Source organism: Streptopelia decaocto, assembly GCF_964273445.1.
Source record: "Streptopelia decaocto genome assembly, chromosome: 1".
Lineage (NCBI taxonomy): Eukaryota > Metazoa > Chordata > Aves > Columbiformes > Columbidae > Streptopelia > Streptopelia decaocto.
The window spans coordinates 132420256-132996971 of record NC_138663.1 but is presented as its reverse complement, the minus strand read 5'-3'; the positions used below and the strand labels follow the sequence as shown (position 1 = coordinate 132996971).

Here is a 576716-nt window from a genome sequence, read left to right as displayed (position 1 = left end):
CCTCTGAAATTCTGATGTACGGAAGTTTGATTAGAAGATACAGCCATTGTTATTCCTGTTTTAGTTTCCTTTCTTATTACTTTCCAAACTTTTTTCACAAAGCATATTTATGGTCACACACGTTGCCACTGGGTTTGTGCCCATCAAAATAAAATGATGGCTGTTGTGTTGCATGTGTAACGCAGTTCAAGGAAAATCAAAATCGTAATTGAATACCGAGAATTTGGACCCTCAGAACAACATCGTCACAGAATTCTGAGAAAAGACCTCTATGTAGTCTGCATATATTCTGCTGTTTGTGTAGAATTAACATTTAGTTACAGAAAATAGATCAGTTTAACTACTTGTTAGTTATAGGGGAAGATACATTTCACCATGGTTAAAGCTATATTTGACATAAATTTTCTTTTGAGAAACACTACAGTAAGTGGATCAGATTACAAACTGCTCTCCAAGGTGACAATGCTTTACCCCAGTAATCTATTTCTGCACATCCATGGGCACAACCTACTTTTAAAAATTCATATAAGTGGTCTACCATAGGTCTTTGATAGACCATACCATAGACCAAGCTGCATCTTTCATTTTTCCGTTTTCTTTCAGGCTGTTTGCTTATCTAAGTGGATTTATGCACCTGATTTCTCCCATTTCCCTGTCTAGCATTTCTTAAATGGCAGTTTTAATATAGGCTTAATACTTGGGGGGCTTCCTAAAAATCTAATGATTTACAGCTTCCTATAGACTCAACTTTGGGAACCTTTATTTCAAACGACAAGTGTGGTGTAATTATTACATAGGTAAATACAAATAGTTAGTAGAAATCAATAGGCTGAACACTGTTTTCTCATGTAAGTTTGCCATTTCAGAGTACAACATTTGCAATCAATATATTTATTTTGGATTTACTGCCTTTTCCATGGCTAGCCTGATGCAAAGTTCTAGGCTTGAGATTTCTTGGAGTTTATGTGTTGCATCATTTGCCATACAATGAAAAAATCAGAACAGGTAAATCAGCCCTCTAAATATTTAAAAAGAAAGCTATTAGTAAGTACTCTATCTGAACAGACTGAGTAACAATGGGATAACTGCAGAATGAATGGAATCTGCAAGTAACTCTTTAATACTCATTTGTAATACAGATTTTGTTTATAGCTAGGACAATTTAAAGAGGAAAATGAAAAGTTATCTATTAAACAAAAGAAATATCAGACTTGATATCTCACCTTTTCACAATACATAACAGATTGCATATGTCAATGTTTTCATACAGTACTATCAGAAACCAAATTAGGAAAAAATAAGTTCTAGGTCTATATAGCTTTTGTTTGCAGATGATATGATTTAATGGATTAGAAATGCTGTTAAAACAGTTACAGAACAACGATATACTCAATAGAAGACAAATCAGCCTCCTTTAAATGGGGAAGTGCTACGTTATATAGATAAAAAGTAAAAATAATGTATAATCAAAAACTAAAAAGGCCTTGTAGTTGTCAACGTTTGAGTAGAAGAGCTTTAAGAAAAGCCTATTTGCTGCAGGAAGTTTTTTGAATCAGTGACCCTCTGGGTTAGTACTGAGCAATATTGCACCAGTGGGTTAGAGAGGATGCCATGGAGCTGTGATTTGTCAGCATTCGGAAACTTAATTGAAAATACCATTGATTTCTGTGTTCTGTTTTTGTTGTGTTGCTCTTGTTGTGGTGGCTTGTTTGGATTTTTTTCCCTCAGCTGCCAAATGTGTTAATTCTGGTTCCCTGGATAATTTCAAATAGCTAGCTATATTGAAGGTTATATAGAGTACATGATATGACTCATTTTATCTTGAAACCATAGCTTTTTTCTGCCTTGTTTTCAAAATTGTTATTGAGAAGTTAGATCAAGTCAGACAAACTGATTTTCTTGTTCTGTTAAGAAACTTTTTCTTACCATAAAGTAAATCAATTATTTTCTAAAGCTATATTCTTTGTTTAATAAACATATGATTTGGAAAACCCTAGCATTTTCATAACTTTGAACTGGAATTTGAAATTATATCTATAGGGTGACGTTTGTCAGAGATCTGCCTTTTATCTTCCCTGCAAAAATCTACTCAAACTTGTTACACCTTTGGGAAATCACTGTTTGCACATGCTCAGTAGTGATGTGCTCAATTTATTAACAGTTATATATTCCCAAAGGAATATATATATCTGCACTGGCAATGCTCCAGCCAGGGCTGAGAATGGTTTTCGCTGCAGTTGTCTTCTAAGATGCTTAAGGCCGTGCCTGATCCCACAGCTGCAGTGAAAACTGAGAGTGTGTCGCTCTAGTGCTCTCAGTGACATTCTACAAAGGACTCAAGGGGGATGTAGTAAGAAATACAGGGGAGATAAAGTCCAACAGTTGTATGAGAGGAAGAATCTCAAGGTAAAGCATGGAGAGACAGAGACTGGAAGGACAGCCTTCAGTGGAAAGCACTGGGCTTCTTAGGGTGCCATGGGAGAAAAGCACGGGCCTGTAAGTAGTGGTGGTAGGACAAGAAGTCTGAGTGATGATGACAGTGATAAAGGTCTTGAAGTAAAAGTCTAGGACTGGAGGCTACAAAGTGTGTAGGGAAAGGGAGAGCAAGAGAGAAGCTGAATGAGGAAGCAGAGATGAAAACTGCATATGACTTATGAAACAAGCTTATTGTCTGACCTCAAGGTCACACACTGAATCAGTTCCTGCAGTTTTAATGAAGTCTAGACTGGAGGGGGAAGCCATAAACACCAACTCTAATGTTAGCCTCTTTGTTTCTGAGCCTGGCACTCTAATCCCATTGGGATATCTGCCCCATCACTTAGGCAGTTCTGCCTTTCTTCCTCCTGGACTTCCCCTCAGAGGTTAACCTTCCTCTTTCCTGGCCTTCAATGATTCATCCTCCCCAGGAATTTTTCTCCTTTGTGTCCATAAATGTCCCAGCGGACCTGGCTCCAAGACAGATGTTTATTTCTTGTCACAACCTTTACACTCATTCTCTTTATCTGTGAAGACACTGCAAACACTTGCACAGGTAACTCTTGAACATCCACCCACCTCTTGACAGCCTTATATTCAAAGCTATCTACTTTGCTGTTGACCATAGCACTCAAGTACACAAAAAACTCGACAACTATTAGAAAGGGACCACTAATAAATGCACCCAAATTCTTCTTAAAGACAACAATAAAAAAATGTTAAAGTCAGATAGAGCCACTATAGTTGCTTAGTTAGACAGTCTACTTAAAGCAGCTTCCGGAACCACAGCATGCAACTGATTCCTGCTGACCATAAATTCTGATTCAGTTAGCATATCCCCTTTAGAAAGACAGCCAGATGAACAAGCCAATGGCTGTTTGTTGTTTTTTTTTTTCTCTTGTTTCTTTTCTCTCTCTGTTTTTTGTGTGTTTGTTTTTGGGTTCTGTTGTCATTGTGTTTGTTTAATTTATTTATTTTTGTTTGACTGAGGGAAAATACATGGAGAAAAAGACAAAAATTCTAGACAGGCTATGGCTGGTTAGGCAAATAATAAGATATAGCAATGGGAATCCCATTACTCCCTTTTAAGCATGACTGTGAGCAAGCTCACTGATTTCCCTATGTCTGCTTTCCTCCAGCAGTTTTGTTCTGTCCTTCTTCATTTAGCTTCTGTCCTTCTTCATTTAGAGTGTGTGTTTGGAGACATTTGTAAGAAGATACCTTGCATATGACTGAAACAAAGCCCACTCCCAGCCCGTGGTGCCAACCTCTCCCTGCTTGTATTGCCTGGGATCTGAGAAAGCTTTTAGCATCAAACTTTGAAAACATTTCCACCAACTACATGGAAGTGAATACAAAATCACTTCTGATAAGCTTGCAGAAGAGATGGGGAGTGACAGCATGGGAAGGGGAAAAAAAAAAAAAAAAAGATGATTGCGGGAGCTGCTCTTCTTGGCAAATGGGTACCCTTCAATCACAACGCGGTTCATTCTCTCTCACCAAATGCCAGATAAGAGATTGAGAAATAAGCTATACAAGTTAAGCCTAGAGGATGTAATAGTTTGTTTTGGAAAGTAGTGACTCTGAAAGGAATTTAAGGGTCACAGTAGATATATGACTCCAAAAGACTTCATGTGGTGCTGTGGGAAAAGGGTTAATGCCATCCATGGGTACATAAACACAGGAGTAGAGGGAGGTGAGCTTACCTCTGTGTGATTGTTATTGCAATACTCTGTGCTGTTCTGGTCTCCATATTTTTAAAGGATCTTGGTAAGAGTGCTAAAAAGAGTCATAAAAATGATTTAATGGCTGGAGACATAACGACTTAGAGTGAGAAATTTAAAGCATTCATTTTGTTAAGCTTATAAAAAGGAAGATTGAAAGGTGATTTGTTAATGGTTTATAACCGCATGCATAGGGGAAAAAGCAAGCAACAAACAAACAAAACACCAAGGAACAAAGGATTCTTTCATCTACTGGAGCAAAAAAGAAGTATAGAAAGAATTTACGACTAAAAGCTGAAACAGAAAATTAAGAACATGGTACATATTTTTAGTTGGAAAGGTAAAAATCAATTAAAATTCACAGGGAAAAAGGTGGACTCTCTATGTCTTGCTGCCTTTGGATTAAGACAGGAGCCCCCTTCAGAAGTTGGCTGTAACTGAATAAAATACTTTTATGTTAATGCAAGGGGAAAATGAGAAAAAAAATATACATGGTCCCCATCAACTTCTGATATTAATTTATTTTTTTTAAATCAGCCTGACATGGGCAACAGACTGCCATATTGTAATATTTGGTAGCTTGCTTGAGCTTCAGGATTATAGGTCTCCAGCGAGTGAGACAATGCAGAGTGTGTAGAGTTGACATCCAAATCAACTGGCTAGAGATGTGCACTTAGCTCTGCAGGAAAAAGTGGATAAGGCAATGATTTGTACAGATAGGCTGAGAACTACTAGGCAAAGATAATGGACATGGACTAGATATTAGGAAAAGTTTGCCATCACATTTGATGGACTTGACAGAAGACATAGAGCAAACATCATCTCCTGTCCCAGCCTTTATTTTGAAGGAATTTGAACACAACTGTCTAAAAGGTAAAGAGCCTTTTTTGGTATTTAGACCATATTCAGGCTGAGCAGTCCCTTCTGGAATTCAAGAAATGAAAGAACACTAAACTAAAATGTCAGGGAAAAAAATCTCAATAGAAAACTCCTTAATCTTTTAAAATAATTCCAGGGTTTATAGTCAGAGTGTGAGTTTTATTTGTTTGTTTGTTTATTTTCACCTTCCCTTTCTTGCTTCCTTTCTCCCCTACTTTTCTGGGTGTTTCTGTATGTCCCACACAAGGAAGCCAAGCTGGAATAGCTCTCTGACAGGGGTGTGCTCTTATTACGGCTCCTCTCCCTCAAGCTGCTTGCACTGATTGATTACACCTTACTGTTGAGACAGGAGAAGATGCTGGTCCTTGTTATTCTCCTTTAAGAGTGAGCAAATAATTAATAATGAATTGTTGATTTGGTTAATTTCACTCCCTCCTCCCTGTTTGTGAGTTATTTATGATTCTCATAAATACACTTGCGGAATAATTCCTATTAACAGTTCTGGTCTGCATCTCATTTCAGAGCACTTCACTGCAAGTCTTCAATGTGTGACATCTGAGCTGTGTTATCTAGTTTAAAGTAAGAATTTCTGGTATCCTCTTCCATCAGATGCCTGAATTCCTGGGATTCACTTTTCTTAACAGCTAAGGATAGTCTATCAAAGAAAAGCAAGACTCCTTCTAGTGTCACATACACTGTGTGATCTCTGACAACTATCATCACCTTTCCTCGCCCTAGGTGTAAATTGGAGATAACACTTTCCTACTCACCTTTCACACATGTATTTCTGTAATAAAGGAATGTCCTGTTTATAAGCAGTATAGTAAATGGAGCTTTTCCCTGTCTGGAAAATGATACCAGCTCTCTCTCGTCTTTTTTTTTTTTTTTTTTTTTTTTTCTCTTCTCCTGACTTTCTCTATTTTCCTGACGTTTCTTTGCTTGTTCAGGTCCTTTCTTATCTGGCATTAGCGGAGATGCTGCCTCCTTGCCCATTCCTTCACTGGAGCCGTGCTTGCAGGTATACTACTTCAGTAACAAGTAGGGACAGAGTCTAAACAAATGACAGGAAATCTTGTCTGTAACATATTCCTTCAACAACAACAAAAAAATGGCTCAGTGGTTTCTGAATTGGGGCCAGATTCTACTATGTGAGGGGCTCTCTGTAGTGCCCTTGTAGTGGCCACAGTGGCACTAATTATGTAGCACTGATACTTAGGGCAACTGTGCGCCTAAGGAACTTGAGTTGTAATAGCTCCTCTGATTAACCTGGTAAATAGAAAAATATCATATTTCTTTGCTGTTCTTCAGCCTTTTGGCCTAGAAAAAAAGCACAGTAAAATAATTTATTCTCATAGATTTGTCCTTCATATTCATCACTAATCATATGGTCCATTCTTGCCATAATTTATTCTTTGTAAGTACAAGTTGTACTTGATGGTTTCCTTCTTACAGTTCTTTTTTTTCTTCTTAAACATCACCTGCTAACAATGCCACTGGGAGGGAAGACAAATGTGTCAGACTCAAGGTGATACATATGACGGAGATGGAAAAGAACAAAAAAAATTTATTGCTTATTCATTGGTGCTAAACATCCAGGTAATAAGCACAAAGAACTGGAAATTCTCCTCATAGAGAGGTAATCTGGTCTAATTTGCTACGCTGAAAGCCAGTGAGAAGGGCTGTAAGGTCAGAATGTGAAAGAAAAAAATATCACTGGCCACAAGTTTTTTAGGAAGGGCAAGGCAGAGAGAATGGTATTTGCTAATAAGCACTGTTATCTCTCATTCAGAACTGGAGAGTCATGAACATATGTAAATCAGGCACGGTCTAGCAAGGTGAGGTGTGGCTGTTTGTTACAGATCCAAACTAAACTAGCAAAGAGGATGAGATATACATACAGCAGATGTCTGAACAGAAGTAAATGATCTTAGAAATGAAACTGTAGTGAGGTGAGCATGAATAGCTACTTCAGCTATAAACATTTAAGATAATTTCCTTACATAAATCTACTGCATTAAGATTAACTAGCTTCCTGGTCATTGTGACAATAGACAAAGGTGAATTGATCCTTAAACTGGAGTTAGGGTAGTTGCCTAAACCCTGACCAGTCATAGCCTGGTAATATTCAATAAGCATGAACAGAGGTTTATTTTTAGACTTTCATACTTAAATTTGACAACTGAGTTGTCCAAGTCTTAAGAACTTTATATGTAAGGACTGGAAGGAAAAAGGAAAAGAAGAAAACCTCAACAATTGAAAGCAGGGAATACATTTAAGATATTTGCCAGTAGTTAGCCAGCTGTAGCTCAAAGCACATTGTAGTTAAATGAAATGCCTTGGAAACTCACAGCAGTTAAATCAGGAGATGGGAGAGTAGTACAGCAGCAAACTTGCCATATGATGCAACTGATCACAGTATCACAGTATCACAGTATGTTTGGGATTGGAAGGGACCTCAAAAGATCATCTAGTCCAATCCCCCTGCTGGAGCAGGAACACCTAGGTGAGGTCGCACAGGAACATGTCCAGGCGGGTTTTGAATGCCTCCAGAGAAGGAGACTCCACAGCTTCCCTGGGCAGCCTGTTCCAGTGCTCTGGCACCCTCACTGAGAAGAAGTTTCTTCTCAAATTTAAGTGGAACCTCTTGTGTTCCAGCTTGATCCCATTACCCCTTGTCCTATCATTGTTTGCCACCGAGAAGAGCCTGGCTCCATCCTCATGGCACTCACCCTTTATATATTTATAAACATTAATAAGGTCCCCCCTTAGTCTCCTCTTCTCCAAACTAAAGAGACTCAGCTCCCTCAGCCTTTCTTCATAAGGGAGGTGCTCCACTCCCTTAATCATCTTCGTTGCCCTACGCTGGACCCTCTCCAGCAGTTCCCTGTCCTTCTTGAACTGAGGTGCCCAGAACTGGACACAATATTCCAGATGTGGTCTCACCAGTGCGGAGTAGAGAGGAAAGAGGACCTCTCTCGATCTACTAACCACCCCCCTTCTAATACACCCCAGGATGCCATTGGCCTTCCTGGCCACAAGGGCACAGTGCTGGCTCATGGTCATCCTGTTGTCCACCAGGACCCCCAGGTCCCTTTCCCCTACACTGCTCTCTAATATGTAATCTCCCAACCTATACTGGAACCTGGGGTTAACTGATATACAGTTGCTCAAATTATCGTGTGGTCCCCTTTACAACAGTGACCATTAGAAATATGTGACGGGATATTCACCTTTGAAACTCTCATCCAGATATAGGGGTTCAGGATATACAGCCATTTAATTCAGTTAAATGAACACTCATGTAAAGTCTGTACACCAGGGCTTTAGAAATGGACTTCATAACCATGGTCCTTGTGCTTTTTAATCACTGACACTGCAGACACAGCATTGCAAAGATTTCTCACAAAGCAGATTTTAATTTTAGGAGCTTCTGTGCAAAGATATGGACCTACCCTTAGGGATAGTGGTATTGAAATGACAATTTAACCATTTGTCATTCTTCTTATATTTATTAAGAGCAGTATTTGCAGCAAGAGATAATAGTAAGTAATAAGGACCTTCTTCTTATTAAAGTGATGTAGTTTCCATTGCTTTTTACCAACTTTTAACTTGCTTTCTCATAACACAGATAATAATTTACATATTATTATATTAATACATTATGTGTATTATATTGCTATCCTCTCTGGAGGTTCTGTGTATTAATAAATATTTTTAAACATAGCAGATATCACTGAGCTGTTTCCAGTGAAGAGAAAAGCTACTAAAATGAATAATCCTTCAAAATGTATATTTTGAACAACATCAGTAGAGACACATGAGATTTCAGCTGCTAAAATATCCTAGACCTACTATAAATGCTCTGAATTGTCTTCTGGAGGATTCTCTCGTTTGTTATCTCTATCTCTCTGTGGACTACAAGAGGCAGCCTAGAAAAATTGACCTAAAACTAAATGTCTGAAAGGTGTTTTTGCTAAGTGTGAGTTCTATTTGTCTTAGTGTTCACATAATCAACAAATATTCAAGATCTCTTTTATCATTATTGCCCAATACATATCTCTAGAATTTATTTACTTCACTCTGTTCAATCCTTCTCTGAAATTAGAAATATCAATTGCCTTGTGGATTTCTGATTTGATTGTTACTATAGCATCTGAGTACTTCCTAAACCATACTATAAAACCTCTTTACAGCTGGAAAAAAATCAGCATTCAGAGATTAATATTAAAAATATTCCCTCATTTTAGAATCCCCAAACTATGCTTTATTCTTTGGAGCGTGTTGTATTATCTACAACATCAGTTACACCATGCACAGATATGCCTGAGTCTTCTCACTGCCATCAGTGGTGCTTAAGTACCTCTGCTCTGTCACCTCCCACAATTAATCTCTCCTTGTCAGATTTAGGTCAGTTTAACGCTACTGAGAAATAGTTACACTCTTACACTTCTCAGAAAATGAAATCATATGCAAATGAATGGGAATCAGATTGCAGTGAAACTCTTCAGACAAAATTTATTAGTCTCTGGCACATCAATCAATGGCGGTGCATAAAAGATATGTATCAGACTGATCCTGCATCTTTCATAAAGCATAAAATTTACAGTACCTATAATATCCTTATGCATAAACTTAAATGTGAATTGCCAATGTTTGCAATTATCTAGAAAATGGCTTGCTTTTATAATTATTAAAGCAAATGTATAAATCCTGGATGACAGAAAACACAATTTTACTGCTATTAAGAGACAATTTAATGTATGAAACCACATTAGCATGCTCAAAAGATGGCTTTCAATCATTCACATTAACATTACAAACCTGTTCTACGGAACTTCAAAAAGAAGATAGGTGATTTTTCAGAGATAAACTTTTATGAGTAGATTACTTGCACATTGCAAGTAGAGCAGAACAGTTATATGCTGTCCTGAGAAAACATCAACCATACAAACCTCATTCATATACCAAGGAGTGAAATTACTTACATAAATCTGATACAAAAATTTTGTTTGGGATTAAACCAAAATTCCCGATCTCATTATTTAATATTAATTAAATGTGTCTCTTCCACTTCAGGGGATGGGAAGCAAGGAGGAGAGGGAGGTGAAGGAATTCTGTTCATATACTCTGACAGAATGTGAGAGGAATTAGACCCCCGGCTTTCTCTGCCTGGGCAAGCTCAAAGCAGAGACCAGGCTGGTATCCTAATGTCCAAACCACTGGATACCTGAAGAAGAGAGCACAGACACATTGAGTACAGACCTGTTTGAAAATGTCTGGGTTTATATGCCCAAAGTTTCCTCTGTAGACCTGGTCTTTCTTCTGATGCCTCTCCCACAGCAGCAGATACCTCCCCCAGTTTTTCTCAAGAAGACTTTATCCTCTCTTTGAGAAGTTTAGAAAACTTCCCTGACTTATTGTCTTTTTCCATTTGTTCTCATGCCATATAGCTCCATGACATTCTAGACTGTTCCAGTTGGTATGATAGGCACAATATTTGACACAACTCTAAAGCTGATGTCTGCTCTTTGGAGATGTACTTCCAAGTCCAGAGATTATAGCAGTAGGAAAACTTACTTCCAGTAGCATAGACCTGATCCTGAATTTTGAGGATTACCTGGCTATTGCATATTTGTATGAGAATGTTACTTCTGTAGAAGTGTCACATTTTCTTGGCACAAAATAACATGCATCACAGTCACAGGAAGGCATCCAAAAGGTAAAGGTGGAAAAACAGAGACCTTCTATAATTTAAACATATTTTATAGTGTCTTTTGTGTAAATAGTTTGCCTTTTTCGTTATGGATTATTTAATGTCAGCCAAAAGTTGAGAGCCAGTTGTGCTGTATCTATATTTCTGACTACCTACTAAATCTAAATATGAAATCCAGTTTAATTTATGAGAGGACAGGTAAGTGCAAGACCTTGATATAGAAGAGACATGAATGACCAAGGTCAAAAACCATAATAGACTTCTGTGTTTAGAGCTTAAATAGTAACTCATAATCAGTAGAGGTGGGAGAGAAAATGGAGGTCAAACAGTGGTAGAAAGATTGAAGCAGCAATTGCAGATGTTATTCAAACTGACAAAGTAAATATTATTTCAGTGAATGGTACACTTTTTTTTTTTTTTTTTTTTAGCTCACATTTGTGATATGCAATAAAACATTACTAGCCTGGACTGGAACTGCTTATCTGTTAAGAAAAGTGCTAAGAAAGATGCGCATATGGGACTTATGCATGAACAAACTGGGAGGGAAATCTAATTATTGTAGACAGGCGTTTATGGATATATGGATTGGAAAATAACATCTAAGCTCACTTTTCATTGTTGCATAAACATGGCTGAATTTCAGCTTTCATTTTCTACTTTAATTGTCATCTGTATCTCCACCCATGAAAAAATTTAAATTATTTCCAAATAATTAAAACCAACCTCTGTCTTTCAGTGCTAGAGGCTTCCACAGTTTCATACTCTCTGAGCTTTGATTAATAAGTCTTTAGTTGAAAGAAATTTTTATTAGGAGGGGACTCCAGGGACTATCTTCCTCTGAAATTTTTTAGTGATGTAAGATGGTATAGTTTAGAATTCAATTATGTTATGAAAAAGATGCATTTCTTAGCAAAGAAAAAGGAATTGAGAGTACTTGTTAGAATTCTTCATAATTTGTTTTCTTGAACCATACATTAAATAAAGAGACTTGAATCTGTAGGAAGCCATTCTCAATTTGGAATTAGTGTCCATGTCAAGATAGATGCTTGTGACCCATGGCACAAGGCAAGATCTCAGGAGAAAGACAAAGCCTCAGGGTGAAGTCTAAGTGAAACAGGCGATGAAAAGAGCAAGGTGGAGCAACATAAAGCAAAATCTATCTTCAGTCAGAAAAAAATATAGAAAGAGAATGGATTTCTGAAGTGTTGGTTGACTTGCAGACAGATATACACAAGCATGAATTGGTGCAGGAAAGAAAATAGACACCGAGACATTGTCTCTTGAATGCAGAATTTATTTGTAAACCTATTAACTATTGCTCAAAGCAGGGCAATATGAACAAAATTAACAATGTGAATAAAATGAATAATATGAACAAAACCAGACCTAATACGCACACCTGGCCACATTCCATAGGGACTGACAATATTGGAGGATCAGTTAAAATAATTTAAAAATTACAGCTTAAGTGGAGAGTAGAAAATAAGGTAATAGGGCTCACTAACCATCTGTTTGTCATCCTGCTGTATGGCTGATAATCCCATATAGAATTTACTTAACAAAGAATTTCTAAAGTGAGATTGGTCATTTATGCTTAAATAGTATAAGAGGAAGTTTTACAATTTATATAATGTCAGAAATTACTGCCTTTTATTGGTATATTGTCTTGTACCTTCTGGTTAAGAATCCAGCACAAATATCAACTCCAAATGCATAAATTTTATGTGACAAGTTCCAAGAACATAAAGAAAAGCTGTGTTACCTTATGAATGGCAGCCTAGTCTCATCAAATTCTTGGTCACGTTATGCAGAAAAAAATCCAACACATTACAGACCTGATTATAAAACAAATAATCTCTTTAATGTGCAAGTCCATCTACATGAACCAAAGGATTTCTCAATGAGAGATCAGAATAAGTAAATCAATCAAACAAATATTAAATGAGAAGGATGCGAGTTATTTTGCCTGCCCTTGGTACTTCAAGCAGCAGATGCAAATCATATATGATCATTGTGCAAGACTGATATAAGTGGATTCAGCACCCTTTTTTTTTATCCAACACACTAGGAAGCTAAGACAAAAATCTGCCCAAAATTTATTAAAATTAGTAAAATAATATCCTTCTTTGAGCTTAAAATATGGAGTGCATTATGGACCAGTGTGACTTCTGAGATCACTGTACTGCTGATATTTTTCTAAGTAAGGAACATCAGAGAATACAAAAACTTGGGCAAAAAGGAACCCCCTTTAGACAAACACAAAGAACTATGATCCAACAAGTTATGGCAAGAGAGCTGACATCAAAATGAACTGAAACATGTAGGGATTACTGGATCATCAGCTCTCAAAATTGTCCTAGAGCTTATGAAACGCAGCTTGTATAATCAGTGAATATATGCTGATTAGCAATGGATTCATGTGTACAGAAATGTGCAGGCTACCAATTGTACCAATCAAAAATTAATTGTAAGACATACAGAAGTGTGCAAAATTATTTTAATGATGACTTATATGGAGAAGTGAATTATGATGATGTTTGAAATCCACATGTAGTTTCTTCTGACTGCTCTCCAACTTAACCAAAACATCTCCAGTACATGTGCCAAAAGAAAACTATTGTGTTATTTCTGACTAGCATATTTAAACAATAATTTTGTCTTCTAAAATGCATAAGTACATAAGGCTAAGGTATAATGCAAAAATGTACTTCTTAACAGTTGGGAGAATATCATCAAAAAGGACATCACAATCTGCACTCTCAGTGAACTTAGATCTAAATAGAATAACAGAATCATTCAGGTTATAAGGTTCAGATTGAGAATTCACTGGGTCCTACTCTGCCACTTGAAGCAAGGTCATATTCAACAACTAATTCATTACAGTTTCAGAGACAAGAGCTTCCTAATACAGCTCTGTATTAAATGGCAAGACAGAGTGAAAATGCAAGACAGAGCGGATCCTCATTTGAGTCAAAATAAGGCTTGTTTTTATTTATTCTGACCTGTCCCTGAAAGGTCTTTTGTAAATTAGAGAGTTTAGCCTCTAATGACTAAAACTAATCTTTGTGAATACACCCTCACATTCATAATCTGTCAAGTACTTAAAAAAAAGTTTCAAAAATAACCGTAGTTCTTACCTCTGTACAAAAATGTTTTGCTCTTCCCTTTCTGAAATAAAGTATATGGGGTTTTTTAATAAACATTACTGCCATATGGCTAATTTCACACCCCTAAGCTCCAAATTGGAGAACATTCTAACATTCAAGTAAAAGCAATAAAATGCTGTGGCCTCCTATTTTTTTTTTTTGTAAGACTTGCACCTGGACAGTGGTGTCATGTACTAGGAATGACACCACTAGGTGGGTCAAGTAGGAAGAGCAAACTGTCATGGAAATTATAGGCTAGGATGTTGATAACAGGCACAGTTACAGCACTTCCAGCAGGATTTATGTTAGCTGTAACCCAGAAGCCGTAAAAACTCTTGAGGGATACCATTGGAAATCACACAGCTAGTTCCGTCCAAACAGAGAAACTCAGAAAACAAAACCCTAAGAACAGATCCAATTACTGCTTTTAAATTATCTCTGACTGCCATGCATTTTTTCATATCTCTGGACAACAACATTAATGTTGTTCCTCCTGAGCTACACTTTGTAGTGCACCATTAACCTTACTGTATCCTACAAATTTGATACCTTACTCTCTGGCAGAATGCAGAGCACACACACGTGTACATGTACACAGACACATACACTCTGTTACAAGACGGTTCTTACAATGTTGGCGAAAGCCAAAATTAAGTTTTAGTGTAGGTATGCATTGTACTCAGATGGCCGCAAATAGATCTAAAGCTACCATCAAGTACACAAAGTGCGTTTATAAATCTTCAGTGTTCAAATTAATTTCAGTCTGCACTGCACACTTTTGCATCTACCAGTCTCTTATGTACCCAGGTTTTAATACTTTTTCTCTTTGACTTAATGAATGCCAGAAAGGAACCCTGAAGTACTCATTTTGCATCATAAATCACAGTATATTTTTTAAAAGGAAGGATAATTACAACAAAATAACAGTTCAAAACTCTTTGGAATTTACTTCTTAGCCTTGACAAATAATTGCCTGAAGACAATGTATTACATTGATTTAGATTACTTGTTATGGACACGTAGCGTATCATATGAAAACAACATTCATTCATGAAAATGAAACAAAAAACAACCACCAAATTTGCAAACTCTTCAAGTTCTTGACAAATTTATTTGTTTTGGGCAAAACATTGCACATTTGTAATTTCTTGTTTGTTTCTTAAAGGCCTGTTTGTCACATCTGTTTTGTCCTCTGCATGTATATGTGTGTTGTAGTTTATTTTAAAGTATACTTCATTTCATCAGCCTGCTTTCTTATTGTTCCTCTTATTTTTCATAAGAGTTGTCTTTCCTTGGCTGTTTTTTCCTTTTAGTTTTTGATGGGAATATGATAAGATGCCATGGTTATATGAACCACTATGTTCTGGTACTGTTCTGTTTGTTTACTCTTTCTGGTGTGGAATCTGTCTTTACAGATTCTGCTGCTTTTGCTGAAAGCTGCTTGAGGTCAGTTAAAGTTATACTCAAAGATATGATGATCTCTTATAATTGCTGTCCCAGGCAAATAATTATTATTTGAATCATATAACAGCCATCAAATTGTATTAGACCTCTTATGAAAAAACAAGAAGAGTTGCCTTGTCCTTACTTTAAAGGAATATGAGAGAAATAGAGGCAAAGTCACCACTGTTCAAGCTCACTAGCTTGAAGATAGTTCAGGTATGTCTAGATGAGTTGCTGTTACTTTTGCAATTACTTGTATTGTTATTTTTAAATAGCAATGAAGACATAGCCTGCATGACAGAGGCAAGCTATTTTACCTAAGCTTTACCTGCTGTTCTTCATCTCCAGTCCTTTCTCTCCCCTTTTTAGATCCCGTGTACAATGCCTTAGACCTCTTTCACTAGCCTAGCAGCTCCAGTAAAATCACCAGGGTTTATGTCCTGGGGCAGCCTGGGCAAACACTCTGCTTTGCAGGGGCAGAATTGACAAGGGAAAGCTATTCAGCAGCACATCTGGAGCTAGCAGAATGAGGCTGCAATTTAATCTGAAGGTTTTGAGATACTACTGAAGTAGCAATGACAAGAAGGATGGAAAGGGCATACAAAAAGCAGGCCCACATGCTACTTTCCTAAAGAAGGATATGGTCTGAGGGATCTGAATATAACTTTGTTCTCTTACAAATGTTCTCTTTGCTTTTTTCCCCATTACAAATCTCTCTTTGAGCTCTTTTGTGAATATGATCCTTAGCTGCAACCAGCTCCTTTCATGGTACCCATAGCTTCTTCCTCTTCCACTCTCAGGTACAATGAGGTGCCCCTGGCAAATCTACCATACTCAGGAAACAGTACTCAAACTGTAAAATAAAAAAAACCCATAATACTCTTCAGCATGTTAAAGTTTTACAAAATACTTATCAATAGAGGTTTATTGAATTGTAATGTTTTATTTTTCATAGAGAAAAATTAAAACGGTACATTAAAATATAAAGCTATTATAAGAATTAACTTACCCTTATGACTTACTGACCTAGTAGGTCTACTTCATGCATTTACCATGTGCCTGTATTTTCTCACAAACCATTGAGTAACATGAATTTAATTTTAATCAGCAAAATTATCTCTTACAGTGTGCAAGATTATGCCTTATATACTTTACCTGTGATATTAAAAAGCACTGTACTCTAGAAATTAGTAAAAATCATTTTGAATTTACTCTTCTAATATAAGATCTGTCCAAAGAAAATGCTGATTATCAAAAAGACATCTACTTGGAGCAACAGAAATATCAGTTTCTACATAAAAGTCTAGTGCTTTGAAGAATGGCATCAAACCAGGCTTCTTTTCCTGGACTGAAGATCATAGGGGCAGGACTGTGCTGCCACAGGCATCAGTAGGGGAGGGATTACACTTTTTTCTTCAGGGTACTTGGGACAGAAGAGAAAGAAAGAAAAAAAAAGGGGGTACTCCTGGTCAATTACAGAAAATTGGGTTGTTTGCTACTGGAGATGAGGCTTGGTTTGAAGCCAGGGGTTCACTGGAAGAGAATGTAGAGGGCAGGAAGGACAACTGATTAACCACTGATGGACAGTATTAAACAAAAAATGTAACAAAGAGAATGACTGAAGAATTCATGAAGGGTAGGAGCCCCAAACTTTGAAACCCAACTGGTAAAATTATTTTCCATTACTTTTGAACTTATCCTTTCATAGCAATACTTACAAAACCCTACTGAAGACAACGCACAGAATTGTAGCTTCTGTTATTAAAAAAAACAAAAGCTCATTGTCAGTATGCTCATTAGAAAAGAATGTTACACTTACAAGTTAGCTGATAGTTTTCTTAATGATTTAGCCAGAAGTAAAGCCCATTTTAAAGAATTTTTTTTCTTCAAAACAACAACAATCAAATGGAAGTGACAACAGTCAGAATACTAAATCCACAATGGAAAAGAAAATTTCCTAATAATATATAGATGTTGAAAGCACAATTTATGTCTTTGGACATGTTACTACAAATTCAACATTGCTGAAGTATCATTTTGATGACATTTTGTAGAATAGCTTTTCATTAGCGGGATGTTTTGTTCCCTTTGCTTATTTATTAGTTGTGTGGTTTGGCAGCAACTATTGTAAAATACTTCTGCAGAAGAAAGTATGACATATTTTCTTATTTTTTTATTATTGGAAGAAAATATACATTAAGATCTTTCTCCTTAGCCATACAACTAATCCTCAAAACAATAAATTAACTGATGTATCAGTGGTCCGCCTAGGACTGGGTCCCAGGGAATCCGCCTCTAGCCTTGGCCAGTTCCTGAGGCTAAGAGCTCAGCAACAGAGTAACTTGCCTTAGACAAAGCTTCCTCCAATCTGTGTTCTATGTTTTATGCCTGGATTTTTTCCCCTCATTAAAAAAAAGAAAAAAAAAAAGCAGAGCAAATATACAATGCCATGGGATGCATCTGCGTCCACTCTCAAAAACTCTATGAAATATCTAATCTTGTCTCACAAAGTTCTCTGGCCTTACTGTCACCATGACAGCATATTTCAACAGATACTTTGATGAGTATAAATGTGTCATTCATCTACTAATTTTGTATTTTTGTGGAAACAATTCATCAAAGGCAAGTTAGATTGCAAATGGGAACTGGAAATCGCTGTGTTAAGAAGTGGACAAAAAAAAAGAAAAGGACATTTAAATGAACTGTAGATGGAGTTTAATTTCTTTACTCCAATCCAAACACTAATTTCACTTCTGTAAAGGTCTGAAGATACATTCAGACTGAATATACTCAGACTTTGGAGTTAAAATTTGAAATCTGTGCATAAAGGTTTTAAACTCTGGGTCCTATAAAGTTTAATCAAAATACTTTCAGGAAAGCAGTACATGGTTGAACATGGCTGCAGTGGTTTCGGCACCAGTAACAAAGAAAATACTAATGCATGTCTGAACACATTTTAAGATCTACATGAATGATGTGCAAAATTGACTGAGAAGAGAAACACTAAAACCAAACATATCTAAATCCTGATCTTCTGAGAGCAGCCAGACGCCATTGGATTATGCCTCAATGATACTGGAAGGAATAGAGTGTAGCAGGTCCTCTCATATTGCAGAGTGTCCTTTGGCATTCTAGACATTATAGACATCATTAACCTGCTTTTTAAATGCTTTTAAGGAAATAGATAGGTAGGTAGGTAGGTAGGTAGGTAGGTAGGTAGGTAGGTAGATAGATAGATAGATAGATAGATAGATAGATAGATAGATAGATGCACAGAATTACATAAGTAGCCAAGTGACATACAAAACAGGCCACACCTTGATATAGATTCTGCTAAGCAGTTCTGGCAGGAAATAACACAACAGTGTTGTGGTTTAACCCCAGCAAAAACTAAGCACCACCCAGCCACTTGCACACTGCCCAACGATGAGACAGGGGAGAGAATCAGAAGAGTAAAAGTGAGAAAACTCCTGGGTTGAGATAAACACAATTTTATATGTAAAGCAAAAGCCGTGCACACAAGCAAAGCAAAACAAGGAATTCATTCACTACTTTCCATGAGCAGACAGGTGTTCAGCCATCTCCAGGAGATCAGGGTTCCATCACACATAATAGTTGCTTTGGGAAGACAAAAGCCATCACATCAAAGGTTCCCCCCCTCGCCTTCAGTCTTCTTCCCCCAACCTTATATACTGAACATGACATCACATGGTATGGAATATCCCTTTATTCAGTTGATGTCAGCTGTCCTGGCTGTGTCTGCTTTCAACGTTTTGTGCACCCCCACCCCATTTCCTCGTGGGGTGGTGTGAGGAACTAAAAAGGCTTTGACTCTGTGAGCTCTGCTCAACAGTAACTAAAATAACTCTTTGCTGTCAATACTGTTTCCAGTACAAACCCAAATCTTAGCTGCACACTGGATTCTACAAAGAAAACTAACTCTACTCCAGCAAAAACCAGCACTAGCAGAAAAACCATCAGATGCGGTGAAGTACAGCTTTCCAGAACACACAGTAAAATGAGCTAATCTGCAGTCAGCAAAATAGACACATTTACTTGCCTTATTTAGACTCACCTGAAGACTACTTGAAATACCAGGCTCTCAAATTTATGCTGATTATTTTCAGTTGGTGTACTGTCCCCATGAAAAAACAATCAAACAAAAAAGTCTGTGTAAGTTTATATACCATAGTAAAAAAATTGCTGCTAAGTCAATGTCACTTACTTCCTCCTAATTATGAAATGTTAAATAAAGCTATCAGCGTCCCACATAGAACTTGCACTAGTCCAAACCCTAAATTTACTAACAAAAGGACCTTTAGCAAAACTGTTTCTTCTTTTCTTAATCAGCTGACTTCAAAACAGATTTCTCTATCCCTTTCCAGACAATCCACGCTGACCCCAATTAAAATGTCCAGGTTTGTCCCCTATATTCAGCAGTGCTCAGCCAGTTTAGTCTGTCTGTTCTTCCAGCTCCTCAACCCTCTTTGACACAATTAAATCTACAGAAGCCAGTTCCCAAAGGCATCAGTCTCCAAAATTCTCATCTATGGAAACCTTACATAAGTAGTTCTGTGCAGGATGATAAAACTATGATACCAGATTTCAATAAGTGGAATTGCAACCACTGTTAAACTACATAGAATCTACATAGCATTTAGCTGTTGGAAAGTAAAATGTGGGAAAGCAAGATGTGTGGTTCCAGCCACCTGGATGATAAAGGAGGATCAATACTAACATGACCACCTGGACAGTCAAAGACATAATACTAACATAATAATATATAAAGGGCCTTGGACAGATTATTTTGAAGTATGTTTCTCATAATTGTAAAAAGTTATAGCCCAGACTCGTGAGAATGTTATCTGGGGCTGGATAACCGCCCCCAAATGTTTAGGATGTGTGAATGTCCTTGGGCCTGGTCTGTGAATGAGTGGAAAAACAAATGAGACAAACATCCCATGAGTTTAGTGTGTTTTTAATAACAATCATTGGAAAAACACCTTTTGTAAACATCTTAGTCCAGGCCCGTACCTGTAAATCCTATGAATTGTCAATGGTGAATAAAGAAGGTGGCCTAGGTCAGCTCTCTGCTTGGCCAGGCTCTGTGCCTTTTTTCCAGAACAAGATCTCTGTCTCTGCGTGAATCTCTGTCTGCGTCCTGGTATGCGTCATCCCTAATAGTTGCATTTAGCATCCTGAAAGCATAGCAAAATTATTCAACTGAAGAAACATGTCTCTATTAAAGTACCAGAGAGCATAAAATAAACTTTTCAGATCTACACAGAAATTATAGAAAGGCTGGTATCTTGGAAGAAATAAACCACAGACTTCCTACTGTTTAAGAACAAAGTATGACAAGCGTGAGCAGTGGAGAAAATGTCATTAAAGTTATATGTTGGAAAAGCTCTGAGTGTGCATCAATCGAAATAATATCAGTGGGAAAATGGCTTTAAACCACCAGTGGCTTAAAGAGCTAGGTATACTTAGAAACTTATGCTCACCTTGAAAATTTGCTGCAGAAAGGAAAAGATTTAAGTAATCAGTTTGCATGCTTAGTGATTCCCAGAAATCTTTTTCAGCCCATCCTGTGTGAAAGTGTATGCTGGGGCATAGCTATGGCTCTTGCTGTCAGGGTGCATTCTCATGGAAATTTCTAACTGAATCACTCAATGGGCACATTTACATGGCAAAAAGCTGTAGAAAAATCTCCCAAAGCCAGAGGTAAGTTATACTGCCAAAACTGTTAAGCCCTAAGTGGGTTTCCAAATAAAATTCAGTTGCTCTATTGGGTGCCACTTGAATGAGTCAACAATAAACTAAGGCACTAGTTAAAAAAGGCCTTTTTAATATGGAAAAGTATCTTTCAGTTTTTGAAAGAGCAATCCCCTTGAGAATAAACTGAAAGGTGAGACTTGTGAAAGGCTTTGTCCAGTTTCAGCCCAGTGCCTTTCATATGTTTAGAGATGCATTCTACTGTTGCTGCATATCAAGTTTGCAGCTTTAGTTCGGTTTTCATCAGTTACACAGAGCGAAAGAAATATTTCTTTGGACTTTAGACAGCTTTTTAACATTTTCCGTATTGTGTCTAACCTTCTAACGTACAGACCCATTCAGGAACCACTTTCACTCCCTCTCCTGTTAACCTCATCTCAGGCCTTTTCATTCAGAAGTTCATCTATTTGAGTACATTAAAAGTTCACAGAAGGTAAAACTAAAATGAACTTCCCTCAGTGAAAGGCTGTTGTGGAGGTTTTAATTAATTTCATACAATGAGTCTTTGGAGGCTCGCTGTTATTTCATAATGATCTTCATAGTTTTGATCTGTAGCTTTCTCCAAATATTTTTTCTGCCACTGAGGTAGAGGAGACAAATATCTGAGGTGTATGTTTTACATGTTATTGATATTGGCTTCAGGAAACAAAAAAAAATCTGCAGTAAGACAAAGTTGTTTATGATGAATGCTACAAGACATTTGAGTTGTAAATATCTGTTGGGCTAAATCCTTTCTTCTCTAAAAATAGTAGTAAAACAGTAGATGCAAATCTTGAATCTTAAGCATGTAATATCTTAACAAGAACTACCAGCTGCTAGAATCAAACATGAACAACTCCCTTAGTCTGCTGAGATGCACCCTTAAAGATCACTACCACAGTCTTCCACTGAGTTTTTGCCTATGTTTCTGTGATTCTCTAAATACTGTGATGTTTCATGCACACTGTGATAATATTTCAAATGTTTTAAGCAGGCTGCCTTTTTGTCATGTTTTATCCAGTTAGTAAGGTTGTACTTGGAGGGATGGTTCCCAGAAGGTGTAGAACAGAAGTAGCAGTTGAAGCCTAGTCTGATGTTTGAGAAGGAAGCAATATCTGTGACAAATGACATTTCAAACTCCCACATCCTGAAAAGTGCCAAAACCTCTGAGTTTCTATTAAATTGAAAGGTCCCTATGCAATATCCTCTGCTTTCCTACTTAAAGATACATATTTAAATTCTTATTTACAACCTTTTCCTTCCATATATAAAAGAGTATTTTCCATCACATACCAAAGCATCCTAGCTTAAACTATGCATCACACTGTTCAGGGCTACACATTCTGGTGATGCAGGCTTTCTCTTTTTGGTGAGAGAGCAAAATATCAGTTGCAGTTGTGATGGCCTTAAATTCTGCCTAATATTCCATTTGATTACAACTCACTCCTTTATAATTCCTTATTTTCTGTTTAAATGCTTTGTTGCTATTTAGATTTTCTATTCACAGAACATAAGGTCTGACAAGCAACAGCAAGAATTAACATATACTGAATATATGAAATAAGCCAGATCCATCATCCTTAGGAGCATGAATGAAGTCCACTACTGCCAGATCTTCTCAACATTCATAGCAATATTTGGGAAAAAAAAAATAATAACGCACCCATCTGCCATGGAAGGAATTTCTCATGTTGATCCTTCCCCAGTCATACAGGCTGGGTGGATAACAGCACTGAAAACAGGGAGTGAAAGGAAGCTAAGTTTTAAATAGCATAAATGATAGCAGCATATAGACAAGCTTCCTTTAATCAGTCAGCCAGCATTAGATGATTTCAAAAGTTGGTAGTTAACAGTGGTTTTTTTAGCTTGTGGTATTTGAAGGACACTGATATACATATCAAACAGAATTCAGGGCACACATTGTGGAACTGCCAACTGAAGCTTTATATGTAAGTTAAAGCTGGAATTCAATCCCTTTATCATACACGAGTCATACAGCCTTTCTCCTACAAATTTCCACTCATTTTCAATGAAGAATTAATTTTCTGAGGATTCACAGGTAAATGTGTTCATTAAAATCTAGTTTCTAAAACAAAATTGTCACATACTCTAGACCAAAGATTTAGTGTAGGTCAAATTGCATAGTAAGCTTACAGTATTTGTATTGTATTCATAGCATTTGCCATTAAAAATACAAAATGTTAAATTTCTTAAAGGAATCCTATTAAAAACAAAACAAAACAAAAATTCCTTTTTTCCATGGAGGACACGAAGAAATGTAGATTCCCAAATCTTGACCTTTATTCTCCTGTTATACACCTGCTTTAACCTTCTTGTTGTTTCATCTGTGTTCCACTATGCACAAATATGCATGTATGAGCATACATATGCCTAAATAACAACTTGCCTCTGCTTTCTGTGGCCACATTGCCTCTCTTGAAACTACTTCAGCCCAAATCCTTTCATCTTCCTGAAGTGTGATCATCATTGAAGTAATCATTTTTACCATCATTTTTGACAGCTAGCAGTTCACCAATCAGCAGCAGTGGCTGCATAACCACTTCTCCAGGAGACAATCTCACAGGCTATCTCCAGGTGATCTAAGGAAAATAGCAGAAATGGATGTCCTTCTAAAATAGCCTCCTGAAAGCAAGTTGGTAACTTCAGTTGCATTGTTGACAATGGAAGATGGCAACCGTTCTATGCAACCTGTAAAACAACATTGGTTTCCTGAAGTGAAAACTCCTGGTTAGAGAATAACAGGGAAAGATATAATGTACCTGTTCAGCTGGCTTTGTTGTCCTATTTTCACACACTTATGATGAAATAAAAAATTTCTCCTTGCACAGGATTTGCAGGATATATTTTCCTAAAAATCCAAACAGCAAGGATACATGCTAATAAGAAAAAAAGAGAAGTCCTTGAAAATTAAGTCTCCTTAGCCCAAGCAGCTAATTACCAAATTTGCCAACTGTATTGTTAAATCATCATATGCAATTTTTATAGAAAAGCTGTGATATACCAAAAATGCTAAAGTAAACCCAGATGCTTTACATTTTATATATTTTACATTTGAAATACTAAGAAATATTTTTAATTGTTTTAAATACCATCTGGAAAGAATGAGTAAAAAATGTAATGCAACCCACTTCTAGGAAGAAAAGTAAGAAAGATTTGAAAACAGACTTATAATGAATGCTTTAAAGATGAAAGATAATTACTTCCAGTCATAAAAGGGAACAATAAAACTCTGGCAAATATGTTTGTGAAGATGTGACTGAGTGAAAGGGTTTGCAACTGGAAATAAATCTAGGATGTGGCAGTGCTTTGAAGATAAGAAATCCCAACACAGCTGCAGGTACAGTTGGTCCTGTGTGGGGGACTTCGAGGCCAAGATGTGGAGGGGGAATTATGTCTCTTGCCAAAGTGTGTAGAGAGGGTGGAGTCTGGTCCTGCTGGTACCAGGCTCTGGGGAGGAATTCCCCTTCACAGACACAGGCTGGGGCCCCTACTGCAAGGGCAACTGAGTGCCAACACCAGCTTCTAGGCAAATGCGATACAAAATCCAGCATACTAAGAGTATTTTTTCCAATATATTCAGTGAGTCATTTGTGACTCTTTAAAGCAGCCACAGGATTTCAGTCAAGAATGGAGAGCAATTTTTCTACATCTCCATTCCTTTCCCAAGGATGACAGCTGTTCCCCATCCTAATCAACAAGAGCCACAGGTGCTTAGACAACACATACAAAGCTGTAGTCTTTTGAAAAGGAGGTATAAATATCTGAGTTTATTTCTGTCCTTCACCTTAGGCATCCATTTTTGTAGATGTTTGTACCATCATGCAATATATAACTGGTGAAAAGATGAGGAGTCATTTGGGTGGAAGGCATGATACAATTGTAAGAAATTATTGTCTTTGTTCCCTAAACATAATGTAATCCATGAGAGGAAAAATTGTTTCTGTGAGAAATATTACTGCTTCTAAAAGATTAATGCTGATGAAAGAGAATAGTTAAACATCACCCCACATATTCTAAACATTTTTTTAACTGAGACAATGATTTTTGAACCTACACTATGAATGTATTTGTCTTATGCATTTCAGCTGTACAAACGGGAGGGGAAGGGAGGGGAGGAGGAGAAAGGAGAAAGAAGAAAAGAGAGGGGAGGAGGGAGAGGGAGAGGGGAGAGGCGCAAAGGGAGAGGGGAGAGGAGGGGAGGGGAGGGAGAGGGAGAGGGGAGAGGGAAGAGGGGAAGGGAGGGAAGGGAAGGCGGGGGGGGGGAGGGAGAGGGGATTTATTCTCTGCATCAAAACATAATATTATGCACTGACTTTAGTACTTGGAAAATCAACCACTGTTTAAATTAAAAAAAAAATGAAATTTGCTGAGAAGTGAAATGTTTGTGAAGTTCTGATGTTATGTTTATGATGTTATGATGTTATTGCCTCCTGAGTGGTGCCTAAGTTGTCAGGCTCAGTGTAAAGCTACATATACTAGTTACTGTGCAGTAAGCTAGGCTAGAGATTCATGGTGTGTTAGCTACTCCATTGAAATTTCTCAAGTTTTCAGTTTGCAAATGTTCACCTCAAAGCATGTGTGAGGAGTTAGTTATCTTGCTTATTTACTGTGCGTAGTAACATGCACACAGTTATTTCAAAGTAACTGAATCTGTAACTTGCTTAACCTGTAGTGACTTGTTCCTGTAGCAACACCTTTAACACAGTATATTGTGGAACAGTTCTGCTAATCTGTCTGGTTGAGGTTACTCAGAAAGGTTGACCAAAAGAAATAAAATACATTTATTATGGCTTTGTTAAATCACATTGAACATGAAGTATTCATTTAGGACTTTAAACGTTTATTTAAACTGAGCTTCATTTAGGTTAGTTCACTTCCAAGATAAGACCAGATTTAACACTTGTAAAAAATTGTTTCACTTACTTAAACTGGGAAAAATATCAGATGAATGAGCAATTCTGAGACTAAACATTACAACTATATCACTTTCCATCCAAACTTACTTTTTCATTCTTATTTCATCTCAGAAACCTTTAAGGCTTCTCCTAAAGTAGGTTTAGCTATACTGCACTAGCACATTTATATGATCACTGAATAACTAGAGTCAGCCAATAATGGTGGATAAAAGCTAGCAGGACAACAACCCCTATGCATCTTCTGTCTTTCAAATGAATGACTGTACTCTAGAAGAGTCAAACTTTTATTCATCACTAACACAATCAATATTTGAAAATTTATGTCTTTTATAATATTACATTTGCTTAGGGCAATGCAGAAACATCCAAAGTCTGCAGCAGAAAGGTGTGTAGTGTCCTCTAGCCTTTGGGAATTTTGTTAAGTACCGTAAGTCACCTGGTGACCAATTAGTTGATGATAGAAATGTCTCATGAAAAAATCCTTTTCATGGTACACTTTGAAACTATTTGCTACTGGAACTTTTTTCTGTGCAAAATGTGTCAGTTTAAATCTCACTGAAGCATAGAAAACCTTAAAGAATTACTTTGAAACACAGCTAAATCATATTGTAGAGGGTAGGTAACAAGACACTAGAAGAGATTATCAGTATTTCAATGTAACCTGCTGTTATCCAGCACAAGTAGCTGCAGGGACAGAACCCAGGTTTTAGAAAACACACACATGCGCAGATGCACATAGTCATAAATGTGTGTAGACATGTATGCAGGCACACACACACATGTGCCCACATGTGCACACATGCTCATGACCAAAAATGCACAGAGATTCATGAGCACACATGCACACACACAGATCCAGTCCAGGAAGGCAGACAACTTTCTAGACCTACCTACCACAGAAGAATCCTGAATAACATCCAGTTGGCCTAAAACCTCAGAACAGCAGAAAACTACAGTTCCTTTTTTTCCTAAGAAGTACAAAAACAAAATTACAGATTAAGTGAGACACTTGTTTTTCCCATTTCTATACTGTTTTTAATGGCTGTCTGTGTATGCATCAACCTGCACAGTTCCTTCCTTTAGTATTCTTCCTTTTAGCATCAAAAAAAAACTTTATTTGCTTGGCTTTTGGCTGTGGTTTCTTTCCTCAGTGGAAAACTGATTCTCATGTCAAACCTACTGCCCAACACAGATCAATAAATGTGAAGTGATGCTGCTAGCGACACTGATATGGAGGGACCTGCTGTCCTGCTGGGCAATGAGCCCAAGCCCAGAGGTGCAGCAGAAATGGCAGGAATGGGGAAATGGTGGCAGAAGTGGGAAAATGTGTCAAGACACAGCAGACAACACAGAAGAAGTTTTGGTGCTTGGTCAGATCTCACTGGCCCTTCAATCAGTTCTGATCTTTCCAAGGAAAAAGGTAGAGAGCTACAGGGTTTGGTCCATGGCATCACCTTGACCTAGACTTTTCATATTTTTTAGGGACAGAAGACAAGATTATATACTAGAGAAAATTAATAAAATCTCCAGTTTAATTGGGAGCTACTACTGATGTTAAATAGATCCTCTTAAAGAATAGTGATTTTGTATCACTGAGGTTCAAATATAATTGAAAATGTGCTTATGAGAAACTTTCACAAAGCCTGTGAAACTGTGAGGATTAGGTTGAAGTATCCAACGTGATCAATATCTTGCAATCACATTAAAGCTTCAGGTAACAGGGGCCCTTGTTCCTTCCCATTTTCTGTTTTCTGTTTCTAGGCACCATCATAGGCAATCAGACATGAACAGAAAATGAATTTGCTACAAGCTACTAGAATTGTAAGTGGCTTTGATAAAAGTGGAACAAGGGTCGGTAACTTCTAAGCTCCAGTAGCCTGATAAGAATATTAAGTCTACCATTTATCCCCAATGAGTGCTTGATTAGCCATACAGTGCTCTGCTGACAGAGTTCACTAAAAATACATTATGCTAATAACACTTGAGTGCCAGCAACACTGGGAAAGCCCAAGTCTTAACACAAAGAATGAGTCATTGTGGTATTTACCTGGCAGATACAGTTATAGCTAAAAATATGACTTCCTAGTCCTGTTTGGAAAGATATGTTTAGATACAGAGTTGGTAGCTCAAAGCGTGAAAGGAGTAGAAAAAATTAAAATAAATGCCTCACATCAGCATATTGGCATGTGGGAAGTAAAAAGTTCCTTTTTCACAGTAGGCAGCTGTTAGTAGGAACAACTCACTTATATATATTTATCTTCATCATATAGCTCTTCACTAGTGCCTCTTTCTGCCTGGTTTAACATCAGACATGTTTCCACCTCGCTGCATGCTTGGATCACACGTGGGGACTCCTGCTGCGGACCTACGGCTCCCGCCTGTTCCCCATCGCACTGCCGTTGCCCTGCCACTTGTGCTCCTGCTAACACAGCATTTTGTGTCATCTGAGGGTAGGGTTTATAGGCTGTCTCTCTTTCTTAGCATCAGCTACACGTGCTACATCACCCAGCAACAATCCAAACCATACTACAACATATAGAAGACAATTGTGTGGAGAGATGCATTGCTATTTCAAATTATGTCACTGAATCTTACAGCTCCTTCCAAACACTGAACACCCCAGTCCTCTTCACAGTTCTCCTGCCCTCTACCACTGCTGCCAATGTGCAATTAGCAACCTGCCTAGCCGGCCTTTGGGTTCCACACAGAAGACAGAAGCATTCTGCAGCCAACTGCCTGGCTGCCAGCTATTGCACAGGAGAATTGGTGCACAGTGCTTCAGCATGAACCATAGCAAGGGCAAGCAGTCAGTCCACAGACATACAACTGAGGTTTTCAAAAAGATCAAGCTTGGGTAAAAAGAAGGAAAAAAGGCACAAGTTATCTGGCCATTAGAGCTGGTCAAACTTTTTTTTTTTTCCAAATCTTTTACTAGCCAAAAATTCTTTTTAATCCCAGACAAAATTAGGTCAAATTTGCCTAACAGTTTCAAAGAACAAAGATAACATTTCAAAAGGCAATGGAATGTCTCTTTAATTTTAAAAAGATTTGGATTTTATATATTCTAGAGGTGCCATAAAACTATTTTTTTTCAGAGCAATGATAAAAGCTGAAACCAAAAGATTTGCTTTAGAATGTGTAAACCATTTTGGTGTGCCTGAAACGTATCTTTAGTTTTAGAATTTCATTTGCTCAGAAAATAGAAGAAAAAAAATAACTTGGGACTCTACCAATTTTAAGAAATGTTGACAGTGAGCCAAAACACTCAGCTACAAGCCACTGGACAGTTTAAATGCAAAGGTACAAAAGAGCTAAGTAATCTGATCTATTGTAGCTGCTTGTATGTGAAGAAGTAATGTGAGAAAGGTCCAGGCAATGGAGAAAAGCAAGCACTTCCATGGTACAATTTGTCTCATGCTAATGTAAATGCTTAAAGTAAGTCAGATGAATCATGCCTTATAAATGCCCATTTCTCTTCACTGACCAGAGAAGAAACACAGGCAACTAGTGCTGGTGTAGCAGTCTACCTTATCAATGCCAAAAGTGGGTTGAGATTAATTTCTGCATTTTAATAATTCAAATACAAAAAAGAGGTAAAAGATCCAAACCACATGGCCAGAAACTGGAAGGACTGGCCAACGGAGAGGACATAAATTGTTGTCGGTGACTTTGACATTCAATATTTCACGACCTATCCTTTTTTTTCACCTTTTCTTCCATTTAACACTCTTATATTTTTTTTTTCACCTATCTCCTGTTTTTCTTCTTTTCATCCCACACAACTTGATAGCTGTTGTTCAGAACCTACTGTTGACAGTGTCCACCTGCTTCTGTCATCTGTTTGCTATCTTTCATCACCACTGGAAAATGAAAGAGGACACTTTAAAAACCATGAGCATTTATGCATGGTAGGATATGTGAATTCTCCCAAACTGGCAAACTGTACTGTTGTCAGCAGGAAATGACATTAGATGTGGCTCCAAGTAAAAATTGCTGTTTTTTTAGACTTGAACACTGAAATGCTACCTTCAGTATCTTTATTTCTTAATGTATTTTCTGGAACCAGACCTCCCTTCAAAGTTTTCTTATGAAATAAGGTATTCAAGGAACCCCAACACCAATTTTCTTTGTCTCACCCTTCAAGAGCCTATTGTGAATTCCATATTCAATATTCTAAGTTTTACATTCATCAAGAAAACAAGGTCCTTAGTGGGGCCTTAAAAGATTTTTCAGTTGGTCCAAATCTGGCCAACAGTTTTACATGTTGACTTCCACGCTAACAGGACAGTGAGCAGATTTGAAATATATAACACCTATACCTAAGCAGAAGAGTTGTGTGTGGAGTTATTAACAATACTCCAGTGTGCATTCTTCATTAGATATGTATACATACATATATGTATGTACAAACACTACATCCATCTCTTTAATGCAATTTCATTTTTAGCTAGAGCTTTCTGATTACGCCTACTATACCCTACAAAAATACAGTAAGGATCACAAAAAAAAAAAAAAAAAAAAAAAAAAGGAGGCAATCTGTATTACTCCTAGCTGTAAAAAATCATGTATTTGACTACACCTCTGAGGAAAAAGAGCAATACCTGTATCACCCCACTCCATAAAAGCAGTTTGCAGACACCAGACAAATAAACAGAAGATATAATTCCAAACGAACCAACAATACTCCTGGATGACTGAGCTGAGAATCACTCTGTCTGGGTGTACGGAAACCTAAAGCAAGCTGAAAGTTTTCAATTTACAATGAATAGTGTACTTAAGCAGGAGAAAATTATATATTTACTGTTCCACTCCAGCTATGTATGATATGTGAAGTACAATGAACTCCATTTAAAAATACATGAAATCAGGTGGTAAAGAATCAAACTATACTCTTCATTACCCTTGGTGTTTATTTTACCAGCTTTATTACTATCTATTACTATTCTAGCAGTTTATTACTATCTGCTTTAAACACTCTTTGGTTTATAAATTTATTTATCCAACATTTAAAATGTCTGTGTTAAGTTCTCAAGCTAATCATAAAGAAGTTTATCCTGTTATCACCTTCTCATTCCTGATAAATTCTCAGTTAATTCTAGAAATATAGGGCAGAGCAGAAATTTTTCGCAAGTGCTTATCAACCTGATTTTTCACAATGGAAGGACACACTTGCATACATGCAGACTACATTTGAGGCAGAATAGTTATGATCAAGTAAAATCCTGCCACAGATTTCTAAGAATTTCATCAAGGTAAATGTACAGAGACTTCAGTAGATACTGAATACAAAGCAAATTAAAGACACTTCATAATGAGGTTTTACCAAAAAAAAAAAAAAAAAAAGCACCATTCTACCTTCAGCTAAACATGTAAAATTACTTTTATGGAAACTGGGGACTTTGGCCCTTTTTTTTTGATTATTTAAAATCTATCATCATCTGTCTTTTCTGTAGTCTTGTGCTGTACTCTTGGCAATAATATTGTGCATGTTAGACTCGGAAACAGTAATTGGTATCTGTTCATACAAATGTTCTGGCCTGTTTTTTCTCATTATTCAAACTCCATACACAAGACATGTTTAGAAGCATAAATTGTTTTCCTACTGCGCTTCTAATTAACACTTCCATTAAGACCCAGGCAGAGAAGCATGGAACATACTGAAAGAAACTGCTGTTTACAGAAATGGTGATAAAATGTATACAAATATGTCCTGCAAAATGCAATCAAGCCAGCTTGCATGACATGTGGATGTCTTTCTTCGTGTATGTAGGCACAAACAGATGTGGTACACTCACATGCAAGACTAATTTGTTCATTAACGGTGAAAAAAACTAGATGACTAACAGTCCATTAATTTTTATAATTACTTCTTGCATGCCTGTATCACTGCTCAATTTATTTTTTGAAGGCCTTGGTGGCCTCAGACTGGCTCCTTGGCATGATCATGTTGGATACTTCAGTTACTGTCCACTGGTTTCACATTTACTAGTTTGGATTTACTTGGATTTTGATACTTATATACTTTTTAATGGCTTCCACCCTTCTTAATTTTCTATGTGAAATTTGAATTAGCCTTACATTAAGATAAACATTAACAGTTTGGCACTTTTTTTTCCATCTTGAAGGGCAGAATGAATTTATCAAATGGCTTGCTAAGCATCATAAGTAGTTCTGGATTTCAAGAACAGCTGATTTGTCTTCGAATAAAAATACGCATAATCTCTTCAGTTTTGCATGTATTTTATACAAAACCAAATGAGAAAAACCTCCAAGCAGCTGTAACTGAATTTCACCTCTAGAAATCCCATTGTGAGATGATGTGAGTCAATCCACAAGGAAAGAGATTAAACAAATAGTCTTGTGACCTGAAGTGCAATAAGCTTTGCACTGTGAGAGTAAGTTTGGAAGCCTGACAATTAACTGTAACTCAGAGTTGGTGATAGGGGGATGTTGTTGTCTTTGTTTTTAATTACATTTTATTGAACAACTAAGTGATAAGCATCAGAAGACAAGATTGTCTTGGATCATCAGAGGCAGGGGAGTCTGTTTGTTCTGTGAATTCAGGCAAACTAAAACAGCTTTTCCTGTGTTTACCTGAGTAATTAATGAAAGACCAAATTGCTTTTGAGCCAGCAGGCTGCAGTTAATTGGAGTTACGTGCATTCAGTGAACTTAGTGATTTGGAGTAAAAAGGATTTACAGTGTAGGTGACAACCCTTTTCAGGGAAGTATTGCAGGAAAGACTGAATATTAGAAGACAGCTTCCAGATTATGTAATTTATGTGGAGAGATTTCTCTTTTTGTAAAAGTTTAAAACTGGAAAAAGTTGTAGGTTAACTGAAAAAAATGCTTGGAAAAGTTTTGTTAAATAGAATTTTTAAAAGTAAGATTCAGACATTCAGCCTATTGTTATTATTTATTAACTAAGATCAGTGAATTTAGAGAAGTTTCCTCATGTACCCTAAGGGAAATTATGTTTGCAGGGACAGGCATGTCCTAATTTCTGAAGTTATTACCATGCCTATTTTTCTAATATATCTCACTAAGTACTGGAGACATAGTGTGATGCTCTTGATAGATGTAGTAGCAACTAATAATCTACTGTTATTATCAAATAATAGTTAAGACAATTTACTTTTAAACATACTACTCAAAATGCCAAGAATTATCAGCACTTGTAATCCGGTTGATTATTGATTTTATTTCCCGGACTGGCCTGAATGTGTTCATCAAAGTGTTCTTACAGCTATAGTGGTACTGAAGATCAAAGACTGCCAATGAACAAGTCTGCTGCACTAAAGGACAAGCAGAAATGATGTCTCACTTCTTACTGATGAATGCTCTTGAGTTGGACAGGGTTCCTCTTGCCTCTTCTCTTGCTCTAGTAATCCTGTAATTTTTTTCTCTTCTTTCTCTTAATCAAATAATTTTTCACTTATGGAAGAACAAATTTAAAATAGGGATGAGGAAGTGTTCTTCCCTACTTCCTGAAGAAACAAAGTTTTAGGTACATACACTCTTTTTTAGATCTATTTCTCACCAAGTAACAATGAGCTGATCAGATCTCAAACTCAGTACACCTCTTTAATTTCTTCACTAAATATTCATCTTAGTAGTTTGGAAGAAGTCTCAAATTCAGCTTTTTCTTTGTTATTCCCTTTTTTTCCATTAAGGTTCAAAACAACCTGAGTTCTTTCACTAAATAATTGCGCTACACATTGTCGTAAGACAAATGAATTCTCAGTCACTCCGTCTCCTCTCTGATCTGTGTCCTAAAATCCTTTTTACAGATTTCTTGGAGTTTATCATACTGTTGACTGCTGGACATTTCCACATATTTTTCATAATAAAAAATGCACAAACACAGGCTGGGAATGGATTGGGAGCAGCCCCAAGGAGAAGGGCTTGGGGATGTTCATTGGTGAGAAGCCAAACATGAGGTAGCAGTGTGCGCTTGCAGCCCAGAAAGTCAGCTGTACCCTGGGCTGCATCAAAAGGAACATGGCCAGCAGGACAAGGGAGATGATTCTCATCTTCTACTTCACTTTTGTGAGACCCCACACGGATTACTGCTTCCTGCTCTGGAGCCCCCAACATAAGAAGGACATGGACCTGTTGGAGTGAGTCCAGAGGAGCAAGTCCACAAAGACGATCAGGGGCTGAAGCACCTCTCCTATGAAGACAGACTGAGAGAGTTGGGTTGTTCAGCCTGGAGAAGAGAAGGCTCCAGGGAGACTTTATATCAGCCTTCCAGTACATAAGGGGTACCTACAAGAAAGCTGGAGAGGGACTTTTTACAAGGGCATGTAATGATAGGACAAGGGGTAATGGCTTTAAACTGGAAGAAAGAGGGTAGATTTAGATTAGATACAAGGAAGAAATTCTTCACCATGAGGGTGGTGAGGTGCTGGAATGGGCTGCCCAGAGAAGATGTAGATGCCCTGATCCTGGAAGTGTCCAAGACCATGTTGGGTGGGGCTTTGAGCAATCTGGCAGGGGGGTTGGAACAAGATGACCTTTAGGGCCCCTTCCAACCCAAACAATTCTATGATTCTATGTGAAATGGCACAGCTGGTTCAAATTCGCATTACTTTAAATTGATTTGTTTGCTTTATATTACAGTTTTCTGAAATAAGAGAAGATAGAAGATATTCAGTCATTGTTCTCTGCTTTTAAAAAGCATAATTTTACTCTATCTTCCAATAATGATTTTTATAGACAGTTTCAGAATTCTTTGCTCAAAGTCAATAATCATATTTCTCCCTCCCTATCTCCCTTCCTTGTCTTCCTTGTCCTTTTCCAGTAAAATGCTGATGAGCTGTACTGGTATTTCCACATACCTTCAGGAATAAAGTGTAATCAAAGTAGCATGTAAAATTTCATTGCCATCACTGGGTTAGGAACAAAGCCTGAATGCGTTTATCCTGAACCCTACTACTGAAATGTTTGCAACACCTTGTGGGAGTTAATAAGATATTTCAACAGTTTTATTTTTAGCCTATCTGTGCAGTGCATTAGAAAAATTCTTTCAACCTCAAGTGTTGTGGGTGTTTGCAGAGGCTGCAGTATAATCTGTGTTTAAGTTGTTATGAGCGTGATTCCCAGCGACTTCCTGTCTAATTTGATAAAACTAGAGATCCATTACATTTTAATATACACTTCATGAGTTGATGGAAAAACCTGGATCAAAGTGGTAAGAAGGCACTCATTTCCACACTGGACTTTAATTTACAAAGAACCAGAGCTCTATAGATTGGAAGTTGTATGCAAGAAATCACATAGAGCCACAGGGTGTCATTTTTTTTTTAACAGAGTTCTCAATTGAAATCAATAAGGAACTGTACTGAAAAACTGGACATCTATTTTTGGTTTAACTCATGGCAAATTCTTCCATGCTTGCTCCTATTGAGAATGACCTTATATTGCGAACAATGATAATTAAACCCTGGGATTCCATGAGAAGAAGAGTTTTTCATTCTGCATAATGACAGCAGAACCTGGTCTTCCCCTGCCCTCAACATAGAAATCCTACAGAAATGGAGAATGGTACTGAATTATTTGTTTTCATTGGAGTTGGCTGTTATTTTATATTTAAACTACCTAAATGTTGTACAGACAATGGCCATTTAATGGAGCTTCATGAGTCACACACAAGCTATAAAAATATATGTATTTGTATATGTATCTATAAATATACATACAAATATCCATGTATGTCTGTTCTCACAGTTAGTTATTTGAATTGTCATTTCCATATTTCTTTCTTCCACTTCCAAAACTGTTGAACACAACTATGTGAGGCCAAAAGACTCAAGGCAATGCATTATTAAGTGGAAAGCAAGTACCTAGTGATGACTGACATGAAAAATACTTCAGTAGCAGACATTTTGATAAATACAAATAATGTTATTTTGTTTGTTTATGTAAGAATAACAGCTTTCTTTTAGAGAGATCGGAAATTTTGAAGGAAATTATCGGTTTACTAAATAGTCAATGGCTCTTTCATAGCCTTAGTAACATCTTTTATAAATAGTTTAATTTTCTTTCCTCATTTGATGGCTATTTTCATTACTTATTAGGATAATGCTGTAAAGTTACTGGCTATTTGTTGTTCAGTTCTGTAAATTATATTAAATCACTGAACAAATTGTTAACAAAACAGAAGAAAAGGAAGCACACAGGTTTCTAAGTAAGGTCATGTCTTTCCAATGGAACTGAGAAGACTTAGCTAAAATCAATTAAAAAATCAGGGTAGAGAAAAATAAATACATTCTAAACTGATTTCTTTTGGTTGTACTCACTTGTACTTACTTTATAGGAAGATCTAGTGAACACATTTTCTGGGAATAACATCTTTGGAAACCATGAGCAAGGATACTCATTGAAACGCTTTTCCCATTTCCTAGTTCAGAACAACTACATAGTGTTTTGAGCAATTATACTTCTTGAATTTGGAACCATTTTAGAAACTCAAATGTTCACATCAGAATTCTGGTGGTAAGGTCTTGCTGTACACTTATACCTGGGTTGATAGTCAGTTTTATCAGCAATACTATTCCTCTGAGAAGAAAGGGATTAATGCTGTTAGTATGACACATTGTCATAGGACTATAGCTACATCACTACTTTACCAGTATAATTATGTCAGTTGTAGTGTGTACAATATTATTATTTACAAAGCAGACTTACAAATTGTATTTTTAAATGAAGGTATTCAGAAAAAGTAGTAGATATGTGGTGAATACTGAATATTTAATCAGCCTGAAGAGCCAGACTTACTCTGAGTAGCCAAATGGTTTTTGCAAGTCACAGTGTTCTCACAAGCTACATGCAAAGAAAGGAGATTTAATTGAATAATTAAATATCACACATTTTTTCATATAGAACTAACATTTGGTATTACTAATTATGTGAATACATTATTTCCTGACATAACACTTCTGCAGAATTCATTGAATGTATGTTTCAGAGTCCATGCAAGAAAATATATACAAAGGAATTTTGCACTTTTCGTGATCCATAATTAATATTAAATGCAATGTGTTTGACTCCCAGGCTTCCATGGACAAGAGACTTCAAATATTTCCTCTCCTGAAATAATAATGATCTGTCGAATTAGCTGACAAAGTAAACTGTAATTTATGGAAATACTTCTTTTGTAGTGATTTGTAATCATTATAGTCTTCCCTCTGGTTTTGCATGGAAAGGTACTTCCCATACCACATATTTAATTATCTAGATAGGCTAGGAGGGATAAATTAAAAGAAATGGAAACAGTGCAATTCATACTGTGATCTGTCGGACCAAAAACCCAATTTTGACATCCTAGAACAATAAAACACAGACCTAGCTGACAATTGTGATCACCACTAGCATATTCCAAAAAGGTAAATAAGACTGCTAACATTTAGCTAAAATAGATGCAGAAATTCAATTAAAAACTGAAACCTTCAGTGAATTGCAAGCCCATTCCTTGCCTTCAAAATCAAGGTGTTTTTTTGGAAAAGATATCAGCATAATTCTACTGCATAACACAGGAATTAGGCTCTGGAAAGACAACCTTGTGTTACAAGATTCCTTGGACAGCAGGTAAGGGATGGATAGACTGGAAAATGTCTACAGCCCTATGTGTTTCACCCTCCAGTCAACTACAAACATCTGTAAATACCTGGCTATTTAAACTGGTCTGGCACAGAGCACACAAATTGTGATCCTGTAAGGAGGAGAGAGGATTTAGGAGAGAGAATTTAGGATTGAGGAGACGGAGAGGAGAGGAGAGGAGAGGAGAGGAGAGGAGAGGAGAGGAGAGGAGAGGAGAGGAGAGGAGAGGAGAGGAGAGGAGAGGAGAGGAGAGGAGAGGAGAGGAGAGGAGAGGAGAGGAGAGGAGAGGAGAGGAGAGGAGAGGAGAACATATGGATGATTAATTCCAGGCACAAAATCCAGCTAGCAGGCTCTTTTTCTTACATGGCTTGCATAGACCTGTGTAGATGATTCAGATATCATAATGCCAAGTCACATAATAAATAAAAACTCAATTATACTAATCACCTCGTATTTTGGACAATGCAATGTTTGGCCTCATTCTATCCTGTGGGATCATTTTCATGTAAAACAAGCCAGAAAGTTTAGCAAAGGAGAAAATTTTCCTAGGATAAGAGGTATGCAGAGCCCCAGATATGTGCCAAGCCCAGAGTTCATTTAAAAGCTTCATGATACAAGTTGCTCTTAATATGATTTGGGTTATACTTGTTGCTGCCTGATTTGTAGTGCAGAAAGAAACAAGAGGCACAAGGGGTTTCTCACACACACCTACAGATCTCAGCACATAATATTGCCACATACCTCCATAGCAAGTAAATGATGCTTCTTAATTCATAGCTAGAAAGGAAAAACACATGAAAAAAATACCTTTTCATTGCACCGAACAGTACAGGTGTAAATTATCCTGTGTAATTTCTGTACCTTGGAGAAAAGCACACACACAGACACGCACAAAGGAACAGGAAATACATCTGTTCATTGCATTAACAAGCTGCTGGTAGCATTAGGCTTGATCCACAAGAACTGCATTGCACTGAACAACTTGTAATCATCCTGCTACCTGATGAAAACTGCAGCCACGTATTAGGCATGAAGTGTCCCTCCCCATCATCATGAAGAACCTCACCAAGGACAGAGTGTCCAGAAGTCACCAGGTACCAGGGGCCAACCTAATCCAGTCACCTCAAATATCCTGGAACATCCTTTTGAAGATGTTCCCCTGTCCTCCAAATCATGAAAGATTTGGGGGAAGAATACTGATAGCACTGTTGTCACACTAGCATTCAAGTCTCTGTTCCATCAAAGATAATCAAGTTTTTTTTATAAAATGCACAAACGATGCATTGAGAAAGACTGCAAGAGCCCTGAATCAGAATATGGTGATCAGCAGAGTCCGTTCAGTGTAGAAAATGTGCTCAAGTAACTGCAATATCATTTTGCAGATAAGTTCTGTAATCACTGAATTGCTGGATTAAAAAGGAGAGACCACACTCTCCCCAGCTGTGGTTTCTGAAGATTTGGAATAGTTTTCTATAGGGTAATGCTTTCTGGATCAGCTCCTCAAGTTACCTACACAAATAAATACCAACATTTCCAACTCTTGGAGCTAGAAAGAGACCAATACTGCCCTCTGTTTTCCTTTATATTTGAAAGAGTATGTCACCATAGTCTTTGAATGACAAAAGTTGTTTCTAAATCCTTCATGTTAAGGACTTGCAATTTTTGTTTTTAATTTTTGCCTATATAAAGTTGTTACTTGAAATCATCGCAAAGTGTAAAAGAAGATGTTGTTTCTTCTCAGGAGTAAATTCTCAAATCGTTTTTAATGTGTTATGGTACTTTATACAAAAAGTTGTAACAAACCAAATATTTTAAATCATTACAATTTACCATGTTAATTAAATCAATGCATTTGAGAAAGGCTGTAAGGAGGAGAAAGCAGCCTGAAGCTAGGAATCTACTAATTAAGATATGCAATAAAAATGTTAATCAAGTAAACTTGGGGAGGATGGGGGAAAGCGATTACATAATCCTCTTGGCACCGTATAATGTCTCAGTGCTCTCACACAGGAAAATGATGAGTAGGTAAACAAGTAAGAGAGAAAAAAACCCAGGTCCTTTGATTGTGGGCCAAAGAAGAAACTGTTCCAAATGGCTTCTCTAACCATCATTAACAGTTAAAGTAGAAAACATTGAGATCTAAGACCTCTCTCTAGTGTGCCAGCCTGGGGATAGCTCACAGTAACTAACCAAGCAGCCTGAGAAACTGGAGCATTAAGTACGGTCACAGCAATGCTTTTTTGTTATTCCTTTTCTTTATAACTCCATTCCACCATTGCAAAACTATAAGTGAACCAGAGAGTTGGTTCTGTGTCCTGTATTATAGATGTTTCTCTGCTAACCATCAAGTAGGTACTGCATTCATACTTGCGTGGGTACTTAAAAATGAGGGCTTTGGGATTACGCTTGTTTGTAGCCATGTTGCCCAGCAAGTACAGTGTCATTTGTAACAGGCTTTGTGCTGAGCTAATACTACAGAACTCAAAACCTACTATGCTCTGTCTGGACTTACTTTGGTCTAGCTAGAGTCATATGTAGTCTTGTTTAGCAGTAACAACAGTCATCTAATAATCTGGTGACTAATACCTACTTTGTTTTAGTTTGTGAACAACTGTATAGGGTAATAGCAAGCAGCTATTCAGTGCAGAATGAACTATTCATGACTCCAGAATAAAATGAAGAATAGAGGAGTACCATCGAGGGGTAATAGCAGAGGTGTTGAAACTATGGGCACAGGGTGACACCAGGGGCTCTGGAACTATAAACATGTCACCAATGGTCAGTTAATGGTCATTAAAGGAAAGGAACCATGTGAGAAGGGTAAGGATAGCTTCCAAGATAACAAAGAGAGTAATGAACACGTGTCTAACATGTTAAATGTCCTATACACAGTAATGTGGAAATGTAAACCACTGAAGCAGCAGCAAGGCATAAAGCATATCACAAAATGTATAAAATTACTCCAGGCAGACCCAAAAGTGAGGAGGAAGGAAACTTGTATATCAATGTTCCAGTTCTCCCCAAAAAGGACTATGATGCTGACAACTGGCTGTAATCATTCTCCCTCACCCTGAACCAAAGCCTGAACCCAGAAATACAGTGGAAGCATGACAGTAATGCCAAATGAAAGTGGAAATCTTAGACTGTTTGTGTATACTAATCTTAACTGTATAAAATTTGAACCATAAGTATTAATACAATTGTAAGTAGACTAATCATTCTTTGATCAATCTGTTAAAATTTAGAATAATAATAAAATCCCTATTTGTGTATGATATGTACTTATTTTCCTTGTAACAAGACTTTGAGTGTAGTAAATAGGTGGCAATAAATGCGATGTACTCTATAAGCTGAATGCAACAAACTAGCAACACTTGCAGGATGCAGAGTACCCCAGTGCATTTCTCTGGTGTTTCAACAAGGGAAAAATATACATATCCACCAAGTTGTTGAACTCTTTTAGGAGATAATAATAGCATAAATTCCTTATGTGCAGAGAAAACATCTTCTCAAATTAGTCAAGAATCCCCAAATCTGGAACTAAAGAAAATGAAAATTGAGGATTGTCCCAATTTCATAATCGATGTGAAATTGCTATCATTGGCCTCTGCAGCTCAAAGCATGATGTTCAGAACCGTCTGTCTGTCTGTAGGAATTCATAAACCCAAAACACATCTTGGGATTCACCCTTCTAGGCAATATGCTAGGACTTTGACTTTCTTCAACATGGCTAGGCTCTTTGCTCAGGTACCCAGTACGGCTCTTCTGGGTTTTACTTTGCTTGCAGGAGTTCCTCTTTTAACTTGAAAAAACCTGGTGCTCAATGCCCAAAGTAACAGCAGTAATTTTAGGGTTTTTTTAGTACTATTAAAATTTAAAATGCTTACCAAATAGCATAATCATGCATTTCAAAGCACTTACTACTTTTTAATATAGTTCACTTTTTTATTAGAAAGCAAACAGCTAATCACAGCAATAGGCTGATTTCTGGCAAAAATAAACTTGGTACTAACTTTGATAAAGTTGTCTTGTTACATTACCAACATAATAGCTTTAAATTTCCTGCCTTGATTATTTGGTCATTATATTTATACTCAATTATTTTGTTCAATACCAAGAGTACTATGAATTAGGCTTAAAATTTTTACCAGGTTAAGTGTAAGTCACTCTGTAAAGCTCAGACACTGTATGTATTTATTTATTACCTGGCTAAAGATGCCTGTTATTTTGGGATTCTGTATGTTGATTTGAGAGGCACTGACTTTATGAACTGTGTTAACACATCTCTCAATTTTATTACTTACTTTCTAAAACAGTAATAATGATTTGCAGTGTACAATTTTGATTGCAATGGTAATAGTCCTATAGCTAATAAATATAACTATTAGTACATGACTTCTTTCCTGGAAAACTTCCAACAGTATGTGAAGTTTAACTTCATACAACAAATTGTGTGGGACCTGTATCATTTAATAGGCAAAGATTAATTTTTATATGGAAATATTTATTTTGGTACGGTGTGACAATGTCGTATCAGAATAGTGAAGAAATTATTATATTAATTGAACATGAGTGTGTTATATAACACCTATATGGAGATTACTTCTCATTGCTTTTTTTCAATCAACATATTTTAAAGAAAAATATTTAAAGAGGGAAAAGAAAAAAAATAAATTTTCATATTACATTTATTACGAAAAGCAAGAAAATTATTATTTTTGTATCCAAATCACATAAATATCTCTTCTACTAACATAAAAAGGTTGTCATAAAAGTTATTAAAGTAGGGAAATAAAGTAAGTTATAATAATATTTTGCACATTTTCCCCTAGATATCAAAGTTAGATATCATTACTGATATTTAACTAGAAGGTAGATTTGGAACAGAAGAGTTATCTGAATTATCTGGGTAGACACTGGTTTGGCTATTAATGCCCATTCACCTGAATCAAGCTGGTGCATGAAAGCAGTTCAGAAAGTACATTTGAGCCATTATACAAACTTAGTTCAAATTTTAGTATCTTGGCTTTGTTTTCAATAGCAATATATAAAGTTTTCTGTATACAGGTGGTGTTTTTCATGTAGTATTTGAGCAGACATGTATTTCAGCATGACACAGGTACTTCTAAAGGTGAAATACAACCCCAGTAGCATGCAGGTTGGAAACAAATCACGTATATCAAGCAGAAGTCTGGGGAATTAGGCTATAAATACACAGAAACTATGACAAACCTCTAACCCTTAACTGCGTACCACTGTGGCCCAATACAATAATTTACTATATCAATAAAACTGGATGGGATATGAGCAAAAAAGTCTGTAAAAAGGAAAAAATTCTATTCCCAAGAATATCAGTGACAAAGGAAAGTTTAAAACTGTAATGAACATGCCTTTTTTTCCTTTGCACTCTAGAGTTTTAAGTAAAAAATAAAATTTACTTGATAGTCAGTGATGTATATAATTAAATAGAAAGCTTTTGGATTATGTGATTTTATGGTTACCACAGCAACTAACACCTAGATGGTCCATATTCCTGTGCTCTTCTATCATTAAAAACAAACAAACAAACAAACAAACAAAGTCTATGACCCACTTGAAAACAAATAGGTTTGTACTGCTCAAACTCCTATTGTTCTCCACAGACATCTATTATCACTCAGTATCAGGCCACTAGGGCAATCCTACTCTGGAAATATTCCAGTGGTTTTACCAAACAGCAATATTCATCCTCCATGGCTTGACCTATAGCATAACAATGGAAATCCTGTGCACAGTCAGATACAAATCCATATGGCCATATATGGCTCTAGTTCTATGTATGGGGAGAAGAATGGAAGCTTTTAAATGGCTGTTGCTTTTCATAGCCTAAGCTACTTATATTTAGAACAGTTTTAGATTTTTTTTACCACAATCACTCAATCACCCTCATCTGAGGGAGAAACCTTTGAAACCTTATTTGTAGTAAATACAAGCTGAAAGTTTTTCCCAAAGCTCACCCTACTGTTATTCTAGCATGAACTGAAGATGAACTAAAGCAGAAGTGCTGAATAGCTTATTGCCAGATAGAATTTTCCTGTGTTCATGTTGCTAAGAAAGCTGCTTCACCTGTTTCATGTTGTGCCTGAGAACTTAAGAGGAAGGGACAGCAGAAGTGTGACAAAGGGTACACAGTTACTATCTACTGTAGAAACATATAGTACTTGTGGACACTACTTAAATTATTTGTTTTGAGTTTAGAAGATCTCTAATTGTAAATCTTTCTCATGTGAGTTTTTCAAAGGTTGCAACAATCGAGCATAAGAACAAAATTTCAGCCCAAGTAAGTAAATTACCATTCTATTAAGTTCACCATCTCTTCCCTCAGAGGACTCACAAATGTTGCTCTTAATTCTAAACGTAATCCTTGACTCGCCAGGAGCTTGTTTCTACTTATGCACATATGAAAGGCAGAATTAATATTAACATTCATGTTAAAAAGGATGATGTTCTTTTTTTGTTTTTCTATTAAAAGGTCTGGTTACCATTCCAGGCAAATCTGAGAGCAATTTCTTAAAATCTTTCTCTCTCTCTCTTTTTTTTTTTTCTTTTAATAAACTTCTGTTTCTGTAATATCAGAGGTGGAAAAATAAGACAGATAATATGAACACCCCTTTACCACATATTTGGTTTAGGTCTTCTAATTATTGACTATACAACACATCCAAATGTAATATATTTATTTATTAACTAAATATTTGTTTTTAGAATGACAGCTTCCCTTTTTACATTCACTTACTCTATTCCCTATGGGCCTTCCAACACTTACTTCTAGACATCTTAACTTTAAATCATACTCATTTCCATTCTGTGATCAGAACATAAATAAACTGTACTACCAGACAAGCATAAGATACCACCTTTTCCTCCTCAATTGGTTCATCCTCTTAGAATAACAATCGAAAAAGTCCATTTTAGAAATAAGACTAGGGAGAGGTTTCACACAGGCAGTATGCTGCAAGTTTCTCTGTAAGCCTTCATGTACTTCACGTCTTCACTGTACCTGCCAACCCATATGCAAGAGACAGATGTTCGTCCTTCCACTTTGTTAACTACCTTGTCACAATACATCACCATTTATGTGTTACTTCGTGGAGGTTTGGTTTACACAATTTAGTCTGCATTTCCACCTATGCTTGAGTAGGATCAGAGAAGTACCTGTTAAAGCTACCGGATTACCTTATGTTCAGAGAGTTATTTTTAATTATTAAGTTCAATATTTACATTACATAACAAATATTTTAAGTTTGTTCTGTGCTCACTGCAGGTAACAAGTTTGCAGTTCTAAAACAGAGATAACTTGGCTGCCTGTAAAGGTTGGGCAATGTTTACATTGTATTTTTACTCAAGTAGCCAACCTGAGATGGATTAGATGTGTGACAAGACAACCAAGTAACACGACAGCCTTGTGCATGGACCACTCTGTGGATAAGGAATTGACTGGATGGTCATACTCAAAGAGTTGTGGTCGATGACTCTATGTCCAAGTGCAGACCAGTGACGAGTGGTGTTCCTCAGGAGTTGATATTTGGCCTAATGATGTTTAACATCTTTGTCAGCAACACAGACAGTGTGATCGAGTGCACCCTCAGCAAGTTTGCCAACAATGTCAAGCTCTATGGTGTGGTCAAAACACTGGAGGGAAGGGATGCCATCCAGAGGGCCCTGGACAGGCTTGAGAGCTGAGGCCATGTGAACCCCTTGAAGTTTAACAAGGCCAAATGCAAGGTCCTGCACATAGGCTGGGGCAATCCCAAACACAAATACAGGCTGGAAGGAGGATGGATTGAGAGCAGCCCTGAGGAGAAGGACTTGGGAGTGTTCACTCACCATGAGGGTGGTGAGGTGCTGGAACAGACTGCCCAGAGAAGCTGTGGATGCCTCTTCTCTGGAAGTATCCAAGACCAGATTGGACAGGGCTTTGAGCAGCCTGGTCTGGTGGAAGGTGTCCCAGCCCATGTCAGGGGGCTTGGAACTAGATGGTCTTTAAGGTCTGTTCCAACCCAAACCATTCTAGGATTCTTTTATCTAGCCCAACTATGCAGCTTTTTGATCTCAGTCAAGTGAAGCCAGTGTAAGTTTCAGTGTAAGAAAATACATTAACACTTTCCACTGTGCCAAATAAAAATGCAAAATTAAGAATTCACAAGCTTAATAAACAAAGGTATCTTTTCTGGTATTGCTTGTCTTAGGTAAAGGGCCTCACACATTTGACATATGTCCAACACTATGGAATCATATGAAATATGCTGCTGCCTCCTGATTCACACTACTAGGAGTGAAAGTGGAAGTGGAATTATTTGATGGGAGTCGAAGGTGCTTCACCTTCAGTAAAACATACTCTGCCCTTTATCTTCTCAACACTAACAACTCAACAACTGCAAATCTGAGGCTATTCAGCCTATGGAGTCATAAAACACAGGCATAATTCACAGGCAAATAAAGAAATGACAGAATTTCTGAAGCACATCAACACTCCATAAAATATCCCTACTGTAATCCTGTGCACTGTCAGACTCCAACCAAAATAAGAAAAGGGAAGTTGGGAGGGCTGATGTTCACACACCATCAGTCCAAAGTTATTTAGCACAATTGTTTCTGTAATTGCAGCTCACTGGGAATGTTCAGTGTTCAATGGTCCTCGAAAATCAGACTTCCAATTGGCTGATGATGGGTTTTGTTAGATGCACAAACTGGGCTGGGAAATTCAGCTGCACATGTCAGGACCAGAGAATTCTCAACTCTGGCACAGGTTTTTGGGGTGAAGAGGGTCTTAACAGGATCTAAGCTGGTATTTATATACAAACATACATCTCTCTTGCTGAATTAAGAGCATATATATAAGACTTTAAGTTACTGAAACTGAATAGCTGTTTTTAGCTACAAAGAGTGAAAAATCAGTGACAATGAGGAATGAATTTTCTAATAAAGGTCTTAAGGGACCTAAAATTAACCATTTACATACCACTACCTCTGATGAAATAGTTGTCCAAAGTGTCACAAATGTTACAAAATTCAGATTCTAAAAACAAACAAACAAACAAAAACAACAACAAATAACTTTTCAGGTAAGTTGTGTTGTTTTGATTTGAGGGTGGTTTTGGTTTGGTGGGGGGTGTGTGTTTTTTTTGTTGTTTGATTTTATTAGCAACATATACAAATCATCCATCAAGTCCTAATCAAGATAAAATCAAGCTTTCAGCCTTTCTCAACAAGAGTGGTGACAGCATTGCAGCTGGGGTAGCAGAGATACACTAGGGCATTTTCTCCTATAAGGGACATGAGATGACAAGAGTACACTCCTGCTTTGGGGGTGGAGGGAGACAGGGGGAGGTAGTGACTTCAGACTGTAAAGGTGCAAGAGCACTTACCCCTGCCCAAAACCACAATTTGTCTCTATGTCTGATAAAAGGAGAAATCTCAGCAGGAGGACTGAAAGAAAAAGCAGTGGACTGGTCAGAAGCTCTTCAAAGTTCTTCTGTATCCTATACCCTCTTCTAAATCCACACCTGTATGTACAATAATGACAAAATTGGTTGAAAATTGAAGGCTATTTTACAGAAGCTTCCATTCTGCAGCAACATAAAGTATTGCAGTCAATAACTGCTGCCTTAGGAAATATTGTGTTGGGTAAAATCGTATCCCTCGGGGGAACAGAACTCTGTGTTCAAACACTTGATCTTACTTTATAGATGAGACTGTTCTCTGATGGTGAAGAAAATTACAGTCCATGTGTAGGATCTATATGAAAGAGCATGCTATGAATCTCGGGCTGTGACTGGGGAGCTCTGCTGTTCCTAGCGAGCAGCCTGTTAGAGGTAGCCCAGATCTCTGTGGGTTCACAGCCCAGTCTACAGCTTCAGCCCATTTCACTTGGTGATAACACCCTGGTCTATCATCTCTGCAGGGTGAGGATGGTGATCCATCCTCCTTGTCAGATAGGGCAGCAGCAGCCAAAGAGGGCTAAGCCTCTGATCTGGGAGTGAGAGACCCAGCAGTGCCAGAGCTACGACAAGTAAACACACCCAGGGAGAAAGGCAACTCCAACACATGCAGATGTAAGAAGGCATAGAAACCTGTGAAAAAATGGGTTTGAAATCTCCCCAACAAATGACTTGCAAATAGGCCATGGTAGACAGTTTGTGTGGGTAGTGCTGCAATAGCCATCACCCTTCCCAAAACACATCACACCCATGTTTTACAGAGATGCATCAGAGGAATAGACTGCCAAAAGTGGCCAGGCACTCCCTAAAAAACATCTCCTGTGGCCACCACAGGGGAATTGGCTACTATGGCAGATGCTCACACCAGCCAAGGCATTTTTTTTTTCTTATCCCATCAGTTAAATTCTTGAACAGTAGTACAAAGCCATAGTAGAGACCAGCAAATCAAATCCATTACTGGCTGACACATGAAGTTTAACCAAGACAACTTTGCAAAAAAATAAACCATGCAATCAAAGCTAAATCTTTCACCATCTCCTGCATCACTGCCTAGGTAATCTGCGTATTTAAACAAAGCTTCCTAGTATTCATGTCTGAAAGTGCACACCAAGGGAAACTGAAGCCAGATGGTTAGATGTCAAAGTGACTAAAAAATTGTTTTTAAAAAGATAGGCTTCCAGTAATTAATAGTCTAGATCTTCAGATAATATAAATCATTGAAGTGAATTGTACAGTTCTGATCTACACTACCACATAATCTAGTTGTTTGTGTCCATCCCTTATTCTCAAAAACACTTAGCACAGAATGCCTGGATAACTCATCTTCGAGGTGGGGAAGGGGGAAACCAAACACCCATTTCCTGAAAGTCATTGAGAATATGACACATTCTAAACCACTCTGAAACATAGCTACATGCTAATTAAAACTTCATACTTTTAAATAATAAAGCAGGAAAGGGATATAACTGCAGATGGAATAAGCACCCCAATACTGTGTACAGACAAGGCAAGAGTTTCAAAAGGCATAAATGGCAGATAGGCACCTCCCATCAAGAACGGGTGGTGACAGGTCATGTCAGACAATTCTGCACTCTCAATATCCTAACAGAAACATGTTAGAAGGCTTCTGAAGACCAAATAACTCTCACTATTCTTTGCTGATCAAGGAAAATTTTTCAGTTTAAGTTTCAGTTTCATTCTTAGCACTTGTAGAGTGGTTAAAAGATACTACACCTCTTCCCACACGGTGGACTCTTGTGTTACACCATACATGGCAGTAATGAAGACAAATTAACGCTGATTATTTGCTGACAGTGACAAGTGCAGCCTGTCTTTGTTTCTATATTTTATTATTAAAGTCTTGTTTTTCAGTCTCAAATATCTGCAAAACAATGCATTGTAATAAAGTACCAAAAAAAACCAACAACAAACCAACATTAATAGATTGCATGAAATCAACAAAAGACAACACATTGTAGTCAGTGTTGACAATCCAGCCTTAACACAGCCCTGAGGTAGGAAATAATAGAAAAGGAAGGGTGTGTTTATAAATAAAGGTTTCCCCTCTTTTAATTAGTGTTCAAGGATCCCTGATCATCAAGCACTATAGGTAAAGCACTTAAAAAAAAAAAAAAAAAAAAACGGAAAAAAAAAAAAAAGGCCAAGCAACACAAGCAAAAGCAACAAAAGCAAAGGTGGGCATAGCACTGGAGCACATTTCCCAGAGAGATTTTCGAATCTGCAAATGAGATTTTCACAACCCAGTTAGACCCAGTGAGAGCTGACCTGATCTAACACTGGTAACAGACTTATTTTGAGCTGGGGTTTCATCTAAAAGACCTTCAGTGGTCCCTTCCCACTGACCTGTCAGTGATTTGATGATTCTGTGCAAACAACTGAGAGATGGCGTCCTGATGGCAGGATGTGCTTGGGCACCTTAAAGACGGACAAGAAAAGAAACAATGTCATTGTGCTTCTGTAACTTATGTACAGCCTGAGACTTTCCCTGTCTGACAGTAACGGTATAATTCTTGCTGAAACAAGCAGGGAAAACATCTCCTAATGAAAATAGTTATACTTTTAAGTATGGATTTAATTACAGTGACAAAGACCATTGATTTTCACACATGGAAATAAATTTGCTCTGATGCTTGTAGTTGCAAGACCCAGACCATAAGCATGAAATTCTTGGCTTACTTCTATGTTCTTGAGCTGGCTTCTTTCGTCTGTTTTATTTTTCTTTTATTAAGAATTAATTAAAGAAATCTATCAAGCTCATCTTTCTGACTGAATTCAGCCTTCTTTGCTTGGGTAAGTACAGGAAATTCTTACAGCTGTGAGCAGTGTAAAGTCTATTTTAAAAATGCTTTTTGTTGTAAAGGGTCACTGCCAAGGTGATTAGCACCAAAACCAAATGAGCTTTTAACCTGTCTCCTTTACTTCATTCCTGATTTAGCTAGCAAAATCCTGCCAGCAACACCGGTTTCAAAAACAAGCCTTTGAAGCTATACCACAGCAAAAGGCTTCTTGAAGTCCAAAGAGACTATGTCTACTGTGGTGCTCCTGTCAGTTGTCATTGTCACTTCCTAGTGTTAAGTCTGACCTCTGCTTTAGCTAGCTTGGATGTGTCTAAGGGTGTACCTGTCCAGTGCTCCCCATCAGGGTCCTGCTCACCTCTTCAGCCAGGCTTGGCTCCCTCCCAAACAGGGGTGTCAGGTCATCTCCCCTCCCTGCTCAGCCTCTCATCCGCCTCCTCCATCTGGCAAGGAGTCCAGCCTCCCTGCCATTTGTTCTTCTCTTTCCTCATCTAGCGCTAACTTAGGGGTAATGGGTGTTCTGCTTTCATCTTTCTTCTGTGTGACAGGGTGGGCATGTACATTCTCCCCAAATTCAGTGGTTTCATGATTATCCACGCCCACTGTCTGAAATGGGGCTGCAGGGACGACAGGACTGGGGGTAGACCCTGCCCACAAGGCCCCCTTACCACCAAGCTGTAAAACCTTTTATTTCAAATGTTAATTCACTATGAACTTCATTTTCTTTTCCTCAGATCTAGTTTGTTTATTATATGGAGAGCTGGTCATGACATTTTTAATTAAGATTGTCTAATAATTTCCTTTATAGCTTTCATGTAGTTTATAACTCCATGAACATCAATCATTCTGGGCTAAATTTTGCATGGTTCATTTCTGCCTCAAGTGGAACTGAATATGGGATCATCAGCTATCCTGCTCCTGCTTCCTATTTTTCTTCCCCAAAATATTCTCTTGTTTTAATAAACTGCAGTAGGCTGGAAGTCAGATGATCATAAATTGCACTTTCATTATTTCAACTGCATAATGCTAATAATTCCGTGCAATTGTGTCTGTAATCAAGTAAGGTGTTATGCATAAAAGACAAAACTGTCAGTCCATCATCTTAATCAGTGAAGCAATGGAGGTTTTCAAAGATTGTGCAAGGTCATCAATGCAAACTGGGATTAAAACTTCATGGAAAAAATGTGATGTTGTCCACCCTGCACATTGCTTCTAGACTGCTTGCTTTTGCAAAAATATTAAGCAGAAGAAGCCAAGGCATGAAAAGAACCTTCTGTAGTCATTAGATTTTTACACTCCGATTGTAGAGGATGCCATGCATACCATATAACACATCAGAGACACTCTCAATTGAACTGGGACTACCAGGCTTTTCCAGCACTCATGACAGCTGACTGAAAGCCTAAACGCAAGTTTGCCAGATCAGCATGGGGAGTCACACATCATTTCTAAAGGTTGAAATAAAAAGTTATTGTGATTCTTAAAAAAAATAAATAAAGTTAATTGAGTTTCCATTCCACTGGACATTTCAGTAAAAGATGATGAACTAGAGTCTGGGTATTCTTGATCTTTTCCTTTCCCTTCCCTCTTGTCTTTGTCTCTCCTTCATTCAGGAGGCTGAATTACATAAAGAATGGAAACCTAGGATTTCTGATAAATTCTTGCTCTTTTTTTCTTCTGCACCGTGTTCCCTTTGGGAAGAAGGCTGTCTGCAAAAACTCCCCAGAACTTGTAAGATTAGCTGCAGTTTCAGGTGGACACAAGCAGACACAACCCCCAGGCTGCTAAGCACCAGTAATTCAGGTGTGAGCTCTGGTGACAGCTGTTCAGTTCTCAGTATTCCAAGCAGCAGGACTGTCCTCTTTTCTTCTATTTACCACTAGTGTCTTCAACAAATTGGCAGGCAGGCTTTCTAGCCTGTACTCTTCCAGCATTCAACAGTACAAAGCAAGTATCTTGCATCTTCTTAATGTTTAGGCTGTTCAGAGGTCTAAAGGGGCTCAAGGTGTTCAACAGATGCAAAGCACTTCTTCTGTCCTCCTCAGTACAGCAGTAGAGTATGCATCTGTGGCCCAACCCTATTTGCTTCAGCCATGAGAGTAGTTTCATTGAAGTTACTCTTAAAGCATGCAGGCTTTGCCCTTTGTGAAGAAAGCTGCCTTCACCTTTGGCACTGAATGCAAGATCACTCACTCTTCTGCTTCTACTACAATACTTAGGTCCATTGGGTAAGGAAAACAATCCGACTCTAAAGTTCTCCTATTCTGAAAGGTTAACCTTCACTTTAATCCTTATACTTCTCATTCATTTTTGTGAGTACGATTTCTTGAATATATCAGGTCACAAGCTTCAGTAACAGAAAGAGACGGGGCAAAAACCATTGTTAGACAAGAATGCTAATTCTGAGAGTGAGCATTGAAAGGTTGAGTCAGCCTGTGCCACATTGTGAGAGTTCAGCAATGTTCCATTCATTTGTGTGACAAGCCTCATTATGAGGAAGCTTTTTAAAAGCAATTCATTCTGAGGAAGCTTTGGATACAGTTCCAAAAGCAGAAAATAAAACCTAGTAGAACTGGGGAAAGTAAAAAGAGTAGGCAGCAGAATCGAGCAGGAAGGCATACAAAAACCAGCTCTTTTGCAAGTTCATTTTTTCATTATGTTTGACATTCTTGAAGAGACAGAACTGAGCTGCACACTTGTGGCCTCAGGCAGTGAAGCTGGAAGAAGATATTTCAAGAACTTCAGAACACACACACAGCTGTACAACACAGAAAAGATATAAAAATTGAGTTGACAAGATTGTGATGCTAACTTGGTCCAGAATTACAACAGCCAAGGCAGTCTATTTGGAAGCAGAAAATTTTACATTTCCCAACTATTTCACCACTTATTTGAACCTTTAGGTGGTGAGCAGAGGATGGGACATCTAAAGTTCAACTGAAACATTTAAGTCAAATACATTACAAACATATTAGACAGATTTTCTGAAGAAAATGAGCAATACCTGGAAGTTGTCTGTGATTTTTTGGGAGACAAGAAATATCATCAGTACCAGTTCGAAGCAGACAGCTAGAAAAATATATAGCTTGGTAATGCTCCATGTGTTCTAACAACCTTTGGGATTTGGAATTGTCATTTTTAAGTCAACCACAGTGTCTCTGAGAAATGAAAACAGACAGTGTTTTGTGCTCCCTCTGCTGGTTCTGGAGCAGCAGGTAGCTGAGAAATGTGAGACTTTGAGATCTTCTCTGCTGCTTGACACAATTTGGTGATAATGAAGCAGAAACAACAAGCTTAGGCTTTCAGTGTGGTTTTGTATGTGGCTTGTTTTGCTGTTATTAAACAAGTGAATAAAAAAGGCAAAATGTATTTTAGCTCCCTTTTAGAAGAAAAGTATGTTTCTCTTTCTGAGAATGATAGAAAAGTAATATCTAATGTTTGCTGAACTTCAGGGTACCTTGCAACAACCATGTCCTGGCCAATACCTGGGGCAAGGCTGAGAAACTGAGTGGCTTGTAACAGCACAGATATCAGAAAACTCTCTGCAAATACCTGTTGCTATTAAGATTTTCAGCCTCAGTCTAAACTAATAGTTGATCAGGACTCAGCTATGCTTATTAGCCATGTAGAATTGAGGATTTAGCTCATATGCTCAGATAATGTAAATACAAAAGATTCTTATTAAAAAAAAAAAAAAAAGAGAGATGAGATTTAACAAATAAACTAGTGTGTCCATGAAAGGAAATTTGTACTCACCAGGATTACAAAATACAAATGAGTTTGAGATAGCTTGATATTCTGGCATGCTTTGGTGCAAACAAAGTTTTTTCTTCTTATATAGCATCAGCAGGTGTTACGTAGAGAGATAGTTCCTGTCACCCAGCAATGGTACTTCTGCTGGAAGTTCTTGCAGGAAGAAGGTGAGAATAGTGATGTCAGAGTACGAGGTGACCTCATTAGTCCTGCTAAAGTGTCACATTTACCTTTTTAGTAGAAAAAGGAGAGGAGAAGTCTGATGGGACTGCTGAGATGAGTCAGATTTGACTCATACGGAATGAAGAACCACTTAATCTTCGGAAGAACAGGAGCTGACCTTTTGCACATAAAAATATGTTGGTTAAAGCTGAGTTTTGGTTCCAGCATTAGCACAGGGAAAAGCATGTGTTGCAAATACAGAGTGGAATAAGAAAAGCACATGCACAAACATCAGAGACACATATCAACACCCCAGTTTTCCCACTGGGAACTTGTAGTGCTCTGAAGCACCAAACTCACATGCATGTTAGTGTTCAAATACATTGCTACAGACCTAGAGCTATTCCTTGCCAGCACATGCATAATTCTGCTAATTATGTCTCTTTTTTTTTTTTTTTTTCTACTGTGTTACTACTGCTTTAGAACTGCATTTGTGTAATTCCTTCTACGTGGGTCACAGTTGCAGAGATCAGTTAGAGAGTTTTCATTTGGTGGCATAACTGAACATCAGCCTAGTCCCAAGGCAGATACAAGTTCCCCAAGGATAACAGAATTGCAATAGCAGAGCAGCTGTGTAAACAACTGGAAGACCAGGCCACCTTTTTGGTGCATCCCACACTTTTGACCTTAGCATGTTCTTTGTCATTTATAGAATTGCTCTCAAAAGCAATTTCAGAAGGACACAAAATGCCTTCCTTCAGCAAGGAAACTTGTGTAAGGCACACATGAAAAAGATGTGAGAAAATTCTGCTGGCCATTTTATTAACTCTAAGGAATAGAACTTGCTAACATAATGAAGCATGACACATCATCAGGAGGCTGCATCTATCTGTAGAAGTGTCAAACAGCCCAGTTTTATGGAGCATGAATAGTGTGCATTATAGAAAAATATTTTAATTTTATTTCAACCTCAGCTACCAGCCCACCACCCCTAGGGTAGAGATGCTTCCATATGCAAGATTGCATAGTCTAGAAAGTCACATAATTTATTATGGCGTGAATAACTTTAAAAGCATCAAAATGAGTCTTTGTTGAAATGGTAGGTAAATTCTATCCTTTCTATGTTTTGTTGTTTTTGTTTTTTTTTTTTTTTCCTTAAAGGATATCATCCTATGAAACAATAATTCTTGCTTTAAAATAAAACAGATAAGGAATAACATAAAAATTGAACTACATAAATTATTCATTTGATTCAATTGTATAAGAGAAAGATAGACTCAGGGAATGTTTTGCTTGTGATTCACTAAAAACTGTATTTTTAATGGGATTTGTATGATTAAATTTTCTGGACAGCTCAGAGTGATAATGTACATCTGCATACTATTTCCCTCTGTGAAAATTACAACATCTATGAATGATGTTTATAACATCCCAAAACTGGAGAGAACATTCATATCTGGCAGCTTGAGGGTTTAATTTCAGAATGTACCCTGTTGTCTGATAATCATTTACACCAGACATGCTACTATGCTTTCTTATGAACTGCAGCTTTTGATTGGTAATATATTACAGGAAAGGAAAGAAAAAACAAACAAAGAAACAAACAAACAAACCAAAAACCCCAACAACCTCTCTCATTTGTGTGAAGATTCAAATCAGCTCCTACCTCACATGATACAAGTTGTCTTGCAGGGTCTGGACCGGCTGTGGACCCTCTTTCCCCAAGGGACGGTACATGACAGTCACTGCAACCTTCATGACCTGATTGGGGCCATCTTCCCTTCAGTTGCACTTTCAGTCTGGTTTAAAACCCTGCTCTCAGCTTTTGTGTCTTTCTATGCAATGTCATACATAAAAATCATCTAGTTCCACACTTGATTTTCTCTCTAGTCCCTTTTAAATTATCAAACAGCATTATTTCTGCTGAAAATGTCTTGAATACCTTAGATCTGGCCTTAACACCACCACTAAATGGTGTAATTAACTATTTTAATGAGAAATATTTCTACCAAACAGGCAACTGAGCTGCTAATATCTCATTCTTAGCACTGACACAATATTCATCAGGACCATATAAGGACTGGAAATTAATTATTTCAAAGAGGTGTCTTTTCTGAAATCTTCAAGAGTTCTCATCAAGATTTGAGGAAAATATTCTCAGATCCTTGCCCAAATGTCACCTTCTTAGAAATAAAAGTTGCACAACCAGAATAATGATAACCGAAATTCAAAGAAAAAAGAAAAAACACCACCACCACACACACCACAAGTGCATATGAAGCAGGCATCAAGATTCATTTTCAACTGAAATAATCAGACCAATTTCTTTCCTTTTGTACCTAATTTACAATAACTGGAAATAAAATGTAAACACTATCCTGAAATACTGCAGAAGAATTATGAGGCTAGTGACACCTGATCACTGTGCCCAGTTATTTTCTGTGTACTAATTCCTGCACACCATGGTCCGCTTGAGAGGTGTGAAAGATCAACAGCTGTAAAAACAGAGTAATAGCTACACTGAAGTTTCACACCTGCATCCAGACACTCCTTCATCAACTCCCTGAACTTTGTCCTTTAACTATAAGGTTTCTTAAGTGTCATACTGTTGTTTCCTTAGTAAACAATGAGTGTAATTGAAGTTATTATGTATTCTTTAGGCAAAAGGATACCAGTATTGAGACAGAAAAAATGTGGTTTAGGATTTAAGTGGCTGGATTTGTAATTCTTCTACTGTAGATGATAAAATGTTAGCAAATGAAAAAAGTGGTAGTAAATTTTTGTTATTGTACAGAAAATGGCTGCAACACTTAGCTGTAAATGCAGCACATATGGAAGTGTTATTAGTAAACAGGCTTCTGACAAGAAAAGTTTATTTTAGTATAGCATAATGTCAGCTGCACTGGATTGCATTGCATTTAGTAAACAGAGTTACATACGGATCTGAAAATAACTATAGCTGAAGAAAAATATGAGTGCAGAATCACTTTGAAACTGTGAATTTAAGCCCAGAAGTCAGTGATATAGTAATTACTTGGTGTTCTCAAAGGGGACTAAGAAATTAGCAAAGAGATAAGGTAAAACAAAAGAGGTATAATTCTTCATTCTCTGAGCTTTTCTTTAGTAGAAAACCAGTGCTGAGACTGCTTGAAGAATTTAATTTGTTTTTTTCCCAGACCCATCAGCTATGGAAATGATACAGACCATATTGATAAATAACTAAAATGGAATGGAACAAGCCCCCAAAATAGGAAACTGGCAACAGCTGTCCAAAACAGAATATTTCATTTAAAACCTGCAGCAGGTTGACTGAGTAATTCCATGCCACAGAAAAGCCTTTGGGATGTGCTCCTACTGGCATTCTTGTACCACCTGCTTTGGAAGTACTGTACCATGGGCCTTAGCATTTGCACAGACTTCTGTAAAAGGAAAATGTCAGCTTCCATCTGATGTCTCAGTTTTGTAGTTACAAAAGACCTACATGCATAAGCAGCGGCTAGGCTTATGGAGGCAAGACACACACATGCAGAGAGGGCTCTCTGCCGCATATTTCAGTGAGGCTGAAATCTGCCTCTTGATTTTTCCATCCAATCAAAGTGATTATATGGTGAAAGTACAGTAGATTTCATGCATATGAAATAAAATCTGTTCTACATCAGCTGGTAAATGGGAGCCTAGGAACAGTGATCCCTCAATTTCAGCCTTAAGTCTTTAAAAAGTTCTTATATGAAATATTTTTTCAAGATATATTCAGTTATTGATATGTCTTCCTTTTGAAAATATTTCCCCTGTCATGACTGAAATGATTTATATAATGACAGATCTTATGTTCTCCCCCTGCTGTTATTATAAACAACATTTTTATATCTCAGGGGAAGTTGTCTGAGAAAAGGTTTATGTAGACTGGTTAGACTGGGGAATGACTAGAGCTAAGGTACCTGGAGAATAAAACAAACTGCACCCTACAGGTTATAGCATAACAATAATACTAAAAGTAAGTCTTGAAAATTGGAGAGGCCAACATAAATGAAACTGGAACTTAACACTGTAGGTAGAAAAAACATGTACAATAATCTTGTAGGGAACTATAGTAAACAGTTATTCTGAATACACTTCTTGGAAACAGAAGACTGGTGAATTAAATAGCTTTCCATTTTTGTTTGTAGATTATCTTGGAACACACTTGATGAAAATGCACTCAGTTACCACAGGATATCTTATAATGAAGGCCACCAAAACTGATATATCACTGTTTTATGGACATGGAACTAATTCTTCCACCACAAGACATATTTTACCTGTTTAACAGTAAAATCTGGTCTTTTTAATCTTTGATGCATCTACATAACATCTCATTCAGGACAGCTACTGGTGTGCACCCCATGCTATTGAGTGCTGCAGCCAATTAGATTTCTATCAATAAAGAAAAGCTGATTCCTTCTCAGAGAAGTAGAAAGTAACAACTGGCAGTTTAAGAATCCGTATTTTAACTGAATCAGTATTTCAGATATCTTAAGATGCCCTTTATGACATCTCTTTTTACTAATTAGTCCTGTCAGAAGCTGTACTCCTGCTGGGATACAAAGTTGCACATTCAGGGATGCAAACAGGCAATCCTGTGAAATATTCATGTTTTTTAAGGATGAGCAAATAAAAAAGTAAATAACAAAAATCGGGCTTCTCAATACCTCCAAGACATTTGAAACCAACCCACATTAATTCCTCCAAGGGAGAGATAAGCTGCCACACTAAAAGATAGCTTCTAAGGTTCATGCTTCACTGCAGGAAGAGCATGGGAGCAGATCCATCCTGGTAACTAGCTACTTATTTTTTATGTTTTATTGTTGTTCATTGCAATACATTTACAGCAAGTCATTTAAACTACATTCATTCTGAAAAACTAAGCCCTGGTACTGCATTTCAATCTTAAGAATTTATTCCATTGCCAGATGTTAGAAGGACACAGGAAACAAACACTTGAAAATAGACAGAAGCTGTGTGTGCCTGACTTACTTCACAGCTTTAAGATTTTCTTTTTGTATGTACCATAAACCTCCACATCCCATATTCTGAGATTCCCAGAAATAATTTCCAAGTACCTGGGTATCTTTCTAAGATTCTAGTTACTTTATGCAGCTGGCAGTTCCAGTCTTTTACATTTAAGAAACAAACAGCAGTTTTAAACAACATCATTTTTTAAGACAAATTACCTTTATTTCCAAAATTACTTCCAAAGAAGTAATCTCACTTAGACACAGGAAGATCTACTGTCCTCTCATCCCCAGCCATAACTTCTGTTAAAGCAGGTCAAGGAGGGAATACACTTTCTAGTATTTAGATTTTAAAAATTATCTCAAATCAGACCTGTGAAGAATATTAAGGCCATCTTAATGGACAAGCCATTAAAAAAAAAAAAAAAGATAAAACCACATAGATTTTATTGAGCAGAAACAGCTATGTATTAGACGTTGCTGCACTAGCACAACTCCATTTTATTGACTGTGGTATATTATTCCTTGCCCAACAAGATCAAGGTAAATGGAAAAAAAAAAAAAATAAAAAAATCACAGTGTAAAGACTAGTATCCACTTCAGAAGAATAGCATGTGGATCTCATTGTGGGATCTCTGTGGTTAACTAGAAAAATCATTGAAAACAATAAGAGTTGCAAAGCTGTCATGAACACCATCCTATTGTCCTTGTAGGTCACCTTCATTTAAAGCCCACTAACCTGTTTCTGCCTCAGAATCTATAAAAATGTTAAATTCAGTGACACAGTAAACACGAGCATCATGCTAAGATACAAATTCTTCTTCCATTGCAGAAGCCACAGATGTTACTTCATGTTTCTGTATGCAACAGCTTCACAATCAACTCCGTACAGAAATAATTGGAACAGCTGGGGACTTCAACAACATATGACCACCAATTTGTATCACAGCATCTCAAAATAAGATACTGACTAAACTTAGAAGATGTTCAGTGGAAAATAAGATAATAAAACTTTCTGCTTTTATCTCTTTTTAATGTCCTCCTGAAACAAGCAACAATGTATATACAAATATATAAATATGTCCTATATACCCTATGTAATCTCTCTCCATTATTTATTTTAAGAGGTGAACAAAGACCATTCAGTGCTCTCAGTCTGACAGTTATTCTCAGCACCCTGGAGTAACTGCCCTCCCTGTGTTCCATTTGTTTTGGAGCAAAGCCAGATAAAATACTCAAAACTTAAGCTCTTTTTCCCTGTGCCCTCCCCCCCCCCCCCCCCACTTTAGTATTCTTTTACATCATTTTAAAGGCAAAGACACATTGGGTAGTGTCCTATTAATACTATAGGTTCATTGTTCACAGAGGGACTGGAAAGTGTCTGGGAATAAATAAAAATTAAATAAATAAATAAATTGTAACCAAGTCACGTAAACCTAAACATTTTTTTGTTACAATTTTATACTTTACATACAGAAAATTTATGTTATATACTATCAGTGTTCTAAGACTTTTAGCCCTTCATTCTGTTACAATGTCTGAGAAGCTGTAATAAAGCCCAATGTGTTTTAGCTTTTGACTGGCTTCCTTTGTGTTTATAGTATTCCATGCTGTACCTTTGGGTCTGAATATAGAACCCAGAAGGAAAATGATGTCCCATTCTATGGATACTTCTGTCCTTTGGCTCAGCCAATTAAAGTGTGATCTCCTGTGAGGGAGAACGAGTGGTATTCTGTTATAGGATCCAAAGGCAGTGAAGACCTAAGCTGTAACCAGGCCAAGAACTTCTCTAGTTCCAATCTGTTCTCTGAAAACCCTCAAAGGAGTAGAGTGACACAGTGAGAATCAATGTATGTCAGCTTGCAACAATGATCATGCGATTAACACATGAATAGCGGATGGCTTTTCCAAGATTCATTTATCAAGGAACAAAGAAAGTTGTGTGTACAAGGAGACCCATGCATACCTTTCCCATTACATGTAATTTGACTACAAGCCAACCACTTTATTCCATAAATATGACAGCTTTTGAGCTTCCCCCGCTAAGCAGCCTGGCTGCGTGGCAGTGATCTCACCTGGAGCTGGGACACCTCTCAAGGTTGCTCCTCAAGGCAGAGAGACCTTTCGCCAACTACAGAACTTTGTTAAGGACCAATATCATTCATAACCTTAAAATCATAGAATCATTTCAGTTGGAGGAGACTCTCAGGAGCATCAAGTCCAACCATAACCTAACCTAAATCTAGCACTAAACCACGTCCTTAAGAACCTTGTCTAAATGCCTTTTAAACACCTCCAGGGATGGCGACTCCACTACTTCCCTGGGCAGCCTCTTCCAATGTCTGATAACCCCTTCTGTGAAGAATTTTTTCCTAATATCCAATCTAAACCTTGTATTATAATGCACTAAGATTTTGTCTTGGTAACTTTGAGTCATTGTTGAAATAATTGTGCAGTACAGTAATAGAGTGAACCTTGCCATCAAACTTAGTTAAGTCACACATTTACAACATCATACTTCAATAAAACCACTTTCACCAATACCTTTGACAGTGGTTCTACAAACAACCAAAATTGCCTATTCATGACACTATAGTTTAACTACTGAGAAGAATTACATATAATAACAGTTGGTTATTTCTTAGATGCAATGTCTTTAGTTTAGCTATTTTTTAAAAAAGAAAGTACATGAAGCATTATTTCCCCAGAACCAGAAGGTATGACAGTCAGAAGAAAAACAGTCAGATTCCTTCCTCACCATTTGTAAGCCTGTTTCTAACAGCTTCTGTGCTAGAGAAACAGGTTTCTTTCTACAACAACAACAATCTATATCACAAGAGAATTTTCTCTGTCCCAGGAACATGGCAGATTTACTTCCCCTCATCTGACTCTTTACTTCTAAAGCACCTACCTCCTGTTTGCAGACAGTGCATGGCAAACGTGACCCCTATCCTTCAGCAAAAGGGCAGTACAGTCTTTCAGCACTCCAATTTGGTCTAAATTATGTTGTCTATTGTACCTTTAGCCTTGATGCCACCTTTTGTTATGACCCAAGTTCTTGGACAGAGGTTTTGATGTAGCTATCCAAAAACAGGAACATGTGTTTTTATGCTTATAATAAAGTACAACTTTGCCCTTACTAGAGGATGTTTAGTGTATATGTTTTCCTTCAGGTTTGTCACCAGTGAAAACTACAAGCAGTAAAAAATTATATGGCAAAATATTGCTTATGTTAATCAAAGCCTTTCCCATTTTGCTCCAAATTCAGCATAGCAATGGTTTAGTAGTTGTTCAGTTAGTACTTGCACATGAATATCTGGGATTGTCATGATACCACTCAATAGTAAGTATACTGAAAAAAAATATTTCCAGTTTCTAATACCAATGGTGATTCTTTTTGTCCAGTGTCTCTCACAGTCAACTGTTGGGATGTGCAAGTGTGCGTATTTGCTAGTACACTGTGAAGTGCAAAGGACTTGTGATAACTGCACAGCACCATTGTACAAATCTAGTCTCAGTGGGCTCAATAAAGTTATTTTGAGAAAACTCTCCCCAAGGATATTAAAATAGAAGCAACTGTAGAGTTTGGTACAATTCATTGGATGAATCAGTCTTGTTTGTATACCATAAAATACTCCCCTGCTTTACCAAGTGCTATTGCATGTGCATTATTGATAAGCATTATTTTTGTCATCGTACTGTTCAATAAAAGAGTACCAAATTAGGGGCCTGAGTTTTGTGCAAGGCTTCTTAATGGTAACTTCCATGTTGTTTTTGCTTGCTTTTTATTTTTCTCCTAACACATGCAACATGACAGAAGACACAGAAAACAGATTGAAATGTAGAATGGATTGCAGTAAGTATTCTCCCCACATGTAACGGGAGATCTATTGGCTACCCTACAATACTGGCATCTTTTCAGATAAAAGCAGTAGAGTGAGTTTTTAATACCAAGACATGTAGCTAGAAATATAGCATTTACAGATATGACTAAACAGCTTTCAAACTTTAAAAGGTATACTTTTGCCTCCTAAATTCTTTAAGGATTTTGAAAGACTCTCAAAAGATACTTGACATGAGCATGAATTCTGATTAATTGGAGTCTCCTCATTGTTTGAAGTTAGGTATGATACATATACTAACAAAACATTATGCTGCAGTCACAGCTTCTGTTGACAATAAAGAACTTCTGTTAGTATCACTCAGACGTTTCTCAAAGCGTGCCACAGCAGCTTCAATGGGAAGGTTTTCACTGGTAGCAGAACATTGTAAAGAATCACAGCTGTAACTAGCCAAACTAGGAAAAGTTTCCATCATGGGGTGATCCAGCAGATAACATTTTCATTAGCCTTTGTTACATAGGTAACTACGCAATAAGAATACAAGAAAGCTGGTGACCCGAGACTTGGTGCTATTGCTTAGTGCCTTTGAAACAGTGATTGCTTTGTTAATATGCTAGGATTTCGCCTTCTTGTTCCAGCAGTTGCCTTGAACAGCAAGATTTAATGACCGTCTACAAAGACAAATCATGTGCTAAAGAACTGGTCTTGTTCCCCTTGCCATTCTCTTGGAGCTGAGATGTGAAAGGTCTCATAGCCTCAGAAGTGGCCCCATTGCCAATACAAGGGGGCAGAGCCACTCTGCCTTCGCTGGCAGAAAGAAATTGTGCACCATCTTTCCCAGTAGTGCTATCTAACACAAATACCCAGAAGGTCATTATTAACCATATTAATTTCCTAAGTACCATACCTATTTTCCTCAGCTTTTTTGTGGCAGTGTGCTAAACTGAAGCCATTTCTTTTTATAGTCTGTAGTCCCATTTTCTGACTTATCTGTCAATTTCTTTTCTTTGTTGCAATATGATCCCTCCTGGTAAAGAGAGCTTTAGACTTTTTTTAAAGAGAGTTAAATGGTAGTTGCTTTCATAAATAGAAATACTTCAATTATTCTGTGATACTTTGGCACTTCTGTAACATGCCGGACTTTCATTTAACAGATCATCTCCATATGAAAACATACTGTTTGGCAACCTTGATACAGACTTTTCTTCTGTTTATGTGAAATACATAGCTATTTCACTAAGGTATTTTAACCCAGACTCTGTGTTCTCTACCATCACTCTTTGGTTCGCAAGCTTAAAAAAAAACTCTTCAGATCTATTTCCCTGCTGTCACATTTTCCTTTAGATACATTCTGAAGAAAGCTTTTTCTGCATTGAAAAATGTCATAGCATGCTTTGTACTGTCTAATTTTTCATCTTATTAATACCAATAATATAAAGTATTTGAACACGGCAATATTTTCATAAGATTCATTGGGGGTCTATCTTTTTTCAGCACCGCTCTAATGTTCAGATAATGAAGCGTGGGGGCTGAAATAGATAGCCTGCTGACCACCCGAACCCAGAAAGATTAAAATGTATGATTCAAAGTCATTCAAGGGATATGCTTTCTGGAAGAAAGATTCCTGCAGTGCTCTATCATTAACATCTAGACACTTCATACTGGAAAACTCTGAGGAAAATAGAAATCCAATTGCTTCACATAGCCAAAAATACATGTTTAGACAAAAAGGTAAGTATGGGAATAAGGCTGAGTGAGCTGCACTTGTACTATCAATTAAGCTATTTGAAGAAATTTATTTTTCTTCTGTAAAGACTAAACTCTTTGGTGGCTCAAAAAAGAACAAGTAACTGAAGCGAAATACTTCCTCTGGTATTTCTAGTAAAGGAGGCAGAAAACGGCACCAATACATATCGAACAAAGAGAACAAAAGCAACATGCTGGTAATAAAGCTTCCTATGACATTTTAGCATCCAGAAATTAGATGCCAATGAAACGGTATAATTAGTGCATTGGAATACATGCAGTAGTAAAATCAACTGTAAACTATACACATTATTATCAGAAATTATTTTTTTAACAAACATACCAGTGATGGACAGGGAACTCTAGGGGATTTTCAAGATTTCAGAAATGCAGATTTTATGAGAACTATTAAGTACGGAAAAAACACAAAAGATTCAACAACACTCATTTTCATCAAAATTGTTTTTAATAATGAATGTTGTCAAAAACCTCAAATGCAGAAAATGTTGTTCATGTCTAATTACACTGAAGTAACTGAAGTCAACAATACCTCACCTTTGACTTCTTCTAGACTTCTAGAAGCTAAATACTGTGTCTTGGATCATAGCCTAGGTACTTTCCACAGACTGTCAGAAGAAATCTCCAGTCTGATTTGATGAAAACTCTTGGCTTAATCAAGTGGCTTATGGACATCATTGAGGCTGAAGCTTCACTGGCTTTTCAAAATAAAATTTACAGACAGCAGAACAAGAGCTTAAACTGTACTACTTTAAAGGATATATTTACTATCAAAACTCAATAGAATACATAAACATTATTCTATTCCAAATGTACCTGTTCTTTGTTATATTAAATATGGTTTGTATCTCCTTGCCTTCTCAAATAAAACACACGTTGTGGTTGCAAAGTGCAGTTTTTCTTGCATACTTCATTAATGTTATGTCCAGATGTATTGCACAAACTCCCTGCTGAGGATCATTTATTGCACCTGGAAGCCCTGAGCCTCTGCTTCAGTATGGAATACTGCTGCTAAGTCAGAGTCATCTGCACTTCAGAGGAACATAAAGAGGTAAAAACCAAATTTTGTTTGACATCTTGATCGTGCCTTGAGGCTACAAATCGGATCGTTTTTGATTAGTGAAAAGCATTGTGGTTGTGAGAACAGGTGGAATATGACAATTCAAGATGTTCCTAAAATGTAGTAAGGGATAAATAGACTTCAATGTCTTTGACAGGTGTTTCTAAGAGATAACTATAACTGCTTCAGCCTCAAAGGCTTTTTGGTCATGAATGAAACTTTTGGTAATCCATAGGCATCGTAATGAATTGTTAGCTCTTCTACATTATTTTTAGGGAAGCTGGAGTTTAACCTACCCTCTCTACTCCCCAGGCTACTGGGAGACTTCTTTGGCAGTTGCAAAGTTGGATGAGTTGCTATTTATTTTGCTGTGAAGTGCAGCTTCTCACATAGCAAATCTTCTTACAAGGTGTTAACATCTCCCGTTCCCACTCATCAAAACACTTACCACGAAACAGATGCACCAAAGATCAATCAAGCTTGAACTCATAATTTAGTTACCAGGCTTAACTTTCCAGAGATCATAATAGGCAATTCAAATAAAAAGACAATAAAGGTGAGCTGACCAAGGGACAACAACCTGCTGTCCTACTCTACAGACAGTTTTAGGTGAAGGAATTTGTTTACTTTTCTCTCCTAAGTACTGAAGCTGTATGGTATTTTGCACTAGTTAATCAAAAGGAGAAGATATCAAGATTTACTCCACTCTTACTAGCTGTTCATGGCCCTAGGAGTTATTCCCTCCTACAGCATCACTGCAGAGCTGAAGCGACCTGTCTGTAGGATATTTTCACTGCTTCTGTGTCCTACATCAGAATAGGAACATTCTATCATATGTGGAGCTGCCAAAGGAAGACTGTGCTAAAAGACAGTCTTTCAGCAGAATAGGGAAGAAATGGAAACAGCACAAAAGCACCCAGTTGGATAGGTTTCCTAGGTAAAAAAGGTTATCACAGAATCACAGAATTTTAGGGACTGAAAGGGACGTCAAAAGATCATCTAGTCCAATCCTCCCGCTGGAGCAGGAACACCTAGATGAGGTTACACAGGAATGTGTCCAGGCAGATTTTGAATGTCTCCAGAGAAGGAGACTCCACAATCTCCCTGGGCAGCCTGTTCCAGTGCTCTGTCACCCTCACTGAGAAGAAGTTTCTTCTCATATTTAAGTGGAACCTCCTGTGTTCCAGTTTGTACCCATTGCCCCTTGTCCTATCATTGGTTGTCACGGAGAAGAGCCTGGCTCCATCTTCATGACACTCGCCCTTTACCTATTTATAAACATGAACAAGGTCACCTCTCAGTCTCCTCTTCTCCAAGCTAAAGAGACCCAGCTCCCTCCGCCTTTCCTCATAAGGGAGATGCTACACTCCCTTGATCATCTTTGTGGCTCTGCACTGGACTCTCTCCAGCAGTTCCCTGTCCTTCTTGAACTGAGGGGCCCAGAACTGGACACAATATTCCAGATGTGGTCTCACCAGGGCAGAGTAGAGGGGGGGGAGAATTTCTCTCGACCTACTAACCACCCCCCTTCTATTACACCCCAGGATGCCATTGGCCTGCCTGGCCACAAGGGCACAGTGCTGGCTCATGGTCATCCTGCTGTCCACCAGGACCCTCAGGTCCCTTTCCCCTACACTGCTCTCTAATAGGTCATTCCACAACTTATACTGGAACCTGGGGTTGTTCCTACCCAGATGCAAGACTCTACACTTGCCCTTGTTATATTTCATTAAATTTTTCCCCGCCCAACTCTCCAGCCTGTCCAGGTCTCGCTGGATAGCAGCACAGCCTTCTGGCATGTCAGCCACTCCTCCCAGCCTGGTGTCATCAGCAAACTTGCTGATACTACACTCTAGTCCCTCATCCAAGTCATTGATGAATATATTGAATAATACTGGGCCCAGTACTGACCCTTGAGGCACTCCACTAGATACAGGCCTCCAACTAGACTCTGCCCCATGGACCACGACTCTCTGGCTTCTTTCTTTTCAGCCAGTTCAGAGTCCACCTCGCTACCTGATCGTCCAGACCACACTCCTTCAGTTTAGCTGTGAGGATGCTGCGGGAGACTGTGTCAAATGCCTTATTGAAGTCAAGGTAGACCACATCCACTGCTCTGCCATCATCTATCCACCTCGTTATGTCTTCATAAAAGGCTATGAGGTTGGTCAAGCACGACTTCCCCTTGGTGAAGCCATGTTGACTGCCCTTAATGACCCTCTTATCCTTGACATGCCTTGAGATGGCACCAAGGATAAGTTGTTCCATCACCTTACCGGGGATGGAGGTGAGGCTGACCCGTCTTTAGTTACCCGGGTCCTCCTTCTTGCCCTTTTTAAAGACTGGAGTGACATTTGCTTTCCTCCAGTCCTCAGGCACCTCTCCCATTTCCCAAGACTTGGCAAAGATGATGGAGAATAGTCCAGCAATGATCTCAGCCAGCTCCCTCAGCACCCACTGGTGCATCCCATCTGGACTCATGGATTTATGGATGTCCAGATTGCCTAATTGCTCCCTAATCCAGGCCTCATCAACTAAGGCAGACTCTCCATTGTCCTGATTTCCTCTGAGGCCTCAGTGGTACGGGGCTCCTCAGGACAGCCTCTGGCAGTGTAGACAGAGACAAAGAGGGCATTCAGTAACTCTGCCTTCTCTGTATCTTCTGTCACCAGGGTACCCACCCCATTCATCACTGGGCCTACATTGCCTCTGGTGTTAGTTTTATCTGCCATGTATTTGAAAAAGCTCTTTCTGTTGTCCTTGACCCCTCTCGCCAGGTTTAATTCTAAGGAGGCCTTAGCTTTCCTAGTTGCCTCCCTACATCCTCTGACAACAAAAAACAAACAAGCAAACATCTAACTGTAGCACTCCCATCCAATATTCTCCTCTTATTCATAGTGATTAAACTTAAAAGAGGCAGAGTTTGATTTGCCGTAACTGAACTGTGTTTGTATCTTTTGAAATATTTGTTCCATTAATCCTCATAATCTCTTAGCAATCCAGAACGATCATTATTGCCAGGTACATTAATATGATATTACCAGAATGAATCCTTTCAGTTGTGAGACCTCCAGGAATTTTAGCAAAAAATGTTTGCATAGGAAAGATCGCAAATTAAAGCACCTGGTTTTCACGGATAAATTCACTAGGAATGTCTTTCTTCAAAGCGTAATGAGCAGTCATGAGCTTTTATCATTATGAGAATAAAGAGAACTCATTTGACAGTTCTGCCTTCAGTCTCCTTCACACTTATTTTGTATGAAAATAACTCCTCTCACTTCACTGGGACTGCTTCTGCTTTGTACCAGGTTTTGAAAATAATCACATCCAAATTCTTTTGTTTCAACAATGTCCTCATTTTTCTTAGTTTTTTTTAATTCTGAAGGAACAGTTAATGGGACCACCCCTTGTTTGTATGTGCTCCTTTTAACTGAAAGCTAAGCTATACACTGTGCAAACTGCCTTGATGACTTGACAAGAAGGGGCATAACTTAGGTTTGCTATTTGCAAGATGTCCCACTATCTCATTTAAGCCCCTTTATTACTAAGTAGTCCTTTAATCAGTGCCTTCTGTTCTCCCATAGAAGTCAATATATCCTAAAAAAAAAAAAAAAAAACAGCTCACCTGAGAGGCTGGTTGAGGACAAAGAAGATTAGGTTTTGCCAGCCTCCATAGTTTTATGCCTGTGTAGTTTCACTGCTTGATGCAGTGCACCAACAGAGAAGATACACCTATAGGAGGTACAGTGGTCAATGCTGCATCCAAGAGGTAACCAGAGACTTCACACATAAGCACAGGGACAGAAAATATTTCAGAATACTTTTTTACAGGGCCGTATACAAAATCCTGCTAACTAAAGTCCATGCTTGATTAGTATATAACATATGGTACTATTGATACTACTTAAACTGTAACACAGCTGGATATTAACACTGATGCATTTAATTTTAACATGAAGCAAAAAGGATTATTTGTCAACTTTATATGCAAAAAGCTATAGTGAGGCATAGACCACAGTCTCCATACTTGAGAGAGCATGTGGATGCATCTGTGTCTGTCCGTGATATGGGGGCTCCCAAAGGAGTGTCTCTGTGATGTCCTTGTGCATCCATGCAGGTGCTGCTGCAAATTTGCTCCACTTTAAGAAGACAACATGATTTTTTGCAGGCAAATATTTATTCTGCCTTTTCTGATCAAATTATAGCAAACATCCAGGACAAGCACATAGTATGGATGAAATTAGAAGAAAACCAACAATTTGTCTAGCTTTTGTGGGGGTTGCTTACAATAATCTTAAGTCTAACAGAACTTGAGAACTATTTTCTTTCCATTGCTTTATGATAAAACTCTCAAACAAAGCAGAGCTGATGAAATTTCTTGTCTGCAATCATTTCAGATAAATCAAATAAATTACCTGACCAAAAGGTTACACAAATTATTTTAACATCTGAGTGAAATCTTATGGGACCCATAAGCATTTCTCAATGATGAAACATAACAATAAGAGTTTTCTTTTTGGAGGTTATGCTGAGGTTCTCATGGTTTCTTTATATATAACACCATAAAAAGTGAATTCTGAGATATATATATCAAATGAGGTTCCCTCACCCCTTACTTGTAACTAATATTTCACTAAAATCTAATAGCATTATAGCTATAAACAATACAATATCCTGTATACAGGGATATGTTGAATGCTTACTGAAGCACTAAAAAACTAGTATCTGTTTTTTTTGACACAAAAATAATAATAAAAAAATGGAATATGAAATACATAATATAATTTATTTGAAGCATTACCTGCCTGTTTTTCAGTGTCTGAATATTGTGTAGCACAAAAGGATTCCCAAACACTAAAATACAATGAGAAATTTTTAAATTGTAAATTAAGTTGTTGCAGAAAAGTTCATTCAAATTTTTATTCCTGGTTTATGAAAATACAACTCCTCTGTTCTCAATGCTCTTTCAAAGTTTTCAAGCATGGCACCACTTGCCTTTGTATCTGTAGTTCAAGTATAAGCTAACTTCCATGAACCATGGTATAATGAATAAATAGCTTTACATATCACCTTTCCCCTCCTCCTAGGCTAAGTAATTTTGTGGTTTATGAAAAAAAAATTAGAAAAATAATAAGTTAAAGATATTCTGCAATACCTAAGCACTGCATTTAGACATACAGTATGTGTATGTTGAAATGCCAATGGTATGTTCAAATTACTACCTTACAGAACCTGAGCTTGCATTTCTGATGTAAATAAGAATTATATCACTATCTTTCTTGCAGAAAGTGCTTGTCTTGTAAGCTTTTATGCAGGATTGTTTTCTAGTGTTTGCGTGAGGTGATAATATTTGTAACTACAGCAACTATTAAAATATAGATCCAGGGGTTTTTTTTATTCCAGAGCAGTGACCTGATCACTTACTCAAGAAAACATTATTAGAGATTTCAATATGTAAATGTTACAGTATCAATTATTTATGGCAGGAAAGTATCGGGAATCAACAGCAAAACACAAACAACCACAGAAAGATCTATAGTATCAACAACGCTGCTAGACTTTTTCTTGTTGTCCTGGACATAAACTGCAAATAGAAAATAGTGCTATGCCATTCTGTCACAAAATTATAGATTTAAAACCACTAACAGTCAAGCCCTAGTAAATGAAACTATTTTTTCTTGTCATCCCTGAGGACCACAATGTTATTACATAAAGGAAACAGAGGAATAAGACATATTGTTTCTACAACTAATTCTCAAAAACTATTTATATATTTTATAAAAAGAGGATCACCTAGGGGGTGTTTTTCTCTGGATTGTGTTGTTAAATTTAGTCACCCTAAAAATATGTTTCCAATATTCCTACTTTGAATAGACCTGGAACATCTCAGGGAAAAGAACAAAAAAGTTTGAATGTCAGCTATTTTCTGTCATCATGTTGATATGTTTTGTTACTGTCACTGTTTCACTTGCAAGTACACAAAAAATAAATTATTTCAGTAAAGTAATTCTTTATTTCTTCTTTTTCTAAAGAAAAACCACCACTCAGTAGTGGCTTTTAAAATGAGGTAAGTTAAATAACCTTTTGTGGAGGAAAGACAACTTTTTCAGAAGAGTAAAGCGTAGCAGGAACTACCTTCTCACTTAATAATTTGGAACTATCATGTTAAAACATTCACTGTTACCACATTCCTTTTCAGAATGTTAGACCAGACTTTGACACGATATGTTCATAACCATAATTTGCTGTGTAAATGCAACCATTTAATTTATTTGAAAGAACACTAAATAGAGAAACCATAAAGAAAACACCTAGTATTTCAAATATACAGAGCTTTTTAGTTCAAATCTAGAAATAAAAACCTATTCCTCAACTGTTATTGTCAAGACCTGGCTCAGTAGTGTGAAAGTACCATCATAAAAATACAGGAAAAGAAACAAACTAGCAGGTAGCTCTTACTTTGATGATTATACTCAAGAGGAAAAAAACAAAAAACAAAAACAAAAATCTATCTGTGTGGGTTTTGGTTTTGTTTTTTGTTTGTTTTTCGAGCCTTCATGTTAACCTAGTATTTTACATCAAGACAGGGACATCACATTTGGTTAATAGCAAACACAGCTAGAGAAAATGTAACCAACTTTAATCTAAGCACACCTGTAAATTTCCTTGTTAGTATTACCAGATTTATGTGAAGTGTTTAACTGTAAAACAGATCAGCTGATCACCTGCAACAGAATATTCCTCTAGTCAGTGGAAATGCAAGATTTCAATACAGATTGGTCTGTTTTCTTTGTTTCTTACTTGGGAGGGAGTCACTCAACCTTTGTCCATTCTGTCTTTGGCTTTCCAGCTGTGGTAGTAGTTTCCCTGACACTCCTATTCTTTGGGAACAATGCTGGGATGAACTGCCTCACTCATATTTGATCAATAAACATGCTTTTTACTTTTTTGCTTTTTACTAAGCTGGCTATTTTATAGCAGCTGGTGACAACCTCTGAAAAGCTCCGATCCAGCTGCCAGTCTCACCGGCTATCTTGTCCTTAGGGCTATTCATTAGCTGAAAAGTAGCATGTAAGTGCTGTTGAATTTGTAAAGCTCACATTCCCAAATACAATGAAAAGCAGATGAATTTACAACTTTGTCAAACTTACCCATTTCAATGAGTGGAATATAAATGTTTTACTCAAAAAAAAGAACTGCTGTTTACTGGTTCTGACAACAGAGCTTTGGTGAATTTTGAAAATGTCTACAATAACATGCAAGAATGAGGAAAGAAATCATACAGTGGCATTACTGAGCAGGTATCTTGTGACAGCACAAGAAGCCACCATCAGAGAGACCCTCAGGAGCACACCTTTTATGGACACATGTTCTACAGTGCATGCATAACTTCCAAGAGAAACAAAGTAGCCTGGAAAAATTTATTTGGAGACCACCAGTACAGTCAAAGACATTTTTGAATAATGTTTGCTTCTTAATGTCAAAATGTTTATGATCATGTATCTTGCAAGCTAAAAATATTCCTGTTGCTTGAATAATGCACTTGGGGGAATCGGTAGATGAAAACCAAACATGCAGCTTCTTTTGAGGTATTTGACCCACCAACAGGATTTCCAGCTTCTTAAAAATGATTTTGTCAGTTTGACAAATTTAATGTGGATTCAGCAAGTTGGATCCTAAGTGAAACTGTAGTGGGTCAGTTGCTTGGTATTCAGTAGCTTGGTATACAGCTACATTGGTCTGCCAAATAAGGGAAGATCATAGCTCCACTTCCACAAGATCAATCTGTTCCAGCACATAGTCAAGATGATGACACTGATTTTTCACATGGAATCAAGAACTCTCTTAGAGCAGCATGAAATGCTGCTTTTGTGTTTCAAGACACAAAATCACTTGTGTTTCCCTTGTTTTCCTCATGAAACAGATAGCCCAGTGACACATCGAGGCCTGCCTGGACACATGCTGCAAACCCTTATATTTATTTAGGTATGGCAAACTATTTATCTGTGGGCAAATTTTGAGTAGTTTAAAGGCCAGATCTGGCATCCTTTCATGTGAATAATCAGCACTGAGGCAAATAGCAGTTTTCTGGTAGGACTGAAAGAGCATTACACAAGCTAACCAACATCCCGGGCATCTGAAAGCCTTACCTTTAAAAAGCAGAAATGAATAGTGACAAGCTGTCATAGCTTGAGGAGCACCACAAAGGAAAATGGGAGGTGAATGTCTCCACACATCTCCTGAAGTCAAAAAGAGTTGGTGTCACTGCATATCTGATACTTAAGTTACCTTGGAATCCATCCTGTGCCTAACCCCACACTGCTATCAATAGTAAAAATATTCCAGAGGAGATGGAACAGCAGTTTTGGTATTACTGTCCTGAGACACAGAGCCTTGTGCATAGATGGAGAGAGCATGGCACAAAATCAAAAAATGGCTGAGGCTGAAAGAAGTGTCTTGAGATCACCTAGCCCAAACCCTTGATCAAGCAAGGTCAGCCTGAGATTTTTTTGTTGTTGCTGTTTTTTTGTTTGGCTTTTTGTTTGTTTGGGTTTTTTTGCTTTGTTTGCTTGTTTTGTATGGGTGGAGTTAGGGGTTTAAATGCAGGATACTTTAATGAGAACACAAAATACTTAGATGGAATCTATAAGGGTGGTATTGGAAGACCACAAAGAAAGGAGAGGGCCAAACCTGACATAGTCTCATCCATATTATTTGATAAATAATTACTCACAGGGAATGATTTAATCCACCACCAGAACAACCCGGGATTTTTCCTTAGAGGGAACCTTCACATTTCCTTCAAGTGAAGTCCTGGAGTGAATTTGTATCTGTGGGGCAGAAAATGGGGGCTTCAGAATCCAGCAGTGATGCCAGGAGTTATGTTATTTTACCATGCAGACACATGTAGATGCATGAAGTGCTCCTGCTAATGCACCAGCAGCCATGTCTCTCCGAAAAAAGGTTTTCTCTCAGGCAAACTTAGCTCTGTGTGTGCTTGCTGCTTCCCGAACATTTGTTACCCTCCGTATGAGCTCATGCAAGGTGCCAGGGGCCTCAGTGCCAGAACAAGTATCTTGCTTGCTCTTCTGTCACCACAGCTATGCCTTCACACTCCTGACTGAAATAGCTGTGCTGGCAGAATCCGCGGTAGAACTGTGCTCAGTTTCTGGAAACAAAGGAAAAGCACTTAAGGGAAAAAGAATGTTTGAATAAATCTGTAATAAGCTGAAGATTGAAAGACAGGATGAAATTTAGATCTCTCTTGTTGTTACATGGCTTGACATCCAAACTCTTACTATTCTGTTCAGGTTCAAAATCCCACACCTCCTCATTGTGAACAGTGAGTGCCTCCCAGCAGTAGCCGGGATTTTCAAAGAACTATAAGGGAGGTTAGATTTCAGTGAGTTTTGGGCACCTGATTTTCCCATGATACCTTGATAATCCCAACACACAAAATAAGGTTTTTATTGCCCGAAAATTGTTTAAAAAAAATCCCAAAGAAACAAACAAATAAACAAAAAGACATTAGGTTTCAAACTCCAGTTTGAATCAGTCCATGGCACTGAGAAATTCACTGCATAACGTTAGATTCTTTTTTAAGGTCAATGATTGCAATACCAAAAACAAGCACATACAGGACAAACTGATCTTATGAAAAAGCAGAGACTGTCTGGGGATAAGGGGAGATCATAATAAACAAATAGACATATAAGACCACTCTGAAAAATTTCTCCCTAGACTGAAATACTGGATCATCTTCGAAAAAAAAAAACAATATTGCAGATAGCAAGGATCTGGCTAAGGAAAATCTAGTTACAGCAGTGAAGAAAAGCATATGTTCCAGATACATACTATAAATAGACTAGGTACTCTTATGGGATATATCAGCATACAGAAGAGCAGCAATAGAAAAGGCCAGAACAAATGTGCAGGTTTTCTTTTTCGTTTGTCCTGTCAGTTTCCTGTGTGCATCTAGTGACATTACAGGTTTTTTTACTCATCATATGTTTTAAAATCCAGTGTTTGATTCAAAATAAAGCTAATTTGCATTGGCATAGTGACTTAACTCACTGGTGTATTATTACTGTATAAGCAGGTGTACCAGCAACTGCAAATAAATGCTTGCTGATGGAATCCCAGCAGGGTTTCTGATGAGTTTTCATTTTGTTGAACCTTACTCAGAAAATTATTGTGTAAAAAGCTTTGCTCTTAGTTCTTTGCCTGAAACATTATTTAGCTACACCTGGCCAAATTCATGGCAATTATACTAACTATTCATAGAGGACATACCAAAAATCCCACCAGCCTTTTAAAATAATTGTCTCAAAACCTGCATATTAACAGCGAAAAAATCCCCCTCAGATTAATATGCACAATGAGACTTCTGATCCAAATCCTGTTCGCTGTATAACCTACATAGAGAAAGACACAAAGAAAGCTTTAAGGTGGAATCTGGATGACGCATCACTGGAATATTCCAAGTGAAAGTATTTTACATTAAAACATGTCATTCAAAGCAAAACTATTATTATGATGGCTTTGGCAACATATTTGATTATGTCATTAGAGTTGATTTTCATTTTAGTTATTTGGGCTGAGACCACTTCCAATTATTTTGCTGTTTGGAAGCTTGAATCAATTCAGAATACCCAAGAAATGCTGCAATGGGCACTGCATGTCCCACATTCTGCAGCCTCCTATGAAGGAATTATTTAGGTCAATCTTTCTTACCTACAGTAAAGAGCAGGAAAAGTTTTCAATAAAGGGCTGAAGAATAGCTATTGATGCTTTTATACAGATCCATGAGAGTAACCACCAAAAGCACATACAAAATTCACATCTAATATTATAAAAAGATTTGTGAGTCAGCTTCACATATTACCAGTGTGATTATATGAAAACAACAAAAAATCTTTAAATAAATTCCTACATTAGCAAATGAGCATTTGCCAAAGAATGAGAATAAAAATTAGTTTTCCTGTTGATTTTCATGACTGCTTATGAATTCTTTTAAGTGATAATGATGACAACTGACCTACAATGTAAAAAAGTTGATAAAGTACCTAAAGACCCCTATGAAACGTTCTGTAGAGGAACTGCACCACTGTTTACAAAGCATACTGACCTACTTTTTTTAACCCCACTCAAAAAGCTCTATATTCAAGGCAGTAAGACTATTTTTTTTTTTAACTTACCTTCCTGCTTAGTACCAAAATGACATACTATTGCAAAAACATTACTTACTTGCAAAAGTCACTGGACAGATTTCCTGCAGCACGGGGAAGTGGCCAGTGCAGCCACTGTGCCACCATGGTGTGACACCTGCCAGTAGCTGGAGGAACCAGTGTCTTGATATGATTCATAAGGCCTTGATTTCAGGTTCTGTTCAATTTGGTTCACCATATTACACACACAAAAAAAATAAAACATCTATCCCATGAGAAGTCTCTGCTTCACAGCTTAGCTTTTAGTACTCATAGCTTTCAAGACCATGGAAAGGCTTGTAGACCTGTCTTGCCCTGCTGAGAAACCACAACTCAGAAGGACTCTCTATTCAAGTCAGAGCAGAGAGAGAGAGAGAGAGAGATAGTAACACAGGTGTCAGTAGGCTTCTGAATATTACTTCCAGATGCTTTCCAGCTGTGTAAACATTTATGCGTGGCCAAAGGAAGAGAAGGACAATAGCACAGTCACTTGAATGCCCACATATGGACCTAACTTCTTCAAAAATCTGCTTTGAATTGTTCAAGGTGGTTCCTATATGTATTAAAAAGTCACAATTTACTTTGGAAATGTAAATCTCTCACATCATTTGAATTTGTTGCATAGTTATCATTAACTTACCATGGTTTTTAAGCAAAAAAGCAACATGTGAAGCAGGGTATATAGCACAATGTATGTGTAGGAAGCTATTATATGGGTAGGCTCAATAATGAACAAGAATGTAATACCTTTTCTAGGGTTTTTTTGGCACCACAGTGCCATCACTGATTTGGGGAATACTGGGGTAGTTGCACTCTTATAGGTGCTTTGGAAGGGCCTCCCTAGGAGTCAGCTGTCACCATCCTGCTGCACAGCAGTCTCTCTGTCAAAAGTGGCTGCTTCTGTTTTTCAGCTCCTGCTGAACTCATCACTCAGCTAAATGTGCCGCCTCCTGCAGGGGCAAGGATCCCATTTTCCCTAGAAAAAACGGCTCCTGCTGCCTTCGGGCTGCTGACTTGGCTCTGTGGGTAGTTAGCTCCCAGCTCTGTGATCCCACTTGCCTGCAACAAGAGCAAGGGCAGCTCCCTCTCCTACAAGCATAATTTCCATCTATTTAAAGAGTTGTGATTCACAAATCATGAGAACTCCAAATTTAGCAAAGCAGATTTTAGAAAAGGAGTCCTACCCCTTCTCCCCACTTGCCCTCAGATCTCAGGAGAAACCTGAGCCTGAGCAAAGTCATAAATCCACCAGCTCTCCAGGACCCAGGTGTGGGCTGGGGAAACTTTAGAAGAAAATTTATTTATTTATTTTTTTTTTAAATTCAGTTAGAATCGGAATGAGAAAACAAGCATGCAAGATATACAATTCATTTATGAAGAAATGTGTAAACAGCATTTTTATCAGGTCAACCTGGAGAAGACATGATTGTTACCTTGACAAAAACACTCTCTCTCCCTTACTGAGATCTGCATGATGGGCAGAGCTATTAATTGATTCTTTGTATTTCTGATCTCACTAGGGCCACCAAGCATTCCTAACAGTTTCTAATTCCTCATTATGACATCCATTATGTTCACCTCTGAGATGTCTAAATGTATTCCATGTATATTGGCAATGTTATGTAAAATGCAACATGACAGGAATACTCAGAATTGTTCAAAGCTGCGCTGTGGAAACCAACCTTATTTGTGATAGCCATCCAATATGGGATTTGCATGTGCGGTTTTCTACAGGCATGCTGAGAAACTCAGCTATGTGATGGTTTTGACATTGCAGGTGGGCTAGTGTTATATCCCTTGTGGCTCCATTATGAACAGAAAACAAACAAAAATAATCTATACAGGAAGAGTAGGCATGCTGACAGAGATTGTTTGACATTAGAAAAGCACAGCTACAGCTGCCTACTCTTTGTTAGAGCATCTACAGTAAATCTGGGATAATGCTCACACAAGAAACAAAGAGCTACCACAGAGGACTCTTAAATAGAAGAAATAGATTCTGAAAGTTGTCAATTTAAGTAATTTAACTACAGCAAAGGAAAAATAAAACATTTCTCTAAAATCTAAACCTTTCAATTACAGAAAGCAGCTGTGAGAAAATCTAGCCTTTCTTTGAAGCAGAGAAAAACAGGACAGTTGTATGACACAGGCAAGAAACGATTCATAAAATACAGCATCCTTTCCTTATCTATATTGCACAGTGTCAATAATAAACTTAAATCTACTGGTTTTGTGACTGAATTGTCAAGAGAGTTGTAGAACGGGGCTGGACTAGCTGATCTTTAAACGCTCCTTCCAACCCAAGCCATTCCATGATTCTGTGATTCTTTGACAGGGTCTCCAGCATGGCAAAATTACTTGTGTTCACAGAAACATGCATAGATCATTGGTTCATTGGTGTTATCTTGCTCTAGTGCCACACAATATCTACCTCATGGGTCTCACCCAGCCTGGGAAGGTAAGAGAGCAGCCATTTAACAGAAGAGCAAATTGTACAATCCAGTCAGGCTCTGCAGCTTATGATTAGGTAGGAAAATGGGCAAGACAGTTTTAGGACTTGTAGGATTTCTAACTCAAAAAGATGTTCTAAACTATGCTGAAAATAAACATAGTTTCTTCTGCCAGCTGAGAGGAGGGAATCCAAGTTTCTTTTGGATTTACTCAATGTCTGGGAACAAATGCCCAGTCTGAACACAAAATGAAATATCTGTGAAGCAACTGTTTCCAACATACTTCAGAAAGACCTGCAGCATTGTTAAAACTCCAAATTGATCCCGATATAGATTAACTAGTAGTATTATAGGAACATGCAGAATCACACACATAATCAACATTCCTTTCTGGCTTTGCATTAACGTGTATTATCTCCCAGTTATGTGTAAGCTATATCTTCCTTTTTCGTCAGACAAACAGAAGAGTTATTAAAAGACTCTTTATAATAAAGAATTTAGATAGAGATATTAGACATACACCGCCTTAAAAACACTAGATCATTGGTTCCTCTATTTCATCAAAAAAGCAATAGATCCTTTTCTGAAACATATCAGAGCAAGAAATCTGTGAAGCACATCCAGGGGCCAGCACTAGGAGATTATAAGGTGAGAACAGAAAGAATAATTTTTTTATTTTTTTTTTAAAAAATTTGGCATTTGGATCTCATTCCAGTCTTTCTCAGCAAAGGATCTGAATCAAATCAATGTGCAGATAAAAGATGTTATGGATTGACTAGACTAAAAATGGTATCAGGTTCATATGATATTCATCCAGCAATTTAGCATAATTCATGAAGAAAATACCTTGCTTACTAATTGCGGTGTATAGCTTCTCTACATTCACATGTGATGACTGAGAGGTGGCCAAATATCTAATCAATATTTTAAAGGTTTTGGGGATCTAAAGTCCATGGAACTTCAAATTGCTAAATCTACCAGAAAAATCAGTAGAAACCTTACCAAGGAACTGATGGATTGCTGCACAAACAGGAAAAAAAAAAAAAAAAAATCAACACACCCTTTGAAGTGTAAGTCCAGAATCACAGTCTGTTAGATTTTTTAAAGGAGTCAAAGGTATATGGATAAAAAAGCCATTGTTAGTGTTAATCTCCATGAGTTTCAGTAAGGATCTCTCCATAGGCTCTTAAATAAAATATACAATCATGAAATAAGAGAAAATAAATAATTGGTTAAAATAAATGAAATAAAAGTTACAAGTAAATAGGAAGTTTTCATAGAAAAGACGTGTACAGGGATCTATGCTTTTGCTTTTCATCATATTCGTAAGTGATCTGGAAAAGGGCACGCCAAAATTTGCTGATAATACCAAGTTATTAATGATGGTGGTACAGATTATGGCTGAGTGAACCACTGTCAAAGGACCTATCAGAGGAGATAGTAGCTAATGACGACGGCAGCTGAAATTCAAGATCGGTACATGTAAAGTGTTGCACAAAAATAATCCTAGCCTGATATATGAAATGAACAATTCTAAGATGGCAATTCCTGTTTGGCAATGAGATCTTGGAGGGACAGCAGTTCTAAACTGAATGCTTGGTGACAGATGAAAAGAAAAAAAAAATAGAAAAGAGAACAAAAATGTTACAACCCTGTACAAATCTGTAATATACCCATAACTCAAAATCGTGTACAGGTCTGAGCTTCTGCAACCTGGAAAGAGTAACATGGAAGTGATAAAAGCTCGGGTAGGGACAACAAGGATGTGAAAGGTATGAAATTTTTTGCCTTATAGGGAATTTAATCAACTAAGACTCCAGAGCTTGAAAAAATAAAAATAATCAGAGATGCAATCAAGATCAATAAAATAATGAGTGGCATAAATAGAATGATGAAGGAATCATTATATCTTCCAGTATACGAAATAGGAAATTTAGCAGGTTGTTGTGGTTTAACCCCAGCGACAACTAGGCATGGGATGGGGAAGAGAATCAGAAGGGTAAAAGTGAGAAAACTCCTGGGTTGAGATAAAGGCATTTTAATAGATAAAGCAAAAGCTGTGCTCACAAGCAAAGCAAAACAAGGGATTAATTCACTGCTTCCCATGAGGAGACAGGTGCTCAGCCATCTCCAGGAGATCAGGGCTCCATCATGCATGATGGTGACTTGGGAAGACAAACATCGTAACATTGAACATCACCCCTTCTTTCTTCTTCTCCCAGCTTTATATGTTGAGCATGATGTCATATGTTATGGAATATCCCTGTGATCAGTTGGGGTCAGATGTCCCAGCTGTGTCCCCTCCAAATTTCTTGTGCACCCCCAGCCCACCCACTGCTGGTGTGGGGTGAGGAGCAGAAAAGGCCTTGGCTCTGTGTGAGCACTGCTCAGCAGTAGCTGAAACATCCCTGTGTTATCAATGCTCTTTTCAGCACAAATCCAAAACATAGCCCCATACAAGATACTGTAAGGAAAATTAACTCTGTCCAAGGTAGCAAACAATCAGGAGTTGCAGAGCTCACAGGTAACAAACACTTAAGGTACTTTTAAGTGTAAGAAAACTTTAGTTTACTAGACCTACTTTCCAATTCATTTATATTACACGTTTAATGATATTTATTGAACTTCCTTTCTTAATATTTCTCAGCTCTCTGCAGGAAGAAGTTGGATCTGAAGGTGAAGATTCTAAACAAGATCAGGTAAAGATCAGAAAGAAAAATAGTAAGGAAGTATTTCAGAACAAAGAACAGGTAGCCTATTCTGAGTTTGAAAGACTGCATGAAATGTAAGAAGAGCAGATGAGAAGAATTATACAAAGGCACAGTTGAGATTTATAAACAGAAAGGAGGAAAGAATAGTTTTTTATTTTTCTCTCTTCAGAACTGTGAATTAGACAGCACACTTTCCTTACTTACCTGAGAAAGGACAGACTAAACCTCTTCTTTTTCTTATCCCTGCTCTTAAAAGGCTGAAGCAACCTCTCCCCAGAACCACATCCTTCCAACACTTAAGATGATCCCTAAACCTGTTAAAGGCATTTTGCTAACGAAGTGATTTAGGTAAATTGTTTCAAGAACTTTCAGAGAAACCAGATTTAAAGTTAACTTCAAATTTTAGAGTATCCACACTTTCAACATTTGAGAACAAGAAACAAGTAAATCTGGCTTAACGAAGAGTAAAACCAGGCTTTATTCTTCCTTACAGCCCTTTCTAAAAATAGATTTCTGTTAGGTTCTCTGCATAATCACACCACTGAAACTCCTGATAGCCATCTGTAAAAAATAGCTGCCTGCTTACAGTACCCCACATAGGCATTGTGGGCTCTCTACATGTGATATTTTCTACAGTAAGTTCTTAAAGAAATAATTTTCATAGTAATCAGAAGTTTGATTCTTGACAACAAGAACATTTCATTTCTCTTAAGTGAAAAATTATCACTTCCGTCTTTTGTAAGGACTAAAATCCTGCATATTCATTTGTAAATCTTAAAAGGCAGAAAAAGAACAGACACACTGGAAATCTAAGGCTTTGGCTGTAACATTTTTTCAAAACATAAAACCCTTGAAGTAGAAAAGAAAAAGGAGAAACTTTTTACTTCTTACCTTGGCAAACTCCCTCTATAGAATCAAAAAGAGATAAGCCTACAAGAAAATGGAGGAGGATTGTCATAGCAACCAGCTGAGAACATATTCAACACAGGAAACAATCTGATTAATCTCTTCCTTTTTTAAGAACTACAGAACATACTGCAGCATCCAGTTGAGTAACAGGACATTTTTTAAAAGATAGCAAATTAAATCTCACTTCATTAAAATTTGTAGTTTATTTGCAGAGCTTTTGACTCATTCAATACATACACAGCTTACATAGCCATAAAGGAAAATGAAAATAGCCAGGTCTTCTGTTTGTTTAAATTACCTAATTAAGCCCAAAGATTTCTGGTAGGAGACAAAGAAAAAGTGATACAACTTTTAAAAATTAAGAATAGATACTCTTGCACTGAAGAGTATTAGAAAGTTAAAGTAGTCCAGGGCTAGAGACTAGAGAATGAAATCCCAACTATCCTTCTTTCCCACTTTTTTGCAAGCCGATCTACTATGCTACAGAAATCTCAGTGACTTCTGAGCAATATCTTCAATTTATGAAACGACACTTTCATTTTAATATTGACATTGCCCATTCACTAAGTCTCAATCAGTCTCAGTTTTACCACATGCAGAAATCAAATACTGCTACACTGTTAGGTTTAAGATCAAATATAGACACTTACTTTCCTTTTGGGGACAGTCTTGATATAAGTAACACTTTATGAGATATGTTTCTGAGGGACTTATATTCAGTCATTACATAAGTTCACACTGAAGAATTCCAAGAAAGGCTCATTAGCAGACCTGGATGGAAAATATTGTCGCTTATTAGCAAAACATTATTGCAAACAGAAGTGCAAGAGACAGCAAATTTCCAGTATAATGTTCTACCATTTTTCGAGAAAAGCCAAAGTATTAAATGCAGCCAAAGCCTGCTCTCCTAAGAAAAAGTTTAAAATTCTGAAAAAAGCCAACAGTTTCTTCTGCTAGTAAATAGTTTTCCTGGGATTTCTATTTTTCAGCACAGGAGAATTTACTCCAATAATAGGTTCTTTGCTATTCCTCATGTTTTCAGAACTAAACTGCATTTCCCACAAATCCTTTCCTCTGTCTACCTGTTTATATTTGAAAAGTCAAGAAAAAATACTGCATGAGCTAAATAAAAAAGGTGTTGGTTACATAGTTGAAATCAGCAATTATTTTATAGGAAGTTAAACGCATTGATCTATTTCAGATTCTTTAGGAAAAAGCACTATTATTGCAACCACTAAGCCCTGCATGTTTCTGAAGTCTAAATTTTTACCCTCATGCCTTCTTTCTTCAGATGAAAGAAAACAAAATGCAGAAACTTATTCCAGTAGAAAGGATGCATCACAAATTTGAACTCATGCATTCTTTTGTTTTAAAATGCTTTAACAAATCCTAAACTTTAAGCCTAACTCTCCACTTCAAGCCCAGGGCAAAGACAGTGTTTCCTGAAGCATTAGGTTACACCCACTCATTTTTTGGCAGGCTCCTGGGAAGCACCCTTCAGTTCCTGGGCCAGGCATCACAGGGTAGCCCCCAGCCAGGCAGAGCAGCAGAAGCACTTCTTGTTACCAGACCTGTCCCAAAGACCTGCCCTTTCAAAACTCACACCACCCTTGCACCCCCATCATGGCCAGCCCTCACCACTGCTCTTCCTACAGCAGCCTGGAGCAGCCACTTTTCCCTTCACCACCATCTCTGTACCGCCATATGTCACTCACTATTGCTGTCTCTACCTACTGTTGTCTTCACAGGGGAAAACTGTGCTCTCTGTCTTGACAGCACACCAAGCTGTCCCCGCAGCAACAGCTTCCTCACATCAATGGGTAGATTTGGTGGTGGGAGGCAAGAAGACACTTCAGTTCTCTACAGACCTGCCAAAATCAGCAATGGGTACATTTTTGATTCATGATCCCCCCGCACTTGATAGCTTTGCAAATATCGGGTATTCTGAGGTGGCTTGAATATCATGTAATAAATTAATGATGGTAGCAGCTCAAACATGCTCCTTAAAAATTTCAAAAAGCAGAGCTTTGGCTTCCTGTGTTTCCTGGCATACTCCACCGAGTCTCTCTAGAAATCGACAAGGTGCTGGCCTGAAAGTGGCAGGGCAGATGTGGGAGGCTGCAAAAGTCTGTGGAGGGGTGCATGGATGCATGTGTTGGGGGTGGAATGGCCATTTCAATGGATACTTAAGAAACAGTTGTGAATTTCAACAAAAATCCTAGTAATCTCATTCCTCAAGAACACACACATAACAGGAAGAGGCTACAGTCCTGCAGTTTGATCACCATGTCAAGTGGACACAAAGACTTAAAGATTTTATGGCTCATACTTTAAACTGTCAGATGTCTAAGCCTCCTTTTGTTATTTAATGTTCCTGAGTAGCATAGTTCTTACTTAATGTATTTGGCCTTTCGCCTTAGAACAATTAATTCATTCATAAGTTCAGTGCTCACTTATTGGATTTTAGTTTCATTGTTTGTTGTTTCATGTTTTTTGAGGATTTTGTTAAAACTCTTGATAAAAAGTTCCTGTTATTTTCCTTTTAATATTCAACTGCTTTTAATAAAGTCCTAACAAAGTACATGTTGAAAGAATATATATCTGCAACTATTGTTGCTTTGTGTTGTCCTTACATTTCATGAAAGATAATGTTATTATTTATTTTCTATATAAACACCCTAACTTACAATAGCTTTATGTTGTGATTACAGATAAACAGGATAGTTGAACATATTAGAGAGATTAAGTGTTAAGCACTGAAGAAAAAGTTATTTGTACAAGTGTCAAAATTGCCAAATGCTACTGAAAAGAAAGGTTTAAAAAGACAAAGCAGTAATATTTTTCTGCTTCTTTCCTATCATGGGAACTGTGTATCATACAGGGTGTTTCAAAAAGGTGGACCCAATTTCAAAGCAGTATATTTCATGAATGGGACCTTCTTATTGAAACACCCTGTATATCAATGCAACATACAGAGAAGATGATTCTCCACCCTGGAAACCTATAGGAAATTTAACTTTGTTCCAAAAGCCTCAAAAGTTGGGGTGTTGTCAATTTTGTTATTTTTTTAAACTGTAATATAGTAAATATTTTCCTTTTCTGTATTTAGCCTCAAAATCATTGCATACAAAAGTATCAGCAGAACTCTGTAATCAGTTCTAGAAGAATCCATGTGAATTTATCTCCCAAGTCCCTAAAATTAGGTTAATGAATGAACAGTCCTTGAACTTACATTGTATCTTGAGCACATTTGCAAATGAGGATGATCTACAAATCAGCAGAAGACATTTAAACAACTTCCAAAGGAGCAGATAGAATTCCTTTGCCAGACAAACAAGCATTATAACCAAAAGTCACACAAAGTTCAGCTGGGATGAATGTGGCCACTTTAAAGTGGTCACTACAGACAAGCCACCTTCTACAGACATTTCAGTGACAGCTGTAATGTTTCAGTAATAAATAAATTAGGCACTTGTGCATTATCATGGCAAAGATCATTAGCAGAAAGGCATCAGTGACCCATAACACTATTCACTGGCAAAATATTTTTTAAACAAGGTATGACTAGTGAAATGAGCAGTTGCTTCATAGCTAAGAATGTTGCTTTTATAGCTAAGGACTAACATGTCTGCATATGTCCTTTCCTTCAGTGCAGCTATCTCTATTTGTACTTTACTTTTTGATGTGGATAGCCACTTACTCTTCCAGAACTAATAAAAAGATACAGTAAAGAGAATCAATAAAGTTGTATCATTTATCTCTCTGAGATTTCAATTTATTCCAGTTAGATCTTGCTGAATATTTTTTCACCTATAACATTATATTCCATTCATTTAGCTTTCTGTAGTCATCTTTTTACAAAAAAAAATTTTTTTTTTTTGCACATCTACCTATTAGTCATCAAAACAGTGAATTCACAAGGTTCTAAGACTAAGAGAAATAACATTTGAAACAAAACAGACAATGGAAAACTCTTGCCGCAAGTTTATTGTGTCACCAGCTATACGAGATGGTATGTAAAAAAAAAATTATCATTTCAAATGAGCAGTAAATATATATATATGTGTATATATATATAACTTAAAAGTACATAATTGCTAAGGAACTTGAGTAAATTCTCATAAAATGGTATGTAAACTTTCTGAAAACCAAACCATCAAGACAGTATAGGGAGACAATCAGAGCGTTTGCTTTAAAACCACATTGCTGTTACAACCCAAAAAAGCTAATGGAGACAGAGCTTATTTAGCATGTTGTGGACAGATTCCATACAGAAACACATGTTTTTATGCACATATTTATATGTGAGTATGTATATAATACCAGTGCAGAATAACATATTGGTTTACTTTGAAATAGAAAAAGTGAACTACTGATCAAAAACACAGCAACAAAAGAATTTACAAGCCAATCCATTTTTTTTTTTTTCATCTTATAACCTTGCTCAGAGCAGGGTAAATAACATGGAGGTTGAGAGGGAAAGAAAAATACAGTATATTAGCATGAACAGAGTTACAAGTTATAAAATAGAAGGAATATTTATTTAAAAGCTCAGTAGGAACAAGTGAGAGCATTGCCACAGTGCTCCATGAACTGAATGGGGGGACATCAAATGAACTTAAGAGCTAATAGGTTTAAAACAGTGAAAAGGACGAAGCTGTTCATACAATGTACAGTCAGACGTCAGAGCATCTTGTTCCAATAGGCTGAGTGCTTAAAGTTTAGTTGAATTCAAAGGACAACTGAGTTAATTAATGGAATTTATATCTACTGTGTGTTATTAAATTTATAAAAAAAAAGGTCATGTATTTTGGAAGTCTCAACCACAAACTGGGAAAATACTTTGAGGAAGTATCATTAAGTGAAACTACTGGAGGTTGTCTATGTATAGGTATTACACTAAAGGAAATGCAAACTTATTAAAATGTATTGCTGTTAGCAGGTTTCTGAGTTCTAGTCATTATCCTTCATCACTAAAAAAACTTCCCTGGGCAATGTCACGTGATATTCTTCTGCCTATTGTCCATGGACCAACAGTAACTTTTAAAAGCCAGATAAAGTCTTTGAACTGACAACAGACACATGTGAAAACTACAAACACACCCCTCCATGCCATTGCAAGCAATGGAGTCAATAAATAAGATAGAAATAAAAAGTGTATATAAACATTCAGTATTTAGCCTATTTTTTGAAAGAATGTAAAGAAAACCATTGAAATAGTTCTGTACAGAATGATTCAAGGGTTTGGGAGTGGCATAGCTTTTTTTCTAAAAGGCAAGCTAAGAAGATTCAAAAGCAACATTGGCTGCCCTAACACAACCACAGTTAGACATGTTTTTCTTCTTCTACACATATCCACACCCATCCAGCTAGTTACATTTTAAGAAATGGGGACCAAACCAATCTGTTTCCAGAGGGATGTAGAAGACATAGCTCCACATCTAGTATAACACGACCTAAAATATTAATGTGTTTAGATGCATGCTGTAAGTATATTTTAAAGCTTTAAAACAGAAAGGTGCACTGTCCCTTATTTTATTGCGTTCAGTACAACTGAAAGTCACCTCACATTTTTTTAGTCAAGTCAAAAACAAAAGAACAAAGGCAACTTGTTTTGTTTGGAAGCTTTGGTTGCTTGGAAGCACTGGAGAGCTCACATACTTGAGTAAATCAGACAGCACAATTCATGGTTCATTATGTCTCCTCCATGCTGCTCTGACAGCTCAGTCATACATTTTTAAATCTGCAAACAAGAAAAATAAGTAGTTTTGTGGGTAGTAAAACTTAAAAAACTCAGCTTCTTGTGTCTTTATGTTTTATTTTTGAATTTTCCCAATCTGCCAGCTTTTGCTTTTCAGTGGGGTATTCACACTTCCAGTGTAGATTTTCTGGTGTCTGATAAGGTAGTTGAGTTGGCATAGAGTCTTTATGAGAACATATGGTTCACAAAACTCTTTTGGAAAGATACTCCAGAACTTAAGATGAAGGAAACCAACAGGTTTATGCAGTAACAATTCTGAAAATTAATCTCTAACTATGTGGGTCACTTTTTTCCTTTTCATCCGTGTTAGCAGAGGGAAGATCTTGGGTTTACTTCCCTAGAGTTAGGAGCAGGATATCACTTCTCAAAATGAAAAGCTACGGTAAAGTTGGGCCTGTATCAGTGAACAGTGAAAATCATAGAATAATACAATCTTTTATGCTGGAAAAGAACCTTAAGATCATCGAGTCCAACCATTAACCTAACACTGCCAACTCCATCTCTAAACCATGTCCCTAAGAGCCTCACATATACATCTCTTAAACACTTCCAGGGATGGTGACTCTACCACTTCCCTGGGCAGCCTGTTCCAATGTCTGACAACCCTTTCAGTGAAGAATTTTTTTCCTAATATCCAATCTAAACTTCCCCTGGAGCAACCTGAGGCTGATTCTTGTACTACAATTTGTGTCATGGTTTAACATGAATTAGCAATGATAGCTGCTCACTTGGTCCCCTCCCACCCACCCCCAAGTATGGGAGAGAATCGAAAGGGATTTATCTCATGGATTGAGATAAACACAGTTTAATAAAATAACAAAATAACACTAATATGCTATTAATAAGAATATTTATAAAATGGAAATATAATAAAAAATAACAGATGCAACTCCTCACAAACTCAGTCTGCACCGAGCAGCCAGTACCAAGAAGGAGCACCCTGGTCCTGAACACCTGATCCCAGAGAGAGAAGAGAGAAAAAGGCAGAAAGACCCAGAGGCTCCATGCAAAATGGCAGGATGACAAAAAGCCAAACTAAAGAAACTCACAAACAGAATGCCACCACAATAGAGCAGAACCAGAACAGGTCTCCATCCTACTACAACATAACCAGAAGCTCCTGACTCTCCTTAAATATGAAGCATCATACCAATGGCATGGAATATTTTTATTGACCAGTCTGGGTGTCAGTCAAGCTCTGCGTCATCTATGCCCCCTTTCCCAGCTGCCTTATACCTGTGGGCAGAGTGTTCAGAAAAGTCCTTGGCACCCAGACAATTAAAAACAGTAACTCTGTCCCAGGTTGTTGTCTTCTTGTTCTCAAACTAAATGCAAACAGTGACCATGCTAGCTATTAAAAAGAAAGGTTTCTAACTGCTGAAGAAAATTAACTCACTTTCAGTCAAACCAGCACAACTTATTACTTGGGAGAAGAGACTGACACCCTCCATGCTACAACCTTCTTTCAGGTAGTTGTAGACAGCAATAAGGTCTCCTCTCAGTCTCCTTTTCTCCAGACTAAATAGCCCCAGATCTCTCAGCCACTTCTCTTAAGTCTTGTGCTCCAGACTCTCCACTGCCTTCATTGCCCTCCTCCAAACTCTTTCCAGCACCTCAATATCTTTCTTGTAGTGAGGGGCCCAAACTGAACACAGGATTCAAGGTGGGTTCTCACCAGCACCAACTACAGTGGCTTGATCAACTCTCTAGCCACACTATTCCTGATACAAGCCAGGATGCTGTTGGCCTTTTTGGCCACCTGGGCACACTGCTGGCTCATGTTCAGCCAGCTGACAATCAACATCCCCAGGTCCTTTTCCACCAGGCAGCTTTCCAGCCACTCTTCCTTGAGCCTGTAGCACTGCCTGGGGTTGTTGTGACCCAAACACAGGACCCAACACTTGGCCTTGTTAAAGCTCATGCAATTGCCCTCAGCCCAACAATCCAACTAGTCCAGATCCCTCTGTACGGTTTTCCTACCCTCCAGCAGATCAAAACTCCGACCCAACTTGGTTCTATCTGCAAACTTACTAAGAGTTCACTCAATCCCATCATCCAGATCACTGGTAAAGAGATTAAACAGAACTGACCCCAATACTGAGCCCTGTGGAACACCACTCCTGAACAGCCGCCAACCGGATTTGACTCTGTTCCCCACAAATCTTTGGGCCCAACCCTCTAGCCAGTTTTTTATGCATGGCAGAGTACACCCATCCAGGCCATGAGCTGTCAGCTTCTCCAGGAGAATGCTGTGGGATACGGTGTCAAAGGCTTTACTGAAGTCTAAGTACACAACAAGCACAGCCTTTCCCTTGTCCACTAAGTGGGTCACTTTGTCATAGAAGGAGATCAGAGGATAAAATATTTTACATAGTTAGATTTTTTTATATATATATTTATGTTTATGTTTATGGACATATGAACATTATAGAATGAAGTCACATGAGCTTAGCTTACTACAATAAAAACATGCACATACATAACATTGAATGAGGAGTTCCAAGACAGAAATCTGTTTATGGATCTTATGGATGTTGGTAATTTTTATTAGGTTATATGTCTCATTACTGTTCTATAATTTTCACTTCCCAATTTCTATGGGTTTTGCACAGTAGCACTGTGTTAACAGAGGAGTTCTCAAAATCAACCTTGGTACACTGCGATACTACCTTATGGATTATTAACCATAAAATGAGTATCCCTAGGTTATGGATTCATTTTTGCATGTGTAAGTATTTATAGCAATAACATATGTATTCATTTATATTAATAATCCATAGATACTGTGTGTTTATACAATGGATTTACAGGGCTTCAAATGTGTATATGTGTGCTTGGATGTACAGTTTTTTACATTTAATAGGAAGAGAAAAATTATTTTATGCAGGTATAAAACTCTTTTTTGTTTGAATATTTGGAAACTTCATGCCATGATGCTGGCTTATATCTCTTTTGCATTATCTTCTGCCCCAGATTAATGAGCTAATAAAGAGAAACACAAAAGTAAAGAACAAAATGTGTGTGCTTGAAAATTCTTCTGTATTTAGGCATGTTGGGAATATTGGGCACTGATTTGAGTTCACAACAACACAAGACAAGCTGACAGCAGAGAACTCATTTATCCTTAACACAGAGCACAAAGTAAATATTCAGTCTTGTTGTTTGAATGTTCTGTCTGGACATACTGCTCAGATATTACATCTGACTACATTACTTTGAACAAGTTCAGCTACAACTACCAACAAACCTTTGTGATTTAAATTCCTCAGTCATTTTTCTCTTTATATCTTCCAGATTTTATGATGTCTCATCATAAAATGAACCAACTGCCTTGGGATACTACTGCTCTAACAATGTTCAGTGTAGAAAACTATCTAACCTGTTGGAAAAGGTAAAGATCAGAAAACAGAATCACATGAACTGTTTTCTTAACAACAATAGCTCACGCTCTGCATACTCTCCACAATGTTATGGCTTATTTTTCCTCATACTTCCAACATTATAAATATGTTTATACCTTTGACTACCTCCAAGACTGAAAACATTAAATTTTCGGAAATCATAACTCAGGCAACAATAAGATAAATATCAATAAATATCTTAAATTTACATTCAGATTCTTTAAAAAATGTCTTTGCAGTCCCCACATTGAAACAAAAGAGTCTAGTAGGTAGCAGTCATATAAAGAGAATCCCAAATGCATGGTTTTAAAAAATAATGTGTATTTTAAGGTGCCTTTTTTTTTTGAGTATTTGAGGCCACAGGCAAAATATATCTTTTGCCATGTACTTTTCAACACAGTCTTAAAACTAGGGCATCCATTAGTTCTTTCATAGTTTTACTCATTCATTAAAATAAAAAAAAAAAAATAATAAAAAAAAAAAAAGAAATTCACAGCTAATTTATTTCTGTGTTTTCTGCACAACAGAATATACCAACATGTGCTGAACTAATAGACCTAAGCAACCTCCAGTGTTGCATTTGAGTTTGAGGTTGGTCTTCAGTGTAAATATAAAAAGCAAGAAAAGAGAAAAAGCAAAACAAAAGAAGAAAAGAGAGGAGAGGCAAGGCAAGGATTTTGTGGAGACCTGGTGCATTAAAGCATGACCATTTGAACTTAAAATTATTTTCCTTTGTACTAATTACCTGTCCATTCTTCTCTGAGGTCTTACATTACAGAAAGTGTGTATCACTTAGTTTGCCTCCATGGTGGTCAGGATTGAATATAAAGAAATCTTCATTTAAATCTTCTTAATTCCAAAGACCATTTGTTCAAACACCAAATGGAGCTCTAGCCTTAACAATTTAGGAAGAAAATGCAATAATTTAATAGTAGGTACTCTGAGTGATGGAGTGAGTGTAAAGACAGTCTGACTAGAAAAAAAAAAGGGGGAAGGCTCTTGGAGGAAATAATAATAATAATAAGACTGAGTTTGAAATGCATTCAAGTGATTTATTTTTAGCATGTGCTTACCGTATATTCATACAGGCTGTTCATTAAAAAGCCCATATCCCAAGAGTCCAGGTCTCCATCTGAAATGCCAACAAATGCACCTATGCACGAATGCCAAGTAACAAATCAAAAATAAATTATCCAAATAAATAGCATTTAATGAGGTTTAAATAATAAAAAGAATCCAAGTGGTAGAGGAAGTAGGTAATTAAAAATTTCAGGCAAATCTCCACCTGTCTTTAGTATCCAAAAGAAAAATAACAGGTAAATAAAGATTCAGAAACTAATAAAGGAGCATCAATGAGATGGAACAGAGAAATTGGTATGGACAGTGAGAAACATCTGAACTGTTTGTAAACTAATGGGCAGTGTAAATGAAGCAACAAAATGAAATACTGGTATAAGACAGAAGAACAGGTACTGAAAAAACAGAACTATCATCAAGCTTTATAGGATTTAGTTTTAATTGTTTAAGGGCAGTAAACACTGTTTTTTCCACTGTGCTTGTCTGTTTCTGAGTTTTTAGGATATCTGTTTCATCACTGATAAGCATCAGCAATCAAATCTTGGTTTTAACACATAATTTTCAAGAAAAATGCAAAATTCAATTCTAAAAATCTTAATTATAACATAAATATCAGAGGTTATATGCACTAGAAAATAAAATGTGAAAGTAAAAGAATTAAGACAATTAATATAAACTGAAAAAAATAAATGCTAAATACAACTACGCAGTGTAGCTATCTAAGGATATAATAGTAAACAGATTTATTCACCAAATACCTACTGAGTCAGCAAGTGATGATTTTATGCTATTTTTAGATGAGATTTTGGTAAGCAACAAGGCCAGAAAAGAAGAACTGATTGCAGCAAGTAACATTGAATGGGGTGATCATGACTGAATTCAATTTAAACTATGATTAATAAACTATAGATTTCCATTTTGAAAAGACAGACTTTGAGATAGCAGAGTCATCTGGCCTGCATTGATGAATGAATGTAGAAGAGTTTTGGAATTCCTTTTTGTCAAAACGTGAAAGAAAAGATGTGGAATTCATACCCTAGGGACAGAGCAAAAAGTTGTATCCAGACACAAAGGGCCCATTTGCACTGATTTGAGCAGCTACATCAAATGTCATTCCCCATGAACATCTGAGATGTAACTTATGCACAACCAGAAGGACAACAGTTCTGCGTTTGTAATGTTCTCTATTCGTTTCTGTTCGTTCATCTCAGAATGGCAAGATTTGCTTGCAGAAAGCCTGAGATCTCTGTACTCTATAAACAGACTATTTTCTCTTAATATTAAGAAGTCTGATCTTGGCAGATGTGTTGATGAGGCAGGGTGCCAGCCCTTGAAGAACACTTGATATTTATCATTATCCATATTATTATGTCCTTGAGTACTCAGAAAGTGGTCCATGTCAAAGACATTCTCATGACGGGCCACAAAGAATTATTTTTTCCACTTCAGTATATGAGAAAGAAATGAAATGTCTGGAAATTGTCTTTAGGCTGCACAGACACTTCAGTGTCAAGCTGTTACCATGAGACCTCTGGATTAACTGCCCACATGCCAAAAATTCTCAAAACCCACTAATAGGTTAAAGATTAATGGAAAAACTTGCTGTAAACAAATGCATTATTAGCAGATGGAACATCACAAATCAGTAACATCTAAATAAACACATTTCTATTATATCAGTTTGTCCTGTGCTGATAAGCAAACTGCTATCATGTCACTACCTGCTCCATGAGAACCTAAAAATTTTTAAAATACGATTTGTGCCTACCTTACACAAATGTATACACATACAGAAAGTGGCAGTCTGCAGTAAAGGGCTTCATTACATGTTTTGTGGTTTTTTTTTCTTAAATCAGAGACTATCAAGCAAGAATCCAGGAAGTCCAAATTGCTGGACAAGTAGTAGGCTGAATTAATGCAGAACAGCAATCAGAGGAACATATTTAGCCATTATCAGATAAACAGGAAAAACATAGGTTGGAAAGCAGTCAGAAAATTATGTTATCTTTTTTCCAAAAATTATCATTCATCATTGTTGTTCTGAAACAGATTTAATTTAATTGAGTAATTATTTTTTTCTTTATAAAAGAAAGAGGAAGTGTGTTCACATGGAAGTGTCTAACCTGTGTTGAGAAACTTGTTTTACTTCACATAAAGAGAGAGACATTTCAGCACAATTTTGTTTTTCTCACAAATGGTCAAAATGTTCAATTCCATGCAAAATTACAAAAAAGCATTTCAAAGCTCAGGGCGCCTCATTATCACACAGAATCACCGTCCTCCAGAAAACTCAAAATTTAGACACACATATCTCTGTCATTATATTATACTGATATAACATCAATAGAAGTATCTTAAGGTAAATATATTAATATAGCTGATACGTCTTACTGTTACAATATCAATAAGTACGACTATGTCCCAACTTCAATATATCAGATTGATAAAATATCAGTGAGAAAACTATCACTGTAACTATTCCTACCCATGTAACTGTAAATTTATACCTGAGCTAACATGTTCTCATAACTCATTGACTGCTACCACGATTTAAAAACAGAGATTAAAAGGAAAAGATAACTAAAAATAATCAGAGAAATGCTACAGATTTTAATATCATATATTTAACTCCATACTAGAGCTACATGCCAAGCAGCCTTCATATTTTGACTGTAGATGTACCTACAGGGCTTGTTATAGAGTTTGCTATAATTTTAATCAATAATACTGAAATGACAAGCTATTTGCTTTTCGAAATTGCCAACTTCAATCTTAGCAATAATGGCATGATTCTTACAGATTTAATTGGTGATCCTAACCTCAGTGATCAGTCTTTCATTAACTATGACAAGCAGTGTGTCAGACCCCTGACAATGTAAACTTTGTATATAGCTACATTTCATAAACTACAACCTATAAAAGAAGTAAATAGGATCCTATCTTTTTGACTATCATCTTCCTGATACCAAAAGAAAATTGTTATGTTTCTTTTCCTAATAATGTAAATTAATTTATTGTTTTATGCAATTGAAGCTATGCATCATGTTTTATAGTCCTCTCTAAGAAAAGTGGGAATATTACTTAACTCACAGACCAGGTTTCAGGCCTGGCTTTATAATAATAGCTTTGAGTAGCCTGAATGCACAGTTGCAAGCAAACCATTGTCCTTATTTCATATAAAACTAGGCAACTCTTTTGAGCAGGCACTTTCAAAGGTCTGCATGAGACAGTTTTCATTTATTTTTTTTCAATTTTTCAGCATTTACTATTAAACCTTAGGTTAATAAATTTAAAAAAAAAACAAAAAAAAAACCAAAAAAACAAACTGTGAGAAAGTTGTTGTCCTTAGATTACTAATCCAGTGATATATCTCCAGTGTGAAAAGATCACCCTTGAAAGTACTCCCTGTCTTAATTCTAAATTCATAAAATATAATGTAGTAGCAAATACTCTTCCTCTAAAAAAGCTGTAGCCTATTTTTTACTGCACTATATAGCTGCACATCTGTTTCATTTCAATCACATTTTTCTTAACACTGATAAAATTTGAGTTTGAATCAGCAGTCTTGTAAGTATTTTTCTGCTTTCAAACTAAGGACAAAGTCACTATATGATGGTGTACTCTGGAAACTTTTCGATTATGTGTAGCAAGGCAAAAACACATATCATATACTTTTTTTTTACGAATAAATACGGAACAGTGTTCCAAAACTACGTTAAATTTACCCCTTCTTGATCTCATTGTCTTGCTTGGATCTTAGATTAATGCAGGGATTGGATGTCTATTTTAACATAAATGGTTATTATTGTAGTGTATTTATGGATTCAGAGAGTTGAAAAAAACTGACTGAAGAGAAGCTCTGAGGACATGTGGAAAAGGAGTGAGAGGCTCCTAAAAAGGCCTTAGAAAGAAGTAAACTAGGCTGGGAACTAATAAAGAGATAAGGTGAGTAGTCTCTGTGTGCTGGGGTGATATCTTCTTGCATTTAATGCAAATCCATTGGAAGAGGCTGCAAGGAGGACTTTGTTTTCATTTAGCTGTCAGAAACAGGGACAGGAACTGGTCTGGAAGGTATTCAAGTAGCTGCTCACAGGTAGTAGTCTACAGGTCCCATTAATGAGGGATTATTAGCTCCTGATGCAAAACAGATTTTATCACATCTCAGTGTGATTTTAACCAATCAGAAAAGACCGTAACAGTAACTTCTTCATCAACAATCCTTGACAGGGAAAAGAGGGGCCAGGGAGTCCTCAGTGATACAAAGTGAGGGGTGAAATAAATCATAGAATCATAGAATGATAGAATCATTTTGGTTGGAAGAGACCCTCAAGATCACCAAGTCCAACCTAACACCAACACTAAACCAGGTCCCTAAGTACTTCATCTATGCATCAGATACATGAATGCAGTATTACAGAATCAGCCATAGCTTCTGGGCCCAGTCCCACTGCTACAAGCTCTCCAGCACTCTACTGGAGGGCATGAATTCTGCCTGAGGAAAGCGTAGTGTGCCATGGGGGTGCTGCACAGCGCACCCCTACACTGCTCCTACTGTCCTCGGCCAGTGGGACTCACCCCAGGGAAAAATGTGGAAGCAATTCGATCTCCTTGCTGAGTACAAGGGCTGTAACTGTCCGCAAAAGTGAGGGAACACCTCTTCTGGCACTCTTTACATCCTATTTCTCCTCTGACATCTTGCGCTCATAAAAAGTCTACACAAAATGTGGCTCTAAAAATGAAGCTGAGGATTTAAAATGAAGCAGTTACCAAAGCAGTCACGTTCACGCTGCTTCTGTCCTCACCCAGTAGCAGTTCTTTGGAAAAGAACTTTGTGATACCTTGCTTGTAAACTGTGTGATATAAAATTCTTTGCCGTTGTTTGGCAAAAGAAAATCTAAAAATCACTACTATAAGTACTGCATCCATCTTTTAAAATGTATAGCTTTTAAGACTATATCACACATGGTGAAAACAGATCAAGAAAACAGATTGAGGCTTTTTAAACCATCAGTTTTATCCTGCCAGCTGCACTTATTCCCACTGTCATTTACTATCAACATTTTAGTGTTCCAATAAAAAGTGTAAAGCCTAAAACATATTCTTGAAAAATAGTAGAGGCTGCATGCTAATGAAGCCACTCTTCCTGAGGGTCTGTCTCCTGCTATTTGTCAATAAAGACATTCAAGTTCCTATAGTAAACAATGTCTGCTCCTTAGAACATATTGCAAAGCACCAAGATGAAATAGGAGGATAACAAGTACCAGGCATTGTGACTTTGCTAAGAGAAACACAAGTGATTCCCTGCATCAATCACCACCTTTGCCCACCCCCTCCACTCCCCAGTCTTCTGAAATTAGCATCCCATTAATTAAGGTATCATTCTAAAATTTGGATACCAGAATATGTTAACACAAATATTATAGATCATTTAAAACAGTACAAGTTTTTGTGTACTGTAAATAATGAAAAAGAGAATCGGATTTGTGCCATCATTATCAGCAGCACATACAGTAGTTTTAAGAAGCTAAAGCTGACATCTGACTGACTTCTTAGCAAATATTACCCCTGGCTGCACTGGCAGATTCCACCATAATATCAGAGACAGAAACACTATCTGACTGCTGCCAAGCCAGGACTAAGCCTTGGCTTTTATATTGCCTACTTATTGTGTTTTGTTTCACTTTTGTTTGTTGGTTGGCTGTTTTTCTTAATTTTATTATTAATTTGTGAAAATATCTGCATTTCTGCTTTACATTACCTTAACACACAGTAACAATAAAAAGTTAAAAAATCAAATAAAATTTAAAAAGAAAAAATGTATGAAAATAGTTTCTCCAGTGGCTCTAAAATTTATATACTCTTATCTCTGAGTGGTGTTGTTCTGTGCCATAAAATCCATGGGAAATATGTGAGCATATGAACGAAGGGATAGCCAAGAGGATATACAAGTAATTTAGTTTTTATCCCAAATATAAACAACAACATTGTAGTGTGCATAGATAAGCACTGCTCCAGTTCTATCAGGGGGTTCTGCTGCTATCTATATGGCATGATATTTATCATTCATACAATGACCTTCAACCATTTACTTTGCTACACTACTAAGACCCCTCCATAGAATAAAGGCCAGGTTTTACAGAATTAGAAAATATTAGTCTTTCTATACAGTAGCTTTACGTAGGTCTGCATTTGCCCTCAGGGTAAAGCAGGGCAACACACTTTCTCTCAGGAGCACCTACACAGATCTCCCAGTGACTGAATTATTCATGAATAATCTCAGGAAAAATGCAATCTTTAAAGTATTGATGAGAAATCTGTGTTACTGCTGGGGATGAGGCACATTTCTGATCCAGCATCCCCAGGATGTTTGAGTAATGCAGGACTGGGAGTAGCAAGTATTCGATCCACTGGTTCAAATAAATACATGGATGTTTCCAAATGAGTTTAAACTCTTCCACAGAGGTTTGCTCCTGAACCTTTCCTGAACAACCTCTCCACAGATGGATGAGTTGGCTAGCATGAGCGTCCTACCGCTCCCTGGGTAGCAGTAGGACATTTCTGTAACTTGAGAACATACCCTGGCTGAAGGCAAGCATAGGACTGTATGAGACATTTCTAGCCAAACTACTCATGTTAGCTGCACTGCAATAAGAAGGAAAAAAAATAAAGCCATATTTGCTGGAATTGGAGCACAGATGCAATGTTACCTTCAGAAGACTGAATGAAGGTGTTTTACTCAGATTAAAAGGGGAAAAGAAAAAAAAAAGGCACATCGAACCACTTGAAACATATGAAGTACAGCCTTTGCAGTTATGCTAGGCAGGGTAACAGTTAAAAGGGCTATTAGCCTTCATTTTACAGATCAGCGGAAGAGGTCAGGGACATACTTCAGCAAAGCAGTATATCTCAGCTAGGCAGAAGGAATCATTGTAATCTTCTTTGGGCTATTCACTGGGCTAAATCAGATGATATAAGCAATCATTACGGAGTTTAGGGACCAGGGCTGCACTTAGAGTCCCTGGATTTCTGTGACTGTTGCAAGAAGTTAATCAAAATAAGGGTGCATCCCCAGTGCTGGAGAGAGTTGCCTTGAGAAAGATTTGGAGATCACTGTGGATATTGGATAGGCTAGAAGTCAAGAAAAGGAACCAGTCTGGTTGTGCAGTATTTGAACAGACCTACAGTGGGGCCAAAAAGATAAAAAAGTCTTTTACAAGGTCTCTTGCACACTTTATTTTTAATGGTAGTGGAAAAACACTGAAAGAGCCTGATGTGTTGGGTTTTTTTAATTAAATTTGCATCCAAATGTAAGACTCCAAGAAAAGTTAAGAGGAGATAATGACAATATGTAAAATATTTTATATTCCTCTAGTATTTATTTATTCCTCTAGTTTTTAATAAAAAATTGCAAGGTTGAAGCTAGACTCATTGGATTCAACACATCTTAATTTTCTACAAATTTAGATCAGAGTATGGGTACAAATTCCACTTTTCAGACCTCTGCAGTGAACATGCCCCAAGCTACAGGTAGGGGCGGGTAGGACAGAGAATTTTAACACAATCCAGCTAAATTATCCTATTGATTTGGGGGAAGGGTGGGGATGTCCTCTCTGCAATGTTAAGAAAATGCAGAAATCAAACTTACAATATGAAAAATAAATGTGACATTGTACATATTGAGTGGGATGATTTTGTCCTGCAGAAATGTAATAATGTGAATTCCTGGTTGGTATGGGATATTTATAAGGGTGTCTGTGTTTTTTCTCTTGCTTTATCTATACTCTTTGCTTATTAGGAACATTTATGTGGTTTCACAACAACCACTTCATGCTTCTGTGTCCTACAAGGTCAGCTAAGCTTATGAAAACCAAGCTGCTGTCTGTTTGCCTTACCTCATCACTAAAATTCCCAGACAGAACAGAAACTCTAAAACTCATCAAAACACTATCAGTTATACTGGAGAGAATTAGAGCTGAATACTAATTTCAATACCTCTGTTATGTATGCACAAGATAACTATACTTGAGGTTGAAATAAGCAACATATCTTGAAGGACTCTTGTTTATTCACTCTTCCCCAAAAGAGGGAAAGTCACAATTTCATCTAATGAAGTGAGAAGGTGAAGGTAGTTTTACTTTGTGAGTGAGTTAGTTAATGAGGCAATATCCTCTTGAATCTTTGAGATAAGCTCTAGGTCAAAAGCAGACAAATTAGCATAACATTCATATTAATATATTTCAGAATCAGATACAGAAACAACCTGCACTCTGAAACCTGCCTAATCACAGACAGCTAATTTTCAAAGGAGTTTTGGCACTCATTATTGTGATGGGTGACAGTACTAAAAACATCCACATTTCCTTGAGATCTGCCACGCTTTGTAGGCACTTCTCTTATATATTCCATGAATTGTATTTTAAATTGTTTGTAATTTATTTAGGTACTCAGAGAAGTAAAATGGGGTTCCTTCCTGGAGATATTTTGGTATGCTGCTACAGTGCATTTGTGTACTTGCAACATAGATAAACCAGTACATGGTATATTCTAGGACCAGATAGTTGTAGTTCTGCTATTTTAAAGCTGTTATTGTCACATCATAATGAGAAATACAGAGAGACATTTGTACAAACACACACATAAAATATTATGTACATGAAGTAAGCGTGCTAGTATTTATGGACAACTTCATGCACACATATAGAGACACACACATACAAACACCTCTGCTCTCATAGCCATGTATACAGACTGTAGCCACTGTCAATATGTACCAACCCTTATTGTACTGTGTGCAAATTATCAAATTATCTTATTTTCCTGTAGATGATCTTAAACAGTATTATGTCACAAAATGCTGATAGCCATGGGTTAATATTGCTGGTGTTTTCTCATTAAACAAACAAACAAACAAACAAACCAAAAAACAACCAACCAAACAAACAAACAAAAAAAAACACTGAAGCAGAGGGAAAAAATGTGTGGTGGAAGATGCTATTACAAATAAATAATTAAACCAGAGATTAATTTTAAAGAAAAAGGCATCCACAACTATTTCCTTCAGTTTTAATAGCTTCTGTTGATGAGGCAGGTTTAGGCTGCTTCAAATTCTGTTGAGTTTGAAACAGTTAACATAGTAAGCTTGATTCTAGGACAGAGTGCATTACTTATAGTCTCAAAAGTCACTGTTGCTGGAGAAAATTAATTTTGAAATATAGCATTAATCATCAATAAAAATGAAATCCAGCCTTTTGCCCTGTGAGAACTAGGCTTGGATAAACAGGTACCCAGAGTCTCATCTTAGAAGTGTGTTAAGCATCTTTGGAGATGATGAGCACACTCAGTTTACACCACATACAAGGGAAACTGATGTCTTTTAGCATCTTCTGGGTTCAGGCTCCTTTTGATTGAAGTAAAAAAAGAACACAAAGGGCTTGTGCTTTAGGCAGTGCAGATTAGGCAAAAGCACATATGCCTAAAAATAAGAAATTACTGGAGAGTACAAGGCAATGGTAGGGATGATGGGAAGATTTATCCTGCAAGTTACAGGAACGCAAGCTGGCCATGGGCCTGCTAGCAGCGGAAACTGGAGAGTGAGCCAAAGGAAGGGATCTCGTCTTATCTGACTTGAGAGGGGACAGCATGTTGGCAGCCATGGTCACAGACATGACAGCTGTGAGTCAGGTTACAGCTTTCCCCCACCCACCTCCAGCTCTCATTTGTGATAGGAATAAAATCTGCTGCTCACTGGGTGCCACAGCGATAAATGCTACCATAACATTTGTCACTGTGGTCACTCCCAGCTCACCACTGGAGATGTCTTTATTACCTAAATATTATTTTTGCTCAGTTTTGCAATATTGTTCTTCTTGCACTATCCTAAGACTCCTTTTCCTGCTCACTGTTTTTTGAACAAGTTCTAGTTATAGTCACATCTCTCCCTTCACTCTTTGGGGCTGTGTAATATGCAGCACAAAATACTGCACGAGACAGTCTCTATGATCGTTCCAGCATTGTTACACTGGTGAAACTGTTGTTCTTTCCTAAAGAGCTCCCTATCTGCTGGTACCTTGCTAATCACTCATTGTAAAGATGATACCCTGGGTCTCTTATGGCAGCTTGGCTGGCATAAGTTCGAAGGTAAGCAGGGAAATTTTTGGTGACATCCCAGTGTAAAGGCTTATTGGCATGAGCACTCCTGACAGCACAAAGCAGAAAGGCTTAAACCCACTGTAAATTCACATGTCATCCAAAGGCTTCTCTTATTGAAGCCACTAATATTCCAGGAGGATTTTTCCGTCATCCAGGAACCAGCTGCATGCTTTGTGTCCTGGGCTCAAATCCTCATGCCTGGCCGTATTCCTGCATCATGCACGAAGAAGAAATTAAAGCCATTATGATGAGACCATGAATTAAGGAATTCCTCAATGAAGGAAGCCTGATCTGCTAGATATGTAACTACTGCATAGGTATGAATCTAACACAGTATTTTCATTCAGCTTAAAAAAATAAAAAAATAATAATTAAAAAAAAGATGTTGCAGTCTCTTCACCAAAAGATGTAGTAAGAAGCCTAAAATACAGGCAGGGGTGAAAAAAAGATTACTAAACCAGAAAAACACAATAAATCTCTGATTTCTTCTTCCTGCAAAATTTCTCTGTGCCTGTAGCATAGGAAAATTGTTTTGTGAAAAGCTTTGGTTCTCCTTAAATAGTAAATATTCACCTTCATTATAGGTGAACATCTAACAAGGATTTTCCTATCAGTTATCTAGAAAGCTCATAACTGTTGCTATCCAGTGCATCACTGATTCTCCCATATTGTGCAAAAACCTGAGTTTTTTCAAGTTTGTTCCTACCTTGCCTAGCATTTATTTATTAGTATTGAAAATTTATCTCATTTCTAGACAGATTATGACAGTACCTTTTTTACTTCACTGAACATCTTTATGCTTTTATCTTGTATCTTTAAGCATTACAGATTCACAAGAATTATGCAAAGCATTATGAGGATAATCGGCACAATGGGGGTTCGGTATTTAATGAAAGTAACTCTTGTTTTTAATTATAGCATTAAAGATCATCTTATTGTCAAGTGGAATACAGTCTTGATGTTTTGTCATTTGGCACCCATGTTTGGATTTAGGAAATATCCCACCATCCTCTCCTTTTACCATGAACAACATTTCCCGGATTTTCAGGTAGCTATACGTGTTATATATTTTGTTTTGGAGCTTTACAAAACCAGGACTGAATAGCAAACAAATCAACAACATTGTATGAACATCCTAGTGGAAAATATTTTAACATATTGTAAATGTAGGAGGGCAGAAGTTCAGTTTTAGGTGTCTCATTTCAAGAGGTTTTTAACTTCTCACCTATATGGTTTTCCCCTTTTTGCAGTTATTTCCTCCTAAAAAATAAAGTCCCATAACTAAAACAGCCTCAATGCTAAACTACTTGGAGAAGACACTTTGGCTGCAGGTAATTAGATTTCACATATTTTATAATTTCAATTATTCCTTTTATAGTATAATCAATGCTTTCGCAAGAAACGCTATATTGAACTAGAGATTTCTATCTTGCAAGAGAAACCAGCAAACAAAAGAATAAAAACCATGATTAACAAAACGTTCCAAAACCTGTTTGCATACAGATATGCTCTACACCTCAGGAACAGCATAAAGCAATTGTATTCAGACACATACACATTTCAGGACTGAAAGAATAAAAACCCCACACCATAATTGCTGTGTTTAATGTTTGTATCTTTTGTGTATATTTTAACCATATTTGCAATTTGCAAAGCTATTTGCCTGATGGCATTATTATAAATCTATGAAATCAATCCTTTGAACAGATGGTACTATAAAACACAATTGTATCTGGGAAGAGGTGTTTGAAGACAGTATATGTGTAGGCATACATGTGATGACACCTAGAAGACCACAAAAGCTATGTAAAACAGATAAGCACAGTAACTGGCAGGCCCAGCTTCCCAGGGTAGCTGATGGGTATGTCTTTTTCGCAATATCAAATGTCATCTTTGCAGGGCTTGTAAAATAATACCCACTGGGTATAGGAATAAAGATCTCCGCTGGTACTCTGCAGTATCTTTTTCCTGAAAAGTCTGTATTCCCTGTGGATGATGTTTTTAAGCAAGAAAGAGATAAACAATGTGTCATGTTATTTAGTTTCTCTGCATTTTCAGGTGATTTTTTTTCTAATGGAACAATCAGTTATTAGTATAAGAACCCAACAAAAGTTTAAACATTTATTTTCATTGTAACAGTAGCAGCAGTAATATTTATTTACTAAGTCTCTGAGGCTTTTTTTTCACTAAAATATGCAGAAGAAATAATAAAAAACCAATAGTATATTATTTGGTTAGATGTATATAAAAAGCTGGCTGCAAGTGCTGAAATTCATACAACATGTTGGCATAGCTCAAGGAGAGTAAATTTGCAATGAATTATGATAATTTGCTATGAAAGAAATTAGTGCCTACTTTGATTAGGAATTAGCCTTCTGTTCAAATTTCAGCAGAGTAATGTATTCATTCCTGGTTAGAGCATTATCTGGGTTGAAAGGCTGAGAGAAAAGCTGGTGGACAGAGGGAAAATCAAAACAGGAAAAGACTAAAGAGCTTCTTCTCTAGGTCAGTAATAAGGTAACTTATCCAGTTCAAACAGAAATCACAACCAGTGTGTTACACTGAAATGCACATTTACCATGGTACTCAACCTTTGCTGAGGTAGGAACTGCTATAGTTCAGTTTTTAGGAGTGCATTGTTCACCTTGCACCTAATCACATCCAAATTGCTCAGTTTTGGAGGCAGGGAGAAATTATTATTATTATTATTATTATTATTATTATTATTATTATTATTATTATTATTATTATTATTATTATTATTATTATTATTATTATTATTATTATTATGGGGTTTTTTACTTCCTAAAATGAAAGCAGCACTTGAGCAAATAGTGTATCCTTTGTAGATTTGGCACGGTGGGCAGGCAACGTAAGCTTTCCCTTACTTACATTAATTTCATATTACACAAAGCACTTCATTAATTACTTTAGACCACAGGATAGATGCTTAGCTATACGGAAATTCCCATTGGTCGTTGGATTTCACAGGCTATGACAACATGCAGCAGTTGAGTATGTGGTATGCACTTCATAAGGACATACATACAAGTATTTCACAACTAAGACTTTGTTTCCCTGCCTTTAGCCCTGGCCTAGAAAAACATTTCATCAATTACCTTAGAGTAACTAATGTTAAACCTATGGAAGCAACCTTCAGAGCTATTGAAATTTTCAGCTGCCTCACTACATTTCCTACCAGGGTGCCACATGAGCCAGGGCTACAATTCTTTCCATTTCTAGCCAGGAAAAAACACATTTCCAGAAAGAATTAGCTAGAAATTCTGCTTTATGTATTGGAAAACGTAGCAGAGAACAAATGAATTCTGAGCAACCTCTGCCTGGTGAAAATCAAAGCACTGACTGTGATGAAGTGGAACCTGGAAGGGTCTGCCATTCAAGTGTGCAAGTGCTTTGAGGAGTTAATCTATGAGATAAGCTTAAAAAGTGCCGGCATTTCTGTTATAGTGCCAGCTGTCAGGGCTCTGACAGTTTACCTCGGCACTGAATCTTCAGAACAAAGGAACTAGGTCATGAAACAGAAAATTTAAGCATATTCCCCATGAAACATACCTTAGAAGATGAGCATTCAGGTTACTAAGTCAAGGACTGAGAAGTCAGAAAATGACAAATTTAGGGCTGTATGTTCAACTTTAAGTCTCCCTCTTTGAATATCTGCACTGTTGAACCACTAATTATATGACTGCAAAAATAATTGTATGTAAATACCATACTTCAGCTGATGGCAAAAAGGAGTGCTGTTATTTAATTTTAAATGATTAATCAAAACAGAGGTTTAAAATATCTCGGTGAACACAGTGCCTGTCCATCAGTGGTTTATAGTTATTTATTGTTAAACTCATAATTAAAACTACTCTTTTAAAAACTGAAACTAAACCAGTTAAAAATAAAATTAAAAAAATAATTTTAAAAAAGACAAATATTCTAAAGGAATTAGGCTATTTAAGTGCAAATAAAATCTTCTGCACAATGACAATAGCCCTCTGTTTTTTTTCCCCACTGCAGAAAGGTATCTAAACTCTACTGTAATGGTCAATTTTTTCTTCAATTAATATAATGTAAATTTAGGCTAGTGAATTAATCTGGACTTAGACATGACAAAGGCCTTAACCTACATCCAGTGAAAGCAAATCATGATCATATGTAGAATTAATCTGAGAAGGAAAGGAACATCTCAATACTCAAGCCCATTAAGAAAGAAGCACCTGGAAAGAAGCTTGGTCCTTGTAGAGATGTAGTCTTTTCAGCCAAGCTGTATGTTGCACTACAGCATTCCAGGAAGAGTAATGCATCTGGTATTTCTTGGCCACACTCAGGCCACAGAAGACACTACTATGCCAAACGCCATATGCCTTTTTCATTGCCTAGGATCTCCAAATTCAATAAGCGCTATACCAACCCTCCCATTTCTTTACCGCAGGAGAAAGCAGAAGTCTATAAAGGCTTGTTTAAGAACGAGAAGGATTGGGACTGCATGGGAAAAAGGAGATAGCTGTCTCATTTTTAACTTTAGGAACTGGAAGACATCACCCCTTGTGTATCCTTCCCCACAGCCCCAGTAAACCTCTGAAAGCTCCAAGCTCCTTCCCTTAGCCACCTACCTGTCCTCTTTCTCTGCCCCAGTTTCCCCTCGTGTCCAATCACAGTTCAGCTCTTTGGAACCCAAGATGCTCTAACTCCATTGGTCAGCAGCACTTTTAATTCTCTGCATTGTTTTTATCCAACAGTCCCTCTTGGATAAGACAGGGGAAGATACAGCAGCAGAGGAAGGGGAGTTCTCTCTCTCGGCAGAGCTGAGCTGACAGGTCTCTGCTCCTTTTTTGCTCTTGGACACCAAGAACCAGTTGAGGAAAGTAAAGGCAAGGACTTTAGCCACCAACAGGGAGACAGATCCTGGAGCTGCCTCTTGCCTACCCAGCTACTAACTTTTCAGAAGACAAAATCATCAAATGGTTATAGCAAAAGGCTTTGACAGAGATCTTCTTCGTTCAATGTGAGCCAACTTCAACTTTCTTATGCCAGACACTCTTCAGTGTACAGCTCCCGGTGTAATTAAAGAGCTAATAGCTGAAAGAGTGCAAGTTTTCAAATGCTGATGCCCTCTGGAAGAGCAGCACTGCTCTTAGTTCCTTTCTGTCTTCCTGTTCCAGATGGAAAAGGAAGGCCACAGTCAGTGTCTCCTCTGTATCCAAAAGTTAAGGCAATGCACTTGCCTTGTCCCGCTTTTTATCCAGCCACAAAATGCGTGTGTTGCATAAAACACTCCTAAGTTTTGCCAAGTTATTTATTTCCTGCTATTGGAGAAAATAATACGATGCTACCATAAATCAAACCTCAGTCTTTAATGGAATAAGGAGAGACAAAATCTTTTATGAGGCTGACTAATAAAGCCAGAAAAAAACACCATGGAAGCTTTTAGGAATACATTCTTCAAACTATGATTTCTTCAGGTCATGGATTGATGCGTTAAGTCTATTTAAAAACACCACCAGCAAGTGCATGGTACCATGTACAAGACACAGAGAAATAAGGCAGATTACATCTAATATGTGTTTACACAGCCATCGCTCATAAACTCTTCAGAGAATAAATGTTTCCTAAAGCCATTTTAAGCATACTGAAATATGCTGCCTGACAAATACATCCTTTACAACCCCTTCCAAGTCAGAAATGGTTTTCAATTTAAAACCAGCAGATACTGTTTTCCTAAAGCATCACAGAAGTGGCATATCCTTCTGCATAAAGTGCTTGCTTAGTGAAGATAATTGAGGATGGAAAATACATTATTTTTCTGTTCTATCCACCATGGCAATTAAAAACAACAATTAATTGTGTCAATGTGCAAAATGATGATTTTGATTACACTGCCAGAGTAACGTAAGACGATCGCATGCAGGGACTGCATCCTTGATTGGTCCAGGAGACTACAGAAGAAAATATAGAAATCCTTTCCTAGGTCAACATTCCTCACCTCATTCATGTTGATTTACTTCACAAATAACCTCACTAACTTATTTTATTGACCTCCATGGTAACAGGTTTTTGAAAGTAAAAACAAGATATTTTTCCCTTTTATGAAAGTTTTATTATTTTACTTTATTTTTAAATACTACTGAGAATTATGTGCCATATAGAGCATCATATTTTGCAGTCTGTCTTGTATTTTAAATTGGTCATGAAGGCAACAGAAACAGTTCTAAAGGAATAAAAAAGTTGATTTTCAACAACATTCACAGTATCATTCAGGGCTCATGAAGTCCAGATTTCTCACTACCATTGCTATCACACTGAAGCATGCTCAGAAAGCAGAACACCAAAAAGACCCTCCTTTCTTTAATTATGCCTTTACCTCTACCATCATTGAAACTACATGTCCTAAGGCATTGGGAGAAACAGCAAACGCTTTCCTGAAAAGTTCATAAAGCAAACATGATCCATATATCTAAGTGTCTATTCCCCTTGTACCTTCAGGGAGAAAGGAATGTTATTGAAATGATTAAGTTCATTTTACTGTCTAGTGCCTTTGAATAGTATTGTTAAATTGGAAAAAGAATATCACTGCACTCTTGAAGCCAGGGTCTCTAATCCAGTGCTAGAGGCACATACAACCATATGCATATGGTGCAGGAGATTAATATATTCAGATTCATATTAGACACTTCAAGTTGAAGAGGGCAGTTTCACACTAATGTAATATCCTAGCTTAAATGGCTTCATTAAAGCAAGTTTTCCTGTGGTTTCTGACCTTTTTTTGTTGAACTGTTACAAATACAGAGATTGTCTTAATCCCTCTTGTTTTTATTCAAACACCTGTGCTGGTGCATATTCATAAAGATGTTTCATATACCAGCATGCATCTTCCAGATGGATTTTATTAGAGATCTTTGGGAAGGCTTTCCCTTTACCCCCTTCTTTGCTTCTTCAGAACAGTTAATTAGAATACTTCCACAGAGATGCACAACATGGACCCACTAACTAATGTCAGTCATTGTGCAAAAAATGAGCCAGTGTATTGGGTAACTAGTTATTGCAACCATTTTTTTTTTTGTGCCAGCCTGTGTTCTTATTGAGATTCAGCAGAACTGCTGAGGCATCAATTACTGTGTGGTTTCAAAAAGCTTTTATAATTCGTGTTTAAAATGCCAGCTTCAACCACAAAGCACAGCAGTCCCATAATGTACAAAATAAAATTTGGGGCTCAGTTTCCATTTACCTAAACTTCTTCAATAATAAAAATGTGTCCACTGAAGACATCTGCTACAACTCAGTAACATCTAATTTTAATGGCAAATAATAGAGTTCAGCTCCATAAGATTAGAGGTTACGGGCTAGGCCTTTTGCCTGGCTTGGCATCCCTGTTGAAATTTTCTGCCAGCCAGCTTAATACATGCATTTAAAAAAATCCCAATGACTTGATGATTTCCTCCTCCTTCTAAGCCTCAAAATAAAGCAATTCTGTCATCTCTTAATGCTTTGCTCCATTGCATTGTTGAGCCTATGGCAGTGTCTGTTTGATGGAACTGACAATAATATTATTTCTTTTCACTAAAAATGCAGGCTACATGAGGAGAAATTCAGAGTTAATTATACGGTGGAAACATTCACTCTGCTGGAGAGGAGGTGGAGTTGCAAAAATCACTGTATTTCAGGCCAACCCTGCTTCCTTTACTGAGTTTCAGATATTGGACTTTGTCAACCCAAAGTTTGAGATTCAGATTTCTTCAGATCAAATTCAGTCTTCTAGCACATGTAAATCACAAAATGGTTCACAACTGTTATAGAGGGTGCTTTTGGAAAATAAATATAACCACATTGCCACTCATAACAATCAAACTGTGTGTGATGTTTAACAAAAGCTCTGTATTCCTTTTTAATCCAAAACCCTTTGAGAGATATTTATGATTCTCCCAGGTAATATATGTAGTAGTGAAATAACCAGATTTTAAATGCCTGTGGAAATCATGAGTAGAAAAAGGATATTGTTACTTCTTCTAGCCTCTGACAGAGAACCCGATCCAGCAAATCACTAAGTAGAACTGCTTGCTAGGACATGCATGAATAAAACTTCAGAGAGACTCAGATGCTACTGAATAAGTCTCTGTAAAGCCAGCAGAACCTGAGAAGATTGTGCCATCAAAATCAATCTGCCCCATTTGAATGCTGAGTAGCAAAAATATTTTAAGCTTGGAAAGAGAAATGGTCAGACACCCCACAGACTCACTGTTGATGTTGCAGAGGTCTAAATGGCCTGCTGGACTTTTTGAAAGAGGAAAGCATGGACCACATCATGGTTGGGTTTTACTGCCCCTCTGTGCCCTGCTTTCCCTCATGGCATGTACCCTTACTCTGTCCCCTTTTCCAGGTCAGCAACTTGCACTTTTTCTCCCTCCTTTCTAGGAGGTCTTACTATGGCACTGTTTCTAGAAATTACCCATGTACAGACAGTGTCTAAGGGGTAGAAGAATTATCAAATCTGCCACTTGCATGACTCATATAAAGAGATTGCAATCCAGGAACAGGAGAGTGCCCTGGAATAACATCATTGATCATCTCCCAAGCTATCACCAGGCTTTCCTCAGCTTTCACTTATGAGTAACATTTTAATACACTCTGATCTTGGTTCCTCACTGTATCACCTGTGATACAGTATTTGCAGTTCTATAAATCAAGTAAAAATAAGGTGGTATGTATTTTTATTCAATTTCAATAGATCTTAAAGAAAAAAATATATAATATAAAGTTTGGAAGTGATAAACCAACTTTTGACAAAAAACAAACAAACAAACAAAAAACAACATTTAAAAAGGTCAAAGATTTTGGACTTCAGCCACTTGCACCTTTTGTTCAAACTCAAGTCCATAAAACAATCACACATCTCTCCAGAGCCTTTTGCTCCTTCCTGCATTCCCCTCTGTGTCTGGACAAGAGCTGGATCCGGGCATCCATGTCAGCACGCCAACACAGCTGACAGTGTGACCATAGGCACAAGGAAAGCGAGGGGGATGCAACCAAGGAGCAAAGGATCCACCGTTACAGCATCTTAGAGGCTCTGTGGATGTAGTTTCAGACCTGCAACTGAGCCAAATGAATGCTCACCTCCATGGAAAGGACTCTTACCACCCCACCTCAATCTCCCTTGTCCTGGCTCTGACATTCACCCAGTCGCTGGGTACATGAGTTGTTGCTAACTGAGTGAAAAAAACCCAAACAAATTCACTTGCTCCCCCTGCCCCAAGTGTTTCTCTCCCTTTCTTTTAGGAATAGTTACTGAAATTTCACCTGAGTGCCACACCATGCTAAAGAGAAACAGCAGAAGGGTGAGCCTGACCGGGGAGAGCTGGATGTGAGGGAGGGGGAAACCCCTTTTCACATATGACAAGCAATTACATCTGCTGAAGCCATGTCATGAAAACACAGCTCCAGAGAGTGGGAGATGATCCTGCACATTTAGCTGAACAGCCAGGAGAATAAGGAATACTTACCTGTTATTCATTCTTCCAACTATATGGCTAGGGAGCAGAAGTGGAGAAAAAGACAAGTAGGGGAAGCTCTGGTAATCTCTCTCTCTCTCTCTCTAGTCATTAAGTAGGACAGCTGAAAACAGTATTTACCAAATGGGATAAAGAACCTACTCAGCACCTCAGGCTGGGGAAGGTTAAGAGGATGCTGAAATCACAGCTACAGCTTATCCTCTATGCTGTCCAGGGGTTAACCACCCATCTCTCTCTTACTAAGGATGTGTTGTAAAGAAACAGGCTAGTTCTTTATGACTGGAGGATTATTTTTGTTCCTTGTGGCTTTTTTCAATAAACAAATATTAAGCAATCATATTGTTTTTATCTTCTCTCAGTGCTATGCCCTGTACCACTTTCACTCCATTGTCTTTAATGAAGCTCTCTGTGAGCTGGACACACCTGCAGAGATCCTTAGGAACAGAAGACTGGTTGTCATCAAGCAAATCTTTCTTCACCTCTCACAACTCTATTTATGATATACTGATTAATCAATCATCAGAGAGATTAAAGGTCATCTTTATAAAATAAGTGCCTTTTCACTGTAGCAAATCATGGCTTTGAGATTTATTGGAAAAGGCTATAAATTGTCAGTCATGTTATTACACAAATAAATCAGATAGTAACTGTAAACTGATTAACTGAATCAATTTTTTTTAGGAACAAATTGTTGCTCCATTCTATTTTTCTCTCTTCTTGGACAAAATGATTGCTTTGTAGTCCAAGTGAATGATTGCCTATGTGTCCAAGGCCACAGTTATTCCTTTAAGTTGCGTCACATACATTAACGTTTTTGAGTGTTGTTCACAATTTGCTTTCACACAAGCACTGTTCCTCATTTGAAAAGACTGACTAGTGCAATGGCTGTTTGAGATGTTGAAAATAATATTTCAACAGTACAATCAGCATTATATTTATATCTGGAACAATCCTACAATTAATATAGATAGGATTTTCAAGTTTCATAATTAAAATAGAGGACTAAGGACAATTTTCTACACTAAAAGAGATACAATCAAGACCTTCTCAATATACCTGGCTTGTTGTAAACATTGATATGTTTACAGCATTGTGGGGTGAGGAGGGGAAATGAAATTAATGGAATTAATGGATTGTTTCAATAACAGAAAACAAAGTTGGCTGAAATTCAGGACATTAATTGCTGAGATTACAATGAATTTTCTTGATGAAAATAATTATATAGAGGCACATGAAATTAGAAATTAAGAGCCAACTAGCACATTTAACTTACTCTTATGTTCACTGCATTTGCACCATCTGCATGTCTCAGATAAATTCCCCTGGGTCACAGCTAGTAGACACATTGGTTGAACTTACACTGTCAATTCAGATTACTCTCTGTTTCATTTCAGTGCCTTGTTGCTGTGACCAGCCTCACTGCACTCCTGTGGGATCCCTGCTGGAGAAAAAATAGGTTCCTCTCACCAGCTAAAACCCAGGCATGGTGCCACGGCACTGCTCAGATGGCCAGTATAGACAGGTCTGCGCCGGGGTTTTCTCCTGCTGTAGAGCACTGTCCTATGACACTAACAGGTCTTGCATCCTGGCACATCCTCTTGGCATGCCCCGCCGCAGGCACAGCCTGAAGCATCATGTTATCAGAACACAAATGCAAAAGGTTGTCATCTCTGGCACATTGCAAAGAAGTATCAATTATTAACATACCTCAAAACAGCTAAAATATCTCGGTATCAGAGAATGCTAGGCTGGGCCAGGAGGCTCATGCCTCAAACTACCCCAGAACCACAAGTGTGTAGGGGAAAGGAAGAGTTGTTCATAACTGCAAAAGCCTTCATGGCCACTTACAGGAGGATGCACCAGCTCAGCTTGCTGCCATGAATTTTAAAGCAGTGCCACTCAAAACCGAAAAACTAAAAGCATCCCACTTGAAGGTCCACCATGAAAATTAGTATGGATATGTGAAAAGTATGGAACAGGCAAATTTTATGCATTCAATATATAATGGGCCAGAGGGGGCTATGGGTGAGATAGAGAAAGCCATGTGATAGGTGTGAATTTGGAATCAGTCATTCCATGTGCCATTCTCTGGGACTAGCCAGGTCTCCCTAAAAGAACTTTAAAGAGAAGGACCTAAAAACAAGTTACTTAATGCCCAGTTCAAGTAGTTTGGTGGAATAGGAGCATATTAATAGACTGGTAGGTGATAACAACTTTACATTTGCAGCATATATGTCTTGGGGTGTACTTCAGACCAGATTAGGCTGTTCCAATGGGCCAAAAATCCACACACAGAGGATGCTCACAGTAAAGCAATCCCAAAGTCTTGGTTTTCTTGGATACAGGTCCCTATATAGGCAAGTCTAGGAAACCTTGTGTGATCTTCTTGCTTGTTTCATGCTGAAGACTGAAGCATGTCACTGCTCCTCCTGTTATTGCCTGTAAAGTCTCACATGCAACCATAAGCCTTATTTCTCTTCCTGTCATTTTCTGATGCCTTTTTCCCAGTCTCCTTTCTTACTCTGGGTTCATTTAATGTCCAAACAAAGGCTTTGTAAGGATAGATGAAATCTTGCTTCTGCTACTGTGGGACAATACTGTGAGTGAACAGAGAAGGATCGTCCTGCAAAAGGAGAAAGGAATAAGACATCACAGAATCACACAACCACAAAATGTTAGGAACTGGAAGGGACCTCGAAAGATCATCTAGTCCAATCCCCCTGCCGGAGCAGGAACACCTAGATGAGGTTACACAGGAATGTGTCCAGGCAGGTCTTGAATGCCTCCAGAGTAGGAGACTCTATAACCTCCCCGGGCAGCCTGTTCCAGTGTTCTGTCACCCTTACCAAGAAGAAGTTCCTTCTCAAATTTAAGTGGAACCTCTTGTGTTCCAGTTTGTACCCATTATCCCTTGTCCTGTCACTGGTTGTCACCGAGAAGAGCCTGGCTCCATCCTCGTGACACTCACCCTTTATATATCTGTAAACATTAATGAGGTCACCCTTCAGTCTCCTCTTCTCCAAGCTAAAGACATGTTCAATTACAGCTAACCACAGCAACCACTTTGTCACTAGTTAACCCAAAGCTCCGAGCTGAGTCAATGAGCCAGAGATGTGGGACTGTAATTTTGTCTAGATCTGAGGCAACCATTATAGGTACAGGACTTTCAGCTGTGAAGGGATAGAGCAGAAGCCCTTAGCTGTGATCTGTCATTTCTAATTCTCCTTCACCAGGTAAAATCCTGGAAACTCAAACTTGCATTCAGGACAGTGGCCATGGCTCTCTGAGACCACATCACCCTGGTCTATAACAGACAGCAGCTGAGTAGCATGCAAACAGGTCTTCAAGCAAATAATGACAGCCCTAAGAGTCGGACTGTGAGAGTGACTTGCTGCAGCTCTGTGACCAGCATCTTAACTCCAGCAAAGGCCTTAGGTATTCCTTTTTACCCCATCTACTCTGCCTTACACACCCTCTATAAAATTGAACACAAAATTAGTGCTCTTGCCCTGGATGAAAGAAGAAGAGGGTGTCCTGATGTATGCCATGATGAGGAGTCTCCAGATATGCTTCTGTAGATATCTTCTGTGGGGCTCAGGAGCAGGGATCTGAATCGGCTCCAGAGTGCTGCCTTTCTGAGTGTCCTACACAGTGAGTCCATGACCAACAGTGGGGGTACTCAAAAGACTGATCAGCCCAGATGTGTTTTCTCACCTGACCATCTGTACAAATTATCTGTAGAATGGACACAGTTACATTGCCACTTCCAAAGGGAGACTTTTGTCCCCTGTCTTAAATACAAGGGACTTCACCTTCTTCAATGAAATGTATAACTTTGCTGGCCACTGTGTATGTGATTACAGTCACGGGGTTAGTGGATTGCTTGGATTGCTAACAATGAAACAAGTTATCATGCCATGAAAATAGTTTTGGCCCTTCAGGGCTCAGGCTGATGACATTGTCATAGCAGCACATTTCTGGAACTTCTGTGAGAATAAAGGGAGATCTGTTGCCATTTCCACAACAAGCAGGAAGAAAGGAGCTATAATTCTTCAAAGCAGTGATAGAAGACAAAATGATTCGGCAACTGAAGATAAAGCAGTTAAAGAAGGGAGAGGATCTTGAACAAAGAGAAGGCTGTATGACTGACTGCAGATGTGAAGGAGCATATGTCTTATGGATCTTAACACACCATAAAGGAGTCAATACGAACATTGCAGGAGCTCGCATTAGTTTGTAAATTTTCAAGTGGCATGTGCATGCTTGGCATGCACAGGATGCCCTTGTGCTCTTGTGAACCAGTCATTGTGTTGCACCCCGCTGTCCTCCATGAGTGTTGGAGCACATTTGGCGCATACCAGGAGGAGAACTTCCAGCTGAGCTTCCCTTGAAAGGATTCAAGGTTGCATACACCAGACTAACACTGTGAACCAAATTGATGCCTGGGAAGGTAGGCTGATCTGCAATTCACTCTAAAACAGTTCTAGCCATATTACAAAGAAAATGCAAACACAGTCCCAGCCACTTCTGTTACACACACATAATGGCTGGCAGAACTGTTTATGCTATCATGAAGCAGCAGCTCTGGCAATGTGGACAGCAGACCTGATTAGCAAGTCTGATGCACCCTGTCCCTCATTAGATTCTTACCCCTTTGCATATACAGCAGAACAATAGCTAAAAATATCCACTTTGCCAACATGAATGCAGCTGAAAAGAAGATATTGTTTGGTCTCCTGCATGTTGGAGTTCCTAGTCTCTTGATACTGGAATGGTCCCAGCAGCTATGGGTTGCTGGTCATAAAACAGACAAGCTTGAGGACAAATGTTTTATGGCAAAGACTTAACTGGCACCTGGCAGATCCTGAAAGAAGGAGCAGAAAGATAGATGAAATGTCACATTTTCCCTTCTGAGCCTGCACGAAGCACAGTTCAGGCAAACCAGAGACTCTGGCCCAGACAGCTAAAAGGTCTGGACACCTCCCACCTGAGAGGGGAGGGTACCAGGTGCTCTGTGTCACCAGCTACTCTTTGACTTCAGACACTCATCTTTTTAGGAACTGTTGCTTTTAAGGAGGTACAACAGAGAAGTTGGTACTGTTTTTTCTGTAAACACACTGATCAAGTGCCAATTACCGAGACTTGTAATTCCATTTAGGATTTTTTTTAGGTAATTCATGAGTACTGACTCACATGCATCCTATATGACAGATACTTATCGGTTGCAAATCAGTCATACCACATAAACTCAAAAAATTTTTCATTAGTTAGACCTAGGCTGATGCTTTTGTGATAGACTTCTTCCTGCAGATGCCTGCAACACCAGACGATCAGTGTAAGGTTATTGAATTCAATGGAGCAAGGCTGATTATCACCAGCTGAAAGCCCAGTCCTTGATATAAGCATGACCAGTTATTTTGGGTATTTTTTTAACTATATCCTGAATACCTTGAAAAAGTTCAACAAAAGTTTCATACTTTTTACAATGGACTCTAAAACATTAAAAATCTCTATAAATGTTTTAAAGATTTAACAAAGCCAAATAAAAAATCTCTACAGGTTCATCCATTCCTATTATGAAGTTCCCTGTGGGCATACTGCTTCATAGAAACTCTTTTCCCAGTGTAACAGAATATCCTTTTAATGGCAAAAAGCTGCATTGTTACTCATAACTCTTAGACTAATATTTGCTTTAGTTACATCATAATGAAGCCTTTTCTATAGAAATCAGCTGGGCGAAAAAATATCCCTATGAAACTGTAACAAACACAATATGCCACCTAGCTCACTAATTTTAAAAGACGATGGTTATTTTTTCTGATAAATCTAGTATGGTGCCTGTAATATACTTTCAAGTGGCACCAAGCAGAGCTGTTGAACTTTGCTTCTCAGATATCTTCTTTTCTTTTTCCTGTTTTGCCCTGAGGTCTCTGAACTTTGGAGAGTGTATGAAAGTCCTCAGAATCCCCACTATTTTCTTCCTCTTTCTTCTGTTACTAGCTATCTTCTGGGTTACCATGAAGAAAAGCCCTGCTGTTGTAAGCCATCTGTAGGTGCTCCACTGTCTCTTGGCAGTCAGTGTCCCAGAGAGCCGAGCAAACGTAACTGCTATTGAGATCCCTTTAGGATGTCCAAAAGTCGGAACATGTTTCAAATGACCAGTAGTAAAATGCTGATACTTAAACAGAAACTTCCTTAACCTATTGATCTGAATATTTGAAGTATAACTCATAAGCAAAACCATAACAGACTAGCTTTCTTATATTGCTCAAGACACTCAAAATCTACTATACCTATAAATCCCACTGATAGATCTTCCTGGAAAATCACATATCTGGATGTGTGTATCAGAGTTTAGAAACTGAAATGCCATCTCATACAGTTCTGACACTGTGACTGGTGAGAAATTTACATGTCCTACTGACATACTCCGGTTTGAAAACTGAGAGTACAGAAATAAATCTTGAGGCTATTAAAGTCAATGGACAAATTTTCATTGTTTTCCAAAAGAATAGGATCTGGTACACTGCAAAATCACTGTAGAGAAACACATAATAGAAAAAGTTATAAAGGCTACTCTTAATTTGGCTTCAGACCACTGTATAATGACCCAAAATATTTGTATTCCTTTATCAAGAAAATGTATGTCCTATTACTTTAAAACAATCTCCAGCATATCTTTAACGTATCCCACTACTCCTCTAAATAGTTTGTCAGTTTAAAGAAAAGTATTTTACTTTCTCTTGTATAATGTGTTTCAATAATGTGTTAAGCTGTTAAAAAAGACACTATAACCTTCCCTAGGTTCTCTTCTTGGTGTCATTGCCACCACTGAGTTATTATGTAAATTATTGCAATCTGGTTAGCTCCTTCCGTCTCTTTTCTTAACAAAAAGGGTCTGCAAGTGCTAATCAAAATGTTGCAATTTACATATTAATGAAGTTTTCATAATGGCATTTGCTTCATATGCAACATAAATTGTATGGAGACTTTTCATTTTTCTTTTGAGTAACCACTACATTTTGATTTCCTGAAGCAGTTGAGGTACATTTGAAAACAAACTGTAAGTGCATCACAGTATATCTCTCTCTATATGTATCAATATTTCTATATGTCTTCATCATCAGAGTGATACACTCTAGTGTTTGAAGCTTAAGCACAGCATCACTTGTGCCTGTGGACTGTCATTATTTACTCACATTCCCTTGAACACTTCTGTTGCAATCATTCTATAAAATGCTAAAGGCACATTTTTCTGCTGAGACTGCTGAGTAGAAAGAAGTAGTTAATCATTTTTGTGGTTAAAAAAAAAAAAAAAGAAAAGATAAAGAGTGAGAGGGGGATGGAAAGAAAGGGAGAGAGATAAAGTTTTAAAAATACCACAAACCACTCCTATGAAAAGCTGAAAGGTAAAATATTGACCTACCAGGATAAATCTCATGTTAAAAAAGCTGAACAGGGAAACACATTGTGTTTCAGTTTTCCATCCATTTTCTACTTTGCTTTTGCTTTAAAATACAGCAACCACACAAATTGTGCTCAGTATTAGATGTTCAAAGCTTTCTAATTAAAGATCTGGGATCACATCTATCTGCAAATCAATGCAGTGGACTGTATTGATTTCTACTTTCAGTTGAAGAGACAAATACGAACAAAGTTATGTCCCTTAAATTCCTGTTAGACGTTGTTAGGGAATGCCAAACAATGCATGGTATTCCAAGTGATAAATTGTCATCTATATTCAAATTGAATTTCCACTTGATTTTTTATAGCTTCCAGTCATGAGATCTTGCTCAGGTCTTTTCATTTAGACTGAAGAGTTCTTTACCAAACTTTTGTTCTTTACTAAAAATGGACATGAGGTTAAATGTCTGTTTGCCAAACTCAATAGATCACGTGGAATCTCTTAAACCAATTAGTTTTCTTTAACCATTTTCTTTATTCTTATTTAAACCTTCTCCAGTATTTATCTGTTTTCTTCAGGAGTGGACTCTCAACTTGAGCATTCCAGAAATGTCTATTCTTGGCAATAGAAAATCTATACTCCTCATCAGTTTCCCAGGTTTCACCTCTAGAAAATCCCATTGGTATTTTTTGGCCAGAATTTCTGCTCTAAGCTCATTTGACCACTGTGACTCATCTTCCTGGATCATGAGATTTTTTTAATGATGTTCTTGACACTTCAAGGTAAAATATTCTTTGTCAGGGTGAGATCTAATATTGGATCACTTCCAAGCGGGATGCAAAATATTTTGAGCTTGGAACAATATGTATAGATAGCAATCTTTAAGATATTTGAACCTTATGGCATGAAAATTTAAACACTACTCAGATTTAAGACCCTCATCAGAACACATATTTACCTGTTTTTTAATAAAACAACTTCAATGTAATTGATAAATAGTCATAGTACTGTACTTACTCTGCTTGAGGATGAGTTACTGCTTTATCTGAGAACACCGGCCCAGGAGCTTACAAATTATTTCTCTGCGAAATTTCAGGAACAAAAAATAAGAAATTATATTTCTGTACAGAATTTCACTCCTTCTCTCCACTTACTCAATCCATAGTTTGTCTTTAAGGGTCCAATCCAAAGCCAACAGAAGCAACATTAACCAGGGTCTAATGGAAGATTTTATTTGCATGGAACACATTTTTATTGTTGGAAAAGAGACCTGGTAATGGTTGCATTTGAATCTTCATGACAAATACTTCAAAAGCAGATTGAAGACATGTAGAAGTTATCGAATGATATTAAGAAAAGGATAATTTGCACTGAATTTCAGGAAGACACTTGAGAATAAGATTGATTCAACTACAGAGAATATTCCCAGGGGTTTTGATGGGTGTTTCATTGCTTTGAGTATTTAGAACTAGTGCTAAAGAAGAAATATCTTTTTATTGTAGTTCAAAGCATTTGAAACTGAAGTCTAGTTATTTTCTCATTTTTATACTCCTTTTTTGTTCCTCTTTTTTTGAAACTGACATATTATCAATATTTTTAACTTACTGAAATATTGTTTGAAAAAATATCCATTTCAATAACTGTTGCAATTCATATTTTCACTAAACAGATCCAAATTCAACCAGAAAGGGCACAAAATAGTCAGTCAAAACATAATATTGATAGTTTAATTCTATGTTTTTAATTGTGTATTTTTTCAACCAGAAAATCCAGCCAATATTAAAATGTAGAGCACCTATATTCAGAACAAAGTTAAGCAATGCTTTGGAGATCATGCCTGGTGTTTGCACCTCCTGTGCAAATATGTGCGATACACAATGTATGATATACAATGCCGGCCATCAAGCCAGTGTCTCATAGTGTTGTGCAAGGGAAAGACAGAAAGTTTTTTATGTACCTCTTCTACTTGCCAAGATATTTTATGACCGAACCAGAGACAGACAACCCTTCTTGCCATGAGAATGTCTTACCACAAACATCATATGATTGATGGCCATTTAACACATCCCACATACTTCAGAGACCAAAGAGTTGATAAAATAACCAGTATAATTCAGCAGACATATTGCATGCAATATCTGATAACAGATAAGGAAGCTAACACTGAAAATATCACTTTGAAACTTGCTTTTTCTCCATAAAACTTGTGGGAGACTCATTCTGGTCTTGTATAATATGTATGAGTAATTCTGTCAATATGTTAATCATCCTCATTTTATAGTCAGTTTATTTATCTTTACATTAGATGCAGAAAATTAGTTTTGTCCAAGGCTAAAGGTTTTAGTGAGGAGAATGCTCTCCCCTGTAAAGAGAGAAGTTCTGGTATTTTAGTGGCAGATGAATAAAAGCAGTGGCTTTCTTTGCTATTTGGAACAAGAAGGGACATATGCCTATATTTATAAACGTGTATATATCAAAACAAAGCATTGCTTGGGGACTGGAATATGGTGTTTAATACTGTTATACTGTTAGCAGAGCCAGCTCACCTTTAGCCAATGCTCCCCTTATTGTTTACAAGCAGTTCTTAGGTACAGCCAAGGAACTAGGTCCTTCCAGATCTGATATTGGTAGGCAACTTGCATGTAGCCAGCACGTGAGGGATGAAGCTTTTTATAGGCAAAGACTTGTATCATTCTCTAAAAGTTGGAATCCATGCCCGGGAACCCTCCTGTTCACAGTTAACTCACACAGACATAAGCATACAGTCCTTCCAAGGATGAGAAGGCTGTGGGATACATTGGTTTGTTTTTGTAAAACTTTGCTCTTTTTTTCTAGGATTCACCCACCTTTTGAGCAAATCAGGTGGGTTTTTTTTTCTCTCTGTGATGTACTTTTGAGTCTGCTGTGCTGTTTTGTTTTGTTTTCATTTTTAATGCATATTATGTTTTTTTCAAATACATCCCAACTGGAACAAGGGTTTGCATGAATGCTATGAAACAAAGAATTAACCTTCTAAAATAGATTTCACTCCTGTTCCGTGACAGTGGTGGAAGTATTATTCTCAAAACTGAAAGGCTCAATTTCGAGGCATATCAATAATCTTTTGCTTTCGTTCTTTATTCCAGAAGGCTTAGCACATAGTCCAAATTCTGGAAAACAAATTACAAACTTACCTGCTGTGAGTGACAGGGTAACATCAAACACAACAGTGTATAGGTACCTAGAAAAACAAAACATAAAGAGTGTTTTGTGGAGAAGTCTCTATCAAGCATTCCTAAAGAGAGCAAAGGCCCTGTCTCTGTTACTTCTCATCCCAGATCAAAAGGCCTAACAGAATTCTTTGTAGAGATACTTAAAAAGACAAAATTATTTTGAACCCAGCAAAACTGCCTTGCAGATTTTCTATTTTTGTGCAGATCTGCTCTGCATCCTGCCTCTCAGAAAACTCCAACAGAGTTTCTTCTATAACATCAGCCACCTATCAGATTTGATCTGGTTAGAACAGATTTAGCAACGAAGAGGAAACAGAGGAGAAAAAGGTTTAAAAGCATTCACTGGGAAATGTACTCTATAGTGCATCAGCATGAAATTACAGGGGAGGAAGGAAGGAAATGGGAGAGAAGGGTATTTCTAGGAAGGTGTTCTGTCTGTGACATGCCTGGCTGAGGTATGAGAGGGAACAATGAAGATCCATGCCAGCCAGCTGTTCCCCAGGAGAGGCTCAAATAATTTAAGCACTCCATTTGTATGACTATTGTAAAGATTAAAAGGTGTATGGCAAAAGAGTGGCAGGAGTGGCAGGGAAGAGACAGAATGGTGGGTTATGGTGGGGAACTTGGATCTGCAGTGTTGAGAGGATCCTGGTTGGTAAAAACAAATACCCTTATTAGGAACTAAGAAACGTCTCTGAGCTTTGGAATTACAGAGTATGATGGTATGTGTAATGGGCTCTGTAAAGAGCTGCAAGGGAAGATAACATAAACCTGGATCACCTGTGTTGACAAGTTTCTTTGTCATACAAAATTTATTCCCTACTAAGTGTGAAAATATATCTAATATCAAATCCACCTCTGGAACAGGAATTTAAAAGTTCTCAATAAACACATTGCTTACTTCTATTACCTATCCTTTTTACCTCATAAAGATAAATAAGTGATTTGTAACTAGCTGCCACAGTGTCAGAATGAGTCTTAGGTTCCTCTCTGCTTTTACTTGTAATAAAAGGCAATGCCACACTTCAATGAAATTAAGTTTGGAGTCCAGCCAGAAATGTTTTCTGCACTGTAATTTAATTTCATTTGGGAGCAAGGTGCTTTTAGTTATAGCATTCCAGCTATGGCCAGGAACATGAAGAAGAAACACATTTAAAAACAAGTGACAGATTACGTTGTTCTAGAAATACTAGGATACTGTATAGACTTGGGGTGAAGAACAATGGTAGGCTATTAATATACTTTCCTTGTAAATAATCAGAAGTTCTCATGTTTTCGCATTTTAAAAGATGGCGTATCTAACTTAAGAGTAATGAGAAAATAGGGAAGAAATTGTCAATGGAGAAAATATGTTTGGAATTAGTGGTAAGGATTTGAAAAAGACAGTTTACCTGGAACCCTGAATGCACAGGTTCACTTTAAAGCATTTGTAAATCCCCCAGTTTTAGCTGGGAGATATAGCCCTCTGACTTAGCTCTACATTTCAAATATATGAGCAAGCAGGGACGTGTTTAGTGTCAATATGTCTGGAGACTAGCTACTGTCCAAAACAATCACTTTCTCCAATTTTTCTGACACAAACTTCCCATGTAAAACTCAAAAGCCTATTTCAAGCTACCTCACTCCAGTTTCTAACAGAAATTTCTTGCTTTTCTGTAGTATTTGTTTTGGAAACAATTGCCAAGGTGTACACACTCTTGAATCACAGGGAAGTTGAGATTTAACCTTGGCAGAAGGCCATGTGATTGACATTTCCATTGCCAGAGTTTTTCCAAGTCATTTCAAGAACCAACTAGATTTCATTTTGCCTTATCTGTGTGTTATCATTCTTACAAGAATCATCTCATTCTGACGGGATCTTGATTTAAGGCTTTAAAAGTCAGCTGGGCTCAAACTGATTTTGCAAGGTCACAAACACTGCAGGTTCGCTCCGTAATATGGAATTAGAAGATTGAGTGCCAGTCCTTTCAAGGTCCTAGCAACAGTTAGATGAGCCTCACAGTCTCATGATCAATTAGGGCAATTTTTAAGGCTGTCAGCAGCTCACAATTTTATCTCATGGTCCTCACCTCAATATTTTTTCCAGGTGTACAATCCTGACAAAAATTTGCCTCCCTTCCACTTGCAAGCTACTTCAAGAGCCTTCCTTTGTGTTATATTTAGATAAGTACATATTCTAAATTTTCATACAATGAAGTAAAATTTCCCTTTCCAAAAAATGTCTGCTGCTCTAATTGACTTCTCAGCCATGGGGGCACATAAGATGGAATGCCTGCTTGCACCACACTTGCATATGAAGGATCAACCATGCAAAATTGCTACCATGTTGGATTTAATTGCCAATTGTTTTATTAATTGCCAACAAATAAGTTATTGTCAAATATATTGCTGCTTTTCACACTAAGCTGTTCCCCAGGGAAACAAAATAAGCACTGAACTGTTGGTAATTGCAAGACATAGCTTTAATAGGTTTACTATGAAAACCCTATGAGTTAACTTGTAGATTTTACCATTAAATATACCCTTTTGGCTAGTAATTTTTTAATCAATTTCCTTGAAAGAGGGTAGCTCAGAAAATTCTAGACAAGTAGTCATCATACATGTGTGACTGAACCCTGAGAGGCAGAGGTCCCACTGCAAGTGCAGATCAGAATTGATAGAGATTGCATCCATATGAGCAATAAATGTGATATGGGTTCCTGGAGTGCACTTCTTGTAGGTTAGTCTGTCTAAGTCAGATTAATTGTATGGACCAGGCACCACGCGGCTAATTAGTCCTGGACATGTGAAACACTATGAATATGTCATATGTTACCTGAGCACCTTCTTCTGTATTACAAGTATGAGACAGAAAACAGAGCGCCTTTTACTTTACAGATTTTTTTTTTCATTTTTAATTTTTAGTATCTGATAGTGAATTTTAGCTGGATGTCTCATGCCAACATGAATCTCTGTGTACGTGAGGTATATTATGTGAGGTGATACCATTTACAGGGAGGGAAAACCCAACCCTAACAAACCTTGAATTCTGAGGTAGCAGCTGAGAGTTATTTTTAAATGTCTTAGTTTTTCTTTGCCATTGCTGTTTTCTACTGCTAGATGCCTCCTTCTTTAGTTGTCCCACTAAGTTACTGCTACATAAAAGATGCTCTTTAAGACCAAAAGAAGAAATGCAAGCAAATGTTTTATTAACATTGTGGCAGAACCTTGAAGGAACAGTGCAAAAATTATATAACCAAAATTACCAATAAGATACTCTTGAAACAAAAAAGCCAACAGGCTGCATAAAGTATTATTTGAATAATGACTGTGAAATAGCGCAATAATTACTACTACCTCCTATTTGCATTGCAGTAATATCAACAACAGAAAGTTACAAATCCTTCCCCACAGAGCTATGCTCACAGTGCAGCCATGCACTTAAGTACACATACAAATTCAAGTAAACCTACTGAATTCAAAATGCAACTCATGTGCTTCAAGTTAAACAATGTGTTTAACAACTTTCCTGGGTCAGGAGCTTAAAACTTATGAACCTCTTTTTGGAAAACCAGCTTAGCCATGTTCAGCTATATGAAATGCTTTATCTAATGAAAAACAAGAAAGGAAGTTTCATTAATATTTTTCCTTCATTCATTTCCAGTAAGAGTAATTTCCATTTAGTTAGAAAATTGCTTCCTCCTAAAAAGTGCCCCACAAACATATATGTCAGGGACTTCTGCTGGATCATAAATATGACTATCCACGATATAGCAGCCCAGGGATAGTCCTGATTTTTATTATGTACCATAAAGAACATCTTCTTCGCATCACTTTGAATTATCCTTCACATTGTACCTTCAGCAGGGAAATACTCTTTGTTTGAAAAGGTCACTGAAACCAAATACATTGAACTAGCTGAAGTCTAGCCAGTAGCTTGTGTAGCAAACAATAGCATTTCAATTCCAGTTTCCTTATGGGGATACCTCTATAGCCTGCTTGTCTTTTCCAGTGCCATTACATGCAGTCAGGAATTCAAGGACCATTAAACAATAAAACCTCTAGTCACTTGTGTCTTCAACTTGCTACTGCTGTTGTTATTTGTTTGTCATTCATTTCCTCTTAGACACACAAGCATATACTTTAGCCTGCTTGTGGCACCTTCAGAAACTGAGTGGAAGAGAGGATATCAAGGCCATATTCGTTATAATGGTGTTTTCTGAAGACAAATTGTTGCGAACTTCCTGGGAGCTAATAAAAAATAGTGATTTTGGTGTTCTAAATAAATACGTCAAATGAGATTTTCAGATTTTCATCTGTTTGGACCAGTAATATGGTAGCTTCTGATCCTATTGCAAATCATTCCTTTTTTTTTATTATTATTATCAGATAGGCTATCAGTAGTAAACTGTGCTAGAACAACCAGTATTATGGCTTGTCAGTGTTTATCATCTCATGAAGGAAGAGGTAGTCCATACTAACAAAACCTGAAGATGCTGCTTGGTGGGGCTCAAGGTGAAGACACTACATGGGAATACAACTTATTGAGCATTATAAGCATTTTTTACATCTCTCAGAGATATTCTGTACTGGCTTTTTGATTAGGTTCAAAAGTCCTTTTTGTTCAGTGTGTGTTGGTGAATAATTCATACTCATGACTAAAACACAACTACTTAAGGATTTTAGCGAGAGAATCGACTGACAATAGATGTAATTCGACAGGGTGAGGTGCAGTGTCTAACTGGGTCATGGAGCCTTCATAAGGTAGCTATTTATCACTGTTAAAGGATTTTCATATTCTCAGTGAGCCATATACTATAGAAAGTACAAGTCAATGTGTGCAAACAGCCAGAGAAAGCTCAGGACATAAAATTGCCAAAGCAAGTGGAATGATGATCTCCACAAGTAAGCTACTGCTCAGTGCAGTCCTCAGTAGCAAAGTCACACTCCAACACTAATGAATCACTCTTGCAAGTTGAATCACTGACTTACTCATCATCCTGTATTTCCAGAATTACCTCAGTATTTTGTTGGTGTGTTCCAGAAACACATTGCTTCCTGAGGCACAAACCCTGATGTTGCATGCAAAAGAGCCACCACAATTTAAGAGAAAGGGAACACAGTATCAGGTAGAGTGAACAAAGAGTAAGATATTTATATGAATAAATAACTTGGTAGTAGTCTATAAGTCTGATTTTCCAGACCCTATAGTGAATATTTACAGATTAATTTTTCTTCTAACTGAAACAGTAATCCTGCAGCAGTCACTTAGCTCCAAGGTTGCTATTGCAGGGGTAGCAGTCCTCAGTCAAGAAGACTCTACACCTGCTGAGCAGCTATACGTTCAGTTCTTTACAACCCTGTGAGAGTGCTGGTGAAGGCAAAAGTCTTCTGAAATCTCAGTACCATTCTGCTTGTCAAGGTTTAATGCAAAGCGACAACAAACCGTGGCACTTGCTCTCTGTTAATCCCTCCCAACCCTCTCTGCATAGGAAAAAGGTGATAGAAGGATAAGGAAGATAGTCTTGTAAGTTGGAAAAAAAAAAAAAAAAAAAAAAGTTTTAAAGGCTTTACCAATGCTACTAATAAATAGAGAAAATACAGAAAATATACAAAACCAACCTTGAATATCCCGGGGTAGTGCAGGGTAGGCACCCGGAAGTCTTGGGCGGGACTTCACAGCAAACCAGAGCCAGATTCAGGGGTGCAGGGTCTGGATCTAGGCCTTGGATCACAGGGATGACAGGCAGGGTCCTCTTCAGATGCCGGCCATGGTCAAAGAGAGTGAGACCCTCATGATCTCCCACTTTTATAGGGTGTGTGATGTGGATGGGATGGAATACTCAGTTGGTCAGTTTTAGTCACCTGTTCTGTCTGCCCTTCCTTGCAAATATGTCCCCTTATCAGAATTCTTGGTTGTTATAGCAATAAATCTAAACATGGGGTCTTCTGCATTCCATTGGTCATCTTATCAGTTCTGGAGTGCAGTGTCTCAAAAAACATGTAGCTAAATTCAGAAAAGTGCAATTACTTAGAAGGTACTTAGAAGAACTTAGTTGAAAGGAAAAAATAACTAAAATGGAACTCGTTTTTAATGAAACCGGGACATTGCTGTTTGATGGATAGAGAAATCCCCTACCCAAGTCCAGTGTAAACCATATCATCAGGCTTTTAGGAAATTTACTGAAGAGAATGAAAGAACAGAAAAAGATAAATACAACATAAAGCAGGTTACAAGCAAAACGTGTCTCAAAATCTGAATTATTTTGACATATTTGTTTGTACACTTCCATTTGGTTGGTCTCAGCCCAGAATTGTGCTCCTTCACAAGTAACCTTTTGCCTGATATCTTTTAGAAAATATTTGGGCAACATGAAAACCAGGAAATCATCACACAAAAAAGTAGCACTACCATTGATGAAAAAGAATTGACCTGCAAGCTTCAGTCTTCCTCTCAAAAGTGGTGTGTAATATGTCAAAGCCAGAAGGAATGTGTTTCAGCAGTGTCTGACATGAGGAGACAAGCTGTGGCCATACTAAGCCTCACAGGAGGGGCAGTCTATCTTGCCGCTGCTGCAGTCAGAAGAGAGGAAGGGACAAGCCCAAACCATACATCTAGAAGTATCACTTCATTAAATGGTGGGAACGGTCTCAGTCTTCAGGGGAAAAGGGTAAGAATATCTTTGCCTCCTTCACCAAGATAACTCCTTCATGAAATTGATCACTGTCAAGGGTGAAAATAGTCTACATTAAAAAATAAAATTATGTCAACTGTTTCTATGCTGAATGCAGACAACACGACATGATAAAAAATGGAGGAAAAAAATGAAAATTTGATTAAGCAATACCAGACTCTCATAAATTTGTTACTTATCCCTAAAGAAATTAAGTACCACAGCATGCTCAATCAATGACCCTACACATTTTTGCTAGTATTTTTCCATAATTAATGTTACAGACTTACCTCAGACTAATGACATCATGTTTGCAGGTTTCTAGTGCTCTCATCAAGGAATTTGGAAAGTAATTTCCCAAAGACTTAATCTGTTTCTGACTTCATTTTCTTGAACTCTCATACATATGAATTATTTGCCTTTGAGTTATTTCTCTTTCTTCAAGACACCAGAAATTTTCTTTTATGATCAGGTCTATGTCATGAAGACCATGGCCCTGAATCTTTTAAAAACATGAACTTCTTCTCAACTTCAACCAGAAGAGTGGTCTCTTTGAAACTGGAGAAAACATTGACTGATAATTTTAAGTCATACATGTGTTTTACAAGCTGGGATCCATATTTTTTCTCTTGGACTAGACAAATCTGGCAGCAGTAGAGGCACGGAAGGGAGGGAAGAAGGAAGGTTGGAAGGAAGTTTGGAAGGAAGTTTGGAAGGAAGTTTGGAAGGAAGGAAGTTTGGAAGGAAGGAAGTAAGTTTGGAAGGAAGGAAGGAAGTTTGGAAGGAAGGAAGGAAGTTTGGAAGGAAGTTTGGAAGGAAGGAAGTTTGGAAGGAAGGAAGTTTGGAAGGAAGGAAGTTTGGAAGTTTGGAAGGAAGGAAGTTTGGAAGGAAGGAAGGAAGGAAGGAAGGAAGGAAGGAAGGAAGGAAGGAAGGAAGGAAGGAAGGAAGGAAGGAAGGAAGGAAGGAAGGAAGGAAGGAAGGAAGGAAGGAAGGAAGGAAGGAAGTTTGGAAGGAAGGAAGGAAGTTTGGAAGGAAGGAAGTTTGGAAGGAAGGAAGGAAGTTTGGAAGGAAGGAAGTTTGGAAGGAAGGAAGTTTGGAAGTTTGGAAGGAAGGAAGTTTGGAAGGAAGGAAGTTTGGAAGGAAGTTTGGAAGGAAGGAAGGAAGTTTGGAAGGAAGTTTGGAAGGAAGTTTGGAAGGAAGGAAGTTTGGAAGGAAGGAAGGAAGTTTGGAAGGAAGGAAGTTTGGAAGGAAGGAAGTTTGGAAGGAAGGAAGGAAGTTTGGAAGGAAGGAAGTTTGGAAGGAAGGAAGTTTGGAAGGAAGGAAGTTTGGAAGGAAGGAAGTTTGGAAGGAAGGAAGGAAGGAAGGAAGGAAGGAAGGAAGGAAGGAAGGAAGGAAGGAAGGAAGGAAGGAAGGAAGGAAGGAAGGAAGGAAGGAAGGAAGGAAGGAAGGAAGGAGGGAAGTGGGGGGAGGAAGGGAGGAAGGAAGGCTGCTTGCAGCCTATGCATACAGGTTGGGCTCTTTATGACATGAACACACATATGGTCTCTGACCTGGCAAGTGTGAGCAGCTCCCTGCCTTCTCAGATGTCTCAAACTATTCCACATGTACCCAGGTCCTACAGGAACTCCAGACGTCCTCCTGAACACTGTTCCAGTTGAGTGGAAACCTGCACCATGGCTGGCTTCATTCCAGCTGTGAAAGGTGTCTGCCATGGTGGAAAGGTTTGTAAAACTGGAGAATTAATTTTCTTCCTGTTCTTTTGTTTTGCTGAGTTATTTTGTTAGCACCCCCCACCTATAATCAGATTTGGCAATGCAGTAAGAATGGGACCAGAGAGGCAGGGAACTGCCAAACAAAAAGACTTCTAGTTTCACCAGTGCTACAAGTTTGTTCTGCAGCAGCCTCAGCTCATCTCTGCCTCTGCTTCTCTATCCGTAAAGTGGTGCTGGGATTACTCCCCTGCATCTGTTACCAGGTAGTGCAGAGCTCTGAATGTGTTAAATGCAATGTTAAGTGTTGATAACTGATTTAATTAGGAAACATAACCCTTGCCCCGAGCAGCTTGCCATCTCCAGTCTCTTCTTTAAATCTGTTATTTTATTAGCCTTTTTTTTTGTTCCCCAGTCTCCCTATTAAGTATGCTGCTTTCCCATTTTATTTTTCCTTTATTGAAAACACAGCAGCAGAATCCTTTGCTGGTTGAAATACCCTTTACAATTTGACATTCAGTGCTACTAATAATGTTCTTGACTTGGTTATGCTGCTTTTTAGAGATTTCCCAATCCACTCCTTACTACTTTTTCTATATATTTTTAAAGAAGCCTTCTGTTTATAATTATTTTTACATTGCCACTTAAACAAACTTGCATCTGTTGCCTTTTTTCCCTCTAGACTGAACCAGGATGGATTTTAATTGCTTCACCAACTGTTTCTAAAACACTTCCTAGAGTCTCCACTAGAATTCCTCTGCATAATAAAATCTTGACCAATAAAATACTAACCAAAAGCTGTTAGAGCATTTCATGTTTTCTCAAAGTCAGCTTTCCTGCAGTCCAGAATGTTCATTTTACTTCCACCAGCCCCCAATAATATTTTGAACTAATGATATTGTAATGTCCTGGGTGTTTCTTTGCTTCAGTCCTATTAATCATACTTGGTATAGTTTTTAGGACTTGGTCCAAAATAGCCTCTAACCATCTGAATGCTTCAATAAGCCGTGGAAGAAAGCAATCCTGAAATACCTCTCAAAATGTGTTCCTCCTCTTCATTTTTCTATTGAGTGGCATCCAGATCAACATCTGAGTAATTAAAAATCTGCCAGGATCAAATATCCTGCCTTATTATAGGAATCTCCAATGTATAAAAACATTTGCTGATTCTGTGTTATTTTATTTTAACTACCCTAGAGATGTAAACTCTCTCTGTAGCATCCTAGAATCAACTTACCATTTTATGGCTCTAATTTCTATACAGATTTCTATGTCAGCCATAATATTTCTTTTCACAAATCAACGTTCTGCCTAACCAGTTCCCTTACCTACTGCTTTAATTTACTTAATCATTTGGCAGAGTCTATATTCTTCATATTATAAGATATTACTCTGCAAAATCATTTTAAAATGTATCCTACTTACAGAATTACAAATATATAAAAAGTATTCAAAATATTAAAACATAAGTGCACAGAAAAATATTGGCAAGATGCATACACACAACAGAAAATAATTTGAAAAACTGCTTCAGAATTTAAGTCGATAGCCATGCTAAAGTCTGCCGAACTTCCTTAGTCAAGTTATAGGGTTTATAGTCACAGGCTCATGATTCTCCCTTGCTGTCAGTACAAACGCTGTTGGTAGAAATGGATATCTGTTTACCCTTTCAAGTGGAAAATGGGTCTTGGTAGCTCTGACAGACAGGGAACAGAAACAGTTTGATTAGATTTTTAGATCCCAGAGTTGTTGAAAAATGGGGGTCCAGCTCTCAGGGTAGCAGCAATTCGCTAGTGAGGGAGTTGGGCTATGGAGAAACACCAGTGACAAGGAAAATATCCCAGTCACTGAAGTAAGGCAGTAAGTGAGAGCCATCTCAGGCAGTGGAAGAATGCAAGGAGAGCTGGAATTGCAGGGATGTTACCTGGATTGATAGGATGAAAAGCTGACACAAAATCAAAGTTCTCTGTGCAGGACTGAACACAGAATGAGGCATATATCAGAGGCTGATAAAAATGATTGGAATTATGTACCCTCTGATCCCTGACCATATCCATGATTCTTCCCTACATGAAAGCTTTTTTCCTTTTGTTTTACTTCTCCTACCATCAGCCAAAAAAATAATACTATTTCACACTCCTTTTCATTTTTGCAGATGCAATTCTACACACAAATTTCTAAAATACTTCCAGTTGCATATTTCACATTTCATATTCATTTCAGGAATCACAACAAACTGCAGCAGGTTCATTCTTCTAATTTGTCTCAACTCACTAATCAACCTTCTCATTATCTTCACTAAGATTTGTCCTGTGCTGAATAATCATTTTCGAATTAGCCTTATGCTTCTTACTTAGATAGTTATCCAAATGAAAATCAGTTAGCTCTGTTCTAGCAGAACTTCCATAGTGTCCACCTTGGTTCATAACATAATTCCCTCCTTTTCTTCCTTTGCTGCACGGATCCCCTTCCTCTGAGTTACCTACAAATGGGTACAAAATCTTTAGCCACGTGGACAGTGAAGGTTTTTTTATATCTATCTTTTTTCTAACTAGTACCTTCTTAGAATCCACTGATAGTGATGGATTTGAAATAAAGATTCAGAGGACTTTTGAATTTCAGGGAACTATCAGATCATTCACATTGGGATGCAAATGTTTCAAATTGATGGCACCACCTGAACCTTTAAAGCTTTGGAATTCCCACATGTTCTATGGGAAAAGAACAGCTTAGAAGTACACTTGGGGAATTTCAGCATTGGGAACCCGCTACTTGGGAAATCCCATGCATGGTAAGATGAATATATGTGTTATATTGCATTCCTTTGTAATGGCTTAAATTGGACTATAGAAAACCTTGGTACAGACTTAACGTTGTGGCACTTGAGGACCTAGCTCTTGCCCAAAGCATATTTTCCAGAGCCCAGTGGCCAGCTACACAGGGTGATTCGTAGATTCCCTCAACTATGAGGATGCCAGAGCAACCCTGGTACAAACAAAGCGGACCCAGAAATGTGTCCACTTGCTCCTTTGAAACAAAACATCTTCACAATGACCCAAGAAAACCATTTTGGTGTCTTTACATTGAACTCAGCTCTCCTCTTAAAGGCATGCAGCTGCATGGCAGCACCTGGAGAAGAGCACCAGAGGCTAGCTGTATAGGAAGTGTTTTTTTCCTTTTCCAGACCTTGGTCATCCATGCTCTACCATTGCTTCTTCATTAGTTTTTCACTCTATTTTGGTTCTGCCAACCAGAATGCTGATAGTAGTCTCAAATATACTGACAAAAGACTGACAAATGTCAGTTAGTTTACTTCACTTCCTCTAGGAAAAAAAAAAAAAAAAAAAAAAAAAAAAGGAGAGAGAAAAAAAATTAAAATAAAAAAAATGAGGCAAAAAAATCCCACACCAAACTTTGGCTTTGATCTACCCTAGTTAAATCAAACAAATTTGTCAGGTGCTGAAAAAAATGCTAGGTGGTGAGGGAGAGTCATCAGGACTCCTCCATTTTAACACTGGCCTTCGTTCACATGATGGTCATTGTGTAGGCATATGCATGGAGCTCTCAGTCTGCACATGTCCTGCAAACAGCATTAATTGTCCATATTGTTCGTACACCTGTGCTGGCAAATTTTCCATATCAAGTAGATAAATACTTAAAATACCAAAGTGTTACTGTCCTTGAATCTCTCATTTTCATAGTGATTTTAATTCAGAGTACACTTTGGGGTTGATAATACAAGGAAGGAGGTTTTCCTCTGCTTTTTTACTTATTAAAATAGCAGTGTATTTATTTTGATGTTACTGTTCACTGTTACTTGATATTTTTGAGCGAATATATATTGCTGATTTCAAATACAACATTGTATTCTTAAAAAAAAGTTTATTTCTTGTAATTTTCTGCATGCTTTGCAAACATTATTTTCAACAAACAATATTTTTCCTTTCTTTTTCTCCCATGGATTTTTTTTTTTTTCCCTAATGGAAAAAAGTGAAAAGTGGGGATGAGAAAGAACAGGGAAGAAAAATAAAAGAATAAGGAGAATCACCTCTGATTGAAGATGTGTTTTCTTTTTGTTATCCTAAATAAGTAAGTTGCTTTACACTCCCTGAAATATTTAACACAGATAACAGCTTTTACCTTGATTTTTTATAACCAAATAGGAAAAAAAAAATTCCTCTCTTTAGCCTTTTGACTGGGTCCAGTCTGCAAAATACAGACACTGGAAAAAAATATTTCACACATAATGCCCCCTCTAATTGTTATAGGTGTATTGTAGCAAAGGATGGAAGATGAGTGTCTACCTTTCATGAAAGAAAAGAGTGAAAGAGGAAGAAAGACATCTGGAGTATCTTCACATTATACAGTATTGTTGTTTGAAAGCCTTGTTATTTCAGCAAAGCTTATTTTAGTTAATTCTCAATTTTCCCAGAACAAGACAACACGGTCCAGGGAGGTGGCACAGTTCCAGGAGGTCCTTACTCATTTTCAGCACCCTGAGTGACAAGGTTTAGCAAAAGACTTTTTGAGATGGTTAATGGCAGATTTGACTCTGGGAGGTAATTATAGGTTTTGACAGGAAGTTTGAGACTTTGGGGATGAAAGTGACTGTGAAGGTTTTGCTGAAGAAACCAACCCCTGACAGGCACAACATGCTCATTACAGAAATTCTGTAAAAGCACAGAGATCTATAAAATAAGCTAGATCCAGCAGAACATATTTTTATTAACCCCACTGCTGCTGATGGCAAATTCCTCCTCCTTGTTGTTTGAGCACTAAAGTGATTTGTAACCTCAGTAACTACAGTCTTTTTAAGATGCAGAGCTTCATTTGCTTGTGAACTCCCTCCCATCCTCCTTCCTTCACCCTTTTTCTTTTGAGGGTTAGGTAGGGGGAGTGGAGGAAGGGAATATCAGATAGATAGTGTCATGAAAAATAAATTATGACTTATCAGAAAGTTCTTCCCATAATGGAACTAGTTACATTTGCTGTTATAATTTTTTATTGTTTGGGTTTTAGTGATGCTGTGCATAAAGAAAATATCAAAGTGACATACACACTTCTGAGTCTCAAAATACTTATTTTCAATACTGTGAAATGTAATATCTGAGAATTGGAGCAAAGCCTAATTAAGAGGGCTTCCTCTAAGGAAAAGGTCCTTAAAGGCAGCAAGGCTTCTGGTAGGAGCTCTTAGTGCCAGCAAGTGCTTGAGGTTCTTCAAAGCAGCATCGTTCAGCTGCATCCACCTACTCTTGGGACTGACCATCATTTTACTACAATTAAAAAATGCAGTGACCAGGCTTTTACTGCAGGCTCTCTGACTTCCCAGCTCTTTTGCCAATGGAGGGAAAATAGTCTGCATCACACAGCAGAAAACAGAGCCCTAACATCAATTCAGAACAGAACTTTTCCCCGAATAATATTTTTTTTCTTCCAGAGAATAAGAACATTGAAATAGAATCCAGCCCTAGAAAAAGGCTATGAAAAGACTTATTGTTGAATCTAAATTTATTTACAATTCATACACTCCTTTATACGTCTTGCAACTATCAGGTACAGACCTCATTTCAGCAGTACCTTCTGGCTCCTCTGTGTCTTTTTGTCAACATAAAGCAGCTGTAAACTTGCCTGCTCTGGCCAATTAAGTTGTTTTGTATTTCTGGAGTGGCACAAAGGAAACCGACCCCTCCTTCTCAGCTTGGTTTAATAAAATAGGGATATATGTGGCACACAGGAATCACAACAGTTGGAGTGGAACAAGAGTCACGGGCAAGATTCTTGAGCTGCAATAAAACAGTGTCAATCCAAGGGAGACATGGCAAATTATGCTAGCTGGGAGTCCCTGGGTTTCCACAAAAGCTGTTCTGTCAGAAAATAAAATTACATTATTAGGTCGCCTGTCACCATCATTCCCAAAATTATATGAAATCTTGTGTTGGATTCTGCAAAAAAAAGAGTGTATGCCCAACTTCATTTTTATGAGATCAATTCTATTACTTCATATTAATTGTGAACAAATGCCCCAGTGCAGTATGGGCTTGATAACAAGATAGCCTGGGAAATGTCATGTATCAAGAGGGTACACCCTTGACTAGGTAGTCAACATGGGGCCATTTTACTTCCTTTCAAAGCCTTGACCTGAGGTTTTGAGCAAAAATAAAATCAGAATTTTTTCCTGGAATTCAGATCAGGAATAAGTCTGACCTGCAACATGTAACAAAAACCTTCATAAGCAGAAGTGAGGTGAGCAGCAGAGCTGCTCCCAGCGAGGCAATAAGAATTTTGCTTTTCCAGGCAAAATTGAACCCTTATTATTACCATCCACACTCACGGACTCTGCTGCATTGAAAAAGTCTGTGATGTAGATTAACTCACTGTGTTTAGGCACCTAACATAAGCCAAGATTCATTTACCTAAAATCAGATATCTGCGATGTAAAGATTTCCCCTTGAGCTAGCCACCTTAGCATTGCGCTGCTTTAGGATAAAATTGATCATTGTCTAGAAACGCCTATTTTGTTGGCATCCTCTACATTTTAGTTACATAAAACCTGTATTTGGCCTCCTGATCTCTCACTGTGATAAGCAATGAGAGCAAGCAAGGTGATTCAGAGAACAATCCAGAGCATTTGTTATCCGAATTGTCCTTGTGTGGTTGCTATATCTCTCTCTGATTGAAAAGGGAGCCGAAACTGGTAGCTATCATGAAATACACACCTTGAGAGCGAGGCTCACCTCTTGAGCCTCACATAGGAACTCTCACTCCAATATGTTAATCTAATAGTCAGTCTTTCTAGAAAACACAAGAGTAATACTGTAGCATCTAGTTTGTTTTGTGACTCACCTATAACTTATTTTCACCTTCAGTCCATAGTAAAAGAAGTAGCTACTGGAAAATCATAGTTTCGGGTCTGGGCAGGTGAATGTCAGGAAAAGGCAGATCATGCCACATGGAGTAGAAAAAATTATGTAAAATATGAAGCCTCAATGGTGAACTTAGCTAAAAACCTGCAAAGGAAGAATGTTTGAAATCTTAGAGGAAGTTATTTCATTCATTTCATTCCACAGTTATTCAATACAATCCCTGAAAGCAACTTCTGTGTTATGTGCATGAGAATTGGCAGAAACTTACCTTTACTTCTGTACATAAAATGTTCATGTAATAATCTTTTTTTGTTTTCATGCAGCCAGGGCACAGAGTATCATGGGATTCATGAGGCAAATCACAGCTAATCAAGGGTGAGATAAAAAGCATCCCATGTATTTCAGCAGAATTAGAGTACATAGTTCCATTTTCAAATAATTGCTGTCAAGATATAAAATAAAAACTCAAAAAGACACCTGTCAAATAAAATTTTAATAACATATGAATCAGAATAAGTTGTGGCCTATTGTTTGAATATTCCAATAGCAGAAAAGGAGGTTAAATTCAAATAAATTATTCATTGAGAATAGTTGCTCATCTCCAGTGTCTCTGTATAATTTAAACAAAAACAAAGGTGTGCCACAGAATAAAATGAGATTTTTTAAGTACTTCCTTGAATCTAGATCATGCAATTCCCTATCTCATTCCAAAATAATTATTAAACACACACACAAAAAAAGCATAAGGAATATATTCAATTGGCAGACGACAAATACATTATTTATTGCTTCAAGTTATTGATGAGCTTTCATACCACCTCGTCATTCTCTTTTGCTCTGTTGTTCATGAGCTATAAGATCATCAGTAACTCACAATAAATAATGTATCCATAGCCAGTCCTTTGGGAAGCTACCCTTGTTTGTCTAGATATATGTTATTGCACACATATATGTATTGCACACATTATATATATACACTTTCTCACCAAAAGAAATGGTCAATACATTAAACAATGATGACTGGCAGGGGTTTCAAACTTATAGGCAGAGAACAAAAAAAGGGATTGAGGACTTTACAAATTTTGGGGCTGTGTATATTTTTCATACTAAGAATGCATTGCTAGAATAATAGGCAAATATGTAAAGTTATAATGGATTTGTTCAAACCATACTTACAATAATTCAAAATCATAATGAAAATCTATTTTAACAGATCTAATATAAGCAAAGAGGTCAAAATTAATATAGAGATTTGTGTGACTATTGAGCCAATGAGCTGTACACTTTTAAGTTTATGGAAATAATTTGGTAAATGTTAAAATGGAAAGCAAATTCAAGACGTAAGCTGGTCTTATAGAAATCACAGTTATACACACAATGTGATTGAACAGGTGTTGTTAGTAAGAATAAAAGGATTCCAATATAATAACATCATTTATAATAAGTAAAACTCTAATATCTCTTCACCCTATAACACAAATATTCCTGAACATTTGCATTGGAATTCTGGTGTAGAGTGATCACTGACAAAAATGCCATTTGTTTTGACCTGCATCATTATTTCAAAGTTATAGACAGTGCAGTTATTAACTATTTTTCAGCTAATGAAGTAAGAACTGGGCTGGTTAATGTCAACTATACAATAGTGTTCAAAATGGTTAACCTGATTTACAATTTGCATTTTCAAAAAGCAGTTGGAAGAGACCTTTCCTACACACTTCATCTTTGGAGGAAAAAAAATGGTGGGGCCAGGCACTAGAGCCTCCAATTCTGTATGCTATGATGTACTACATTACGTATTTTTCTATTGTTCTATCCATCTTGTTTTATTATTTACTATGCATGATCAGCAGTTCTAAATGGCTGAGAAGAAAATATGGGTATATTAGCTGCAAAAACTAGATGAATTGATGACAAGTATAAGCAGGATTAACATGAACCATTGGTGCATTTTTTATTTTTAAAAAAGCTAATATGATTGTACAACAATGCAAACCAAATATTTCCACAGGGATATGCAATATTACCTCTATTGTATAAGAAAATCTTGACAACAATTTATGTAGAATATTATAGGGATATTTGTATAGCTCAAATCACATACAGTCAAGGAAGACATCTTCAAATTGGACCAGAAAGAAAGAAGGGTGTCTAGGTTAATATGAGGACTAGAAGAGCTTTGTTTATTTTAGAGAAAAAAAATTACTGTTCTTATAAGTAGATATGCATATTTTGCAAATGCGTGTGTGTGCGTTATGGGAAGAAAAAGTATTTACACTTAAAGAAAGTGCATCCCTTGGCACAAGAACAAAGAGGAAAAAAACATGGTCAGGAATAGGATTGTACAGAAAATGAGAAGATTTTCAGAAGAGTGAAGTTTTTAAGCAAATTTCTAGTAGAAGTAATAGGCAGCACAATGAGCCTAACTGAAAAGGGAATTCGGTAAATCTATGAATGTCATTAGATAACACAAGGAAGGCTGTGGGTGCCCTTGACGACCTCAGGAACCTCTCCTATGCTCTTATAGACTACAATGCGATTTCTCCTGAATAAAGATTAGCACAATGACATACAGAACCACAAGGTCTCAGCTCTCAGTGAGCAGGGAAAAAAAATAAATAAATAAAATAAAATTAAAAAACATGCCTGATAAAGCCAAATCAACCAACCAACACCCCCCGCCCCAAACCTCGCAGTTCTCAGCTGCTTTCTCAGTGCCTAGCACTGGAGCCATATGGCTAGCGCCTTATCTTAGCAAGGCACAAAGAGCTACACTGCCGATTTATTCTTTTTGTGTAGCACCTTCCTCCTCTACTGCGAGGTGAGAAGCTGCTCATCAAGAAGTTACAAATACATATGGCTTTTACATTTGAAGAGAGGTGCTTATGAAACAACAGTGACTCACATCAACTGAAATCAATAGGGACAGTAGCTGAACACACGGAAATAAAGAGCTGGCATGCCAAAAATCCTCAGTGCTTCCCACTGACTTCAAAGATTTGTGTTAGGAGAAGGTCCAAATTAATTTTGTACGTGTTATTAAAGTTTTCCATCATCCAAGCCAGAGATACGCTGAGGCCCTGAGGCTCTACTGCAGAGTGTGTGCACAGCCACTCTGAAGCTGGGGAGAATCCAAGCACCTCCATCCAGATGTACATGATGGAGGCCTCTGCTTGAGTGCCACGTAAGGCTCAGAGGCTGTCATATGTTGAAAATCAGAAACCAAACCCTGCCTTAGCAAAATGTAGCAATGGATTCCCCACATATGGGCTCATTTGACACAGTGTGCACAAAGCAACCAATTACAGCAGCAAGCCAGCAAAGTGTCTGGATTTTTTTTCCTAAGAATAAAATGAACTACTTCAATACCCCACAGAATCTTATCCTTCTCCTTTTTAAATCTGACATCTGCTGTCATATTCCAAATTTTTCACTAGAAAGCAGCAACCTAGAATTTCTCAAATGTGTAAATTTTTCATATTGCACTCAGACTGCAACAGCCTTACCTAACCAACTGGATCTATCTGTCACCTGCCAAGCAGCACTTGCAATTTGTTTACAGTCAACTGCAAGGAGATATATAAACTCCCACAGATGAGGAAGATGTTGAATTTACACAGACAAGTGACAAACGAGCTTGGAATGATAATGCATACAAGAATAGCCTACAGTACGCCATTATATCATGACAAAAATATATAACAACTACTCCAACCAATGCCCAAGGCAAATGTTTCCCTGTGTTATCACCAGTTTCTCTGTGTTGCAGGTTTTTTTCCTTCTTTCCTTTCCCCCCCTGCCCTGTGAATGAGAGATTCATTCTAATGTAATAATGAATAAAAGGCACCTATTAGAATGAGCAAATCATGCTGTATTCAGCAAGTTTCAGGACAACAGTCTGGTTATTGCAGTTAATGCATCTCATATCTTGTGGATGTGTCTGATTATCAGTAGCATGCTCCACCAGAAATATACAGGTATATACACCCTGTGTTAGAACAGAAAACTATAATCTCACTATGTTTATCATTACATCTAGACTCCAATCACGATAAACAGAATAACTTACCACCTGTATCTGTAGAGTAATGCAAAACAAAACTCTCAGTATACATGAAGAGCAGCCTTTCATAAAAGTGGACTCTGTATAAGTGTTACTATTGGATTCAAGTTTCCTTCTCTCAAGCAGCATTTTCAGTTCTTTCAAAGCTTGAAAATCATGTTTCTGTAGAGAAACAAAATAGAAATCCTCCGGGCACAAGTGAAATCCTTCCTAATCTCCCAAAATGAAGCTTACGTTGCAGGAGGTGTTACAGAGCTTGAGCTAATCCTCTGGAAATGAAGGACTACCTTTGAAAAGAAGGAAAAAATGGCATCAATGGTGGCAACTTCCCCAATCTCACAGATTGTTATTGGAGATAAGGCTGATCCTTGTTCCTACCTCTGATACATTTAAGAAGCAGCCTTTCGGTTTTAGAAGGGTAAATTTCTGTAGCCAACAAAATCTTCTATCTAAACACAGCCAGTTTAGGAGTCTCCAAAGTGAGAATCTCACCTTTTCATCTTAAACCTCATCCTTGTCACTGACTATTCATACTTCCGCCTTGTTTGACTGGAAAGATACAATTTAGTTGAAGATGGTTGAAAAACAACCCACCTTTATTCAGAACAAATATATAAACCAAATTTCTTTGTCAGAGACAGCTGAAGCAAGAGTCACTGCCCAAATGCAGGCCAAACAGTGCTGGCTGAAATCTAACCAAAGAGTTATGACTGAATGAGTTTGTTTGCTTCTTCATTTATTTTAGGATGAATCCAAAACATCACATCAGAAAATGGAAAAGCCAGCAAGAAAATACTCTGTTTCTCAAAAGCACAAGTGGTAAAACCTGGAGAAGAAGAACTCTAGATTAGATACTGGTAGGAAATAGTGAACTGTACCAAGCATGATGAATCCTAGATTTGATTCTGTAAGAGATCAGAAGACTTACTTTTTTTTTTTCCCCCTCCTAAATCAAAGGACAAAGCAGCAAAGAATTATCTGATTCCATCAGCTGTTTCTATCTCTAACAAATATAACCCACAGGACACTGATTTCAGCTAATCACTTGGTTAAAAAAAGTTAATGTTTTCTTCTTTGTCAGTAGACATGTAATTGATTTGTGATGTCTCATGCAACTGTTTACTAAAAGCAAAGGAATAAGAGACCTTTAATTGTCCCTGAGTATCAGACAAGACACCTTGTCTATGCCAAACATGTCACCAGCTGCTCTCTGGTCTTTCTGCTTTCATGTTACAGAAACATAATCAGGGAAGGTGGCTGGGAGGGACACAGAGCATTTGGACCAAGTTCTTCTTCCGATTAACAAGAGGACTGGGACTTCATATTAAGCCTTGGTATTTGTTTATTTGCAGTAAAGAGTGCAGTATTTTCAAATCCTGAAACCCTTATGGACTAAACACTCAAAGAATGCACCAGAATCATCACTTCTGCCACAGAAAAACTAGAATATGAACAGAAGTTGCCTGAAGTTAAAAAATAGGAATCACACCAAGGAGAAAGAAACTTCATTATGCCCTTACGCAATCCAGTACATTAAGCAGTTTTCAGCTTCAAGAACAATATAATTTACATTTAGCTTTGCGTAGCTCAGAAGAGCTGTCCCAGTTGCCAGGCAAAACCAGGGTAATTCAGGCAATTAACCACTGTGCTATTTTATTTTAGATACCCTGGAGTATTGCCTCCAGTCTTGCCTCCAGATGCCACAGATCTTCTCCAGTCCTACAGCACATTTGTTGTCCCTGTGAAGGTGTCTCAGGTACCCAAGGGCTTCTATCTAAAATGGTCTACACACTTGTGTCTAGGCAGCTGAATTCCGCCCATTATGTTTTCCCTGGTTTTATGCTGGAGCAGTAAAGAAGATTATAGTCCACGTTTCTCAACAGCCCTGGGATATATTCTATGCACAAAGAATGGCTGCTCCAGCTTGACAACCCCTTTGTGTAAAAAGCAGCATAAAGAGGTCATATCAGAGCTGAAAATTGGGCCAAAGAGAGTATATTTTCCTCTGGATGCACAGTTATAATTGCTATTATGTTTAGGGAATTGGGCTTGATCACTGAATGGAAAACACTTTGCAATTAAGAGGGTTGAAAGCATAACTAGATTTGAATAATTGATGTTAATCTCCATTTGCAGAGAAGAATATCACAATGCTCAATCCAAATGCCGTGCAATCTTCTGGTCCAGTCCCTCATTTCTTGTTGCCATAAACTGCAAGGCAATGCTTACTGGAGGGCCTTGTACAGAATTGCAACACGGATCACATCCCCTTATACATCTGAAATCAGGAAGAATCCATGCTCACATCACTCATGTTCATGAAGCAAGTTCTTTCCTTATTTGGCTATACAATTAACTTGAATGAAACTGAATGTAATGCCTTGAAAACAATACTAAATTAAATGGTAATGCAGTAATCCATCAATTACAACAGGGCAACTAATGGCTTGAAATAGCTTTGTACAAGAGTTTCTAGTTGGATTAATAATATAATTAATGCTATGTACTCACCATTAAAGTAGGAAATAAAATATTGTTTTAGTTAATCTCTATCATTGATGGGGAAGTGCAATGCAACTAAAATGAATATTCATTGTAATGTAGTGCCTAAGTATCTAAGTATGTACCAAAAAAATTCCAAGAGCCAAAATTTGCCAACTATTGAAACATAGTCAGTACTGGGATTGCTGTAAGTATCAGAAAAAGTGAACATATTTTTAATAATCTTATTTATCCTAAATGCAATAATAGTCATGCTAGCTTTGTACAGGTAAAGGAGGATTTGAGGAAGATTTGAGTGACTCTGTGAGCTAGTAGCCTCAGTATTTATGTGGTTCAGTTCTTTCAGAGACAGTATAAGAAAAACAGAGAACAGAAAAAAAAAAAAAATAGATGTAATTTATCTGGCCAGTTGTAGTAAGAAGGAACAGAACAGAATCTATATTTGAAGAAATGAAGGGAAGCTGTCTCTTCTGCTTTCTGATGTTACACATGCAGATGGTCAGTTGCTTCTGATTTTCACACTTCCTGCTGACATCAAACAAAGCTTGAGAGCTGCAGGAACCCGAAGACATGTGCATGTGTTTAGTGTCCCTTCTGTAACATGCGTGCAAAGGGACACAGAGCAGGTATCACCCTTTCTAGTCTCCTCCATTAGACCCTGGCTCTGAATTATGTTAAATGCCCTCCTGGTTTATTTAATTTACAAATGCTGTCTGTTCCATTGATGACAGTCGCAAAACAGCCACCAGGTTCATGTTACAGACCAAAGTACCCATATTTAATTAGCAGATCACAAAGGAGTGGCTTAATGACCGTTGCCATCGGTCAAGGATGAGGTGAGAGCAGGAGGAGGTTCAAGAGAGCAGAGACAGGGTGAGCTTCCTCTCCCACCCAAATCCCACAGCAGGGACATGCCTGAAGGCCTTGAAGGAGAGAAAAGAGGCTTTTACTCCTGTAATCTGTCTCTCTTGCATTTCATCCTGCCATGCAAAGCTGCTGCCTGGTGGGCAAAGCCGAGGGCACAGGCCTGCCCTCCAAGCACTGCCGAGGGAGCACAGCGGTGGGGGTTGAAGCCAGAAGGAAAGCAGCCAATCCCACCTCATGGCCCATGGTTAAAACCATCCTGCTCAAGTGATTTACAGATGGCAGAAGTCCTAATGTTCACAGAGGAAAGCCATGCTAAGGTGTGTGATGTGCACAGGCATGCTGGGACTTCAAAGCTTTGCATCCCACTCCTTTGAATACCTTCAGATCAGACAGCTCTGAGCACAAGGCTGTATTTCAATAGTTGTTTAGCATTGCCTATGGACCTAAAACATAGCAATAAAAGGAATTCAAAGTTCTGATTTTATGTTTTTTATGGAAAATTTACCCCAAGAAACTGGTTAGTATATTATATGAGCTAAGGACTCAAAGATTTAAATGTAGTATCTGTAAACAGAAGTAGGAACAAATATAGACACAGACACATTACAATCCATTGTGGTCTGTTTACAGTGGCCTTTGAAGCAGATATAAAAAAAATCTCCATTGCCATAGGGTTTGCTCAGATGTTCCCCAAGAGAAATTACTTGCTCCTGTATGTCTTTGGACCCATGAACTGGAAAGCAAAGGTAATGGTACTGGCTCCTCCTTCTATCACCTTTCCTTCTCCCAGGTTTTGTCTTGCCTGGGAGCTGAATCAATGCAGTTGTTTCTGACCTGGGGAAAAGCAAGGAAATGGCAGCTCTGCTTTGCTTCTGACTCCAACAGAACACCCTGTGAGCAAGGTATATTCAAATAGACTGTTAGCACAAGCTACAGGAGTCACTTACTGAGTAAAAATCTGTCTTGTATTATTTGCAAGAAGTATTAGATAAGATTTTGGCCAAGAAGACACAAAGATGCATCGTGAGATCATTAAAGCTCTAAAGTGCATGTAAAGCAGAAGGGTGTCTTTTTAAGAGATTATCAAAGGACCCCACACATGTATCAAGTCAACTCCAGTGGAATGAAAAAGAAATATGCATATTAATACTAATGGGAACTGCAGAGTAAGTAGAAAGGCGTTCGATTTGACTGTCCCTGAAAATAGGAAAATGCATGTTTTAGTAATACTGAGATTTTAACTTGTGATTTAAGGGAATCTATGCATTTCAGATAAAAAGTATATCTCACTAAACATCATGCCTAATAATTTGCAAATGTATAACATATCCACACAGGTAGATCTTTTTTGTCATTTGCTATTTAGAGGAGGGAAGAGTGGTAAGGAAAATCAGCTTTTCTTACTGTATTTCTTTTATGCTTGTAATGGAAATGGAAGAAAACAACACACCATAAAACCCACAGACTGAGTTGGGAAAAGGTTAAAATAACCATACGGGACAGAGTCTCCACTGACCTTGTGCATTCCGTCCTTTAAATGTAAACGCTGCCTTTCAAACCAACAGTACTTTGTATTTCATTAGTGCCTGTGGAAGAACAATAAAAATGCAGAAAGTATAAAAATCAGGCTTCTGTGAGATATCCTGAATAAGCTAAAATTAGGAGCATCTTCTATCCAGTTAAGGGTTTCTTTTGTTTTACAGTCATGCCTAAGTATTTTCAAATATTGAAGGAGATGATCATGAATATTTGTGGTTATATTTCTACATCTCCCAAGAAGAGGAAAAACTGCCTGATGAGAAGCTTGAATTTGGGGGGAAGGAGCACAGGAAAGAGAGTGTAATGAAAGCAAAGGTGGGTGGTAAGTGGAGGGGAAAAAAGAGACCAAGATGGAGAGAAGTCATTTGGGCTTGAGGTCGGGCAAGGGAATTGCTTAGGACTTTTTTTAATGTTTGACTGCCTACAAATATCCTGTGTGTCTGGAACAGATTTGAATTATTAAGGCAGTGAATAGCAAAAAAAACCCCACCACATTAAATTATTAATAGATACGTTTTAACACCCCTTTGCAGGAAAACACCAGTTCAAAGAGAAATCTCTTCAAGTGTAGAACAGTGTCCCTCAGAAAACACAGCTCCTCCTCACTGTTAGGGCTCTGTGGATAGTGGCATCAGGGATGTGAAGCCAGGAACAATCCTGTGTGATCACCTTCTCCTATAATTTATTGACTGCTGTCATAGCATGTGGTACTGTGCAAACACTGCCCTAGGGTGTTTATCCTCTAAATCAGACACAGAGAACAGAAGTCAGAAACAAAATACCAGGGGAGAGTCCAAAACAGATGGAGATAATCTATTTTACATTAGATGTGGATGTGACTTTGTCTTGGGCTGATTACTTCTTGTTAGAAGATTACTTTGCTCAAGGATTTAACTGAACAGTGGTCATCAGTCCTACTAAGACAAAGAGCTCTCTTGCAGGAGGTGCAGAGTGAGTGCAATCACTGTAAAAGAGCAGGGAGCACCCTCCAGGGACACCCTGTGACTAAAGGCAGTTCAGCCGAGGTTCTGAGTGCAGCATAGGCATATCACATAGTGTCACCCTTGAGTAATTACTACAGTACAAAGTGGCTGTTCTGCATCTGCAGAACATAGAAATCATACGACGTGGACCTGCTGCCTTGTTTGGAGACTGCTTTTATTTCTGTGCCTGGTCTTACATTGCACAGGCTATATTTTACTCAAGAGGAAAGAAGAAAATTTTGTGATACTAATGCAGTCTTTTGAGTGCTTTAGCTGTTTAGGCTGCAAGCTCTTCATGGATCTGACCATGATTTTGTATAAGAGGAAGATGCCACAATCTGACATGTACTGAAGAATTCTAGACCATAAATTTTGGCAGACTTGCTGACACACCTTTAAAATCATTATCATAAATATCCTCAAAACAGAGTCATCAAGATCCTGAGGTCCCACAGCTGCACTGCCCAATGCACCAAAAGTCTTTACTAAGACAGTAACCCAGAAAAGCGAACTCCTGGGCAATGAAAAAAAAAAAAAAAGCCCACGTGACTTACATGAGAGTATTTCCCACAAAATAGCCCCTCTATCAGTGATCCCTCAACCTTGATCTCAAGAGAAATGTGTAAACCACTTCCAGACACAAGTTTGGGAGCTAATGTTTGTAAATCTACTGAATACTTAAAATTTCATATCCCATGTAGTTGTTAGTTTCATAATTTTCTCAGTTTCATGCTCACCTACACTCCTACTTATCGCTTTAAGTTCTGCAGGTTATGGACTATCATTTTCTTTTCTTTGACTTTATCATCCCATCCCAGCAGTAACATACCCTCTCTTTCCAACAGACCTAATACTTTTTGTCTCATGATCTGAAATTCGGTTGATTAAACTCAGTTTATATTTGAAGCCAGTTATTTCTATTTTGAACCTGAAAGGCGTGCAAAACAGTTTCTCTCCTCTGCTAACTGTACTAGAAGCTTTAGTGAAAGATGTTATCTATCTCTGCCAGTTTTTTTTCCATATATACCTTAACTAAAAGCAAAACAAATGCTATTTCAAATATTTCTACTACATAAATATTTCCATTTACTGAACAGAGATAATATTTTAGGCTGTATTTAGCACATGAAGGAATCTCAACTCCAGTACCATAAAATCTCATCCTCTCCAATCAACTCAGCTTTTTTGCCAAATCACATCTTTTCTGGTATACAGTGGTCAGCCTTATTCAAATGTGTAGTGATCCCCCCCACAGGACTCATATCTGGCAATTATGCACTAAAGGAGAAGTCACCAAAACAAACTGTTCTTATTTACTTCAATAATTACTGCAAACTGGATTCTTTGAATCCTCGTTCACAACTGGTCTATTTTACTCTGCAATTAGTTTCCCTAGGATGAATGGGACCCTTGAAAACTAATGCATGCCTCAGTGAGGGTAAGTATAGTGGAATCAGGCCATAACAATGGATAAAGAAACACATTCTTTTGTTACCATCCATCCTGTTCTTAAAAGCCCTATTTAAAATAGCCATCAAACAAAGAAGATGATGAAGAGACACAAATTGAGGCCATGAATAACAAAATAATTCAGATTAAGAATTCTAACCCAAAATGGCCTTCAGAATTAATAAGCCACTCAAGGAAAAAGAATACCCTCAATAAAACAACTATTTAAATGAAATCCTCCCTTTATACCTTTAATTTAGGCAGAGTTTTTCCTCCTGAGCTGCTATTTTGCATGTATTTATGTGCCTCAGTCCACATGTAGGGGGAAAGAGAAACTATCTGTTGTACATACTGACATATACAGAATGAGTAAGAAATATCAGTGCAGTTACAGGACACCAAAACTCAGCTATTACAACTGCATGATGCAATTTGATTACTTGCATAACCATACCTAGATTATTACAACATTTAGATATTACTGACTGATTTATTTTGGAAGTCACCGATAGCAACAGTGAGTATATCTTGTACATGAAGAAAGCATTCAGGTATCTGTAAACTATAAAATTAAAATCTGTACTTACATATAGAAGTTATTTTAGTGCATTTTTTTTCTTTGTAATACAGAGTAATTATAAAGTTTGTAAAACAATGCCATAAGATTGGGTGATTCATGCTTTGTTGCTCTCTGTGGTGACATTTTCCTGAAAAAATCTCTCACCAGCTCCACTCAACTGTATAGTGATTGGCACTGCCCACTCCAAAGACTCCTGAGCAACTGGCTACAAAAATATATTTTCTAACAATTTGTTATGTTTTATTCCCCTGGTGTCTTATTCTTTATTTTCCTGAACAAGTTTTCAACCCATGAATGTCTATACAGCCTCACTGCTAACACAATTTTGTTCAAGTTGCACTGGTTCTTACCTCAGGTATGAGTGGTGTTTCTGGTAACAGTTATGGCTTTCCCAACATAGTTGAATTTCCATAAAAGCTTTCTAGTTAATGCAGTCAAAAGAGACCAAGTATGAAAATCAATTACAAATAAATGAGACTTTCCTACTATAAAGCAAAGCAAGTTGTCTTTTGTTTTCTTTCCCCAGCATGCTGTGCTCTGTTGAAAAGCCCATGTCTAAATATCACAGAATCACAAAATCACAGAATGTTAGGGATTGGAAGGGACCTCAAAAGATCATCTAGTCCAATCCCCCTGCTGGAGCAGGAACACCCAGATGAGGTTACACAGGAATGTGTCCAGGCAGATTTTGAATGTCTCCAGAGAAGGAGACTCCACAACTCCCCTGGGCAGCCTGTTCCAGTGCTCTGGCACCCTCACTGAGAAGTTTCTTCTCAAATTTAAGTGGAACCTCTTGTGTTCCAGTTTGTACCCATTACCCCTTGTCCTGTCACTGGTTGTCACCGAGAAGAGCCTGGCTCCATCCTCGTGACACTCACCCTTTATATATTTGTAAACATTAGTAAGGTCACCTCTCAGTCTCCTCCAAACTAAAGAGCCCCAGCTCCCTCAGCCTTTCCTTGTAAGGGAGGTGCTACACTCCCTTGGTCATCTTTGTTGCCCTGTGCTGGACTCTCTCCAGCAGTTCCCTGTCCTTCTTGAACTGAGGGGCCCAGAACTGGACACAATATTCCAGATGTGGTCTCACCAGGGCGGAGTAGAGGGGAAAGAGGACCTCTCTTGATCTACTAACCACCCCCCTTCTAATACACCCCAGGATGCCATTGGCCTGCCTGGCCACAAGGGCACAGTGCTGGCTCATGGGCATCCTGCTGTCCACCAGGACCCTCAGGTCCCTTTCCCCTACACTGCTCTCTAATAGGTCATTCCACAACTTATACTGGAACCTGGGGTTGTTCCTACCCAGATGCAAGACTCTACACTTGCCCTTGTTATATTTCATTAAATTTTTCCCCGCCCAACTCTCCAGCCTGTCCAGGTCTCGCTGGATGGCAGCACAGCCTTCTGGCATGTCAGCCACTCTTCCCAGCTTAGTGTCATCAGCAAACTTGCTGAATATTCAACGAATATATTGAATAATGCTGGTCCCAGTACTGACCCTTGAGGCACTCCACTAGATACAGGCCTCCAACTAGACTCCGCCCCATTGACCACGACTCTCTGGCTTCCTTTCTTCAGCCAATTCACAGTCCACCTCACTACCCGATCGTCCAGACCACAGTCCCTCAGTTTAGCTGTGAGGATGCTGTGGGAGACTGTGCCAAATGCTTTACTGAATTCAAGGTAGACCACATCCACTGCTCTGCCATCATCTATCCACCTCGTTATGTCCTCATAAAAGGCTATGAGGTTGGTCAAGTACGACTTCCCCTTGGTGAAGCCATGTTGACTGACCCTAATGACCATCTTATCCTTGATATGCCTTGAGATGGCACCAAGGATAAGTTGTTCCATCACTTTCTCAGGGATGGAGGTGAGGCTGACTGGTCTATAGTTACCTGGGTCCTCCTTCTTGCCCGTTTTGAAGACTGGAGTGACATTTGCTTTCCTCCAGTCCTCAGGCACCTCTCCTGTTTCCCAAGACTTGGCAAAGATGACAGAGACTGGTCCAGCAATGACCTCAGCCAGCTCCCTCAGCACCCACTGGTGCATCCCATTCGGACCCATGGATTTATGGACGTCCAGATTGCCTAATTGCTCCCTAACCCAGTTCTCGTCAACTAAGACATTTTAAAATAGGGGAAAAGTAAAGAGGAACAAGAAACTGAATCCAGAACAAAACTGTGCAAAGGAAATGTCCAACTTGACAAAGAAGGAAGTCATTCTGATTGATTCAATCAGGAACAGTTAACAGAAAGTGCTCAGAGATCAAATGTCATTATACAAAATGTTACAAGGAGAGACATCTGATATTAAAAAAAATCTCAAATCCTGTGCAATGCTGGAGTCTGCAAAAGAATACACATGCTGTTGCAAAAGGAATACGCCAAGGCAACATCCCACCCTTAGAAAGAAGGAGCTGCATGGATCTTTTTCAACAGAGGAAAAATTTCTTAAAGGGCAAAGTTCATGACCATTAAGGCAGAGTATGCATGACATTCCTGTTCAGAAATGAGAAAAGATAAAACTCAGAATAACCTCAAAGGCAAAACCATACTTCTGTGGGTTAACAACATAACAGTCCTTACTCCACCAGAATTTTCAAGGTGCAACAAAATCATTGTAGAAGTCATTGAAAAGGCATAGAAAACATCTCAACGAATTATTAAAGGGATGTGAAGAACTACAAGTGCTAAAGTCAATGGGCAAGTTCTTGTTTCTGAAGCTCCAAGAAACAAAAAGCAAAAACAAGGATAAAGAAAATCTGTACTCTCCATGATCACTAATTTTTTTTTTTTTTTAGTAAAATAATATATATACATATGTATAAAACTTGTTCACTACATACAATGATAAATAACCATGGGCAGATAATTGATACTGATTTTTCTCCTGATACCTCAAGTGTCTGGGACATCCTAGATAGCAGAAAGAATGATACCATGCAGAATGTGATGTGGTCTCCTGAAGAGGGTAAGTCAGACAGTTGTAAGGTATTGGAGGTCTAAAAGTAAATCTGAAGTCTACTAAGGACTGAAACCAAAGAATACGATAAAAAGAAGACTACAGAGTTCTATATTCATCTTAAATATACAAAATATATTTTATAGCAAAAACTGAACCTTGAACCCTGAACTGAACCCCTCTTTTGCTAGAAAAAAAAAAAATCAGGTAGTCATTGACATTTTTATATTGGTTATAAGAAAGCACGTCCTTGTCCTAGAACACTTACACTCACTTCTTTCCAATAGGCTTATTAGATAATACTTCAGTTCAACAGTTATTTTTGATACGTGCTATCCTTGAAACAGTGGGTATGACTATGCAATTTTCAGCAAATTACATGTTTTGACATAATCTGCTGAAAATCTAAATAGGAAACATGGAAAAACACTGTAAAGCCAGACCCTTCTCCTTATTTAGCAGTTCTAGATTACAGTTTGAGACCAATGAAATATAGGTTGCAAGTTGATAACATCTAGTTTGACAGAAATAAGAAAATAAGAACATTTGCACTTATGTGAGAGGCACTAGAGGCTTCCAGATGTACAAGACAAAACTCTCACTGTGAGTTGGAGGTGAGGAAACTTCTGTTAATTCCCAAAAAAGACAGTGAGTAGTCCTAAAGTCACAGACAACAGCATCACCTGGGAATTAGCACCAGAGGCTCACCATTTGCTGTTCCACTCTCAGGCACAGCTGGAAAAAGCAAATATCCCTTTCCACAGCGGCAGATAGTGAAAAAGACCAGAGGCGATGCTCCTGCCATTCTGTCAGACACAACAGACTAACACCGCTTGGCCTTGGGGCTTGGGGAGACCAGAAAAATAGCACTGCTGATGACCATGGAGAAACATGTATGTCTGTGAAGCCACATGTGGCACTTCAGAGGCTACAAGTATGTTACTGTTTTTTTGGAGGGAACACATCTGAGAAATCTCACCATCCTTTGTGTTGTTACTAGTTAATATCACTGTGTTTGGCTGCAGAAGACAGGTATGGTGAGCTGTACCTATAGAAAGTTGTTGCCAGAGCACTGAACCGCTGGAGTTGTGCTCTTTACAGCCCTACGTTACACAGCAGCAATCAGCCAGACTCTGCATAAAGCAAAAAAACATCTGAGCCCTGATGCAGAGGGACTATTGGCCAGGTGTACCATTAGTGAATGGAGGGCAGCTCCAGGGACAGCTTAGCTCAGGGATGTCAAACTCATTCTCACCAGGGGCCACATCAGCTTCACAGTTGCCTTCAAAGGGCCAAATGTAATTTCAGGACTGTAAAAATGTAACTACTCCTGGCTTAGCTCATCAAAAGCTCCCATGAGGGGAAGGTCTTGTCCAGCTCTTGCTCTTCTGCTTCTCCAGAGACCCACACAGGTTTTTCCAGGGTTTGCTCACCATCCCTTAGCCCCTTAAGAAACACATGCAGAAGGTCTGAGGAAACCACGGGGTTAATTCCCCAGTCAAGGTAAGGAGCAGGAGCCAAGGGCCAGGATTACCAGGGGGAATAGGAAAGGTGGGAATGGGACCCCCACCCCTTTTCAGTAGCAATGAGCTATTAATTTGCCTCAGCCATGTCTTGTGGAACAACAGCCTGCAATCAATCTCTGCTCAGCATTAACTGCAGCAGCAGAGCGTTTCTGACAGACTAAATGCACACAATGAATGGCGAGGAGAGACAGCAAGTGGTTTTGCTGTGCCATTCGTGAGCCTTCAAGTTCTGGAAACTGGAAAAACAAAGTGTTACCCTACCCTGCTTTGGAAAAAGACCTCACATTCCTCTTACCAAAGCAAATCTGAACAATACTGGCATTTTTCATGGGAGTAGAAGCAGCAAATACTAATTATCACCCAGTTACTAAGTATGGTTATGGGCTGAATCATATACATACAGCAGAATTGCTGCATCTGTTATGTGGGAGGCAGACATTGTACTTCAACAGGAATGAACCAAGTGCCAAGTAATGCTGTTTTCTTGTCATAGCTTCAGAACAGATGTAATTTTGTCATAGCTGCTGACATAATTTTGAAGATAAGAAGATTTGGAGATCTAGTCCATGATGTTTTAAAGCTAAACACAGACAGGATTAGAGCTTTAAATTTAAACATAAACTATATATGGTCTTACAACAGAGTTATATCAAACATACCCTAAAAAGCATTTAGAAAAAAACACCATGCCATTTTTAATCTATTTTAATTGTGGTACTAATGCAACTTCAATTATTATTTTACCCTCTCATATATTATTAACTGCTATTTTCACAGAATAATGTAGACGGAAAACCTGACTCAAGACTGCTGTTCTGAGAGGAAAAAAAAAAAAAAATAGAGCTAATGAGGCTTGATTTCCTTGGATTAAATTGTATTGACTTTCACGGCTAGGATGATGTAAACTTCAATGCAAGCTTTTCTCTGTGAGTGGGACCGCTTAAATGAACATCTCCTCTGTGGATTCTCTAGTGTCTGGTACTGCATGAGCTCATGCTGTAGTATTTTTTTTAATCAAGGATATTACAGTTTCTCAGTCTTGTATTTTCAAACAGCTCTGCAGTGTTAATAACTTTCAAAATGATGAAACCTGATCAGTTTTGACTGGGTTAGTCCAATGGGTTTGAGTCTGTTTGGTCAGAGAAAAGAGACACTAACCCACATTGAAGCCACAATGATCACTTAACCCTTGTTCCAATAGATGACTTTTAGGGGGTTTATATTTAAAAATATAAATACTACATAACAATTAAAGATGCAGTAGGAATTTCTTCAGCAATCTTCAGGTTAATATGGTGCTAACCAGATTGCGTACTGGTACAGGTAGAGACAAGGTGTGGAGTTAAGTACACAGACCAGGTAAACTAAGGGAAGGGTAGCCCATACTGCCCTCTTGTCTACTCCAGCTAACCTACTGGCACTCAAACTAGTCTAGGTCAGTTTAAAGGCTAAATATGCTTCTATATCCAGGTAAGATTAAGTCACACTGATGACCACACACAGTCTGTATGGCTATATGCCATTGTAGTCACAAGGTCTATCGGTATAAACGTAAGACAATTTCAGTAAAAGAAAATAGTATTCACTTCAGAGAAACTAGTCCAACCCAGACTGAGTAGAATAAAAGAAGGGCTCCTAGTGTTTTTGGCAGAGATTGAGCCAGGTCTTCTGGGACCTTCCAAATCTTTTACTAATACCTACTCAAACCTCTCCTTCTAGACACAGAATCACTACTGAAAAAATTACTGAAATGCTGGATCAGTCTCTATGTCTTTTGATTCCTTTAACAAGACTTTCAAGTGAAGACCTCACGCACAGGTGCTGCCAATGGCCTAAGCTTGTAAAAATAGTTTTATAAAACCTACAGTGAATAGACTGAGCCCTCTGATTGTCCTACTTGTCATTATACATTTTAGTAATTCGTGCATGATCCCTTGACCACGTAGGTGTTCATTGCTCATGATTATTTCTAATGTGAGAGGTTTATTCTTCCTACTGCTTTGTACCTGTGCCTGAAGTTCATTGCTACTGTGGTTCAATTATTTTAGCAATTAATACCCAACTACTGGTCTCATACTCACAAATATAGAATAGGAAGAAATGTCAGACTAACAAAGGCAGGCAAAACTAGAATGGCTGGCATTGTATAAGTAAAATAACTGGCAGAAGGCAAAATATTTTTGCCTTCCTGTAATACTACATCATATACAGTATTTTACTGTTTCTTATGCTAGTAACACACACAAAATAACTTTCTAAAATGCTGTTTGAAATGTAAGCTGAGCAGGAGGAAGTCGAGAAACACAGAAGGCAACTAAGTATCTCATCAAATAGCTCTTCTAGCAAAGAAAGAAATTAAATCTTTTAATGTAGGTATGGTTTTATATTTCAAAACTGAAAACAGTCCAATTTAAGTTAGAATAGGATAAATGGGGCATTCTGTTCAACCTCTACCTTGGTTCTGATCTCATCTTCATTAATCCCTGCAGGTATGTCTGAGTCTCTGTTGAGTTTTTTGCTTAATGTTTAAAATGATCTGCACTGGATTCCTGTACCGTCTGGACTCAGGTAGCACTGAATTTGCTCCATTTGATTGTTTTACCTTGTGACTTCATTTATTTATAGAGATTTAACAACACAACATGTTTTGAGAGATAAAACTTATCTCACTAACTATCAGTGAGATATTAATGTGAAAGAACCTGTCATTTGCTTTCAAAAGAAAAAAGAAGGCTTTATGGTCATATCCATACAGGAAAAGCAGATTTAAGGCCTGATATAAAGTCACCTTCAGTAAATTTTGTTTAACCTAATAGAAAAACCCTAGACAAAGTTAGTCCATCAGAAGACCATATATACCACTTTTGTTTTGAGGCTCATTAAAATTTCCAAGGTGTGGGAATATGGTTTGGTTTTTTGTTGTGGTGTTTTGTTTTATTGTGTTTTTTTTCCATCTACTCTCCTTGAATTTTTTACCTTAAGAACATCTTCGATGTGATCCCATTCCAGAAATTCGCTTTTGACTTTCTCAGGACAAACAAATCTCATTGTAGTTGTCAATGTGTTATATATATTTATTATTATTATTATTTCTACTGAAATATTAAAGGTAAATTTTTTAAAGTCTGAAAGGCATCTCCTTTTGGGTGTCACTAGGGGCTGGGGTGAAGAGGACAACAGACCATTCCTGTGAAGTGCAAGGTGAAAGAAGCAGTTACCGTGTCCTTCACATCCATTAATTCCTACAGGTGACTATCACCCTTCCTGAGTTCAATACACAAGTAAAGGCTTGTGTGCTGAATCTTAATTCATGTACTTGTTTCTCTCTATCAATTTCCTGCTACCGAATTTTCAGAAAAAAACAAATTTGAGAAGTCTGTAGCTGTCATTTTATACTCAGTCAGATAAATGGTTAAAGACCAAACCATGACACAGTGAAATCCTCATAATCTTAAGAAATCATTGTAAACTAGAATGGTTTTGGCCCTCATTTGATTTAAAGGTTTTATTTATCCCACCTTGGTCAAAGAATTTCTTTTCAGGAAAACAGATAAAGGTCTGAAAAACAAGCTCTACAGTCTTGTACTCTGATTAGGATACAAAAAGTGTTTACCAGTATAAAAAGCACAAATCAGTGTCTCCAGACCTAAAATAGATCTAAATGTTTGTACTAGGGTCATCACCCTCCCATCTTAGCTCTAGTGGGATAAGTGCCAGCTTTACTTGCTTTTAGCAGCCCCCTGGGAGGTACCTCACGTTTGGCCAGGAGGCAGGCTGTGGTTTGTGGCTCCTGGATGGCTCCTTACCTGTGTGTGCATGTGGCATCTGTGCAGCTGTGAGGATTCCTGTCTCCTCAGGGTGGGCTGGCAGGGAGGAGAAAGGAGGAACATCACCTGCAAGGACTCCACCAGGGGACAGAGACTGAGAAATGTTCAAGAACAAGCAACAGCAGGTACACATCCAGACATTCAGAAGACAGAAAAGAACCCCCCTCTCCCCAAGGGACCCAGGTGCCAGTGTGGGGAGGTTTTCTGTACTTAAGAGATCTAGAGAACTTTTCTGGATGGAGAGCAAAGACAATTCTCTTTGTAAGAGCACAAAATGGGGGAGATCAGTCTTATCCTGCAGATCCTGTGTAAAATACAAATGTTCTAGGGTGTCCTCCCAAAAAGCTTTGGTTTTGAAGGTCAAAATTTGTACATATTTTTTCTTGAAGAGGTATTAGCAGACCTACTTCGCATTTGCCTTGTACTTGTAGTCCAGCCACAGCAGCAGGGGAGCACTCAGCCCCAAATAACAGGGGTTTTATTTGTGGTGTTTCTTCTTTCTGGTTTGTTGCTCATTCATCTTTTGATGTTTTCCCTTTCATGAAGAAAACAATGTCTTCTTAATATTATTTTATGACCAAACAAGCACCTATTATTTGGAATTATGACTTTGCTCATAGTAACACGTCACACCCATCATCAGGTTCCAGTCCTTTTTGACAGACCAATGGGATGCAAAAACATCTAAAACCACAGGGGAAAAATCCTCTTTGATGGAAACTATCAGAAAAAGCCCCATGCTGCTCTCATGGACCTCTAATAAAGAGCAAACCTGGGTGTGGGTGAGGGAACAGTACCAGTGACAGGACTGATAACAAGCGTAGCACTGTTGTTTCCTAGGCAAGCTGTGGCTACCAAAATAACTTAGCCTGGATACTGGATTCAAACATACTGATGGCTGCAGGCTTCTTTGCATCTCTCTTATCCTGTGAGATACTGAACTCTCCTTTTTTTTTACGACATCTATTAAATAAAGACCCCATCCTCTGACAGCATAGAGAAAGAAGTATTTTTCTCAGAAAATGGCACTGCATTTTTAAAATGAAGCTCTCTTAAAAATGAGTAAATATGATCAAATGTTTATGTAAATTTCAGAATTCAAAATTTTCTGTTGTCCATGGGAAAAAAACCCCACTATTTTCCATATGCCTCTGCACACATCTATGTACACATACGTATTTGCATGTTTCTATGTCCATATGTCTCTGTGCACATACACATAAATTGCATAGATCTGCAACACTCAGCATGACATACTCATATTTCCCATCACTCCCTGTGCCCAAGAGCAAACAATACTGGTGGCCTCATAATAAGAACATAAAAATGACAACCATTTTTTTATTGTAGAATAATCCACACTGTCAGATGTACCACCATCTGTGTTATTCAGTACTACTGCTCACTGCCTGCTGCCACCAGCACTGACCCGTTGTTGGACAAATTGCAGGAGAAGATGATTGGCTTTATGAGAGAGCTTGAAACCAGTCCCAGAGTCAAGTACGACATAAACCCCAAAACTGGACTCACGTGTTTTATTCAAATGATGGCCCCTGCTGTTACACAACCACAGGCATATCTGAAGGGAATGGGCTCCACTATTTCTTTGTCAGAGACCAATGAGTTAAAATAATCAAAGCCAGAAAATGCTTCGTATGGTTGTGAGAGAAGAACTGAAGATCTCAGTGACTCGAGCTTGCTTAAAACATTTGTCACTGCAGCTGTCATCGCTGCAGTACTACCGAAACACTACTAGCACCAAGCCTATGCACAAATCAAATGTCAAACCTGCACCGGACTCCAATTATTATCGGGTGAATCTCACAAGACAAAACTTTCGTCACAATTTGGGGACTATTCTCTTTTCAATTTCTTTTGCTGTGTTGCTTTGAAACCATGCCCTATTGAATGCTGGTCAACATCAGCATTACAATGAACCTGATCTGTGCAGAATAATAACTAAGACAACATTAATACCTTCCATGCTTGTAGTCAGCTCTTTGTTTTCTTCCCTTTTCCTTCACATCCCCAAGTGCTAACAAAGAATGTTTTCTGATATGACAAATGCTGTGGCAGCTTCAGTTCTAGTAGACTGATACCTGTTTTTCCTTTAGCACAGGCAGTTATAGGCTGAGAATGAAAAGCTTATAAAAGCTATTGTAAAATTTAAAAATTTAAAAATTGGGGGATGTTTCCATAATCATAACATTTAAAGTTGTTAAAAGAGAAAAAAAATCTAACCAAATAATTATCTTCAGTAGAAAATATGGTTTAATCAGTCTTTGACCTTTTTCTACACGTGCATTCATAATTCAAACTACCACCTACTGTATAACAAATAAAACCTGCCAGATGGAGTAAAGATTGGAGGTAATAATTACAGATTAAACATGGACTAGGCATGGTCCCAGTTGTCCCATTCTTCCTATAAAGGCCCTGTCAAAATGTAGGAGAGGTTCCTACACAAGTATTGCTCCAAGGGTGTTAAAAAGGTTTTTGACAGCCATAATATTTTGACATGGCTGTATTAGTAAAACCATAGTGAGGAAATGCAAAAATCTTCAGAATGTCTTAGCAGTAAGGCTACCTACTGTGAGTTCTCCATGGGTTTGTATAGTTTTCGCAGAGCTTACAAACACGGCTGTGGTGGCTGTCTTCATCCATTCCCACGTACTCCTTGTCTGTGACAAACCTTATTCTTTTTCTTGTCATCCAGGTCTGAGTCCTTGAACAATCGGAAGTCAATTGATATCTGTTAGTCATCCACAAGCTGTTTCTCTAATATTTTCTGATATCTTGTAATAATACACTAATTTCACATGATAATGCGATTTAATACTTTTTCTTTTTTTCTGAAAGAATCTATGAGTGAAGGCTGAAGTTGGTCTGATTCCAAAGTCACATCTTTCAAAGCTGACTTCTCTCTTCACTGTCTCCGTGCAGATCTGATGTACCTCAACAGAGGAGGGTGGTGTAGCTAAGGAGTCCTCCATGTTATATTCTCTGTTGCAAGATATCACATTATAATCTTACAATCATGACAAATATTTCACTCACCATTTTGCTATTCAGAACAAATGAAGATTTCATTCCTCCAGGCTGCTGTTAATAACTGCTGTATGTCTGCTGGAACCATGATAATATATCAACAGCTCTTAGAATTTGGAAAAAAAGAAAAAAAAAAAAAAAGAAAAAAATCTGAGCATGCAATAAACAGTGTAAAGCATGTCTGAAATGGCAAAAAATAGTTATCATCGAAGTAGAACATAACCCTGGAAGAAGAATGAGTCAAGAAGATAAGTAAGCATAAAAAAACCATTGCAGATCTGAAAATGCTTTCAATAGGTATAAAATTTCTATTATATTACTGAAACATATATTTGATTGCTTTGTCTTTCACTTTCTTACTTCCTTTTAGTGCTATGAATAAGAAAGAAATAGAAAAAAGATTTAAAAAGAGAAATAAAGAAAGCATAAAGCAGAAGATTAAAATCTATATTTTTAGTTCAGCCTTGCACAAAATCCATCAAATTAGAAAAGATTAAAAGCTTTGATAAATTTTATTGAAAAAGAAAAGTTACTTTTTGTTAAAAAAAAAATGTTGACTACCTAAGAATAGTGAATATAAAATCTTGAACCTGGTGTTTCTCACTGAAATATTAAAAGGAAACTGCAGGCATTAGAAACTCCAGAAGATAATTCCTTTAGGTTACGCATTGTTATGCCATTTCCTTCTCTTTGTTTAAAAGATAGTTCTTCATCTGTATACCTATTAGCAGAAAAGCATGTATACAATTGCACTTCCACATTCTTAAAAATAAATGTCTTTATTAGAAACTGAAGTCTTGGTAAGTCTGGAATGTATTTAAAATAAATTTAGCTGTAAGAAAGGAAAACTACCAATACAAACTTCACTAAGCATGAAAATTAACTATGCTATGTTAACTGAAGTTGAATTTCAAACAGAACATGGACTTTTGTAGAGCTTCATTTACAAAAATGGCACATTTAGTTCAGCATAATAGAAGTGTTAGTTCTGCTAAAAACAGAAGGGTGTTTTTGAATTCAAAAGTCAAGAATTGTCAAGAAGGGTGAGCATCACATCGCACACAGTGTCTACTGAGCATGGGTGTTTTCCAAACACTGATAGGAGTAATATATTGTGTCACTAGGAGAGGCTTAGTGAATACCTGGTCACTCAAATTCGTGTATTGCACATTACAAATGTTACCACATTTAGAACAAATTTTTGTCAAGGTTACTTCTACCAGCAGTTGTTTTTCGGAACTGGATTGACAGTTTGACTGAGCCAATAATTTTCACAGTTGGAGTTTCATGATTTGTCATGCAACAGTGGCCAGCTCAGCACAGTGGGAAAGTCTACGATCCTATAAAAGCCCCAAAGGACATACCAGGATTTACCATGCATGTGCTGATCCACTGGGACAGGATCCAATTCACATATCATTCCTCACAGGCACCAGACTATTCCTGACCAACACCAGCACAAGGATACCATTCCAATCTGGAGGCTTACCTTCTTGTCATTGTGCTGCTTTTTTTTCTGTTTCTTTACACTATACATGCATATATATGTACCTGCACGCATAGGTTATTGTGTTGACGATGCAGATAAAGACAAGCAAACCTTTAGCTCTTGAGTGAAAATGCCTCCTTGCAGGCTCTTTGGGCTATAATCTCAGTTATTATTAAATCTGTGAGCTGTTAAGCACCTTCATCTCCACTGAGATAACTAAGAGAAAAGAGTGGTTGGCACATGGCAGGGCTAGGATCTAAATGATTTGTAAAAGCTCAGTATCTGCTTCTCCAATTCAGAACAACTTGTATTGAGTATGATTTTTTGGTGTAAAAAGGATTTAGCAGGCTCATAATAAAGACAAAACAGTGGACTGTAATGAGGATTGGCAAGAAAAGTAAGGAGGAAGAACACAGTATTATGGAAAATAAAACGGAAAAAGTGAAATACATAAAAGAGTGAGGAGAGCAGAGGGAGCAGAATAAAGCTCCCTCCATTTCAAATTCTCTTCTAGCAGGGCGTCTTTATGCCATTTACAATGTACTCATACAGCATCCCAAAAACCTTTCTCTTAGCAACCCCCATTGAAAGTTGTTGTTAGCAACATAGCAATGACTGAAAAATTTAATATTTTCTGGAGAGCAATTAGGTTTCCAGCCTTACAGCTAGTGTTTCATCTTTCATTGATACTCTGCTCAGCTATCTGCGTTTCTTTATTTTTCTTCTGGCAACATAGCTCAACTACTTTAGGTTCTTTTCAGCTCAGGGACCAAGGAATCCTACATCATCATCTTAAGTGAGATTCAGAGTAGTAGCTGAGACTACCAATTTACTCTTTTGACACAGACATTTTCTCTGGCCCAGAAGCCACAGTAGTAAACTGCAGTGCAAAAGGGAAAGAAAGCAGGGGGAGGATGAAAAGTCAGTGAAATATGTAGCTTACAAACAAGTGCAACCCAAAGGTGAAATGAGTCTGTGGGTAGCTATTGCTCGATTAATGGAAGAAATAAAGCTAAAATACTACCACCAAGACAGCTCGCTATCACAATGTCAGAGCTCAGGTAAGCCGTTTTTCCCAGACAGAATGTAAAATAACTTCACCCTTTCATAACGTGGATGTCACTGTAAGCTCCGTGTGAGCAGAGTAGCCCATACAAGGGAGGTCTGTTTCTTTGGGAGACAAACAATATGCTTCTGTGCCCCAAAGACAATACTGGCAGAATGATGCTGGAGCTCTGGAGTAGGTAAAAAGGATGGCAACCTTCAGCACTCCTCATTTTTTATATTCCCGAAACTGCATCTGAGCAGCTATTTAGCATCCTCCTCTGCTTATTAGGGAGTGCTGCATTTTAGACTGAAAACTTACTAAGAGTCCAACTTAAAAGTAGCTACTGAAAACATTATTCTTTCTTTCATCTCTGCATTGCTTATTGAATACTAATGTGGCTCTGACTTTCTTTCACCATCAAAACTGCCTAGCCATATTATGGCCACAAACTTCCGTTTCAGGATTTTTAACATCATTTCTAGTCTGATGGTTTCCTGGTGCCTGTTTATGGAATACCTCGCTTTACCCTTTTTTGTGGGGACAGTTTAAGCACCCTCTTGTTCCATTATACAGCAATAGAGTACTGTTACTCTTCTATAATTAAATATCTGCAAAAGAAGTGGGCAGGCGTGATGATGGATGTGTTGGAGCATGGCGGAGTGATGGTGGGGTGGGCACATCAGCCGTGAGCCAATACCAGAGGGAACATGCTCGCGTGGAAGAGCCGGGGCGAGGGGAGATGCAGAAGCACTGCGGTTTGGCAGAAATGACTGTGCAGTCATTATTCAGATGAGATGTTTCCAGCCAAACAGAGCACTAGAAACTACGTGTCTGTGAAATAAGTATATGGTTACAGGTCATTAAGTCTACAGTGTCTCTGTTCTCTCTCTGACAGGGGCAATAACATTTGACTGTAATTTTTAAGAATGTCTGTGGTTAAAGGAAGCTTAGATTTAATATTTGCCAGATCTATTGTTTGTTTGTTTGTTTGCTGTATGAAAAAATGTATGTTTTCTTCGTAGTAAAATGGTATTGTCTATATAACCCTTTTCCACGGTTAATCTGAGAAAGAAGGGGACAACAGAACTGACCCTCTTCCTGTAGTCTAACAACATCTTGTCTATACCTTTTATTCAAGTACTATGTCTGTTTTTCCTAGAGGTATACCAAAAATATAGATGCTCATGGCTTTTCCTTGGCTGAGGAACTTCTAGAGATAATAATCTTTCAGGCTAAACCAATTTAAACCAATTTTCTTTTTTCTTTTTTTTTTTTTTTTTTTAGTATGTCTAAATGTGATAGAGTCTTGTCCATCATGGTCTCACTTCTAAGTACAGTCAAGTGCATGATTTAGAGGATTTTGATCCAAAGCACATGGGAAGAGACAGAGATATCTCTTTTGATGACTACATCACTTCAGAACTACAGTGCCTACAGTGCAGATCTCATGCCATACTATTTTGATTTGTCGAGGTTTGTACTCTCATGATAATTTAGACTTCATTACATACTGCAAATATGGAAAAAAACAACTGGAACTCAGTGTTTGGGATTTAAAATGTCTATCCATTCTGTCTTAAAAAGAAAAAAACCAAAACAAAACAAACATGCAAATCTCCTTAAATTTTCCCTGCAACACAAATTTGCACTAAGCTTCCAGTTCTTTTTTAGCTATTACAAAACATTAATTTCTGTTTTGGATAATGAGTCACACAAACATTTTCAGCTCCGTTATCTCATTTGTCCCTCAGAGGAAGGAAACATCTTTCAGCTCTAGATGCAGGGCAGTAGCGCTAAGGGATTTCAGTGTGGTAACAGCTCCCCAAAGCCCACCCATCAGTGCAGCAATGAAATACAAACCTTTGCATTATTATTAATCCAAAATAATAATCAGCATGACCATTTCTGATGTCTCCTACAGCACTGAATTGGAACTTCCCTTGGCATCCATTCCTGTCAATCACCGTGGAAAAGCTGTGCCTGAAAGCAGAACTGATTCTGCTCAGCATGGAAGCTGAAAAATTCAGCTACAAGGCAGTTAGTGTTAATATGCTGCCAGAAATGACATTAAGACAGTGAAAAGTTGTGACTGATAAGAGTAAACAAATTAAAAACTCTGACAAAAACATGCTCATACATATATTTACAGTGGCTTAGTAGACTGAGTAATGTGTGACTTCTAGAAAGACAGGGAAAACTGGTCAGACTTTAAAGGTTCAGCAACACACACTGATGTTTGAAGTAAAAAACCTGAGCCCTTCTGAAAGCCTTGTTTCACAGCTTACAGTCTGTCCAGTCCTTATCTGCTCCACAATATATGTACTTCTTAAAATTAAATTACCAGGATAAAGGATTGGATCTTTAAGTTAAACAAGGCCATAAACAGATGTTCAGCCCTTTTTTCTTGTACCAGTGTTAAATGAAAGCCTGTCTCAGCCAACAGTGATTGTCAATTAGTTACACCTTGCATTCATCTGAATAGAAGAAGCTGAAGAAAACTCTTCCCTACAAGAAAAGGGGCAGAAACTTTCTTTTTCTTCTTTGGAAGTAGCAAGCGTAGCTTCTCTCTTAGCTCAGGAGAAGGGGAAGCAGTGGAAAGCAGATGCTACATCCCAGTCTGCCCCTGCAATTTGGTGCTGTAGTACCAGGATTCTCCACTCTTCTCTTGCAGCAGGGGCAGGGAGCTGAGCCAGGGGGAGGAGCAGGGCTGGAGGGCAACCAGGCCATGGAGGTGCATAAAGCAGATTGTCCCATTGGCAGCTTTTCTGCAATTGCCTCCTATATAAAAAAATCCTGAAGTGACAGGGTCTCTGCTAGCTGGATCAGAGGGCAACAGCATTCTTGCTTGTATCAGGAACACTGTGGCCAGCAGGACTAGAGAAGTGATTGTGCCACTGTACTCAGCGCTGGTGAGGCCGCACCTTGAATCCTGTGTTCAGTTTTGGGCCCCACATCATAAGAAGGACACTGAAGTGCTGGAGAGAGTGCAGAGGAGGCAATGAAGCTGGTGAGGGGTCTGGAGCACAAGTCTGATGAGGAGCGGCTGAGGGAGCTGGGGCTGTTTAGCCTGGAGAAAAGGAGGCTGAGGGGAGACCTTATCGCTGTCTACACCTAGCTGAAAGGAGGTTGTAGCATGGAGGCTGTTGGTCTATTCTCCCAAGTAGCAAGTGATAGGACAAGAGGAAGTGGCCTCGAGTTGCACCAGGGGAGGTTTTGATTGGATATTAGGAAAAAATTCTTCACAGAAAGGGTTGTGGGGCACTGGAACAAGCTGCCCAGGGAAGTGGTGGAGTCACCATCCCTGGAGGTGTTTAAAAGTCATTTAGATGAGGTTCTTAGGGACATGGTTTAGTGCTAGAGTTAGGTTACGGTTGGACTCAATGATCCTGAGAGTCTCTTCCAACTGAAATTATTTTATAATTCTATGATTACATTGCAGTGATGCCTTCAAACTTTATGAATATTGAAGTTGCTCCCACTCCCTCACTCTTGTTCTTTTGCTCAGACTTTCCCCCTTTCCTTTCTGCCTCCCCCTTCCCTTTCTCTTGTTTTCTTGCTCTCTTTTTCTTCCTTTCTCTTCTTTTTGTAGCTCTGTGTGGGATACATTCTCATGCACCTCCTTTCACCAGAGAATAAATTGCTGCCATGTGTGCAAAAGGATTCTTTGATGATGCTGCCAAGATGTTCAAGGGCACTGTAACATTTTGCAAGCTGAAATCTGCAACAGATCTTTCCCTAGGAGGAGTTCAAAAATAAACTGGGGTACAAAATGTTGTGGAGATCCTTCCAGTTCACTCAGTTTTCTGGAAAATAGCTTATAGCAGCTTATGCCTAAGTTGCAGGTAAGCTCGAAAAAGTGGTAAGATATCCAAAACCCCTCTTTCTTGATCACCACCCTTCAGATGAATGCTTATCCACCTGAGGAAAATGTTGAGCTCCACTTTTCTGCATAACAAATAGAAATAAATAAAATTATTTCTGGTTCATATATTGTACAATACAACAAACCTGTGTTTGGAGCAATCTTTACAGCTGAGTCATGAAACTTGAAAGGCAGAATTCAAAATGAAAATTATGATAGTGCCATTGTTCTGCTAATAATATAGTCATTTCAGCCACTTAAAAGAATACCGTGGCACAGAACATATAGAAGTACCCTAGCAGACAGAAAGACTGAGCGAACACAAGTCAGTACAACCATATCATCAGACTCAATTGCTCGCTGTAGGGTAAACATTTGAAATTATCTAAAGGGGATTCAGCCACATGATGCTTAGCAATATTAATGGGACCCCACACAGCTAAATCCCCCCGTACAGGTACCCCCATATTTCTGATATGATAATTGAGCAATGGGATGCATGCTCTGTTGCATTCATATGTTCCTACCCTCTTAACCTCAGAACAGAAGCCAAGTACCACCAGTAGAACCAGGCTTAGGTCAACAATACACAAGTCTTGTACTGCACCCTATTGCTCTCATAAAACGTTAGCTAGAAATATCTATACAGCTAACTAAGCAATGACATTCTGGGCTGGAAGTGTAATGAGCCCTATTCACTGCAAGCAAGTTCAGTGTCATGAATGGTGTTGATTACTCATGGCTTGTAAGGCTTCCAGACAATCAGGTTACACAGTAGCTCATGCCCTCTTTCTAATTATGTAACAGAACAGTAAATGGATTTTTCATTAAAGAATTCAATAAATAATGTTCTCGTTTTCTCTGTTTTATGTAGCTAACCCTCCACCAACATTTCTACCTGGAATTTCCTATTGAATATTAGCAGGGTTGAATTTGGCTTAAATTCCAAAGACTTTACCTTTGATTTTACTTCTGTGTTATCACCTGTGATTTATCAAGGGTCTCACAGTTTCACAGAACAGCTAGACATAATCCTGTACTTAAAATGTCCAAATCCATTTGTTTTTAAACAAGCTTTATTAATGTTATTAGATTCTATTTTAGCTTCTTAACACTGAATAGGCTATAAAAATCTGCATATTTTAATGCAGCAGTGCCATAAGCCTAGAAAGTGAAAGCAATATAGACATACTTCAAGCATTAATTAAGAATGAAATAACTTTGTTTCCTTAATCAGTAAATTAAGAAAAGTTAAAATACCAAAATGTCAAAATGTACGAGTAATCACCATCACCAGTAATCAACAATAATCCACAGGAGCTCAAGTTCTGCTGCAACTAAGTAGAGGATTATCTTCTAAGACTGCTTGGGTATCCACGCTAGGTGACTAATACAAGAAAGTACACAGGATAACAGGTCTGCTTGTTTAAAATCGTTTGGGAGAATACTTTTCCTGAACTATGTGATAATGCTATTAGCTCCAGTCACTTGAGCCTCAGGGTGATCCTATACTGAAGCAGTCAGACAATGTCTGAGCAGCAGAGTCGCCAAACCCAAGAGTTTTGTAGACAAAGACAGATATAGACAAGATCAAGAAAGTCAAGGATCAAAGAGTGGTAGAGAAGCTACAAGCTTATTCTGCTTGCACAACTTGAGGTTAATATACAATATTTATTCATCAGTAAGTATAAATCTAAGTGACTCTGAGGAAGCTTAGCAGCAAGAGATTACTTCTGATTTAGTTATATATCCAACTCAAAAGGATTATTTTAATACTGATATCAATATTACTGGATTTGCACATGCTGAGCGTTTGCCATGCTGTGACTGGAATTGGGAACTACAGAGTATATCTTACTCTCTCAATGCCAGTTCCATGGCTTGTTTCTGTCAAAAGAAGTCATCATTGTAAATCCTTGCTATGATTGCAACGTGAGGTACTATTATGAAGGCGTGAGGGGAGGAGTACTTCTGTGTGTTACTTAGATCCAACATGAGATCTGTTCAGTCAGAATTACTCTACTGGTAAATATTACCCCAGATTTTCCATTGTTTTCTATGGCCTAAACATAGGAAAGTATTGAGACAAATTGTACACAGCTGGAGTACTTGTATCCAGTTATTGAACTTGGACTGATGATACAGGGGTCATGGAGCAGAGAGAGAAAATGTGAGCTTTCTACCCAGAGAAGAAAACAGCAAAGCAACATTCACTGCACATGATAAAAAATATAATATCTGTACCCTTTAGATGGTATGTAAATAATAAATTAAATAATCACAATGATGAGTACTGACAATATCAATAATAAAATAACCACCCTAGAAAAAAGTCAAAGCCAGAAAAAAATGAAAATAATTAAAAACTAGAAAAACAGAATATTTGTGAAATATAGGTATAATAAGTATCCAGGTAACGAAGTATTAAGTGCTGAACACTAGTGGTTATACATGTATTCAGAAAGATTCAGGGAAGTTCTGTTATTTTTTTTTTGAGTTGGCTGCTTTCTTGCTAGCACAGCTTCCAGATACAGATATTACGTGAGTGCATTGTGCAGATATGCTCATGACAGGAGATGTATTAAAAGTGAATAAATAAAATATCTGTAAAAGGGTTTAATGATTGTCAGTAGATCTGTAAATGCTACTGAATTACTATTTTCTAGAGATTCCACACACCACAACCATCAAGAATTAAAATGAAATGCCCATGAGCTATTGAAATACATCAATAAATATTTTGCTTTCCTATTGTCATGATGTTCGAGGTCATTTTGTGTTATAGTGTCGTGAATATTTAACAAAGACCTCTACTGGTAATTTGCAGGGAAAGCATCTATGTTTTAGTTTAGACAAAGCATTAATTTTTACATTCAAGTAAAGGTCAACTACCATAGCCAGATGCAGCTGTAATGAAAATGTGTTCTGCTGAACAATGAAATAGTTCTTTCCATATTCTGTGTCAAATGCCTCTCTAAATTAGCTATATTAAAACTGTACAAAAAAAAAAAGTACCCACTAATCCTTCAACTGTCAGTTATAATAAGGAATTAGTGAGATGTGAATTACAGGCCTCACACAGAAAAACAGCATCAAGAAGAAAACACTTGAAAAGTCTGAATTATAACAAAGGTTGGGATTGCTTAAAACCAGCGAGGGCTAAACTGTTATGAATTACATTTTGTAGGTTTATATACCAGAATGTGTATTCATTTATAGAATTTATAGAATTATAGCCAATGCCTTTTAGAACAGAACAGTAAAATATTATGAATTGTTGGGTCATATTCAGAGATGAATTGGGATAAATTTATGCTTAAAATACCATAGTATTTGCATTGATCTAGGAGTAAGGAAAGATCCTGCTCTAATTTATATGTGCTTTCACATAATTAGTTAAATGCGACGGTAAGAAGTGGGTCAAAATTATTTACGGACATGATTCAAACGGTAACATTAGGTTCTCATTTTACAGCTCTTAATGAAAGCATACTCTGAGCATTAAAAATATTTGAAAAGTTATGGGCTACATTACAAAGCATTATGTATTATTGGTAAAAGTGTATCTTAATATTACCAAGTTCACATTGACTTTTAACAAAGCCATACATGGGAATTTCTAGGAGAAAAACTAAATTATGTTAAAATTTGAACCATAACTAAAGAATCTATAAAAGCTACCCACCATAGTACTTTTCTTTAAAAATATAACTACCAAACTTCTACAGATTTGTTGTTAAAGCTGTCTGTCTCTCTGTTGTCCCTTCTGCATTACAACAGACTATGGTTCTGTTCAGTTTGAGGGGTAGCTTGAAAGGCAGTGATACAGATCCAAGCATTAGGGTCCGAAAGCAAAGCAGACCTAGATTTTGAATGAAAACTCTGCTTAAAGGCTGCCAATCAAGATCAAGATTTCAATCGTTGTTGCATTTGTATAAAGCCAGAAGTGTTTGGTTGAAACTGTAGACTTTCCTAAGCCAGTATATTTAAGCTTCAGCATCTAAAGAAATCCACAACTAGACAGAAAACAGAATTCTTCTTGAATTTGTTTTTATTCCATACAAGAACCAAAGGCTTGTGTTTCAAATATTTTCCACTGACAGGATTTAAAAAAACCCAAACCCTAATAATGCAGAGAATGTTGAAACCTTTCAAATAAATAATGTTTCGTTTTTGCTATGCTAACACGTAGTGACAAAACAGAATTGATAAAAATAAGAAATTAAAAATAACTCATTTCAGCAGTTTTCAAGAGAAAATAGCCTTAGAGGAAGCACAGCTCCATAAAACTTCCACATTCCAGTGAACTAACACTTCTGTTGCCTTTTTTTTAGGACAGCAATTCTTATTATCCTGAGAATAATAAAGGCAATATAAGAAGTTTAAAAAAAAATAAAAATCAGGAGTTCTTTTGAAGGAACTACTTGAGATGCTCCAATGTGTTTTGCAGTGTAATGTGAAAGGTAATCTTGGTGGTAAAAGTAAAGTTTGTATCTTAACAGTGTAACCTTTAAGTAAGGATGACAGGGATGGAATTAATCTCACCCAAGTTTAGTAATCAGCAGTGCAGATACCTAAATCTGAGCTGGTCCTCCTGGGCCCCTGGCATGGACCATCAATCAAAAGAAAGAGGCACTGGCAGAGCATAATTTCTCTGAACTATTCTAGATGCATATCTTAGGATGAGTCACACCAGAACCGTGCCATTTCTTTTCCTAAACATGGAGCCAGGATGCAGACCCAGCTCAGGTGTAGACAGCAATGGTTGGGTCAGAAGACTCTCAGCTGTGGGCTGCAGATCACAACAACAAAAACCAGCAAGGTATCACTGTCCTACCTGTGAAACACAGCCTTAATCCTGGCAATTAAAAGAAGACAAAGGTATGTGTCATCCATGCATGCATATGCCCAGTTTATACAGCATTGTTGCTTAAACATGGCAGCTGGAATGAAAAATTCTTCCAGACAAGTTTGCCTTCTCTCTCGCTTTTTTCTTTCTCCTGAAGGACAACATAAGATGTGACTTTGCAATTTAATTAGATGTGACATATGTTGCTATAAGCTACGTACTTGCAAGTACAGTATTTATGCCAAGTATGAGCAATCCTAGAGTAATTATGGTTTATGTTTTACAGAGGGCATGTCACTCAGCAGACAAGTTTCATGAAAGGACTGAGAAAAAGAAATGCCAAAAAAAGAAAAGGAAATTATGGGCCAGAGGGTTTAAAGCTCCCAGATGAATAAAGTGAAACTGGAAAGTCTTTTAATGACAGAGGAGCAGATATGACAATAACCATAATAAAAAACTAGAGGCTGGAATTTGAGGTCAGACTGCCAAACCAGGCCCTGTGCTCAGGCTGCTGAGAGGCAATTACTCCAAGACTTGCTAGGAGAAGTATTTTTTCCAAAGATCTGCTCCAGAGCCTTTGGGGTGTAATTCCTTCTCAATGATACAAGCTGGATATGAAAGGCAATTTTAGGAGGTGGATGCAGAGAAGTAATGTCTACCGGGGGGGCGCCTGAATGTGTTCATGGGTAGACTCCATTTGAAAAATCATGCTACAGCTTTCGTGCTCCGGTGTATAACATCACTAGCGAAAGCCATAGGAGAGATCATGACAATGAAGAAAATACATAAAGATATTTCTGTACTGGATGCAATTTTCAAAAACACTTAAATGGAAACTACTCTTATTTTTTTGCCACAGAATAGCTACTCAGTTTAGAGTGGTTGATTTACTGCTCTATAAACTACTGTGATTACAATTGTACTGGCATTTAAGTATCATGTCACTGTTCAATATTAATAAAAACATAAACTATTGTAAATCTCCTCCCCCTTTCTGTGTGAAATTCAGCTATGCAGGTAGCAACATTGTTACATTAAAATATTTGGGAAGGAGGTTATCTCTAATTACATTGAGATATTAAAAACTGCACAACCATCATGTGAAGGGGCTTAAAATATTTGATTGTAGTAAAATGTGCTCAGGGGCTAAATCCTAGGCCTCTAAATAATTTAAGCCTAGTTGAAAATTATTTCTTTCATTTTCAAATTTAGCACCTTGGGTGAAAAAGATGTGCTCTCCGGACACAAAATTACTCTTGCAGTCACACAGAAAGGAATCAAAGCAATGTGTAGCACCCTATGAAAAAAGCACCAGGCCGACAAAATTGCAGGAGGAGCTATGTTGCTTTGATTAACTGCATTAAACTAACACGTGAGGGAACTCGTTTTCTACTCTCAAGTTCAAGCAAGGCATTTATGTCTTGCTTATCATTAACGAAGCATCAGAGAATTATCATGAGGCTCAGCAGAGCTTTCCGTGGGCCCCAGATGCTCTGCGCGACCTTACAAGCACCCTAGTTTCTGGCAATTCAAATTTCTTCCCTGGTGCCATGCTTGTACTGCTCCCATGGCACTCCTGCTCCTCTGCACCTCATAAAATTTACCTTCTGGTTACAGGGTATTTATTCTCCCTGGCTTCCTGTTGACTTTCATAATCTCATAGAGTTGTCCTCTTTTTATCTTCTGGACCATGCTGTTGAATGGGGGCGGTTTTTAGCTTTACTGTTGGAGGGTTCATCTTCTTGCTTCTCATAGTCTCATTTCCACATGCTTACATCTTTTCTCTGAACTCAGACATTCAGATGGTCCCATCTGTCATCTTTCCAAACAGATGAAGATACCTCTAGTTCCGATTCAAGTTAGGGTGAAACATTCAACTTCGGATCCATCTCCAGAATATAAGTTACTACAGGAATGAAGCTCGTTATTTTCTATCTATCCACTTAATCGTCAGAATAGTGAAACCAATTTGACCACCATAGATTACCTCAAGCTATTGGTACTCTGCCATTTCTCCAAAACCACTAAGATAACTGCTCAGTTTTCTCTGTCTATTTTCAGATTGAGGTTTAGATGGAAAAACCTGACTTAAGTATTAACCTTAATGTCTTGCTCTGAAAGTGAATGTGATAATAAATCATTCCAGTCTATTTCAGAAGCAGAGTTTCAGAAGCCACTGTCAGGGAAAAGTTGCAACTTGTGCCTTCATGACTTCTGATGAGTCCAGCTGTCAAAAGGTTCCTACTGAAGAGTGAGGTTTCACTGGAATTCTAGATCAATTACACTGAGACCAAATAAAAATTATTCAGGATTTTTCACACAGCAAACAGCTGTTTTTCCGTGTGTGTATAATAGTTCCTATCAAAAAGTTGCACGATGACATGAATGAAAATCTCTTTACCACAATCCTTCAGTTTACAAGGAGCATATCTGATTACAGAGCATAGATACTTCTAATTTTACCACAGCATCAGCTCCACAAACAACTAGAATTGGACAAAGCATCCCATTTGTGGTTTTGGAAGTGCCTAGACAATGACATCTGCATTTCCTTCTCTTCCTACTGGAAATACATTTTATGAGATATCTCAGGTTTGCATTTATTCTGCTTTGTTTTTGTTGGCATAGTCTCACTGGGAGCTTATAAAACTTCCTGGGATCAACAAATTCATTCAGGCCTTTTTCTTCCTCACAGTTGTTTTCAGCTGATGAATTTCCAGCATATAACAGGCCCTCATATTAATTCCTAAATGCATGACCTTGCATAGTGAGCTACTTAATTTCAGCCTTTTTCTGTTACTTCAGTCCTCAAGGTGACCCACTCCTCCTCTGTACCGGCAATTTCTCACAACTTCCGTGATCAGCACATTTCATTATCAGACTCCTTCTTTTGTGCCAAGTGCTTTAATGAAAATATTAAATAAAATTGTCCCAAAATTGATCCTCAAGAAACTCTACTGATAGCCTCAGAATATCATTAGGCTTTACATTTTAATACTAATTATATTGTATTATTTATATAATGGCAGCAATGACAGACAACCATCCTGCAGCACTATGCACACACATAGACCCCTTGTCCAGAGGAGCCGACCACCTGAACTGGTGAGAAAAATGGAGACAGGCTGGAAGTACTTGTATTCTACTGCTTTGAGAGGCCATAATCCAGAATACATTATGGCAGCTGTAATGAAAATTTTCTGAGAATTTAACACTGTTTAAAATTTAGATTTCTCCTATTTGCAGTTTAAGAGAGGGGAAAAAAAAGAAAACCTGTTCTATCTTACTCAACTACAACAATGATGAACTAAGGTTAGTAGAAAAGTTTTCAGCAGCTGGTAAGGAAATGGAAAATGATAAAGATAATTTGCTGCCTATTATAATGCCCAAAGAAATATTCAGGATTTTTCTTTGATATTCTTCACAAATCACCATGCAGTCACACAAGGCTTTTCGGAATGTGTCAAAAGAGATTCCTAACCATTTCACAGAAACATTTCTCAACATTAGTTTCAGCATTTCTGGGAAAATTTTTAACGTACCATCTTTCACCAACACAAAATTGGTTTGATGATGAAATCAGAAACAACAAAGAATTGCTTTCTTTCCAAATGTTAAAGTGTTACAACCAGCAAATACTTAAGCAAAGTACCATTTACACTTTTCTTTCAGTTTTCCCTTGGTCCCTTATATAAATTGATGGTAATATTTAAATTAATTTATTTAAAACTTGACAAACTGATTAAATCATTCACTTTGTTAGGAACTTTGTCAGTACATCACTGACCATTGAGAGTAACAGAATGTTCCTATTGTTAGCTGGACTAACATCCTCCATAGTTTGCCCTCAACAAGAAGTATAAAAGCAACTGAAATGAGTAGATATGTGTTTTCCTGGCACTTGGAATCTGCATTTCCCCAGAGTAGGCATGATGTCGAAGCGTAGTGACAGTGTGCATGCATCCAAGACAGCGAGCCTACAAGCAGTGAGCATGGAACAAAAAACGAATCCACATAAACTCTATTTTTTATTTTCCCTTTTTTGTAGTATAAATTTATTGCACTTCAGTGGACTGGGTAACTAACTAAATAAAAGCTCTCCAAAAGCTATTAAGAAACCATCTTCACTGTGATCGCAAAGCAAAACTGACAGAAGTGCTGCTACTACTGAAGGCTTATACAGAAACGTTCATAGTCAGAGTGCTTGACAGACATTAAATTAATCCCACTGTATCTTAATTCTAATTGCCACAGGGATTCAGACTGTTCTGAGGCATATCTGCTGCAAAAGTTAAGTGTCTGTAGCACCTTCCTACTGCAGCAAAAGCAGTTAAGCTCCAGCTTGTTATTTTAGTGAAAATATTCTTTCAAGGATTTTTCCTACATTTTAAAATTGGCTCAGACATTCTGCTTAGTATCTTGTTGGCACAGCCTTATTAATCTCTCAGTTGTTTAAAAAATGGATGTAGCTGAAACTTCTCACTTGGAAGTTTCATGATACTGTGATAGCGAAAAAAGTCAAACCCCATAGGAAATATCACCTACTTGTTTTCCTAAGTTTCATACACAATACAGTAGGAACACCACATTATTTACTTGTTCTTCTTTCAGGAAAAACAAACAAACAAACAAAACCCCCCAAAACAAAAAAAAAAAAAAAAAAAAAAACCACAAAAAAAGCACATTTTCAAACCTCCTCTTCAACTCCCTTTTTTGACTTTGAACTTTTGTTCTGGAACATGTAACATTACTGACTGACTCTTTCCAAGCACTTGAGTGCTGAATCAGCTCATCACAGATCAGAGTGCCAGGAGGACCAAATATTTGGGGGTTTGACACCCTGATTACTTATAAGATTCTGGAAACAACAGGTTCTTCAACTTCCACCACCTTACCTCCAGCTTCATGTTGCTGCCCTACCTGACTTCCTTCTTGGGGCACAGTGGACAAAAGCCTGGGAAAGGCAGAGAAGACCTACATGTGGATGTGGATATAACCAAGAACTGTGTGAAATGCCGCATTCCCAAAGCATCAGTAGGCTGAGCTTGTACTCGTGGCATTTACTACTGTGGAATGAAGCAAAATATTGCAAGGCTTCAGAAACTGAACATCAGCACTGTGCTAGTTCTTCTTTGTGATTTTGATAAATTCTCAGAAGAGCTCTGAGAATACAGGTTTCATCTTGTATTCTGTATAGCTGGGAAAAAAATGCTGCCTGCCACACTGGAACGTGATGAGGGTGCGTACATGAGAGGCTGTAATAGCATGAACAGGTACCTAACATGAAGGCAGGATAGTGCGGTAGTGATGTGCACTCTGGATTTACTGCTGCCTCTATTATAACCAGCCAAAGTGAGCTCTCAAGGATAAGGTTCCCAATGAAGAACCAATGGTTTTGGTTTCGTAGTACTGTGCAGAGTTTTAATGGCTAAATAAAAAGTTGTCCCTGAAGAGAAGCTTTTGCAAAATACTCACCAAAGGCATGGACGTGCTCAACAACCAGCAAGGGTTTTAGCAAACCATACAGTCAATCTTCATCCTGTACACTCTATGAAACAGGTTTCGTAGGAAAAAAAAATAAAGGTAAAATGTAAGTGAAAAGAATTTCATAATGCAAGCACAGAAGAGCAGAAAATTTCATGTTGATGAACAAATGTACGTGCTTTTCCTTTACATCTTGTACACATAAACCCGATGATGATTCTGATGCAGCCCTTCTGTAGCATTCCATGTCCCTCCAGAATGAATCACATGAGAATGAGGTTAGTACAAGGAACAGAAGAGATATATGTATACAAAGCCATCTCTATCTATCTCTATCTCTATCTCTATCTCTATCTCTATCTCTATCTCTATCTCTATCTCTATCTCTATCTCTATCTCTATCTCTATCTATCTCTATCTCTATCTCTATCTCTATCTCTATCTCTATCTCTATCTCTATCTCTATCTCTCTCTATCTCTATCTCTATATCTCTACCTCTATCTCTATCTCTACCTCTATCTCTATCTCCATCATCTCTATCATCTTTATATCTATCATCTCTTAAGCCATATGCCACCCAGGTATTGTTTATATATGCCTAAATAGATTCTGTTCCCTACAAGACTGGGCTCCATTAGCACCTTGGATTATTACACTATCTGTACAGTTCTTTCAGGTACTGGTACCCAAAGAATAAAGAGTGCAGGATTATGACGGCTTTTGAATTTTAAGCTGTCTAAGCCATCAAATACTGCTGCCTGTGTAATATCTGTCAATGGCAGCTATGGAAAGTAACGTTTTGTTTCCTTTTAATTTGTATCAGTAAGGTGAACAATCAGTGGGCTACAGACTTGGCACACTGGTGAGACTGATTGTGTCAGGACCTAGTTCTCAGCCCCACTTCTTTTGATTTTGCTTGATGTGAAAAACTGCACTGCTCTGTACTCAGCTCAATATAGTGCAATTTCTTTTGCAAACATCTCATTCAGGAATATAATGAAACCTTTGATTTGGTGATAATTAACATTGCAGAAATAAATGTTCTTGCCCATTATTTTCATGCTATCCAAATGCTTTAGGAATACCTTATTAGTTATCATTTACTGAAAGGTTGGGGGGAGGTTTGTTGGTGGGTGTTTTGCCCTTCCCTTTTTTTCTTTGTTTTGCTTTTGTCCTTCTACGCATCAAAGTCCATAAGGGCTCCTTTACTGTGTTCCATTCGAACCACACCTATGCTTGAAGACTGGTGGGAAGCCACAGAATAAAAGTCGATACTTAGTAGGTTTATCCTATATTTCCTCGTGTTGCTTTTGCTAAAAATATCTTAGGGCTGAAAGAAAAATTCAATAAACCTTTTTTTTTTTTTTTTTTTAAATCACAGCTTTGATTGTCATGCTCCAAGAAAATCGGAAAAGCAATTGGCTCCACTTTATGGCAGATAGAGAGAGCAGGGCCAAGTAGGTCCCACCCTCATCATCTAATGTGACAAGAAAGCTGAATGTCACAGTGAATTAAAACCCACTTTCCTCTTCTGGCTGCTTAAAATGAGCCCATTTGGTGCATATTTAGCAAGGAGGCAGAATAAAACAAGCATGCAGGAAGGATTTCGCTCTTCTTCCAGTGTTCATCACACGGTGATGGCTATTGTTTGCCAGTCCATATGGGGGTAATTCACTTCCAGGGCAGTTCAATTCAACAGGATCTTTGCCATTAACTTCAATGAGACTTGGAGTTCCTCAGCTCCTTGAGTTTTTTTCTCTTGATATCCCTTGATTCCCCTTCTCCAGTCTGCCTTCCTGCTTTATGGCTTTCATAGAGACTGGATTCCAGTTCCACCAATTCCTTTTCCTCTTTCTGAGCAGGATGGAATTTTTCCCCATCCTCAATACGGATGTCACATGTAAAGGGATTCTCATCTCCATGGTGTAATCTCAGATATTTGACTGTTTCTGTGATCCAGAATTCAGTGGCTTGATCAAAAGAAAAAATAGTTTCAGAAATAATGCTCTTAATCTTTGGTTTCATGGTCACGAACAGCACAATAGTGCACTGGCTTTTGAACAGATTTAAAGGAAACAGCAAAATCATCATTTACAGTGAAAAAAAAAAAGAAAATCAAATCTGGGTAAATAGTTGTCGAGGGTTTAGATTGTGGGGTGACAGTAAAACCCTGGCAGATGTATTGTTAACCCGCTCTCCCCCCCACTTCCCTCTTCAACCCCTCCATCTCCCCCCTTACCACTAAGGACAGGCGATCAGGAGGAAAAGAGGGACAGAGAGAAGAGAGTTGGAAAAATTAACTATGTTTTACTAATGCTACTGATAAGAATAGAGAAAATAATACAAAATATACAAAACCAATCGTGAAAGTCTCAGCAACTGCAGAGCCGGCACCCGAAGTCCTGGATTGGACTCTGCAGCCAACCGGAGCTGGATTCAGTCTGTCGCTAGGCCTCAGTTCGCAGGGACAACTAGCAAGGTCCTCTCCTAATGTCGGCCATAAGGAAAAAGGGATAAGATCCTCGTGATCTCCCACTTTTATATGAAGTATTCATGTGAATGGGATGTTATACACAGTTGGTCAGTTTCTTGGTCACCTGTTTCTCATTGCCCCTCTCGCAAGATGTCCATCCATGCTTATCAATAAGTTTGCATTCCATTGCTATGTTTTACCAAAACATGTATCTGGTTCTCCAGGAAAATGCAGCTAATATGAAGCTTTAGCTGACAGGCAAATTCACTAAAAGAGAAACTTGTTTTTTAACAAAACCAGGACAATAGTTCACACTGAGATCCACAGTTGCCATCGATTTTAAAGATATATCTTGTGATTTAAGTTCTGAAATTTTCAGTTAGTTCAATACAAAATGAAGAAGCTGGAGGACACATCCAGTGAGGATGACGTCCATGGCAACACTGGGAATTACTCATGTGTGTGTAAACCTCAAACATCCTTAAAAATGTTCGCCTTTCAGCAGAGTGTTTGGAACAGACTCTCAGTTCCCCACCTTAATCTCAGCAAATACAAAACTGTATACACGTGTAAATCTGCATTTGCAGATAGCAGTATCTTCCTGTGTACACACTAAACATATTCTAATTCTTCTCTTATACATAAGCAGTAAGACTTTCATTTCCAAAGAATTTTCATCTGTAACATAAGCAAAAACAATGAATAAAGACATTTTCTCTACTTGTAAGCAGATAATGAATTTGAAAGCTTCACTTAAAGAATATAGTATTTTTAATAGATGGTTTTGTTGCCAACAGTAAAAGAATCTTTTCGAATTTATGAGTACAGAGGTTGGAGATTAACTTTTGAAAAAGCATATTGCAGAACAGATGTTAGGTTAGGCAGATCCTACATTTTTCCCATGGAAGTTCTTTCTTCCTTAGGTTTATTCAAGAAAGATAATAGATTATGGAATAATAAAGTAGAAAATGTTAAAAGCAAGACATTGTACAAAATTTATACACTAACTAAAGCAATAGAGTAAGTTGGTATTTTAACAAATGGCTGGTTCTGGAACACAGGAAGTAAGGTGGCAGTTCCAATGTATTTGCTGGAGTTGAAGCAATTTACATTCCTTAGATTTCATCATCAGTTACAGCTACAGCTCCTCCTACAGATTTTTTGCAAATACAGAGCTAGGGTATATTTGCATTGCCCTAAAATAAAACCACTTTGTCATTTATGCTTCAAAGTAAGTACTCTTTGGAAAATAAACTGATATATAATGCTATAACGTGTGCAAGGCATTTACTAAAATTTTAGTATCCCAACAAATACTGTTCTACTTTGAGTAAAGTCAGTTTTAACAGTAACTCACACAGGACACACTACAAGAAAAATCAATCTTATACATTCATTGTATCAATTCAGCATGCAAATGCTATGGATTTTCTAGTACAATACTTGTTTTCTTCAGGTATTTAGCGTAATCAAAACCTCTGAACGCTACTTTCCAGTCACTGAGTAACTCTTTAGGTAAAGTAGCAACACATAAATGACCCAGCTTTACTGTACTTGAATGCCTAAGACCAAGTCAGGTGTGCATCAATACTTATTAACAGAAGTAATAATTTTGATTCCAAACTGTTGTATATTTTATCTTCATTACAGTTGTTTTGGTAAGACCACAATGCACTGAGGACCCAGTGTGGGTGCAAGACCTCTGTGACAACTCTGCGATGCACTGTCTCAAGATACTGCTGATCACAACTGAATGCAACCACAAAACAATCCAAGTAACTTCTTTGGGAATACTATCAAACGTCAAACAAATTTATAAAAACTCTTAACGAAAAAACCTCATTGGGCAAGATTCCCACTTACCGCTGTTTGAGGTAAGAACTTCAGCTGAAGTCTGACTTCTAGCGAAAGTGCAGATGGACATGGACATCAGCTGGGGATCCGATGTGAGGTTTCCAAGTATGTCACCGTGCCAGTAAAGAATGAAGCAAGTATCTGTTATTTCAGGCATGCAGCACCAGCATTTCCGAATGGATACACCTCACAGAGGTTTACACGCCACAGCCGCAACTACATCCCAGCTTTGTGCTGCACCACTACACCTTTGGCGGCAGCTTGAGCTTTAGTGCCATGGGGCTGACATGCCCAGCGACCCTGCTTGGAGCTCCACCCCACTCTCCACAGCCTGGAAGTGGCTTGAGCCCAAAGCACAAGGCTGCTCCTGGTGCCAAGAAATCAGCTGCTGAAGCAGCCTCTGCCCATCAAATCAACCTCTCCTGCCTCCTCCAAAGGAAAGGTGCAGGCCAGATGGATGTCACCTTTGGGACACGCTGGTCTATGGGCACCCGTCTGGATGATGTCGGCAGCTCTAGCACATGGGGTTCTGAACTCAGGCAGGAGGATGGAAAATGTCCTCAAAAACTCTTTAAGCAACACAGAAAGATGACATACTTATTCTACTTAACACCTGCTTCAAAGCTATAATTTTGAAAAGGAAATATATAATACTTGAGGCTTGTGCCCAGTTAAGTTGCCAAGGGTCTAGCAATGTTCTGTGGCAGGACATCACAGAATCACAGAATGTTTGGGATTGGAAGGGACCTTGAAAGATCACCTAGTCCAATCCCCCTAACAGAGCAGGAACACCTAGATGAGGTTGCACAGGAAGGTGTCCAGGCGGGTTTTGAATGTCTGCAGAGACATTTGGTGCTGTAGCAGTGCTCTGCAGCACCTCAGGATTGGGATCTGGACTCTTTAAAGCTCTTGGAAAAGGAGAAGCATGATACTCAAAAAGACAAGGAGCAAAAAGGTTTTGTTGAATAAAAGATGTACTTTCTTTTTTTTTTTCTGGAATGCGCTGGCTATCTTGTTCTCTTCCTTGTGGGTTTTTGTTTTGTTTTGTTTTTTGTTGTTCTTGGTTTTGTGTTTGTTTGTTGGGTTATTTGTTTGTTTTTAACTGGGATGATGGTTGTAGGGTAAGGAAGGGCAAGAACGAGGTGATCAGTAAGAGTACAGGTATATGAAAATGCACGAGCGGAAAAGGGACCATCACGTAGCTGAGTATGATCCACAGCAGGACTTTGCTGACCACAGAATGGCTACAGGGCTGGAGGACAGTAGGCAGGTAAGAAAGCTTGTATTTGTGCAGGCCCCAATAAACACATGACTCCTAATATTCATTCCCTTCACACATTTGGATCTTATTTCCTTCGTAACAACTGTAACTCACCCCTGAGGTGAATGCTTTTGTTGGTACAGATTTTCTTCATCAGCCTTCTCTGGAAATTGGCAGGCTAAGAGATGTTTTTGTTATCACAGCTCATGAAGCACCCAGAAATCAGATCTTTAAGGCAATCAATTTTAATTATGTAAAATCTTAGGCTGCATCCAGCTCTCCCGCTTTGCTCGTGCTACTGTGACTGCAAGATTTCCGTGGAACAGATTCCGACTCTTATCAATAGAAACAAGATCAGAGTTGGCCACAGAATTACGTTTCAGGGAACACAAGAAACTACGCAAGGAAGATAATGTATTTGAGAACATTTTTAATAAATAATGTGACAAAAATTACTTTTTTGATTATTGGATCCTCAGTATGCAAAATTATGGCTAAAATATGAGGTTTCTTACATGAACATAATGAAAACATTAATCACATGGATTGTTCCTTTAGTACTGCACACCCTTTCTATGGAACCTTTCTTTAAAAATCAGCTAAATGAAAAATTTCAGTCCTCGGTAAACACCAAAACACTTTTTTTTTTCTTTTTTTTTTTTTTTTCATTGGGGCTAGTCCTGATAGCTGTCAATAAACAAACACACATTTTTCCATTAGCACCAATGACAAAGGAATTTTATAATTACAAAAAAGATCATAAAATCTACAGACAGAGGACATCATTTGGCAAATTTAATGCAACTAATGCCTCTATTTCAGCTTTAATGATAAGCCAATGTTGAGAGAGGCCACAGCAAAATTGGTAATTTTCTGTAAGACCAGGAAAAGTGAGAAGTGTTTTGATTATGGCCCACATTTACGCTTATTACTTTATTGTCTGTCATCATTCAAATATTCCAAATACAAACATAGAGCATTAACAAAAAGATGAAAAATATCCCAAACAAATGCTTAACATTTCAATAAGACAAAAAAAAAAAAAAGGTTAATAGTTACAATGGTTTACAAACAAAGTTTAGTGATTGTGCTTTTAAAACCAAAAAAAAAAAAAAAAGATAAGCAGTGCATTACAAAAGAATTAATTGCCAAGATCAAACAAAACTTCTTTAAGTGGCACTTCTTCTTTAAGGTGAATTAACACAAGTAGAGGTCTGAGATTTGGGCCAGTAACATTTAATGATATTACCCAATCATTATTAAAAACGTCCATTTTCATAGGCATTGCTGAAGATGAAAATTAGAAAAAGTTTCAGATAAACTTGCTCACACCATGATTAGGCAAACAGCAATCACATTGGCTTACCTCCTGCCTATCTCAAAGGACATTTTTAATAAGAATGTACTGAATGATTAAAATGGAAAGACAAATCAAAGTACCACAGGGGATTTAAAATGAGTACATATTTACAATAAGAGCCACCTCATCCCAAATTAATTTTACTTGCCTTGGTAAAACTGTATCATCTGCGAAAGGTTAGCAAGAGACTGGCAGAAAACAAGACACGAAGTCTGTATAGAAATTGCAAGATGCCATTTGCACTAACTGCAGACTACAGTGAAACCCCCGGAATAAAAGAACATTCTGCATGATGTTTGCCTGGGGGACCTTTTGGATCAATGCCGCATTACTTGCAACATTATGGATCGGCTCACTGGTGTGCCGGCAGCGCGCCAAGCACCGCCGCGCTGGGGAGAAACCGCGGGCTCCCGGGCTCTGGAATCCCCTCCTGCTCTAATCCTGAAGCAGCAGCTGGCCCAGGGACCACCAAGAGCAGCTCACCTGCCTTCTTGGGCAGCAGAGGTGATGCACGTAACATTACGGAGTAGGCAAGGGCCATTCCTAATAAAGAGGGTTTACAAAGAAAGAGTAAAATAAAAACTAGCATTTCGATGGCATGAAGAAAAAAAAAAAGGAAAATTGTACACTCTGATTGCACTGAACATTATTTCTGGCGTCAAACATCATCAGACTTGAGGCATCTTAAGTGATTTTTTTTTTTTCTGATTAGATTTTAAAAGCCTGTTACAGTACATGTCGTTGTCTTCAGCTTTCTGTTTCCTGTAATTAAAAAAAAGCACAAAAATGACTACACGTTACATTTCATTATTTAAAGTTTTTTTCACATACTTCTTAGAGATTTGTTACTTTTCAATAACAATTACTACCTCGAATTACATGCAGCAACATGACTGCATGTTGGACACCCATTCTACAATCAGGATTTAAATGGAATTAATATCGTTAGGCAGATAAAAAGAAGAAAAAAAACTTCATGCCTTAATATCTAATAAAATCTAGAACTATAAACTTTCAAAAAATATGAAAGGCAATGTCAGGGCATTCTTAGGTGCTATAATGCCTTCTTTTCACTTTTGAGACAATCTGGATAATGTGAAGTGCACTTTTACATACTGTATTTCTAAAAGTTCTGTTCCCTGGGCTTTATTGTGGTCACAGTTATACTATGCTACGTGCTACTTGTTTTTTACATTTTTTGACAAATTCTAACAGTTTCTTTCTTGGATTTGGCATGAGGTTACTAGACAGATAAATATACTCATTTCTGTGAAGAGCACTATTTCTAATTCAAAGTGTTTTTTCTTGGCATCTGTCTAAGCACAGAAAATAGTCTTATTCTAGTCATCTTCAGTAGTACAACTACAGTTACCTCCATCTCTTCTTCTTCCTCTTCTCCTTGTTCATACGCTCCCAGTACTTGCATTTCTGCAACATTCCTTCGAGCTATATTTGCTTGATCTGACCTCTGTCTACCTCCTGATCCTCTTGATGACATAGAGCTGGAGGAGCTGGGATCTCTAGGATTATTTGATGTTGGAAACGTTGGTCTAGAATATGGCAGGATGTCCTCTGTATAATTAAATATATACATTGTTATGTTTACAAGCCCAGAGACACTGTGATCCTAAAATTTCTGCCTGCAGTTGATTTATTTTACTCTTTATGATCCTCAGTAGGTCTAAAGTGATGCCTGACCGGAATACGGAATGCACTGTTTCCATAATAGCATTATAGAAGCTTTCTTGAGGAAATTTATAGTGTTCACATGGTAACATTCACCACAGAAAAACTAATTCATGATTACTGTCCATTTAAATTTATGATCACTGCTCTATGTTCTACAGGAAAATAAAGAAAAAAATCACCCTTGTAGTAAATTTTCAATATGACTGACTAGGAGGAAATGACAATTTATGCATGATACTTGGAAGGAGCTCACTGCATCTAAATATTAGACCCTGTATTTCTCAAACTGAGTTTGAAACAAAATTAGTGGGCATGTTTTAAAATTTCAGCACCATCCCCTTAAGGTAAACTTGTAATAACTTTTCTCTCTAGTAATCCACTGTAATCAATACCAATCTGGTACTAGTATGCCCATTTAACCAAATTAGTGCTCAGTCACCCCTCACATGGGTCCTGGATACCAGTAGGAAGAAAGGACCAGGCGTTTGTACGAATCTGTGTTGAAAAGTTTGGTGAACACTTGGCAAATTAATGTTCCATCAATCAGTAATCTTACCAGCTTCCATAAAGAAAAGATTCCATTGACCAGGTCTGATCCACATAATGCTGTTATCAGTTAGTATTAACAGTTAAAGCCTTGCTACTGTGGCTTTCTTATTTTTTAAACAGGACTAGGGTTACAAATAGACAAAAATGGGCCAAGTGCCAGTTCTTTGGTAGAAAAGTTAAATATCTGACTTATAGATTTACTATCTGACTTCAGCCACTTCCCTTGTAAATTAGATTATAACTAGATAGATTAGACGTAACTAGACTATAAATGTATGGTAGGGGCAAGGATAATGATCCTTACAGCTCTTGCGGAAAATTTCTGTTTCAGCTTTCTCAGCGCTAGCTTTAATGCATGATGGGTTCATAAGGAAAACAAGACAGAAAATCTATGTCTTTCATAAGCTTCTGTTTTCATTTCATGTTAATGAGAACCTGCGTCATGACCTGTATTAGCACACATAATTACAGTAAATGGTGACAATTCAGCAGATCTAACTTCACTTACACTGTTGTTGTGAGAGACCTGGAAAGAGCTGCCTCTTCCCTGTGACCAACACACAATACTTTATTAAAACCAGAGCATGCAAAATAACCTTGAGGAAGATGAGCTTTTGCTGGTGTGGCTTCTCGTTTTGGTGCTTTATTTCCTCGCAGTTTCCCATCGCTCTGCTGTTCCTGTGATTCTCTCCGCTCTCCAGAATTTGTCCGCACGTCCGAATGCTGTCGCCCCTCCACCCCGTCCCTCCCCTTGTAGCCGCCTCCTTTCCTTTCCGCAGACCTGTCTGTCCTCGCTTCTATAGAAGCAAGTTTTGGCAACATGACCGGCCGCACCTCCAGCTGTGATTTGGACTGGGCGGTTGGTGATTTTATAGCTGGAGGTGGCACAGGAGGGGGTGGCAAGTCTACAAAGTTGAAAAAGAACGATGATTACAATGACATCATACACCAACAAACTTAAGAAATAATATTTAACTTCCACCGAAGAAACAGATGCCCTCTTCACTTTTAGCCTTCCCTCTGCCCTTTTCTCTCCACCCCAAAAAAACTATTATGTTACTGTTAACAACTGCTGATGGGTATTTTCCCAAACCTTGAACTTCAAAAATGCAAAGTAAAAACCTCCCATTGCCTTTTCAAAACACAATATTTTCTTAAAAATCATTACAAAAAGCTGTAAGAAAATTAGGTACTTGGATATTAATAAATCAGTTATGGACATCAACATAGAATTAAAGACATTAACATATCTTTGCTGATATTTATCCCCTAGTTCATTCAACACAGCTGCTTGTGCTGTAGTTACTCCAGGTCTTCAGTGGTCTGAGCGTTACAGCAAGCTGGCTGGGGTGTAAGAACGCATTTCAGACGCACTGCTGATATACCTAAGATAAGCTATATTAATTATTGCATTCTTCCTTCAAAACAATAAGTTAATCTAACATATCTCTGGTGTCTCTGGGTATCTTACAAGATATCAAAAAAATCCACACTCAATGAACGAAGTAATAAGCTCTCTGGAAGAACAAAAAAACCCCTAAAATGACACACAAGACTTGTGAATTTCTCTCAAGTTAGCACAGCTGAAGTAGTTCTAAAATCATGTATATTTTTAAATAGTATTTATAAGGGTCACATATGTTTTACTTAGTCAAAGTTTTTTATTCCTGCCTTAAGAATGTGTAGACTCTTCAGCAGGATACAATAGCGCTCTGTGGAATATGAAAAGTGAAGGAAAAAAAATGTAAAAGTCAAACAAGGAAGTGACCATACAAAAGAGGCTCACAACAAAGCTGTAGGAACAAATCACATGTGTGTAAGAGAACAAGAGGCTGAAAAAAGTGAGACATGGAAGATGTTTCTGAGGTTAATATTTTCAAGTGAGATTGCTAAAAAAAATAACAACTATTAAAAAATGTAACTTCAGCATTTTCTGATCGTGTGTATTCATTCCTTCTGCTTCCACAAAAATCTTGGAGCAGCTGTGTTTTTCAAACACCATCGCTACACATATAGCTAATTCACAGTCTATTCAAGAGAACATTTCAACTGAAAATTAACTAAATTGTGCCAAAAATAAAGGTAGTACTCCTGAATAAGAAATAAAATAGTCATCTGAAATACACCTATAAATTCAGTTATGGCAGACGCCAGATATTTTTGAGAAGTTTTCCAGTGACACAAAGCGCAAATGACTTGACCCAGCCTTGTGAAAAGGTGAAGCAATGCAGCACTCAGTGCTCTATGCAGGCTTACTGGGCACCATCCTCCACGTTAAACTGGTGGCATAACTTGGAATTGCCCTTGACCTGTTTTAAATAGGACTGGAAGTTAGATCAGTTGTCTAGAATGGGTTGATGAGGAAGAAAGAAGTCATAACACTAATTTCCTAAAGCTGAACATTCTTCAGGTAAAGGAGACCTGTAAATTCATTCTTGCTGCATTAACTTCACTGCCTTGCTAAAAAACAGAAACAAAAAACCACCAACCACAAACAAAAAAAACAACCAAGCATAGACAAAAAAGGTGAGGGAAACCACAAAAAAACCCCCAAGCAACCAAGAAAACTTCTCCTTGTTCCAATTTATGGCTTGAATAAGGGACAAAATCCATTTAACAAGAAACACAGAAACTACTTTCCTTCTGTTCATCTTAGCTAAGAACAAGTTGGAAAACTGGCCTTATATTCTTTGTAAACTTTGTAGGGTAGTTTTTTTTTCAAACTCTAATGGTTTGGGGAATGTGAGTTTTACAGAGTAGCTGAAGGTAAACAATTGAATACTGACATTTAAGCATCTACTTAACACTCACCATTCACAGATGTCTTCTAAGAAAAAGCACTGTCATTTCCAAAACTTGAGAGGCATAAGGGAAATTAGCTGGAAGCCTGAATATACTAGGTGGCTGACTCAAAATAATTTTACTTATGGAGTGGGAATTATTACGCTATAAAGAGGAACAAAGACAGATCTGTGGGAAATGGACTGGACTTGTTTAACTGAGAGAATTAAAACTGGAAAATGGAGAGGCAACTTCTGATTCAATAAGATATTAAATACAAGAGCTTTTGGCAAGAAAGCACAGACCAGTTACGTTGCATTCTTTTGTTATCCACAATGCTTTAAAAACATGGCTTACAGTGGTAAGCTCTGTCCGAAACACAACGTCAGCAATGAAACTCCATAATTCCGCACATCAGAGCAGCGTTCAGACTACCTCCTCTATGCATCTAAAAATGCCCCGTAAGCTCTAGGCACCAAAGAGCGAACCAAATCACTTTCACTGTGCTGCCCAGCCCTGTAGATGCTTGAATTCAATATGTGCCTACACATGTAGACATTTGGATCACAGGGCTTGATAGCCATATGAGCTTAAGTGTCAGTATCTCTCAAAAAACTCTTGGTCTGAAGGAGTGTATAACCTCCTACAACTCAACAATAAGGTGAAAAATTGTGTGACGACTTCAGAATAGCATGTCATCTGTTCCTTGTAAGCTCAGTGCATCAGACCGCATCAGATCCAGCCCGAAACTTATCAAACACAACAACTGTCCTTCAAAAGCAATGCTGGAGATGGTGATGGCTCCTATCTTTTGCAGAACACTTTTAGTGATTATAGAACTTGGTCAAGATTTAAAAAATAAGATAAACTCGTCCTTAGCCTGAGGATATTCAAGAAATATCTTCCTTCCTCTGGAAAGCATCCTTCTCACGTCTTCTCTCAGAAAATGACACAACGAATTGTATGTGGATGAAGATACTCAAACTCAAAAGCGTAGGCTTCTGGAACCACAGCTGTTCATGCAATATCGCGTGTCTCACATTCCCCACTCACTGTCCCTATTAAGTTATCAGAGCACTGAATAGCCCTTCTGTTGAGCTTGCTGATGTAAAGGGAGTGCAGACACTTAACATCAGCCTTTTCAGTCACCCTTGGAGCCAACCTCCAACAGCTGTGGCACGGCGATGCACTGGCTGAATATCAAAGGAACCAGCATCTCTCCTGTAGCGTATAAAATACAACTTGGAACAAACTGCTTTATTCAAGAATCCTACCCAGCTACACAGGACAACCAACAAAGTGGTGTTAAGTCTTGACTATGGAAAAGAAAGATGCATTGATATAAAAAGTTTCATAAAATGCCAGTAGCTCTATGGTACAGTAATAATTAAAGAAAAGCGATATTCTTTTTTGAGAACATTTTTGCAACCTGCAGGGAAACTATAAAAATCTTCATTATAACACAGTACTCCTCGCTGAGAAGAATCCTTTACAGAGGAAAAAAAAAAATCTTTTCAGAGGTCAACACTATTACACCCCTGTGGTATTTATTTTAACAGCTCAGATCACAGACAAAATCCAGATTTAATCTGCCTCCTCGAGTACAAACTGGCACACTTGCTATTAAAAGGAAAATGGAAGCTTCCATTGTGAGGAATGAAAAATAAATCACAAAGCAACATCAAACCAATATAAAGAACTCAGAGGTATTTGTTAAAGGTCAGCTGTGCTCACATGTTTCATTCATGTCTATGTATTACTGTTGTACTGCTTCCCACGTAACTAAAACAATTAATGGATACTGATTCATAGTGCAGCCTACAGGGGAAATCTTCCGTATTTGTCTTTTGAAGGGAGCGTTGAAAATTTTCTAAATGAGAACATACACAGGAATAATGGAATAAGCAAAACACCAGCGGGGAAAAATAATCTGCTGAGTTAGTTTGCAACTGAAGTGGAGAAAACAAAAAGAATCACAAAAAGATGAATTGTAAGTAATGACAAATGAGGGAATTAGGCCTTATTAGGCAGCTCTATCTTTTCAGCGTTATCGGGTTGTAGATTTCTACAATCATGCCCTGAAGAAAACAGCAGAGTTACAGATTTGATGCAATATTGGGGAAGATACAGAGTGAATTATTTTCAACTGCATATTCATGCGGGCATGCAAATGACAAAATTATTCCTGACTTAGTAAAGCTTTAAGATCATTTAAGATTCCTAGTTACATAATAACCTCAGCTACGATCATTCATGTACTAAAGTTATGTTCATGCTTTTTCTTACAAGAAACATGGCTTAAACTGTACACAATAAAAGCAGTGGGATTTTAGGTTGTAGGGTTTATTTGCCTTTACGTACATTTATGTAATACTTTTGTCAAAACCATTTTCACTTCACAAAGCCTGCCTGAGTATCAAAAACAACATTTACAAAATATCTCACAGTGGAATCAAAAGTAAGGACTCCAAAGAGAACAGGTATCTGAAAATTATTATAATTCAATAAATAGCTGTTTTTTAGCAGAGGTAAGAAATGCATTCCTACTTATTTTTTACCTTGCTGAAATGTGTGCAGAGTAGATTATTTTGTACTGCACAGGCAGAGGGAGACAAAAGTACAAATGGTGTTGGCATGCATAACAGCTCAACATTTCAAAGCGAAAATTCAAAGAAATATTTGGCAGAAATTCAATTGCCTTTTGTGAGAAATTCAGCTGCCCTAACGTCATGTCACTGATAACACAGCTAAATAACTCAGTTACAGTCTCAACCAGATAGTTGTGAAAATGCTAGATTTTTTTTTTTTCTGTCACTCAGAGGTTCAAAAAAGAATCAGGATTTAAAATCTCATGTGAACTACCAACAGTGCAATTTCTACTGAAAGACATACTGAATCGATGCAATGACAAAGTATATTTTATCCTTTTTATCCAAATGCTTACAATTCTGAGGGCTTGTAATTACTACTAAATCACCTTAAGACAGTTCAGAAGATGAATTCATATATATAATTTTTGAAAAGACAAAAATATTCTTTTAAAATTAGATTTCTTAAATTAAATATGTAAGTAGGTCAGGCAAGGTTGAGAAGGAGGAGACATCTGTTAGTTGGTTCTCGTAAAGCACTCTTAGTAGTTAACTCTCTAAAAGGCTAGATGAAGAGCAATTAAAAATTCATACATTTTAATCCTTGCCACCTACTGAGCAAAGATTTTTAGCAACAAATATGGAGAACATTTCTCCGCCTGGATGACTGTCAATGAACAAAACAATTGAGCAGAAATCACATTCCACATAAAGGAGAAACCGATTTGAAGTAATGCAAGCAGAAAATACAAAAGCGTTACTACTTCAACAACACAGAGTAGATCAGAGGGCACTCTCTTTAAAATAGGGTAGTAGTAAACCTTTTACTGCTACTTTCAGGAGTACCTACCTCCTTCACAAACCTTGCCGTATAAAGAAAAAATAATACAGAATTTGTTAATACTTTCATATATTGGCTGCTGAAAATACTCTTGGCATTTTCAACCATTCATGCAACGACTTAATTTATTTATATAACCTTTCTGTCAGCCAGTAACGTCATTGCTCCATGACATTGACTGGTATTTCATGAAACTGCTAGCAAATACTAATTCAGGTAATTTGGGAACAGTAGAAAGTTCTTTATATGTGAAATTAAATTCCATTTTAAAGGCTGAGAAAGTAATGAAGCAACGTATTCTTCTCGGTTTAGTATTCAGTGCTTCTGGCCACCAATAAATGCTTAAATTCAGAATATCTACTTTGTTCTACTGCAAGCACACATATGTTCACCCACTAGGAGAAAAAAGAAAATCTTTGTATAATGCACTCCTTTAGAAAAAAAAAATAACAGTGTAACATCAAGCCAGTAGAAAGACGTAAGAATATCTGGGAAAGGTCACTTGTGCTTAAATGTTTCATTCACATCTCTGGAACACTTTTCTTCACTTAAGGAAAAAAATTAGTAGATGTAATTGAATAGATAATTCTAAAGGGACAATATACTAGATGTGGCTATTAAAATGAATGGTTAGAATCTTCAGTAAGGTTCCAAATATGCTTATGCAAATGTATGGAGGGAAAAAATAATAATAATAATAAAAAAAAAATCAAAACCAAACAAGCCCTTCAACCTTTGAACTGGGTTTTATTAGTTCTGTTGAAATTAAAGCCATAATTTGCTGTTCCCCAAATGACCACACTATATTGCACACTAAACAGGTTAGCGAAAATTCTTACCTAATTAGAAAATATGCTGAAGTAAGCAGGTGCTATATAACACAAAACAAATATTGATCATGGTTGCCAAATCTATTGCAATATCTAACCATAATGCTCTACGATTTAACTTTGTATAATTACTTTCACAAAAACCTGTCATCAAATACAGGCCTATCTCTTATTTATTCCTGTGTTAGATGAAAATGGCCACATAAAACTCCTGTTCAGATTTTATTTCTGATGTCCTAGCTGTTGTGTTTGTATTGAGGTTTGATTCTCAGCCAATTATTCAGTTAAGAGTATTCTCTTCAAGAGAACAAAAGCTCATAAAATGTCCACAAAATCTTGCAAAATGCCGTTACAAGGGTCTCAAAAATGCTAGATTTCTGGTGCAGTTTTGGGATTTACACCTTGTGTTGTCCTTTCACAGAAGCAAACATGTACAAAACCACTGCAATAACCTCTTGAAATCAGATAATATTCCAACAGCTCAGTTTCACTGACAGAAGGGGCCTGGGCATAAGCCAAGAGGCCCAGGTGCACGGTGTCATGCCAGTATTTAATGCAGCCTAATATCAGATAGATGCTAGTGAGAAAAAATACTCAGAATAAAGTATAGATAATAGCACGGACAACCACTCATTGCTAAATTACTTCTGCTCATCGTGCTGTGAGCTTTGTATTAAATTTTTTCATCAAGTGGCAGGAATCACAGGGAGAAGTGACTCAAAACTCCCTTCTTGTAACCCTGGATAAGGATCTATAATATTAGGCTTTCATATGATAATGGCAAACGATGTCCCTCTTTGAAAAAATTCAGACTGGTAATGAAAGTCCTAATCAGATTGTTGTTCTGGAGAATCAGAAGGTGGGGAATGACGCCCTTCCTTCCCCTCCCCGCCATTAGCAAATTTAGCAAACTTGACAAGATGGGTTAAGTCTTGGAGAATTTATCTTACATGAATTTCCAACAAAGGCCGTGGGTTGTTTTATAAAACTGGAAAGTAGTGCTTTAATAAAAGCTGCACCACCTGAGGCATTTTCATTAAAGGCTCTCTCTGGACAACATCACAATGTTTGCATTATCCTCCTGTGCTCCCAGGAGAATGCCAGCACTACCTTTGCAGCAAGAGTTGATATTGTGTGTGAAGGCATGAGAGAAGATGATTGGATTTTGCTTTTACTCACAAAGTAACCGCTCGCAACAATGCTGTGGTCAGGATTAAAATTCATTGATTTCTGTTGCTCAGCATTTGAATGGTAAATAGTTTTTTTTTCAGGGAAAGATACATTCTGAAGGTTTTAATAGTCAGTCATGTGAACGAAGATTTTAATCCTAACTACATATTATTCTCAATGACTGTACTATTTATGCTATCTGGGCTCTTAAATAATGACAGTAATTAGCCGATTAGGACACTACAGAAAACAGGTGCAAGGCTCTGGAGTGGAAGCATCAATGTGCAATATTAAGGAACTCAGGCATTTAAAATGATTAATCTGTTCAGTGTGTTTAGCAACAGGAAACACAAATCACTGAATTCTGAAACATAATGTTATCTCTGTGGAAAAATTTCACACGCACGCGCTGAATGCATATTTAGAAAGGTTCACTGACGTGTTCACCCATTTCAGTGGACTCACCATCTGTGTAAACTTCTCTGCGCAGATGTCCTGGCTGGTGTTTTTGCTTTTTGGCAGGTCGGACCTTCTGTATTACAACAGCACTCATGTTGCTGTCGGTAGAGACAGGGCTGGTGGGTCTAGGACAGTGTGATGCATGAAAATGTCTACGGCCTGGAAATTGTTAGAGAACAATAGCAATGATTCTTCTTATCTAAAATAAGATGTTTTCATACTTTCTCTTTCTTCACTTCAGAATGACCTAGCTATACAAAACCTGAAAATATGCTGGTGGAACAATAATAAAACACTCATGCTTCCTATCATCAGTTTTAGAGTGAGCTGTAACTAAACTGAAGCATTTGCTACCCTGTCAGTAGGCAGGTTGGCTTAGTTGCACAGAAATTATCCAGCTGTTTGATAGCTGGTAGTTCCTGCCCCAGGAAGCTGAACACCACCAGCAGTTGAGCACCGGCAGCCTCTTCCCTTCCAGAATCAAGAAAATATTTCAGTTCCCAAAGGACTGTCATGTCCCCTAGCTCGGGCAGTGCAAGGCCACTCACGCCATGAGCAGAACAAGACACCAGCAGGTCTTGGGTACAGATCCCCCCTCTGCTGTTTTGAGTGAATTACCAGGAATGCATCGGGGATGTACGACAGCTTATTTGCAAATAGGAAGTGTCACCTTCTTGAGACGAGTAGTCAGGTATGGGTACAACCCATACATAAAAATTACCGCATAACATGAACTTGGCTATTGTAAAATTATTTACTTGTAATAGTAACGGGATATAAAAAGACCTTTTCTAAATATATGTAAATGTACACACACACATTTATATGAATGTATATGTAAAAAATGGATAAAATCCTGGCCCTGTGGGTATGAATGGGAGTTTTGCCATCTACTTCAGTTGGCCAGGATTTCATCCAGAATTACTAAATTACCTCCCCTCTCACTCTTCATGATGAACAGCTGTGTTGGAATGAAACAAAGAACTGCTAACTGGGAGAGGATATCAGAAATGGGAGGAAGGCTGCAAATCTGTGGAGTCAGGGTGGATGCAGTTCTGACAGAGTACCTCTTCTCCAGGTCGGATTGACTGGCAGAACATTCATGGATCTGCTTGAAACCTGCATCCCACCCTGCGTTATTCTTAGGTGAACTATAACAATATACACTGGGCCTAGTCAGGTGACTGATTACCTGTATACATCCAGTGTTGCTAGTAACCAGTATGTTGTGAACCAATAAATATTTGAAATATTGTATTTCACAGGTCCAGTGATGATTTAGGAGAAAAAAAAGAAGAAACATATGCATAAGGCCTTGCTGCATATGCATAATCTACAATCTGAACTGCAACTAATAACAGCTGTCAAATTATGAAGCCAGCACAAATCCAGTTCACATCAACAATACAGCAGTAAGAGCTTGAACAGCATTCTCCAAAAGATAACAACAAAATAAAAAATGGAAAACAATTATATTATGATCTTTTTCAAATCCAGTGGAAATATGACTGCAAACGTTTGCTATTTATTTGGACATTTCAGTACAGAGGGATTAAATCTCTCATGAAGAGTGACTGAAAACACTGGGACCCTTATACTATGGAAAAGGATAGAACTCTGTAATCCTTTTTTTTTTTTCTCATTCAGTTCTGGTGAAAATCCAGCAACAAGGCTGAGGTTTAGTAATAATCAATACGATCAAAAAATCAGGAACTACTTATGAAGAACAATGTAGAGCAGCAATTTATTTGAGCTGTTTCACCAAAACTCCTTTTCTGGCTTTTCCACTAGTGTAAAATGACTGCCCCTCATGAATTTCTACGTGTTGTAAGCACAACAGGAATCCAGGGAGCGGTTGTGGAATAATACATTTCACAATGGCCATTTTTTTGCTTCTCCCCTCAAACAGAGGACAAACTCACCTCCTGCTGCATCCTGCATTTGACGTCTGGCTACTTTCAGGCCAGCGTATTCCGCAGCTGCTGCAACAGCCTGTGCAAAATCTGCATCGGTAAAAAATGATCCATCAGAAGAACTAACGCTGGACCGCCCACTTGAGATGTTATCTTCTTCGGAGGCTGAACCCCAGCCATTGATCATGGACCCTGTTACAGAGCTCTCCAAATCCCCAACGCTGGAGGCAGGTGTCTGCTCAAGGCCACGCAAAAGGAGCTTTCTGTTCTGCATCTTGGCAACCTCCATATCTGCCTCATCCTCTTCCTCTTCTGGTGCGTCAGTATCCATATCAGAGACCAAGGGTCCTGAGATATATCCGTAGGTATGTGGTGGGGAAATAGGCCTTGGAGGGGGTGGAGGACTCACAGGTTGACGTCTGTATAAACATACAAGGGTAAGAAGAACTGAAGCCACATAACATAGTCAGAGGAAACAGCAGATTTATGAAAATATTTCTTTTATTTCTCAATAAGCTTGACTTGCCTTTTTTAATCAACAAATTTTATATCTGAAAGGTTCAAGGCTGTTTGTTGTTTTACTTTCTACTTTTGCTGTAAATCAGAACTGAGAGCTATGCAGTTTGAAATCTACCGCAAAGAAATCTGATTTTTTAATACGGTCCCTTTATCACTGTTTTTTTATGAAAATCAGCTTATTTTGCATAAAGCTGATCCTTTTCCTGAAGCAGCACATGTACAGCTAGGCAAAAAGGTGGTAACAGTTCATGTGACTATGTAAACAAATTTGTGCACCCTCAAGAGTATGAGCAAAAGAAGTGTCCGTGTATCGCTCTAGAAGCTTGAAACTATCAATGTCAACAGACGCTCCTATCCATAAATATTATCTTCCCTCCAGCCACCCCAGTGATTCAGAAAGATATGAAAAGAGATACTGTTATTTTATTATTCTCTACTGTAACATTAGTTCTAGCTCTTAAGGATATCAAAATGCATACAGATGCATGGGTTCAGTTATTTTGAGCTTAAATCATCAGTAATGGTGTCTCCAGCTTGAGGAGGCAAAGTATTAGATATCATGACATCAACATTCAGGTTAGTTAACACTTCACTCAAAAGTCCCAAAGAGTAACATTGTCAACAGTTTTTCTCCACAGGGCCACAGGCATGCTCTTTAATTGCCATTTGTCTGATAGGAAGCAATACTTCGTGCAGCAATGACTGTACTTCTGGCTTTGCTTACCGGGAATTTCTACTGCAGTCTGCTTTGAAAAAAATTCCAAAGTAATTTTCCTTTGTTGATTTTCCCTCTTATTATCTCATTGACAAAAGGTGACTCTCATAAACTAAATCTTCTCAATTGGGGAGGATGCATTTTTTTTATTTTAATAAATCAGAATATTTACTAATCTTGAAAGGGAAGTTTAGCAAGGAAAAACCTAATACTTTGTTGGATGAACAAACTGGAACCTCTCTGGACTTCATCATCTAGCCACTATTTTCCACTTGTTGTACTAAGTACTGAATGGAAGGAAGAAAGGTCAGTTAGGGACATACACCCAATAACTATTTAATAGCCCCTTTCTCCCCCCAAATCCTAGAAGCCATTGCTGCATGGGAATTTCTACCTGCTTTTGACTAGACTTTGCCCAGTAAAGTTCCACTGCCTTAATTTAAAGCTCTTGTGACAACTGTCCTTGTAATATATTTGCCAGTCTTCGTATTCTCTAGGTTTTGGTATTAGGAGACAGGCAACCGGTTACAAAATATGCTCGGGTGCTTGACAATATAGCTGATCTGCCAGCCTTTCAGGACAGGCTAATTGAGAGCAGCTGGTTCATGGGCACACAGAATTAACATGACTTCCTTCATGTTATCTGATGCAGCGGTTCTCACTTTAACAGTGACATTGTCTTCTGTCCCACCTCTCGCTTTAACATTGACATCATCTGCTACTCACTAAATCTTCAGTTTTTTCTCTGCTTGTCTGCTCTTCCAGAGCACAGATTTCTATTTCAGTTTGCTGTACTTCTAGCAAGCTGACTGAACAGAGAAACATTACCATACACTATCGCCACTAGAATCATGTTCTAGATGCCTGGTTCTGATCAGAAACTGAGATAATATTCAGCAGGGCTACAAGTAAAGCTAATAAGAAGTATGACAAATAGTATTTTAGACATGATTTTCATTATGAAACCACCATTTACAAAATCCCTCAAAACAATACAGAGAGGCACCACTCAAAATGTGTTCTTAATTGGAAAGTATTGCCACACCGTATCCAAAACAGAAATCCCCCTTCCAGAATGGGCTACAGCTGTTGAGCACAGTGCATCCAACTCCTAAATGGCAATATCATGGGTCATATCAATGCTGTTAGATGGAAACGGTAGGCAGCCAAGCCTTACAAATCAAGTAAATAGAATTCTGTGAATCTGCTAACTGACAAGATAGATGTAGCAAAAAGAAAAGAAACTACGTTTGAAAAAGTACAATAAAAAGCCAAACATAGTCAGTAACTATTCTAAGACTTTCAGTAAAGTTAGAGTTAACCATTGTAGGAAGAATAAATACACTTTTTATTGTTTCAGTTATCTCAATGAGTAAGCTCTATGACCTAGGAGCTTACATTGGAACATCCTTCCAGATACTTCTGTCACTACTTTTATGACATTTATGGTGACTAGCTGTGAGTCTTTGTGTTGAGCAAACCTTCTACTTTCCAGGGAGCTGCTGCTGGTTATGCATGTTTGCAAACATCTGCTCCAATGGCTATTACATTCTGTGTGTCAGTACACGTCTCCCACCTTTCAAGACATGGTAGCTGAGGCTCTGGAAAGGCACTCACAACACATTCCTCACTTAGCATTTCCCTTTCCCATTAGTGTCCAGATAGTTTAACCTCCAAATAACCCAGAAAACTTCAGTGATTAAAGTGAACACTTCTGTGCCTCGACGTATCGGTGTCAATGAAAATTACAGGAAAACATTATTAGCCACCCACTAATAAAAGGAGTGATTGTAACAACTCAGGAAGACAGACAAGGAGAAGAAGATACACAGTACAAGAAGTGTTGCCATGCAGAACAAAGAAAACAAAATAAGGCAGATCAAGTAGGAGTAGGGAGCAGAAGCAAAAACAGAGATAAGCCCTTAAAAAAAAAAAAAAGAGATTAACAACTACTGCTTACTTGAAAGAGGGAAACATAAAAATGAATCAACTTTTCAAAAAACATTCTGGAAAATACACCCATAAATGTCCAGTAAGCTATATTAATTAAAAAAAAAAATAATTCTTCAGTCTACTCGTCAAGATCAGATTCATTTCCTAATAATAGACCTGCATTTCACTTCGAATAGAAAGTATGACGACAATTTTGCAGGTAAAAGTGTGTATATTTGTGGTAATAAACAGTATGTGCAAATGACTGGAGGAAAAAAATAATAAAAGGAACAATTTGGGATGGAAAAGCTGTACCTTCTTAACAAAAAGCAAGACAAGTAAGCATCATACATAAAAAGCCTAATTCAGAATTCACTGTTTTATGGGAGAGAAGCTGTGAGAGTGTATATGCAAAATAGTCTGTACTAAAAGCAACTCAGAGAAGAAACAATATTTCCCTGTAAGAAATATCTATCTTTATTAATATTGGTCATTCCTTTAAATAAGGGTAGGTGGAAGTGTTAAGAAGATTTTGCATGCAATAATTTCCTGTATTAGGATTTATGAGAAAAGGAAAATCTATAGGTTATATAAATTATATATTTATATATATTCATACCTATTGGTGACAAGTTAATTGCACAGTTACTGTGAAATAATGCATGCTATTTTATGGTAATAATGCAGTAAATCTATTGGAAACAATGGAACTGTAATTATATGGTAAGCTGTGTTAACGATACCACTTTAATATCCTGATGACTGTGAATTTAACTTGTGTCAGCATTGTATGTACCGTAAAGTGATATACTGCATTTCTTTCCATGGTATAATAATAAACCAACTTAATTACGTATTTCTTAGGTTACAAATAGTTCCAGCATTCCAGACTAGAAGTTAAATATTCACAGAATAAGTATCATGGGGAAAATCTTGGCCTCACTGAATTCAGCAAGAAATTTCAGGATGACTTTTGTCACATCTCCCTCGCTACATTCGCATTGACACACCTCCGGTCAGGTTGGTGCTGTATGTGTCCCAGATCCTCCTGACAGTCCTGTAACATGGGCTGGAGCTCCTCCTGGGGAGAGGGGGTGAGGGTGGCAGTTGACTGATGGCTGTAGGAGACAGCGGCTGGAGAGGAAGCTGCTCCTCGGATAGGTGGAGTAGGACCTCGCTCATCTTCTTCCTCTTCCTCTAGCTCATCCTGCTGCAGATACATCCTTGCAGGTGGGACAGGACAAGGAATTTCTTGGTCATAGCTAAAATGAATTTTTCAAGAAAATAAAGACTTAAATTTTTACTGTGTAATTACCGTATCTGATACACGTATAAATAGCCCAGAAAAAACAAAAACAAAACCAAACAACATTATTATATGTGCTCTTGAAAACAGCTTAATAAGAATGTACTGAGTGGATTTAAACCACTGCCAGTAAGTGATCGCTAAATAGCCACACTACAGCTACATAAGGAGCACCAGAACAGTACTGAAGGACAGTCTTACTGCCAGCTTATAGGGCAAATTAGAGTTCAATTAACTAGTGATTAAAGTGAGAAATGGATGATGTATTAATTTTTCTTACCTTTCATCCACCGAGAGACTGTAATCTTCACTATTGCTATGGGGAGGTGGATGTGCGGGAGGGGGTGGAAGAAGATCTGCCCAGTTCATGCCAGCTTGCTTGGGAGCCTTTGGGGTCCGAGCACCCTTCTTGTGCCCTTGACTCCCTATGAGTAAAAAGCAGTACACATTTGTAATGCTTTTAAGTATCTCCTCACCGCTACACTTTAAAAAACAAAATAATCACAGTCTCTCCCAGATCCTCTTGAACTCTTTGGGCATTTACTGTTGTCCTGAGTTGGAATAAACTAGCATTCCTCCTTTTTACACTCATTTGTAATTGTAGCTTCTTTGTAGAATTACTCTATATTTTTAGGCAGTTGAATTTAACCAGTAACTTTGCACTGCATGGAAAAAGCACATGGGATACAAAACCTGAATTGTTAATAAATAGTCAAAATGCGATAAAACCGTAAGTGAATTTTACAAGCAATGTCATTAAGAGTGAGCTTCCTCCTTCTATTAATTACATTAGAGATTATCATCTAAAACAAATGAGCTGTAGACATATTTTCTAAAGTGCCTTTATACTATTTAATTGCTTGAACCTAAAATACAATATGATACAGATATGATCTATTAAAGTTCCACTGTTGCATTAAGTCACTGAATATATGTAATTTGTACTTGTCCACTGGAACATTTTAGGCACAATGAAATTACTAGTTTTAGACTAAATGGCAGGTGCAGTTGAAAATAATTGCTAGGAGAACTAAAATAACAGAAAAAAGAAAAAAGAAGATCGATGGTGTATGGTACAAATGTTTTCAACTACTATTACTGGGAAATTATAGCTCACAATAGAACAATACAGCTTTAACAGTTCCAATAACTTTGAATAAGACCCATTATTCAGGTGGTCTTGAATTTTAACTTTGGATATGGCTGTGATCAGAACTGACACTAGCCCTGTTCCTTGGTATACATTTTTATCCCTCTTTGTCATTGTTTCTTCTTTAATTGTAGATAAAATCACCATATATTTGAACATGTTTTAGAATCCTTTACATTTCTCTCTTCAACTGAGGCATGGTTTTATATTACCATAGTTAAGCCTTGTACACATGATTGAATATATTGCAGTGAGACTTTGGAAGTTTATTTTTTTCACTTCTGCTGTCTCAGATTTTCCATTCTTATGGACAGTAGTTCTGCTTACTGTTGTCCCACATTAGCTGCCAGATACTAACATGTTTTAGCTAGGTACAACTATTTTTCTGGCATCTCAGTATATCAAGCAAGACCCTAACTATCCCAAGGCAACCATCATTCTCTACCCTAAGTGCCATGATATATACTAGATTCAGCACAATTAATTTATTACTCTGTTCACCTTGCTCCATTCCTGCTAGAGTACTTGGCACAAGACTATAAATTTTAAGCATTATGAATAACCATAACAGGTGTCAGCATGGAGAATACCATCTTCTCATTTTTAATGTGCATGGGCTCATAGCCCTGAGATGCGTCAAGCCGAATTTCTGTTCCTAACAGCACTGAGCACAGGCTGAGCACCACATCCCGATGCTGTAGACCCGGGAATGGGCAAAAGGCTGGCTCCCAAATGAACACCCCTGAGCAGCCAGGAGAACTGGGAGCTGCGCTTACCTCACCCCAGGCACCGAGAATTCAGGTCACCCAAAGGCACAGCCGGGTCTTCTATGTGTTTATGCCTCTGCTGTGCCTCGGTCAACTCAGTTAAAAAGGAGCGCAGCTTAGCATTAAGGCAACTAGGCTACCAAAGGCAACAGCAGAACAAAAGGTGAACACAAAAGCCCTTGTTTTTATTAGTAGATAAAAAGTCCAGGGAATGGTGCTTGTGACTATAACTCACCGTACAATTGGCTTGATGTAAATGAAAATAGGCTAAGTATCAGACTTACGAAAAAGCCTATGTGTAGTTTCTGCTTTAGCTCTGAACATTTCACATACGTCTACCAGAAATCAAAGCTGAAAGTGAACAGGTTGTACAATATGAGAAGCAATAACTTTTGAATTAAACTGTATTCTGTGGTTCCAAAGCACAGAATACAATTTCAGTGCCCTGGTCAGCATTCTCCAGCACAAAAAGCTGTCTTATTTCAAGATTTTTACAAAGGACTTTTATATATTTTGCACAGAAAATGCCAATGAGAAACAAAATTTAACTTTAATTATTTACTGACTACATTTTAATGATGTACAGGAGTAGTTTTGACATATAGCCACTGAAATCTAGATAAACTGTATTTAGGCACGCATGCTTTTCTACTCCATAAAATGCATGGTTTTAGTTTAAAAACAATGAAAAAATTATTGTCAGTGGGTCCCTTCCCGTCACCCCTTCTATAAGCCCAGTAACTAGTGCTATCTACAGCTAGAGCCTCCAAACACCAAAAAAGCTACTGTTTGGAAAACAAGATAGAGACTCACCAGATGTACTACTGCCTCTGTCCGAGCTGTTGTAGGATCCACCTGTATTCTGGTCATACGACTGGTTGTACGGAATAGTTGGAGCAATGTTATCATTTGCCCGGTAATCTGCAAGTTTGACAGTATAGTTAATGCAATCCTTCAGAAACAGATCTACTTTTATATATCTGCTTTGTAACACAAAGTAAGATCTCCTGAAAACAATGAGGAAGAAATAAACTGATTTTTTGAAAGGAAAATCATCCTATAATCATATTTTATTTTTATCTCATCACTAAATGTAAGTTTAAGGAAAATCATGGCAACTTAGTAGCTCCACAGCAAAAATGGAGTAAAATAAAATCCTGTGCACAGGGCTGACACAATGCCTCCGCAAGGATTAAGTCTCAATGGATACATATAGGATATGCATATGAACCGACTGCCACCTTGATTGATTTTCCATGGTCTCTGCTTAATTTATACATACAGGGCAGCCAATGGACTGTGATAGCGACTTTTTGTATTTCAAAGGTGACAAACCCATGTAGGAGTCAGCCCTGCATTACAAGAGCTGAATGACCTGCTGGAGCAACAATGCAGCTTCACTGAATTTGGTTTTCAACAGAGGAGGTCTTTGTTTAAGGTCTGCTGGCTCCAAGAAGATTTCTATTTATATTGGGTCATGCAGGTTCTAGCTACAGGCAGGGCCTTTTTTTTGCTAATGCCTATTGCTGTAACTTCTTTCTCCAGTTCCAAAGCGCTTGATATACATATGTTACTTTTAAATCTAGATTTGGCAACCAGATCTGTAAAACTTATCAGAAGTAAAATTCTCATCTGACAAAACAGTACTCTCATGCCAAAAAGAAATTATAATTTACAGAGAACAGAAAGGAGCTGAGTTACTCTTCATAAAGCAAATAAAACTGTGTCATAAACAGAACCGCTGGGCATAAGGTAGTGACAATGAAGCACAGCATGTAACTCATCAAAACGGTTATTTCCCATCACAAAAGCTATAGGTATAATCATCAGCAAGATGGTTTTGACTTAGGGAATGAGAAAACCAAGATCAGAATATTGACTCGTAAAATACCAAATCAAAACAAAAATAAACAAAACTAAGAATCCAGTCCCCATCTGCTGCAGAAATGTTTGTGATAATGTAAGCATGGGAAAAAGAGCAAAATGATAAATTCCACACCAGAGTGTATTCTGTAATAGTTTCTCAGCCTAGTTGCATTCCAGAGACCACGCTGAAGCCCTACATACTGCATATGTTTACACAGAGGATAAACAGTAAATCAACACTCTGAGATATGTATATATGACTGTCAGCAGACAATGCTTTAAGGGGGCCTTTCCACACTACAATATGCTAGAGAATATGCAGCTGCAATATACACAGTTTGAAAGATGCAGTATCCTTGAGGGCAAAAAAACCAAACATGTTTTAATTCCAAAATAGATATGTAATACACAGTTCATGAAAGAAAACATAATTACAAAAAATTACAGCTTTCACCCTCTAGTAAGGAGGCACAAAAATTGAATTTTCTTTGGACATGTTTATGTCAAGGGAAGGTGTCAGATTTCATATTGCCCTTTGAACTCCTCTGTGAGTAGATGGGTCCGGTAGAGCAATCAACATTCCTGTAATGAAATGTATCTTTTTATGGATAACTTATCACTATGCGATCACTTGAGTTACAACAATCCATGCAAAAAGTTCCAAGTTAGAATGGGTCCAGTTCCTAAGGATACAGTTTTGCAAATCAGGTTATTAAAAGAGGTTGCATGGTAGCCTGGAGGACTAGCAAGAAATCACATACCTATTTCTTCCAACTCCCACACATTATATTAAAGAAATGTACCCTCAAGGCCAGAAAAGTACATTCTGATGTTTCCCGTTAACACTGAAATCAATTTATTTTTAGCTTCTGGATCCACAGACTTCAGTCAGGGTAACAAAGGAATTCAGTTTCCAAAACTGTGTGCGGTAGCATTGCCTCTCAATATGTGAATCGAAGCCTTGCTAGGAACAAGTCTAAAATGAATTGGATCACTTCAATTGTGTCCCCAGTGTACAGCACAATAGAATTTTACAGAGTCTGATATGCAAAATTTCATTCGTTTACATGAACATGTAGATTTAATTAGTCTCCATCCACGACTGGGAAGAGTGGGTTGACCTATTTAAAATTTAAGGTAGAGTATAATGTGACTACCATGCATCTGGCTGATGAATAAAATATCTGGCTTCTGTCCTAACCAATCCCTTAACTACTATTAAATTTAAATTAATCTCAAATGCATAGGAAATGTATTTTATTTAACTCTTTTCTAAAGATACAGCCTGTTATTTTTTTTTATTAAAAACTGAATATCTAAAGGTTACTGTGGTGCTAATTAACTTTCTGACACTGCTAACTGTGGATATCTAAATCTGAAGAGGGAGAAATCTAAAAGCACCACAGAAGTCTGTAATTGCTGAACCTGAAAGCTTTAGACTCCTAGCACCAGAAGGTCAAAACTCCTCTGATGCCTAAAGGGGGGAAACAAGCTAAAAGCTCTTCACCTTTGTTTAATTTGTTTTGCTCCATAATGTTGTACTGTATGGGTGCAACCTCTTGCTTTTGCTGAACAGAGGGTTTCCAGTGTTTCTCATTCGTATCCCCGCTGCCATTGTTAACATTATTGCTGATATTTGACTGGATGAGTTGAGTGGTGGCATAAGGAGTGGGCTGCCCAGGCTGGCTGACAAATCTTCCGTCCTTTAGATTTGGACTATTGAAGGTTTTCATCTCATTGATTTTGTTGCTGAGGTCCACGTCACCATATACAGTTGACTCAGGCAACATCAGGTTTGTTTGCTTGTTGTCCAGCTGATTGTTGTAATTTGCTATACAATCGGCTAACCACAGAGGAAAGAAAAAAGAAAAGGTCATTCTGTTCGCTTACACTATACTTTCAATGAAATTCCCTCTAAAAAATTTTTAGTGCATAACTATATGGCTTGCAGTCATGAAGCAGCGATATTGTAATTAACTAAATAATTTACGGAATATTATTTACCTTATGAGCTACTGCTTCAAAAGCAGTGTTCAGTGCTTTCATTCACTGTAAATTCAGACCTTCTGAATTGCACCTACAATGACTTACCTTGCTGGGCTTTTTCTACAGTGGCCATATAAACATTTACATTCTTAGACATTATTCTCAAAGGGGTATAGATATCCAATCCATAACTGTGATTAAGATAATTTGCATTTAAAGGAAAAACCAACTAAAACCTGATAATGAGAATAACTAAACATGACAGTCATCTCATGTCAATATAGAACAAACAGCATTTAGACTCTTTTGTAGTTGTGATAAGAAAGAGAGATACAACAGATTTTTATAAAAGACTGAAAAATGATTACGCATAACAGAATTAAAGAGTACAATGTGAAAGGTGACTGAATACCCAGTAGCAAGACTTTATTTGATCATTGTTTCCTTGTACAACATTATATTTTGGTTTGAAACAAAAAGACAGGAAAGCGCTCTGGAATTTTTGCTAATTATTAGTTACTTTGGATATTGCAAAATAAGTAATACCATTGTCCTCTATGCTAAATACATATCACATAGACAGCATGAATTCATTCTTTTAATAGTTATTGCATTGTGATATCACCATTTATTGCACAGAGTAAATTAGACATGCACTGATGGTCTGGCCATGCTGTGTGAAGCAGTGTGCCTGCCTTTCCCAGTCTCTTGCCTCTGTGTGACAGCAGCTCCACACACGTTTTTCCTTTCCATATACAGTCCACTGGAAAAATACTGAATGGAGTAACACAGTCTGTGGGTTGGCAGTTAGAAGGCTTAGCAAAACCAGTGCTCAATGATCATTAAGCAAACAATTCTCATTTGCCAGCTGATTAATGCATCAATAATTACGTAACAACCACTAGGAATACAGTTTTCCTCTTTTAAAAGATGTGGTATTTATGCTAATGAGTTTGATCCAAAACCTGCATTCCATTACCTGTGGCCACAATTAATCTACTGGAGAGGGTGCTAAGCAAAACTAAGTACAGAATTTGGGAGTTGACCATTATACTAAAAGAAATACAGAGGATGTTCAATTTCAAAAATATTCCCTAATACATACATCTTTTTTGAGAAATGTTTCCTGAATAAGAGAAATAAAATACTACTTGAGGAAGAAAACCATGGATTCACATTTTCAGTGATTAAGGAACAGTATCAGAACATGCCACATACAGCTTATCATTGCACATTTCATGTCCCCTGGCTTGTGCTTTTTGATGGTTTTACTGTTTGATATATTTTTCTTTGTTATGTGAGGTGTTATTTATTGCTTCACAGTCTTCAGCTCTTGATTTCTACTTTTTAAGTGTTTCCATTTCTGCTTTTTCTCTCACCTACTGAAACCATGTTAGTCTTTCCTCCTTTCCAAGTCTATTGAATTATATTGGCCAATTATATATCCAGCATGTTCTTCATTCTTAATACCTCATGCTTTGCTATAATATCCTTGCACAATCACTTATATATTTTTCCTCCTTCCATTTTCAGCTACATCTGATTTGTGTGTAGGGCAATATAATCGATACCGTATATGAGGTAGGTACATTTTTTTTTTACACAGACACATTAGAATTCCACATACAAAGTACTTAAACAAAACTGGCTTACCTATGTAACAGAAGATTTATTCTGTTAGATTTTTTATAGCATCTACTTTTAGAAGAACCCGTTCCCATTCTGTACACTGGAGGACAGTACTATGCTTAAATTAAAAATGCAGTTACTTAGCACATTCACAGCTACAGAGGGGTTATCCAACTCTTCTGCTTCAGAGCACAAGCCAAGCCCAAGCTGACATAATTAAAAATATTTGCCATGTTTTCCAGGACAGAAGAGACAACTATAAGCATCTTGTCTGACCCTCAAGCTCATAAGCTCTACTTGAAAGGAAGGAATCACTTTGCAACGCAAGCAAGCTTGATATAAAATCTAAACTGAGAAAGAATCCATCCACTGCACCTCATGATGAGAAGCTATAAGTTTACAACTCTCAAAAATGTGCATTCTCTTCTTTTTCCGAATTTGTTAAGTTTCAGTTACTAGGATATGCTATGTCTGTACTTGCCACAACCAAGTATCTCTGTATCAGAAATCTATATAGGTATTTGTGGACATGATATCCTCAGGCAGGGTAAGATACAAGTCTCTAATGTTAATATCTCTCACCTTCCTCTGAAGGACCTGGCACTGGTCTCTGTCAGACAGCATATTGCAGAAGATGAATTACTGCCATCGCATTATGGCTGGTTTCACATTAATTAAAGGAGGTAAATGCTGTTTGCACTTACGCAACGTCACTATAGGTAACCATGCTCCCTCTCTGAAATGCTACTGGCAAAAATCAGCCAGAGATGTTTGTAGTGGGAAAGACCCATTTTCATTCCTCACCACTAACACAAACCAGGCTAAAAAAAAAACGAATATGAGGTCAATTTGAAACAAAATGTGCAACAATTAGTGCTTCTAGATACATCTCCCCATCTGTGTTCCCATGGATCTCACAAGGTTTTCTTCGAGAGCATTCTGAGTCCTGACCAAATTCCTGGGAACTACCACTTAACCTAACATTTTGTAATTGCTTTTAGTGCGTAAAGTTCACCTTTTTATCCACACACCCTAAACAGAAAACCAGCTATGCAATTTTGTACAAAATGGCACCCCAAGGGAGGTTTTGAATGTGCCAAAGTAGACTGTCTCACAAGTAGTGCAGCAGTGTTTTATTTCTTGCTTCTCATCACACCTAAGCTGGAAGTAAAATCACTAGTGCCATTGTGGTACTTCAGCTTCTCCATCCAAGCAACAATGATGTAAAGAACAACTTAAAAAATGACCTTGTCTGCTCTTTTTCAGATGCTGAAGCATATCAATTCGGCGTGACTTTTGGTAACAGTGAACTTTGCAAGGGCTCCTTCAGCCTACAGCTTGCTACAACTACCCAAAGGGGATTGAAAAAAGGCACCCAAAAAGGAACCAAAGGCATAATCATGACATAGAGGAGAAGCTATATAAAGTCTAAATGCACCAGAAACAAAAAAACAAACAAATCTGTACACTCTCTCAGGTATTAGAAGTATATACTCTGTAAAGAAGATTCTATAGTAAGGTAGAAACATATCTAACCTGGTCGACTGTACGTCGTAAGGTTGCTATCACTGTTCCCATTGCCAGAGGTGCAGCAGTTGATGGAGCAGTCATTGTGATTGTTCCCTGTGTTAGGCCAAGTATCTGCTAGCCATGGCTGAGTGGCTGGTTCACTGATGTTTAGGAGTCCTGGCCTTTAAAAACAAATTTTGGTCATTTCAAAAATTAAACAAAAGCATTTTCACATTGCAGTTATAGGTTAGATATTACAAAATAATATCACATATTTAAAAGCATAAGCATTGGAAAATACAGCTTGCTTCAATTATTTAATGGTTTCTAATCTCCTATATAACCTGATACTTGCTAAGACACTCTGAAATGAACAGACAACGACAGCATCAATCCAGTTTGTGGAACTACACATATATATTGGTGTGCAACCTTTACCTGTCACTTTTTTTTTCCCCTGGGAAGGTTTTATTTTTCTGTCCCTTCTCCCTTTCTTAAAGAAAGCAAAGTAAAAATGGGGAAATTGGCAAGTTAAACAAACAAAAAATTCACACACAGAAGCGAGATGGATACGTGGAAATAAGAGCCGAGTTTGGATGTGAATACTCCCAGGTTCTTGGTGATTTATGAAGCCAAGTTCTCTCCACCATCAGATAGTGTTACTGTAGTGGATCAAAGGGAACAGCAGATTACAGAAACCTCTGTCACTTGGGAGTATTTGGATCTCACTAAGCATATTGAGTGTGTGATACATCTCTGTTAATGAGTAAGCCACTTGCTTAATCTTTATATGGGTGGAAGAGCAGCAGCTCCTAAGCAAGTTTAAAGTAACAGCATATACTCAACACCTTTTAAAATATCTGGATATCAATGCTGCATTTGAAATAAAGTGTATTCCTGCCATCAGCAGAAAGAAATAGCATTCCTTGGCTTCCAAATTGCTGAATTTTTCTAGTGAGAATGCAAGACTCTCAAATTCTTTGTAGAATCGTTGGTGCCTCTTCAGTTTCCACACTAACAATACAGGTCCCATATATTAGCATTCTCTAGCAACTTAAAATTGCCTTTGATAACTAAGGTGCTTTTAAAAATAGATAATTTTAGCCACTGACATATATATACGTAAAGGAATACATCACAGGATTTAACAGGCAAATTTCCTTTTGAAATACTGCAGGAACTAGTCTCCAAAATATTAGATGTGATGCTCTTCAAAAATAAAATATGCTAATCCTCTTAAACAGCAAGTTGAGAATACAAACTGCATGCAGAAAGTTTTGGGGGATGTAGTCTGTCATTGCTGCAAGCTTAAGTCATAGTCTTAGAATGACATTTAGAAGATCTATACATATATGTGTATATGTATTTCTGTACTGCATGTCATCTGACAATTTAACATGGGAGGTGATGAGGCTTGACTTACTGTCAGGCTAACAAACCAGCCAATACATGTACATTAAACAAGTATTTTTTGTAAATCTGAAATAAATTTATAGCTATGTAGTCCTGTGAGCAGGCCAACTGATTTAAAACACCCTGTTTTTTCCCTGCCACTCTGCTTTTACAATTAAACATCTTCAGGCATTTGGAGTAGACAAAGCCTTCCAGAACATTTTGCTTTCAGGACTAGTGTAGTGAATTTTGGATGGAGAGTTAAAAGTCCTTTGCTTCTAAAATTTACTTTGCATTCACACCTGCTGTCAGATAAGAAATATGGCGTGAGGTATATAAGTAGACAAAAACTCTACTAACTGGAGCCATTTAGGCAGAATTGTAGGCAAGAGATACTTGCATTGCAGCTCCATACCCTGGTGATGATCAGAGATCGTAATTTCCAAAGATCTTTAACCTTTGCAGCAAAGCCCTTGAATTAGTGTATTGGGTTTGGGGTGGGGGTGGACTGAGCAAGTGGCTGTGTGGGTGCTTGGCTGCTGGCTGGAGTCAATCCAACTCATGGACCATAACCTGAATCTTGTCTAGGAAAGGGATTGCCACAGACTTTTTTGTTTTCTGCATGACAGAATAGGGGATTATGTCGAAATATATCACTGTGACATTTTGAATTCTGAATAATGCTTTAACATGCTCACATAACTGCACTAGGCAAAATTGCTAAGCCTCTCCAAAATTGCAAATATAATGTAAAAAGTGAAATCCTTAGGTTTGGAAATCAGAGGAAGGTTTTATATGTAAAAATAACTTTTTTACATTGCAGAAGTATGTTTCATATTCTACAAAACCTGGTACATCACACATCCGATAAATGCTGTATATACAAATGAACAAAGGCAGCATAGATGTCAGCCCCTTGAATCAATTACACTGCTAGATTGTGGCACTTATCCTTAAAACTAGGACAGTAAAAAATGAAGCTGCTTCTCTAGCAGCACCAAAATGACCGTATGTGATGTAGACACTTCTGGGTTCATTTCTGTCCTCTGAGTCTATGCGAGTGTGCTTTGTCTAGCTTGTGCTTTGGGAAGGGCGAGACAGCACAGTGGCACAAAGAACACAAAGGATGTTAACTGCATACCTTTTTGAACAGCCTTGTCAGGGAAAGAGAGGGTTCATCTCTGTTCTCTCTTATTTTCTCACTATCCTGGGGTGAAGGCAGCAACCCAGTGATTTATGGATTTGCCCACTCAAAAATCACATGGTAACTTGTTCTAGAGGTTTTCCTCTGTGGTTTTATGGCTACGACAACACAGCAGCATACAGTGCAGGACAGAGATACCTGCAACTGCTCCTAACATGCCAGGTTAGGCAGCAGCAGGAGCAGCAGAGCAGCCTCGCCTCTGCAAAACATTCCAGTAGACTGTAATTCCAGTCTACTGTAATTTTATGCCTAATCTTTACTCTTACTGAATTTCTGTACGGTCTTGCAAATTAGGAATCACAAGATACCACTTGTGAAACAGGAATTGATATAGGACTTTATTGCCCAACTGCTCCCTGAGATTTTAGCGTTTATTTCAGCATCACGTCAAATCTCTGAGATGCTTAGAAAAAGGTATGCTTGAATGTGACCTAGAAAAAAAAGATGTGCTACTAAAGTGACACTGCTTGGACTTGCCTTTTTGCTAAAATTGTTATTTTGCCTTCTGAAGAAAACTCTGACTTTACACAGGAAATGCAAATTACCGGTTTGCCCATTGCCATTCATTAAGTAATGATATAAACCCAGTAAACATGTTTTACTTAAATCTTCAATCTGCAATGGGCTAGGTTATAAAAGCTGGGGGCTTTAAATTTAAAACCTGCTCCCTTCTCCTTCAGTGCCCCATCTCTTTTAAGTGATGCTTTAACTGCTTTGCATTCATAGCAAGATTTTGTCTTAAAAAGTCACCTTATAAGCCATTTATGTCTTCAGCAATTTTTTCAAATAAACATTTTCTTTCTTTGTAGTATTTGTGAACCAGCTATATTTCTTAATCTTCATAAATGCCAGGACTTAATTACTTTTACTCCCTTAATCAGCTAGCAAGCCAGGTCTTTATTTTGAAGTTAAACTGCTCCCTCTGCTGCTCATTTTTTGAGATACAATTTTTACAGGTTAACAAAGCTGAAAACATTGCAATGCATTCTTTGGAAACCAACCTAAAAATTCAAACCATACATCCTCCTTCTAAACAGAAAAATGACCAAAATGTACAAATTAATACAATAAATTAAAACATATCTTTGCAAGTGATTATTCTGCCATTACTCAAAAGAACAGTTATACTCCTAGCATCCTTAAATTTAGTTGCACACAATTTATAGCTTTAAAAATAAAGCACATAATTACCTGCCTCCACTGCTTACGGCCTCTCCTCCTCTCTGATATGTTACTGAAATAATTAAAGATAAAAAAGGAAATAATTTAAAAATCATAAAAGACTCCTCAAATAGCAGTATTAAATTTGCCTTTGTTCATTTTAGCTGAGATAATAAACGTGCATTGATTATACATTAATCATTCTGCGAGCTATTCCTTCAAATGCAGGTTTATACATAATACTTGTGTTGCTTTATAACTGCTAGTCTTAGCTGCAACCCAGTTTTATATTTCAGTTCTGTTCCGAAAAACACAAAGACATGTATCGCTTAAGAAAGCAGGAAGCCATACATCAGGCTGAACTTATCCGTAACATAACTCTGCTGACTTCAGTGGAGTTACTCTGTGGAAGAATTTAGGTCATGTATTTATTTCCTGAATGGCTAGATGTTAAAGCTTTGCTCTACCTTATTATTTTGGTAAGATTAAAGAGGTATCATGATTCTATAACAGACCTTACTTCCAATGTAAACAATAGCTCATTACTGCTGAACCTACTGCAAAAACACATGCTCCTTCTGAATGTTACTGCACTATACTCATGGAACAAGCAAACTCTGAAAGTCCACAGGAGCTTTCCATTTTGTAACATTTTACAATGATATTTTTTAGTCTAAAAAATTAAATGTATCTATCTTCATAAAAAATGTCTGGAAGAAAGAATACTTCCTAAATTAGAAAGAAAAGTTTTGCTAGCATATCAGTAGCATTACAACTAACAAAGTGGATGTCCACATGCATTTATTTATTGGCATGGATTGTATATCCTTCACCGGAAGCATCATGACTGAAAAGTTAGTTTTTAGGATGCAAACATCCAAGAAGAAACAGTGCTACAAATTCTGCAGATTTGCACTGCATTTGGCAAAGGGTTTAGGAGATTGCCTCCCTGCAAATGCTGATGGATTCTACGTTTTCCAACTAGGAATGTGTTGAAAAAAAGCAGCCAAATTCTGCTCTTTAGAAGAACTCCAAACTGGAAGTCTGCAAGAGAGAGATAAATGCTGGCAGTAATTACAATAACAGGATTAAAATGTAGGATGCACTGCTACAGGTTAAGTCTTTTACTGTAGGTAATGCTAAAGCAGAGGGTCTGGTTCCATTTAAAGTCAATGGAACTAATGACTGGGATCCTGGATTGAAAAAGGATTTTTTTTTCCTTTAAATGTTTTACTTTTTTTTTTTTTAATTTCTCCTTTAAAATCTCAGTGCTATTTATTTTGCAGCTCTGACATATCTTATAGAGCCCTGATATTTTCTTTTAATGTTAAGAATCCAACTGAGAAAATATATGTTAGCTAACCTACCAACCTCTGCATAATTTCCATAGTGTGCTACAATTGTGATTGCAATGGAAGCCCTCTGTTAAGCCAATTACAGTAATAGCAAAATAATCATAGTTTGAATTAGTCTCCACCGTGAATCTCAAAGGACTTCAGAAATATTAAGGGCCATTCTGACTCACGCTGAACAGTAAGGAGCTCCACTGAACATAACAGGATGACTTTGGAAACAAGATACTATTTCATGTGATTAACAGCACGTGGATAAGAATCTAAGCCGTTACAATTAGGTCTGTGTGGATGAACACAGACAGCCATGAGGTTGCTTCATCTGTGGTGCAACTTAGAGGGATGTAACTCAGCTCCTGCCCAGAGGCCAAATTAGCCCAGTGCTGATTTTGAGCTAATGGGAGTCTGCAGAGGAGGGGGCAGGTGGTTTTTACCATGCTTGGATATACGTGTCCTGCAAGTCCCAGAGATCTCTTGTGAAAATAAGGGATTTAGAACAAAGGAGGAAGAAACAATGTATCTGCTCACTGGGGCTGTAGCTAGAAGCAATGCCGAATATATTGGATTGCATCTGCTGCAGCCGCTGAGCTGCCGGACTGTGGGACCCACCGAAGGTCAGAATGGAAACGCGCTTATGGACTTGGGTGGGCTATGGCTCCGGTTACATCATTTTTTGTACGTTTCCAAGTAAAAAGAAATAGAATATGATTTTAAACCCACCCTGAATTTGAGATGCATCTCAGTTTATGTAGAACGGGATGATTATTTTAAGATTTCATTGCCCAAATGCAGTTTCAGGCAGCAGGCAGAGAAATCTAACTGCTACAACACTTTGATTTTCTGTATTTTCCTAAGCAGACGAGTACTAGGACACTGGTTTAATGCAGATTCAGAGGAAAGAAAAGAAGCAAATGTTTCACCAACTATAATCCCAGTAATTCTTTTCAGGTCAGCATCTGGGCTCTGCTAAATCATTCCGCGTCCATCAGAAGCACCTTCGCATCGCTAGATGCAGAGGCCACACCACTCCATTATGACACTAAAGAGAGCCCAGGCTGTACAAACTGATGGGCTCATGCTACGAAATGATACGCTTGCATCGAATGGTATGCTACAAAATGGTACACACAAATGGAAAAAAAGTGTCAGCTACAAGGCAAATATACACTACTAAGAGAACAAAATAATATCTGTCATTAATGAAATTGTTTGAAAAACCTTCAGAACAGCTGGGCTGGTTATGTCAGAAAAAGAGAAACAGTACCACAAACACATGCTAAAGTAACAAAGAAGGGGGGAAAAGTGCAAATATATACCTGTTGGTGTGAAGGTAAAAGACGGGACTGAAAAATCAAAACAAAATACAAACTGGTTATTAAGCTGAAGAGAGAAAGGGAAACATACCACATTAGTATAAATCTAGCAGACAGCTGAACATAAAACAAATGTATATAACTAACCCAGTAGTTCAGTCACATTGATATAGAAATATAATTAAATCTGCTATTCAGAAAGAAGCCTGTCTCTGCAGGTACTGCTCTGGGAAAAACAACAAAAAAAGGCAGCTTGATATTCTATTGTGCTCTTGAGGGGACTGGACTGTGGTTTAGCCTTTAAAATACCCCTCAGTTTGGTATTTTAAGTCTTCCTGAAAATCCTAACACAAACAAAACCCCCACACTGTTAATCATTCTAGAATGCAGAATGACAAATTCCTTAACAAAGCCTTATCAAAGTCCTATTGAACCTTATCTGCAGTTCACTAAGTAAATGCTCATTACACTGAACTAATAGGCGCACTTAGGTATTCAGTGAGGAAATAATAATCATATAAAGGAACAAAGAGAACTGCTGTTTTACTGTCTCTGAATCAAGAATGGCACCAACTCTCACTGTAATAAAGTCATTAAAACCTACTGCAGTAATTAATTTTTGTTCTCATAGATGAGAAAACACAGTTGTTCTTTCTGAAATAACCACCAAAAAAAGGTAAAAAAATTTCCCTAAATGTAACACCTTTCTACCTTTCAACCCTTGGCTCTAAGAGGAAAAGGTTAACAATGGAACAACGACATTGCTTGACAATCTTCACTCTTGCAGCTACTATAAATCCTGTTTGGATCAATAGAGTCTCTAATCCAAATACAGAGCACCAGCATCTCTTCCTATTAGCACATGCTCCCCCTCCTGTTGACAAGACAGCATAGTTTTTCTTTCACTGATGGGCAGAAAAAAGCTAACACTGCCCTTTTCAATCTAACGAAAGCAAAGACAAATCTTAGAGAAACAATAAAATATTCACTCAAAGTAGCCTTGAGACAGAATTTGATGAGTAAACCTTGCACAGAGAAGAAAGGTTCTGGCTAAGAGAACAACTGCTTAATCTAATTTTTACAATAACTCTGGTATTTGGGGGGAGTTCAGAGTGTCTTGTTATAACATAAGATATGCTGTAGTTTTCCCCCTGCTTTTACCAAGCCAATTTATTTCCAGGGATATGACACTAAGCAAAAAAAAGAAAAATCTCTGAGCATTTGCCCAATTCAGGCTTCATTTGTAACAGAGCTCTTTATCTTGGGAATTCCATTGTATTTTCTTGGAGCTAGGCCTTTTCACAGAGTCAAGTTTAATTTAGCTACATTCAAAAAATACAGAACTATAGTTAACAAGCTTTCATTAAAATAGAAGGTGCATTTAAACCAGAGCTATTCAAAAGAGAATCAAATGTCTCAAAATTAATTTGCAATCACAAGGACGTGAAAAAAAAATCTTAAACTACTGTCTCATTACTTTCCTGTGAGCCAAGTACTAAACCTAGTTTGGTTTCTTAAGGAGCTCAGGAACAGATGAACAGAGGTTCAACTAAATGAAATCTTTATCACTATAACATGAAAGAACAACTTAACTCTCAGAGCTTCTATTAATAAACTCTTCTGAGTGTGTAAGACTGCTAGCACAATATGTATGTGTGGGAGTAGTGAAGTAGTTTAACAGATGTCAGGCCTGAAACTAAACATAAAAATATATAAATAAATGCAAGACTGAAGAAAGCTTGGGCTTGCGGTGATGACTTGATGCACTGTGGAGTGGCAAACTACTTTGCAATTTATATTTCACTAAAGATGGCTTTTTTCCTTCAAGAATACTTGATAATGGAGAGGCAGACCCTACTTTTCTGTATGTTTTCATTAAAATCCCCACCAAATTACACAAAAGATATTTTTGCAGATATTGAAAAATACAGCTGTTTTGAACAATAGCTGGTGTCATTAAAGTAACCATTTTTAAGGACAAATTGTATGCCTCTTGCTTAATCATAGCTGCTGCTGAAAGCATAGTGATGTTAGTTTGATAGAACTGTAGAAAGGCAGTATGGCAGCATGCTATTAGTAAAACAAAACAGCGCAGGCCAATGCAGCAGTGTGTCGGGGTCTGTCTTATCTAAGAAATCTTGGCGGAACAAAATCAAAGGTGAAATGCATCCGTGACTCCTGAGGTTACAACTCTGCTACAACCACCGTGCCTGAAGCCTACGGCGAGCATGGATACTTCAATAGCCCAGAGGACACACAAACTGTAACACTCCAGAACTACTTCCATGTTCCCACTTGCTATTTTCAGCGGTGCTTCTTTTTCCTAGCAGCACACTGCTACTGCTTAAAAATGTTTGTTTCATATTTTCCTATCTATCTTTCTCATCACACATTTGTTCTTGAAGGAACTAAAGAACATAAATCTCATGACACCTTTCATTCATTAAGTTGTGTGCACCTTTTAAGTCTAGGTCTACCTTTTGATTGCTAAATAACAAACATTCTCCCTCTGTGCCTTCAAAAGCAGGATCTACCATTTTCTGATTCGTTCCAGAATTTAGGGTTCTCACACTATGAGTGCCTATGAGGTACTGCTTTGAGATGTAATGAACTGTAGCTTATTGAATTCAGTTTCAACTTTGGGGCTTAATCAAAAGATTATTTAATCAGAAGAAATCAAAATTTTATTCCAGATTTTCCAGGTAGAGATTCTAGTTTTGTCTTTTACAGAGTATACTGTAAAGCATTGCTTGCCCACCAACAAGCTGATATAAAATGTATTAATAACATAAAAATGAAGAGTGCTTCAAGTTAGTCCCACTGCTACCATTCTAACCAAATGCAGATACAAGATAGCGCCAGAATTCAGTCCCAAGGAAGGGTCTCACCACAGCATTTATGAGAGAGTCTTGGAAAGTATTATTGACTGTTGTGCTTTCGCAAACAGCCACTTCACCACATCCCCCTGGAACACAAGGAAATTCAAGTACACACACCAAAAGCGTTACTGTTCTTTACACCACTGTTAGTACTCTTAGCAGCAGGCAAAGGACCGCACAGGAGGGACAATGAACTACCGTCCACTTGGCTTCTTTTCAGAGGGCACAGTGTCAGGTAGCAAGGGCATATGGGAAGCTCCCAGCCTTAAATTCATCTTTACATTTCTCAGTTGTAGGAGCATCTTTATGAAAATCTAGTCTACATGTTTTGATAAGGGCTTATGCTTTAAAGCCAGGTTTAACACGTAATGTAAATATTGCTGCTTTCTGCATTGGCTCCTGATCCACATTTCCTGAAGGTATTGAAGTAATTTCATAATTCCTGCATCGAGTCTTAGAAGAACAAGAGACTGATGATAAAGTAAATAGTCAGTAAACAAGCATTCAGCAGCCAGTGGACTAAAATATATAATACGGCACCTTTTCTGATACCAGCGTAAGTACTAGTGAGTCCATTTCGCTTCTTCCGGTGGCGATATAACCAGATGCTGAAGACCATAAGGATAATCCAACAGGCTGCACCGATTCCCGCAATAAAGGCAGGCTGCTTCACTACATCAGAAATCTGCTGGGCTAAACTGACTTGATCTTCTGAAGACACAGGGTTTCCATGAGAATCTGAAAAAAAGGCACCCAAAAAACCCAGTTTACTTGAATGAGCAACTGTAAAAGGAAGCATGAAAAGAACTGAAGTAACCGTAGTCCAGTTTTTCAAGGTTTTTACTTTAGCAAAGCAACACTAGGTTTGGAAAGTCATCAAAGAACACAGCAAGTAGAAGAAAGCTCAAGTATGAAACATTGGTAGTCTGTTCTTAGAGCTTTGAGAACATGTAGAAGTCAGCTCCCCAAACACCCACTTTCAGAACTGAAAATCACAGAAGAATTACAAATTCGAAGTACGTTCACATGAGGCTGATATTGAGGGATACGTTTTAATTTAGTAGTTCCTGACAGATGACTTAAAACTTTTATTACATGGTCTAACTTACTCTTCACAGTATCTCACTTTGACCTCAAAAAATAAAAGAATGAATATTTAAAAGTACATAAAGAGATAAAAGTACAAAATAACCAATCCCGCCCTCTTGATGTAGATGAAAATACTAAAGGATAACTAAAACAGGAGTTATGAATTGGCAAAAATAGTCATGCAGTGTCATAATTACTGAACAAGCAGACCTCTTCAAAACCAGTTTATCCTTAAGTATCTCACATCAAAACAAAGAACACGTACTTTTCCACACAGTTTAAATATTTTTTAATAGAGCAAGCATTCTTACAAGTATCAGTCTCTTCTGCTCTTTCTGTATTGAACTTTTGCAAGAACCTTCTAGGAACAGAAGTAAGAATATTCACTCAGTGACCAATGCTTTCTAATTGAAATGAAGGAACTCAAAGACAAAACACTGCCTCCCTATTTTTTTTGCCACTACAGTGAATGCTTACTGGAAATTTGATTACTGCACAGGGTGAGGGTAAGAATTTGAAACCTTTACTCAGAGCGGATATTGCTTTACACAGTCCACAGCTCAGTCTTTGAAATACCTATTTTTATTCTTGTGTAAATCCAAGAGTTAGTTGTTTTTTACTATGGGTAGTGATATCAGATTCAGAATGAAATTAGTGTTTTATGGAGAAAGGTGCTATTATTAATTCTACTAATATAAACTATGCAAGAAATGAAAACCTATTTACTTAATTTACTTAACCTACAGACTAAGGAGTGAATAGGTGTTTTGTTACTTTTTTTTAATGATGACATCTTGCATTATTCCAAAATAACCCTAAATAAAATATAAGAAACTGCAATACAAACAGGAAATGGAATCACAACAAATCATATGAATAACAGACCTCCTTTGGAAAAGTATACGTTTTAGAATGGGAAATTGTTAAATTAATAGCAGATTCTTCCAGTGAACGATTCCAGATTACAGTTTTTGCAACATTGAGATCAAATACCTATTTTGCCGAGGTATCATCACTGCCTTTGACTGCTACCTTATTGGAAATTTTATTTCATATTTCAGGTTCCTTTATCTTCTGTGATCCTAAGTGCACTGCCTAGTCTGAAAGTTCACCAGACAGACTCATTCTTTTCTTACTAATACACCCTTTGTGTCTGCCGGGTTTATAGATTTCATGCCTATTTGGGCAAGGTTAAGATGGGTTGCTGCAGATTTTATGGAGACAGCCAAGTGAAGTTCCATACAAGTGGCCAGATGGGCTTAAACGTATAAACTATACTGTGACCAGTGAATTAAATCTGTCACTCCCTATCTCATCTTTTGTATCTTTGCAGCTGAGGGCATATTAAGATATGAAAACTTGCATCATCAGTCTCTTTGCAAAATGAGTAAGTCTACTATTTCTATACTTTTAAACAGCTATGCTACCTTGGACATCGTAACAGAAGATTTCCAGAGAACTTATGGCCCTGAATAAATTTATTTCTCTGATCCTTGGAATATATATATTTAAAAAAATAAATTTGGGGAACAAATAATCACAAACTCAAAAGTCAGATAAGACTGTTTTTTGAATATATCAACAATTAAACCATACAGAAGAATAGGACTTTCATATAGACAAACATTTAGCATTGCTCAGTCAATGCATGTCTGAAGATTACAAAATAGTGAAGAGTCGCTTCGAACATTTATTGTTCTAATCTTTGATTAAGGTTCATTTCATGGTATTATTTTGCTAGCCACTGCAAGCATAAGAACAGTAAAATAATATATTTGCTTTTAAGAAACTAGGTTTCTGGCAAATTGTACATAAGTGGACTGTTAGAGACCTTACACTAAATTAGCTGCTATATATTTACACACATGGTGAAGAGAAAAATGTGTATATGTTCATATACAGTCATATAAACAGCATCATAGGAAAGAAGATGGAAGAGCTTTCAAGAGGCCACATTTTACCCATGTCCCGCTCCTCTTATAATTCAAAAATAGAATGTAAGCTAAATATAAGCCAAAGGGAATGAAATCTAGTGACCTCCTCATTACTAAAAATTTCCAGGAACAGTATCTTGGAAGCCTTGCTTTGAGAAGGACATCTTCCCTCTTCATTATAGTCCTGAATGATCAGTCATGAAAAAAGCTCTTGAACTAATTAAAGTACTTTTTCTTCACCTCAGGAAATTTCTGGAAGCTTTGACTGGGATATAAACGGTTCATAATCAACATTCTTGTTCCTGCTTGCACTCCTTGGGGAGACGTGCCAAAATAATAAGTGAACGTAAACATAATACAGCAAAGTGCATCTCACTGCCAGAGCAGCAGCCGCAGCATTTAATGTACTTGAAAGTGCCTCAGAGTTGTTGGAGCAGGCTGATCCTGCAACTCCCTGAAACCAGCATATTATCACAGTGACTCATCCCTTCTTCTACCCCAAAATAAGAGCTTTCTTTTTAATCACAGATAATGTTGCTATGGCTATTGCTCACAGGCTACCCGATCTGACCGTCTCCAAGCTCCAAGTTTCAAACTTCAAAGACAAGTCATTAGAATTCACATCAAGAAGAACTTGGACGTCTAACTCTCTAATGTTAAATATTCATAAGTATAATAATAATGATGTAAAAACTATTGTTTAAGATATTAAAAGATTAATACACAATTGACGTTGGGATGCCAAAGACTCAAAAAAAGGACAGGAAATTCCAGGTTCACAGGTGTGCAAGCAACCCTAACTTTGCCCTGTACATCTCCAATCTATGGAATGGTACTTTTCCACATGCCTGGCTCATTTAACATACAAAATGTACAAAAAATAAGTTGGAAGATCTAAGTTTTGTTGACATTGCTAATTCTGGCAATTCAAAACTTGCAAACACCTGCAACCTGCAACATAATATCTGAGTGTTTCCTCAAATATATGTGCATGATGCAATATGAAAATTATTTGGTAAGGTATCACTAGGTTAGGAATATGCTGTTTTGTCTCCTTTCAGTTATATATGTTTCCAAAACTGGAAAAACATCAATTTTGTGTTTCAGTCTTTTAATATACAATTTGAGCAGAGAGCACGGAACTGGTTTGTAAGGTCTTGCTGCAAGGGGAAGAAAAAGAAAAAAAGATTACTTTCTTCAAGTCATTTGAAGGCCAAAAGACAAAAAATATCAACAAAAAACTCTTACAACGATCACAGTAGATGTACTTTAAGGGCTGACAGAATGAAATCCCTGAAGGCATGCTAGCTAGTTCACAAATCACATTTCCTAAATGAAGCAATTAAAATACTAAAGATTCACTGAGATTTTCCTGTGTTTTGTACACTTGAGACATCCACTGGTTGAACAACGCACTCAACATTTATTATAAATGTGCAGACGTCTCTTAATAAATAACCGCATATCACATATTAATATAAATTATGAGTTTAAGAGTAACATTAACTGCAGTTGTGGAGCTTCTCAGAGTTGGTATCCTGGAGAAACTATGTTGCAATATGTTCCAATTTCACTACTTGTTTGCCAGCCAGCACAGATAACAGTGCTGAGCTATAACAGGTTGTATCCCATTACTGTAGAAAAGTTAGGCTAGAGATCAGCAAAAACTAATTTGTTGTGATAATCCTCATCTTTCTGTACAGAGCATTTTTGTAACCAATGTCCTGAAGTTACATGCTGTGAGAAGAAAACAACTTCTACCAAAATTCTTCATTTTTTTTTTTTCTCCATGGCACAGTATTATAAGCACAGTGTAGTGAGCTGTGGCTACCTCTCATGAAATACCATTTCTTCCCTTAACACCAAAGCTCTTGCGGTCCTTCATTATGTAAAATATCAACTTTTAAAACAAACAAACAAGTGGTTTTCGATCCCTTGGAAACACACAGAAAGCTTTAAAAGGTCATTCAAAAGCCCAGAGGAAAATTCAGAAGCCCCAAAGGGAGTGTTTTAAGAAGACGCATGATTTTTCAGTTGATCTCATGATTTTAAACACTGAAAGGTGATTTATTAATAACAAGCAAGTATATTGTTGGCTTGTCCCAGGTGGCACGGGAAGCCTGGGGTACCACAGTTCAGTGAGCTGCTTCACATCAGCTGAGAGATGAAAAATGAAAGAGCTTGGAACTCACAATTTGTACCTGTCTTTGTAGCAGGTTAAGTGTGTGCACAAGGTCAGTTATCACAGCTCAGCTGATGCATGGGAAGGCGATCGCACGCCTCAGCTCTCCGAGAATCCCATTTCTCCTGTCTGCCCCTCTTGTTCTGAAAGGCGACCTCCGACAGGTGAAGCTTCCTCCTGTCACCCACCTGGCTCAAACTCTGCCCAGGCATTTCTCACAGGCACAAATCCAGGAGCACCCAGCACAGCACGCAGACTCAAATATGAGTTTGCTGTGTAAGACAGTAGGTTACACTGAGGAAAAAACCCTCTTCTTTGGATGCTTCAGAACCAGCAACAACTTAGTTTCATTTTTCATATGGAAAACACAGATGATAGACATTTGATTTTAATGAAAAGTTCTTTAAAAATCCCCAAAAACAAAACAAAAAAACCCTAAGTGAATATCTAAATCACACAATAAATCCTGTTTCCACACATAGAATTCTTAGTTTAAAAACAAAACAACAACAAAAAAATCCAAACAAACAAAAAGGAAGGACTGTACTAATTCAGATATCAGGAGAAGATTTCCTGAAAGAATCGCTGAGATCAGTGACAGAAATGTCGAAACTTGAAGTTTTCATTGTCAAACACTGAGATAGTCAGGACTCTTTCAAACCTTCTAAAAGTAGCATCCTTGGTCCTCTTTCCTCCCCCTCTCTGGCCTCCCTTCCCTTTCTCTGTAACCATGTAATTTATTGCTGGTGAAAAGTGCCAATTGATGACATCAACAAATTAATTTTCTTTCTTCAGAAGAGCTACCAGAAAACTGCAGTGTCTGCTCCACCCCCGTGCCGGGAGCACATCCAAGAACTAAGAATGTGATTCCTTGCGGGGGCTGTAAGAGAACTTGTATCACAGGGTAGAGTTAGGTGAACTGCAGCCATTCTTCTGCCTTGATGATTTTAGGTTGGTCTTTGCTATTAAAGGGTACTCCCCTAAAATGTAAGTACTAATTTTCAGCAGCCTCTTGCAGTTGCCAAAAGGATTGCAGCACTGTCTAGGTATTTCTTTGTGCTGCTTTTAGCGGCGTGGATCTCCACAAGACTCCCGTCTCCAGGTCTTTGCCATGTAACAACCAAAGCATGGGATTTTTACTACAGTATATGTATATTTGGCTATGCCACTTAATTAGAAGCAAGAGTACAGACTATGATACCGAATCCAGCCACAAGGAATTACATGGATTCTACCAGGCTTGCACATTTGAATACCCTCTGAGATGTGGGATTGCTTCATGCTTTCTAACAGAGAGTCAGTAAGGGCAGGAAACCAGAAGCAGGTAAAAATCTTACCACGAGAGAGTCTCATTTGTTTCTTTTTTCACTTAGCAAAACACTACAGTGATTAAGTTCAATTATGAAACTCACCTTCATTTAGCATTTTCTTATCAAGAAAAAAAGGGAAAAAAGTATTTACAAGTTCTTTGGCTTTAAACACCAAGGTTACCCCATTATTTTACTCTCATATGCCTCAATAATTTAAATTTTCAAAATCTAACCTATATAGAACAAACTTGGCATTGACTGGAAAGCTGGCTGTAGGAAACTGTGAATTGAAGCTGGCTGTAAGAAAGAACAATCCAAAAAATAACTATGGGATTTTGCACATATTAATGGAATGTCATATAAGCTGTATGTAATTTTGTCACAAACCCTTATTGATATAACTGGGAATCATATGGCTGTATAAGTTAAATAAGTTAAAGATGACCTTCATCTTAATAGCCATGGAAATGTACATGTAATTTTCCAGAGAATATATTAGTCATTCAATCTTGTTTTCACCTGCAGGTACTATGGATTTTTAAATATAAAAAGTGAAATAACAAGGAAGATCTACTAATGATACAGACAGAGATAGGACACAAAGTCCAAAGCAACACACTGAGCTTACTTTCACAATTATTTACTGTAATGATAAGGTATATTGACACAGGCATACTGGTAAAGCAGCATATGACTATACCTAAAGGTATTTTAAATAATCTTCAGCTAACCAACAGCAAAGATGCATTTCTCCCAGATACATCCAGGAGCAAAGCCCCTGATTTGCATTTATGACAGAGAGATGTTTGGTTTAAATAAAGTTAGAAGTCAAGATTATTGCATATCAGTTGTGTACCTCTTTTTCCTGTACTCAGGTTATTTATTAGCTTCTACACATAGCTGATACTGATTGTGCCTAATTTTAGTGTGCCCTTGTTTTTTTTGCTTCAACAAAGAAAGATAAAATCTGATCGAGACAAATTAGATCCCGAAACTAAAGTGAGCCAAAACTTAGTGACTCAGACTCCCCTACATGTTTTATTATACCAATCTTAAGTGTGAAAATTCACTTTGAAAAATCAATATGCAAAAAGCATTGCTGAACCGGGAGATTAACAAAACCTGTGTTGTTATAATCCCATCTTTACTATGCAGTTCTAAGGCAAGTTTAAAACCAGAAATGCCAAAATCCTGCTATTCTAGGGATCAAGTAACACTATCTGTGTTTCAGTTGTCTTGAAAGTACTTCTGATGCCATAAAAGACAAAAGCAAACAAACAAAAATCACTGAAACCAATAGGTAGGATTACTAGCAGGCTTACCTAATTGGATAAACTGTGGATCACTTTTCACTCCAGGTCCTGCCCCGGTACTTGCTGCCACTTCCACGCTGTATCGAATACCAGGAACTAGGGAGGGGATGACTACAGAAAGGGTGGAACCGTCTACCGTCTTGTTTATATGGTATCGACTTTCATTGCCAAGACACCAAACCTGCAGAGAAGTAAGTGTATGGTATGTACAAATGTTCAAAATTCAACACCAAAGGATATGTGGAAGGAAGGATGACACATTCCTTTCTGCTAGATAAAGAAATTTAGCATGTATCACTACCCTAACATCTGCAGTCATGGATTTCTGTCCTAGGCACTGTGCGGATACTGAAAAGACACTTCTTGCTCCAAAGAGCAGCTCCAACTACTAGAATTATTTGATGGGTTTATTGTAATTAATTTACAGTTCAACCAGTGACTTTGTGCTAATAAAACTAAAAGCATCAGTAAAACAGAACAAATAAGGGAAGCCTGGTAGCCCAGAATCATTCCCATAACCGATAAGGTAAGAGCATTCAGTTAAATGAATTTACAATTCTCTTCATCAGGAAGATGAAGGCTTTCTTCACTCAAGTGCAAGGGCAAGTCTTTCATCACATGACGTCACAAGAGGATTGATGTCACACTGGAATCCAAATGTTACTTTTTTTTTTTTGAATGGCAGCAAGAGGCAAGGATTGAGCAATATGCCATCTTCTGTTGAGAGACAACAGCATGGTATCTGACCTCAGTTTTCAGATAAGATCAGGACAGAGGTCCAACAACTTCAATTCACCACTTTATAAATTAGATCAGTGATAATAAATGACTGGAATAAACAATATGGTGGAATATTTTCATCTCTTTAGGCCTGAAGCATTGATGTGGGAAATGCTTTTAAGAGTACAGTTGAACTCCCAACTGCTATTAAAAGTGAAGTAGCCACTAATCTAGATTGGCCAAAAAATCGATGAAGCTGTGTTGATTTCCTTTTCCACACATGTATATGCTCTACAATGAATATTTATCAGGGATATTAAATTAGTTAAATTCAGGACTTTATCTGTAAAGAAGCAAACTTTCCTGAGAACAGCAGCATTTCTGAAACTATGCCGATTGCACAGGGGATGGAAGATTTAACTTCTGACATACGGAACTCCTAAAAGACTTAGCACCCAGATAGTTGCTCTTAATCCCTTGTGCAATTCTGCTGCTGTGGAGGTGGCAGGGTGAGTGAACTAGAGTTTCAGATATGGAACAACTGCTGGGGCCCTTTCTGTAGAGCCCTTTCTGCCTGGACACTGGAAATTTTATTTTACCTTCATTGTAAGACCCTTTTTCCTTCTCTGGATGCCAAGGATTGAAAGAAGGCTAGTGGGACACTGTGTAGATCTGAAATGTATTTTAAGCTACTTTGAAATTTAATCCAAACACAGCATATACATAACTGCTGCTGCAGAGCAGGTCAGAAGACACAAAGAGAATACAATCTCCTTTTTATATTCTGATACTAAATAGAAACTGTCTCAGTCAGTAGTAGCATTTTAATTATAAGTAGTATTAGTAATATTTCTCTTAAATGCTACAGGACAGTCCATGAAAATGCTCTTATGTAAATAAGAGCTTGAAAAAGTGAGGAACAAAAGATTTACATCTACATTTTTACTTATCCTGTTTTCACAGAAATTGTTACTGACACCTTGTACAATGGTGTATGTGCAAACCATAACACAATTTATTATGTACTTGCAATTATGCGCTACTAATTCATAAAATGTTTTGTTCTTAGGCACTCAAATACATGGAGAAATTAAAAAAACAAGAATGCTAAGTTGTTTTTGCCATATGATATTTGATTTTATATCTAAATAGGCAAGTGAAAACAAACTTTTAGAATGTAAGGAAGAAAGGAGGAATTCAAATTATAACAGACAGATAAGTGAAGAAACAATCAGTATAACAAGAGAATTTCTAACTTCATGCTAGAGGAGGGAATGCCTTCTCCTGTGATGGGAATTTCTGCATTTTCGTGTGTGCTACTGAAACTTCTTCAATTAAGATGGTATCCTCCTTCCTATTTATTTTATCCTTTAATTACAGTAAGTAATTAGATCTGAGTTGCTGAGAAAACAAAGAATTCCCCCGCATATTTGTACCTTTTTTCTGGGAGAAAACAAAGGAGATAAAAAAATGAGGGGGAAAAAAAAACAAAAAGAGAAAATTTTAAAATATTCCTATTTGTTTGAGTTTTTTTTCTTGTTATAAGTTCTTAATCTTAAATCACTGGTTCTGCATACATTTAGTTTTTAGACAAAATGTTAATTACGTATAGCAACTTAAATAGTAGCAACATGCATATTCATTGTGTCTCTTTTCTGTCCATGGTGAAAATCACAAAGGAAAATAATGGCACCCACACAACAAATGTAGATGGAAAATGTGCCAGTGTGCCATCTACTGCTTCACAAGCATTACAAGATGCTTCCTCCTACACCTGGTAGCCCATTACCTCTAAATGCTAGGAGGTATATTAGGTATTACATCCACTTGGAAATGTGAATTTCCTGACTTTTATTGTTTTGTTCTTACAACCTTAATATTCCTCTGATGCAGTTTCTTGATGGAAATAATTCCATCTCTTCAGCTCAAGGTCTGCCTTTAAATAAAATAACTTTGTATTATATATCTAAAACTAAGCCATAAACTGATTTTTTAACCAGTTGAGCTGGTTCTGAAAGGCGTTTTATTATTCTAAATTGACCATGGAGCTTAGTGATCTCTTCCCTTTCCCTTTTCTCCTGAGGAAAAAAAAAAATAGCAGAATGAGTTCTGATGGCTAGGCATGTATGCCTATAGCACAGTGTTTTAACCTGAAAAAATAGTCAAGCCATTCTCATTTGAAAAAAACCTTCTCAATAATACACATTTGAAGGAGACTGAAACCAAAGATCCTGCCTCTCTGTGGATATAAAGCTTACTTGATAACCACATTTAAAATATCTGTAGCTTGCTTAGGAAAAATAAGCTTCATTTACTTTGCTATGTAAATTACCGCAAAACAATTTGAACTGAAAATAAATACAGTATATGTTGCTAAACAAACATCAAATAATGAACATTTGAAAATGTAGTTACAATTTGTTAAAAATTAAATGGCATAATGAGAGCTGTGCTTGTGTGAAAGAAAAATTTCTATACACTAAATACATACAGTATTATACAAGCACATTCTTTACAAGTAAGTTTTCGATTTGTTTTAACTACCCAGTTACACATAATTTACTCAGATCTTAACACTGTTAATTATTATCCCTGAGCTTTTCAACTCATTAAGCCTGTTTATATTTATTACCTTGGCCAATGTCTTTGAGTCACAAAACAGTTCTCAAACTGGTATGGTTCCCTCTCTACTTGGGTGCGCATTTCTCAATTTATAATGAAGGTAAGAAGGTAGTTGTTTTAATTAAAAGTGTTGACCCCTAGCTTTGATTTATGGAGGCTGTTTTAATTGCTTTCTACCATCTAGAGAGAATTACTAAATATGGAGTTTGAATCAAAGGGATTTTCTACCTCCTTTGCGCTGACTAACCAGTAGATGGAGCCGAGCACCCACAAACAGCCTCATCTGTCAGCACCTGGACAAGAGCCCCTGTGCCAGGGGACCACAGGGTGCCCGCTGTACCTTGTATTCCTGAACCATCCCGTTCTGGTTGTCCTCGGGGGGCGGCTGCCAGGTGACCACAATTGCTGTCCCATTCCCATCGTTCTTAGTCACTGAAACGCTCTGTGGTGGAGCACTAGGAGCTGTTTGTTTGGAGAGAAGGATTGAATGGTTAAGTTCGTTGTGGAGCAGTGAGCTTTTTTATGAAAAAGCTGGTTTCTGGGCTACGCAAATGCATTCTTTTATGCCTTACCCTTCATTAAGGGCAATTCTTGTCCACGAGCTAAAATGATACACAAGGAAAGCAACATGAAACTGCAACCAGGCTGCTGAGTTTTGCTGCGGTCTCGCTGTGCAGGACAGGCAAAGTCACACTGGTCAACAGACCCTTCAAACCCAGATACCCGTTACCTGAATGCCAAAGTCCTGAGCACTGAATTCCTCGTTGGTCTCAAATCACCTCATCCAGGATGAACAGTTTTGAAAAATGAAGTCTACAAATTGACTTCAATAGAATGCTAAACCTCAATTCCTCTAGTGTGTAAATAATAATGAGTAATACAAAACTTAATAAAATCAGGACAGAATGTGTTAATATTAACACAATTGTAATAAAAACTTATGTTTTGCATTTTAAATATCTTTCTAAAAACGGGCTACTTAGGATGAATGCAGTTAAGCACAGCTCTCAGTCACCTATGGCAGTAAGCCAGAGCTATGCATTTATACTGGAGAGGGAAGAGAGAAAAGGAAGGGTATCACCTCCCAACAGAGACACTGAAATCCCTATTCAGAGACACTGGCCATCTCATATGCTTATTATGCCAGAGCAGCAACAAAAGGAACAGCTTCATCAACCTCCTCTTTTCAGCACATGTATGAGATGGAAATACTTAATTTAGTTCACTATATCTCTTGCCCTCAGTCATCTTTTCATTTTGTCTTACTGATTGATCCAGATATGAAAGCCTTCTAAAAATGTGGCTTCCATTCCCTCAGTTACAGAGCTTTGATGATTTCTGTGGTGTCTGCTATCTACTCAAGATAGTGATTAGTAAGTGCTTGAACCTGACAGAAGTCACTTGTGACCAGACCCTGAACTCAGCAGGGAGGAGAGCACATTGCAGTGAAGATAAAAAGCGTATTTCCCATTGTGTGTTAGAGAGGATTTTTGCACATCCCTCTCTCTCTGTCTCTCGTGCCTGGTTCTGAATATTTACTTCTGTGTCACCAAACAATCCACATAATGATCAGCCCAACACAGCCTCTGCTGCCGCAGATTGCTGTTCTCAAACAGTGTGCACTTCAAACAAAATCAAATAATGAACGTATCAGAGGAAAGCAGGCCAGATGACTACTTCAAAAAGGAAAGATGAAGAGAGTTGGGATCCTACTTGCCTTCTTCCAGGGTCTTTGCAAATTTCACTTCACTATCTGCTCCCTGAAACTCATTAAAAAAAGGGCGGGCCTTGATTTCGTAGTTTACACCTTTCCTCAGCTCAGGAATGATAACGCTGTTTTTGGTTGGAGTCCTCACTTCAAAGATTAACCACTCTGACTCTCCATAGGATGCTGGTGTAGGCCGGTACAGAATTTTATATCCTTGAATATATTGGGATTGCTGGTCCACCTGGCAAGACAGCAGAATACATAACACATACTTCAACAAATATGAACCAGGAATGATCTTTGTGACACTATGCAGGGTCCTCGGACTATCTGTTCATTTTACACAAAATAAACAACAATGCCAAAGCAGATAAAGGCTCCTTGCATTACAGCAAATTACAGGCCTGATTCACAAGCGCATTAATCTGTTTGATGTTGGTAGAACTGTGCTGGTTTCCGTGGATTTATGAAGGCATTAAAGGGGGATAACGGAGCTGCACAATATACCCAGCTCCGTGAAATAGGCATCCTTTGCATCCACAGAGCATCAGAGGAGCTCAGGACAGAGCAGGCTTCTACCCTCCCAAGCCTGCTCAGTAGGGAGGGGGGCACATGAGGGAAAGGAGGAGGGTGAGGGCAGGGGATCTACAGCTCTGCAACTCAGGGTGATGAATAAGGAGATCAAAGAGACCGCCTGACAGCTCTCCCGAGGTGTGGAAGCTTCCTCAAACCCATGAAATGAGCACCACTTCCTGCCTGCTTCCTTCTGGAGAAAGGGAATTGTGAGGGCAGTCAGCTGGCTCTATCTCCATCACTGTGATTAGGCTGGGCTCTGTCCCAGGGCAGGTTGGCCCAAGTGGCTCCTCCGTGTGCACCCGCTTGGTGGGAGGCTTCTCAGTCAGACGGAAAGGGCTGTTTTGAGAGGGCTCTGAAGAGGCTCATAAAACTCAGTACGGTAACACAGATGAGACTTGGAAAAATGAACTAAAATGACACATGGTGGTCCTGATTGCTTTTTCGACCATGGTCATTTTATATCATATGTATGGAGAAAGAGATCTTAATGTAAACAAGGGTGAGACTCAATGTGTTTGGCTACAGCTGAAACAGAAAGCTATCTTATAGAAGTGATCTCCTGTGGAGCATTCACTATCTTTTAACTAACGGTTTCAATTTCTGATGAGTAAGAAAGTCTAATAACAACAACAAAAACATTCTTAAAAGTGCATCAGATTTTCCATATTTTTAAAAATCTCATTATATATACATATACTGCTTTATATTACATATACTGCTTGCAGTTTCACTCCAAAAAGCAACGTTTCATTTTTAATAATCACATTAAAAAATGTGTGTGTTAGCTGAAACTGAGGTAATGCTCATTTTTGAAACTGCAGAGTAGCCACAGGCCACCCAAGAGAATGACAAAAACTGCCTGTCTGGAAAAGGTTGTTCTGTAAGTAAAGGTCAAACAAAATCATGCTAGGAACCTCAAAGATGTTTTAATGCTATTAGTTCAAACAGGAGATTGACTGCTGCAGGTGGTCGTACCACAGGTGACAGTGTAATTACTGTGCAACACAGGAGATATTATTTGTACTTCTGCAGCACCAAGGAGCCCTGGTCATAGACCAGGACCCCATTGGGTTAGGGCTCTTTTACGAAGTAAAAATATATTTTGTTTTTATTCAAAGTGTTCTGCCATGGCATGGCAGGGGCTACACCCTGTACTCCCATACACTGTCTCTGCCAATATATTGACATGTTCAGACAGAAGTCATAAAAAGATCTCCAAGCTCACTCCTTTTGGATTTATTCCTACATCTGATATAATTATCCCCCATTTTTATTCCATTCTGCATTCTGTTTTAAAACTGCTCTTCTTCGACTTACATTTTCTTATCTCATTGCTTGGTACTTGCTGTTTCCTGTGCTGTTCTTTCTCTTCATTTCTACCTCTTGATTGCCAAATGTCTCCCATGGTAAGCCACTTCTAATCCTTTCTCTCTCTGAGGCTTCAGCCTTCTAAGCCTATTTGAGTCTTTTTCCACCTATGTTCCCATTCCCTTTGTTTCAGGTCTCCTACAGTATTGTTTCCTCACTCCCTCATTTCCTCTGCTAATATCCCCTATGCAGCCAGCTTCCTGTATCCTCCCACTAGAGCAACATCACCACAACCACTGAAAATCATTTGACATTTTTGTCTCTTCTCCCTGTACTGTGTGTACTCATCACAGCATCATGGGAAAGGGTAGGTTCAGATGAGGCTATACAGGTTTAGGTGTGTTTCTCAGTATGTATGTAGGATGGAGGTAACACTTTCAAACAGAATTATGCAGTATTCCTCTCCACTGGTGACTGACAGACAGGCAAATGCCCATGTTATCTCATTAACGGGACTGATACACTTCCTACTGCAAGCAGTGCAAAAGCTTTGACTTAAGAAAGCTTTGATCAGTCCTTTAGCTTCCAAAGGAGGGCTCTGAAACTCTCACCATATTTTAGGCAGTACTTTCTATGGAGACATAAAATGGTGGAAATGAAACAAAATTTAATGAAGTGGAAAGCAAAGCCCAAGTAGCACTCATTCCAGAGACAAACATCTGCAAATGTACAAAGTACAGAACTTCTTAAAGTGTGACTCCACTGCAGTCAAACAGAACAATTCAGTAATATACATTAGCACCTCTGTGATACATATTTTTACTTACTGTCCAATGAACTTCAATTGAGGAGGAAGAAAGGATAGTAGGGTTGTGTAGATGTAGTACCACATCACCCAGTTCTCTTTGGACCTGCTTGTGATCCACACCTTGACTTGTTGGTGGAACATCTGTAATAATTTAAGATTCCATTCTCAAAAGTATATACAAGTGTTAAAATAAATACATGTAAATACAAGTTCCATTCTCACAAGTATCTAAGATTGTTAAAATAAGTATATGTAAATACAGATGAATATATAAGAAAGTATATGATGCTATCACCAATAAAGTTTACCCGAAATACTTCCCAATTCTGTAAGAAAAAATTACATGTAGTATTTTCCCAAGAAAATCACCAACGCCTAGGCAGTATCGAATCAATGCACTGTACTTTCTTCGACAGAGACACACAGGAGGGAAATGCTGCATAAAAAGAAAAACCACACTCAGGGATGTCTTTGGTAAATGACTACAGCAGTATCTCTTTATTTTTTGCTGTTGTGAGGAAAAAACATTCTATTACTTTGCAAAGTCCCAGAGTCCAGGAAACCTGCAAAGAATGGTAAAAGCAAAAGCTGTATCTTCAGATAAATTCATGGGCAAACTTACTGTTTCTAATTACAAAAGAAATGTAACAACTGAGGAAAAGAAAAAGGAGTCATGTGGCTGCAGGTTTCCTGATGATAACTGACTTCTGTAAATGGGAGGCAGAGCAGAGCTGAGTGCTGTCCAGCTCTTCTGATATTTGGTCTAACTTGTAGGTAAAAGAATTGTTCATATGCATGAAGGGACAAATTATTCTCAAAATACACAACGGTACAATGGAAACATATTTTCTGCATGCAAAGCCCTTGAAAAGCATATTTAACTGAAATGGAATGACTGTCAGAAATATATAGAATTTATAAGACAATCACTAATAAGGTGTCTAAAATAGACAGGTACTGTGGACAGCAGAGTAACATAGTTTCTGTATTCATTTCATATATGTCTCCGAGCACTTCATTTTAGGGAAATACCATGCTGACTATGGCTAAAATCACAGACTGAGAAATCCATTACAAGCACTTATACTGATTTCTAATTAGCGATTAATCTGATTAATCTAATTCAAGATACAAAGTAACGCATTACGTAAACTTTGCTTCCCTGCCTGAGCTCCTCTAGTGACTATGCAAGATCAGGAAATCCTCAAGGGTTCTGTTCCATACCTGTCTGCTTACAAGAAGTGCCAATAAGAGAGTACACAGAAATTGCATATATATTTATGTACAACTACAAGTACTGTAATAAGTCACGGTAGGCATGTACACTATATTGAAAGCTGAGGTTTGGAAAGCACAGTTGATGCTGATATAGAAGACACTAATGCAAGTGCAACAGATGCAAAGCATGATTTCTGGATGGTGGTCATAGTCTCAGTTTACCAGCTTTTGGCCTTGTCTAAATAATAACAAAAACCTAGTAATAATGGATTAAGACAAGGCATGAGGACAACTTTCTTTCCAAAAATGTAGCTCCTATTTGTAAATACAAGGCCTATGCCACTTTTTAACTTTTATCATACGTTTCCTCAACATATATACAAGAAGCCGAAAAAGCAAAATATGGCTAGCGTGTAGTTAGTGGGTGACAAATCTGGATTCTTAGCAAGGAACACTAATAGTAACAGAAAAACAAAACCAAAAACCCCACCACTGAGTCACTGCTGAATCCACAGACAGTATGTTCCACCAAACAGTCCATTTATCAGAGTATTTTCCTTCCCACAAAGTCTGAAAGCATTGAAGAGAGAAGCTTCTGTTTGAAGATTTGCCTAAATATCACCCAGCTTAGAATGTAACAGGAAACTCAGTGGAATAATTAGTTCTCTCTTTGCTAGCCATAAAAGATGAGTCATCAACAATGTGAATCAAACTATTAATAGGCTCGGCCATTTGCACATCTGTGCTATAAAACAATATGTATGCTCCCTTATTTTGGCTCCAAGCTTCCAAGACAGGCACTGTCAGTGAGAACACCTAAAGCATGTTGTTGTTAATGTTGGTAAAGCGTAAAGATGAAGGTAGGTTAGGCTCCTGGCCTGACCATGTATTTAGGACAAGATTATATCACCATCTAGACAAAAGTGAACTGGAAATTTTGGAACTTATTTATCTAGACCACAACTTACACAAAACTGAAACAGTATTGGAAGAAGAGTAGAACTGTTTTAAGGAACTTGACATTTTATTACATTTCTTACAATTTATAAAAAAGTTATATATTGGTTTTTATTTTCACGCAGTCTTTGTGTGATTCTCAAGTCTTCAGCTCTATGAGATGCCCAGAGAACAGCAAAGCTTTTCCATGTCACTATAAACCATTCAGTTCTGTGACTGAACAGAATACTCTGCTTCAGTCACCGTCTATCAGAGTCAGGACAGTGATTAGTTCATTGGGACATTCAGACCTGAGACCTCACCTCATCTCCAGTAATGAAACCACACTGCATCAAAAATGGATTCATGCAGAACACTGCAGCCTGCCTGCATAATAAAACTTGTTGCCCTATTCCAAGGAACAGAGAAATCATTACATTAGGTTACTAAGTCTCTCTTTGGTAACAGACCAAGGAACCTGTGCAACGCCTATTTTCCGTGCGGCTGTGGCTCTGCTGTGTATATATCCACTGAAATTGTCGCCCACCGGAAGAAATGCGTAATAACAAAGGACAGCAATGTGAGACTGTTCATCTCCCATGGGAGAAGAGAAATACTTGGTTTCAGACCAACTTCAGGAAAAATGAGAAGTCAGGAAACGAAAATGCTTTGTTTCCTTTAAGGAACTTCCTTTCAAAAACAAACATGTACTTACTTATGCAAACAAAGAAACAAACATACTACACAAGCAGTCTTCAAATGCCAATGGGTCAATTCCTCCAGTAAGCAGGGAAAAGCAGGGGAAAAAAAAGTGATCTCTATCATTTTTACTGCCAAGAAGAATATGCCCAGTTTTCACCCTCCTAAGAAGCGATGTATTTCCACTGGAAAAATGCACACAGCAAAGCTGCAGTGCATTATTCCCTGTACACCATCATAAGTATAATTTATTTTCTACAATGAACACAAAATTATTTTAAATTTTACATAGCTCTATTTGGTCTGCATCTAGACCTCAATCACAGCTGGAGTCAGTGCATGACTTCTTCATCCACTATTAACTGGCCTTTTCTTCCACTTGGCTATCTGTGAGCATTGTCTCTCTTCCCTATCGTTTCACTTTTGCAGTACTATTGCAGTACTATTGCAATACTTTTAATATATTGACAAAAACTCTTCTTTACTGGCTCATGATGCCAAATTCCTTAAAATTTTAAACTTCTCTGTTTCCTAATGCAGCGGAAGCCAAATTACATTATGTGCTCTTTCTGCCTCAGTCTTAAGCCTCATTTGATTCACTGGACATAAGAATAACATTTCCAAGGAATTTGAGGATTTGTGTGACAATAAAAAAAGTCAGAGATTACTTCTGTTGCTAACAAGAGCTATTCTGCAAGATGTAACCATCTTTGGATAAGAGATACTAGGGTTCCTTTAGGCAGTGCAATATGCTGTCTAAGCAGCTTCTAGAATCCATGTTATAAGGAAATGCAAGTTTAAACATAGTATTTTACTATCTAGCATATATTATAGCCAAGACAGACAAATGAAAGCTAGCAGAATTCCTGCATCTGGTTTTGCTCAGTCAACTTGTGACAGCCACTGTGAACACCTACAATGTTCAGTATCAAAAGCTTACCTTGAGTTTTCACTGGATCAGATATTTGGCTTGGGTCACTTAGTCCATATGCATTAGCTGCCCTCACAAGGAACAGATAAATTGCATTAGGTTTTAGCCCTTTAACTGCAAAACTCTCTGTTTTCACATTTTCAGCTACAGTTTGCCAGCTGCTACCAGATGCATGGCTAAGGATAAAACACACACAACAGCAGGTTAGCACGTGCTTCTTAAAAAACATATTATATATGAGCATAAGTACAACAAGATCACATGAGACTTTCATACCTGAAGGCCTCAATTATGTAAGAGGTTGGTGTTGCACCTGAGTTCAAATTAGGTTGCCATGACAACGTTACTGTATTTCTGCTGACATCTGTAACCTCGGGTTTCGATGGAGCACTAGGAATCAAGTTTGGGTCAGTGGGTCTTGGTGGCTGCACTGGGACTCCAAACTCTAACAAAGGAGAGAGAAACGCTGAGTATAGACAGGAAGCAGCTGTAAGCTAAATGCTGTTCACATCTGCACTGGCAATTTATGACAGAGTCAGGTAACTTCTGCATTTCAATTTCTGATTTTCCTTTATGTATTTTCTCTATGCAGAGGAGCCCTAATTGATTTACCTTGGACCTCTATGTATGCACTCCATGTAGCTTCGCCACTTGGGGTTGAAGCGATGCAGGTGTACCGACCAGTGTCGCCCAGCTGAGTGGGAGAAGAGAAGAATAAATATTTGAAACAATCAGGCACTCAGTGGGCTAGAAAAGTAATTACAGCTCTCTGTGTTCCTCCATGAATATGGATAAATGTATTAGGCTGCAAAAACTTCGAACCAGAAACTTCTTCCATTAGAAGTCTGATTTCATGTGCTGCAAAATGAAAATAGATACTTATTTCTGAGTATTCATTAAAGAATTGGAAAAGCTGCAGATTCTAATTTAATGCTACCTATTCTGTAATGAACAAACTGAAGGCCTATTCTTGTAGCATTTATTCCTTACTCTGCAGAGGTCCTGACAAAGAAATTGAGAAGGAACTCAAATGTCAAGAGCCCATGCAACTGTCAGCCTTCTGCCTAAATAATGCCTGGGGATTTGTCTGGACTGCAGCACTGGAGAGCATGTCATCCTTAAAACAAAGCTTAAATATTACACAGGACCTTGTACATCTGGGGTTCCCTGTGTTAGTATAAATTTCACTCTACGGCACACCCAAAAAAGAACCTCCATATGCTATTCTCATCCAGTTCCGAATGTTGGATTATTTGCCCATATGTGACTGAACCACATTTCAAAAGAGCTTATTTTTTTTTTCCCCCAAAATAAATGCTATCTTCCTAAGGTCCCAGCCTCAGCAGATGAGCTGAACAGAAATGCTCAAAAATCAGAGGTTCAATATCTAAGTCAGTGTAGCTCATCACTGGTAACAAGGCAACTCTTGGGAATATAGTAAAGTAATGTATTCAGCCTAATTTTTTAAATATTACTACATTTCAGACCACAGGAAAGACAGCAGAGAATCTCTGCTATCTAAAACTCTAAAACTTAACAACATATTAAAACATCTTACAGCGTGTGAGGCATGACCAGCAATACTGACCAGGTACTTGCTATAATTCCCTAAGGAAGCTAGGTGTTTGACAGGTGATTTACCATCTTAAGCTATGTTCAGAGAGTCAAGTGAATATGTTTAAACTTTAAAAATTGTTCTGAAAAAGCTGTGTGCATGGCTGTATTACTGCAGTATGTCAAACAAAGGTTTTCTTTATAGACATTTGTAATAATTAGATAATTTTAATCTATTAGTGCTAAAGCCCGAATAATTCCAGAATTCATCTTACTGAAATGCAAATTCATCTTACTGAAATGCAAGTTTTGCTTTTCCCTTCATGTCTTAAGTAGCAAATAATTTCCTTAACTAACTAATACCTCTTAAAAGCATTTCCCCTTATGAAATCTGAAATAATGTGCCCTAGGCAGAATAAACTAAGGTGTTAAGCATAAAGAATGAACTACCTGCAAGCATGAAATATCAGCTATTTTAATACGATTATTTAACATTTCATTAATTCTAGATGCAGCATTTACTACATCAAAAGTGCCTGGAGGTAAGTAACCAATGTGAAATGAGCAGCAAGAAAACCCGTTTGCCAGTTCAAGCTACCTTGGCATATCGGATCTGTAACGCTCCTGTCTCCAGCTGCTTGATGCGAGAGTCCTGGGTGGAAACAAGGATCCCATCCTTTTTCCAGAGGATAGTGGGCATTAAAGCGCCGGTGGCCACGCAGTTCAGTACTAAAGTACCATCTACAGCTACAGTTTGATTCACAGGACCCTGTCGAATGACAGGGGGAGGCCGGTCTGCAACCACTGCCAGAAGAAACAACAGGAAAGAGATTTCTGCAACTGGAAGCAATTTTCTAATAATCTAAGCAACAGCAATTGCTTGAGGCTTTGAAAGAAACTAAAGATAATTAAACAAGTAATTCAAGTTGGAGGCATGCATTATTCAGGGCAGGGTGCACTATAATGATGAACAACTACAGAATTTTAAAATGATACACAACACAGTATCTTCAGAAAGTAAAGAAGTAGGACATATTACATAGTGGTATCTGCTAGGTATTCTCTAATTCTAGTGTCTTTATAAAGTCCTAATGGAATGAGAAAGGACTTCCCAAATTCTTTGTTAGTGCATAGATTACACCTTGTTCATCTTATACCATGCCGCAGGCCTGCATAGCAGAATTCACACTTTCAGCATTCAAAGACAGAGAAAAAGGAGGTGGGCAGGCAGGGGAATAACCTGGCAAACAGGTACTGCTTAAAAAAATGTTACGGTGTACCACCAATTCATCTTGGTGCTGTTTCCTAGTTGGGAGATGTCTAGCAGTAGGGTAAACACAAAGCTAATAGGAACATATTACATTATTTCAACTAAGGAATACTTTTCCAGTAGCTTCCCACTTTTAGTTCTGTGATGACTTATCCTGTCAATATGACTTCAAAATCACAGCGTGTTTGCATCAATTTTAATGCACCTTTCACACAATGAAAATTAAATGTTATTGAGGGGTTATTTAATAACTATGCACAGAAAGGTATAAAGCGGTCTCAGTATTCACAGAAAAAAAGAATAATCATTAACATGAGGTTTTCTTTCCATTATCCAATAGAAGATCAAAACAAAGAGGTAAAAGCTATTATTATCTTATTTCATTTCAGTGACCTCCTCTGCCTGGACCATCCAACAGGACATGGACTGATGATCTGAAAATTGTCACAGCTTTAAATGACATAAATCTGTTCAGCAATGTCACGGGAGCTCCTGTAATTTAAAAACTGTTTTGGTAGCCAAAATATAAACCTGGATTTCTTATAATTTGCGAACTTCAGATAATTTGACATTACTTTTCACAATAGGCAGGGCTTTAGTACTTTTTTTTTTTTGCTAAATTCCAACTCCTGCAATTTCATTTGCATGTTCAAATGACATTCTTTATTTTCAACTGTGTAATTTATCCTTTACTTCTCGTCCCAGCCTGTTGCACTGCAATGCACTGCGAGGCCATTCGCATCTCTCTCTGCAGAGACAGGCAAAATAAGCTCACTTATAGATTGTGTTGTATTTGTCTTGACAAATTTGTAAAGAGCCTTGCAATTGTCAATGGTAAGGTGCTGACCAATCTGTACTCTACATTAGAAATCCAATGCCGCTGAAAACCATGGTAACTTTAAGTGCTGCTGAAGCTGATGGCAATTTCTGTTACCTTTAGGAATATCAGGTATCATTCTGCATATCCTGCTTTCACTTTCATAAAAGTACAAAAAAAAAAATTACTGTCCCAAGATGTTATACAAAACAACCATCCATCAGACCAACCCAGATCTTATATCCATGGTGAAGATATTTAAAATAAATTGATTTTTTCCAAATTCAGATATAATAGGTCATTAAGAGAAGAACTTTAAAGGCTAAGATCCTTATCTTAATTTTCTATTTATTTTTTTTTTCCTCACCTTGCCCTAGCATTGTCCCCAATGGTATATGAATAAAAGTGGCTTAAGAAATGTGGCTTACCACTTGTGAGAAAACAGAAAGGATTCAGTCCTATCCTTCCGAACAATCTCAGTCCAGTAGATGTAAATTAACAATTTTATTCTCCAGGTTCATGGCATGCTTCCAGCATTGCATTATTTCTATGCTTTCTATAGGACAGAGGCCTAGCATATGGAAACTTCTCTGACAACAGCTTCCCACCCCACAAAGTCTCTCTACAGACTGCACTTATCCTCTTTTTCTGTAAGTAGTAAGATTATTACTTTTCCTGGTATCTTTGCTATTAAAATATGAAGTATTTCTGATAACTGGCAAGTTGGCCTCACACTAGCATATATTACTGTTTGCAGTCATGCTCCCTGTAGCTTTTTCAACTTAAATTTTGTCCCAACTGCTCCTTAAAGGAATGTATGATAATAATAATTTGTATGTTATTCTACTGACTTCCAGACAGATTGAGGTTTTTTTCCCTTGCTATACAGCAATATTAAAAAAAAAGGGAAAAAACAGGTAAATAGAGATGGTATGCAAATGGGCACAGTAGAAGGGATAAAGAGCTAGGGAGCAAGCAATCTGAAAGTAAACTAAATCCGGTAGGGAAAGCTAAGAAAGTATCAGATAAATTAACAGACCTGATAAAAATCCATGAACTGAAGTATACTTACCAAATACAAAATGGAAATATTGTGTTATACAATATCCAAAATTTTAAACCCCTGACAGAGATTGGTAAAACAGGATTTTTATGTTCAAAGACATATGCCATCCACATTTATGCAAAGCAGATACCAAAGCAGTGCCACATCATCCTGTTGCTGTCTCTAAGTGAAAATAAAAACTTGAGAATGATAAAGACATAATTACCATCAGTAACTTCCAAGTAGGCTTTTGTTATGATACTTCCTGCAACATTTAAAGTCTGGCAGATATAGTACCCAACATCAGATCTCTGGACATTGGTGATAGTGAGGTCACCTGTCTGGGAAACTGAAAATCGGCTGGATGACTGAGGGGGCTGGTATGAGAAAAGCAGATTCTACAAGATGTACAGGAAAGAAAGTGAGGAAAAAAAAGGGTTAAACAAATGCAAACATCAATAATCTTAACTTTAATATATCTAAACATATTCATGTTTTCACATTATATGTAAAAAATTCTGCTCTTCATATCTTAAGCATGTCTATACCACAATATTAATAGCTCTCATAGGATTGTTTGTGATAAAATGGGTGCAGATACGCACATGTAATTGTGTGATTGCTCTAATGCTCTCTATGGTCAATGCTGGGCTTTACACAAAGTTAAAGGGGCACTAACAAAGATCTGATATATATAGCTACTGTAATGACCCAAGCAACCAGGCAAACCTAAGTAATTTGCTCTAACACCCTTTTTTAGAACTCACTCCAGGGTATTCTATTTATTTCATTTAAATGCAGATGTTGGTTTACTTATTTGTATTTTAACTTTCAACTTTCTAAGAATGGCACAGTTTTTTAAAGAAGAGATGCTGTTTAGGTCTCTCTAATCATAGCATGTGTATTCTATAATGAGCTTTATAATATAGAATTAAATCCTATGCCAGTTTCTACACAATAGTTTTGGTATGAAGCACATAGTATTTTAGCAACAGTGTTCAAAAGTCAGAACAGCAACCATAACAGTACAGTCACATCAAATACTGGTTCTAAATTTCTACCTCTGGTTGAATAATTCGTGAAGGAGAATACTTCAATGTCACAGAGGCTATTTCTTATCCTCTCTTTATCTTGCCTAATTACATTTTGCATTTCCAAAAAGCATCCAAAGGAACAGAACACAAAAGCCACTTTAATATTAGCAAACCCCATTCATTGACCTCCTTCTCCAGTACCATTGTTCATCACAATTGGTTACCACTCAGCAGAGTGAAAAATGAGACAGAAAAAATATGTACTAGATAATACTTGTCAAATAAAAGAAAAAATCCAGTTGATAGAAAAATACAAAAATAGTATTCCAATATATTTATACCATGGAAAATTATCATCTATATTTGGTTACTAGTTTAGTTGTACTTAGGTATTTAGACAGAAATGTTGCAAATGGAGTAAAGGAGTCAATCTCTAAGCAATCTCAATTTCTCTGCCCTATTGTTTTGTAACACAAAGAACCCTGTCATATCCTTTTGCACCATTCATTCCCTCATAGACTGGAAAACCAGACTCCCATATTCCTTCTTTCCCTCCAATACGGAATACGTTGTGTTACACCTCTCCTTCAAAAAATGACTCTGAAAGAAAACTCTGATTCACTTGCTCTGCTATATAGTGTTTCACCCATTGGCTTTCAAGATCCTTTACAAAGAAGCTGAAAATAATTTTCCCTCCCATTCAAATAAGGAAGCTGGGAGAAAAAGTGACCTATTTGGGTATGAGATGTCAGCCAACTGACTGGCTGTGAGAGTAAATCTCCTTAGTCCCAAACTGGTATCCACACATGTAGTGGAGCAGATCAATACAGCAAACAGTTTAGTTTGCCAGACACACATGGCAAACTAGCAGCTGAACCCAGAGACAAACTTTCTGAAAATCTGGGAGTTCAAACAAACTTCAGCACTAGTCATCTTTTCATCTCTTTAAAGTTTTTCCCTGATAAGTGAAAAAGATTTACATAGCAATGAAACATGAAATGTTTCTAGTTTCATAGATTTATTTTTTCATTCACAGAGAAAATGGGTAATTGAACGAAACATAGATATTCTTTCTAGGAAGCCTGACATCGCCTAGCATGACTGTGGCTTAGAAACAGAGAAGAAATATCCAGCGTCTCCAAGCTCTAGACCTCATTTTCACATCTTAAAAACAATAATGAACATATTTTTCTTTCATGTGACATCACCTCTTCAAGAAACTTCCAAGAAGAAGGATCAGAAAGTCTGTTTTACCTGACTTCCCTCTCTCCGCCAAAATATGGCTGGCTGAGGGTTTCCAGTTGCTTCACACTGGAAAGTCACCGTTCTCCCCAGTGCTGCTACCTGATCTCGCGGCTTTACAACAAACTGTGGAGGCTCTGAAAGAGGAAAATAATGAAGAAAATAAATCACACTGCTGTCAGAAGACCAAAGTCAGACTAACTGAAAGCCACAATTTGCCTATTGACTTCAAATGTTAAGTTTCTTTAATAAGGAATGGCAGCACAAAGAGACATCAGTCCAACAGTCACAGCATCACTGGGATCATCTTTTCTGTTGCTGGACCTCCCAATTAAAACTCTGACTTTGCACCACCGGCTTTTATTCGTGACAACTTTTACAAGAAAGTGAGTCCCACTGACTTAAGGAGACAACTTGCAACAGTCACCAATATGAACAAATTTGTTACAATTTGGTTTTTAATGGAGGAGTACGGCTGCAAGTCATAGAATCACAGATCTCAATTTGTAAGGGACCCATAAGGATCACCGAGTCCAGCTCCCTGGAAAGGAGTCTGAACAGAGAAACCTTTGAGAGGCAACTGGCCCACAGGCCACACTTTGCCGAGGGCTGCAATAAACACTGTTGAGTAACTATGTGAATTCATGGCTTACTTGCACAACATCTTTGATTTAGGAAAGCTGAGGAGAGAAAAATCCTTAATTCCTTATAGAAGAGACTTTTGATGCGGTTGGGATTTCAAAGAAATTTAAAGTCAAAAGCCCCAAAAATACTGTTGAATGAATTATAATCATTTACAATCTTCAGTCCAATTACTGAAGAGGAATCAATTTAAAGGACCAGCAGAGCTAAATGTCTTCCTCATTTACATAGGCAAGGGCATGTTCGAACAAAATATATATGTAAATGAAAGCAAATTTGAAACAGCTGCTCAGCCTAACATTATAAATATTGCCAGCATTGTCCAAGCTGTTGAATTTATACAGACTTCAAAAACCTCTTCATCCAGTAGTAAGTAGAATGTCAAAAAATGTCAGTCACATAAAAAAAAAGAATCAGCATAGATGACAGCATTCAGTATCTTGATGGAGCTAGCACAAAGAAAAATAATCTGGCTTGTTTTATAGGCTGTTAACACTCACTTATATGTGCATTAAATGAAAGTCCATTTACTTATTTATTTCCAACTCCTTTTGACCATGTGTCCAAAACTAGTTATTCTCTCGCTTTTGGGTTGAGAATAAAGGGGATGTTTTGAATCTGACTCTAATAAGCTAAACGGTTTCGGTATTTTGCTTTTTCCTTACAAACTTTTCTGTATTTACAAGATTTTTCTTTAAAAAGAATGTGACTCATGTAATTTAAAGATATCACTCAATGTGTCCTTTCTAAAAAAAACGGCTTTCAGTTTTCACACAGGCCAATACTTTCAGTTATCTGTTCCTCATGCCTTGTGATTTTTCTCCCTAGTGAGTTCACCTTAGAATAGAGTCTTCTTATGACCCTCTTGCTTTGGGAAGAATTTTTAAAGCATAACACATTATTATTTACATTTGGATTCAAATTCTACCTATCATACGATTTCCTTAGATAAGAAACTACCAAAAGTGAAGGTGAGATTGACCTACAGTAATGAGCAGACTTCAAAACATTTAGCTCTGAAATGTTCCATCAATACTTCAGAAGAAGATGTGGGAAAACTTTGACGTGGCAGCACATTTAATGTAGAATGGAAGGTGAAACTGTTGGAGGTTTGACACAGGGTTGTAAGGTATGATGTGGAAAATGGAGATGAGGGTGAAGCACCTTTGAAATGCTGTTGGATTCTAATAACAAGAATAAATTTAGCATATAGTTAAATGTGGGGCTTGGCTGGTTCTGTACTGGTCTGTGACAAGCCACAGAAAACAGAACTGAGGGTTTCTAAATCCTGCGCTAGTGCAGAGGATTTGTAAGGTTTCAGACTTCATTGAACCTGAGAATGGGGACAGCTATAGAGAAGTTAAAATGGTTCTGACCACTGAGAACCAGCTTAATTCTAGTACCTGAAGACTAATGTTCAGGGACAACTGAACACAAAAAACTAGGGGAAATCTAGTCTTTCAGATAACCACGGTAGAATATATAAAATGTAAATAGGTAAATGTTTCTCCAGGTGTTATTCTAAATTCATATTTTGTATGTATATTATTCTTATAATGCATATATGTCTTACTCTAAATCTATTGCCATTAAAGTAAAAAATTAAAACCCTATTAGCTTGATTGTCAGAAGAATTCAAACAGAGTTATGTGAAACTTTGTAATAAATTCCATTCAGTGTTTACTGTACAGGAAGTATTTTCACCATCCTTTTTTAATTTCAGTTTGCTTTCACACCTTGGGTCACATATGTGTGGTATGTGATGGATATACTGTAAAAGATGCTGAAATAATAATCCACTTAAGGAAAGAACAACTTCTATCCTTGAGACCTTTAAAACAGAATTAATTTTTTTAGGGAACACTTTAAAGTTCAACTAATGCATTCACCGAAGAAAGAAGACATTTGGATTTGACTCGTTACATCACGTAAAAACAGACAGAAAGTGAGCAACCCATTACCTTTCTCTTTGCCATTAAGTTACCCATACTTCATGCAGAATTTATTCTGTGCGATGTTTCTTGTCAATAACAAGTAAAAGATGGGAGCTGATTGGTTGAAGGACATGGAAGGGGATGGATGGGAAGGGGAGAAGAAGTTCTCGTCACAGTGATACGATGATTAGAAGATGGCCAATAAAATTTCAACTTACCAGACACAACTAAAAACGAAAACAAAACAAAAAGAAAACATGGAATAAATAAAATTGAATAGACATGAAACAAAATAAAGAATAAAGCAAAATTAAAAAGAAATAAAAGAAAATAAACATGACCCTTGGTAAGGACCTTAGAAAACACACATGTATTCTGATAGATGAAAATACCTTTAAAATATCGAACCATATATTTTTATTTGACTTTTTCGCAGAAATCTCTATCAAATGCTGAAGAGGAAAATGGCTAACAGACTGAAATAATGATCAGGCAACCTGTGTTCTACTCCAAGCTTTTCTGATGAAATGTTGTGTAACCTTGAGTAAAGTTTCTTTGTTTTCATATTGTTATAATTTCTCTGTATTGAGAGCTTTCCATGGTAAAATTAACTTTAAATCTCCAGTAAATACCAATCTGCAACATTGCTGAAATGGAACAGTGACATTTACACCCTTTCTAAAGCATCAAAACATCTACGAAAGGAAAATAGGTTTCTGAGGCCAATAGCTATTACAAAGCAAGTTTATTAAAAAATTAATAATATGCTGAGACATTTAGCCCACACACCAATCTCTGCAGTATAAGATCACTGTATCAAGGTCGTTATACTCACTATTAAACGGCAAATACAAAGTAAACCACAATTAAAATTAATTTGAAAAGATTCTTAACCCTTTTCTTCCACTCTACCCCAAACCACAATTTCACTAAAATATTCAAAACTAGAGATTTATTGCAAAATATTAGAATTTTCAGCAGAAATTATCATTGGTAAATTATCTAATATTAAATTATCTTTCAACTACAGCTGAAAATTTTCACAAACTTTGAAGTGGCACAGATCCTGGCAGGCTAACTTTGCTTATAAAAGAAAGGCATGTTAGAAGGCATTCCAACCACTTATCACTGATTGAAAGAACAGATTGAATCTAAAAATGTAAAAATCATGCATTTCAGAAAGATACACAGATACCGTAAAAAAAACACCAACCAAAAAAAAGGTAGTTTATATAAGATAATTACAGCAAAATCCAAAAATCATATTTTTTAAAACGCAAGTTACAAATACTTTGGTCTTATCACTTCATGTTGAGAGCAAACCAGCTATTTTTCAGCAGGGTCCACTTTAATATCAGGTAGGTAAGCATCTGCAATACACCATCTTCTGATAAAACATATGGAGAAAAACTAATAATACCCAGTCTGCCAACATTCATTAGACATGAGGAATACTGGCTTTCTGTTCAAATAAATACAGAGGACTCCAGGTGTATTATGAAAATGAAGCTGAAAGAATCAGATATAAAATTGGAATTTGGATCATGTTGAAGCCAAGAAGCTGCAATTGAACGCATCAAAACCAGATCATATAGAGAATTTGGGTTTTATGTTGTTAAGAGATATTTTTTTAGGAAATAATCCCAAACAGAGAAAGCTGAGATTTCAATTTTTCAAAGCTTTGTTTTTTAGTTAAAAGGAAATATTCTGGACACACAACAGCCTTTTTTAAGTGTGTGGGTTTAGTATTTCTCAAAGAGAAAATTGGTGTGCATTTTTATGCTCAGATTATCCTGGCAAGTCTGCGATTTGTAAGAGGAGTGTCCAAGAAATGATACACAAGAATTCCTGAAAGAAATACACCCATCCTCAAGACTCAGCTTCTAGCTACCCTTGATCAAGTGTAAGTATATTACACAGTAACCACTCCTTTTTAACTGAAATGCTCTTTACTAAACTTGCAATTACTGTCTGACCTGCTCTGGAATTGGAAATACTTCTTCATAAAACACAACTCATACTCCACATGAAACAGTCTGATAAGAGACTTAATGGGATGCAATTCTTGCACAGAAGAAATTACACTAAATTATCAAATTTCCATTACTCGAATAGTGCCCAAAAGAGAGTTCAGTCTTCTTGGTAGCAACACAAAGCTGCTTAAGCCTCATACCGAAAGCTCACTTGAAAATTTCTAACAGATAGAAATCTGTCTTGGTTGCTCAGTTGCATTTCCACTAATTAAATTAACTTGCAAGTGCTGAATTTCCACTTTTCCTTTTACCAGACAGTTTTGTTATTGCAGTTCAAAAATAACCCTTCCAAGCAAATATATATTTTTTCCCACCTGTAAAAACAGAGAGGATACTGATACATGAAATAAATCCCTGTTGAAACAGGGCATCACATTGGTAGAAAACTTGTGGCTAGGGCAAAGGGTGAAATTTCATAGGAAAACTTGAGCAGTTCTGTCAGAGGGACATCGTGTGGTTTAAAAGAACAACAATAGCAACAATGACAACAAAGACCACTTGTGTAGTTTGATTTACATCCTACTGATATCTAAGGTTACTAAAACTGAGATGTAAATAGTTTTTCCTCTATTATAGCACATTTTACTTGACAGAACTTTCAATTATAAAATAAATTAATTTTCCCTGTGTTAATCATGACTTTTCACGGGGCAATTAGGGGCAATAACCTGCTTGTAAAGACAGGAAGTTAGTATGTAAAACCACAGATACCAAAGGAATAATATTTTTGCCTTTCAAATAATTCCCTCGACATGTGAGGTTTTTTCTCGGAAGACGTGTCCAGTCACTGAACAAAAAACAGAAGAAAAGTGGTTTCCAGACTAGTGACATGATCTTTTAATGCCTTATTCTTGCCAGCAACCCTATCGACCTCACTGGGACCACTGGTATCATTAAATCCACTTGCAGGGGTAGGAATTTGCAGTTTTAGGAGTTAAGCTACAGACTAGTATAGCTGCCAGATGTTAACGGAGCAACTATTGTATTTGACAGATGTAATATTGCAGGGTCACAGGATAATCAGGTTGGTGGAAGCAACCTTGGAGGTCTCTAGTCCAACCTCCTGCTCGAGCAGAGTCAGCTATCGAGTCAGACCAGGCTGCTCAGGGCTTGATCCAGTTGGGTCTTGAAAACTTCCAAGGGCTGAGAATGCACAGCCTCTCCACCCAGTGAAGAAATTTCTCCTCATATCCAGCCTCGATCTCCCTTGTTGCAACTTAAATCCATTCTCTCTTGTCCTCCCACCGTGTACCACTGTGACAAGCCTGGCTCCATCTTACCGACAACCTCCCTGTAAGTATTAGGGGCTGCTTTTATTTCCCCCTCGAAGCCACCTGTTCTCTACGCTGTGCAAGCACCATCCTCTCAGCCCTTCCTCACAGGATATATGTAAATATGAGACTTCAACATACTGTATGTAATGTCTACCTCTCTAAATAACACATTTTGTAATTCTTCTCATAGAGGTGAATGCAAATGTTAATCTAGTGTTTCTCTGTAACTCACTGGTTTGCTCATATTTAGAATGAAATATTATGGTTGTGTCTTATTTCTTAGTCTGATATTGGACGAGCTATAAACTTCAAGTACCCCATTCTTGAAAGCTGTGGTAGTAATTATCTATCTCAAAAAGAGTAAAATTATAGAAATTTTCATTCATTTATACTAATAAGTTGCTTTTGAGATCCTGAGAGTCAAGATGATACTTAATTACTAACTAGTATTCTGTTCTCCATATTAAATACTCATTAATTATCGTTCTGACTATTACTATTTATTAATACCTTCTAGGTGCTCAGAAGGTATCTTGTTATTCAGCTAACACAAGCTGAATACTTTAGATTTAAGCTCAATACGTTTCACTTTTGATTATTTATATAAGAATCTTCACATCTTCAAGGACTTCTTGACACCCACAGGGGCTATTATAAAGGAAGCAAGACAGTGTAATCCTATCCCAGAGAAATGAAACAATCCCAGTCTTCAGGCTGATAATGACATACAACAAACAGGCTCATATCCCCTCTTTAGCTTCTGTGTAATTATTTGGCCATATGACTGATCTAGGAAACAGCAGTCACAATGGAATTTAGATTGTTTTCAATTAATTTTGTGATACATCAATCCCAGTTCAAGCGACAAATAGGAGAGGTTGAATGTGCCTGACAAACAAACTGGTAGGAGGTGGGATGAGAGCGTGAGCCCATGTGCTGGAAGAGACAGTGGAGCTCAGGAGGAGGCAGTTCTGAAGCAGTTGGCCAAGTAGAGACCAGATGGTGGGAGAGGAGAAACTCCAGAGCAGGCAACAGAGATAGTATAAGGATAGTTACATTATCTGTCATGGAGCATTGCAGTTCTACAGAATGGTTGAAACTCAGCTGTTTATAATCTCAGGAGGAAAGGAGTGGGTGAGAAACCCACTCTTTATAACCTCAGTCTGAAATGAGTGGGTACAGAAAAACTGGGTACTAGAGTTACATGCAGAAGAAATGCGAAACTCTGAGTATGTTTAGCAAACTGTTCAAACTCTGACTGCTCACTCCTTAAAAAAAAAAAAGAAATTATGAACGATTTTATTTTCCAATTCCTTCTCCAATTCCAAATAAAAACTCAGCTAAAAAGTTGCCAATCTCTTCTGTTCATAAATTTGTTTCATTGCTAAGCCTGCTAGGCTCTGAAATCCAATTAACTACTTTTTACCTTCAACCATCTCAACAAAACCATCGAATGCCTTTCTGCAACATGACTATCAGGTATTTGGTTGGTGTTTTGCAAAAACTATTACTAAGGGAGATACTTTAAAACAATGTACCGTGTTTCATTTCCTATCTAGTGATTTCTAGGCTGTTTGTTCTTAGCAGAGCAACCTGAAACACCCAATATCCTGAACTGCACATCTCTCTGCAGTCATTTGTGGAAAGTATAATTTTCTGCAGAGAACTAAACAAATTCCAAAATCTCTTGTTCTGAAAAAAACATAAAGGTGGCTATTCAGCTGTCTCCTGGCTTCAACTTGTGAAAAATACGGGAAAATAACATTGGGTACATTACAGAAGAATTAGGGTGTATCACTTTTCATTCTCATTGGTCTCTCTGTTTTCAGCTGTCACTTCTTGAGGTCTATATATATATCTATATCAATAATTCACACTTCCCCAGATTTTCTGCTAAAATTCACATTAATGTAAGACCAGACTGGGACACTCTTATTCACCATGAATACTTTTGCACTATGTAGTCCCAGGGTATGAAGTGTGATACAGTGCAGCGCAGACTTCTGAGGAAAGGTCTAACAGTCTGGCGCCAAGCATTCCACAGCCACACAGCTGAGGCAAAATGTTTAATGGAGATTTTTGATGTTTCAAATCAAAAGTGATGACTTGTAATTCCAAACCCCCAACAAGGGAGTGATCGTGCTTTATTACATTTATGATGACTGGAAAAATTCTGGTTTGGATTGCTGCTGATGTGTCAGATAAGCACTTCTTAAGTTTAAAGGATGAAGTGACTATGGTAACTTCAAAGTTACCAAAGGCAAGAAGACAGAAATCTAACTGATTGGAAAAGAAACTGATTAATTGCTTTCTATGATAAAAATGTGGAAATAGACTTTGCAGTGTGGTTTGAAAAGGTAGCACTTCTCAGGTTAATACATGTAGTACACAGTTTAAAACGTTTATAAATCCTGTAGTCCTTGCCTTGAGGTGACAAAAGAAATCTGAAACATGGGGGTTAGAGGACAGGGAGAGGGAGAGAAGGATTTAAGGTCCTTCAGAAGTTCCTCTCCTTGTGTCCCCTCCCCCTTCCTTGCTCTGTGTCCTCCTAAACCATCCTATAAACCAAATACCATCTAGAGAGCACATTTAGGACAAGTCTAATACCATATATTTAAAAACTAGAGTGATGCAGTAAACTGTGGAGTCCTGTGTTTAAAAAGAATGCAGGTAATTTTGGGCACTGCTGGAATCAAAGTAATCGTGGCTACAAATATTTATATTAAAGCCTTTTAAAAGAGTGAAAAAAGATAGTTTAATTTTAAATAAGCTATGCAGAAGTACAAAAAGATTATGATAGCTAGATACTATTTGAAGAATTCTCAGGAGCTTCCTACTGCATTTTTTGACATACAGAAAAAGATAGCAGAGCTGAAAAGGAAACAGAGTGGGATTTTTATCCCAGCTGTTTTTGATAACACAGTTTTCTTCTTGGAAAGAAGTACTTGAAATCCATAGTGACCTTCTTATAATAAGTTAAAGCTATTTGAGAAAAGTGGCCAAAGCCCCATGATCAATGGATACCGAACACACACTAAAAAGGGAAGGACAATAAATCTTTCCAGTGCAGTAACTTTTGATCATTAAAAATGTTATTTTGGACATGCAATACTCAGAAATGAATACCATCAAGTGAAACAGATACTATTTCAGAAGAAATCTGGACTTCTTTTTCTGGCGACACCACATCCCCCACATACAGACAACCCAAGACTGCATATGGGACACTAACACCCAAACTTACTTTTTTGGTAGTATTATTTAGAAAGTGGCCATGACACATTAACAAATTTTAATTTTAAGTAGCAAAAAATGCAACATATAACAATTTTATATAAGATGGAATTAGCCATCAGGTACTCATAAATTTTACTGTGATGGAGGTAGAAAAGGGAACAAGCTGCTTAAGGAAGTAAATATATTGTGCAAAAATAAAATGTAATAAAAAATCTGGGGACACTCAGCCTGATTTTCATAGCTGCAGGTATGATGGCCTAGGGATATTAGCAAATGTTTGGAGGTTACATCTTCAGTTAGGTTAGTCATACTCTTTGAGGAAAAAAATCTGACCAGGTCTGAACACCCAAGAACTTTGAAGGAAGAGGTACAGAAAAGGCCATCAGACCTTGCTGGTGGAAGACTGGACCACAGCAGAACTCTCAGGAGAGTTCCTCCTCCGTACTGAGAGCCAAGTATCACTGTGCTACCTTAACTGTGTCCAGAGTGGGCTCTCGTTATGCCACTGAAAGATGCAAAGAGACCTGAATCCCCTTCAATGCTGTGTTTAGAGAGCACAGGACATTTTTCACAGATATCATAGAATGTCCTGAGCTGGAAGAGACCCACAAGGATCATCGAGTCCAACTCCTGTCACTGCACAGGACAACACCACAGTTCACACCATGTGTCTGGGAGTGTTGTCCAGACTCTTCTTGAACACTGTCAGGCTTGGGGCTGTGACACCTCCCTGGGGAGCCTGTTCCAGTGCTCCACCACCCTCTGGGGGAAGAACCTTTTCCTAATGTCCAACCTAAACCTCCCCTGGCACATCTTCCTGCCATTCCCTCGGGTTCTGTCACTGGTCACCAGAGAGAATCAGCACCTGCCCCTCCTCCTCCCCTTGTGAGGAAGCTGTAGCCGCCATGATGTCTCCCCTCAGTCTCCTCCAGGCTCAACAAATCAAGTGAATTTAGCCAATCCTCATATGGCTTTCCCTCCAAACCCTTCACCAACTTCGGAGCCCTCTTCTGGACACTTTCCAGTAACTTTATAACCTTTCTCTCCTGTGGCACCCAGAACTGCACACAGTGCTCCAGGTGAGGCCGCACCAGAGCAGATCGGGACAACCACCTCCCTCGCCCGGCTGGCAATGCTGTGCTGGATGCACCCAGGACACGGGTGGCCCTCTTGGCTGCCAGGGACACTGTTGGCTCATGTTCAACTTGCTGTTGACCAGAACCCCCAGATCCCTCTCCGCAGAGCTGCTTTCCAAAATCTCTTCCCCAGTCTGTATGTACAGCCAGGGTTGCCGTGTACCAGGTGCAAAATCTGGCACTTGCCCTTGTTGAACTTCATGCGGTTGGTGATTGCCCAGTTTTCCCATTTGTCCAGATGCCTCTGCAGGGCCTCTCTGCCCTCGAGGGTGTTGACAGCTCCCTCCAATTTCACGCCATAATCAAACTTATTAAGCAATCCCTCACGTCCTGAGTCCAAGTCCTTTATGAAGACATTGAAAAGCGCTGGCCCTAAGATGGATTCCTGCAGAACCCACTAGTGACTGGTCACCAGCCCAACATAACCCCATTTACTAGAAGCCTTTGAGCCTGGCCCATCAGCCAATTACTCACCCACTGCATTGTGGGTGGATGTTGGCCATCCTCTCCAGGAGGATACTGTGAGAAACAGTATCAAAGGCTTTACTGAAATCCAAAAACCTTTATGAGAACAAGACAAGCAACCTGATGTCCGTCCAGACAGCTCTGTGTTGTTTTTTTTTGTTTGTTTGTTTCTGAATCCCCTCATCTTTTTTCCATATTTAAATGCAGAAAAAAAGAAAAATCACCCCGAACTTTGGGAATTAACGTGTGGTCATAGCAACAAGAGGAGCATGCAGCTACTGCCTGCAGAAAACAATGTGAGCATATTTGGTATTTAGCAGTTTAACTAGAAGAAGCAGGTTCTTTTCCTTGCACTGGAAGATTCTGATACTGAGCCTACCAGGTGTATCTAGTTTGCGTATAAAGATTGCAAGATACTTTATTACCAGTTCCTGATCATTCAGAACCTAACAATAAAACAGTTTAGTGTTCAAACAAAACATAATTCACAGTAACCAATGGTACTCAAAACAGCTTATCAAAACAATGTTTGAATGTACTGTTAACTATAAGGTAGCACTTTTTTTTGTCAAGAACCAATTCAGAGATGACTCATTTTAATGATGCACGTCAACTAACAAAAATAAGAGAGTGCACTATAATCACTGTATAGTCCCTATGAATTACTTATGGGCTATAAACAAGGCAAAACTAAAGTGTGTATTATCATTTTATGGATGTTTAGCATAATTGAATAAAGTCTATTTCAGAATGAACATATAGCAGAAGTATTGTTTAATGAACAACCAATGAAAATTATTATTCCTCACACACTATTTAATTCTATACATAAAACCAAAAATCTGCAAACTCAACAACTTGTACTAAAATTCTACTTTGTCTGTTCCAAAGGCAGAATTATTGAAATGTTATCTTTAGAACAGCAGTCACAAAATAAAGTCTGCAACAGTGATGCCTGATACAAAACCAATTTATTTTTCCCTAGCCATGGGATTTTGGAAATTGCAGGCAATTGAAAACAGTCTTCAGATTTTCTTTCCTACTTTTTAACTGAGTGCCGAAGTACGCTACACAAATCTACTTGCTTCAGTTCTCTGCAGTGAGTGAGGTAGAACTTTAAAGAACTTTACAGTAAATAAAACACTTTCAGCAGGAGAAAGCCCCTAGCTTCAACTTACTTTCGTAGTGATGTTTCTCCAGATTATTTGGACTCCTATTCTATTTGCTCAGAAACAACTGTTTCAAGTGTTCGTTTCAAAGTACTAAATTGTAGGAAGGGATCTCAAAAGTTTTAAGCATTATTTCCCTGTAAGCAATTGCCACTATTGTGACACTACAAGTGAAAAAAAAATGAAACTCCATTTAAAATCTTAAAAGCCATGGAAGCAGTTATTTATTAAAACATGTTACATGGATTTGAAGCAACTATAAATTACTTTTTAAAAATTGCTTAAATATTTACTGATTGCTTCTTTTATTCGTATTTTAGAAATGCTTCAGGAATCTTGGTGTTCACCACTTCCAGCAGTAGAACAAGCACCTTAAGGGGACTATTCTCTTCTTCACATGGTTTCCTCAGTTCCTTCCGATTATCTTTTAAGATTTATATTCTTTCACCAGAAATAGGTGGCAGTCAAACTCCTCAGATCCTTGATAGAAATCTGAAGTGCTGACATAGTTTACAGCAGTCATGAAGGGGGAAAGGGCTGCCTCCCTAAGATACACAAATCACAAGAGATGGTTTCCCTCATTCATCCTGCCAAAAGTTTATTAATTAAAAAAAATCCTGAAGTTCACAGGAAAATCACTATTCTTACTTCCTCTTTCATGAGGTCTGAAGACAGAATATGGCATAAAATTAGGAGAAATACTGACTTAAAGAGAGACCAAATACACAAGTTCAGATTTAAATCCAAACCCTAGTTTTAATATTCAAGTGGTTAAATTCACCCATGATACTGTGAGGCATTCACTGAAACACATAATAACCACCACATACCTCAACAGCATTTTTGTAATGCCATAAAAATCTGAATTTTGTCTTTGTCATTTTAATGTAGGTAGCTCAGATGCCTATAAAGAAATTACATTTACAGCCAACTTATAATGTGTACCAGTGGCCTGACACAGTGGAAACATTCATATGGTATCTGGCAGATAAAAGAGCAAATTCGATTCCTTTTCATTCTGGGTGGTATTCTCAGCCCTGCCCAGAAGCCTTATCAAATAGGTGTCTTTTACGGTGTGCCTTGAAGCTACTTTACACAAAGAGGGAGTGGAAAGAGGAGGAAATTCCAGACCTGAAGCTTGTGCCATCTTTTCAGATTAAAATTCCTTGTCAGTTGACTAGTACAGTAAAATCAGAGCCAGAAGTCACTTATCAAAAGTTCTCACTATACACCTTGCCGACAAGCTCTGTTAACCCGAAAATTAATGACATCATAAGCTAAAACACCTTAATATCAAAGAACACCACTGTAAAATACAAATTGGCCAGAGCAATTTCCATAGGAATTCTTCTTTTTTCTTGCCAAACTGATAACACTGTGTTTAGTGTCTTTGAATGGCAAAATTTACATTTTACAGTTCAGTCACTGCTGCTGCATGTTGAGATGCACATTAGGCAGGGCACTGTAACGAGGATTGCAAGGAAGAAGAGTAAAGAACTCGAAGTTTGAGGATCGTTCACACCAACCTGGTGCTGATCAAGTCGCATTGTTGGTATTATATGTTCTTGTAAAGTCCTCAAGTCAACTGACCTACTTGACCTGTTTCTCTTTCAACTCCTGCTGAGTAGTAACTACACTGTCATTGCTATAATGGTTCTTGGCCTACTGCCTAGGAGAACCTTCCACTGGAGCTGTAATTTCCACTAGTATCAGAGAGTAAAGCTCACTTCAGCATAAATTATAAACTTATTATAAAATTAGATGTTAAAAAAGACTAATTAAGTACTGCAAATGGGAGAGAAGCAAATGGAAGTAGTGGAAAATATGGAAAACCTTTGGGTGTTAGATTTGCTTAAAAGCATTTTTATTATTAAATGTGAATTTTGCAGGTTTTTGAAGAAGCCCTAGTTCTATTTCCATTAAAGCTAAAACTAATTTTCTTTTAGAACTGAACTTCTGAGGCACACATTTTTGATAATTTTGTGTCTTAGGAACATGGGCTTCAATTAAATTGCATATAATATCATAATTTCTACAGTCCTGCTTCAAGGCATAAAACTAAGCAAATCACGTAACAGAAATCTCAATGAAAACATGAAAAGCATCTTGCATTTATATTAAATACACAATAAATATAACCAACTTGCTAAGTGCTAAAGCAAATGAGAAATCCACTGGTTCCAGAGATACACTTTTAGCCATTGTTTCCTTTTGCTGAAGCACATCAGCGACTTAGTAAAATATAACGTATTGGTAAAATATAACGTATTGTACTCTGGGCTTCTTCCTGGCACTTTGAATTGACTGGGGTATTTATTTAATAATTAATCATCTCCTGAATTAAAAGCTTCCACATGTATTCAGGAATGTCTCTGGATGTCTTACATATGCACTACATACTGCTGCAAAATGAAAACAGTGGACCAAGACACTTTCGGGAAAATGCAAACAACAGCAGATTACATTTTCTTAACTATTTAATTTTTCAAGGAGTAAGGAAGATAAATTGACAAACAGTCTGAAGGATGAAAATGGTTTTAAGCTTCAACAGTAAAAGACTAAGTGAAGGGTTCAAATACAGAACTCCAAATTTGGTTTAGGAATATGACTGAAATAGCAAAAAACAAAAACAAAAACAAAAAACCAGCATCTGTACTCCACTTATAATCCCCAAAGTTAGAAGTCTGTATAAACGAAAACAGTCATTCCAGTAATTAGAATCTTTGATGCTGGTGCCGTGAGCAGGAAGAACATTAACATGGAACTGATACTCCCTCCCCTCTTTTGCATTTTCTACAATTAGCATCCTATTATATACAGCTGAACTCTCCGAGCTGACAGTTCCTAGTCCGCAGCCCCAGACGGGGCCCGCAGGCTGAGCTGTGCAGTTTTCCCCAGACAGGGAGCACTGCAGGGCATTCCAACATCTGCCACGCCAAGCAGGGTCAGAGCTGAGCTGGAGGTTACATTAACGCCAGCAGATCCAGGGCAGCTCTCTGCTGAGACACCATGTTAGCTGTCCGCCGTGCTTCACCAACACATCCCTCACACCTCGGTATCTCAATCAGCCCCGCTGTTGCACGCTCTGCCTTTTAATACTCTAGATAACCCTGTATCGTGCAGAACATACACGGGTCAACCACAGTGCTTGAGGCCTGAAAACTGACGAGTATAGAAGAGGATGTGTCCTCTTCTTGGCAGCGCTGCCAAGCTCAAGGCCCGAGTGGTGTCCCGAAGGGGCCTGCTGACAGCCATGGCTGCTGCAGGCCACCCTGCACACAGGGCAGCAGCTCCTTTCCTCACACAGACACGCAGCTTCTGGGGGCACCATCAACAACTCTCATATTCATTCTCGGAGTATAGTCTGGCCTGAAAACACCACAGCCTCTTGCTGAGATACTGAGGGGGAAAACCACCCAAAACCCACCAAAAAAAAAAAAGTCAAACCAAGCAAAAAAAACCAAAACCCTCTTTATCCTTTGCTAAATTTAACAGGTCTAAACAGTGGAAGGTATAACTTCTGAGGCCATGATTTGTAACACAGCGCCCTGTTTGCAAAGAAATACCTCTATTTGGCATAGCAGAACACACATCTATTAATCCCTACAGTCAATACATCACATGACAATTAATAAAAGAGCAGAAGATACTCGTCATTTCCATTTCTTAAATTATGGAGAAAAAGCACTATTTGTATGAAAAAAATCTCCTCAAAGAGCTGTGTGTCCACAAACAGTAATAGTAATGTTATCTTGGCACTGAAACAAGATCAAATTTACCTCTCTAGATGGAGCACAGTCAAAAATCTGACCCTTTAGGAGGAAAAAAAGTGTTTTAAACAAGAGAGAAGAGGAGGGGAGGGAAAAAGATAAGGAAAAAACAAAAGGAAAAATGTGAAAAAAATCTGGATGAAAAATGCATGTTTTCTAGAGGCGTCTTTTTTTTTTTCTGCCTATAAAATGAGGTCTCCTAGATACTCGAGTAAATGGATTTTGATCATAATTTACTACATTACCAACTACAAATTGGTCTTACACATTACAGTTTCTCACATCAATCCTTTCTACAAAGACATTAGAACAGACAAATGGCTCAGGAGGTAATCCATTCACACTGGGAAACAAATTATCCCATAACAATATCCGCAGAGCAAAGCTGTTACAATGTAAATATCTACTGTGTAATACAAGTACTTCAAAATAATAAGAATCTTGCTGAATCAAGACTTAGGTTATGATCATGTTTCTTAAAAGTACCATTTTATTATCAAAATTCAAAAGATCTCACTCAAGATCTCTACCATCTACATACTTATGTTGTTTTATATCAACGTAGCACGGTTAACCTAAATGGGATTACAAGAATGTACTTGCTTATTACTTTGAAGAGAACTGCGGGGGACTACAGCTACCAATAGCTTATTTCCAGAAATGTAATTGTTCAACCAGTTATAAAGCAAATTTTGTTAATACTAACATTTTACAAGATTAGCAGCTGAAATGTGATTTTCAGAACAAATCAGCATTTAAAATAATAATTCATTATTTTTCTTCTGAATAAACTGTACTTACTGCTTATGTGTCAATCTTTTTTTCTAAAACACTAAGCATAAGAACTGGTTATTTTGCAAACATAAGATATCAGTTTTTATGTATAAACATCATGGTGACAAACACAACAGAGCGTCTCAAAATTCTTGGTTTTATGAGAGCTTCAGCAAAAGAATTCCTATGTTCCTAACAGTGACAGATGTTAAGGACACCAAATGTTTCTGGTGGAAAATGGAGAGCAGGTTAAGGACAAGACCTTTCCTGTTATAGTAAGTGTGTCAAAACAGAGGTCTGTTACCAAATAAAATAACTTTTAAGCCTATACTTCCCCAAAACTCCATAATGACTAATTCCCACTGAACAGAGAAAAGGACAGGAGGACCATCAGCACTCAGAAAAAAGCATCGGGGTGACATCATTGCCTGTCTGCTGGCCAGGAAAGGAAGAGAGGGATTATCTGAATAGTGAACATCTGGATTGTGTATATAAAGGCAATGAAGGATTTTTATACATATTAGTTCACTGAGTTCCACTGAATTTTTCTCTTACAAAGAAACAGTAGTGCTACGATACGTTTTTATAATGAAAAAGCAGCGGGAATTCCAGTGGTCTGGGTTAGTGTATTAAAGGATACCATTCACTGCTTCTTTACTGTATTTAATTGAAAAAAATTAGGCAAATACTTGAACTTACAACTCTTTCTTTTCAAGTTAAAACAATGTAGTTTGGTAACACTGGTTTTCCTTTTTTCGACAGCATTTCAGATACAAAGACTGTAAGTGGCACGACTCTGACCATACTGAAGTTCAAAACATACTCGCCTCTCCACGTCAGTACTTTGAAGATGGCTTACAAAAAAAATCTTACATGTGAAGTGCTTCAATTTCTTAAGAATACAACTCCAGCCAAATTTATATTTTTGCTTAGCATAGACCTCCTGCATAAGTAGCAACTCTGCTCGTTGCGTATAGATGCAACTAGTTGGTATATAGCAAATCTATCAAGTTACCATGCAAAAAATTCAACTTTATTCTAGGTAAGAGTACTATGTAAAGAAATGTTCTTACCTTGAACTGTTAGAGTTGCTGATGCTTCAGCTTTTCCAACCATATTCTCTGCAACACAAGTATACGAGCCCATGTCTCCTGCCATAACTTTCCGGATTTTCAAAGTATGATCATCACGGATTTCATATCTTTAAATATACATAGTAATAAACAATGAATAGGAATAACAGAACTTTGTAAAGGGCAAAAATATGGTGTGTTTGCTTTCAAATATTTTTATTCCTACATTTCTCTTAGAAAGAAAAACTTGTAGAAATATTTATAAATTGACAATTTAAAAATAAAGTTTTAAAAGCAAAATGTATCCAAATATTTGAAAACCTTACTTTGATTTCATTCGCAATGTGCGTCAGTTTTACTGACGTCAGTAGAATTTCACTGGCATAGTAAAATTGTAAAGTGCTAATGTAAAACATTTTAATTGCTATAACCCTTTTTAACAAGTAAATATAATAATAGTTATTCTCTCTATAATTTTTCCATCTGAACGAAGGAATTTTTTTATATGATTGAAAAGAAAATATTGTTCTTAAGAAGATCACAATTGCTTGAAAGTCAAGATAAATCACAACTCAGTCAATAATTTTTTTTAAAGAACAATGTGGCCTTTTACCATTTCATCTCCTTTTATCACCTTTTTTCTTTTCTTCGTATAATGCAGTCAATATGTTTCTCTTTATGGGAAGTAAATTTTTCTCTTAAAAACACTATGATTTTGATTAAAGCTATAGAATAGATTAACAGGAAGCTGGATTTGGATGACTGGAGCCAAATGTTACGGGTTTTCTTCTTTTTATCCCCTCCCCTAATAGGTTTTTAACTGACTTTTGGGAATTCGTAGTAAATAACTAAATAATCTATCTATCACAGAATGTACTTCTTTTTAATAAGGTGTTTTATTTTTGGTCACAATTAGAGCAGTGGCAGAAACAAAAAAATGTATGTGGAAATTCAACAACAAAAACATGTATAACCAAGGCAGCTTTTTACATTACCAGGCTATATTTTATATCAATTGCAGTTCCAATATATACTTCTTCATGTCGTAATCTGATTTACTATTTGTTACACACTCACCAAAACTTCTAGTAATAACAAAAGGCTCTTCAGGTGAAGAATTAATATGTATCAGATATTACTGACTGAGTTATTTTTGTTGTATTTGTCATGTGTTGTCACAACAAAACCTTGAGAACAAGCTGTTCTTAAGTTTCACTATAAATTATAGCTTCAAATAGAGCTCGATGGTAATTAGAAATCTCTTATTAGATGAGCCAGGCTTTCTCCATTCAAGAAAAATAAATGCTAGCTGTTGAATATCGAATGGTTACATCATCAAGCTAGATGTCACAAAAAAGGTAACTCCATGTACCGCACCTTCCTTTTGGTAACTCCCCATCATCTTTCCTCCACCTTACAGTAGGGACTGGGTCACCTCTTGCCTCACACTTAAACTCCGCACTATCATCCACAGTTACAGCCAAATTACTTGGTCTCTTCACAAAAGATGGTCTCTCTAAAAGGAAAGGAAAGGGGGGAAAAAAAGGGATTAGTCCAGCAGTTCTGTGCCCAAATTGCAATTTTCCCTCAACTGTGACTGTAAGAGTAAGGTGAGCAGGGTGACGAATCTGACGGAGGTGCCTCTGCCACCGCTCCAGTCGCTCCCAGTGCCAGGCAGCAGATGTGCAGCCCTGCCAGTGACCAGATGCTCTCAACAGTGGCTCAGGGTCCAACCACAGACTTCACTGGAGGTTTTGATTCAATGGTGCCTCTAAATTTGAAGGCTAAGTAAGGTCCAGCACAGCATTTCCATGAGGTTGCTTGCAGGTGTCAGCAGCAGCTAGTGTTCGATGCAATCATTTCCAACGCTACATTAGAAAGACAACGTTTTCTTTCACTAGCACACATAAAATAAAACAAGACAGAAAAACCCACAATGTCCTCTCATTGAGAAATTGCTGTTATCCCTGACTTAAATTTTAGGACATAGATGACCCCAGTCCTGGCTCATCAGATTAACTGCCGCACACTTTTTCTCAGAAACAAAACAGGATGTCAGTACCGGCTGTGCTACTTTGGCAACCCAGCTACTAGCTGGAAATTTCAGGAAAGGAACTGACACACTTTTTTACCTGTAAAAGGGTTCAAAGCTTTACAGTGCTGGGCTATTCATGGTTTAATAGTTTCACACCAGGCTGGAGTGCAGTGAGGTTTGCACATACACAAGGAAAAGTGTTTTTTGCAATTTCTGGGATACTCCAGGAAGCATTATCCATATCGAAAGGCAGCAGCCGATGACAACAGGATGTCCATAAGAGAAGAGGGAAGGTTTAACTTGAGAGTGCTTGGCAGGTTCCTTTCCCTAAGGCAGATGACCTTTTTGCCTATAAACCTGTGAAAGCTCTGAGGGAGTTGAGAAGGCATTTGCGTGTTTCGACTTGTATGTATTAAAGATATAAATATCATCTCCCTGGAAGTGGAAGAATCTGAAGCCATTGGCACAATCAGGAAGTTAGAATACCCAAAGATATGACACAGATTTCTCATAGGGGTACAAAAGCACCAGACAGAAGGATAAAGAGGCAATCCTATATTCTTAGTGTCTCACATTTGTGTTTGAAAAAGGTAGTTCTGAATATTATTTGGACTTTGTAGGTTAAGGTAGAGAGATTCAGTATTACAAAACCTTAGTGAATGGTTCAAGTAAAATGTGAACTGAACAAAACCCTATAAAAGAACTTCCGTTATTCTCGAGGATGTCCAAATCAACTGGACACTAGTTTTGTAGAAAACTTACCTTTGCTTGCAATGCTAGGCAAATCATGTTAGAACGAAACAGCAAGTTGATATTTAAGCTGCCAGTTCTAGCCTAGGTTGATATACAAGAAGTGAGAAATAAAAGAGAGACCTACAGACATGAATCTAGCTGTCAATTAAAAAAAATACAAATACAGACTTCCCTCCACCCTCCCCAGCTCCTTTCTTGTAAGTGTAGTAAAACCACAATCTAAATGTAAGAAAATAACATTCTGGATTAAACGACGGTTTATTCAGCTTAATTATGCAAGAGAAATGGACTGATGCGGTAAGGCCAGGACTTACAGGACAACAGCAAACACACAAGAGGCACAATGTTCTCTAGATCGGTTTCCTAAAGGCAGAGTAATAGCCCGAGGCCTTTTGTCTGCCCGTTCATAACACTCTTACTCAAACCTATAAATGGGTAAGGGAATTCAGCACTGATTTAAGTATCTATCTTCATCACACAACTATTTGGTAAATACAAGGAAAGCTTAGCAAGGATCACTTTGAAACTTTCTAGTATTACCACTTCTGGCATGCAATCCTCTCTCTGATCTAAAGCAGAGACCTAAAAGCAAAAGTTCAACATCTAAATAACCAAAACCCATAAACAGATGATTTATGTTGAAAGATTTTAATATATGAAGTTGGCATGTTTCTCATACTTTTTGACGCATATCTAAGGCCCGAGTTGAAAGAATGAGGTGTATTAAAGATTTCTAGACACAGACTGATAAGACATTTAAAGCTTTACTGTCCTGTTTGAAAGGAAAACCTCACTAGTTTTCACAGGGCGAAACTCAAAAATACATTTGAAAGGAAAATTAGATGAAGGAAAAAGCAAAGAAGGCCTCTCCCTGCAATGCGTCCCTCTTACAGGTGTTTAGCAGGAGCAATATTTTCCAGCTTGGATTACATAATGTTCCATGCCACGATTCCCTGGTTAGTACCAGACTAGTGATGAGCAATTAACTGGTACAGCTAACTAAGAGCCCAGTGTCAGGACTTTACTCATGTAACGACAACTTCCCTTCAATTCTAGATTTTGCTTGGAAGTTCTGAAAGTCTATTTGACAAAAAACTTCCTCTCCAAGTGCTTCAAAGATGTCTATAAGTTAAAAAAAAAAAAACAAACACAAACATTATGGTGGATCACAGGAAGTCTTCCTTAGCTTCTAAAAAGTTACACGCTATCTTGCTGGATATTCAACAACTATAAGATGTTTTGTTATGGAAAACCCTGCTTCAAATAAAACTGTGAACAGGACTTCAAGTTGCCCAAGATCTAACTCTAAAAAGTAGTGAAGACAGATAAAAGTGCCAAAGACTGAGAAGACAGATCTTAAATTTGAAATTTTTTTTTTTTAAAAAAACCATGGCTTGGATGTTCTCATCCTGTGATGGTATCTACTCTTCCTGCAGAAACAATTAAGCTATCTCAAGCCTCTCCTCTACTTTAAAGCAACATGGGACACATTTTGAATGAAAACTACCAAAGATGCATCTACAGTGATAATGAGGAAATTCTCCCATACCAAAGGTATTCCAAGATCGCCCCTGGCATTACAGTTTCTTTTCTGCAAGAGCAACAAAAAAAAATGCAATTTTCAGCTAAGCTCAGTTATCTTAACTGGAAATGTATGTTGCAATGCTGAGAGGAACTATCATTAGGATCACTTGACCAAGTACACCTGTTGTATATTTACAACACTAAGCACACAGAACTATAAATGAAAGGATAACAATTTAGAGCAAAAATTGTAGAACAATTCTGATTTTCTTCAATGACAGGGAAAATTAAGCTCCTTAGTGACGTTAATTTTTGTTTTACAATACTGATCCAGTCAGTGGACACTGGAATTATTTTAGTTTGAGAACTAAGAAAGTGCCTTCCAACAGCAAAGCCAGCCCAAGATGGATTGCAAAGCCATTAAATAATTTTCAACATAAACACTGAAAAGGAAACAGATGAGAATTATTCCTAAAAAAGTGCTTACTAGAAAAAACAACAGTTGGACATTTTTATCAACAGTCTTACCTAAAACAGTGAGCTCCGCAACTTCACTTTCACGTTCTCCAACCATATTTGTTCCAACACAAACATATTTGCCAGCATCATTCTTTCTGGTGTATGTGATCATAAGCTTTCCTCCTCTGATCTAGGACAAATCAAGAATAATAATATGAACTAACGGTTTAAGAATATTTATTAACTTGAAAAGGTTTTGCTACAGATGACGAAAAAAACAAGCTATGAGTTATTTTCCAAATCATACAAAAAAAGTGAAAAAATTTTACTACTAATGTAGTGTCCTCCCCCTATGCAAAAAGCTTGCCTCTTAGTTTTACATCAGTATTTTAAAGCCTTTAAGATTGAGAACCCTATTACTCTTTCCTTCATCCTGTATAATGTAACACTGGCTGTTCAACAGCCTGTTTAATGCTTGTTGGCCAGAAGGACTACAATTCCTTCCTATGCACTACTGCAGTGTGATATAATCAGGTGGAGAGCAAAAATTAGCACTAGACATAAAACCTATTTTCACATCAAGTGCTGCAATTACTTTTTCTTGACAAGAAATACGTGTACATTATCCTACTGTTGGTCATGCTCATTATTATTCATGAATTTTGTGTTTGTTTTTGTTTTCATTTCTAAAGGAAGCGAAGGAAATTTTCTATTCTTTAGTTCTTCACCTTTGAATAAGCAATTTTAAAGGCTGATAAGCAGCTGGGCAGAAGCAATTAAGTTCTTACTGGGAAATGAATAACATTCTGCGTTTAATTCAGAATTCAGTTTTCAGGAGATAACAGAATTCCAGTAACCCCTAAATTAGAAAACATACTTCCCCTTTGTGATTCCAAATCTTATTATTTTATTTTAAAATATATATCAAATGCATATGAAAATATCTGTTTTCTCTTTAAAAAGTCTTTATTCTCCCATTTGATTGACAAAATGGTTGAACAAGTTTCAAAGTTCACCAAAATGCAGCAAAATTTGTGTACGCAACAGATTTTGTACCATATTTCCTTTAATACACGGAAACATGACTTGATTACATGAATTACATTTTTAACGGACATACACTTATGAGTCAGATCACATACGAAAACCACTGCAGTTCAAGGCATGGGTGGAAGTAAATAATAAATAAAAAAATAAAATTAAAAAAAAAAAAAAATGAAGCTACATCAAAAGGTCTAATGTGGTCAGTGACAAGGAGGACAGTGTTCCCAATATGAGATATTTTGCTCCAGTTCCCTAGAGCTAGTAACCTATCCGTGAAAATTCTACATTTTGAGCAGCGTTGGGATCTTATTATCATTGTAAGATGTACGTACACAACGATGACAGTTATTGAGATAAACGAACATGCACATGTAACGTAGATAGTGTTGCATACAAATTTCATGTTGTTGCCTTTGGCGCTCATTGTGTGAGAAAAGATATGTCCTTTATCATCTAGATATCTAGTAACGCTGAAATTTCAACAGGGATTTGAGGCATGAACAGTGAAAAAATGAAGGTGACCTGCACATACACGTTTTTAGATTGTTGACTGCCTGAAATAGTAAGCATGAGAAGAGAATGAAACATATTACTAAAAGTCTATCTATATCTATTCCTGTTTTCCATCTCCCTAAATCACAGAAAGCTATTTATTTCCAATTAATCTATGCAAAGAATTATAAAAAAACATTTTTACATGCAATTTGGAGCATTACTATATCCAGGTTTATATGTAGAAACATATACTTCTCATGTATATCAATCCTGAATGCACTGGATTTAACAAAGCAATGTATTTGCATATCACAAGAATTTACCATCTCAGCTGATGATTTCAAGGCCCTGTAAACTGAAAGCAGTGATTTTCACACACATCCTAAGAGTTTAAGTCCTACTGAAATTCAGTAGCACTTGTTCTCTCTGTGATTTTGGCACTTCAGAAAATCCCCTTCAAACTCATTACAATATGACGCAACTGTGTATTTTGCACAAATTGTAACTTCCAGCAAGAATTATCCTGGGAATTTCTTCTAGGAACCACCCCAAGACCCTCTTCAAAGCACAGATGGAGAGAAACATTACAGCAGAAACACTGGAACAACTGAAAAGTCATTGAAAGTTGCTTTTCTTCCAAGTTATTTGGGAATTACAGAAGAAAGAAAAGGCAGAGGAAACATTCCCTCGTGGAGGTTGAGACAGACTTGCAAAGATGTGAAATGCCTACTGAAGGAAGTCATGCTTCCAAGATGAAATTCTGAATGCATTTAGTTTATTTTTCCTAGGGGTTTTCCTTTGTTGGTCTTGTTTGTTTGTTTTCCTTAAAACAGAAGGGTTTAGAACTTTAGCTACAATAATGGCTATGCGACATTAAATTGTGATGAATTACACAGTTACAATAAAATATACAGGGGCGTGTGGAATTACATATGCGTGTAACTAGTGCATTCACAGATGGCTGGAAGAAAGCGTTCTTCCTCTGTTGGGTCACTGCCCAAGTTTTGCATTAAATTTTAACAATTAGGTACCCAGCATCTCAGTAAGATTCATCAAGCCCTTCCATTAACAAGACATTGCAAATCAAATCTGTAGCTATGACAAACTTACATTCTCTATGTGCAATGTTTACTACTTTTTTTCCTCAATAGGAAATCCTAGAAATACTTATGGACTGTAGACCAATGGCTTTAAGTAACAAAGTACTCAAAGAAATACATGTATGTGCATTTTTGTAGGAACACATAAAGAATCACTGCTACATTTCTTTGTCTTACTAAGTTCATATCCAGTATTTAGAGCAGTAAAGAGCCAAATCACGTTTGGGGCAGCATCTGAAATGCTGCAAATTAGAATAATTCATAGTCTGTAGATACTTAACCATTAATCAGGGCGTTTTAATTTCAGTGGTTTGGCTCTTCTCATATTTGTGACCCTGCCCCCAGGATACACCAGCTGGACTTCACAGTAGTAAATGATATAATGGTTTGAAAAAATGACAGACAGTGTAACATTTCACCTTAAACCTCCAGAAGAGCTGTTACCACATTGAACACAAAGAGAAGTCCGTTCTTCCCAGTAAACAAGATATAGCAAACAGTTTTATTACACTACTCTGCGTATCATGGGAAAAGAATTGCTTTGCTAACTGCCAAAGCCTTAAGCCCAATTTTGAAAAGACGGAAGTAAGTATTATATTTCATTTATACAGAAATGATGCCAAGGCACTCTTTGACTTTTCACGCCTCTTCAAGGTTTTGTTGTGTTCTGTGCCTACCAGTAAATTTGCTAGGGCTGTGCAGGTAGAGAATGCAAGAACAGCACTGAATACTGATGAGAGAAAAGGATTGTGATCAGCGGTTCACAGATGATCTTCAGATGCCTGTCACACGTATGGATTGTTGTATGTCTGTTAAGAGAAGATGTGATAGCATAGTGACTCACAAAGACTTATTGAAAGCTATTTTCTATGACCTGCCTGCCTGACCATATTATGCTCCTCATGAGTGAATTGTTCATTCAAGCAAGTCCACTTCATTTATTTCTTTAAACAATAGTCAGAGATGTTCATACAGAAAATTCCAGGCACCCACAGAGTTAACTAGGTCCAGAACTGTAAATTACGGCCACCCAGCAGCAGAAAATCATATACAAATAATGAATCAACTCCGTCAGCCAATAAATCAAATCCATAAAAACTTACCCAAGGGTTCTACAGCATAACACCAAGTATTCAGTATAGCTGTACGCATATATATATATACTCATCCTAAGACCATATTTCATGTACCTATGCGTGTTGTGTGTGCGTGTGTAAATTTCTCTAAATCCATTCCCAACTGTCAGCATTAGGAAATATTTTTATATATGTGGGTGATTCATTTACTTTTCACAGAAATGTGATATGAAATATGAGAAAGAATGAAGTCGTGAGAGAAATGCTTAGGAAGTCCAAATGCAAAGGTGACTGACATTTTTTTTAACTACAGTTAGCTCATAGTTTCATTCTATGTAATAAATGAAATCTGCTCTGCTGCAAAACAATTTTAAAGCAAATTTAAATTCACAAGAAAATGAAATTTAGACTGCAGAGTAAAATATTGACCTCTATACTGGCAGGGCTTCTGCGTATGTAATATCACAAATTTCACATATTTCAGTCTTTTACAGTACAGCATACATAACATTACTTCTTTTTTTCAAATGAAATGTGACAGGTATGTGATATTAACCTGCCAGACACAATCTGTGCTTTAAAACAGTACCATCTCATTACGAATGACAATAAAACAGTTGAAGAACAAGGTGAGTACAGGCAATTATAATTAATAGTGTCACTGATGGTAGATACAAGTACAATGGAGCTTTTGTTTCTTAGTTAGGAAACACAAAGTTTGCTCATCCCCCTCTATGTGATCTAGCATCTCAAAACAGATTAGTATATCCATATTATGACTTACCATTGCATCATAGACTATAAGGCATGGAATGTCAGCAATGGAAAACAACTATTTTAGTGAAGTTGAGTAAGAGTATAAATTAATAACTATCTTAAATTTTTATTTAAAAATGTGTATAATTTTGTTCAAGACTTGTGAATCCCATGTATTTTTCCCTACCTACAATAGCATGCTTACATATCAGACACTAGACATCAAAACGTGTTTGGAAAAGGTCTTCAACAATGATTAAAGTTCGTTCTTGTTCAGCTTCAAAGTTCAGACTGAGGAGTCTGTCCAGCTTTCGATTCCTTTCTCTGGGACCCCAGCAAGGTACATGATGCCTCCTCCAGATCAAACACACAAAAAATTCTATTTGAAGTTTAAAACATACTTTCAAGTGGTATTCCCATGCCATAAATCTGTCATGACAAAGTGCAAGTCAATTACTCCCTCCTACCACACAGACCAACAAAACAGTCCTGCAATGATGACAGGCCTGAAGGTGGAGTTTATAAAGGATGGTGTAAAATGCATAGGGAGATAGCTTTGCTTAAAAAGAACAGATAAAACGACAATCGATTCAAGCTGCTGCTTCTGGCTCCCCTGTCAATCTGGCCAAGATACATCAGAGTCAGAATCGGATTCAAGTTCGCTCATGAGATGGCCTTCCCCTCTTTTATAGCCTCGTTATTAATGGCTGTATCTGCAAGACGATGGGTATCTACAAAGGCTTGTGGGTAACCTGTATCCTGAATTGTTTGGTGACTACAGAGGGAGCTGAAGGTTATTCAGCACTTGGCATTATCACAAGACACCAAATATCAGAATTACTGTATGTATTTGACACTTCACCCAACTAACAAGATCATGGAATCAGCCAAGACATATGCAGAATGTCATTAATCAGCTTCAGAAAAGAAATATCCATACCTCAGTATATACAATTTCCAGAAGTTTAGAACTGTAACAGTCCAAAACTTACTTTCTACAAACATCCGGCTGTTGTTAATCACAAAGGAAGATTTAATTCAAAATAGGCCATTTTAACTCACATTAATCAGAACTATTAATGAGAACTAATTTCTGATCAGACCACGATGTTCATATGAAAATATTCAAACCAGTAAAACACCTCCCTGAAATATTTTCACAGCTACAGTAGAAAATATTTACTATGCAATACTTTCTTTCTTATTATAAACCAAGATGAAAATCCTCCTACAACAAAAACATCTTACGACTACCTTAATGGTCTTAAATCTGCTTTACCAAGATCTAAGAAACTTAGAAACTGTTTTTCACAGTGCTATTTACCGAGTAGAGAAAACACACTAAACATAACTAAAACAGGCAACACATAAGCACATCCCGTGGATCAGTAAAAAATATATGGAAATAATCAATCTTTCTTCAACACCCAAAGAAAGCCCAGCTGAGCCAAACATGGGAAAAATGACGATGACAATATTTCTGTAGAAGTGTAAATTTAACCTCATGCATGAATCTCCCCTGGATGCAGTGGTCCATTATATGGCTTTCACTGCAATCAGTGCCTGAAATCGGAAATAAAAGTGAACTTGAACTGAACCTGGTGTCTGGTATGTCTTCATTTCTCTCCCCTTAAGCAAGTTGCATGATTTGAAGTATCTGTTACACAGGAATTTTCTTTTAAGCATCACCACCACTGTGCTATTTACACACCTCCAAGGATAAAAATCCCAGACCAGCTGGGGTTCATTTGCCACACAAAATCTCTCAGTTTTTAATTATGTTACCTAAAGTATCACAAATGTAAAACAGAAAAATAATCCTAACAAACCACAAATCTTAAAACATCTAAAAAATTCCTACCTGGTAACTATAAAGGAAACAACATAGCCCAAATCTACAGAGGAATTTAGCAGCCTGTTTCCCACAGAGAGTGCCTACACTGCAAAAGACAGACCCCCAAGCCCACTGCGGGGCTGTCTCAAAGTCACCAAGAATGAAGCCAAGGGCAGGTCCACGCTGGCTCTCTGGGGACCACAAGGGCCCATTTACACAACCAGGTGAGACCAGCAACCCTGCACACTGCAGAGTCCACATAAACCCTGCAGACAGCACGGGAAGGGTGGAGGGGGCAGGAGTAGCACCACCAGGCCATTTCAGAGGGACTCTGCTGCTGATTTCAAGGGGACTTCAGTCCCTAACCATCATTGTAGATACTGACCAATGTTGCCTTGCTTTTCTAAGACTGGAGTTAGGTTGGCAGGACAATGATGTGGATTTAAGAAAACTCAGTATCACGGCTGTGTTTCCTCAATAGGAAGTTTTCTGCTTTCCCCTAAGGAAAGAGGAGCTGTGCCGACCACAAGTCTCCAACAGCAGAGTCCTAACTTTCAACTTCAAAGCTTAGAAGCATAAGTAGATAAAACTTCACTACGACTTGTAACCTGATGAAGGGCATTTCTCAGGGTACAGATCTCTCACAGCCATCCTGCCAAAAGGAGAGATTTTTCAAGGTCCTCATGTAGGGTTTTCTAAAGGACTTCAAGTTACCAAGAGCTTTGAAGCAATCTACTCTGGGTGAATGTGCTCTAGCAGGTGGGTTGGACTAGGTGATCTCCAGAGGTCCCTTCCAACCCCAGCCATTCTGTGATTCTTCTACAATGAGTCCCACAAGAAACTGAAAGGTCTTTAACATACAAAACCAAGGTTCTCCTAGACTTAAAAGTACAATTGTGAAACAACAGCAACAAAAACATCACTGTCCCGAGAGAAAAGAAATAAAGATTTCTTCAAAATTTTTCTCTTGGCATGACTCTGTGTAGCAGGTCATTATTTTCAGCTTTGGTTTCAGTTATTCAGTGACCTGAGTTGCAGTGGGTTTGTCTCAGACTCCCCCTTGTCTCGAGGAGAGGGCACATCCCCTCCAAGACCGGCTGCCCGCTGCCGGTTCCCAGCAAAGCGGATGAGAATCCCAGGCGTCTGGATCCTTCCCATGACCATTGTGCTTCCTGCACTCGATGGCTTGTGAAGGTTTTCCCCCTGGAGCTGGTGCAGCAGCTTCCCAAGGAAAGGAGGAAATTCTGCCTTCCTCTGGGGGTAAACCTGAACCCTTGATGGCACAGAATATAAGCTGGCAACAAAAGTAAGCAGAATTTGTCACAGGTGGCAAAAAGGCAGTGGATTCTTTCATACATTTCCAAGCTGGTATTTTCACAGTTTTAGATTTTGAGATAGATTTGACTTCTCATTCAAAACATTTTATTTTGAATCTTTACAAATTAGTTTACTTCACAAGAATTGTTGGCCCTACCAACTATACAGTAGAAACACACAAATATTTTGGAAAACATACCCTTGAAAAAATAGAACGTTTGCTAACATAACTAAAAAACCTACTGCTTCTCTGACTTTTGACCAAGATGGAATGTCATGGAAATGAGACCATGCTTCAAAAAAAGCATATAAACCAGGGCTAATCTTCCATTGCATTTGTCTCTGACTGAGCCTAAGCTTACTAGAAATCTAACTTCTATACTAAGACTATGCTGGACATACAAAGTTGTAAAAACATTAAATCTTTCACATCATTTGTGTAACATTTTTTAAAAAAGGAACACTTGCATGACATTGTTCATTTTTCATGAACAGTTAAACAAAAAAGTCATATATTTACCTGCCACATTTCAGTCTTCCATCAGCAATCACTGCAGCTCTTGTGACTGCAGCACATGCAAATCATAAATCACAGATTTCCTTGTATTTTGTTGTGGTCTGCACACAAGCTTTGTGCTAGAGGACTGAGGTACAAACCTGCAGTGAAATGCAACCACAAGCAAATCTGATTGTAGCTTTCATGTTTTATTGAAGGAACACCGAAAAGTCACTGGGCTAGACATTTCAGCTACAAACAAGGTCCCTGCTTGGAAAATGCTAAAATTTAAACTTAGAACAAGGAAGAAAATGGACAGAGAGGTAAAGACGAAATTCCCCAATGTCCCCAGCCCACATGGCAGCCCTGCATCATTATTTCGCTTTTGTGCTCAACTTTAGACTCTCGAGACAGACTCAAGAGGCAGCAAGTGACCTGCAGATCTCAGTCTATTCACAAATGTTCAGCCCTCTGCTGCCACAGGGGACTATACAATATAAACTGATCTTTAGCAATGGACAGAAAAGCCAGGAGCTACTTGAAGTTTCTTTTACTTTTAAAGTAACTCAGCACAGGTTGCAATCAAACCAAACAAAGCATCCACTGTTCCCATTCTTCATTCGTACTGGGATCATTGCTCCCTGATGCTCAAGACATTTCCCATCACCATTCTTTAGCTATGATACCCTCTGAGAGTTGCTGTTTGCCGGTTACTGCTGGCTTGCCACTGAGAAATACAGCTCCAGTGTCGGCAGGAACAGGCTGCCACCAGTTCTGCTCTTCCCACTCAGCCCTTGCTTTTTGAGCGGCAAACCGCTTATTGCTCAGTGTGTAAATGGAAGGGGTTACACTGCAAACAGCCAAGGAGACTAGAAAGGCTGAAGCCCGAAAAATGGTGCCTCTCTCCTTGTCTGGGCTGGGGGCTGTCTGAGCTATTCAGGGGGCTCTGGAGCCCTGCTGGGATAATTGCTTCCTTTGCAGCAGTTTCTTGCTATTCCTCTCAGATGCCACAGTGGGTTTAAACTCCTGCCATAAGTTTTGTTGTTGTTAAAAGGGTACTGTAAACTGCACCAATGGAAAAGGGGGAGAAAAACCAAGTGACTGGAAAAAGGGAAAAACTGTTCTGGACACTGGAAATATCAGCTGCTTGACTTTTTCCATTTGTATTTACAAAGCAAAGTAAACTACGACCTAGCTTGCCAAGTTCTCTATGGAAATCAGTGTCTCCTGTTTGTGGCAGTTTGCTGTTGGTGGAATGGGCTTGTAAAAATGGCAGAGAAATTGAAATTACTCAGCACTTTAGTTTTCCCAGTTTTTCTTGTGGCTGAGTACATGCCTATTTTTACACTAGTACTATCCTAATATAAGTAAGAAGCTTTGATGTGTAAAAACACATAATGAATAGGAAGTTATCTTTACTGAAAACTAGAAGTGTTACCAGATCAGATTTCAGCTCCTTTGGTACAAATTACCTCTTTTATGACAGCAACAGGAAGTTAAAAACTGCAGTCACATTCCCATAGTAAACCTTCCTCTCTAAAAACAGCCACACCACGCTTCTAAAACAGACAAAAACTCAAATGTTCGGTCTGAAGTAAACACTTAACTTTTAAATATATTACTTTTTCTTCACCAGCTACTTAGAATGACAAACAGAAAAGAAGATATACCTATGTATTTAAAAGACTCATCTAACTAACATCCTGGCCAAATTTTTCAAAAGCAGATGGCAAAAGTTAGGAGTCCTTGGTTGCTGGGTAAGGTAAGGGGCAGTCATCACTTCTGACTACCAGATGGACATGCTGTTTATGTCTAGATAGTCGAATTTGCAATTCCACATTCAAAAGCTGGTCCTGAATGCACTGCCTGTAGCCCATAGCACACACCACACTGAGTGCCTTCCTGACCCATTGGGTGCCATTGACAAACGGGATGTGTAAGAGCTGCCCTCAGCTGAAGGGTACTCCAGCTCACCACTCCTGATGTACTGTAACTCAAATCAGCGCTCCAAATACATAAAAATATTTCTAGGAAAAATATTTATGACTACTATTTCTCTGTGTTGTTCCCATTACTGCACATTCTTCCTTTGCTGGATTCCCTCCCATGCTGATGCACCTCAAGGCAAAGTAAGGAAAATGATGCAAAACCACACACCAAGGAATGCTGGGGAAAGCTGATGTATGTGAAGAGGCATAGAAGACAGTATTTAAAGGATTGTCTTGATAGCATCTATGCAAACAAAAGCTTTTCAATAAGCTTCCTTAGTTGTCTTGCCTACTTTTCCAACACAAACAAACATTAACAGGATCAACCACTACTGCAATATGTAAACAAATTTCACTAGGTCACATCAGCACCCTGATGACTGAACCAAGGTGTAACGTTACCCAAAATCTTGCTAACAGCAAAGTTCACTCTTTTTTTATCTCAGAAGACACGTTTGTTCCAACAAAGATCCACTGGTTTTGCTTATTTATGTCCAAAAAGGCAACAAAATTATACTTGCTACCCTTGCAAATTCATATTGAATTGAAGACTAGTAATGGGGGTTTCAAATATTAAATACATAAAACTTTCAGAAATTAAGGAAAAGTTCTAAAACCCTTCAAGTATGATAAGCAAAAAACCAAAATTGTCAGCTGAATGAAGACTTCATCGGTGATTGTTTTGGGTTTGCATGGCAAGGTTTTGGTAGCAGGGGGTGCTCCAGGGGTGACTTCTGTGAGAAGCTGTTAGAAGCTTCCCCCATGTCTGATAGAGCCAGCACCTGGAGCTGCACAAGAGACCAGCTGCTGGCCAAAGCTGAGCCCATCAGTGATGTTGGCAGCGCTTCTGGGATAAGTTATTTCAGAAGGCTGGGGGGAAACTATGGAAGAATAATAGCAGAGAGAGGAGTGAGAACATGTGAGAGAAACAGCCCTGCAGACACCAAGGCCAGTGGAGAAGGAGGGCAGGAGCTGCTCCAGGCACCAGAGCAGAGATTCCCCTATAGCCTGTGGTGCAGACCATGGTCAGGCCGGCTGTCCCCTGCAGCCCATGGAGATCCAGAGTGGAGCAGTTTCACCTGGAGCTCGTGGAGGACCCCACACTGGAGCAGGTGGATGCCTGAAGGAATCTGTGACCCCATGGACACATGGTGTCCAGCCAGGGTCAACTCACTACGGTCCTTTTTGGTGCCCAACGTGGGCCAAAGGAGGAAGAAGCCTGTTCCACCCCTTGCCTTTTGAATCACATATTTAAGAGTTATTATTAAAATCCACATTCATCACACAATCTTAACAATCTTCACAAACTTCACTGACATCAACAAAAATAATTCCCCACACCAAAATCAAAAGAACATAATTACAATAATGAAAGAAAATCGACAGTTTACACACAATACACCCCTTGTCACTTCACCACAATTACAACCACCAAAATTCTCAACAATCTTTCTGCTTTCTAACATTGTTCAGTGCACTGAACATTTGCATTATACTATTAGGCATTATACTTCATGTACTTCATATAGACTTTCTAAGACAGGCGTATTGTTAAGTCTGTTGAAGAAAAAAAAGGAAGCAAAAAACAAAAACCCAAAACCCAACAACAGAGAACAAAGCAAATTTTTCTACTGAAAATGGAAGTCGGTCATGGCCAAAAATGTCAGAAATTCAGAAAATGTTGATATAGATGGAAAAAAAGTGTTCTGATGATTCTCTTCACCTTTCAAATAGTTTTATGTGTTACTACATATTTGACAAAAGTGTCATAAAACCCTAGTGAGTTTCATCCTTTGATGAGATCCACTTTCAGGCTGTTTTGCTTTAGTGGTTTCAGTGGCTTGCAGTGAAATACTACATGTTGCCCTAGACCTAAACTTTGGCAATAAATGTTTGCTGGAATAGAATATGAGTATTTCTACTATATTTCAGAAAAATGCTTAAATAGTACTTAAATTTCCGAATACCAAAATTCTGGAAAATCCAAATAGATTTTAAACTTTCGTTCAAGATCTCTAAGAACTATAGTATAAATGCTATAATATAGATCTTATTACTGACATTTTCAAACATCCATACAAAGAAAAATCTGTTATGCAGGCCATTCAATGTACTGAATATTAAAATATCATATTTTGTGTACTTAGAGTTGCCTTTATTAACATGTTAGATTTTGATCTAGGCTCATTCTGCCCGCACAGCAAGCTAATTTCATAGCTGTGTTGTCGGGAAATACGCCACAAAGGTATGAGCTTATGATCCTAATGATAACTTTTCAACAAATGCTTAGGAGAAATTCACCTTGAAGTGAAGGACTAGGACTGGGTCTCTGCTGAGCTTGACATGTTTGTAGCACAAAGCAGTAACTCTGTTCCTGAGACATGCGAGGAGGTGAAAACCAAAGCAGGAAGAGGGATTTAAGGAGACGCAGGCTTCCTTGAGGAGCGGAAGACCAGAAGCTCATTAAGTAGGGATTTGGAAGCAGGTACACATAGGGAATTCCATCAGAAAGACATTTTAGATATTAAATTAGTCACCTAGGAACATACATATTAGAGTGGTTTCAAGTGTTGTTTCTTTTTCTGTATGATCACATGGCTAAATAAACAATGCTTTTCCTTCTCAGAAAGCTCTTTTGTGTCATGACCGGCTACTGTTCAAGATCTTCCAAAGGGAAATACCATGGGATCACACCTAACTGGAGTTAATGCAGCTGTTACACTGGTTATTATAAGTTTCCAGGCAAGTCTAAGAGAAGGAAAATTACATAAGTCTAAGTGAAAAGGAGTAAGTGATTTAAGGCTTGTTACCTAACAGGTTGTGTTCAGAAAGTTTATGGAGAGGACAGAAGAGGATGCAGCACTGACTCGTTAGTATCCCAAGTCTCTCAATTGAATGTAAAGAGGATGTAGAATAACTTTGTATACAGTCTGAATGCTGCAGGTAGGTTCCTATGTGTAACACCTGTAGACTGCATTTTGTAGAAACTAAGAAGGAAAGAATACAAGGGTAAGACCTAATAGACTATGCGCTGTTTGGGATTAAAAGTAATCTCCTCTGTCAGCAGAACCAAAAAAATGCATTCTCCACTTGACCTGAATAAATAGATCTTATAAAACTTTTAAATAGTAGCTAGTGTCAATACTACAACAAGAATATGCAGAAATCATTTTAAACCATATAGGAGGCAGTATAGGAGGCAGGGTGGTCCTGGTGGACAGCAGGATGACCATAAGCCAGCACTGTGCCCTTGTGGCCAGGAAAGCCAATGGCATCCTGGCGTGTATTACAAGGGGGGTCGTTAGTAGGTCAAGAGAGGTTCTCCTTCCCCTCTACTCTGTCCTGGTGAGAACACATCTGGAATATTGTGTCCAGTTCTGGGCCCCTTAGTTCAAGAAGGACAGGGAACTGCTGGAGAGAGTCCAGTGCAGGGCAACAAAGATGATTAAGGGAGTGGAGCACCTCCCCTATGAGGAAAGGCTGAGGGAGCTGGGGTTCTTGAGCTTGGAGAAAAGGAGACTGAGGGGTGACTTCATTAATGTTTACAAATATTTAAAGGGTGAGTGTCAAGAGGATGGAGCCAGGCTCTTCTCGGTGACAACCAGTGATAGGACACGTGGCAATGGGTTCAAACTGGAACACAAGAGGTTCCACTTAAATCTGAGAAGAATGAGGGTAACAATGAGGTACTCAATGAGGGTAACAGAGCACTGGAATGTGCTGCCCAGGGATGCTGTGGAGTCTCCTATTCTGCAGATACTAAAACCCGCCCGGACACATTCCTGTGTAACCTAATCTAGGTGTTCCTGCTCTGGCAGGAGGATTGGACTAGCTGATCTTTTGAGGTCACTTCCAATCCCTAACATTCTGTGATTCTCTGTGATTCTGTGAATGTTTGGTATCTATCCCTTTTATTATTTCATGAACACAAAACTGATGGCCATAACAGTACCCAGGAGGAGATCTAACATCAAATGGCATATGTGTTTTATCAGAGGACATGCTTGACAAGAATATGAACTTTTATAAGTACACATTTAAAGGGTACAATGTATTAAAACAATGAATTTTAATACATATTCAGAAAATCTCTGACAATAGTTTTCTCTTATAAAAGAGTTCCCTTGACTAGATACCAGTCCCACAGACTAGAACAGTATTTGCAAATATAATTTGCTAGGTTAGCAAATCAAAACCCATTTTAATTATAACCAGCTAATTATCCAACACGGTAGCTTGGTAAGACAATTCCAAATAAACAGTGTCTTTAACCTGTCAGTAGCTAGAACTTACCCCACAAGGCCAATACTTAATCATGTCCTTTTGTCTGTCATCACACACTTTTTTGCACTTTGTAGCTATGTAGACTGTAAGCAACATTTCAGGTATGAATCTGACCATTTTCCAATTTAGAAAGAAAATGCTTCCTCAATTTTTTTATTTTTGCTTAGAGCCATGTAGCTGTTATTTTAACAATTTACAAAAAACAGAGATAAAGTTGTAAGTTTTAAAATTTCACATCTATTTTAACACAAAATTAGGAAGAAATATAATTCATTCGAAAGAATCATGCAAACATATTCCTATGAAACTGCAGTGTGAGACTGAGGCTTCTGTTTCACTTGTCTGAAATGGCGTAGGTTGATAAAGGCTCCAAATGAACAGGTATCGCCAACATCACAAGCTGTAATGATGTGTTAACCTTGGTGACAGTCAGAACAGAAGAGTCAAAGGTTCAGCTGGCATCCCCAGGGATGATCCTTCAAGGTGAATTTGAGACTCATTGACAGGGCAGCACACTAAAACTGACACTGCAGTCTAAGACACGTATATGTTACAAAGATGAATTAATGCCTTTTTCTTCAACCTTATATTCATAGCAGTAGAAGAAATGGCCTTTGTTAAGATGGTTAATGCATGGACAACACAGTTCTCCACCAGCTGAAATTGTAAAACCAAACATTTTCAAAGGTTCTACCTTCTATTTTTAAATCGGAAATAATTAGCAAAGCAGGCTTGCAGGTTTATTTGTTCTGGTTGCTCCAGCTACTCTTAGTTTTGAAAATTTGAAGTTATTTTCCCATGTGCTACTTAAAATGTTCAGATTGCTAAAATTAAGATTTCTTCTCCTACTGAAAAAACTGTTACAACTACCTACATTTGTTAGCTTCAAGAATAACAGATACAATAGATGACTTTTTTTATCACCAAAGTCTTTTGTTTTGGATGACAAAAGTAAAGTAACAGCAGTCACCTCCAGGTGAGTAATTCCTAATATTTAAGAATGACAAATGTGAAAGATACCAGCAAGTCATATAACATGGAAAATTTCTTAGCAGAAAGTCTCAGTAGGATGAAAATGAGAATGAATATGTAGTATTTCCATAAAACCCCAGCTGGGAAAGTAACTAGATGACAAACAAGCCAATAAGAAAAAGTGAAGCAGTAACAACAACAGCAACTGAAAAATGAAGACTATCAACTCATTCAGTGCTCCAAAAAGTGGCTTCTCCCTTGCTGTAAAATAAACTATTATATATACTTTCTTGGAAAGGGTGAAATATTAGTCTCGGTGAAGACAATGGTAATAATCACAATGATTTCCATAATGCCAGAATTTCACACTGAGAGTTTTGGACGTGTGTAAAGTATATTTTCATGAAACATACTAATCATAGTCATTGTGAATGCAAATTTCCCAGAACTTATAATCATGTAAAATACCTACTATAAAAACATTCCTGGTTTCTTAATAAACTTTTGAGATCCTTGAATACCAGGGACAATAATTTCAAAACCACTTTGATGCTTCAGCATATCACTTGAATGGTAAAGACATGCTTTTGTTAAAATAACATCTCAAAATGCTTGGAGCTGGGCTAGATCCAGCAAGTATTACACAGTCACAAACACCTAGAGCGAAGCATGGCTTGAGCACATAAGTGAGAATATTGCTCTGCTCTTTTGTCTACAAAAATGAGCCTATTCATGGTTTAGGATGGAATAACACTTTGTGCTTCGGTAAAGTGGCACAACGTAGCTTTGTTGCAACACTGTCAGGCTGCTTTACATGTATGAATGAATTCAGTCCCACGACTCATGAAATGCTGAATAAGAAGTACTGAACGACTTCAAGGCTTGCCCAAAGTCACACAGGAAGATTGAAGAAGCAGCAGTACAGCAATCTGCTTTGCTTAGCTTGCAGACTTTCTACCTCAAGGCAATCTTTCCTTTACTGTACAGTAATTTTCTCAGTAGGAAAATGTTCTGCAGCTCACTTTTAAATATTGTGTTGCAATGAGTGTATAGCCTCATGGCAAAAACAGCTTACCTTTAATTCTATTCAGTGTACAGGTCTGCCAGAGAGCAGAACCACTCACTCCTGGAATCTGGAATATCTACCATGAACTGAAAAATAGCTTTAGTCAGCTACCTGAAGCTCCTATTGTAACGCTTGCCCCTAAACAAGAAATCTTTTTCCTACTTGATTTGCATCATGTCTTACTCTAAGAGAAATGCTCAAACTGAACACTAGAGTTCAAAGTAGCCCTAAGAAACAAATGGTTTCAGATGAACACAAAGAGCAAGATCTATGGAGGTTGAAATGTGGGCCGTGGTGGAGGGAAGCCCAAGCCATCATGTCAACATCTTTTGCTTTCAAAAACTTGGCATTCTGAATGGCACAACCACTTGGAAAAGCAATGATGCAAAATACAGAAACTTACAGTTAAGTGATCTTGAGTCATCTCTATGGCTAGTTTCAAAATTAATATATTCCATGTAGCACTAAAAATATTTCAAGACATACACCAGGAAAGCATTTAACTTCCTCAAGTTTTACTTTTTTAACAGTATTATTTTCCCTGGAAGGTTTGTGGAGGTTTTTTTCTCTCTTAACCTCACAGAGGGAAAAACTTATTCACTTTTCTCCCTCTTATCTCTGTGTGATTTGTTCTCCCTCACGCAGCCAGAACCAGGAGGCCTAGCAGACACAAGTAGAAAAGTGACAACGGCAGCAAAGAGAGAGGCAAAAGCAAGGAGTTAGAAGAAGTTGAGTATAATTAGATCCAAGTATAATTAACCACCCACACTTCCACATTAAATAAAAGAACAATCTTTAGGTGGCCATGTGGCAAGTAGATTCTTCTTACATAATGATTTTTCAAGAGGAAAAAAAAAATCAATTAATTGCTCAGTGCAGCATGAATATTGGCAAGAATTGTTCTACAGCTAGATAAGGAAAGAAAGTATCTTTCTTTCTTTCCCTTTTAAGGAGGGCAACCATAAGAAGGCAGACTTGGTTCTGCATAACATTACACAGGAGTCTGGAATAACACCCTGAAATGTGTGTGTTAGTCCCACACTACTGCACGTGGTGAATATCTGAACTTGGCAGTAAGCAATTGTGAGTATATTATTACCTGGAGAGAGAGAAGTACTCTGTTGGGTCGAGGGAACGCAAGAACTGAAAAATTATTATTTTTGAAGTGCTGTGATTTGGATTAGACTTTTCACATAACCAGAAGCATCACAGGAAACTCAGTAAGGCAAAACTATCCAAACAAAGTGAAATAAGCAAAAATGAAGTTGACAGAATTTCAAAAAGTAGACCAAAAAAATCTAAGCAAACCAAACAAGAAGCTCTAATCACTTACATCTGTTCAAAGCTCCAAAAATGGGCACTGTTCTTCTCTACTATTTTTATTTTACATTTTTCTTTTGATTAAGAGAACATAGTATGTGCAAACTCAGCACATAGATTGTTGAGGTTTTATTAAACATGCTTTTAGAGTTAGTGTCATTTTTACTCTACAAAACTAATTCCTTAAAAAAGCATGATACACAATAAAGTCTCAGTTAGCAGTTATCTGATATTTAGATTTTAAGTGACAACATGTGGCTGCTGTGGTGTGCAAGCGACCAGGAATATCAAAAATGCCAAGAACAATCAATTTTATAAGGACCACTAGAGACTTTCAAGAACATAAATGTACTTTCCCCTCCCCCTGCTCCCCTCCCAAAGGAAAGGATTTCAGTGTTTGTAAAATGATGAACACAGTGAGGAATTAGGTTGTTTCATTTCACTGCTCTAGACTTGCCACAAATAATATATTGATTTCTATAGGTTATTTATATGATAAAAGGTCCTTCATGCTTTCTTAACGGAAACATCTCTGTATACGAGTATTAAGTAAACATAAATACAGTTATTAATTAATTAATTAATTAAAAAAGGGGCAGAAAAGGCTCACAGGTCCAGGAGTCTGCATGAGAGCTTAGAATGCAGAAAATATCTAGTGCTTTTTTGCACATTTGATCTGCAGGGATCCTAAGTCCCATGTCCAACGGACAGAAGTCTACTCTGAACATGTTTTCTGCCTGTACGCAGTGCGCGTGCTTCCCGCTGTGGGTTCGGGTGTCAGATTCATAAAAGGCTTTAGAAGTTTGATTCTTTGAATATTGCTTTGCTTCTCATTGTTTTTGCTCACGATGAGGAATCGGAGAAAGCACACAGTACAGCAGTCGCTAAGGGGCTGTAGAGAACGATCTCTCCAGAAATGGATTCTTAACTTAGAGGAGGATGCTCACACTCTACATGGAGGATTTCCATACAGCTGATGGAGGGAGGGGACAAGAAGAATTAACTTTCTAAACCCAATCTTCATCTTTATTGTGCGTAATATAAGCAAAGGCTCCCTTCCTGACTGCTTAAAAAAACTAACCGAACAAAAATATTTCTTTTTCATTAAGAGAATAAAATGAATGAAGAAATAATTTCCCTCCCACATCCTTTCTTCATCTCTCTTACCCATCCCAAAAAAACCCAACAACTTGACTGTCAGCCAAACAAAACAAAGAATTTACTTTCTCAGCATAATAAATCACCTTTGCTCCTAACCATTCAAATCATGAAGTCCTACATGCTCTGGGTAGCTCAAGTAACCTAATCTGAGATAACAACCACCTGGCTTTTTATTATTTTTTAAGGAGAAGCTTCCCAGACTCTATTTCTATAATTTCAGATGGTCCCAGAGGTTCAAAAATCTCAATAAGCCATTTTAACAAGAAAATCCTGATAGTCTAATGCCTATGCCTGTGGAGGTCTCAAAACTCAGATATCTAACACATACTCTATTTGCTGCAGGCATTTATTTTCTTTTACTATCTAGGTCATCAGTTCATGACTAGGGACAAAAGAAATCTGTGGAGAATTTTGACTCAATGAGGAGTTTTCAAATTCCTTTAAGTCCGCAGAGTATCTGCAAAAGAACTTCATTCTTCATCACTTTACTTTTATATTTAAAAGTAGAAATCAGTGTAGAATACAGTTGACCATAGAAAAATATATATTTAGTTCACTTTAAAGGAGTACTTTTCACTACTGCTGGGTGAAACAATACTGAGAAACCATAGTTATGCATGTCTAATACCTAACATTTTCATTGGCGAGAAGACAAATGAAATAGCTGAAGCAATGCACATCACTGATGCAGAAGATATTCAAAAATTGTGAGAAAAAAACCAGAAGGAACACATTCTCTTTGCTATAAAGACAATATGATCAGTGATAACTTGGTTTAAAATGCCAGCAGTTAAATGGCCATAATGAGCTTTTTAATCTAACACTGTATTAAGATGAGTTTTAATTCCAGTAGTTTTGTTTAGTGTGAACAAAGTCTATACACATCAAAACCTCACACAGTAGTTTACACTATTACCAGGCACGTTTTGGGAAACACACGAGGTCAGTTTGGTCTCTGTGATAGCCAGCACAAGCCTGCAGAAGCTGGTGTACTCCCCAGTCCACAGATCTTTGCCATTGGGCCACTCTTCTGCTCTTAATCTTTATGCTCCTTCCCTTTCTGCTAATTCCACAGACCAGTATTATCCTTTGGAGATGTCTACTGAAGAGACACATCCCATCAAGTGTGAACCAATATATGGTTTCCCCCGTTCTACACTTTATTCAGCAACCTTGCTTAGAAGATTCATGGTTAATAATGAGCCATTTAAACCAATTAGAACAATGCCAGGCTAATGGCAAGAGCATCTTGTCCCCCAAAGAAGTATTCAGGACAGCTGACTGTAAGAGCTATAGAGAAGGAAGGGAATGTCCACATGGGTGTTTTCAAGCCATTTGCTCTGGCTTGGTGCATAGAGACTTGGAGCCAACATGAGCTCACTTTGCCCCTACCCTCAGTGCAACAGAAGCTGTGTGGGCATATTAGCACGACACCGTGCTGGAGCAATCTCGCCTGTCTCTCAGCAGGGCTTATTAGCTCAGGCTCGGCGCCACAATAACCACTGCCATATGGCTGCTGGTCGACTCAAAGAGCGAACTGAATGAGCTCACATCTGCCTGACAAAGTCTGCATAGCTCTGCTCTTTAAAATGGCAAACCTGCGCAAAGCTGCGAGGAGAGAATCTTGTAACAGGCTGGGATTTTCAATCCATGTTTTACTTCAGTGCTTCTAGAAATACAAGCTGTCACTATTAGCAGCTGTGGTCAGGGGTGGAAACTACTTGTGGATGTGTTGGAGATTAAAAGCTTCGTCTCGAAGAGCTGAGTCTGAAAAAATGATGTATGGTAAGGCTCCAAATAGGACAGAAGATAAAGAAGCAAATGAATACAAAAATAAAAGTATGTTCGATATTTTCTCTTCTTTCTGTTAGCCCTGGCTGTCAGTCAGATTCTTCACAGCCTATAGATGAGCAGGGTCTTCTCTAGCAAAAGGTAATTTTTTTAGGGTTCAGCCAAAAAACCCACACATTATGTATAAAATGATGCGACAAATGCTAATGAAAAGATTAACATAACACTGAAAAGAGCTCAGATATGCCGGCAATAATTAAAAAAAAATTACAAAGAAGTGGCAGCCTAGCAGAAGATACAACTGAGAACTCTTTGTCTTAACACAAAAAGTGTGCTTGTGCAGATGTGCAAACTCGAGTGGTTTAGACACAGCAGGGGAAAAGGCAGAGAGAACTGAGCAGGAAGATGGGAAAGGTGCCCTGATGATAATGCAGGAGCACATGCCATGGTCAGAGCAGAAAACAAGTGAGATGATCCAGAAGACACATTTTGAATGATTTGTGGAACGTGGAGAGCAGAGAGACTCCAGCAGGAGCAACAGGCACCCTGAAACAGAGCTCTAAGCATGAACAGAAGAAAAGACTGTCATACTTTGGAAAAAAAAAAAGAGCAAGAAACAGCAGGATTTAAAGCCATTCTCACTATGCTCTGGGACAGATGTGTGGTTCCAAATTATTTTTCACAATCTTTTACATTTTTTTCCCCTTTGTGTGCCAAGTTAACTCACAGCAGCTCCAGTTGTGTCAGCAGAGGAAGCAATATTAATAGTAGAATAAATATAAGTCATTAACAAAACCGACTCTCGATCCTTGAGGAAACCACCATTGTAGGGATAAGTAGACAATGGAAAAAGAGAGGTAAAGTGGGAAGCCCACCAGCCCACCCTCTCAGGCAGTGAGAAAAAGAGACAGAATGAAGAGAAAGGCTTTGGAAGAAAGGAAACTGCTGGGGGGCAAGAAATACATATGGGAATCAGAAGAAAAAATACACTTCTCTCTCTAACCCTCCTGGGGCACATAGGAAATTGCCACCTGCCCTTTAATCTGCCCCCAAAAAAGAAAAACAATTAAAATGAAATAAAACCCTGAACTGTAGGTACTTGCTCCCCCGCTTCCTCTCACCCCTATTGCTTCATGTGCTATGCACCCAGGCCATGATCTTTCACACAGGACAGACTATGTTACCATCAGAATTACATCTTCTACAGCAGGGGTGTCAAATGCGTTTTCACGAGGGGACACATCATTTTAGGACTGTATAAATGTAGGAATAGTTACAGTCCTAAAATTACATTTGGCCCTTTGAAGTACACCATGAGGCTGATGTGGCCCCTGGTGAAAATGAGTTTGGCATCCCTGCTCTACAGGAACATACATTCTTTTGCTGTGTATCTAGAATATGTAACTTTGGGAGATTAAGATGTTAAAAGATTAATGATTAATAAATTAATGAAAAAAGAGAGAAGACCGGGGGGAAAAAAAAAAAAAAAGAGACATGGGCAAGAAAGAAATATGGATAAGCATCTTGAATTAATTTGGAGTGGCACCACACAGTATAGTTTGTAGTATAGTTTGTGTCAGGAACACAGACTATTACTCCTGCACAGCACACAGCAACAAATTTGATCAGTTTTTGTTTCCTCTGTCTTGATTCGCCTCCACTCTGCAATTTTTGCCATTGCAATTTAACTTTGGAAGGAAAGGCACCTTTCCTAAATAGTGAATTAATTTCTGCTTTTTCCACTGTTCCCTCCAATACAAACAAACCTTCCCCTTTTCCTTTTTAACTGACAGGCATAGCAATTTCTTCAATCTCTTTGTTTTTTTCTTGTTATGACAGAGATCATGTTAGGATCACCTATGTAGTTTTAAACTTGCCAAAGCACAATGAGGCTTTGAATGATTCCACCAAGAAGAACGAACCAAGTCCTCTTTGACAATTTGTTAACAAAAGCTTCAAGGCAAATAAATAAAATTTCTTCCTGGGGATGGTACCTTTAAGGAAGTTCTCCTGTCACAGCAGAGGATCAGGGGCTTTGTTTTCACATTTTGTACAAACCATTTTCATCACTCACTTGTGTAAAAACAGCATTGTGCAAGACACAATAAATGCTTCGTATTTGTGAGGTACTTTTTAAAGGCCAGGAAACAAAACAGGATTCAAGAATTCAAGTTACAACTTATCTGAAATAGAAGTGTAAGTCATTCAAAACTCTTGATGTCACAAGACAGCCACACAAAAAAGGAATGAAGACCTGTATGCATTATTCATCCTGTAACTTTGATCTTAAAAGCTACGAAACCTGAACAAGGAAAGATAAATGCCTTCTCAAGCTTTTTCTTTTAAAAATCAAATGAGGATGATTCAGGATAAATGATAGATAAGAGTTAATATGAAAGAGAGGGAAATTGCAATCACAGTACTGCACCAAAGTTTCAATGCAAAGGCTCTGCTTTTTGTATTCAATTACAAAGGACTTCTTTTTTAGGTACCAGCATCCTTTTTCATGTAGGTATATGTAAAAGATTTTACCTATTAAAATTTCACATCAAGTATGCATAGCTTTTTTTCTTCTACCACCTATACCATGACTTCATGTGAACAATTAGGAAGCTTTCTGAATCATGGGCTACTACTTGTTTTGGGCAGGAAAAACAGAAGCTGTGAAATCCTGACCCCCAAACCTGGCTCAAACATCAACTTGTTCCAGAGCTTATGCAAGATATGTATACATTCTCCCAATGGGAAAGTATTGATAATTACAGGCACTTTGACGTCATCCTGATGACAAATTGAGAAAGTGATCCAAAAGCGCACGGAGGTTCCCCTATCTAGATGGGAGATCCATAAAATCCTCTTTGAACACTTTGTGCTCCTAAGAGTCTGTAATTATTGCCAGCTTTTGCCTGAAGATATGCCCCACCATCTTGGTTAGATTACTGATGTCAGCATCTTATATACAGGGAATTGCATTTGGGATTCACAAAGAAGATGGAGCAGCAACACAGTTCCCCAAGGGAGGCTCTCAGCAAACCTAACGCAGACAGACAGCAACTCATCCATTACAAATCAGTGCACACAGCCACTTACATAAACAGCAGGCCGAAGCAAGAGAGCCTTTACATTGCAGCATACAGCAGGAGGTTTTGCTTATCTGAGCTTCCAAATTGTTACCTCCAGCCAAGCAGTTAGCACTAATCGGATGATAGAGTGGTGCTAGACAGATAGGAGAATAAGGTTGGGTGGATGCAAGGGCAGGTTGTGAGGTGGAGGAAATGGATGGGGAATGAGGTGAAAATCACATTGCAGTGGTGTGTGGTAGGAAGACAGTGGGGACACGATTTGAGAAGTAGTAGGAGGTTTCGGGGTACAACAGGAAAATGTCTGGAGGTACACTGAAGGTATTCATAGGACTACTAGCAAGCAGTATTTGCTGCAGTTGCTGTGAGTGCCCAAGTAAGTCATTGCTAATGGTACCCGAGGCCACTGATGCTCCTGCCAAGTGCATCTAGACAAAATACATTTGGAAACACCGAGCCCCGTGATTACAACAGTCAGCAGAAACTAGGAGACTGACTGCACTTCCTCCTCAGCCCAAGGGAGGCAAACTCATAGCTTTTGGCTCTAGGGTGAGGGCCTGAAACACGTGGCTACCTCCTAATGGCACTGGGCTGCCATGCAAAGGAGATGGCTAGACTGACAGGGCGGGGAGCTGGCCTGTTCCTGGTGAGGACACCCAGAGGCCTGGAGTCGTGGCCTAGATCTTCACTGCAAGCAATTCGTGGGTCTATGAACCGCACCTGAGAAGACAGCGATTCCAAACACGTAAACACCACTAAAGGCTGGAAACAGAACGAGGAACATCCCCACCCTGCTGAGCTCCCTTCTCTTTTACTCATGGGCAAGACCTTGCAGCTTCTTTCTCCATTGTGTCTCAGCTCCAAGAGGAGAGTCACACAGGCTCTCCTAGTGCAGAAGGAACATTTCAGAAATTGGAAAAAATACATTTTATTTTCACCCTGTTTGCAGTGAGAAATTAGAGCTATTCAGTGGACTGCACTAAAGCACTCCTTTTCAGCCACACATATTATGGAAAGGATTCTTGATTTCACAGTAATCCCAGGAGAAAAATTAACTAGATGAGCACAGAATCACACTAGTTCTGCTCTGGTCTCATGATAATTATTTTTCAATTCAATTAAGTTGAAGATAAGCATTTGCTTCACATGCAAGACTGCCATTGCTGCTTCATTTGTAATATATGGAGAGGGATTAGCCACATCGAGCATATGCTTTCATGCAGTGATATAAAGAACACACATGAGAAAAATCACGTTTTGCTCCAATGCACTGAGAAAACTGTTTATAGATTACAGATTCAAGAGAAGAGAGAAAAAAATGTTTTGATAATGATTCTTCTTCAGACGCACCCAGTGGACATGAAGAGCCTTCACTGAGACCAACTTGTACTAAAACTGAGTGGTACTGGGAGAGCTATGCTGGAAGAATATGTCTGTTTCTGTAATCCCCATCACAGATAGCTGTGCCCATACCCTTACTTTCATTTCTTCTTTGTTCCATTCAGTACTGTTTTTAACCTGTATTCAAAGAACATATATTTGCCTTACAAATGGACCAAAAATATGCAAAGGCTACTTTGACTTTTATTATCTCACCTACACAAACATATCGATTCCCTTAACCCCACCAGAACAAAATAATATTTTCTTTTTATTGCATTCCCAAGGAAGCTATGCCTTAACTTATTTAACTGCTATTTATCAACATCTCTTGCTTCAAACTCTGTCAGGAACCAAGCTACCACCTCTGTTTCTCTGGCACCCTTTATACTCAATACGTAAATCCTAGTTCTGCCAACTTGATGATCAACACTGTCACTGCAGATGGAAACAAATGAAACACCCAAACTTTCACATATTGAAAATAAGGTTGTTTCATGGGCATAGCATCTTTTTGAGGAAAGTATAGACATGAATCAAAAAGGAGGTGTTGAGCGACATCCCTTATTCTGAAAAAAATACATTCTTAATGTTTATTTTAAATATCTTGTCAGAAAGGAAAGCATTCATATGAAATGCTTTCAAACAGCCTTTGACATTTATAGAACGCTTACAAAAGGCAATGAGTCAAAGATCAACAAGCCTTTAAGAATGAAAACAACCGGAAATGCTTAGAAGTGGAGACACTAAAGTATTTAATTGATGAAATGCTCATTGGTATTATGTATATATCGAACACCAACACATATAGTTTGACATTTCCTGATCTGCTAATTTCATGGCTTAAAGGTAACATTGGTAAACTGCATTACCTGAAATTTAGTCTGAGTGAATGATAATTTTACCATGAAATGAATGTAGGTGTTCATTTTAAATACAGGCACTTAAATGATTTTTTTTTTTTTTTAAAAAGGTTGATTTCATGTAAAATGAAATCTATAACTTAAAACTGAACAACTTCAGCCTTATTTCAGCTGTTGTACTCTTTTAATTCTTTATGTTCCTGTTGCTAAACTGAAAAGGAAATGACCTAAGGGAGATAACAGAAATGGAATAATTCTAAGTCAGGTTTAAAATTAATATTTTTGCCCATCTGCCCTTAAGCATGTTGTCCATTCCAGGTCTCAATCTCCCCTCACCTCCCAGCCACTAGCGAGATAATACAGATGGAACTGCAAAGCTGTTAAGACATACATGTGAATTCATATTTATCCACTTGGCAAGATCCTGCTACAGCTTAAGTCGATGCAAATCTGCATTACAATGTACCTGCAGTCTCTTGCCTGTGTTAGAAAGCAGCCATAATATTAATAGTGCTGCTTAAGAGAACGCCAGGCAAATATGACATAAATGAATGCAGTTGAGTTAGCTATCCCAGCACTCTTAATTTACAACTTGGAAAACAACCACTCATTTGGGCACCAGGAACAAGTGCATATCTACACCTACATTGAAACTGATTTTCATCTGTTTGTTTGTGGAAGCAGAAACTGATAATGCAAGATAACTCCACCAGATGTCATGGTGAAAGAATGCTATGTAGGTATGCATTTGATACAATTACCAGAAAAGAAAACCAAACTGAGGGGTTTTATCCCATCGTAAGCACAGTTTTAATAAATACAGGTGGCACTGCCTGTCAGTGATAGTTGTATTTGTTCTGGGTATGTCTTTATTCCAGCAGCTGGGAAAAGAGCAGTTTTCATGTATAAAGAAATGTACTTAATAGGCAACATCTGAACATCCTTCAAGCGAATAAACTATAGCAATAGAAAATGCAAGTTTAGAAAGCATTTCCTGAAAAAAAAAAGTAGCACTAGAACCTTCTCTTTATCTCAGGTCAATTGACTTGTCACAGTGGGAAGGAGATTTGAAAAGGAAATTGCAAGTTCTTAGCAAGTGTGATTGGAGGAATTGAGTTAATAGCCAGCAATCAGTATAGGTTGGTAGGGTACTTAAAATTTTAAATGTATGCATATGCCACAACTACAGAATGGCTGAGCTTTGTCTTGTTTGGAAAAAACAAATGGAACAACAGGCAATTTAAATCTCAAACAAAAATGGTAATTTTTTACATAGGCTGCTGGGGTTCAAGTGTTCTTCCATTAAAATCTTCCCACATTTCAGCATATGATTGAAGTATACGAATCGTATGCGCCTCTGATCTTGTTTTACACTAGTGATCCTCCCAGTACCAACAGGGTCCTATATGGTATGTGCTTTCAGATGATACCGTTTCTCACCATAAGGTACGATGTTTTGTATCACCATGTTGGCAGCATAAAAATTATTCTTGAACTCCATTTTTCATTGCCATTTCTTCAAGCCATTTAGGCTCAATAGCTTATTGCTTCACATGTCAAAAATTAAAATAAGGATAGTTTTCTGATTTGAGAAGCTACTTTATCCATACTCTTGAATAATCGTACACTGTATTCAGCAAGCTACAGCTACAAATGAGAATGACAACACCTCTAATGAGAACACAGCTTAACTTGAGAGGCAGGATAAGACATCATCTCTCTAAAGAAATGTGACTATATCCTAAAAGCCACCTTATCCTTTCTCATACAGCACACAACTTTTCTGCACGGTTTCTTTCCAACAGGATTACAAAAGAAGGTCTCACCTAGACTACTAGTAGCTCCTCTTTCCAACCAAAGGTGGCAGATATTATAGGTTGCAGAAATTTGTAGGTGGATAAAAGGCAAGAAAATTATAGGAGAGTGACCAACATAATGAATTTCATCTCCACAAGTTTCTAATTCCTCTGAGGAAGAGAAGAACATTGGTTTTGCATGGTCCTCTTTAACAAGCAAATGCATACCCTGCAATGAAGTAGTATGAGACTAGAAGATGCATTCCAAGCTAAATGCAAACTAGCCCTGCCTCTGAGGCAAGGAAAGGACAGATCCTAGAAAGTACAGCATGGCTGGATGCCCACATGCTCCAGAGACTAGTAATTTTAGATTCCTTGATTTTTGTGGTGTTTGAAAATCTTTTTGTACTTACTGTAATTCTCTCATCTTTGTCATCTAGAGGGGTCCCATCTTTTTTCCATGATATAGTGGGTTCTGGGTGACCTCTTGGGGGCTGACATTCCATCACTGCAGGTTCACCCACGGCTACCATTACATCTGATGGATTTTGTCTGAAGTCATCCCGTAGAACTGAAAGAATAAAGAAAACAACATTAAAATATTATCTAACAATACACTGATAGCACAGCAAAGTGTTTAGATTTGGCCTTTAATGGTTCCTATTGTCATTGTCATTAATGAACAATTCAGTTTAAGAACTTCATTTGGCATCTGAGGATGATCTCTGGTAAGACAGAAAACCCATGTACAACTCATATTTATCTTCCAACATACAAGCCAAGTGAGTTTAACACAGATAGAGGTGAAAGGCTGACACAGACATAGGAATGTCCACACAGAAGTCCTGCCTCACTTGGCTGGATGTGGCATTAGTGTCTGCCCAGCATGTGAGCACAGGATTCCTATCACAGCTGAAGAAAGTACAATGTCTTCTGCTCAGGTAGAAGGTCACCTGGGGAGAAGCACAGCAGAGATTGCTTTCCGCGCTGCTTCTTCTGAGACACAAGGTCAGCCTGCCAATAACTCAAAGGTTTTTGGTTCAAGACTGGTCACTGGCCATATGAACTGCACATATCCCTGAATTTATGGCAAAGATGAACAAGCTAGTTAAACCTCCCAGTTCTTTGATGACACTATAAGATGCCAAAAATTTGTGCAGCTTTAGCCAAACTCATCTTTGCAAGTTGGCTTGTGTCTTTTCAAGAACAAAAAAAATATCTTTCCTGATCTCTGGGAGTCATCTCTAAGACTGAGCCAGGACCACATCCTTCATTTGGAAGAAATCAATTTTACTACCTTTTCACAGAAGGAAACATTTTTATTGTGGCTTCATTACTAGAATTTGTTCTTTCTCATCATTTGGCCAAGCCCAGGTCTACGAAACTCTAGTTCTCTCCAGTCATCCACCATGAATTTTATCAATAGCTGTGTGATTATTTTCCTTTTTGGGAGAGGAGAGACATCATACCGTGTTCAGCAGACCACTACACAGGGACACAGTTTAACAGAAAAATGGCATTCCTAAGTCTTGCCAAGTAAGTGGTGTTAGGTTTAATCTAAAAATAAATAACTCAAATGATAACAAATATAACACTCAAGTCCTCTCCACTGCTGTTACTCCAACAACATTGAGCAAAGGATATGGTAATGGAAAAGGACATTACAACCAAAGGACTCTTAGGATTTGATGAAGCTGTCTCTCTTGCTACCTGCAACAATCTTGTGTCAACAGCAAATAGTGCCAAGAATCTGCAGCAAAAAATACATTCCCTAAGACTTGGAACCACAGATATGTGGACACTGACTACTGAATAACGGTTTGGTTGTTATTGCTGCTTCAAAGCGAGATGTAATTTATTGTTTGATGCTAAGGAATGTGGGTGTGCTTACAGATCAGCAGGTATAGCATTGCCACCTAAACCATTCCTCTCCACAAGGTCTTTCATGCTGTTAAGAGCTTTTAAAATGGTCTGAGGGTAAATGGGTCATATGCTTTGGGACAGAGGGATATAACTTTCTCACATCTACTTTCTGAAATGCCATATAATCTAAAATGAAGGGAGGGAGCAAAAATGACTCGTAGTTCTTTGTTTTGGAGGATTATTGGCAAATTGCCCTGTCAATAACCAGTAGGACTCATATTTTTTCTTCTCAAGTGCATCAACATTACGTTCAGATACCCTACCATTCTGTAGCTACAGTCACAGGCCTATGTGGCCAGCTTTCCTCATTATAACATAATACACAACAGGGAACGTTCCAGATTAATATAGAAGTGTAGATGGGAATCAAAATTGACAAATACAAAATATTTTACCACTGTTCTAGAAATAGGATATGATTTCTATCAGTACCAAAGAACACCTGTGTACCAACAAGGCTGAGGTATGCTGCAGATCTCACCAGACAACATCTGAATTTACCTGTCTCCTTCCATACTGAAGCACTAACATTTCAAATATTTCAGTTTAATTATTGAGGTTTCTGGATGCCCTGGAAGCAGGAGATACTGATGCACTGAAAGAGGATAATCAAGGAAAAAATGTCTCTATCCCTTTAACAATACAAACTAATACAACGAAATGATAGGACTTAATGAAGAAATTATAGAATAATTTAGTTGGAAGGGACTTCTGGAGGTCATCTAGTCTACAATGAGATGCTGTTGGATCAACATGTTCAACAGAAAACACCCCCCCCCCAAAAAAAAAAAAAAAACAACAAACAAACCAACAACACAAAAAAACACAAACCCAAACCAACCAACCAACCAACCAACAAAAAACAACAAACAAAACTATCTGCCCCCCACCACTTTAAGCAAACCATGTACCTATTTCTTGGTGTACAAAAACCTAAGAAAGCATGCTCTAAGAACAAAGAAATTCTCTATAAAAAGCAAAACGCACAGATATTTTCCTCATATGGACTAGGGAAAACTGACAGTCTTTTCAGCTTTAAAATTAATCTGGGTTACACAGAAAAGAAATAATATTTTTTTCAGAAAGGTAAGTCAAAAGACAAATCCTTTAGCTTCCCTTTTGTTTCCAACAAAACTTTATTTAACCTACATTCTCTTACAGCTTCCTTACTACATTCCTCTAAATTCTGATGCATCAAAATTAGATACATCAAATTATTTTGGCTGTTGGAGCACTAAAATACTACTCACATACACTGAAAGCCTTACATATACTTATTCCATTTAAACAGAATATGGCTTTAACAACCAGATGCAACTTCTCGTGTTCCCAAGTAGCCCTAGAGACATATAGATACAGTAAACCATGTCGCATCTAAGTGGCTGGGGTGACACTGCTTCAGCTGAAGTCAAATAATTTCTTCTATTTACTTTAATAGAGACTTGACGTAGCTTGAAGCCACTGGACATAAAATTCCCCTCGCCTGCCTCCCCTGCCCCCATGTCCAAACTAGAGGACATAAAAGAAGAAACAGAAGCTGCACCACGTAACTGAAAAGCCTCCATATATCCACTTCCCAGTGCCAACAGCACACGGAAGCACAGAAGTGTTTATTTGCTACAGCACAGTTCTATTGCAACATAATGAAGGGGTGTTTTGACCATGAGTAAGAGTTGAAGATTGTATCACTTGGCTAAAGCTAGGAGATATATAAAAAGAAGTGTCCTTAAGTTTGTGGGTTTTTTAAATCTAGTGAAGTGATCTTAATAAACGCTAAGTGCTTTTCAAGTCTCAAAGACCTCGTAAATCTAAGAGGAAAGCCTATCAGATAGCACCTCAGATGGCTTTTAGCACCTTAGAAGCAACAAAGAAGTCCAGTACTTGCATAACAAAACCAAATTACTTCAGTAATTTCTACACTCCTTAGTCTCAGATCACCTTTACAAACATAGTACCTTGCCTGTAAACCAAGAGCTTTCACAAATTACCCAATGCATAATAGAGTGCTTTAGGAGGACATCAAAGGTCTAGGCTATAGATACATCAAAACAAGTATTTCTTTTCCATTTACTACGAATTATTTTGGCTCTAAAATTACGTAATGAAATGCTAACAAAATGTAATCCATTAGAGATTACTCCACAGATAGTCGTTATGTAATTATTTTTACAGCTGTAAAGTAGATACATGCTCTCTCTTTTTTGCCTCAGGCCCTGGGAATCTTGCATAAAGTTATAAATTTAAATTTTTCTTCCCTTACCAAAAAAAAAAAAAAAAAAAAATTCTGTCCTTCCTAGTCAAGGCTCACTCTAAATTAAGAATACATTTCCTTTTGAAGATATATTAGAAATGCACTTTCTAATCCAGTACAGCATGTGTTTTCAGTCACCACAAGGTCAAATTTCACCACATGTACTTCTTTCTACATACATGCAGCTGGAACGAAAATTGATAAATTAAGAGGATGCTTGCCTTTTATTTTTTTTTTTCTTTAAAAACAAAGCAAACAAACAAAAAAAAAATTCAGTGTAGAATCTCCATAGATATAAAGAAAATCCTATATTACTGACATACTGTGGGCAAGGTTTTCTAACGTTTTGCTCTAATATTTTCTGCAACACAATGAATAATGATGATAATTATTGTCATTGTACAGCTAGGACAACTCCAAGATCTTGCTCTGTGAACTCTGAGCTCGTCCTGTGTTTATGCTGTAAACATTTTTATGCTGTGCTTGCTGAACTAATCAGGGTCAAAAGCAACTTCTGTAACTCCACTTTAAAAGTCAGCTACTCATAGAGCTATTTAAAATTGTGTACTATTCAATCAATAAAGCAATTGCACTTTCCCCAGAGAATCTTTCCCAGAACAGAAAGGAACTAGCAAGCACTTGAGGATAATTTTTTATTGACAAGCAACATAAGTAGAGACAGTATTTTTTGTGTATAGCCTAAATAGTGCTTTTCAAAATGCAGCACCCAGTGTTTTTTTCTTGAGTTCTTATTTACTACCATGAAAAAGAGTAGGGAGTCATTACTGGGTGAAATGGGAGGCAGGTAGACAGGGGATTTTTGTGCATATGGGCACTACAGACATTTAAGAAAATAATATTGTTACAGTTTATCATTAAATATCTGTGATCTACTTCAAAGGCAATAAAAAAAAGCTAAGTAAAACACAAGAAAAAAGAAACCAACCAGAAAGCTTTAGACAATAAGTGAAAAGAACAAATTTGTAAGGAACACACTATCATACACTGTGGATATCACGCCTTAATGGGTGGTTATCATTTAAGAAGTGGAAATAAGAAAATCTGCTGGAGATTTTGATTACAGGCCTATTCTAGTCAGGCTGGCTGGATACTTCCTGTTCAATTAGTTCAATGCAGTGCACCAAAATATATCCAGGATCCCTCATGAACCAAGGAATTACAGCCATGGTCACTCCATGAACAGAGGAAGAGAGAAAAATGAAGACGTTTGGGGTGCAGTTTCATAATCGGATTAAGGCAATCTTAATCCATTTCAATTATTCCGAAGGAGACCATCCAGACTTGTTTCCCGCTGAGTCTCCTGCATTGCCCTGGACAAAACACACTGTTTTGCAAGGCTCCTTCTTGGAGAGAGATCAGTGAGACAAAGTGTCACACAATCAGACAACCAAAGAAATCCCAACAATTTCCACTCTTTCAGAATGAAGACGATATAAATGTTCCTTTGTATTAGATCATGTGCCTCAAAAATGAGAAAAGTTGAAATAAAAAGAAGAAATGATCATTCCTCACATTGCTTTATAAAACAACTAGCCCGCAAAAAACGAGCAAGTTTCCTCCCAGCAAATAAAAAACATGCTAACTTCAAACTATGTGCCAAAGCTGAGAAATGCAACCCTACTGAATGACCACTGCCCTGCCTTTTGGCTAATTTTGTTACTAAAACCAAAAACAAAACCACAAAAAACCAAACATGATAGATTTTTTTTTTAATCCACCAATTCTATTTATTCCTGTAAATTTGTAACAAGTATTTAAACGTTTCTTTTCCCTCCTCCCAACAAAACAACAGTATTACAAAGAAGGTTTCCATCTAATATGAGGAAAAATGTCCACCACCAACAACAATGTGCACTTGCTGTAAAATGCTCTAAGATTAGGAAAATGAAAAATAGGATTCAGGAGGTTTTATAAATGTTCTAATCCCATGAACCCATAATCAAAGAGAAACCAATTATTTCTCAGTCAGGACTGAGCTGTTATTCAAAAGCAGAACAGTTCCTGTAATTTAGGACCAGCAATGATCCCTTTTCCTCATCACCTACTGAACTTGTAATTCAGATTTACAGACCAAAGCAGATGTTTTTGGCATTCAAATATACTGTGAGATGCTGGTCAGTTGGAACAGTGTTTCAAACCAGGTGCTTAATTTTCATTACAACTAACTTAAGCATCAGCCAGAACTATGATACCTTGTTGAAAGACTTTGCTGGCATGAAATAATTACAGATGTCAGAATATAATTTTTAATGCATGCATGCCACTAATGGGGAAGTGTTATGGCACCTAATTATGTTCAAGATAATAAAAAATGCATACATGATCAGATTTAAGATAACATGTAGGTTACCAAAATGTATTTTAGATCTTATTAAACTCCTTAGGAATGCTATCTGGCTTGAGAAAAATATGATCTTTTACAAATGAGAAGTATTCTTTTCTGAACAGAAACCCCTAAAAGTTTCCATGCAGTCATGTGAAGTTAAAGCAAAAACTTGTTTCCTGAAAAAAATTATTTCTTTTCCTCTCTGAAGATGTTAAAACCAGGTTAACACTGGCGTTAACTACAGTACATAGCATTAAAATGGAACAGAAAGAGTAGGGCTATAAATAGTCAGAAATTACTGTTACGATCATAGGCAATAATTTTATGCAGTGACTGAGTCCAGCAGTATCGTATTGAATGTTTAAAAATATGTCTACGCTTTTATAAAGCCTCCATCAGGTAGGGACTAATTCCATCCAGCAGCCAGCCTGCCTCAGGCCTCCTCACTTTCATCATTGCCAGTTCTCCTCCGATTCCCACCTTCAAACACTCTGACCTCAGCTGTGGGATCTCGCTACACCTTTCTCAGTCCGAGTAAAGAGCCTTTGACAGGCAAGCGGGTGCCAATCAGCTCAATACCTCCATCTCTAATCTTTCAGCCTTCTCTGAGCTTCACAACTACCGAACATCAGGGATGCGGCCCAAGGGTTTAACCCTCTCACAGAGCCGGCCCTCCCGCAACACAGCACTGCCACCATTCCAGCCTAAGAACTCGCACTGCACAGGCTTCCAGGTATAAGAGATTGCTCATTGTAAGGAGACTGATCATAAAGTGCAGTTAGACGTATGGAATAGTAGCAGTGAAATGAGATCACACTTCTAAAATGTTAGCAAAATGTACTGCCGCAATTACTGTAACCTCTAAATGTTTTAAAATGTTTTCTCTCCAAAGAGTAATGGTTTTGAGTGCTTTTTATACAGAGCCACCAAACTGGCATCTTACTATCTACTGAAGGTCAACAGTTACCTTCTCTGGGAAAAAAAGTCTCATTCCTTGTTAGATTAAGCAATACATGTTAGAAAATGTAACACTTGCGTGCTTCTAAACCACCAACATAGAAAGAAATCAAGGAGTGCTGAGCCTACTGGAGCACATCTTCTAAAAGGCGCTGATGAGAAATACAAGTTATAAGCTTGACTCAAGCAACATGTTACACTGCGAAAGCAATTAAACATTGAGGCATTTGGCGATAAACATACTGAATGCATATAAAGATGTTAAAATAAATCTATTTATTGTCATTAGTTATTCAGTCATCAAGAAACTTAAAATTGTTAACAGAAAGAACTTGCTTAAGGAACAGGTTCCAAAAAAAGTCTTCTGTAAAAACCGCTGACTTGCAGCTACTGATGATAATGACAAAAATTATGGAAACCACCCGCAATCTGTCTGATTTTATTTCATTAGTTGAAGATTTGGGCTTTCAGTATTGCCAGGAATCTTACTGGGCAACATAGCTGTCATCCCAATACAATATTTCCATGTGTGGAAGGGAAAGTGTCAATGAATTAGATGATGAACTGGGAGTCAATTAAATGACCAAATCTGATAAGCCATATGAAGAGTAATTTTAACTCCTGTGAGAAGGGCAACTGACAGGCCCAAGAGAGCATGTAGTAGCACTGGGAATCCTAATTAAACCCTGAAGGATCTGTGATGCCTCAGGCTTGTGACTCTGAGAGTGTCCCTTAGGTTGATTGAAAATTGAAAATAGATAAGGAGAATAGACCTAATTATTAATTTGATTGACTGTGTACAGAATGTGATCCCTCTCAACATCTTCCACATATTATGATCTGGGACACAGCATTTACTACATGTAATCAGAATTTACCTCCTGGAAGAGTAGATTCATTTGTACAGACTACAGACAGCTGTTCACTTATCCTAATTATTTATTTTCTTTTAAATTACTATTATTATTTTATTGTACATTTCATTTTAGAGTTTTGTGGTTATTTGAATCATGCTTCATTACAGACAATATTTTTAGTGGGACTAACACAGCATATTTCCAGACTTATGGACACAAACCAAGGGGTTTTAGATGCAGTTCACAGAAGAATTGTGTCTTTGGGGGAATCACAGATTAGTTTTCCCTAGGCAAAGAAGGGTTTACATCTTTAAATCCAAGGATTTGGGTGTGTTCTGTAAGTAAAGGGGTTTTTCTTCTGCACACTCCAAGTTAAGGTCCTGACATCCAGTTTGCAATGGACTGCTAGCTGCACTAGCCTTCCTTCAAAGCAGATTATAATAAAAAAGAAGAATCAGATTAAGATGCTGCAGTGAGGCCTTGTTTGGCCTTTCACATTAAAGCATAAAGAGGTAAATGAAATGACAAAAGTGATATAAGAACCAAACAATGAAAGAGAAAAGGTAAGAAGATACCACACCAAAATGCCAGAGTTTTCCTTAACTACTTATCTAACTTTATTTTATAAGCAGAATGGTTTTCTCTTTAAAGAAGACATGAACCAACCAGAAAAACTACTGTCCTGTAACACAGGATTCAGGGAGAAAAATAAAGGAAGGAATACAGGCAGCAAGGACAGAAGCAAACACTTAGCCAGGTTTCAATGCGAACTTAAAGCTGGGGTTTAGAGCACTGGCAAATGGAGCCAGGTGGCAATTGATTGAAAAGGTGTTGCTGCCAAATAGCAAGCTATGCTGGCTTGAGATGTGAAAAACTGACTCTCTTCCCATAGTTTCTAAGCTGGAAAATCCCTCACCAGGCCAAACCTGAAGGAACTTTATTTGTCTTAACTTGTGTTGTTAAAAGAGGAGATGTAACTATTCCATGGACTTGCCAATGAGACTGTGGCAGCACTGCTTCTGTAGTACAGGCAAGGCTTAAATGGCTGATGCTTATAAAATTGCTTTTAATCATCCTTTCACTTGGAAGAAGCCAAAAACTTATCAGGAGAAATTTTCAAAGAAATAAAGATTCACACAGCTGCGATTAACAGTGTTTCTGCAGCATAGCCCTAAATCTGCATATGCACTATGATACTCTTTTGCTAAGGTTCTGCCTCAAGGCAACAATTTTAGCAGTGTTCTTTTGCTTAGCATCCAAATTTCAGTGTGTTATAAGTGTACCACTCCTATCAGTGATTTTTGAAAGCACACTATTTCCATGAAAAAATGCCCATTATGATGTTAAAGTGGTTGAAAAATATGACATTTTAATATCAGAGAATATACAGTGTCATTATCACACTCAAACAGCTAAGTCACTTTTCCCTTCATATTCTGGAAAATTATATTCCCCCCATTACATCTGAGGTCAAGCCTGAAACATCAGTCAGAAGGTGCAAGATGCAGGCACGTCATACACCTGAGTGGCTAATTCTAAATAACAGCAGAGGTAAGAACAGCATTTGTTGGTGTCAGACACTATAGCAAAAATGCTCAAAAATGTCACTGATCTCTTACATACACTTTTATTCTGTTCTATTGTTCTGGTTTTATACACAATTTTATTCTCTTGAAAGGACCTACAGACCACAGAGCTCCACCATCTTTTCTCACCTCTCTGGACTGCTCTACAGCAGTATATACCTGAGTTAGACAAGGGACGTTTCATTAATTATACTCTGCATTTCCAAAAGCATGCATGTATCAGTCTTATGGTAATGTTATCCTGTTTCTTTACCTCCTAAAATGTACAAGATGCAAACTGACAACAGATCACCACAGCAGAAGCAGATAAACTGTTTCAAAATTACATTTATGCCAAATATCACATACTTTTCTAATTACTTTTGCTGGTTTTAGGAAACATTCCAGGAAATCACCTCACGGAAAAATGGCAGACAGCCTTATGCAGAGGTCATAGAGAAACATAGTCTTTATCTAGTTCAATTAACTGTTTTGAGTTAGATCCCAAACAGTACAGGCACATGTTTGTTCTATTTCAGGCATATTCTATGCTATGAATCATTCCACTTTCTCAACATAAGCACAGCACAATATCATACGCTCAAATGTTTTATTGTTCAGAATTTGACAAACCTCTAGACAGACATCTCCCTGATTTACAATGATAGTTCTTCATTTAGACAACCATCCAAAGGCTTCAAATACTATAAAATTCTATGTAAAGCATTACTAAAAGTAGCAAAGTTAATAGATACAACAATGAAAAATGATTTCGTAAGCAAATAGACATTACCAAATTCACCAAGCTGGAACTCTGAATTGCATCTCTTGGAGATTTATAAGCTATTGTAAATGGTAAAAGACAATAAAATAATGCAGTAAAGTACTCCTGTGTTTGGACTCTTATTCTGGCTTCAATCCCTATGAGATATTCAAAGGCAACGTGCCAATTGATCAATATGTTAGTATTTAATGTGCAATAAGTGCTACTAAGTAAAAAGCAGAGAAACATTGCCCGTTAACAGAGTCTGCCTTATTGCTGGCAGGAAGGAGTGCATGAAGTTTTGGATCACCCCATGTGGTAAAACAGCAGCCAGAAGTCTGATTCAGAATTAACAAAGGGAAACAGAGAGCGATGCTCAGCATGAACACAAATGCACATAAAGCCCGCCAGATTTCATTACCGAAGATTTTAATTTTGATTAAACGCTTCCTTTTATATTGGGTCACACTGATTGTTTTCAACCCTCTGTTTTCATTAATATTTTAATACCCACGGAACATTAAGTTGCGTAACTTCGGCGTTGCGGCGAGAGATAGCATCTTTAATAACAGCTACAAAAGAGGCGCTGGCATCCATCGCGGTCAGACTTCCCAATGCCGCGAGGCCCCGTGGGCTGGTAGGGACTTTGGGGAATGCCACACAACACCCCTGCACCACCACCCAGGAAAGAGAAGTGGATGGCTGTAACATTGGCTTAGTCTGCTTGAAAGACGAACTTTTAAAGGCTTTCAAGACAAAACAAACCAAGGTCATGCAAACGGCTACGGAAGTCTAAAAGGATCAAGGCACTGAGGACATTCGGTGGAAATGCTGCTTCCATCTTTGTTTTACACCCTGTGAGAAACTACAGTACAGTACAACCCCTGAAAAACTTCCCAGGAAACAACGGCGGTAAAGAAATTGTATCATGTGATTATATTAATTTGACTGCCGGCTTCCCCGCCTCCTTGTTTTTGCTATTGCTAACTCCTACTAATGAAATTTAAGTTTGGATAAAATTCAAGAGACTGCACTTTTCCTGGATTCCATAGGAGATGGGGTTCCCTTAGCAGAAATACCTGTGCTCTATTTCCCTTGCCATCACAAACCTGAACTGTGGGGTGCCACGATACCCTCTATGAAGACCTATAAACTTCATTAATTCAATTCCTATCAGTCCTAAACAGCCCATATAGGTTAATTTCCTGGTAAATCACAAGACTCTTAGATTTCCATTAAGAATTGTTATTAGAGAGAAATATCAAATGTGGTATTGTGTGCAACTGGGATTCTTTGATTTCTCTGTGAACTCTGAATAAAATTAAATTTTCAAGTCAGTTCAGTGGACTGGTTCTTTTCTGTATGTTTAAGCACAAAAGGTAAGCTTGAAAACAGTATGAGACTTGATCTAGCTTATCAGTAGATGCATAAAATTAAAGTCATACATTTTCAGGACCATTTTAAAAAGCAAATATATCACAACTAATTTTGGTAAACCGGACGCTTAGAAGCCAATGAACTTGTAAGATATAAGCTATGGGTATCTTCTAATAATTCAGTCAAAAACACTGAGTTAAGCAGAAAAAAACCACAACATCCAAACACTATCTGTATTGCCAAAGACCTTACACTTGTTTTTCTGATATACTGTGAGAACACATTTTTGCTGCTATAGGAATTACTAGTAAACCAAAACTCCAGCTGGTTTAGTGCTACTGTTTTAATTGTTAGACTTACTGGTGAATGGCACTGTGAAGGTTATTTACTGTTACTCATTACTATTAGTGTCTTTAATGGGGGGGAGGGAAGCCTCAGCAGTCTGCAATCATTAAGAACTCCAGCTTCTCTTTTCCCAGCCTACCTAGTTAGTTAGTGCAGAGAAGCTGTATCAGGCACATTGGAATTTCAAATAATTTGTTAGGTCTCTGGTCTGCATAGTTATATAGGTCTTCAGTAAATACACAAAATATAATAAAAGAAATAAAAAAGTAATTTTGGCTCCTGTTGCTTTTCTTCATTTTGCTTCCAAACAGAGCAAAAACCAAACTCAAAAGCAAAATGGAAGTTCCTCTATGGATGTGTTTATGTCAGTACTTGAGTTTGGATCAGGACTGCACTGTGAAGGAAAACTCCTAATCTTCTCCACCAGCCTAGCTTTGATTCATACCTTGGGACAGGGTTTGGAATGCAAAACCTCATTGTTTGGAGGGGGATGGATGGACTCAGACCAGAATATGAACACCAGGTTCCAGGGGATGTTGAGTTAACAGACCAAACTGGAGTCCGCATGAAGCATACACACTGTCGACGCTGTTTCTCAGGCCAACTGTTACCCTCTATAAATACATGTGTATTGGGTTGCAGTACTTGCAGCTACTTGCTGTAGACATAACAAACATGTACCAGAACTAAGAACATCTTATTTCATAAAAATTCCTTAATAATATCTACTACAGCAATCTTACAAAGGACAGATAAGTTTTCAGTTCATATTACAGGTTTCCTTTCAGTGTGTGTATTCATTTATTAGATTTTGGCTAGTGATTACAAAACCAACTGGGAGCAACAGGGCTAACAGAAAGACGATACAAGCCTTCTCTTGTCAGGAAATAAGAAAGTCCAAAAGCGCAAATAAGAATTTTCAAAGTCACCATGTTAATTTATATATGAGAATCTAAAGCAAAACGATAAATTCTCACTGCTAAAGAAAGCTCTTTGCTGCTGCATGTGTGGTTGAATGCAACTGATTGGCATCTTTCAGCAGCTGACCAGGACCAGTGATTATTCAGAAGCTTTTCTGAGGTTTCAGACTGAGGCACCACAGTTACTTCATGTAGAAAATGCTTTTAAATAGTAGACACTCCTAACGTTTATACAAACTATACGGTGTGTATAAATACTTAGTTTTCTTTGCTTTGTTTCTTGTTCACTTTACAGCAATGAGAAACTTGTCTCAGAACTAAGATACATAGTGTATTATGTAGTATCAAAAATGCAAAATCTGCACTGCAGCTAAATGTTAAAATATATTTGTATATTTTGGATTTATTTATTTATTTATTTATTTGTTGTGCCCTTACTACTGCCACAGAAATAATAGTATTATATATCCACAAATCCATTGAATCTATGCATCTGGTCTAAAATGGGAACCCTTAAGAATGTAATATTAAGCAGGAAAAAAAAACAAACCAACCAAACAAAAAAAGTGAGTGCTTTTACCAGTAAACAGAAGTAAGCAATGCCAGTAGCATTTATTCCCATTATTGTGTCAAACTTCCATTTTCATTGTAAGTCTGTGTGAATAAAGCCTTTCGGTAGCCTTTGTTATTTTAACATATAAAACTGTACAACAGATAAAACTATCTATCGTATCTCTCAAAGGAATTTTTTTTAAAGAGCAAAGTGGTAACTCTATGCATATTCATCTCTAAAAACCAGTAACAAATACCTCACTAAATTCTGTCAAGGTTCATGGAAACAATTGGGATTTGTATATACATCATTTGGATACAGGCCATTATCAAACTATCTAGAGAGTTAATCAACAGAGGACACTCTCAGCAAAACAAGACGGATGCTACATAATCAGAAACACCAGAGCTGTAAACAATGGAAATGCACATTATTCCCAAACAGTATAAATAATTTAAGACTTCCAGAACTGAAATTAATCTACATACCATCCGAAGCACACAGAAACAACAATTCAGGCAGAATAAAAAAAGGTAAGGGAAAACTAGATGGATAATTAAAAAGATACTTTTCAAGTGGGAATACACTTTACTCAGCAGTGCTGGTAACAAGTAAAGAAATGCATATTGAGGAAATTCTATTACATGTACACATATTTTATGATTTTTTTTTTTTTTTTCAGATTTTCCCCCACACACTTCGGTGTGATCAGACACTGAAGCTGCTATATCCATCAACATCTATCTGATTAACCATTCAGCTCTTTGAAGTGTCGGTGTTTTACAGGGCATTATTTGCAAAGAGATGGAAACAATTCGATTTGCCCCTATTTGAGATGGGCATTCTTCTTTTAGACCCCACTGCCGTAGAAGCCCATACCCTTTTCATCCACAGATGAAGTCTCAACATATACTTCAAAGGAAAAAGATACTCATGGTGTCTTAACCTTTCCTTTGAAACTGAATCTGTAGATTCAGTATCATCTAGCAAGGCTAACTGCACAGTATGTAAGGGAATTACTATTACTTCAATATAACACACTATAAAGAAATGATGAAAGCTGAGGCGCTGTTCTAAAGACACTGTCTAAAGACACCATTACAAAAGTACTATCAAAGGCAAGTATCTTGCACAAGTAAAAGAGGAAAAATTCACAAATTATCTTTATAACCTTCACAATTACACTGAAATATCAGCAAGCTTACCCTACAAAGAAACCCTTGAGAGAGGAAAAAATTAAAAAAATTAAAAAGAGAGAGAAAGAAAAAGAATACAGACACAAAGAAGGCATGTGATTTTATGGTTAGATGTTATTATATATCTTTAATTATATTAACACACCGTGCTTGCTATTTATTTTACATTCAAATACCCTTACCCTCTCTATGTTTGATGTTTTTCTATAACACACATCCAAATTGTTGTACAAGTTCCTTAAGATAAAGGAGAAAAAAAAGGGGAATGCAACAGAAAACTAATAAGAAAATGTCATAATTAAAAATATATTTCTCATACAGCAAGCAACACTGCTAAAAAAAAAAAAAATACTATGAAGAGAGCATCAGGTGCACAGGTAGAATTATGGCCTAAACAGCAATTTGGAAAACTCTTAACTACATTAAACAGCTTCCACTGTCAGAATATAAAGAAAAGGCAACCGATTCGGAGAAAACTGTAAGTTTTAAAGTAAGGAAAAAGAACCTTCTACTCATCACCATGAAAATTTGTACCTTCCATCAGTTCCATGATTTCCATCAATGAAAAAGTAAAAGAGGAATATTGGAAACCAAGTTAGAAAAGTGCTTAGGCATCTCCCAATGTTTCTGGAGCAACAACGAGTTTAAGATACGCTTAAAAGTTTTTTTTTCCAGTCAGTAAGAGACCTGTCAGTTCTCTCTATAAATGTCGGAAGCAGGAAAATGTCTTTGATTTTCTATAAGTACAAGTATGGTGTTCAGGTAAAAAAAGAACAACCAACCAACCACAAAAAAGAAAACCTAACCAACCCAAAACAAAACTAACAACAAGACACAATAAAAATGCCCCAAACCTTTAATAACGCTTTCATTATTTTTACGGAATGAGAGCTGCCTTTTCTACTACTTTCCTACATAAGAGTGAGGAGGTACAATTACATGAGTTACATTCAGCACCGCTTTATGCTACCTGTGATTATTCACCGGGGACCATGTATTATAGAATCTTATTTAGAATGCAACAGTTGAACCCAAAGTCAGTAAGATCTGGTACGCAGTAAGAATATCCAGCCCTGCCTGAGATAATAGGGATTCACAACAGCTTTGTCCATTTATGAAATATGTTCAAGGATTTATTTATTTATTTTTTAATGTTTAGCATATGAGGAAATTGAAAATTGTTAAAATGCTTTTGTACATTTATATATATATTCCCATACTGTCCAGATACTCTGCCAAAACAGCTTTTTTTCCCTCATGCTTCCAAATCAACATAATGTACTAGCGTGTGCATGTATTGTTTATTGTAAAATAAAATGTGCCTAGAATTTATTTAGTCAACATGATACATCAATAACAATCAATCACATTTGTAAAGGCAGCCAAATTCTTCAAAAATGGAATGTTACTTTGTGACTGTATTTATTATTCTTCTATGTGAGTCAATAATATTAGCACTCACATTCAGCAAACATCGAAACAATTGTGCAGTATTTTTAAAGACATTTTATGTCAGGTGTAAAAGGCCTGAAATCATTGATTTAAGTGCTTTTCAGGAAATGGCTATGAAAAAAGAGCAAAGAAAATAAGGTTACATTTAATTAAATACAGAAATTAATAACTAGTACAAAATAACACATTATTGATGTGGTAATTAAAATATTGTATTCTGAAAGATGAATATATTAGCAAGCCAGAAGGAGCTGGCCTTATTTTATTATACTTTAATAGAGAGGAAACAGAGTTAAGCAGATGGCACTCAGGATTTCTCAATGAATTCAGCATCTGTGAGTACATGTTGCATAAGTGCCAATTAAAATGTGTCTGAGTAAATTTAAATCCCTTGCTGATAGAATGTAAACCAACCTAGCTGGCTTAAGATCAAGGTTAAACTTAACTGTCTGCTCAACTTGTAGCAAGTTGCTCTCAAATTGTACAGAAATTTCCAGTGAAATAATACAACAGCGTTGCTATTGATTTGTATTTATTTACATTCATAACTCTCTTCTCAAGCATTGGGCTGAACTACAAAGGAAAAAAAAAGTATTATGTGAATTGTTTGACAAGTCTAAACTCAAAAAAATACTTCATTTAAAAAGCTTTTGCAGAAATGTTCTACAGAGCTTTCCCTTTGGGTAGTGTTACGAAACAATTACTTTAGAAGTAACTTGATAATTTGTCACCACAGAAGCCACTTTTTACTTTCCTTTACTCTGTTACCGACTAATTACCAATATCTTATATTAGGTTGTCATCTATATTTTTCATACAATGCAAAGTGAATGTTGATCATTATATAATAAAATACATACAGAAACTACTTGCATACACTGACAAGTTAAAGCAGTGTTGTTGTTCAACCCTATAGTAGCTCTAATTCAATTTGGTATTCAACCATCTTGTAATAATGCAAAGAGACAAACAGAAAAAAACCCAGTACCTTTGGTATAAAAACAAAACAAACACAACCCAAGACTAAAACTCACAAAACCTTGAGATTTTGCCATATATTTCAAGAATAACAAAGTGCAGTCTAGTAGGCCTTCACCCAGGAAAGCTCAGCAGCTATTCTCGTAAGAGAAGGCATTTTTGTGATGTGCTGAACCATCCATAAAAATTTGGTATCATTGACTGAACTGGGGCAAACATACACCAAGCAAAGCTTAGATCTTCTGCAAAGCTAATCAATTAAGTCCCTTTATACATAATCCATGTGCGCAGCCTTTTCCCACACCAATTATTTCATGCTGGCAGCGTTTTGTTGAGGGAATAGCCAGTCAGAAACTATAAAACATACAACACAACAGCAAATGAAATTAAATGCCTGAAGTGCAAATTACTATCTAGGAAATGAAATCTGAACTATTCATGCATGTATACATACGAGTAATAAATTAAATGATGGCAGCCAGGGAAAAGCCCTAAATGTCATTAGGAAGAGTGCAATGGAAACACTGGTGCCCCACTCAGCAACTATATAATGCAAGCTTGCCTTCAAAGTGGGAAAACAAAAGGTTTATCACTGTTTCCTACAACAGCAGGAATAAAGTGACCCAGTAGACACATATGCATTCCTACGTATTTTTAGATGATAGAAATAATACCGGATTTTAAAAAGATCACTAATTCAGCAAAAGATGCTTCTCAGGCACTTCTGCAAGACTGGCTGGAGAAGACATCCTCATGTCTTTTCCAGAAGGCTAGTGCTCAACACAATGCATACAAGGAGCCTGATTTTCAGACCTATTTATCACTGAACTATTGAAGCTCTGGCTGAGAAGCATTAATGAAAATTAGGTCCCTAAGCATTTTATTAACAATAGACAATGGCATTGGAGAAGAAAGGAAATTAAAAACAAACAAAATACACACACAAAAATCAGGGTCCACAACAGACATGCTTCCTAAATTGAATTAAGAATTGGGTAATATCAGCAGAATTTTCAGACATTAATTTAACTAAGGGCAGTATACCACTCTTGACTGCCTCATGACTTGTAGTCTTTTATTGAAAAAAAAAAAAAAAAACAACAAAGCAGATGGTCCAAAATAAGAAAACTTGTCATTCAGAAACCTGTTACCAAGAAAAATAAAACAAAAAACCTTCTGAGCACAGGTAGCATTCAGCAGGGAGGGAGGCTGAGGGAAGGACAGAAAGATGGACAGCATAACTTGGCATTGCTGAAAACATGACCTGGTGCACTCTGAGGGTAAGTGAACAACTGACGGTGTCCACTCAGGCCCTTTCTGTTCTCTGTCTTTACATTCTGGGAGAAGCATTTTTGCTCAACTCATCTGAAGAGAGGATTTTGGGGGAAGAACAAATTCCAGCGGACAAACAGAACAGCTCCTGAAAGTCATATTTGCCTTACTCCCCTCCAGGAGAGCGCCAGCAAAGAGGAAGGAGAGGTCCGTGTGCCACGTTCTTCTGTATTTCTTTTGCTCTCCAGCCATTATCCCTGATTGCACCTCTGCTTGATTTCTTCTATTGGCTAATTTTCCAATCCTCTTCAGGGGCTTTATACCCTCACACTTAAAAGTTTCACCAAAGTCAGGACAGGCCCATTCCCCAATCAGCTGATAATGGCTGAATGTCCTGTACATCCCAGCAAACTACAAGATTTTTGAAAGTGGATTCAGACCTTTTTATGGCAGAAGCATCTCCAGCTTCACAAACAACAAGTTTGGCAACTGATGGTTCAGACATATGTGTCTCAATAGTCTTAAAACTGAAAGGCAGAGCACCTCATAGGATGGATGAAGTCCTACCAAGCACTAATCTTCACAATGACTTTAACTACATTTGTATTAGATTCTTTACTCCAGCTTGAAATGCACACAATAGTATGTTTCAAAAATTGCTGTAATTCTCTGCAGTTGTGCAAAGAATGAACACTTAAAGATTCAACTGAGTGGCTTTTATTGTTTTCTATTGTAACTGCTGCTCCATTTATTCAGAAGGGGTGACCTTCTAGTAACCTTGTTCTGTGGCTATGAATGAATGGAAATTTGAGTCTGACCTCACTTTATGACCTCTATAAAAAGAATTATACTACAATGATCCCGCATCTTTATGTCAGCATGTCAGATAAATATTTTACTCAATTGCTACCTGGATAATGTATTTTCAAAACAACTCTCAAAGATGAACCCATTTTTTAAAATATATTGCTAAATGAAGCAAAAATGCAACTATTTTTTAATATTCAAATATATTTGACATTTAAGAAATATTAGACATATTTGCCTCAGTGAGAATGCACTATGCATTAAAAAAGTTTTATCTTCCATTAGGAAGCAGTACCTATGAATAATACATCTTTATCTAATGTCTTTTTACGTGCACAAAAACATCAATTTGTACCTAGCTTAAAAGAAATCTAAATTACAGGTAAGCCATCTAATGTGTCCCTTACTACCTTTTGGCAAGCTTAGTCTAATCAGAGGTTTTCCACTAAATTACCCAGATCAACAGAAACCCTGCACAATTATATCCTGCTCTCTAAAACAGCACATGATCTTTGCTCATGTGGGTAATTGCCAGGGTGGAAAATTGCAGTGAGGATGATGGTACAGATGTTCTTTTTCAGTTGACCAAACAAAATGAAAGAAAACAAAGAATTCCATAATGACTTCTGTTTAAAATGCATTGTTTTATACACATTCACACACATGTAAACAAATAAAAAGGGAATTTTCAACAGTTTGTGTTTTTTGTTTTTTTTAATGGAAGATTAAATTCTTCTGTTGATGGTACAGGAAAAGATTAGGTTTTAAGGGAGCAATGGTACTAATAAAGCATCAACATGTGAAAAACAAATGTTCAATGTTTGGAAACTATGAGAATGTACACTGTGATACTTATTAAATTAAAGTTGTTGAATAGGTTTCCAAAGCAGGATAGATACACTGGAGAAAATATTTTTCACTTGTTTGCAAAGACAAAAGACAAGCAATCTCAGCACTGACAGGATAAAAAAGATTTGCCTGCCATCATTACCACTGCTACATTTACTGGTCCCCATCATTGAAACTGCAAATTGCACTTCAAGGGGATACAGGCAAGTCACCATGAGTAATGTCCTGTGTGTTCACCAGAGACTGTCACAGAACCATGCCTACAGAAGGGACATCTCCGGAAATCCTGTTTCCAAATTTCACAACTCCCTGCCCTCAGCCCATCTTGTTCTGCTCTCCGCACAGGTGCTCCCGGCTCTGTGCACCTTTGGGAGATAGATGTTCTCCATTATGTTTGTTCAGTGAGATTCTACCAAAATGTGGGGTTTTTTTTTTGTTTCTTATAATGAATTATTTTACATTGTACCCAAAACCCATCATTGAGCATTTTTGCTGTTAGTGGAGGTTTTTTAACATTTAGATTATTTCAAAAAGCACACTGCTTATTCTGAAATACAAAGCAAAACAAACAAGCCCTGGCAATTATTTTGCATCAACATACACTGGCACCAGTCTTCAGTTATGGTAATACAGAGTGACCGAGATTTTCCTCTGTTATAGGCAGAAGCAACAAGAAAAGGAGACAGAGAACCAGGCAGAGGTGATGGAGAGCTTTGAAGAGCAGCTGTTGCAAGTCAGGACACCACAGAACCCCTTTGTATAAATGACAACAGTAATTTCTAGCAAAATATTGGAAAAGAAGGTGTTGGAACAGAGCTTGTGCTGACCTGACAGAACTTACTAAAAGTATTAGTGAAAACCAAATTTCCTGCCTCTACCAACACTCAGAAATATCTGGGCTGAAGATCTTCCACCGGTGTACCCAGGAGAAAACAAGAGACCTGCACCACTTCCTGACAGTCCCTCATCAGTGAAAGTACTTGTATTTGAGAAGGGGAAGGATAAAACGCATGGGTGTATTATATGCATAAAATTTTGCCTTTGTGAGGGGTGCAATAACCTGCATCTCAAGAACAGCTGTGTAACTAATTCTGGTGAAGTCGGCACAGACCACAGAAAAGCACATTCTGTAGTCTAAGCAACAGTGCTTTACTGTTGTCTGTCTTAAAGCAGACTTCCGTCTTAGTTTGAGTTGCTTGGACACAAATGATACTCTTTCTTATTCAACATGGATATGAAAAAGACCAAGAGGTATCCACGTCATGCTCAGACAGCAAGCTGCTACCACCTACCTTGAGGGCTACATTACATCTAAGTCTACTATTAGGGAAGGAAGAATGACTCAAAGTAAACAACATATTGGGCACTGGGTATGGATTAGCTACCCTCAGCCTCATTTCTCACAAAATCCAGATTTTGCTTATGCATCTGGATTAAGAGACACAACTGGAAATAACCAATAAAATTATCAGCACTTTTCACAAAATGCAGTATCGGTTTTATGGTTCACAACTGAATATCTTGCAAGGTGTGTAGCTGCTGCACCACTGATCATTTCTTTCAGATTATTCCATAACTGCTGCCTATGTGCACTGCTTTGCTATTCACTGTAAATATCATGTGTCAGAAAGGGAATAATCATCCACGTATGGTATAAACTGCAACCCAAAATCAACCTTCTTTTTTTCAGATGTCTTTTTACAAATCATGCTAAAAGCCATCTGCTCGGTGTTAGGCTAGACAGAAGAAGAACTAGAGGAACTGCCTTTCCCAAAGGTTTCTGAATACTGATAGAGAACAGAATATGCCATTATTTTACAATAATATATGCACTGCTATGTATGCATATTCCTGTATGATCTCGAACCATGAGCAGGGATCAGACTGTTCTTCCTGTCAACCTCAAGTATCTGTTTTATTTATCCTCAGTTAGAATAAAGTAACTAAAAACATCTGACAAGTGTTTAACACTAACCAATACATATTTACTGAGAGTTACAGATGGAAAGAGTAAATCCACTATTTTTCAGCACTTCATAGTGTTACCTATCTGGAGGAGAGTCAGCTCCCATTTGTTTCCTCTGCAGAGCACACACCCATAACTACAGGCTGGCCTCGTCCTTCCTTTGTAATTCAGCTTTATGTGCAACTAAGACAAAAAATATAGCACCCTTTGGGCTATGTTTCTCAACCAGTTTGTCAAGGATCAGTCATGCAACGCAAGATCCTGAGATGCTCACCATCTCTCCAATATGCAAGTGACAAAAAAAAGTCAGAAGAACCATTTAATTTCTAAGTAACGGCCTAACAGCCACAAACTTAGCTGATGACCAGAAGATCTCTGTCATCCTCTTGACACTTTCAAATATTTGCTCCAAGGTAAGGTAGGGGAGGATGGCTAAGTAAAGAGCAACTTATTCACTGCCTCATAAGGAAAGTAAGTCTAAGACATAATCTTCCCCCTCCCCTAGTCCAAAAACCAGGCTGTGGTGCAGGATTTTAGCTACTTATGTCTGGTTAAGCTAAGCATTGAATAGCCTATTTCTCTTCGCCTTGCACTGGCCACAGCTCCAGCTGATCAATCTGAACTTCTCTGAGAACAGCTGAAAAGAGCTTTTTCTGCAAAATTACCAACTTTGGAAACTTTGTGAACTGTTTTTTAATTTGATTTGAATCACTGAATATCTTCAACTAATATGTGTTTAAATTTCAGGAATGTCATATGAACAATACTTGAATTGTCTCAAACAAAACTGAGAAGGAAAGGGCAGTAGCACTGATGCCCCAGTACATTCACTGGTGGCACACACAGGTCACCTCTCAGACCTGGGAGCTCAGCAAGCAGGTTCACTTTCTAGAGAAACTTTTAATATTGTCTTTCTCAACAATGTCCCAAACAGTAAGCTTTTGGTTTATCTAAAAAATAAAAAAAAAAAAACAAAAAAAAACTATTACAGGCAGCTCCATACTATTCTTATTTGTGAGCTCTGTCCTCTGCAAAAAGGTAGGCATATTGCCAGAGTAATGTAGCATGCAGCAGTTTTAGGCTACAAGCTGCTTTAAGCATTTGGTTTTGAAAAATCTTTTTTTTTTTTTTAACCGCAATACTGTCAAAATTATTCCTTTAGCAAACATGGTAGCATTTAATTTATGAAGTACTACTTGAGCTTCTAAACATGCTATGACATGGCCTGTATTTTGGATGCTGCGCTCACAGCAACAGCTGGATGTGCGCACTATGGACTTTACCAAGGTTCACATGATGCTTCAGTGACACAAAGACAGACTAAACTCTTGGTGCTGCCAACAACTGGGAAGTTATTCAAAACAATCTTAATCAACAAATATATACTTATGAGTACCAAAAGGAGATCACCAGGACTCAGTGAGATTAAATTATTGTTGTTTCATGGCTTTCTCTGAAAGCTTGCAAAAAACCAGCAATGTTAGAAATGGATCAGGTAGGATTACTGTTCGCTGAGTACACTGCTCCTCTGGGCATTACCTAAATGCCACTCCAATTCCACCATAAATATCCTGAATGCCTTGCATGGGCCACTCAGGGTGTGTCTCCTCCTGAAGACAGATTGCAGGCTGGATCCAACCAAGTCAGTGCATCCCCATGGTGGGGTGCCAGTGGGTGCAGATTCCTCCATAGGCCTGAAATCAGCGAAGCCACATAAGGCAGCACCTGAGTTTACAAAGTTACTTTTCAGCATTTACAAATCTGGGAACAGAACCACGCTGACTGACTCTACTGTGAACAGGCCTTTACTTTCTCTGGTCTCAGTTTCCTGTCTGCAAAAATGCACGGCTTACCACACAGCTAAAGGTCATAAAACATTAGAATCGCAAATGCCGTCTGAAAACTTCAAGATGTAGAACATGACCTAGATCTAAACGTAAATACTAAAACGTAGATAAATACTGAGAGGATTTAGACTACTGAGCCCTTCAGAAACTAAAATGGCTTTATGTTAATGAAAATCCTTCCATCCTCTCCATATTGCCAAAAGCCATGCACATATGTTAAGAAATTCAACTTACTCATAGCTTTCTGTGCTTAAGGTCCTATTTTTGCCACAAAGACAGACACATTTTCCTTGACCACACTATCAATATGTTAACATGAGAAGATATTAACAAGGTGTTTCACTGTATTTGTTATATCTGCATTAAATTGTGAAATGAAAGCCTACAAACAGTCATTGAATGGATTTAAATCATACTGAAACTGTAAAAGTGGGATTTTCTATTGTCTGTTTATACATAAAAAGCACTGCAATCATTCATGTGATATGGATCTGATAATTTCCATTCACCTGTTCTAATGGGAGCATGAGGTTAATAAAAGATGCTGTTTCAAATGAAAAGTACCATAACTGCAATCTTATCTTTTCATTTGCTCTCATACTATCAAATTCTGCAGAGTAAATGGGTGTCAGATTCCTGAGGTAAAATATATGAGGACTTTACATCACTGTTGTCATACTGGGGTGTAGGCTACCACTTTAGGTACACTAAAATTAAATCACCATTCGTTAAAGAAATCCTTGCAGCTCTGTTGATGTTATGTATACTCTAATTACTACTCTACTTTGAAGTTGTAAGTAATTATGTTAACTCAAATTCAAATCAGATCATTAAAGTTCAGGAATAGCTGCAAGAGGCGACAGGAAGAAAGAGGACAGCAGTTCAATATATTCATAGAGCCAGCCTATATACAAGCACTGTACTCTTCCATGGGTCTCCATGTTTTCAAATTGCCTAAATAATTATAATTTTCAGTGACAAGACAAAAATTCATAATCTTACCAGAGTCTATGCTTTGATCAATACAATTCAGTTCAGATCACAAACTGAAGAAATCTTTCATATTGCCTTCCATCTCTTTTTCATATAAAAAAATCCCCAAATTCAGAATCAACACTTCCACATGCTTCAAACTCACAGCACATATATATACATGCACTTGTTCACTGTCTGCCTTCCTGTTGACTGAGGTTAAATTCTCTCCCTCCTTGTCTTCTTACAGCTCTTGTCATCTGCAGGGACTACTAAATAATAAAAACAATGCAAAAGAAACACAGAATGTCTCCTACAAATTCTCACATAACTGCTTTATTAAAAAAATAATAATGATAAAAATCTAGGTCTTTAAGAAAAATACTTCATGTCCTGAAACTCTGAAGTGAACTGCAGGGATTATCAAAAAGTTTAGCTGCAGCCAGGTAATGGGCACAGAACAAAAGACTGCAGGAAACTGTCCAAATAATGACTTAACCCACAAGGTTCCTTCAGGATTGCTCTGCTTTCAGCTGCAGTTCCAAGCAGCAGGTAACCCACTGCAAGTCCTGGTGCCTCCCCAGACCCCAGCAGTGGATTTGTGTCCTTCTGATCTCTGATGCAGCCCTGGGGTCAGAACACCTATATTGGCATTTAACACATGATCCTGTTTCCAAGCAAAATCGCTTCCAAGGATTTTATTTTGTTGTTGTTTGGTGGTTTTTGTTGTTGTTGTGTTTTGGTTTGGGGGGGCTGTCTTTTGGTGGTGTTTCACCACCTTCTCCCTCCATAATTTAAAGAGACTCATGCACAGGCCATCTCATATGTAATTTACCTGAGAACATCTTTCAGCTCACTATCATGACTCCTCCTGCGGCTGTGGATGTGGTTCTGTAACATTGCTACAAGCCCATTAATCACAAACATAGTTGAATTTATTTTTTTTTCAATAAAAGTATGGGACAGAGAAGAACAAATGTTCAAGTAATGCAAGTCACCAAACTTATACCAAAAAAGCAAATTTAAAATTCAAGACTGAATTTGATTCCTCATTTATTGCACTCAGTAACTATGTATGATTTTATATTGGGTGCACTAGTGGACAGTACAAAATTTCGAAGCTGTGTATAGAACAACCCCCATTAAAAAGACCATTGTTCTTCTTTTTGTTTTCTTTGGTGTTAGCCTGTTAGGATTTTGAGGTGGTTAAAAACTGCTTCCTGAAACAAACTTGTAGTTCATGTACCAGTGTGTTCATATTTGTAATGACTGCAATGTGTTTTTTAACACAATCGATAGAGTTTCTTGCTGAAGTACTTTGTTATCACAATCGCCTATATTCTACAAATTAATTCATTTTATAAATTCTAGGATGGAAGGATTACTAAAAATTCTTTCTAAAAACTGTAGTCTGTCTTTAGATTTGCATAAGACAGTTGTAATCAGGTGATTGAGTAATTTTCTGAACTTAATTTAAATTTACATCTAGATAAAATTAGCAAATCTCGGGTCTTGTAACAGCAGAATCTTTGTGGATGACGAGCCAAACCGGTTATTTATAAAACAGAACTCCATTTCAGTGACACTAAAATAATAGGAAGATTTATGAATAGTTTCTCTCCTTGTTACACTCAGATTACTGTGTCCTCTGGGTGAGGCTGAGGACTTAAAGAGTATTTCACCTAAACTAATAAACCTATTTACTGAATCTGAACTAAGTGCTGAAGTTTACTTCTAATGGGTGTTGACTGATCTTGGCAAATGAAGTGAATTAGACCACACATAGCTGAGCCAGACAAGTCATCACTAGTCAGCATGTCCCCAGGGGACAGAACGAATAAAAATTTCTTCCCAGCTTATTTTTTTTTTGAAGGATCACCACAAATGCTTATGTTGATAGCAGCACTATCTTGACATCCTTTCAGAGCTGTTCTCAGCACTGGTAATATCTTGTCTTGGTGAACTTAAAAAATTGAGCCATTTTAACAGTTTATTTTATTTTTATCTGTCCAGACGCTTGTAACACACTCATCACCTTCATGTTTGCAAGCCTGAGATTCGAGTGTTGTCACACAAAGGATTAGTGTGCAAATCCCCCAGGGCCCAGAGTGCTCCACATCAAACAAAGGGTTCCATCGCTGCTTTGCCAGGCAGCAGCTCTGGGGTGGCTGGGGCTCTGCTCCAAAGGGCGCTGGGCTGGGGGTCAGAGGACCCGGCTGGTTTGACTCAACCTTTTGTGACACCCTGGACAACTCACGTCACATCTCCCTGGATTGGTTTCCAAGAAGAGTGGAAGCAGCGATATCTTTCAAAAGCGTTCAAAACCCATGCTTGGAAAGCCTCAATAAAAATTCTCTATTACTATTTGCTATGAGAAATTCACAAAATATCACTGAAAGGTTCAGGGTATTACCACACTTAATTGCTTCTACGAAAAGCAAAGCTGTAATGCCACCCAGCGCTATCGCTCACCCGAAATCAAAATGGGAAAAATAATCCTGACCTAAAGAAAACACAAACGTGAAATACTGTGCATGTAAAAGATTCACTGCTTGAAGTGAGACCATGAAAAAGCATTTTTGTTTCCCTGGCTTCAAGGAGACCTACACACAGCTCAGATCAGGAACCAAGCATTAACACTTTCCACACGTCTGCCCTGATCGATGGACCTGAGTAGGGGTATAAGAAGGGAACCGCCAATCTTTTCGGACATCCCTCTCATCACAAAGGTAACTTAGCTGAATGACCATCTTAATGCTCCCTGTATGTTCTAATGACTGCGGTCAGAGCACGGGAGCGCAGGAGGGGCCCCGGGCTGCCTCTCCCCACTGGGGGCCAAGGCCGACCCAGCCCCACCGCGCAGTGGGAGGCCAGGGCCTGCCCTAGGGGTGCAGGACCACTTGCCCCACACCCCAACACCAAAATAAAGAGGGTTGCTGCTTTCAAAGCGAGCAAGGAAGGATGCCTGTACTTACAGCTTGTACGTACTTGTGCCAGAAAGACTTGGGAGACACCTCTCCAACCTCTCCACATCAGTAAATGCAGAACTGCATTTCCAAAGTTCAGTTACTGCACTTGGTTGCAACCTGATTTATTCTATCATGGGCACTTAGATCTGTGGTGCCTTTAACCTCAATTTGGTAATAAGTTTTAGAGTCACTGGCCTCTCATAAATTTTTCTGTAGTTTTGTTGTCTTTAAAATAAAATTCACATACTGTGTTGTACAGAAATGCTTTAACAGCCACTTAAAACAGGACTTCTGTAAAACTTTTCAGGTGTGGAATCCAAACAAAGACAACAGAAACTCTTCCAAAACAATATACGAAGGTTCAGTCTTATTTTTCATCTGCAAAAATTGCCGCCACCAGTGACATCAGGTTTACTTAAAAAAAACCCAAACCAAACCAAAAAACCCACACAAACCACCCCTGCCCCCATTTTTGCAAGGGCTGGTATTAGAGGCAGATGATTTGGAACACGAGACTGCTTGGACCACATCACGCTACTGACCGTATCACCGCACAGGAAGCTGGAGCACTTCAAAGGTTATTTTAGACACATCAAAAACATTTGCAGCCTCATATAATAATAGTATTTCCTTAAAAGTTACAGTGCATCTGCTAAACCTCTTTGTGCAAAGGACACTTAGCTCATTTGTTCCCTGGAGATTTTCAGCTGTGCTGCATATTAGCTTGAATGATCATAAAAAAGCAAATATTACCTGCTATGAATTTTTTTTGTAAGTCCATTGTGAGGCGGTCCTGAAGTTCTTTTTTAACCACACCTTTTGTTACCTGTATGTTTCCCAGATATGTAGGATCTGAGGCCAAAAAAATGCCCACCCCACCAAAAACCAAAACAAAACCAATGTTCATGTAGTGTTGGAGGAGGAAATTAGCAGGCCCTCTGCATCTGAGCTTCAGACAACCTGGAAAATTAGAAGCAATTGGGGTTTCCTCTAATTGAAACCTAGTATCGAGATAAACTTGCACACATCTAACCTTTGTTCTCTTACTACAAAGCTGTTCAATTACACGTGGAAAAATGGAGTACAATAAAACTATGGCATCCATTCACACCACAGGAATCCAATTTAATTATTCCCACTAGGAGATATGAAGCATTTCCTAATGCAAATACCGGACTCACAGAACATCGACATCAAGGACCTGGACTATATTTTCCCCCACAGGGAAGAAGTATAAAAAGTGTTGCATTTTACACTCAGGTTAAGCACAGTATTTTCCAATGATTCTGCTATGTAATTAAAAAGGCAAATCTCTAAGTTTTCGGTAAAGTCCTTGCAGACTTTCTAACCTGAAATATGAATCTGCATAACGGATTATTGCAAAATACAGCTATTTCTGTAAATGTCGACAGAAATGTGACACAGTATGCTCTGAATTCATTCACAGACCTGCTGTTAAGATATAAGTAACTTTCTGTAAGCACAAAGCATTTTAGTGATGTGTTTCACTATTAGTACCAGTTACAGTCAAAATGGGTGATAAATTTGTAAAACATATCAAAGACCAAAACTATTTCTAAAGAAATGCCTGATGAGCGGCAACAAACCTTGGCTTTAAAGAGAGTAGATTGATTTGCTAATGGTTTAACCAACAAGTCAAAAGACTTTTGTTGCACAAAATTAAAACCTGAAGCTTCAACCTAAGCCAAATTAATATTTACTGCCAAACACTGAACACAACCTCTAGGTAGAGGAGTTTCATCCTTGCTCTCTGCCAGTGCTCCACCCTCTGCCTTTGCCCAGGGTCACCTCTGTGTCCCCTTTCATCGGCTGCTCCCATAGGCCTCTTTCTCCACCTCCAAGTTATTTCCAGTGTCTTCTGCTGGTCCAGAAACTGAGACAGTCTGCAAGCAGTGACTGTAGGCTGGTAACCTGGGCTCCACCACAGAGCTCGGCTGCAGCACACCTGACAGTCCTCTACACAGTGTACTCGAGTATTACAAAAATTAAAATGTATATTTCCTAGTAAATATGAGAGGAAAAAAGGTCCCGAATCTACTGACTACCATACAAAGAGTCCCTTGTATCTCCCCAAGGTCTATATATTTTTTCTGAAGTCCCCTGAAACAGCAACCGAGTCCCAAATAACACATTTGTCATGAGCGAAAGCTTTTATTCCAGCAACAGAAATAGGAAATAGATTTTAAGAAAGTATCTGTGTATTTTAATGAAATGCGTCTGTCATTTGATCTGGGAGGAAAAAGGATCATGATTGTAAGGATCACGACTGGGCTATATTAAAAAAAAAAAAAAAAAGGTGACAAAGTTTAATTTTGGGGGGAAATTGGGATTTAAATTGTCCTCCATGCTGTGCTAGCAATCCAAGCATTCTCATTTATACTGGAAATGCTTTGGTCGCAGATCACACTTAGAAATAAAAGGAAATTTATTGATCCATGTCTATGGTGAATGAAGTATATGCATATATGAATTATATATATATATATATGCATATATATATATGTCTTGATCCAAAATACTGGAGCTAATGTAGGATCTTTTTTTCCAGCATTATATTCAAGGGTACCCTTAAGCATAAAAAATTTTTTTCAATGTAACATTTTTAACTTCACATATCATTTTGAAAAAAGCTGGATAAATGAAATGTTTTAGACAAATGTGGTAGATTCACCAGTTTAACTTCTGTACAGAGACATCTAGACATCTTTGTCATACACATAGCTTAAAATTGCTACCATGTGCCAAGTAAGCTTTCACAGATGTTCAGCAACAAGAGTTCAAAGAAATTACATTATGTCTTCCTGGATATATACCAGCTAAATATATAAAACCAAAGAAATGTCAAGATATCAAATGAAGAGTCCATTTGCTGATGTTCAGATAAATGAGAGATGCAGGACTGCTAATATTCTTTCTTTCCCATTACTTGAGCTACATTCAAACGATGCTCTCCAGTTATTTTGAGTTTACATCATGAAGCATTTCAGCTAAAGTATGACGTTTTAAAAGTGACTTTTCCCCTTGGCTTTCAAAAGGATATTTCTACATCATATTACATGCATGAAATCCCCTGATAAACTTTTGTGTGTGCACATAGAAACTGTCTGTCAGCATTAGATGTATTATTGAGAGAAAAATATACTCTTGTTGGGGTGGGATTACTTTCATACATTTAATCACAAAAAGCATTTAAGCATTTTGTTTGGTAGAATCAATATTGTCCCAGATAAGGTATGCCTAAATAAGGCATCACCTCTGCCCCTAAAGGTCTGCTTTTATTTTTTATTGCTTTAAATATATTACAAATTCATGTAATAAATCTAAAAAACTTGTAATGAAGCCTGTAACTGTATGGTAAGTTTAATTCATCATGTCCTGTTGACCACTCACCTGTTCTATACTTCTGTGACCATTAATCCATTTTCTCTAGGGCCATTTCTAACATTCCTAACTTTGAAACATTTGAACATCTCCAATCACTTCTTAAAAATAAATCTCCCTCCCCCAGGAAATATTTCCTTTCTTTCTCTCCATTGTGGAATTTCCATTTTCCTCTTTATCCCCAGAACACCCCCATGAACACACTCCAAATTATACTTCCCTAAGGCACAGGACAAGCAATATTCAGTCCTCGAACAGTGACAGGTTTAAAGTGTAATATTTCTTAGCCCATTAGGGCTGGAGAGGCTATTTAGCATTTAGTGAGCTACAAATTCCTCTTCCAATAAGAGATCCTGCTCCTACTCTGGGCTATTCACTCTGTATGTACACATGTACACACATATATATGTACAAGTATACACCCAGCCTAATAAATCTCTCTTTATATACATCAATCACCTTTTTTTCAACAGGAAATTTACAGAAAAGACATATTAGGCGATTTTTAAAGGTTTCTACAATTTATTGCTTATGATTTTCCTTTCTTTTCTGGTTCCATACAGGTGGATTCATTCTATGAGAGGAATTCAGTCAAGCAAAGGAAGACATGAGAAATAATTCAAGAAAGTTTTATGAAGCTAGATTTTTCTTTCATGCAAGTTATGCGGTCCATTGAGAATTCATGGTGCTTTGGTATAACATAAAGGTTTTATTCACCTTTCCTTAGGATGAAGTGCAGAAGTAATTTACAGCTTTCACATGTAATACCATCAAAAAATTACTACCAACCCTTCATGCTTTTAAATCTAAAATTTCCTCTCCTATAAAATAGTCTAGAGTTATTACTACTGAAAATTGAACAGTTCATTTTTATTTTTTTTTAAATGAAAAGACAATTCATCAGAAAACACAATTTTGTGAACAGTGAAATTAATGAAGCTTGATTTCTTGCAGATTTCTATCTCATAACCAGCAACTAACAAGGTGGCAACTGAAACTGTACCTTTTCACTAGTTGGGTCATTTACAACAGCTCTGTGCCCTGGTGTCTCATAAGGGCTGAACTCATGCACAGGACATCCTCCAAGGTCTCTTGCTCTCTGGCTTCCTTATCTAGGTGTGTATATTTCAGGAAATTTGTAGGAATCGAGTATCTGAGAAACTGGGCCCTCTCCCACCCCTTCAGATTCGGTTGAAATTGGCCAGTGAATTAAAAAAATCTGTCGTTGCGTGAAACACTCCCATGCGTGTGGATGCACGTGTGCGTGCACACCCAGGCACACATAGTATAATCACATAAACCTCATTTCCTTCGGAAACCAGGCTAAAAATGACAGCAACAGCAGATGTGAACACAGTTATGGAAAGCAGCTGCATGAGTTTGCCAGGAAACAAACAAACATAAGGTCAACATGCATACAGGTTCCTTTAACAAAGCTCAACTGGCAAGCTTTTGAAATACTTACATAAATATTTTAAATGTCCTCTTTCTGTGGGGCAGAAGACATACATCTTGACATCAGTTCATGTAAGGCATGTTTCTTATTTTCTCTGGGCCAAATTCTTACCCACTGAAGTTAATAGAAGCTTTATCTCTAAAATCTACACTCAGGATTTCTTTCTCTGAATATATTGATACAATTTATCTGTGAGTGCTCATACCTCCCCTGTCTCTGGCTGCACTTACATAAATAACTTTTTGATATCTTCTTCACACCATATATTTGAGTACTTCCAAAACCTACCACTGACAAAATATGTATGAAAATCTTTGTAAGAAAATGAATTAGAACCCAGACACATTTGAAAACAAGTGTCACCACAAAACAGCCCTATAGTCTTAACTAGAAAGATGAGCTTTTCACTGCTTCTGACAACAGAAAGCAGTGTGGGCTCTCTTAGACGAATGAGAGCCATTTAGCAAACACTTTGTTACATCCAACTTCAAAAGCCATCTGGAAATTATAGAGTGGCATATGTCATTCTGGTAACGTAAAAACACACGACTATGAGGGATCTTGAGGTGTAACAGAATCCAGCCTCATTGTCCCCTCTTCCACTGTGCAAGAGACATTTAATCCAGGGAAGTCTGCAGCAAACCCACTTTTGATACCCCACATTTCTTCTCTCATCTGCTTCAGAAAGCTCAAGAAGAAAGCAAAGCTAGCACTCTAATTGCTCCCTGCCCCCGCCATCTCATGTTCAAGAATCTACTCCAAATATTGGTTCATACATGTCTTGACATCATTAGCTTACAGTACATCACAAGAGCTACATTTCCTCTCCAAGTACTCCTCAAGGAAAGCTTCCTGTACAGAACTTGCATGGTTTGAATGTTTCAACTAAAGGCAGTATTAGTTGCTGGTTTTATATCACTTCCAGAGGTAAAAAGGGTTATCTTAACAGCTTTAATGGCAAATCCAGTAAAAGATTAAAAAATGCAACTCCGTTCATGAAAAACTCATACAATCATAAAATGGTTTGGGTTGGAAGGGGGTCTTTAAAATTATCTAATACAACCTTTTTATAGGAGGGTTTTTAATTTCCTAAACTCTAATTTCACTGGGCTTTGTAGTGAATGTAATGTAACTTCTCCTTTGAAATGCAGGATGGTTTCACACAGACAGAATCACAGAATGTTAGGGATTGTAAGGGATCTCAAAAGATCATCTAGTCCAATCCCCCAGCTGGAGCAGGAACACCCAGATGAGGCTACACAGGAACATGTCCAGGTGGGTTTTGAATGTCTCCAGAGTAGGAGACTCCACAACCCGCCCTGGGCAGCCTGTTCCAGTGCTCTGGCACCCTCACTGTGAAGAAGTTTCTTCTCAAATTTAAGTGGAACCTCTCGTGTTCCAGTTTGAACCCATTACCCCTTGTCTTACCATTGGTTGTCACCAAGAAGAGCCTGGCTCCATCCTTGTGACACTCACCCTTTATATATTTGTAAACATTATTGAGGTCACCCCTCAGTCTCCTCCAAATTGAAGAGCCCCAGCTCCCTCAGCCTTTCCTCATAAGGGAGATGCTCCACACCCTTAATCATCCTTGTGGCCCTGCACTGGACTCTCTCAAGCAGTTTCATGGGAGATGGGAGAGTTTGGCCTGTTTTTTTTTTGCTGTGTGGCTGTTCCCTTACTGACTAAAATAAGCCCGCTCAACTGAAATATTTGATCTAGAAATAATAACCTTTTTTTTTTTTTTTTTTTTTTTTAAATCAGCAATCAAAATTTTAACAGCTAACTCACAGGCTGCTTTCCCAAATCTAACAGTTAGTCTCCTCTTTGTATGGAGTAAGACCCAAATAAAACTCGATCACCTCTGCAAGAGAGAGCTGGGTAAAACTTAGATGCTAAAAGCTATATGCATCCTATACTCAGTGCACTGGCAGTCATATATCTTTAGGCTATGAAGCAAAAATAAAGACTATTAGGATGCACAGTGAACTACAGATACCCTAACATATCATAACTTCTCAATGTTCAGAAAACAAATAATGTAAGTCTAGAACACACTTGGTGAATACCAGCCTAGATGCTACAGCCAGGATTAGTTATCTAAGCTGAAAAGCTTTCAGCTCACTCTGAAGTTTCTAAGCACTGCTTTGCTCTTTCAAAACAAAAATGGTCCATGTTCTTTTGCTGGTATAATTTCTATTTGGTAGAACAGATGGTATTTTTCCACATTTGAATAAATGAATAAAGGAGTTGTTGAGTGCAACTCTGTAAATACCCATGTGCATCCCTGTTTGAAACATGATTCTCAGTTTCACCAATTTTCACGTTCTGTCGCAATCAATCTTCTTCGAACACTGGGGGCATGATGACGATTGGATTCTTATTAAGAATTTGAATAGTACACGTTTCTTACAATACATGAGATTCAAAGTACTTCAGTGGAAATGATGATGCCATAAGTGCTTTGCCTGGTAAAATGGATGCCACCTCCGTGGTAAGCACTCGCTGTTCCATTTACTTAGGAAGGGGAGGAAGCGGCAAGTTCAAATGAAGCCAGAAAATTAAGATATGAAATGTAAACATCAAAATTAACTCTGTCTAGGATGACTCTACTAACATTTGAATTGCATTTTTCAACAACACACAGAACTTGTAATTAATGATGTCACTAAATTTGCAGAGACAGAAGTAGAGTGCCCAGATTAATTTTGAAGGCTTATTTGCTGCCAGTGTTTATCTGATATATTGGAATATAATTAGAAGCCAGTAATCATGGAAGGAGGTTGATCTGAGAAGCTGGTCTCCAGTGTGTGTGCGTTAGCAACGCTATCAGTGCTCCCTGTTGAGAAACATTACTAGCACCCCGATCTTGTTTGGAGTCTGGGATTAGGACTGTGCTCTAATTACACCTATTTTTATTTTTTTTTTGGCAATATCTGTTCTAATTTTCTAAGCACATGCATATTCTTTTACTTTGCTAGAATATACTTCTTTGTGTCTATAATCTTGTCATAAAATAAGAATAAGTTTAATGTGATTGGACAGTCATCAAGTGCATTATTTCTTAGAAAAATACACCCCGCTCCTTGAAATATGTCAATATTATCGGGTGGCTTTTGTCCTTCCAGATGTGGTTTGGACTCTTCAGAATTGGGCTGTGTTTTTTGGTCAGAGACTGTTGTCAGAGCAATGAAACCCAATCTCCACTGCAGCATAGAAACTGGTGTGCACTTGCATGTAACAGAGAGCATGAAGCCAAACCACAATGCCAGGAGCACACCATCAACTTTGCAAGACGGTTACCTATCTCTCTGAAAAAAATAGCAATACTTGCTACAATTTATTTGGAAGAAGAGGGAAAAAAAAAACCAACAAACAACCTCCAATTGTTTTGGTTGGTATCATTATTGCATATTCCTACATGAAGTACTAGGAATTTTCACACTATGCAGTTCTCTGCAGTAAAACTCACACAAAAGCTTTTATGCATCGCAATGTTACTTCAGTCCCTCTCTAAAGAAGAAGTAACAACTGTACTTTTTTCCAGTTTAGAAAAGCAAAACTAAACTAAAACCTAAAATGAAAGAAAAGTTCTTTTTCCTCAGTGACTCCTTAAAGTAAAGCAAATACAACTGATTTGTGGTTTGCATCTGCCTCAGGATCTGGCACCTCCTGGATCAACTTGCCAGTGCTTGGCTGCTCAGTTCACTGGAAAGAAAAAAAAAAAAATATATATATATATATATATATCTATAAATATATATATATATATTTTTTTTAAATCTTTCTGGCTTCTGGCAAAGTCCCTCCTGGAAGCCTTCCCAATAGTTGCGGTTCCCAACGCTTTTTTCTATGGACAGCTCAGACATCTCTGGGCTAGCCTGCCTTTTGCAGTCCTCTAGATTTCTTTGCTGTGCTTCTTGGATCAAGTTCCCAAACCCTTACACTCATAAGCATTCTCACAACTCCTGCCTTTCGCATGCTCTTCTGGTTTCTGAGCTGATTCTGGCACCATTTTTTGCATAGCTCCTTTCCAGCAATGAGTCAATCTGCGGTGCAAGTCTCAGCACAGCAGCTGCCATCATCTTCCTCTTATTTTAATTCGCAGTACTCTGCTTAGCATCTTACACAAGGCTAAGCTTCAAAACGAGTTGTAGAAGGTCAGCAGCAGCTTTGTTCCCTTTTGCCTGGAATTTAGGATTCCTCCAAGGCTCGTTCCTTCTTTAGAGCAGTGCTCTAACACAGACAGATTCTCTTCACCTTTCCGCCAAGTCTGCAGATATAGGTGCTTGCTTCGATGTCAAACGCACCCGCTAAAAAAATGGCTGCAGTTTGACAAGAAAATATGGCAAAATGTACTTGAAAGACGGGAGCTTGCTTTAGATTTAATCTACCGAAAAAAAAAAAAATACTGACTTGCACATACACACTTCCTCTCTTTTTTTATCCCCAAAAGTCAATGCAGCTCTGGAACACTGAAATGAATCTGACTTTGGATCCTAATGGGCACAGTGAAATAGCCTAATCCTTGTCTCATTCTTCTGATTTGCACATACTCAACCATAATGAAACGTAAGGAAGCCAGGAACTCTTATATGAAACCTATGCTGCTAATGAGGATATGCAACCTAGAGGGGAAAATACCTTAGGGAGTCAGGAAATTTTTTTGTTATGAAGACAAGATATCTGACTCATAAATACAGCAGTATTTATATGCAATAATTTTGCTTGCTGCTGTTACAGAAGGACTTCTGAACCAGATTCTTAAAGTCAGCTCTTCCGTACCATTTAGAACAAAAAGCATGCATACTATCATTTTCCTGTGCCACCAAATATCTGTTAATTTGGGGATTTAGCAACAGTCACAAAGCCACTAGTGAAGCCCTGAGATACCAAGGAACTCAGCTGGCACCTAGCTTCGAAAGTATAAGGAGCCCATTCTTCTTAATGTGGAGCACAGGTTACACACATTATCAGTTCAACTTCCTATTTTATGCTTTTAAATATTGAAGATACTAGTACCACCATGAAGATCTAAACTAGTCTTCCTTCACAGTTCCTTACACAGCTTTGTCCTTTTTTGTGCATTACAACACAACAGTTCATATCCTATCTTACCTTTATGCGTTCCTTATTAAAAAGCTGCAACTATTCCTGAATACGTATAGAATACATATATATATATGTATATATATATATTTTTTTTTTAATTAGACAATCACTTCTGTAACCCTGAATTGTCACATCAAAGAAAGATTTGTATGCGATTAGGAGTTGAAGTGAAATCTAAAATAGGATTCTGGCATTTGAAGGTTATTTGTCATATGGAGATTCATGCCATATCAGCCATTTTATACATGGCTACAAGGGAAACATCTGCAAGGTCTAAGAGCTGATAAAGAGTAACCTGCCCTGCTACTAAAAAAAGGAAGACTGCATTCTATTCAAAGGCTGCAGATAAGACTTAATGAACTGAGATTTCATAATGGAGAAATGATGGATAACATACACCTAATATATTCCACATACACAAAACATGAAGAAAATGTGTTAAAAAGAGAATCTTAAGCTGTCATGTCTCCCCCTCCCCCAGGTATTTGAAGCCCTGCATCAAATATGGATTTAACAATTTTAAACAACTCTCAATATAAACTTTTCCAGAGATGCTGTTTCTAAATTAAGATCATGCAATTCCCTCCCTTTCTCCCACCCATGTTTTGGCAAGTGTTAGTAAAACACATTAGTTTAATCAGGATACAGCAGGCAAGCTCAGAAAGGGCCTTGGGATATTAGCTTTGCTGGCCATTTTCAAATAGAAGAGGTTAAACCACATAAATTTCAACAGTACTCTTGCTGGTTATTTCAGAGAGAAGCAAAGCTAGTTGGTGGCATGGAAAAGAAGGGTGGAATTAGGAGTTAAAGGAGGAAAAAAAAAGGAAAACCTTTTCACTGACAATAAACAACAAGCTTGACCTTTCGGAGAAGGGTGCACCCTTTCCTCACACTGTAGCTCAAATGAGCTGAAAAGGAGATCTTTGCCCCACAGAATGATTTATAAAATGGCAAATACTAGAGCAGAAGAAAAGAGGGAGCCTAAATGACAATAGACAAAGGAATTAATCCCCGTGACCGCAGGCAGCGTTGCACTTTTAGCTAAGTCTCAAACGAAATGCATTTGCATCTGCATACTGATTTAACTCCTTTGCAATTGTTTAGCAAAGGCCTAGCTTTTTGTCTCCACTGGAATGAAACAAAACCCATATATTGTTAAGTAAGTCCCTGACACTTCATCTGGCTAAAGCCAGTACTATCGGCTGGTTTTAGTTTCTGAGGTATTAAGACATACGAGTTTCAAAGCTAACAGAAACCTCTGAGAGAAACAGAACTTCCACTCCAGATCAAGCCTGTCGTACCACAGCCCTTTCACAATATTTGTAGCCTTGTCAACAGTTTTACTTGTAAAATATATGGCTGAATCCAAACTTCAATCTGAAACATTTTATTTGGCCGGGAACTGCTTCTTCTCAACCAAACGCTAATTGTGCCAACATTTTTTTCTTGTCTCCGTAACTCCGAGTTGTATTTTTGAAAAGATTGTTAAATATGTTACAAGGCTTGTCCTTCACAGCAGTGGTATCAGACTAGTAAGTGAAGGGGCTTTAATCACATAGCAACTCTTAGCTGCCAGCTTTCTTTACTGCATATTAGTGAATAAAATGGGATAACCATGTGTTGTACAAGTATAATTGGCTGAAGTGATCAATATGATTGGCTTCCACTTGTGCAGTTTTCATAGCTACATAAATATATTTGCCTAATTGCTCAGTAGGTGTTAAATAACCGAACGCGCATTTTAGGATTGGCATTTGAAAAACAAACATTAAAACCATTTCAGGTCAACAACTGCTCCTGGGAATGCCAAAGGGGAAGCATGATAGCAAGATCCCTACATTGAACAACTGAAAAAACCTATGTAAGCAAATGCATCTGGTGAAAAAATTATGCATTGGAAAAGTAACTTCATTCTGTAACTACTTTCATAATTCAGCTCTTATGTTACCCGTAATGCTCCCAGGTTTGTGTGGGACAAAGGGAAGTTTGCATCCAAAAAAAGTGATACATATGGTTTTAATTGCTTTTTGCAGGGACGTCAGGGTCCAATGTAAAGAGAAGTTATTCCAAACTCCAGCTTCCAAACCAGGTTTTCATGTGAAAAATTCCAATAAAAAAGCAGCAACAGATGTGGCTGAGGCTATTAACTTCCTTGGGACCTTTTTTTCAGTCTGTCTACTTCCAATCTGCTGCCATCTACTTCTTCCCAATCAACACTGTTTTCACTTAGCACAGTGAAGCCTTCCTGCACAAAATCTCCTCCCATAAAGAATCAGCTGCACCTAGAGAGACGTCCAATATCGTCCTTTTCCTTCAGTTTTCTTTTTTAAGAATACTGTGTGTCTGATTTTTTCCTTTATTTCTGAAATAATAGATTTGATATAGAGTATAATTTTTAATGAAGTAATGAGATATGGTATCAAGCTACTTCACAGCAATGAGGCCGTCTGTTCTAACACTACCCAGAGCAAAAGAACCCAACTTTGAACTTCTATAAAATATAACCAACATTCTCCTAATTTGATTTCTTCGTCCTGGTTGCCCTAAGTCGGGGCATTGGGCACAGTAAACCTTCACATACAGAAATTGTATGCTATGAGACAGTACAATTTTAATGCCCTCAGAATAAATGCTACATTTTTCTTAAACAAATCCATCTAAGAATTTCCATAAATAAGTGGTATCTGCTTTTAAATACTCTTCCAGCTACCTGTGAACGTGTTTAATTCTGCATGGGAATAATTCTTCTGCAGGTAGAAAGAAGAGGAAAATAGGCTATTCAAAGCTAAATGTTGAGCCCAACACGAAGGTTAGCAGAGGATACGGTGAGAAGCATTTTAAAATTTAAAGAATAAGAAAGATTATGTGAGAGATAATGAAGATAGCAGAGCAAAACCACCACTAACAACAACATAAAGTAACATCACCTAATATTCTGAGTGTAAGCTGAGTTTTTTAGGTCTGATTAAAAAAATAAATAGACCAAGCACACCAGAATGAAATAAAAATAAATACTAAATAATAAATACTAAACAAATCAGATGAGCTAGGTGAAATTTTACAAAGCACTGACAACCAGTTCTATAGAAGTCAGATACCATTAGGTCAAAATTGCTTGTCAATCTATACATATAAAGATTTGGTTTATTCTTTATGATTCACAGAAGATCAGGATTGTTACCATCTGTGATAGACACAGGATAAGTAACTAAAGCACAAGAATTCAGTTTAAAAGCTAATACATTTGCGGGCTGCAAGCAACTATTACAAAATGCCATCTGAATGAACTACCTCCAGAACAAATCTTCACTTACATTTTCAATAAAAGTATGGTTGTGATGACTGAAGTATGGGGTGAAGGAAAAAAGGCTCTACAAAGATGCATTTATCCATGTTTTTGTTTCTTGTGATTGCATTCTTTTGACTGTTACATACTTGGAGCAAAGATTATAAATCTTTCATGTCCTTTTTATCTATTTTTCTGACATTAAATCTGTCCAACATTTGGGCTTTCAAAACAATATTCCACTTATAATCCATACATGAAAAAAAAAGCCCAAACAAAAGAAAACCAAATGGAAATTAAAATACTGCAAACGCTGACTTAACACACAACTTGAAAGTGTATAAAAAGAAGAACATATAAATCTATAGTCTACTTAATGTAATTTAGGTATCTTGCATTTAATGAAAAAATATTTACCAGTAAGATCCAGGTAAACACAAGGATATGAAATGCTCTGAAAAGCAGTGAGGCTTTGCTTTTGTGCATATTCTTACCACAATACGCCACTATGTAGATCTTTGATTTGTTGAGAGCTTTTCAAATGAGAACACCTGACTACAGTGAGCAGATCATTAGCTCTATGATACTTCTTCTGTGATGAAAATTTTTGGTGAAGAATGTCATCCCAATAATGGATTTTAAAAAGGGAGTCTCTCTATTTGAATACTGAACTCAGATACTGTTTCACATGAAAAGATAGCCCCAAATTGATTTGATGAGTTGTGCAGCCTAGCAATCCAAATCAATGGGAGTACTATATTTAAAGATGATCCAAGAACTGTTTTATGCTGTCCTTCCTAAGCAAGTTTGCACTCCGTTCTCTAAAGCCTTAGCATAAGAAGGAAGAAAAGAAAGGAACATAAAAAATTCCCACAGGTTTCAGATATTTTTCACGTTAACATTTCTAGTTCTTCAATGGCTGCTCTATAACTCAGTGACTTATAATCGTAAATCCCATCTACAATGACATCTTCAATCTGAGAAAAAATGTCTGTGCGTTGTTAATAATTATGTTGCCAACTACGTATTTTCAGTTGATTTGAAAGCACAAGCAGAAGTAATATAATTAATACACTTTGGCACATTTTAAGCCAGTGGCCAACACAGACCACTTTCAGGTTGTTCAGGAAACCTTCCTAGTAACTTTAACACAGTTTTAAAAGGAAATTCCTGGATATAACTGGGTGATATCTAGCTCTTTGGAGACTGCAGACACATGTATCCTCTTGAGCATTAATTTGTCTGCGAGGCTGGAAATATCAACAGTTTATGCACTAAAGCACAAGAACAAGAAGAAAAATAAATCCTGTTTATAAGAACATAGCAGCCATCAGACATTTGTTAATGTTCTATAAAGGGCTCCCAAAGTTCATTAAAAATTATATAAGCCTTTCTGCTCCCTTCTTGAGAAAAGGCATATTGCCTCTGTACATAATGACAAGGATGTACTGGACAGAGATTTTGGTATCCACAAATTCCTTCACCAAGAACAGCAGCATTGCCTCCATCATGCCCTCAGACAGAGGTTGCAAATTACTTGACCAGTGGAATTTGCTTGACAAATGATCCAATTAAAAAACTTTTGCCATACATCACTGCTGTTACTTTCTGTGCCTCCTTCTTTTTTCTCCTCTCTGACACTCCTGCTCTGCAGCAACATTCAAATCTCGATTTTTCACTGCTTTAGTATCTCTATTCTAAACAGTAGGTAGGAAAGCGTCACACAGGAATGGACTTCAGATCTGAAAATTAAACAAGTATATGGGCAAGGGGCTTATACTTGTGCTTTACAGTCACCAAGGCCAACAATATAAAGCTAACTACATAAATAATGTTATGTCATGCAAGCTGTATTAATGCACCATGCCACCCGTGAGGCTGGAGGATGAAATATTTACAGTGCTTATCTACAGGATCTCTTGGGAGCCAGCAGCAGCAGAAAGCAGAGAAGATGGTTTTAGAGCAAGAAGGTTTGCAGGGTCTCACTTCAAGGGAGAGACCCAGGCTTTCTTCTGTGCACAGGAACCTCTACTGCCTACCAGGAAAAACATGCAAGCAAGAAAACTTGTTCCGGTACCTGCTTACCTACTGGCACACGTTTATTTAAGACAATGACTCAACTCTATGCTTCTCATTTTATCTGAATACAGACATTTTTTCCAATCAGAGATGAAAATAAGTAGCTGAAGACAAGAATGTCCTATGGACTAGAACAAATTCAGAAGACTTGAGTGTCACCCAGGTAAACTGATTAAGTTGGAGAACAACTATACAGTAAGCCAAGTGTACAAATATATCTTCCTTTCCCTTCTTTCTCTTACACAAATCCAATTTCTAGACATATAAAAAGTGTGCAAGTGCAGCATGTGAGATCTCCCACTGATGTCAATGTGCCTAAAGTCACCATCACACTTGAAAAATTCAGTGAAACACAAGGTTAATAAAAGCCAAGAACTGAAATAGACCAAGAAAGTGCTTGGCCTTCTCTGATTTTGAGACTGCAATTTTCTCAGTTTGATATAAATGGCTGAAAGTAATATACAAAACTAAGTAGCACAATAATCACAAAAAAGGGACAGAAGTAATTCAGATAATTACCACCAAAATAATTATGAAATATTGGTGTTAGCATGCAGCAATGACAGAGTGGCTGAAACTCTACTTTGCACTTGTACTGCTGAAATATAGAATTTAAGATTCTGATGCTGCTACTGCAAACGCTTGGGTTCTGGGTTCTAGGCACTCTTGATAAGTAGTTTACAGGACATCTGTTGGGTGACCACTTCAAAAATTTTGCCTTTCTCCTAAAACTGAATTACTTTTTTTTTTTAATATAGGTTATCCTCTGCCCATTTATTCACAGTGATTTTCTATTCCAGTGATTTTATTTACTTGGAGAGCTTATTCCAGTTATTAAAGAATGATTTTGTTACTGCTTACTTTTGTAACTCATAGTCTCCGCTACTCTGTGAGCATCATCATTAAAGAACGTGCTTCGTTCTTTCATGTGAATAGAAATAAATTAAAAAAAAATCCACAATTCTGTTTTTGCTGGTTTTGGTTTTTGTATTTTTAATTAACACTCAGAATTTAATAATCTCTTTTTTCTTTTCCTAATGTTTTTTCCTACCTGAAAAACATAATACTATAGCATTTCTCTATTTCTCATGTGATTGTAACAAAATACAGTGGGAAATCTTTAATTTTATAGCTTCATAATTAAGATAAGTGAAGATAAAGAACTGCTCCTATAAAACCAAAGAACACCGAGGAAAGACTTGTAACTAGTATGGGCTCATAAATATTCTACAGAGAAAATGTACATTTTTGTACATTATAAAACATTCTTCTAAGGCCAATGCAAGTTAATATTTACAAATTGTTCTGAATCTTTTTCTCTAAGTATACAATAGTTCACTTGTTAACACTGACATATTTATCTGGCCTTTCCCAGTTGTAGGAAAAAATTATGTCAATTTTCCCTCAGACTGCCTTCCTATTCTGTCACACACATTATTTCATGAAACATGAATCCAAATGTTCTGTTTCTTTTCAATTTCCTTTCACCACAAATTCCAGAGCCCCCCTCTCCATGGCTTTTAGTAACAATTCAGCCTTTCTAGTCTAATGGCGAATACTCAGTACTGCTGTCTTTAATCAGGCTACTTTTCACTTCAGTATCTTCAATAGTAAAGATTCAACCCTTTGTTAGAACTGCTTCTTTGCAGGTCAGAAGTTATGCCTATGATTCTACTTTAAGCATCTGTTCTCATAAGAAACAGCAAAGCTTGACAAGATGTCTGAAAAACACAGAACACTCACACAAAGAAAGACAAAAAAAAAAGTAATGGATTTTAATAAAGAAGATATTTTACAAGTAGTCAGGCACTTCTAAATTACTCAGGTGACTTTGTATTGGGATACGGGTCATTAGAATTATAGTTAATGCAAAGGTAACCTGTATTACTTGGAAAGAAAAAAGAAATGGTGATGCTTAAATAATTAGAGGGAATATCTTTATCTCTCTCCTTTACAACCATTCCATAGTTGGCCCAAAGCATCTATGACTGCAGGCCTGTGTCAGACTTCTGACAGCTGAACAGATGAAGGTCTAAAGAAGATGCATTCAAATTCAGATCCCAAAACTGGCATGATCCTGATATTTGCTATCCTGAAGAGCTCACAAATGCAAGATGTAAGAAGCAAGGCTGTCCAAATAAGGGGACATGCTTCACTGAGGAGAAAAACATCATTAGTAAGTGAATAGTCTTTACTAACTTCAGGTTTTGAACATTTTTTCCTGTGGACAACATACTGCAAACTCTAACCTCAGTGTGACAAAATGAGTCACAGGTTCACAGGCAAAGCCTCGTAAAAGTAAAGAATGGAAAAACATTTGCTAAGAAATAGTCATCTTTCACATACTGCAGAAGGGCAAATCCTCAGCCTGTGATACAGTTCAATACAGACTGAATACGCAAGTCTCACACATTGTCTAACACATCTAAGAACACCCTTCATTGTGAAGAACAACCACCCTTGATCATCCACGTCTCTTGATCCCAAAGGAGTGGAATAGTCCAAAGGAATGCCATATACTGCTAGAAACTACACATGTAATTAGAACATAGCAGCAACCAATATGTAAGAGACATAAAAAAAAAAAAACAAACTTCCTCTGGATCTGTGGTCCAGCTGATGCTATGAAGATTAATGTTCTAGAAGTCTTTTACGAACCTTCTTTTGTTATCAAATGACAATATACACTACAACCCAACTGAGCTATATAAGCTGTGAGATGTGGGGGTTAAGCATTCTGAATTCTGTGCTCATATGATTCAGGTCTCGCTTCCCACTGAGAGCTGTAGAAGGACAAACACCTGTGTGGATGCTTGGAGCCCACTTGTGTACACTTCATACACATCAGAGACCTGCTGCCAGCTGCAGATTCTGTTCAACCAATAATATAAACAACATGCTCTTTAGATCTACATCCCACTGTTTATAGGGAGTATATTTTGAGGAAAATGTTCTAGACATAGGCTACACTACAAACTGAAAATAGCATAAGAAGAGGATCTCAGGATAACTCAACATCAAAAAAACCTCAAAAAACCAAACCGGGAATACTGTTTGTTCCATTGGATTGTGTACATTTTAGGACTTTGCTCCAAAAAAACCCAGATGTTTGGTTTTAAAATGCATACATTAAGCTCAAAATTGGTTACTGAAATGAACAGCAGTTCTGATTCACATGTGTTTATAAACATAAGGGTTATGCTGAAAGATATACAGGCATTTTAAAATGCTATGTATATTTGTGTATGACTATCTGTATGTAAACTGGCCTCAAGTGTTATGCTTTGATTAATCCCTAAAAGGCAAACTTTCAAAACTAAAGACAATTTACAGTAACAGCAACCACTAAAACTACATAGAAATAAAATGGTTTATCTATGGGAAATACAGTTTCTTTAAAATTTTGGATCTAGCTCACACATCCTTCCTTCTACAATACCATTCCTAAGGACACAGATGGTAGGCACAGATTTGCTTCAACAGTGTCAATACCAACAGAACATGTAAGCAAGTCACAGGTTGGGAAAATCATAAAAAAATGTCTCTTCAGCCTTGAAACAATGCAATACCTCATAGAGCCAGTAGCAAAAAACCCCACAGTTTGTCTTTTAACTGGGTAGGACTACACACTGACTGAAAATTACCTAAACTCTTCCGTGTTTTATCTAGCCAGGTGACCCGGAAATCCGCTCAAATCAAAGTATTCTTTCATGGGATTCAAGTAAGGAAGTGTTAAAAAGTGGTTTTAACATTGCGGCAGATTTGGTAATAAAAATATTCAGCCATGCTCATCCTGTCCCAAGGGGAAGTCGAGCAAAACAGAACACAGCTAAAAACATTTCAAGATAACTCATCATGGAGAATTGCACACCACAGGTTCCCAACAGGCTACACAAATTCCACCTCTTCATCACTGGTGTGCATATGGACTGGATTGTCAATGGCTGAAAATTCTTGCCCTATGATGGTAGGGCTTTAGTGTTGAGTTGTAAAATCAGGTCTATGACCCTAATGCACAACCAGAGCTCCTTTTTATGTATTGATAATTATTTGCCCATTTAACTTTTTTATATAGTTACAGTTTTGGAACAGTAAAAATTAATGGCTCCATTTTCCTCTGAGCTGGCAGTAGTGAAAGACTCACATTAAGAGAGAGCTGTTGGAATACTGAACGTTAATTTAATAACAGAAAAAAGACAGAGCAGTTTTCCCAGTGTTGAATTTCCTACTGAGAAACAATGGCACTGGAGAATATAGTTTTCTTTCTAAAGTCATTTTCATATGTTTAAAAAGAAAGGGGAAAAAAAAGTAGAGCTGTGGAAGCTGCCTTGGACTGAAAAGTACTCATGAGGTCAGTGCTATATAAGAAAGTTAACTCTAGAGAATCAAGGAATTAAGGAAAGTGAGATCCTGCAACCAGGTTATTGTCCTTAGATTTGATCCTAAGGATGAGAAAGAAATAAACTCAGTAAATGCTAGCATCAATAACCTTGAAGACGGTTATTAAAAGGTACAGAATTTGTACAAAAGTCTGTAAGAAGGCTGTAATGGAATATACCATGATTCTCTACTTCCTATTAAAAGAGCAAATGGCTATTTTGAAAAGATCACATACTTTTGTTGGGATGTTTAAACAGATTCTCACATTTCAAATCCCCTGGTAGAAATTGAAGTGTCAAAGTTCCAGGTAATTCTTAATAAGGCTATGCAATTGAATTCATCTCATAGTGAACAAAAGGAAGGGAAAACTATTCCCAGAGTGTTATTCAGTCCTTAGAGAGTTTCCTGGAAGACTGATGTCTCAGTGCATAGTTAGAGCTGAATAGGATTTTCATTATATACATGAAGGTAACTCATGATGTGTGATCAAGAAATTGCATTGCTCCGATCTTGCTTGTCAGGGTACTTGTAGGCTTCAAAATGATCCTATGGCTAGGAAAACACTTTTATATGCTTTCTGCAGACAGACAACTGAAGCACAGATGAGCCAATGTGTCCACAGTCACACGAGTTGTCAATGAATAAAGGAATCAGGACAACCAGGCACCAGATGAGCCTTCTGAGTCTTCCCCTCACAGGGAAGCATGTCTGGAGACTACTCACTGTGCTATTTTAATGCGTCTTACTGTAAACTGGTACTTTGTGCTATCCTAATCTGGAACTAAACTAGATGTAAAACTGATGACTGCAAAAATGACCTGTTAGTCTGTTAAGGATTGAATTAAGCACTGTACTTGGAGGAAAACTGAACTGAGTTCTCCATAGGGAAAAATTCAATGTTCTGTTGCTCCTACAAACCCAAAGACAACTAAGATTTCATCCAGTGTTTTTAGCCTACTCAGCTGCAACAAGATTGAAGGCAGATTTGTTTAACAGATCCCATTTTGTCTCTTCTACTTACTTGGCATAGTATGTATGTACAATACACCTTTGTGCATTGTAATCTGTGTATGATTAAGAGACTCGAAAAATGTATACTGTCTAACAGGTATGGACAGAGTCAGCAACTTCCTATTTAACTTGATCTAGAAAGCTAAAATCTCAATGTTTTAAAGTAGGCACAGCTTAACTGAAACCAGTGAAGCGCTGTCTATTTGCTTAGGCTAAGAATATGGCCCAAGATTTATAAAACAATAACCCTCTAAGTACCTCATCTCAACTGTGCAAACATTTTTACTAGATACACTGATGATCGATTCCTTTTTAAAGTATTAGACTTGGTCTATACAAATTATCTCATTCTATTTCTTTGCTTGTACTTGGATTTTGCTGCTAGCAAACCAAACCTTTCTCCTACCCTATCTTATCGATGTTTATGGTACCAGGAACCCCAGAGCCACTCTGCAGAACTCAGTGCGTGTCAGAAGGGCTATTCTGAGTGTTTGGACTTGACTTTAAGCCAGTAAGATTACTTTGCAGGAAATGGACAAAACTGGAACATATTTTCTATTTATACTGATAAAGTCAGTCAGCTGGAATATATTAAAGAATTTGCTGGAGCTAAATTAGATTTTCTAGTAACTGCACCACCTGATACAGAAGTAGCAGAACTTCTCAATTAAAACTGGCTTATTTGAAGACCTGTTTCTTTCAGACTTTATAGGCAAAACAATGACATATGAAACAACTTCAACTCTGCTCCATGCTGTACAGCTCAAGATCAAACTCATACTCTTCTGTGGCTGGGAGTAAAACTGTATAGAATTTTAAATGATCTCTAATAAGCAGCATGTGCTAGCACACTTGTCAAAACTGCTCTTTTAATAGCAATAGTGGAAGTAAGTATTTTTCAACAATTGACTCATATTTACAGATGCTGAGTTTTAATTATGATATACGTTGGTAATTAGGAAAAAGACTGAATGCAAAACATTTCATAGAAGATTTGACTTTATGAGAAATGAATAAGACTCCTTAAGAAAAAGATGGAACAACTGAGCCAAAACGTAGTGATTCTTTTTAAGTCTTTTTAGACATTTGCTACTGCAAAAAGATTTTTAAATTTTCTAAGTTAATTTCTTACTTTTCAACCTACCTCTATATCTAAAAATAATTTAAATTATTAGAAGAGGTATACCAGTAAAAAAAGTATGAAAACGTAAGCAAGCCAAGGAAATACTATTACACACTAAAGCTCCAAGTACTCAAGCCTTGGCAACTATAAACAAGTCAAGTAAATTCATTGTTCTAACAATAAATAGTTAGGGCCTACAAATATCAATCATGTCTACCAGCAGGACTAGTAAGCCAACCTGTTATATTTTTGTGTTAGTGGTCTGTGTTGTATTGATATCCTAGATTTTCATTTCCAATTTAATAGCTGAAGTTGATTTTATAAAATACTTGCACTATACGTTTTCTCTTTTATGACTTCTTGGCTCACAAAGAATGAGCAGAAGTGCTCTAGGTCCCCAGGGACCTGTTCTTAGTACACTACTATTTCCAGCTGATTTGGGTTGTGTTTCATGGGGTTTTCTTTGTTGTTGTTGTGTTGTTTGGGGTTTTTTGTTTGCTTCCCCCCAAAAACAAACAAACAAACAAACAAACAAACAAACAAACAAACAACTCACAATAATCTAAACATAAAATCTGTATTGCAAGCATGCAAATGACAGAGAGATTATAAGTACATAAATATGCACCTTGGCTACTGCTAAGGAATAGTCTACCAGGTTAAACAACTGCAAATCAACAAAATATATTTTATATTGACAAATTGAAAATAACACCTTTGAGGTTAAAACACAATTTAGTGTAATAAAACAATAAAAGCTGAAGTTTGGAAGGTCTTCATACGGTACAACTAAAACAATATAGATTGCAAGCCCCCACATAAGCTACTGTTGGACAGGGAAGAATTTCAGCCGCAGAGGGATGGCTCCGTGCCAGAGCCCGACTCACTTTGGCACAGGACTGCTCTGGGAGGCAATCTGGTCACAAGTGAGTGAAACTAATCTAACATTACACCACCACTGAAAAAGGGTTACAAATTTCTCCACTTCTGGCCAGAAGGCAGCTGTAGTGCTTTTCATGGGGACTTGGATCAGCTCACCGACTCAAATGGAGACAAGAGTGGTGTGGTTTTTTTCTTTTTTCCCATGGTAGATTTAGTCAGATGAGTAAACTTGATTCACCATGCTACAACTCGGGTACAAGAGCCAACAAAGGGGAGGAATGGGAACGTGTGGCTCTGGCTGAAGGAGGAACAGCCCGTTCCCTTCAGCAGCAGCGCAGGGTTCAACCAACTTTTAAGCCAATAAATAGCTATGCTGCTTCCAGAACCACATCAAGAAAAACATGCCATATAGCAATACTTGCAGACTATCGCCATAACATGTGTTTCTAATGTAATGCCGTGACCAAAAAGAAAAAAGGAAAAAAAAAAAAAAAGAAAAAGAAGACTAACCAGCAGCAATACAACAATCACTGGTTGTATACAAAGCTACAGCTTTACAGTGATAGGAGGCAACCTACCAGTTTTGGCTCCCAAAACTCTAGAAAGAGAGGCAGTCATCACTTCTAAGTCTTAAGAGAGAACCTAGTCTTCCAGACTAAACGTAGGACTGTAAGGAAATCACAGTCTTCATTTGATTCCCAGCAAGTCTAGATGTCTTAAAGTGATCATATGCATTCTGGTCTGACTGCTTTCAGTTTTCACATTTTATTATTATTTTTCCATTTCTGGGAGATGGAAAGCAGGCATAAAAGGAAAACGCCTAATTGCTTTAAAATTTTACATATTGGTCACCAACTACCAAAAAGTTACTATTCCTAGATACCGGTCCGTGTGCATCTCTTGCTCACAGAGAGCTATGGTGATCCCTCCATGTATATGGGATGTATATTTTAAGTCTGACTGACAGGAAGGGAAGGAGGAAACAAATCATCTCCCTTTTCAGCATGCATGATGACACACCTGCTGAGATCATCTTAACGAACTAATCATTTTGCATAGACCTCAAAAACTGATAATGTTCTAGTCTCTGCTGTTTTCAGCTGTTCTAAAAACTAATTTTATTTATATAAAGTTGTGAGTCTTAGCACGCAGATAACAGGGTGAAATTTAACAGATGTGACATGCACGGTCCCAATGAGAATAAATGGTTTATTGATCCTTCCCAGTCTTAAACATTATGAAAGCCAGACCTAGTGTGCATAGCAGACAGACCTGAATTATGATGAATCCCCAGGTGAAAACAACAATTGTGGCTAGTGACAAGTCTGGGGGGGCGAGGCGGTGTTAAGAAAAAAAAGAAATCAATGCAACATAATTTCCACTTTAATTTCATTTGACTGAGCATGCAGCCAGATGCATCAGATAGAGTGTGAGAAGACCTTTACTGCATGTGTGCTTCACTGAGTACATGCAGATGTGTGTACCATCAGGTAGAATTTATAAACCACTGATTGCCCCATGCTTCCCCTACTGCCACTCATCAAAGTAAATGATCTGAGTCACAGCCAGAGGCATAGGGGACAGCAAAAGCCTTCTTGCATTTTTCTGAATAGATATCAGTTTGCTTTGGTTCAACATTGGCAAATAAAGAAAAAAAAAAAAAAAAGGCCGAAAAAAAGACAATTTACATAGACATTTGGCTTGCTCCTGTTCTGATATCACTCAGGCCATGCACTGCTCTTGCTGCATTTGTACAGGATAGGCATAACAATGTCTTGGTCCTAGCACGAATCCCTAAGGTCTAGTGTAATATATGTAATGAGTAATAACGCAGCCTCCTGCTGTTCCTGTGTCTCTAGCTGCTACGCTGACCTTCTTCTCTTGATACTGCACATGTCAGCTGACTCCATTTGCTTTCGGAATTAGCATTAAAATGGCAATCCTTGGAGATTACGCTAAAGTCAGAGTAATGACAATGGAGATTTTGAAAGAATTTTTGTTTTTTTTCATTGCATGTTCTACAATGCAACACTTTTCCTATGACAATGTGGAGCAAAGCTAAAACTGTTTTCTACTAAAAAAAAACAAAAACACTTTAAGAAATTTGTGTCAGGAGATATATTCCTCCATCTCTGTCTCTTGTTGCCAAGACAGCCTCTGGATGTATTTGTCAGAGTAATGCCATTAATGAGCTTTTATTTTGAGTTTATCTTAAACAAAAGAATAAATGTTTTCCTTTCTAAAATAACTGCTACAGACATGAAAAATCCTGCAATCTTTGATCAGATTTTTAAATGAAAGACAAACTAGATTAGTTTAAAATATGATCAGTATTTCTGAGATGAGTGAAAGGAACTTAGAACTTGATAAAAATAATTTTCAGATATTGAAGTGATTCATTAATGAAATTTTGCATGGGCATTGCATCTCAGAGGATTCCTGTCATGCTATATGTCAAAGTTGTTATATAGTAAATCTAATTTCTTCTATTGAACTAAACTGAGTTTCCTACATTCGTATTGCCTGCCCTTTACCTGAGACTCAGTAGGAAGATATTGTCACAATAGATTTGCAAGACCATATGAAAGTTCAGGAAGAAATAACATTAAGAAATAGCACACAACACAGCCCATAAAATAAATGCTTTTTTGTTCTAAGATGAAATCTTATTGTTTAAAACTCTGAAATTGAGTTTACAGTGTATGTTTATAGCTTTTTCTGCTGAACATATATATAGGAATCTGTATATTTGGATTATTTTATATGTTTATTATATGAATATATTTATATATATTAATGATGCTTGGAAAATGTAAGGAAATACACTGATTTTGCGCCACAAACACAATGTAAAGAAATACTGTACTGTACTCCACAATTTTTTTTTAACATCATCCTGATTGTGTTTGCAGCCTGTCAAGCCTTAAACGCTATTGCCTAGTTAAGTATCAAAAAGATGAATATTTCTAGTTTAAAAAAAAAAAAAAAAAAAAAGGTATACTTTAATCTGGCAAGCAGAAAATTAAATTGCTGAAAGTTGTAACTGGACAAATTCAGTCCAGAAATTATAGAGAACACTCAGCAGTCAAGGAATGCAGTAGATTCTCCCTCATTTTAAATCTTTAATTAAAACTGGATGTCTGTCTTAAAGATATGCTCTAACTCAACCACAAATTGCAGGTTGGATGTTGAAACTACTGAGTGAAATTCTAAGGCCTGTTATGCAGGACATCCATTCCTGGTCTACATTTATGCTGAGATGAAAGGCACTCTAAAACTAAGTAGTACTTAATTTGATTTCTGTCAATTTTGAAGTCAATGTGTATTCTCGGAGGTCAGAAAGAAAGAAAGAATGCAGTCACACGGACTGCAGTCTCTTTCTTCTAACCGAAGAGGACAATTTACCTTTCTTGTATGACAATACTTTTCTAGGTGTAGTAGTAGTATATATGCTTTAGAAAATACACCAATGTTTTAGAAAAATGCACAGTATTTTTAAAAATAAGAATAAATGTTACTTATTTAACTGATTAGTTCAGGCACCACCTCATCCTACAATTCTGTGGAATAGCTTAGCGTAACTTCGTCACCATTAAAGATCAAGGGATTTTTACTACTTCAAATACTGACTAGTAGGTATGCATTTTTTCTTCCCATAAACACAAAATGGAATTAAACTATATTTCTAATAAATGCATTAAAAAAAAGTTTCTGTGACATGATATAAAGATTTTATAATCTCTTTATATATAGTGTTGGGTGTGGCAGAGACAACATTCCACACTGTAACTCAAAGGTTTGTCAACAAAAGGATGGGGGCAGTAACAAAAAATGTACTTGAAGACAGAAAGGAACAGTTTATGCAGAAGTATGCAGACATACTGACTTTTCCCTTTGCTAAGACAACATGAAATGGAACTATCACGAAAACTGTCTCTGGGTATCAAGGGCAGAAAAGAGAGGGTCTAGTAGCCTTATTTACATTGATAGTCATGCTGAGCTTTATACTTTAACCTGAAGCTCAGAACTTGCATGTATTACTGAACACCAGCTACGGAGCACAGAGCCCCCCAGATGCTTCAAGGCCAGACATCATAGAATCATAGAATGTTCTGAGCTGGAAGGGACCCACAAGGATCATCGAGTCCAACTCCTGTCCCTACACAGGACAACCCCACAGTTCACACCATGTGTCTGAGGGTGTTGTCCAGTCTCTTCTTGAACACTGTCAGGCTTGGGGCCGTGACACCTCCCTGGGGAGCCTGTTCCAGTGTTTCACCACCCTCTGGGGGAAGAACCTTTTCCTAATGTCCAACCTAAACCTCCCCTGGCACATCTTCCTGCTATTCCCTTGGGTTCTGTCATTGGTCACCAGAGAGAAGAGATCAGCACCTGCCCCCCTCCTCCCCTTGTGAGGAAGCTGTAGCCACCATGAGGTCTCCCCTCAGTCTCCTCTTCTCCAGGCTGAAGTGAGCCAGGCTGACCTGAAGCCCACAGGGTTACAAAACCCTTCCCTCCCCATCCACCCCTGTTCCTATTTTCAGCTGCCCAAAGGATGTGGAGCCAGGACAAGCAAGGCCGGACTGTCAGGGAAAGGTGGCTGCTTCAGAGGAGACCTTGCCCATGTTAGCAGCAGCGTTCTGGAGACAACCTGTTCTCCTAGGTGAACCTCCCACGCTGCTGTCCGACCTCTGTAGCAGCGATCGGTGCTCGCCCGTGCCTGAGAGACGCTGCAGCCCAAAAGCCCTCCTTTCCACCCAAGGGTTTTTCTAGCTCTAGTTTCTGATTGATGCTTAGTGTATCATCTCCTTGATATTCACTGGAGCACAGAGAAAGGCAACTTGTTGTTTGAACAAAAGAATCAGAGAGAGAGAACAGGGTTTAGGGTTGACTGTGTGTACCAGTCCTCAGCCCTATACCAGCCCATGTGGATCTGCCATCAGTACAAACCTGGGCAGCCCATCAGCACCTCATGTGCTGGCACCGTCTCCAGTCTGGGCAGCCCCCAGCAAACACGGCTGTCGACCCACAGGAACCAGCCTGTTAGGCCCTATGGGCTGTGCACAGAAACCATCTCGCTCTTGCTAGCACAGCTGCTTTTTGCAGCTCCGAAGTGATGTGTTGGAATATGGTCATTCTCCTAATAGACTCATTTACACAAAAGCAAATAAAGAGAAAACAAAAAAATAAGGATGGGGCAGGGAGGAAGAGTGAAGCTATCAAATAATGTGCAATTAGTTTGTGGAATGCTGCTACACTGATGTGAAAGATGCACCAATGTTTAAGTAACTTAAACATTAAGTTAATTACTCTCCTTTGGGAAGTAACTGCATTGGTGATGGGATGCGGTAACAAGTTTCCTCTGTGAACCTTTGGAAGGAAAAGCACTTAATTTTAAAATGCTTACTTGCCAGTGCTGCAGCATTATCACCTCTGATCATTCTTACAATACCAGCACCATTTCCCTATTCCTACTCAACATTTAACTACGATGTCAAAGCTGTAATTTTAATTGATGAATAAAAATGCAATGCATTTTTAAATGGCAGAATTACTCATTAACTTCACAGACTCCCTTATCTACTACTGAATGACCATCCCTGGGCTAACTGAGATCACCTAAGGGAGTTGCTCCACTATCAGCTGAAGTAGCGGAAGTCTTTGAAGTCATTCTCTTGTAACATCAAGTTAAAAGGAAAACACTGCCTCCAAGGAATTCTCATTACAGTATTTCATTTCCAGGAACATAGTTTTATACTGACCCAATGGTTCGAGGTACACAAATCCTTTTCTTGTCATTATGATAAATTAATAAAGCAAAGTATATATTTTATATGCTTCCCATGCCAGAAGGTTTTAAATATGTGGGTAAAAAAAAAAAAAAAAAAATCAAGGTCAGAAATCATCTCCAATAAAACAAATTAAACTGTAATGAGGATTAAAAACCAGGTCATTCATCCGCTTTGCAGTTCTATTTACAGTGTGTCTACATAGACTATTTACTAAATTGTGTACACGAACAGATTAATGGGAGTGGAAAAGAACAGAATAAAATATACAAGGAGAACGCCAACAGTTCGAGTTACAGTTTTTGTTGCTATAGCAGAAAACACAAGAGCTAAATAGGTTGTAAAAAGTTCTATTTCTTTATGAAAGGCTACTTGACCCTTATTTTTAACTACAGTCAGATAATGGAAATACATCTCCTTCACTAAAATCTATGTCGTTTAATTTGGTAGTCTGGAAAACATTTTAGCATTTTGCCTTTTCGAAGAAACAGAGAAAAAACTGTTCATTAAATCTCCAGAAAGGGAGTCACAAACTGTGTGGACAGTTTCTAAGGAACAGAAATAGAAGCTCTCTGAAAATGAACATCACTACTGTTTGGAAAATTTTGTCCACCAACTTTGAAAAAAGTGATTCAGTGTCATGTGCTTCACAATCAATTTTACAAATATGGCAGAAATACAAAGAAGACTGAACTAAGCCTACACAACAGTAATCTTCATTGTTTACATTGCAAGACTGCATTCTAATTTTTCTACAGGGAGCACTTAGTGTTAAATTATAAAGCAATATTTTTTTACATAAAAATCCTACTGGGAAATGATATAACCTGAGTATTACAGAGGCAATATGTCTACCAGATTAATTATACCAATTTAAGAATTCCAAGTTGCCTGTATTTGACCACCTGGGAAATGCACATTTCATTGTATTTTTAATGCTGTATTAAAGTCCAGCATTTCAACTTACCCAGACAGTTAAATTAAACATTTTGGAACAGTGCTGTGATATATCTTAACATCCCCTGCTATGAAAGCTTAAGTATTCATTAAGAATTCAGGTGCAGTAGAAAGGACCAATTAATTAGAAGACAAAAGATCTTTGGTTTTACTACTTTTTGAATGCCGTTAAAGAAAGCAATATGAGGCAATGGGATTAGCTTTCTTATAGTTACTTTGCCACCCTGTTTAGATTACTCATTCCGCTGAGCAAACCCAGCTCCCCAGAAATTCTGCCTCACTCCACCGTTCTTCTGGTCTCACAACTTGCATCAACCTGGACATGATGAGAAATCATTTGATTGCATTTCTGTAGCCTTAGGAACAAAACTTCTCTTCATTGTCTCACTGTGTAAAATGGACTTGGATATCAGCAGGTGGCCTTTTCTAACATTGTCACATGTAGAAAACCTACAAGACAGCACTGCAGAATTTATGTCACAGAGTGAGCAACGTTAGAAGTAGACAATGGAGGAAATGAAGAAGAAAACGTGAAACACTTAGGAATCTCTATTTCTAAAGGCATTTGCCTACATATGTGTTCATGGACCCATGTGTTCTCCAAAAATTCTGACGTGAGCAGGTGGCAATATTTACCAGCTATGATCTTATTCATATTACTTAGATATGCGCCTGTGTATTTAGGAACCTACTAATAAAAAACCCCCACCATATTTGAAGAGTAATATTTCACAAAAGAAGAAAGAAGACCAACATAAACAGTAAATTTCCATCAGCTTTATAAAAACAATAGAGCCTTTCATTTCTCTCCCCCAAATCTCTGCCCATACTGTTCTCTCAACTAAAGAATTCATTAAATATATCCAATATTTAATCAAACTGCATCATAAATTCAAAAACCTTCGTTTTTCCTGAAAACTCCTTAAGTACTTTAATCAATTAGTCTGGCAGGGTTTTAGCTGGAGATTGAGCTTTGCCATCTCACTTCAGAAAGATGTCAGCTAGCTCTACGGAGTTAAAAAGACACCATAAAATCAGAAAGTCTAGATGTGTCCCAGAGGAAAAGGAGCAACAGTGTTCTAAAGAATGGATAAGACTGGGAGACATGATAACAGTCCTTGTTTATGTAAAAATTCCTTCCTTGTAATTTAGCAATATATCAGACATATTTCAATTTCTTAAACACTGCTGAGAAGTTTTACTTGGACATAGTTATCTTTTGCAAGATTTGGGAGCAGACTTGATGTGAATGGTTGAAGAAAGGTTATCTTACAACTCCTGCATCCTATTACAATGCATGCCTCCTCTGACCCACATGCAAAATATGAAGAGCAAAATTATTTTATAGCCAAAATTATGCAGGATATCATCCCCAAGTGTCAAAACCCCTGGTTTTGATTTGCTTAATTTTAATGCTTCAAGTTCAAACTTTCTGCCTGGATGACAACAGGATCATCCTTTGAGGCTTGTTCTTTCTGGAGATATAGATTAGAAGAATGATCTAACAAACCTTCATCCAAAAATGCGGCCACAGAATGAATTAAACCTTGGTATTGTGTAATGCAGAAACTGTGGCTTCTGTGCTATTTTGTTTAAGTGATCTCCATATCTTTACTTTGAATCACAAACTGAAAAAAAAACAACTATACCTAAACCCACATTATTTTAAGTCATTGATAGAACATTTTTAATTTCCATGAACTGCATCCCACAATTCTTTGCAGTGACTCCAAGTAAACTTGGTTCTGTCTGTCATGATAGTATCTGGAGACAGGAGACTGATTTTTTTTTTTTTCTTTTCACTCAGTTTTTTTTCATTTATTTTGGATGAATGTGGAGATATGTCAGCAAGTTAACAGATGTTAAATGCTAATTTCAGAGGTTTCACAATAGTTTGCAAATCACTATATTGAAAGGTTTAACAAGTTTTATGTAGAGAGATACGTAATGCAGCAGACTTGGACATGATGAGAATTTGGATGAGAATTTCAAAGACTTTCTTCTTATTGCTAGTCACTATCATAGTGAATAAATCTTTCTGTTTCAGATTTGTGTGTGCACGTGCGTGTATGTGCATGTGTGTGATTACAAAGTCCCAAAACATCAGCAGTATGATGATGGAAAAAACATAGAACTAGAGAAATATGCCTAAATTAACAATATTTATGTGAATGGTAGAATCAAAGTTACTTGAAGAAGCTAGCTCTTGACAAATAGAGCTCCCTACTCAGATTCTGAGAACTACTCCAACAACATGTGTTTTCATTGGGCATTTTCTTCTTTACTGCTAATATGTGATAAAAAGGAATTCATAAAAATAACCAAGTTGAATATGATACTGCTATATCATTACTTCTGTAAGACGGATAAGAAAAACACTGTCACTTTGTCTAATGCCTAATTCAAAACACTTGAATGATAAAGGCACTACAGAAACATAAAAAAGGCAGAGCTGTTCAATACTGGAGCCTGAAAATACTGCCATTGCTGCGGGGGATATTTCACCCTACAGGATGCTGTCTGTAAGAACAAGTTCCTACACAGTTCCTACCTATTATACCTGCAGGACATAATGAGATTTGAAAGATTCAGTGTCGTGAGTGATGCTTTTAAACAGAAGTAGCTTGCTACAGAAGCAAAGTTTATATGGATAGATTGCGAGTCTGTCTGCTTATCTGTCTCCTTCTAGTAACTCTGTGGAATACAGTCACTTTCAACCAAATTTAACATCAGGCTATGGTCTCCGAGGTAATTACACTCCCACAAATTCTGTGAAAATGAGCAGCTAGAGCTAGAAGAGTCTAAATCAGTATTTCCATCAAGAAACAGGCAATCAAAGCTTTTAGGCAGTAGCTGGCTCATCCATCTGCATAAACATACATTAAGCACAACAGTCCCATGGCTTACCTGAGCATCACAGTCTACACGGAAATTAAGTGGGGTTATACACATACGTACCCATACATTGAGAAAGAATCAGAAAATAATCACCAGAACTTGGTTTTCCCCTCTGAACAGTATTTTTGCCTTTGACTGTAGATTTGGGGTTTTAACAGAACTCCAAAAACCAGGACAGAGTGCTCCAGTGTGCAACCAATGTTAGGAAACCTTTCCATGCTGCTCCTTTACAGCCGCCACGGAGGGACAGAAAATAACCTCTGACCCATGTCACTTCCCAGCCCCTTCGTCTGTTGCTCTTAGAAGCTCAGCTCCATGCACACTGACAGGGATTATAGCAAATAGAAGGTACCATTGTTTAAGATATTCTTGAAAATTCAAAAACATAATCGAAACAATACAGCACTAAAAATATTCTGGGTTTTATGGTCTAACTGCTTTGTGTTTTTCATGTGCTGTAAATTATACTGTGTTTCAACGAGCAAATGAAATGAGAAAAGGACTGGACAATAAGGAAAATTTGTGTCCCTTTTGATACAATTATATACACAACAGTCCATATCTACCTAGCCCAGTTTTCCATTTATCCTAATTAAAAGTAATAAATCAGGACAGTTTATTGCCATGTTTTTATTTTTTTTTTCCTAAAGAAGAATGTTTTGACTTATCAGTTTGACATCTTCAGCATCAATTAACAATTCGACCTCAAAAGGGCATCTTCTTCTAGGAAGTTTAATTTCAGATCAATTTCAAAGCCTATTAACGAAAGCTGCAACCATGCTTACATTCACAATGGATAGCAACAGGGCTGATATGTAGGAGATACCCATAAACTAGCCCTGAAACAAATGGTCCTATAAAGCCCTCAGTGTTAACACACCACAGAGATGCCAGTTTGGGTCTTGAAAGCAAGAGTGTGCCTCATTGCTGCAGTACTGTGCCCACAGGGATAATTCTATCATCTTCATGAGAACACATATTATTTTAAGGATGTACGATATAATCATTGCTGGCTGCACTGTGCCCCATAACACAGACATACAAAATTGTATTCAAGAGTTTTTTTCTTAATCCTTATTTCATTTCAACCATAATTAAGCAATTTACATTAATAATAGAAAATAAGAGTAGGAGAAAACTATTTCAGTCAAGTTTAACACTTGTAACACTAATATCCTCTAAAGATTACAAACAGTTTCATTCAACTGTTGAACTAAAAGGCTGCTTTACATACCATAAAAAACATCTCTGAAGTAGCAGTGCTTGCTTTTTTTTTTTAGCTACATGTGAAAAAAAAAGTATCAGGACCTTATGCTATATTTTAGTTAACTCTTCAAATTACTTTTAAATAGGCAGAATAACTACTGCGGTAATAACTTGTAACTTTATAGTATAAAAAATACAGTGAACTTAGATTAAAACAGTAAAATTACTTTATCTCAGTGCTATAGCATCTGAAAAAAACCTGTTTCAAGAACTTCCAATTTTACTATGCTGATACACTTTTGTTGAAGAAATCAAGATTAAAGCAGAATACAGTAAGTAGCCCAAAGAAGTGAATTGGCTCATTGGAGCATGCACAGAGCTCATTTTCCAAGTCCCTTCATGTGTAAGTGCTCAAGGAGCTGAACGCAGTTTCAGTCATCTGACTCTGGTTACGGTCAAGCAGAGTCTTGTTCCCAAAATCTCAATTACCACTTTGAGAATTGAAGTGTTGATGGAGGCTTTGTTTATGCCATGTAACTTCTGAAGGCTGTCTATAGCAACATACTTTTTACGGAGCAAGTAACTTGGATCCAAACGACAGCAGAACAATGACCACAATATTTTTCATAAACCTGCTGGTGATAGCTTTTTAACTGCTCCAATCAATGCTACATATCTCAAGATAAATTCTAATCCTGGATACAGGAATGTAAAAGCCACGCTGACTTGATGAAAAGGCTCCCAAATCACCAAGTTCGAATGCCATTTTTGCTCCTGGTCTGTCTTGAACTGAAAGCTTTAGCAGTGGGAGTGGTCAGCTCCAAAGATGTGGGAAACCCTCCCTGCTGAATTTAATACAGAATATTTACAAGTTATAACACACTTCAAACTATGTACTTTACACCATCCCAAAACCAAAATATTCGAGCACAAAAGGTGAAATAAGCAGTAACTACAGCAATGGACTGCTTACCAATTTAGCAAAAATTTATGTAGGAGTATAATGAAATTAAGTATTTGGCATTTTATCTTCATCCTCAGATGAACAAATTAGGGTGATTCCAAAAAGCAATATGACTTTCACACAATTTCTTATGACATACCACCAATCTTTTAAGTACTGCTATAAAATGCATTCTCTTATTCAGATTTTGTAAAGCGATAAAGATAAATGAGCACAGACAATAGCTAGAATAGCTGAGCCACGTTTGACAGATATATAAAAATATATACACATACTCACACACAGAAATATGCAGATATATGTGTATGCAAAGAAAGCAAATTAGACTTATGTGGTTGTGATACTACCTACTGCCCAAATAATAAAGTAACCAAACATTATACTTTTATTACAAAGAAAATCTGCTGTTTCTCCCCACTACTTCCAAAACAAGTGTACATACACCACAAGAAACAAAGATCTGTTCTTTGTGTATTTGGCTTCACAGACAAAACCTGTTTGTAGACATGTGATTAGAGATTGCCTGTGACTAGGTATAGTAAAACAACAGTAGTCAAACAAACAAGAAAAAACAAAACAAACCCCAAAAACCAAAACAACAAAAACCCAACTGCAAAACCTAAACAAACAAACAAAAAAACCCCTACACATCATCATGTAGACCATATATTAGAACTGTAAGACAGAAAAGAACATACAACTACTACAAAGGATGATGGGAAACCTAGACTGATGCTTTGGAAATAAATACCTGATTTATTTTTAACTCCTCTTTGACATCTACTGTTCCCATAGTCAGAGTATTTAATACCAAATTAGGATGGGGTTTTGAAAAGCTCTTGATGTTGGCTAAATCTGCTACCACGGAAGTTAATGGGGGCCAGATTCACAGATGGTGTAAATCGGTTTAATCCTATCAAATCCAGCTTTGAGTGTTTTATCACTAACTTCACTGAGTACAGATTAGGCCACTGCCAAGTCTTTTGAAAATCCCACTCCTTAATTCTTCCGCATACAGCAAATTTAAAGCCCAGTAATTAAAAAGAAAAGAAAAAAAAAAAAGAAAAAAAAAGAAAAAGAAAAGAGGGGAAAAAAAGGAGGAAATAAAATTCCAAGTAAAATGAGGCTACTAGCTCCAGAGCAGTCCACTTGTCCTTTCAATGAACATCCCAGCTGAGGCCTGTAATCCCAGTTTTCAAAGACACACGACCAGTTCATATTATTATTAAATAATCCTGTCTCTAAATATTCTCAAAGCTATTTGATAAAATCAGGGCAGGCCAACAACAGGTACAATAGCTAATTTTTATTTTATTTTCACATGAGTCAAATTAAGACTGTAATTATAAAGTATTCCTCTCATGATGCAACTGCACAACTGAAAATATTAGTTTGGTTAGTGCCATCAATCTTAAGAAGTTGTAAATACATCCATAAAGAATACATTGAAAGCAAAGACAAGGACTTTTTGCAATAAGAGCAGCAGGGATGATATCCTCTGCAAGGGTATCAATTTTTACGGGTATAAAATTTGTACTGTATAAGGTCAAGTGCACGTGTGCTGTTAATTTTCACTTCTATAGTGTAGTAACCAATCCACTAGCTTCAGCTATGCAAAAAACATTCTGATTTGTTAGAAACAGTTTTGTACCACAGACAAAGATCTGGAGAGATCCAACTGTTGAAGCACTGAAATGTCAAAGAACTGATTAGGTAACATGATCAGAGGACTCTATTGGGTAGCTTATATTTCACACTGTTTGGAAAAGCAAAACCCTTTTCAAAGTCCCTGCCCACCTTGTTTGCAAACCCTCACTCTATATGTGGTGATTATTTTCAGATTAAGTATTAGATTTGAGCCCAGCAACTAGATTTGTAGAACGTGTGGATTTTGTACCACCTCATTTAGCGCTCAGTGTCTCCCTCTCAAGATATTCTGATGTTAAAAGCCAGAGGAAAATAAAGAAAACGAAATGCATTTGATCAGCTGTGTATCAGGGAACAGCCTAACCTCCTGGCTGACTACGCTGGTGGCCACACAGAACAGTCACTGACTGAGGGTCAGGGTTATGAGAAGGCTGAAGGCAACACAGGTGACTGTTCTCCCCAGGGCCTCTCAAGGAATTACAAGGATCTCCCAGTGCTGTCTCTCTTGGGAAAAGCATAATATCCACATTTTAAGCATCACAAATGGATGTTTTCTTGCAGGTAGAAGGACACTGTTCCTGTTCTGCACACCTTTCTTACATTTCTGTGACATTCTCTCCATGCCAAATATCTTTAAACAAAGTGAAAAAGTTATACGCCTGACTCGGAGTTTTCCATGTTATGAAGATGCAGAACATGATAGGAAAACAGTTTCTGAGGTTTTTACACTCATTCCAACACTGTCAAAAAGACTCAGTGGTATATGGTCATGTCTCTGGCACAGAAAAACAACATACTACTTAACTGAGACCAAAAATATGAAATAACAATTTCAATCTCATTATTCTTTGAGACTGAAACCTGTTCCACAACCTGTTTCACAACTGGAGTCAGATATTTAGACAAACTCTGCCCTCTTTATCATGAGTTTTAGTCACACAATTGAAGCATGCATGTGTAGACCATTTTTACTGTTTTGTTATGACAACAACAGCTCAAGTGCTATTTTCCGTGGTGATGATTATTGTTATTTTGAAGCCCCTTAACATCTAACTCCTCTGTCTTCTGATTAATTAATATTTCCTTTACTCCATTTTTCCCCACAGACAACTAACTCTGTGATTTCTAAACAGCATCCCTGTAGCAATAATGCTTCCAACAGAAGTCACAGAGCAGCATTATTGATGTTGTCCTATTGCAATACTTACACAGAATTCAAAAATTGCTAGGCTGCTGATGGGCTGTCATCGCCACTTACCATTTACTTCTTTCATTATTAGCTTATATTCCCTCTGGCTGTTTTTCTTTTTCCCATCTACTATCTCATATCATAGACCTATCTGCACTGTGTGTGGTATCAGATACAGCACACATTGTGTACAGTTTCTTTTCCTCCTGTTCCCTTGTCTATTTAGCCATTGAAATGACAAAACTACAGCAAGTGTGTACTGCAGTGTTAATAGATGATAGAGGGGCAAGCAGCCCTCCCGAAAGTGACAACCATCCTTAACACCCACATTCAAAATGCACTGCCTAAGCTTTCAGCACATTAAAACATCCGAAACTCAGCACATGAAGAGGTCACACAAAACCAGAGCAGGAAGAGGTGCTTGGGTTTTATTTGTAAGTGTACTGTCGCATTTAATTCCAGCAAGTAACACACTCCTTGAAATTGTGCTTTCAGATCTCATGTTCTGTAGTAACACACAGTAATGAACACTCAATTTCTTTCTTCTTTTCATTCCAGAGAAATAATGAAGAGGGACAAAGTTGCAAAGGAATCAAACAAGATCTCTTCCATGATACACCCCTTGATAACTACATGTGTCCCAAAGGTCCTTACAGAAGGTGGGATTTCAGGAGAGGATTTTTGAAGGCTGCTCTCCATAGAAAAATATAAGTACAGTAAACTCCACTGTAGTGTGCACAGGGATTTACATACAAAATCCAGACCAGAAATTTAAAGAAAAAAAACAAAAGAAAAAAAAAATCCCTCTCAGGCGTTAAATCTTTAATCCTTGATTATTTGTCCGGCAAGGTGACAGATGGCAAATCTACTGTTATTATTAAAGCTCTTCCTCTGCATTGGCATCTGTTTTCCCTGGGGTAAGTAGAACGAGGGAGTTTGCCTGCCTAACCAAATCAGCCAAGTCTAGATATGACTCCTTCCAGTATATTAATACTGCAGAGAACTACATATCCTCACATTGTCTTCTAGCATCATGCCTGCTAGCTATATATTGTGTTGTCATGATATTCTGTTCCAGTCTTTGCATAAAGGAGAATCTAAATGGATATTAATTTACACCTATCTACATCTTTCTAGTACATGAATTGCTGACATAAATAGGCATCAAATACTACCAATCTCAGAGAAGTGCAGTTGTAGTCATGGAAACAAGATCCAAGCATCAATTTGAATTTGGAATTCAAAATGAATGATCATTAAAAGGAAGTTAGTATTGACAAACTCTTTGATACAGCTGTGTGTTCCTGCAAGCATGTCTAATCCCCTATCATGCAGACCTAGACTGAGTCCTAGATAAAAATGAAGCTGCAAGGATATCTGCATCTATGGACGGGCAATCTGGGGTGGAGGCAAGGGGGGTGCTCGGATATTCACAATGCTGCATTAATGACAGAGTCATTGTTCAATATTAATACAAATAATATTTCTGAAGGTACTAGCAGTTACCCGTGACATTAAAAAAAATAATAATAATATCACCTTTTTTTTTCCAAGTAACTCTATAAAAACACTCAGGGTAACAAAGAGAACTTGCTGAGCTTTCCTCATAGTAAATCATTTTGCTTTTTTGAAGGATATATAAAGTCTAAGTGGTGCCTGGCAGGGACATAGGACAGTTATGTTTTCTATTGTTTCAGAAGGAGAAACTATGACCTAGTTCAGAAGCCTTAACAGGAATGGCTTTTGTTTTCTCTAAAACCCAGTTACATTCTTCCCTTCAAAATATAAAAGCTAATTTTTGCTCTAAATTATGTTTAGCAACATTTATTCACATTTTAATGGAAGTACTTTCCATTACTAAACACAGAATGTTAAACTAAAATCATAAACTACAAGATAATAAGCTTTCAGACTGTGATGATTATTGTATAATACTATATATCCATGCACCCCAAATGACAATAGCATAAACCATTTTGCATAAATAAACAACTGGCATTCAACATACGAAACTAGTTTTTTGTTTGTTTGTTTGTTTTTTGGGGAGGGAGTTGGGGAGGCAATTTGGTAAAGAGTATAATTTACTCATATTAGTCCATTAACTGCTTTTTACTAACAATTTCTAATAAAACAAATAAAGGTAAACCAAAGAAAAGAAGCCATCTGCACAACTAAATGGTCAGTCAGTGCATATAACTTCTATAAGCCATATTACTGAACAGTGTAAACACTATCTCCCTAAGCTGACATCCTGGCAAAAAAAAAAAAAATCATCTTTCATGTGTTAGAGGTTGAAGCTGCTGAGAAGTGGTATAACTTGCTCTAGAGAAGAGGGCAAACAAATACTTTATCTGTGAAGAAGTGGGAAGGAAACAGACCCTCTCAGTAGTGTTCTGTTTGTGAACAAGATTAAAAAGGAGGAAGCTTAAAACATGAAAACTGCAGCAATCACGATCCTGTCTACCACTTTTTTTTTCCTCTTTCTACAGATGTGAGTTAAAAGGCAAGCAAGAAGGAAGAAAAAAGCATGTGATAACACGAGGCAGCTACCCGTTGTGAAAAACACACATTTACTGTCTCCTGAAAAAACTCATTGTTTAATTCTGAGAAATATTTTAGGCAGTCAGGTTTTCTGAACTTCTTAATTATGGACAATTTGCTTTCTCCTGCCACCTAGGTTATTAAACTGGCTGATTTATTTAGAATGAGCCTTTTGGCTTTTTGAATATAGTAAAAACCTATGAAACGGTATGACTCAGGCATGTACCATAATTTTTCCAGCAACAAAACAAAAGGTCAAAGGCTGAGCTTAGAATTGACAGGTTAGCTGTGCTGTAAATCAATACCAGCCTTTGTTGACCACAGTGATCACCTTATGGATAAAGGTCAAATCATTTAGAAGGTTCAAAGAATACTAATGAAACCTCATGCTCAAATTCTTCCGTTTTTCTGCACTCTCAAAATATACTTCTCCTGTGTTAGTCCTTTACTGAACAGAAAGTTGAAATTATGAACTATAAATCATTCAGTTACCAGCCATAAATGGGAGAGAGACAGAAACCATCACCCATAAACTCCAGAAGTTCCCCTGACACCAGAAATTAAGAGGATGATGCCTTTCCCTGCTGGCCTAAGAGAGTGATTACTAGCGCTGTACTACTGCCATAAAACACCACTTAATTTGGAATTCACCATGAGACTACTAATTGGGTCAATAGCCAGAAAGTGGAAGTCAGCGGTGATGGTCTGCCACTCAAGCATGCTTTTGCTGTCTGCTTAGAGAAATTCTGTGCATCCGCAAGGAGCCACTAGGAACGGGATGCAGCTGCAGATACAGGAGGAGACACGATGGCTGAACCTGGACGGAAGGATGTGGGGTCTGTACACTCCAAACCCTTCTGGTACCCAGCTCATGGTTTCTCTAGCATTGCCTCCCTGATTGTCCCATCACAAAGCAGTGCTCTGAGCAGGGTCAAACAGGAGAAAGTTCAGGGCTAGAAGACAGCATTTATTTTGAAAATAGAGGAGTCTCAACGAATCCAGAGTAGGTCTGACTGTCCTTTGTGAGACAGAAACATGTTCGTAGGGCTAATTCACACAGATCTTTTGGAACAGACGCATCTTATCCTAAGAGAAATCACTGTAAATAATTAGATAAAATTAAACCATAAAACAATTATATAACCTTCAGAGAGTTGTCACTGTTTTGTCAGTCAGTACAAATTCTATAAGTACAGTTTCCAGTGTTTACTTTGTGAATGTGTTCAGAAAGGCAGTGTTTTGTCTGATAATTTCTTTTGATCTATTAAAGTTTTATAAGTTTCAAGAATCTTTTGCTACTGACAGCATTTTGATTAGTTACCACACAGATTCTTCCCTATCAAAAGATTCCTGTTAGCAAGACTGTAAGCCACTTTGTCACTATGCTGAAGGGGAGAGAAAGGCTTTCTCCTTTATTTCGTCAGCTTGGCGATCACAGACTTAGGATTCAGAAGACAAATACTTTTATCTCAGTTTTTATGAAGGTCAGCACCAGGAGTTTGTCCCTTCTTGGTAAGTCCTGTACTGTTACTATTTTAAACTTCACTGGAGTCGGTCACAAAAGGTTAAGAAGTCTGAGGTTCTCTCTGAGATCAGAAACATCAAGAAGCGAGTAAGCCCCATATAAGCGCATGGTCTTACCATGAGGTCTCAAAAGCTCTCCTCCCACTGCTTTGCTTTTTTTTAATGCATTTCTGCCCAGTGTGTCAATGTAACTCATAAGTGTTTGTATGTCTTTCAGGAACGTTATCTTCTCTTTATAGCAAAACTGTTATAAAACCATAGCAAAACAGACAATTCTGCATGCAACCTGATTTAAAGGTCATACCCTTATATGCAGCTATCAAAAAGATTTAAATAAACCTCTTAAGCTCAGTCTTCACGTGCCATATATCCTGCTGGAATCACTGTATTTTCTTTCTCGTTTAAAAAACAGCATCAAAATTCCTAACCGGGCTGTAGGATGGGTCTGTCAGTTCACAACAGACATCATGCATAGATTACCTTAAAAAGGAAACATTAATTTCAAATGGACAGGCACTCAGGCACTCCTTAAAAAAGAAGAAGAAGAAGAAAAAGAAAAAAAAGGATCCTCCTGCGGTTTTCCAAAAGCATTCCACCGCGGTTACTTACATTGCTTTGAAATTGGTTTGAGTTATGGGAAGGCCACAGCCTGAGACCGGCAGCTGAGACAGCAACAGAGATGAAAGTTTTTTAGCTTCCAGATTCAAGGGGGAATACAGCTGCTACAGCTGGTCCTCTCAGATCTCAACACTTACTACAGCGATCGAGAAAGCGATAATGCTTTATGTCTCGGTTTGAAGAACGCATTAATAAAAACAGTCCTTAAATAGAATGAAAAAACCCCAAAATAATTAATCAAACACCAAGCTTTTAGCTCTGGAAATTGAAGTGGGCTGATTTTAGGGAAACTGAGTTCTGTTACATACTGAATTACCTGCTCTGCATGAAACTGCCATGGCTGTGTGTCAGTGCCCTTTTTCTTTTTCTTGAAAGACAGTAATTTATGTTAACCTTACAGTGATTTTAATTGATATACAGCCGCATATATATGAAAAAATTTTAGAAGTTTCTCGTAGAAAGATAGGGAAAAAGAAAAACAAAATGAGTACCATGAAGCATGGACCAAGGCAGATATAATGTGAGAGTGTGATATCAAGCACCTTTTCAAAGAAAAGCAGCAGTAATAACCTAAGTGGAAAGGACTGGAAATCTTCAAGATCACAGGATCTTTACGATCACTCTTCAACAGTGACTTTGTGAACAGTGACTGTTCAACAAATGATTGCGTGATACCTGTACATTCCCCTCTGGGAACTTCATGAGAAAGCTCAGGGGTTGGACAGGACAGAAAATGCCTGAGCAGGATTTTGGAGAGGAAAAAAAAAAAAAAAAGGCAACCTATTCCATTCATGTAGTTTTAACTACACTGCTAATTTTGGAACTTATTTACAAACAAGTAGTGGTTTTAAAACAAAATTGTAGCATGGTTACAGTTGTTAAAGTACTTAAGTCTATTTAACCAACATGAAAATTCATATTATTTTGATACAATTTATCCAGATGCTGGAACAGAACATAACTTTGTTAAAGCATAGAGGAAAGTGCCAAATCAGAAACTCATTTCCAGGCTCAGTTTACAAAAATGTTTCAGTTCTCATCTGAGAACAATGCAAACTGCTGAACATAAAATAAGAATGATGATGACACCAGTTCAATTTAGATGTTTAAACATCAACAGAGCAACTTTGGAAATTTGCCTTTTGCACTGGTGTGGTTTTGGTCAGTGTACTGGTGTTGGCTGGGACAGAGTTAATTTTCCTCACAGTAGCTAGTAAGGGGCCATATTTTGGATTTGTGCTGGAAACAGTATTGCTAACACAGGGATGCTTTAGTTACTGCTGCGCAGCGCTCACACAGAGCCAAGGCCCTTTCTGCTCCTCACCTAACACCACGGGTGCACAAGAAATTGGGAGGGGACACAGTTGGGACAGCTGACCCCAACTGACCAAAGGGATGTTCTGCACTATATGACATCATGCTCAGCATATAAAGCTGTGGGAAAAAGAAGGAATGTGGGGATGTTTGGAGTGATGGCGTTTGTCTTCCCAAGACACCACTGCACATGATGGAGCCCTGATCTCCTGGAGGTGGCTGAACACCTATCTGCCCATGGAAAGCAGTGAATGAATCCCTTGTTTTGCTTTGCTTGTGTGCCCGGCTTTTGCTTTACCTAATAAACTACCTTTACCTCAAACCACCAGTTTTCTCAATTTTAACCCTTCTGATTCTCTCCCCCATCCCCTGAAAGGAATGAGCAAGTGGTTGGGTACCTACTAGGGTTAACCCACAACAGTCAACCACCATCTGTCAAAAAATAAACACCCTCTTCTAAAAAAAATAACACTAATAGCTTCTTCAGAAAACACCTACAGTCATGGGTATAATCATTTTGTACGATGTTGTAGAGAAATTTAGAAAGGAGAATGTATTTCAAATGTGGCTTTTTTTTTTTTAATGCAATAAAAATCTTCCTTTAAACGAGACTGGAAATTATTTTGGCATGAAAATTTTTCAAGCCAAAATCATAGAAAAACTTGAGGACCAAAATTTGACAGCTGTACCTAAAGGATAATATAATGATATTGCATCAGACCTATCAGAAAACTGTTTTTTCTTTCTTTAGTCATCTACAATATAGCACATGAAGCTGATGATTCAACTGCCTTAAGCCAAACTAACAGCATTTTCTTGTATCTTAAATTACCCCTAATTAGTTTTAAATGCTATGTTTTGTTTTTAATAAAACTCATCACTGGCTATGAAAAAAAGGTATCCTTCCAAGACTTAATTCATAAATTCTCTCTCTTTCCCAATAGTGGAAAAAGCTGAAAGCAAATAACCACTGGTATCAAAGTAGTCATGGTTCTATTAAGTTAGCTAAACCACACAGGCAGCTGGAAATCAATATGAACTAAAATCTGCAAGTTGCTATGCATGAAAACACATATTTAGACATTCATAAATCGAGAACTGTTTACTAACAATTTGCTTGTTAACTGTAACATGATCAGTATTGATTTACATCACAGGATGGATAAAGAATTTTACAAAATCGTAATTCTTGGTTCATGATAATTAATTAAAACAGTAAACAAAAAGTCCTTTTCCACAGTTAACCTCATTCAAGAACCACTAAGCAACAGATATGGCATGAACTACTGTTATAACACAAAGAAACCTCATATGTTTAGTTATGTACCATACAAGTAAGTCTCAAGTCATGTTTTGATCAAATACCCTGAATAAATCTCTTTTGTCTGAAATGAATTCAATCATGTGACTTTAAAATAAACAGAAATTAACCTTTTTTCTTCTCTTTTCTGTTACTAGATTACATACTTCCGTTTAATAAGAAAAGGCAGATTTTTTGTGTCTACAAAACGATTTTGTACCTTTTATTGCAGATGCTCAAGAAATTAAGTTCACAGAGAAGTTAGTGAAAAGTAGTTATATACTTTCAAATGTAGGTGCAAAAGCTTTTGTTTCTGCAGTCTGGGAAGTGATCCATTTTAATGTGGCTGGTTTTAATCTATATTTGGAAAATGGCTTTCAGACAAACAGCTTGCAGAGCTTTCAGACACATCCTCCAATTTTAAGAGGAAGTCAGGACAAACCTTTCTGAGTAGTCAGCACAGCCTTTCTGAGAAATGCAGACATAGGAGGTAATTGTTCATCAGTTTACAGTATGATTCTGGACCTAAATAAGTAAACAATTGGCTATTGTGGGCCTAGAATTTCTTTCTGATGATCAAAAGTATATTTCTTTCTAAGCTCTCAACTGACCCCCCAAATTTTGGACCTTCTCGCTTCAGGCTTTAGAAGCTTCCTTTATCAGTGAGGAGCCCTGTAGGTACTTCAATACAAAAGACAAATTTTCCACTGAAGTGGATTCACCACGTTCAGCAGTCTATAAAGAAGTAATGCATCACTTATTTCAGTTATTATATAATATATAGCAAATGGTGCAAAGGTCTAAGAAGAGATCATGAAGCAGTAGCTACAGCCAGAAGCACAAGACAGTGTCACAGAAGCCAGAACAGAGCAGGTCGTACAAATATGAGGAGTAAACTCAGAGAACACTTGGCCCTGCCAGGGAGAAAGCTGGGGAAGTCCATTAAAGTTTCATTTACCACAGGATCCACGTGCCGCTCATGCTGTTTATGCTATTATTCCTCTGGACGTAGACTAGACTTCAGAAAAAAGCTAGCAAAACACTATCACACAAAGCGTAAAATGTTCACGGAACAGATCACACTCAACAGCTCTTTAGTCTTCCTACTGAAAACTGCTACTTCAGTTTTGTGTTTAGTAAAACACAAAGTTTTCAGTGGCGGCGACACTTGCTTCACGCCGCTCATATTCCTGGCCAGCCAAAGATCCCATCACAGAACGTTATTATGGTGGATACCTATTCGAGCCAATTTTAAAAGAACAATCATTTTTCAGTCTCATACATCGTGTTTAACATCCAGACTCGGCTGCAAATCTCAGATGAGGAAAAATATCTAAACAAAGTCTTTTCATTCAAAGGGCTGGAATATTAACATGCCACGACCTCAATAATTCCTTTGAACATTAAATGTCAAATGTACAGCAGTGAGCAGGTTCGAAAAAAATTACCATAGAGACTGTTCTGCCTTACCAGAAATAACTGTTACTTGGGTTTTATGTTTCTTCTGCAAATCAAGGGTTGCATCAGGTACATTCATTTGGCTACTGAACATTAAATACAGTATTTTCCCTTAGGAATGCTTCAAGACAATTACACTACCTCCTTCTTCAGAACTGATACTTGCAATTCATCCAACAGTTGACTGCCATGACTTCAGTAAGAATACTTAGTGTTTAGAACCAAACCAAAATCTCCATGACTTCACTGGAGGCATTGGTAAAGTACTAAAAAATACTCTTCTATTTTCTTAAACCTTACTTAGTTCTATTAACACCAATGTCTTACATTATTCTTCTTCTTCTTCTTCTTCTTCTTATTATTATTATTATTATTACATCAGTTATTTACAACAAAGTTTTAAGTTTTCAAAATGAAGCACCTAAATTTCCTAAGCTTAAAATAACTGAAAACAAAGTGCATGACAGTGTAATTCACATTGAGTGACATCTGTGAAACTTCAGAGGAAAATTAAAATCTAAAATGAAGCTATTTAATTTACTCAATTATCAGTTAGAACTCAGAAATTAATTTCAGACAATTTTAAGAAAAAAGATCCTATTACACGTTTCTTGGAATTTTGTGTCAGAAGTACATACCTGTGAGCCTCTATCAACAAAAACCCAACCAAGAGCTCATACCATTTATGTTAAGAACAAAAGCAGAGCTCTACTTAAGAGTTTGTAAGTGGGAAAACTCAGGGCATTTTCTAATGGTTTTACACTTTTCCAGTTAAAATATACAACTATTATTTCTGACTTGACTAAGTAAGGCCTTTGCAATTTGAGCACTTGTTCAAGAAATGTTAGACTAAACTTCAATATTCCTTTGGGATTCACAAGAGATTCAAATTCACCACTCCTACATCTTGCACTGGCTTCTGGAGCCACTGGTCTAACAGGCTACCATGTAAAATGGAGCAGCATGATGAAAATTGGCTTTTACAGCCATTATCTTTCTAAAATGAGGGTCAGAACCAATAAAGCTGCCATGTTTTAGAACCCATCCAACATAAAGGATATAACACTGGGAAACAAATTTCTCACATAGTACAGCAGCATTTAGTTTGCATGTCCTAAGCAGCTGTAGAAAGGAATTCAGAATGAGATGCTTACTTTAGCTGGGACAGCACTACTTGCCAGTCATCACGATAATACAGAAGTAGGCAGTTGATAAAAGCATGGGCTACCAGCAACTCAACAGAGCTTTTCGGGAATCATTATTTGCATTAAGAACAGAAATTATGCTGCAAATTTTTTTAGATACGGGTCTTAGACATCACTTGCACAATTTAAGTCATCATTTTAAAGCACTTGTACTTCATTCCTTTTTGTTGAACATAAACAGGATATTAATTAAAACTGCAGCATAACTATCAGCTACAGCACATAATTTTTGAGCATTGCTTTTATGAAGTTAAGAAAAATCATCAAGCTTTGCTATTGTTTTTACAGAATCTTGTGGGCAGCGGTAAAACTGTAAATAATTATGCCAATGCCACACTACTGCTGAGTCAAATGCCTGAAAATAAATCTAAGCATTAAGAAAGTCAGGAAATACCATTATTTGTGGGGAAGCATGACCTAAAATGTGGTGATATTGTGGACAACCATGACTAAAATCATGAAACGGGGGGGGGGGGGCGCAGAATTATGGACTGGGCGACAGAGGTGAATAGCAGACCCGAAACTTTGTCTTCCTCCTTTATTACGTCAACAGGTTTGCCACAGGAAAGCAGCTGAAAGCTCCTCCTCATCTCACCCTCAGTCTCAAAATACAAATACTCGCTAACACCAAACCTATGAAGTGATGAACAAGGATCTGATCAACATCAGATGCCAAAAGTGACACTTGGAATCACAAGGATATCGAGATCTGCATGAGGTTACACCCTCCACACTTCTGTCTATAATGTTTTGAAGATCTCACTATAAAAACCACACTTTTAATCCAGCTCAACTTTAACAAACTAATGGTGAAGTACTTGAATTAAAGTTGATACTAAAGGTTGTACAGATACTGATTTTATTGTATTTTCGCTTGTGTTCATATAAAATCTTCTAACCCTAAACATATTACACAAGTAAGTGAATGGGATAAGCCATTCTGTCATATCATTGCACTCCAAGTATGTGCATTAAGAGCAGAAAAATAAAACTTTATATTAGATGTTATGATACCCCTGCTCTAGTGGCAGCCAAAGATCCTGGATCTCATGGATCTACATTGCCTTTAACAAGGCAAACACAGTAATTTATACTGTACAACTAGCATAGACTCTAAACAAGTCCCAATCTTTTATTAAAGCAGTCGAAAGAAGACAGTGACTTCATGCTATCAGTGTAAGTGATAGCATTCATACAGAACTACTGTAGGTACTTTTAAAAGTCTGACTGCACTCCTTTGAAGTATACTAAGTACCATTTTCCTGTTTTCCTAACGGTAAAAACAAAGAGTAGAAACAAAACTGAATTTGGACATGCTGCTGTTTCTGAACTACTTCTGAACTACTCAGCCCTGTAAGGCACTATGGTGCAGACAGGTGAACTTCACCATACTGGAATAACCACTTACAGCAAATACTCGAAGGGAATGCAAACATTACATAAATGTCTCAGCAAAACAAGTCTGACCATCTCTCATTATTATCTGTACAACTCAAGAAGATAGAAGCTGCATTGTTTAGCAAAGGTTATTATACTCTTTGCTTCAGACTTGTAAATAAACTGATCCAATCCATATATTTTAATTTCTGAAAAAATGCTTGTAGGATTAGCCTAAGGTATTTAAAGGGTTTTACATCTTAGAGATTATTTTGTACAGTGCTACAATCTAAAAGTTTTGTAATTTTAATTATAGACTATCCATAAATAATCATACAGGAGAAATCATATTCAAAAGAAGTAAAGACCAAAGTCTTTATGATATTGTGAACACATCACGGGAAAGAGAAGGCAAAACAGGTTTGTTGTTGTTGTTTTAAATGAAGGGTTTGCAGACTGTGGGGCAAAGGGAACAGATTTAAATGGCAAAACTAGGGAAGAACGAAAACATGGCAAAATGGGGAGTGGTTCAACAGAACACAAGGAGAAAGTGAGAAAGAAAGTAAATCTTTCCAAGAAAATGGAATGGTCACTAAAGAGACCTGGAGAAAATGACAGGACGTGTGCTTAGCAGTTACATAATAGACATGGAAAGAAACCATGGGACTACAATGTCACCTGTTCCCTCACAGAAAACAGAAGGCGGGCAGAAGAAAGTGGAAGAGCTATCTGTTCTTGATAAAAGACTGAATGCTCATTTTCTCTCTGGCTGTGAGACAATCACACATAAATTAAAAATAATGTGTCTTCCTCCCAAAAAGCACACTAATGTGATTAATGCGTAAAATTTTAAACCCAATACAAATCAAACCAAACATAGTTAAGAATAACTCAGATATTTGAGTGCTCTCCTCCATGAGAGCAATAAATTTTAATTTTTTGACTTTGCAGCTCAGACGAGTAGCAATTGAGCTCTATGGCTTACATTTGTTATATGTAAGAGAGAAAGCGCTCATACTGATTCAAAAAGAGCGTTAAGTGAAAGTTATAGCACTTGCATTAAAGCATGTCATGGCTATTGTCCAAAGGGGCTTGAGCACTGCTCTTATCTCTAATTAAAATATAACATTTCATTCTCTGTATCTGTCAATTTAGAAAAGATATGACTTCTGAAACATCAAAGGATACCGCAACTAGAAAACGCTTTAGAGTTCAGAACAGCAACAACTGCCAAAGAGCCGTCCTGCAGTTCATCATCTCAGAGTTAATATGTCATCATTCCAGCAGCAGCATACAGTGAGCACACTTGCAAAAAATAAACCAGGCAAAAAATATTTAAGGAAACAAATGACTGTTGACAATACACTTTTATTTTATGTGCTTATATGTGAGAGAGCAGGAGAGATGGAAAGACACAACAAGAGAGTTAACAGCCTACAAAAAATAAGGGGAGTGCATATATTTTGCTTAACATTCATTATAATTTTTCCTTGAATGCAGTCTCAGTCTTACAACTGATTTGTGGAGTTTTACCAAGGACTAGTCAGACAAAACTTTTACCCACTGGGGTACTATTCTTTTTGGGTTAAAAAGAAATAAAAAGCTGAAAAGTGTTCAAGAAACCTGCTCCTCCAGCCAGTCTTCGGCAACATCTCCACTGCAGGACGCATCAGTGTGGACTTTTCCATAATATAATATGTAACAATTTTGTATGCAAAGCATCTCATGTGCCTACAAAGTATGAGGCTATATCTTTAATTACTGGTAGTTATTTTCTGTAAAAATATATTTCATAAAATTATAATGTTGCACAAGAATCTTTTATAATGGTGTAAATATTTGAACCTGAAGATACATTTACATTGCAGAAAAGTACAAACTGGCTACCCACATGAACTGGGCCTCTCTCTGCAAGCAGGCACGGCCTACAGTCCTCTAAAGTTCAAAATGGGCAACAGCCGTTCACCCCACTACTAAAGGATTCCGCTTATTTACAGATCAGTGATTTTACAGAAAATATCAGAAGTCAAACAACACGCCACCACAGACATACAGATGTCTCAAGATTAATTCCATGATCACCTGGAGGACTCCTCCTCCATCCAGGAGCTGGATAGAAACAAACATTGTAATATATACATTTGCCGAGATGATGAAAGAGCAGTGAGGGATGATGGAGTATATGACTTTGGAATTTAGACTGTGATTTAGTGGATTGTGCATGAACAAAGCATTCTGAAATCACTGCCCGCCACATGGATCACTGGTGATTCAGAAAATATTTCAGTGGAAAAGATACACACACACAGGCCCTTGTTAGCATTTTGGCAACAGATCATTGCAGTTTTTCTGCCAGACGTGCAAAAGCTGAACTGGCACAATGTCATGCTACACACTGTACATCCTGCACGTATCTTTCAGCTGTGATTGCTCTGGTATAACAAATGGCATCTGAGAACCCATAAATATCAGTAAACAGTTCCAGCTGACTAATAGCTTGTCTCTCTCTCTTTAATTTGGCACTTCACACAAATAACATCGGGCCACTTCTGCTTTTCTGAATAGAGTATTTGCTTTTAGGAAAGACAGACAGAACGACAGAAACCTAAATTTAAAAAAGGCAGGCAGGGAAGGGGATAGGGCACAATTCAAAAAAGATACCCGAATTGCTTTTTTCTAAAACTACTGAATATATGTAGAATTTGACTCCTGTGCAATAACTTTACACATGTAACTGAGTGATTAAGTATAGGTAGGATAAAACAGATGCTTGACTTTTTGCCGCTGCTTCCAGGCAGGAAACATTAAGAGCCACACGCTCCCCACAGGCCGCTGGGACAGCCAGGCAAGGCCCGTGGTAAACCCCCCCACTTCTTTATGACATAGTTTCTTTTTTTTATCTGCATTGCTGTTGCAAGCCCAGCAGCACGGATACAAGAAGTCTAAATCTTCTTCCATCTAGTGCTCAAGCTCATTAAATGTCACAAAATGTTTCCAAATGGAGAAAGCAGAAAGGGCAAGGTTCATAATAGGATTTACAGAACAAAACATCCCTTTCTCTCACTGTAACTTGGGAGAACACTTACACCACAAGAAAAAATAAAAACCTAAATAAATAGTCGAAGAAGTTCAGTCATCTGACTGCCCTAAAAGCTGTTAAACAAAACTGATAAAGCTAACCTATTAATCCTCCAGCAGGACTACTGTAGAAATAATAATTTATGCAAGTCCCCTGGTTACTCTGATGTCTTTATCTGTGGAAGTGCAGTGACCCCTCAGTGTCTTTGACCTACTAAGTGCTAACAGATCAAACACTCAACAGCTTTTAATATATTTTCAGATTTGCGTCCTAATCAGATGCTGACTCTCGAGTTCTCCAGCAATGAATATTTAATAATATTCAGCCAAATACTGTTAGACTGAGAAAGTATCAGCTCCTGTGGATTACGTGCAATAGATTCTCTGCATGCAATCATAATAATTTGGCAGTATTGAGTGATTGGAGGGAATAAGACCAGGCATGGTAATAACACTTAAATAATAAATCACTATGAAAAATATATGGAAATTTTCAGTCTGTAGCATTACATACACTTAAGCAGTACTTCTTTATACCTGAAAGGTACACTTGATATATTAAATTCAGAAGTTTATACTGACAGGAAGTCTAAAGTGAAAATGTTGAACTTTTTTCACTGAAATTCTGTGTCTGTATGTTTATCATTTTGACAAGGAAATAAACTGTTCTTAACACAGCTCCAGGTGTGGCATCATTTTACAAAAATAAACACATTTAATTATAAATTGACCTACTCTACTGTATTAAAATGGAAAAAAAAAAAAAAACTAGTAGCGCAATCGAACAAAAGCAGAGGGGAAATGAATGGGAAAGATTATCCAATACAAAAAACTAATGACCGTAAAAGAGATTACTTTCTTCGGTTGTTATCTTCGATTACCAAAGCAAAAGTAACAGGATCAATCTAACCAAGGATAATAATCATTTTAAGTTTTGTAAAATACTTATTCACATTAATATTCAGTTCTGCAGGTTTCCTTTATATGATGACCAGGGTTTTATAAGGGCTTTGTAAAGAAGAATAAAGATCAAGACAAATGTTCATTAAAAGCCACTAAAATCTGTACTGAAGAGAAAGACTGCCATTCACTGCAGTAAACTGTTCTAAACCTAACCCAGGAGATCATCCATCCCTTGGTTCACTTTTACTGTCACAGGAAGTACAATGTTATTTTAAGCTTGTCTCTACCTGGCAGAAATTAAATGTTACTCATGTTTAATGGCTCATTTTCCAGTTAATCTACTACTTGAATGCAAAAATACTATGCTAAGTAAAATCCTTTCAAACATGCATAGTTAATAAATCCACAGTATTCAAAATAGGGATTGAGAAGGCAAACATAATTTGCAATGTGTGCCAGTATGTAGCTTACCTTCTCATGAACTCAGATTTTACAATTGTTTCATTGGTTTTTCAAGCCAAAAATTGTTCATACTTCAGCAGTTTGCCAGAGGGAAAACAAACTCTAGTATCTTATGAAGTATAACAACTGAAGATCAAGCAAGTGCATATTTGAACAAAACAATTTTACAATGTTGCTAAGCTGAGTTAACAATAAATCACCAATCATCTTTAAAAGATGTATTCCTGCTCTCTCATTTTTATTATGGAAAACACATTACCTTTTGTACAACAGTTTATTAAAATACTTTTGTCCAAGCAAGTTTTAATAATACAACTTAAAATGGAAAAAAATGAGCCTGAACTTTGGGGTTTGTTCTCCCTGCACACAAACTGGGAAGATTACGAAAAATTCATGATCTGACATCCGCATTGTCTCATCTTGCTGAAACGAAACTAACTGCCTGCATTCACTCACAATAGCTGTCTGAAAGGAAAGCTGCTAAAGCAGAAAGCCTTCAACACATCATTTGCCACTACATACCTCTCACATTGTGACTTTCATTGAACAGGCTTGCAGGCTCCACGGAACCTCGTTCATCCTAAGCGTAGAAATAGGGTCCCAAAAGAAAAGAAACAAACAGCAGCAGCCATATCCTCTCTTTCTAATGTACAAAATAAGTACTGCTTGGGAGCCAGAAGGGGAATTTGAGTTTTGATCTTTCACCCAAGAATACTCTCTCTGAAACTTGGATTTATAAGCATTTTCAAACCAATAAAGTTGTCCCAACTTCTATCAGAGGAAGTGGTACTCTCTGCTTTCTGTGATAGTAGCATCCTCTGCCTTTCTAGAAGTTATATGAACCAGCAGGAAGCACAAATAAGTCCTTTGAGATCTATAACTGAACCACAATCATGCATTGCAGTAATTAAATAATAATATTCACAGTTAGTGTGAGAAAACTAGCAATGTGAAAAATAGTCTGTAAAGATGACAGTGATTTCCACAGCTATCTACTCAACACTTCAGGTTGTCTATGTTCACAACATAAATTTATTTTTAAGTATTAGTATTTAATTAAAACAGGTTTTCCAACTAAACATAAAAAATATTCCCATGCAACTAGCTAAGGCAAAAAAGGAACTTTCATTGAAATCAGCAGGCAGAAAAGCACAGCCTCCACTTTTGTATTTCAGAGTATCATTCCAGTAAAGCCCTGATTTGGCAATAAACATGTAATACTTCTGAATGCTGCCGTTCTCTGCTGTGAAGAGGGGAAAGTACATACTTCACTGACGCTGCAAACGCAACAATTCTCATACTAACCTAAAAGAAGCCTGCAGGAGTAGACTTGTCAGAAGAGGAGTCTAAGAGCCGCTCCGTCCAGGCGCTCTAATGGTTCTCTTCCAGGGTTGTGGACTGGCCTGGGAGAGCGGCGTGCCACCCCACAATGGGGACAACCCACCACCTGGGGAATGGTGGGGGGAGACAGATGCGGAGCTATGGGCTGTCACTGCTCTCACTCACTACAGTTGCCACCACCATTTGCAGACTTTCATGACTTTTTGGATTTGTATAAATAGAAGCGGAGGGATAAAACCCAAATGGAGGAAAATGGCACAAAAGGAAGTCTTATTAAACAGCAAATTTCTTAGGTTGATGTTTTATCAACCATGATCTTAGCTAGACAGAAAGAAAAAACAATAATTTTTGAAACCAGCAATGAATCATATATGGCATTATTCTAGTTGTTATAGGTATTAAAAATCAGTTTTAGATCTACTGGATGGGAGGCAGTAAAAATTCCCCTTCTAGATTGCCTTCTCAGGAGGTATGTACATCTAGAACTATGTACAGACAAAGAAAGGAGAAGCATACCAGTGGAGAAGAAATCAAGGTCATTTCATCAAGTCAAGGACAAGGTGTTAAGCAAAATAAAAACTAAAATACATCTGTGCAAAAACACTCTCTTGTAGTGACTACATTTTGGCAACATTCACATGCAGAAATGAGACTGTTTGGAAAAGAAAAAAAAAAAAAAAGACCAAAAAAAAAGACATTATCCAGTTCAAAAACACAGCAAACTTGTAAAATAATTCTGGCAAAAAGGAAGTTGTTTTGTTCTGGCTCATTCGAGATGGGCAGCTGGCAGAAGACTAAACCAATGTCTCTTCAAATATTTTAATTCAGAAAATATTTATTTAGACTTGAAAGAATGTACTTTTCAAATCCTTCAAAAAATGGCTTTTCCTCTAGATGAAAGGGGCAAAGCTTAGAATAGAGTAATAAGACTTGAAATATTTGGCTTTTCTGTCTACTAAGCAGATGCTTTCCTAAGTATTGTTAGGGTGTAAAAGACAGTCTGGTGAGTGCCAGCATTGCAAGCAAGTAGTTGAACCTGCGATCTCAGCCAAACATCTCACAGTGAGTCCCGGAAAGTGACATGACAGAATTCCAAAGCACAGTACAAAAAACTTCATTTATTTCTACATATTAAATCTCATCAAATATCCAGACTGATTTTAGATTCCATTTAAAAGCAAAGAAAACAAATAATACCTGTAATTTATATCACTTCTACTCAGTAAATACTTTTGCCTCTGCTACCTTAGCATGAAGAATGATATTGGAATCAGATGCATCACAATAAGATTGTTGACACTATATGTGAAGCAATGCCTTTTGTGCAAAAGTACAAAATATCATCAGCGGTAACTATATGGTAATCACATTTCTTTTATGTGGTTGATTATTCCCCATGATGTGGAAATAAGAGCGTGCATTCCCAGTGCTTCTGTGCTACTATCAGGGTCTCCCAAAAATACATTCAGATATTACTGACACAAGTATTTAACCTTTAAGTAAATGATATTTATTCACCGATAATCAAATTTGCATGAACTATGACTCTGAAATAAGAAAGACAAAAGGTAAAGACAACTTTTATTGGCCTCTAAATTGAAGTACTTTTGAAATAAGCTTTAAAGTAATTGAAACACCAGAAAAAATCCCATGTGACACTAAACAAGTTTTATCTTTAGTACATGAAAATTATTTAACTGTATTAAATGAAATTACACATATTTAATTCAACATTTTAAAGACATATTTCATGAAAGGCCCAGGGTACAAATCTGGATAGCTTCAGTGTCCTCGTACTTATCGAATGTTGCAGCAAACACAACAGAATTATTCTGTTATTTTAGTAAGAAATAAAAATCGTATGTATTTCAGGATAATTAATAGAGTCTGGAAAAGTGATCTAAAATATTATGTGCTTTGTCTTTCCCTTTTCTTTTTTTTCTTTCAGTTTGTTCATTTTTTAGATTTGCAGAGAATCATGGAATAGAATACCAGTTTGGAAGGGACCTCACGGATCATATGGTCCTGCTTTTCTTGGCAAAACACCCCAAAAAACTACAGTTTTAAAAGTCATACTATAATTTTTTCCCCCAACGTAAAATAAACATGAAATGCCTTCATCTCATACTCAGCATAAGTGAAACACTTCAGATATGAATCAATACTGTTGAGATTTTCTTCATCATTTCAGTAGGTGACGACAAGTCAGACAGAAAGCAATTGCAGTCAGTTGCACACACGCTGGCAGCACAACCAAGCTCAGTTTTATTGTACTTCAGGGCCTGCAGCGTTTACACTGTACTATCAATTTTCTATTATTATGATATTATTATCAAAATTCAAAACACAACACTGAGGTTCTTCAGACATGAATGCTTCTCAACCTACACAGTAATACTTTGAGGTTACCTGCATATTTTTACAACAAACCTAAGCAGTAAAACCATAACCAAATCTTGAGGTATCTTCTTTAGTCTTCAAAAGACAAAGATATTTCTCTTTTAGATGAGACCAATAAATCCAGAAAGAACAAGGTGAGCCAAACGAAAACCCAGAGAGGAAGTTTAAAGGACATAAATTCAGCAGAGGTGAAGAACGTTTATTCTCAGTTTGACAGTATATGCACAGGTGCATGGGCACACATACACAGAAAAGATCTTCGCTTTATTAGCCTCTTGCTTTCTTTTCCAACCTCAAACAGGCCACCTTGCTGCATGAGAAGACGTCACATCAAGATACAATGTCTCTAGCTTGCCCATCCAAATGTTGCAAGCACTCTGAACTGCCAGAAAATGGTTTCTGCAAGATGAAAGTCTCTCTGAAATTGCTAGTTGAAAATTCTATCTCACGCTCAGTGAGCAGACAAAAAATATTGAACATATTGGAAAATGAGGCCATTCAGCTGTATCTTCCATGCATTATTTTACATAAATATTGGATTTGAGGTTTTGACAATGTGTATTTGTGAATTTTTTTTCTACATAAATAGTAATTAAGTTGAGGGAAGCATGGGAGACGTGGAGATAGCCAAAAACATACATTTGTTCTTATAAACTAGAATCTACTACTTGAATACGCAGCATTAGCCAGGGAAAGGAGACGTCAGCTTCTCACAGGATTATCTCATACCATAGCATCAAAGTTTATCCAATTCTCTGTTAGGCAAGTTTTCACAGTTCAATAATGAGAAACAGCCTATCTCCTTGGCCCAAGATGGGTGCCAGTCAGGTGCTGAGAGCCCCATGAACAGAGCTACGAGAACCTAAATATTCATATCGGCATGAATGCTGATTACTTGGCAACACACTTTCAGAAGTATTTTTGTCCAATTTAGATAATTACCCACTCATCTAAATGCTTGCTAAGGTATTTCTAAGGCACACAAGACATCTATCCATGTATAGCAGAAGGCCCCTAAGTGTCTAATTAGACACTACCCCAACCTTCCACCTTAAAGTTCACCTTTGTAAAGCATTTGTGAAGTTTCATTATTACTCTTCAGAAATGTACTTATCAAAAATGCTCCATTTACAAGGATAAATACAAACCAACTTACCTAACTACTTTTTTTCCCCTCAGCAATAACTGTATGACTACAGTCCACAAATGCTTGCCCTTGTGATGCTGGGAATACTAACTTTGATATCAGTGAGGTTGACCAATTAAAACATTAAACTTGCTGGACCAAACCAACGTAACTCTGACATAGCAGCTCCACAATCTACAAAGTAGATTTGAAAAGACAAGTCCACTTTTCTGGAAGTAAAGATCTATGCAAGTTCTGCGATGTACTTGGAGTCAAAACTCTGAGAAGTTCATAAAAGCAGTATATAAGAAAATCTACTTCATAAAAAAAATAAAAATAAAAAGCCACAGAGTATAGTATTAAAGTTGAGGAAGACTTCAAAACATGAATACGTCTATCTAACAGATCAACGGTACCTTACTATCTATGGAAGTACTAGGTATATTAAAATGATCAACACTCTGAAATTAGTTATTAATTACTTGGGAGATACAAGACTATAATCTGTAAATGTGATCTGTATGCATTAAAATATGTAAGTAATTACTATGATGATAACATAAATTCTAACTGTATTTTTAATTATCTTATGGCACAAGTTCTTACTTTTGTTAATAAACAATCATGCAGAACACAAGAAAACTTATAAAATCCACGTTGTTCAAAGTCTGGAATTCAGTACTGAAAAAAATTAAGATTTTTTTGAAAAAAATTACAAATATTGTAAGAAATAAATTTTGAAAGCTACTTCTTTATGTATTTTCTGTCTTAAAACTTTCATCCACAGAGACAGGGATGAAGAAGGGAAGGAGTGAGAAAACAACAGTTAAGCCAAAATTCAAGAGTCTGTAGCCTTTTCGCCTGGAAGGAGAGCGGAATTTTTTGCTTTGTTTTTCCTCTTCCCCTTCTATATAAATGACTGAGCTACAAAGAAAATAACTACATATGTCTCTACATATTTGATGTTTTATGTATCAACAAGCATTGGTACACATTAAATGTTCCCAGGTGTCTTCTATTTCAGTTATCGCCCACAAATATTTCCCCCTGATTCCAGCATACATATCACTAGCCCTAACAAAAGGCCTGGATCTCATGAGGATGTCTCCTTTTTTTAAATCTCACAGCGTAATCCTCCCAGCAATGAGCTATTCAACAAAACAATTCTCTCTCCCTTTAAAAAGATACGAGTCAGGAAGTTAGATATTGCATCAGGCAGCTCCGAAACCAGACCACCCTCCTAGCCACCACATTAGATACCGGTCCTTTGGAAGTCGCTACTAAAATGCTAAAAGCCAAGTCTGCAAAAAATTGGTTCCAGCAGACAGGAATGGAAACATCTGACTTAGTCTTGCTGTGGTGCACACAACCAAGATTTTTCCTGTCATCTCACCCGAGTCCATGCTGCGCCAGCAGACAATGGGAGCATTCTGAGAATGACACGATTAAGCTGTGCAATTATAGCAAAACACTGACTGAAAAACGGATTTGTTTATGCCTAAGTCTAAACACTATTTATCAATCAGATGGGAAGTAGCCTGCAGATAAGTTTCCTCTCCAATTCCATGCAGTAGGTTCTTTTCTTTCCGCAAAACTTTCTAAAAGCTCCAGTTAACCTGATCAAAATGTGACACGTCATGTCCGTAAACTCTGCTCTGTTCTGTAAAGCAGCTTACAGTACTAGCTTGAGCTCTGGCTTTGCTTTCTTTACATGTCCAAGACAAAACTGAAGCAAACTGCTTTTTCAGCTTGGGTTCAGCACACCACTGCGCTACAACAAAAGGCAGCAGATCAGAGATGATACTTCATTATGTTCCTTTGCACAATTTCAGTAAGTTCAGTTCTCACTGGTTTCATCCATCAGCTGTCCTTTCCATGTTTCTTCTATGTTGCTCTCAAGAAGCTCACAAGGCCAACTCAAGAAGCATCAGGCCAACTGGCTTTGTTCATTTAATGCCTTACTGAAACAATTCTTTCTTGGCATTGACTAAAACTTATTCCTAGACATAAACTCTGTAGTAGAAGAAAAAGCAGAAATTTGAAAACTTACTTAATTTAATTCAACCTAATTATTTTCTATAAGTCTCCCTATAAAATTTGTCTTTTTCAGACTTCCATGTCTAAAGGTCAAAGACATTCTGGGAGCTGGGTGTCAGCCATGCACACCACCAAGCACTGTGAACACCTCATTCAACAATGAAAGTTATTCCTTTTCAGAAATGAGAAGTTATTACACAGACTGGTTGGTTGTGTACAAGATAGTCTTTCACCTAAAGAGGCAAAGCATTAGAATATAAGCAGAAGAAACTCAGGTAATTTCACAGAAAGCACAACATCAACAGGTAAGATCTCGAGGCCAAACCAAAGGAGTTGAATCAGAGGTAAGGAAAGAGATATACCAGTTTATTTTAACTAAACAATTGCATATTAGATTCCCTATTATACCTTGGAAAGTACTCAATGGAACAGGAGTGCTAATAAAATGACAGATTTTTGAAGAAAGTTCTCAGCTGAGGTATGCTCCCTGCCACTCATCTCCATTTCTGAAGTTTCAATTTTGACATATAATGAACCAAGCAAAGGCTCATAGTAAATACAAAATTTGAGTCAATGGAACTTGTGAGATGAAAGTGTAAATACAAACACTAGGGGAAACCAGTAAACACTGCAATTAGGCTGTACTTTTTTTTGGTGCGAGTTGAGTGAGGCTATTTGTCATCAGGATTGTTTCATACTAGACTATCCTGATACTCAGATAAAGTAATAGCTTCCCTACACTTAACCCAAAGCTTTGTCTGAAGTTGTGAAAGGAGCCCTTAAAAACAACAATAAAACTGATGAAAGAACAAAAAACCTGATGCAGATAAGTCTTCCTGAGCAGGTAAGTTTTTCCATTGATAACAGCCAAACAAAACCCGAATACCAAACCTATTCCTGTCTAGAACTTATTCATAGTTTTCTCTTTATTGCAAAAAAATGGTTGTCTTTTTCTTCTAAAGACAGTAAGGTAACTGTTGCAACTGAAACAGATTTTATGACATGCACAATTGAGTGCAAATGTGAATTTAGCAGCGGACTTCACTCATTTTGGAGGAAACAGGTTAGGAATACTTCCGTATTTTTTCCATTTTGCCTCTTGAGGACTAACTGAAAGCTTGAGAAGACTCAGAACGACTTGTTCCATGTAGGAAAGTAATCAGTACACAACCAGCTGCAAACGCATTTCAAAGTTGAAAATATTATGCAGGAGCGCCTATATGTACACTCACAGACAACACCATTAAAAGTCCTCTTAACAAAAGAAGAAAAAGTGACTCATAGAGAAGAAGCCTTTTAATCTAAACTATATAAAATGGTGTTTACAAAGAAACTACGCAACCATACTAAACTAATTATACTTACTAATTACTTAATAGGAACAATCAGCTCAAATTTTACTCAGGTGTGCCTGCAATATAGTAGGATATAATGGTGAAACATCCATGTTAAATTCAAGGTTTGGTAAGAAAAAAATAAATAACTATTTTGATTAATGATTCTTTTTACAAACATGCAGAAAATTAAAAGCATCTGGAATCTGCAGGATGGCTCTGTACATAAGACATTCTTAGTACAAGTTCCATCAATGCAAAAAGAATTTATCTTGCACTTTATTTGACAGAGGTGACTAAACTTTCTGACTGAGGTGACCAGGTTACTCAAACAATTATCCAGACTTCCATTAGCATGAAACAAAAGAATGACTGGCTCCTGCAATCTCTTTGCTTTTTTAACGGATAGACACCAAAGACTGACTGGACATACACAGTAGATTAGTACACACAAAGCAAAAACAAATGCTGCTTCATAACAAGAAATGACTAGTACAGATATTGTGAATTCATGAGGTTATTAGTCCCTAGTTCCAGTACAAAGTATATAAACTTTCTATGTATTTATTGAGATCTCGCTTAGAAAGTGGCACTTTTGCTCCCGGTACTCCAATTGAAAAGCTGCTTCAAATGCTCGCATCTCTTCTAATTAAATCTCCTTTTCCAATTTCTAGTCAGGTTTTATTTAAGATAATTTTCTGTTTTTTTGTTCTTGCGTAAAATCTGGTCTTTTAATAATAAGGAAATACCTTCCTCTTCTGCAGCATTCATACAATATAGATTTATTAGCTCTCAATTTCACTAAGCCAAGCAAATCTGCTCTTACAGTCTCTTCTTACAACCCTGATTCATCATTCTTCCAGTCATTTTTGCAGCTCTCCTTAGCACCACTCCTAATCTCAATTCATGTCATGGAACGTTTGAGATAAAAGTTGAATACAGTATTTCAGATGAAGTCTCACCTAGTCTTTCTACAATGGCACAGATGCTTCCTTATCTACTTAACAATAACATTTTTAAGCTGAATCTCACCAGATCAGTCATCTTTTGATACTCATAAACTTTCTCATTTTCAATCACTCTTGCTTCTTAAGATCATTGTTTATATTTTACAGTTGTGTTATGCACCGTAAATGCACAACTTTCTGTTCTTTGTTCTAGTACAGGGCTACAAGCTTCATCCAATACTGAATTTAAAAATATTTTATCCTCTTTGCTGGGTGAAGTCCTAAAACTAGTATTTGTAGACTCATGATATCACACAAGACCAAAGGTGACAATGTTTTAAAGTTAAAATTAGGAAAAAAATATGTCATTTAGTGACAGACTAAAATGTCTTTTCCTTAAAATTTACTGTCATTAAAAGCGTGAGGGAATAAAGTATGATCAGATATTCACCTGCTAAATTAAAAAAAAGCTTATCATCCCAAACAATTATCAAAACTGAAACCAAATGACCTTACCCATCCACTTCCCCTCCCACTTCTATACTGTTTGATAGGCCCACTACCGTATTCATTACTGAAAGAAAATCCTGAAGGTAAGGATTATGGGGAGTCAGACATTTATAATGCTGGTTTAATCTCTTCTCCCTAACACCAAAATGTAGCAGTTTCCATCACACACTATCGTTAGGGTAAAAACAGAGTAGGATACCAAAAAGCCATCAGGCTGAATAAAAAAAAAAAATGTAAGTCAGCATGTTCAGCAGAAAGTGCCCTGTCATTAGGTCACAGAAATGCTGAGGAAAACAATCTTAAACCCCACCACTAAAGCAGGCACCTTGGATTCTCCCTTAGTCAGGGAGATCCTAGCCAGCAGCTTACAAAAATGCAAACTCATAATAATGGATCATTACCATAAACCACAGACTAATTTAAAGACAGACTGGTCTTCTGGGGTTTGCTTCACTCTCCAGAACATAAAACTCACATTTTTCATGTTATCACTGCTGTAGAGCAGGGGAAGATTTGTATGTAACACCACCTCTTTACAAGATGCAATACCAAGACGTGGTACTTTCCATAAAACTCTGACCTACTTAGTGGTTTCAGACTTGGCCTTTCCACTTCTTGAATTATGTCCCAACTTCTGCTGTTGCAACTCAAAACATTTACAATATCAAGAATATGAATGAATTACAGAAACAGTGTGCAGGATAACTATTTATTCTTACATTTAAAGTAAGTTTTAAAGTTTTTCCACCAGAAAACAAGTGATATTTCTGCTGATATCGTACACTTTTCAAACTCCAGTTTTTGAAACCAGCACCTTTGTAGCTTTCCTTGCTATTGCATACGGTTGAAAATACTTTTCTCCTCTTGCTACTTAATACAGTAGCAAGCACCAATTAATATGGTTTCCTTCTTGTGTGCATGATTTTATAATTTAACCATGTAATTTTCCTTTAAACTTTCAAATTTCCGGTAACATCGTTCAGTATCAGAGAAGAAAGGGTACAGAACTACAGAAAAATATTTAGTCACAGTCACTTTCTCACTTTGTCTTCAAAAATTCTTTAAACTACTTATAAAGCCACTGCATTAAACTATCAGACTCAATTAAAATAATCTTCCCTCATCTCAGTTTCTTCAATTTGAATGTTCTCCTTCCTTTACAAAAGAGAAACCACCTGACAAAGAGAGTTATTCTTACGTCTGATTTATTTTTTTCACCTTTTCAAGAGAACTGAGGTAACTGTGACTTTCAGAAGGATTTATTGTTTCGTTTGCACTATTATCTCCCTCTGGAGAGATCAGATTTTGCTGTGTTCCTTCCACCAAAAGAGAAATAGATGGGCTAGCTAAACTGTTAGATCTTATTTCTGTGTTGTCCGTATTCCTTTGTCCATCAACTGAAGCTCTGTCTGCAGTAGTGTGTCGGCACCAGGTCTCCCTCTTTTCCCAGGTTACTGTATAAGCATTTCGATACCGACAGGATCACTAAACAATTGCTTGAAAAGTTCATCAGTTTCAAGGTTCCTTTCATGCTTATATCCAGCCTTGACAGTTCTTTATTTAGATTAAAAATCAGACACCTAAATAGCGGAAGCCTTGCCAAAGAGCTTCTGAATCAGCAAAATCTGATCTCACACACAGTGAAGAGATCTTCCTCTTGCCCAGTGTGACCACATCCAAATGAATTAATTCATCTTTGTGCAGTGCACCTGGCATACAAAACAAGCATTTGTCCCCTCAATGAGTGATTCTACGACTGTGGCATAGTCTCATGGTTTTCACTGTTGCATTTTGCTACTTTGTCATTTATACTATTTGAAAACACTTTTCTGTCTCCTGGAAGTGAGTTAAGATTATCTTAGCAGTTCCACTTATCAACTCACTATACCAAGAACTCTTTTTTAACAAAATATGTTACTCTGGAATATTTTTAGTACTGGTACATTACACAAGAAGAATATTCTGGGGGGATATTGAAAGATGGTGCTACATTACATACCCAATTCAGTGGTACTCAATATCAGCATGCTTTGTCATTTAGTATCAGCCTTAGGAGAAACTTGTATCTGTGTTTTAAAACATACCACCCCAAATCTCTCTTTCTGACTTCACCTGCTATCTGAATGATATTCCCATTCTTCTGCCTCCCTTCCTGGCAGCTGGAAGGAACAAGAGACCAGGGCATGTTCTGTCTCCCACTCCAACGTGCCCCTGCCGTGACACCAATACAATAGCTCCACCACCATGGACACACTTTAGATACAATGTGTACTGTGAAGGGGCACAACGAGATAATCACTCTGTCTTTTCAATGTGAAGAACTAAGAGAGTTCAAAGCTGGACTAATGGGCAGGGCACTCAACAAAGGTCCAGCTGCCAACAGAGCGGCAGGGCCACTTTTACCCCACCAAAAGTTCATTGTTTCTCACATCTTGCCAGATGATCATAATAACAAACCAGTGTTCTTCTTTCAAACACTTATTTTAGTTACATGAAAATGTGTTCTTTCTTTTATAACTGGAATCACTGCACATGACTTATGAAAATGATACTAATGTCTCAAAATCCACACCTTTAGCTGGGAGAAAAATGATATGGGGCAATGATAAAGAGCTGTCAAATAAGCAAAGGTTGCTGCGAAGAAAAAGAGAACAATTCTTGGTATCCCTAGTGGACTGGAAAAGGAGTAAGGCATTTAAACTATAGCAAGGATAATTCAGGTTAGATGTTAGGGAACAAGATAATGAAACAGTAGAACAGATTACACTTGCTAAAGAGTGGAGTCTCCAACATTGCAGGTCTTTAAAAACAGAATAGACAGACATTTACCAGGATTGATACTAGAGGATGATTAAAGAGATCTGCTTTGTCATTCTTCCAGAACGCTAGTGGAGAATGTCCCCTGTTGGCATTTTCTCTTCAATTAGGTGAAAAATATGGCACTGATATACAGAGTGTGTATCTGTCAAATACTGTCCATTCTCATTTCCTCGGGAGAAAAGACAATTTGAAGGACAAGTTTCGTGCAAGGCTTGCTGTCCACAGTACAAGAAAAAAACAGTGGTAGTATGCAGCAAGCTAGCAAAAGCCAGGCAATGCCAACAGTTATCAAATGACAATTACAGTTTTGTTTACAACACAAAGTAGTCACAACAGCCATGCATTAAGCATCCACGTTAAACAAGTTATTCCACACCTCTGCTTCAGGGCCACATAAGTCACCAAGACTTTCTTAGGCATTTTAGAAAAATATATGTAATGACAGAGTTCATATGTTTAACAGAAATAGCTTCCTTCAATTTCATAGACTCTTTTTTTTTCATACCCATGATGCTAATAAAAAATCAAAGTAAATACAAATGTCTTAATAAGATTCATGCAACAAGAAAATAAAGTCACTTCTGGAAAGAATGTATAGTTCTCAATGCAAAACAAGTACTAGCCTTTTTCTTTTACTGGAGAGGTAGTAACTTGGAAACAAAATCCAATATTTGGAAATGTGGGAAAGCACACGTATCAAGGCTTGAAATTTGAACTTCATTACATGTAACTTATCACCTTTCAGATGACAAGCCCACGCAATGCTGCAGGCTTGAGGAAGAGTGGCTGGAAAGCTGCCTGGTGGAAAAGAACCTGGGGGTGTTGACTGACAGCCAGCTGAACATGAGCCAGCAGTGTGCCCAGGTGGCCAAGAAGGCCAACAGCATCCTGGCTTGTATCAGGAATAGTGTGGCCAGCAGAAACAGAAGTGATTATCTCCCTGTACTCGGCACTGGTGAGACTCCACCTTGAATCCTGTGTTTAGTTTTGGAGCCTCACTACAAGAAAGACATTGAAGTGCTGGAGAGAGTGCAGAGGAGGCAATGAAGCTGCTGAGAGGCCTGGAGCAAAAGTCTGATGAGGAGTGGCTGAGGGAACTGGGGCTGTTTCGCCTGGAGAAAAGGGGGCTGAGGGGAGACTTTATTGCTGTCTACAACTACCTGAAAGGAAGCTGTAGCATGGAGGGTGTTGGCCTCTTCTCGTAAGTAACGAGTAATAGGATGAGAGGAAATGGCCTCAAGGTGCAGCAGGCGAGATTTAGATTGGATATGGGGAAATATTTCTTCATGGAAAGGGTTGTCAGGCATTGGAACAGCCTGCCCAAGGAAGTGGTGGAGTGACCATCCCTAGTGGCATTTGGATGAGCTTCTTAGAGACATGGTTTAGTGGTGGACTTGGCAGCGTTAGGTTTACAGTTGGGTTTGCTAATCTATGATTCTATGTTTCTAATATATTTTGTTATGATTGTAAAGAATTAAATGGCATCCACAAACCCTCTATTTATTTATTTTTAATATATGCTATATTATGATATATTCAGGTTCCAGTACAGGTTGGGGAATGACCTATTAGAGAGCAGTGTAGGGGAAAGGGACCTGGGGGTCCTGGTGGACAACAGGATGACCATGAGCCAGCACTGTGCCCTTGTGGCCAGGAAGGCAAATGGCATCCTGGGGTGTATTGGAAGGGGGGTGGTTAGTAGGTCCAGAGAAGTTCTCCTTCCTCTCTACTCTGCCCTCGTGAGAACACATCTGGGATATTGTGCCCAGTTCTGCGCCCCTCAGGTCCAGAAGGGCAGGGAACTGCTGGAGAGAGTCCAGTGCAGGGCAACAAAGAGGATGAAGGGAGTGGAGCATCTCCCTTATGAGGAAAGGCTGAGGGAGCTGGGTCTCTTTAGTTTGGAGGAGACTGAGGGGTGACCTCAATAATGTTTACAAATATATAAAGGGTGAGTGTCACGAGAATGGAGCCAGACTCTTCTCGGTGACAACCAATGGTAAGACAAGGGGTAATGAGTGCAAACTGGAACACAAGAGGTTCCACTTAAATTTGAGAAGAAACTTCTTCTCAGTGAGGGTGCCAGAGCACTGGAACAGGCTGCCCAGGGAGGTTGTGGAGTCTCCTACTCTGGAGACATTCAAAACCCACCTGGATGTCTTCCTGTGTAACCTCATCTAGGTGTTCCTGTTCCGGCAGGGGGATTGGACTAGATGATCTTTTGAGGTCCCTTCCAATTCCTAATGTTCTGTGATTCTGTGATATGCTAATTCATCCATTAGTTCTCAGGCACCGAGATGATGCAGGTAATATTTGCTCATTGCTATTATTTTAATTCTACACAGAGTTTAAAAAGTTTAGAACGTAATTACATTACACATAATCATGAAGTCCTTTCTCAGCCTCCAACTATCTGCTATTTTTGGCACAGTATCTAAACTTTTTTTTGGGAAAAAAAACCAACCAAACAAAAACAAACCCACCAACTGGCATTTACATCTTTTTTTTTTTCCTGTCCCCTACACTGTGACTGTTCTTTCTACCTCACTGTTATGTCAGATAATTCTCAACTTTCTTGTCTAGAACAGGAAACCTGTTACAGTTCCTCTTTTTCTCCACTTGCACCATGACTTCTATGTTCACCTAGAGTCTCCATATTCTACAGTCAAAAAATACTACAACTTAGACCATTCTCTCAAATTCTGTTAGCATTGAATTCACAACATTTTGTTTAACCAGTGTTTCTTGACTGTTCTTTACCTCTCCTTATCTTCTGGTTCTGCACTCTGGATGTTATTTGCCTGTCCTTTTTTTTCTTTTTTTCTTTCATTTGTTCCTTTGAAGTTCTTATGAGAATCTCTTCAACACTTCAAATATGTTCGGTAACAGTAACAAAACATGGTAAACCAGAGTTTTATCAAAACAATGTGGAAAAATCCCATCTCACTTACCAAAAGCCCACCTTGGACAATTTAAAAGCTGCAATTTTATTCCAATTGCACCATAAAAATGCCAGACAGAATGAGAAACTGTCACTGTAATTGGCAAGTTCGATATATGATTTAAACACAGCAAGTCTCAGCTTTTATGATGGCTCATTTATGTGTTATTTGTTGGTTCCATGTGTGATGCAAAAGAAAATGCAAAACACTCATAATTGGAGGCTTTTTCAAAGCAAGGATGCAATTTTTCCCATATATAATATTGGGAATATTTATATGAGATAGATTAAAAAAAGTTATCTGCAAATGACAGTACAAGTGCTCCACAATAATGCATCTCACTCTGACATCTATGCTATAAAATCTTTGTCCAAAATGCTTAAATCACACTATATAAAAGTTTTTAAACTTGAAAATTCAGTATGACTTTGCTAGTGATTATTATTTTAAAGAAAGCAATGCATAACTCTTTTATAATATACTATTGGATATAACATTGGAGTGCTATAATGCAAACTTAGTGAATTTTACTTTTTGGGGTCAATGACCAAGATAATGAAAATACTTGCTGCCTTGTCACAAATACCACAAGTGTGGTGCAATGCATTTACTTATTTATTGCATGCTGTAAAGTGATTTAGTAAGAATTTCATTGTGTATTTAGGTTCAATTTCACATTTCTTTCCACCCAGTGGTCTGGCCCAAATACAAGGTTAAGAAATATGCAAGCAAAACCTATGTAGCATGTTTGATCTTATAAAAATTCATGAATATTGTTACCACATGCTTTCTTCACACACAAAAAGGAAGCCAAATACCATCTGTGCAAGACAGTCTAATTAGGGGATTAGGACCACAGAAGTTCTGCTTGCTCACATGTTCAAGAGCCTGCTCCCTTGGCCACTTAAGAAAAATCTAAGTGAAGAAAAGGGATAGCAGCATCCTTCTGTATCCAGTACAGACAGGAGTTAACTATCCTCACAGAATTTAATAGTCCAACTCTACCCATGAGAGTTTGCATTTTTTTCCCTTGAGGTATAATGCCTGGCCCAGCACAAGCCTTGTGAATAAACTTGGCACCAGATGAATCACATTTTAATAAGTTCAAATGATATTCTGCAACCGACTGGTATTTAATGGCTGCAGCATACTTCAGGGACCAATTTTTTAGGATTTGGCATCAACAATAGAAAACTGAATGATAAAAGCACATAAGTAGTTCTTAAACAAAATAAATGAGGTATAACCATAAGTAAAGTCTGTACTGAATATATAAAAGAGTCTGACTACACACAAAACCAAAGATCCATTTAGAACCACCTGATTTTAGAAATAAAAGTGATAAAAGCAATCTTCTATTAAAACAAAGTCACTAACAAACGCGCTTCACCACCAATTTAAAACTGTTTCCTTTTCCCACGTCATTTTTCCTAATCACGCCATAATTTATGAATGCTAGTAACAACATGCAACCAAAACCCTTAAAGGTATATTAGATCTTTGTATTTTGAACACAAATTCTGACAAGTTTCAACAGTCTATATTTAACAATTTCACAGAAATTTGTAGATCTAAGCAATGAACTCACTCAGAAATGCATATTCAAAACTTTTTTTTTTTTCCTTACTGAATATTCAAACACAGATGTGTTTTATTGGTTTAACATTTTAAACAAATTTATTCTTGCATTTTATTTTTTTACCATTTCTGTAGCGGCTGCTGATAGTTCACTTTGACCGAAGAAAACCCAAAATGTCAGACTGGTCATGAATCACAATTCTTCAACTAGCCTGCTTCTTGACTGAACACACATGTATATCTTAGCTGACTAAAATTCGTGTTCTGAAAACATTTCCCAGTTTGAATACAGGTCAGAATATCTTTATTGGAGAAGTATATATTTCCAGACTAAGGAAACAGTAAATGCAATGACCACTGGTATCCTGATCTTATAGCTAAGGAAGTACCATACAAAAGACAAAATGATATACCAATGTTGTGCAAGATAACTGAGCCTGGGTCTCCAGGTCCTTGCAGTAGCATTGCCAAGACCAGATCAGGTCTTTACCAGTACTCAGGTAAAGCACAATTACCTTTTAAAAGCACTGTTTAATAATAAAGATGATCACTGTTGTGCAATAATTAAGCTGGAGAAGGAAATTACTCAAGTCAGTAAATATTGGAATATTCAACATGATTACATCACTGAACTTAATTTTGATTTTCTATTTTATCCCTTGTTTAGTCTAGCACTGCTTTGGGGGACCAAATACTGATTACAAGGAATAATGTTTTACAGTGATTTTGTAAGAACAGCTGGCCATCCAGAAGAACAGCAAATTCCCAAACACAGTTTACTTGATTACTAAGGGTAGATTTTAAACCAGCTCTGAAAAGTCAGGGTTCCACTTTCTTGAAAAGACTTGCTTTGACTAAAAATTCGGTAAATTCACTAAAATAAAAAAATACTATTTTGATCAAGTAAATATTCAGTAACTGGCCAAGCCAGAATGGACAGGCTTCTCCCAGAATGATGATCTTTGCTTTTCCAGCTGAGCTATATAAATACTGGAGAAACAGAAGACAACAAATGCCATATATCCATGTTCCATCATGTAAGTAGTTGGCTCCAAGTGTTCAAATTCAGACTTCTCACTTGTTATTGACTAACATTCCCTCTCCCATCCTGGACCCTTTATTGCCTTCTCAGATACTGGTTTCCGCAATGAATTCACATTGTCAACAGATGTGAGGGTGCTGCTTACTCAGCTTATGACTGGTTGCCAGAAGAGATTTGCTGCTTCAGGCTGCAGTAAATTAATCCCAGTAGAGGCAAGGCTTATTTGCTTCTCCAATAGTTTGAAAGAAACACTGATGGCACAATTCTGAGCAAGGCTAGAGACAAGGGAGCACTGGAGACAGCCTTGGAAAAGCCAGAGGTCTGCTGGAATTCTCTTTCAAGTCCACATTACCTACAGGGTATTCACCTCAGAAAATCCACTTACCCTTTACAAGATACTGCTGTTTGCTCTTCAAATGTTTACACAGAGAAAATTGTTAGTAACAGTGTATATATACATTTAAAGTCAAGGGCACAAAGCTAGCCAGTGAGCATAATAAAAACAAGTAAAGTGCAAGCCATGGAAGCTTTTCCTCAAAGCTCTAAACTAGAAGACAATTTTTTTCAGCAGAAATTCTTTCAAGACTGCTATTCTTAAATTCTGCATGGTTGAATTTAAATTTTTTATGACAATAAAATAAAATCTAAAATAACAAAAGCAAACCAACTTGGTTACCATTTTCAACACCTCACCTAGAAGAAAAGCGAAGCTTTTGTTGCTCTTCTGAAAGCCAACTCAATGCTACAGAGCCAAGGTGGTACTAAACTTATTTTTTTCTCTTTACCTGCCTGGCGAGTCAAAGAACTGCTAAAAACTGGGTACTTACTACATTGCTTCTCTGTCTTTGGCCTACCATGTTACATATGTTAATATACCTTGCTTATCTAAACCACAACAAAATTCTAACAGCTACTTGAAAAAGTCAGTGCAGCAATACATTTTTTTTAACCTAATATGACTTAATTATTTTCAATATTTGAGTTGGGCAGCCAGAGTCAGCGACACAGGAAACCAATATGATGAACTTACCACAAACTCTATATATCTACTTGCAAATGCTCAGAAATAATGTACGTATTAAGGAAGGTGCAAACCGATCTTTCTAATCTTAATACTGCATGTAAGAAGTGAGAAGAAACTTCTCTCCTGCAATATTTATTCCTCTTATGCTGATAAAAGCATTACTGTCAGTGGGAGTATTCAAGTGCTAAATTGTAAGCTACATAACATAAAAGAGTTTTCCTGCTTTGGGTTCAGCAGAAAAAGAAATAAATATGCTAATTCTACACTCAACTTTCATTTTCTTCATGTAGGCATGGATTTTGTACAACCATGTTACACAGCTCCTACACAGAGTATGTATTTGTACAATATCTGACAGTGCAATATAGAACTTGTACAAAATTTTGTGTTCCAGACAATTTTCAGTTTCATCAATATTGTTATTTATTTTGTCCAGCCTTGACTTGCATTTTTTAGCTTTTCTATGGACATTTATAAAAATCAAAATCATTGAGTAAAAACCTCTGAAGAACACTTTGAGAGCTTACATGAGGAAAAGGAAATCTAAGTTCCATCTGTAACATAAGTGAAAGGCAAATTATAATCTTCAGTGGTGTAGATACAAAAATAATGGCAGGTTTACCAGTAATAAAATATTCTTAGCTAAAGCCAGTAGTTTCTGGTCTTGAAACATCCACTAACCCAAACTAGCAGATGATTCATAAAGCAGTTGGAAGTTATTAACTCTTAAAGTTTCTACAGAAAAAACTTTCCAAAGGTGAGCTGGAACCTAATTGCTTCTCCTTCTTGATTCAGCCAAGCATACTTTTCAACTGACCCTTTTGGCTTCACACTCAACCTCTGACTGAACTACTCATTACAATCTCTGCCAGTTTGGTATTCCTGATATTTACAACTTCATGTTGTTATTTTCTCAGGAATACAGCATTAAAAAAAGCTCTTGGTCTAGATAAAGAAACTACAATTTGAATGATTCTGCTAGATTCTACTTCATTCATCAACGCTGGATGCAACGCTCCATCAACGCAAAAGCGACCAAGGTTGGCTTCACTCTGTTACTGCCACAAGCACACCCAGAAGACACAGACACAAGAAGCCGGCTGCCGAACGGCAAACGCCAGAGCTGGGTTATTTGCCATAGCCATGGATTTGAGTGAAGGATACAGGAGCAAAACACTGTTGTCTTCTTTTCCCCTCTCCCAAAGGCAAATTGGTATAAGAAGAGTTATATTTAATTTATCAAGCATTTAATAGAAAGAGCTTGAGGAAATTAAGTTCATGAGCAACAAGAGAAGAATGGGAGAATTTCAGCACTTCTCCCTGTAGATTGCCTCTAGTAAGTCATCAGTTCCTTAGTTTTAATAAAGTATTCCACCTCTCTTTAATCATTTTTCCAAAATACCACTTTTGAACATTCTTTGAAAAAAAGCTACTACATTTACGTCAGTAGCTGCCAGTTCTGTATTGAGGTTCCTGAGATTCTGCACGCTTGGGAAAATGGTATAATTAAAAGGTATAATTAATTTTAAAAGATCACTTGGACAATCTGAACAGATCCTGAAGTGAGTTCCTTAAGAGGAACTAGCTAACCTGAGAGAAAGTAACAAAACCCTTCCCAAGCTTTCTCAGGCGTCAACCTTCCTAGAACCTTGATTTTGCTTTTCAAATTGATTGCAAGCAACAGAGAAAGGAAGGCAGTTTGTCAGCTGCCTTCTTGGACACATAAAGAGTTATTTAAATGCTTTATCAACATTTTGGAAAAGATCTTTCTTTCAAAACCAAGTTCCCACCATTTCCTTTGTGGTTCCACTCAAACAGTGGGCAACAGCATTAATTAAAACCAGCCAGCCAGATTTAGAATATGTGCTCTGTTTGTTGTTTTAAATTGTTGAATATCAATTACCTTATTATTTTGTGATTAGCATGAAACATATGCATCTATGTCTTGTGGCTTTTGGCAGTGATTTAAAAAAAATTCAGCAACTTTGCATACGGCTGTAAAACAGCATGTTTCCAGGCATTTTTAGCGCTGACTAGAGCCATTCTCAATCTGCTCACCAGCATGAAGTTAATTAGGACAGGCATGGAGCTTATGGCAGGGTGCAGAAATCAGCAATGGAGCAAAATTATCCTTTTTTGGCTTCAGCCAGTAACTGCCACTGCATCTACATGATTTTTTTTTTTTTAATGCTTTCACTGTTAAGTATCAGTTTAAGCTTTAACTTTGTATCTTATCCAATTTTCTAAATCCTTCAATGAATGCAAATTGATGAACATGTGAGAACGGAAGGAGCTAATTATGTAGAGCTTGGGGAGGTAGCATAACGGCCTGATTTACAGAAAATCCAGTTTCAGACACAGCCTTGGGATTCCTTTATCAACTGTCTGGTTTTGACTGGACATTTTATTCACAGAATGCCAAATCAAGCTTGTGCTGCAATGAGTAAACACTTTTCAGGAATATCCATGTAACAGGGAATCTCCCTGAACAATTCCCAAGACTCCTGAGTCATTATGGTCCACAGGGGACAGGGGGAGTAAAAAAAAAAAAACACACGCCACACGAACACATTATCTTGCATAAGTGGACTTCCTCAAGACCCTGTCTATTTTTCTCACATAACAAGAGTAGTGAAAGCAGAGGAATATGATAGCAGAAGTAGACAGAAAAATCTTCCTACATATCTCCCTAGTAATAGATTTCTTTCCTTACATGATACTAGATCAGAGATTTTTAAGGGAAGAGGACACATTGGTTTTTGGTGGTTTTTTTTGGTTTTTTTTTTTTAGGAAATAGAAAAAAAAAGGTCATCTAGGAACAGATGAAATTCAAAGTGCTTTGATTTTCTTCATTCTTCATGAGGATGGATTTCATTGTCTACGTCAACTTCCACAGTAAAAGGACTGCTCAGCTACACAATAAGTTATCCGTTACCCCTGCTATGCTTCAAACCACGCACATGCATGTGTATGCATTAGTTTTTCAATTTAGTAAATATGTCTACTTTTGAAATTACTCCCAAACATCCTCACTTACTGTATTTTAGTTTGCATTGTGTAACAGTCCTGCAGCACATGAACTGGATTCCCTTCAGATGAAGCTCAGATATAAGGTAGGACCCTGAAGAGGTGCTAAAATCATTCAGGCCAAGCATCTGCACCTCAGCTAGTTGAAAGTAAAAGCTCTAAACCCCATAAACAGCTGACGTGCTGATGTTGGGGCCTTACCACAAACCTTTTCACTCTACTCCTGTTGCACTGTAGTATTTGTCAACATCAACATAATCAGACTCTTCCTAAGTGTCCTTTGGCTTATGTTGGCAGAGTTTAACCAAAGACAGTAGAGTCTCACATCCTATGAAGTTGTCAAACATGAAGAAAACACCATTAGCTGGTGAGAGAGGACACATGGGAGGAAGGAGTAACACTGGTTCAGATGCTAATGACAGGAGGCAGCTTGGGATATTCCTAGTCAGCCCCTTTCTTCTCCAGTGAAAGTGAAGATATATAATGGGTCTTTTTTGAAAACTGCTACTGTCTCTTCTGACACCAACTTAAAAGTTGCTGTTCAAAGTACTTCTTTAGGAAGTGTCATAAGCTTATCACATTCAAAAAAAAGAGACTTCCATTAGGTGAATCTTTTTGTGACCACTGCCCCCTCAAAATAGTTCTCTGGAAGACTATCCACATTCTTTGGAATGTTGATTCCAAATGACACAGAATGAAAAATACTGAATGCCAGGAAATGCAAGCTGCAGTACCAGCCTCTCAAAGCAGAATGTATCCAGCACATTGTCACCTCTCGCATCGAACACCATCAGTGCACTTAGAAGTGAAAAACAGGACAAACACTTTGAAGCTAGATACAAGTTCAGACAGAACCACTGGGTATTTCAAAACTTCCTAATTATAGCATTCCATCACATCAAATTCATGTTAAAACATAATCAGAACATTAACATTTTGGTAGATAAATAGCAAAGATGATTTTCTTTTAATGGGCACATCAATCAAATATTGGTATGTCTGATCTTAGCTTTTCTTTTTCTCTACTTTGAAGATGACCTAAAGACACAGTCAAGATATTACAAGCAAGAAACTCCAAAACACTACTCACAAGTGGAAATTTACACAGTCCTATAAAACATGGACATTTCCAAAAGGAAAAAAAAAGGTCACCAATAGAGTGAATGGATGCTGAAGACCAGAGAAGGCAAAAGGAATCAGTTTAGAGTTACAAGCTATATTAAGACTCACCATTTTTACTGTGTCTTTTTGTGTCAAAAAATACTTATCTCTGACAAACTTTTGCAAAGAAATACAAAAGAATCCTTTCTTGTACTGAATATTCAAACAAGAGATTATTGACAACTCCTGGATTCATGGAAAGATGAAAAGAGGGAGGAAACTGCTACATTTTTCTGTATTCAAAATGATGTTAGCATAATTTGTAGGAAGCAAAAACTAAAGCATGAAAGCACATCCCTGAAATGATGAAAACTTTGTGATCCAGTGAAACTTTGGGTTCTAGTGAAAACACCTTGATATGGCTAATTATTCTGGAGGTAGAGATGAAAAAAATACTTATGAATACTCAAAGACAATAAAAAAAAAGACTCATGAGTCACTACGTAGTAAGAAAACACACAAATCTTTACATATATTACTATAACTACAGTTCCCAATTCCAACAGTAATATTTTTGCCTATAAATGTGATGGGAATGCAAAAATAAACACAATTCAAGTTTTATAAAAATTTCAGTTCTGTACAAATACCGCATGAAATATACCTACAGTCCAAACAAGCATGCACTTTACTGATCACAGAAATACCGCATTTCAGACTGCAGATATTTCTAATTACCATATGGGTATTTTTAAAGATACTTCTTCATTATTTATTCTCCTGTCATATCACACAATTATTTCAGAGTGAACTAGCAAAAGGAAGGATTTGAGCTGTAAGGTGAAAAGTTTATATATTAAATTCTTAGCAGTCTGAGGAACAGTTTTCTGTATGCCAACTAAATTGTCAATTAAAAAGTTGGAGGGTAGTTGATTTTACTAGACAGTCCCTAGTTTGTAATAACCATTTTACATTCAGTAATGACCTGCCATATTTTTACATATATTTAGATTCTATATGAAGTCAATTAAAAATCAGGTAGTGAAAAGCACGGAAGAGTTTTAAGGAGTATAACAATACTCTCCTGTCTTGGCTTTGCTCAATTAATTGGCTGAATTGTGCAGGACTGCTCTGATCAATTGAGACTAACGAACTGAGGTGCCTCCCAAGGGCAGACAAGGCCCTACTCTCCAAGGCTTGTCACAGGGGTTTGTTTCAAAGAAGCTGGAGTATACAAACAACAAGAAGTTAGGAACAATAACCTGTTACAAGGCAGGATGACTACCGAACTCTCGTACCTCCAGTTCCTTACATCTGTAACCTCTTCCAAGCCCAAAGTAAAAACTGGTGAAAAATCCCACAAATAAAATATTAAAACAAACAACAACAAAAACACCAAACCAAAAGTGAACATCTCACTCTAAGTTTAGACTTAGCCGTTCAGTCATCTGCCAACTGAAGCTCATTTTCCACTTTGACAAAACAGAAGTCCTTAGATTACACACCCAATACAGCCGCGGGTCCCCAGCAGTGAGTGGCCTCAGGGCTATGAGGCCCAGGGCTGGGACACGTGCCGCTGGCCTCTTCAGAGACTCCAGCCAGACTTCCCAAAGGCTCTCATTGCCCCCTCAGGTTGAGGCCAAACTCGGCCTGGCTGAAGTCCTGGTAATCAATTAGCCAAGGTCCAGCGCAGGCCAGGAAGAGAATCATTCAAAGAGAAGGCTGGGGAGCACATAGGACAAAGCTATCTCTCCCACTAGAAGAGCTTTTCATGTGCATATGTGCCCTGAGCATTGTTCTGCCACTGAGGAGCCACATTAATCAATGTTCAGAACTGCTTTAAATACAGAAGTACAGAGCTGGCTATTCACTGGTGATTTATTACTGGGCCCAACACGCAGCTGACATGAAGCTGCCACCACCAGACAGGAGAAGGAGGACATGGTGGTGGGTGCAGGGGGGCACCGGCCAACCAGCTCCATTTAACCGCTTCACGAGGGAAACGCCATGTTGGCAATCACCTCAGCAAACACCCACAGAGCGTCCCCAGGGACAGAACGCCTCGTTTTGACTAGCAGAATTGTATAATTGCTGAGACTCCAGAAAATTAAAGCTCACACAGTCATGAATACTGCTATTATATATACATAATGTCCTAAATGCCATTTAGAAGTGCCTGGAACTGAGGTTATAAATTAAGATATCTACACCTCCCTCAGAAGGCAATGGAAGTTGTAAAGCTCTGTGTCGTTTAAACAGGAAAATAAAACCAATTTTCCATGTTCCTACAGTTCTAGAATCCTTGTTTAAGTCCTTATAATTTAACCCTGAGATGGAAGTTTCAAAAGCATCTTTCATTTTTTATGAGTAGGGAATTCCTATTTAAAACTTTAACCAAATTTACCTCTGAAATCACCTCCTGTCTGGTTACGTGCTTATGTTGCAGAGTACAAATGACAAAGTAGTGTCTTCTCAACAAGTCCAGTCCTCCTAAACATTACTCAAGAGAAAGGACAAAAAATTCTCTGACTGAAAAAAACCCACATACATAAAATTCTAAATTCTTTTATTTTTTCTCATGACAAATACTAGAAAGAACAATTGCACTTTTCCGTTATTACAAGGCAGTTAAATTTCCCCTTGAGATGTACAGATTATTTTTAAAGCAAAATTACTACTATGGCACACCTCACATTTAGGGTTTGCGTTTTTTTTGCAGGAGATACAAGTTACTGTACTGTGAACAAAAATAACAGAAATTACATGGTAGAATTCTTAACACACACACACACACACACACACACACACACACACACACACACACACACATTGCACAAAGAAGAAACAATAATAAATTGTTTCAGGAAGAAAAAGGAAATCACTGCAATTCACAACACAAAGACCATGATAATAGCCAGAGGTCACAAGTTTAAAAGTGTGCTCAATAAGCTCTGACACCAGCCTAAAATAGGTATGTTGCAAAGTGCCATCTGTGCAATGTATGTAAATGTTATTTTGTGTTCTATCTGAAAACTCAAAGGAAATATAACCACAGCCTGTGGACAATTACACTTTGTCTCCTATTTCTAGGAAATTTATGTTTGTCATCTCCATTCAAGGAGTTTTCACATTTGCTTTAAAGGATACAACCCCTCTGATAATTCTGCTTTAAATACAACACACACACACACACACACACACACACACACACACACACACACACACACACACACACACACACACAGAGTGTTCTGTGCCTTCTTGGCTGTTGAAAGAACACTGCAAAACCAGATGTAGCATTTGGCTGTACAGCATTAAACCTATTAATATTACACCAACTGGATTTGCCTCAGTGTCTATTGGGTGTCCTTAAAATAAAATTAAAATTTTTTAAAAAGAACTCTTCTTCTCAAATTCTACATCATCTGAGCCAACATTTTCAACCAAGTAAAGCTCTCTGAGTTTCTGGATTTGGTCCTCACCATACCTTTATTTTCACAAAGCTTTATGGGAACACTTTATTATATATTCTAAACAAATCTGTCTTAGAAAAATTTGAAAACTTTTCCTAAAGCAACAGTTTCAAATTTCAGAGCCTAAAGAAACATTTCTAATCCATGCATTCTCATCTGAAAATTCTCTTTAAAGATACTTTACAACAACAAGAGCATAAATTCTCTATGCTTTTTATTTCTACGTTTCACTTGCAAAAACATTGTAAGTACACACAAGAATACATAAAACACAAAGATTATTCTTTTCATTGCACTTCAAACCTATTAAGTGAGATTGCTACAATTACAATATTAATTTGAGCACTAGGTTCAGTGCAATGGCTGGTTAGTTTAATATTGTAGTTCAGTTTAAAATATTCTCCAAAGAAGATTGTGTTGCTCAGAATCACATAGACAAAAGTAGTTTAAAGTTTATGGCATTTTCTAAAATTAACCAAATTAAAAATGATAAAATTAAAAAGTACTCCTAGAATTTGGCTATGAATAGTTACACACATACATGCATATATGCTTTTAAATACCTTAAAGTGCTTGACAGGGGAAGCATAAAACAAGGTACAGCAATTAAAAAAAATAATAATAAACACAAGTTACAGAAAACAGAAAAATATACCTTCCTGAGGAACAGCTAATTTAGGACATAAAGCCCTGGAAGAATGCAGGACTGTAATCATAATGTTTGCAAATGATGCTGAATGAAGGAAAGTAAAAGCATTGTAGAACAGAAGCCGAGAAAGTCATCATATTTGGAGAAATAAATGATCAAAATCAGGCACATGGGTGGAATATATCCTGCATTGAGGTTAAAAAAAATATGTTCATTTTAACTGTGAACTATAGGGGGAAAGCTGGAATGAGCCTGGAAAACATTCAATATATTCACAAGAAAAACTCACATGAGGAAAAGAAGACTGGTGATTCCAGAAGGATTACAGGCTTCAGGCAGCCATTAGTAAAATTACTGAGTACTGTGTATGAGGATTTGTTAACTACGATAGTATATACTTGGTTCAAAGAGAAACTGAAAAGGACACAAGTATAAGTTTATTGAATATATTTGAATGTACAAATTAGACTTAAAATGACACAAAACATATTATTTGTGTAAATTTGCAGTTGACGAAGATCTGGACAGTTATTCTATGGTATTTATCTACATACTCTACTTTTCTGAGGGAAGAAAACGAGAGCAAGTCTGAGGCCTTTGATATCGGACATAAAGAATTTATTAGCTACTCCAGTGACAGCAGTCTTGGAGGAAAAAAAGGCAGGAATGAAGCAGATATTATGAAGAGACAAGAATCCAATATTTAGCAAGCTATGAAACAATTTAAAAACAAATGTCCTTTTCAAAACCACATTATAGGATGAATTTGGACAGAGAATAAAATGTATTAAATCTCTCATAATACTTAGAAATCAAAGCTCCAGCCACAGGAAATCAAGCTAATTCAACTTAAGTTCTTCAAATTAAGAGAAGTTTACCTCACTTAACTAGTTAAGTTAGTCTACTAGCCTTAGCTGGTTACAGAGCTCCCTCTTGAAGTTAAGAGAGCAGGACAGGCAACTCAAGGCTGAAGCTTTGGATGCACACACTGGATACTGATCTACTATACGAAGAGTCTAGAAAAGTAGCATTCAGTAGGCACCATTCAAATGGCCACAGTTAGATGAAATATAGCTCCTACTAACACTCCAGAGAGTAGTGTTTGCCTCACAGTTATATCATGGGTTTGGTCAGAGTTTAACAAATCCAGGTAAATTGATTTTTCTAACTTAGAGCACAAGAGGTAAACCCTGCAAATACTCCAGTGCTTGCCCACTGAAATATATCCCAAGCTTAAGGGCCCACAATGACAACTCCTTGGCATACACTGAGTCTATTGTGAAAAGCATTTGTTATAATTTGTTATTTGTAACACAGATGAGGAAGTGTCCAAATCAAAGAACTGTCACTCAGGCAACAGGATTTCTGTATAACTGTTAAGTTTGAGTGCCATCACTGAGACTCGAATTTGAAATGGCAACCTAGGGATTAAAGGCCCGAGATCCTCCAAGCTGGAGCTCTGAAAAGACCTTCTCTGAGTCTGAGAGGTACAAGTCATGATTGTCATGATGCACATGTCCAAGTGAACAGCTGTATCATACCAGCACTAGAAGGTATAAGACTAGCAAACCACATAGATTCAGATTTTTTTTTTTTTTTTTTCAGGAAAAATAGTTAAGATACAATCTGTCACCCAGAGAGGTGAAGTATTGTAATGTCTCTTGGTTTTTTTTTTTCTCATTTACAGCTAGATGCGCATCAATGTGTCAGAGATACTTGAAGGTGACAATACAATTTGATAATAAAACTCTGAAACACCCTTCATTGGAGAGCTGTTGAAGAAGCAGTTTATAATTAAAAATTAAAAACTCAATATGCTATGAAATAATAATTGTGTTTTCATCCCCAGAGTATTAGTTACACAATTATGTCTCCCAAAGATAATTTTTTGAATAGTTGTATTGAAATGCAAAAAGAATATTCTCAGATGATATTTTCTAAGGAACTGCTAAAAAACCAAAAAACCCAACAACCCTGAAAGTGAGCTTTTTACCTTTGTGTTTTGAGATTAAAAAAAAAAAAATATTCATTGCACAGTCCAGTTTCCAAGAAATTTCTCAATATAAATTAGTTATAATTCCTAAATGGAAATAAGTATGTGTTTCAATTTAAACTCCTTCAATTTAATCCTATCTCTTGAAACTATAAATCCCATTAATTTCTGGAGTTGTCTGGTTAACAAGGTTGATGCCTTAGAAGAATCATTGAAGACATGTCATCTGTTGCTACTGAATGACACAAAAGATCTCTTCCCAACCTTATGAATCTCCATGTAAGCTGTCCTTTAAAAGTGCAACTGAACCATCCATACACTCAGACTATGCTTGATAAGAAGTTTCATGGGTCAATTGATGCTCTACTGACATATTTTAGTGGAAGGAATTTGTCTTAATCACAATACTGTGTTAAAATCAATCAGTGGTCATCTCTTAATGATCCAAATTTTATTAAAGCTACAAGAACCCACATGCAGAATAATTCTATTCAAGCAAATGAGAACTAAGGAGAATAAATTTACACATATAAAAGGAAATATAATTAACTTTACGGGACAGAGGAAGAAACCGCCATAAAGCATTTACACACTAACTTCAGTGTAAGTACTTAGATTTTTAAAGATTATGCATCAAGGATAAACACTGGAGGACTCAAGACTCTAGTATGTGCGTGATGATAAACAGGACACTTTGTGCTGTTACTTCAGCTATAATTTCACATGTATGCCATGAAGTCTTTATATTCAAACACAACACTTTTGTTTCTGCTGCTGTACCTTGCATCAAACTGTTTTTAGCCAATTAATTTATTTTACACAGATATAAATTATTTTTTCCCCTTGTTCTAAAGGATCGCCTTGGTGCCTTGCAGCCTGCTCGGGTTCAGTTTCAGATCAAGCAGACCATTCCCAGTGCATGGGCTCGAACACGGAACGGGGCGGGGATGCAGTTCCCAGGCTGTGCAGTTGGTTCACAGTCTCTTTAACATTGGTTTTAATTAAAAACTTAAATCAGTGTGCCCATTGGCCCTCGTGAAATCTGGATGGTTCATAATTGGCTGTCACTCCTAATGTTTCATTTACTGATGCAAAAGTTAAAAGGGCCACAAGGACAAACTACTGGCACAACCTTCCCCAAAGTAGCTTAAACATGACTGAATGTATGTGCTGTTTTTTCCAGTGTTATTAAGCCTTACTTGGAAATGGGGATTGGGTGAGGGGGAGGCAGGGGAACCCAATTTAAACCAGATACTCATGTATTCATTTTGCCTATTTTGTACTTGGGTTGATGTAATTTTGGTGGAAGAAATGCATCACTTGAAGGGAAAACACACTGATCTGTCAGATTCTTGAAGCTGTTTAGGATTATAGAATTTGTAAGTAAGACCTGATGAAACACTTTAGCTAGAAAAAAAAATAAAAATGTCTTTGTCTATCAGTGAGCTAAGTTTTTTCTGCCCCCCCCCATTTTTTAATGGGAATCTGTTTACCATGCTCAAACGTTAAAGAACGGTGAAGCAGCCTCTCAACTGCAGAACTGTTATTAGTGCTTGAATCAATGTCTATAATTCATAAAAGCCACAACTTGGGCTTTATTACCTGGGCTGCCATGGGAGAAGCATTACAAAAGCCCTCACCGTAGGCAGGCGCTTCGGCCACAAAACAATTCAGATGATTTTACTGATACTACTCAGAGGAGCAGGAGTTATAGGAAGACTGCTAACCCTGCCTGTAAATCAGGACTACCATAACATTTCTATGTGTAAGAAACACACAAAGAAATTAAGTCATAAAAAATAATCTTTCAAAAACAGAACAAAAGTAGCTACTGGCCTTGCCTCATATCCTGCCAGCGCAAAGAATTCCTGCTCACAAGGAAAACAGCCCATGTTGAAAGCAAGCAGAGAGGCCTGTGGGAATTTGAGAAGTGTAAGGCTATTATTGCTAGGCTTTCATGGACAGAAATGTGATCAGCTCCAGGAATACACAGAAACCAGAAGACATGGCAATATCAATTTTAACCACAAGAACTCTGAAAGTGCAGTTATGCATGGCTGCAGCTCTTGATATTATATCAGTATTACAACATAAGCCTTCATAAAACAGTTAAATTAATATTTAATGTTATTCCAAGCAAGGTCCTTTTGACAGGGTAACCTGCTCTCCACCATGCACAAAATGAATTCAGATACCTATCTTGAAAAAGAAAAAAACCCACAACATTTTCTGGATTATGCGTGGATGACTTTTTTATTTTCCTAACTGAACTTCAGCACAAAAATATCTTGACAGGTACATATTTGAATTCAGTATTTCATTTTCAGTTCTGGTACTACCAGCACAGATTTGAGGGGTGGGGAGGGAGCCAAGAGGCATAGGGGGGTTGTCCAACAAATATCCTTAAGGGAACTGAAGTCTGGTCCACACACAAAGTTTTCATAAATCAGTTCAACTTCTCATGTTGACACACTTGAATGGCTCTACCACTGACTTGTATATTTTAACACGTGTCAGTAAATACACAGAAATAAGCCAAGCTGACATAAGCAGTTTGAAACCAGTACAAATATTCAGTTAGGACACTAAACTTATTAAGTCAGCTTCAAAACCTACTTTAAAAAGTAAACAAAGTGTAGCAAATGCATAACCCCCATGAGTCTGAGCCCTAAAGGTGCCAGAAGTTCAGCCAGGGTGCAGCTTCTACAGACTAAGTGAGAAGAGGGTTTGGGTTTCTTTGAATATGTTTCAAACAAACTTAAACAGAAAGAGAAAACACAGATATGTGGCATCCTTGTCTAAATTTGCTATTCAAAGACTATAAAAATGCTATAAATTTTAAATTTATCTTCAAAACTGTTGCTCTAACAAACCTTTGGCAAAAGTATCGTTCTTAAAATACATGAAAAACAATTATGGAAAGTCATATTAACATTAGGCTTCTGCAACTCCAGAACACTGCTCTGCTTTATTCAACATTTCCCCCAACCATCCATAGTATTTGTAAGCACTTATTACGATTTCTCCTGGATTTACATATAATAACCTATTTAAAAAAAACAAACAAACAAACAAAACAAAAAACTGGGAAGACAGAAAATGGAATTAATGCGATTTTCTTGCTTTAGGTTCCCAAGTTTGAAGATGTCACTTGCAATACCAAACAAACCAAAAACCTAGGACTGACTGGCCAAAAGAGAATTCTGTTCACCTAATGAAAAGGAAAAATATTTCATTATCATCCAGTTTTCACATTTTAAGACTATATTTTTTAAATTATGCAAGTCTATGAAAAAATATTTATATTATTAGATTACATTATAAACAAAAGCACAAATCTGTTATCTGAAAACTCAGAACAGATGTTTGTATTTTCTGTGTAATCTATCAAAAAAGACAGAAATAAATAAAAGTAGGGATCTTCATAAATATCTGCTTTATTGTCTTACATTTTCTCTTTCTTTGGTAATGTTCTCCTCTCAGATTACTGGTATATAATTGGAGTGGAAATTGCTTAATATATAAATCAATATTTAATAAACTGTAATTTCATAGATGTATCTTAGGTTTATTCCTGCTAGGAAAACCTAATATACAGTGTACATATTACAGCAAGATCTCCAGGACCCAGGGGCCATCATCTCTGTAGAAGTCAGCCCAGAAACCCAGAAGTTCTCCCCTCTGACAAGAGCTCATATCCAGAGATTCATGATGACATGATGGCCACAAGAAGTGACATTCACCTCTGCACATCATGGAGAGTTAATCAACCAGCTTCATCTCATTAAACTACAACCTTGCAGTGGCATACATTATCAGAACATAAAAGTCGTGACCCATGTTAAACACAACACTTTGAAAAAGAAGAAATTTTGAGAAGATCGCAGTAAAGACAAAAACGCTTTTGTTAAAAGACTGAAATTTGAAAGGACAGCAGCATCTAGGAACTAATAAAAATTCAGCAGAGTAGTACAATACTAGTGATTTTAATGTAGTAATATTTATTGCAAAAGAATGTTGCCAGTTCCACTTTTTTTTTTTAATGGGAAGGTAGGCAAAATACTGTAAAATTGTCAGTGAACAAAAATTCTTGTTAAGGTGTGGGAAAACAGTCTTGCACAGAAATGATTTAAATCTATAAAATGTTAGCCTGACAGGCATGAATTGGCTCCTGCCTTCTGATATGTAGAAGCCACATTAACTATCATCTCTTCACACAGATACCTTTGGTAAAGTAGATCACATCAAGTGTCTCCTATAATAACTTATGTGATAACCCAGTTTTCCCTCTGCAATGGCCATTTTCATGCTTGTTTTCTTTCTCTCATTATGTCAGTTTTTCCCTGGTCTGTGTCCTCTTCCCCCAATGCTGGTTGAATAAAACAACAAACAAACACACACAAAAAAGTTGATGGCCATGTCCAAGGGAAAGTGAATATACTGTTTGGATTTCTTTATCTACAATTTAAAACAGAACACAGAAAAAATTTAGTGTTTTTCTAGAGTCACTATAGTCCAACCTTTATAGATAAAACACTTTTCCTATTCATCTTTCACTTAAAGATATTCTGTAACATTTTTTTACTTTTATCAAGTCCAAGAAGTAAACCTAGTGTTCAGAAAAAGTCCAAAACATCAAAAGGAACCATTAGAAATTAAATACACCAATAACTGTATCACGTTGTAACTACTGAATTGGTCTAAAGAAAACGTATTTATTGACAAGAATTTTTAAAGCTTAATTTTTTGAAAACCTATTTAGAGCGCACATACCAGAACAGGATGTACTTAGAATTAAGCAACCCTATTTCAGATCAAAGGATTTTAGAGCCATTTCTAGCCAGAGAATGACATTATTTATACTACTGTCTCCACAGAGGATAAATCCATTTCATGTTTGAAGAGGTTAGGCAATAAAGAGAGATTTATAAAACTAGTACAAATAATGGGTTTCCTTTCCCTTATCCTCTCTGTTGGCTTCAGTACACGTTGGATAACCTTAAACCTCCACCCAGTCTGGAGCAAAATGTTTTTACTAATATTTTATATTACTGTTTTTCTAAGAGAGCTGAATAATTATAATTAGGTTTGTACTGAATCAAAACCATATTTAAAAGGGAGGGACATCTGCATGTATTTTCTCATACTGTCCTGAATTTCACTTTAGGAAAAGCTGATTTTTCACAAAATCTGTTTTACTATTTCACTCAACTGTGGAAAATAACAATTTTAAGTATTCAGAAGATGGAAGATGGGAAGATATTTCTAGTTTATAAACAATTATATTACAAATTATTTTAACAGAGAATGAAGGCAGCAAAAAATAAGAAGGTAAACAGTGGCCTTGATTATCTCTGAAATCTGTAGACTGATAATAGGTTTTATTATGGTCTTCTTTTCAGTTTAGTTTTTGATTAATACCAGTGTTAAGTCACTATATCTATCTTTCAATTTTTAGATTGCAAATACTACTTAATTATCCCTTAAAAAATACAACAATAAAAAAAAAATTGGTTAGATAGAGGTAGCCCTTCTGAAAAAAAAAGCTTTTTAGTATGTTGTGACAGTCATTGAGATAATTTCTTACTAAGATTTGTAAATCAAGTGTTTCAACATTTTATTGCACATCACATAATGTCACTGATACTATCAATAGGTACAGCCTATTTTTAAAAGCATGTCAGACTTGCTGGTGACTATCACTGACTACACTAGTGAATAAAATCACTGAAAATTGCTTTTAAGTAAATATGAAGGGATGAAACTTAGAATGAAATCTTATGTATCTTATGTTCTATTTATCCATAGCAGAGACAGAACAATGCCAGAAAAACAGTACTTCTTTTTCTGTGTAACTAAAAATGAAATCCATCTAAACCGTAAGTGTAAAGGAGGGATTACTCAGCAAAATGCTTCACCGCTAGTTTTCACACTCTAATTTAGCAATTTGATCCTGTTAAGCAAAAGACTTGGATACATACTTACTAGTAAGTTTCATATACTTAAAATATTTTTATTTTGAAGTGACATAAGAATGACCTTCACCCTTTCGCAAAATTTTTGATTAAATATTTGGCATTTCTTTGATGACAGCTTGACAATTAATGCAAATTACTACAGCACTTAATATACAACCTCAACACCTGGGTACCAGAAATTAGTAAATATTCACTTATTCATTTCACGTAGGCCACTGAGCAGTAAATCAGGCCTAATGGCTACAATGCAACTTCTTACCTAAAACAGACAAATTGAATAGAACAAAAGAATATTTAACTTGCCTTTAAATAAAAGCAGTTTTAGAAGCTTTATTAGTCTCTATTGGAAATACACAGTAAATACCCAGCCAAAAGGAATGATAAAACATCACAGAAAGTCATGGATGATGTTAGAGGAAGAGTGTCCCCTTATTTTTCCCAACTAAATAAATGAATAGCAAATGGCCTACAAAACACTTTTATTCTACAGAAACATAAAGTCATGATAATATATTTTTGCATTTGATATTTATTTTAAATGTTACGTGTCTTAACATGTTCCCTTCAAACAGAGCTTCATATGCTGCTCTAGCAAAAGTAATGACTCTGATAACATGTGGGATTGTGTTTTCAATAACTAGGTCAACATTTTCACACTGCTTCCCAACACAAACATTTGAAAAAAAAAAAAGGCATTAGGTATATAGATACTCTACTGATGAAATGCTAAACCTAGTCCTTAGCTAGCAACAGCAGCCGTGATGGAAGCCAGAGGTACAAGAAAACTATTCTATCATGATTATACTGTATAAGGAAAATCAGTTTTATCACTGAACAGACTGAACAGCTAGATTGAATGTCAACTCATTCAAACTCTGACAAAAACTTCTTGTATGGGCCTTATCTTGTGACATTAATAAACAAGTTGTGAACTCACAGACTAAAAGAGAACTCTTCTGTACAACTACAGTTCTGTGAGATCCACGCTTTTCCCACAGTGTCCTAACTCTTTCTATCATTTGGAATCTTAAGAGACTCTGGACCTGTACAGGATAAGAAGATAAGTCAATAATACAATGCTGTTGTAATACTATAAACAAACTTTGCATCAGTCAGGCTTCTGCTACAATACTGTGTCTAATTTGGGGTATCACTCAAGAAAATAATAATAATAAAAAAAAAAAGAGTCAGACATCAGAAAGTTGATGGGAGTTTAACACGAATGATTAAAAGGTATGAAAAACTCGACATAAAAGGAAAGCTCAAGAGAGTCAGGATTTCTTAGGTAAAGAAAACAAAACTTAGGTGCAACAAGTAATAATGGTTTTCAAGTAGGTGAAAAAGTTATTGAAAAAAAAAGGCACTTGTGCTCTCCATCTCCACAAAATGCTGGACAAAGAACAAATTCTTGCCATTTCAATAAGAATCACACAGTGAGGTCAATGACTATGAAAATATTTGTAATGCTGGAGACTGCAAAGCATTGCTGACTGCCTGGGGAGTTTACAGACTTCCCACTGGTGGTCTCCAAGAACAGATTCATCAGCACTGATACAGGTTATGGTTGGACAGGAGTTGGGGCAATGAGTTAGGACTAAATGGCTTCTGAATTTTAAAGAAGCATAGAAAACAAGACAGATATTTTAAATTCATCCATTCTAAGGCAAATATATAATATATTCAAACAAGCTAACAACTGGTTAGCCAAATTAAGAGAAATCTCATAAAAAGAGTGAAGCACGGTTGACGGTAGGCTCTGAATCCTTAAGAGAGGTATTCTAAGAAATGTATAGAAACCGTTGACTTGGTCTCAAGCGCAAGGCCATCACTAATGAAGAATTAATACAGTGACCATAGCACACTACAATTAACATCTAAAAGGTGAAACAATGGACTATAATTAAAAGGTGAACTACAGAAATGAAACAGATGCGTATTTTTGTTAAAAGAACATCGAAGTTCTAAAGATAATATTCTTGTAGCTGACATAGAAATATTCAAAGATCCCATGAGAGATTAATCACATATTGCCATTTTTAACAGAATAACTGGGTACACCAACAAAATTATCAGGCAGTGTATTTGGGCATGTCTTTTTAAAAATAAGTTGTGAGTTTGTTTTGATTCTAAAGACAGTACATTCTGTAAATAGCTCCACAAAGCTGATAATCGGTGAGGGCGGAAGGGACCTCTTGAAATTTTCCAGTCCAACCCTCCTGCTCAAGCATGGTCAGCTAAGCCAGGTTGCTTGGGTCAACTGTGTCCAGTCACGTTTTGAGTATCTCCACAGATGGAGAGTTCACGACCTCTCTGGGCAATCTGTTCTACTCTCACAGTAAAGAAGTTATTTCTTGTGTTCAGATGGAATTTTGTGTGTTTTAATTTGTGGTGCCTGTTGTCTCTTCTCCTGTCGCTGGGTACTACCAAGGTTGCCTCCCTCTTATTCATTGCTTTCCATGAGGTATCTACAGACATGGCTAAGATCCCCCTGAGCCTTCTCCACTCCCAGCTGAACAGTCCCAGCTCTCTCAGCCTTTCCTCATATGACACATGCTCAAGTCCCTTTATCATGGCTCTGTGCTGGACTCACTCCACTAAGTTTATATCTTTCCTGTACTGGAGAACCCAGCACTGGGCCCAGCACTCCAGACGGGTCTCACCAGGGCAGAACAGAGGGGGAAGGATCACCTCGCCTGTCTTGCTGGCCACACTCTTCCTAACACAGCTCAGGGAGCTGGTCGCTTTTTTATCCAAATGGGTGCACTGCTGGTTTACAGTCAAGTAGTTATCTGCCAAGCCCCCCAGGTCCTTCCACAGAGCTGCTTCCCAGCCCATCAGCCCCCAGCCTGTAACTGGTATATGAGGTTATTCTGCCCCAGGTGCAGGACTTTGCGCTTCCCATCATTGAACTTCATAAGGTTTCTCTTTGCCCAGTTTGATTTCCTCGAAGTAATGCAAAAGGCCAAAACGCAAGTGCATTCAAAGGACAGACAAATTCTTGCTACAACCTTCTGTTCACCACTAGAAGCTGGGAAAGTGTTCCAAGCACACCTGTTGTGTATCAAACCTTTCCCCACCTTAACATATAATACAATCTAGTCAGATTTTTGGCTTCATCCAGTGTGGCCCTCTTACATTCAGTAGGTTAGCACAAAAGATGCAGTAAAGGAGAAAGAAAGGAGGTTCAAAACAGAAAAAAAAAAGAAGAAAATAAGATGTTCTCTTAACAATAATTCTTTTCACATTCATCCTCCTTATTATCAACATACACTTGGCAAGAAACACCTCCAGTCCCAGTCTCTTCTAACCTAATTCACCTTTCACACATTTTTAGTGATAACATTCCAACCTATACTTTCCATATATATACTGTACATATATATCTCTCTATACTTTTCAATTACACTATTCTACAGTTCCTCAGTAGTAATTTCCTACTGATTCTACTATTTGTCTGAATTATCAAAGCCTCTTCTCACTTACTCAGCTGTTAATACTGAAAAAAAATGTCTACAGTGGTTATTCAGTACTACACAATTCTGTTCCAGTCCACTTTCTTCACCAAAGTAATATTAAGTCATCAAATCCGAACAAAACTACTGAAACTGTAACCACGGACAACACATTACATGGTATAATATCTCCAATACGGTGCAGGTCCAACACATGGGACCTATTTCTGATATTACATTTTACTTCAAAAATGTCACCATTTAGAGAAAAGCATGCAATACAATTTCTAGCTATATATTTTCTTTTCCTTAAATATAACTTGATGAAAAGGACCATTTCTTAATTTATAATCAAAAACATCAAATCTGGCAGTAGCGGATATTTTGTGAAAGAAATTACTAAGCAAAAAAAATCCATCAACTTTATTTCTTTTTTAATCCTGTTCTAATTATCTTCCTAATCTCCCAGTTAATGGAAGTCTACTCTAAATGCTATTTTATTCTATTGTGTTTCCTTTCACTTGTACTGCAGTGCTCATCTTGACTAATATATGTCTGCAAATCAACTAGGCTGGCTGTCTCTCCCAGTATCTACTGACCAGAAGGCATAGCCCAAAAGCTAATGAGCTGCTAAACATTGCTGCCATTCAAGAGAGATGTATTGTGAATTTGCAGTTTTGCAAAACACCAAGCACATAACTGATGATTCCTGTCAGTAGCTGTGGTGCAAGATCACGACTGACTCCAAGATAACAATTAAAATGGAATACATTAAGTAACTCGTTATGGATAGAAGAAGCATAAAGCTTGTCACTGACTGTGGCTTCATTTCCCTGACATGACACGTCATGAAAGCCTTATGATTTGTCTCAGAGCTGATGAGTCCATATAGAAAACTCACTTGGAATAGCCTATGGCTTTCCTCTACTGCAGGCAAATCACAGATTTTATTTACTTGGGAATATAAACCTCTTCCATCAGCATGCCCACACAGAAGAACGACTAAATGATTCAAAATAAAAATATTACCATATAGTCATTTTTCTCATATAAAAATGAAAGATTTGAGTCACAAAAGAATGTCTTATTTTTCAACAACCTTAATTTCACATTGGTCTCTACTGCCCTGTGCTTTAGTTTCCATTTCACTGTAGAAGAGAAGGAGATGGCTCAGAACCAGATTCACACAAAAGGATTTTGATAATTGCATTCCTGGACTAAGTATATAGATTCTGCTTATGGCTTCCTTTAAAAATTGATGCCCTGTTGTGAATCTAGACTGGTTATTCACTAAAACTTTCAGGGAAAAATAATTTTGCTGAAACTAGTAAATGCTGAAGAAAGAGCACAATATCCCTTTAGAGGCTTAGGCATATGTTTCATCACTGGATTCATAAGCCACAATCTTCTACATATAGATGATAAAATTCCTCTTTTAAAATAAAAAGGGGGTGATTCTTTCCAACTACAGCAACATTTGGAAATGTACTATACCTTCTTCACATTCAGCACCTCAGTGATGAAGGTTCTTCCTCACAAGTCATCACATCCTCAGGGACAATTTCCCTAGACATCTGGACTGTTTTGAAGTGGGTTCAGGGGTAAGTTTGTGTATTTATGTAAACATAAATAATAATAATAATTATTATTATTATCCAAAAAAAATCAAACCTCTGAACTTGTGACCAGCTCCAAATAAATGTCACGTTTCCTTTGCTCCCTTTCAGTGAACCTGCTCTTGCCACCTTTGAACTCTCCTGCACCTTTCTGACTCATTTCTAGAATAAAATCATTCACATTTTGTTTATGAAACTGAATATAAATATTTCTGTGACGCTCTGAACCAATATGACTTTTGTTCTTGTTACACCCATGTTCCTTTGTGACTAATAACAAAGTACATTTTCACTGACTGTGCTTTAAATGAATAAATATTTGTGCATACTGACCAACTGAAGTATATGAAGGCACATGGAAATAGAAGTGACTTTATGCATTCTTAACAGTAACATTTCCAGCAGTGCATGTGAACCAATTCAACAGCAGAAAATGTGTTCAGAAAAGCCCAGAATGTCAAGCTGTAGATTTCAATACTTTCTTCTGATATTAACTTTTCATGCCACTTGAATTCTGAGGTGCAGTGAATTTTCTACAACGAAAATAAAGCTACAGTGGTCCAAGGCTGAGGCTTCTTGGGAAGACTGCTACTTTACATGACAAATGAAAGCAAGATGTCATTAAAATTCGACACATTTTAAATCAGAGGTAGAAAGTAAAGGAATACACCTAGCCAACTCCAGAAATTGTCTATTTTTTAATGTCTTATTACACTACTCACACTAGAGCTGATAGGTCTGGAGGTCTTAAAATTGTTTGGGTGTTTTGGGTTTGATTTATTTTTTTTTAACTACTTTGCTGTGATTCATCTGTAAGTTGCAAGCTTGATTTCTTGCAACTAACACAGCATTAAAGGACTAAATCTATGAACCATTGCTTTCATTGCACTATCCCTTTTAAGGCCAAAATCCAGCTTTCAAGCAGCACTGAACATTATTAGCATTTAAGTGCACTGGCTCATGAAATATTGGACATTAAAATCAATCAGAGTTTTCCCTGGAAGTCTAGACAGAAAACGAGATGTTTCTAATGCCACTTTTAGAAATAAAAAAGGAAAATAATTTTCATCATTGTAGCTGATCATGGGTGGAAAACACACATGGATAGACCAGTACAGACATTTTCATGCTTAGGAAATACTTGCTAAACGTGGATCTGTAAGCAGTAATCAGAAAAGAACAAAACAAAACAAAAAAGCTGTTCTCCAAGGACATATATGATTAACAAGCTGGCACCGATTAAAATCAAGCGAAATCCATTAGAACAGAAGATCCCCAAAGTTGTGCTCATGCCCGCCTTGCGTGGCTCTGCACTGCCTAAATATGCACGAGCAACACAGCATAGGACAACCAGGAGTAAAAAGTCACTTTTGCACCCTTCACATTGGAGAGAGATTGTGTAACGTTATTTCCAAAAGCTTTAGTACAACACTTAACGTAGTGTATCACTTAAGTATATTTACTAGTCAAGACAAAAATATATCATTACCCATCTATTTAGGTTTCAAAAACTGGTCATTTGAAAAGTAATACTATAAAACAACCCCAAGAGACACCGTAACACTTTAATCAGAGCATGTTCGAAACATAAAAATCTCTCTTCTGTGAAATTAAAGACACCCTTATATATACTTATTCAATAAAATAAGATTTGTTAACATTCTTTTTATTCCAGGCTAATTCATGTCATATATATAAATATATAAATCTTTCTTTGGGAATATCTTCAAAAGATTAACTTGACAAAACTGGGATCCATTCCTAAACTTGAAAAGAATATTGATATTTTCTAGCTTAACTTGCTTAAGAGAAAACCATCTCTACAACAGTCTTCTACAATGAAGGTTAATTTCAGTAGGTCTTTTATCTGATGTTTCTTCTACCTCTAATTTAAAAGAAAAAATAAACTTTACCAAATGGCAATTAACCAAGCAGAATGCTGGCAAAACTGTTGATTTCCCTATGCTGTTTAGTTTTACCTCCTCTATTTAGATTCTTCAGTTAATAATTTAATTCTAGTAAGGCTATTAAAACATCTTTTTTCAATTCGTTTGTAAGATAACACATTTGGCTGTTAATGAAGACTTCAAAGTTGAGACAATATCTAAGTTACTAGTTCTAAAGTTAATTCCTCAGAATTATGTGAAGAATTTATGCTTTTACCTGTCTAATCTGTAACAGAAATTTAAGCCTCGACAAGCACTCTGCTTGGACTCACTGGGCTACAATTTCACAAAGCTCGTGCTGCTCTTCTGGACGGAACCATCCTATCACAGTTTCAGATCTAAAATGGTTTTTTTTTCCTCCAACTTTATTACATTCCTTTCTATAATAGAAGAAGAAGAAATAAATAAATAGAAGAATAGAAGAAGAAAAAATGAAAAAAGAAAAAAAAGAAAAAGTCGAAGCATGAACATGGTTTTTAAAACAACCACCACCACTAACCAGTCTATTCAGATAAAGACAGGAAATTCTTTGTTATCCCCACCTAAAAATAAAGTATCTGAATGTTGGCCTCCCTCAGGCTTTGCAGTCCCAGCATCCCTCTCATAGAATCATTTAGACTGAAAGAGACTCTCAGGATCATTGAGTCCAACCATAACCTAACCTAACTCTGGCACTAAACCATGTCCCTAAGAACCTCATCTAAACGCCTTTCAAACACCTCCAGGGATGGTGACTCACAGTATCACAGTATGTTTGGGATTGGAAGGGACCTCAAAAGATCATCTAGTCCAATCCCCCTGCTGGAGCAGGAACGCCTAGGTGAGGTCGCACAGGAACATGTCCAGGCGGGTTTTGAATGTCTCCAGAGAAGGAGACTCCACAACCTCCCTGGGCAGCCTGTTCCAGTGCTCTGTCACCCTTACTGAGAAGAAGTTTTTTCTCAAATTTAAGTGGAACCTCTTGTGTTCCAGCTTGATCCCATTACCCCTTGTCCTATCATTGGTTGCCACCGAGAAGAGCCTGGCTCCATCCTCATGGCACTCACCCTTTATATATTTATAAACATTAATAAGGTCACCCCTCAGTCTCTTCTCCTCCAAACTAAAGAGACCCAGCTCCCTCAGCCTTTCTTCATAAGGGAGGTGCTCCACTCCCTTAATCATCTTCGTTGCCCTACGCTGGACCCTCTCCAGCAGTTCCCTGTCCTTCTTGAACTGAGGGGCCCAGAACTGGACACAATATTCCAGATGTGGTCTCACCAGGGCGGAGTAGAGGGGAAGGAGGACCTCTCTCGATCTACTAACCACCCCCCTTCTAATACACCCCAGGATGCCATTGGCCTTCCTGGCCACAAGGGCCCAGTGCTGGCTCATGGTCATCCTGTTGTCCACCAGGACCCCCAGGTTCCTTTCCCCTACACTGCTCTCTAATATGTAATTTCCCAACCTATACTGGAACCTGGGGTTGTTCCTGCCCAGATGCAGGACTCTACACTTTCCCTTGTTAAACTCTACCACTTCCCTGGGCTCTCTCCTCACCCTGTCTCTTCCTTCAGTAGATGTTCCTCTTTCCCTTCTTTCCTCCAGGGCTGGTGTTAACTGACCTCACTGACATGGTTTCAAAGACCACTGCTGTGATGATCATTTCTAGAGCTTCCTCCCCACCCCGACTCATCCACGCTGTGTCCTGTGACACTGCCGCCCTTTGCAGTAGCTCAGCATTACCACAGTTTGTCCGGGCCTCTAACCACACAATTAGGTGTGACAGAATAACCTAACTGCTGATTAATTCTATCAATTAACTGAACACAGCCACACATAGAGATGGGCAAGTGTGGCTCCCGCTTGCCAGGGCACAAAAGCAGAAAGCAGAGTCCCCCAGAAGTGGCATCCGCTCCCTTTCATGGAACATCAGTACCTAGTTCCCCCACAATTCACTCAATTAGTTAATATTTAAGAGAAAAATGAACAATGAACAATAAAATATTTGTTCCTAATTTATCCTTAATGGGAAAAAAGAAAAGGAGGCTAACCCATCATACTCATGCTGAGAACCAAATTAATGTGCAACTACAAGCAAAGCTACAAAACAATTATATTTTTTTTTCTTTATGACTTTTCAGATTCTCCTAAATTAAATGAAAGGGGTCTTATTCTCAAATGTTCCTTCAGTGTGGAACTTCAGACATTTAAAAAAATCTATATAAATTATAAACTCTCAGAATTTTATCTACTATATACTGATAAATATCATCACAGTAATGCATGTAAAGAGATCAGTAAGACAAGCTGCACGCACCTTGTATTACTAGAAACATTAAATCACCATGCTTCTGGACAGGCAGTCTGATACGTCACACATCACACAGGAACAGATAAAAGGGTTAATATATACTTGGTATTATTCTAACAAGCAAGATATCAGCTGGTAGGTGAGACCACGTATAAAAGCACCACTGAAGCCCAAGGAAAATACCAGCTGTCTCCGTTCCGAGAAGACAGATGACCACCTGTCCTGTTATCTTCCATACACAATACAAGGCACGTTGGTCATTTTAACAGGGATAACTGTACCCATATGCCATTTAATTTCGCACTGCACTTTGCCTACTTGTAAATATTCGTGATGGATCATTGTAAATCGTAGATTAGCCCAGTGCTGATGTTTAGCTTGAGGATGAACTTCACGCTTACTTTAGTTCCCTGAATCTTTAATCTGCAGTGTGCTATGTCAGCATTGCTGCTTTAGGCAAACAACGGAAAGCAAACACAAATGCACACATGTGCATGCACACATATACACACACACACAAAAGGAGGAAAATAATTTTAAAATATATTAGAATTTTAAAAATATTTTAAGGAAGAACTGTCTAAAATCATAGTCTAGCTAAAGAGCACTTAACAAGCTTTGTTTTGTATACTGTGAAAAGTCCTGCTTACAGATTAAGCAATGCATCAAGTAGTGGGGTTGAAAAATCACAAATACTGTTGTAAAGCTTTAAAACCAACCAGGAAAAAAAAAATCTGTTCCAGTAAATTTTACAGTGTTAGTAGAACATGCTATTTATGATACAAATACATGATTAGCATTTTTTTTTCTTTTATTTAAAGAGTAAATAACTTGAATCTCTGCAACAACTTTCTTTTGGTTCGGACCTTGATTCTTCCAAGTTAACTGAGTGGTTTTATGTTTGAAATGTGTCTCTGAATAACTAGTTTTATAACACAATCCAAGTTCTATTACGAAATAAGCAAGAGAATCATCTGGTGAAACTCTGCCACCTTCACAACCATAGCTCTGCCAAAAGAGCAGACTCAACCTGAATTCTCAGATCCTGTAGGAGTTGCAAACTTTACAAGAACATTCTGGTCCTTCCTGTTATTCTTTTTCTGGCATTCTCTGCTGTTGAAGACAAGTAAAGTAAGAAAATAAAAATAATTCAAAAAAAGGGCACTTGAGAATCACTGGCAGGGAATACCGCTGACTGCTTTCTGTCAGCCAGATGTAAGTGGCTAAAAGCTACATCATTTGCAAGGGACAGCAAGGATGTCTGAATAGGATGGCATGAATACATTCAAAATGGGGAGTAGGACAAAGGATCTCAAATTTTGATTGTTTCTGAAACTTCAGAGATTTGGGGTCATCTCTAGCCTTGCACAATTCCTGCAAATGCTTTGCCCTAGCAGCTGGTCAGATGTTTGTTTGAATAAATATTTGCAAAAAAGAGTTGAAATAATTATTTTGTATGAAGTTGTTGCATCATGGTCTAAACTGCAAGTTATTGAAGGACTCTAAGACAATGCACTGTGGTTTTGACCCAGAATCAAGGATTCACTTATGCCATTTTCAGTTTTAGAAAAAAATTAAAGGCCCAGAGTCTGAAAAGATTCACACTGAAAGGAAGGAACACAGATTGCCTACAAAAGCTCTGGTCTCTCACTCAAAGAACTCACTCTATTAGGTCAGGTGTGAAATTTGTGATGACTGAGCAGAAAATTAACCCCATATTCATCCCCACATTTTTTGCTAAAATAACGACACAAATCTACCCTCTAGCCCTTTCATTATTTTGAAATTTACAACTTTTCAAACAATAAAATGTCACCACATGTTTACTCATAACATATATTTTAATTTCTCCCTTTTCTGCACTTACTTGGCACTCAGTTGCTGAGATAGGGGAAAAAAAAAAAAAATCCAAAAAAAAACCCAAATCCACAGAACAACATGATTTTCAGCTGTAACATATGATTTCTTGCTTGCAATTACCAGGCTAGAAAACATAGAAATTGTAATAAAATTAAACCAAGGGAACTTTTAATTTTAAAACATGTTATAATGTAGATCAACATGCAAGAGATGCAGAATTTATTTACAAATTGACTTAAAATATCTACTTATTTAATTAGCTTCCACTTCAGTGAAGCTGTTAAAATTTATTTTCAGCTGAAGTGGTTCAAGAAGGACAGGGAACTGCTGGAGAGGGTCCAGCGTAGGGCAACAAAGATGATTAAGGGAGTGGAGCACCTCCCTTATGAGGAAAGGCTGAGGGAGCTGGGTCTCTTTAGTTTGGAGAAGAGGAGACTGAGGAGTGACCTTATTAATGTTTATAAATATATAAAGGGTGAGTGCCATGAGGATGGAGCCAGGCTCTTCTCGGTGGCAAACAATGATAGGACAAGGGGTAATGGGATCAAGCTGGAACACAAGAGGTTCCACTTAAATTCGAGAAAAAACTTCTTCTCAGTGAGTGTGACAGAGCACTGGAACAGGCTGCCCAGGGAGGTTGTGGAGTCTCCTTCTCTGGAGACATTCAAAACCCACCTGGACATGTTCCTGTGCGACCTCACCTAGGTGTTCCTGCTCCAGCAGGGGGATTGGACTAGATGATCTTTTGAGGTCTCTTCCAATCCCAAACATACTGTGATACTGTGATCTACATAGCAACTGATATTCACATGTTGCTTTTAATCAAGCTTCAAATGCTCTGAAGATATGTTTCTTTAAATATAAATGAATTTACCTTCTTAAAATTGTTTCCCTATTTTGTAAGTAAAATATCCTTGATTCATAGAATAGTTTGGATTGCAAGGGCCATCTTCAACTAGATCAGGTTGCTCAGATCCCCTTCCAGCCTGGCCTGGAATGTCTCCAGGGATGGGGCATCCACCACCTCTCTGGGCAACTTGTCCTAATGTTTCACAACACTCATCGTAAAAAAAATTTCTTTATATAATCAACTCTCCTTTAGTTTAAAACCATTACCCCTTGTCCTACTGCAACAGGCCCTACTAAAAAGTCTGTCCCCATCTCTCTTACAAGCCCTTTAATATATATTCCTTAAATTAGATTTTAAAATAAAACTTGTAAATCTACTGAAATACAGAAATAGCTTTTATATATGAACTTTAAATACATTATTCACTCATATTCTGTCTCCAGGTACATGCAGAATTAGGTAAACTAATTACAGTATGTTTGCTCTGAGTATATTCAACTGAATATAAAAAAAAGATTGTATACAAGTTAATCGTATAGCTATCACTACTCTAAGTCTGATCAACTGCTAAGTTAACTTCTCAGCCCAGTACTTTGTCACCCTACCCTGCCTGTGCCCCTGCCACATGTGCCAGAGTTAATACTTGATATTACTGTTGATATCAAAGATACAGCTCTGCTTCAACTTGGCAAAACTGCAGCTTTTGCAACTCTAACTAGACTCAAGTCTAACCACAATAGCACATTAAACAATGGTTATAATAATTGCACTAAGCAATCAGTCTTGGAATATTAGAAATGGACAAAAGAAAAACAACAACAAAAAAAATCAACAACTTCCCTCCCCAGGCCCCCTGATTAAAAAATACAGAGGACTTTTTACAGCAATTTTAACACAAATAAAGGAATGCCTCAGCTCTTTTACACATAGGAATTTTACTCAAGAGAAAAAAAATTAAGTTGACCATTAACATTTTAATGTTATTTCAGAGGTTTCATATGTAAGAGTTTATTCCCTATAGAATAGGCTAATATTTTAACTAAAACCCTGCAGCAGGATATGACTATATCATACTAAACAGTAAATACTGTAAACACAAATTTATTGTGTTAGTTACAACATTAAATGTGAAAGTTTTTTTTTTTTAAACAGTCAGTTCAAACAAACTCTCCTTCTGGAACACGGCCTTATAAATAAATAAGTTAACTTTAGTTTAGGCACTCAGAAAGAATAAATCTTCTGTGCAGTCCAAATTTTATTGCTCAAGTCTGATTAGACCTTTGTTTCAAGTAGCTGAACACATTTGAGTAATCCAGGCAAGAAACAGCAGTTCCTACCAGACATCATTACTTAAGGCTGATATATCAGGTGAAAATAAGGAATATCAAGAAGTGGAATTTTAAAAGTTCAGTTGATCCCTAGGTTAAATTCAAATAAGAAAAAAAAAATAAATAATGTGTAGGAAGACAGGCATCACAAAAAGATGACAGAATATCGAGGAATATGATTTTTTTCATACTGTTATCAAATACATTATTATTGTCTGACAGCGATATGCTACAGCCTGCATGCTACCCTGACAAGATGAGATTACCACCTTTGGCTGCTTCTTCATGCTACCTTACCAAAAACTATCCTCCCTGATAACAATCTCTTTAAATACATTAGCCTAAATATAGGCTAAGTAACAGCCAGCATATAGTCTTTCCCTAACTTAATTTTGTCAAAATAATTCTGTACATGTCAAACAGCATAGTTTAGTTCCGGTTTTCTCAAAAGAAATCATCTTGACCGTGGCTAGACATGCAGTTTTAGTGCATCTGAGTAGGGCCGTAATAACTGCAGGGGAAGACAGAAGCAAACAGCTGGGACTAAAACCTCTAAATTTGGTTTAACTGTAACCAGAAGAGCACATCTGACCTAATTTGACAGAAAACCAGTCAGCATCACACTCCGCCAACTCCCCACCTCTGTGGGGTAGCACGTACAGGGGAAAGTGATGCGATTATCTCCCAGTCCCCTCTTTCTGAGCCATGCAGCAACAAAGAGCAATTGTCTGTCTGGGACAACAAAGTGTTAGTGTAATACTTCAGCAGCTGGAATCTGGAGAAGTAAGCGCCACACTACTGGAACTTTTCGCCCATGTACCCAAAATATTCTGTGCTTGCTGCTTGCCTGCACTTCCAAGTATTAAAAAAAAAAAAAAAAAAAAAAAAAAATAAATAAAAATATGTTTCAGACTTTCAAAGAAAGAGTAAGCATCTGAAAAGGATTAGACTTTTTCTGCTGTGGCTCTTTTTTGGTGATATATCATCATTCAGGTATTTAATTACCTATTATATTACCAACTATTCTATGGATTAAACCAATTCTAAGCTCCTACAGCGTTGGATTGAGATGTAGCAACCCAAATCTGCAGCACACTAGAAACAGTTCTCCATCACTGGTGTTTTTCTGTGCAGTGTTAACTCCATGAACAGACATCCAGGCTGAGCTATCTCACATAAAACTAGTTAGACCACAAACCTTCAAAACTATATTCAAGTTATTTTAGATAGAGACAAACTTATTCATGCTAACATCTATGTTGTCTTCTCATTCAGGACACCGTCTGCCAGACGTGCTCAGCAAAGCAGTGAACTACACAGCTGTGGGGCTCCTTGTGCCTTGTGAAAACAGACAAGGAATTGTTTCCCTCAACATGCGCAAAATAAGTTGCGGCACAGCATCGCAACACCTGCAACAGCAGGGTGGTTTTAGTCTGCATCTGAACTGAAAAAACAGACTCTCAAACCAAGCAGTAAACAGCTTTGGACCATGTCTGTGCCTCTGTTCCAACTGGTACCTCAGGTGTCACGCACCCCTCCCTGCACACTAGTGGGAAGCTGCTTATGGACAAAGCCCAAGTGAAAAGTCCACAGAGACTCAGCTACTGGTATTTGCTACCTCTGCCTGGGAAAGGGTCTTTTTTTGCCAGGTGAGGTTGGAGCAGATGATCATTGTGGTCCCTTCCAAGCTGGTATCCTACAATACTTTTAAACAGTATAGTATGTCCGCTCCCTGCAGCCTGCTCATCTATTCTTTGTTTACTCCTAGGCGAGGTAGTAAACTCTTTTAACCTTGTGAATGCTGGATTTCACTCTATGGTCAGCATAAAAAAAAAAGAGGGCAAAAACTGAGCAAATTTTATTAATGTCTCCCTGATGTGGTCAGTGTCTGTGCCTATTAATTCTCATTTTTTTGAGTGCGAGTTCTGATTTTACAGAAGAACAAGCTAATAAAATACTACTCTAGAAGAAAAAAATAAGATATTAATAAATTAGAAAAACATTCGTCACACAGTGATTTACATTTTCATACTGAAGAAGTTCCTTACAGATAAGAAGAGAAAGAACAGAGCTATGCAGATACCACTTTATGAAAACAATAAAGTAAATAAAAATAAGCCAACCAAAGATACTATGATGATGATAAAGTAGATTATTTTTCTCCTTATAATATGTGATTTTTGGAAGATTTTTTTTGCAAAATTTCATAGGAAATTGATGTAATAACAGTTAATACAAAAAAACCCACCCATACCATTTTCCTTTGGGTTCCTTTAATTAAGTTTTTTTCCCGTTGCCTGGAATAACACAGGCAGAACAAAAATATATTTGTAAGTTGTTTATGCTTTCCTCTATTTTATTTCTTTGAAATATTCATTACTAGTTCTTGATCAAAAATGAATACAAAGACTTTTACTTATTCAATGGAAAAGGTACAGTAAGGTCACATTGTATTTACTGATATTTTTATTTTCTCCCACACAGCTGTATACATGAAGTCCAATAAGAGACATCTAAGAGAATATAACTCTAAAAAGACCTTTGCTGGTTTGATATCCACTTTTCTCACTGCATCTCTTGCTTTTCCTCTCAGGGGAGAAAGTAGTGAAATATGCTATGAGAAACACCTAAGAGAGATATTTTATTGCATCAGGTTTATAACAACCCAAAATCTATTACTTTCTCCTATAAACTCAGACACAGTTTGGCATTGACATTATTTTGAACTCTTCCATATGATTAAAAGCTGACAGGCTTGGAGGAGGGGGGTTGGACTGGGCATTCTCCAGAGGAACCTTCCAGCCACAGTAATTCTGTTTTAAAAACAACATTACACTAAATGTATCTCTTTAAATACTCATGTAAGTATTTCTCAGTTTGATTTCTAGTAGAGCTTTAATAATTCAACTACTATTCGTCTTAAATGAACCTAGCAACACAAGACCTTCACACACACCAGACAACAAAATATTCAGCAATATTCACAAAGGCAATAAACATGCAAGGCCGCTTCATACAGCCTCTAACAAATCATTTTCTCTACCTCGTTGTACAATCAGCCTCTGCAAAAGCCTCAGAGAGAGCATTTCCTTATTTCAAACATAAACCAAACAATTCTGAAACGTTCTTTAAATAAAATTTATAATTTCATTTCCATTGTCATTTCTGTGTGTTTTAAAGGGGAAAACATGCTGCTCACTATACACAAAAATTGACCTGCCCACAAGGAGTATCGTTGAACTTAAAAGTCTGAAATGGTATAATCGAATATGATCCCCTTCCATAAGAGACTGTATTCTTCTCCAGAGCACACCAGGCATGTCAAAAATGCTGAAAAAGTTAGGTTTTGCTTTTTTTTTTTTGGTGCTCTCTTAAAGTTCATTTTTACCTAAAATGAACTGGGAAATTAATGACTGCAAACTAAAAAAGAAATATTAGTTTAAAACATCAACAACATTTCTCATATTTCTTAACCTGAAACTCCTGCTCAATCTCATAAACCCTAATATCACAGCATCTTGAAGAAATTAACATTAAAACCTATGGGATTGTTCAAAATTAGGACCCTAACATCTACTATCAGCATAACTTCACTTATAAGAAATCTTGTATAATTTATATATACATCAGCACTGTACTGGTTTACATCAAGTTACATTTCCAATCTAAATTTTGCAGGGCTTTAATTGAAAGGACAATTATAAAGTTTTCAAGTAGGGATTTTTTTTTTTATCAGGAATGTATGTAACCAAATAATATTTTTCTATTTTTTTCTAAAGAAAACGTCAAAAAGAAGCTTGAAAGTTATGCACCAGAAAATAATGCATTTCTTAGATTTTAACCAGCTACTGCGGTTTTGCACATTGAACAGACTTGTACTTCTGCAGATGGAACAAACTGTTTTCATTAATTTTTTACAATCTCCCCATACAAGTATTTCCAAATTAAATAAATTTTCTACTTTAGACTCATTTTTCTGTTGCTACTTCATAGTTGCTGGAATTATAACTTCTAATTTAATATTAAGCAATAAGTGATAGAGGGAAATGCAAAAGCCAAATCTTAACTGTACGTGCAACAAGAAGATAAATCTTGGGGGAACTCCTCCAGCTGCCTGGGTTTTGGTACAGCTCATCTAAACCAGGAACAACTTCACTCTGAAAACTAAAGTGTTTTTGTATCTTCTACAGTTGTTACAAATTCCAGCTGGGAGAATTTAGCAGATCTCTTTAAACAAGACATGGACTATACATACGAATCACATAAACACCTCTTATTCTTTAATTCTGAAACTTATTGTTACTACTAGTTTTTGAAAACATTTTACTTGGAATGAAACCTGAAGTTATTTTACTTACATTTTACTTTTTTTTTTTTTTTAATAAATCCTACAATAAGCAACATTATGATAATTATCTGCAAACCTCAGTAAAGCTGCCCTGGCAGAACAGCCAACATGCCTCAAACACTTGTCATTGAAGACTCAGCTAGCACTTCTTCCTCAAAGAACTGCCACCTTTGTTGTACAGAACGCACATACAAAGGTATTTCTATATTGCCAAAGGTCTGTTCAGATACATATTCCACTGAGTCCAGGGTAGAACAGCTATACTGGTTCACATTAATTCCAGTCTGGAATACACTATGGTTTCCTGTCCTCTGTACTCTCTGACATAACTCCTTTAAAAACCTGTGGTGTTTGGTTTGGGTTTTTTGGGTCTGTTTTTGTTTGTTTGTTTGTTTGTTTGTGGGTTTTTTGATTGTTTTGTGTTTGTGTGTGGTGGGGTTTTTTTGTTGTTGTTGTTTGTTAGGTTTTTTTTGTTGTTTGTTGGTTGTTTTGGTTTGCTTTTTTTGTTGTTGTTTTTGTTTGTGTGTGTGTGGTTTTGTTTGTTTGTTTTTCTTTTTGTTACTGGAGGGTTTGGGGGGTATTTTTGTTTGTTTTCTTTTAGGCCAGTTCCAACCTTGTAATATTGTCTATTGTAAAACCCAAAGACACAACACAAACTTCATTGATACAGACAGGTGTGAAAACTAAAAGCAAGTTGTGTTACTTTTAAAATACACTCCAACGTACATTTTGTGTTATTTTTTAAATACTAATGAATTTGTCACTTTTTAAGACAACAAGGACAAAAATTATTTTATAGTATTATTTGCTTTGTAGAAAAGCCTTAAAAGAAGACATCTAAGGTTTTTAAATACCGTAACTTGTGCTTTACGTTCATACCTGCAAATGTTTGGCATGTTGAATGTTAAAGTTGTATATACACATGGAACACTTCTTCAAAGCCAGAAAAACAATGCTGTGAAGATGCGTGATAGGTGGTGTAAATATTGGGGGTATGAATTTATTTATACTAATTCACATTTGTATCAGTTGTTCACAAACAGAAGGACAGGCCAGTGCTTATCACTCTGAAAGCAGAGTAGAAAGTAACTAGGATGTTTTTGCTAACCATCTAAAATGAAAAATATGTCTAGTACTTACTAAATGATGACTGATGCTATCAAAAACTACACTGAAGTTGACAAAGTCAAGTAAAGAAGCTAAATAATCAAGTAATGCACTTCCAGCAGGTGTATCTGCTACTTAAGGAAAGTGTCTGGCAATTTGCTACATAATACAGATGGTTACAGCCCACCCAGAGTATCAAACAGCCCACAGATCTGATACCATACTACCTCTGTAATCAGTATTATCTGAATGATACTCACTATGAACAAATGTGCAACAGTTTGATTGAACTTCAGTGTAGACACAGCCTTCATTCTTAGTTCATTTATTTCTTTTGCAAATATTCCAGATTAAACTAAGACCTTGCTTGTAGCCTTTGTACCAGTCTATTTTTACAGACTAATTTAATACAGATCACTTCATGGAGACATAAACCCCAGTTTGTGGAAGAAAAATCTGTAAAGAAATAAAAATAGCAAATGAAAGCGACTTTAAGGAGACACAAGTTCCTCAAGATAACTGGGCCTTCAGAAGACAAATGAAAAATAGTAGTAGTAATAGCAACAGAGATTAACAGCTCTTTTACTGGAAGCATGCCCAAGGCTGAAGTACAAATTGTGTAGAGGATTCCATGGATAAAAGGCAAACATTCTCCACATCACTAAAATAAATGAAAATCTTTCATGTTAATGCCTCCCATCCTTAACTAAAGGGAGCCCACTCCCCCAACCAAACAAAACTGTATATTTCTGCTACTGCCTGCCAGAAAGTAAGCAAATAATTGAAAAGCTTGTGGATTTTCCCTTTGAAAAGAACTTTCTCTCCCCTCACTAATGGAAGAGCACTTCTGTATCACCAAAAGTCTGAACATAATTCAGCTTTGTCCTAAACTTCGGCTTTCTGGTACTTCATCTTTAACTACAATTCAGATATGACAAACTGCAAGATTCCTCACCTCCTAAAATTTACCATAAAGAGGTTAAATGACAGTCAAAAAAGACTTCACATTAACACTTCCTCCAAAATCTTCCCATGTGTTACCAACAATCTATCTAGAACTGCAGGGATTTGGCCTCTGCTACGCTAATAGACAAATTGAGGCACGTACAATCAGGCCGTTAAGCTGAGTTTCCCCAGAACATACACAGATGCTGGCACCAGTACACAAATGGCTAGAGAGAAACTAAATGTTTCACTGATAAATAGAAAACTGAATATTTCCAAAATAATCTCCAAATCCCAAAACAGAATGGAAGCCCTGAAAAAGGTGTCCCAGTCACAAGATATCAAATAATTATGAAAAAAAATCAAATTAAAAAAACATCCCTTGTAAGCAAAATCTCTTTTAACCTTCACTGGAATGAAAAGCCCTTAAGATCTCCACAAGCCACCACCATATTTATCACCAGTTCTACTTGTAAACCATATTGGAAAGATTTGTATTGGCTAACAAGTCTTACATGACATCACGAGTAATCCTCACCATAGAACAAAGCTGCAAAAAAATAAGTTAGCTACTAGGAATCTCCTACTATGAATTAGTTCAAAATTATTGTAACTACTATTTTTCTAAACAAAATGGCAGATCATACTCAGAAGGCATTTGTATATTTTGACCATCTTAATCATCCCTGAAATGGCATTCTTTATAGTCTTTAGAAAAAAGTTTACTATTTTATCAAAAGAAAACATCCTACCTTACATGTTATTGTCACGAAGAAACAATTACCTTCCCATCACCATAAAGCTTATTTCTCCCCACCATAACAAAACACAACATCTGCCAGCATTAACTTTATTTCTATCCATAAAAAAGGGTGAGGGCATTCAGATCGTATTTTCTAATTTATTTTGGATAAAATCTTCTTTCATAAAGAGGATTTCTTTCCCTCTAATTAGCCCTAGTGTAGCACTAGTCCTTTATAAGTCTTCTTGTAGAAACTCTCTCATTTCCAAGCACACCTTGAACTTCCTCAAGAAGGTGAAATCTGTAACATTTCCTAGTCAGTGCCTTAAAAAATACAGCTGCAAAGCCTGCTGTAACATTTTATATCAGCCATATTACTTCTTTTATAGATGATACAGTAAATCTAAGATAAAAAAAATGTAACGCACAGGCTCATAAAAGATCTTTATTGTATGCAATAATTGAAAGTATGTTTTGCATTTTATTTTTAAGGTACAGTTTCTCTGTGTGTTAAATTAATAGAGCTTTGAACAAGATACCTGAATAAATTTGTGCACACAATTTTTATTTCAAGTGAGATATACATGAAACCTATATAATACACAGAGGTATGTTTAATTAAACTAATATTTTTAAAATAAGTTGCTAGCATACATTTAATTTAGAAGATAAGTACAAAAGATGTAGGGTATGTTATCTAAAGCTAAAACGTTTTTTTACTTAAAACAGTTCATTCACTTTATTTGTTTCTACTTCCAATTTAAAAAAGCATTGTAATTTGTTCCAAAGCTTGACACACTGCAGTGCTTATAGAATAAACCAACCTGAAAAGCCTACCTGTGATTATTTATTGCAACTACACATATACATTTCAGAGATGGTTTCTTATTCATCAACCAGAAGAGTCTCCAATACATCCATAGCAGGAGAAATCAGGAATGAATAAACATCAGGCATATGACACCAAACCGTATATCTCAACAAATCATCATAGCCAAAGTAATACCCTTCAAAGGAAGTAATGTTTCTTTCTCCAAATCATTTCAAGAGAAAGACAAATACTCAAATGGTTAAGGTCAGGAATAAAGAGATCATTACTCTTCATTTACCTTCCTGTGCTTCGAGTCTCAGCCACCACACAATGCTGAACTTAAGGCCAACACCACATACTGGTGGGAACAATCCCCCGTTCACCACCACAGAGAAAGAAGTTACCAAATTCCAGAAAGGCCATCAACGCAGCTTAATATTAATCTTCACAAGTAATAGATGGGCAAAGTTTTACCTAGCTTGGCAAGACCCACTAACAACGGCTTTCTTGATGTGTTGTGGGTAACAATCCCATTATACTTCCAGGCCAGCACCACAGCTGCCTTTCCAAGACAACCCTGTGAGAGGGGTTCCCTCCCAGAACCCTGCCGTGTCAGCCCGTGTCCAAGGGTAAGTCCCCGTGGTGCTGGGCTGTCAATGTCCCATTTCTATGCTCTGAAGGGTAACAAAAGCCTGAGATCCAGCAAAGAAGACAAAGGACAGCTCATCAAGAACTAAAAGTGCAGGCACAACAAAGAGCATTACCAGAAAACAGAAACACTTAAGAGCACTCAGAAGGAGAAGGTGAGGGGAGGAGGCACAGAGCCCTGAGGGACTGGCACCTTCTGCTGCTGGGCAGAGCGCTGCATTTTCCTACACAGTTCCAGGGGGCAGATCTGATGCAGTTGAGTGCCCACAGGCTGAGGAAAAGATTTTTTTTCTGTGTATTGTGTGTACATCAAGACACTTTTAAGTGAAATCTTCTGAGCAAGACTGTAGTGCATAGCCAGCTACTTTCGACTGTTTCCTGCTCTTTTGGTGCTCTATGGATTTATAAGATGCCATCGAAATTAATTAAAGGCAAAGAGAGTAACCAAAGTCTGGTGAATAGTTAATGTCTTCAGATGTAGACCACAGATCAGCTCAAACCTTCTAATCTCCTCTTTAGCTCTAAGTACAAAGATGCTGCACAGAGACTCATCCAGTCTTTCATATCATCAGCTCACTACAACACAGGAATATGTCAAGTAAACGTTAAAAAATAAATAGCAAACAAAATCGAAAACCTAAAAATGCACATTTCATGTCAGTAAAATATGACACAAGGAGTCTACGTTTAATACAGAACAAAAGCATATTAAAAGCTACTACTGTTTTCTGACAAGTTGTGCTTCTGAAGTTTCAGATGCAATTCTCTTCTGTCCCTTCTGCTACTTTGACTCACTGATTTGTGTATTGTATGAAAAACTATGTAATTCTTTGAGACACAAATGTTACTTAGGAAAACAGTCAGAACAGCACATCCCCACACTCACATTCTCATCCTGGAACTTCCCTCACCGTGTTCTTAATTGAAGAATAAGTGGAATACTGAAATAAGCTCCATTGCTGCTTTAAGTTCCCAGAGCAGCATAGAAGTCAAAGTGCTGCAGAATTAGCAACATTTTACCTACTGATTTACTTTGTAGGCACAAAACTGTTCAGACATTCTTCAGGGCTGTAACTGTGGTCAGGGTAGTGCGCACATACATAGCTTCTTATGGGACAGAATCACTGCATCTACTTTCATGTAAGTATGCTACTAATTGGAACTTCTATATAGTATAAGTGACTCATAGCGTCAAATTACCTCTTAACATTTGCTTTAAAAAAACTATAAAGCAGAAGTCTCACGTACACCAAGCTTTTCAAATTTTGAATCATCTTTGTACCTACTTTCGGAGTGTGTGTGTGTACTTCTACTCCAGTGACTCTACATATATCTATCAGCTTTGCAGTTTTGTGTTTGTGTTTAGAAGGAATGGTCACTGCTTGATTCTTTCTATAAACCAGTAAGATAATTTGAAGAAAAGTAAATCAGTTTTTCACCATTAGTTTACACTGTTCTCCTGTGGACAAGCTCTGCTCACACTCATCTAATCCTCTATGAAGACTGGTTTAAATCAGATTTCTTTTTTGTCATAATTGAAGTCAGGAAAAGATTAAACTTACTTTCTTCTTTCCAGTAACAAAATATTTAAATGATGACAGCATACTGAAGGAGCAAAACCAGGGACTGTGACTCCTAATTACTGCTCCCATTTTCTACCCTCTTAACTTTGAAGCTCTGCATCTATTCCATGACATAGAGCAGACATATGCATAGTTGTGATTCTCCCTCTAGAACCGAAAAAACTAATTGACAACCTGAAGGCTGAATCCACCCCCGCAAGATGGTTGCACTTGGCTCCCACGATGGCCTAGGGCAGGCTGCGTATCATGTACTGTGCTAAATAATTTGCTTAGCTCCTAGGGGAGCAGGAAAGAAAGAAAAGGGATTGAGGAAAAAGAGAGGGTGGGAGGAACAAAAGAGCATGTGTGATGGCTGAAGGGCTGAAAATGGAAGTGTAACCATTCCAGCATTTTCCTACCTTCCCAAGTTGCCTACCGGGAGAGCAGTTAGTGCAGAGCAGAGCTGGAGCAGGCTGGGTCCTTCACTGGGCCTGCCCCAAACATGGCTCCATGCTACAACCTCCTTTCAGGTAGTTGTAGACAGCATAAGGTCTCCCCTCAGCCTCCTTTTCTCCAGGCTAAATAGACCCCGTTCCATCAGCCACTCCTCATCAGACTTGTGCTCCAGGCCCCTCACCAGGCTTGTTGCCCTCCTCTGCACTCTCTCCAGCCCTTCAGTGTCCTTTTTAGGATGAGGGGCCCAAAACTGAACACAGGATTCAAGGTGGAGCCTCCCCAGCACCGAGTACAGTGGCACAATAATTTCTGTATGATGACAGACCAGGAGTCAAACAGTGCCCCAAGAGCCCCTACAGAGGAGAGGAGGGCAGGACCATTCCTGCATAGGACCTACAATTTCTCCAAAGTGAGGTCACACCGCTCAAGCGGAGACAGACTGTGGATGTTCCCCATCTGGGCACAAAGTCCTCTTCTTTACATCCACTATGTATTAAAGCAAATGGGCCGAATTTGATTTTATAAGCTTTCCCTGAGCATGGGTGAAATTAAAATCTATGATACTCATCTGCTTTCTGCAGGAGTAGTCCCCAGTCCAGCAGAAATACACTAAATCAAAGTCAGAAAAACAAGTGTTCCTGTACAAGGCTCTCCAGCACCTTCTATAGCGCTCATGTATTATAAAGATTTCTCCTTTGTACCTTTCTCCGTCTGGACAACGGAGGGTTAAATATACAATCATGTTGATATATTCAGCTGATCCATGAACAGCTGGTGGGGGGTTGGGAAGAAAACAAACAACAACGAGAAAAAAAAAAAAAAAAAAAGGTGGCCCATAATCATAGGGAATCAGCAATCCAGGCTCTGGAGGATCAAATCCATAGAAGGTAAATCAAAAACTACAAATTAAGAGAAGTAAATTCTAAATTTAGTACCTAGTACCTCTCAAAAGGGATTTTTTTTTTTAATATTTCAAAGAACTTCCAAAGTCACTTGCAATTAGTGCTAAAAATAGCTAGGAAATATTTCAAATAGTCCTTAAAGAAGAGAGATGAAGAGCAGTCTTGTGAGGAATGAATGTAAACGTGAGCCAGTTCCCAGTCTCTCCATGGCTGACAGACATCTTCGTGATCCTCTGAGACCAAGAGTTCGTTCATTCCTGCCTCAGTTTTTCTGTCTAGAGAAAACCAACAGTAAGACCTTCTTTCCAAAGTAAGAGTACATTTGAACATTTATAAAATGCTTTTAAAATGTGATTTGAAATACTTACACAAAAACAGAAGAGTATGGGCTTTTCAGGGATGTCTTGCAAAAGAAAATGGCACAAAGAAGTGCTAAGATACCAGAATCAAAGTATATGCGTTGATTCTCCTCCTTCTCCACAGAGACAATATTTACTAAAATTAGCTGGCCTTTATGATTTTTAATTATTACTTTTGGAAAATATTGTGACTACTTTTTGCTTAAAAACCTAATTACTTCAGTTAGCATTTCAAAATGAAGTAATTTGCAATGCCATCCATTACACCTTTTATTAACATCAAAGGACTGGTTCAGCCCATTAACAATAATAAGCTACATATTGAGGAGATACGTATTATTTTTATTTTACTAGCTAATTCCAGCATGGCAGTTCTGAATATTTCCCTGTCCACTTCTTCAATAATTATTCCTAAAAGTCTAGTACATCTTACTTTATAAGGAAACTTTGCTATCATATCAAGTATTTTGCCAAAAATGCTGCTTGATGCCTATTTATGAAAGGACAGACCTTTCCACTGTATTTTGTTTATTCAGAAACCGGTAGTTTTCATAGATTTTGAAGAAAATTTGATCTGTTAATAAACCAAAACCATAGTTCTTAGAAAGAGCAGTCCAGAAGACGACACAGTTTAATAAAATATCCTAGTGAAGTCACACTATCAGTGAAGCCTTTCCTGTTTTAAAACCTCACTACAGACTACACCAAAGAACTAATTCCACTAATAAAACCGGAGCCAAACAAATTATCTTCAGATAAAGATGTCTACGAGAGCATTTTGCTAGTGTCTGATGAAAAATTTAAGAGCAGCATGGTATTCAAGGAATCTGCTTAATTATTGCCATCTTACGCTTGTGGCATTTTTAGTCTAGATACTCTGTATATTTCAGGGTGAAAGATATTATTTTTTTGACATCAGAGAAAAACCTGCAGGTTTTTACTAAATAGTCTATCTATAGTAGAACTGTTGAGTAAGGATAAGGCATTGAGCTGAACACCAGACTTTTAACAGCGACAGTTTCTGCCAGTAAAACATTTACTAATTGGAATGAAGGAACAAAAGCAACCAGGAATGCCTTCGCATCTGGAATTGGTTAAAGAAACCAAAATGGTAGCAGTGTATAAAGTAGCACAGTCATATAATCCTTTTTTTTTTTTTTTTTAAATAAAGAGGGGGTTGGAAAAAGATATTTGACACTTTTGCCTTTTCATAAAATTGAAATATTTTAAAGGTATAAATTAATTTTAAAAGCTCATTTTTAGGTTTTTTCAACTTTATTATGAACTTTTGGAACTGAATTATAGCACACATATGAATAAAATAATCAGTTTCAGTCAAACCAGCTCTAGTGCACAGCTCCCCTCCAATCACTTTTGATAGCACAAAAGCACAAAGAAGCCCAGTTTAGAGAGTCCACATGTGTTTAATCTTTGATTAATTGAACCAAAACTAAGCGCCTCCAGACGTATTTCTTTTAATCACGGGGAAGATATCTTTTCAGTTGCTTTGCTAGTAGGAGAGAGTCAGCAGATGTCTGTCTGGTCTAAAGGGAATTTCTCCTTCTCTGGAGAAAACAGTTTAAATATGAGAGGAACAGACATATGCTGACTATGCACTGCTTAACAGATGACGTAGAGAAGCATCTACTACCACAGGGAATGGAACAGGGCAGTTTTCAAATTAAATTTCTTTCAAATTCAAAGCAATCAGCTGAAATCAATTTACATACAGGATGCAAGTTAAGTCAGACAGTTCTCATCACAACAGCTCACAGACACAAAGACACAAATCTGTCTTTGTCAGCAGTATGATTAAGAAAGGTTTTAATGCTATGACAGTAAAAAGAAAAATAATCTATTTCTTCACAATTTTAAACACAGGTTGTACTTTTTTTGAGGGTGATGATGATACAATATAACAATAATAAAATGACTATCCATATGAATTATTCATCAAAGGTTCTACATTCATACACAAAATGGTATTGGCACAATGCAAATTTATCTCAAAATTTAACCCAGGATAAAGTCTTTCAATATAATATTTCAGGAAAACATGTTTTAAAATGTATTACTGGGGGGGGGTGGAGGGGGGCAAGGCACCAGAACAATTAGTGCATGGGGATTACTACTCAGCATTTTATTTGTCTGACTATATTCTTTTGCCTACATCCTTTTGCCCACAGGCCTATGTCCCATATCCTTATCTAGAATATGAAAACATTCATAAAAATAGAAAGGTTCTCCCTCACTTCATCTAGTTTTACCAAGATGTCTTCGGAGGGGGGTGGAAGAGGAGAGCTTGGTGGTTGGGAGGAGAAGAAAGATCAAGAGTTTAAAGCAGAAACTGGGAGAAAATATACTAGACACCTATTAGTTGAAAATGGCATATAAATCTCCCTTAGACCAGAGGAAGGTCACCAAGCAGAAAAAAAGAGGAGACAGTCAGTGGTCCCAATTCATTTGGTAAATTCCACCAAGGAGCTCCCTCTGAGCTCTGCTTGAGGCTCCGTCTTTCAGGGCTCACAGGCACACAGGCTCCAGATCTATCAAACAGCGCATTGCCCGGCACAGGGGGAAGGGGAGTACGCAGCAGAAACTGAAAACAGAAAGTGGTATCAAAACCTCCATCTCCTTCTTCATGTAATTAGGATGCTTGCCTGTATTGGTATTTATACTTGATGTTACCAGTCTGAATTGTCTTCCACAGGCTCCTGAATAGCAATAGCAGAACTAAGAAGAGCTTTGGTATCAATCCACATGAACAATTCAATCATATTCTTTCTCTGAAAGTAATGACTGATGAGTCTAAATCAGCAAGGCACAGCTTCCGCCCTGTTCTAAGAACAAGCTTCTCCAGTCTTGATTCAAGGTTTCAGATACTCATCAGTGTCGCCATTCCACAGAAAGACTGACACCACTTTCTGTGATTTATGAATTTGCTGAGCTGCTCTGCAATTTCTGGCAAGACTACAAAACACATAATTTGCATGATCATCCATCCCAGCATGGTCACCATAAAATCCTAAATTACTCATCTGCATAAGCATCATCACTATAGTCACAGCATCATAACTGACTAAGAACTCTGTTGGCTAACGGTAACCTCAATTCCTCTAATCCGCAGTTTCTGGGAAGACACAAATATTCAAGAATGGCTTTCTTGGGTTGGAAAAAGGGCTCGTGTAGCCTGTTATTTTGCCCTGACCTTGGCAGGAGTAGATAACTGCAATGAATAGGAATCTTTTATTTACATGCTCTGTTTCTTGTCTCGTATGTATCAGCATCTAGAGAAAGCTTGCATTTGTTATATCAGTATCATTGTTATTCACTAACAATACCACTGACCTGTGAACTGCCTTGAGCACACAATTAGCTGTAATGCTCAAACATATTGACACACATTCTCAATAAAAAGTCCGCTTAATCTGCTACCAAAATATATTGAATCTTTGAACTTCAGATCTAGCATGAAAGAAATAAACAATACAGGCTTCCAAACATCTCCATGGAACAACCAAAAACCTAAACCACAAATTTTACAACTGTAAGTTATACCACCTTCAGATCTTTAACAATTACTCCTTTATATTCCCAAATATATACATGTTGTATCTTAGATAATACACATAGAATTTTCCTTTAAGAATAAACTTAGACTCACTACAAAATGAACTTCTACCATACCAAACTGTACCAGTTAGGAAATATGCTTACGTTATGGCATTTACAGTCAAGCTTTGGTGTTTTCGTTTTCTGTTGTTTGTGTTTTAAACCTATACATCATTTTACTCTTCAATGCATCAATTAATCTTGTAACCCTCTCTGCAGCAAGAAACATCCCTTAACTCTGATAAGGCACATTCCTTATTCTCTTAATTTCATGAGTACAGGTAAGGCTGAATCATTAAAATTTCACCAAGCAACACTAAAAAAAGCAATTCTTTTCATCTCTCCCACTGCCCCTACAAGGGTGGACACTTGCCTGAAAAAGCTTAGTCTTTGAACAAAACAATAAATGAAAAACTCAAAAAAGAAAGACCATTTGGGATATCTTAAACCTAAATGCAGACTTGGGGGAAAAAAAAAAAAAAGTAAGCCAACCACAACTTTTATGACACTTCACCAAATAAATTGTAGACAACATGAACAGCATGATTGCCATACACAGGCTATCATCATATCTTGCTGCAAAGTACTGCATACAGTATGCAAGCGCAGCAAACCAGCTCTTTCTAGTAGGAACCGTGTACCAGCAGACTCTGAAACCCATCACCCATTCTCGACAGCCTACAAATGGAGGGAAGGCTCTCTTTCCAAAGAATTTACTGTGGTGTACCATGGTATACCACTGCTGACAAAGTTCAGAAAAAAGCTCCAGAACCGATGGTGGAAGCAAAATTTATTAAAAAAATAAAATAAAATAAAATAAAATAAAACAAGGCCTACTTTTGACTTGGCATGAATATATGTTCTTCCAAGTGAGTCCCCAGGCAACCAACTAAATCTTAGCTATCTTCGCTATAGAAGTTTTTCTTTTGGATCCCATATAACAGATTTGATCTCAATCAATACAGAGGCAACACCTTTAAATCCAGAGGAGTCTTAATTTATGTGCACTTTGCACACCAATTATTCCTGTCATCACTGGAATGGAACCAATTTTAAATACATTAATACTTCTAGAAGAATTGTACTTTGAGTTACTGAACATCAAAGTATTGATAACTAACTACAGGTTCTTCTGACATGTTAAGCACTAAATGGAAGCTGCAGCGTGTACCACAGCATGTCTCTACCGGCCCACTGCAAAGAGGATGCAAATTAAATGACCATGAGCTAAAACTGAGTTAATAAACCTTTTAGTGAAGTGGCAGCAGGGATTATAGCTATAGTAGCAATGTTCCACCAACAAGTGAGGGGAGCTGCCCTCCCCAAGACAAAAAGAGAAAAGATCATGCTAAAACTAACAATAAATACCATAAAAAAATGCTGAAAGGTCATCAACAAAAGCTGAGGGTGTTTTTTCCCTGATCTCGTGAAGTATGAATGGTAAAACAGCACACAAAAAAATTAGCTCATTAAAATCATTTTAGCACAGATTTTAACAACAAAATTCTTGAAGTATTTTTAGTAAAAAAATGTGAAAATGTAGTAATGTAAATGCAACAACATTATCCAATATGTACCACTGTTAAGCACAGTCAGTTGTATAGATCTGCTGATCCTGATAGCAAATAAACAGAACTGTTGTTCTCGTGTTCACCCAATGCTAAAATGATATGACCTGGTTCATATTTAGTTCCTCTCTTTAATGAAAAAAAGAACAAATGGTTTGGTTAAAAAGGACATATTTTTCTCTGAGGCCACAGGCACCTCAGGTTGTAGAAATTCTGATACATGTCCAAAATGTTTCATTTACTGTCATGCAACTGAAAAAGGGAGTAACATGTTGCTTGCCTGACTCTTTCAACACACCAGTGACTGCACATATACTTGAAATGACAGAACATTTATAAAAATTAAGTGCTTTGAATTTTGACAGTGTTGCATAACTTGCAGCTAACAATACAAACAGTAACATGGGAAGATCACGTCTTGCCTAAAGTTAAAAGTGAGAAAGAATTTTGCAGCTAGTTCAACAGCTCGTATTCTGCTAACACAGGAAAAATAAGTACTGGAAAGTCATCATGGATCTTTAAATTCTGTAGCAGCTTTTTATTCATCTGCCAAAGGAATTTCAGAACAACAGGGGATATTTCATTTTACCAACAATAATTAATGAGGCTGCTGATGAAACCATCTTTTTCACAGAAAGGTTAATTCTGTTTCTTGTAATTCAAAGGACCTTGAAGTATTTTTAGAAATAAGGCACCTACACCGACTGTATGTAATTTTTATTCCTTTTAAATAATTTTAAAAGTGTAAAGTATTTTTTGAACCAGAACAGTAATCTAATATGTACTGAAGATTACATTACAAAGATGATAAAGCTACACATGAAAGAATCATGCCAAATTCCCTGTCATAATTATAATTCTTCTCTAAAAACTCATCATGACATGGCAAGGGGAGAAGGGAAAAAAAAAAGGAAACAGTCTAATTCGGTGGGAAACATCAGATTTCATGTGTCCATTTCACCAAACAAAATAATCCTAAAGTAATTCAGCCACCTTCTCTGAACCTCAACATGGGTCAGGTGTAAACTGCTTGCATGATAAGCTCTGTTCCTAAAGAACACAAACACAGAGACTCAACACACTGCCATCACATTGGGACAGTCCAATTGAAGGCAACCTAAAATTATGGCTTATTACCACCCAGTAGAGGAGATGATCCTAGTAATGTTTGTTCTCATTGGAGCCTCCTGAAATATTTTGTTCTGTTTGCACCATACTATGAGTTCAGACTCACATTCTCCAAATGTGTCACTATTTCATGTTTAAACCGTGTTACAGGACAGTCATGGAGGGCATTCAGTATAGCCATAGAAGCCTCATGGAAGACCAATTTTTCTAATCCTGAACTAGGAATATAAAGTTAACAATAATATGATGAAACCTGAGTACCGTAGGAGTCATAATATTTAAGCGGTTCCATTTGCTGCACTGTTCGATTTCTGTGCACCCTCGCTCCCCATCTCCTTTTGTGTTTGGTTGATTCATGTCAGAATGTAAAGAAGTGAGGTTTTTAAAGCACCTGCTATTTTCATTAGGTTTAACTCAATGAAAATGAAATTTCATTTCATTAGGTTTAATTCAATGAAAAAATAGAAAAAAAGTATAATGTTCAAACTTTCAGGGATACAATACTACTATGCTTAAGAGAGAGAACACGTGTGCAATCACACACACACTATCATCTAGAAATATGACAGTAGAGTTTCAATGAAGTTATTTTTTTTACTTTCTCCACTTGTCATTTACTCTCATGGGTAGGTTTCTACATTATGCTACGTGACACCCACAAGATCTGGAGATAGAATTTTCCTCAAAAAGGAGTAACTGGAAGAAAACAAAAGAAAAAGTTAAACACTGAATCAAACTATCGCACACCAAAAACTGAATTTGGCCTTTATCAGGTGCATCCATTCATTAGGATTCTTAGCAGTTTATAGTAATTGAGGCTTACTATGCAGTTGCAACAAGCATTGAAAGGGTCAAGTTCACAGCAAGCCTATCACGGATAAACGGTAGGTTTTAAAAAGGATTAGCAATAGCACTACTATTAAAACCTTCTATGCCTCAAGCAACTTTTGTTTATGCCATTGGTTGTGGTAAGCAATGGGTACAGCTTCACTCATTTTTTTTTATATGTACACAGGAGCTTGATGAGATTCTTGTAAAACTGAGATTTGCCTTTGTTACATATGCACATAAGCATTCAAATTAAGTCACTTATTCATCAGTAAGACATTACCAGCTTAGGTAACAAAATATGCACATTTTTTTCTTTAATTTCAACCTGGCTTAAGATACTGATGTTTTACAATGGCAGTCAGGAGGCCAAGTTTGCTAATATAGCCTAATACCATACAAACTGAATATACAATGAAAACAATACACAAAGAAATATGACTTTTCATTGTGAGAAAGATATTGCCCTTTTAGAAGTACTGAACAGACAGAGCTGTTAAATCATCTTTCTTACCAATTCTGTGCTACATAAGTTTTTTTACTTGTTTGCTTTCAGTCACAGCATAGCAAGTCTATAACTAGGATGTTGCTGGGATTTGATGTAGAAAGTATTTGGACTATTATCCATTGTAAGCTGAAAACAAATGTGAACAAACTTTCATACACAACAGCCTACTTAGTGTAAAATATCCTATTATTGAGGTTTGTGGTAACAGATATGTGTATATACTTTACAAACACTTTTGCAAAAGCATTGCTCTTGAGAAGGAGATGCATATATCAACGGAAAATGGAAACGTCATGATAAAAGACACTCCAGAATTTTCACGGCAAAAGCAAAGTTTCTCTCAAAAAAACATGATTTGAAATGAAGATTCATGAAGCCACTGACCAAAAAAAGTAACTAATTTCATTTGCATTTGTTTTTTCTTAGCATCCTCAAAAACTTCAGGGTGCTGAAAGATGACCATACCCCTGCAGCTACTGTTGTCAACTCTTGACATGGGTAGTTTTCTACATAATGCTATGTAACAGACGGCCATGAGACCTGGAGATCTCAAAAGGAGTAAATGGAGGATAAGGAAAAATTAAACACTGAATCAAACTATCAAACACCAGTAACTGAATTTGGTCTTGATCAGGTGCGTCTGTTCACCAGACAATCCTGAGAGACTCAAGTATATGCAGCAGCTGTAGCCACCCTCCAGTCTGCCACTTGGTAACTTTCCACTTTTCCAAACCTACTTCTACTTCTCTGTTGTGAAAAATGACTTTTGTTTCCCAGCTGTTTATGTGACAGCCAAAAGAGCCTCTAGCCCTTACTCTGAGTATCAAGCATGGTTCCATTTTCTGCTCCCACCTGTAAAAGCTGACATTTATAGAGAGAATTACCCAGTTTCATTTTGACAGGGACATGCCCTTTTTCACGTACTTTAGGACCTTTCACCACCGGAGAATGTGTCACTGGTAGGCAGTAATCCGAAACCAGTTACATTCCTCAAAAACAAAACAGAGAGCTAATTTAAGTAGGTCTCCAGTGATCAAAAGGCTGAGTTCAGGAAGTCAAGAAGAGGGAGGCAAATGGACTTGTAGCAGCCTAAATCAGAAGGATGACTCCAGACTGTTATCTCTTTATCCCATCACCCACCCTTTCCGGGCTACTCTACTGAAACTTCATTCTTCTGCAAATTAACTTCGAACACATACAGCGAGTCTTCATTTCAGAAATTTTGTGGGAATAATGTTTCAAATAAAGATGAAACCAGACAACTAGTACAAAAAAAGAAAAATCCCCCAATTAAACAGAAGTTACATCTCTTTCATTTAATTGACTTGTAATTCAGCTTTACGCTGGGTTCCTATTTATGCAAATTTATATCCTTCCCATTTATGAAGTTCTTACAGATCTACATTACACAGAAAGAGTTATGTAATATTAAATTAGAAAGCTAATTTACACAGAGCTGTGTAGCTTACAATAGTTTAACCAGTCTCTAAAGCAGGGGTGTCAAACTCATCTTCACCAAGGGCCACATGAGCCTCGCAGTTGCCTTCAAAAGGCCGAAGGTAACTTTAGGACTGTATAAATGTAACTACTCCTAGACAGTTCCTAAAATTACATTCAGCCTTTTGAAGGCAACCGCAAGGCTGATGTGGCCGATGGTGAAAATGAGTTTGACACCTCTGCTCTAAAGTATCTGAGAGATTTTAATTCTTGAAATATCAAGTGGCTAGCTATTTCTTTAGAGAAAGTTACACTCCCTGCAACATAACCAAACAGAATATAGCCAGTGGGGGTTCAAGTACTCCATTTCATAGATTTAAGAAAGATACCACTCTTTACCAGTCAGGACCATCTTATTTTTAAGATCTTTTTAGGGATCTGGATGGGGCATGGTTTCAAGGAAAAAAAAACAAAAACAAAAGAACAACACTGAAACTGCAGGAAATACAGCTGCAAAAATATTTATATGTAAATGAAATAACATTACAGAGAAGAGATGACAAATCTCCAGTAGACATGTAGGATCTTCAAACATTTTAGAAGGGCCACAAGAAGCAGAGCCTGAATAATAAAGAGACTGACTTAATTGAATTTGCTGATAACAAGTAGTATTTACATCACGTTTAATGGTATTAATTGAGGACTACACTATCATGACCAAAGCGGAAGAAAATGTAGCATCCTGTGGATTAAATGACATGCACATCTTAGTCAAGCCATCAAAGAAAGGCTGATGAACAGAAAGGAATGAAGCAGAAACTCTCCCTTGTAATTTTATGATTTTAGTCTCTCCCCCCTTGTGGTTATCACATCTAAAGCTATTTTTAAAGTTCTTAAAATACACACGTATTTAAGAAGATAAAACAGCTTTTAGTATTTCGCACTTCTGAAATATTTGTAGATTTGAAATCTCTCTACATTTATGTCTCTGTAACTGCAGAATCTATGCACAGTGTACTTAAGGAAGATGTCCACCTTAGTCCATAAGGAGTTGCCCATGTAGTATCTCGAAAACGAGCACTGGAACTGCTTAAAAAAAAAAAAATCTGCCTGAAGGAGTAAAAGACATGAAATATTATTTTTAGTGTTAACCTGAAGTCAAATTTACACATCCATTGAACAGTAAAGGAATTTCATCTAATTGAAAATGTTACTATAAGAGGTGATGGAAGAAAACATGATAAATTCCCTGTCACGTTATGAAACCAACTGCTTCTTCCAGAGAGAGCTGTTACAGTGTGAAAACCACTTCTGCTTTCTGTGTTTCATAAAAGTTTTTTGATTAAACTTGTAGCATAAAAGCATATCACCAAATGAGTACTCTAAAGTGTCTTGTGTACTTTTGTAAATGGAAACCAAATGAAGGCAATTTTACTCTACAAACATACAAAAATTCAACTATAGCATAAGGATTTCTTGAATAGCAGTTGTATATGGCTACGTGTATACAAATGTAAAAGTTGTGGTGCTTCTCCAGGTGTATGGAGAAGCTCATCCAAACAGCTGACTTGCAGCAATTCACTCTGAATGTAGCTACAGTTTATAATGATGATAGCTTTACAGCTATAATGCACAGATTTTGAATTTAATGCAAATTTATTTCTACCAGCCTTCAACTCTTTCCTTGTTCTTCACTTCTCCTGTGCTACTTAAAGAGTTTTGGTGCTCTTGCACTTTCACATCACTACCTTTTCTATTAAAGCATAACTTTTCTGTTAAAATTCATTGCCTGTAATCTGCTGGTATACATTTAAAACTATTTACCATTCTACTACAAATCTTATTTTCTAATACAGATTGTGATTTTTTTTTTCCCCCTTACAGCATTGTCAGTGTTTATTTTCTGACACTAGCCCTTGATATGAGAGTAATGTTGAGCTGGATTAACAACTTAATGCTATATTATTGTTAGGTGGTATACATTTGAACCCCTTTAAAAAGACACCCATCTTTTCCATTTTGTCATGAGTGTTGGCACAGGTTCTTAAAAAATGTGTAACAATATCAATATTTTCCATTCAGACCCTGTCAATTACGCTCTACTGTAATCACCTGAAGATGATTTGATGCAGGGTTTAGCAATTACATGCCAGTTGAACTGATCCACACCATAGCATACCAACCACCAAGGTCTACCTCATGTTTCTAGGTTCTGACGAAAAATTGTGGAAGACACAGAAACACTACCTGCATTTCAAACATTACTCCACAGCACATCACAAAAGAATTGAAAATAAGCACGCCCATCCATGCTGCTTTGCTGCATGGGCAGAACATTGAAACTAATTTCAAGAGTCAGTAAGTGGTGCTATGAAGTAAACAACAGCAATTAGATAAAAATCAAAACCTCTTAAACATCAATGCTCACTGAAAATTACACCTACAAAATAGTGGATATAATATTTGTGAGTAACCAATTAACAGATAAACAGGTTATACGTTTATTGGATTTACTTCCAGCTAGTCAGACGCTAACTACTTTTAGCACTAAATCCAGTGACAAGGCAACAGCACCGTCATAGAACTTATTCATCTGTATTTACTGTATTATATGCGATGCTCAAGATTCTTCTGGTATAAGAAGGATAAAAGTCCTTGGGATTTTCTGTGAACGTGAGTGAGACTAGACAAATGGCTCAAGTAAATGCAGAAATTTATAGTCTATTTCCTTTGCTTTTGGTGACAGTCATGAAAATCTAGACTTTTTTCTGAAGTTACACACCAACAGTGGCATTTATTTAACAGGAGCCTCATCAGAGCTGCTTAACAACATTAATTGCTTAGTCAGAGTGATCCGTGTTTTCAGAGCACAACTCACCCAGTTCTGAGCTAGCTCTTCAACATGACGCCACATGAACTGCTACAGATTACAGAGGAAGCCTACAAAAGCAACTTTCAATAGATACCTAACTTCTGAATTGCAAGGTTTCCTCTCATACTTCAGGACCCCAAAACTGATATTTTTTGACCTACACTTTGCACTCCATTTAAATGCTTAAAACCCTTTCATGTATACTCTCTTCCTTTAAAATAAGTAGAGTTTAAAGGGCATACAGGAAGAGATAAGCATTACAAAGTGATGTGAACATACTTGACTGCTCCTTCCGTTGGCCAAATACTTAGAACTAGTGAGATAATTTGTGGTCCAGTTCCAGCTATTCCAAATGTTCCCTATTAGATTAAATCCTGGCTATCCCGCCTCTAATTATACATTGCATTTTGCATGGTTGTACGAAGAGGAAAAAACATCTATAAACTGAAATTAAGTATACAAAATGTAGCAAACATTAAGTAATTGTAATTGCATAGAAACATAAAAGTAGCAAGAATGCACAAAAACATCTCCGTTTCTACAGTGATGTGATGATACCTCTTCTGATTATTTTTCTATTATCCTCTGTATCAATAATAATTAACTGCACAGTCCGTTCACTGCTTTTAAGTCTGTCCCTCAGAGGCAGCTCACACTTGTTTTTCTAGCTTCAAAGAACATCAAAGCAAGCAGTTGTTACCAAAAAGTGAAAAAAAAAAAAGTACTTACTTGCCACCTCCAGCGACGCATTATGACTTACAGCTTCCCCAAGGTAATTCCTTGCCACGCAGACATAGACCCCTTCATCTGGCCTACTCTTGCGCCCATGCACGATACGTAAGAAAAATAAAGATCCGCTGGGCAGCAGCATGCGGTGGGAGCGCGGATCATCCTTGTCCGTTTCCACTCTTTCCCCACCCTTGTACCACTCAATGGTGGGGGTCGGCCTTCCTTCAGCTTTACAGTTTAAAGTTGCCGGTTCTCCTTTGGAAACAATTAGATCAGAAGGGTGTTCAACAATTCGAGGTGGGAAATCTTCTTGCCGAAGACGAGAGCCTGCAACATAAAAAAACGCAAAACTTTCTTAGATCATTGCCAGGTACAGTCATTGTGTTTTGCAATACAACTACTTAACCATTATCCTGTAGTATGTGATTTAATAAGAACAGCTATTAGCATCTTTTTAAAGTGAAATAAAAAAGCATTTAATTGTGTGCAAGGTTCTCGCAAGTGAACGCATTCAAAAACATTTTTTTCAACAGGCAACCTATACTAGTGAACTAAACCTCCATGTTCCTAAATCACATCCATTTTTTTATTGATCTATTCATTTATATAAATCCCTACTTACACAATTACGAAAAATTAATCCTACAGATACTCTACATGCATCGGACCACCTCTACCAGCAAAACTGGTACTGCTAATTAGTAACACAAAGTCATAGTCAACCTCATTTGACCTTTTGGAAAGCCCATTAATTCATGAATTGTCTGCAGAGTAAGTCAAACATCTCCAGAGCTCACAGAGTTGCTTTATCTCACTTGTACTGTCAACTCTTTTTAGTCACTTGTTAAGCAGTACCAGAGAGGTACAAACGAATGCAGTGCCCTAGCACTTCTTCCACCTCTTGCATTGGAGAAAACTAGAGAAACTTTTTAAAATATAAGAATTTTTACTGTCTCCAACCTAGAACTCCAATACTATGTGAGACAACAGTATCCTGGGTAAAAGAAAAGCTACAAGCAAACAAGACACTCTTCCACAAAAGCATTTGATTTCAAACTAATTCAAGCTCCAAGCTGATACTTGGCATAAAAAAATAATAAAAATAATAGTATGGACAGAGGAATATGGCAACCAACTGGATGCCCAAGAATTCCAAATTAGGAATAAGCAGCTACCAAAACTCTTGGGCTTTTATATTGTTGACTAAATTTCAAACTACTGTTTTCCTTATTTCTCCCTTTCTTGATATACAACTCTGCCATGGATAAAATTAGTCTCTTGGATCACTGATTCCCGATTATTACAATTTTAAATGTCAGGATTCTTTATTAACATTAATAACATGGTTTTTGAACAGCTGTGAAGCACCAGAAAGAAATACAAGATTATTCACTGCAGGTTAATAGACCATAAACTGGTATGAAAAAAAGGGAAGGAGACAAGGAGAGGAAAGTCCTAGAGAGAGATCTGTTTTCAATATATACTACATGTGTGTATAATGTATATAAAATAAAAAATATTCTAAAATGCATGACTTTCATGTAAAGTTTATTTCACACTTCCTCCACCTCAAAATAATCAATTCAAATTAAACGATACACTAATCAGCTAGCACAAACTGCACATTCCCTAATCTCTGGTATGGCTTGACTATATTGAAATATATTTGCATTCTGTATGCATTAAAAGAAAAAAGTTTTATATCAACATTACTGATCATTAAATACAAAATAACTCAAACAGCAATAAATCTACTCTTTAGTCCTTTGAGGAAAGAGAACATAAATAGTATTGTATTTAGGACTATATTCCTAAATTACAAGAAATATTTAACCATTTATTTAATTTACCAATTTCTGTTCAGTTATTCAGAATATTGCAATATATTGTAGTACCTAAAGCAAACAAGTAATTACATTTTATGTTTACTTTTGCCTACAATAACTGACCGAGACATGAAAACTGAAGCATGGGCCAACAGAACAGCAGCCAGGAAACTCCTGCATCCTTTTGCTGGCTACACACAAACCCTGGACACCACGCTAAAGCAAGATTTTGAGCTGCACTGCCTAGAGGTACAGCACAGGCCAGCTCCAGTGAGAGGAGAGCTAAAAGTGCAAACCAATAAAATCATGCCATCCAGTACTGGTCTTTTGCAATAGCTACAAGAAGCCTCTGATACTCCTGTTTGCCCTGAGCAGACATCTTAGGACTTGCAAACTGCATTTGTATCTACTCATCCTGAACTTCTACACGGCTTTTGTGAGAAGCCCCTCATGCAATAATGTTGCTGCCCTCACAGTTGGGGCCACCTATCTTAGATCTCTTTTTCCAAGGTAAAAATGACTAGATAGGGATAAAAACCTTGGGTTTTTTTATACTTCCGCTCACTTACTATGTACCTCACAAGGAAAGGCACAGAAACAAAGGATGTAAGAGTCACTCTAGAAATATAAAAAGCCAAGTTCAACATAAAATGTTTAGAGAGAGTTAAGAATTGTTTTAAAAAACAAAGTCTGCACATATGCTAGTCTGCTTTATTTTTATATTTTCACAGATAATGCTAGCCAACCAGCACACGATATAGTATAACCTTCCCATTATTTGTCAGCATGGTCCAGACCATAAATAAAATAAATATCCTTTTCAGATGTATTTCATGCAACACTTTCCATATTGACATTCAAGTGACTGTACACTAACTTCAAGTATGGTACAGAATGAATGTTTAAAGACTAACCACTAAACTTTCTTTAAAACTGAGACTCAAAACTCTTACAGGGGAAAAAAGTCCCCAGGAAATTCTAGGAATGCCCATTCATATACTTTTAAAATGTCTTTGCTGGGTAACATTAGAGGAGTAAAAACTACAGAAATATCCATTTAGTTATATATATATATATATATATAATCCTAGCATTTTATGAACTAACATTTATCTAGAAAATTTCATAAAACTGATTAAAGCAGAAAGGAACAAAAGTTGCACAAGTAGTTGACTGGCACATAGTGAGTATTAACCACAGATTTAGTGACAACTGCCTAAGGGGTATAATGGCCTTGACAACCGAGTTATAATCTTTCTACGTATCTAGACTTTCATTTAAAACAAAAAAAGAAAAAAAAAATCTTTCCTTCCTTTTAGCATAGTTATTTAAGCTGCATTTACGTTTTATTGAGAAGAAGCAGCTTCAATTATCAACATAAATCATACAGTGGGCACCAATCCTGTAATTTTCCTGTCAAGAACCCTTCCCAAGGGGATATTTGGTAAAAAAAATAGAAGCAGAACACCCATTACATGCTGGATCTGCCATTAAACACACAACAGAACTTCTTTTTCTTCTCCCCAAAGATGACAGCACTGTGTTATAGCAGCTAACCAACTAGTGCACCCTGCTTTTATTATAACTCAAGTCTTCCATAAAAAGTCAACAGGATGCCACCAATTAAAGTATGCCATACTAATTATTTCATGCTGCTACTTAAAAGAACAATTATATGAAATCATGTTTCCAGTTTCTTGGACTGTGCCACAACTATTTTTACAAGAATTCAAACACCAAAACAAACAGATGTGAAGTTTCAAAGAAAGCTAGCATTAGATGAATGGTAAACTCGTAGAGACAAGATTTGCTTTCATGCCCACCTTAAAACTCTGTTTTGTAGCATACAGAAACAACGTATCGAAAAATAGCAGAGAATGTGTTTAAATGTGAAAGCTGCTGATACCAGGGTGCAAACACTGCACTGTTCTCCTTCAGGAGAAAAACAAAAGTTACGTGGTACTGGAACAAAGTGCCTCAAATATGAACCATGCAGCCTAAGACAGTTAAAAATCAAGACCATATCTACAGTTGATCTAAACTTCAGCTCAGATGTATATGGAAAACGTTATTTCCCAAGATCTATATATCTAAATAGTAATTTATCCTGTCCTATAAAAATGTCACATGACAGATTGTGTCTTTAGCCAAGCACCAAAAAGCCAGTACACTCTTGGACCCATTTCTTTTCTTTTTCACAAGTACAGCATTTAACACTGATTTTCAGAGCACAAAATCATAGAATAGTTTAGGTTGAAAGGGACCTCCAAATGTCATCCAGTCTAACCCCTCTGCAATGCACAGGCACATCTCCGGTCTTTTATTTATTTAAATACTTCACATTGTAACATAAGATCTGAGCAACTGGCTCAACTGCTATCAAAGTTATTAGTAAAACACTAACAAACAAAACTACAGGTTTAAAACCAGGGCTAGGTGATTCCTGCAACAGCTATACTTAATCTGAACGTAACACCGTTGTCAATTCCCTACTGTTTCCACTACGTATTACTTAATCTCTTTCAGAAGCTTTTCAGAAACGGGGAGGAATTTTTTGTGGTTTTATGTTGACTGGAAAGACGTTCCATAACACTCTTGCTCTAGTGGTTAGAAATCTTTCTCTAATCATCAGGTTAAACATATCCCTGAGTTGTAAATACCTTATTCCTCCTGTGCTTTAGCTCCCTTTAATTCAGATCTCTCCACATACTTCCTGGGATTTTTATCCCTTTGACATGGAGATTACAACCTTCTCATTTTTACCATCCTCTGGGATTTTGTGTTCTTGCTGTTGTTAGAAGTCAACAAACTAATCTCATCTGATTTTCCCCTCATAAGACTCACTCGTCTTTTCCTTGTCTTAAATTCTAGTTTGAGTTCATCCTTTTTGAACATGGAAGACCCAAACAACACACACTTAAGAGGCAAGTAGACTTTGAATACCATTTCAAGCACACACTGCAAAGCAACATCACATCATGTTACAAAGGAAAAATAACTACAGAAAAAAAAAATAAAATAAAAAATAAAAAAAATCAAAGTATTCTTCTGCAAGTGGCTTTTCTGCTTCAAGACATTCAGCTAACTTACCCTACTGGGTTTACCTCTTTTCACAGACAATAAATAATTTTCAAGGAAAAATAACAGAGCAAGGAAGATTCACAGAGACTTTGTTCCATTCACTTTCTCTCAACTTCTCCAATTTTTTAAATATTCTTACTCTTCATATACTACTCCTGTTCAGCCTAAATAAAACATCTGATTTCCCGAGCTTTGCAGCCTGCATATTAAAGAGCATCTAATTCAAGATTTCCTTTACAAGTGTTGTGGTCTTCTCTCCATAACCAAAGACATGAAATAATTAATGAAGCCAGTAATGCTGTGCCTATTTGGATTTTCCCCAATGTTAACTGTGTAAAAACAGAAATTCTGGTTTTTAATTCTACTTTGGCATAAAGCACAAGAACCAAATCTGCATATAACTGGTATTTCTGAAACACTGATTTGAGAACAGCATCGGTCATTTTGTCACTTTGGACTCAGAAAATAGGTCTTTGCACAGAGAGTTATATTTACCAGGACTGTTAATCTCTAAGAACTGAGTATTGAACATTTAGTCTAGAAAAAAATAAAGTTGTTTTGTACCTAAATCTTGCCAATACTTTGCTCAGTCATAACAGTGAACATTTCCATAACTTCTTTAAAAGGATACCACTTTATGAACAAAAATACCAGGTGATAGAGGTCTTACAGTCCAGCAAGTAAGCCAGTATTTGTATACTGAAGAGAAAAAATGAATAGCAGGAACATAACAGTACCGGCACATCACTTGATTAATGCCCACCCAGGATTACAGGTTTATTGAAATGCATTTTAAGATGCACTGAATTGTTCCAAGCACTGATCCAGGAATATGTCCAGTTCTTTCCAATAACTTAGATACTATAAAATGTGACAAGCAAGGCTCTCACTTTGGATCAGTAGAGTCTTCAATTCCCCTACATATTCCCAACGAAGAGCAACATCTCCACTTTTTCCAAGAACATAATAGAAAACAAGTGAGCAAGACGTAACTAAAGAGAAAAGCACTGAACAATAACAGATCATTCCTACTGTGAAACCACTGTGGTGTTCCCTGAAAAAGAAGTTGTGCTTTTTTCAGTTCACACCATTATGTCAAAGAATCCTTCTGCCTCCCTCGCTTAATTTCTATTTGGAGCTCCTGTTCATAATAAGACATAAAATTATTAATAAATGTTCTTTTTCATTATTTCTGTTATTGTACTAAGGCATATTTTTGGGTAAGGCAAGTTGTACTTTAAATACAAAGTGACTGTAAGACAAAGCAAGAAATTTTGTGGGTCTTGGCTTTCGAACTTAAGTTGTAGGCACCCACAAAACATTTTCCCACTTCGAAAGACAATCTTATAGTATTTTATGTTGCTAAGACACCATGAATTACAACTACATTTCTGTCATGGCTACCACACTATCAGGAGATGTCAGCAGCCCATGGATGGAATAGCATAAGATAAATAGGAATAGCATAGCCCATGATTTACTGTATGCTTATGGCTAAAAAATACTAGAATAACCACGCAGAGCCTGGAGTTTTAAGCCATGTCTGTCTCTCTGAAACAAGAGATTAAATGGGAGCTGTGCTAAAAATGCCTCAAATCCAGACTGATCCTGTACCTGGCTCTTAGAGAAGACATAAACCTAAATATTGCAAGCTATGGACTTCCAATTTACACAATACTCAGGTTCTGATCAACTGAACAAGCGTTAGCTTAAGTATTATAGTAATAAGCTAAATAAACAAGGGAGAAAAATAAAAACCATTTATACATCACATTTGTTTAAATGGTTTCTGTTCCTTACTTGCAGTAAATCCAGACATATACGATTAGGTCAGAAAAAGCCATAAAATTTTATGCAACAAGACTTCTGGAAAGATGTACAGCATCTTACAGTTATTTAAATACTCTGCCTGGTGGGAATGAAAAACAATATTGGCAGGTACTGCACTGCACAGATATTAATACTGAGTCTTTCTTTTAATACCTAAAGACATATTTCCCAGGAGATGCTAAGAGAGACCAGCTCTCTGAAATCACTTTTAACAAAGAAGCTGAAAGCGGCAACAGTAAAAGTCATGCTTTAGTTTCTTAATCCAAAATTAAATACAGCTCTTTTAAATTGCTCTTGAACAAACCATTTATTTCAAAGAGAGGCAGCTTTACAGTCAATCTTTGTTACAAGAACACACACTACTGGTTTGTCCAGCAGTTAGCATAAATAACTCCTGACCTGGTTATTCATTAAATTAGCTAGAATAAAAATTTAAAATAATAATATTTATATTGAGCTCTGTAAGAGGCTGACATTTACATAAAACCTCAGGCAGTAGGTAATGTTCCCAGTGCATAAAAGCATTCAGTTTTATTTTTTATCTCTCTCAGTTCCACTTTCTGGCAAGATATTTATCTCATCTGACTTTAGAAGATACTGGAATAGCCCAAGATAGCAGTATCTAGAGCACTGACTTTGGAAATCAAACCTCAGTCAATAAAAACCACAATATCCCACAGCAAACAGGTGAGTTGGGAATAGCATTTTCCCTTAGAGAAAACATTAATGAAATTACAGGAGTCTTTTCATTAGTAATGCAAAATCAACTATGACAGGATGAGCAACCACACTGTATTCGAAAACAAACACACTAGTAATAAAGCGTACTTCATTAGTCATTTTCTCTTTGAAATGGCTGCAGTAATGCTGGGAGATATTTCCTACCCTGGGATGATATTGAGAATAAGAACACAAGAACAAGACCGAGAACATCTGCGATACATCTGAAGGCAAGCTCATCTTTGGAGATTTAGATGTGACAACCTGGCAATAACAAACTGCTTGGAGATGATCATGCTCAATTGCAGGATGAGTGAAGCAGTGGGGTCAGGCAGGTAGAGGGGAACACAGAGAAGACCATGTCATTGCAATAGCTGCACAGACCCTTGGCTCACAGTCAAGAGTGTAAAAAGGATGGCTGGGGTAAAAACATGGCAAAGGATTATTGAGAGGCTGCAAATATGAGGTAGAACTGATGTAAAGAGTGGCTGAAAGACCATAAGGGAAAACTTGGTATCACTATGTATTTGAAATATATCAAAGTGACAGGATTTGATGATAATTGGATAATTCTGTGGGCAATAGAGCTGAAAACATATTGGAAAGGGTCCCTGGTCAAACAGAGGAGCTGGGACAAGGCAGAAGAACTGAGACAGCTCAGCCCAATCACTGATGCCCTTTTTGTCCTTGAGAGATTGTGTTCCCTACAAAGAAAGGCCTCACAACTCTGATCTGCTGTCAGCAGCCTCACTGACACACCTGAGAAGAAAAAATAGACACAGTAAATGTGAAAGTGTGAGGACAGAGGCTGCTGTGAAGTCACACAAGAATTGTCATTTTCTAATGAGCAGTGAGGGACAACGATTAGAAAACACAACAGATACAGTCAGGCTCTTCTCATCTCCATCTTCGATCCTTGTCCTCAATCATGTTTTATGCCAGACAGAAAGAGCATCTCGTTAGCTGCGAACCACTGCTTTGCCATTTGGGACAGGAAAACAGAACTTGGAGAAAAACAATGATAGTGTACCTAAACAAAGGAGAACTCTTAGCTGCACTGAAGGAAACAAATAAAGTGCCAATTTAGTAAAAATGCCTAGGACTCAAAATTAAATAGATACCTTATATCAAAAAATGTTATATTAATATATCAACACATTTTAGAAGGTGTTATACACTTTAAAACATATTCTATGTTGATTATTCAGATGTCAGCCATACTGATGCAGAAAAATTGCACTTCACCCTAAAGATTCTCTGTAATCAGCGCCAAAGATTTCACCTGTTTGTGGCATGATCACAACATGCTAGGCTATTTTAATCCAAAATTTTTATCTATGTGGCCAAACAAAACACAAAATATCGTTCTGCATGATCATATTCATTAAAAATAATAATAATACCTGCTTTTGGGGTTCTTCTTTTTTAAAATCATTTAGTCACAAAAACAAATGTAATGCATCCTCTCCGTATTATTTCAGATGAGTTGCCCTCACATTGTTCCATACATTTCAAAGCCACCTCCTACCATGCTTAGGAAAATGAACTTCTAATTCATTTCCAACTCCAGATTCAGTGTGAGATTGAATCTGATATAGATCAACTGCAAGTTCAAATGTCAGAGAGATGCTGAGAGACAGGAAAGATGATCCTCAATTCTGCAGGCTATAAGGAAGTCAGAGAAACAGCAATTCCCAATAGGGCTAAGGGTTTTCTCTTCTCAGCTCCATCAGGCAACACACTTCACCTCTGCAGCAACAGAAGCCCAAGTATTGTAACACGACAGGCAATAACATTCCTACGCTTATGCCTGTGCCAATTTTGGTACTTGTCATGCAACTGATATTGCCATTTATTCTTATTTCCAAATTAGATTTAAAGATAGATATGAGGATTCAAAATACCCATCTGAAGCCCTACTTTTTAAGCTGATCAGAGATTTGTTTCAGAGGTAAGGGTGAATGAAATATCAAAACCACTCTCATAAATCCGAACGCTAGGTATTAATAGGAAGGTTATGTCAGCTCAGGAATAAGTTTGAATTTAATTATTCAGTGCTACTAATTTAGGAAAGATGAACAACAGGACAAAAGAGTCTCTCTTAGGCAGTTCAGTTTCCTTATTTCTATTGTTATTATTTTAATGTGTTAAATATTTGGATTAAAACAGGTTTTTTTCACTACATTTAAATCAAATTGAATTTTTGAACAACATTAAGTTTGGACAAGTACAAAAAGCCCAGACATTTTCAATTACAAGTTGTTACTGCGGTAACACAACACTGTCATGCTTTGGTTGCATAAAGAAAATTGGAAACCTAAATGAAAAACTATTTTCAATGAGTTGTTTACAATTACATAAAATGTACAGATCAGTATAAATTAAAATATTTTATAATTGATAGTTTTAAAAAAATATTAAATCAAATAACCACTTATTTAAAAGCCATCTATCTCTATCCTCTTTCCAAAGCATACTTTTCTTCAAATATAAAGCTAAGTAAATCAGTATGAAAAGCGTAAAAGACAACATGCTCTCAGGGGAAAGCAATAAATATCTCCTCCTGAGAGGAGGAGAAAAAAAAAAAAAAACTATGATCCCACCGGCTTAGAAATTTAACACCTGTTGAACTTGTAAGAACACTGCTAGTCAAATCAGACCACTCTGCTGGACGCTAACATCTCAATGACTCTGTGAGAGATTAATCTTTTTGCCAATAACAACAATACCAATACAGTGTTTTCAGAGAACCTGTGAAATATTTTACCTTTCCATATAAATGCAAGTTAGCCACACAGTCCTCAAAATGTATTTCAGCTGATTTGTGTACTAAAAATCCATGAGTTACTTGGCATAGCAATCATGATGTTCACTGCATGATGACTGAAGCTACCTTTCTATTGCTGTTTTTCACCAATATGAAGACATGTCAAAACAGCAAACAAACTTTCACCTAAAAGAAATTTCCACCTATCAAAGCCATCAAAATAATCTCTTTCTGAGCAACTGTGCAATGTTTTCCCTTTGACTGTGTTTGAATTTCCTGTTCCTCAAAAGGTCATATAGTCCACTTGGTTTGGGTTTTGTTTCTTAAAAGGTTTCTTTGGTTCCAAATTCAAACAAACAAAGAAAAAAATATAAAAAAAAAATCAGAGATCTTTCACATGCCCATTTGTTTTACAACTGTTTTTACTTCCTCCTTTGCATAAAGCATAACTTTACCATGCTAACACTGAATCCAGCTACAGGTGAATGGCATTAAACACAGAAGGCCACAACCCTGGACTTCCTTAAATGCACAACAGTATGGGCCCAGAACACTATCAGTGAGTTTTCTTCTCTGAGGGACATAGAATTAATGCTGCTTTTCCATCTGTGGTCTTATTTCACATCCCAGAGCATGACTGCAGAAAATCTAGTGGAAAATCATCAAAAAATTTCAGCTGACATTTCTGCCACTTCTGTACCTTCCCAACTGGATTTTAGTTCTGGTTGTAGTGAAAACGGTACAACTTGAATACAACCACAGTGAAGACTTGAGTATTATTCAATGGCTACTACAAAGTTTCCTAAAAACATGGCCTGGAGAATTTCCATTTATTAGGCTTATGTATTTGCTCCTACATAAACCTGAAGTCATCTTGATCAACTACACCAATGCATCCAGAGTTCCTACACATCGAGCTCTGAATCACGTTATGAGAAAAGCTCTCTGAAAGGTGTCAAGAAACGAAGCCACGCAGGGAGTTGCTCAGCTCCATACACTCACCCCCTACCAACACACATGGCAAAATTTCACAGTTATCCAAATATAAAATAAGACAGAAGAAAATGTGGTTCACTGTAAGACCTATGTTAAACGGATTGCGGTAGAAAACATCACCCTTTTACATGGTAGAAAAGCACAAACAAGTAGTTCGGTGAAATCTTTTCCATGATCTCATAGCTGAGCAGTGGGAGGGTGTTTCAGCCAACAAGCTGGATGCTGCCCATAGGAAGAGGGAAGGGAAAGGCAGACCGTGGTACCTGCTATGAGAGGCACTCCCCCAGCAAGCAGTTTGACATGCTGCCAAGTGAAACATATGGGTATACAGGGAAATTAGAAAACTAAAAAGGACTTTCATTTTTATTTTACAATCCCTAGAAGATTGCTGAAATACGCTCTCAATTTTCTCAACATAACATGCCTTCCTGATAAAAGAAGATTCCATACTATATACACTGCTATGTATATCTCTCTCTCTTTTATATATATATATATATAAAAAATACAGCTAGCAATGCAGCTATTAGTGTTTCTATCTCATTTTATACTACAACACAGTGTAAATAAAGAAAAAACTCAAAGGAAATAGCTTCAAAATGAATCTAAGTTTCAAAGCACTCTCTGTAGACAATAACTTCAGTCTTCAAGCATTAAAATTATATTTAAAATCTCTCTACATAAAATTAACACAAGAAAATGTAAAAGCACACTTTATCTAGCCAAGTTGTTACCAATAAACTAAATGGTAAAAATAAATGTTAACAGACTATTTCCTTGAATATTCATAGTGAATCCTTCAGAAAACCTGTAGCTAATAGCCTAAGTGTTCAGCAGCCTGAAATGTACTTAAACATTTAAAACAAAGCTTTTGAGATGTCCTGTATGACAGGCACACTCAGGGAAGATATTTAAATAGCATCGGTTTTAGGTGAGTTATTAACTTCAAGAAAAAGTACTGAACCATAATTGTCTGAAGTCATTTACACTTTCAGAAAACAAAATATTTGAAATGGCCTTTTAAAGGATTAGTAACAAATCCCTAGAGGAATGCAGCCATCTCCGTCAATTTTCAGCCTTAAAAGCAAATTCTGACATATCCAGAACATTAATGAAGACAATGTTTATCCCTTACATAGCATGCTAAATCTGAGAATTTTACAGATAAACAAAAATGCTCTTGACTCTGCCTACTGAAGCTGATAATGGAACGAAAACGAAGTTCAAGGGCAGTAGCTTATGGCTGTTGAGGATGAGATTTAAGGAGTGAAGACCATCATTGACAGTATAAGGGAAAAGTTAGAAAAATATAATTATTTGATCAAAATAAGAGTGTGGTTTTATTTTGTAAATTTTAATTAATTAATAATTCGTTTTAATAGCTAGTTTAACAACTAGCTTTTGAATTACTAATATATGGGGTTCCGGTAAGGGGATCAGAGTGCTGATAAAGAAAGAGAGATCAAAATTAAGAGGTCAAAAATGGAAAAAGGAACAAGAGAGGAAAGGTAACAGAAGGACAGAGTGCTACATAACCATGAGGTCAAGTCAAAAGTAGCAGAGATGAATACAAACAGCAAGCAAGGGAAGAGAAATAAATCTCAAAGAGTTCTGCAGAGCTGCACAAGAAATATAAAAAAAACAGTACATGAAAGTTAGAGGAACAGAGGTGTATGATTTGAGAAGATTATAATGTATAACACAACACCACCACAGGTAAGCTGGCAAAGGTTTGCAGATTTACACATATAAATGCAAATGATAGTGAAGCCTCAAAATTATTAAGAATAGCTGTCTGAAAACAAGGGAGAGCAATCATCATTATTATTATTTCTAGCAGCAATCACTACATGACAAGGGAGGGGGCTCAAACAGCAAAGAAAAATAGGTTATGCCAGGAATTAATAAGCCTTAGAGGAGTCTATGCCCAGAAACATTATCTGTCCTTTTTGTACCTTTATCAGTACATCTAATAAAAGAGATTACTTCTCTGCACAAGGCTTGTTTCACAAGTTAAATAGCCCTGTCCAGAGAGGCAAGTAGAAAAACAACAGCAACAACCTATAAAAAGTGGACAGCTAGATTCAAAGAATTCAGCTAAGCGTGCTCCTTTAGTAAAAGGAAGCTCTTTTTCTCCAATCTGTAAGACTCTAAGGTAGGATTATATTATTAGAGTTTTCTTTCTAACAAATTAATCTGCATTTTACAAGCATGTAGAAATGCTGAGGGGAAAAAGATACTTATATTCATATAAAGAAACAAAATTAATCTCAAGTACAAGTATGGCATCTTTGACTACTCAGCTTCCATTATGCATGGAAGATAACTGTTCACTAAGTTTGCATGTTCCTCTCTATTACAAAGTGAACTAGTTTTAATTACTACCTCCTGCTTCTCTCCCATGGCTACTCCATGCAGAACTTGCTCAGTCTCTCTGGAGAGATAAAAGTAGGCTGGGACCTTTACAGCCAAAAAATAGCACTAACCTCACTAGAAACCAATGCTGTTCAAGTAGCTGCAGCCACCTCTTTTACAGCACAGGTAGGGTATCAACCATGACTTGAGAGGTAGATAAAAGGAACTAGAGGTTTTGTTCATTTTCATCCTTGCTAGCCAAATTTTCAGCAGGCTTTTTTTTTTTTTTGCAACAGGGTTTTCAAGGCCAAACTATCTTTTTGTATCACAAATAGAAGTACAGCATGTTTTCTAATGGCTAAAAGACAACCAATATATGGGCTTTTCCACTTTATGTAAACAGCTATTTGAAACAAAACCCCTTCAACCTAAATTAAGGTTCCTGAATAGGCTGAAAGCCTTCAGTGGGACTAATTAGACAGAACCACTAGGCCTTGAGGCTCACAGCTGCTCACCAGTACCCTCAGCAAAGGCTGAGAATTAAATGCTTGGTTAGTGGTTTAAATTGATTAATAGGAATCAGTTGTCCCTTCTCTACAGGTAGAGTCCTTATCTCAATCATTTTATTTTCTAATATACCATTATATGACTAATTAGTAGGCATTATAGCTCATGTATCAGTTTAAAGCAATTTTTAATGTCAATTAATCTGTCCTTATTTTTAATTCCTACTTTAAATAAACAGGAAATTCTCCCTCAGTGTTTTGATTAAAAACAAAAGCTAAGTAGCTAAAAAAAAAAAAAAATCTATTAAAAATTAATGGGTCTTCTCTTGAGAGACTGTACCAGAAACTGTCAGTCCTCTACATGTTACATAGGAACTCTACTCTTAAATTTGTTTCTATAATTTCATTTCAACTGGCTTATCCGCATTAGCAACAACACACTGGAATACCTACAGGACTTCATAAACTCAAGTGAATTTTAAGTAGTCAAGCTACATAGGACAGATTCAACACTGTTTGATTCTTCATAAGGACAGCAGTAAACAGCTCTACTTTCAAGACTGTTAGGTAGGAAACACTGGGCAAAGACTAGGAACTCTTTATTTGCATTAACTGCTTAATTCTTAGCACAGAACATACCATCATAACTGAAAAACTTTACCATCAAAAGAGAAATTGAGTTAATTCCTAAACTTTTTAAATGATAACTCATGAAAAATAAATGAAGAAGAAACTGGTGTATAAGACTTAGAAGAAGGGAAGAAAAAAGTCTCTCAAATATTTCAGCCCAAATTCCATATTTTAGCACCAGGAAAAAATGAAGTAGGCTTCAAGGAGAGCTCAAAGCTCTCAAAAATTGCGTACCACTGAACTGCATGTTCTTCTTTCAGTTTAAAGAGTGATGTGGAGAAGAACCACTCAAAGTCCCCTCTGAATATACCCCTAAGTGAAACCCCTATACATAAACACCAAGTGGTTGGCCTTTGCCATAAAAAAAAAAAAAAAAAGACTCTGTATAAAAGATATTTTTTTTAACATTCTAAGCAGAAAATGACATAGATAGGGCCTACTTGGTGTGAAACTGCCTAACCGAGCCAAAATCAACTCCCTAGTTTCTTCATGCCTCACCACTTTAGTAAAGGTAAATTAGTTAGCTCCTTCTACCTGGAATGAGGAGTCCACAGACTTCAGGTGTCTTCAGGGTGGTTATGCCCATTCTTTCAAAACTGCATAAGAACACTTTTTCTGAGAAGAATCTGAGGAAGGCGATGAGGGGGCCCATTTGTATCAGCAATTGGAGAAGTCCAGCAAATACATAAGTCTCAGCTCCAAGGGCTATTGATCAGTTCTTCCTAAGTGATTTAAACCACCATTTTTAAACTAAACTAATTGTGACTTGTTTATGAAACTCAATCTCGTAGGTCTGAGACAGACAGCTACAGAACATGTTAGTGGACTGAATGTCTTAAAGAACATAGGAAGAGTTGTAGATATGAAGACTGGCACAGAAGGTTGGGCAGGGGAGGGGAGGAATTGCCTGGCAGCATCTAGGCTTGTGACTGGGAAATAAATGACAGAGGTTTCAGAAGAGCACCTTCAGACACAGTTCCACTGCAGGTATCCAAGTCCTTTTTGGATCCTACACTTTAACCTGGGGTGCTTATTTCAACTCCAGAAGAGAGGCAGATATTTATCCACCTGTTCACAGAAACTGTTATCAGGCCAATCTACTAACATTTCTGTAGCACTATTTAAATGGTACTATAAATAATGGAGAAATACACTCAAAACCTGAAAACAGTACTGAATCTAACCAAAATGATCAAAGCTTTTTTCTTCCCTTATCTCAAATGGTGGTTCTGGGCTGGTTTTAGTGCTATTTAGGCAATTTTATGACACTAAAAGGTTTGAGAACCACTTTCCAGAATATCCAGAAGTTCTAATGTCCAGCAGAAACACTTGAGCTGACAACAGATTTACAAAGTTTAACTGCTGAACACTAAATATGGTTTGTTCATGGGGTTTTTGTTTTCTTTTAATATTAGTATTTAATTATCAGTTTAAAAAAAAAAATCAAACAACATAGTTGTAATCTGTGGAATCAAAAAACAGTTCTTACAAGTCAGCAACATTACAATTTCACCAAGGTTTTTCTTTTTATTAAAAGCTGATTAATTAGCAACTGTAATAGTAGTCTACTCAAGACAGATTTCTATTTAAAAAGACAAAAGAGTCTGAGCTAAAGCTGAAAAACTCTTAATTTTAAGTCAGGAAAAATAGTCAAATAACCTTAAGAATGAAAATAAAACTCTGCCTTTCTCTTGTTTAAAGAGGACCATTTTCCATCTAGTTGCTGTGTTATTTCTTAATTGATCACACAGCATTATCAGTGCAACAAAAAAGTTCAATGTTTATACTTGTAATTCTCCAGAAAGTCATCCGTCAACTGGTTAATAAAGGCTTGGGGAACTGAACTAAAGCCCAGCTACTGGAGCTTTGACCTTGTATTATTTACACGAACAGAGAGCAACTTTCGTACAAATGCTTACCTACTAAAAACCTGTAAATGGAACATACTCTTACTTGGAGATAAATTGATAGCATAGGATAAAAAGTTAAATCAAACAAGAGTTCCTAAGTTACTTTGAAAAAACATATCAGAGAGATGACTGGGTTTCAATCAGGTACAAAAAAGAAATTTAAAACCAACATCAAAGCAAGCCTTTTTTCACATGCGAGACCAGAGCACTCTGAAACTAGAAAAAAAGCCACACAGCATTTATTTCTTTTCTTCTAATGACATAAACTGAATACATCAAATAATATACATTCAATCTGTCATTCTACACACTTTATACGCACTGCAGAGAGTGTTTCATGTAGTACACAGCCTTCTCTAAAGATCTCAAAATGCACTTAATATACGTTCTTATCAATTAAAGTAATTCTCACCATTGTCTGGGCCTTTGTAATCACATTAAAAGTACTACTTTCTAAATAAATAAAAATAAAGGTGCTCACAGACCTATTTTGAAATCATCAGTTTATTAATTTAGGCAAGAAAAAAGGTTCTATGAAGTATTAAGTCCCAGTGCATTTCAAAGGGATTCAAGTGCCTAGAACCTTGAAGCTGATTAGAAAACCTGAAAACTTAATAAATTGCTGAGAGAAGAGTGTGGAGGGTTTTTTATTGTGTTTGGGTTTATTTTATTTTTAAAATCCCTTGATAATTGAACTCTACTCATATTAGACCATGCCAAATCAAATGAGTTACCTCAGCAAACATCTGCCAACATTCATACAGTTTTCACTGGTCAAGCTCTAAGAAGGTAACATTGTGTGATGATGACTAGAAGCAATAAAGCAAATAACTAAACAGGAAGCTGTACATTAGGACTGCTGCATACATATTTAAACACCATATCTCAAGTATATCATCCCATCCTCCTTATGGCCCAGTAGTGCCCATCGTTAAACAAGACTGGCTAGAGGAAAATGAGGTATGAAATACAGTTTTGCATTCCCCATTTACTAAATACAAAAGATCTCTCCTTTCTTGAACTTTGCTAAAATATCAGCTTACAATTCTTTGAAATTCTACCTGTAACAAAAAACAAAAAGAACAAATACAGAATTGCAGTTCTTCAGCCTGACTTAACCACACTCAACTAGCTTATTTTCTTCCATAAGAAATCCCAGGAGTTTGGTGGACCATCACAATCTGAAGTCTCTCCTGCGTAACCCCATAAATCCAACTCCAAAAATACCCACAAACTTAACAGCTGTTCCAAAACAACAAATCCAAAATATTTCTTCCACCCCAGTTTAAGTAAATATCCTCAATGACTAATTGCAAAAGGAACAGTCATATAAACACACAGAATCAAGCCATAGTACAGATCATCCCTGACCTTGAAAAAAGCCTTTTTGGGTATACTTCAGAAGGAAAGAATTCCCCATTTTCCTGTTAATGCTGTCATAAAGCCCAGAATGAATTACTAAAAATCGTTACTTTTATGTTAAAAGCTCTCATGATGACAAGAATGAATTAGCAGGGGATGGAAGTAAAAAGACAAATGATGCTAAAGAGGCCATCTCCACAAAACACTGCTGTGAATGCTAGTGCCTAAAGCCTTGCATGCTTATTAGTATTGCTCATTGTAGTCCCCCCTCTCCGCAACAATTTACCTGCTCTCCTTCGCTAATGCATTTTTTTTCTTTTTATTTTCCATTAAGAAGACTTCCTTCTTTATGAATACCTATCACTCACTCTCCAGCATGCTGGCTCTCCACTGAGACAGAACTCTATTAATAACTACTGGCGAAAAAAATCTGCAGGGGTAGACAAAATTGTAATGGTAAGTAGTGCATTGCTAACAGCGCATTGTTTCCAGTGTAGATAAGACAGTATGCTACTGCAGATAATAACCCACAAGAACTGAATTTTCAATCCTGGAAAAATTAATCTACTCCTAGGGATTATTTCACCACAGGGAGTGGAGACCAGAGCTGGGGGGGGGGGGAACACTCGTAAACAAAAAAATCAAAACAAGCAAACAAAAAACACACAACAACAAAACTTCCTTAAAAATTCCACAGAGAACATACATATCCACTAGAAATTAGTCTGAATGAAATACTAATCCATAAAACTTAAAAATTCTATTACTCATTAAAAGTAAACATCATTAAAATAAAACATAATTAAAACAGCAAAGTTGGCTAGCCCATTTGCTTCAAGTAAATATGTTTTTAAGGTAAGCTTTCAATCAAAATATGGTAGGATAGCATTATATTTTTAGAAAACAAGGTACTATTCTCAAGATTAAAGACTTCACACAGCTAAAAAAGAACAGATAGATATTTACAACATGGAATCCTTTACAAAAAAAAACCTTTAAAACATTGTTTATATACATCCTCCTTTTCTATTTTTGAGGTCAACAAATTGCTGCATACAGATGACAGATTTTTTCTGTCTTGCTTATGAAGATATGTTGAAGACAACATTTCATGAGGGAGACACAAATGAAGATAAGTTTGAAAGAAAATGTGGCTGAACATGACAAATTACTACATATACTTCATAAAAATCTATATAATACTGAGAAGTCTGTTTAAAGTTACATTTTAAACATAAAGTTCAAAGTTATATTGCATCCAAAGTAATACAGTTTGATGTTGAAGATGTTACTTATTTTTACACTTCTAATTTATTAAATTGTCTAACATTGGTGAAGGCTTTGGAGAGGAAGCCGTATGAGGAGCAGCTAAAGTCACTTGGTTTGTTCAGCCTGGAGAAGAGGAGACTGAGAGGAGACTGAGGGGAGACCTTATGGTTGCTACAGCTTCCTCACAAGGAGAGGGGGAGGGGCAGGCGCCAATCTCTTCTCTCTGGTGACCAATGACAGAACCCGAGGGAATGGCAGGAAGATGTGCCAGGGGAGGTTTAGGTTGGACATTGGGAAAAGGTTCTTCCCCCAGAGGGTGGTGGAGCACTGGAACAGGCTCCCCACGGAGGTGTCACGGCCCCAAGCCTGACAGTGTTCAAGAAGAGACTGGACAGCACCCTCAGACACATGGTGTGAACTGTGGGGTTGTCCTGTGCAGGGACAGGAGTTGGACTCGATCCTTGTGGGTCCCTTCCTACTCAGGACATTCTATGATTCCTTTCTTAGTATGCATTCGAGGTGGGAGGCTTTTCAGTATCTTGGATGCAGCCACCGTTGGATCACTTTTGCTTGTGATCAAGTCTCAGCAAAAGTGATGACTTAATATTGCAAAGCCATTTTTAAGAAGTAGAAATATTCTTGAAACTCCTCCTAAACAACTGCACATGAGACAGACAATAAAAACAATACATTTCTATAAAACTAAAGAAGATTTTTTTTCCCCACAACTCATCAGCTCCTTTATGATACAGATTTGTATCTTATCTGAGGAATAGGCTTTTATTCATTACACCAAATCTTTGTGTTTTCAAAGAATCAAATTTTTCTCTTCCTCCCCAAAATACACCCAGCATAACTGTTGTAAGACCTGTCCAGGTCTGCAGAACCAAATGCAGTGCCTGAGAGGTGTGACGCATGCATTTTTCATAAAAGATGTCCAAAATGTCTGCTTACACAAACAAGTGGAAAAAAGATTAAATTATGAAGACACTTTTTGTGACTTCATATTGTTCCCATCATCATGACGAACAGCTGATTTTAGTGCATGAATAAGTAAATTCAGCAGAGTACAGTTACTTTCCCTTGTCCTTTAAATCTAGTAAGAAGAAGAAATCCCATGAACTCCTACAGAAATAGGAAGTCAACTGATTCTCCAGACAGCAGAATAAGAATATTGGGATATTACAGCATCATCATGAGGAAGACCAGTGTAGGAAATCTAGGAAGGATTTATAGTTTGGTCCTTTGTTTGTGATCCCTGAAGAAACTCAATGGACACAAACAGCAGGTATTCTGAAACAATTTACTGCAAATGACATTCATATAGTTAGAACATATTTGTTGAATAGTGATGAGCACAGTACTACCAAATTCTTGTTATATTTGGGTTTTCTTGTTAATGTAAGTATAGTCTTGCAGAACTGGTAAGCAGAAGAACTTATATTTCTAAATACCATTAAACTACATAGGTCAGGTGGCTCAGTTCAATCAAGAAAGTACCTACAACGTTAGCATTTCCTTTATAACTTAAAGACTTAAATTGTTTAATATTAAGCCAAGTTAAACATCACAACAGTAGGAAACACACATCAGCCGAACAGAAGAAACTGGTTCATTACGAGCAATTAAACCTCAAGCCACTACCCGAAAGAAGTTAGCTCCCCTTCCCAGACCATCTAGCACTCACAGTGGCATCATGAGCTCACTAACGCTGCTCACAGCTGGCCCAACTTGAATCTTTACCTAGCCTTTTTTTTTTTTTTTCTTCTTTTTTCCTTAATAAAACACCTCAGATCATGATAAAGGTATTCTCCTATCTTGACTAGGTCCTCAGTTACAAACTACACATTTTGCTTTGATTTGCTAGAACTTTCAGGAAGCACAAGCAATCACTATTGCTTTGGAGACTGACCTTACTATTTTCACTTCACAGATACTGGTGAATGGCTCAGCAAACAACCAGCTCCACCATGCTTCAGAACGACTTCTTTACAGATGTCTACATTTTAATAAAAATGTATATAATAACCCATCTAAATCATCACCATTAGCACCACAGTTTGCCCGGAGCATCGCGTTGCTTCTGTCAACCACAAATGGAGAGACTGAGCAGCATTAGTTACCACTGTAACACTGCATATCAGCCTACGGACACTTTTCCCAAACACCTTCATACTACTCAACTAGAATAATTTTTAAAGAAATTGATATTCTAAGTAACTCCTCCTTGCACAAAGAGGTACTTTTATCACCAAACAGAAGTATTTCAGAAGATACACTATTAGATCTGGTTAATGCTCCACCAGTCTAATTCTAAAAACATTATCTATATACATAAAATAGTTTTCAAAAGAACAAAACAATTTAAGCGAATTATCTGCAAAATGAGCTACTCATGTTTTATTTCTGTCCAGATTGCCCTACAGCTTCTATACTGTGATAAAATGTGCCAACATATATAATACTGGAGATTCAACACAGAAATTTACTGGATGTGCAAAAGGAAGTCTGCAAGGGGAAGCTGTGGGAAATTCCAGTATGAATCACCACTGAGGATCCTTGGGAGGGGAAAGGGAGCAGAAGAGAAAGAAAAGAGGAACACAGAAAAAATTCCTCCTATAAAGAATTCTTTTCTATTGAAAACTAAACCAGACTTCGAAAGAGCGGCTGTGGATTCCTTAGACAGATGGTGTCAATAGATCTGTCTATTAGTCACTTTGGCAGCAGCAGTAAAGGGATGGGGGTTGTAAAATGCCTCTTCAAAAGTTGATATAAACACAACAGAAGTACATTAAGAAGATGGTTCAAATTTCTAATATATGACACTTTTTCTCCATGTATCATGTAAAACTAGCTATTGTTAATGTCTGTGAGTCTGTGGTTTCTGCTGCAGTTTTACAGACTGCAGTAGACAGGGACTTAAACCAAAAGCAAAGCCCCACATGGGACAGCTGGCCTTATCAGGTGAAAAGCTCAAACCTAATGGCTTTCCTGTCAAAGTCCTTCTACATCTTTGCTTTTGCATACTTGTAGGAACTGACAACACACAAAGATGTTTTCTCACTGATATACCCTTTAAAATTGGAAGTCATGGTTGTTCATCTTCCTCCTTCCCCTACTGCAGGATCTCCACTTCCGACTAGCATGATCTAACATTTATAAATAATAAAATCTTAATTCTTAGATGCTTTCATTTTAAATATATAAATATATCTGGTTTAATTCTCTGAACTTACATTCCAGAAATGCCTGACACCAAGAGATACAAATGAGGCATTCTTAAATGAAAACACATGAACTTCAGAATCCTTCACAAACTTGGTTAGATTCTACTGAGAGGAAGTCATTCACCAAAAAAACAAAAACAAAAAAACCCAACCAAACAAAAAGCACCACGCCAAATATCACACAGATTTTGGAATTAAAATATTACCCTTTTAATACAACATATTTTCATAGTACCCGATAGGTTAAAGATATCTAGAATTTGATACAATAGCTAAAGGCATTAGGAACAAAGTCAACTTTATATTTATGCAGAATTATATCAGCTATTAAACGGTGTGCATCTGGCCAAGTTCAACAAGTATATATAAAATAACACCACTGTATTAGAATCTAAATGTATTTAAAGCCCACATATTCCTAGGATTACTCTCTTCCTCATTGGTTCACTGATAAAGCTGGCAACGAGCTCAAAGATTCACTTTTAATTCTCAGAAATATTTAGAACATGCAGAAAGTCAGAGTCTATCCCACTGCCCTACTTTATTTCTCCAATAAGAAATGTAACTCAAAGAAGCAAGACTTGAATTCTGATTTTTCAAGGTGAAGGCATATGCTTAACACGGAACATGTGTCCTCAGAGAGGACAGATACATAGTTCCAATAATCTTGGTTGTCACCCATGCAAAAAAAGAGCCAAAAGACAAGGCTAATCTTATCACAGGTAATGCATATGGTGGGAAAACTCCTTGGAAAATGGTCAAGATCTAAGAGCAGAAGAACTGTAATTTAATTACCCACTACAAAGCATTCTACCTGCCTAGCACAAAATCTGAGTCATACAGTTGCTGCTTTAATTATAAAAGACTCACTGGTTATAATTGTGCCTCCACTGGCATGGCAAATATATCTTCAAGAACATTTTCCCCTCTGTTACTGTGTTAAACGGAAAAACATTTCTGAAAGAACAACAGGATGAACTTGAAGACGGGCAACGGCTCCTGGATGTGAGTACGTGGTCATGTTCAGGTTAAGGAAGTCAGCAATACCTTAGCCTGCTTATAAGATCCAAGTCTGAACAAACAATACGTATATATGGAGAAAATAAAATATGTAAAACACCAACGACACAAAGCTCCAAAAAAGAAAAGAAAAAAAGGCCATCTTCCTTCTTTCCTCGAAGATGGATCCTGCTCTGTAACCAGCGTGTTCTGTAAAACTTAAATTTACTCAGAGTTTTATGCTGTGGATCAGCATTTCCTCTATGGAAAGAGAAGGACCAGGAGCAACATGGTCTTCTGTTCACACAGAAGGCTCAAGCCAGTCAGAGAGATAAGAGAGTGTGGATGCAGGGGGAAGAGTGGCATTTCCTAAGGAAACTGTGGCATCATCATAGTGATGTTCCATCTAGAGTCTCAATCAACAGATGTAGAAGGAATCAAACAAACTCTTAGAAATGTGGATGGAAGGCACAGTGATTTGCTCATCATTATGTATTTTTGAAGAGGTATTTTCTATTCTACTAGAACAGAAAACACAATTTATAAACAGTGTTTTCCTCTCTGAAGCTTCCCAAATTATTACAAACTGTTTTAAATACACATATGAGAGATTACACCTTTTTCTTTAATTGTATATAAACTTCCTTATTTTAATAGCACTCTAAGACACTTCATTTTTTTTAAGGATTAATATTTTCTCAGAAAAAATACTTCCCCCTTCTCTAGCACGCCTAAACTTGTATTTGTAATGATGGATAGGCAGTAGCAGAGGATTAAAGGTCTACCTAAAAAGAGTTGCTGAAAATTGTCAAAACTATTGGCTATTCATGAGAAGGATAAATGTGCAAGGGAAAAAAAAAAAGATTATGGACCAATATTTGTATGCTATGCAAGGATTAATCTTTTTCAAACTAATCACCTAGTTATCCTGAATATAAAATATGGCAGTTTGTTATCTGGAAGAACAAGTTCATCCTTTCACCTCTCTCAGAGAAGGAATTTGAAGCAAAACAAATATTTTGGAAAAAAAGAAACAGACACTTTTACCTTATTTATGACAACTAATTGCCTTTGAGTTTGCAATTTAATGATCCAATAATAATTCAGCGCTACATAGCTAGAACAGAATTATACCAAAGTAGTAAACAACATAATTATAGATTATACATTATCTTTAAGAAACATTCCTTATTATCTAGTAGACTTTGCTACTTAAATGTATTAAGAGCAATATTTGTTTATGTTCAGGATACATCAAAATAATTCTGTAGGATTTATTTCCTTTGTACAAAAGACCTTTGGAGAAAAGTCAATATAAGTGAAAAAGGCTGTTCAAGATACAGTTATAAGCATCTGTATTCAACTACTGGGAAAATAAATAAATTAATAAATAAAAATCAACAACAAATAAGCAATGCAATACAGAGAAGCTAACACTTCTGAAGTATTTGAACTGACAAACATCCAATAACTGGCTATTTACGTATCTGTTCAAAAATATTATAAAACTATCTACCCTAAATTTTCTTGGAAGTGAAAACTCGTATTATGCCACCTTAGTCATGTTGCCTACTCCCAAATCCAGTTGTCTCTCAATTCTGACACTTACTGAAATATGAGTGTACCAAAACCATCTGCCATTTGGAGCTTCTGACTTGATTGTTCTAACAAGTACTTAATGATTTTTGCATTGTTTTATTTTTCAAATTTACAGACTTAACTTGAAGTCTATTCCCATGACAAACTGTTTTCATGTCCTAGAAAGCAAGGACGAAGAGAAAGAGCTTATCTTTAGAAACTATTATAGTCTCTGCTTACAGGTTTACTCCTTAGGACTGTTCAAAGTGAAAAAACATGAAAAACTACAATCAAAATAATCAAAAGATTTTATCACTGTGGTGAGGATATCTCAATATAGTGACAGGAAAAATATTACTAAATGTAATCTAGAGAATTCTTCTCTTCCTGCTGCTCCTAAAATTGAAAAAATGGCTTTTTTAAATTATGTTGAAAAAATATGTGATGTTGTAGACTTCAATCACAAATACTATACCAAGAGTTATATGATTAATACTAGCACATTTCAAGTACATATGACTCTTCCTGTAGAATTCCAAAATAACAAGGTGGTAAACACGGTTACCTTAAAAACAAGCAATAATTCCTGTATTAATTTCTGTGTACTGTAAACTTAACATCATGCTAGCACTCCTGTCACAGACAAACAAATCCAACTCATATTCCAAACTACAGCTTGAAGTAACCGGCCCTTATCACGGGAATGATGCTTGTAACATTAACAACTGAATGTCAGTAAAGTTCCATGTAACACACATCAGCAGGGAAGATTACATGAAGTGAATATCCAATACAATAACCTATTATAGGATATAAATGCAGTGAAGATAAAGGATTCTATCTATTTTTTGTTTATATTTTGTTTTACACTAATGAATGACATACTCAAATGTAGCTACATACACACAAAAACAAACAGAACTAATGCTTCATTGTTGAAGGACATATAAAATATTTACCCCTAACACAACATTCCTTCAACTCTGAGAATAAAACCACTTCCTTATGATGGCAATATAATATTGGATACACTCTGCAAACTTCCCTTCATGTTGAATGCAGTGGTGTTCTAAGATTACATCCAAAAAGGTAAAATATTATTTCAAAAGCCAATATGTAGCTATTTTAATAAATCTTGTTTTCAGACTCTATCTATTTTCTTCATGCTACAAGTGCTACCTTAAAAAACAAACAGTTTGAGTAGTGTCTACTTTTTATTGAATGCACATAATTAAAGCTTGCCAATGTAGCAACAGCCTAACACAGAAGGGCATTAATTAGCTCAACTGCTGAATACTTCCCAGACTGCAATTGCTTCTGATGGTTGGATGTTGTGATCCTCTTCTGTGGCTTTCATGGCGTTTTAATTAGTGATTTCTTAATCCCATTAAACAACAACAACAAATCCAAACCACAACACAACACAACCACAAAAAACAACACAAAACCAACCTGAACCTAAAGTTAGACTTTGCCTTGCACAGACAGGTGGCCGTCTGCACTAGGTCACACCAAAAGAGTCCACAAAAGCATCTTTAGTCAACATGAAACAAAAGTAAAGAAAAATCCTGCCTTCGTAATCTTTCTAGATCCCAGCTAACTAAAGCACACAGAGTCCTTACATTACAGATCTGCTAATATCCTGCCCATTAACACATGAGGAAGAAGTGGTGAATACGTGAACTGAGTGGCTGTTGAAATGCAGTTTCCAAAATAAATCATTGAAAGACTGATCCCCTAGTCAGGTTCCAATTCAGAAGAAACTCCAATTGACTTTTCATTTTTTTCCCAGAATTTTTGTTTCCTTATTTAATATTTAAGTCTAGATGCTTGCAAGCCAGATATATTAATCTCTGGAACTAAGCCATGTCCATGAAAACTGAGAAGCTTTACATACAATCTTTTAGTTTAATTCACCCTCAAAGCTAAATAGGCCTCTACTATTTTGACTTGGTCTGTAATGTCATAGAAAACAAAGTTTAAAAGGAAGAGACCTGTCTGACACCTGCCCTGAAACTAGGTATTAGCCCTCAAGACTGCCAAGTCATTTCACAAATATTAGCAAAATTGCAGTATTACCAGTAACAATATTTAACCTAACTTCTCCAATAGAAACGGCTTTTGATCCTGCTTCATCCCCATTACAAAAAAAAAAAGTATGTAACTTAAGAGTAAAATAATAATTTCCTACACTACAAGATACATAAAGGCATAATTTTCTTTAACAGTTGCCAGGGAACTACGCATGTTCCAAAACATACCAGATACATTATATAATATCTGACTTTAAAAAAATACATATGTATTTCAGAGACATACCTTGACATGTTCAAAGAAAAGTTAACTCAAGCTGTAATTAAAATCTATCCCTATAAGCAGGGCAGGACAAGCAAGATGTCTGGATAGACTGTTTAAAAAAAGAAACACTAAGTGAAGCATTAAATGACAAAGCAACCACACAACCAAGTCAAACGAAGAAATTTTCTGTTGTAATCTCCCACAACACTATCCATGCTCAGGAATCCCACACGAGGCAGGAAGGAACTGCTGAGGAGGTCCTGCATACAAGGCTTGTTTCTGAATCATCAGCAGGGATCCCATGCACTGAAGACCTACAGGTCTCAAACCCTCCATCTCCATCACTATCATGGTTGCTGTGTTAAACATTGCTTCTCAAACTGCTGACATGCAAGTGCCTTCAAATCCCCACTGCCCCAGACCTAGAACATAATTTCCTCATCAGCAGGCATGCAGCTCAGGGCAGACCTTCAGACAGCTGCTCCTGCTGTCCAGCTGACAGACAGAATGCAAGAGAATTCCCATGCCCTGAAAGTGATGCCAAATAAAATAGGTACCTGTGCTGGAGCATGCAAGCTCATCACAGACAAATGCGATAGAGACCTGACTTATCTCTGCAACCCTTCAGAATTTAAAAAAAGAAACAATGCTTAGGTTACCCTAAAAAAACACATATGATCCTCAGTTTTCTTACATATGCAAAGCACATTACAGATCTGGTAAAAGAAATATTGAGGAATCTTTCTTGTATTTAGCTATGTCTTTCTTTATACTCCCTGAAGTCATACAGCTAGCAGATGAAACATCAGAATATTCAAAGATCTCTTACAAGTCCCAGCTACAAATGGCAACTAGTCTTCCACAGTCAACCAGGATGTAACCATGCTTATCGCCTAGATGGGGGAAAGGAGCAAAGCTGCATATACTCTTGGTCTAATACAAGAGGTAGCATTCTGCATACAGTAATTCTTTTGCATATTGCATATCTTCTTTGATTATGTGTTTATGAATATTTAAAAAGTAAAATATTGCCTTATTCCTGGAGCCATTTGATCACAAAAATAGGAAATACACACTAAAGAGCAAACATTTCACATGGTTGGAACTAGTGTAAATGCAGAGCAACTGGCATGAAAAGCACCTCATGTATGAAATGTCAATACATGAACAAAATAAATTTCTCCAGTCCTGCAAACACTTAGAATGACATTAGATGTAGTTAACTAAATTATCCCATCAGCTGGAAGGGTCTCTGGGTAGTACTGAATTGTTAAGGACAGCAACATCATCAAAAGAGTCAGCTGGCATTTTCTTTCCACATTCACTGCACACTCCTCCAATAGGTATGTATGCAGTATGATACAGAAATAATTTTTTATTAGTGCACAGTCCTGTACTAAAAGCATTGACTCCTCCCTGAGACTTACAAACAGCATTAGTTGATAACATTAGATAAGGAAACTCTTAATAGCTTAGTTACTCTGACGTGGTTTTTGAAGTCACCAGCTTTGTCATCTAGCTTGCAAAAAAAGGTCAAAAATTTTCATTTGACCTGTAAGGCTATTATTTTTTGAACAACAGAAAGTTTTAAGTGTTACCAGTCTTGCAAATACACGTATTTGTGTCTGTAGGGGCCAGGCTGATCCAAGTCTGCCTTTGATGTAGTTTTGAATGGACAGAGCATGCATCCTCCTGAGCCTCACCAAAGGGATAACTAGTCTACAGCTTGTTCCTTCTGCTATGTAAGAGTAAACACCAACTCTAACACAGCAAAGTAAGCTCTTTTGGGGGCAAAACGCAGTGTTTATTTCATTTTTGCTAGACATATCAAAAACCCTCGGAGACATGATGCCTCTGTTCTGTGAATGGGGCAAAGCACACACTAGCAGTCTCCACTAAGAGCAATCTTCAGTCTCTTCCTCCTAGAAGCTGCTAATTATGTCAGTCACGCTGAATGACGGCTGACAGGGCTTTTTTATTCACCTGTTCTTCAACTGAGCTCAGATCACCCACTCATTTTATTGGTAAAGAGAGGATCTGGAATGAGAAGCTGAAGTACCTATTATCCCTTTATTTCAAAAACAGCAAGAGTTTACAAACTTTTTGTTTGTGAATAAAATTCTACTTGCAATAAACACAATAAGTACGTAGCAACATTAACTTCCTTCTCAAAAAAAGGAGGAAGAAGAAAACAAATACAAAACACTTAACTGATTTGAACTTTTTTTGTGGGATAAGCACTTGCCTTTGAATTTGCCAGTTGCTCATCTACTTGGGCAGATTCTCAAGCAAAGTAAATTAACACCGGTTCATTGACTTCACTAGAACTACACTCATTTACAACAGTTAGAGCTGACCTACATTAAAGCAGCATTTCACACCAAGGAAGAGATGCCTAAAGACAGTTGGAGCCAGGAATTGCAGTGTATTTCTTCCGCCTATTTAATTGTTATTCTGAAGCCTGGTCTTCCCCTATTCCCAGGGCCAGCAGCCCACCTTACACTGCTGAAGTGGTAACAAGCTGACACGTTATACAACCAATAATTTCTCACTGGTCAGCCCTGGCCAGCACACAGCTGGTGGACAACTAGACAAAGCATGTCAAAGCCTGAGCAGTTGCCCTTGGAACTTCAAGAGGGGAGTGATGCCCGTGCTTGCTGCATGAAGTTACAGATCTCCGTTTTCAGTGGAATTCGTATGAGTTTTGTGAGCCACCCTCCTTTCAACAGTCAGAAACGTGTTCTGCATCAAGCTGGTGGTTCCTTCTGATTGGTGATGTATCATAATGAAAGGAGGCTGACACAAAAACTCAGAGATGAGGCAGGGAGAAAGAAAGAAAATTAGTATAATTCAGAAGGGAGAACTGTTAGGATACCTCCACACCCTCCAATTTATTTTCTACCGTAAGTAAATGTAGGTTTGAATACACAATCCAAACCACTAATGAAGGGAAAAAAAAAACAAAACAAAACAACAAACAACCAAAGCCCACAACTGCTGGAAGTAAACAAAGACTGAATATACCTGGGTAGACATAATGCACAATTCAAGAGTGAAAGAAGGATAAGCACATCAGCTTCACAGCAAAAGAAAATAATATACAAAAGATGTAACTTGAAATAACTGTTTTAAGAAGAAGTCTCGTTTTGAACTGGAGGCAAAAACTAACAATGACTTACCTGCAGATTTTAAGGAACAGGCTCTGGGAGAGCTACAGAGATGTTTGAGTATAAAGTCTGACACCACAGTACCACTCACTAGCAAGAGGCACCTCCAAGCAAGCATAAAGAGAAGGCTGTACTTCTCGCTTTTCTCTTTTCACTTTTACCCATTAACTGGTTAAATGAGGAAACAGAGGCTGCAACCAAATTTTGATATCAAATGGGTGCACCTCTGTTTTGTTTTGTAAATTAGCTTAACCTTGTTTAATCAATTCTTATACTTACCAGGGCATGACATTGTTTACATAAGACTGAGTGCAAAACCCTGACCTCTGTATTTCCATCATGACCTCAGAGAATAGAGCCCACTCACTCTACCCCAGTTCTTACAACTTTAATTATGTTCGACAAGGCTGCTGTGCTTTAAAGGTATCATTTACCAAGACCAAAAGCTGTTTATTTTTATTCCTGTTAATCACTTCCATTTTGTTTTATTCTATTTATATATCCTGGATTTTGCAATGAGAATTGCTATCATACTGGATCACTTCAGATGCAGCTGAACAGCTTCTTACACTAGTACGCAGCCCTATAAAAATTCACACCATTTAGCTTTTTATCTAATGTAAATTGAATTGATCACAAATTCAAAAAAGCTTCCAAATTGCTTGGATCTTTAAGAAATCTTTACAGGGGGAGGTGGAGGGGCTTGTACACAGACAGGGAACAGGGACATCTCATTATTTACAATTTTAACATTATGAGTTAAGGTTTATCTTTAAAAGGAATTCCAGCCTTTCTGTATAACTTCACTGCCATGCAAAAAACGGTCATTGTCTTCCCAAAATCAGCTGAACTTAAACTTTCGACAATATTTTAAGTCAAATAATGCAGCGAAAAGCCAAGTTACAAATGCAACCTTAAAATTATCTAGAAGAAAAGCTTAAACACAGTAGGGGAGTTTTATTAGGGCTTTATCTCAACAAGTTCTTCAAATTATTTAATAACATATGAGGAAATCTACAATAATACATTAATGTTAAAAGTTAAGCTGTAATAGTTTAAAATAATCATCATTTAGTTTATCATTATCACTTAGTTTAAAGCCATTATCCTTTCACTTTACATTTAGAAGATGAACAGCCTAAATAAAAGTTGTATTAGATTCAGTTTATTTAATGAGACTTCTAAATTGAAATAAAAAGTATGCAGTTTGAACTTTATGGCAAACAGCACAATCTTCACATTTTCTTCTCTGTACCACATGAGCTACTTGCTCACTAGACATAAATGGGTAGAAAACAAGAGTTTCTTTGTTTGCGTACATTAACTTAAAGCTGTAAAACTCATTCAGCCAAACTTTCACCTTTAAACCTTCACCTGACTTGTAACAACATTTGTAGCCTCTAAAATTACACTGCATGCACCCAGACGGAGTTAATCACCCTTCACTTTTGAATGCGTGGAATAATGATCTACCACTTAAACTTGAGCCCTTAAAAGCCTGAAGAAAAATATGTGCCTATCTGTGCCTTACATCAGCAGCGAAATCACAAAACTCTACCTAGCATTGCCCAGTTAAAAAGGAAAACAAAACAAGACATCCAATTTGTAGCTCATAAAAGTTGAAAAGTCTCCTCAGAGATGAAATTCATGCTTCTCAGCACATGCTATTGATCAGACACCTGGTCATTTTAAGAAAAAAGGCTAAATACAGAGTGGGTGCACTGGCTTTTCTCTGTAATGTAAAACTTTTTTTGGAAAAAAAATTGAAAATAAGATTTGGAAATAGCATGTTCTAAAAGCTGATGAGCTTGTTATCATCTAAAATGGCTGGCACCATTCTTTAATCAAGTGATCTGTGATCAACACTTTGTTTAGAATAGATTATGGCTCCCTTCAAATATCATGCTAGTAAGAGCCAGACTCTATTCATTTTCAAACCTGAGCAACAGCAATAGTTGAGTATTTTTGCTACCTAAAAAAAAAAAAAAAAACCAAAAACAAAAAACAAACCACAAAACAACAAAACAAAACAGGAAAAAAACCCACAAAACACAGAACTATCTAATACCCTTAGATCTATGTACTATACCTTCTCTCACAATCCCAGCTAAATGCCACGTGGAAAAGGATATTATACAGCACAGGAAAATTCAAAGCCAAAAATGCTTTGAAAAAGCTATTAGACACACAAAACAAACAAATCAAACACAGCAGATAAAAATGAGAAGCTAAAACAAAACCAATTCAGGTGTTGAGGAAGCAGGGGAATGACTGGCCACTCCAGGAAAAACACCAACAGCACCAACACACAATAAATCCAACCTTGACAAAAATGGATCCTAAATTGTAGAATTTGATTAGCCTTGAAACTTTCCTCCCTTTAAGTTTAGAAGTGACATTATTAATCACTTCTTTTTCCCCACTATTAAGCTTTTCTATGTAGTATCACATAGTGGAAAAATGACACACAAGCCTTTGCAAGACGAGCTAAAAATTGAAATCAGTAGTTAAGCTTTCTTTGAATTCAAGGGGCTGAGGATTCATCCATGTTTGGGGTATTTTGGTTTGTTTGTTTGGTTGGTTGGTTGTTGTTGTTGTTTTTTTTACCTCAGGCCACAAAAGAAATGAGTTGCTGTTTCTCTTTCATTTATGCTAAAAAAGAACAGGGAGCTATTTTTATTCTCTCTTTATTACTGATTTAAAAATAAAAGAATCCTCTTTTAAAAACAAGTTTTAACAAGTACGTTACAGTCTGCACATATAATGCATTGGGTGGAGTCAAGCCCTCAGAAATGGTGAACAGAGCCAATAATGGACTTGTCGCCAACACCCTGCAATTTCATGACTGCTAAAACAAAAACAAATGCCACATTCAGTTCACTGCAAAAAAAAAAAAAAAAAAAAAAAAAAAAAAAAAAAGATTAATTAACTTGATGTGGCTTTTTATTTGACCTGTGTAAGGTGAGTAAAATAAAATTTAATTTCATGAGATTAAAAATGATCAGCTGCAAGCCTACAGGAATTATGATGAAATGACCAAGTTAAATTACTAACTCTGTTTAATTCTAATTATTGCTGGACTGTAGGTCACCACGAATTTTTAGCGGTGAGGTTGTTGCTTTCCCTCCTGCAATACAGTAACAGGCAAACAAAATGTAAATGTTTTCCTGTGAACTGATGTAAAATAAAATGTAAATTCCTGTTAAAGATGGTAATATGAATCCTGAAGACATGACAATCTGAATGCAGACCTTCGTCTTTTTGGAATAATAACACTTGACATCATTGACATTTAAGTGGTGAATTCCTCCCTGTGTTCCCCCCACCCCCCCAAAAAAAACAACAAAAAAAAACCCACAAAAACAACAACAACAACAAAAAACTACAAAAACAACAACAAAAAAACCCCACAAAAACAACAACAAAAAAACCCACAAAAACAACAACAAAAAAACCCACAAAAAACAAACAAACAAACAAAAACAAACACCACACAACAAAAACAAAACCACATAGTTATCAGTTCAAAATCAAGTGTCCGCAGTATCAATAATACTTATAGTCACAGGAAAAATAAGACCAAAGCCGCCAAACTTCCTAGTTTGCCTGTCCCAGAAAAGGCAGGGAAAAAAAAAAAATCCCAATCTGATATGGAGTATTGGGAGGGGGAGTGAGCAGGCAGGAAATAGTCTCATTCCACATTATGGTAATGGCTACCACATAAATGTATGGATAGGAAAGAAGCAATCATTTAGCTTTAAAAAAATCTTACTGCCTTGCTTTCTGCTGGACACACCACTTGCTCCCCTCGTCCCACTCCCAGCCCCCCTCCCTCCCCCAAAATCAATTTTAAAGAAAACTAAGACAGACACTAAACAAGCAGGAATCTTGACAAATCCAGAAGCCAAAAAATGTTGTGAGCAGAGATTTTTCAGCTATGCGGTTTAGGGAACTTCAGCTCCTAGCTGATAGAGATTAAAGCTGAAATCTATTTTAGTATTTGCAGTGATAAACCTCAGAGGGATAATACGTTATTCTAGAAGGACCTAGCTCCCTTTTATTTTCTACCTCTATATATTTACTGCAGAAAGGTCAACCATTTTAAGCAACAGCATCATAAATGATGTCCCTGTTTGTTTCTTTTTGCAGTTCTAAGAAAATGAACATTTGAACACACACTTCACTGGTTTCTCTATTCCTTCCGCGAAAAACTTGGAAGTAAACAGAAGTGTATTTATATCAGTACTATAATCCTCCTGCAGAATGACAGCCTCTGAACATTTCGAACATTATCCTTGATATGATACCAAGCTACATTACCATTCATCACCTCAGTAACTGCCAGAATCATGCTTGAGAAAAGTTAAAATAAGTACTCTGCATGCCTCTAATCTTGTTTCTCTTTATAAATTTCAATATTTTGCCTTCCCTACAGGCAACACAGATTAACACTCACAAATGAAAGAGAAAAATGAAATAATTATTTTCTCATGTTTTCTAAGAAGCAAAGTACTCACCAGCAGCAAAATTCCAACCTGCACACACCTTCCCATTTCAAGGCTCTGATTGCTGCATACACGTTTAAAAAACGTTCCTCAGAACAATCATTCAAAAGTTCATTTCTTAGTTTCTAAACTTAAAAGCAGCATGTAGCAGATTTCTCCTTGTATTAAGAGGCAGGAAAGACTTTCTTCCACCTTCTGTATTCAATAGGTAAACAGAAGTAATAGTCCCTTCTATTGGGACTGCATTGGATCTAGTTTTAAATTATTCCTTTTGATTTTTAAGGGCTGTATAACTTAAGCAATGAGTCTCATTAATCACAACTGAATGATTTAACCCAGCCATTCAGTTCCAGATGCCACTTAGTGCTAGAGATATGCTAATTCCTTCCAAGCTTTACGTCCTTTTGCAGTCGAAACCATAATTTTCCGTGTTGAGGGAGACAGGGTTTTACTCCTTGCATGAGGCCTCCTGCCAATCAATTTTATGCCTTAGCAGGGACACAGCACAAGTTCCATTCCATGGTTACATCAGACACCTTTTTGTTAAACCCCTTGTTATATACACACCCTCTCTCCTACTTCTTGCTGCTGCAGCATCATACTCCCAAACTCTGCTCTCTACAATGACAACCCCCAATTTGTGTAGCAAAAAGTCAAATAATATATTATACTACCCTAACCCTGTTTTTTTCTCCTTGTTTCCTCACACTACTTTATTTTATTTTTTTTTTCTCCTTTATCACCTCCTACCATGAAACACTTGGATTGTGAAGTATCTGCCAACTGATGTACCCAGGGCATCAGCTATATTCCAAAACCAGAAAGTTGCACTGACGGAGTTGTTTGGCAAGTGGGAGGTGAGGAGGGGGAAACATTCAAAATTTGCAAATCCCAGTTCTGAAGCCAACTAGCATCCAAGACATCCCAGCAGAAAGACAGAGCAAGTGCTGACTTTAATACCAGGTGCCAAGAGGTTCTGATAGAAGAAAAAGAGTGGTGACTTTGCTCAATGTTTGATCCAAAAATCCATATTTCATGACCCTGTGTTATGCACTCACCACATAAATACAGGCATAACCTATTTCTGGATTTTGAGGGTTGCTATCCTTATCTTGGGGTTACATGCTTGGGCTTATTTGGCCAAGATGAGATGTCTATGTTGAAAAGTCTGCTTGAGTGATGTTAGCGAAATGCACTACAAAAGTGACAAGCCAAGAAGATTCTAAAAGAATACATACTCAAACACATATTTTATTGGCTACTTATCCTACACAGAGCTACAGATGCATATGCAAATTCAAAGGTATACAGCTTTTTTCCAGTTAATTGGCTCTTAATGAAATGTTCACCACAATCTCCATTTTCAGATGAGCTTAGTACTCACAATGGTGCATAAGAGATAAAGGTGAACACTTTAAGCACTCTAATTTAAATATTAGAATCAAGCATTTAAAAAAAAAAAATCTGAGTTTTAGTGTTTACTGAAAATCAAGTCACTCTTTAAAGCATGTCCATCTGGTCACTATCAAAAATCCATTTCTTTCCCATTTCACCTATTTCCAAAAGAAATGGAAGTTTGTCCTGTGCATATCTTTAGCCCTACATTATACCCTTGGCCATATATTATATCCTAATCTCCAAGATGGTAAACTGTTAATATCCACTATGCTACTGTAGGAGCAAATAGTAAAGTCTTCTATATATGAATTTAAAACCATGAACTGCTTTAGATATCTAATCTTCAACGTAAAGGCAGTTATGCAATTCGATAAGGGTGATATAACTCAGAATGTAAAATAAATATCTTGCCTGGGGATATGCAAATTTTGGAATGCACAAATATGCTAGCCAAGCAAGTTTTAATACAATTCTAGCACAAAACCGTTCAACAGTACTAAAGAAATCACAACTCTGATTTATGTACAAGACAGTTAAAGGCACAAAAGACAAAGACTACAAAACTGAGTAACATCAAAAGTATACAGACTATACAGTTCTCTCACATGGCGGTCACAGACTTCAGATTTCATTGGTTGGAAACCAGCCCTTGCTATACCCTGCACTCCATGTTTCAGAAGACAGATTGTTCCAGAATTGAGCTTATGCAACTGCTAATTTACTATGCAAGATGAAGGAAATAAATTATTAAGATTTTACATTGAGAGCTCAGCACAGGCTTGTCAGCTGTACAGATCTTTAATCTACAGTAAGGGATGTTGATATTATTTTAATCATTCACTATATTAGCCTTAGACTTAAGGTAATGTAACATCATATTGAGCAAATACTTGCCAAAAGAAAAGGGTAGCTTGAATAATTTTGCATATCTGACTAGGCATTTCTTCAAAGAAAGTATATGCATTGCAGAACTGCAAGCAGTCCAGAAAACACACTTGTTTTCTAATTGAAAAAGAATATTTGTACCATTACAATATTATAGTCAACTAGTAATTACGGTCTAAGCTGCATTTATAGTAAGTTATATTTCAATCAAATGCTCTATTAATTCAATTTACAGTGATTTACTTAAACGTAAATAAATATAAGCATCTAACATGTACCAGACAGCCCTATGCCTCTCTAAAGGTATAAAGTCTGGTGGCAGAAAACAAGAGGTGAATTGGAGTACATTGTGGAATTTACCCCTACCACCAGTCAACAAACCCACCAAGATATCCTCCTCTTGTTTAGGTACGGAATCCAATTGTTTGGTATGGAATTTCTTTGAAAGCCAAGTAAGAAAGAAATCTTCAGCCACATATTTCACACTTTGTGAAAGCATATATGCTAATACAAGCATTAAATATGCCACTATTCTGGCTGAGAAGATGAATATCTAAGATGCCCTTATAAAAACCTGATGTTTATGTACTAGCTGTATAGACTTTATATAAAAAAACCCCTTAAGATAAAAAACAAATGTGTTAAAATGAACGTTAAAAAAACGCTATTGTGGTACTCAAAATCCATGCAGTGAACAGCTACATCAGGTGAAGAGAACGCCCAAGTTACACTATCAGGGCCTTCACTCCTGCAGCACCACATTGAGATAATTTCACTAAAAACTAGATGGAAATGTGTTCAAGTTCTGTGTAGTTGTTTGGACAGTGGTGCTGAAAGCAACTGCGTGTAAGCTTGAGGACCTGAAATGCAGTTTTACACAAAAACGTAAACTGGTTTTCTAAACTTTTAGAATATGCTGATCCTTTATTTTTATCTACAAGCTTATTCTCTGCTGGTTAACAGTAGATCCTCCTTCCAACTTTTCCAAGTTTCTGTTTCTGGAAAACACAATTAACATTACTTCCTCCTAAAAAAAGTGAAGGCAAAATGTTTTTTGTACCCCTTCTCAGCAAAGAGTTCACCTCCTTTTGGTAAGGCCACCTTAATGATATACTATTCAATAAACGATTCTGTCCTCAGCAGAGGAGAAATGATTTATCTGTTCATCTTCCCCTTAAGTGCAGCTGCTCAGATGAGAAGTAGGCCTAAATTAAAAGACTGGCCTGTCAACACTCACAAACCTGATTATTGTCAATTTATCTATTTTGTTTTCCACAGTCATACACAGACACACACATACAAACAGCAGTCTTGGTAGGAAGCTTTCCTAAGCTTCAGAACAGGGAGACATGAAAGCCATCAAGTCTCAGAGAACCCTAAAAGAGTTCTCAATATATGACAGTATTTAACTTCCAGTTGTTCATATACTCCTTCACTTTCCCCACTACAAACAGTTTCCTCATTCTATTTTCAAAAGACATGCACAGAAATAGAATTTCCTTTCCTCAAGCCTCTATTCATTGTTTTATTGAAGTGTAGGACACTTTCACTACTACTTATTCCTGGAGTATCCATTTCAGGTAAATTAGATGAGAATAAGTAGTTGCCTACCTCTCCCCTGGCTGACTTTGTGCTGTTGTTTTACCACCAATTAAAGCATATGGGCTTCTCATCTGAGAGGCTTACTCTCATACCTCTTATCACTTTTGTTGGTAAATCTGGAAAAATGCACAATTATTCTAATGAAGTCATTGTGTCAACTAACAAAGGAATTCTGGCATCCAGAATTAAAATCACCACCATCTTATTTCAAAAAAAACTTACCATCACTTCCAAGGAAAGGTAACTTCCAGTACCTGGCCTAAGTCTTACAGTACTGTGATTATTAACTCTTTAAAAACAGAAAACCCAAAACCATAATACAACAATGGAATAAAAGAACTCTGCACATATGACTGAAAACTGAAGTCATTATCAGCTTCCCAGCTGCTGATCTTTTTCATCTATTAAGATTTTCCACAGTACCAAGTCTGAACCATGCAAACTCAATGTAACTGGCTGCCATCTATGGCCCGTGTCTGCAGACCAATATATTCTCATAAGACATTTTCTTTCTCCACATAAAATCCCCTTCTACCCACACACTGATTTAAGGCTGACATAATAATTGGCCAAGAGGCATCAGCATACGTGTGAAACACACTGTTCAACAGTCATATTAGGACCTGTGTAGGTAATCCTGAAGAAGGTATAAAGAGAAGGTATGAACTAGTAAATTATCTGCCCTTAAAAGCACCTCTAGCTTTCAAGATAACTAAAAAGAATATGTCTTCGTAGCTCCACTCTCACCTCTTGGTCAGGCTTCTAGTCACTAACAGGAAAATACTCTTATTTCCCCTGTTTACACAATTTATTGGACTTAAAATACACCTCGGTCACTACTTCAGTTATTTCACTATTTACTTCACAATTTTATGAAGAGGCACTTAGGTGAAAAGTTAAGGAAGGTTATCGCTACAAAATGACATTATATAGCAAAATACACAAATAAAATGTGTCAGAACCTCAGCATATAAAAGTCTTAAGTGTCGTTTAGTTTGCTTGGAAAGAGCAAGGTTCCTACCAATTTCCTGACTGCAAAATAAACCTCAAAATATTAACAACTATTGACAACAAAAAGCCTTATTTCTAACCAAGTACACAAAAAACTTCAATAAATTCACAACAACTTATATATCAACAAAGCTGATCATCACTATGAAAGAGCCATATTTTGAAGAAGAATCTAAAACAAGTACCATGCCACTAAGGCAATTGACCGTTATTCACAAAACACATTGAATGATGACAAAAATAATAAATTGTACAAGTTGAGCAAGTGACTGGACTTGCTAGCCCCAGTACATTATTAAATTAATTAGACAAAGCTATGTCCTAATGAGACATAATATTAGACTTGTTTAGGATTGTGAAACAAGACTCTTCCAGTTATTTAAGAAAATTAAGTGCCAAACAAAAAAAAAAAAATATTATTTGGGAACAAGGGAGTAGGTTCTCAGATTAATTACAACAGTAGGTTTCTCATCTTGAATGTCTAAATATTTTCTCTCTCTACTTCTTACAAAAACAAGATTGGTTTTGATCCGCCACTGGACCTCTTTGGTCATCACTTCTAAAGCATTTAATATAAAAACATCATTTGGCATGAATATCACACATTAATAATTAACATTAAACAATGTTGTTACTTAAGTGTCACTAGTTTCTGATATTTGTAATGGTCCATCCATCTTTCTACATACAATCAGAACATTTGGCCTAAAGACTTCGGGCAGGAGATTCAGGAGTATCCTTCACATAAATTCATGTTTTGTAATAAAATCTTATAGACAGGACATAGTAATGCTCCGAAATTCAGTACCCTGAACATTACAGATGATCCCTACTAATGAAAACACTGCTGCTTCAGGACAATGGTATGGGACTACATAACACAGAAGCAAGAAAACATTTGACAACCAAAACCGACTGTGGTGAGCAAAAGTCAGTTTGAGTTTTCTTTCTGTTTCTCTTTCTGTCTTAAACAGGTATCCAAATCAATTGCTAAACTATAGGAAAAAGTGTCTCTTCTGGTCAAAAGGTACCAAAACCACACTAATGCAAATTTAAAAAAAAAAAAGAAGTTTGATGTCCACAGATACTATCAGTACTCACGAGGTTAAGAGGTTTTGAATCAGACAAACACCTGAATACTTGGAGAATATTCCATCATGAGTAAGGAATTATCAATTTTATACCATGCAGTTATTTTTTTTCTAGTTAGAAGTCCTGAAAAACACAATGCAAACATGGCCAGCTGCTTCAATAGTAAGCAGCTGACTCATCTTTCTTAAACAGTCTTACAATAACATTACTTAAACAGCACACAACACACTAGGGGTAGGTGAAAAAGGCTGGTTTTTGTTTTCTTGAGTGACTTACTTGCTCTACAGAATAAGCACTTAGGCATTTATAATAATTTCAATTACTATGTAATATTTTTATTACTATTAGAGAATATGGAAAAAAGAGCAGAAACATTTCCTGAAATATTATAATGCCACTTCACGAAGGGAAGCTTCTCTCTTTAAGTACAAACTTATGAGACAAACAAACTGCATCAAAGACATGGCTGATTAATTTACTCATATAGGTAGGCTAGCCAACTGGAAAGGACTTCGGGGACATTCCATGGACACCATTAAACTATTAACTGTCAGAACATAACTCTGCCATGAAGGAATACAAGACACAATTTTGCCCTCCACTGGCTAGAACTATCACTGGAAACCACGCCTGCCTCATTGCTATCAGAGCCGCCTCTTTTGTACAGCATGAGAAGCCCTCACGAGCAAATGTACCGATGCCATTTGAAGTACAGCGATTAGCATAGGATATCAGAGACAGGAGAGGGGGAAAACATGTTGGCCAGGTGGTAATCAGCTATGCAATGAAATACCTCACTGAAATAAAGATTTCTGCAGAAAAACCAAATGCTAACATATTTAGCCTTGAGAATTGCTACAGCATTAAACACACATGTGGAAAAACAGAACCTTGACACTCTTATTCCCAAGCACAAGCGTTCTGCATCTTACTCCCCAGATAACTGAAAGCTTTTATTTTTCCAAGCATATTAATTTGATGCTGCTGTTTCTTGGGGGGGGAGAGGTGTAGAAATGGAAACTCTATGGATTATGAAAAATGCTTCCAAATGAAGTAAAAGGGCAGAATGCAGGTAGACACTCAAGAAAACAAGGAAAACCAGAAAAATACCCCTTAAAGCATCTTTTATTCTTATCTTTATGCAAAGCAGCATTGAAATTACACTGGAAGAATAATAGAGGAAAGCTGCTACATTCCAATGTTCAAAATTATTCAAATTTAAATGTATTCAACACTTATTAATCACAGGCTTAGATGAAAGAAGGTACTTCAGAGGATTGCACAGAGGCAACACCAGGGTAAAAATTAGGGGTTTTAAATTCTAAGTGGTTTACCAATTACTGTTTTAACAAACAGTAACCCACTTACCTTTCTATTATTAAGATTTTCCTCCTCCCTATCCCCCAATTGTTTCCCAGCTCTCAGTAGAAGTTTCTAACATCCCATTTACAGTGTGGCCACACAAACTGTTGATTCAATATTTGGTGTAAGTGAGGGAAGTGAAAATCTTCAGTGGAAGAGGAAGGAAAGGATCAATCAACTTGCAAGCAGTTCAGCTGTCAGTAGAACTCAAAGGATTTCAGCGTGGAAACTGCTGTAGATGACTCCTGTCCTTCCTTCTGCACTGCAGCCATCTGCCCTCAGACTTCATCCTGCCAAAGGTTTCTGGCATGTCCATTGTTCTAGATGCAAGACTGACTATTTGATTATACTCTAGCTAAGGGGAGAAAGAAACGCCTCTGGTGAGGGAGTTGGAACAAAGTTATCCTCTGGTGTTTGTCTCTTTGTTACTGAGTCTGCTTACATGGCAAAAGTAAAAACCTCCATAAAAATTGATGGTTTGTTTTGGTTTTTTTTTTCTTCCTCTCCAACAACTCAGCTGGAATCAACATTATTAAAGAGAACATCCCCATCCTGAGGGGAAAGGGATTTAAAAAAAAGTCAAAAACCAAAAAAACCTTACATCCATCTTACTCTATTAAGCATTTATGTGAGAAATAGATAAGGGGGGAAAAAAAAAGAAAAAAAGACACTAACAAAATAAAACCAAACAGTTTCTTAACTTGGAGTTTAAGATACGCCAGTACATCTCTGAGTTACAGAGTACATTGTCTGTGAAGTCAACTTTTCCATGGTAGGGACAATAGTCATGGAAGATTTACAAAGGCTCTGCCCCATTCCATTTGTTTCTTCCATTAGATGAAGGCAGCAATTCAGAGAAAAGCAAGCTAGTGATGGCATGACTGACGTGGTCAAAAGTGAACAAGGCTACTCTTTTTTTTTTTTTTTTTAAAAAAAAAGAGAGATACAAAGCTTTTCGTATTCAAAGCCACAAGAAGCAAACATAATACCCAACAGCAAAAATTTAATAGTTAAATTTATGATATAATCTAGACATAGACATAAGTTATTGCATTTGGTGGCATAATTAAGATTTAAAGCTTCAGGCAGTGTACTTAAGTGTTTCAAAAACTTCATTCATTCATTTACTGACCAGGTGTCTCATGCTACCATAACTTTAATGACTCAAAAGGGTCCTCAGCAAACTTATAAAAATCAATTAAGGAGGAAAAGTTAGCACCCAAACTAACCTTACATATAACGCAAGGTTTTACTGCGTTTACGCGTAGCTTAAATTATGACAAAAGGCATTGTTGAGAATGGGAAGGCATACTGCAGGCTGACAAATCTGGCCTTCTAAGAGCAGCAGGAAGCTTATGCAGAAGCAAAACCCAAAACCTCCAGCACCTTCAGGACCGCTCCGGTACCCGGGCTGGGCGCCATCACCCCGAAGCAGAAGACTGCACACCTCTTCTGAAGTCATTAATACGCAGCCCTTTATCGCATTCCTCGACACCACGATTTGACAGGGTGCTCACACAAGGCAAAATCTGCTATCAACAATCCCCTATTAGCGCGACCCTATCTCTCATCCACAGGCATGATAAGATGCCCCAACGCGCATAAGCCCCGCGCAAACAGTGACTAATGACCATTAATCCCCCTCCGATCTCCTCAGCGATCTCTCCCGCTCCCATTTATCACACCGGCGCTTCACTTCGCACACGTGGGTAAACTTTAACCGCCAAGGTGAAGCAAAATCCGTCCACAAGCCGCCCCTGCCCGCCCCGCCCCCGCGCTCCCCAACCGGGGCGGGTGCGCGGGGTTAACCCCTTCACGCGTGGGCCCGGGATCCCCCCGCGAACCCCCGGGCGGTGGCGAGGGGGCAAACGGCGGTTAACGGACCGCCCGGGGGAGGGTGCGCAGTACCTGCGGCCTCTCCCCTGGCGCTGTATACGTGGGGAGCCGCGGCCGAGCGGAAGGCGCAGCCCACCTCCCGCGGGAGGAGGGGGTCACTGCCTGCCGTCCCTCGTTACCGGCCGTGGCTGCATCAAACGACCCTCGGGAGCTGCCGGCGGCGGAGGGGGTGCCGCGCCCGCCCGCAGCCCTGGGGCCGCACCCGGCGCCGCGCACTGCCCAGCCCCGGTCCCCGCGCCCAGCCCCGGGCAGCTCTCGCCCGCGGAGGAGCCGCGACCGGCGGCAGCTCCCGACACCGCGCCCGGGGCAAACGTGGTCTCGGCGCCCGGCCGGTGGAAGCCAAGCTTGGTTTCCGAGGAAAGCAGGGGGGCGGGAGGCGCGGAGAGGCCGGCTAGCGCATCGCCCTCCGCCACCAAAGCGCGACCACCGCCGCGGCCTCGCATCTGACTCGCCTACATGTGGTGGTTACCTGAGGTGAGACATATGAATCCAAAGAGGTAAAAGTGAGCAAACTCCGCGATCATTGTCCTCGGGTGGCGCCTGCAAGCAGTCTCATGCCAGAAGAGCGGGGGTAAAGACGAAAAGCCCCCAGTTGTAATTCCACAGAAGCTTAACGTAAGCGAGGTTTCCTAATCCCGCCGGACTCCCAGGGTGAGCCCCCTCCCGGGAGGGCGCTGTCAGGTCCGCGGGGTTCCAGCAGCACGCCAGCTCCCGCCGGCCTCCCCTCTCCTGGCCCGGGCTCTCCTAAGCGGCGCCTTGACACTTCCCAGGACCATCCAAAGCGACAGGACAAAACAAAAGATCCTCGAGTTCCCGCAGCCGAGATCCGCCGCCTCCCGATCACAACTTGCTGCTCCGCTCCGAGACTTTGTTCTGGATACCCGAGACGAGCCAGTAACGGAACGCAGCCGGGACGGGGTGCAGACCGGCCACCGCCGCCCTCCGCGGAGGCGAGAGACGGGCAGGGAAGCGGTCTCGGCAAAGTGCCCCGCCAAGTCACTGGGCAGCCGGCGCGGGCGAAAGGCGGGCGGCGGCGCGGGGCGAGCGGCGGGCAGAGCGCGGCGGCGGAGCGGTGGCAGCCCCCGCTCCCATCACGGGGGAAGGAGGCGGGCGAGTCGGGGGCCGCGGCGGAGCCCGGCCGCAGTCAGGCGGGGCGGCGGGCAGGGGAACCCCGGCGGCAGCCCCTCGCCCTGCACAGCATCGCCGCCGCCCCCTGCACGCGGGAATCCCAAACTCGCCCCTTCTCCAGCGCCGGAGGAGGGCACAGGAGGGGCGAGGAAAGAAAGAAAGAAAGGAAGAACAGACGGAGAGGGCGAGCAAAACTTCCCCGGGCCAACGCCCCCAGGCACCCACCCCACCCGCCCGCCCTCGGTGCAGCAGCAGCGGCGGGAGGAGAAGGAGGAGCGGCTCCTCGCCTTCCCCCGCCGCCGGGGCAGGGGTGCACGAGTCGGGCGGGGCCAAGCCCGCCGCGCCTGAACTTTCTGGTATCACGTCGAGCCGCCCGCGGCCGCCGTGGGCTTCCCCTTTCCCTTCCCCCTCCCGGCCGCCTCCGCCTCCTCTCCGCGATGCTGCCGCCGCGGCAGGTCTGGTGCCGCCTCAGGACACCTTAAAGGAGCCGCACCTACACGGCCCCCGCACGCCCGGCGCGGCCCAGCCCGGCGGATCCCGCCCCGCGCGGAGCTGGCACCGCCTCCCCGCCCCCTCCCCCCGCCGGCGGAGGTAACGCGCGGGCCGGCTGCCGCCCCTCCCGCCACCGGCCGTATCCCGGGGCACAGCATAGACCTCGCTGCCACGGTTTAGGGCCGGGGTGGAGGGCAGAGGCCCCGGTCGGAGCTGGGGGAAGCATCTGCCACAGAAAAGGGCCGATTCCCACTCTGAAAACAAGCAATCAGGAAAACCCCAACTCGGGTCTCCAGAACCCTAAGCCCCAGGTGGAAAAGTGCATGACACGTGCAGAGGCCCCTCTCGGGGTTACTGACCATTTGGGTCACGGTTACCGGGCCATTGCGCACTGTTAGGCACCCGCTCAACGCCATGGCATGGCCACTGCGGGCCCATGGCAGGTAGGGCAGCAGCCCACCTTTTCCCTCACAGTTCGCCGGTTTTCCTTCCCTCTGCTGTAACGATCCATGGCACTCGCAGGTGGCATTGCAGGCAAGTACAGTGTTGTCTGGCATTCCTGGTGGAGCGAGGAGACTGTGGTTTGCCAGATGATTCCTGGTGCCTGCGGCCTGGCCATGCTTCAGCTATGTGCAAAACCCACCTGGGACAAGCATCCTCAAATCCTCGCTCCCTCAGCAGAACACATGGACAAATGCTGAGGTACATAAGCACGAGGTACTCTAACAGTTAACTCCACATGGTCATGATCACCGAATCACAGAATGGTTGGGGTTGGAAGGGATCTAGTCCAACTCACCTGCTAAAGCAGGTTCACCCAGAGCAGATCACACAGGAAGGTGCCCAGGTGGGTTTTGAATGTCTCCAGAGAAGGAGACTCCACAACCTCTCTGGGCAGCCTGCTTCAGTGCTCTGGCACCCTCAAAGTAAAGAAGTTTTTCCTCATATTCAGACGGCACCTCCTATGCCTCAGTCTGTGATAGCTTTATCTTGTGCTATGAAAGGTAGTGGTAGGGCAAGAAAGCTTAACATCGCAGTTGAAAGGGTAGGTGTACCTGCAAGAAAGATTGCTGCCCGACAAGTCAGGTGTATGGCAGCTCTACCACCTCACAGCAAAAGCTCCAGCTGTTCCTAGGTTTGATTCATTAGGTTATGAGTATTGAAGGAAGTGTAAAAAGAAATTTCATTTCCATGAAGCATGTTGAATATATTAACCCCATTGCAAGTGAGCCTTTTCTTGCAGTGGGATAATAAAATGCCAGAGAAAGAACCTTCTTTTACTTTCTTTCGCAGGATTTACATGCACGCCATATTGTTATCAGCTAAACAGGTTTGGATGCTCTCAGCCACCATCTATAGAAACACACGCTAGCACACCACTAGATTTGCTCCATTCCGCCTCCCTCAGGGTGGCGTAGGGCAAACTCTGTCTAAAAGTTCAACAACAGAATGGTCCTGTGAGTTGGACGAAATCTATTTTAGTCCGCTTTTATGCAAGATCAGTAAAGACAAACTGTCAAATAATGTAAAGCAAAATTGGTTCACATTGGAAGTTCCTGGTTACATATATCCACTGTATACAGACCAGCAGCAAACAAACTGTCAAGATTTTCCACTAAAACTGATGAGAATAGATCAAACATTAGAACATTGAAAAGTCAGAAAAATAATCTATTGTTTTAACACCAACTGGACATTAACATTCAGAGAGAAAAAGAAATTAGTGTCCTACTTCAAACACATTTAGAAAACATTCATAACTGTGGAATCAATAACAGTGAATACTTCAGGCTGTACCTAGCCAACAATTTCTATTCAGTGACCTCATGCCGTCATTCCACACTTTATGAAAGAAAACTGTATTAGCACTTCCAGAATTAAAACACACTGCAAAACAGTGAAGAGGTCCTAGATAATCCTTGAACTCTACTGACAACACTGAAATTTCAATAAGTTAGGTTTGAAGTTGTTCTTTTTTAATTAAATAAACAGGAGTCACATGCAGGGCTGAAAATGAGCCTCAAGTGTTTATTTCACCTCCCTGTTCTGAGATAGGGTCATATATAGGTAGACTCCTACCAGCAAGTATTTTTAAATCCCATTACTATACATTTCTAATGACTGGGATTTCATATCCTCTTTAGGTGACTTGTTCCAGTTACTGTATAGTCAGTTTTATTTTCTTTTATGCCTAGACTAAATAGTCTCCGGAAAAAAAAACATACCACCACCACTTATAACATTTTGAAGGCATGTTTTTTACTTTTTTTGTATCAATACTTGACAGACTCATGTTGTACCAAATTATGTATTTTAAATTGATTTCTTCAGTTGAAAAAGCAAAACCATTAATCTACAAGTAGGTCACTCTATAAGGAATAAATAGGTTTACATTTTCTGTGAATGTACATACACATATATTTTATAAAAACGTGTATTTATTTACTTGTAACATCATTTTTTATGTATTCCTGGTTTTATATGAATTTGTCAAAATCCCCTGTAATCTGTAATTGTAAAAACATAATTTGTAATGCATTTCTATGACATATCTATTATCCAGCTACATAAATTAATCCACTTACTTTGTAACTGTCAACAGGTATACATGATGTGGAGAGAAGGTAAATAAAATGTTTAGCTAACTCTCGGAGTTCTTTCTCTACTAAAGATAAATCTGTTTCCGGTACATGAGTGAAAGAGTAGGTTTCTGGATTTACTCTCTTTTGCTTAGGTCATTCAAAAAATGGCCTGTAAAATTTTATGCTGTGTTGAAGTCTTATGTATGCTGGATGTTATTTTTTTTTTAAATTTCACATTTCAGGTACAGAGATATTCGAAATACAGCAGTGGATTAAAGCTCTAAAGCTTACCATATGATCATGAGGTCAGCATAAGTAAAACGGTTTAAAGCTTTAGTGCCACAGTTACCCTATCTTTAACAGGCATCTAAGGCTGTTCCTATAACTTTCAAGAAATCATTATCCTTCGAGAAGTATAGATTCATTCTACTTTAAGTATCTATAGTGAAAGTACACTACAGCTTCAAAGACTTGTTCAATTTGTACTGTCTCAGTTACTTCATAAAATAATGTTTAGCTGTCAGTGTTTTCTTACTTCAGAAAAAAAGAGCACTAGGAGTGGGTATATACTGCTCTAATTATATTTAAAAAAAAAAATAATTTAGATTGTAATAATATATAACAGCTGCACAGCTGAGTGAATCTCTTCAAATTGTAAGCCTACAGAAATTCATCAGAATATCTTGCAAGTAATTGACATCATCCTTAATTCTGCAGATGTTCTTACAAAATGTGTGCTATTCAAGCATCCTTATTGTCCTTGATGCTGAGACATATATACATATATATGAGACATGCACACATATACATATGTCAGAAAATGTTTCTAGGAAAAAAAATATGGCTTTAACCTCTTCAGATCTGGGAAACACTTCTTCTGCGTGTACTTGAGGTGTTAATTGTGGAGTATGTGAAGTGTGAATGCCTGTAAAATAAATGGATAAGATAAAGTAGATTTGGTGGCATCTGAAAAGGAGAAGTGAAAAATGTCAAAAAACTATATTCCACTCTAAATTATATCAATGGATAATTTTTACTCCAAAAAGCACAGAAAAAAACAGCCCACTTCCAGTGACAAAGTCATATTTTAAGTGAAATATGAAACTACAGAAAATACAGTAATGTATGCATTTAATTGTATAACAGCATACATCTACTGCATTAATCGACATGGAATATTAGCTCTAATTCCTAGCATTTTTTTTTTTAATTTAAATTTCAAACAGTACTGAATGTACAACAGTTGAATGACTGAATTTTTAATTTGGTATTTATCTTGTTATAAATCTCATCCCCCCTACCTCCGCTGCCCTGCCATTTTTCAAACTTATGCAGACATGTAATGTTAGCGAGAATAGGACTACTCCTATGCACAAAATTACACATGTTGCCTGTGTTTGAGGCACAGGACTGTGGTTGGGAAACCTCCAAGAAAAAGAACAGGTTCTACAGAACTGATAGTTGTGATTCAGCAGATGGCACTCTTCCCTCGAAGTGACTGAAACCAGCACTGCCTCTGATACAGGGGACAATGTGCTTTTAGAGATTATTTATTTCATTTTACTCAGAAGAACCTGAATTTCTGTAAGTCCTAAAGATCCCAGGGTACTTCACCAGATGATGTCTTGGATGTGTTATGGGGGCAACTGCACTCTCTCTCCACAAACCTTTTTGAACTTCAAACGACTCTTCCGTTCTTCATCTTAAAACTCCTGTGCAGGCTTACGGTTATCTCCAGAAGCTGGCTGCCACAAATACCTATATGTGTGCGTGTGTATATTATATGATCACATGTGCATGTGTCTGCATATGCGCACAGGGTTTATCATTCTGAGCATTCTGAGGCTGGCAGCAAGTATGACTACATCAGTAACGTTATTTTGTATGCTACAATTAAACTTCCATTGACATCACAGAGAATTAGTTCAGATAAGAGTGCACTGTTAGTGTCACTGATTAGATTATTATGAAGACGTTTGTACAGTTTATTCGAACTAGAACTGCTTTTACAGGTTTTTGTCAAGATGTGCATGACGTCTGTCCTGGGTTTGCGTCTGTTTTCATATGATCAACCATATGGATTCAAGAATCCCACAAAACAGCTAATCCACTTGCACATTCACCCATAGTAACTCATGCAATTCATGTGTCCTGTCTTTTCTGTTTTGTGTTTGGGTTTTTTTGTTTTGTTTTTCCCAGTTAACCTCGTAATCACTTTAATGATAGTCATTTACCTGCTATGGCCTGAAATATGTTTAAATTACTGTATCACATTGTGTTACCCTCAGAATGTAATATTAATTTAAAAAAGGTAAACACCTAAAAAGTCCTGCCATTGTTCTATCAGATATAACTAAGTTTCAATAACTGTTGCTTTTAGGACACCACAGAAGGGATTAGTTGGATTATTTAGTAAACCATCTGAAAAAACAACTGAAAAACTTTTTTTTTTCCTAAGTGTAAGCATTAATAAGCTGAAATGAAATGGAAAAAATATGAGAAATTGTACATCTCTCTCTATATATTATGGGTCTAACCTGTGGCAGGAATCTTAACTGAAGTCAATAAACATACATGGTGGCAGAACAGTAGTTTTTTGCAGGTTTCAGTAGTAAAAACATGGATTTTTCAGTGAAGCTGTGAGAAGCAGCACTGTAAAATGTAACTGAATATAAGAAGTGCATGGATAGCAAACACTTGAAAACATACAGTTGCCATATAATTAATCTGGATAATTATGATGAGTAAATAACAAATGTTATTATTTCCATGCCCATATGTGACAATTTCTGTCTCTTTCTTAACCTATTTGATTGCTGTTTAAACCTGCTATTCAAATAATTTTCTTGTGTTTGACTGATCAGGACCTTAACACGGTTTTGCTTTTATTTACATGAATTTTGGGATGCAACTCTTATTTCTTTGATGTTACTCTCAGTTACACCACTAGTGAATTCATACTGACAGTGTCTTTCACTACGTACAGCATTTAGAATAGTAATCATAGTCATTGCAGACTAAGGAATACCAGCAATAAAATATAAGATTTTATTTGCCGTGCTGAATTCATAGACAGAGACCCTAAACAAGCTCAAGCATCATTATGCTAGGTGTATAAAAACAACATGACAAAAGATCCTTTCTTCAAAGGATTTATAAAGCATCATTATCAACATAAAAGACTACAAGAAAAATTCACCACTGGCATAAACATGTAAAATTCCATTGATGTTTATCCTTTAATACTCCTTTATATTAAGAGTGAATGCAGCTTTTCATTTTTGTTTCAAAGGTGCTATAGCATATCCCCACTGGAAAAAAAAAAAAAAAAAAGAAAAGAAAAGACTGAAGCTATATTCCTTCTGTTTCCCCAGTGAAATTTGCTAAGGACATATTTTCTATTCAGTCTAGTCAGCAGACTAGCTCAAATGCCTTTTAAAAATTATTATTATAGGGAATATTGCATATAGCTTCCGCTCTGTGGTTTTGTTCTTGTCAATGACAAAATGCTGATACAACCAGCACAATATTTATTACCAAAGCAGTGTTATCTCTAGTATTACTAAACAAAGAGAGACCTGTCCCTGAAATCTCAGTATTCGCTCTAAATGTTTAACAAGCGAGCCATTCAGTACTCACTATCTCCTTGTTTCTATACAGAGTATAGGAAGAGTATGAGGGTGTCACCTAGTGGATTGTTTGGACTGCCTATAAGAGAACTAACAAGCAAAATCATCCGAATGGCATTGAATGACCTAACAAAATGAAAGAGAAAGGTTTCTTTTTTCTTTATTTAATTACTCCAGGAACTGTGAAGGCTTCAACAGAGTGTTGTTGTTTTGTAATATCTGCCTTTGGGTTCCCATTCATGTCACAGAATCTATTGGCACAGAAAAGGGCTGTAAGAATGATGCATCAACAATTTTGAAGAAAAAATTACCTATCTTCCCGGCTTAGAGGAAAGGTTTAATATTACCACAGATGATCATTTAAAATGAGTTGCACAGAACTTTTGTTTAAGATTAAAAATAACTGGAAGAAATTATATACAGTGGCTCTAGATTCCATGAATTATACTTGAAAAGAAAGAACTGTCCCATGGTTTTCAACAGGCCATCAAAAAAGGGTTTTTTACATGTGTTAGTTTGAGATTGCTGTATGCATTTATAATTCATGAATAGTTCAGGTTAGCCTTAGCAATATGGAGATGAAAAGGATTACATAAACTATCCATCCTATTTGTTTGATTGAATTACCGCACATATTTAAAGCAGACGCCACTTAAGAATGGAATACCTGCAGTGAATTAACTCAGTCAAATGCAAAGCAGACACCCAAGCCAGCTCACCCAGTACAATTTCAATGCATATTGAAATTTAAAATAACCAGCATACAATTTATAATTGCATGATGATGAAAGCCTATCTGATCCCATATATTTAACCTCTTTTAATTTAAAAAATGCTTACTACAGTTTTAATATTACATTCTGCCCTTGAGTGGAGGAAGGGGGAAAAAGTAAGGATGGAACTACAAATAATAGAGACATCCTGTTTTAGTGCCTAGAGCATGCATTATATTACACCCCCTGAAATTTTTCAGTGTGTATTGTGTGACCAGTATGGGAAGGGGATAAAGTCTTTGCCCCATGATGGTATGTTTATCTGCTGGTGTCAGAAGTACATACTACCTGTCAGCAGACACAGTATGCTACTGGAAGCAGCAGCAAAAATCTCACACTAGCAGTACTTGCTTGAAATGGTAATATGCCTGGTTTAATGAACAAGTGGAACTGCCTGCCTCTGTGTGTAAGGGCTAGCCCAGCCTTAGCCTTTTCTGTACATATAGAATACATACTGACAATTTAAAATTCCTTGCAAAATACCCTAGGAGAAAAGATAGAAAGACCCCAACAATGCTTATACATATTAAAAGCTCTCAAAACCACTCTTCAAGAGTACTGTGAAAATGTATATTACTTAGCTTTATTACCAAAGCAAAAATTTGTATAAATATGTTTCAATAGTTTGAATATAAACAAACTATCCCTACTTTTTGAGGTAGGAAATATGGAAAAAAGGAAAAATGATTGGTTAAATTCCTCACCCTTAAAACAGAGGACAAAGTTCTGTTGATTAGAAGCACCTTATTCGCCTAGATATTTCTGGTCCTTAGAAGCATTTCTCTCCTCTTGGGACAGGGAGTTATTTTGGGATTATATATATATATATATATATATATATTTTTAAAAAAAAAAAAAAAAATTATTTATTTATTTATTTATTTATTTATTTATTTATTTATTTATTTATTTATTTATTTATTTATTTATTTTTCCCCTCAAAGCTATTGGCCTGGGTCCTAATGAATTCTGGTGAGAAGTGCCCAGGTGTTGTATATTGTGAAGTTCGGTAGTAGACACTGGTAAAGTACAAAATCTGCAGGACAGGTAAAGATTACTGCTGAGGGAGAGGATGCTGTCGGTGAGTCTTGTATACCCATTCATACAGCAGGTTATTTTATTCCAAAACCGTTCTTTCCAGCTTTGTGCAGGAAACAGCAGTACCAGGCTCCCATACTACATACATCTCTTTTCTCACAGAAGGTCAGACTTCCTTCAGAATAATTAAAAAACACCAACCCCCCCAAAAAAAACAAACTAGAGGGAAGGCCTTGGGCCAAAGCTAAATATTTCATTAAAAAGAAAACTGGTCTTGCATGTGTTCTCCTTAAAACCTCCCAAAGGACAAATCTGTCAGGGTATGTCTACATAGTTGGGAGCATCCAGTAACACAACTCTTCCTCCCACTCTCTGAGATGGCTTGACACGAGCCAGCTCCAATCCAGAAGCTGAGTAAATACGCTATCAGAGTGCCAAGCCTGAGCTAACACAGGTTGTGTCTCAACAGGCCTTATTAGCTCAGGCTCATTACTGTAATAACATGGTTCTGTGGCTGCTGCACTGCAGCTGGCCCTGTCTGCCTGGCTTGCCGTGTGTGGGGAGCAGGCACTGAAGTATCTGCTCCTGACTGTGTAGACATGCCGTCAGCGTGTTCCTCCTCTTCTTCCCGGAGGTTTTGTCATTTAATTTAAAGTCAACAGCTGCGCCTCTCAAAAAAAAAAACCACCCCAAACTGTACTGGCATTAAAGAAGAACATTTAAAAAAATAGTATGGTTGTGAAAGGTTGTGGAGTGCTGACTGCCTCTAGCAGGTCAGAGGATCACTTCTATTACACCGTCATGGTGTTTTCCCAAGTGGAAAGCACGACCTTAAGCAAGGATCACATAAGTATACAACTTGCAGCTTCATCTCCCATCACCTTCTAACAGAGAAGATGCAAGAGTAAATTACACACTTGAGCGCTGGAGGAGGAGGCCTAAAAAAAATGCAGCAATCTGCTGTCAAATAAAAAGTGAAAACCTCACCCTTCTCTTTTATATAAATGGACAAGTTTTGAATTTCCCCAGTGTTACTGAGTAGACACAATTTATCTGCATTTGCCCTCAACTATACTGTTGGACAAACATCCTACTTTTAGCTGGAGGGCGCAGTCACAGCTGCATGGACTCATAGCCAACCTCAAAGAATGCGACAAGAACAGGAAAATTGCTCTTTAAATCTTAATGCTGGAAGGGGACAGCACAAGCATGGTAGTTCAGATAGTAATACCAGAATAAAATACTCAGACCAAAGAAAGTCTTAGGTGGAGTTCTTACAGACCACAATAGGGGAAGATATTAGCTGGGATCTGCCCCTTCCACACATGATCCCTGTAGTTGTACTTCTTGGGTGGGCAAGTAGGAGAGCAGCAGCGAAACACAAACATGTGCTAAAAACCTAATTCTAAAACTACACTCGCACCCACACACAGGAAACTATTCCCAGTTGGTTTGCATTATTAATTTAATAAATTATTTTTAGTTTTAGTTTTAAATGACATTTTTTATTGTTGCTTCCTAATGATGGAACTGGGAAACTGTCACTTCTGTGCAATCAAAATTGGCAGTCTCACATAGAGATAACAATCTCAGCCCAGGAGATTGCCTAGGCATTGAGAGGGTTTGCAATATTGAAACTTTGCATATTGCTATGAAAATGTGGCACTACCAATGGACCTTTTATTAACTGGTGGGGGAAACTATTCACCTAAGTAGAAGTTGGAGAGATTTCGTTTAAACATATTCATTTGGTTTTCATTATTAACAACTTTATTTTCAGTTGTGAAATTTTAAATTTGCTTCCCATCTTCTAAAAAATTCTACATGCTTACTTTTTGTGACACGTTAGGTATGCAATACTACTTGTGTTGCAACATTTGCATTTTGATTTAAATAAGCAAATGAGGTTTTAAAAACCTGATCTTTATGATTATAGTAGGGAAATCCTCGCAGTCAGTTCAATGTGATAATTAAAGGGTCTACACGTCTTTCAGGAAAATAGTTATCAAACCTCCAATGTACTTTGTCTAGTCTTACGTGGATTGTTTCCAAACAGTAAGGTTTTGGCTTTTAGGGAACTATGCTGCAGTGCCCTCTGCTGGCACTAAGTGTTTTTTTTATTTATTTTGTGTTTGTTGTTGTCGTGTTTTGTTTGTTTTGTTGGTTTTTTTTTGTGGTGGTGGTTTGTTTGTTTGCTTGTTTGTTTGTTTCCACCCCAGCACTATAGTTTTCCATTTTAGGTGATTTAAAGAGGTGTAAAAATGGTTTAAAATCCAAGGACTCACACTACTACATACTCCTACCAGCACCCTATGTTGGTGAGACTCTGTAAGAGGCTTTCAAGTAAAAGCAGAAAAATTAATCTTAAACAATACCAAATTTGATATAAACTTTTAAAAATGTTGTCAGGACCTTTCAAGCTTTTATAAGAAAGAATATTTGCTAAAGCCTCAAAATTCTATGAAAAATTCCAGGGCTAAAGGAAGACAATATTGAGAGCATCAGGTGATGTCCATTTAACTTCAAGAAGTTAATTCTGCATTAGCAAATCAATACTGTGAAAATCTAAACAGAATGGTCATGTCAGATTTCTATATTTCAAATGGAATTTCAGAGCTCTTGGCTTACCTTTTACCCAGCCAACACATGACAATAACCATAGACTGAAACCACTGTTCAAGCAAGGAACCGAATATATGCACTAGAACTTACATGATACTCTTCGTCAATATTTTGAATAACTTCAAAGAAAATGGCAATGACAATTTAGACGGTTAAGTATACATGTACTGAAGAATCCTGCTTCAGTGTGTTTATGGCATGAACACATGGAAAGAAGGAAATACGGAAAATTAACTTTTTTTCCTTCTCAACATGCTACTGTCTTACTGAAAGCTTAATGAGGTACCACCCATTCCCAAGGAGTTAATTAATACTTTCCATGAACAAGTATCAAACGATATCAAAATATCAAACAATCATCTTTGTGCAGTAAGATTAATCAAGCAATGATTTTTGAAGTGCCATATCATTTGAAACGTGTATTTCATAGTGGCTTGGTTAAAATTACCTTAATTAGGTAGGGTACTGATAAAAATAAGGTCTAGAATGTTCTTGTTTTTGTCTTTCACTTCCGTCTGAGCACAGAGTAGAAATTATAAACCTGGCCTGAATTTGGCATCTTGGAAACATGAGTGAGAGTTTCAAAAGTGCTTTACAGAGGGGGATGTTCAACTGCCATTGAAAGAACTCCCCTCGGTATTCTTGAAAATCCCACCCTTAAACCTTTATTAAGAATCTCTTGAAAGAGATTTTTGCTTGAAGCCATAAATCTTCCCATCAGATATGCAGGGCAAATCACCAATTAACAGGAGACATGAAGGATTTTCTTGATTACAGTTTGGACATGCATTTCTCTGGAGAGCTGCTTTTGTTCAAAACCAGCCGGTCTTCTCCATGTTTCAGCACACAGTGTGTTTCACAATCAAAAACTAGACAATTATAGTGCAACAGAAATACGGGTTTGAATACTCTAAAGTACTTTCATGACATGAATTGTTATACAATAGGTGACATCTTGTTGTTTTGACATAACAGCGTTTCAGATGGCAAAAGCATTCTGCTTCTGTGTGACACGATGGTGTTGGAGCCAAATGATGAATACATGTGGATGTGGTAATAAACATGTTAAAGGCAAACATCAGCACTCAAGACTATTGTGCAGATTTAGGCTAATCTTTAGAGGATTTTAGGTTCTTGGATCTGTCATGTCCTAAGCTGGCAGCAGCTTGAGGTGACAACCCACTGCCTGAGAGGCAGTGTGGAAGGCATTATTACCACTTTTCAGATTTGTATGGAAAGCTAGAGTCCATCTGTTTTCTTCCCCAACATTGTAATGATTTGCCATATCTCTAATTATCCATGTCATTTAAGCCACAGTGAAGACATCAGCATAATGTAGTTCTCTTTGAAATCTGCTTTGCTCTGATGAGGATTGTAGTTGGTTTGGTTTTGTTTGTTTGGGTTTAGGTTTTAAACTTAACATATTAACTGCAGGAAACCACTTCATGAGTGATCAGAGTTCCTGTCAGTGAAATGATGTGATGCTTAGCCTTTGTGAAATTTGCTGTGTTGCTCTTCTGGAAAACATGGCCCAATGTAGCCTGCCAAAGTAACATTCTTGAATTGCCTCTTATCTCCATTCTTCTCTATTAAATAATGCATTGCAGGTAATGTTAGTCCCAATTGTATGTAACCATTTCTTACCAAAGAGGTTAGTATTGTGTCCAGTGGCTAAAATAAGACATCTTGAAGAAACAATGTATTCTGCTACAGGATAAGCTATTGATTTGACACTGATTTCTCACTTGAATGGTGGAGGGACTAAGAAAGCACACAGTGAAAAAGCCATCTTAAAGAGAGGAGAGGACTTATTTCTAGAATCCTGGTACACAAACATACATCAATTGTTGTGGCACTTTAATAATGTAACTAAAGCATAGCAATCGTGTAATGACCCCACCCAAATGCTCCCATGACACTTCACATAGAGCATAGGCCTCAGTTCTGAAAAAAAAGCTGTCTTGGTAGAGAGTAAACTTAAGCTGTTTCCAGGGGTGGCAGCCATTTCTGTGGCACAGCAGTTGTCCCTGCAGCTCACAAGCAAGTGCACACTGACAGCAACAGACCCTAAGGAAAGCTGGAAAGCCTTGTCTCTCTGTGCTCTGTTGCTGCACAGGTGACAAATCCTGAAGTCTGACTGAGATTCCATCACCATAAAGTTGGATCCAGTTCCACATACAAAATAACAACAAAATACTGTCCACTCATCCTTCAAATATTTGCTGTCTCAAACAGTGCCATGTCCGAATAAGAACACAACAAGCGCAACAATCCTGCTTCATGAGGCTTGAGGCCACGGCTCTGGAGTCATGTAAAAGTCTTATTTCTGTCATGTCCTGGAAAAACTAGGAACATTGTATTCGTACCCAAAGAAGAAAAAACAAAAAAAAAGCTTTTTGGGTGTATTTCTGTCAAACTATTAACAAGTTTAGTAAGACATGAAATAGACCTCTACTTTTGAAATCAGATACCAGCTTCTGGAACCGTTATTTACAAACAAATTATTATCATTATTACAAACAACCTATAACAACATGGTACTGAAGAGTCGGGGAGGAAGTGGAAACTTAATTTCTTAGTCTGTGCAAATTAAGATAATGTGCTTTTCTGGAAGCTTTAAGCAAATAAAAGCATGTCTTGCGGAGCCAAATACAGGTTAAATGGGTGAAATTTAAATAGTTCTGTTAATCAAGCAGTCTTTTCTATCTTAAGTGCTACAAACATTCAGCTGATACTAAACCATGTTATCTAGGAGATGAACATCACTATTTTAAAGAGTTTCTATACTACAACAAATTTAAAAGGTTTCATTTGTGTCTGCAACAGTAACCGTGCCACAGCTTAGAAAAGATTCTTTTCTATTCTGCTGAAAAAAATGAATATACATCCAAACCATGATACCCACAAAGTAAGAATGAGTTACTGCTTTCACACCTCTTCAGTTTGTGGTTTATAGACCACAACACAAGTTGATTACACTCATGTTCCTAATGATAAAGGTTAAGAGAATTTTCATATCTTTCAATGAAGTAATGTCTTCAGTTGATTACAAGTATGATTGGAAAACAAATCTTTTAATGAAATATGTGACACTGTTGTACTAAATACAATCACACAATGCTCAGCAAAGCTGCCAATAAAGTGAAACAAATACAACTCCTCAAATGTTTCCATGAAATAAGTCATTAAAGGTTTTCTAGTATGCAGCTTCCTGGAGTACAAAGAATAAATCACAGAAAATAAAGGCAAGACACTAGCAACCCAATTTCATGCGGAATTCCAACTCCAGAAAGGTTTGAAGCCTCGGGCAGTTAGAATTTACTGTTCTCATTCAGAGAAATGATTTGCAGACTTAAATGAATATTTTAGGTTTTTCTCTTTGAGTCAAATGATCCGTCTGTTTACTAAAACAATTCACTGCAAAGCCAAAGAGGTCACTTCAGGGTAAAACCTCCATCTTAGCAAAGGGTAAACCAAACAGTGTGTCAAGTTGAACTATTTGAAGTAGAAAGTGACATCAGATAATGTTTGATGATGGTCAGATTGTACGATTTTTTCTGCCTCAGCATTTTTTAAACTGGGATACAAAGAATCATTTTCTTGGAAGGTATAACATTAACAAAGTTTATATTTCTATGTCATCCTAGTTTTACCCTGTCAAATAGAGTTGATAACAAGCTTTATATGTAAAAATGCATATGCTTTGCAACTTACAGCCACCCCATCAGACAAAGAAGTGTTTGTCAGTAGGCTGTGCATTTGGAAGTTAAATCAAGGCAATAGGCATATGCCAGAGAATGTATTCATCTCCAATTTTAGAATGAGAGATTCTGTTTCTTTCAAATCTCTAATTTGCAGTAAAGTTGGAATGCTTTGATATGGGACTTGGTGGCAGGGGGAAGAGACTAAAACCAGGATAGAATATTTTTTGTGGAATCAGGACACTGATTCCACATCAGGAAATGATAGCATACCACCTAAATTTAACATTACCAACAATTTCAATGGTGTTAGATTTACAATACAGCTTCTACTAAAATAAAAGGAAAACTCCCTTTAAATGGATTATATTCTCAAAATTAGAATCTAGTTTTGCTTCCTTAAATAGAAAAAACAATAGAGAAGTTGTCGTGATTCTTCAAATGCTATCACTGTTCCCAAGAATTAGCAGAACATAGAGAGAATAAGAGCTGTTCTCAGTGATGTGATTTCCCCCCACTTGTTTTTTTCCTGCCTATTCTGTGTGTTGGAAACAGGCAGGTGGAAATGCTGTACTAGTGACTGCAGATACTAGAGAGTCTAGTGGAGGCAACTGACTTAAACAAAAAAACTGTATTGGTGGTATTGTGTATACTCTTCCAACTCACAACCTTATCTGGTTGGTGAAAGTACCACACTGGGTCCCAAACAGAGTTTACTGATACATTTGCAACATCACAACTCTGTGCAGCCCAGGGCTTAGAGGAGTGTCTGTTCTGTTGAACCCAGATTTCCTTTCCTTGAACATGAATATCAGTCATTGCATCCATTAGGAAATTCCAGGATCATTTGTTTTACTCATATGTTTTCCAAAAGCTTTCTTAAAGCCAAAATGGATACTTGTAGAGCATTTTCTGCAGTAATGACTTCTGTATACCTGATTTGGAACAGTGTTTCACAGAAGGTCATGTGTGTAAGAGTAAGTCTGTCCCTATTCCACCTACAACCAACACAGAGAAATGGGCAACTCTAGAGGCTTTTTAATGGATGGAACTTAACACCTTAGAAGTGATGAATAATCTTCTGGAAGTGCCTGTTTCTGCCCTCTGACTGCAGAGAGGCATGTAGGATTGGCTTAGACTTGGCCTAACAACTTTTCATACACTTGACAAGAGGAATCCAGCTATTACAGGTAATACTGGAAGTCCACTCGAGTGGAGGACTCAGGAAAGATGTTCATACAAAGACATATGTAATATTTACTTTTAGCCATATTTGACACAGGTCTTTGAGTTAGGAGTCTCTGCTCTAACCAAAATCTGGGAAGTAGCGAAACTTCTAAGTAAGAGCTCCAAATCTGAGTGCTTTGGCTGACTCATCAGTCATCTGATTGAATCATCTGAATCAAGCAGTTTCCTTGATTGTTTTTGCAAAAAATTCTAAACCAGCTGTCTGCATACATTAATTAAAACCTGAAGTGGCTATTAGAAAGGGATGGACTAATTACGCTGCAGTTTCTTTTAACCCCATTACATTTCTCCTCCTATTATGCAAGGACAAACAGACAAACACAACTATATTTCCCTGGCGAGCAGTTTTGCAGTACAAGAGGAAATTGCTCAAACCGTAGTAAAAGAATTCTATTGAGTCTTACACGTACACAATGTGTGTGCTTCTCTCTTTGTCCCCTTTGTCATTTACCCATTCTTCTATTTCAGAAAGAAACCATAATGAACTCTCTGTGCAATTAAGGTCTTGTCCTAATGTCTGTATTAGATGTCTCAACTCCCTTTGAACCTTTGAACAAAATGCTTAATTAAACTTGCTTTAAGATGGCTAGCTTCCTTGATGTTAAATATCATAATACTCTATCAACAGAAAAAAAAAATAATTTCATGTTTTTCTATTATATAAGTCTACATCACTTCTTGGCTTACAGAAATTATATTGTCAACGTGCAAAAGTTGCATCAACAGTCTAATAAAGCACACAAGGCACATGATGATACTACTAATTCTTCCAATAAAAAATTCTAGGATGATTTTTAATTTCTATGACCCTAGAATTGCAGGAGATCCTTTCTCAGGGACATTGTTGCTTTTTCTTATTCCCTGTTTTGGAACATGCATTGTCCTTTGAAATTTGTGTGACAGTGAACGTGTAGTGAATCTGTGTAAAATATCAGCATCAAAATCAAGTCTTATTCTCCAAACATGCTATGCATAGACGCTAAGCAGGTCAATAAAAGAATAATAAATCTGGCTATTCTTGATGGAAACCAAAAGAGTTCCACATTTTCTGCCATGTTCTGTATAGTACTTGAGAAGTATGATGAAGATGAGAAAAAGTTGTCTCTTGCTTTACTCTGTTTTCACATCTCTTTTGAATTTTAACACCCAAGCAAGTGTTTAATCCTTATTGTTTGTTTTCAAAGCTATGGATAAATTCTTCCAAAACTCTTTAGATAAATGGTGAAAATGCTGTTATGAAAACATATGTTGCTCTCTTTCTGTTTCCTCTTTCAAATCCATTCCTTTATACCCTTCTTTTATACTACTTTGAGATTATTTGACATACAGGCTAGAGGTAAAATACAGATTTTACATAGATATAATCTCACAAGAAAACAGACGCCATCTTTAAAATGATTTAAAGAGTACAGGTGCTTTATATTAATCAAATTCTTTTTTGCTTTGAGTATAACTGTGTCAATTGAGGTGCTTATCTGTTCATGTTCTGTTCAGATAAATTACTGCTAATCATGTTTGAGGGCATGTTTAAGAGTTTTTAGACTGGTAATAGATATGCTGTTTCAAAACTGTCATAAATATTATACTCTAACAGCTATAGTGCATCTGGATAGCATTTAACCTGATTCATAATCATTGCCACCTACTGTGCTACAGTAACCAAGCATAAAAGCATGTTGCCATTAGTCTGTGCAGACTACACTCAAACTACACAGTAAATATTTCTGAAGTGGTTATCACAGCCTCCCCTGCTTGGCTATCACTGTATATTCGCATATTACAATTGTTAAGTATTTTTTGCAAGATTGTAGCCCATGCTATATATTCAAACTTTTTCCACTTTCTCATGGGAGTTGGCTGTTAGCAGGAGAGGCAGAAGAACCAAAGGTATTATTTTTATTACTCATTTGGAAATATAGTTTTAAACTGGGAGAGTACAACAGGAACTAAATTGATACAGATAAAATCAAACCTTTTTTGACTCAAAACAGAGGGGCTCAGGTGAGGTACACTTCCAATGATTTGTAAGGCTGTTATTTTTCAGTATCACCAACAAAATTATCACAGAACAGCAAGATAATCAAGTTGAAACTACTAAAAGCCTTTGCAAGTGGCAAAGAACACACTGGAAAAGGCAAGGTGTGACTTGGCTGTTGTTGCAAGGCATAGCCATACAAAGTGCTCACTGAGAGAAGCGAGCAGGAGTGGCAAAAAGGAATCTGAAAACTTGGCCATGAATTTCACATGATGATACTATGCTACTAGAAAGACATAAGGGGAAAAGTGAGGGAAGGGGGGTGGGGGAAGTAATAGTGAAGACAGATCGAATGGAATATATTGAAAGAAACCAGGGAACAGGCAGATGCAGAAGCTGAGAAAAAGTGACAGCAATGCTCTAATGAGAAGTGGAGAGGATTAGAATAGCTTCAGCCAGCCTAGTAGCATAGCAATAACCCTGAGAAACCTAATGACATTTGGGAAGTTAAACAAGGCCTCGTATCTAGTCTGGGTGCTATCAAGGTAAATGAAAACCTTTAGCAACAGCACCATTTGAGTTCTTATGACAGTTAGTCGCTGTTCATCAAAAGACTGCACTGTTGAGAGGAGTACTGGGTTATGCATTAAATATCTGAACAGAAAAAAAGAATCATCCTCTGAACATACAGCAGTTCCTATCCCTTTCTGAAGAATACTCCCTTCCTTATTTTCTTTGACAGGAGTCAAAATGTTCAGTGTTTGACAGGGACTGGGCCTTAAGAATAGTCTCCAATCATCACTGTCTTGATATTTTCTTCTCTGCTGCCTGTCTTGTAAAATGATTTCCCAAACCCAGTGCCAGTCTCCACTCTTTTTAATCAAATTCTTCCTAGAGACTTGCAAGTGTCACATCAACCAATCCAGCACCTCATTATAAAACAGGGGGTAAAACATTGGGAAAAGAAAGCAAACAGAAAAGAAAAATGTAAATAGCATCACTTCTTGGTTACCAGGTGCATCTTATCTTATCTCTCTCTGTCTCCCAGGCTGTAAATTCCTTAGGGGTAAGGGCTGTCTGAGCAAGTGCTTTGGAGAGAGTTTATCACAACATCATGCATGTGTTCTAGCACAGTGACAAATCTGTCACAGAGCTACTTGTCAGCTATTGTGTGTTATCTTATGCAATACTACTTTGGGATTAATATATGTCATATGATTTGTGTTTTGTGATAGCAAAACAAAAATCAAGATATTTAGATTTCATCATCATCTTTCCTAGGACAAAACCCCAGAAATCAGTGCCAAACCTAACTTCCAAATGGACAGCAACACGAGATGCATGAGCAAAATTAGTATTTCATTTGTTCCCTCTCAGTTTCTTTATGCTGAGATTTGCTGTTGCTTTGTTGAATTTCAACCTGCTGGTCAGATTACATGAAATTTGGCAAACTAAACTGTCTTCATACCACATTGCAAAACAAATTTCTAAAAATTCTTCTGAAGTCAGGACTTGCTGTAGATCCCCACATTCTGAGCAATATTAGCTGACACCAGACATTCAAAGCATGTCTTCTTTTATATATGTCCATCTAATTTCTGTTTGGCTGTCTTCCTGCATAGTATCTTTTCACTTTAGGTGTGCTGATTTCAGTTGATGTCAATGTCATTTAATCCCAAATTCCTGGCATATTGGCTGTTTTTAACCTAGTTCTTTCAAAGATTTTCCCTTGAAGCAGAAGCATGGGGGTGAGCACCTTCTTTGCACTGCCTATAGAGTAAATTTGCATTTTTCCCTGCACCATAAGAAGAGGTGATACTGAAGGAGGAATCAGTCATTTTTATCTCTTCTGGTACACCGATCTTTTATACTTCTCATTTACTTAGTTCTCTTTTTTCAGGTTCCTAACCTGCTTTTCTAACAATCTCAGTGGAGCATGTAGGTTGCATAAATAGAATGATTTTTGGTCCAGTAGCTTAATACATTCTGTCAAACAGTACAAAAATTATAGTTTCAGGGCTGGGATTAGACCTAGGTGATCACAGTTTGCCTTCTTAAACTCTCAGTTGAATTTTACATCATCATCTACATATATAAAGTTGAATTGTAATTTGCATACAAGCTTAATAGTCCACTTACAATACCACATTTTTAATACATGTTTCATTCTTTCAGGTAAACCAAGGCACGTTCATATTAGGATCACATGACAACAGGTCGTAAGGCTTATATTCCAACTATGAATGAGAGCAATATTTCACATTTGAGCTAACAAGACACAGGAGAGCTGTTCAGCAACTCTCAGCCTCTTATTTCTTGTGTATGCACTGTGGTCGTCATGGACTTAATAGCAGCTAACATTAAGAACAGAGCTAAAAGCGAAGTTTCAGGTAGCTAACAAGCAATGCCACTCTTGTCGCTCTGCTTCCTTCTAAAAGAAATGGGTGTGCAATTGCATAACTTCTCTCCACTTTCATGTGGAACAGAATTACACTCAATCATTATTTGTGCCACCATTTTGCGGCGAGTCCTGGAAAGAAAATATAAACCCTTTTATTAGTGCTAGAACATGTCAATACACTTTAAAGTAAAGTAATAAAAAACAGCAGAGAATTTGGAGCTACACACATTTTTCTTCCTAAACCTCAGATTTTAGAGTATTAGTTCGTCTAAAGCTACTTTGGATGAAAAGTGCCACTGCTAAGCAGAACTGCTAAGTCCTACTTCTAGCCAAAAACAGGAGGTCTGAAATTATTGATTCCTTAAAGGAACTGCTTTGGCACCAGCTGCAGGCTGCTGAGAAATAGTGCAAATGCAACAAATGGCTTATTTTGTTAGGGTTTGATTGGAGTTATTTTCTCAGATGCTGTGTATGAAAGATTTAGGCATCTGTAAAGGAAAGAGCTGAGATTACCTCTCATCTGGTGTGGGGGAACCCAGCCAGGGAGTTAGCGTGGGGTGAAACAATCTCTCCAGTCAGGTTTTCTCCAGTAATTGCCATGGGGAAGTAAGGGCTCACTAGAACACTTTTTTGCTCTACCCACCAGTGCAGAAGCGGTAAAGCAAAGGTAACACTTATTTAACGAGGATCCATGCCTACGAACAATATTTTCAGTCTCTGACTGAATTCCAAGTCTCAAAGTACGTGACAGAAATATATCCATTTACTACAAGATGAAACATTGCGCCTAACCTGTAATCACTGGGAGGCTTATTTTTTAAAGGTCTCCATTCAGTATTGAAAGAAAGACTTTTTTTCTCTTTAAAATGAAAGAAGAGTAAAGATATCACGCTGAGGAAATTATGCAAATTAAACAGAGTCCATACAAACCAATTAGTTTCAAGATCAGAGGTGACATATTTTCTAACTAATACAAGTGTAAGCTTTTATTTATGAGCCTATAAATAAATACCCCCTCATACAAACATGTATGAAAGAAGACAGACTATCTACAGAAGACGACCAGGTTAATTTTCCATACCGCTAATATGTTACATTAATAAACAATAACCTCTGAAGAACAGTTTGTTTGTAAATTATAGAATTCCTATTATTGTCCTGTAGTCATGAGTCCACACAGGGTTTACAGACTAAAATTTTGCTAAAACCGTGGAAATAATGGCTAGATGCCTGGGGAGTCTTATAACAGACCCTTTGATTCAGAATATACCAGAGCAAGCATTCATTTGGTGGTTTTCCTTGTGTCCACAATAACACCACCTGCCTTAAAATGGCTGCTTTGAGTCAGCTCTCCCCCAGAGCAGACAGTCGCCTAGTGCTCTCCAGTGCATTGCATGCTCTTAATAGCAATGTACTATTTTTTCCCAAATACCACAGCATCCATTCATTTGGGAATCTGTAGCAAGCTGGACCAAGGCCAGAGAGTAGTCCCCCTGCTCTGACTGCTTCTGGCAGAATCGCCATCCACAGACCTGCTGCTTGTAGCAGAATTTACTAGAGGTGCATGGGAACTGTACTCATGGCTTCATAAGGAACTTTGCAACTTTTTCTATTCAGGAACCAAATACAAAAAAAATATACAAAACCTGAAGTATTTGGTTGCTGAAGAGGAGATTCTCTAATTTTGTCTTTGCTACTAAACTACATAAAAAATTCTATGAGAAGCGTTTAAAAAAAGGAAAATTTAAGTGTCTTGCCCAATCCTTATCTTATTAAAACACTGTTTTTTTTTTTCCCTTTTAAAGTGATTTTTTTAATTCATCTGAAATGTTTTGATTTTGATAAATCACCATTTCAGAGAAAAAATTGTTTTGCTAAACATTAACTCCCATTTCACACATTAACTTTCCTGCAAAGGAATTGCATTTTAAGTTTAACTTGGCCTCAGCTATCTTTATTGGAAGGCGATGCACAGGTGCCTTTTTCTAATTTGTAAGTTTATTTATAGGTACTTTACGCCTTTTTAGCATTGTGACAATATCATTTTTATGTTAGATCATTACTTTCTCTTTCCTTGACGAATATCTCCTGATGAATGATTTTGGGAGCAAACCTCCTCCCTCAACTTTGTTCCTGCATCACAGTTTACCAGTTGCCATTTTGAGATTGATGTATACACTCAGGTGTTTTCCTTTATCATTTCACAATCATGAATTCTCAAATTTGTGGTAGGCAATCTAAGTCCCCTGGTTTATGACCTTGTTCTTCACATACTCAGTCCCACTTCAGTTTTGCTAGTCCTTATTGTCAATACATCTTTCCCTAAATGACGTTCTGATATTTTTCTGTATTTATGATATCTCCACATCTTACCAGACATCATGTTCTCATACAAGCATAGTTAGGAAAACTAGTAATCTGGAGCAGAGCAAAGACAAATATTTGAAAGATTCCACTGTTATTTCAGCTTCAATATTTCTGTAGTTCTCCCTTCAGCACCATGCTTTGAGTTGCTTACTCAATTTACTGATCTTAGACTAGTTTCAATCCTCTGCAGTGTGCTTTAATTTTTGCTTATATAGAACAGAAAAAAAGATGTACCCAAGCCCAGGTATATCGAAAATCTGCTTTTTTCTCATCTCAAGGAATCGGTTGTCTTCATAGTCATCAAGTACAGAAAATCTTATTCTACTTTCTTTTTTCCCCTCCCTTTCTCACTCATAAATATGAATCTCATTTAAAACCACTGTGATCATAGTGTTTTCCACAGTAAAAATCAATATGCCTGTCAACAGAGAGTGTTTTTCCATCCACCATACTCTAAACACAAATCATGCAAAACTACAGTTTCTCTCTGGTTTAGACCTAATCCTACCAGCACACAGCTGTGAATGTGTCTTGCAAGTGTGGGTAACTGAAGAGTAGGGCATCTCACACCCTGAGTTTTTGACACTGACTTCCAGCTTACTACCAAACCTTTCTGCACTGTCGTTGGTCTTCTACCACCATTTCCTTTCTACTGTATTTTCTACCTCCCTCAGAGAACCCCAAGCCAATGCTCATTCCCTCCTGCTCCACCAGCACTTCTACTGCACACCTGTCCTCACAAGAACCATGGTCTGCACTTCTGCATTTTTCTACCTTGGCTCCTCTTGTGCACTCTCAGTGACGGGTGGAGCTCAGCAGTTGTGGGAAGGGGGAAGCTTGTGTCCCTCACCATAACTTTCTCTGCTTCCAAACATCCTTTTGCCTGGAATTAGCCTCTTCCATTTTCCAGGCATCAATACTAGCATTTGCAGAGTCTGGAAAGGAATCTGGCAAGTCTGTTTGGAATATAAAACAAGCTGAAAATGAAACATAAGATTCAGCTGAAGTATTCTTTCCAGATTTGGTATTTCCTGCAAGGCTGCTTCTCTCATACCAGGACCTCTCTAAGTTTTAGATCAAAACCAGCATATCAAAAAGAATGGGCCTCAGCATCAGATTAGATCTTTTTACTATTCTTTATTCAAATTAACTAAAAATAATTTTGAAAAATTTCAGCACAGAAGCAAATGGAAATAAAGAGGGTAGATAAAGAATCCTTCTCATGGCTACTATAACTGGAACAGCAGCACTTTAATACTGCACTGATTTTCCCCCAATACTTTGTTTTTAATAACCCCCCAAAACACTAGAAGTATTCCAAGGCACCTTGTGGTCTTTGTGATGGTGGCTTCTGCGGCACAGTGCAACAGCTAAAGCTTCTGAAAACGCCTTTTCCTTTGGGAAACAAATAATCCGTGTTTGCTTTCCCTGCCTGAATTTGTATTCTTGTGAAAGATGAGACTCCCAGAAAACTCCGAAGTAACCCCCTCACACGCACATTAAAACACCGCCACTGGCGTCTGCTGAAGGCCCGACAGAATGGGCCCATGATTTGGGGGGCATCACGTCCTGTACAAAAGTTCCCACACTCAGATGGCTGTCAATGGTGGTGCCAGTGAACCGTTACGCAAAGTCCCCCAAACACTTTGTAAACGAGGATCCGGGAGGACAATAGTAAAGTTCAGCGCTGGAAAGAGATAGTGTACTGAATGCACAATGCCAGGCTTTGTCTGCGGGGGCTTCTGTCGAGGGAGAGGGCTACTTAATCTCCCCACTTGCCCTGGGGATTCTAGCTGTTCTAATGTCTCCTTTTTGAGAGCCTGTGAACTGTAGAATATAGGCTGGTAACAACTTTCTTTAGGACTGCCTCAGCAGAACCAAAAGCTGCCAACACAGAATACCAGCACACTGGTGCTAATGAGCACAAAGAAGACCTTTAACTGTTTTTACAGCTACTGTGGCTAGGGTTTCATGTCATTCCTTGGTGAAGGAACTAATTCTTTGGCTTGTTTTATATGAGCCTAGCTTCCATCACGCTGCAGAGGATGGCCTCTTCACCCATTTTTCTTTTTTTTTTCCCCCCTCTTTTTGAATAATAATAAAGCCTGATGCATCTTTAATGAACTGAGGGGCTTTCAGGGCTTTTTTCCCCATTCTTACTATATGGTGTAGACAGTGTATATGTACCGACTGACACACACACAAACATATTAAAATTATTATTTATTTGTCTAAGGATGAACAGCAAATGCAAATCAAAATCGTTGACATATATGTTAACATTCAGGGATAAATTCCTGAAGTCAGTGAAATTCCTGAATTGACAGTAGAATAAACCAATAATCTTTAGTTCAGGAATGTTCTAGTTTGTGCATTTTTAGGAAATGTTAATGTTTTATTTTATGTCATTTGCAACTTTGACTGTTTATGATGTGTTATGAATGAAACTGTGCTATAACTGAGAAAAAACCCCAAAATTGTAAAAATTATGCAATATATTAAAATGGATGCACGGTACAAGCACAAAGACATAGACCCTAAAACAATAGAACAAAATCAGAGATACCTTTCAGAGGAATGAATGACTTGAAGTATTTAAAGGAGCCCTGTGTATAAACATACGAGCGCAAGGGCTTTCCATTGTCCAGCCAAAAATGTTGTCTTTATTAGCTACATACCACATTGCCTAAATGCAAAAATAAAAAGTATGAATTTTCAGTTTAGGCTTTGTGAATGTTTGTCTCTGCATCAATCAGATGACTGCATTCATCAATGCACTCACGACAGGCTACATGAACATTTGAATTTGACTCACCTCCTTCCCTCTAGGTATCTAGATATCATATAAAATCTGCATGTGTATATACCCATCTTGGTATCTGAATATCCTTTTGTTTTCTTTTTATCCTTCTTCACTTCCCTTTTCCTTTCTACTTTGCTCTGAATTTTTGCATTAAAAATTAAAAAGGTACAGTGCAACTAAGGTTAAAGTGTTAATGAAATACTCAGGGCAAAGCACATATTCAAACCCTGCAGTTTGCTGTTTTTTGCTGCAGTAGCATAGGACAAAGCAGCACAGATGTTCTTTATATGTATATTAATACTTTGTATCAAATAATAAATGAACCATAAGTAACGGACTCTTGCATATGCAAACCCAAAATGCAGCTGCATGTTTCAAAGCACACCAGTCTCTTTGTGAATGAACGTACTTTATGGTCTCATGAGAAATAACAGATATTTACTCATGTAACCAAATCAAAACCAGGCTGATCAGATTGTATCCATGAGAAATGCACATGGTAACTGATCTGGAAGCATGAAATTAACTCTACTTTTAGTACTTCAGGGCTTCCTTTATCTAGAATCATTTGTGCATCACTAGCTTTTTTATGTGGAAAGCTCTACTGTGAAGCAAAACTGTTTTAACATCTACCGATGCCTCCTGAGATTGGCCAGCAAGGTGAGAACTCATGCTGAGACACTAGCTTTACACCCGTATGTCACAAGCCAGATTCATGACCCATTTTAGTAGATTGTTGCTCACTTTGCACATGATGGCACAAGATTGTCAATGAAGTTAAATGAATAACATGGTTTAAGGAGAAAAAAAACTAGGAATAAACAGTTTTAGGAATTTTCATTCTAAGCTGTACCTGAATCATGGGATGCAGATTTAGATATCTGGTAAAAAAGGTAAACTACACGTGCCATTTTACAGGCAATAGGGTTTTGCTTGGTGGTAAATATTTGCTAAGACCCACAAGTTGATACAAAACCAGTAACTCAGTCCTGGTCTAGAAAATCAAATAAAAAATTTTGCTTAAGAATTTCTAGGGAATTAAACCAAGCTCTGCAGGTTCATGATTGAAGGATTTCTTTAAGCATACAGGCTAATAGATTAGATTTTCCCTAGAAACTGTGGCTTCAATTCAAGCCCAAGCACAGCTCTCATTTTTTCCCTGTGGTATTTTGAAAGAAACCTGTTCTTATGGAATGTAACTTACTTTCAAGGCTGACTCCAGAATATATAGCTTAAATAGCAATGGCGTTAGTGATGCCAGCATTTAATTAACCACAACCTCAAACAAAATAGAGCAAAATGAAGCAGAACAGAAGAAAACAGAACAAACCAAAACAACATAGAGATTTGGAGTTTGTTGGTGTTTAAAGAAAAGAGGACACACACGAACATGATCTGATGCAAACAATACTAATGAAAAATACAACATTTGTTCTAAATTTTGCAGGCAAGTGTAGGTTGTTGAATCCATGCAAACGCTGTAGGATGAACCGGCAGAACAGGTTGGAAACACCTATTGTTTAGCTGTCATGTGGAATAAAAGGTCTTGAAGAACTACAAACCCAGTTGAATTTGCTTCGAAGTGCTCTTATGGCAACAGGTTGGCTTGTATCTATCTGGAGCAAACAAACACCAGATGTGATATGTGTAGAAATCAACAAGTGACATGGTGTTTCTAAAGGCAGGTTTTATGTCACTTGTACTTGCAGGCCCTGGTGTAGTGAAGCAGAAGTAAATATTTCTTGAAAGGAGAATTAATGTGGCTAGAGCAAGGTCATGTTCATTGACTGCCAGAACACTTGACAAGTTGGCATAAATTTGAGTTATGCTGGGATTCCTCTGGGTTGTACCAGGATATAGACAGCTTCAGTAAAAAAGGGTATGGATAGATTTTGTTGGTGGTTTGACATAATGTTTGGTTACCTTGTGGAGGAGAGCCCACTTTGGATAGAAAAGGCTAAAGGAAAAATCTGTTTTCCTGGCTTCAACAGAGAAAAGTAATCTTTACATGAGAAGTATAATTTCTGACCTAAAAAGAAAAGTTATTTGGCCACATGAGATTGGTTTTGGATTTTCATGAATCAAGTAAAAAAGTGGAGAGGCAGAGAAAGGGAAATTAATTATATGAAAGCTACATCCACATTTCCCTCTCTGAAGCTGAAGTCTGAAAATAAAAGCTTCCGTAGCTTTCCTGAGCGTGAAGCCAATGCCTGTGGCTCACTGTGGATACAGGGAACCCCTAGGTGACTATAAATTGCAGATCCCTGCAGGAACGCAAATATAGCTACATTCATACATCTGTGTTTTATTAGGTCAATATTGTTGCCAAAATAAGTATTATCATTTCCACTAATAAATAAATAGTATTCTTAGGACTAGTCAAGTCCAAACTTAACTTTACTGCCACAGACAACCCTGCTTCTATAGAAAAAAGTTAAGGTCTTGTACTTTAGGCATGTTATTTTTGTATACAGAGCACGAGTTATTTGATAGTGGAGTAACACAGTTTCCAGAAATTATCTGGTATAGATGCAGCAAAATCTTACTAATTTGTACTAATAAACAACAGTCCCATCTGTGAGTTATATCTTGTCTATATGAGGAAATGAATGCGCTGTGAACTAGCATGTGTATTAAAAGTATACTTGCTACTCACCACCAAGTCCTTGTATGGATGTGCTAAGATCTAGATTCATCCACTTAATTTTGGGCATTCGACTGAAGAATCCAAGTTAGGAGTGTAAAGCTCCTGCAGTTTTTCTAGCACCAATGAAGAACCTGTTTGACATTTCATTTATAGTCTAGAAGAATCTCTCTTTAACTATCACCTGCACAGGGCAAGAAAACAGGATGCCTCAAATTATATACCAAAAGTTAGGCAGGATGTATCCTGGTGTAAGGGTGCTCTGAAACAAATATATGCAAGGAAGCATCTTGCATAGGAGTTGGCCTGGCTCTGTAATTTTTCACTTTGTCCCCAGACCAGCAGTGAACAGGAGTTTGGTGCTATGACTGCTTATGTTATGCTGGGTCTCTATGTGAAAAAAGAGTTCTGTTTCAGGGCTGTCAAATCAATCCTTTTTTTACAAGCTTTAAAAGTTCACAGTTTTCTAGTGGAAAGGAAAGAGTATAAATAAAGAAAATATAATCCTTGGGCCCTTTCCCTCTCTCGCTTCCACCCCAAAGGACATTAGTGTGTTCTGTCCAGTCTCTTTCAGCTTTAACGTTTCCTGCTACACTCAGTGAAATTTAAACAAAATCACTGCTACAAACATTTAAATGGAAGAGCATGGAGTCTTGTCATTTCCCTCCTCGTGTAGCACTAATTAACAAAGCCTTTTTGTGAAAGCAAAAAGCTTTCCTTTTTTAGAACTGGCATGCTCCTCCTTGCTGATTCCCAACTGTGGTGGCACAATCCAGTGTTTTTGAACAATGATGAGAACAGAAATAGATGGAATTCAATAGAAACATGAATAATGGCAACCAGAAACAGAGTGGTGACATAATCTATCTTCCAAACTGCCTTGAGATATAGTCAAGAAAACACCACATTGTAACTTGTATGTTGCGATTGCCTTTGATAGGTATCACCAAATAATTTTCAGGACAGATTTATCCATTCTGGTTAGCCATTTAAGCATTTTTTAAAATGAAAGTTATGCTTACATACTTAAGTCATACATGCCTTCCGCTCCCACATCCTAATGATTATCAGCTGGTTGTTTTCCCTCTTGTGCTCAAAAAAGTGGATGTTCTACAGTGTTTCCCATGTGGTGGTTTCTGCCATGTGAAAAACATATTGCATAAACATGTTCAAGGGGGCAAAGAAATGTAATGCTCTCTGAGCATAAAGATGCATGAATATGCAGAGAAATACAAGGGAACAACCTGAATGTGGTGTAAGGCTGTTAAGATTTCAAAATTGAAGGAGGTGGATGAATTTATGTTCAATACAACAAGCCTCATTTCCAGCTGATGCTTTGTTTTGTTTCCAACACCAAGCTGTAAACATGTTTTATCAATACTATATTAGGGTATCAGAGAGACAAATATATTTTTAAAAGTAGTATGTTTTTGCAGGGTTTTTTTTTAAGCAAAAAAACTTACAATTCATTAATAGTAAAACAATCTATCACTGTGAAGATGCAAAGTATTCATTTAGTGATTGAATTTATGGTCCTCAGAGGGATATGACCTATTACAATTTGCTTATTATTATAGCTTTTGGGGGAACAAGAGATGCATGGCTGTTAAAGCTGTGCCACAATTTATCACAGTCTGCTGTTTTCATTTGTTTGTGACTTTCTGAAAGAGTCTTTTTTTGGACTGAGACCTCTATAATTGGTCTCAGCACAATGGAACTCCTCCTCGCTCATCCCTCTTCCCTTCCCATCCCCCTGCCTTCAATCTGTTCAGCATTTTTGCGTTAGTGGTGAGTGGAAAAAATAGCACTTATTAGAGACTATTTTGTTTTTACTTCACCATGATTCAAAAGCTGTCTAAAAAGAAACCAAGAGAATTTTTATTTGGCACAGTGAACAGCACAAGCTGCCCAGTTTAAAGGTGCAGTCAAAGTGGTGCTTTTGAAGGATACTGGCAAAGTGCCCTAGGAGGCATTTTAATGGATCTTTGCCACAAACAGGTAAAATCCTTCCAGTTCCTTCCTGCTCACTGACATAGCACCATGCCCATAACTCTCTGGAACATTTCCTGTTGGCAATTGCCAAAAAGTAACTACTAAAAGCACACGAAAGTCAATACAGCAGCAAGATCAAATAGAGCATGGTAGAAGGAAGGGTGATTTTGGGGCTGCTGCAATGGTTTGCAAGCTCTTTAAGTGAAGACCTCCCCCCCTTCTTTCAGGCTGATCTGTGCATGATTTTCCTCTCCATTTCCTTTACATGCAGCAACAAGAGCTGCAGTTGACCTGTCCTTCTCCATCTTTTTTCCTTCTTCCCATAATTTCTTTCAGATCTTTCTTCTCCCTTTTCCTCTGCACCATTGTGAGATTTGCTACTTGGAGTTCAGTCTTTTTCACTTGCAAAGCCATTCCCTTTGTTTTTGTTCTACTGCTAGTGTCAGTTCACTAGGGGTTACATAGAGCTAGTAGTAACACATCCTTCGAGAACTGAGAGGCTCCATTGTGTTGACAAAAAAGGCAACTGTGAAAGAGAGCTCAACCCCCTGCCAAAGTGAGAGCTACAGCCCAACCCTACAGATCTAGCACAGGGCTGCATATTGGATGGCTGTCTATCAGGAGTTTATGTCCAGATCGATCTGTGACTTTATTTTGCACCTGTAAGTGCTCCCTAAGCTCTATCTGCAATAACTGGAAACTCTTTGGAATGGTTCCTCAGTGTATGCGAGTGCAAGGTTTAGGACAAGAAGATACTGCTTTTAGTTAGGACCCATAAGTATGATTTCATTGCCTATAATTAATTTTCATTGCCTATAATTAATTTTTGATGTGGGTTCAAACATTCAGACTTGCTCCTCTTTTTCCTTCTCTTGAGTTTTGAGAAGTTATCTGGGCAAAGATGGGCCCTGGAGTCTCCTTGCATGCCTGGTACACATCAGTGGAATACCCCTCATTTCACTCATATTCCTCCTCAGCTAGATGAGGTCAAGGGGAGAAATAACCACAACCAACCAGTGCTATGTTGCTTGCACTTAATTAAATGTACTGACACTATCATTAATCAAAGTTATGTTATAATGGTAAAGTCACAGTGAAATATATGAGTAATGCTATTGATAGCAGAAGAACAACCTTCTGTTATCTTGCCACACTTTGTCTTCTTTTAAATGATCGGCAATTTGCATTTGAGGCTATACATGAGTGAATGAGTACACATGCTTATTTATTCCTGGCTTTTATGTATTTATCCTCAGTATCCATAATACAGATTTGCTTCTCTATATATAAGGCTGCCACATGTAATACGTGCAGAAGCAATTTTGTTATTTACATATGTGAATCACCAGTGCCTGCTTTTAGAGCAGCTTGTCGTACCATTCGCTGCCACCCAAGGACAGCCTGGGGCAGCTGAGTAACAGCACTCAGCGGCAGGAACTGGAAGACATTCTGCATTAGAGAACTCCACTTGTCTGTAGGCACAAAACATGGGTGTGAGGTAAAGACCATATTGGGCATGACGTTGATTTATGGGGTGTGATGTACTCCTTCTGCATACCAAACACAGAGTGCAGGCTGGTGTGGAGATTAGAGGAGGTGAGGCCATACTTTATTTCCTATCCCCTTGAGAGCCTGCTCACCCCATAAGGACGAGGGATAAAGAAGTCTCTGTAAACACCTGTTTCTCCCCTTTTCTCTTTCTCCACTGTTTTCATATCTAGGAAGAATCTGACCTGTATATTAATCCAATGTCTTTAGGAATTAAAATTGCAATTCGTAAGGAATGGGTTGACCAAGCAAACAAATTGCATTCCTAGCCATTCTTTAATGGGCCCCTTTGTTTCAAGGCTTTGTAATTCAGTCTCTGTGTATGCTACATACACTCTTTTCCCTAAAGGAATTGTCAGAATTTGTCTTGATTACTGAAAACAGATGTTTGTAGCATATGCATCATGTGTTATAGATACGTTGTATGAAAAATTGTGGAGAGAAATTAGTTTCATTGCATGCAGATTTACAGGTCTCCACTAGAGGGAGATCCGTAGAAAGCAGAAAAAAACATTCTGTGTCCAAAAAGGATTGCAGTCGCATGATCCTATTTTTCCCTGAACTAGCATTTTCAGGTATCTTGTTGTTTAGGCATTCTTAATTAACCAGAATGCACCTATACATGCTTTTCAAGGTGTTTGCATATTTATCATAGAATTTATGGATTTCAGCTTCTTCAAAACTGTCTTCTGTACAAAACATGAAATTTCTACATTGGAGTTGGTGATCTTATTAGGACTTCATGTTTAGCTTTTTACTTTGCAATTTTGGTTTATATACATCTTATTATTGAAAAACATACATAAATACTCTAGAAATACAGCTACAGGATCACACTAATGTTTTGCTTTTGTCTGACTCCTCTACATTTTGTTGCATATAGTATGATTTGATATCTCAGGAAATAGTTAAGCATGTAAAATATTCTGTATTTATGGATTTTAGATTATCTCCCCCATAAAAAGAAGAAGCTAATTCTCTGAAGGAAATAAATTCAATCATTTTAGCATTTTGAACATAATAACAGAAACAAGAATTTGAAATTATGTCTTAAAAACTTATTATTTTACACTCAATAGAAAGAAACCAAGACAATGCTGACAGTGTTAAAAACCAGGCAATGCCATATAATGTCATGTCCTGGAATTTATGATTTTTGTTCCTTGTTACTATTCAGTTATAACCATGTAGTTGGTACACTGCCTTTTAAGAGAAGAATGTCTCCCTAGACTCTGTGTGTAGTTACATATTTTTCTAATGTCCATGCAAGAATAACCACCACTCCTAAAAGCAGTGGTACCGACCTCTCTACAATGACTCTCTTGGTTCATGGTGTTATAATAACTCTGGTTATTCTATGCCTAGGAACTGGAAACTGAGAGTGAAACACTACTGATATAGAACTGGGATGTTTAGTCAACCTAGACAAAATGGGGAAGAACACAATGTGAGTTTATCTATCTATCTATCTATCTATCTATCTATCTATCTATCTATCTATCATCTATCTATCTATCTATCTATCATCTCACACAATACATAGCTATATACAAATACACAGACTTCTTTTAATGTATATGATTCAAATAGATTTCATGATACTGTGCAAGTGGTATAAAGAATTTTCTACAACTGTGTGAGCGCTTCTTTTGCAAATGCCCCACATAGGTCAGCACAAAAGCAGTTTACTCAGAGACAGTTTGTAAAAGGCTATGCATTCTTTCTATTTCATAGATTTTACAAACATTATCACAGGAGTTAAAAGAGTTGATTTTCCCTAATAATTTGCCTGTTACATCTGAATACTTTAGGTAGTAGTCTGAATCTTGCCCAGCTTGCACCCAGAGCAGCTATAATGTGTAAAGTAAAATTCCATAACTGGAAAAAGGAAGAATTATTTCTTGGGCATTTTCAAGCCAATTCTTTTGCTCACAAACAGGAAATAATTTGTAATGTGTTCAAAACTGTAAGAGTTTCTATATTCTTATAAAACACAGCCTAACCAGCCCAAGATCTGGCCTCTAGGACTGATCAGCAACAAAGGTCAAAAAAGACCCCAATACATTTGTATTCAACTTTTTTTTTTTTTTTTTTTTTTTTTTTTTTTTTTTTTCCCAAATACACTATTTCCTTTTATTCAATGCCTACAAGGAAGCTGGAGAGGTACTTTTTTTACAAGGACTTGTAGTGATGGGATAAGAAGTAATGGCTTTAAACTGAAAGAGGGGAGATTTATTAATAGTTTAGAAGGAAGGAATTCTTCACCATGAGTGTGGTGAGGCACTAGAACAGGTTTCCCAGAGAAGCTGTGGATGCCCCATCCCTGGAAGCGTTCAGTTCCAGGCTGGATGGGGCTTTGAGCAACCTGGTCTAGTGGAACGTGTCCCTGCCCATGTCGGGGTGGCTGGAACTAGATGATCTTTAAGGCCCCTTCCAGCCCAAACCATTCCAAGATTCAATACTACAGAAGAAAATATGGGCAGCTAGTCCAGCTTGGGAGACACAGTCTAATATTTTCAAGGAATTGCTGCTTCTAAATCTATTATCTAAAGGTATCTTTGTGCATTTTTACATCACAGTTTGGACTGTTAAGCTGTTTTTCTTCAAGTTTTTGTGTATTTAAAATAACCAATTTTTATATAGTTTCATGCCTGTTTAACCTTTTTTCATCCAACCTGGGTACATGACATAATCTTTTTCATTTTCAAATTCTAATGTCTTAATGCTAATGCTAATTTGATTTGAAGTATGTGTATTATCACACAAGTAGAAGTAATACAGCAATCTAGCAGATCTGTGTTCTATGAGTTCCAGTAGAGATTATCGCCATGCTTCCTTGCACTGTGGACTACACCTCTCCCAACATCTCCAAATCCTTTTTACCCTCCTTCCAAGATACTTAGTAGAAGCACCATTCTTTTTCTAATAAGGAATACAGTACTGAGGGTGTAAAATTCCAAATTTGGCAGGCACACTGCATCAAGTCCATCAGGTGATTAATGGCACCTTGTGTCCGTGATGATATCGGCTTCCCCCTCAAAATGACTCTGGAACCCTGTGGCTGCCCTTCTCTCTCAGAGGTACATGAGTCTGACTTGCTCCTGTGCAAAGCGGTGACTCCAGCCTGTCCCAGGTGTCAAACGTTAATGCCACTAATAATGTTAGTGCCACTGATAACATTAGGGCACTAAAGATGCCACATTCAGAGGGTTCACCCTTCCTTATTTGCCTCACAGCTGCCATGAAGGGCAATGCACTTTATTATAAATTCTTCAGAAGAATACAGCAACTGGGTTAACTAGAGAAAATTCACAATTTATATTGAAGTGCGCTAGAGTTTTGTCACCCCAGGCAATGCATTCTGTAAGGCAAATGGCTAAAGTTCCGTTAAAAAAAGCCATGTGGTATCAATTTGGTTCACTTACTGGTGAACAGATGTATTTTTCACATGTTGACATCTCTGTCTGGCTGTCCTTCCTTGTCTCAATCAAGCAACAACATACCTTTGGCTAGCAATAGATTTTGTTAATGTTTATGCTACCCAGATCTGAGAAAGCTAATAGTCAAGTGGTATTCTAGATGTTGATTTTTTAAAGTTTAGGATCTTTTTTCTTAATAGCTCTTAATAAAAAAAAAAACCCACTCTATATTTTTAGATGCAAATTTTCTTTGATGGATTCAGAATTAGAAATTTCTCAGAATTTCCTTACCAATCAGAAATACTAAGCTGGCTGTAGGGAGGACTGGATATTAGGAAAAAAACCTTAATGGAAATGGTCGTCAGGCATTGGAACAGGCTGCCCAGGGAAGTGGTGGAGTCACCATCCCTGGAGGTGTCGAAAAGGTGTTTAGACGAGGTTTGTAGGGACATGGTTTGGTGCTAGAGTTAGGTTATGGTTGGACTAGATGATCCTGAGGGTCTTTTCCAACATAAATGATTCTATGATTCTATACATATTAAAGGTAATTTCTTATATCATACGAAATACTGATTTCAGAGTACAAAAGGCAAGCTTTAAGAAGAATGCCAAGGAGAGAAATTAAATTATTAATCCATCTAAAAGGTGGCAGTTATAGCCTGGAAAAATTAGCATGCATGTATACAATGCAAATTCATTTTTATACCTATTTATGTTCACATGTATTTACATTTACATTCAGATAGATGATTCACCAAGCATTTTCATTCTGACAAGTATGTTGGGAAAGTTGGGATGAAAAGTATAAAAGTACAGCTGAAAAACGGTGTAGTTTTTGTGCTACCTGGCTATGATGGTGTACAGGGTTTTTTTCTATCCCTTGGAACTGCTGTCTTTAGAAGTATGAAAAGTGCATGTTCTCCACTTCGTTGATTCCTGAACGTATTTGTTCATAAATACGGTGTACTGACGTTACTGTACACTCACAGAGGTGTCTCATTATTTTGGATTAATGCATACGGTACTATACTGTAGCTGTAACACTGGAAATTTTGTGTAATTTATCCTGTTATGAACCCTGCTTATATTAATGGCAAAATTTATTCAGCATAGCATTTATCATCTTAGCTTTTTAAAATGGACACTGTGATTTCTACCAGATTATCCCATATAAGGCATTTCAATAATATGTACTTATTTCCAAAATGAGTTAGCTGAGCCATAAAAACTGTTTATAATTAAGTTGTTGCCATTTGATTCTGAACCAAGCTCCAGAAATACAACAGATTTTTTTCTGATAGGCCAATTTTTATCCCATAAGTCAACTGACCCAAATATTTTTTCCTGTAACAAAAGTGTATTTCTGTTTTAATCTCTTAACTACACACAACTTTTCATTGGAGCTGTGAAAATTCTGGACCACTAATGATTTGATGTATCTCATGTTCCCACAACAACAAAGAACACCTGTATGACTTTCAAGCCACAACACCGAATTATTTGGAAAGACATCAAACAGAACCACATTGTTTTTGATTGCTATTCATTTATGTGCTGCCAAAACACATTATAGCGCTTTTTAAAAGTGTCATGCTGATTACCACTTCCAAAGAAGACTGCATTTCTACAGGTGATGAAACCTGCTTCATCGTGTCTGTCAAAAATGAACACTTGCGTTGTTCATACTTTCCTAGGTTCTGAAACACAGAAAGGGCTTACAAAGTTTGTAAAAAATATGACTAACATAATTTAAGTGGTAGTTTTTGTCGGTATAAGATCTAGTAAGCTTAACCTAAGTAGCACCTAGGCAGGTGTTGATGATGCAATTTTCTAGTTTTCTAAAAGACTGTGGGTCTGAGACAACTATGACTGACATCAACAGGTAATTCATCAGTGAATTTTCAGTTAAAAAAATTCAGAAAACTCTCTTCAAATGAGTGTGAATGGATCCATTTTATTTGTATGATTGAAGTTGTACATGGGAATTGGTCTTTTGGTGAACTGGGCCTTCAGCTGTCAAATTTTCCGACTAGTCCCATTTTCAGAATTTCAGCACAAAATCCACTTACCTATATGTAAATTAAGATTATTCAGACATCTGTAGCTATGCACCTACATAGTTTGCAATTACAGTATGCCTAGGATTTTTTAGATTTCTAAGGGTGGAATCTGCCTATCACCCTCCGAAATTCCAGGCGACTGCCTCTTGATTAAAGACTTAATGTTAAGAAGTGTCAATTGAGTAAAATTTAAATACGGCATTTCAACACTAATTTATACATTGTAGCTGTAAGTCATTTTCATGAGTAGAGTTATGTGAATCTTATTACAAAGCAGGTGTAGCTTTCATGGCTAGATTATGTCTTTTGGGTCAAAGTGAAGAATTTCTCAGTGAACAAATTGCTATGGCGTATAGAGCACTGAGAAGGATTTGTGATGAAGTATAAAATAGGTTAGTTAATGAAATTTAATAAACGATTCAGTAACTGAGGTTTGTCATCTAAAAACACTTTATGCAAAACAAGCAACATTGTGAAACAATGAGATCCCCTCTTAAAAACAGACCTTTTGTTGACTTTTATAATAAATAAATAAACAAACAAGACCTTACAAAAATGCATTGCTTCCATGGACTTCTGGAAGCCTTTTCTGAATGCACATTTTACAGGATGAAACAGGATTGAAAACCCATGTAGTTTCTCAGTACTTCAAAGTTGTCCAAGATTCTTTGCAAGGCTTTGAAAGTATGAAGAAGACATTACAAAATGTTACTGTAAGTTTAGCGAAATGCTGCCATAAAAAGCTGTCCAGATGTTCTACAAAATGAACAATGTTATGATTCTTGCCCTACAGAATTTCTGATCTTTGAGACAACTACATATGAATAGCATTGGGGGAAGAAAAAAAGATTACAGAGAGAATTACCCTGTGGTCTCTTTGCCACAATAAATTTCCAGCTGCCTGAACCACGTTGTAATGTGTGAAAATCTACAATGATTATATTTTTCAACAGGGTTTTTAGTAAGAGGCAAAATTTGTAAGTTCATCACATAAAGCTGGAAAAGCAAAACAACTTAGCAGAGATTGATCTCTTTTTTTTTTTTTTTTTTCTTCTTTTCCTGCTACAGTTAGGTGGCTCTTGCATTTTAACACTCTTACTGCCATTTTTATATGAATCAAAAGTTGAGAACATATGCAAACACCACACCAAAACCTGTGCTACAGAAATTCCTGCAAATGCAAACTTTGCACAGTTGTTTTGAAATAGAAACGAGTTGGCCATTTGATTTTTTTTTTTTTCATAAGATGTTTGTTCTTCTACATAGATTTCATCAATGGGAGTGACTTTTGATAAGCAGCACTGAACCTCCAACTGTTGGAAATAAAAGTAATAAAAAGTAAACAAGTTTTTACAGATGCCTTTTGTATGTATCTGTTTTCCTGCAACCTGCGGTTACACTTCAATTGCAACTGATGCCTCAGGATCCCTAATCCTGAAGATACGCAAAATAAAATGCATAATGCATTATAGCCATTTCTATTAATAAGAAGTATGTTGCAAATTCAAGTTTTCAGGATTACTTGATTAGTCTACAGTTCTTCTGTAGATCTATAGTTACTAGCCATCATTTATGCAAACAGTTTTAGTTACACCAAACAATTTCTTAAATTATTCCTCTTTATGGAGCTTCTTGGGCAATACCACCAGTTCTCATAATCGTTCTTCATTTAGCATTACAGTCTTACAACAAATACTGAATTAAAATAAAAAATCAGAATGGTGAAATACTTTGCTCTCTAAAATTAATGACAAACTTCAGCCACTTAGAATTTTATTCAGAGCATTAGCACTGGCTATGGAGATCATTTAGTAGGCTCTTTTATCTGTCTATGGAACTAGTGTAATTCTAAAATTCAGATTTTCTATAAATACATTTTAGGAAAAAAAGTTCCATTTGTGTAAACTGCATGCTTAGATCTGATTTGCTCCTAGCATTCCAACATAAAAGCAAGTAAAAACTACATATACTAGGATATCATTGGAAAGTGGCTTAAATACAGTCAAAATATATTTTGCGACTAAAATTTTCATGCTTGAAATAAGAAGTCAAAGATTTCTTCGATAAACAGATAATTTCTATCGAAATAGCTAAAACCACAATCTTGCTTAAAACAAAGTTGCAAGAAAATTTCAGCCAGACAGAATAACAGCATAATAGACAAATCTAACAAGCAAAGATTAACAAATGTTTTTCAGAAGTTCAGGTTTATCTCTTAAATTTTATGCACCACAAGCTCACTTGCACTAAAACACTCCGATCAGTACAACCAAAACTATTTATCCCACATATTTAATGAATGGTTTGGGGGAAACTACTTTTTATTAATTGTTATAAGCCAAAATAGGATCGCAGTCACACTATGGAGACTCAGAGCTAATTTTCCTAAAACACAATGTACATCTACATGTATTCATCAGAGGTGCTAAATGTCAGAGCCTGCCCTAAGGATTTTTCTTCTGGGACCTACCCAAATGTGGATGCAGACTCTTCTCCTGATCTGTTTTGGCCACCTGTTTTCGTGGAGGTTCAGACTCATATAAAAGAAAACTCAAAGGAATAGATGACCTCATGAGATTTCCACTCCTTAGGGTAGAAGTCTACTAAGAGCAGTTTTTTGATATTTCCCAGCTGTCAAAGTCATAATGAAAGCCTTGCATTCACTAATTTAATAAAATATAAACAAGTACCTCCAGACTCCACTGAGTTGTCCAACATCGTCTGCATTTAAAGATCTTCCAAAAAACTAAAATCTGAGTTTATTCTTTACAAATCCATGTGTGGGATGATTCTAGAAAATATATGCTTTACACAAAACATTTCACATTTATTTCCAGAACGCATCTGTTTTAATTAGCTGAATGTGATAATGTAACTGTGTCAGTTTTCAGGTTTCTAGCATTTAAACCAAATATTTTAGTTCACAAGGATGAGAGCTGCTCTGTGGGATATTTCTGTGACAGGTGGCAGCCTGCTTTCTTTCAACACACACCATGCATGCATTCATTAAAAGAAAAAAAAAGCAAGCACTGAATAAATTCCAATTTGGCATGATTATGTGATGTGTGGCCTTGTGTGCATGGAAACTCTCACCTATTGGCACTTGCAATTTTAGTATCATGTAATTAAATTGATTTTTTGTCAAGTCAGTTTTAAACTATGTCTTCAAGGTAAAAGGCCAGTGCATTAATCCACTACGGTATTTATTATTTAAATAATAACCAAGAGGTCAATTAATGTTTTCATTGCTTTTGTAAATGAGTAATGGAGTACTGCTTAGAGCTCTTGGGGGAGTCTACTGTTAAACAGGAATCTGATTTCATTCCTTCTTTTCAAATGGCCCTAAATGTATTTATTATGCGGCTTTTACCTTGTATGTAGTGAGTGGAGTGTTTTACTTGAACTGTAGTCCCTGTACTGTACATACAAAAGCCCAAACTTCTCATATATGCTAGGATTCTAGTTCTACTCTTCATATCTCTTTTGCAATGAAAGGATGTGATGAATGTACAGCTGATTTAATTGTAAGAATGAGAGTCCCTCCATGTGCCAGACATTAACTAGGAAGTTTCTATTTGATTCATATTACCCACAATATTGAACAGAAGGGAAATTAAGTCATCAAGGGTTGATTAGCCATTTTGCTAAAATTTATTCATGCTGATGGAAAAACAGATTTTGATATATACATTCCTGAGTTTACTAAACACCTGTCTGAGCTCTATTTTCCCTAATAATTAGAGATAATATTATTTAATGCATTTTGTGTTAAAGCCAGACTTCCAGTTCCTTTATCATATGAGACCACCTACTTTGTCACATAATGAAACTCCGGACTGCTATAAAGTGATCGTAGTGCAAGGTACTTCTCCTCATGGTTGTCTGATTCATTATAAACTCCAAAATTCTCCTAGCTGTCTCAGCTAGGAGCAGAGATGCCAGACGTCAGTACAGAAAAGGTCTGGTTCAGGATCTTCATCCTAGTACTGTCTCTCTGGCATCTGTTACTTTTCACTCTGTTTACTTTGGTCCCTTGTGTGAAGTGGAAAAATCAGATAGACAGGGAGAGAGACACCATCCTAACAGTTTTTATGAACTGTTTTAAGAAGTCATGCTTAATTTCTTCCTGCTGCTGCATTTGGGAACAAGGCTAATTGACCAGCTAAAATCTGATTTCATTACTGCCTCTGATGTTACAGAAGCAAGGGAGAGCTATAGACAAGGCCTAGAACCTCCTACATTGTTCAAGTACATTCTTCAAGTTAGGTGTCTAGTATTATGTGGACTAATTGGGCAGTTAGAGTGGATTTTTTTAGGCTAAGTTAATAACAAGAAGTAATGGCAAGCAAAATATGTTTCACTGTGACAGTGATCAAAACTAGTTTTTAAAATGTCATAGACTACTGTTTAGAAGCCACTACTATACTGATAAATAGCAGAAAAAGAGAAATGCATACCTACAAGAGAGAGTTTGGGAAGAATTTTAAGGATTTTAGACCCTCAGAATATAAGCTTTACCCTAATAGATAGGAGAGTAAGACCCAAGGATGACCATTAAAAAAGAAATGGAATAAAACATGAGTATTGAAGAGGGAACATGACCGAACTCTGTATTTATACTGAAAGAGGACAGAAAATTTACGTACTTTATATAAAACAAGCCCTTTTACTTAAGTCAAATTGCAGAGTGTCTGCCTCTTCTTTGACCTTGCTCATCTAGTCCTCATCTCTGATGTATCAAGTGAGAAGCGAGGTGCTGACATGCAAACAGGACTACGAGTGGAGATCATGTATGAGCATGTGATGCTGGGACCTTCAAAGAGGCTCTAAAAGCAAATCTACCACAGAAATCCAGCATTGATGCTACACATCAAGACAGGCAGGCGCTCAAGGCAATCAAGTTGCCTATTGCTTAGCAGAGGTAGTTAATTAACAATTAACAATTCTCCCCATCTATTTGAAGAAGGGTGCTCAATAATAGGATTTTCTGTCTTTGTACAAGGGATTCAGCCTCTGCAATGAGCAATTCTTTTTTTTTTTTCTTTTTTGCAGTGGACTTTTATCTGGAACTGAAGCTTTGAAGCCTAGGGTCCTGCTGTCAGGGATTATTTCCTTTATTGGCTCTTGCTCCCTCTCAGACTAAGGCAATACAGAAATTGAAACTGACAATTTTTCATTACTGATATGTTTTTCATAGTTTTTGAACTTCATATTCAAAGGTTTCATTTCACAGGAAAAGAAAATCACATTTTTAGTTTATGTGACAATAACACCCAAAAGCTTCCTTTGAGCCAACTGCAATATCATGCTCTTAAAAGGACAATTTCTGCTCCAGAGGCGTTACAATTTTATATTATTTCTAACAGTTCTATTTCTGAGTGTGCTGAGCACTTAGCCAAGATGCAATCTGACGAATGAGGTTCAGAATATGACTACTGCTAATTAGCAGCTGTTAACAATGGAAAAGGTGCATGTGGTACCAGTGCTTCAATGCCAACAGAGAGAAGGGCTACCTACATCATGAGAAGTTATTGACATGGTTGCACTGGTTCCTGAAGCAAGCCTATTGTTGTTGGCACACACACTACAGTGACAAAGATCTTATCGGCTGTGTGCAGGCACTAAGCCATCATCACAGATGGCTTCTGTTGTGGATAGAGCATGTGTGTTTTGTGCAGCATGGCAGGGCAACGATGCCCACTTAGGACAAATGAAGCGTCTGCCTTACTTTGATTTCCCATGCTGCTATTCCTGACTCAGTTCTGAAGTCAACGCATTTTAAAAACCTTCACATACAGAGGTACAGAGATCTTCAGGATGCCTTAGTATGCATCTCCCTTATGAGGAAAGGCTGAGGGAGCTGGGTCTCTTTAGTTTGGAGGAGAGGAGACTGAGGGGTGACCTCATTAATGTTTACAGATATGTAAAGGGTGAGTGTCACGAAGATGGAGCCAGGCTGTTCTCGATGACAACCAATGATAGGACAAGGGGTAATGGGTACAAACTGGAACACAAGAGGTTCCACTTAAATATGAGAAGAAACTTCTTCTCAGTGAGGGTGACAGAACACTGGAACAGGCTGCCCAGGGAGGTTGTGGAGTCTCCTACTCTGGAGACATTCAAAACCCGCCTGGATGCCTTCCTGTGTAACCTCATCTAAGTGTTCCTGCTCCGGCAGGGGATTGGACTAGATGGTCTTTCGAGGTCCCTTCCAATCCCTGACATTCTGTGATTCTGTGACTTCACAGAGAGCTTGAAAGGTAAGAAAGACAAGGGTAATGACAGTTCCATCACTACCTCTTTCCTCCTTCAGCTAGATGAATCCAGTGGAATGAGCCAAAAATTTTTTGGTAGGCCTGCCAAGGTTTGTAAATATGTCAACGAGGGGAGGAAACTCTGTGATAGTCCCCATGCTTGAATGAAAAGCACATGTGTGGACAATTGAATCGCTACCATTTCCAGTTGAGAGAGCTTTCTGTATAACTGCTGCTGTGCTGTGGCAAAGTAGTTTTATATATTGGAGGTATTTTAGCTAGATGTACTTAGTTCCTCACTTCCCAGTAAGAAACAGTACTTTACTGAAAGCATTTCTGAAATGGCAGCACATCAACTGTTTTATTGTGAGGTTGATTCCTGATTTCTTATCTATTTACCTGCTTTGGAGCAGAGAGTAACATAATGCTCCTGAAAAAAAAAAAAAAAAAGTTTTTAAGCCCCTAAAATTGTGAATGGGAAAGTTAGTTTCCTTAAAACAATGACAATTTTAGAGTTCTTTAAATTACGTGGTAATTGCATAACATCATCAGTGATAAACAGTACATGACTAGTACAGCACATGGCATGAGAACAAATGGTTTCCTGAACAAGTAGTCAAGTAGTCCAAACAGAATGGGACCTGCTTTTTGGAGAAAAAAACCCAGGATCTTTCTCCTCTGTCAAATTTATTTGATGTCCAATTGTTAAAAACAGGGCTGTCATCACAGACATTTTGTTCATGTGGAAGTGCAGACAAATAAAGACTGCTTTTGCCCTCAAATCTAAAATATTGATATTATTTTTATGTACTATTCTACCTTTGAAGCAAGTACTGCATTCAGGATTTTTTATTTGCTACTTAACATGTCATGTTAACATATTATTGACTCCAAAACATCTGATTATTATGGTTTATATTCTCTACAGAAACACCCCCTGACCCTCTTCCTTTGCTTTTCAACAGAGATTTATTAGTAAAGGCTGAAGTACATAACAATGTTAGGGAGGCCTCATGATTTCCGGTATATCATGCTGCTGAACATTTATTCTGTTTTCATTATTTAACTGTTCTTTCTAAAGTAAGTGTCTGTCATTTATCAAAATGTAATGTACCTTTAATAAATATTATACTCTCATTTTGATTATATTTACTCCAATACGCTATATTTGCAACCATAATTTAAAATGAGCTTTTCCTTCAGGAGTATGAAAGTGAGGGTCTTTCCTATTCAGTTGGAATTATATAGATCATAAATTCAAGAAAAAATGGAAACAACTGTGATCGAATTAAATTGTAAAACACAACCTTCTTATGAACCCTTGTAGTTCATTGCTTGCCGAGCTCAGTCTTATTTAACTAGAATCCAAGAGAGACACAGTGGAAAGCTCCTCATTGCATACCTTGCTGTGGAACATGATCTTATATAAAACATAAAACATCATTAGATTGTTGGTAGCTTGTTGAAGTCAATAAGGACAGAAGATATTTTCTGATGTTTGTTTCACTTGAGAAACTTATTCTTGGTTTGTATTGATTCCTTCTGATGTACAGTAACAATATCATGAAATGTTCTAGTCTCTGAGTTCCAAACAAAGATTATTTGGGAAACTTAATATATTTGTGTTATCATTTTATGGGATTATCTATGAAAAGCATATATCATGTGTTTAACATAAATAGCCAGGCATTCTTCATTCACTGTAACAGTTTTGGTGCTGAAACAAAATGTATATCCATTCATTCTGACATACGAAGACACAATATTTGTTTCACCATTGATTTCAGTTTATGTTTAGAGTTCATCAATGGAAATGTGTTTCTATAATGCAGTCATCTATGAAATTCAACATGCTTTAATCCACAACTTCATTTGTTTAGTGTTTTGGACCAATAATGTAGGTACCACTCTTGTAATAAAGAGGATATGTGAAAATTAACTACTCTAAAACCTTATTCATCTTACACAAGACTATTTATCTAGGTATTTATAATTTACCTTCCATATTTTTATTATTTTTCCTAACAAAATTCTGTATTTTAGGAGGGAGAAGTCTTATCTAAGACAAAAATACTAGAGTTTACCACTTGAAGAAGTTGCTGGGGATGCCCTCCTCTCTTAGAAGTTGTTAGAAACATAGAAAACTGGTAGCTGCAGAGTAAATGAGATGTTCACTGCTTGAATCAGACAACTAGTCAGTCTTATATTTGCACATCTATCTGAGTAGAATTCCTACTGCTTTAATTCCAACTAGACGTATTTTCACTAGTTTCCCTATAGAATATATTTGAAGAAGAGGGGCGGAGTTAGGCAGAGGTCAGATCCATAGCTAGGTGGAATTCTAGCATGGATCCATAGAAATCTTTGTAAGGTTTAATCCTTGCTTTGAGCAGTGCTTAGTAAAAGACTGGAAACCACAAGCAGTAACCCCTAAATTGCTGGCCATTGTGAACTGAACCACATCTTTGTAAATGCTTATGAATTCATTTCTAACTCTACAGGTTAGAATAACCAATATAAATGGGACCACAACATTTAGTAACATGCATGCAACATTTTTGGATGGAACAATTCAAGACAGAACTTGGCAAAGATCAACAGGCCAAATCCAACTAAATTCACCTGTGCCAAAAAGGGTCTTTAATGAGATTTTACCCTGTGTAATTAATTTTTGCCAAAATAATGCTTCATCTACTAGCATTTCATACAAATCACAAGGATATCCCAAACATGTAAAACACTATATACCTGTATTCAGCATACATGTTTTCCAAGTGCTTGAAAAAGAAAAGAAAACCCCAATAATTTTCTTGATAAATCCTTATAATTTTAAGTGGTAGCTAATAACACAATCTCTTCAATACTTCTCTCTCTTGAATAAAAATAAAATCTCTAGGGAGATCATTTAAGAAAATGAACGATATAGAGCTACCACATGAAATTCAGATATCCTGAATGGGTTTTTTGAAAGAGCTTTTTGATATATATCAAGTGCTATGGTAAAATCTCTTCAATGAATTAGAGTTTTCCATCATATCACACTGAGAGCCATACAATGTGGAACAAATAAGTATTATGCTTGATTTGGTGGTCAAGACAAATTTCTATCTATAAATCAGAAATGACTGAATACAATACATTTACCATGTACCTTGGGGGAACATAAAGCTGTGAAATGTAGTTAGAATGTAGTGGTATGGTTAATTTCTACTATTTTAGTGTTGTATTCCCGTCCTTCCTTAGATGATCATTCTTTAAAGCAAACATAATTGTTTCAAATCCCTTCTGATTCTTGCCTGTACATGAAAAGACACATTACAAATAAAAACAATTTCAGAATTACACAAAATTGGTGCAGGAAGCTCCTGCTTACTGTTTTTATTCTGTGGCTTTTTTTTTGGCTTATTTCAATACTGTGTATTTAACTGTTCAGTTTCTCTGCCATTTCTTTTTCATGCCAGTGGAGTCTGAATTAAAGTGTATTAAAATTGGTACTTGGGCTGAACATAAGTTCTTTACATTAGAAAGAACATATATAGAAAATCATTCTCAGATTATACAAGTACTGGGGGCACATTGGCTTATTTTTTTTGCATCTTTAGCTTTTGCTGAAAGACCTTTCAGCTCTAAAGCACTGAAAGACCAACTTCAGTGGAACTATTTTACTATTTTAAAGGATATTATGTGGTAAAAGTCTGGTTGTGGTATATAAAATGAGGATCAATAAACACTTAGTATGTTAATATTTTAGTTACTAAATGATAATAATTTAGTACATTTCCTGTTCATGTACATTTTTATATTTTGATCAATGGTATTTAGTCCTTTCACTTAACAACCTTGACAACAAAATGTATAAAGTGTTGTCATCTTAACATTATAGATAATATACTTTACTCAGATTAGTCTCTGAATTCTCCTAATCAAGGAACTTGTTGTCTTGGAAAAAAAGGTATGTTATTTTCATTTAGTAGTTAATATTAATATAATAGATTAATAGACTCCATTTTAAAGAAAAAGGATCAGCTGTGGAGAATTTTTTTTTCATTAATGTCCCAGGAAAGTAGTGTTTGCTGTGCTAATGGCAGTATCTTTTAGTTAAGTCTATTAATCTAATATCCTTGCCAGAATAAAGAAGAAAATTTATAAAGAAAATAAAACAGAAGAAAGGGTCTATTACTAGATGTATGATAAAAACATCAGAGTAAGATTTCATTTCCCAAAAGAAGGTAATCTTTTCTTCTTCTCTGAAAAACTATTTAAATGAGGTCTCATTAGCCTCAGTGGTTGGTGCTCAAGGTGTGCTGCTAGGTTTGCTAACCTTTTGATTAAATCCCCAGAGGTCTCTGACCTAGTTCTTCTGTGCTGACCATCTGAAATATATTCTGATGCATACTGTTGTTAAGGTAGTCTCAGAACCAGTATAATTAGTGAGCCTTAAGCTATTTAGAGCTTGAAAAGGCAAGAAACCATTCATATGGAAACTCACAGGCTTGATGTCTTTTAAGATGGAATCAACAATCATCAGTGCAACCCTGAGAGATTTTAATATACCTTCTAAGACTACTTTACTATTTAACTGTCTTGCTGGCTTGCTTAAAAATATTGAAGTTTATCAATAAAAGAAATTGTGAAGACAAAAATGGGAGCACAGTTGAATATTATCAATAGTGGTGCAAAGGAAAGACATAAGAAGTTGTAAATGTCAGTATTTTTTAAAATGTAGTTGTTAATTAACTGTGTCAGGAGTAGGAGATGCTCTCATACAATTAAAATATTTGAGTTTTCTTAGGTTTTCCATATACTGTAAAGCAGTAATCATCCCTGACTAAATAAAAGGAAAGTTTCTCTGGGCTTTATTTTGAGCAGTGTGCGCTGAACCTTACAAATCATAAAGGTCAAGCTGTGGCTTGTCCTTCAGTCTGATTAATGGAATCATTGAATGGTTTGGGTTGAAAGGGACATGTAAGAACATCTTAGTTCCAGCCCCCCTGCCATGGGCAGAGACACGTTCCACTAGACCAGGTTGCTCAAAGCCCCATCCAGCCAGGCCTTGAACACTTCCAGGGATGGGGCACCCACAGCTTCTCCGGGCAGCCTGCTCGTTACAGGCCAGCATACTCTTAATACTGACCTAAGAGTCAACAGTCCTCTTTATCTGCTGAAGTATATTTTCTACATGTCCTCTTCTCCTCTCTGTTGTATCTGCTACCAACAGAGCTGCTTCTGAATCTGAGTTTCATGAATGTAGAAGGGAAAAGAGATGAATGAGGGAAGAGGGCTGGTGGGAACCTTGGGTGAAGGACAGAAGAAGTGGGTGCTGTACAGCTCAACAGCAGGAAAAACAAGAGGGTAACTCTGCAGTCTGCCAGACCTACCCTATTCCCTTACAAAAACCTTTGATTGAGAGCAAGAGTACGGGCCCAGGACTTACGCACTTATCTGCAGCACTTCTGAGACTTTGTCCCAAAATACAGAATCTCTCAGCTTAGAGCCTCTGGTGTGGCAGTGCATGTGTTAGCAGGTGCTTGAGGAGGGGAAGGAAACAACCCCTGTCTTTTATCAGTTTGTCACTCCTTCCAATCTCTTCTGTTCTTCAGACAGAGAGCAGACCTTTTCTATGACTAGAGTACTACACATGGAGAGGGGGCACAGGAGAATACGAAAATTGATTATGGCCCTTCAAGCCGCAGGATGAAAGTTGAAAATCGCAGTAATGTAGCCTATTGCTTAAGAAATTCTTCAACTGAGAAATCTGCAGTGTTATTTTTAAAGAAACACATATCAATACCTGTGAATCAGAAGGCTGCATATGCTATGTGTCATGTCATGACTTTTAGTAGTTTATAACCAACTAACTGGACTTCTACTTGAATACAGAAACGTACAAGAAATATTCAAACTGTTCCAGTCCTTTTAATTTTCAGTCCCAGACTATCACTTTCCTTCCATCCATACTATTTTCTTCCTTGCATGCTTTTGTAGTGGCACTAGGAAACCAAGCTTACTGACTCTGCAGAAAGTACTGACTAAATCATTTATAAAGAGCACTTTTGCAGAGAAAAGGCAGGCTCAGATCACCTAACTCCTCACTGTTCCTCCATTACAGTAGAAGAGACAAGTGGCCAGTGGGTATTTGCAGTGCTGCACCCACTGACTTCAATGTAACACTTACCTAAAAATATTCCACTTATATGGAATATTCCACCTTATTCCAAACTACAGGTTATTTCACAAGGGAGTCTCATTATAATCTAAGTCCCAGACCTGACTGTGTAATCTGTGTGTATATGTTGGAATCAGGTGGTTTCAGAAGAATCCAGAATAGATTTTTATGCCATTGGTCTCATCTAGTAACAGGATAAACAAAACCCACTGATTCTGAGATACTGAAAAACAAATTAAGAATGGGCTTTTATCTATTTGTTTAAAAAAAGCTTGTTGCAAGAGATAGACTTCAAATTTAACTTCAACCATACAGATAAATGACAAATTTGAAATCCACTTTTTCAATTATTTGAGTGCTCTAACATAGTCCTGAAAGTGTGGCAGAAAAAAGAAGGAAACTAAATTTTAAAAGCTGCTAGAGGCTTTTGGATCCTGTGTTGTTCTAGTTGGACTCATGCCCTTAACTCTGCTTTTAGCCATCTTTTCAAATCTTCCCATTAATAGCATTTAGTGGATCTATTGCTTGCTGAATGGACTGCAGTAGGATTGGCATTGAATCGGTCTTACCATGAACAGATGTGTTATAGCCAGAGGGAAATTAATATAGATGGTAAAAGATTGTAGCGAATCATAATTTCTCACTATAGTCAGTTCAAGCTGTGTCCTGACGTATGTACAACACTTTCTGACACTGCGCTACCCTGCTGGCACTGCTGCAGAGCCCACCGCGGGGACACAGTTTTAGGAATGCTAACTCAGCCATTTCCAACTGCATCACTTTGATACACTTGTCTGCCTAAATACAACCGTCCCGCTTTGATCAGGCTGCCAAAATAAATGTGTCATGGCGCTTTTTCTTTATCTCAGTTCAGCTTCTGGACAGCAGATTTTAAGAGCATCTGCAGCTACAAAGAGACCTTAACCTTAATACAAGGACATCTTCCAACCAAATAAGTAGAAAACTCGTAAAGATGCCATCTGGGTATTACAAAAGAATTAATGATTCAGATTTTAAAACTAGTCGCGTCCACTCTTCAGAGAACTTCTACAGACATATTAAGAAAGAGATATCATCATGTATATTCTTTCTGGGTATTACATTTACAGTCATGTGGGTTTAAAAAACAAAAAGACAAAAACAACACTTATCCTCTCTATTCTGTTCTCCTCTGCATCCCTGCTCCCTTGATAGTATTTGTAGCTGCCTTGGTTTGGATTGATATTCAGCATGTTGGCAAGCATGGAAACAAGCCAACCTGACACACTTGTGTGCATGCTTGTGAATAAGCTTATAATTAACTCATATTGAATTTGTATACAAATTAGTTTATAAAGCACTTAAGCAACAGAAGTATATTCTAACACATTTGTATGGCAAGAGCACATTCCTGTCAATAACAATAGAGCTCTACAACTTTAAGTTGTGGTGCTGGAAGAAAGAGCAAACAGTTTCTAATCTCAGTGGTAGTTTTCTCTTTTTCTGGAAAGATAAAGCTTCTGCATTATGGAGTTTAAGAGCAGCCAAATCATATTGCTGTTGCTCACATCTTATGGGTATTAGTTTTCCAAGGAATATTTTTGGCCAAGAAAATACTTAGCTTCAAGTAGGTTAAGGTCAACAAACCTTTTGTTTGTTTGTTTTGGTTTGTGGTTTGGTTTGTTGTTGTTTTGTTTTGTTAAAGTTCTTACATTATGGAATCACAGATTGGTTGAGGTTGGAAGGGACCCCTGGAGGTTATCTTGTCCAGTCCCCCTGCTCAAGCAGGGCCACCTGTAACTGTTTGCCCAGGACCATGTCCAGACAGCTTTTGAATATCTCCAAGTATGGAGACTCCACAGCCTCTCTGGGCAACCTGCGCCAGTGCTCAGTCAACCTCACAATGAAAAAGCATTTCTTGGAGTTCAGACAAAACCTCTGTGTTTCAGTTTGTGCCCATTGCCTCTGGGCACCACTGAAAAGAGCCTGGCTCCATCCTCTTTGCACTCTACCTATAGGTATTTATATAACACCAATGAAGTCCCCACCTGGTGTTACACTCTTTAATGAAATTTTAGCTCAGTATTATCTCTTCTTACTAAGCTTAAAAAATGGCTCGCTATGTTGTTGTGCTGAAGTGAAGCCTAGATTCTGACTGCCCAGCTGTTACCAATGTATTATAAGTAATCTCACTTGTGAAGAAAGTGCACACCTGCTTCATATAAACAAAAATTTCATCTGAACAGTCTTCACTTCCTTATAAAGCCTTCCCTTTGGGATGATCATGCTGTAACCTGGCTTGTATACAGTTACAAGATCTTGAATTTTGAAAAATTTCTATCAGGGGCTGTCTGGAATCAAAACATTGTGATTACAGAGCATTTTATTTTTTTTCTTCCCAATCTTCAGTACTTTCTTGCAAATCCCCCAAAGTTTGTGTAGAGTGGAGGGGAGGGGAGGGGGAAGGAAGGAAGGAAGTTGAGTGTGATATCTTTATCAGCTCTACTTTTAAAGGATATTTTTATTTTTTTAGAGAGGGTTTATTTAATTGCATATTCCATACTATTTGACCGTTTTATGTTATGGATATAATTTCATTAACTAATTCTTAATGTACCCACAGAAATCATTACAAAACATAGAAATATTTATATTTATGGATATAAATTTTGCATGAAAATCCAGTTATCCCATGGGTGATATTGTATGCTCAAGAACTGAAAATCATGTTGACAATTTGTGTGCATACTGTGCAACAATTTTCACACTATTCCCACAGATTTCTATGGTATATTTTCCAAATAAGCTTGCTTTCTCTTTCATCTGTTTTGTAATGGTCTGAAAGGTATAATTAAAAAGCTACAATTTTGGAGGAAAAAATAGCCCCCAAGCCATTTTTAGCCTCCTGTGGTGTACTTACTGTTCATTAAGAATGGTCTCTAAACTCTCATATCTGAACATTGCACAGTAGTTTTTTCCCAGATGAACAGGCATATTCCTTCCCTCACCAGACTCATGCTAAATTTGCCATATGTGGTTTTGTAAAAAATCTGGAACACTAACTTTATAATCATTTGATCAGTTAAGTTCATGATCCTTTCACCTTCCTTTGTCTTCTGCTTTCTGTCAAAGTTTACCATTTCCATGGATGTGAAGACTGCAATATTATCCCTTTGGTTTTAAGCAGAATATTGAAGAAAAATAATATACATATGAAATTACGGAAGGCCTCATTACACAGAGTACAAGTAAACAATCTTACTGAAAATGAAACAAATGATACTTTGCTATCCAAAGGTCTAATTTTACTGAAGAGCAATTTGGTTTCCCTTAGACAATATTTACTTCTAATGAAAGAGAAAAATCTTATATTTGGCTTTGTACTAATCCAGAAACAAGATGAAAATCTATTCTGCTAAATAAAATGGGTTTTCAGTGGGTAAGTTATAAGTATTTGGGTGTGCCGGTTACTCCATTCCAAGCTTAGCCAAACTGTGACCTTTCCTTTCTTGTTGGATATTCAGAAATTAACCATGAAATTAGGAAAAGAAAACAAAAAAGGAGAATGAAGCAACTGGAGTTTATCATCTCACAAGAGCCATCTGAGGGGAATAAAAGGAAGAGCCTAAGAAGAGACAGAGAATATAGACAAATGCTAGTGCAGATTTGGAAGAGTTTATTTCATAATATTAATAGTTTGAAAAAAAAAAAATGAAATTAGGGTTCTGCTTATATTTAGGAGTGCAAAATAATATGGGATTTTCTGCAATAAAGAAAGAAGCAGTGGGTTTCAGCAGTAATTTTTCACTGCTTTTTAGGAAGTATCAGACAGAAACTCTATAAATGATATATTGTCCAGTAAATTGTATCACAGAAAAATGTCTCCTTACTTATACAAGGGTCACTGAAAATCAATACAGCTCCTTCTAAAAGCTCTCTACACTGTTTCAACACTTGTAGGTGATGGTTCAACTTGTTAAGGTTTATGGATAAGTAATGTAAAAGAATCACACAGGCACAGAAAATACTGAAATAAATAAATAAATGTTTGGTATTACTTCCAGAACAATCTGATAAAAATAAATTCTGGATCTCCTGAGAGATGTTGATTTTTATTTTCTTATTCACTGTTGCTGAGTGAAGTTTGATTTCTGAGACAATTATAGACAATGCTATATGGAGTGATCAGTTTTGATGGGAAATCCTAATTTGATAGATTCTTTGGGTTTTTTAGACTCCCTTGTATTGGGTTCATCACTATCTCCCACAATATTCCTGTATCCATGCTGGGACCAGACTTGGATGGGTGGACCATCAGATGGGTAAAAACTTGATGAATCATCATCTCAGAAGGTGATGGTACTGGAGGACAGTAACAAATACAGGGAGTGCTAGGTCTGTCCTGGAACCTGGCCTGCCTAAGATCTTTATCAGTCACCTGGAGGAGGAGAGGGAAGGCACACTCTGCAAGTTTGCAGAGAAAACCAAACTGGAGGAACTAGTTCATGTGCCCAACAGCAGGGCTGCCACCTTGGAGGGAGCCAAACTGGCTGGAGGAACGGGCCAGCAGGAACCTAGTGAAATTTAGCAAGGACAAATGCAAAGTCCTGATGCCGGAAGGAAGGAAGAACCTGCTGTATCCATACAGGCTGGGGACTGACCAGTGGGGAGCTGCTCTGCTGGGGAGGCTGTGGGGCTGTGGGCCAGCAGCCAGCTGAGATGGACCAGCAGCCAGCCCTGGCAGCAGGGATGGCTGGGAACATCTTGGGCTGTGTGGCTGCATAAGGAAAGGGATTATCCCCCTCTAGTCAGCACTCATCTGGAGTACTGCATCCAGTTTTGGGCCTCCCAGTACAAGAAAGACACTGATAAATTGGGGTGAGTTCAACAGAGGATCACCAGGATGGTCAGTGCTGGAGCACTTGCCTGGGAGGCTGAGGGACCAGGGCTGGATCAGCCTGGGAAAGAGGCAGTTATAGGGGGACCAAAGAGCCACCTGTCCATACTGACAGGAAAGTCACCAAGGAGCTGGAGACGCAATCTTCACAGTCATCCATGGTAGGGTAGGAGACAATAGATGTAAGTCAAATCAAAGGAGTTTCAGACTGAATATAAAAGCTGTTTTTGGTTGGTTGGTTGGTTGTGGGTTTTTTGTTGTTGTTGTTTGTTAATTTTTGTTTTTTGTTGTTGGTGTTCTTGTTTGTTTGTTTGTTTGTTTGTTTCCCCTATGAGGACAGGCAGGCAGTGGAGCAGGTTGCCCAGAGAGGCTGTGCCAGTTCTGTCCATGGAAGTTTTCAAGCCATTACTGGATCAAGCACTGAGCAGCCTGGTCTAACCTCATAGCTGACCCTGCTTGAGCACAGCGTTGGACCAGAGACCTCCAAAGGTTGCTCTGAACCTAATTTATCCTGTAAGTCCATGATCCCATATAGTAATTATTATGAAAAATGACCAACAATGCTAACATCTGAATTATAAGAAACTACCTTTCAACATTTTTCTTTTCCTATAATAGTCAAGAAAGTACATTATTTTAGACACAATAAAAAATGCTGACATCTATACAGTGCACTTTGCTATGCATTTAATGGGACCGTGTGCATTACTAACTTTCTACTTCTTTAAATAAAACAAATCGTCTGGCTAAAACAAAAGATGAACTTCTGTAACATGTCCTGATGAAGACAGGGAATCATCTCCTCTTACCTTTCTCATCTTGTAATAATTCATACTCTTTTGACCTCCTAGCAGAAATTTGCACTTCTGAACATCTTCACAAATTGCTTTGCATATTTAATTCACTGAACTGACAGCAGTGTCTGAGGGTAATTTGCTCTGTCTTTACTCTTTCTAGGAGGCCCTCAGTAGAAAGCCTCTCATCAGCTCCAGGGGTTCCTGTCAGTGACAGTCCAAATGGAAAAGAGAAAGTACAACATGCTGAGAACGCCTTTTGTTGTGATTTTACTTGTCTCATGATTAATGAGGAACACATGAACTTAAGATTAAAATGCTCATCCTGGGGAATCAAATCTAGTATGCATAGCCTATCATAGCCTATCACAAATTTAAATCTTCGGAAAGGAGATTTAAAACTCCTGTCTGAAAACTGCTCTAGAATCTGCTGCTGTAAAACATCCTTAATTTATATCCTAAATTACCTAGGGCCCATTTTATGCCTGCTTATTCTTTTTGTCAAGTAAATAGTAATGTATGAGTAAAAGCTTAGATTTACCCATCGTATGAGGACACATTCTGAGCACTGTTTGAAGATAGACTATTTACCAATAACTGGATTTCTTCAAGTTGTACAGTCCACATGCTCTGTAGCTAAAATATCTTCTATGTGTTCTCTATGAACATAAAGCAGGCAACAAATGCCAATCACATCCCCCTTTCATTAAGAACTCTGTCAAAATAAGCTTTATATTCCCTGATTATTTTAATAGCCCTTTCTTGCTCCTTCTCTAGCCCAAATTCCTCTTCTTCAGGTACATCTGTTTAAAATAATCCCTAGTATCTCAGTTATCAAGGAGCATATGCTGCCACTAATGTGATTATTAGACAAATTCTTCACACAACTTTTTGTTTTGTTTGTTTCTTTGTTTGCTATTTCTTTGAAGCAGTGAGGGGGTTGTCATCCTAAATTGGTCTGATGGCTACCAGGAAACTTACTAGTTGAGAAACACGGAACTTTGCCATTTCTTCCTATTCTAATCAAAGCTCTACCTTGAAGTATAACACAATTACTAGAGGAAGATATTTTCTATAAACATTTTCATAAAAACTGGCAGTGCAAGATTTATCTAAGTAGGAGTATCTCTTCTCCAATATTGCGACTATATGTTTTAATTACATTATTATTGTCCGAACATTGCTATAAATGACAGGCAATTCTTTCAACTGGTGCTATATTTACATCTATATTTTAGTATGTTTTTAAAAAAATCCTCAGCATCTATGTTCAGAAGAATGCTTGCAAGGAGAAGCACAAAATGAAAAGACCTTTCTGGCAGTATAGATTGACATGGGGAACAGAGACACTGCTGACAGACAAGAGCAGGGGATTTTTTTTTTTTTAATAAGCATAACAGTATCCATCTGTCCCTGGATTTAGAGTGCAGATGCACTTTAAGAAGTAACTTTGTAAAACTGGTATCATGGTGCTCTGTGTTCATTCTCCCAGTGACTCAAGACAATGCTTGCATGTTTTGAAAAGAAGAAAGACCATGAAAAACGTCTTAACTACTGGCTATGCATGTATCCTGAGTAGTAAAAGTCAAGCAGAAGTGTACTGTGTGTTACTGCAAGCAATAAGGATTCTGCAGCTGCAATTAAATTAATGTTGCTGCTATCTAACCTAGTGATTAATTCAGCTCTGTCAGATGTCTCTTGGTTCTGCAGTGCGAGCAAGTATTGGTTTCTCTCTTCAGGCTGTTGGACATGATGAACTCAGTGCAACGTGAGATGTGCCAATAGCTTACTTGGAACATTTGTCTGGAAAAAAAAGTTCTGTGTTTTGTTCAGGCATCACTATTTACCTCTTTCACATCTGAAATATAGTTTTCAAAAGCCTCCTCCCAACCCGAAATATCAAAACTCTAACACTTGCATCTTCATTCACCACTTTTTGTATCCCATTAGCCAAAATCTGCTTTTGTTTCATGTTTGTGGGTTTTTTGTTTGTTTTTTTTTTTTTTTTCCCAAGATCACAGATCACTTTCCAACTAATCCTTAAAGATGACAATTAGAAGGAATATCAGATCAAATAACAACTATTTCTTTACAACATTCATGTTTGTTATCCTATTGCATATCATAGCTTTTTCTCCTTTCACCTCTTTCTCTCAGCCACAAAATCTATATGTGCATGTACTATCTTTACCAATCTATTAGAAAATAAATGGCTGAAAAATACTCAATTTCTTATAGGAAAGGTATTATATTACCGTAGATTTCTACCTTTGATGCCAAAGAAGGCTTAGAAAAGTTTTCTTGAATGTGTTTCTTGAACTACCAATTTTCAAAACAAGCACTCTACTATAAGTAGGATAACCTATGTATAATTGTTAGAACAGAAGAAGGAATATCTCAGCAATGGCCATGTAATGAAGAAAGATTTCCCCTTCATTTACTGAAATGCTCTGCAAGGGCAATCTGTCTTATTTGACATGGAACAAGCCGTGATATACCATGAACAATTCTCCCAATCACATAACAGCATAGTAGTAAAAAAAGAAAGGTAATGTGAGAAAAAAGGATGGCATCCCTTACCATACAAAAGAACACCACCACAACTATTTCATTATTAAAATCAGGGGAAAAAAATTGAAGACTAACTTTGATTCACAAGTGAGAATCACTGGATTTCTTCACATACTGGAAGAGTCTTTTGAGAAAACTACAAATAAAAAAGTTTATTTGGAAAGATCCCTTTAAAAAGTCATGAATCTACTTTAATGAAGAGTGGTGATCCTCATCTGCAAATGTTTGACTGGATAGTGTTAATTTAACAAGCCATCATTCTGGTCTCTGTAACACAAGCGATACTCTGTGATTTGTTAAATGATCCCCGATATTTATGTCACAGTTGGTTTAACAGGAAATGTGCTACTTCCTGGAATATAATGCATGCTCACACTTCAATAGCACAGCACAATGCAATCTCAGAGATTACTCTGCAGCCACTGATTATGTGGAAAATAACTGAGGCTCACACTTGATGCTTAGTGCCCTTGCGCTATTTTGAGGAGAGAAAAAGAAGCCGGTGAGCTAAGAGTGAACTTTACTCATCAGGTGGGCAAAACACATGGGAAATCTGATGTGGAAATATGAATTACTTTATTCTTTTCTTGAAAATCTGCTCTTAGAGGTAATTATTAATCAGAAAAATATGTTTAGTAGTTTTAGTCAAGGCAGTTTTATCCTATGTTCTTCTTCAGGTTCCCTCACACTCTGCTGCAGGGTTGTGGCTCTCAAAGCTCCTCAGGCACTAGGGAACATCATTCAGCTCATCATCTGCTCCATTTGACCCCTAACCACAAGCTCCTCTCTTGGAAATCCTGATGTTTATTTGAAGCCCTTCCTTCTATGAGCATTTTTCCAAATTCCCAATCTCCTGAGTTCCTCCAGTATCTTATTTGGATGTTTTTCCATATTTCTCCTCTGACATGCAGTGGGAACTTGCCTAGATCTTTTTGCTTGCTTCCCTTCCTTTTCTGTTTGTTCCTGTACATATCACCAGGACTTCCTCCTCCCCACCCCCCACAGCAATAATCTTTAGTGTATATGTGTATACAGCCTCTCCATTTGGGTCTACAGTTACTATCTAATAATAAATTTGATAATAAAAACCTGATGAACTGGAAAAAGTGCAACAATCTATTGGATAACATATTACCACATTGTTTAGGGAAATAAAATAAAAACCAACAAACTAGAGTTTAATGCTGTAATGTACTAAGAGTCATGAAAAGTCAAATATAAGCTCATCACTTTCCTATAATAATCACTTTGAAGTTTATCAACAACTTCAATCTTTATCTGAAACGGCTCTGGTTGGCAACTCCTCTCTCTCTCCTGAAACTGTTGTTTCCTCTTAGGTAGGAGGTTCCTTCTCAAGGCAAGTGCTCACATCTAGAGCAAAGACAACAGAACCTAATGGGGCAGCCAAAAATCTCCTGCTTTAAAGCAGATTTTAGGTGAACACACTGAAACGCTCTCCAGGTGTTGTGTGCCTCCACTTATGAACACTATGAAACATCTGCATATATTCATCCTGAAAAATATATATGGAAAGAAAAATACGTAGGAAAAAATAATAATATTAAACCCTGAAACTTCCCATATGAGCAAATGCTGTGTTTATTTACCTCGCAGCTAAACTTATGTGGAACTGGACGATGTGTGCTGTGGATGTATCACTGCTCTTAGTATGAGTAAAAATTTATTATTATAGTGTTTGATAGCAGTTAAGTGGCTTGTTTTGTTTTTGTCCATTCAGACACCACCTGAGGATAAATATGGAATAAATGGCTGCCTCTTTTTCTTTTCTCCAACAGGTCAAGACATCCTGGACTTTATCTGGATGATTTTAGGAATGAGTCAGATTATTTCAGTACAAACCTGCTGGAATGTTTTTCATTTGGGAGAATGAAATTCTATAGGTAAGAGAGAACAAAAATATGATCTAAGAATACTTCTGTAAAATCCAGGAACTCCATATTGGGCCCACATAAATGGACCCATAAATTAGAAGAAAATGTAACTTTACCTCTAAGATTATATTACGGTTAATGTTATTTTTAATAATCCTTAGTGATTACCACAGAAATCTGTTGGACTAATCTTAATACATACTCCAGGGCTTTTCCATATAAACCAAGGTATATACACATAGTGTTACTGATTACTATTACGTAGAGGAGAAAAAATAATGGATCATTAAATCTTTAAACATGAAAAACTTGGCCTTTCCTTCATTAAGTGCTCATTCAAATATAAGCACAAAATCTGAAATGAAACACAACCAGCCATTCCCTTGGCTTTGATTTTTTGTTCCGCTTGTGGTTGCTCTCAACTTGATCCTGACTTTCATGTTTGCTTGGAAAACACCTATTAAACATGGCCTAGAGTTAAGATCAGAAGCCACTGGGGAACTACCAGAGTTTGATTTTGTCAGTCCTCCCGAATGACGCCTTTAGTTTCCAAGAGGCAGGTTCAACAGCTGCAATGCCCCGCAGAGACCTGTCCTTGGATATGGTGCCCAAATACACGTGTGCACCTTGGTATGGGTGAAGAATCCAGGTGGCTGACCAGACACAGAAGGGTCTGTGCTGTGCTTGGGAAGCAGTCCCACATCCCCATGATCACAGAGGAGCTACTGTCTTAAACACTGGCTTATATGTCCTAAATACTGCCCTGTGAGGGGGGGAAAAAGCTCTCTATTGCAGAGCGGCATGGCCTGCAGCACTGGCACCCTCTGCCTGCCATCACCCACCCAGCGCACTCATAGAAGGGCTGGGGTTGGAAGGGACCTCTGGAGATCGTTTAGTCCAACCCTCCTGCTAAAGCAGGTTCACCTAGAGTAGATCACACAGGAACGTGTCCAGGTGGGTTCTGAATGTCTCCAGAGAAGGAGACTCACTGAGGGGAGTCCCACACCTTGAGACCCTCTTCAAAACATGCCGGTGGGTAAAGGTGATAGCCTGTCCCCTGAAATCTTACCTGTGTTATTCTCATGGTTAAAGGGGCTTGTGTAGGGCCCCCTCTCCCACCTCTGTGAGCAAATGTGAGGCTGGGGAAGGGTGAGGGGGCTGGAGGAGAACCAATCGCTCCTCTCTAGGTAAAACTAAACAACCTTATTAATAATAGAGTATGACTCGTGGTCCCAGATAAATTAGTGGCTGCTTAAACACAGGACCTGGGGATCACCATTCCCAGCCTCATTTTCTGAAAATGAAAATCTAACTTACAGTGAGTTAGAAAATGAATTATTCAAGATACATCAATTTCCATTCAATATGATGACCCTACGTGCATCAGAGACGGTAAATGGGCCAAACTCAGGGAGGGAAAAGGGGAGAATGGGAGAATTAACAAAAAAAAAAAAAAAAAAAAAAAAAAAAAAAAAAAAAAGGAATATTCAGAAGGCAGAAAAGCAGAAAAGTCTAAATAATCCACATGCAGCAGGGTTTATGCTATGGTTTTCTAAGGCAGCATCTGTTTTCTTGGTGGAGGGCAGGTTGTATTGCTTTGCTTTTCCACCTTTTTAGAAAAAAAATGTTTTAAACTGGAATAAAATTATGTGTCAAGGTTTTAAACCACATGCAGGGATGATTGCGAGGGGTAGATGATGAAAGCTGTAATCATTGTAAGTGGTGTATAACAGATCTGAAGTTTTATGAATGGACAAGAAATTATTCCTTCTTTCTTATACCTGTCTATCCTCTTCTTGTATCCTGTAAGACTGTCTTAGTTATGAATATCTGATTCAGAGCCTTTTTTTAATAACTTGACTATATGCAATTTTACAGTGTAAGCAACAATAGCACTAGTAACCCAATGATAAAGTATTTAAAGAATATATTCCAGTTAAATGTTCAACACATTCTCCCTCTTCCGTTCTTTCTTTCTCTTTCCCAAAGTTACTGCAGCCAGAAGAATTAATACTTACCCTCACAACCTAAACGTTATTTAGATATAGAGTCTACCACTGTGCTGGGCCACCCGGAGTTATTGAAAACCACAGAGTCAGGAACTCCGTAGCAGAGACCAGGCTGGGGTCAGTAGCCTGACTCGTGGAGCTGGGGACCATCGCAGTGTGCAGAAGAGCTGCAGGATCGGGTCCCTCAGAAATCACTGCTGCAACACACCCTATGGTGCTGCTTATCTGTAGCTTTTCTTATTTGGCCTAGAGACACATTTCTGTAGTTTATGAAAATCAGAAGCCAATGAAATAGGTTCCTCTCCAATCACATGTTAGTTTCACTTGATTTTTTTTTTTTTTTTCCCCTACTGCAATATATTTTACTTTTGTTCACAAGAGAAACAAAGCTAAAAAATCCCAAAATAAACACGAGGAAACCCCCTTGCCTTTGATCTTGGAAAAATTGCTCTGAGATGATATATTGCCTCATGCACTAATATACACAGTTTGAAGGAAAATAATGGGTACATTGTTTCAACAATAGAAAAGGACTTTAAACATTTAAATAATTGAAGTGTACTAACACACACACACAAAAGGACAGTCATCTTGGTTAGTTAAAAGTCACAACAATATTTCTCAACAGTACTAACAATGTTGAACTTCTAGGGTGATGGTGAAAGACAGCCAGCTAGCAAGGATGATTAAAAATCCATGTACAGGTGGTAATGACAGATGTAGGTGGAAAGTGTCAGAAGGAGGCAGTCAGGAATATTTTGGAAAGATGCACTCTACCTGTGTAGCCCAGCGAATTGTCACCGTTATCAGAGGTGGGGAGTGGCGTCCCGCTGTCGTTCCCCCTCTCTAGGTCGTCGGAGTCTGTCGGAAACAACACCAGAGCTGCTGATGGGGTCACAGGAGTAACAGGAGTTGCCATTTCGATCACAACACGTCCAGACACAATTAACTCCACACATGACAGCAAGAGCCACTGTACCAGTGCACGGCACAGTTTGTCCTTCCCCCTCCTGCCTGGTGGTGCCCAGCAAAAGGCGGCCGGGAGCATCACCCGGGGTCCCCAAAACGCTGCCCTGTGTCCCTCTCTGCCCATGCCAAGTGTCGCTCTGCAGCCCGCCAGGCGCTGTGGCCACCCTGCCAAGCAGCCAGTGCAGGCTGTAGTGAGCATATGGGGACGGGAAGGCAGGGGAGCTGAATGCTAGCATTGCTAATTTTCCACCTTATTGTTAATCAAAGCTATTGACTGTGATCACTCCCCATCATCGCTTCATCTCCTGGCAATTACAGACTCAGGGGACTTCACCTCTTTGTGGGGAGGAGGCGGCGGGGAGGGGGGTGACACACACACCACTGTGTCTTGGCAAGCATGGGGAGGGGGCTGCTCGACCTCTTCTGGAATATGGGGCAGGGGAAAGGGGTAGAGCCCTTCTATGGAAAGGCAACAGTTTAGCAGCATAAGAAGGTGCATTTTTCTGACTTGAAAGATGCTCGCAAGGAGACATTCAGTTTTAATGTCACATTAAAAACAAAAAGGGAAGGCAGCTGGTCAGCTAAACACATAAATGAACACATGTTTTAAGACCCCAAGATAAATTGCTGATCAAAACACCACAAAGCACTGTGAAGATAACTCATAATAATGAACTAAATAATTCAAAGCAAAAAATAAAATAAAAATCCCAATGGCTCTGAAAACAAAACACCACAACCCAAAGGAATTTGTTGTCAATATTGCTAGATCTTTTTATCCACATCTATACAGCTTAATATAAAACTGTTTATTACATTTAAATTATATATTGAATTTACTATCGATAGTGTTCTGCCCAACAGATAACACCTAAAAAGAAACACATATTTTTTTAAAACAAAACTTAAAGAAGCAAATCTCTTTGCAAGAATATCACTACCACAACAATAGGCTGCTTATTTCTTTTTCCTGCTGACAGGTGTCAGATAATTTATTAATTATTGTAAAGACCCTGAATAGGAAAGGTATGTTTTCCTCTCTCACACACAGACATATTCTGGACCTCTATAAGGACTAACAGTAACTGTTCCTTTTCAATAAAATGCACGTGCTGCTAAAAATCTTTCTGAAGTTTCACAAAACACGTAAAGAAATTAAACTAAAAAAACATAAGTGGATTTTTCTTTTGAGACTTAATTTTACTAGCTCAGTCAATCTAATTTTTAAAATGTGATGCCAAACATTCATACTCTCCATTTGTCTTTTAAACAGTCATATAGAGACAGCATCCTTACAAATCAATATTTTTTTTAATGAAATACAGAACAAAACCAAAAGCAAAACCAAAATCATCAAGACAAATCTGGTTAAGGGGACTTATTGGAAAGAAAAATAATTCTTAAAATAAATAGTCAGTTAAAGAAATGATAGTATGCCTTTTAAAACACTGTTGTGTAAATTAAAAAAATAAAAGACCAAAAAACAAAACCCAACCAAATACCAAGATGGTGTTTCACCTTGGCAGATGGAAAAAGTAAAATATGTTCATTTATTGGTCCATTCATCTTTGCTGGCTTCATAAAGGCCAATGTCATGCACATCTTTAAAATCGGCTCTGAAAATGGCTGTAGAGTGACTGGATCAACATTCAGCTTCTCCAGATTGCTCACTTATTTGCATGGAAGGGTTGATTGGGTCAGAGTTTTAAATTACAGCAGTAAAGGACAGAAGGACGGGACTTTTTATTAAATTAATAGGCAGAGGCTCTCCTACTTTTTTTAGGGTAAATGTTTAGAGCTGACTACAGAAAGCTCAGACCAAGTTTTCAAGCAATGAACCTGCTGATCATCATTTTGAAAGATTAATTGCCTGGCAAGGAGATTTAATCACATGCTACTCAAAATAATGAAGAAGAAGGAAGATGGGCTGAAAGCTAGTGGAGTGTTCTGTGTGTCAGTGTAATGTCTGGCGTCATGGACAAAATAGAATTTCATAATGAATTGATCTTTTTTACCCAAGATACTCCCTCAGACATGGCTTTCTCAGCAATGTCCACCCTCCTTGGAACACCTCACAAAGCAACCGATGCTGATGCCCTGTAGCAAGGCTCACATAGTTGTTAAAATAGGAGCAGTTTCCATTTCAGAAATTCTGTGCATTTAATATAGCAAACGGGACATAAGGGCAGCAGCTTCAAGAACTAGGCTACAACTACTTGAGCCATTTAGGCATGAACATCTTGGCTTCAATCCCTCCACTGACGGAAATAAGGGGATTAGTCTCTTTTTTTAACACTACTGATATTTACATTATATCTGTTAGTGACAATGCACTTATTATTTAAATTCCAAATGCATACAGGCATTATTCACTCTCTCTTTCTTTGAGAAATGCTACTTTTTGACCTAGTCGTAAAGAACATGATATTCAACTAATGTTAAATTATAGTATCTGGCTGGAAATTAGAATCACTAATGATGATTGCTGAAGTTCAGTTCTTCCTGTGGGTGAATTCTAACCACATCACTGAATGATAACGCTATGCCCAAGTCCCACATTTTGTGCTGTGGGCCCCTGCACTGGGCTGAATTTAATTTCAGCTTTGTCACAATATCCAGCTTTGCCTTTGCTTATGAGTCAGTTAAAACTTAATGGAAATAAGTACTATTGAATTAAATGACATATTTCACCATTAGACTGCTGCAAAGCCACTCTGTTGAAGGAGTGGTAAAGGGTCTGAATGTTAAGATTTGATGTATTTCTTATGACTACGTTGCTGTAGGATCAGGCAATTTTCCACTTGGCTTTGCTAAACATAATGAATGATTTTACGTTATTACGCTTTTTGAACTAGCCGCTGTGCCAAAAAGAAAAATAAAAGTGTAGGGAATGAATTATATAACCTGGAACAACTCACCTGATGTATGAAAAATTTACAGCTCAAAGTGGAAGCTGAACTTGGTGTCTCATCCCTCAGAGAAATGCTGTGACCTCTCTCTAGCTCTCATCTAGTTCAAACTAATACGAAGGAGTAGGCATTTCACAGAGCTATCAAAGAGAAATGTACCTCAAAACAACTCTCCAGTAAGGCTGAATGTCTTGGTTGAATTTCTGTATCACACAGGAGGAATTTAAACCACGGTCTCTGATATTCTAGCAGCTCAGAAAAGCCTATTTTCAGTGAAATAAAACCTACACTTTAAAAAACATCTAAGCAGTAATTGGTTGATTCCTTAAGTAAAAACAAACAAACAAACAAACCAAACAAAAATCAAAACAATAAAAACCCCCACACTCCAAAAAAACAATCCAACCCCAAAACCAACAAAACAAACCCCAATATTTAATTCAACAGAAATTTACTTATATCCATAAGTACGCAAAACTTCAGGAACAAGGTAAAAGGAGTGCTACCCCCTCCTCCCCATTTATTTTTATAGTCCCAAATGGCTTTATTTTGGAAGAGGAAGATGAAAAGTGAAGTCTTGACTAAGAAAGAGGAAAAAAAAACACCTAGCCACCCCTTAGCAGTTGTTACTACACTCTTCTTTCACAGGAGAATTTGAGAGGGAACCATCTTACCACGACGAAAAATATCTCATTCCCTCTTTCCACAGCTATTTCCAGGGCCACCATTCATTAAGCTGGGCAAGTATCTTAAGTCATTAAAAAAAATCTAGCAAACATCCATTTCAACTTGATAGGAGAGTGCTAAGTTTACCAGAAATGAGTAGTCTAGAGTTTTGGTGGAACAGTTTCAGGTTTAATCAGCACAGCCCAAGCACAGAAGACACCTTCAAAGCAGCAAGAGGACTTGGCTTAATCATACAAATCAGAAGTTTATTTTTGCATTTATTTTTGCAGCAACTTACATTTAAGTGTTTTGTGCAATCCTAACCTCAAAAATTATATTAGATGTGTGTTTAACCATGGCTCTTCTATTCATAGAAAAGTGACCAGTAACAGATGGCGATGCCATCAGTTATTGGTTCTTTTGTACCAGGGAGGTATGTCTGTATGACACGTTTTATTGATGATACAACCTTGAAAGTCCCCAAATGATTCAGTATTGATGCTCTGACCCATCCTCCTGGAGGACGTAAAGAAAAATTAAAAAGACCTAAACAGACACAACTCGTTACGACTGTAGGAATCTCATATATCTAGGTTTCTACACAGGTTATAGTTAATCTGAAAGTAAAGCCACCTACTGAAAAATGTCTGAGTACAAATATAGTTGCCTTATTTAATTCCAAAGTATATAACTCCATTATTTCTTGTTCTGTTTCTCTAAATTTCATTATCATTATCAGCTTTGGGGTACTAAATTCAGAGGAAACAGCAAGAACAGCATTTTGCAAATGAACGTTAATAAAAGATTAGGGTGAAGCAAATTAATATAAACTACTATCAATATTACAATTGTGTTTTACAAATTGGATCAATTCCCATTGATTCCTTTCTAGTGACCTAGAGGAATTCAGGAAAAGACATCAGAAAAAACCTGAACTCTGACCGCATCAAACCACAACCTGGGATAAGGAAATAAATTAGTAGCTTGTTTTGTTCAGTATTTTTTTTTTTTTTTTCCCTAGGTTTTCATTGGAATTACAGTAGAAATAGACTATGTCTTAAGGGGTTTTGATTTAATCCTATTTCTTCATTTGGTTATTCATAATGACAAAATATTTTATACTATCAGAGTATAGGTAGGTAAGGATAATACCTAAGGGGGAGCTACTGATAAAGTTAAATCAATGTATCTGTGAGAACTAACTTTTGTAGAAGGAAGTACTATCTGAAATATGTTTATTTAGAAAAATACAGACAAGGTTTCAAGAATGTAGACCTGTTCTTCAAATCTACAATAAAAAGGAAAAACTTCAAGCTGTGTGAAGAACAGGGAATAATTATGCCATCCCTTACACTATCACAGCATTCTAAACACGTGTCTACATTGAAAGCCCACGTAGCACATTGCTGATTAATCTGGAGAATATCCTTAGCAATGTTTCATATTTGCTGAAAGAACATATTATTTTAAATAATACTTAATAGAGCAACTTTCTAGTGACATTCACATTCAGCCAGCTACCTTTTTTAAATTGGATAACTTTAGGGAGTTATGACCATTTTCATCAGCTGAGAGTCTTTACAAGTAATTAAGTTATTTGTTAAAAGTTTACACTACTCAGCTGCCTCATCATAAAAGTTAAGATATGTCTAAGCTAAGGGGAAAAGGAAAGCATTTGTTCTCACATAATGGCTCAAATCTGAGGATCTGCTGCAAGTAACTTACAAAAGAATCCATAAGGATGCTTTTTATTAATAGCCTGTACAAGTATGTTCTAGCAACTCAATATGTGGTTCTAAAAATAAAACCTACACTTATGCATAGGTACAAAAATGTTTTTGTTATGCAAAAGAGACATTTTTCTGCTGAGAAGAGAATACTTTGTAGTGTAAAAAAACCCCACTTAGAAACAGATTTATCTAAAGCAAAGAAGAATACAGATTTTATTAAATGGTTTGAGTATTTTTTTTTTTATTATTGTCTTCAAAGAACAGTGCATATGACTGAAATACTGGCAATACCTCAGTAGTGGATGGTGTTTAAACACCTTCCCTTAATTTTCATGATTCAGTCAATAACAGCCTTTAACTCAGTGAAAAGGAAAGGTGGACTTCTGGTTATGCAAAAACAGGCAACAACCTCTTTACATCGTTATGTTGCCAGTAAACAACCTCTTAGCATCTAATTTAATTATTTATTTCTTTGGGAAGTCCGGAGTAAGCATAAGTGTTAGCAACTTCAACATAGATGTGTATCACTTGTTTTGCAATTCTAAAGCTGAAGTCCTATGTGGGATCAGTCATGTAGGAAACCATATGAACATAATTACATAGTGACATTTGTGACTGAACAGTTAAATTCTCAAATCTTGGTATTTAGCAGAGAGCGCATAAACGCACACTGTACGACTTTGATGCTCCCAAACCTGTCTATTGTCCTCTCCCCACTTTCCCCCACACCTTGCCTTTTCATAGCTCTTCCTTGCACTTCTTGGGCTGTCCCTTGTAGCTCTTTCCTGTTCTGCATCTGCTCCCATTTTTTTCCCCCTCCAGATAAACCTAAAGGTAACAGCCATTCAGGCTAATTAAATGGTGCTGAAAGTGAGTTAACAGGTGGTGGCCCCAGCTGCTTTAGTTGCAGGGGTAGATAAGAGACCCATCACTAGCCTATATAAGGCACTATGATTAATTAGGACAAGAAGCCATTTGCTAAGGAGTGGCATCCAGATTTATAACAAAATTTTCTTCTCTAAGGCAATGAGCAAACTTTCTCCAGAAAACACAGAAATAAATTACTTATTCTGAAGTCCTCACTAGTCTTCTTGACTATGTTCAACATGGCATGTGAAGAAACCTATGCCAAATAGGTCTTATGCGTATCAGTATTTTGTATTTTCTTTCTACTGCAAAATATGAATTTGATTTACTTTAGGAAATTTCCTCTCCCTTAGAGGCTCTCCGATTTAGTTTTCTTCCAAGTGAACGTACATGTTTCTCAAGAGAGTTCTGATTACTGTGGGAACTACTATCAAGACATTTAAATAATAGCAACTAGCACAATGTACAGTTGTAGAACTGGTTATGCAAGCTTTCTATTGCAATCCTCCAACTCCACTGGACTTCTTGCAATAGTCCCCTCACCATTGTAATCAGCTCTATAAGAACACACCCAGCCCTCCAGGCACTGACCCCTGGAGCTGCTGCTTCTCTGACTTAAGCCCTGTAAGGTTAATTTGAGGATAAATTATGCAGCTGCTTTACAAGTAGCTGCCCCCAAAATAGTATCAAAGAACTGGATTCATTTTCTCTTTACTGTAGAACTGGAACACAGCAAGAAAGCCAACATGCCTAATTACTCCTTATTTTATTCAGCTGAGTGATAAACTTAGGAAAGGTGATTAATTTCCCTCACTAATGGCCATTAACAAAACAAACAACAAAAATGCAGGAACTAATTCAACACACCATTAACAGTCTTGAAATCACATGATTTGAAATTGAAACTACCATAAAGATGAATATTGAAGGGGATGTATGCAATTCAAGAGCTGAGAAAGCCCTTTCTTATTCCCTTGCTTTTCTGTATATGCAAAGTTATCTTCTGAGTTGTGAAAGATCTATCTGCAACACAGCTGTGTCATTTGCATTTTACTAGTCTATCTGCAGAGCTCAGCATGAAGAATAATATTAAATCAATGTATGTCAATGCCTGTTTACAGAAAGAATGGCCATACTTGCACTAATACACTGTCTAGAAAGGGAATACATTGGCACATTAAGCCTATTAAAACTACGATATAGGCAATAAAGTCTCTCTGATATTGTAGGAATCGCAGGTCCCTTTTTTTTTTTTTTTTTTCAGGAGACACTCCTAGCTACATTTCTAGCTGTCCTAGTTGTTCCCCACCATTTTGACCCATTTTGCTGTTGCCACCTCCCAACAGTGACTTCAGCCACATGGTGATTACTGACATCCTTAGCACATAGATTTCTCACAGGAAATGTGTCCTGTTGTTGCTTTTCCTTCCTTTTTGCCTCCCACAGTCCCAGCCCTTTGGCTACAACAGAGAAGCCAACAGTCAGGAGAGGCTCTGAAGGCCCTCTTCCTTTCATGTTTGAAGCCACTCATTCTACTTAACCTGTCTTCTGCACAAAGCAAAGACCCGGTAATTCTATATCCTGTGGGGTGATGCAATAATTAAAAAAAGGAGGTTTCAGCCCTGTCATAGCTTGCAATTAAAGTTGTCGTGGCCTAACAGGAACATAATTTAGTAAGTGATGTACAAGGATGATTTTGAAATGAAGCAAAAAGGTGAAATGCAAGGTAAAAAAATATTCACACTGACTTGTAAAAAGGCGTGGAGTTGATAAACAAACCAGGTCAATCAGTACAGCTGTGCAAGAATAGGTTTAAAGCAAGCTACAAGAGTAATCAAATCACAAATACAGATCCATGCAAAGCAGTAGTAAATTGAGTCTGTCCAGAATTTCCTTTCCTATTAACCTTCCAAGACAGTGAATTACCCACAGATATCAAATGATTCTCACTTACAACATGACTATTTTTTTTATTCCACAGAATGTTTTCTTTTATGCATACGAAGTAGACGTATGTACTTCAGGGAAGTTTTTGTCTTTTGTTATTAGATCACAGAAGTTCTTTCTGTAAAGCTCTTCCTAAGAGCTACTGCTTTTGTGCAGCGTAATGAAACATGTTCTACAAAGGAGGTTTTTAAGTTTGTCCCTTGGAGAGAAGCCGTACAACAGGTGTTCCTCCTTTCTTTGTTTACCTGAGCTGACTACTCCCTGCTCAAAATCATATCCTTAAGAAAACAAATGATGGAGCATGTAAGCATTTGCCTGGAAAATTTGATATTAGGCTGAAGTCCTTTCTTGTTAAAGCAGCAAAATGCTCCCATTGACTATACGCAGGGTTCTGTTAGCACAGCTGTGAATACTTCTGGGAAACAGGAGAAAGAGCCACAAATAAAGAATTAGCAATTACTATCTAGCTCATAATGAAACATACACATATGTCCAAATCGACTTAATAATTCTCAGTGTAAAGAGGGAAAGATTCGTAAAATAGTGGTAAGTTAATTTAATAGTTCCTTTAGTGGTTCTTTAGCATCTTCCAGCTGGGAATCTCATTTCTCAGTATGATTAATGTCAGCCTCAAAAGAAAGCACAGGGTCAAAAATTACGCCAAGTTTATGAACCCAGAACCCAGACAAAATAGAACAACAATGAAGTGAAATAGCTGAGGAGGAAGATGGTTGAAAACTCTTCTATCTGGTAAGAATTCAGCTCTGCAAAATTAATACCAGATCAGAAATCATACAACACAGCAAGGGGTACTTGGGTTTATAAAGACCTACAGATTTCTCCAGATAATGCCAATTTGTAATATTGTGTATGTTGACCATGGGAATTACTAGCTAGAGGCAGTAATTTTGAAACAAAATAGGACCTTTAAAAGATCCACGGGAATGCTGAAATAATTAGAGCTATAACTGGAAGCACAGAGCCGAAAGTAATAAAGTATGAACACTGAAAAATTATATGTTTTAAAATGCACAATATGATGCGAATGATGCCAGTGTAAATAACAAAAGTAGTCACACCCAAATTTTGATGCATAGGGCTATCAAGATGGCAAAGATGGACCGAATCACATATCTATGTTCAAAAACAAACCAGACCTTTGAGATAAACTGCCTAGTAAGACAGAACCTTATCAGAAACTTCCGTTTGTGCACTGGTAGATATAGAATAACATCTAAATAACAAATGGAAGGAAACACTCATGCTACCCTTAAAAAGCAAAACCATAGTGCAAGAGATCAGGAAAATAGGCTTCTTGTAGTAAGGGACTCACTTACCATGACAGCAACTAATTGAAAATGGAAGCACAGATGACTAAGAATGCATTGTGTCAGAGTTACTTGTTGAAAGTTTCCCAAGTATATCATTGGTGGCTATGTCACAGCTTTAGTATCTCAGAACTAAAGTACAACGCTGTACGAGTGACAGCTCAAAAAAAAAAAAAAGAAAAAATTCTTTAGCAAACCCTGATTGTTTGTTTGTCCTAACTTCATTAAATGTGTTGGTGCAGCTGCTTTGGGCAGGAAATAAAAAATACCTCTGAAGCAACATTATACATATCATATGTTTCTAGCGTGATTGGTTCCATATTGTTGGGGCCCTTGAGTGCCTCTAGCAGAGTTCCTCAGCAAATTTTAATGTGTCAAACTGGATAAAAGTCAGAAGAACATGCTTTACCCCTACAGGCTAGGACGACTGCTACCCAGCACAGAAACTCCAACAGGGAAGATGAAGCCCTGGCTTCAAAATGAGCACTGCTGCTCCTGCGGGTTCCTGATAAGAGCCTGTGGCATGAGCCCAGAGGTAGCTGCCAGTAATCCCCTCCAAACTCCTGCATGCCCTGGTGCCCTTAGCCTTCCCCTCTGGCTGTTCATGGTTGAGGCCTCAGCCCAGGGGTGTCCCAGCTCTGTGGGTGCTGCAGGTGGGCAACAGGCTATGGGAGCACAGCAGATGTGTCAATAGACTAATGAAATGTCTTTGAGCAATGCTTTTACTGCCTAATCAATAGGGAAACTTATAATCAAGTTTGGTCTCAAGATGAAAACCTTAGCTCGCTGCAATGAACCCTTAAAACTAATTACACCGAGCAGAAAATAAGTATACCACATAACAGAGTATATCATATCAAGTCACTGATAAACACAGAGCTGTGGGATCAGATCTGTACATATAACCTGTCAAATGTGAGCAACTTCTGGCTCACATATTAATGATACGTCATTACTACTGCTGAATTTAAAAGTCTGCATGCTGTGCCTAAAGGCTTACTAGTTTGAAACATCATCATATTATGATATTAAAAATTTCTATGTGTGTCCAAGATTATTTCAACCAGTATACTAAACTTCTACTATACAGCCAACCAAAATGAAAAAAAACATGAAATATTTTTACAGCCTTCATTATTATTATTATTATTTTTTTTATATTGCTGGGAATAGAGTTAGGAAAGATTATGGAAAAAGGAGACGAGAAAACAAAACAAAAACACAAGAACCTGGAGAAAGAACAGCATGTTTAGCATATTAAAGGCAATTAATCATCTTACATTCTAGAAGGCCAGGCTACAGAAAATTCCTGGAAAAACACTGTAATTTCAGAAGGTGCTAGATAGGAAAAAAAGAGACTAACACATTGGATCAAATAACATATCCAGCAAGAGACTGACCTGACATTGAACACTAGTTATAAAGTAGAGAAACACAAAGCAGAATGGTATTGTTTTATGACACCAATGTAATATTTCAGACAGAAAAAAAATAGTCGAAACATAGTGAGGAAATACGAACTTTAAAACAAAAGAAACAGTGCTGAGTTTACCACGTCATTCCCATTACCCAAGTTTTACAGTTTATCTAACTCTTCTGAAACTTCTGTTGTTATTCTACAACTGTAGAGTGACCAAGGAGATGCGATATAATCTTGAAAGTGTAACACCAGAGATAAATAAGCTGTAAGTGTATGTAAGTGCTCAAAATTGAATACAACTGAAGCACTAAGCAAGTTGGTGAAAAAGACCTTACATAAGAGATGAACACTATTTCAAGTGCACTTCAGCAAAAGCTTCTCAAATTTTTGAACTTTTTAGAACATTTTCTTAGCTATAAAAGACTGAGCAATGAGAACAGAAATATTTGTCACTAGAAATAATATAATTAAAAATAATCCAAGCACTTTTCCTTATAGTTCTAATTTTTCTAAATGTCTATAGCTAATGGCTGTGTTTCTGAAAATGCATTTAGTCTCACAAAGGAATCCACTGAAACATACAATATGAAGTTATGTTCAGTGATGAAAGGTAAAGCAGGTTAAAATTTGAAATAAATAAATAAAATCTTCCACAAACATGTTAACTAGCTTTACACTGCTTGGCAGTCATGCCTAAGAAGGCTCCCTAGGTAAGCTCCTATTTAAGCTTTTCTCACAAGCTTGAAACTTGAGCGTAATTATGTTTGACTGGATTCAGGCTGAATGTGTCTCAGGGTCCTGCCCCCCCAGTCATTCCAATCAGAGTCCCAGACAAAACCTTCCCAGGTTTCCTTGCAGCTTGCCACCATGGGTATCTCCCAAGGCAACCAAAAGACAGAATTCGGTGTGTAGTGAAGTCTTGTCCTAATATGCAGACAAAATGTAACAACATCTCACGTCCACTGGTTCAGACATAGCTCTGAGACTCCTTCTATCTCTATTTGAGATTTCAGTTAAAATTAGCAAGTGAATTCAGAAGAGGATACCCAACAAATGCAGACTATATCATAACAGAAACCAAAGTAAAACACTTCCAATCCCTTCTCCATCCCACTTGGCTGAATTTATCAATATACATTTCATAATCTGAATTAGTAACATGAATACAAATGACAGATTTTATAAATCTGAATGACTGACTCCAGTTCCACAATTTGAACAGTAATAAAGGTTTTTACTGTTAAAAATAGTGGCCATTCATAAGAATAAAAGAAAAAATCACTAAATGAAAAATGCTATAGGTATATGAAGATTTTTCTGATGATATAGTATCAAAGAAAATTTAGTTGAATTTAGGCTGACCATTTATCATAACCTATGGACGAGTCATTTAATGACTATATTGATTCTCTTTTGTGTTCGTTCTTATATACATCATCCAACCAAGGTGAAAGAAACCATAAGATATTAATTTTAGACAAAAATATTTCAGTGATAAATGTTTGAAGTTAAGAATTATTACAATACAATAGATTTGCTGTCCTGCAATTATAGGACATATTTGTATAATCGCAGTAGGAAATATCACAAAATACACAATAGGTGATCCCTAGAAGTAGCATATTGCTAGTAGCTAAAATGGGCTTTACCAGCTGAGGATCTGATACATGCTAAGTGCCATGACACTAAACTCAGGAGTAATGGATTACTTGGGAACCTTTAATCATTCAGAGAACAATGTGAAATAGGTACCCGAGAGCACAGTTTCTCTAGCCTACCCGTATCTGAAGATGAGAAGAGGGAAAAATATTCAATTTCTATGCACATCTGACTTCACAAGTATTTTATCAAGTTTGTTTTCTCACTTTCACTGAAATGTAAAGAACAAAGCACATGATTCCCACTCTAATGCTTGTCTGTTTTGAAGAAAAGCTGATCAATGAGAGAAATAGAAACGGTCTTTCTTTCACAGGGAGAAAGGATGTTCTGCGCTTCATGCAATTGGCTTCAATCTGTGAAGAAAGGTATAGAGGAGACTGAACTAGCATGTGACTAAAACACAGCATAACTAATAATACCCTATCAACACAAAATATCTTTTAAAAATACTGGAAGCCATTATTTTTTTTAATTTGACCTCCCTTTCACAAAATGTAACCATTGTTCTTTCTTTCTGGTTTTCATTTTCCATCTAAACAGCTCAACTAATAATCAATCCTCGATTCCTAGACCAATTCACTCAGTTATATTATTATTATTTGCATATTTAGAAACTTTAATCTTTGTAAGAATATTTTAGGTATTTTCTCCATTTAAAAACCTCTTTCTCAATAGCAAACTTCTCCCTTAATCAAGTCTAAAGTCCCCTGGCATTTTTTTTCAATGTTTTGGGTTGCTCAGTGTTTGAGGTTTAGTTAGCAGAAAGTAAAACAAGCTGAAGATGCACCTTTGTGACAACTCTCTTCACAGAGGCTTCCGCTAGCTGCTGAAAGGTCACTGTGCTAAGGGAAGCTGCAAGGTGGAAAGTACATTCAATTTACAGTTTTATTTAAGCTCTTGGGAGAAAAGAAAGAGAGAGAGGAGAGTAAGCACACATTTGATCCAGTCTGAGGCTCCTTTTAAGGAAAAAATTTTCTCAGTATTTTTATTACAGAAAAACTGAAAACAGATATCTGAGGAAAACAGAACCAGATCTCCTATTGCAAGGACACTCAGTAAAATCCAGCCATATCTCACGCAGTGCTCAACTACAGGGAAAACCTGGGCTTGAGAGAAGCCCCCGATGGCTGCAGCTGGGGCTGGAGCCCTGCAGAGGTCAGGGAGGTGTCTCCTGGGACTGACAGAGCTGAGTTACAGCTGCTGCTCCTGGAAGGGGAGGAGATGAAATTATAGCGTGGCGGCAGGAGGCAGGGAGGGGAGAAAAGCAGAACGTCTGAAGGGATGAAAACACCACAGTTTCACTTTCATCTCTTTAATATTCTCAGGAATAGCTTTAGGGGATGAAAGACAGCACTTGAAAGTTGGATTCCTCTGTCTTTATGCTTTGCAGCCATCTACAGAGAGTAGAAATATAATGATAATGAACACGCATTGAAGACAGTGCAAACTGTTGCCTGAATCCCAATGAAATTAGTGCAGCCAGATACATGTTCCTTCAACAAACATTGTGACCAGTTATTATTATAGTCAATAGCATCAAATAATAGCCATTTACATCGTGATGTCCCCCACCCACAACCAAAAATCCTTGAAAGTAAAAAGACTCTTGTACAGTCTTATGGTCACAAAGACACCAACTTGAAACTTAGGAAAATGCAGAAGTGAAGCTGTGCAACTGATCTTACTACAGCTCCCTAGGCACGTCTTAATCATTAATTCTACCACCATATCAAATTATTCTTCCAGTGTGGAGAGGAGATGATCCTCAGTCAGTAAGCAACTATGTAGTATTTGATTCATCCTGATTGCTATTACACATCCCAAACACTGCTCTAACGATAGTTGCATTTTGCTAAATGACTTTGCCTTATAGTAATGGAAGTCCAACACATTTCAAGGACATGGACACTGAATGCAGAATAGGAATCAGACTTATACAAAACCAATAAACTTGCAGACACTGCTGCTAAATATTCTCCATACACAAACTAATGCATTTTCCCCAAAACCTTGCAAGCTGGGGGAGGTACTATTATCGTTTCCATTTCAAAGCTGGAGATCCGAGATGCCGTTGTGGATAGAGTCAAGTTATCCAAAGAAAGTTAGTCTCTTCACATGTCCACCACCAAGGCTTCCAGTTCCATGTTCGAAAGCCTGGAGCTAGCACAGGGAGAAGAGGACACTGATGGTATCCCAATAGCCTGATGATCTCTGTGTTTTGGAGCTTTTAGTCTGCTGTCTGATAGCACAAGGATTACTAGTTTCAAAGTTTTAACCTAGGTGAACTGAGGGACCAAGCAAACCAGAAAAGTTATTAGTCCAAATGGGGACATTTCCTGCCTTCATAAACATTACTAGACCAATAAATAATTTGTTGATTAACCTACAAAGGAACATCTCCAATTCTTAGGAAAGGATTAGTAAGTATGAAATATATTTATGCCTTACATTGAATGTGTTTAAATGATATAATAGTTAATCTGTAATATTCTGAATAAGACTCATATTTGATATCTACTTTTGCAAAATACATTTATATGTTACTTTCAATGTTTAAAAATCTGGATTTATGTTTGCATGGCTAATATTAAAATATAAAATATGAATATGAAAATATAAAAATATAAATATGAATATGAAAATATAAAATACAGACTTTGATCCCCATCTTATCTTTTTCTCTCTTCTTCCCAGTCCTTCTCCCAACAAAGCAAAAATGTAAGCCCTATTGCCATTTTTAAATATATGTGTGGAAGAAAATTGCTGAGGCAATGTTCCGTATGTGCTGTAGAAAACACAGTCACACTAACAAAGGCTCATTTTATTTAAAAGAAACAGTTTGTGAGTGATTGCTTGGGAAGAAAACAAAGGAAAAGTTATTTCAGAGAATGTTTAGGCTCCTGGAATCAAGATAGCTTCAAGAAATCTTAATAAGAGACAAACATTTTGAAAGAAAGACAGATGGCTAGCCTGGAAACCATCTCAGCTGATAACTTTGGAAATCAAGTATCTTAATCTGTCACTTTTTTGCTGGGTTACCACCATCAGATCAATAGTACTCAAATCCAGAGAGGTACTAAGATGCTAGACATCTCTGCAGATCTATTCCAAGTCTCCCTTTATCCATTTTATAAAAGTGTAATAAAAGATTTCTGAATTATGAAATATGTATGTCCATATAAGATTGAAACATATCTTAATGTATTTGTTTTACTCTAAATTATGCTATCAAAAATGTTTCATTAATAATTTCAGAAGGTGTGACAAGTTATGAGAGACATAAATTTATCTATGTCTATTTTTAACCACTTAACCTTCTTAAGCACTGTAAGTTAAAGAATTGTGTAAGTACAACTTTTATCTTACTAACCCTATACTTTGAAGAGAATGTTGTATTTGCATTGTAATTACATCTTCAGAAACGTCAACTGCTACACCCTGGAAACAAAATAGTTTTATTAAACCTAAGTTCACCATCACTCCTGAAAGCTGGCCCTTTACTGAGCATCGTTGTTCCGCAGTCTATAAAATAATTCTTTATGTCACGTAACACCATTCACATTTTGGATGCAACAATGGGTATTTTATTTGACATAAAGAGAAATACTGATATGCTAAGTATTAAAAGATTCTTATTGCTAGTATCCTAAATGGTCAAGTGACAACTTGGTATTACAAACTCAGCTTCCTTACAATGAGACTCCTAAACTACAAAATCTAACTATGCCTACCAGATAATATATGCATTTTAACAGATTAGGTTTTATCATCACTATCAACTAGTGTCAAAATTGCCTCCTATATTTCTGTGCTACTACAGAAGTCCCTAGCAGCATTTAAATATGACATTTTGCAGTACCACCCATTGCAGTCCTGAAATGATACAAGCTGGAAATACTTCCCTTCTTCCCA

The 576716-nt window shown here is 37.5% G+C and overlaps 1 protein-coding gene across 1 annotated transcript; it reads right to left on the bottom strand.

Moving 5' to 3' along the window:
* Positions 1 to 184637: 184637 nt before the first annotated feature.
* Positions 184638 to 497301, bottom strand: ROBO1 (roundabout guidance receptor 1). The gene is made up of 29 exons (XM_082054528.1): positions 496795 to 497301; positions 452054 to 452380; positions 297914 to 298071; positions 269751 to 269871; positions 266288 to 266426; positions 264911 to 265038; positions 247416 to 247540; positions 245354 to 245525; positions 242594 to 242799; positions 241054 to 241135; positions 240718 to 240886; positions 240451 to 240617; positions 236677 to 236798; positions 233975 to 234206; positions 232598 to 232719; positions 228925 to 229096; positions 221628 to 221825; positions 218212 to 218238; positions 215574 to 215616; positions 211814 to 211968; positions 208170 to 208505; positions 205610 to 205717; positions 203160 to 203304; positions 202584 to 202835; positions 198417 to 198826; positions 196501 to 196653; positions 188422 to 188730; positions 186960 to 187159; positions 184638 to 186349 (listed from the first exon to the last, which is right to left on the bottom strand). Exons 1-29 carry the CDS (start codon positions 496847 to 496849, stop codon positions 186335 to 186337), a joined length of 4848 nt encoding a protein of 1615 aa, XP_081910654.1. The 5' UTR covers positions 496850 to 497301; the 3' UTR covers positions 184638 to 186334.
* Between the last annotated feature and the right edge of the window lie 79415 nt (positions 497302 to 576716).

What these genes read in the sequence shown, in the direction of transcription:
- ROBO1 (XM_082054528.1), bottom strand. Translation starts at nt 496,849, where the DNA reads ATGATCGCGGAGTTTGCTCACTTTTACCTCTTTGGATTCATATGTCTC. An exon ending in ACAAAGATGAGAGAATTACA is followed by an intron (nt 269,872 to 297,913) that starts GTAAGTACAAAA and finishes GATTTGTCCTAG; the next exon opens with ATCAGAGGAGGAAAGCTTAT. An exon ending in CTACTTGGAAGTTACTGATG is followed by an intron (nt 242,800 to 245,353) that starts GTAATTATGTCT and finishes TTCTTCTGGCAG; the next exon opens with TGGTTGCAGACCGGCCTCCC.